This window comes from Mobula birostris, chromosome 13, assembly GCF_030028105.1.
Source record: "Mobula birostris isolate sMobBir1 chromosome 13, sMobBir1.hap1, whole genome shotgun sequence".
Taxonomy (NCBI): domain Eukaryota; kingdom Metazoa; phylum Chordata; class Chondrichthyes; order Myliobatiformes; family Myliobatidae; genus Mobula; species Mobula birostris.
Window position 1 is genome coordinate 11585249 of NC_092382.1, and position 576716 is coordinate 12161964.

The following is a 576716-nucleotide window of genomic DNA, read 5'->3' on the forward strand; positions in this document are numbered from 1 at the left end:
AGCTGTCTTATATAGAGGCAGCAGCAACCTGCACAGGTGTGCCGATGGTGGAGGATACCATCTTTACCTGGGACAAGGGTTATGTTACCTAATTACTCATCTTGTGGTAAAGTTTTGGGGTTTATTTAAGTTATTTAACCTGGAAATGGTGAATCTTGTGATGAAGTCTATGTGTTTATTGTGAGAACTGGTGGTAGAGTTTCAGATTGTGTGAAATGGAAGATAATTGAGTTAATTAGCTTTTGGTTAGGGGGATTGGCTTAGCAGTTATAAACCTTGGGTTACCAAGGCCTTGGGTGTTTTTTTTGTTGTTTAGTCTGAGGGTGGTTGTTAACCAGACAGGTGACAATTGCAAGCTGTGTGTGTGTGTATATATATATATATATATATATATACACACACAGCTATAGTATTTTTTTAAAAAATCTTCTTGTTTTCATGTGGACATCCAAGTTTTTGTTGTTCCACTATTTTTGTAAATAAAAGCACCTCAATCTATTTTTGCCACTCAAGCCATCTTGTTATTTTTCTTAGACAGTTGACCCACAGTTTTTGTGACAGACTGGTAAGAAGGCTCTTGGAAGGTTTCTGGGAATGGTTGGATATTATCGTAAGTTCTGTAAGAACTTTGCTGATATCGCTCTTCCTCTGACTAATCTCCTGAAGAAGGGTGAAAAGTCTGTTTGGACCGAGACTTGTCAGGAAGCATTTGATCAATTGAAAGTTATTATTTGGGATTAGGCCAATCAATATAGTGTCGTCAGCAAATTTAATTAACAGATTGGAGCTGTGGGTGGCGACACAAGTCATGGGTGCACAGAGAGTAAAGGAGGGGGCCAAGGAGACAACCCTGTGGGGCATGTGTGCTGAGGGTCAGAGAGACAGAGGTGAGGGATCCCTCTCTTACCACCTGCCAGCCATCTGACAGGAAGTCCAGGATCCAGCTACACAAGGCAGGGTGAAGGCCGAGGTCTCTGAGCTTCTTCTCGATACTTCACAACTTCGTACGGCTAAGGCTCTGCCCATGACTGCAAGGAACTGCAGAGAACTTTGGTCTCATCTGGAAACATCATAGAAACAAGCCTCCCCTCTATGGACTCTTCCTACACTTCCCCTGCCTCGGGAAAGCAGGCCTTGTACTCAAAGATGCCCACAACTTTGGACATTATTGCTGCAAACCCAAACCTCCATCGGGGAAGAGATGCAAAAGCCTTAAAGCGCGTACCACCAGGCTCATGGACAGCTTCCTGTCTGCAGTTCTAGGCCAAATTAATGGTCTCCAGTCCAATAAAATGGACTCGACCTCACAATGTAACTCGACGTGACCCTGCCCCATATGTCTATCTGCACTGCACTTTCTCTGCAGCTGTAGCTCAGTACATGATAAGTCCCCATTTTAATTGTGTGGAAATATTAGACAGACTGAGCTTCTGCTTTGGAATCACAGAGGGAAAGTTAACTGAACTGATGAACACCAATAAATAGAAAAGGCTTCAATCTCGCATTACGATCTGCGGTAACTGGGATCAGGTGACCGGTAGTGGGTCTCCCAGACCAATTATCAGACTCAGGTTTAATAGCACTGGCTGATCTTATGTAATTTGTTGTCTCTACAGCAGCAACAGAATTTAATTCATAACAATAGATTTTTACCTTTGATTTAAAATAAGAATATACATATTAAATAGTTAAATTATATAAGTAATACAAAATAAAATTAAAATCTAATACTGTAAACTACTTTAATTATGTGGAATTATTTGACTGACTGGGTTGGTGCTTTGGAAATTCTGGAGTGAAGCTGAACTAAACTGTACACATTTATGAAAAGCTCAGATAAATACAAAAGGCTAAGTTCTCATATGAATGGGTCAGACACCCAGAAACATTGGCTGCCCTTCAGCAGATAAAAACAGTGGAATGAGGCCTAGTCCCAGGCCTCGGCCCAGTAGTTATGGTCTGAGGTCTGGGACTTGGTGAGAGTAAGCATTCGGCACGGACTAGAAGGGCCGAGATGGCCTGTTTCCATGCTGTAATTGTTATGTGGTTATATGGAAACATGCTGAAAATATTGCAGAATAAAACATTGTCCACCCACAACGAGAGGATGTGACAGATCCGGATCTCACTGCCTTGTCTGAACGGGCGAAAGATGAAGTTACACGTACACTCCAGCAGTGACCGGCAGATGCTGCAGATCTGCGGGAAAACGTGAACAGGAAATGGGACCATGTGCTGGTGGAGGGTCTCCCAGCTGAACCGGTGACTCTGCTCTTCGCCCCTCACACGCTGCCCGAACCATCCGCTGCATTTCCCACATCATTCCATATTTACACAAGATACATTTTTACTTCTTCCCTCCAAATCGTCCCTGTCCCTTTCCCTCCACCCCCAGGTCACAGAGTCACGGGCTCGATTCCCATCCCGGTCCAACACACAATTCAGACCCAAACCGGAAATGTGCAGGTTTCATTTAAATCTGTCCATGTTTATAAACACTCATTTCTATTCACATTCCTCCAACTTCACTGGACAGGAACACTGAAACATCAAGTGAGAAACAGCAGGAGGTGGCCATTCAGCTCCTCTAAGATGATGGCTGCTCTCCCATCTCAGCCACATGTTTCTGCCCGATCCTCATTTCCTTGATACTTTCGGTCTCCACACATCTGCTGGCCTCTGTTTTATGTGAGGACGATCACTGAGTCTTCACCGGCCTCTGTGGTGGGGATTTACAGACATTCACCATCCTCGGAGTGAAGACATTTCCCCTCATCTCAGTCCCGGACAGTCCACCCCCTTTTTCAGAAACTGGGATCCCTGGTTCAGCCTGTAATGATGTTGTGCATTTCAATGTGTTCACCTCTCAGTCCTCGATTCTCTAAATGAAAGGGTTATCACATTTGATCTTTCTTCATATGATGACCCCACCACTCCAGGGATCAGTCTGGTGAATCTTCATTGCACTCTCTATAACAAATACTCTCTAACCTCTTTGTTAATCCTCTATGGAATTAATTTCCATCTTCTGCAGCCCCGTGTTGCCCCAACCACTCACCTCCCACCCCGTCACTATTTCCACCTTCCCACCTCCCCCTCACCTGGATCCACCTCTCACTCCCCAGCTCTTGCCCCATCCCCACCCCTCACCTCTTTTCTCGGACTATTTCCCGTCCACTCTCAGTCCAGAGGGAGGGTCTCGGCCCGAAATGTTGACGGTCCATTTCCCTCCACAGATGCTGCCCGACCCACTGAGTTCCTCCGGCAGTTTGTTCTTTGGTCTGTGTGACCCGTGTTAGTGTGGGGAGCGGGATTTTACACCATATTCCCGGTACAGTCTCAACAAAACACAAATAATTGTCACTTTGCCCGAACCATTGGCCCCGCTTGCAGGGCAACAGTCTGCCGGTGTTTGCCCCCCAATGTGGTGAATCGCCACCACCGTGGGCTCAGACATTTCCACAGATGAGCCCCTCCTGTCCCCACCGGGACAAACATCCTGTCCGCCCCCTCTCTCACCGTCTTCATCCTCTCCCTCCCCGGGGAACCGGCATCAAACCGACGGGCCGAGCGGTCTCCTCCTACCTCTCAGCGACACATCAGACTCCGGCCGCAGGAGACGCTTCACAAACGCCCCAACTTCCCTCGGAGGGAAATGGAAATAAATCAGAAAGCGGACATTTACTTTGACGGTTGTCCCGCCGTGACGGAAAGTTCGGGAGACGGAGTCAGCGGGGGAAACGCCCTCTCGGCTGCTCCGCCTCCGCTATTGGCTGAAAGCAATGATTGACATCACTTCGGACCAATGGGAACAGCGCATCGCGTGACTCCTCTGTTGACAGTGGTGGGGGAGGGGCTGGTCACGTGATTAGTAGCCCAGCCGTTAAACCGACCAAGCTCGAGCTCACCAGCGCGCGGGGCACAAAAGGCCCCGGATGATCGGTTGAGGTGAGAAGGGGTCTCCGGGTTGGGGGTCTCACCGGGCGGCGTTTTCAACACCGACTTCGGGTAGTTGCTGTGACTCCGGACTCCGTGACCCGCAATCCCGGGACAGTCCTGCTCTCTTCCCTCTCTCTCAGCCCCACCATCCGGACACGGGCCCCGGGGAGCTTCCGGCTGATGAGGGAATGGGAACCGATGGGTCTCTCAGACAGAGCTGAGCTCCAGCTGTCTAAATGCAAGGATCGGGAACTCGGAGAAAGGGAACAAAATCTTTTACATCAGCTGTTGTGAAAATCACCTTTGTTCTGCCTCCAGTCACAAACAAGAGAAAATCTGCAGATGCTGGAAATCCGAGCAACACACACAAATTGCTGGAGGAACTCAGCATTAGTACTCTTTTCCATAGATGCTGCCTGGCCTGCTGAGTTCCCCCAGCATTTTGTGTCTGTTGCTTGTTCCACCCCCTCTTGTTCTGGACTTTCTACCCGTGAGAACATGTTTTGTCCCACTCTCTCTGGGTACATAATGAAATCAAACACCTTTGCCCTGGGCAACAAGTAGCTTTCACATCACAAATGTGCCAGACTCCAATGAGACAGACTACTGCCCTTCCCTTCATATTCATTGGCATTGCCATCACTGAGTTCACCACCGTCAGTCACCTGGGGGAGGGTTCAGGGGAAATATTTATGTACAATACAGAAACTGGTGTTACCTGTGTGTATTGTGGTGATGCAAAAGTTGCTGGAGAATTTGCAAGTGGGAAGAAGTGGAGTGATATTTGAAAATCTGACTTTTTATAGCATTATTTAGCAAGCAAATCAGATATGGACAGTGTGCAATTGCTCCAGTGAGAAAATCCTTCATTACCTGCTACAGACCTGTTACATACGTTGTGTGAGATTGCAGATCAAAATTATTACTGACAGTGATTTGCTAGCTGTTAAAATGAGTACCTCTATATATAAAATTCAGTGTGCACATGTTGTGTCTCCACTTTAAGGAGTTGGGGCTGGAAATGGATGAATTCCGTATCATCCGGGAGTCGGAGGGGGTGGGATAAAGAGAGGTGAGTTACACCCAAAGTGCACGACGCAGGAAACTGGGTGAGAGTCAGGAAGGGGAATGAGGTTAAATAGCCATCGCAGAATACTGTTGTGGCCATCCCCCACAACAACAGGTAGGCCATAGATAGGGTGCAGAGGAGATTTATAAGGACTTTGCCTCGACAGGCGAGCGTGACTTATGAGAATATGTTGAGTGAACTCGGCCTTTTTTCCTTGTAGTGACGGAGGATGAGAGGTGACCTGATAGAGGTGTATGAGATAATGAAAGGCATTGATTCTGTGGATAGTCTGAGGCTTTTTCCCAGGGCTGAAATGGCTAGCACGAGAGGGCATAGGTTTAAGGTGCTTGGAAGTAAATACAGAGGAGATGTCGGGGATAAGTTATTCATGCAGAGAGTGGTGAGTGCGTGGAATGGGCTGCCGGCGGCAGTGGAGGAGGCAGAAACAATAACGTATTTTAAGAGACTCCTGGATGGGTACATGGAGCTTAGAAAAGTAAAGGGCTCTGGGTAAGCCTCGGTAGCTCTAAGGTAGGGACATGTTTGGCACAGCTTTGTGGGCTGAAGAGCCTGTTTTGTGCTGTAGGTTTTCTATGTTTTTTTATGTTCTATGTATTCTACCACTTTAGAAACTGTTGGGGGGAGGAGATTACGTGGCAGAGGAAAGTCAAAGGGGTGATAGGGGATTTGCTAGTTACGGCAACAGAACTAGAAGGGGACTGATATCCTAGTGTTAAGGCTTGCTTGTGCTGGTATGGTGGGTGGGGGGGGTGGTGTTAAACTAAAATTGTAGAGGGGATGGGAGCCAGAATGCCAGGTAATAGAGAGGGTGAATTGAATTGACTTTCTTACTTACATCCTTCACATGCATGAGGAGTAAAACTCTGTGTTGCATCTCCATCTAAATGTGCAATGTGCAATTTATAGTAATTTATAATAGAACAGGACAGTCAATATAACATAGAAATACAGTTGTATCAGCATGAATTAAGCAGTGTGATGGCCTGATGGAAGAATCCTGTTGGTTCTGGCTTTTATGCTGCAGTACTGTTTCCCGGATGGTAGCAGCTTGGAGCAGTTTGTGGTTCGGTTGAGTAGGGTCCCCAGTGGTCCTCTGGGCCCCTTTTACACACCTGTCCCTGTAAATGTCCTGAATCATGGGCAGTTCACATCTACAGATGCGCTGGGCTGTCCACACCACTCTCTGCAGGTTCCTGCGATTAAGGGAAGTACAGTTCCCATACCAGGCAGTGATGCAGCCAGTCAGGATGCTCTCAGTTGTGACTCTGTAGAAAGTTCTTAGGATTTGGGGCCCCATTTCAGACTTCTTCAACCGTCTGACGTGAGGGAGGCACTGCTGTGCCTTTTTCACCACACAGCTGGTATGTACAGACCACATGAGATCCTCGGTGATGTGTATGTCGAGGAACTTAAAGCTGTTCACCCTCTCAACCCCAGATGCATTGGTGTAAATAGGGGTTAGCCTGTCTCCATTCCTTCTGTCGTCCACAATCAGCTCCTTTGTTTTTTGTGGCAGTGAGGGAGAGGTTGTTTTCTTGACACCAGGCAAATGCTGTTCAGACCTCAGGGCAGGGAATTGTGATCTTGTTGCCATGACTGGGACTTGTTTGCACCCAACAATCTGAGGAATTTGGAGGAACAAATTAGCAAGAGAGATCGCAGACTATGCCAATGCTTGATATACTAAATGATTTTAAATTTCCATAGATTGACGTGACTCCCAGATGTAAAAGGACTAGATGGGGTAGAGTTTGTCAGATGTGCCATTAATCAGCACATAGAATTCCCAGCATAGAAATGTGCAATAAGCTATTAGAAAATAATCCAGGGCTGGTGACAGAATATTAGTGTATGGGAACACTTTGCATCTAATGATCATATTGCCATGAGATTCCAAGTTAACATGGAAAAAGAAAGGACTGAACCATGGGTCGAGATTCTAAATTGGAGAAAGGTCAATTCTGATGGTATCAGAATGGATCTGACAAGTGTGGACAGGCTGTTTTCTGGCAAAGGAGTACTTGGTAAGTGGGAGTTCTTCAGAAGTGAAGTTTTGAGGGTGTAGAGTTTGTATGTGCCTGTCAAAATAAAAGTTGAAAGGTAACTGGTGCAGCGAACCTTGGTTTTCAAGAGATATTGAGGCCCTGGATATTTTGTTCCTCCGAATGCCTCAGACTGTTGGGTGCTACAAAGACTCATTAGTGACTACAATATCATAATTCCACACCCTGAACTCATCTGACATCTTTTTTAGTCATCTTCTGTTGCTTTCTAAAAGCTTCCCAATAGATTTTGCTCTTTTGTTTGCCCTCTCTTTGCTTTTTATGTTGGCTTTGGCTTCTCATTTCATCCACGGTTGTGTCCCCCTGCCTTTCTAATGCTTCCACTTCTTTGGGATGTATCGATCACTCAGCTCCCGAATTGCTCTCAGAAACTCCAGCCATTGCTGCTCCATCATCATTCTTACCAGCTTCCCCTCCCAATCACGTTTGGCCAGTTCAGTACAGAAACATGCCCACTCTGGACCATCAGAATGGTAATCTGTATGAGGAGACAAAATATATGGGGGAGATTTTAAATATTATTTGTGCATCCATGTTTACTCAGGAGATGGACACAGAGTCTATAGAAGTGAGGCAAAATGGCATCAACTTCATGGACCCTGTACAGATTGCAGGGGTGGAGGTGTTTGCTGTCTGAAGGCAAATTAGTGTGGATAAATCCCCAGGGCCTGACAAATTGTTCCCTGGGACTCTGCGGAAAACAAGTGCAGAAATTGTTGGGGCACAAGCACAGATATTTAAATAATCCTTAGTGACAGTTGAGGTACTGGAGGATTGGAGGACAGCCAATGTTGTTCCGCTGTTCAAGAAAGGCTCTAAAAATAAAGTAGGAAATTATACGTCAATGAGCTTGACATCAGTAGTGGGAAAGTCATTGGAACGTATGTGCAGGAACCAGATATGTAAGTATTTGGATAGATAGATTAAGGATAGGCAGCATGGCTTCGTGCATGGTAGGTCATGTCTATCCAATCTAATAGAGTCTCTCGAGGAAGTTGTCAGGAAAGTGGTTGAAGGCAAGGCAGTGGATGTTGTCTACATGGACTTTAGCAAGGCACTTGACAAAGTCTGATATGGGAGGTTGGTCAAGAAGGTTCAGTCACTCAGCATTCAAGATAAGATAGTAAATTGCATGAGACACTGGTTTTGGGAGAAGCCGATGGTTGCCTCTCTGACTGGAGGCCTGTGACTAGTGGTTTGCCACAGGAATCGGTGCTGGATCTGTTGTTGTTTGTCATCTAGATCAGTAATCTGGATGATAGTGTGGTTAACTGGATCAGCAGATTTCTGGATGACACTAAGATTGTGGGTGTAGTGGATAGTGAGGAAGGATATAATGGCTTGCAGTGTGATCTGGACCAGCTGGAGAAATGCAAAATGGAATTTAATGGAGACAAGTGCGAGGTGTTGCATTTTGATAGGACCTGGGTCTTACACAGTGAATGGTCGGGCACTGAGGAGTGCTGCAGAAGGAAGGGATCTGGGAATACATGTCCATAATTCACTGAAAGTGGTGACACAGTTAAATAGGGACGGAAAGAAAGATTTTGGCATATTGGCCTTCATGAACCAAAGTACTGAGTGCAGGAGATGGATGTTATGTTCACACTGCACGAGACATTGGTGAGGCCTAATTTGGAGTGTTGTGTGCAGTTTTATCACCTACCTACAGGAAAGATGTAAAAGAGGTTGAAAGAGTTCAGAGAAAATTCACAAGGATGTTGCCAGGTCTGGAGGACTTGGGTTATAGGGAAAGTTTGAACAGGTCAGGGCTTTATTCCTTGGAATGTAGAAGCTCAAGGGGAGATTTGATGGAGGTGTGCCAAAATTATGAGGGTTATAGATGGGGTAAATGCAAGCTGGCTTTTTCCACTGAGATGGGGTGGGACTACAACCAGAGGCCATGGATTAAGGGTGAAAGGTGAAACATTAAGGGGAACATGAGGGGAAAGTTTTTCACACAGATGGTCATCCAGGTGTGGAATGAGCAGACAGTCCAACTGGTGCATGCGAGCTCAATTTCAACATGTAAGAGGTTTGTATAGGTACCTGGATGGTCGGGGTACAGGGGTAGACAGTTTAAATAGTTCAACATAAACTAGATGGGCCAAAGGGCCTGTTTCTGTGTTGTACTTTTCTATGACTCTGTGACAAGAACATGAAATAATACTAATATTCATTTAATTCCTTTTAACAGCTGTGCAGACCAACCATTCATCTGGGCAGAAAATGTTTTCATGGCTTTAAAACTGTGGCACTTTAAACTGACAGTAGATAAAAGAAAATCCCAGCCGTACGTCAACAAAGGGGGAAACCCATTCATCTGCTCAGACAGTGGGAATGGATTCAGTCGGTCATCTCAACTGAAGGTACATCAGCAAGTTCACACTGGGACAAGGCCATTCACCTGTTCTGTGTGTGAGAAGGGATTCAGTCGGTCTTCCCACCTGTGGACAAACTGGTCAGTTCACTTCGAACAGAGGCTGATCATCTGCTGAAGTTGTGGGGAAGGATTCACTCGGTTATCTGACCTAATGGCTCACCAGCGAGTTCACACCGGGGAGCGGCCGTTCACCTGCTCAGACTGTGGGAAGGGATTCACTGTGTCATCTCAGTTACTGAGACACCAGTCAGTTCACACTGGAAAGAGGCCATTCACCTGCTCAGTCTGTGGGAAGGAATTCACTCAGTCATCTCAACTGATGGTACATCGGCGAATTCACACTGGAGAGAGGCCGTTCACCTGCTCAGACTGTGGGAAGGGATTCCCTGAGTCATATCAACTGAAGGTACATCAGCGAGTTCACTCTGGGGAGAGGCCGTTCACCTGCTCAGACTGTGGGATGGGATTTACTCAGTCATCTCAACTGAAGGTACATCGGCGAATTCACACTGGGGTGAGGCCATTCACCTGCTCAGTCTGTGGAGAGGATTTCACAAAGTCATCTGCTGTACTGAGACACCAGTCAGTTCACACTGGGGAGAGGCCATTCACCTGCTCAGTGTGTGGGAGGGGATTCGTAGAGTCATTTGAACTGAAGGTGCATCAGCGAGTTCACACTGGGGAGAGGCCGTTCACCTGCTCAGACTGTGGGAAGGGCTTCATTCAGTCATCTCATCTGAAGGCACATCAGCGAGTTCACACCGGGGAGAGACCGTTCACCTGCTCAGTCTGTGGGAAGGGCTTCACTTGCTCACCTCATCTACTGAGACACCAGTCAGTTCACACTAGGGAGTGACGATTAACTTGCTCAGTCTGTGGGAAGGGATTCAGTTGGTCATTTCACATACTGACACACAGGGAAATGGCCGTTCACCCGCTCTGTCCGTGGGAAGGGATTCATTACGTCATCTCAACTGAAAGAACATCAGCGAGTCCACACTGGGGAGAGGCCGATCACCCACTCAGACTGTGGGAAGAAATTCTCTCAGCCAAATCAACCAATTGTGTATCATTTTGTTCACACCGGGGAGAGGCCGATCACCTACTGTGAATGTGGTGAAGTACTCGTGGTGGACATGGACTGTGCCTTTAAATAAGAGAGAGAGAAAAACTGTCTACAGTACTGCTAGTTGCTTCTTGGTTGCCATGGTGAGAGAGAGGCGGGGTTATGTGATGGACAGTTCGATGTTCACAGTTGCTTCTTGGTTGCCATGGTGAGAGAGAGGCGGAGTTATGTGATGGACAGTTCGATGTTCACAGTTGCTTCTTGGTTGCCATGGTGAGAGAGAGGCGGAGTTATGTGATGGACAGTTCGATGTTCACAGTTGCTTCTTGGTTGCCATGGTGAGAGAGAGGCGGAGCTATGTGATGGACAGTTTGATGTTCACAGTTGCTTCTTGGTTGCCATGGTGAGAGAGAGGCGGAGTTATGTGATGGACAGTTCGATGTTCACAGTTGCTTCGTAGCGTGTTTATTTAATCAAGGTCAGATGACTCTTCCAGAGACACACAGTGGGACACTGGTTACGGCGACCGGTCAGTGAAAGGAGGCCAGTGACAGAGGAGTCACTGGGTGGAACTTTCGAGTGCCCACAAGCGTGGGTTGAGGATCGATCAGGAGAATCGATCAGTGGCTGTCATGGTGTGTGGAAGGGCTGACCCTGTGGAGGCTACCGGTGTGTCTACCCTCGCCTGGGTGGTAGCTCACCCTCGAAGACGGTCCCCTTAGTGATAAGCTGCGTCTGGCTAACTCGAGAGTGGATTCTGAGCCTGACGACGGAAGATCAATGGGACCTGTTTACTCGTTCTTCTCCAAGTGTGGTTTTCACCTTGGATCACAAATATCTATCTCTCTCTCTCTCTCTCTCTCACACACACACACACACACACACACACACACACACACACCAATTCCGTGGATTGAACTGAACTTCCTTGCATTACCATCGTAAGACTTTAACTCTTGCCACCCGAGCTTTAACAAGTTTGGGAATTGTATTTACACACAAATATATGCATAACATGGCTAACTTTTGATTTACCTGGTTTAAGTTACTATATTGAGTAGTTACTAATAAATAGTGGTTTTTAATATCAAAACCAGACTCCAGGTGTGCTCTGTTGTTGCTGGTTCATTTAGACCATTGTGTGTACGTAACAGATTCATTCAGTTATCTATCCTTATGACACACTACCAGGTTCACACTGTTGAGAGGGTGTTCACCTGCTCTGAATGTGGGAAGCGATTCACTCAGTCATCTAACCTCATATAACTCTTGCCTCAGCTAGCATCTTAATATAGCTGGTGATAGCACCCCAGCCCGGCCAGACTGAAGAAATCTCGTTTGGGTGGATGCTGCGCGATGCGTCCCCTGTTACAAATAAGTACCCCGAAATAAGAAACAGTACATAATATGCGATTAAACAATTGAGGTTCATAATTTTTACTTTAACTATTGGGTTAGTGAAGTAAACAAATAAAAGAAAAAGGGTCCACTCTCTCCATTCACATCTTCTCATTTCTCCCCGGCAAAAGACCGCAAAAATCTCTCTTCCAGACTCACATGGAAGACCATTTCTGTCATTGGATAGCCCCACACTCCAAAACCCTGTTATCTCTAGTCGTAACCTAAACATTACTGCTGCAGAGAAACCATTACCTCAGCAGTGAAACATTACAGCATGTTATACTTGTGACTTACTACCGGGTTCACACTGGAGAGAAAGTTTCAATAAGCCTCATGCTGGATATTTGTTCATCGCCACTGCTGAATGCAATTTTGAGAGTGACTGTCGGTGCTGAACTCTGCAATTATTGCTGTTGCTCACCACACCCAGTTCTGCACCCTGGTCACTGGACATGGGAGGAGTTTCTTCTGCTGCATATTCACCTTTAATGGGACAGGAGTTTAATATTCTGGACCTGAGACAAATAAATCAGTTTATTTTAAACTGTCTCTGGTACTTCGTGAATTTATAACATACATAGTGTACAGCAAAGAGTCAACTCAGGCAGGCTGGACCATGCCAGTGATTCAGTTCCACGACAGTCCTTTTTAAATCTTCCCCTGTTGTTCCAAACAGTCACCACTGTGTGTGAAGAAGTTTCCGTTGAATTTTCTGCAGAATGAAGAAGTGGAGCTGACTGCAGTTCTGTCTGAGATGTTCTTTGCCCCTCTAGTCTCTGGGCTGAGGAAGAATAACATCGTTAGTTAACCTCCTTAATCACGACTCATTTCCACATTATGGGTCATTTTCCCTTTTTCTAAAGGTTTGTTAGAAAACATTACTGTCCTGTGAAGACTGAAAGCAGAATGGAAAACTATCAGTTGGATTTTCAACGAAGCAGGGTCAGAAACCAGAGGCGGGTCTGCACAGGGCAGAGTTTGGGGCTCTGAACGATGGTCGGGATAAGAACAAATGATGAGGAGAAGGGAATCAGCAGCCAGGCGTGGCAACGATGACAGAGTAGCAAGATTTGGAAGCCAATTGACAGAGAAAATAATTTGGTTGTCTGACTGCTGACACAAACAATGCCTGTGGTGAGGTGCTCCACTGGTCGAGGAACATGTGTGTGTTGGGAATGGTTTTATCTATTGAAGGAGTTGTTCCTTCTTGTTTATCCTGTAATATTATATCTAGATGGTTATTATGGATTTTCTTATTAGTAGTTATGTATTGATTATCATATAATTTGTAAGATTTTGACTCTAAAACTGAATCAGGCTTGAATTTATTGTGCCTTGATGAAGTTACAGTGGTCGTTCATGAGTTTGTATTTTAAAGCAAGATTTTGGTGAATGATATTTGCCACCCGATCGTACCTTTGTAAGTAATCAGATTGAGTTAAACTGCTGCAGGATCCCAGAATGTGTTGGATTGTGTCTGGTTTGTCTTGGCATTTTCTGCATTTATTGCCTGGTTTGTTTGCCTTTTATGTATTTTAGATATTTTGAAATGTTACCCACCTTGTCCTGTATTTCCCCAAGTAACCCCTGTTTCTGGGAAGAGGCCTCCAACTCTGAGTTGGGCTCTCGAAGCTTCCCTGTCACCAGCTCGTCTGCTCAAATCATTAGGATGTATCCCATGGAGGCTCAGACTCATTCCACTGATTAACGGTTTCTTCCATAGTGATGATTCATTTTTTTGAGTGGCCTCTCATTTCAGTTTTCTGGTCTGTATTTCTTATCAGAATTATATATACTCGCATGGAGTGCTGAATCCTGTTTATTTTTGATGAAAATATATACTTTAGAAATCTTATCAGACTGTTAGGTGATTTTTTTTTTATGTCTGTTATAGCTCTTCCACCTTCTGTCCTCAGTAGTGTAATCTAAGTGTGTTTGAGTGTAAATAGTCTTTTCTAAATTCATCATTTCAGTTCTTATTTTTCTTTGTAAAGTTTCCAGATCGGAATGGAACCAAGATATTTTGCCGAGAAATATGTTAAAATGGGAATAGTAAGAGAGTTTATTGCCTTTGTTGTATTTGTTATACCATGGACATATGGACATAGCCAACATGGGGGCATCCTTATCACGTGCCCCAGCCACTGCAGCTGACGCTGGGTGATCATGGCCTCGATACTCCTGCAGTTGGTCTTTACAAGTATTTCAGTGTGAGGCACCCGCACACGCCAGGTAATCCCCAGAATGTGCTGGAGACAGCTTATGTGGAAGCGCTCCAAGGACTTGATGTGACGGCTGTAGGTTACCCAAGCTTCACGGCTATAAAGGAGGGTGGTGACACAGACCGCTTGGTATACGGCGACCTTTGTGGAGGGACGAAGGCTCCTGTGCTGAAAGACTCTACGCCGAAGTCTCCTAAAGGCCGCTGATGCCTGTTTAATGCGGCTCTGGATGTCGTTGTCAATGCTGCTATCCTCAGAGAGAATGTCCTCAGATGTTTGAAAGATGGCACTACTGACAGCTTTTCAAAACCAACAGTGAAGGTAGGTAGAGTGGGTGGAACACTGGTACTCCAGTGGCAAACCACTTCCATCTTGGTGGTATTGACAGTCAGCCCCATCCTGCTGTACGCTCTCACTGCCACAGTAAGGACAGTCTGGAGATCCTCTGGAGTATGGGCCAAAAGAGCACAGTCGTCTCTTGATTCAGTTAGTGATTTGGTGGTAGGTGTTGCGCGGAGCCTCCTGATGTCAAAGAGGTTGCCATCTAATCTGATGTCCACTGCCACACCGCTGCTGTCTTCAATAAGCTTGGTAACACACAAGAGGAAGATGTTAAAGTGCATTGGTGCTAGCACACACCCCTGCCTCACCCCTGTATATACAAGGAAGGGCTTCGACTCTTCTCCTCCTATGGTCACCCGAGCAGTCATCCCATCGTGGAACTGGCAGAGGATGTTAACAAATTTATTGGGATAGCCAAACCTGAGGAGAACATCCCATAAGAGCTCTCTTTGCACAGTGTCAAATGCTTTGGAGAGGTCGACAAAGGCCATAAACAGCTCCTGATGTTGCTCCCGGCACTATTCCTGAAGTTGCCGGGCTGTGAAGATCATGTCGATTGTGCTCCTGTTCTTCCTAAATCCACACTGCGATTCAGGCAGCATTGACTCGGTGATGTTGCTGATGAGTCTCTGAAGCATCACCTTGGCCAGGAATACAAAGGTAAGCTCGCCAATAAAGAGGATACTAAATGTTTCTTTAGATGCATAAAGTGTAAAGGAGAGGTGAGAGTGCATATCGGAAAACGATGCTGGAGAGGTGGTAATAGAGGCAAGGAGCTGGCGGATGAACTGAGTAAGTGTTTTATATCAGTCTTCACTATGGAAGACACCAGCAGGATGCTGGAAGTCCAGATGTCAGTGGTCAGAAATATTTACAGGACATTACTCGGGAGCAGGTTCTTGGGAAGTCTGAAGGTAAATAGGCCACCTGGACCACATAGTGTACATCCCAGAGTTCTCAAAGAGGTGACTGAAGAGGTTGTGGAGGGATTAGTAATGATGTTTCAATAATCAATTGAATCTGGCATGGTTCTGTACGACTGAAAATTTGGAAATATCACTCCACTCTTCAAGAAGGGAGGGAGCTAGATGAACAGAACTTATAGACCAGTTAGTCTCACTTCACTCTTTGGGAAGATATTGGAGTCGGATGTTGAGGATGTATTTTCAGGGTATTTTCGGTCACTTTCAGCATGGTTTCCTCAAGGGAAAATCTTGCCTGACAAGTATGTTGAAAGTCTCTGAATTCATTGAAGAAGTAACAAGCAAGATGGACAAAGGAGAATCGGTTGATGCTGTGCACGTGAAGTTTCAGAAGGTCCTTGACAAGGTGCCACACATGGGGCTGCTTATCAAGTTATGAGCCCATGATATCACAGGAAAGACCCTTGCATGGATGAAGCAGTGGCTGATTGGCAGGAGGTAAAGAATAGTAATAAAGGGAACCTTTTCCGATTGGTTGCTGGTGACCAGTGGTGTTCCACAGGGATCTGTGTTGGGACCGATTCTTGTATATTATATGACAGTGACTTGGATGACAGAATTGATGGCTTTGTTTCAAAGATGCGGATGATACCAAGTCAGTTGGAGGGACAGGACGTTTTGAGGAAATTGAGAGGCTCAAAAGGACAGCCAGATTATGAAAAATACTTTAGTCAGAGGGTGGTAAATCTGTGGAATTTGTTGCCATGAGAGGCTGTGGAGTCTCAGTCATTGGTTGTGTTTGAGGCAGAGATAGTTAGTTTCTTGATTAGCCAGGTATTCAAAGGGTATGGGATGAAAGTAGGGGAGTGGAGATGACTGGAAGAACTGGATCAGCCCATGATTGAATGGCGGAGCAGACTCGATGGGCCGAATAGCCTACTTCTGCTCCTGTATCTTATGATCTTATGGTTTGAAAGTGGTGAAGCCTTGAATTCTAATCCTGCTAAGAAATGGACACACAAGAAGTGCGTCTTTAGAATGTAACATACCTGGAGTATTGTTTTATTCCCTTTGTGTCAGATCAGCGATGCCCCATGTGTCTTACTTGTAAACAACGAAAGCATCAAGTTTGCAGAAACACTTCCATAAATGACACACTGAAAAAGATGCTTGTGGTTTTACTCAGTTCCGGAAGATGAAAGAAGCATTTGAAAAGCGTTGCACACTGGAGGCATTCGGAAAGAAAGCTACAAATGACTTTGATCGTGGTCTCATCGCTTCTCATAACATTTCCACAATGATAGCAAAAGTCTGCAAGGTCTCATACAGTTAGTGAGAGATTAATAAGGCCTGCCGTATCAGGTACACACCACTGTTCTCAAAGTAGATACCAGTATTTTAAAATCGATTCCTCTGAGTATTAACTCTGTAGCACCTCAGATTGATGAAATGAGTGAAGACATTGAGTATCAGTATGCACAGAGCTAAAGAAAAACAGAATTTGGGAACCAACTGTATGAGTCAACTCCGCGAGACATCAAGGCATTGATAATGGCATATGTACAGTTCATCAAAAATGGAAAAATCGATCAAGAGATTCTCAATTGCAAAAAGTTGAAAGTAGATATCAACAGAGAATCAGTCCACGACGAGCTCAAAGTGAAATTGATAACAAAATTATTCTGATTAGGAACATGATTTCTTGTGCAACGGATGGAGCACCATATGTGACAGGTTGCCATGCTGGTTCAGTGGAATTTATGAAAATGAAATTGTGTCTATTGTGTCATTTATCGTTAACATCCCGCAACTACTGTTCAGCAGGCAGGTGCTGTCAAATCTATGTTTAAAGATAAATATGAAATTAAAGCAGAATATTTTTTCATGTTAGCATATGGTAGCCATGTTTTACACTATGGAGGCGATGGAAAGTATATTGGGCTTAAGAGGGGCGTTGGTAAGTATGAAGGTGCTTCAGAAGGGTGTTGGTAAGTATGTGGATGTTGGGCTAAAAAGTTGGCAAACACTGCTATAGAAGAAAGAGTTAGCCAATGGATGAGCTTCACCGTCCATGGGTGAAATCCCCGCAATCTGAGCAGACTCAGTGTCATCGAGAAAGTGTGCCAAAACTGGCTCAAAGTTGGAGACGTCTTCCCAGAAACAGAGTGTTTCTTTGCGGCAATACAGGACCAGGTGGTTAAGACAAAGACATCAAAAATGCACAATCAAAAAAAAACTAACAAATTCAAGATGATAAAAGTAGAATATGCCATGTGAAACCAGAAAATATCCTGCAGTATCCTGCAACAGTTTAATTCAATCTTACACAGGTACAATCAGGTGACAAACATCTTTCACCAAAATCTTGCTTTAACATACAAAACATTCTATACATTATTATACAGTAAATACAATCCTAATCGAGTTTTGGAGTCTCTTATGACCAATCCATTACTAGAGATGGGGCAATACCTGGTACCTGTCCGGATCTAATATTACAAGGTAATAGGGATGGTCATTCCGAACACACACAACGCATTAAAATCAATAAGCCAGAAACACCAGAAGTATGCTGACTTGAATGAGGAAAATGAAAGACAGTGGTACATGAACATTGTCCCATTTGTGATTTACACGACTGGCATCAGTCCAAAGTCACCACACAACAGCATTAAACAATTCGACCCGCACGACAATATCTATGTAAATCTCCAGACAGCCACAATACGCAACACCATCAGAATCGGCCGAAAGTTCCAAGCGATTGAGAAATCAGTGGGCTTCTCCGTGTCCATGTCCATACCGCAATTTTTATCAGTTTGAGCTGAGATAGAAAATAAAAATAATAATAAATATGCGATTCTACCTGAGTGAATGCAGAGGAGAGTCAACACGCAATTTGATCGGATGGAAATTTATTAAAAATCAGGAAGTGAGATGATATCATTTTCTTTGAAGCAGACTAGGCATCGGAGGTTTCCGTGAAAATTTTGGCAATTATGCAAGAGTTCTCTGGTGTTAAACATACCCCCGCAACATCTTTGTCTAATGCGACGGACAAGTGCGAGCTTTACTGTAAGTTCGTGCAGTCTGTTGACATTTTTTTCCATTTCATTCTTATGCAAGAGACCGAAGTAACTAATGAGTTGCATTTTTGCCTGTTTAGTCTTGAATGTCCCCAGAGCCTGTCCACTTTATCATGACCGAAAAGGGTCTGGCGGTGGCGAGCGCGGAAATATGGTGGAAAACTAAATATTAAAGGTAGGATGAGTTTAATAATTGGTAGCAGTGGAGGTCGCGGGGTGCGGGTGTCGGAGAGTCTGTTCCTGTGCTGCGTCTCTCTCTCGGGCTCGAAACCAGATTTACCCTCCCCGCTGCCACCTTCTCCAATGACCATTGGTTCTGCAGAGTCGAGATCAGAAACATTGCGAATGCCTCCGAGAAGAGCTTAGATATGTTGTTTGTAAATTAGTTGAATAATTGACGTGAGCGGATATTTCGCTGCGCTGATGAACTAATCTCTGAACTTGGACTGAGTTACCCCACAAATAAATGTGTTTGTACAACAGCTTAACATCATCGGCATCTCTCCGGAGTGTTGAAAAGTGTATTCAGAATCGTTGTAGTCATTCCGATCCAACCCGGCGATGGTGTTGTAAAGGAATTCGGCAACACTCACCGACCACAGGATGATGAAGCTTCCGGAGATGGTGAGAAGTAAGATCACAGACCTCCTCCTGCTCTCCATCTCCGGGTCACTGCGGTTCTCCGCCCTGCTCTGACCCCTCAGCCCCTTACGGACGCGACTAGTCACTAAAATGTGTCTGACTGTCAGAGCGTTAAACAGGAGTATTAACACGAACGGGAGTAACGGCGTTAGGTCGGTAGAAAGCCGGTCATATCCCACCCACTCGGGATCCGTACAGTAGCCCGGTATTTCAATACAGTCCCGGGGTATAATGTCGACTACTTTCAGAGGACGATATATAAAGAAGGGCACATTATTAAAACAGAACAGAACGCCGGTTGTTGTCAGAACCACAGCCGCAGTTTTCCCGGTGCAATACTTTATTTTCCACTTCTGGCAACAAATGGCGACAAACAGGTCAAACGTGAAGCTGACGGTGAACCAGACAGAACAGTCTGTGGCTGCCTCTCCCAGGGCAGCGATCACACTGCACACGGGCGTGATGTCCAGGAAAGTCCCGAGGAAATAATATTAACCGACACGCCACAATATCACCGCAAAGACGATGGTCAGTAGATCCGCCCCTGCCGTGGCCACCAGGTAGCGAGTGGTGCGGGTGGAGAGGCCGCACTTTCCCTGGGACAGGATCACCATCGCCACTAAATTCACTGGGAAACAACCGAGAGCGCGAGTGAATTACTGTCTGTCCACTCCGTGGGTCTCGGGACAGGGAGATGCTGGAAATGGAGAGCAGCTCATTCCCGGAGGGTTAAAACGGGGAAGGCGGCGATCGCCGGCGCCTCAAAGGTGCCAATACCGGGAGAAACGTTACGGTCCGGGGCGCTGACTGCACGGCGGGCAGGGTTCGGGAAGGAGGCCCGGAACGCTTTGGAAAATCAGTGTAAATCTCTGTCCATCAGGTTTCCGACTGATGTGCAAAGCCGAGAAAGCCTCGGCAACTTTCTCAGCCACAGTGATTCCCGCGGTCCCGTCACATCTGTTTACAATGTCCGGTGCCGCTCAGCCCCGCTGTCTCCGACTTTGTCCATGGATAGTTTCTAAAGCTCGTTGCAGATTTACTTCCCCCGTTCGCAGGCATCGATCTCCTCCTTGGCCTCCGCCCACACGGGCCCGGCTCGGCTCGGCTCGCTTATTTTAAAATCCGCAGCTACTCTTCGTCCCGGTTCCTTCACACTCTGTCAGGGGTTCGGATCAGAAAGTTCCCATGTTGGTTTTATTTAATATTCTCCCTGACCAGCTCCGAATTACTGCGACGTTACTCTAAATGCTCCGGTGCTGGTTGTCCCGGAGCGGAGTGTCGCCGCTAACTTACCCCGTCTGACGTGTATCGGACCCCGCTGTGTCGGCTCTGAACTCCCTCTTCACCACATCGATATGGAAACAAACCCCGGGAAACAAAAACGCACAGCCACTCTCATTTAATTTTTCCAAACCCCCGTAACTCTCGGGTTCTAATATACAGTTGGTGTCATTTTCAGGATATAAATATACATTTTTTGTCAATAAAAGACTCCGGAATGTTGATTTGGTCCCTCAACCAAATTGTTGACACAGTTTGGGAACAACGGGGCTCCGAGCACTGGTTCCTATAATACCGACTGGGACATCCTGCAGGCCCAAGAAGAGTCTGATTATTCCTTGTATCTAACACACACAGACACCAGGAACAGCATCAGTTCACTCGGCCACTCTAGCACGTCCTGTCATTCAATAAGATCAGGGCCCCAAACACCACTCCCTTCCCCACTTTGCCCGGACCATCGGCCCCGCTTGCAGGGCAACAGTCTGCCGGTGTTTGCCCCCCAATGTGGTGAATCCCTCTGCTCGCCACCACCGTGGGCTCAGACATTTCCACAGATGAGCCCCTCCTGTCCCCACCGGGACAAACATCCTGTCCGCCCCCTCTCTCACCATCTTCATCCTTTCAATAGCCCGCCCCCTCCCTCCCCGGGGAACCGGCATCAAACCGACGGGCCGAGCGGTCTCCTCCTACCTCTCAGCGATACATCAGACTCCGGCCGCAGGAGACGCTTCACAAACGCCCCCACCTTCGCTCGGAGGAAAGAGGAAATGAATCAGAAAGCGGACATTTACTTTGGGATTTGTTCCGCTTTTACTGGGAGGTCACTTCGGCAAGGAGTCAGGTCTGCGGGGTAACGCCCCCTCGGCTGGTCCGCCTCCACTATTGGGCGTAAACAGTGATTGACATTGCCTTGGGCCAATGACTATAGTGCAGCGTCTCGTGGTCGGTAGAACCATAGAAAACTACAGCACAGAAACAGGCCATTTGGCCCTTCTTGGCTCCGCCGAACCATTTTCTGCCTAGTCCCACTGACCTGCACCCCGACCATATCCCTCCATACACCTCCCACCCATGTACCTGTCCAAGTTTTTCTTAAATGTTAAAAGTGAGCCCACATTTACCACGTCATCTGCCTCCCAACACTCTCTGTGTGAAGAAGCCTCTCACCCCCCCCCCAAAATGTTCCATATATAACCATATAACAATTACAGCACGGAAACAGGTTATCTCGGCCCTTCTAGTCCGTGCCAAACTCTTAACCTATCCTAGTCCCACCAACCTGCACTCAGCCTATAACCCTCCATTCCTTTCCTGTCCATATATCTATCCAATTTAACTTTAAACGACAACATCGAACCTGCCTCGACCTCTTCTGCTGGAAGCTCGTTCCACACAGCTACCACTCTCTGAGTAAAGAAGTTCCCCCTCGTCTTACCCCTAAACTTTTGTCCTCTAGCTCTCAACCCATGTCCTCTTGTTTGAATCTTCCCCACTCTCAATGAAAAAAGTCTAACCACGTCAACTCTATCAATCCCCCTCATAATTTTAAACACCTCTATCAAGACCCCCTCAACCTTCTACGCTCCGAAGAATAAAGACCCAACTTGTTCAACCTTTCTCTGTAACTTAGGACATGAAAACCAGGCAAAATTTTAGTAAACCTCCTCTGTACTCTCTCAATTTTATTGACATCTTTCCTATAATTCGGTGACCAGAACTGTACACAATACTCCAGATTTGGCCTTACCAATGCCTTATACAAATTGAACATCACATCCCAACTCCTATACTCAATGCTCTGATTAATAAAGGCCAGCAAACCAAAAGCTTTCTTCACCACCCTATCCACATGACATTCCATCTTCAGGGAACTACGCACCAATATTCCTGGATTCCTCTGTTCTACAGCATTCTTCAATGCCCTACCATTTACCATGTATGTCCTGTTTTGATTAGTTCTACCAAAATGTAGTACCTCACATTTTTCTGCATTAAACTCCATCTGCCATCTTTCAGCCCACTCTTCTAACTGTCCTAAATCTATCTGCAAGCATTGAAAACATACCTCATCATCCACAACTCCACCTATCTTAGTATCATCTGCATACTTACTAATCCAATTTACCACCCCACCATCCAGATCATTAATATATGTGACAAACAACATTAGACCCAGTACAGATCCCTGAGGCACACCACCAGTCACGGGCCTCCAACCTGACAAACAGTTATCCACCACTACTCTCTGGCGTCTCCCATCCAGCCACTGCTGAATCCATTTTACTACTTCCATATTAATGCCTAACAATTGAACCTTCCTAGCTAACCTTCCACGTGGAACTTTGTCAAAGGCCTTACTGAAGTCCATATAGACAACATCCACCATTTTACCCTTGTCAATTTTCTTAGTAACCTCATCAAAAAATTCAATAAGGTTTGTCAAACATGACCTTCCACGCACAAATCCATATTAACTGTTCCTAATCAGACTGTCTATCCAGATAATTATATATACCATCTCTAAGAATACTTTCCATCAATTTACCCACCACTGACGTCAAACTCACAGGCCGATAATTGCCAGGTTTACTCTTAGAACTTGAGAAACTCAGTTACAGAGAAAGGTTGAATAGGTTAGGACTTTATTCCCTGGAGCGTAGAAGAATGAGGGGAGATTTGATAGAGGTATATAAAATTATGATGGGTATAGATAGAGTGACTGCAAGCTGGCTTTTTCCACTGAGGCAAGGGGAGAAAACAACCAGAGGACATGGGTTAAGGGTGAGGGGGGAAAAGTTTAATGGGAACATTAGGGGAGGCTTCTTCACACAGAGAGTGGTGGGAGTATGGAATGAGCTGCCAGACGAGGTGGTAAATGCGGGTTCTTTTTTAACATTTAAGAATAAATTGGAGAGATACATGGATGGGAGGTGTATGGAGGGGTATGGTCCGTGTGCAGGTCAGTGGGACTAGGCAGAAAATAGTTCGGCACAGCCAAGAAGGGCCAAATGGCCTGTTTCTGTACTGTAGTTTCTATGGTTCTATGGTTTTCTATGGTAACCCTTTTTAAACAATGGAACCACATTTAAACTTTTTAAACTTTTCCCCCTTCACCCTTAACCCATGTTCTCTGGGTTTTTTTTCCCTCCTCCAGCCTCAGTGGAAAAAGCCTGCTTGAATTCACTCTATCTATACCCACCATAATTTTATATACCTCTATCAAATCTCCCCTCATTCTTCTATGCTCCAGGGAATAAAGTCCTCACCTATTCAATCTTTCTCTGTAACTCAGTTTCTCAAGTCCAGGCAACATGCTTGTAAACCTTCTCTGCACTCTCTCAACTTTATTAATATCCTTCCTGTGATTTGGTAACCAAAACTGTACACAATACTCCAAATTCGGCCTCACCAATGCCTTATACAACCTCATCATAACATTCCAAGTCTTAAACTCAATACTTTGATATACAAGGGCGAATGTAGCAAAAACTCTCTTTACGACCCTATCTACCTGTGTCGCCACTTTTAGGGAATTTCTATCTGTATTCCCAGATCCTTCTGTTCTACTGCACTCCTCAGTGCCCTACCACTTACCTTGCATGTTCTACCTTGGTTAGTCCTTCCAAAGTGCAATACTTCACACTTATCTGCATTAAACTCCATCTGCCATTTTTCAGCCCATTTTTCCAGCTGGTCCAAATCCCTCTGCAAGCTTTGAAAACCTTCCTCACTGTCCACTACACTTCCAATCCTTGTATCATCAACAAATTTGCTGATCCAATTTACCACATTATCATCCAGGTCATTGATATAGATGACAAATAACAATGGACCCAGCACTGATCCCTGTGGCACACCACTAGTCACAGGCCTCCACTCAGAGAAACAATCCTCTACTACGACTCTTTGGCTTCTTCCGTTGAGCCAATGTCTAATCCAAATTACCACCTCTCCATGTATACCGAGCGACTGAATTTTCCTAACTAACCTCCCATATGGGACCTTGTCAACGGCCTTACTGAAGTCCTTGTAGACAGCATCCACTGCCTTCCCTTCATCCACTTTCCTGGTAGCCTCCTTGAAAAACTCCAATAGATAGGTCAAACATGACCTACCACACTCAAAGCCACGGTGACTCTACCTAATAAGTCCCTGTTTAACTAAATGCTTGTCGATTCTGTCTCTTAGTACTCCCTCCAATAACTTACCTACTTACCGGCCTATAATTTCCCGGATTACTTTTCGATCTTTTTTTAAACAACGGAACAAAATAAGCCATTCTCCAATCCTCTGGCACCTCACCCGTAGACACCGACATTTTAAATATATCTGCCAGGGCCCCTGCAATTTCAACACTAGTCTCCTTCAAGGTCCGAGGGAACACCCTGTCAGGTCCTGGGGATTTATCCACTTTAATTTGCCTCAAGATAGCAAGCACTTCCTCCTTTTCAATCTGTACAGTTTCCATGATCTCACTACTGATTTCCCTGAATTCCATAGACTTCATGCCAGTTTCCTTAGTAAATACAGATGCAAAAAAATACATTTAAGATCTCCCCCATTTCTTTTGGTTCCGCACATAGCCGACCACTCTGATATTCAAGAGGACCAATTTTATCCCTTACAATCCTTTTACTCTGAATATACCTGTAAAAACTCTTCGGATTATCCTTCACTTTGATTGCCAAGGCAACCTCATGTCTTCTTTTAGCCCTCTTGATTTCCTTTTTAAGTATTTTCTTGCACTTTTTATACTCCACAAGCACCTTATTTACTTCCTGTTTCCTATATATACATAGAATAGTACAGCACAGTACAGGCCCTTCGGCGGACGGAACACATCACTTGTGACCACCTTTCAGGGCCCCAAACAGTCCTTCCTGGTGAGGCAACACTTCACTTTTGAGTCTGTTGGGGTCATCTATTGAATCCGGTGCTCCCGGTGAGGCCTCCTCTACATCGATGAAACCCGACGCAGATTGGGGGACCGCTTCATCGAGTACCTCCGCTCCGTCCGCCACAACAGACAGGATCTCCCGGTAGTCACCCACTTCAACTCTGCTTCCATTCCCATTCAGATATGTCCATACACGGCCTCCTCTACTGCTACAATGAGGCTAAACTCAGGTTGGAGGAGCAGCACCTCATATACCGTCTAGGTAGTCTCCAGCCCCTTGGTATGAACATAGAATTCTCCAACTTCCGGTAATTCCCTCCCCCTCCCTTCCTCTATCCCTATGTAACTCTGCCTCTCCCCCAGCTGCCTATCACCTCCATCATGGTTCCGTCTCCTTCTACTACCCATTGTTTTCCTGCCCATCACCTCCCTGCTTCCCCTCCCCCACCCCTTTGTCTTTCAAATTACTGGTTTTTCAACTGAACCTACCAGCCTTCTACTTCCAACCCTCCCCCACCTTCTTTATAGGGCCTCTGTCCCTTCCCTCGTCAGTCCTGATAAAGGGTTCCGGCCCAAGACGTCGATTCATCGTTTCAACGGATGCTGCCCAACCTGCTGAGTTCCTCCAGCATGTTGTGAGTGTCAGTAGGATCTTTATTCTTTTTAAGAATTATAGAAATAGAAGCTTCATAAAACGATTGTGGTAATTTACCTAATCTGATTGATTCTTTGAATATTCTAGACAACCAAGGAGAGAGAATAGTGGAAAATTAAAATTTTATTATTTGAAATTTTAATTTTAATTTTTATCCGATATTTATATCGTTGATTAAATTGTTATATTATACCCCTGTAGCTTCGGTTTGTACTAATAATCAAAGATCTCCCTTTCATCGTCTATCTCGGGGTACTAGGCAAGGATGCCCTCTAGTCCATTATGATTTAATATTGCCCTTGAACCTTTAGCAATTGGTATCCGAGACTCGCCCAACATTTTTGGTATTACCCGCGAAAATGAAATACATAAATTATCATTATATGCAGATGAGTTGTTATTATATATCTCTAATCCAGAGAAATCAATTCCTGTTATTTTATCTTTGTTGGCTCAATTTAGTAACTTTTCTGGTTATAAATTGAACCTTAATAAGAGTGAACTATTTCCCCTAAGTAAGCAGGTTCCTATTTATGGATGTTTGCCATTTAAATTGGTTATTGACTCTTTTATATATTTAGGGGTTAAATCACAAAAAGGCATGAAGATTTATTTAAAGTTTTTTTTACCTTTAATTAATCAGATTAAACTTTTGTTTACTAACTGATCAACAATGTCTTTGTCACTGATCAGTCGGATCAATGCTATCAAGATGATTATTTTGCCTAAATTTTTATATGTATTTCAATTGGTACCAATTTTTATTCCAAAATCTTTCTTTGATAATATTCATTCAAAAATTTCCTCATATATATGGTAGAACAAAAACCCACCAATGGGAATAGCACAGGTCCTGAATCCTCTGTTGACAGCGGTGGGGGAGGGTCTGGTCACGTGATTAGTAGCCCAGCCGTTAAACGGATAAAGCTCGAGGTCTCCAGCGCCTGGGTGACGTAAGACATGTGAGAGCAGATGTGCTTGAAATGGGGGAGATGCATTTGAGAGCAGAGTTGCTAGTGGAGGAAGGGTAGCCCCTCTCACTCCATCCTCCCACCGCCCCACTAGGAATAGGGTTCCCCTGGTCCTCACCTACCACCCCACCAGCCTCCGGGTCCAGCATATTATAATCCGTAACTTCCGCCACCTCCAACGGGATCCCACCACTAATACATCTTTCCCTCCCCCCCTCTCTCTGCTTTCCACAGGGATCGCTCCCTACACGACTCCCTTGTCCATTCGTCCCCCCCCCCCATCCCTCCCCACTGATCTCCCTCCTGGCACTAATCCGTGTAAGCAGAACAAGTGCTACACATGCCCTTACACTTCCTCCCTTACCACTATTCAGGGCACCAGACAGTCCTTCCAGGTGAGGCGACACTTCACCTGTGAGTCGGCTGGGGTGATATACTGCGTCCGGTGCTCCCGGTGTGGCCTTTTATATATTGGCGAGACCCGATGCAGACTGGGAGACGGCTTTGCTGAACACCTACTCTCTGTCCGTCAGAGAAAGCAGGATCTCCCAGTGGCCACCCATTTTAATTCCACATTCCATTCCCATTCTGACATGTCCATCCACGGCCTCCTCTACTGTAAAGATGAAGCCACACTCAGGTTGGAGGAACAACACCTTATATTCCGTCTGGGCAGCCTCCAACCTGAGGGCATGAACACCAACTTCTCTAACTTCCGCTAATGCCCCACCTCCCCCTCGTACCCTATCCGTTTTTTTATTTTTATACACACATTCTTTCTCTCTCTCTCCTTTTTCTTCCTCTGTCCCTCTGACTATACCCCTTGCCCATCCCTTCCCCCCCGATTGTCTTTCTCCCCAGATCTCCTGTCCCATGATCCTCTCATATCCCCTTTGCCAATCACCTGTCCAGCTCTTGGCTCCATCCCTCCCCCCCGCTGTCTTCTCCTAACATTTTGGATCTCCCCCTCCCCCTCTCACTTTCAAATCCATTACTCACTCTTCCTTCAGTTAGTCCTGACGAAGGGTCTCGGCCCGAAACGTCGACTGTACCTCTTCCTAGAGATTCTGCCTGGCCTGCTGCGTTTACCAGCAACTTTGATGTGTGTTCCTTGAATTTCCAGCATCTGCAGATTTCCTCGTGTGTGCATTTTTTTTTTTTAGTTTAGTTGATTAATTCTGTTTAGATTAGTTTTTTTGGGTTTTTTTTTCCTTTTTTCATGTTTTTTTAGATTTTTTCTTTGTTTTATATGATTCATTTGTATCCTATACGATTGGGAGTTTTATTATTTAAGTATTATCTGGCTTTATAATCACATGATAATTATAACAATATATTCCCAATAACTTTGTACTACTATTATGTTATGTTTATTTTTATGAAACTAATAAAAAGATTGAAAAGGAAAGAAAGGAAATGGAACTGATGCTTGCGAAACCTTTCATGGCGCCGTAATTCCCCATAACTCCCTGCGCCCAAAACTTCGCCGTCGTCGAAGCACAGATCAAATGCGCAGGCGTCAGTGTTGTGACGTTGCCGAATATCACGATTTCGCGCAGTACGCGGAAGGCCTCAGCGGCCCGACAGCAGGTAAGAACGAGTCTCCAGGGTGCTGGACAAAGGTGAGGGTTGGGGTGCGGGGGGAGACATGGAAAGGGGAGAGCGGAGGGGGAGGGACAATTGCTGTGACTCCGGACACCATGACCCGCAATCCCGGGACAGTCCTGCTCTCTTCCCTCTCTCTCAGCCCCACCATCCGTACACGGGCCCCGGGGAGCTTCCGGCTGATGAGGGAATGGGAACCGATGGGTCTCTCAGACAGAGCTGAGCTCCAGCTGTCTAAATGCAAGGATCGGGAACTCGGAGAAAGGGAACAAAATCTTTTACATCAGCTGTTGTGAAAATCACCTTTGTTCTGCCTCCAGTCACAAACAAGAGAAAATCTGCAGATGCTGGAAATCCGAGCAACACACACAAATTGCTGGAGGAACTCAGCATTAGTACTCTTTTCCATAGATGCTGCCTGGCCTGCTGAGTTCCTCCAGCATTTTGTGTCTGTTGCTTGTTCTCCCTCCTCTTGTTCTGGACTTTCTACCCGTGAGAACATGTTTTGTCCCACTCTCTCTGGGTACATAATGATATCAAACACCTTTGCCCTGGGCAACAAGTAGCTTTCACATCACAAATGTGCCAGACTCCAATGAGACAGACTACTGCCCTTCCCTTCATATTCATTGGCATTGCCATCACTGAGTTCACCACCGTCAGTCACCTGGGGGAGGGTTCAGGGGAAATATTTATGTACAATACAGAAACTGGTGTTACCTGTGTGTATTGTGGTGATGCAAAAGTTGCTGGAGGATTTGCAAGTGGGAAGAAGTGGAGTGATATTTGGAAATCTTGACTTTTTGAAGCATAATTTAGCAAGCAAATGATATATTGATGATGTGCAAAAGCTCTGGTGAGAAAATCCTTCATTACCCGTTACAGGCCTGCTACAGAGGTTGTGTGAGAGTGCAGATGAATTCGATCAAACCCAGAGGACATCAAAGTTCTTATCAAGAGTGATTTGCTAGCTGTTGAAATGAATATCTCTCTATATAAAATTCACTGTGCACATGTTGTCACTGAGTAAAAAAATGGACAGTACAAGATTTATGTGTATACAGGTCATTACAAATTAGAGGGGACACTGGTGGGAAGGTGGGGAGACCTCCAGTGTCCCTGATACCCTCACCTACAAGATGTGCATCCGGCTGCAGCTTGTAACCCTGCACTTTAAGGAGTTGGAGCTTGAAATGGATGAATTCTGGATCATCCAGGAGTTGGAGGGGGTGATAGATATGAAATGAAGAGAGGTGAGTTGCACCCAAGGTGCAGGACACAGGAAACTGAGTCAGAGTGAGGAAGGAGAATGAGTTTAACTAGCCATCGCAGAGTACTCTTGTGGGCATCCCACACAACAGCGGGTGGGCCACTTTAAAAACTGTTGGGGGGCATTACCTGGCAGAGGAAAGTCAAAGGGGTGATAGGGATCAGTTAGGGGAACAGAACAAGAGGGACTAATATCCTAGTGGTAAGGCTCGCTAGTGCTGGTGTGGGGAGAGGGTGATGTGGTTAAAATAAGTTGTAGGGGAAATGGGAGCCAGAATGACAGAACAGATAGTGGGGAGGGTGAAATGAATTGAATTGACTTTATTACATACATCCTTCATATACGTGAGGAGTACAAATCTTTACGTTACATCTCTGTCTAAATGTTCAGTGTGTAATTTATAGTAATTTATAATAAATAGTTTGTACACAGGACAGTCAATATAACATAGAAATTCAATTGTATCAGCATGAATTAATCGGTCTGATGGCCTGGTGGAAGATGATGTCCCGGAGCCTGTTGGTCCTTTTGTTGTGGTACCGTTTCCTGGATGGGAGCAGCAGGAACAGTTTGTGGTTGTGGTGAATTGGGTCCCCAATATCCTTTGGGCCCTTTTTACACACTTGTCTCTGTAAATGTCCTGAATAGTGGGAAGTTCACATCTACAGATGTGCTGGGCTGTCCACACCACTCTCTGCAGGTTCCTGTGATTAAGGGAAGTACAGTTCCCATACCAGGCAGCGATGCAGCCGGTCAGGATGCTCTCAATTGTGTTCCAGTAGAAAGTTCTTAGGATTTGGGTCCCCATCCCAAACTTCTTCAACCGTCTGAGGTGAAAGAGATGCTGTTGTGCTTTTTTCACAACACAGCCGGTATGTACAGACCATGTGAGATCCTCGGTGATGTTTATGCTGAGGAACTTAAAGCTGTTCACCCTCTCAACCCCAGATCCATTGGTGTCAATAGGGGTTAGCCTGTCTCCATTCCTCCTGTCGTCCACAATCAGCTCCTTTGCTTTTGTGACAATGAGGGAGAGTTTGTTTTCTTGACACCAGTCAGATGTTGTTCGGACCTCAGATAGAGTCAGCAATCAAATGGTTGAGCATGGGGCGATGAATATGCTGAGCTGTGTATATCACAATGCAAGAAGCATCGTAGGAAATCCAGATGAGCTCAGGACAGAAAATTATGATATTGTAGTCATTATTGGGACTTGGTTGCACCCAATAGTCTGAAGGATTTAGAGGAACAAATTTCTACAGAGATCAAGGACAATGCCAAGAAACAAAGGTTGATTCAGTAAGTGATTTTAATTTTCCATATATTGACTGGGACTCCCATACTGTAAAAGGACTAGATGGGGTAGAGTTTGTCAAATGTGCTCTTATTCAGTATGCAGAATTCCTGATGTAGGAGTGTCCAATAATCTGTTAGTAAATGATCCAGGGCTGGTGACAGAAATTAGTGATCATAATGCCATGAGATTCAAAGTAAATATGGAAAAAAAGCGGTCTGGACCACGGGTTGAGATTCTAAATTGGAGAAGGGTCAATTCTGAAGGTTTCAGAAAGGATCTGACAAGTGTGGTTTGGGACAGGCTGTTTTCTGGCAAAGGAGTACTTGGTAAGTGGGAGGCCTTCAGAAGTGAAGTTTGAGGGAGTAGAGTTTGTATGTGCCTGCCAAAATAAAAGTTGAAGGGTAACTGGTGCAGGGAGACTTGGTTTTCAAGCGATATTGAGGCCTGGGATATTTTGTTCCTCTGTTGTGGTACAACCAAGGCTCAGGACTACAGTATCATAATTCCACGCCCTGAGCTCACTTGACATTTTTTTTTTGTCGTCTTCTGTTGGTTTCTAAAAGCTTCCCAATAGTTTTTGTTCTTTTTTTTTTGCCCTTTCTTTGGCTTTTATGTTGGCTGTGGCTTCTCATTGAGCCTTTTTTAAATTTATATAGATTTCTCTGAAAATAAAGCTTCCCTCCAGAATTTCCAAAGGAAGACACCAGTTGTCTAATATTCCAATACAAATTAAATGGGGAGCCTGTTTATTTTTGTCATGTACCGAAATTCTTGTATTCGGTATCATGCATGCAGATCAATACATTACAGCAGTACATTAAGGTGAAACAGGGTAACTCAATAACAGAGTGGAACAAATCGTTATGGTTACAGAGAAACTGCGGTGCAGCTAGATATGTGCGATTTAGACTCTGAGGTCCATGTCATCACACTGGGAAACATTCAGTTTGCTTATAACAGCAGAATGGAAACTGCCCTTGGGCCTGTTGCTATGTTTCTGTTCCATTTAATCTTCGCCCCTATGGGAGGGTGAGAAGTGACAATGTCCAGGGTTGTGGGGATCTTTCATTGTGTTGGCTGCTTTGCTGAGGCCGCAGGCAGTACAGACAGAGTCCATGAAGAGGAGACTTGTTTCTCTGATGTGGTCAGCTGTGTCACCGTTCTCTGCTGCCTTCTTTCTAGCATGTATCTCATCAGCTGATTGGTATACGTATATCCACAACATTTCTTCAAACCGTTGTCTTCATTGTGAAGTATTGTCTTCCACCTCGTACCTCATTGAGTTTTCCAGGAATTGCTTTTTGTTGGCTGGAACTACTAGAGGTTTAACTGAGTCAACAGGAGGCAGGGTAAAAAGAGCCATTACAACTTTAATTTCTCTGTTACAAAATGGCTGCAGTGTTAATCTTTGTCACAGTATAGATTATAGCGTATGATGTCGAGTTTGTTATTTCCTTTTTCAGTTATCTTTTGGTGAGTTACTTCCTCCGTTTCCGCAGTAACAACTGGCCAGAACTGTAACAGGAGTTGCACAGTTTTATCGCTGTTTTTTCACTGCCTCTGAGCATCGAGTCAGTGGCCTTGGGAGCAAATGCAGCAGAATGATAGTGGGAGGAAAGGATGCTGTGAGCATTGACTGTATGGAAAGTATTACACCAGGGTCAGAGTGGACTGAGAGTAACAAGTTAATGGTTGTGGGGATGTCATTTGCCCCAATCTGCTGAACAGTTTCGGGTGCCCCAGACATTTCTGCAAATAGTTTATATCTGTGTATTAAATAGAGAGGAAATACTACTGCTGCTGGAAATTTAAATGTAGGAAACGCTCAGCAAGTCCACAGCATCTTGAATAGCCCCAAGTTGTGAAATTGGGTCCCAGCATTTTATGTTGCATAATTTGGCATTATAAACATTTTATTCCTGCTACACTGAGGGAATCATGGCAGCCAAAAGTGCAGGGCGGGATCCCACACAGCAACGACATACTGATCAAATGTGCTCGGTTTAGCTGCTGGAGACAAGCTGAAGTTTATCCGCATCCTCTCACAATCTACAGACCGGGGAACCAGACGGAGCCTCAGCCACCTTAGTTTATGAATAGAAATATCAAGAAAACCATGACAAATCGCCGGCACCTAACCAGTTCCCCTCTACCACCACTCTCCTCCGTCTAGTGGAATTAGTCCTTACTCTTAATAATTTCTCCTTTGGCTCCTCCCACTTCCTCCAAACTAAAGGTGTAGCTATGGGCACCCGTATGGGTCCTAGCTATGCCTGCCTTTTTGTTGGCTTTGTGGAACAATCTATGTTCCAAATCTATTCTGGTATCTGTCCCCAACTTTTCCTTCGCTACATCGACGACTGCATTGGCACTGCTTCCTGCACGCATGCAGAACTCGTTGACTTTATTTATTTTGCCTCCAACTTTCACCCTGCCCTCAAGTTTACCTGGTCCATTTCCGACAACTCTCTCCCCCTTCCAGATCTTTCTGTGTCTGTCTCTGGAGACAGCTTATCCACTGAAATCTACTATAAGCCTACGGACTCTCACAGCTATCTGGACTATTCCTCTTCTCACCCTGTCTCTTGCAAAAATGCCATCCCTTTCTCGCAATTCCTCTGTCTCCGCCGCATCTGCTCTCAGGATGAGGCTTTTCATTCTAGGACGAGGGAGATGTCTTCCTTTTTTAAAGAAAAGAGCTTTCCTTCCTCCACCATCACCTCTGCTCTCAAACGCATCTCCCCCATTTCACGCACATCTGCTCTCACCCCATCCTCCTGCTACCCTACTAGGAATAGGGTTCCCCTTGTCCTCACCTACCACCCCACCAGCTGCCGTGTCCAACATATAATTCTCGGGAAATTCCGCCACCTCCAATGTGATCCCACCACCAAGCATATCTCCCCCTCTCCCCGTCTGCTTTCCACGGCAATCGCTCCCTACGCGACACCCTTGTCCGTTCATCACCCCATCCATTACCACTGATCTCCCTTCCGGCACTGATCCCTGGAAGCGGAACAAGTGCTACACGTGCCTTTACACTTCCTCCTTCACCACCATTCAGGGCCCCAGTCAGTCATTCCAGGTGAGGCGACACTTCACCTGTGAGTCGGCTGGGGTGATATACTGCGTCCGGTGCTCCCAATACGGCCTTCTATACATTGGTGAGATACGACGCAGGCTGGGAGACCGTTTCGCTGAACACCTACGCTCTGTCCGCCAGAGGAAGTAGGATCTCCCAGTGGCCACACAGTTTTATTCCACGTACCATTCCCATTCTGACATGTCTATGCACGGCCTCCTCTACTGTCGAGATGAAGCCACACTCAGGTTGGAGGTTATATTCCGTCTGGATAGCCTCCAACCTGATGGCATGAACATTGACTTCACTAACTTCCGTTAATGCCCCACCTCCCCTTCATACCCAATCCGTTATCTATTTATCTATCTATCTATGTATCTATATTTATTTATTTGTTTGTGTGTTTGTTTGTTTATTTATTTATTTATTATATATTTTTTTCTCTCTCTCTCTCCTTTTTCTCCCTCTGTCCCTCTCACTATACCCCTTGCCCATCCTCTAGGCTGTCCCGCTCCCCCTTTCTTTCTCCCTAGGCCTCCCGTCCCATGATCCTCTCATATCCCTTTTGGCAATCAACTTTCCAGCTCGAAGCTCCATCCCACCGCTTCTTGTCTTCTCCTATCATTCCGGATCTTCCCCTCCCCCCCAACCTTCAAATCTCTTACTATCCCTTCTTTCAATTAGTCCTGACGAAGGGTGTCGGCCCGAATCGTCGACTGTAGCTCTTCCTATAGATGCTGCCTGGTCTGCTACGTTCACCAGAATTTTTGTAGGTATGTTGCTTAAAATTCCAGTATCTGCAGATTTCCTCGTGTTGGCAACAAAGCATTGCAATGTTGTGGGTTATTACATTAGAAAAGAGTCTCTGAGAATATGGAATGAGAAGTATACTGGCTTCCGTCCACTTGCTAACTATATAGTTGTTTACTGGAAATTTCTCAGTCTGCGATAAAGCTGAGGATCGGGGCGATAGGACATCGGTTGTGGGGATATCAGCGAATGCAGCACACAGTGGGACGTCATGTCTGTCGGGTATTTTGGCACTTCAGAATTAGATAACTGCTTTGACCGGGCTCGATGACAGGAAGCCGAGGGTGATGACTGAAGGTGGATTTAGCGAGTGGAGGCCTGTGACGAGTGGGATGTGAGTGTCAGTATTGAGACCGCTGTAATTCAATACTCAGGACATTAACTTGAAGGTGAATGTGCATGGCACGGTCAGCAAGCCTGATGTACAATTCAGGAGTCTGCTCGATATTACAACAGTCTCCCTTGAATTTTAAAGAGATCTTGATCAGTTACAGAGATGAGTTGTGGAATGGCAATTGTTTTTCAACTTGTACAAGTGACGAATGATGCATTATGGACAGTCAGACCATGGTGGGACTGAAATAGTGTATGACGGGGCACCAGGTGATTTTTGAAAAGAGCAACCTGGAGTAGAAGTGTACGGCTCCCTGAAAGCGGACGTGCAAGTGTAAAGTTTGGCAAAGAAGGCTTTAACCATGCTGGCCTTCATCAGTTGTGGCACTGAGATTTGGGTTATGGGCATTATATTGTAGTTATATAAATTGTTGGTGAGGCTACACCGAGTATCATATGCAGTTTTGTTTGACTTATTGTAGGAAAGATTAACCAGCTGGAGATAGTGACGAAGAGATTGGTGAAGCTGCTGACTCGACGGGAGGGCTAATTCATGGGGAGAGATTGGCCGAGCTGGATCTTTATTCGACGGAGCACAGGAGAATGAGGATGTCATTGTAGAAGTTTATAAAATGAAGAAGGGGTATAGATAATGTGGCTGGGTCGTGGATTGAAGATTCAGATTGTTTAATCATATGTGTCTTCAGTACACAAATGAAAAGGAGAACAAAATACTCCGGATCTGACGCAGGAAGAGAAAGAAATACACGGAAAATTAAAGACCACAATTATAAAAAACACACAATACATATGATAGCTTGAAACATTGATCCTATGTCCATGAAATAACGTTAGGCAGAGGAATATCTGGACATATGGTGACTGACAGGAAATGTTAAACTTTGGTGATAGGGGTGTGGGGGTGAGTTACTGGGTGGAGGTGTTGAGAAAGTAACTATTTTTGAGTCTACTGACCCTGGAGGTGATGTCATGTAGCCTCTTACCAGATGGGACTGGGACAGGCAGTCCATGCGCCAGAGTGGATGGGAACCTTCATGCCGTTGCCGACACCTTTCTCACATGCACTATACATAGTCCATCTCTTTTCAGTCTCCTCAGAAAGTCGAGACGTTGCGGAGCGAGGTTTCTTGATTCTCTGGGACCATGAGGGATTGTATGAGATGTGCACGCCAAAGAGTTTGAAACTCTTCCGGTTTCCACAGCTATGTTGCTAATGAAAAGATGTGTGTGAGCGGTGTAAATTCTCCTGAAGGTGATAACCATCTCCTTTGTCTTGCTGACATTGAAGAAGAGGTTATTTGTGTGGAACCAAGCCTTGATCTCGTCTCTCTTTATACTATCTCATTGATATTAGTGATGGACCTCACCACTGCCGTGTCATCGGCGGACTTGACCATGTGATTACCCGCGTGTTTGGCCGTGCAGTTCTGCGTGAGCAGAGTGTACAGCAATGGGCTCAGCACACAGTTTGTGTTCAGGATGATCGGACTGGAGGAGCGGTTGTACATCCTGACTGGTTGAATCCGTTTTAGTTAGGGAGTCCCACAGCCAGTTGCAAAGTGGTGAGTTTAGACGTAGAAGTAGGAATTTGTTCACCAAGGTCTATGGCATGTGTGCACACTGCGGGTGTAGTTGGTCTGGTATGATTTTGGTCCGGAAGCCTTACAGCGGTTGCATCTCGGCAGAGTCCTTGCGTCTGCTGTTATTGCAGAAAGTGGCTGCTCAGGTTAGGGGAGCAGGGAGCTTTCCTGGCTGACTTGTTCTGTGTGCCTGGAAATATTGTTTAAAATGCCTCGGGTGGTGGGAGGGGGTCACTGGTATAGTCAACACTATTTCTTCCTAACGTAGTCGGTAATGCCCTTGAAGCCCAGCCAAGTATGCCAAGGTTTGTCCCGCGAAGTCGGGGAGTCCATAGCGAAAGGGCACAGATTCAAAAAAACCGAGAGATCGAAAAGACAGGAGAGGTAATCTCAATACACAGAGCTAGTAAGTATCTCGAATGAGCTGCTCAGTGTCTGCATCGTTGGTTATCTACTGCGGTTTCAGTATCCTCACCGTGTTTGGAAATTCCCACTCACTGTCGCCTGTCTGTGAGCAGCAGGATATTAAAGAAACACTCAAGTTGTTGGAGACCTGGAATGAAATTAGAATTTGTTTGAAGCAATTCTGACACAGGTTGCAGCTAAGGCATTAACTCTGTTTCTCTCTCCACAGATATCTTTATCTGTTGAGTGTTTCTTGTATTTGCAGTTGTTTTAGAATATTACGTCGGAATGATTTAAGTGTCCTCGGAGATAGACGTGTGTAGGACGTTCAATTTAAATTTATCCTCTTACGGCACAGAAGCAGGGCTTTCGGCCCATTTAGTCTGTGCTATTCTCTGCCTGGACCCATCAACGTGCACCCAGACCATAGCCATCAATACCTCCCCCATCCATATACCAAAACAAACTACTCTTAAACGTTGCAATTGAACCTGCATCTACCAGTTCTGCTGGGAGCTGGTTCGCATTGGCACCACCCTCTTGAGTAAAATAGTTCCGGCTCAGATTCCCCTTAAGTATTTCAATATTTACCCTAAATCCACGACCTCACCCAACCCGAGGGGCAAAAGCCGATATGCAGTCACCCTGTTTATACCACCATAGAGTCGTATACTTCCAGCAGGGGTTCCCAAACATTTTTATGCCATGGACTCCGACCATTAACCGAGGGGTCCTAGGATCTCCCTTCATTCTCCTGTGCTCCAAGGAATAACCTTTCTATCCTGTTCAACCTACCCTGTAACTCCGTTCCTTCAATACCAGCAGCATCCGTGTCTGCCAGGGTTCCTGCAGCCTCTACACTAGACTGCCACAAGGTCCAAGGGACACGGTGTCAGGCCCTAGGGATTTGTCCATCCTAATGCACCTCAAGACAGCAAGCTCCTGTTGTGTAATCCGTATACAATCCATGACTTGCCTCACTTCTATCTCTGTCTCCCAAGTAAACAGAGGCACAGAGAATTCATTGAAGATCTCCCCCATCTCTTTCGGCTCCATGCACGGACTAGCACGCTGATCATCAGGAAATCTTTCTGAAAGTTTGCAGGGAAGTGAGGAAACCACAGGTTTTCTAATAAATTATGCGGCCACCAAATTCGTGAAGCGTGCTCATTACAGCTGTTGTTTACAAAGTTAACAACAGTGATTCTGGAATGAAAAGTTTTATGTATGAGGAGCATTTGGTGTCCCTGGGCCTGTTCTCAATGGAGGGGTGGGGACATTTGGAGCAGGAACCTCAATGAAATCCTGAGCTCTGGACGGGAACAAGATGTTTTCAACAGTCGGGGAGTCTAGGATCTTACATCACTATCTCAATCTATTCTGTTGTATCTGGGGACCTTCCCTTCCATCACTCTGTCCAGTAGCGGGATCTGAATTTCACCCGTATCAGTGCCGGGGGTTGATCATAGGTATAGTTTATTTGCAGACAGAGGAATATGATGGAATTTTAACCACTCAGTTGAACAAAGAAGGACACGTAATAGTTATCACCACAATGCATTGTGTAATGTCCTTTGTAAATATCCTTTTGTGGACATTTGGAACAGACAGGCTACGTGGTTTAATTTTGGAACAGCTTCTGCACTGCTGGAAGTTCTGTAGGGATGGAACTACCAGCAGATTTACTGGATGCACCTCGAGACAAGATTAAAACAACCACTGGAATTTCAACTTGTCCATTATAAAATGACTGAATATTCGGTATTCATCTTTGTTATAAGGAAACTCAGAGCATGTAAGGCCTCACCTTGAGTATTGTGAACAGTTTTGGGCTACTTATCTAAGAAAATATGCGCTGGCAATGGAGAAAGCCCAAATAAGGGTCACAAGGATGATTCCATGAATGAAAGGCTAATTATATGAAGAAAGCTCGATGGCTCTGGGTCATTACTCGCTGGAATTTAAAAGGATGAGGGGGGGATCTCGGTGAAACCTTTCGAATGTTGAAAGGCCTAGACAGAGTAGCTGTGGAAAGGATATTTCCCATGGTGGGAGAATCTAGGACAAGAGGGCACAGCTTCAAGATAGAGGGGCGTCCATTCAAATCAAAGATGCGGAGAAATTTCTTTAACCAGAGGGTGGTGAATTTTTGGAATTTGGTACCACAGGCAGGTGTGGAGGCCAGGTCTTTCTGTGTATTTAAGGCAAAGATTGATATTTCCACATTGGACGTGGCATCAGAGGTTACGAGGAGAAGACCTGGGAATAGGGCTGAGGAGGGAGAAAAAGGATCATCTATGATTAAATGTCAGAGTGGACCTGATGGGCCAAATGACCTAATTCTGCTCCTATGTGTGATGGTCTTATCTTTATTATTACCATAATCATACTTTATTAATCCCCGGGGAAATTGGTTTTCGTTACAGTTGCTCCATAAATAATAAATAGTAATAGAACCATAAATAGTTAAATAGTAATATGTAAATTATGCCAGTAAATTATGAAATAAGTCCAGGACCAGCCTTTTGGCTCAGGATGTCTGACCCTCCAAGGGAGGAGTTGTAAAGTTTGATAGCCACAGGCAGAAATGACTTCCTACGATGCTCAGTGCTGCATCTCGGTGGACTGAGATCTCGGTGGATTATTGTCATGTACCAAAGTTCAGTGAAATTCTTGTCTAGCAGCTCATCCATACAGCTCAATACATTACAACTGTGCATTGAGGTGATATAAGGTAACAGTGTAACTGGGCTTGGAGGTCAGTTGTTTGCAAACTGTGTCAACAATTTGTCTGAGGGACAAATTCAACATTTCCAAGTCTGTTATTGACACAAAATGTATATTTATCTATTGTAAATTATCTAAAACTTGCATTTCCATATTGTTAATGACACAGAATTGTATAATTTATGTTCTGTGTATTATCTGAATGTACTTGCCTGTGATGCTGCTGCAAGTCAGTGTTTCCCTCTACCTGTACCTTCCCGTACCTGCTCACTTGGTAGTAAGTTCAGCAGAATCTGGGAAATCTCAGTGAGATCTGATTCGTGATAATCATCTTAGCACCTCGGTAGCTAAAATGTAAAAAACATAGAACACAGAAATTTACAGTACCTATCTAAGAGTCTCTTAAAAGACCTTATTGTATTCACCTCTACCACCGTCGCTGGAAGTGTATTCCACTCATCCACCAATCTCTGTGTGCAAAAACCTATTACTGACATCCCCTTTGTGCCTACTTCCAAGCAACATAAAACTATGCTCCCTCTTGTTAACTATTTCAACCCTGGAGAAAAGCGTCTGGCTACCTGCACGACCATTTCCTCTCATCATCTTATACACCTTCATCAGGTCTCCTCTCATCCTCCGTCGCTTGAAGGAGAAAAGGTCAAGTTCACTCAACCTATTCTCATAGGGCATGCTCCCCAATTGAGGCAGCATCCTTGTAAATCTCCTCTGAACTCTCTCTATAGCATCCATATCCTTTCCTGCAGTGAGGTGATCAGAACTGAACATAGAACTCCAAATGCGGTCTAACCAAGGTCTTGTATACTGTAGTTGTTACATTACCTCCCGCTCTTGAACTCATTCCCATGGTGATGAATGACAACACACCATACACCTTCTTAATAACACTGTCAACCTGCGCAGCAGCTTCCAGTGTTCTATCGACACGGACCCCGAGATCTCACTGATCCTCCACAATGCCAAGAGTCTTGCCATTAATATTATATTCTGACTTCAAATTTGACGTCCCGAAATGAACCAACTCACGATCATCAAGATTGAAAACCACCTGCCACTTCTCAGCGCAGTTCTGCGTCCTGTCGATGTCGCGCTGTAACCTCTGGCAGCTCACCACACTATTCACAACACTACCATCTTTTGTGTCATCACAAAACTTCTAACCCACCCCTCCACTTCCTCACCCAGCCCATTTATAAAAATCGCAAAGAGGAGCGGTCCCAGAACAGATTTCTGCGGAACACAGCTGGTCTCCGTCCTCTATGCAGAATAATAAACATTTACAACCACCCTTTGCCCTCTGTGGGCAAGCCAATTCTTGATCCACAGAGCAATGTCTCATTGGATCCCATGCCTCATTACTTTCTGAATGAGCTTTACATGGGGAACCTTATCAAATGCCTTACTGAAATTCATATACACAACATCCACTGCTCTCCCTTCGTCAATGTGTTTTGTTACATCCTCAAAGAATAGTCATAATTGTCCAAATGTTCGTAAGCCATGGCCCGCCCTTAACAAAACTGTGCTGACCATCCCTAATCAGATTATGTGTTTCCAAATGCCCATAAATCCTGCTTTTTATGTTTTTTTCCTACAACTTGCCAACCGCTGAAGTAAGACTCATTGGTCTATAATTTCCTGGGTTATCTCTACTCTCTTTCTTGAACAAGGGGACAATATTTTAATCCTTCCAAACCTCTGGTACTTCTTCCGTTCCTACTGATGATGGAACGATCATCGTCAGTGTTTTAGCAATCTCCTCCCTCGCTTCCGACAGTACCGTGGGGTATATTTCCTCAGTGCAGGTGACTTATCTAACTTAATACCTTTCTAAAGATCCAGCACATCCTCTTTCTTAATGTTTATACATTCACGCGTTTTAGTCCGCTGTAATTCATTCCCACAAATGCCAAGGTCCTTTTCACTTGTGAATACTGAAGCAAAGTGTTTATTAAGTACATCAGAATATTTTAAATGATCGGCAGATTGAGAACCATCTGCTGAGAATGTAGCCGTGTGTTCTCACCAAATCAGATTGCTGTTGCCAGTGATCCCCACCGATTTGTTATAGTTGCATGACATCCCTCAGCTCCAATAATGATTGTTACAAATGTCGGTTATATGTATTCGATCCCTTATTAGCAATCAGCAAACATACAATCGTGAAGCGATGAAACTAAAGTGTACCCAAGTGTAAGCTCTGCGTTTTTGAGTGGATAATAATGAAAGGTATGACATCTGTCAGACCCCAGCTGTGTACCGCACGGAAAAACGCACAAATATGTAACTGATTCCCTTCGCTTTTACCACACCCCCACTGATGCGACTGTTACCATAAAAATATCATAAATACGCCACACAGAATACAATGCAGATAGAGAACAGATACATGTCTCCTACACACAGGCTTAGCTATGATACAGGGTCTTCCACCTAAAATATTAATAGTCTGTCTGTTTTGTTGAATAATACCAGAATTTTGTCGTATTTATGTTAAAAAATTGTCATCTTGCTGTTTTGGATGTATGGCGGGTCTACATTGTATTTACCAAGGTGCCATGTAACTGTCTGATAATAGCCAGGTGATATGCTCAAAATAATCTTGACCGTAGTTTAAGTGCTAATAATGTTTTTAAAGTCCTGCCGGCTAAACTATAGTGGTTCAGGACAATATGTCGCGATGCTATGTGTGAGTTTGCATTGATCAGGATGTCAGAGTGTTCCTATTTTGACGCAATCCATCTATTGCCATAGGTGTCAATGCCAGGCGATGTTAAACTGAAAGGGGACGGTGAGAATCAGGTGTGACTGCGAAATCTGTATGATTTAGTGACGAGAGGAATAAATGTCCCATTGGTTAGCAGAAATATTTCACCCCACACTGCTGTAATACTCACCAGAGCGCCACCAGTGGTAGGAGGACCTAGGTCTGCTCAACCTGCCTTGCCATTTCGTTGACTAATCACTCCCGGTCGAGGACACAAGATTGGTTCCTAAAGGGAATTGCCTGCAATATAGCGAATAGATACCCCAGAGAATCCCGGCACAGTGTACAATGCAAGGATCGATTGGAAATGGGTATTGCGTGACTGTGGGAGAATGGGCGCAGGTGGATCAGCCCATGTCAAGTCTTCAGTGGACAGGCAAAGATGTTTGGAAGTGTTTGCCTCAGTTTAAAAACAAAACAGTGTTCTCCTTTAAACCGCAATGAATGTTTAACCCTCTTGTTACTTTTTTTCTTACAGAGCAACAAAAGCTGATCACAGCTGTCCTTAAAATGGATCGAGGTACGAGCAGTGGAGGAGTTCCAGTGACTTCAACATCAGGAAAGGACACGGGTATGTTGGCGAATTATTTTAATTTATAAATATTCTGCTGACTCTGCGTCTGAGTTTAATTCAATATCGGCAATGCGCAAAATATTTGTGAAAACTGAGCGGGGAGATGAGAGAGAGAGTTAACATCTCTGGGGAAAACACAGTCACACGTGGAAGGAGTACAATTACCGTCTGCTGCTGCTCCTCTAACAGATTGTGATGCACATTAAAATAGCGAGTTACTCCAGAAGACAAGACATTCTGCAAATGCTGAAAGGTTTGGGCAACACAAAGGCACACAAAATATTGGCAGAGCTCAGCAAGTCAGGTTGCATCCATGGAGAGGAACAAACATATGACGTTTTGGTGTGCTGCTCAATTTAAATAATGATTTAAAAGATCTTACTCTCAATTCCCCCCTCCCCCTTACAAAGAAAATACGTAACCTTAAGATAAGAAAGCCCAGCAGAGAACAAAAATAGAATGTTAATACTTAATCATTGAAAATAAACGGGGGAATGCAAGAACAGTCCCCAAAGACGTCAAAGCAATGTTATTAAGCCCAAACAGCATAATTTCTAAAGACAGAAAAGCAGCGCCATTATTCTTTAACTTACTACCTTACTTAACAAAAGAACTCTCACAACACGATGGCGCAATTCAGCAGGTCCGGCAGCCTCCCCCACCTTCTTTATAGGGCCTCTGCCCCTTTCCTCTTCAGTCCTGACAAAGGGTCCCGGCTCGAAACGTCGACTCATCGTTTCCACGGATGCTGCCCGACCTACTGAGTTCCTGCAGCGTGTTGTGAGTGTTGCTTTGACCCCAGCATCTGCAGATTATTTTGTGTTAACAAAAGAACTGAAGCTAATTATCTATTAGTAAACACTCCGTAATATAAGAAAATTTCTATATTAACTGTAAGCAAACTATCATTTAATTAATAAAGAAAAAGGAAGATAGAAACAGATAACCAAACCAGTTAACAATCTATCCGCTGTATTAATTCACTCCGTATACTAAACAGACCTCAAAAAAGTCATTCTACAGTCAAACCAAGAAGTTCACCTCTTCTTTAAGTAATCCATCGATCAAAGGATATCTTCAGCATACAGAAATCTTCAAAGCCTGTTTTCTTTCAGAAAATAATTCAGCAACTCTAATACCCTTCCTACATCAGCCGATTCCACGATAGAGTAGACAAAATCCGATGCCGCTTGGGGATCTAAGAAGACACAATGTGTAGAATCTTTAAGAAATATTTTTAATCTCGCCAGGTATCTGAGCGATGGAAAAAGTCTTTCTGCATGCGTTATCTTCATGACAGATATGAATTTGATCCGTTGTTCCATAACTTCCTTCGGATAATCTTCATTAAAACAGGCCTCAGAACCGTTAAATTTAAAAATTTTCTGTTTTCTTCCACATTTTATGACTTGGTCTTTAACTTTAAAGCGAAGAAAGTTGACTAAAGTAGGTCGAGCTTCAACTGACGAAGTGAAAATTTTGTGAGGTCTTTCATTATCAGGAGGCTGAGATAGAATATCCGGAAACAGAGATTGAAATAAATTGGCAAAATAATCCGATAAATTCCCACTCTCCGCACCCTCTCTAAGACCCACAGTTCGAATATTATTTTGACTCAATTTTGCCTCTAAATCGACAATTTTGCGTTGAGACTGTTCCAAGCAGATTGCAATATGCACAATCTGACGTTTGGATTCTTTAAACTCAGTATTTAAGGAAACAATATTTTCCTCAATAGTATGTAAACTGTCGGAACGACCTCAACTCAGAAGTGTTATTGTCCATTTTGTTGTCGAGACACATGAACGCACGTTCAAAAGCTCAGCCCAGACAGGCATACCTTTTGATTTTTCTTTCGAAGTTTTTCCCTTTCCATTGCTGGGTTCAAAAAGCTGTTTTCCACTTCTTAAAGGATACGACAGAATGACCACTATTTCCCGCCAATATTCAAAATATAAAAGTTGAACAATTCAAAGTTTAGACTGGGGAAAAGGAGGAATTAAAGGCAGCCACAGAATTTCTGTATTACTCCATTGAGCTGCAAGCGGAGTTCCGTCTTTTTTGCTTTTCTTCTTGGGGTTGTGTTCCGGCTTTTTTTCTCCTTTGCCAGCTTTCTTTCTTTGGGGATGGTGGGAGGTTTGGGGGTATTTTCGCATTTTGGGGTTTATCGTGGGATTTTTTTTTTCACACATTTCCTGTATTTTTCCCCATTATGGAGTTCCGGAGCATGCGTGTTTTCTATTTGGTTATACTCATCACCGCCATCTTTAATTAGCCCGCGATGATATGCGTGTATTGTTGCGCTTAAGAACAATATCCAAATTATTAAAGGAACAATTTGTAACAGAAAAATTGTCCTGGTTAATCCATACGGACCTAATGTAGATGATCCTTCTTTTTTTTTTAATGTATTTGGTTTATTACCAGACTCAAATGAATATACGCTGCTGATGGGAGGTAATTTCAATTGTTGTTTAAATACTTTGATTGACAAGAATTCAACCAATCAGCAGCTTCCGAGTTCTTCAGCAGCACTTATTAATTCCTTTTTAATTGATTATGGTTTGATAGAAATCTGGAGAAATTTACATCCTAATGATAGAGATTATTCTTTTTATTCACATGTTCATTAAAAAAAAATCGAGAAATGATTATTTTATAGCTGATTTCCGATTTTTGTCCAAAATCCAGAAAAGTGAATATGACGCTATTGCTGTTCCGGATCATGCGCCTTTAAGCTTAACTTTTGAGTTAAATGATGTTAGTAATGCAAACTTGCCTTGTCGCTTTCCAGAAAACTCATTACAAAGTTCGACTTCTTCAAATTTGTAGAGATTCAGATAAAAGATTTCTTTCTTTTTAATAATACGGAAGATGTCTCAAAATTGATTAAATGGGATAGACTTAAAGCATATTTGTAAGGTCAGATAATATCCTATTTGGCTAAGCTCAAGAAACAGACAAAGCAGAGTTAGATAGAATTTCAAAGCAAATTATAGAACTGGATAACACTTATGCAGTTTCTCGTAATGTTGATTTATTTAAATAAAGGGTTGAACTTCAATCACAATATAATTTACTATCAACTTATCCTACTGAAAGAAATTTTCTTAAATTAAAAGGTCAAATTTATGTATTTGGAGATAAAAGTTCCAAACTATTAGCATCTCAGCTTAAGGCAGTTAGAGCTAAAAGACAATTAAAAAAAAATTCGTAAGGGAGATGGTAGTTTAGCTTGCAATTATGAAGATATTAATAAAATTTTTCAAGACTATTACAGTGAACTCTATAAATCTCAGTTTCCAGCTGACCCTTCTAATCGGTATGCCTTTTTACAAAAGATTGATTTTCCTAGAACATCTGCTGAAGATCCGCAAATTCTTGATGCTCCTTTTACTGAACCAGAAATTCAGAAAGCTATTCTTTCAATGCAATCCGGTAAAGCTCCTGGACTGGATGGTTTTTCTGTAGGATTTTATGAATTATTTGAAGATTTGCTTACTCCGTATTTGTTGGAAATGTTTAAATATCCTTTTCTGTTAGGAGAGTTAGCTTCCACATTTTATGAAGCTTCTATTTCTTTAATTCTTAAGAAAGATAAAGACCCTACTGATTGTGCTTCATATAGACCTATTTCATTATTAAATGTGGATGCTAAAAGTCTTTCAAAAATAATGGCTAATCGGATGGAGAATATACTAACTAAAATTATTTCTCAGGATTAAACAGGTTTTATAAAAGGCCGTTATTCTTTTTCTAACACTCGGAGATTGTTAAATGTTATATACTCATCCCTCTCTAAGAGTCCCCAATGTGTTGTTTCTCTAGATGCTGAAAAGGCATTTGATAGAGTTGAATGGAAATATCTATTTAACGTTTTAGAGAAATTTAGCTTTGGTACTAATATTAATAAATGGATTAGATTGATATATAAAAGCCCTATTGCCACTTTTATTACTAATAACTGCAGATCCCCATTTTTCCGACTTTCGCTGGGTACGAGACAAGGATGTCAGTTAAGCCCTTTGTTATTTAATTAGATGTTGCGAACATTGGCTATTGCACTTTGTGAAGCTAAAGATATTCAAGAAATTTCCATAAATGGGACTATTCATAAGATTTCCCTTTATGCGGATGATCTCTTGGTTAATGTTTCGAATCCTGAAGAATCTATTCCTAGTTTATTGAAAGTATTAAATGAATTCGGATTGTTTTCTGGATATAAATTAAACCTGTATAAAAGTGAATTATTTCTTTTAAATGATTCTGCTTCTATATATGATGATAATCCTTTTAAAGTTACGGATTCTTTTAAATATTTAGGTATTATCATCACTAAGAGTTATGGAGACCATTATAGAGCTAATTTAGTTTCCTTAGTGCATTTTATGAAGCATTTTTTTCCTAGTTGGAATCCACTTACACTTTTGCTAGCCGGTCGAATTTATGCAATTAAAATGATGATTTTCCCAAATTTTTAATACGTATTTCAAAATATTCCTATTTCTCTAACCAAGAAGATTTTTTATCAGGTTGACTCTATTGTTTCATCTTTTGTTTGGAATTATAAAAGACCAAGAATTGGAAAATGTCATTTACAAAAATTGAAAAAAGGATGGAGGTCTTACTTTGCCTAATTTAAGAATGTATTATTGGGCGGTTAATATACGTTATGCCTGTTCTTGGTTATATTGGACCGATAAAAAGGAACGACCACCATGGGTTGATCTGGAATTGAAAATTGTGAAACAATTTTATTTAACATCGTTTTTAGGAGCTCCTTAACCTGTACAATTAGCCAAAATTTCTATTCTAAATATAAATCCTATGATTAAGCAGTCATTACCAGTTTCGTAAGCTTTAATCTTAAAAAAATATCCATTTTAGTTTAATTTATCGGAACTATTTACTTAAACCTTCACTTAGTGATCCTACCTTTTCTCTTTGGATTTGTTTCAAGAAGGTCGGTTGATGTCCTTTGAGGAATTAGTAACTAAATATTCTCTCTCATATTCACATTTTTGCAATATCTTCAGGTCAGCCATTTCTTACAATAATATTCAACTGATTTTTCATATATAGAAGATTCTGAGCTCTTAGACATTATTTTAAAAATGATCCCTTTCGTGAAAGGTTTCAGTGGGAAACTTTATAATTTACTATTACAACAGGATAACTATCCTTTACTTAAGATTAAGCAAGATTGGGAAAGAGAGCTTAACATGACCTTGATAACAGAGGATTGGCTGCGAACTTTGAAGTTGTGCCAGTCATTTTCTAATTCAATTAAAAATTGTACATCGCTATTATTTGACAAAGGAGAAATTGTCTAAAATATTTCCTAATGTAAATAGTCAGTGTGATAGATGTAAAACTGAGATAGCTAGATTGACACATATGGTTTGGTCGTGTTCTGTATTGAAACAGTTTTGGAAATCAATATTTCTACAATTTCTAAAGCTTTAAAAATCAATTTACAATCTAATAAGTGGACAGTTTTCTTTGGTATAATTCCTGAATATATCATTGCATTTCTGTATCAGACCAACACGTAATTGCATTTGTCACATTATTGGCTAGAAGGGCTATTTTATTAAAATGGAAAGATGCCTCTGCTCCCACTTTGATACAATGGTTCCCTCAGGTGATGTTATGCCTTAGTTTGGAAAAAATTAGAAGTCGAAATTTTGATCATAGATTTGACTTCGAGAAAACGTGGAATTCTTGTGCCCGCTATTATCATTTGATTTGAGTTAATTAAGATGGTCCTTTTCTGATTCCTGGGTATATGGATTTCGTTGGCGGATTGATGTTTTTTTTATGGAAGCTTGTATGGCGTATAGCTCCGGGTTTGTGCTCCCAATGTTTTTGTTTTTTTCCTTTTTTTGTTATTAGTTTTTTTTTACTTAGTAGGGGTTCTTTTTTCCTTCTTTTTTTTCCAAAAAAATAGCTTTAACATTTTGTTATTATTATTATTATTGATACACTGTTCAGTTTGGTTGATAGTTTAACTCTTATTCTACATATGGATATGTTGTCTTGATTATCTTGATGTATTTTACTTTGTTGTAGATTTTCAATAAGAAGTAATAAAAAAAAGATTTTAAAATGAAATGACGTTTTGGATCAGGAACACAAGGAATAGAAAGTAATGTGGCAGCATCTAGAATTTCTGTCCCCTCATTTCCAGTCCGATGAAGGGCCTTGGCCCGAAACGTTGATTGTTTATTCTCCTCCATAGATGTTGCCTGACATGCTGAGTACCTCCAGCATTTTGTGAGATACCCCAGAGATTTGCTGAGGAAGGGGTTGACCAGGCAGGCAGACAGTAACCCAGAGCAAAGTGGTGGTGATGGGCAGTACCAGGAGAGTGATGGTGATGGGTTACTATATTCTCAGCAATAAGCAGAGTCCTTTCCAAACAGAGAGGTATATTCCTGGGGACACGAAAGAATACCCTTCAACAGATGGAACTACACCCTTTCCTACAACCCCGGCGCCCCCCAACACGCACCCCCCGGCCCAAGCCCGCTCTTCCCCTACTCCCAACCCCGCCGTGCTTGGTGATCTTTAGGTTCCAGAGAGAAAGTTGCTGCCCAATATGGGGTCAGAAATTTCTTTAATGCTCCTCATTTTCTTTCACAGGTCCGAGCTCAGAGATCACTGAGCTCCTGACAGGCTGGAACGATTTCCAGCTGCTGCAGTTGACGGATTTCTACCGGGACAGGCTGGAGCAGGCGATGGAAGGAGGGGTGCACGGAGTGAGCCTGGCGTTAACGGCCGAGAATCAGTTCAGTAGAGAGGAACATCGGGTGAGTGGGAGGGAGAATGGGTTTGAATTCTCACACATCACAGGACTGATGGCTGTCGGAACTCTGACTCACCGGGTATTAAATTAGATAAAAGAGCAACTAGGAAATAAATACTGAACGTATAATCACAAACATGTGAATCTGACGTGAAAAGACCCCGCGGACTGGTGGGTGGCTGCTCAATGTTCAGAGTGAGTTGAGCAAGTAACAGTTCTGTGGGCTAATAGTATTAAGTGGAAATATGTCAGGAAGTTTCAGTCTGGAAAGAATGTTGTTGTTCGTCCATCGTCGTCGTCGACGAAAACCTCGACATCATTATGATGATGGTGGTGTCGAGACTAGCGCATGATTTGGATTTAAGTGAGGGGGAGTTGCGCAGCGTCAGCCGCACTCTCTCTGCCCAATTTCCATCTGGATCCAGTGGCAAGACAGAGTTGAGACAGAGATGGGACTAGGCGCAGTGGATGACCAGGACGTCTTCTGTGTCTAGTCATGCTCTACACGTTCCACGACGCCTGCAGTGGCCGCCTTCTTGACCGTTGGACCTTCCATTGGTCTCGTCCGCTCAATCCGCCGGAGTCTGTCGTCACATGCTGGGATAGACAACTCCCTCTCTCACAGAGGATTTGAGATCTGTCGGCTTCCCTCACCTGGTTTGGCCGGCTTGTCGAAGCGGTTGCCCGGGGTGTGGCCGCTGTCTCATGCAAACAGCTACGGGGAGCCACAGGTGAGAGCTGAGTGCCAGGAGGGGACCAAAGGTGGGTTAACCGCCTTGAAAAGCACGCGACATGCTCCTCCACCAGAGGTGCTACACCGCTCTGACACACCATACATACATACATACATACGTGCATAGAATGTACAGCGTCACGGTAGGATGTCAGTGAGTGCCACAGGAGCTGGAGTGTGTTCTGTTCTGGGTGGAGATGATTGTGTTACAATCTGTAACTGCAAACAGTGTGAATCGAGGTATACTGTCATGTTGTAATGTGTAATCACTGAATTAACCTCCACTGGAAAAGGCAAAGGAAAGGCATCAGGTGTCAACCCGTAATCTGCTGTCATGTTGGACACTGGCGGATTGAAGAGATGAATCATATCATCTTTTCTGCAACTTCTCTGAGACTGTTCACTCTGTTATAAAAACTTTCCTGACTACTTTCTTCCTCCGTGATCGTGATTTTCTGACTTCTGTTTTACACCATCAAATCTGGTGAGGAATTATTTATGGATTTGGAGCCACGTCAATGAAGCGGTCAGAGACCATCCAGAATCTCACTGACCGGTGGACCGGGTTCACGGTGAATGTCCCTCCGTGTGCTCTGCACTCAGAATGTACAGTCCATGTCCAGACAGGATCAGCACCCGTCCGGGTGACTGCTCAGTGTGATTCCGTTACAGAGCACATCATTTACTTCTCATTCTCTGTGTGAATCTGTCAGTCCCCAATATGTTCACCGTTACTCTTCACAGAAAATCTCTGATCTCGCTGATAAGGGAGAGCGGGCGGACAGTTCTAAACTCCTCCTGAGCCTGGTGATGGAGAAAGGCTCCCGCGCCCGGAGGGTGATGTGGGAAACGTTTGTGAAAGTGCGGATTGGTGTCCCAAAGTTGGACAAAATACTAAACGAAATACAGGAACATGGTGAGATAGTATCACAGATGAATTTAATTTTGGATTTAAACACTACCCACTTTATAATTTTACACATTTCCATTCCTCAAATTGTTTAAATCCAAGCAGGTTGTGTTCCAGATCATCGACCCGTTCCGAAGTTTCCCAGAGAGCTGAAAGGTAAGTGAAGAAACAGCTGTTTCCACCAAATATTAGTGTTGTGAAGGGCCATATCGTTTCTGAGCTACGGGGATTTGCCCAGGTAATTGGTGGCACTGTGACACAATGCACATTAAGACACATTGAGGAGAGTTTTCACAGGACGGTATGAGGAACAACTCAAAGAGTTGGGGAGTTCTCTGAAAGGGATCACTCTTCTCCGGGTCCTGAAACGACAGGTCCACCGGGGTCAGAATGGAGAGGAGGAGGATCTTGGGGAGTGAAATTCTCAGAAATTCTTCTCTCCAAAAGGTGAAATCCTTCCACTACAGCTACACTACCTGTAGAACAGCCCTCATCCTGGATCACTTTTCAGAACTCCATATAACCATATGACAATTACAGCACGGAAACAGGCCATCTCGGCCCTTCCAGTCCGTGCCGAACTCTTATTCTCTCCTAGTCTCACCGACCTGCACTCAGCCTATAACCCTCCATTCCTTTCCTGTCCATATATCCACCCAATTTAACCTTAAACGACAACATCGAACCTGCCTCAACCACTTCTGCTGGACCCCAATTCCCTCAGATCCTACAGGTTATCACTTTCAGAATTGGCAGCCCATTGACGTTCTCGTCACAGAATAACAATGAGTTACAATAACAATTTAATGAGAAAATCAAGAAACACCCAACTGCTCTGTTCAACTCCAAAGCAGCATATGAACCCCACTCTGTTCACATCTGCACTCCCTTAGTGCAAACACTGCTACAGTTATCCAGTTTAATTTCCCACTCAATAATCCTGGGAATTCCATCGGGAGACTTTGTCAGTGAGGGTGAGATGTGGGACAAAATCCTCAACTTAGTCCACAGAAACTAAAATTCGTATGTGTCTGTGTTGTATGATGGACATTGTGGAAGGGTGAGAGATGGGAATTAGGGCAGGGACGCCGAGGGTTGTGTGATTGCGGCAATTTGCCTGCAAACCTGTTCTTCACTGTTCTTCATGTTGTCTGCCGAGGGAACAGACACGGCAGTGAAATTCCCACATCTATTTCTGAATACGAAACAGATTCTCTTCCTGATTATTAAAGAACATCATTTCTACCGCTGTTAAATTCTCTAAAGTAACGATTTCAACAATCAATGATTTTCTACGCTCCCCATCTCACGCAACTACATGGAATAGAGAACCTACACATCCCTGATAGGTTCCTGACACACTGTGAGACTCCACACACCCCTGGCAAGTTCCTGACACGTCGTGTGACCCCACACACCCCTGACAGGGCCCTAACACATTGTGAGACCCCACACTCCTCTGGCAGTCCTGATACACTGTCAGACAGCACACATCCCTAGCAGGATCCTGACACACTGAAAGACCAGACACACCCTTGGCAGGTTCCTGACACACTGTGAGACTCCACACACCCCTGTCAAGTTCCTGATACGTCGTGTGACCCCACACACCCCTGGCAGGGACCTGACACCCTGTGAGGCCCCACACTCCTCTGGCAGTCCTGATACACTGTTAGACAGCGCACATCCCTAGCAGGATCCTGACACACTGTGAGACTGCACACATACCTGGCAGAGTCCTGACATGCTTAGATCCTGCACACTCCTGACACACCCTTCAAACTCTGTGAAATCTTGGACACACTTTGCAGAACCCGAACATACTTTTACACGTCCTTCCAAAAGTTTGTGTTTAGCTGTAGTGTAGTTGCAATTAACTGTTCCCTCACTTCATGCAGACCCTGTCTTACATTGACATCTGTCTTCCCCTAATTCAGGATCTCAATACTTGGGACATCGCCATCCCTTTCCATATCTGAGACAGATGGTCTCTATGTCCAGAATGCTCTCCCACTGACACTCCAAACTCTTACCATGCTACATTTGCTATATTACATCTGTTGCCTAGTCAGGACGAAGGAAGATACAGTTTAGGCTAATAAACCTCACTGTAAGGCCGGCGGGGCCGGATAAATGAACATGCTAGGATGTTTGGGTCTGAAGTGTTTGGTTCATTTGGAGAGAGTGTTGTGGATCAGGTAGTTGACCTTGAGAGTAGATCAGCACGTGGAAGTGTGATGTTGTTGCCTTTATGAAGACTTGATTGAGAGAGACAGAATTGGCAGCTCAATATTCCAGAGTAACAATATTTCAGATTAGAGAAGGGAGGTAATACAGTTGGAAAGGTTTACTTGCTGATCTGGCGAATTTTACAGCTCCACTCAGAGAGGACATACTGGGGAGTTCAAGTACTGAGGAAATATGGGGAGAGCACAACGTTAAGATAGATACAGTCACTGTTGGTTTTTTACTAAATATCCCACAGTAGTCATCAGGAGATAGAGGAACTGATATGCAGGCAAATTCGGGAAAGATGGAAAAGCATCAAGTTTGTTACAGAAGGTAATTTTAACTTCCCCTGTGTCGCTGATGGCGTTACATTCTCTATCCCGTGTTTCCTTATTGCAAGAATATTTTAGGAATCTGTGATGGTGCCATGGGAACACAGAGGAGAGGACGTAATGCACCTGGTATTGGGATGTAAGCCTACAAGTTGCTCAGATATCAGCAGTGGAACCTTTGGGAACAGTGAATACTACTCCTGTTCTCAGATGAATAAAGAGAGGTCTGCAGCTTATAGAAACATAGAAAACCAACAGAACAATACAGGCCCTTCGGCCCACAATGCTGTGCCGTACATGTACTTACTTTAGAAGCGACCTAGGGTTACCCATAGCCCTCAATTTTTCTGAGCTCCATGTACCTATCCAGGAGTCTCTTAAAAGACCCTATCTTATCCGCCTCCACCACCGTCGCCAGCAGCCCATTTCACGCACTCACCACTTTGCATGAAAAAAAAACTTACACCTGACATCTCCTCTGTACCTACCTCCAAGCACCTCAAAACTGTGCCCTTTTGTATAAGCCATTTCAGCCCTGGAAAGAAGCCTCTGACTATCCACACAATCAATGCCTCTCATCATTTTATACATCTCTGTCAGGTCACCTCTCATCCTCCGTCGCTCCAAGGAGAAAAGGCTAAGTTCACTCAAACTATTCTCATAAGGCATGCTCCCCAATACAGGCAAGGTACTTGTAATTCTGCTCTGCACCCTTTCTGTGGTTTCCACATGCTGCCTGTAGTGAAGTGACCAGCACTGAGCACAATACTCCAAGTGGGGTCTGACCAGTGTCCTATATAGCTGCAAGATTGCCTCTCGGCTCCTAAATTCAATCTCAGGGCTGATGAAGGCCAATGCACTGCATGCCTTCTTAACCACGGAGTCAACCTGCGCAGCTGCTTTAAGCGTTTTATGTACTCGGAACCCAAGGTCCCTCTGATCCACCACACTGCCAAGAGTGAGGTGTGTAGTATTGGGTGTGGGAAAGATAACTTGGGGAAAGGCAGATTAAATAGCAAAGGGTTAGATTGGGAGCAGCTGTTATTGGGCAAACTCCCATTTGGCCTGCGGGGTTGATTAAAAGTCAGCAGAAGATCAAAAATTGCGACCGGGATTAAGGGGGATTAAAGACAATAACGGAAGCTCCTGTAGAACTTGACGAGAGGTGTAAATTTAGTCTGAAAGGCAGAGATGATTTTTTTGATACTGAAATGAGACACTGAGTTACGGAGAATGAAGAGTCGTGTCAAAGAATCCATCGGGATATAGACCAGTTGTAGATGTGGATGGGGAAACATCAGATGGAGTTTATTCAAGAGAAGTGTGAGTTGTTGCAATTCAGGAGAACAAATGTATGGGGACGTACGGAGTAAAGGTCACGACCCTGACATCATTCATGTCTGCAGGGATCTTGATGTCCATGTCCAGAGCTCCAGAGGCAGGCGGGATGAGTTTGTGGGGACATCAGGCTGGTACCAACGTTGCGCGCCGAAGGGCCTATTCCTGTGCTGTTCTCTGCAGGTCCTGTGACAGCTGAAATCCTGTACCACCTGCTACCGAAATTCCTCTGTCTCTTCTTCACCACCCGACCTTTAATCAGCATGGTTTTCAGACTTGTATTTGAACTCACAGACCAGTAGCATCTCCCCTTTCTCCCCTTTCCACAGACGTTGTCTGACTCGTACTCACATCCACAATCGCGTCCTTCTACAGCTGTGCTGCAGAGGGCAGGTCAACGTGCTGCATAACTGTGGCGGACTGGAAGGGTCTATAACGGGCAGTCAAAACTGCCGACACATCACCAGTACCCCCAGACTACCTTCCATCAGGGACGTATATACAGAAAGGCTCCGGAAAAGGGCCCGCAGCATCAGGAAGGATCCCACCTATCCTGCCTATGGGCTGTTTGCCCCTCTCCCATGAGGGAGGAAGTGACGTATCATCCACAGCAGGATCACCAGACTCAAAATCAGTTACTTTCCTCAAGCAGTAAGACTGATCAACACTTCCAATGACTAAACAACCCCTCTACAACTAACAACCCTCACCCCACCAGCAGCACTATCGTAAAATGTTCTGTCAGACCAACCTGAGGTCAATGTGACTCCTGTACCGTATATATTTGTATTTATTGTGCTTTTCATTGCGTTCTTTATCTGAGTTTTTTTTTTGTGCGACATCAGATCCGGAATAACAACTATTTCCCTCTCCTTTACACTTGTGTATCTTGAATCTGTTGAGTATTTGCAACGCATACTCTTTAAGAGACACGGGACTGCAGATCTGCCGTCTCAAACCATTTTCTGGAGAACCTCAGTGAGCTAAGCAACATCTGTGATGATGGAAGGGGGAAACTATTTGCGTTTTGTGTCAAAATGCTGACTGATTCAGTCTCCTGAACAAGACATTGACATCGTCTCCCCCAATCACCCACCCGCAGTTCACGTGCTGATCCACAAATATACTTTGTATCTTGAATCAGTGATGGTGGGAGGGGAAGCTTTGATTCCCCGACCCGTTCCTTTGACAGAATACCCACTACCCTTTTCTATATCTCCATACGCCGCATCAGCACTGGGCTTTCAATTTTCTTCCACAGGAACAATGATATCTGTGGCAGTAGTGGGAGTTTGTTCAGTACAGTGACAGTCGGGTATCAGGAAACTACCAGGGAAATACTCACCGTCACAGCACAGTTAATTGTGAAATGTGATGATCTGCTGTTTATCTAGACTGCGCCTCCCTGCCCAGTTTGAGGTCTTTTAGTCGCAATATTTTATTGTACGAACATCCACTGGTGAATCCGATTAATGCAATAGCTTTCAGCCAACTCTTGTGTACTTAAATACTGAGTTCTGAGTTCAGACATCTGACAGTTTGTCCACTGTCTGTTCCCATGGAAGATGTTCAGCAGAAACACAAGGAGACTCTGCGGGCACAAACTGAAACACTGAGAGTGAACACGATCCTGATGAGGGAGAAGGTGAAGGTTTTCCAGCTGGTTGATCGATACGCTGAGCTCACGGTCATTTCTACTGTTCGAGATGGGAGACTGGTGGAACATGAGCTGCTGGCAAGAGGCAGAGACCACGAGGAGTGGAGAGAAAAACATTTCCGCAGAGAGCTGGAAAAGATCCGGACTGATCAGTTGTTCCAGAGCAGCTTTTCCCCGAGTAAATCCAAATCCGGGAGGTCGGCAGCAGTGGCCGGAGTCGCGGGGATTGGTAAAACAACAATGGTACAAAAGATTGTTTATGACTGGGCCACGGGGAAAATATACCAACAGTTCCAGTTTGTATTCAGTTTCAAATTCCGAGACTTAAACTCCATTAACTGCAGAATAAACCTGAGGGAAATGATTCTGGATCAGTATCCTTACTTTGGGAAATCCTTGAGAGATGTCTGGAAGAACCCAGAGGGATTGCTGTTTATATTGGATGGTTTGGATGAATTCAAACACAGAATCGACTTTGCTGACAGTCGGAGAGATACAGAACCCAAGCACCAGTGCCCAGATCCCGAGTGGTGGTGTGAAGTGTCTGACATTGTGTACAGTTTAATCCAGGGCAAGCTGCTCCCAGGATGTTCAGTGTTGGTAACCTCCCGCCCCACCGCTTTACATTTATTGGAAAAGGCGAAGATTAGTGTCTGGGCTGAAATCCTGGGATTTGTTGGGAAGGAGCGGAAGGAGTATTTCATCAGGCATTTTGAAGATCAGACAGTGGCAGAAGCTGTTTTCAAACACGTGAAGGAGAACGAGATCCTGTACACCATGAGCTACAACCCCTCCTACTGCTGGATCCTCGCTCTGGCACTGGGCCCCTTCTTCACACAAAGAGTCAGGGACCCGCAGCGAGTTCCCAAGACCATCACCCAACTATATTGCTACTATATTTACAACATCCTGAAAAACCACGGCCGTGAGATTGAGAACCCCGGTGATGTGTTACTCAGGGTTGGTCAGATGGCCTTCAGAGGAGTGGCTGAGAAGAAGATTGTATTTACAGATGGAGATTTGATCAAATACAATCTGCAGCCTTCCCAGTTCCTGTCTGGGTTCCTGATGGAGCTTTTGGAGAGAGAGGATTCTGCCCGGTGCGTGGTGTACACATTCCCACACCTCACCATCCAGGAGTTTGTAGCTGCTGTCTCACAATTCCTGAATCCACATCCCGGGGATATCCTGAAATTCCTCACTGAAGCCCAAAACACGACAGATGGGCGATTTGAGGTATTTCTCCGTTTTGTTGCTGGTTTCTCCAACCCAATGACAGCTCGGGGCCTGGAGGAGTTTCTGGGTCCATTTCCTCATCAAACAACCTGCCGGGTGATTGACTGGGTGAAGGAGGAGGTTAAACGTCAGAGTGGAAACACGAGGAGTGAAGCTGGTAAAAGGAGCCTCCTGAACACATTGCACTACCTGTTTGAGTCTCAGAATCGTGGACTGGCTCAGGCCGCACTGGGATCTGTGGAAACACTTTCATTCAGTGGAATGACACTGACCCCGATTGACTGCGCGGTCCTGTCTCATGTCATCGGACTCTGTGATACAATAAAACACCTCGACTTGGATAACTGCCACATTCGGTGTGAAGGAATCCAGCGGCTGGGACCCGGGCTGCACAAGTGCCAGGAGTTGAGGTAACTTGATTTATCTCTCACTCTGAACTGTGAAACTGTCCAGTTGTGTTGTTTCAATGTAAAGGGATTTGTGTTCCACTGTCGTAAATCAGATAGTAAATCCAGCCGATCGGTGAGTTGCAAAGTAATTTGGCTAAAACTGTAGTAAATCACATAGTAAAGAACTGTGTCAAATACCCACAGGATCAGTCAGTAAATCCCCAAGTACGGGAGGGTTCTGTGGTTCCTTGTGAAGGGATGTTGGAGACTTCATCAGATCAGTGAACAACGGCCATTGGTTTAATGGTAGTAAATCACAGGAATGGCCGTGTTTCTCGCTGCCTGTGACATGTCCATTGACAATGTTCCTTCTCACTGTTACCAACACCCAGACCGACACTGACTGCAGTAGGTGGGTCAGAGATTCACACTCCCTTCCCGGTGAGGGACAAGAGACCGTCAGCAGACTGTCCCAGTGAGAAGGAAAGAAATACCATTTTGAGATAGTCCTCCCTGCCCTTGCCGGTGTGTGATTATAACCATCATCGACCTGTGTGACTGTGCTCACTACCAGATACCCAGAACCCATGGACACATCTCCTCTCCCGATTGTGGACCTCAGTTCCGCCTTATGGATATCTCTTCCCCATCCCCCTCCCTCCTGTGGGTTCACATTTCCTCAATCCCGTCCCGTTTATGGGGTTACTCATCCCAATCTCCCTTCCTCCGGTGGGATCTCTTACCCATCCCCCTTCCTGTTGTGGGATCTCTCTTCCCCATCCCACTCCTCCTGTGTGTTCCCTCGTCCCCATCGGCTCTCATCCTCCGAGATCTCTCTTCCCAATCCCCCTTACTCCAGTGGGATCTCTCTTCCCCATCCCCCTTCTTCCTGTGGGATCTCTGTTCCCCACCCCCCTTCCTCCTGTGGGAACTCGTATCCCCATCCCCCTTCCTCCTGTAGGATCTCTCTTCCCCATCTCTTTCTCCCATCCTTAACCCTGCCCTTGCCGCCCCTCTCACGTCAGTAACACTTTTCTAACCATCGAGGAATGAGACAGAATATGTGGAGTTTACAGGGTCACACCGACAGACTAAATTACTGACATTCGGTGAATACCCTGGAGTTGGGCAGTGAGGGACATTGACAGTGATGGGAACTCCGATCAGTGATTTACTGAAGGGTTTAATGTTTCCTGAAATATCTGAGTGAGAGAAATTCCCTCAGACCCACAGTTTGAATCACTTTGTTCATCAATTTGTCTGTTTGTGTTCAGACTTGGAATGAATGAACTGGGAGATTCAGGAGTGAAACTGGTGTCTGTGGCTCTGAGGAACCCGGAGTGTAAAATACAGAAACTGTGGTAAGTACCAGACTGTGGGAGATTGCATTTACAGTCACTGGGTGTCTGACACTGAACATTAATGTGATCAGAAATTGTGTTACTGATAAACACTGGGGATTTGTACCGTGTCCTGTCTCTGTGTGTCATTCACCCTCACTCTCTTTCATCTCCAGGCTGATCGGTGTCGGTCTCACAGATTCTGGTGCCGAGGATCTCGCCTCCGCTCTCAATACGAACCCATCACTGATGGAGCTGGACCTGAGTGGTAATGAACTGGGAGATTCAGGAGTGAAACTGGTGTCTGCGGCTCTGAGGAATCCGGAGTGTAAAATACAGACACTGTGGTAGGTACCAGACTGTGGGAGATTGTGTTTACAGTCACTGAGTGTCTGACACTGAACATTACTATGATCAGTAAATGCGCTACTGATAAACACTGGGGATTTGTATCGTCTCCTGTCTCTCTGTGTCCTTCACCCTCACTCTCTCTCATCTCCAGGTTGGAGAAGGTCGGTCTCACAGATTCTGGTGCCGAGGATCTCGCATCCGCTCTCAGTACAAACCCATCACTGATGGAGCTGAACCTGAATGGTAATGAACTGGGAGATTCAGGAGTGAAACTGGTGTCTGCGGCTCTGAGGAACCCGGAGTGTAAAATACAGAAACTGGGGTAAGTACCAGACTGTGGGAGATTGTGTTTACAGTCACTGGGTGTCTGATACTGAACATTAATGTGATCAGTAGTTGTGTTACTGATAAACACTGGGGATTTGTACCGTCTCCTGTCTCTCTGTGTCCTTCACCTTCACTCTCTCTCATCTCCAGGCTGGACGGTGTCGGTCTAACGGATTCTGGTGCCGAGGATCTCGTCTCCGCTCTCAGCACAAGCCCATCACTGACGAAGCTGAGCCTGGCATTAAATTCGCTGACAGACCGATCTGTCCCCGCTCTCCGCCTCCTCATACTAACCCTCCCGAGTCTGGAGTGGATCAGGTGAGTATTTGTGTTAATGTTAAATGTAATAAAATATCAGCGGATCCGCCGATTTTCTGGTGATATTTGTATGTCAGTGTTGTTGAAACATTAACCCCAGTCCCCTGTTACTGACACTGTTGTGTAATCTGTTTATTTCATCTTTATTCTCCCATCTGTTTCAGTCTGACGGTGAATCAGTTCAGTGAGACCGGAAGGAAGGAACTGAGATCTCTGCAGGAACCCAGAACCGGACTGAGAGTGATCTGTGAACGGCTGAATGTGTGAACATCCCCGTCCTCTTTAATGGCCGCGCGCCGGGTTTAATTCCCAACCGTTCTAACGGAAGTGGATCGAGTATCAGACATTGGGAAAAGCTTACTCCGGGCCGTACCATGACAAAACTCCTGTGTCAGACGCAGAGTAACTCTCCCTCCACACTGTTACATCACATAGTCACAGCGAGAGAATCTGACATCGCACCGTCCATCGCACACTCCCCGGATCAGACACAGGGTGAAGCTCCCTCCGTGTCTCCCATCAATCACCCCTTTGGTCAGACACAGATCCAAACACTCTCCACAAAGAGCCATCAAACATTCCTGTGGTCAGAATCAGAGTGAAGCTTCCTCTGCAACATACCATCGCACGTTCCCAGGGTTAAAACACAGAGTGAAGTTCCATCTGCATCATCACATTACACAATCCCGGGGACAGAAACACACTTCAGCTCCCTCCGCCACCATCTCGCTCCCACAAACCGCTCAGAAACTGAGAGAAACTTCCTCGACACGAACTCATCAAATAGTCTCCCGGTCAGAAACTGAGAGCAGCTACCACCACACCATCCCATCAAACACCCCGGGGTCAGGCACTGAGAGAAGCTCCCTCTGCACCGTCCCATCACACATTCCTGGGGTCAGACACAGGAAAAAAAACGTCTCTGTAGTGTGAGATATATCACTCCCAGGTTAGAAACAGAACGAAGCTCCCTCGATGCAGTCCCTTCACACACTCCCCGGATCAGACACAGAGTGAAGGTACCTGCACACCATCCCATCACACACTCCCAGGGCCAGACACTGAGAACACCTCACCTTACCTCACACTCCCCGGATCGGACGCAGGGTGAATCTTCTACAACACTAGAGGGGCCAGAAACAGAGTGAAGGTCCCTCCACACGGTCCAATCACAAACTTCCGGGATCAGAAACACAGTGAAGCTCGCTCAACACAGTCCCATTACACACTCCCAATGTCAAACACACAGTCAAGCTCCCTCTGCACCATCCCTTCACTCAGTCCCAGGGGCAGACACAGAGTGAAACTCCTTCCACAATGTCCCATCATTCCCATGGTCAGAAAATGAGAGAATCTCCCCCACACCATCATTGCACACAGTCCCAGCGTCAGATATTGAGAGAATTTCCCTCCACACCATTTCACACAGTCCCAGGGTCAGATACTGAGAGAATTTCCCTCCGCACCATCACTGCACACAGACCCAGGGTCAGATATTGAGAAAATTACCCTCCGCACCATCCTTTCACACAGTCCTAGGGTCAGATATTGAGAGAATCTCCATCCGTGCCGCCCTACCTCACACTTCCCGGAGCAGACAGAGGATAATGCTCCCTCGTCATCTTCCCAGTAAACACTACAGGTGTTGGACGCAGAGTGAATCTCCCTCCAGCCCAATTTATTATACACGCTGTGGATCAGAAACAGAATGTAGCTTCCTCAGAACCTTCTCATCACCGACACGCCGGCTCAGACGCAGAGTTCAGCTCCCTCCACACCATCCCATTACAGAATCCCTGGATCAGACAAATGAATCTCCCTCCACACCGTGCCATCACACACTCCCCAGATCAGAGACTGTGTGAAGCTCCCTTCGCACCGTCCTATGACACATGGGTCCCCAACCACCGGACCGCGGACCGGTACCGGTCCGCAGATCATGCGCTACCGGCCCGCGAGGAAACGATATGATTTGGCGATAGGAGTCAGCTGTACCTTTCCTCATTCCCTGTCACGGTCACTGTTTAGCTTGAACGCACATGAGGTTATTACTCTCGCGTCATCCATGTCAGCGCGGGAAGGAGATCAACTCCTCGAGCTTCCAAATGACGGCGGGCTGCAAAGTATGTTTGACATAATATCTCTGCCGGTATTTGGATCAAAGTCAAGGCTGAATATCCTGAGGTAACCATGAAAGCACTGAAAACGATGCTTCCATTTCCAACATATCTCTGCGATGAATGCAATGAAAACTAAATTGTGGAATAGACTGGACGTAAGGAACCCCGTTCGAGTATGGCTGTCTCCTATCACCCCTCGATAGGACCGTCTTGAGCCCAGGACTCCCACTGATTCAGCGATATTGGTGAGTTGCAATGATTTTATATGTTCATACGGGGAAAATATGCGCTGAGTTTTCAATATCCAAACGTTACTTAAAATGTGATGATGCTATTGACTTATATAAGCATATAACAATTACATCACGGAAACAGGCCATCTCTGCCCTCCAAGTCCGTGCCGAACGCTACTCTCACCAAGTCCCACCGACCTGCACTCAGCCCATAACCCTCCATTCCTTTCCTGTCCATATTCCTATCCGATTTAACTTTAAATGATAATATCGAACCTGCCTCTACCACTTCTACTGGAAGTTCGTTCAATACTTACTTCATGCTCCCCTATCCTCACCTGATAATTGACTTATCACTGTATTCATGCGAGGAAAATATGTGCTATGAGTTTAATATTAAATTTGTTAGATAAACCCTTTTAGAAACGAAATTGAGTGTATTAGCCACCTATCACCGATATTCCGGTCGTGATTAACTCTATCCCCCCCCCCCCCTGCCCCCGAACAAAATCGACAAAAACGATTTGTAGAAAAATAATCGGCACGCGCACGCATACACAGCTGACGCATGCGCATTGGTGCCCGCGCAATGCTTCATGGTCATTGCAGTCTTTATCGGGGTAAACCCAACGTATTTGTCTGCTACTCTTGTCCGTTGGCAACCCTACCCATGCCCTCCACCCCGAGTCGGCCGGTCCGCAAGAATATTGTCAATATGAAACCGGTCCACAGTACAAAAAAGGTTGGGGACCGCTGCTATAACACACTCCCCGGGTCAGACAGAGTGAGGCTCCCTCCATACCGTCCCATCACACAGTCCCGGGATCAGACACAGAATGAAGCTCCCTCCACTCCGTCCCATCACAGAATCCCAATCACAGGATGAGAGACAGAGAATTCCCTGCACACCATCCCGCGATACACTCCCAGGGTCAGACCTGGAGAAAATCTCACTCCCAGCCGTCCTATTACAAAATTCTTGCATCAGACACAGAGTGAGAATCCCTCCACACCTTCACATCACACGCGCATAGTGTCAGTCATTGAGATAATCTCCCCTTGTACCATCCCATCTCCTGTGACCTGCTCCTTCTTCCAGCTGTCTGTGTATTTAAAGAGAAGGAATAATCAGACCCCTCTTAGGCCTGCAGGATGTTGTAGGGACCGGTGCTTGGAGCCCAGTTATTCCCAAACAGTGTCAACTATTTGGCTGAGGGACCAAATTCAACATTTCCCAGTCTGTTATTGACACAAAATGTATATTTATACATCGTTAATAATACAAAATGTATAGTTATATATTGATCGTGACATAAAATGTATATTTATAACTTTTTAATGATACAAAATGAATAGTTATATGTGGACAATGACACATAATTGTATAATTGATGTTCTGTGTGTTATCTGAATGTACTTGCCTGTGATTCTGCTGCAAGTCAGTGCTTCTCTGTGCCTGTACCTTCCCGTATTGTGCTCTTGTCAATAAATTCAACAGGACCTGAGATAACACAGAGAGATTTGAGCAGAGATGATCATAAGACCATACGACCATAAGACAGAGGCGCAGAATTCGGCCACCCGGCCCATCGAGTCTGCTCCACCATTCAATTATGGCTAATCCTTTTTTTCTCCTCCTCAACCCCAGTCCCCAGCCTTCGCCCCGTAACCTTTGATGCCATGTCCAATCAAGAAACTATCAAACTCTGCCTTAAATACACCCAACGACCTGGCCTCCAGAACTGCACGTGGCAACAAATTCCACAAAATCACCACCCTTTGTCTGAAGAAAATTCTCCGCTTCTCTGCTTTGAAAGAGCGCCCCTCTATCTTGAGTCTGTGCCCTTTTGTCCTCGTCTCTCCCACCATGGGAAACATCCTTTCCACATTTACTCTGTCTAGGCCTTTCAACATTTGAATGGTTTCAATGAGACCCCCCTTCATCCTTTTGAATTCCAGCGAGTACAGACCCAAAGCCATTAAACGTTCGTTATATGATAACCCTTTCTTTCCTGGAATCCTCCTTGTGAACCTTCTCTGGACCATCTCCTTGGTACCTCGGTAGGTCAAATGTAAAGGGACAGTACACTCTGTTACGTTCTCCGTAACGGGTTAAAGAACCAGTAGAAATGGAAAACACCTGGAGTCTGGTATTGCTGTTAACTAAAGCTATTTTATCAGCAACTACGCAATACAGTACTATAAAATCAGATACATCAATCAGGTTAGCAAAGTTCATGCATATATAAGTGTGGAAATATAAAAAAGCCAAGCTTCTTCAAGCTTAGGAGGTGATGGATACAGTTTTACGATGATAGGTAAATGAAGTCAGTTCAGTTCGTGTTATTGAGTTGAGTACTCTTGGAGAGAGAGAGGTGTCGTGGTCGTCCGTGTAAGCCGATGCCGTATCTTCAAGCTGTCCTCCAAAATCCGTCTAAAGTCACCGAATGTGACCACATAAAAGGGAACCGTCTTCAGTGATAAAGTTACCTACCCAGGCGAGGGTTGGACACACTGACAACTTTCCCCTAGTCACCCCTTTGCACACTGCAAGAGCCACTGATCGATTCTCCCGATCGATCCTCCAAAACCCACCCTTCTGTGGGCACACAAAACTCGTCCAGTGTCCGAATGTGTGTGTGTCTGTCTAACAACCAGCTGCCCTTGTATTTATCCAAGCATGCTGAGCACCAACTGTCCATCAAATAACACCACCCTCAGTCACCATGGCGACTCACGAGCTGCTCGTTGCTCTCTCTCTCTCTCCGAATCAGTTGCCCCTCTCTCTCTTGTTAAGAGATAACTCAGGATATCGTCACAACTGTCATATGCAAGACACTGAGCCATGTTGATGAGCAGGCGGATATTGGAGTCCAAGTTCACAGCCCCCTGAATGTGGTTACAGAGATTGACAGGGTGGTTCAGAAGGCAAATGGCATGGTTGACTTTACTAGTCGAGACACTGAGTTAAAAGACCAGGAAGTTGCGTTGCATCTTTATAAAACTCTATAGCAGTGTGTACAATTAATTCAGTGTCTGTGTGTTGTTGCAGCGGCCATAGTCTGAACGGACAGAGTAAGAGTGGTGATCTTGAGGCTTTATCTCTTCGAGGCTTCAGCGAAGAGAAACTTCAGTCAGTGAAAGAAAAATAAATAAAATCTCGCGATAAACTACATCTGCTCAGTGAGGACAGCAGAGATGCCAGGCAGGACAGATCACGCACTCCCAGGTCAGAAACAGAGTGAATGTCCCTCGATGCAGTCCCTTCACGCACTCCTGGATCAGACACAGAGTGAATACTCTCCCAGAGTCAGACATTAAGAAAATCTAACTCCGATTTGTCCCATTGTAAAATTCCTGTGTCAGACACAGAGTAAAGCTCCCTCCACACCATCCCATCACATACTCCCGGGATCAATAACAGAGTGAAACTCGCTCAACACAGTCCAATTACACACTCCCTGGATCAGACACACAGTGAAGCACCATCGCATCGTTCTATCACACACTTCCCAGATCTGTCAAAGTGTGAAGCTTACTTCACACCGTCCCGTCACAGACTCCCCGGATCAGACAGAAAATGATTCAAAATGTTTCTGTGTCAAAATTTCCGTCCACAGCGTCCCATCACACAGTCCACGGATCAAATATAGAGTGAAGCGCCGTTTAACCGAGGGAGGCGAAGATGGCGGCGCGACGGCAGCACGCGTGGCCTCTCCGGTGAATGAATTATATCTGTAATCTGTCAAGGAGGGGACCGTGCACAATTCAGTTTTGATGGAGACGCACGTGAGAGTAGGGAGGAACATTTAAAAAACTTCAGAAATGCCCGCTTCGCTGCCGCTGCTACTGTGTGGTACCCGGAATCTCCGGAGCAGAAGGCCCCGAAATCCTTGGCTTTGCATGCTTCAGCGGCCCAGGTGAGGTCGAAGTCGCTTGGCAGAGGATGGCGCTCGGGAGGCTGTATCGGAGTGGCTGGTCAGAGGCTCGAAGTTCCCGGACGGACGGACTGAGTGTCGACTGTGGTCGGCTGCTTCCAAGGCATCGGCAAGCCTCCCTTTGCCGCCTGCTATCGGGGACTGGGGAGTCAATCGACTCGGGGACTTTGAGACTATTTTTACCGTGCCCATGGTTTGTTCTTCATCAAATTATGGTATTGGTTTACACTGCTGTAACTATTTGTTCTAGTTATGTGGTTCTGTCAGTGTTAGTCTTTGGTTTGTCCTGTTTTCTGTGATATCACTCCGGAGAAACATTGTATCATTTCTTAATGCATATTTGCATTTCTAAGTGACAATAAAAGAGGAATGAGTGTTCTCATAATCTAATCTAACCCGTCTCATCACACACTCCGAGTATCAGTCACAACGTGCAGCTCCCTCCACACTGTCGGATCAAGCACTCACAGGGTCAGACACCGAGAATGCCCTCCACACCATCCCGTGATACACTCCCAGGGTCAGACATTGAGAATATCTCACTCCGGCCTCTGCCATTACAAAATTCCTGTGTCAGACACAGAGCGAGCCTCCTTCCACAACGTCACATCACACAGTCACAGGGTCAGACTTTGAGCGAATCTCACTCCGGTCTGACACTTACAAAATTTCTGTGTCAGACATAGACTGTAGCTCCCTCCACAACATCCCATCACACAGTTCCCCGATTGTACACGGAGATAATCGCCTTCCACGCCACGCAACCTCCATTCACTGAATCAGACACGACGTTAACCTCCCTCCGCACTGTCCCATCAAACACTCCCTGGATCAGACACAGAGTGAAGCTCCCTACACACCGTCCCATCACTAAATTACTGTGTCAGACACAGAGTGAGGCTTCCTGCACACCGTCACATCACATACCCACAGGGTCAGACATACAAAGAATCTCACACCGCACCACCCTACCTCACACTCTGCGGATCAGACACAGGGTAAAGTTCCCTCTCCACTGTCCCACCACACATTCCCAGATCAGACACAGTGTGAAGCTCCCTCCCCACTATCCCATCACACATTCCCAGGGTCAAACACACAGTGAAGCTCCGTCTGCACTATCGGATCACACATTCACAGGGACAGACACAAAGCGAAGCTCCCTCCACATCGACCCATCAGACACAGAGAAAAGCTCCCTCCACACCGTCACATCACACACTTTCCGGATCTAGCACAGAATGTAGCTCCCTCCACATCGTCTCTTCACACACTGTACAGATCAGACACAGAGAGAAGTTCCCTCCGCACTGTCCCATCACACTCCCAAGTGAGACACAGAGTAAAGCTCCCTTGACACAATCCAATCACACACGCCCCGGATCAGAAGCAGACAGACACAGATTTAAGATCCCTCCACACGGTCCCATCATACACTTCCAGGCTCATACACAGAGTGAACCTCACTCCACACCATCCCATCACACACTCCCCAGATCAGACACAGACTGAAGCTCCCTCCAAACCGATGGATCATGCAATCACAGGGTGAGAGCCAGTGAATTTCCTGCACACCATTCCACGATACACTCCCAGAGTCAGACCTTGAGAAAATCTCACTCCGGACCGTCCCGTTATAAAATTTTTGTGTCAGGCACAGAGTGAGGATCCCTCCACAGCCTCACATCACACACGCACAGTGCCAGTCATGGAGATAATCTCCTTCTGCACCATCCCATCTCCTGTGGCCTGCTCCTTTCTCCTGTTGTCTGTGTGTTTAAAGAAAAGGAATAATCAGGGCCTTCTTCGATCTGCAGGATGTCCCAGTGGTTGTTGTAGGGACCGGTGTTTGGAGCCCAGTTGTTCCCAAACTGTGTCAAGTATTAAGCTGAGGGGCCTAATTCAACATTTCCAAGTCTGTTATTGACACAAAATGTATATTAATATATTAATCATAACACAAATATATTTATATATTGATTACGACACAAATGTATATTTATCTATTGTAAATTATGTAAAACCTATATTCGCATATTGTTACTGACATGTGTTGCCGCTCATCCCCTGTTGTTCTGGTCCTATTAACAGGATGTGTAAAACATATTTCTATATTGTTACTGACAGAGAATTGTATAATTTATGCTCCGTGTGTTATCTGAATCTACTTGCCTGTGATACCACTGCAGGTCAGTGTTTCTCGTAACTGTGCCTTCCCGAACTTGCGCACTTGGCAACAAATTCAACAGGACCTGAGAAAACTCAGTGAGCTTTGAGCAGTAATGATCATAAGACCATAAGACAATAAGATCATAAGACATAGGAGCAGAATTAGGCAACCCGGCCCATCGTGTCTGCTCCACCTTTCAATCACGGCTTAACTTTTTTTGCTCTCCTGCTCAACCCCAGTTCCCAGGCTTCTCCCCGTAACCTTTCATGCCATGACCAATCAAGAGCCTATCAACCTCTGCCTTAAATACACCCAATGACTAGCTGCATGAGACAACAAATTCCATCAATTCACCACCCTTTGGCTAAAGAAATCTATCCGCAACTCTGTTTTAAAAAGGCTCCCCTCTAACCTGAGTCTATGCCCTTTTGACCGAGACTCTCCCACCATGTGAAACATTCTTTCCACATCTACTCTGTCTAGGTCTTTCAACATTCGAATGGTTTCAATGAGATCCCCCTCATCCTTCTGAATTCCAGCGAGTACAGACCCAGAGCTATCAAATGTTCATCGTGTGATAACCCTTTTGTTCCTGGAATCATCCATGTGAACCTGCTCTGGACTCTCCCCTTGGCACCACGGTAGGTCAAATGTAAAGAGATGGTACACTGTTAAATACAAGACCCATAACAGTGTTGATGATCAGAGGGATATTGGAGTCCAAGTTCACAGATCCCTGAATGCGGCTACGGAGGTTGACAGGGTGGTTCAGAAGGCAAATTCCATGGCTACGTTTATTAGTCGAGGCACTGAGTTAAAAAGCCAGGAAGTTACGTTACAACTTTATAAAACTCTATAGCAGTCTGTACAATTAATTCAGTGTCTGTGTATTGCCGCAGTGGCCATAGTCTGAGTGGACAGAGTGAGATGGTGATCTTGAGGTTTTAGCTCTTCGAGGCTTCAGCAAGGAGAAACTTCAGTCAGGGAAATAAAAGAGATAAATACATAATTAAAATCTCGTGGTAAACTACATCTGCTCAGTTAGGACAGCGGAGATGCCAGGCAGGACAGTTGAATGCTCCTCTTTAGGGATGCGGGTAGGCAGGGAGACCTCCAGCGTCCCTGACCACCACAACTGCGAGAGATGCATCCAGCTGCAGCTTCTAACAAACCGCGTTAAGGTGTTGGAGCTAGAACGGGATGAACTCCGGATCATTCGGGAGGCTGAGGGGTAATAGATAGGACACATAGAGAGGTAGTTACACCCAAGGTGCAGGACACAGGAGACTGTGTGACCATCAGGAAGGGGAAAGGGGTTAGGGAGCCAGTGCAGAGTATCCCTGTGCACAACCCCCTCACCACTTTGGATGCTGTTGTGGGGTGGGGACCGAACAGAGAAAAGTCACAGTATTGCAGATTCCTGCATATCAACCACTGATGAAACTAGTGAACCGAGTTCAGAGGGAGATAAAGTCCTGACCACAGGAAAGGACCTCAGCATTTCAGGACTGCTTTGAAAACACGGACTGGATCATCTTCCGAGAGGCGGCTGCCTTTTACTGCCACACTAAATCATTGAATATGCGAGGCCTCTGATGTGCATTGAGAACGTCGCCATTCTTAACAGTATCTACGTGAGAACAAATCTTGACTGATGGCTGGCGAACAGAAGTCGGAGCACGGTTGAGAGATCGGGATGCTGCCGTCATATCGGCGGAGTAAGACAGCTCTCAGGTCTTTACTGCTCAGTTTGATACACAGAACGACGTTCCGGGAACGAAGGCCCCGCACACACCCAAGAAGGCACGCTGGCCTGTTGATATGAAATGGGGTGAAGAGCAATGGGAGTGGCGGGGGTCGGGTGAAGGAATGGGGAATGGGGATCACGGTCAGATCAACCAGCTCCTTACTGAACAACTGCTGCTGCGTGTTCACATATTTTTATTCATATGTTCACATGAAATGTTTAGATTGGTATCGTTCAGCACAGACAAGGTGGGACAAAGTACATTTCCTGTGTGTATCCTTCTATGTTCAGTGATACTGACGAATTAAGTTAATATTTGCCTTCATCTTTCTTTATAATGAAGTTTTAAATAGTAGAGCAGAAAAATGAATTATGCCACATTCATGGAAATATATCAAAGTTCCCAAATTGTGTGAAATATTATCTCAAGTCAAGCGTGGGAATCGAAACTCTTTGGAGTCGCGGTGGAGGAGACGCGCTCGCTGAATTGGGTGACTCTAAGGCCAGAGGGCCCAGCCTCGGGATAGAGGGGCGTCCTTCTAGAACGGAGACGAGGAGTAAATTCTTCAAGCAGAGGATGCTGAGTCTAGGAATTTGTTGCCTCAAGTAGTTGTAGAGGCCGTCTTTATGTGTATTTAGGGCCCAGGCTGATAGATTCCTGATTGATCCGGGCTTGAAGGGATACAGGGAGAAGGCCGAGGAATGGGACTGAGAGGAAAATTGTGTCTTCTACAGTGAAGTGGCGAAGCAAAGCCAATAGGCATAAAAGCCCAATTACTCTCCTATATCTCATAGTCTTATGGTCCTGATATAGGTGAAACATAGACAGGAATGCGGATGTTGTGGCAGCAGGCAAAAAAACCATAGAAAACATAGAAAAACATCGAAAATGGGTGCAGGAGTAGGCCATTCGGCCCTTCGAGCCTGCACCGCCATTCAGTATGATCATGGCTGATCATCCAACTCAGAACTCTGTACCAGCCTTCCCTCCATACCCCCTGATCCCATTAGCCACAAGGGCCATATCTAACTCCCTCTTAAATATAGCCAATGAACTGGCCTCACAGTTTCCTGTGTCAGAGAATTCCACAGATTCACCACTCTCTGTGTGAAGAAGTTTTTCCTCATCTCGGTCCTAAAAGGCTTCCCCTTTATCCTCAAACTGTGACCCCTCGTTCCGGACTTTCCCAAAATCGGGAACAATCTTCCTGCATCTAGCCTGTCGAATCCCTTTAGGATTTTATACGTTTCAATAAGATCCCCCCCCCCCCCCACCAATCTTCTAAATTCCAACGAGTATAAGCCTAGTTCATCCAGTCTTTCATCATATGAAACTCCTGCCATCCCAGGAATCAATCTAGTGAACCATCTTTTTACTCCCTCTATGGCAAGGATGTCTTTCCTCAAATTAGGGGACCAAAACTGCACACAATACTCCAGGTGTGGTCTCACCAAGGCCTTGTACAACTGCAGTAGTACCTCCCTGCTCCTGTACTCGAATCCTCTCGCTATAAATGCCAGCATACCATTCGCCTTTTTCACCGCCTGCTGTACCTGCATGCCCACTTTCAATGACTGGTGTATAATGACACCCAGGTCTCGTTGCACCTCCCCTTTTCCTAATCGGCCACCATTCAGATAATAATCTGTTTTCCTATTTTTGCCACCAAAGTGGATAACTTCACATTTATCCACATTAAATTGCATCTGCCAGGTATTTGCCCACTCACCCAACCTATCCAAGTCACCCTGCATCCTCTTAGCATCCTCCTCACAGCTAACACTGCCGCCCGGCTTCGTGTCATCCGCAAACTTGGAGATGCTGCATTTAATTCCCTCATCCAAGTCATTAATATATATTGTAAACAATTGGGGCCCCAGCACTGAGCCTTGCGGTACCCCACTAGTCACTGCCTGCCATTCTGAAAAGGTCCCGTTTATTCCCACTCTTTGCTTCCTGTCTGCCAACCAATTCTCTATCCACATCAATACCTTACCCCCAATACGGTGTGCATTAAGTTTGCACACTAATTTCCTGTGTGGGACCTTGTCAAAAGCCTTTTGAAAATCCAAATATACCACATCCACTGGTTCTCCCCTATCCACTCGACTAGTTACATCCTCAAAAAATTCTATGAGTTTCGTCAGACATGATGTTCCTTTCACAAATCCATGCTGACTTTGTCCGATGATTTCACCGCTTTCCAAATGTGCTGTTATCACATCTTTGATAACTGACTCTAGCATTTTCCCCACCACCGATGTTAGGCTAACCGGTCTATAATACTCCAGTTTCTCTCTCCCTCCTTTTTTTAAAAAGTGGGGTTACATTAGCCACCCTTCAATCCTCAGGAACTAGTCCAGAATCTAAAGGGTAAAGGTTAATACACAGAATAAGTTACAATTAGTGCTATAGATTATTGTTAAGAAATATTCTAATTCCCTGACCGGGAAGCGAACCCCGTCCGCGGTCGTGAGAGCGCCGAATCCTAACCACTACATCACCAGGAAAACTACGGAAGCATTGTACACAACTATAGGTAACCAGCGAATGAGCAAATATTAAATAACATATATCCATAAATTATACTAATGAACAAATAAGTGATAAATATTGCGTTTTTGAGCTGTACCGTCATTGGACGTTTGCTATCGGCTGTGGAATCGATTAAGTGATAGAGTGAGCGATGTTACCCACTCCGGTTCAGTTTCCTGATGGTTGAGAGGGAATCAGTGTTCGTGCCCCAGTTGTGGGCATCTTAACCTTTTAGTTCCCTCACCACCACCACCCACCGCCACCAGATGGCAGCAGCGAGAGGAGAGCACGACCTGGATGGTCGGGGACCTAAGTGATTGATGCTGTTTCCTGCATCAGCGCTCCCTGTAGATGTACTGGTGGTTGTGATGAAATAGCCCATATAATTATGATTATGATTATGAGGACGCAGCCCCCTTTTTATTATTATTTAGTAATACATGGATTAAGGAATGATACAATGTTTTCCAAGAATGATATCAAGAAAACACACGACAAACCGGCTTAAAAACTAACAAAAAACACATAATTATAACATATAATTACAACAGTGCAAACAATGCTGTAATTTGATAAGAACGGACCATGGAACAGTAAAAGTCTGAAAGTCTCTCGAAAGTCCCATCATCTCACGCAGACGGTGAACCTCCAGCGCCGCCAACTTGCCGATGCAGCATCCTGGAAGCATCCGACCACAGTCCGACTCCGAATCCGTCCGAAAACTCCGAGTCTCCGACGACCTCTTCGACACCGAGCACCGACCACCATCTCTGCCGAGCGCTTCGATCCCGGCCCCGGCAACAGTCGATAAGCAAATCCGAGGTTTTGGAGCCTTCGTCTCTGGAGATTCTCGATCGCACAGCAGCAGCGGCAGCGAAGCAGGCATTTCAGAAGTTACTGCAGGTGTTCCTCTGCGCTTCTCACGTCTGTCTCCATCAAATCCGGATTGTGCAAGGCCCCCTAGTTACACATAATCGATATTCTTCTCCTCCCTCTACTACACTACTGTATGTGCACTTTTGCGTTTAAAGGCATTGACGATTCTATACCAGGTCGCGATGCAATTGCAAATACACTCATCACTGCACCTCCATAGAAGGCTGTCGAACCATGAGATGAAATGCCTAAACTTCGTAAACATCTGAGAAAGTAGAGAAGCTGTCGTGCCTTCTTTCTAAAGACACCTATGTGCTAGACCCAGGACATATCTTCTGATACGATAACTCCATAGAATTCAAAGTTACTGACCCTCTCTATTTCTGATACCCGAATGAGGAGTATTTGACGGACCTCCGGTCACCCTTTTCTGTAGTCAATAATCAGCTCTTTACTTTTGCCGACGGTTAATAAGAGGTTTCTGTCGTGGCGCGATTCAGGCAGACTTTCAATCTCCCTGCTATACACCGATTCACCCTAACTTTTCATATGAGAAACAACAGAGGTACCTTCAGCTGACTCAAATGTGGTATCGGGGTTGTACCTAGCCTCCGTCACAGTTATAAAGCAAGTAGAGCAGGGGCTGAGACTTTTGGTGGATCTGTGCTGATGATGATTGTGGAGCAGATGTTGTTACCAACCAGAGCTGACTGGGTTCGCCAAGTGAGGAAATCGAGAATCCTCACAAGGAGTTATTGAAGCATAAATCTTGGAGATTATTGATTAGTTCTGAAGGAATGATAGTGTTCAACCCAGAGATCCAGTGAGTGAAATGCGTCATGATGCATCATCCCGGGAATATCCAGACAGTCAAGATTGAGCTGGTGGAAAAGTTACCGGAGAATTTTCAGGTGTTAGGATCTGTCAGCATTTAAACAGGCAGAGGCTATATAATCACGTAGTTCCTAAATTTGTAAATGACATCAGTATTGGTGGTGTCGTGCACAATGAAGAGGATTGGCTAAGTTTACAAAGAGAGCGAGACCAACTTAAAAAGGGACCAAGGAATGGCAGGTGGAAGTTAACTTGACCAGACGCTGCGCTTTGTAGAGTTAAGGCAGGGCAGTTCTTGCATAGTGAACGGCAGGGTGCTGGAAATTTTGTAGGATTGGATAAACCAAGCTTACTCGCTGAAACTGGTTATACACGTTGACAAGGCACAGTAAGGATGCTATCAGACTAGAAAGCATACCGGAAACGTTTCATGGGAATGTTACTTAGAACACTCGGTTTGAACTATAAGGAGAGGTTGTGTAAGCTGAGAGATTTCTTCCTGCTGCATAAGACGCAGTGGGGTGACATTAACGAGGTGTAGAATATCATTAGGGTCACAGACAGGAGTCAATATGGTTGTTCTGACACGTCTAGCGTGATAGTGAAACGGATAGTGTTTGTCGCTCTCAATTTCAGCTTCCACCGAGGCTGGCAGTCTCGCGAAAAGGAGAGCTGAAGGTGTAAACCTCTCCCTCGCCAACAGTAAGCCTCGTGTAGTGCCTGGTCGCTGGCGACACACGGAAGCTGAACTCCTTTCGGACTCAGGCTGAACGACAGAGGACAGGGAAGGAGGTCTGGCCCCTGCAGACGTAGCACGTCGGCTCACCGACGTGTAGACACGCCCTGGTGCTCGTGAACCGGATCTCCAGCTGTGGGTAAATAACCCCACTGCCCTGTGGTAAGCCTCGGGAGGGACGAACGCTACGGGATTAGACATTGACAGCAAATCCGGAAGGGAGCTCCTAAGGTGGCTGAACGTCGCAGAACGCCTTTCTGGCAGCTTCTGCAGCCAAGCTGGTGACAAACGTATCGCTTCATAAGGTTTCTTTTGGACTACAATGGTGAGGCCGAAAGAGGGTGGGGAGGGCGCACCTTGACAACTGGGCAGCTGAAGATCTCCATACCTTCCGCCCATGCTCGTGATGATGATCACTCACTGTCCCTCCAAGGCACACGGATGTCAACCACCATCACAATTAAATGGCGGCCAGAATACCCGCTCAGCCAGTTTACTGATGCCTTCATCAAAACCCAGACCCCACCCCGACAGTGACCGCCAAGGACGCGCTGGGAAAGCTTTACAGTATCACCGGCTGTTCAGCAGCATCCGGGCGATCTATTCATAGATGCAGGAGTCTTCTATCACGCTAACGTGCGGGTCATATTAGGTATCAAGACGGCACAGACGGTCAATGCGAAAAAGAAAAATCAGCAACATCTTTCTGATAACGGTATACAGCTGGGCAGCAGGGGCGGTATTGCTCACGAGGAAACTGTATCAGTGACTGCCGACTGTACCAGTGTGGTCTCCCTACCGAGCCTCTCAAGGAAATGTTATACACGCTTCGAGGGATGCAAGAAAACACCTTCCCGGTGAGCAGCCACTGTCGGTAGCAGCGACAGAGACGATATCAAATCTGCAGCGAGCCAGTCCCCGTCAACATAACGCCTTCCCGGTGAGCAGCCACTGTCGGTAGCAGCGGCACATGAGAAGGACTCCGCAGAAGGCAAACTCACATCAACATAATGTCTGACAGGTTGGCAGCCGCCGTCTGCAGCAGCGGTAGACATGGGAACGACTCTGCACGGAGCCAGTCTCCGTAAGGCTGCCGGATCAGTCAAACTCCCAGGCCGGCTGCTCAGGCTGTGTGCACGCCAGAGCACTGACGTCTCCATGGACATCTTCAATATTTTACAAGCTGCCGTCCCCATATTCATCAAATCAACCACTATGCGATGTCTGTATTCATTTTGTGCGGACTACAATATTAAATGCTGTGGTTTAATATCAGGTGTTATGAGCAATTTCGGTCACCTTATCTAATGAAGGATGCACTGGCATTTGAGAGGGTCCTGGGGAAGCACACGACAATGCTCCCGAAGTTGAAGTGTTAACGTGTGAGAAACGTTTGATATATGTGGGTGCACGTTATTGAAAACTATAGAATATTGAAAGGCCGTGAGAGAGTGGATATGGAGGGAATAATTCCTATAGTGGGTTGGGGGAGGGGGGGGTGGTGAGTCTCTAACCAGACGGCGCTGCCTCAGAACACATGGGCGTCCCTTCAGAAGAAAGATGAGGATGAAATTCTGCAATCAGAGTGGTGAATCCATGGAACCCATCGCTATGGACGGTTGTAGAGGCAGGGTAATTTGATTTTTATAAAGCAAGTGTTGATAGGTTTCTGATCAGTAAGTGCGCCAAAGGTCCCGGGCAGAAGGCAGGAAAATGGGGCTTGACGGGAATGATAAATCAGCAGCAATGTATCACCCCACCCCCACGTTTCAGCAAAAAGCATCAGCCCCTACCACCCACCAAATCAATGGCAAAGTCCCCAGAGAACTTACGTTGAATGATATTGATGTTTCTATACCAAGCCACGGTGCTGCCATTCAATACGTTCTGTATCTATAGAACTTTGTCACGCTTTTAGACCTCATGCCGAATCTCTGCAGAGTCCTAAGAAACCAGAGTCACCGCCGTGCTCTCTTCGCAATTGCACTTGATGGGTCCAGGGCAGATCCCCAGAAATAGTAACATCAGGAATTTAAAGTTGCTCACCCCCTCTGATCCTCCGAAACCTCTGGTGTCTCCTTCCTTAGCCTTGGTTGCATTGAGTGAGACGTTTAAGGGCAGGGTGGAAGTTGGAGGCAAAGTGGGTGAAAATGTCGAAGTCAGCGCGAGTGCATGAAGCGGCAACAATACATTCGTTGACGTAGCGGTGGAAGAGATAGGGTGCATTACCGATGCGAGTATTGGTAAATGGACTGTTTTACTCAGCCAACGAACAGGAAGGCATATTTGGGGCCTATGCGAGTGCCCATGGCTACACATTGAATTTGGAATAAGTGGGCGCAGCCGAAGGAGAAACTGTTGTGGTGGGGACCGGTTCTGCCAGTCGGAGGATGGTGGTGCTGGAGGGGAAGTGGTTGGTTCTTTCCTTGAGAAATGTGGAGAAATTTAAGGCCCTCTTGATGGGGTCTGGAAATCCCTAGAGAAAATGAGACGGCCAGGGCCAGGGAATTGAAAGTTAGTGAGTAGATGGAGAGCACGGGAAGGGTCGGGAATGCCGGTGGGAAGGGACTGAAGGACGGGGCATAGGATGGACTGGAGCTATTAACACAGGATCAGTGGGGTAGCAGCGGGCAGAGACAATGGGCCTACCCGGACAATCAGGCTTGTGATTCCAGTAGGAGGTAGAAGAGAGCAGTTCAGGGCAATGGAACCATGAGTTTTCCACAGGGAATGGAGGTTCTTCAGAGTTGACGATGTCAGCGATGATGTCAGAGACGGTTCTCTGATGGTCTGCTGTCCAGGCTTCTTCAAGGTGTAGTCATGAGAGTTACCGCCTAGTCTCACCAAGGCAGAGATCAGACCACCACTCTACAACAGCAACCATTTTGTCTGCAGGCTCGATGGTACGTTTGGGTGTGGTGTTTAGGGAATGGGGGAGTAGTGCATTCGGAGGGGGTAAGGGTCGAGGAGAAGTGAGGATTCCTGACGTTGAGGCGGTTGATGTCTAGTCGGCAATTAGTGATGAGAAGATCCAGATCAGGCAGAGAATCAATGCGCTGTGTCAGAGAAGAGGAGGAGGGCTGGAGACAGGAGAATGCACCGTCAGTGCTGGGTGGTGAATTCTGGCCGAAAAAGTGGGCTCGAAGACGGAGATGAATGTGAAATAAACTTCACCTTCCCAGCAGCAGCTCATCCCGGAGGTCTGAGAAGCTGTAGCGAATTGTTTACGAAAGTGTTTGCAGAAATATATGTTATATGTTACGTAAAACGAACACGTGGCGTTACATTTTACACTAGGGTAGTGTACTCCGATTAATCCCCACGCGAAATTGAGACATCCATGCTGAGAGTGAAAGACAGAATGGAAAGAAAACCGCCAGTTTGTCAAAACGACCGTGGCAGGACTCGAACCTGCAATCTTCTGATGACTTCCAATCAAGCACCGAAGTCAGACGCCTTATCCATTAGGCCACACGGCCGTGTCCTCTAAGATAGGCCAAGGAACGAAAATGGGAAATGCTGACTGCTGCAAGGAGTTTCCATGTATAGAATGTTTTCCTGACCTGGTTAAAAGTACTGGCACACAGTGATTTCATCCCAGGTGAACATTCAACCTTTGTTGTTAATATCTTCCTAATAATTCCTACTTTGGGCTGTTCATTTAAATTCAATATTCTGTCACGCAGAAAGGAATTCTCCAAGGCACAAGTCACGGTCTTTTGTAGCGGTGTTATATTCTGGGATTGGAATCAGTGAAAATGGTCCACCATATTCAATACATTATTCATAGAGTGAGCTCGAATACTTTTTAGATATATCAGCCGTTCGATTGATATTCCAGAGCCGGGCAGCCATGTGTATGTGTCGGGTAAGCTTTCGGGTGATCGGATCTGCGGTTGCGCACAGCCGGGCGTGCCGTCATCGTGTCCGTAATGTGGTAGCTTTCAGGTTATTGCATTTGTCGAATACACGGAAAGTCGTTATTCTCGAACCAGATGGCAAATTTCAATAATATCTGTTTACTTGAAACCGAGTAATATGACAAGAATTTAATTTAACATAAATTTATCTCATTGTACAACTTGTAATGGGATCCTGAATTACCCCTATGAACTGTTGTTTTGAAAAGAGAGAGAGAGAGCGTTATTTAACACCGACTTGTTTGTAAAAGAGAGAGTGAGGCGAAGACTAACGGTGGGACTGTCACTTTAAGGAACAAGAAAGAACTGCTTAACTGTTGGATTTCTGCTGAAGTGGAGATAGCACCGAGCAGCTCGTATGTTGCTATAGTGACCGAAGGCGGTGTTATTTAATAGACACTTGATCTAATGATTTTCGGCAGGTTGTTGACACTTCCTGCAAGGATTTTTGTCTGCTTACATTTCTTTCACAGAGAGAGGAAGGAGAGATTATTTGAATGGCAGGTGGTACCCAGTACGGTGAGATAAATAGGAGGTCAGATGATAAAGACATCAAGCACATGTTCTGGACAGTGAATGAGCACTGTTGTGCCCGGAGGAAAAGTGGGTTTTAGCGGATCAATTAGACGGATCGATCTGTCGTTTTTGCAGTGGAAAGAGAAAAAGGGTTGACTGGTGGGGTGTTGTCGATGTGTCCACCCTCGCCTGGGGGATAGCTCACCACAGAAAAGCGGTCCCCTTTGTAACAGTCAAAGTCTGTGACTGTTATATATAAAGTCATTGCTAACCTGTTTGATTGTCTACATTTATATTACTGTATTGCGTAGTTACTAATAAATATTATTAGTTTATAGCAATACCGGACTCCAAAGTGTTGGTTCTTTATTCCCGTCACTGGGTTCGTGACAAACTTAAAACACTCACAGGTTCTAGAGTTACAGAGAACGGAATCGATCCTTTTGCCACAGTACGTCCATAGCGTCTAAGGCGCCTACATTAGCTATTCCCATGTTTCCTGTGATTAGCACCAATCTCTCTGAACTCAGCTTTTCACGTCCTTGAATTCTGGTAAGCACGGCGAGCAAAATAAATCGACGTAGAATCTGAACATAAATATGTGTACCATAAGCAGAGTCTGTAAGTGTTCTGAAGAAATTCAAGACTTCCAGTTACAAGAGAGGGAAGAGCAGACGAGGTGGCCGAGAGGTTAAGGCGATGGACTGCTAATCCATTGTGCTCTGCACGCGTGGGTTCGAATCCCACCCTCGTCGCGAGGTGTTTGTCTGCGAGACCATCTTCGAATTGATCACTTTAAAAGTTCCGAGCCTTCACCTTTTGTCACAGGGACGCCGACAGGTTGGTGTGTTAGTCATGAAAAAACAATATTCACCATTAGTTCGTCACCAAATTTGGCCACAACACCACAAAATATAGGAACTGAATTCGGCTATTCGGCTCATCGATGTTTCTCCGCCAACCCATCATGGCTAATCTCAACCCAATTCTCCTGGCTTCTCCTCGTCACCTTGGTCAACCTTACTAATCGAGAAGCTGTCAACCTCCGCTTTAAATAAACCCCATAAGATGGGCTCCACAGTGAGCAAAAAATCCACAGATCCTTATCTTCCGCTGCAGGAGGTCCTCCTTATCCCTGTTTCAAAGGGACGCTCTTATCTGAGCCCTCTGGCCCCAGACTCTGCCACTTCAGGAAACACTCTCTCCATGTCCTTTTATCTCAGCCATTCAATATTCGATAGATGTCACTGAGATCCGAGGCTCGTCCATCTAAATTCAAGCGAGCTCAGGCCCAGGGTTGGAAAACGTTCCTCAAGTGTGACCTTTTCAATCCCGGGATCATTCTAGATATCAGCCTCCGATGTCAGCACATCCGTTTTAGATAAGGGACCGAAATGTTTACCATACTCCAGAGGCGGTCTCACTAAAACCTTGTAAAGGGTTAGCATTACATTCTTCCTTTTTGTTTTCCAGCTCTCTCGAAATGAATACTGACATTACATTTGTCTTCCTTACTATCGCCTCAAACTGTATGTAAACATGTCGGGAACCGTGCACGAGATCTCTGAACTCCCTTTACACATCTTTTTGTCTAAATTTATCCCCATTTAGATAATAGACTTTCTCCTCTTTGCGTCTACAAAGTACAATTCCATACATTTCCCGACAGTATAATTCATTGCCTATTCTTCTCATCTGTCCAAGTTCTTCTGCAAACTTTCTGCTTCCTCGGGACTACCTATCCTTTAAGCTAGATTTGGATTGTCCTCTAATTTGGCCGCAAAGCCACCAGTTTCATTATCAGGATTCATTGACATATGAGGTGAAAGTTTGCGATCGGAATACAGATTCGTCACCGGCAGGCAACCAGAAAATGTCCCCTTCATTATCAATGTTTTTCTCCACCCAGTCAGTCATTCGTCTCTCCATGGCGGTATATATGCTGCATTATCATTTTTAGCAGTCCCATATACTGCACTTTGTCAACAACGTTCCGAAAATCCAACTAAGCAATATCCAGTGACTTCACTCTGTTTATTCTGCCTGTTATTTCCTCGAGGAATTCCAAGCAATTTGTCAGGATAGATTACCCCCTGAGGAAACAATGCTGACTTTGCCCTATTTTATTGTGTGCCACGAAGTGCAGCGAAACTTCCTCCTTAATAATGGACTGCAACATCGTCGCAAACGCTGTGGTCGGGCTAACAGGCTGATATTCTCTTTTTTGCTTCACTCCCTTCTGAAAGAGAGAATGACGTTTCCAATTTCAAAACTATTCAAAAATACAGTGATTCTTGAAGGATCATTACAACTGCCTCCACAATATTTTGGGACAAGAAGATTGGCGTGAATGTCGGCAAAACCTGCGATGACGATTAGTTTCGCTTTTTGCCTCTCTCAGCGTCTGTCCCTTAATTTATTATCAAAGTGTACAGACTTTAAACAACCTTGAGATTCGTCTCCGTACAGGCAGCTACGAAGCGAAGAAACACAATAAAACTCATTAAAACAAAAGAAGACAGTCAGACATCCAGTGTACAGAGAGAGAAAAATATCGCACAAAAACAAAAGCACGAAAACAGTGTTCAGACAAAAGGTCACAAAGCCAGGCATCTCTGCAGCCGGACAAGAGGTCCACTAGTTGTCGGCCACAGTCTCAGGCCAGCACAGACACAAGCGAATCCCGCAGGGCAGCAAGCTGTGCCGAACAATCCCTTGCCTCCGGCTCCGAAAACAAGCCATTTCTATCTGACCTGTTTCTTAAATCGTCAAAACCCTGTGTCATTCCTCGCTCTCTGTTACTTCGATACGCCCTCGGGCTCGGGTTTCGTCGTTTCGATTCGGCCAGTACCCGACATAGACGTCGTCTGTATTTCCTCCTACAAGCATGACTTAGAGGGTGTTTCGAAGTTTGGTGTTAACTGGAAAGGAGGTGAGAGGGCGGGTGCAATGCGTAGATTTGGACTTGCGTACTGATAGACAGAAAGAGTAAATGAAAAGTCGGCACGTGGAGGTTAATGATGGAAAATGTGAGGGAAGAGGAATCAAGTAGAGTACATTACATGTAAGTGAAATTCAAAGGGAGTGAGATGTTCCTGCATGTGAGATTTAGAATAGTTAGTATGATGGTGCAAACAAGGCAGCAAATGGCGTAATGGTATTTATTACAACAGGGCTGGAGTTCGGAAACACAATTGTGCAGAGTATTAACACAGCCACACCTCGACCACTATGGACGGCTCTGAATCCCCTATTTAAGAGGGAATACGTTCATGTTGACAGTCCGGAAGATATTACCTCAGATAATTCCTGGGTCAAAGGCGTTGTCCTATCACTAATGGCTGAAGATTATAGAACGAGGATTTGAACCAGACAGAACTCCAGAGGACACAGCAGGGTGGATGTTGACAGGGAGGCAGAGCGATAAATAGCATAGAAATAGGCTCTTCAACCCATCGACTCCATGTAGCCATCAAGGACTATTTAAAACTAAATATGCCCCAGCCCTTTATATTCCCTTTGCATTCCCCTTGCTCTCATCCACATTCTACCGCTCACCTGCATTTAAAGGGACACATAAAATAAACCAAAATCACACATACATGTGAGATGTTGAGGAAACTGGAACATTCAGGTTAAATACCTGTGATCACGGGGATTTGGTGTAATCTCCACTTAGCCAGCACCCAAGGCATATGTTTCCATTTGCAACAGAGCTTTCAACAAGGGGACATAATGGGCTGATTTACCACTGAGGTACATCGCAATTTCTTCCCATAGAAAAGAGTGACTGTCTGGAATTCTCTACCTTAGAGGTTTGCTGAGATTAGATCACTGGCTGTACATAATAAAGAAGGGGATACATTTTTAAAGACTGGGAAATTTAGAACCATGTGGACCTGGAACAGGAGAGAAGTTGTGAGATGGTAAAGATCCATAGATAGCATCGGTTGTCAGGACAGCTTTTTGTTTAGATTATGAGAACACTCTGTCCTCTTTTATTGTCATTTAGAAATGCATACATGCATTAAGATATGATACAATGTTTCTCCGGAGTGATATCACAGAAAACAAGATAAACCAAAGACTAACACTGACAGAACCACATAATTATCACATATAGTTACAGCAGTGCAAAGCAATACCATAATTTGATGAAGAACAAACCATGGGCACGGTAAAAAAAAAAGGTCTCAAAGTCCCCGAGTCAATCGACTCCCGAGGTCCCGATAGCAGGCGGCAAAAGGGAGAAACACCCTGCCATAAACCTCCAGGCACCGTTAACTTGCTGATGCCGTGGAAGCTGCCGACCACAGCCGACACTGAGTCCGTCCGTCCGAAAACATCGAGCCTCCGACCAGCCCCTCCGATACAGCCTCCCGAGAGCCATCCTCTGCCGAGCACCTTCGACCTATCCCCAGCCGCTGAAACAAGCAAACCGAGGATTCGGGGCCTTCCGCTCAGGAGATTCTGTAACCACACAGTAGCAGCGGCAGCGAAGCGGGCATTTCAGAAGTTTTCGATATGTTCCTCCGCACTCTCACGTCTGTCTCCATCAAATCAGAATTGTGCACGGTCCCCTACTTGACAGATTATAGATTATCATTCACCAGAGAGGTCGCGCGCGCTGCCATCCCGCCGACATCTTCTCCTCCTTTTTTTGAGGGACTAAATAGAGTTCTTTGAGCCTGATAGAGTTCTTTGAGGAGGTGACCAGGCATATAGATGAGGGTAGTGCAGTGGATGTGATCTACATGGATTTTATTAAGGTATTTGACAAGGGTCCACACGGTAGGCTTATTCAGAAAGTCAGAAGCCATGGGATGCAGGGAAGTTTGGCCAGGTGGATTCAGAATTGGCTTGCCTGCAGAAGGCGGAGGGTCGTGCTGGAGCGAGTACATTCAGATTGGAGGGTTGTGACTAGTGGTGTCCCACAACGATCTGTTCTGGGACCTCTACCTTTCGTGATTTTTATTAACGTCCTGAATGTGGGGATAAAAGGGTGGGTTGGCAAGTTTGCAGACGACACAAATGTTGGTGGTGTTATAGATAGTGTAGAGGATTGTCGAAGATTGCAGAGAGACATTGATAGGATGCAGAAGTGGGCTGAGAAGAGGCAGATGGAGTTCAACACGGAGCAGTATGAGGTGGTACACTTTGGAAGGACAAACTCCAAGGCAGAATACAAAGTAAATGGCAGGATACTTCGTAGTGTGGAGGAGCAGATGGATCTTGGGGTACATGTCCACAGATCCCTGAAAGTTCCCTCACGGGTGGATAGGGTAGTTAAGAAAGCTTACGGGGTGTAATCTTCCATAAGTCGAGAGATAGAGTTTAAGAGTCACGATGTAATGATGCAGCTCTATAAAACTCTAGTTAGGCCACACTTGGAGTACTGTGTCCAGTTCTGGTCGCTTCACTATAGGAAGGATGTGGAAGCATTGGAAAGGGTACAGAGGAGATTTACCAGGATGCTGCCTGGTTTAGAGAATATGGATTATGATCAGAGATTATGGGAGCTAGTGCATTACTCTTTGGAGAGAAGGAGGATGAGAGGAGACATGATAAAGGTGTACAACATATTAAGAGGAATAGATAGAGTGGACAGGGCACCATTGCTCAATACAAGACGACATGGCTTTAAGGTAAGGGGTGGGAGGTTCAAGGGGGGTATTAGAGGGAAGTGTTTTACTCAGAGAGTGGTTGTGCGTGGAATGCACTGCCTGAGTCAGTGGTGGAGGCAGATACACTAGTGAAGTTTAAGAGACTACTAGACAGGTATATGGAGGAATTTAATGTGGGTGTTATATGGGAGGCAGGGTTTGAGGGTCGGCACAACATTATGGGCCGAAGGGCTTGTAATGTGCTGTACTATTCTTTGATTCCATGATAGCCGGCAGATGCACCTATTTCATTGTGTTCCTATCTGAGGTGAAAGAGGGATCTCGGGTGGTACCCTCAGAACACGGGGACTTGGAGGGAAGGGTCGGAAGATTTACCTTCAGGATGATAAAGTGAACGGGGCTAGACAGCGATATCCAAAGGGAATTCACGGCTTCCTCAGCCCATTGACCCACTTTCACTTCAGTCTCATTTGTACTGGTTGTTCAAAGCCTAATGAAATGGCTTCTCTGTAATGTTCACTACTGAAGTAACGGTTTCTCTGTAGCAGCAATGTTTGGGTTACGGCTGGAGATGACAGGAATGTGAGATACATGTTAGCCAATCAGGATTTTGTTGCCCTGTGTTGTGAATGTGGAAGCAGTTAATTTCGCGGGCTTTTGAGAGAGAGAGAGAGAGAGAGAGAGAGAGAGAGAGAGAGAGAGAGAGAGAGAGAGAGAGAGAGAGAGAGAGAGAGAGAGAGAGAGAGAGAGAGAGAGAGGGAGGGAGAGAGAGAGAGAGATAGAGAGAGAGAAGGAGAGAGAGAGTGAGAAGAAGAAGCGAATGGAGAGATTTAGTAGACCGCCGGACGGGGTGGACTCGGAGCGAGGGTCCGAAGCCAGCGACGTTCGGAGGAGGTCGATAGTGAACGATGGGCCTATGAGTGAGGTTCAACTTTGTGCACAGACTGTTCAATAAGATTCTGCCCTTGTTTTTCTTTGATTTCGTTTCTCTATTAACCCTATAGTCAAAGTCAGAATTATAAAGCTCAATCGTTTAATCGCATATTGTGTACTGTTTGTTATTTCGGGGTACTGATTTGTAACAGAGGGCATATCGGGTAGCATCCACCCAAACGAAAATTCTTACGTTTGGCCGGGCCAGGGGTTATCACCCCCTAGATTAAGCCGCTAGGCGAAGCGAGAGTTACAAATGTAACCACGCAGTAACAGCCCATTCAAACCAAGCTGACCCAGCCTGTGTTTGTGAACCGCCCCCCTTTCAAGAGATCATCACATTACCTGTTCGCATCTCTCCTTATGCACCTACCCAGCGTCCCTTTGAATAAGTATTGAGCTGAATTTAAAGGAACACTCTCCCTGTGTAAAGAAGGTCCACGACGGCTTCAGATAACAGCTGCGTACCCAGGCATAGAATGGCAACATTCTCATGTGCAAAATGATGGTGCACAGCATAAACTTCCCGACATCAGCAGAGTGTCCGTGTTGGACACTGGGATGTGCATACGGGAATATAATAGATATAAAGGGAGTGGGGGCATACATACCCAGGTCAAAACCCATCCTATAATGTTGAATCCAGTGTGTGGTGTGCTCCCACTCGTGACCATTTTCACCACTACAACGGCCCCTCACAATACGCCTCTCTCATTCTGACCATCCTCCTCACTACCTGCAGCGTGAGCGTATTGTCACTCTGTTCTTGGAATAAAATGATTGAACTGGACGTAGTGCAGACAGGTTTTGTGAGGATATTACTTGGTCTGGAGGGTCCAAAACGAATGGCACAGGTTTAGACCGAGAGGGCAAAGATTTAGAAGGTGCTGAGTATCTTGAATGAGCTGCCAGTGAAAGTGGTCGCGGCTGCTTCAGTGGGATCAGTTAACAAGCGCTTCGATCCGGGCATGGGTTACGTTTAAGTATTGATGTTAGAATGTCAGGGGCAAAGCTAAAGTCAAATTTGTTTTGTCAAAAAGTCATGTTTGCTGTTGTGTGCTGGGGCAGCAGGCTGAGGGTAGCAGACACCAACAGAATCAACAAACTCATTCGTAAGGCCAGTGATGTTGTGGGGATGGAACTGAACTCTCTGACGGTGTTGTCTGAAAATAGGCTGCTGTCCAAGTTGCATGCCATCTTGGACAATGTCTCCCATCCACTACATAATGTACTGGGTGGGCACAGGAGTACATTCAGCCAGAGACTCATTCCACCGAGATGCAGCACAGAGCGTCATAGGAAGTCATTCCTGCCTGTGGCCATCAAACTTTACAACTCCTCCCTTGGAGGGTCAGACACCCTGAGCCAATAGGCTGGTTCTGAACATATTTCCCGGCATAAGTTACATATTACTATTTAATTACTTACGGTGCAACTGTAACAAAAAAAAAATTTCCCCCGGAATCAATGAAGTATGACTATGACTATGACTATGACTATTTAGTATTGTAATTAGCACAAGAATATTTATGCACAGTTACCATGTTAAAAGTCGGCATCACGCATGAGGTTTCTGTATCTCCCGCCTCACCTGGGATGATTGTTAGGGGCCATGAATGGTAATGAGGGAGGAGGTGTAGGGGCAGGTGAGGCACTTGTTCCGCTTGCAAGCTTAAGTGCCCGGAGGGAGATCAGTTCGGAGGGGCGAATGGACAAGGATGTCGAGTCGAGAGCGATCCCTGTGATAGCACAAAAGTGGGGGGAAGGGAAGGGAAGATGTGCCTGGTGGTTTGTTCCCGTTCGGGATGCCATGAGTGGGGAGGGATGGAGAGATGATATATGAATGTAAGCACGCCACTAGCATCCACAATTATACCATTTTTTACGGATCACTACACCAGATATAAGTAAGCTTTTCCTACCAAGGATCAGAGGTCGTACACAGCGGTCAAAATATTAGAAACAGAGAAACATAGAAAACCTACAGCACTATACAGGCCCTTTGGCCCACAAAGTTGTGCCGAACATCTCCCTACCTTAGAACTACCCAGGTTTTACCCATAGCCCTCTATTTTTCTAAGCTCCATGTACCTCTCCAGGAGTCTCTTAAAGGACCCTATCGTTTCCACGTCCATCAGCGCCGCCGGCAGCCTATTCCACGCACTCACCACTCTCTCCTTAAAAACTATACCCCTGACATCTCCTCTGTACCTGCTTCCAAGCACCTTAAAACTATGCCCTCTCGTGCTAGCCATTTGCGCCCTGGGGAAAAGCCTCTGACTATACACACGATTAAATCCTCTCATTATCTTGGACACCTCTATCAGGTCATATTATGGGAGAAGTGTTTTATTTATTACGGTACCTGGTGATCAGGGTTGCGAATTCCAGTGTCGGCTCATACATGAGTTACTGCGCATGCTTGTAACCGAGAAGCCGAGGACTATGTCTTATCGCCCGCCGGGTGATCCCCAGCCCGAGAGGTTTAACCGGACCTTGCCAGACATGCTCGGAACCTTGGAGATCAGCAAAAAGAACATATTTCTGTCAACATGTTGGGCATCAGGTCCACTGCTATAACTGTACAAGAAATGAAGCTACCGGGTACTCACCATACTCTCTGATGTTTGGGCGCGAGGCGAGGTTGCCCTTTGACCTCTGTTTAGGGACTGGTGATGGTGACCTGCCATGAACACTTATTTGAAGTGTGTGTCTAACATGAGAAAGGAGCTGACAAAGGCTTATGAATTAGCGGAAGTCGCGGCTGCTAAGCAGAATCAAGAGAAGGCATGATCAGAAAATTAGGTTCTCCCAACTCATGCCTGGAGACCGAATCCCCATAAGGAATTTGGGGCTACCTGGGAGACATAAGTTGGCTAACCGCTAGGGGGCTACGACCGATGTAGTGGGCAGCCAGATGCCATACGGACCAGTTTTCCGGTTGAAACCAGAAGGTGGGAATGGGCCTGTCGAGATACTCCATCGGAACCACCTTCTGCCTCTGGGACAAGAGGTGCACGTTGATCCAAAACTTGACCTGGACCCGGCTCCTAGTGACGTGGTGCGGTGACGTGGAGAGACTGACGGACCAACAGCAGGAAAGATACGGCCGGCCCACGCCCCTGGATGGGATACGAATCTGGAGGATGAGGAAATGGGGGTGTGGGAAATGCTGCCACATGGGGAGAGTGTAGTGTCCTGTTCATATTTTTACTGTTGTGTTGTCTGTATTTCATTTTCATTTTCATATTCATAGTCATAGTCATACTTTATTGATCCCGGGGGAAATTGGTTTTCGTTACAGTTGCAAACTGTAGCTTGTGTAGCTTGTTTTCAGCTTGTTTGTGTTACTGCTGAAGAAAAGTGATGATGTGGAATGTGTGGTATCCGGTTCGCCGGAGGTTTTCTTGATGAGGGGCAATAAGGTTGGTCTTCGACTTTTGTTCGGGGGAGACGAAGTGAGAAGATGTTGAGGAGAGCCGATTGAACATACGATCCGCTGGGAGACTCGTTTGTTCGAGGTGGATTCCGAGCGATGTTCGGAAGGTGCTGTGGACTTTCACGCTGAGGAGGGCCCAGCTCGTCAGTGACAGGTAAGTTCAAGATAAACTCCAACCTGGGCATATTTACTGTTTCATTAGGACGGGCCTTTTTCTTTTTGTTTTTCTTTACTAACACTTTAGTTAAGCTAAGTTTCCTAAATATAATTCCCTTAATCGTCTGCAGTGACAGTCTGTTATTTGTAACAGGGTAGCAGATTACACAGCACCCACACAAACTGGGGTTTGCGGTGGGAGAGCGGCTCTGTCCCACGTGTTTTGAGGGGTCCGAGGCTGTCCTCCCTGGACTTACTCAGCCAAGGAAACCAGGGTGTTTCACTTGGAACAAAGGTGTTGTCCTATCACGAATGGCTAAAGGTTATAGAATGAGGGGTGATCTATTTAAACCAGACAAAAGCTGAGGATACACAGCAGGGGAGATGTTGAAAGAGAGGCAGAGAAATAAACAGGGTGGAAATAGGTTCTTCAACGAATTAACTCCTTGCCATCCATCAAGGACTATTTTAAACAAAATATGCCCCTGTCATTTATATTCTCCTTGCTTTCCCACTTGCTCTCATCCGCATTCCACCACTCACCTACATTTAAAGGAGCATTAAAATGAACCAAAATCACACACATATATTGGGATGTTGTAGGAAACTGGAACATCCGGGTTAAGCACCTGTCATCACGCGGGTTCCATGTAATCTCCACTGACCCCCACCCAAGGGATATGTTTCCATTTGCAATAGAGCTTTCAGCAATGGACATCATGGGGCTGACTTACAACTGAGGTAGATCGCAATTTCTTCCCGTAGAGAAGAGTGAATGGCTGGAATTCTCCACCTTCGAGGTTTGCTGAGATTAGATCACTGGCTGTACATAATGAGGAAGGGGATACATTTTCAAAGACTGGGGAATTTAGAACAATGAGGCCCTGGAACAGGAGAGAAGCTGTGAGATAGTAAAAATTCATGGATAGTATCGACTGGCAGTACTGGTTTGAGGGGCTGAATAGCCTACGGCTGCAACTATTTTATTGTGTTCCTGTCTAAAGTAAAAGAGGGATCACGGGTCGTAACCTCAGAACACAGGGACTTGGATGGTAGGGTTGGAATATTTACCTTCAGGATGATAAAGTGAACATGGAATTCACGCCTCCCCCAGCCCATCGTCCTGTATAACCTCAGTCCCTTTTGTATTGGTTGTTCAAAGCATTGGGGAAAAGCCTGGACACAATATTTTCATGTTGATTCCCGTCCAAACACAGTAGTTTCCTGATCCACTGAGTTGCTGCATGCGGCAATTTTATTTTTGTTTGTTATTTTTGTTTTTATTACTTGTTATTTTTGATCCAGTTTTGCGCATCTGCAGACTCTCGTGTCTCTATGGTGCTCAATATTCTTGAGACTTTTCACCAGATGTTGGAACTATAGAAACATGGAAATCCTACATCACGATATAGGCCCTTCGGCCCACCAACTGGTGCCGAACATGTCTTTTCCTTAGAACTACCTCGGCTTACCCATAACTCTCTATTTTTCTAACCTCCCTGTATTCATGCTGTCGCTGTCCTTTCCATCTTTCTCGGTCTGACAGCTTCCTGTACTGAAAGCACCACATCAGTAAATACTGCTGGCGCAAGACAAATAATTTCACGGCAGACAGGTCAGTGACAATATCTGATTATGATTGGGAAATGACCTATGGAAACTGTAATAGGCAGCAAGAAGTTCAAATTGCTCGAAGCAAGATCACAGGTGGATCAACTGTGGCAATGGACTGCTTCGTGGGGAAGGAATTTATAATCAGTTTTAATACATGTAACCAAGCAGACCCGGCCTGTGTTTGCGATCTGTACCAGCTCCTTTAACCACCCCCTTTCAAGTGACCGTCACATTATCTATTCCCATCTCTCCTGATGCAATTACCCAGCCACCCTTTGAATTAGTATTGAGCTGAATTTATAGGGACCATCTCCATGTGTAAAGAGGACCCACGACAGCTTCAGATAACAGCTGCGTACCCAGGAATAGAAAGGCAACATTTCCCTGTGGAAAATGACAGTGCACAGGATGAACTCCCCCACATATACAAAATGTCGGAGCTGGACACTGGAATGTGCATACAGGAATATAATAGATATTGAGGGAGCGGAGAGCATACACACCCAGAATCAAACCCCATACCATAATGCTGAGCCCATTGTGCGGAGTGCTCCCACCCGTCACCATTTCCAGCCCTACAACGGCCCCTCACCATCAGACCTCTCTCATTCTGACCATCCTCCTCAGTACCTGGAGCACGAGAGCATTGTCACTCTGGGTGGAAGACGGGACCTCAATTGGACGGAACAGGAAATGCTACAGAGTGAGTAATGCACCGCCAGAGGGCAGCAGAGCACGGTTTAAAGTAATTCTGCGATTTTCCTAAGTGTGGTTTTCCACATCAAATGATCAATGTAAAAGATAGAGTCCTCCAATCGCCAGACAAGAGGTATTGTTTCTTTTCCCCCTCATGATAAACGGTAATTACAGCCGCCTCGTTTTCATTCGGCTTTCCAGTATCATTTTTTTTTCATAAATCGATTGCACTGCCAGATCGAATGCAGTTAGTTCCACGGATAGAAAAACAAAATAAAATACGCTTTGCTGTTGTTTTGGTTCGTTAAAGTTCAACGTACATTTACTATCAACTTAAATATATGCTCCTACAGAGGGCAATGAGATTTGTTTTGTTCAGAACGGGACCGGGCGTGTGGACCGAAAGGAAGTAGTAAGGAAACAGATTGTCACGGGGCCTTGGAATTTCAGCGGAGAAATGAAGGGACAAAGAGAGAGAAGTCCGGGGATGGAGAGAGTGTTGAAAAAGAAAACAAAACACATACGGCTCCGCTGTGTGAAGGTCCGATAATGATTTCTCATGCTGCAACTCACCAGTCTAAATGTGTGTACTGGCGAGAGAGAAGGCATAAGCGGGGGAGTTTACGGTGGAATCGAGGGGATCGGGAGCGAAATTGGGAGTAAAACAACGTGAGCGTCACTAAATGGAGAAATGAGAAACAGCGAAGAGGATGGGGAAAAGGGAGCGGATCCATTCTGACTAGACAAGCCCGGAGTAAAACACCGTGAGCGTCACTAAATGGAGAAATAAGAAACAGTGGAGAGGATGGGGAAAAGGGAGCGGATCCATTCTGACTAGACAAGCCCGGAGTAAAACACCGCGACCATCACTAAATGGAGAAATGAGAAACGGCGGAGAGGATGGGGAAAAGGGAGCGGATCCATTCTGACTGGACAAGCCCGGAGTGAAACACCGCGAACATCAACAGGTAGAAGAATGAGACCGAGCGGAGAGAATGAAAATAAAACGGGCGGGCATGAGTGAACCGTCCCCGACCGTTCCCGTGTTCCACAGAGCGTCCATCGGGGTGAATTGATCCTTACATATTACATATCTGACGAAGGATAAATGTCACCTGTACAGGGTAGACCGGAGTGAAATATATCACCACTGAATGCATGCGTATTTCAGAGCGCTCAATTGTTAACCGTGGTTCTACATATCGGCAAGCAGATTGCTCATGGAGGAAAATGGCGAATGAATTTATTCCACTGCAGAAACCAAAGGTCTCTCTATGACTTAACGAATTTTGGTAACAGTTTCAGCGGGTATTTCACCGCGTTCTTCAGCTCCTCTCTGAACTTGCTCTGAGTCACGGCGTAAATACACGTGTTGCTGCTGGAGCTGAGGATCTGCAGCATCGTCGCCGCGGACTCTGCGATGTAAATCGGATCAATGTCCGAATAAACGGTAATGTTTGCAATCCGTCGGTAGATATCAAATACCAGCCGCGTTAACCATAGGAATATAAAACTACCGGTTATACTGAATAGTAAAACGACCGATTTCCTTCGGTTCTCCATCTCCGGGTCCTTGTCTTTCTTTCCGTTGCTGCGGCCCCGGAGCCCCCTCCGGATTTTACTGGCGGAAACAATCCGTCTAACTGTCAGAGCATTGAACAGTAAAATCAGAATAAACGGGAGACAAGGCATGAAAATACGATGAATCATCTGAAGTGCGGACCACGAGGGGGAAGTATAGAAGCTCACTTTGGTCACACACCCATAGGAAACTCCATTAATTATCATCGAAGGCTCTAATGTAAAGTAGAAAGGGATACTTTCTGAACAGCCCAGCACACTGACTGTCCCGATAACCACAGCCGCCGTTCCTTCGGTGCAATATTTTGTTTTCAGCTTTTCACAACAAATGGCCACAAATCTGTCACAGGTGAACACGATTGTCAGCCAGACAGAGACCCCGGTGCTTGCTATAAGAAGGCAAGTAAGCACCCTGCAAACGGGAGTTCGATGGAGGAAGGAAGTCTTAAAATATAGGAAAACAGTCCCCTTCAGCAGAGGGTCAGATATAACGACCAGGAGATCGGCCGCTGCCATTCCCAGCAGGTAGCGAGTGATACACTTGGAGAGACCGCACTTTCCTCGGGACAGGATCACAATCGCCACCAGGTTAACTGCAAGAGAGAGGGAGGGAAACAGAGATATTATTGACTCGTCACGGAAATAGAGCAGCAGTGTGATAGACTCAGATTAGATCTTGTGCTTTTTTTCTGCCTCAAAGGGTGAATACCGGACCAGGGACATATGAAGCGACTGAGTGTGTGCATTATCGGCGCGACAGAGAATTTGACGTGAGTTTTGTAAATGGGTTAAAGCTGGGTGAAATGATCAAAACCGCCGAGATGACAGCTGTCTAAATGCCCCCTTGGCCGCAGTCGGGGATGGACATTAAATACCAGCATCACTGGCTCTGAGCAGCACAGCAATGAAATGAAATCCATACCGGCAGTTCCCTCTGATCACATTTCTACAATAAATTAGCCATTCGGGCTGTTCCATCACCCAGTCACGCAATTCACAGTCGATTCATACGGACAGAACAGAAGGACGGCTGGTTCCCACAGGTGCAGTGTAGCCCGGTGTCCTCCTGTGCAGACATTTCAATTCACAATTATTCCATGACATCGAGACAGCGGAGAGGATTTCAGTCACAGGAAGCATCTCGGCTCCAATATGGAACGCTGCCTGCTACGAAAGCAATGGGATTAATATTGTCATCGCCTTCCGCCCATGACTGAAATGCGGGGTCTGGACAGGTGTCTGTGGAAACAAATAGAGAGAGAAACACTTCAGAACATCGGAATTAACTCTCAGTTCCTGCCGTTTGCACGTGTGACAGCGGCTTACCGGGAATTCCAACGGCTGAAATAACCGGGTAGCAAATGTCTTCAATCCGCCAGATTACTGGATATCCCATTTGAGTGAGGCAGTGAACGCTATTACTCTGAATTCCACAGCTCGGCAAGACACTCTGGGCTGACGTACTGCAACAGGCTCTGATTTATACCGGGGATCAATCTCCAGTGACAAGGTCCCACCTCTTTACATCACCTGACGTGTCTCAGGTGTAAATGTTGCGGACATGTAACACGAACACGTCAGTATCATTGGCATTACCACATTCAGATCCCTCTGTCTAATTCGACCAGAATGTGCAATGGGAACAATAAGTGAGCAATGAGGATCTCTATTTACAACATCCCACAGTTGTACTGGCAGAGGTCACGACTGTTCCCACCTTCCCACCTGAAACTTTCACTGTGGTTCTCTCTCCACAAGCATTCCGGAATCGATGTTTCCAGAATTTTCTGCACTTCGCACTGTCACGCCTGTTGTTTCATCTACAAATAGATCCGGTTTTCCCTCAGTGTGCTCTGGATCCGGGGACACATGAAAACCCCTCCCAGTCTCCTCCTGCAGACTTTCATTTCATTTTTACTCAGCAGCTCCACTTTGGCCGCTCAGGCACCAAACCCACCCCATCCTGTCCCACTATGTGCTCTCAGATATAAAGCATACCCGCTGTGTACACAGACACAGACACTATCAAACCTGGAGGACAACGAGGTTTACGTCATTCTGATCAGCTTTTCCATGATGATGTTTATTTCCGATATTTTCAAGTCCAGAGCTCTCCATGGTCCCCCCCAGCCCACCGCCCCCATCTCTTAAACCGTCTTCTCTGTTGAATCTACCAGAGGAACAGTTAGATGCTGAAATACAGTGGCGTTCAATTAGCCGTAGGAATATAATGGGCTGATAAGACCATCCAGTGCCCTGTGGGTCACGAGAGCAACTATCAACACGTTTGTCTCTGGTGCAAATACCGGCATGATTTAACAGAATATTTTCTGCCAAGTATGGATTCCACTCGGTACACAGAGGTCTTCATCCGCTGCTTTAACATAACAATACCCGAGTCCGTGACATTCCCTACGAGGTGCCCTTGTAGATATAAATGCAGGACCGCCAAGTAAGGTCACATCATCAACTAAGGTCATATTGAAACCATTATAATCACCTACACACACACAGACACATACACTTCTTCGGTAGTCTCTCGAAATCCGATGACGACGTTCACTCCATTAACGGTGAGATCTTTGATGACTATACAGTCCTATCCTGGACCCACAAGCTCTACTGCAGGTGGGACGTGTATATGTGGTAGGGGAGGCAACCATGGCTGCATTTCTCCCGGCTCTCTTCTGCTGTCTTCTGCTTGTTCTTTCCATCTCCAGAATACATGCCCCGTCCCATAACAGGGGTCGCCACGTGTTACGGTCAGCAGCAACATCCTCCAGGCCCTCGGGTCTGATCTTGCACTTATTAAAGCATTCTTCATCTCATCCTTGTAGCGCTTCTTCGGCCCTCCAGCTGAGCGTCGACCATGATGTAGCTGGCCGTGTAACACTCTGCGGGGTAGCCGACATGGGGGCATCCTTATCACGTACCCCAGCCACTGCAGCTGATGCTGGGTGATCATGGCCTCGATTCTCCTGCAGTTTGTCTTTACAAGTATTTCAGTGTGAGGCACCCGCTCACGCCAGGAAATCCCCAGGATGCGCTGGAGGCAGCTTATGTGGAAGCGCTCCAAGGACTTGATGTGACGGCTGTAGGTTACCCAAGCTTCACGGCTATAAAGGAGGGTGGTGACACAGACCGCTTGGTATACGGCGACCTTTGTGGAGGGACGAAGGCTCCTGTTCTACGCGGAAGTCTCCCAAAGGCAGCTGACACACACACACACACACACACACACACACACACACACACAGGCAAATAAATGTCAATGCATGCATTAAATTATTTCCCTGTCCGTTCCTTCCTCTTCCCTCACTGAACCCGTTAAACAGGGTATTTTACGGCCGATCGGACCGTCGATAAAGGGACAGAAGGAACAGAAGAGATATTTAAACAGCCACAGTACCATGTTGCAGAAACTAGAGGAAGAAAATGAATCGTGAGTTAGGACAATATAGTGTAGTTGCTCAGTCTGCCGGAGAGCAAAGTATTTATTATGCAGCAAGCTGAAAATGAAGAGAGAGTTTATATGCATTTCACATGAAGTGAAGATCCAGAGAGAGAACGACAGCAGTGTAGAGACAATCAACCAACGGGAGACATTCAGTCCGATAATAGGAGACTGTTGGTTGAAATTTCTACTTGATTGTCGCCGGTAAAATGTTGAAGGGTGGCTCATTTTTCACCCACCTGTCTCTGGGGCAATGTGAGAGTGTCGGGTTCATGTTGTAGACATCAGTCCCTGGTTCAGATTGAGAGTGTGGGCTTCTGTATGTGGCACTCTCTGGTTCAGTCTGAGATCATGTATTTCATTCTCTATATGTCAGTCTCTGCTACAGTGTGAGAGGTGTGGGTTTCTGTCTGTATCTGTCAGTCTCTGCTACAGTGTGAGATTTTGGGGGTCATTCTTTATCTGTCAGTCTCTGCCTGTGTCGTCTCGGTCCTGTACCCTTGAACCTCTGATTCAGTGTGACGGAGTCTATTTTCCTCCTTCTTTCCCGCTGTTCCTCAAATTCAGTAAATACTCCTAAAATAGTTTCTTTGTTCCCTGAACTATTTTTAGAACAAGAGTCTCCTGCAGTTGGTTTATGTTAAAATTGTGAGAGAGACAGTGCACTGATGAATGATGACGGTTGTATGGAGCAGTACATCCTGTGTAATAGAGTCATATGGTAAACAGTCCATTCGGCCCGGCATCATTCTGCATGCGATTCCTTGCTAAACCACATAGAATCAATCGAACAGAACCTGATCCCTAAATTTCTACGCTTTGGCAAAACAATCTCTGAAACGTTGAAATAAAATAAGGAAAATAAATATTTTAGTTCATTTAATTAAATGCATAACAATTTAGCATAACTAAATTAATAAATTTATCAAAATGAAGCGCACAGAGGCAGCGAGTTTCATGTTCGAGCGGCATTTCTCTCAACAGTTCTGAATTGCGACCTTCACCGTGTATTCCGCACTCTTTGCTGATTCTGTCACGTATTCCTCAATGTGCACCAGACCATGAATTAACTGAAGTTATTTCCCACTCATAAATAATATAACATTTATTTCGATTTTCTTATGACAGCTTCAGACTGCTCTGCAATATGCCATGCATTTTTCATTGATAAAACTGTGACAGCCTTCTCCTGTGCAGCACAGAAAGAGTTTGTGAGCGGGAATGCGAGGGAGGCTCAAGTTTCACATTTGGGATCATCCAGAGCTACACACCGCAGCACGCGCTTGACCGAAGAATCCTGAGAGTGTGACGTCACTGATTACGTCACTGCACAGCTGGGAGTGTTCCCCTCGTCAGGGACAGGGTGTGCGGAAGTGTTACTCCTGTGCTACAGGATGCAGGGTGCTATATTACACCCATCAGTGCAGAAGAACGAGATCAATGGGGGTGAATGGACAGAAGATGATGAATGGACTCATATTACAATGTGAATACAATACCTGGACATGTTGGGATCGTGGGAATACTGGAGTACAGGAACAAGCCCTTTGACTCATTACTTCTGCTCTCAACAGGATACCTAATGAGACTAAACTCTGTTGACTGTACATGATCCATCTCCATTCATTCACTGCATGCTCATGTGCGAAGCCAACAACATCGTAAACAACAATGTATTACCGACTGACACACTTCAAGTCAAGTCAAGTCTTTTTTATTGTAATTTCAACCATGACTGCTGGTACAGAACATAGTAAAAATAAGACAACGTTTTCCAGGGCCATGGTGCTACATGAAATAATATAAAAACTGCACTGAACTAAGTAAGAAAAAAAACACAAAAACTAGACTAGACTACAGACCTATCCAGGACTGCATAAAGCGCACAAAACAGTGCAGAAACTACAATAAATAATAATACATAATAAACAAGACACTTGACAGATTATCGGTACAGTTTATAACTCTATTTGGACTCTGCAGTTCCAGTGCTCCGAGAAATAGGTCTGAGAAAATAACTTATTTACTCCGACCACCCAGCAGCAGCTGGATAATTTATAGAATTAGGACTGAAGATGGAAGCAAATTGCTGAGCGATTCCCTGCGCCAGCGCGTTTTCTGAACCGACCTGTCATTTACATATTACAGGGGAAATGCTACAATGATTTCAAAGCATCTTTTCCAATGCAGCCCTGCAACTTAAAACCAGCATTTCAAAGTGTTCAGCAGCAGCTTCTGCTGCTCGTTAAAAGAACCAGCCTTCCAAAATGCCAATTCCAAATTCCCAGTTCAAGCACGCACCAATTTATCCTAATGCCAATTTACCTCTGAATCGTGGTTTTATTGGATCGGGTGTAGATACGATCATATTTCGATCCCTTTGACCCTGAATCCACATGGCCAGTGTGGAATCCGTGTCTTCTTCTGAAATCAATAATAAATGAAACATACAAAACTACACAGACTAAAAACGCAGCGCAGGCAAAGCAAATATCCGCGCTCACACTTGTCTTCTTTCAAAACCATCGCAGGCAATTGGAGAATACAGAATAAACAATTTCCAAAGCTTCCATCTTCGCATGGTATAACCATCCATTTCACTCAGTCTCCATGCTTCAGTGTGTGCAAGGACAGAGGGATAGAACAGCATCAACGACTTTCGAGATTGGCCGGTGCTGCGAGACACTAAAGTTCTAACCCAGACATACAGTCAGACAGCCACAGGAAACCACTGCACAGAAGTAGTGACTTCAGGTCGGTGATGAATTATTTAAACTGCCTACTCCCATCGACTGTACCCGGACCGAGGCCATCCATATCCCAGTACTTTCCCAATCATCTCTTAAACGTTGACATCTAGATCTCCATTACCATTTGCGTTGGCAGCACTGTCTACACTCTGAAGACCCTCTGGGTGAAGAAGTTTCCCATCATGTTTCTCTTAAACATTTCACAATTCACCATTCGGCCATGATCCACAGTTTGTATTCTCACTCATCATCACTGGAGAAATCCTGATTGCATTTACACTCTCTATACGCCTCATAATGTTGTATACTTCTATCAAATCTCCCTCAGTCTTCTACTCGCTCGGGAATAAAGTGCTGACATATGTAATGTTTCCTTTTAATTCAAAACATACAGTCCTGGCAATAGCCGTGTAATTTCTTTTTTCTCTGAATTCTTTCAAACTTAGTCAAATCTGTACTGCAGGTAGTCATCGCACCAGCGATGTAAATTGGGTTGTGCGGTCCGCTACTCCTTATGAAGTCAACAACCAATTCCTTCGTCTTGCTGACGTTGAGGGATAAGTTATTGTCTTCGCACCATGCCACCAGGTTCTTAATTTCCTCTCTGTACTCAAACTCATCATTACCCGAGATACGGCCTACAATTGTTGTGTCATCAGCAAACTTATATATTGAGTTTGATGGAAACTTGGCTACACAATCATGGGTGTACAGTGAGTACAGCAGGGGGATGGGTGCACAGCCTTGTGGGGCACCGGTGCTCAGAGTGATTGTAGAGGAGAGTTTGTCCCCTATTTTTACAGCCTGGGTCCTGTCTGTGAGGAAGTTGAACCAGCTGCAGATCTGAGTGCTAAGGCCCAGGTTACGGAGCTTAGGAATCAGTTTATTTGGAACGATGGTATTAAAGGCAGAGCTGTAGTCAATGAAAAGGAGCCTTACGTATGCATCTTTATTCTCCAGGTATTCTAAGGAGGAATGTAGGGCCAGACAGATGGCATCTGCCATTAACCTGTTGCTCCGGTAGGCGAATTGCAAAGCGTCGAGGTTGACCGGTAGGCTGTGGTTGATATGTGCCATAACCAATCTCTGGAAGTACTTCATAGCAATTGATGTCAGAGCCACAGGTCGATAGTCATTTAGGCATACCACCTAGCTCTTCTTCGGCACTAGGATTATAGTTCCCTTCTTAAAACACGAGGGGATCTTAGACTGTAACAAGGAGCAGTTGAAGATGTCAGCAAACACTCCAGCTAATTCGCCTGCACAGGCCCGGAGAACTCGTCCTGGGACACCATCATATTTAGCGAGATAGTTGATAAGGTTAACCACGGTTGTTTCCTCAGTAGCCATGGGCTTCTGGGAATGGAGCTTCTGGACTCATAATTAGTTTTTGCCCACAGAATGCAGAGAATAATTATGCACAGAGCATCATCTTCCTGGAGGTTGGTGGCCAGTCGTGTTTTGCACAGATCTGTTCTGGGACACCTCTTTTTTGTGCTATATACAAATAATTTGAACAAGGAAGTGGAAGGGTGGAATTAGTAAGTTGGCAGCTGATACGGGTATTGGTGGAATTACAGAAGATTATCGTAGGTTACAACAGGACATTGACAGGATGCAGTACGGGGCTAAGAAGTGGTGGATGGAGTTCAACCCGGAAAGATGTGAACTGATCCACTTTGGAAGGACACATTTGAAGGCAGAATACAGGGTTAATGTCAGGATTGCTAGCAGTGTAGTAGAAGAGAGGGATGAATGGGTCCACATCCAAAGATCCCTCAAAGCGTTTTTGCAAGTTGATAGGGTGGTTGAGAAGGCGTGTTGTGTGTTGCTTTCATTAGTCAGGGGCTTGAGTACAGGAGCCGCAAAGTAGTTTACTAATTCTAAAATCCTGGTAAGATCACACTTGGAATATTGTGTTCAGTTTTGAGCGCCTCATTCTGGAAATGATATGGAAAATTCATCGAGTGTGCAGAGGATGTTAGCTATGATGCTGTCTGGATAAAACATTCTGTACATTCTCTTTGGAGCAAAGGAGCTTCAGAGCTGACTTGATAGATTGGTGCAAGATACGTCTCTGCCGAAGGAAGTATAAGGCGTGACCTCCCTTCACTAGCCTGCACGCCACCCTAGGGCGAGATGTAGCAAATACATTTCCAACCCAGAAATCGGGGTCACGTGAAACCATAGGACCAGGTGGTTAATGGTCGTATAAGCAGCCGATGTCGGTCACGTGCTGTGCTTATTTGACCACTGACACCAGGCAGACACCGCTGAGGAGTATTGATAATGGCTGTAGTCAGCTGTCTTGTAAAGACACTGTCTGGGAGAAGGCAATGGAAAAGCACTTCTGTAGAAAAAGTTGCCGAACAATCATGGCCATTGGAAGATCATGATCACCTATATCATGCGACCCGGCACAGAGCGAACAAAGGAATATTACCTGGGACCTTTTCAGTGCAAATGGTTTAGCTGGGGTATCCAGGTGGGTTTCTTAAATTAATATGTATATTGTCCAAAAAGAGCAGAAGCTGTACTGGATCTGGCGTTGGGTAATGAACCTGGCCAGCGGACCGTCATTTCAGACCAGACAGTTACCACAACTGCTTAAGTTTGACGATAGCTACAGAGAAGGGCAAAAATGGAGCTTGTGAAAGAGTATTAAAGTGGAGCAGGTTACATTACGAGAGTATCATGCAGGAACTAGAGGGAGATAATTAAGAACAGCTACTATTGGGCAAGTCGACATCCGCCATGTGAAAAGTGCCTAAGTTTTAACTACACAGAGCACAGGCCAGGTATGTTCCAGTCAGAAGGAAGGACAAAGAGAACTGTGGATGTCGAGGGAGGTCATGTTGTAGTCCTGAATAAAAAGGAAAAATAGATGAAGCTTTGGAAGATAGAATCAGACGGGGTCTTGGAGGATTATAAAGAGCCAGAAAATAATTTAGGAGGGGAATTAAGAAAGCCAGGAGGGGCCACGAAAAACCCTTGGTAAGTAGGATTAAAGAGAGCCCCAAGGCATCCTGTACATACATCAGGGGCAAGAGGATAACAAGGTGAGGGTGGGGCCACACAACGATAAAGATCGGGGGGGGGGGAAGCATGTGCCTCGATGCGAAGGATGCGGGGGCAGTCCATAACGAGTACTTTGCATCAATGTTTAGCAAGGAGAAAGACGTGGAAGGTGTGGAGATCAGGTACAGGAGTATTAATATGCTCAGGCATTTTGAAGTGTAGGAGGAGGTAGTGCCGGGTATCTTAAATAGGAATAAGCTGGATAAGTACCTCGTGCCTGATGGGATACACCCCAGGTAATTGAGAGAATGGAGAAGAGATTGCTGGGGCTTTGACCAATAACTTTGTGTCCCCCATAGGCACAGGCGAGGTCCTGGAGGACTGGTGAGAAGCTCACGTTGCTCCATTGCTCAAGAAGGAAACCAGTGATAATCCTAGAAACCAGAGTCCGGCGAGTCTCACGTCAGCAGCACAGAAGGTACTGAGGAGAATGCTGAGAGACAGGATTTATTAGCATTTGGAAAATCATAGCCTAATTAGGGAGAGCCAGCATAGCCTTCCGTGGGGTAAATTGTGCCTTAGTACATTGATTGATTTTGTTAATAACGTGACGAGGATGATTGATGGAGGCAGAGCTGTGGTTGTCATTTCAACACGTTTCAGAAAGGCATTTCACAATGTCCCGCATGTGAGTCTCATCCAGAAGATTAGGATCAATGGTGAATTGTCTGTTTAAATAGTTCGGGCCGCCGAGAATGAATGCTTGGGATGATGGTGGAAGTGGATACAATGGGACTATGTGGAGACACTTAGATAGGCACATGAATCTGAGGAAAACAGACGGATAAGGATGTTTTGAATGCATAATGGTTTTATATATAGATAGCCGTATAATTACTAATCTAAATGTTTTCCAGGGAGCTGTGATCATTGTGGGCCGCAGGGCCTGTCCCTGTGCTATACTAATCTATCTTCTGCGTCAATGTTCTATAATATTGTTTCACCTACAATCTTTCAATGCGATTTTCGGATCAGAGTGTTGTTTTACCATACCGAGTTCCAGAACTTCTTTCAGCATTTTTTTCAACTCTGCCAACCCATTCCTCATTTCCACAAAGGATTTCCACATCACCCCCTGGGACTAGGAGTCTTTCCCCATCTCCAGGCTGAGGTAGAGAAGGGAATCCTCTGTCATAGTTCCCTTTTCTGTGAGTTCTGTGATTTCCTGTAAACAATGAAACTGTTGAGTGACAGATTGGGTGAAAGAGAATGGAGAAGATAATATCTGCTTAATGATAGGACGTCCCAGTGATTTTCTGCACAGGACTGGTCACTAGGCATCCTCCTCACCCATTCTGTACATTGCTGGGTTCAGTCATTAACAGTAAAGTACTGTCTGTGAAAATTACAAATCAGAATATTATTAGAGCCATAGAGCCCAGCAGCACTGAAACAGCGGGGAGAACGAAGACGGGGCAAAGAAGGGAGGCAGGAAGGGGAGTGGTGGTCGAGTGAGGAGAGGCAAACAGAGGGGCCTATTTATACTTTCCATCAAAAAAAAAGTAATTGTTTGAACTTACTTGGTGCAAACTTATTAACCAACCCTATATATTCTCAACGTCCGATCTCCACTCTACTCGCAACATCTCCCGTCCGACCAGTCACCCCATACCTATACTTCCACCTATATCCGCTACCCACACACACAATGACATTTCCCCTACGCCCCAAACTGCAACCCCGCTTGGGGAAACACAATTAACTGATCCCACTGACCGGGTTCGGACGCAAAGCTAAAAATGGGGCTGCGGGACCGGAGAGCCCGGAACCTCCAGCCGTCCGGCAGACCCATGGCCCGGCCCTTTCCCGATGTAATCGACCCCTGATTTACCAAACCCTGGATCAGTCGCTACTCACCGCCATCCGAAAACGAGAAACACCGGCGAGAACTGCGTTCAGCACCGCACCTGCGTTTCGCAGGAGTTTCGCCGCAGCGGCAGCGCCACCGGTGGTCGGAGGTCTGAACATCGCCGTCGGTGACCGAAATTCCACGCAGCGCCAGCAGTGGCCGGAGGCTGAAGCTACAACAAAGAGGTAAATCACAAACACCGCAATGCTGCAGATGCTGGATACCCAAAGCAACAGACACAAATTGCTGGCGGATCTTAGCGGGTCAGGCAGAATCTATCGAAGTTGAAGTTTTGGTTTGAGACTCTTCTTCAGAACTGAGAAGGAAGGGGGAAATATCCGAATAAAAACGGGGCGGGTGAGGAAAGGGCCAGCTGGAAGGTGATAGGTTAAGCCAGGACGGTGGGAAAGCTATATAGAGCTGGAGAAAAAAACAATCTAATACCTTCTGAAATGTCTGCTTTGCTACCGCTGCTACTGTGTGGTAACCGGAATTTCCGGACCTGAAGGCCTCGAAATCCTCGGCTTTGCGTGTTTCAGCGGCCGGGAAGAGGTCGAAGGCGCTCGGCAGAGGATGGCGCTCGGGAGGCTGCGCGGAACCTCGGGGTTTTCGGACGGATGGACTCAGGGTCGGCTGTGTTCGGCTGCTTCCAAGGTATCAGCAAGTTCATGGTGCCTGGAAATTTATGGCAGGGAGTTTCTCCCTTTTGCCGCCGCTATCGGGGACTTGGGAGTCGACCGACTCGGGGACTTTGAGATTTTTTTCTTTTACTGTGCCTATGGACTGTTCTTCATCAAATTATGGTGTTGCTTTGCACTGCTCTAACTATATGGTATAGTTATGTGGTTTTGTCAGTATTAGTCCTTGGTCTGTCTTGTGTTCTGTGATATCACGCCGGAGAAACATTGTATCATTTCTTAATGCATGTATGCATTTCTAAATGACAGTAAAAGAGGACTGAGTGTTTTCATACTCTAATAGGAGAGGAGAGTGGAGAATAGGAGAAAGGAATAGAGGAGTGGACCCAGAGAGAAGTGATAAGTAGGTGAGAGGAAGTCAAAGCTCAGAGAGGAGCTTCTGTCACCCACGCACTGCTGTGCTCGAGCTTGGTCGGTTTAACGGCTGAGCTACTAATCACGTGACCACCCCTCTCTCTCTCTCTCCCCCCCCTCCCCCCGCCACACACACACATACACTCTCCGCTCTCAACAGAGGATTCCGGAGCTGGGCTATCCTATTGGTGCGAAGTGATGTCAACCACTGGTTCCAGCCAATAGAGGAGGGAGATCATCCCAGAGAGTGGTAGCCCCAACTCGGGGTCGAACTCCCCGTCAGAACGGAGCAAACCTCAAAGTAAATGTCCCGTTTTTAAAAATTATTTCCATTTCCATCCGTGGGAAATTGTTGGCGTTTGTGAAGCGTCTCCTGCGGCCGGGGTCTGATCTATCGCTGACAGGTAGGAGGAAACCGCTTGGCCCATCGGCTTTATTTCAGCTCCCCGGAGGAGGGAGGGATCCGGGCAGAAGACGCGGGTGGGAGGTTTACTGAAAGGATGCCGGTGGTGTGAGAGGGAGCAGACAGGATGTTTGTACCGGTGGGCTCAAGAGGGGTTTATCTGTGGAAATGTCTGACCCCACGGTGGAGGCGAGCGGAGGGATTCACCACATTGGGGGGGGGGGGGCGGGGGCAAACACCGGCAGACTGTTGACCTGCAAGTTGGGCCAATGGTCCGGGCAAAGTGACAATTATTTGGAGATAGGAGTGGTATTGGGGCGGGGGTGGGGGGGTGAGGTGGGGGCAAGGATGGAATGGCCCGGGCTCTTATTGAATGACAGGACGGGCTGGAGGGGCCGAGTGGCCTGCTCCTGTTCCTGGTATCTGTGTGTTTAAAGAGATGGAATAAACAGATCCTTCTTGGGTCTGCAAAATGGCCCAGTGTGTGTTGTAGGGATCAGTGCTTGGAGCCCAGTTTTTCCCAAACTCTAAGAATAAATGAGGTGAGAATAGAATAGAATATATTTGGCTGAGGGACAAAATCCGACATTTCTCAGTCTCTTGTAGACACAGAATATTTATATATTAATAAAGACATGAATGTATATTAATAAGAACATAAACATAAGAACATTATATTAATAAGAACATAAAAACATATCTACATTGTTAATGATATTTATTAGTCTGTTATTGATACAACATATACATCTATATATTGACAATTGCATAAAATCTGTATTTAATGACATAAAACATATTTCAATATTGTTAATGACAGTTGTATAATTTATGTTCCGTGAGTTATCTGAATGTACTTGCCTGTGATGCTGCTACAAGTCAGTGTTTCTCTGTACCTGTGCCTTCCCGTACTTGTGCGCTTCGTAATAAATTCAACTGGACCTCAAAAAACTCATTATCATCTTGGCACCTCGGTAGTTCAAATGTGAAGAGACAGTACACTGTTAAATACAAGAACCTGAGCATTGTTGATGAGCAGAGGGATCTGGGAGTCCAAGTTCACCGCTCCGTGCAAGAGAGTACACAGACTGACAGGGTGATTAAGAAGGCAAATGGTATGCTGACCTTTATAGTCGAGGCAATGAGTTCAAATGTCAGGAAGTTATGTTAAATCTCGAGTTAGGCCACATCTGCAGTATTTCATACAGTTCGAATAGGAAGAATGTCGAGGCTTTGGATGCGAGTGCAGACGAGCTTTATCAGGAAATTTCATGAATTACAGGGCATGCATAATTTCTAAGGGCATATGCCAAAGTTTACATTTGTTTGTCATAGCTTTTTCCCTTTAGGATCATTTATATCATAGTATGTACTATTAATTCAGTAACTGTTTATTTCTGTAGGACATTCAGTGATTGTCCTTGGTGTGTTCTCCCACCAAATTCTATCTGCTCATTCCGTACCATATTATTCATATTGTGCCTGTATCTTATCAATAATTATATACCAACAATTTTATCCTGCTGTCTCCTTATTGTGAAGTATTTTACCTCACTGAGTTATTTTCCGCTATTAGTGTTTTTTACCTGGAACTAGCAGAGGATTTATTGAATGCAACACGAGATAGGTTAGAGACAACCATTACAATTTCAGTTTCAACGTTATAAAATGGCCGCTGTGTTAATTTTATATCAAGACACTTTACAGGACAATGCCGGGGTAGCAGTCTGTCACCCGAAGTTTAATTCAAGTTGGATAATACAACAAGAAAATGATCCGAAAGACAAGAGTAAATCAATAAGATAATGATTTCTAAACAAAAGTTTGTTTTTTGGAATGGCCGAGTCAAAGGCCTAATGTTAATCCCACAGGAATGTTGTGGAATGGCCTGAAGCAGCACTTCAGGCAAGGAATCCCACCGACATCCCAGAGCTGAAGCACTTTTGTAAGAAAGAATGGCCTAAAATTCTTCCAAGCTGATGTGCAGGAAGATCAACAGTTACCGGAACATCTGGTTGAAGTTATTGGTGTACAAGTGTGGGGTGGGGGGGGGGGGGGTTCATACCAATTATTGAAAGCCAAGGTTCACAGACTTTTTTGAACAAGTACATGTAATATTGAATCATGTTATTCTTGTCATAAGGAGACTCGCGCATTTAAAATTGACTTATTTGTTTACATTTTTTGGAGGGCCGTTTTCTGCATTGCCAGGGTAACAGCCCATGTGACCGGCAGGGAGTGGTAAACATTTTTATCGTTGTCTGGTCACCGTTGCTCAGTGAGAGTTAATGGCTTCAGCAGCAGATGTAACAGATTGATAGAGGGGTGGGGAGGTTGTTGTGAACATTGACTGTGTGTCCTGAATTATTCCTGTGTTGGAATGAAGAGAAAACTAATGATGATCCCTTTCCCCATCTGGTTCCATCTGCTAATTCCCCGCGCATCTTGTTCAACCTCTGTCCAGCCTGTAACCCACCACCTCAATGATATACATTAACCACCTTTTTCTATCTCTGTCCAGTCTGTATCCCATCACCTCAATGATATATATCAACCAGTTTGTTCAACCCTTGTCCAGTCTGTATCCCATCACCTAAACGATATATATCAACAATCCTGTCCAACCTCTGTCCAGCTTGTATCCCACCAGCTCAATGATATATATCAAACATCTGGTCAGTTTCCGGCCAATCTGTATCGCATCAATAATTACAATTTTAGTTTCAACATTACAAAATGGCCAAATGTTAATCTTGACAGCATTTAAAGTGAGTCTGTTATTTCTGTTTTTTTGTCATTTTTGGACAGCCAATTTCTCTGTTGCCAGGGTAACAGCCCATGTGACTTGCAGGGAGTGGTTCTCATTTTTTATCGCTCTCTGGTCACGGTCCCTCAGTGAGAGAAAGCGGCCTCGGGAGCAGATGTAGCAGATTGATAATGGGGTGGGGAGGAAGTTGTGAACATTCACTGAATCGACTGTATTAACCCTGCTTTGGAATGAAGAGAAAACTAATGAATGTGGGCATTACATTGTGCAACTTTGTTCAGGCCGTCACAAATGTCTTGTAATCAGTCAATAGTTGTGCATCACTTAAAGTGAAAAGAGAAAATGCTGGAAAAGTTCAGCAGATCGGGCAGCATCTTGGACAGTCCCAGTACTGATACTGGGTCTACCACAGTTTCTGTTTCCACAAATCTAATCTGATGAAACGAGTTTCCAGCACTATTATTTCAATTGTATATTAAAAGCATCTTATTCTTGTTAGCCTACAGGATATGTGATGGCCAATTGTGCTGGGCAAGACCTCATTTAACAATAAGATAATGACAAATCGAGTTCAGTTTAGCTGCAGGAGACAATGTGAAGCGTATCCCCGGTATCTAGTGACTTACGCCCAGGTTTTCCAGCCCGATCATTGGTCCAGTCATATGATCATCAGGTTCCCGTTCTGCCTTAGGTTGATGGAGTGTTAGTTTTTGAACTCTGATTGGCCGAAACACTGCATCGTATTACCGGTAGCAAGGAGTCCTGGGAGAGTTCTTGTTTACGCTGTAATCCTTTGAAACTCCGGGCATATGGAGCTCTCAGTATTGGGGATGTGGCCAAGGTCAGTACTTATACAGATGGGACACGATGTTCCTCCTTCCAATTTATTCAGAAGTCTCGGGCTTCTGGACATTGGTTGTGGGTATATCCTTGAATACCTCACTTGCTGTGAGATGTGGGGATGATGTGCGAGGCTTCTAGCGTCGGAAGTGACAGGTTCAGCTGTGTCACACTGTGAGGTTGCATCATGGGATATCATAGTTCTAGATCCAAGTAAAATGAACCCGGGGATCAGTCTGCCCAAGTTTATAAGGTGTTGGCCGGGTATTTCTGGTCTGGGGGTTCAGTGATCAAACCGTGTTTGGAAATTTTCCCTCACTGTCACCTGTCTGTCAGACAGTGGAAATCTAACAAAAACACAAGATGCTGGAGAACTGCAGTAAAAACTGAAAATGTTTGAAGTCATTCTGACAGAAGGTATGAATCTGAATCGTCACATTTGTTTCTCTCCCCACAGTTGTTCCTTATCTGCTGGGTGTTTCGGGTAATTCCAGTTTATTTTTGTATTACATTCACCGTGGAATGTTTTATATTTACTGAAATGAACCTGGTTTAACTTGGAAATGGAAATGGCTCGTTTTGTGATAACCATAGCTTTTCCCACTAAATTATCCTGGTACCAATCTGCCTGTTATTCCTGGGAGAATGTTCAGTGAAGTTGTTGCTAACAAAGTTTGCAAGAATAATCTCTGGAATGATCGGCTTTATGTATGAGGAGCATTTGATGGGTCTGGACGTGTTCAATGGAGTTCAGACGGGGTGAGGGTGGGGGGTGGTGAAGTAAACCTAATGAATGCTGAAAAGCCTGGACACAGTGGACATGGAGAGTCTGCAATCTGAGTGCACTGTCACAGAGTATAGACACTTACATTTAAAATTGAGGTGAGAAAAGTCCCTCCAGCCGAAGGATGGCTGCTGCGTGGAAATTGTAGCCGCAGAGGGTAGTGGAGGCTGCTCATGGCGTATATTTATGGCAGATTTAAATATGTCCGTGATTGCTCAGTAGCTTCAGGGTTACAGGATGAAGGCAGGAATATGGAAACACACATCAAAGTTGCTGGTGAACGCAGCAGGCCAGGCAGCATCTCTAGGAAGAGGTACAGTCGACGTTTCAGGCCGAGACCCTTCGTCATGACTAACTGAAAGAAGAGCTAGTAAAAGATTTGAAAGTGGGAGCGGAAAGGGAGATCCGAAATGGTAGGAGAAGACAGGAGGGAGAGGTATGGAGGGATGGAGGGGGAGGAAGGGAGCCAAGAGCTGGACAGTTGATTGGCAAAAAATCAACAAATCAACAAAAAATTCCCCTCCCCCTCCCCTTCCCCCTCCATCCCTCCATCCCTCCCACTCCTGTCTTCTCCTATCATTTCGGATCTCCTCCTCCCCCTCCCACTTTCAAATCTCTCACTAGTTCTTCCTTCAGTTAGTCCGGACGAAGGGTCTCGGCCTGAAACGTCGACTGTACCTCTTCCTAGAGATGCTGCCTGGCCTGCTGCGTTCACCAGCAACTTTGATGAGTGTTGCCTGAATTTCCAGCATCTGCAGAATTCCTCGTGTTTGCAGGAATATGGTGTTGGAATAAAAATCATGTTTGAATGGTGGAGCAGACTTGATGGACTGAATCATCTAAATCTGCTCCTACATCTTGTGTCTTACCATAGCTGAACGATGACTCCTTCGTATCCCGTATCAGGCTTCGCAAAGTGTGAGGGACAATATCAGATTTATTCATTCAGATCGGTATATTTGTCTTCAACATTTAAACTTCCTTAACCGGAAATATTTCGTTCTCTTTGTATTGTTAATGTGCTTTATTACCTGTCTGGTTAAAGTTAGACCTGCGGTGAGAGATTTATTGGAAGAAAAATCGACAACTGAAAGTAAACCACGACTGAAAACGAGGCAACAACGACAAGTGAACCAGCCCTAGGACTGAGAGCACCAACCGGAGAGAACCCTTCTGACTCAGAGTTTCCATTGATTCAGTCAGGAGAAAGTTTGGTGAGTCTCATTTCGTCAAGTACTGGTCCTTTAGACATTGTCTACCTGCAGAAATGAAGGCAGGAAACTGTTGGAGAGAGACCGAATGTGCCCAGAATTACAAGTTATGTCTCTGTCGGACCCAGTTGCAGTTACTCCAGGTCTGGTAATGTGTTCTCAGTATCCCAGCTCTTTAAAACCACTGACATTCTCTCAGTGTGTGCTCATTTCAAGGTCTTGCATGTTCTGAAGTAGCTTTTGGTCATTTCTGAGTGAGGAGAGGGAAACAGAGGGGTTTGTTTACACTTACTATCTTTCAAAACAAAAAGTAATTGCTTAAACTTACTTTCTGCAAGCTTTCTACCGATATCCGGATCATTCACAACCAAATTATTGATATACATGACAAGTAACCATGCGGAACATGACTAAGCACGGGACTGGAGTCCAAGAAACAGACTCTCACCATCGCCCTCTGCTTCCTGCCATCCAGCTGTTCCCAGACTCTGGGGCTCTGTGACAAACACAATGTTAGCAGCAAGACCAGACAGTGATTAATATGACGAAAGACTTGTTGCTTCCTGAAAGGACACGCGAAATGTCAGATCCAATGGACGAGATCCTCCCTTGTTTACAACTAAATTTGTCGTGGAACCCATCCTGTCGGGTCACGCTGCGTCCCATAACCCACACTACTCCAACCTCCCTCCACCCCGCCAGTAGCCCCACAACTTTCCCACCATTTACCCCACACCCGTACACGTAAACAGATCCACGTCACCGACATCCACTCTCACAGCCTGGGAAACCACAACTAACTGATCCGACATTCCCGGCCCAGACTGTCCAGCTGTCCGGCTCGGTCCCGGCCCTTTCCCACTACAACCGCCCCTCGATTTACACAAACCCGAGATCAGACCCTTCCTCATCGCCGCCCAGCCAGGAGAACCGCCGGCAACAGCTGGGGTTGGCCCTGTGCTGTGACTCGCAGGAGGTCCCCGCAGCGCCACTCACTTTTACAGGAAGGGGTACCTACACTGTCGGGGCATTTAGATTGCTCGGAGACAAGGACTGCAGGACGAGAGGTCTTCTGTTAACTGATACGAACCTGTCTTTACCCTGCTGGCAATTCTGGTTCACATTAGTAAAACCGCTGTTTATGAAAATACTGAACAAGACACTGCACTGACTGAACCACCCCAGAAAGTGCTCCTCTGAAAGGTTTGGGGTTTTGTGACCCAACCTGAAACAAGCAACCCACTGCCCACGCTATGGACAACATGGCAGAACAGGACTACTAGCCGGGGACTTTAAATCCCACATCATTGGATTCAGTGATGAAACCCGTTAAGTTTCCTTCATTAGCCTCTAAACTCATTAAAAACGTCCAATAAACTGCTTTTGAATACAAGCTCTCACCCGCATGTGACGTCACTCTGGCGCCCCACAGAAATCCATAAGATATTGGAGCCGCAATAGGCCGTTTGGTCCATCGCATCTGTTCTTCCATGTTATCATGGCTGTTCCAATTTTCCTGAGACATAGTCTCCTTCCTTCTGCCCGTATCCCTTCATCAAGCAAGAACGTGGCGACCTCTGCCTTTGATATCCTTGGCCTTCACAGCCGCCAGTGGCAAAGGATTCCACAGATTCACCACTCTCTGGCTAAATGGATACCCCCTTATCTCCTTTCTAAAAGAACCCCCCACTATCCCCTTTAATCTGAGGTTGCGTCGTCTGGTCTGGGACTCTCCCAATACAGGAAACATTCTCTCCACATCCACCCGATGAAGGCCATTCACCATTCGTTAGGATTCAATGAAATCATCCTTCATTCCTCTGAATTCAGGTGAATACAGGTCCAGAGCTATCAAATGCTCTTCATATCACAGGCCATTGAATCCTGTACTCATTTTCATGAACCCTGTTTGAACCTTCTCCAGTGTCAGCACTTCTATTCTGAGATAAGGGGTCCAGAACCTAATCACAATAATCCAAATGCTTTATAAGGTCTCAACATTGCATCCTTGCCATTCTATCCTGGTCTTCTTGAACTGAAGGCGAACATTGCATTTGCCTTCCTCGCCACAGACTCAACCCACAAATTAATCTTTAGGGAATCCTGCACAAGGAATCCCAAGTCCATTTGCACCTCAGTTTTTTTTTGTATTTTCTCTCCATTTCAAAAATAGTCAACCCTATCATTTCTTCTAGCAAAGTTTAATCATACACTTCCCGTACAATACCCCAGCTGCCATTTTTTGCCCATTTTCTTGATCGGTTCTGTGGCCTCTTTCTGTGACACCCCCGAGGTCCTTCTTTAGCCTCTCTACTTCCCCAAAACTACCTGCCCTTCCACTTATCTTTGCATCGCCTGCAAACTTTGCAACAAAGCCATCAATTCCATCGTCCAAATCATTGGGATATACCATAAAACGAATCGGTCCCAACATAGACCGCGGTGGAACTCCACTAGCAACCGGGAGCCAGGCAGTAAAGGCTGCCTCTACTCCCATTTGTTTCCTCTTGCCAATCAGCCACTGCCATATCCATGTTTCAATCTTTTTTCCTGTAACACTATGGGCTCAGAGCTTGTTAAGCAGCCTCATGTGTGGCACTTTGTCAAAGGCCTGGAAATCTTCTACTTTGTCTACCCTGCTTATTATTTCTGCAAAACATTCCAACAAATTTATCAGGCAAGATTTTCCCTTGTGGAAACAATGCTGACTCCGGCCCATTTTATCTTGCGCCTCCAAGTCCCCCGAACTCACATCCTTAACAATCGACTCCAAAATCCTCCCAACCACTGTCAGTCGCACTGGCCTGTAATTTCCTTTTTTCTGCCTCTCTCACTTTTTAAAGAGTGGAGTTTCAGTTGCAATATTCCAGACTTCCAGAACCATTCCTGAATTTACTGATTCTTGAAGGATCATTACTAATGCCTCCACGATCTCTCCGGCCACCTCTTTCAGAACAGTGGGTGTAAACCATCTTGTCCAGGTGGCTTATTTGCCTTCAGATCTTCAGTTTCCAAAGAACCTTTTTTCCTTTCTCTTTTCATCCCAAAGTGCTTAAGGAAGTAGCCCAAGAAGTAGTGGATTCATTAGTGATAATTTTTCAAAACTCTTTAGATTCTGGACTAGGTCCTGAGGATTGGAGGGTGGCTAATGTCACCCCAGATTTTAAAAAAAGGAAAGAGAGAGAAATCGGGGAATTATAGACCGGTTAGCCTAACGTCGGTGGTGGGGAAACTGCTGGAGTCAGTTATCAAAGATGTGATAACAGCACATTTGGAAAGCGGTGAAATCATCGGACAAAGTCAGCATGAATTTGTGAAAGGAAAATCATGTCTGACGAATCTCATAGAATTTTTTGAGGATGTAACTAGTAGAGTGGATAGGAGAGAACCAGTGGATGTGGTATATTCGGATTTTCAAAAGGCTTTTAACAAGGCCCCACACAGGAGATTAGTGTGCAAACTTAAAGCACATGGTATTGGGGGTAAGGTATTGATGTGGATGGAGAATTGGTTAGCAGACAGGAAGCAAAGAGTGGGAATAAACGGGACCTTTTCAGAATGGCAGGCGGTGACTAGTGGGGTACCGCAAGGCTCAGTGCTGGGACCCCAGTTGTTTACAATATATATTAATGACTTGGATGAGGGAATTAAATGCAGCATCTCCAAGTTTGCGGATGACACGAAGCTGGGCGACAGTGTTAGCTGTGAGGAGGATGCTAAGAGGATGCAGGATGACTTGGATAGGTTGGGTGAGTGGGCAAATTCATGACAGATAAAATTTTATGTGGATAAATGTGAGGTTATCCACCTTGGTGGCAAAAGCAGGAAAACAGGTTATTATCTGAATGGTGGCCGATTAGGAAAAGGGGAGGTGCAACAAAACCTGGGTGTCCTCATACACCAGTCATTGAAAGTGGTCATGCAGGTACAGCAGGTGGTGAAAAAGGTGAATGGTATGCTGGCATTTATAGCGAGAGGATTCGAATACAGGAGCATGGAGGTACTACTGCAGTTGTACAAGGCCTAGGTGAGACCAAACCTGGAGTATTGTGTGAAGTTTTGGTCCCCTAATCTGAGGAAAGACATCCTTGCCATAGAGGGAGTACAAAGAAGGTTCAGCAGATTGATTCCTGGGACGGCAGGACTTTCGTATGATGAAAGATTGGATATACTAGGATTATACTCGTTAGAATTTAGAAGATTGAGGGGGAATCTTATTGAAATATATAAAATCCTAAAGGGATTGGACAGACTAGATGCAGGAAGACTGTTCCCGATGTTGTGGAAGTCCAGAACGAGGGGTCACAGTTTGAGGATAAAGGGGAAGCCTTTTAGGACCGAGATCAGGAAAAACTTCTTCACACAGAGAGTGGTGAATCTGTGGAATTCTCCGCCATTGGAAACAGTTGAGGCCAGTTCATTGGCTAGATTTAAAAGGGAGTTACATATGGCCCTTGTGGCTAAAGGGGTCAGGAGGTATGGAGGGAAGGCTGGTACAGGGTTCTGAGTTGGATGATCAGCCATGATCATACTGAACGGCGGTGCAAGTTCGAAGGGCCGAATGGCCTATTCCTGCACCTATTTTCTATGTTTCTATATTTTATCGATTTCTATATAGAAGAATACAGATTTCAGGAGAATACATATTATAAAACAAAAGGCAAAATATAATAATAACAGATACAGTGTATTGAATCACATTAACGAACTCCTTACTCTATCTTCATATGAATTAGATTAATTTGTATATAAGAATATAAACAATTTTATTATGGAAAAAAAAGATGGACACACACTACCAAAGTTGAAGCTGTTTGGGGAAAAAAGAAAAAAAAAATAAATTTATCAGATAATAAAATATACTGTTAAACAATTTTTGTACTTTAACAAGAAGTCAATGATTATGAAAATAATTTAAAAATGGCCCCCACAGATTTTGAAAATCTTGGTTAGATTCAGAAATTGAACAATGAAACTTTTCTAAGTTTAGGCCGTAACATCCCGTAACCGCTGAGCATGATCAGGTGGAGCAGCATCCTTCCATTTAGACAAAAGTGCTCTTCTAGCCATAAGAGAGATAAAAGCTAGAACGTGTAGATCGGATGTCTTCAAAATGATATCTTTCCTTCCAACAATACCAAATAGGGCAATCAAAGGATTAGGCTTAACATTTACTTTAAAGAGTACAGAAAAAGTTTGGAATACTTCCTTCCAATATTTTCCAAGACCTGGCCACGTCCAAAACATATGAATACGTGAAGCTTCTACATTGTTACATTATCACATTAGGGAGATATATTCTTATAAAAAAGAGATAATTTCTCCTTTGTCATATAAGCCCTATGAACCACTTTAAATTGTAGAAGGGAATGACGAGCACGTAGCGACGAAGTATTAACCAATTTAAAAATCTCGTTCCAAGTTTCTTCAGAGATTGAGTTCTGTAAGTCTTGTTCCCAAAGATTTTTAATCTTCTCTAAGGAATCATTTCTCATTCCCAACAATATATCATAAATATTGGATATTCAACCATTACAGAATGGTTTCATATTAAAAATTTCATCTAATATGTTCTTATCAGGTCTATTAGGAAAAGCATACAATTGAGATATAATTAAATGTATATAATTGAGGTATAATTATAATTGGGCATGTGGCCAAGTGGTTAAGTCATTGGACTAGCGACCTGAAGGTTGTGAGTTCGAGCCCCAGCCGAGTCAACGTGTTGTGTCCTTGAGCAAGGCACTTAAATTGACTAAATTAGAAAATTGACTAAAACAAGATAGTAAAGAAAGTACAGAAGGTAATGAAGTTTCGATATTAGAAATGTAAAGCAATAAATCATCCGCATAAAGTGAAACTTTATGGATAATACCCTTCCGTAAAATACCAGTGATATCTTTAGATTCTCGAAATGCAATAGCTAAAGGTTCTAAAACCAGGTCAAAGAGCCACGGACACAAAGTGCGACCTTGCCTGGTTCCACGTTGAAGTTTCAATGGTTTAGAATTCTGAGAATTAGTAAGAACCAGAGCAAAAGGGGATAAATACAGTACTTTAACCAATCGAATAAAGTTGGAGCCAAAATTATTTTTTTCTAAAATGTTCAATAAATAATACCATTCAAACCAATCAAAAGACTTCTCAGCGTCTAAGGATATCAAACACACCAATATCTCCTCAGAAAGAGAATAAATAGCATTTAATAATCGACAAATATTAAAATGAGAATATCGATTTTTAATAAAAACAGTCTAATCATCAGAGCTGATAGATGGTAAGATATTTTCCATCCTACAGGCCAGATCTTTAGATAAAATTTTAGCATCAACATTAAGGAAAGAAATTGGTCTATATGAGGAACATTCAGTTGGATTCTTATTCTTTATAAGGATTAGCGAAATAGAAGCTTCTTAAAAGGATTGCGGTAACCTACCTGACTTAAAAGAATCTGAAAAAAAAACTGAGCTAAATGGGGTATGAGCAATGAAGAAAAAGCATTTTAAAATTCTCCAGAAAATCCGTCAGGACTTGGAGAGCTTTCCCTGAATGCAGTGAACGTACAGCCTTGGCTATTTCTTCGTGAGAAATACTTTGACGGAACTGTTTTCGGTCATCCACAGAAAGCGTAGTGATATTTATTTGGTCTGAAAAGTTATATATTAGAGTATTATTTTTTAAGAAGATCAAAGCTATAAAGTTTAGAAAAATATTCTCTAAAATTATCATTTATTTCTCAATGATCAGTTGTCCTAGTACCGTTAGCTTTATAAATTTCTTTAATCTGTCGTTTAGCACTAGAATTTTTAATTTGGTTAGCCAATAATTTACCTGTTTTATCTCCATGGATATAAAATTGACTTTTGTCCTTTTGGAGTTTGAGTTTCAATAGGGTATGTTAATAGAAAATCATATTTAGCTTTAGTTTCAACCAGTCTTTTATATACAAGGTTAAAGTATATTCTTCATCTAATTGTTTCATCTGATTGGCTAATTTAATTCTCTCTTTATTAGCTTTTTTCTCAACACTTGCAGTATAAGAAATGATTTGTCCTCTAATTTATTCTTTAAAGGCATCCCTATGACAAGGCTAGAAATCTCCTCCACCGTATTCTCTTCAAAAAAAGAGTGATTTGCCTCTCCAAGAACTTTAAGAAATCCTTGTCAGATAACAGAGTTAAATTAAAACTCCAGAATCTATTTGTCTGAGGAAAACCAGGAAGGTTTACGAATAGAAGCACAGGAGCATGGTCAGAGATAGCAATCTCTTTATATTCACAAGATAGAAAGAATGGATTCATCTGGTTATCAATAAAAAAGTAGTCAATTTTGGAATATGTATGATGAACATGAGAAAAAAACGAGTATATTCTATCTGTTGGATATAAGAAACGTCATATATCAACAATTCCACATTTAGCTAAAAATGAATGGATAAACAAAGCTGATTTATTAAGTGTCGCTGGTTTAGAGGAGGACCGATCTAAAACTGGGTCTAACCAGCAATTAAAGTCTCGTGCCATCACCAATGAATACACAATCAGATCAGACAAGAACGAAAATAATCGCTCAAATAATCCTGTATCATCCATATTTGGGGCATAAACATTGGCAAATAGCAACAATTTATTCTCTAATTTCCATGAAACTATAACAAATCATCCATTAGTTTCAGAAACAACCTTGTGCTGAACATAAGGAACTGCATTTTCTATAAAAATGGAGACACCTCTAACTTTGGCCTGGAAACTTGAGGGAAAGTGCAATCCTCTCCATTGGCTAAACAGGCGTGAATTATCAGAATTACATACGTGTGCTTCTTGTAAGAAAATAATTGGGACCTTATTTTTTTAATATAGGCAAAAATCGTGTTTATTTTCAAAGGATGATTTAATCCTTTCACGTTAAGACTGAGTAATTTAGCATATTAATCCATTTGATTATTATTTAAAAATGAAATTAAAAGGATAATCATTAAGAAGATTAATAAAACTAAACAATGACCTATGAGATAAGAAAACCAAAGAACAGTGTTGGCTAAAAATCCCAAACAGCTTCCAAGAAGAAAACCCCAAACACCATCATCCCTCCCAAAGAGAGAAAGTCGACCAAAGGAAATCGACGCCTACAATTAATGACGACCCCCCCCCCCCAAAAAAATCCTGCTGGCTTAGGTTCAAATAAATTACAAGGTTAGAGTACTCCAACCTAGTCATAACAGCAGATAGTAAAGAGACAGTTAATTCTGGTATCAAGAAAAAAACACTCTAGAGAAGTATAATATACGATAATATAGACACACAGAATATTGACTCATTGAAATCTTAATCTTAAAGTAAAACCTTAAGAGGTTCTGAAAGAAAATTGACTGCAAGTTTCACCAGAGGCAAAATACGCAAATATTCATGTAAGGTTTTGTTAAACAGCTCTAACATGACACTTTAAACTTAAGAGACAAAGTAATAGAACAATAAAGTCTTATTCTCAAAATAAATCATTAAAAAATCCAAAAGGAAAGAGTTAAGTACAAAGTTTAGTAGCGTTGAAATAAGCAGTTATTCATGTAGCAAATAATAAACAGTCACTTTACTGACTCTCTCCTGAGTCTGGAGACTGGAACGGAACCATTTTTGCGATCCATCTTGCAGTGTAATTCTGAGCTTCGCCCGGTACAATAGAGAAGGTTTAAAATCTTTTTTGTGGGATTCTGACATGACGTTTCTGAACTTAGCCCATTCCCTCATAATATCTGCTCAGAAATCTTCAACGATTCTATTTTTTTCCCATTAAAATCAATCATACCTTTCCGACGAGATTCACGAATTATACGGTCCTTTTTTTGAAACTCATGAAAAGCGATTCACACTGATAGAGGTTTGCTTGTAAACATTCTGTTTCCAGGTATTCTATGTGCTCGGTCGAACATTGGTGTCGATTTTAAAATATCAGGAAATAGCTGAACCAGAAGGTTTGCAAAAAAATCCGTAGGACGATCGCCTTCAGTTAGCTCTTCAACGTTTTCCTTCTACTTCTGTTTTCTAAATCAATAATCTCCTGTCTTAGTTCGTCGTTAACCTTGGATTGTTTTTCATAACGTTTTTGCTGGTCATCCGTTTTCTTATTCAGAATCGACAGGATTTCTTCATTCTCTTTTATTCATTTATCCTGCTCAGTTAAGTTTTCTTGAGTAGAAACCAGTTTTGTGCTTAATTGCTTAATTTCAAAGCCAAGTTGTTGAAACTCTTTGGAGGATTCTTTTCTGAATCGCTGCAATTCCTCGGACACTTCCTTTTTGTGCTTTTGCATTAATTCAACAATAGAATCCAAAGATGCAGAATAATCTTCTTCTTTTTCACCTCTAGCAGTTCTCGAAGTCATAGCGTCGGATCAGGTTGAAAGTAAACTGGAAGCGGCTGAAAAAAGCTGTTATTCCATCCACCGCCAACAGGAAGTCGCGAGAACATTCTGTCTTGTTGTGGTCCATTCTGTGCAGGGCCCACCTTCTCTGGAACCAAAAATCTTATACCCTCTGCTTCCCTCCCCCCCTCCACATTTCTGATGTCATGCATGGGTTTGCTACCCCGGGGTCTGACGTCACGTGTGTGGTTGCTTACGTCTGTGGGTTTGATTCTCGTGGTTGTGCAGTTTAATATTTCTTCCGTTCAGACAAGGGAGTGAGATCCAGATCCGTCACGTCCTCTCATTGTGGGAGGGCATTTTTTATTCATTGACTCCATTCCACTGTTACAAATTGCCGAAGTGCAGCAAATGTTTCGAGGTTTATAACCCTATTATTGCAAGGAGGAAGCCTTTTCCGTTTTTCCGGGCTTCTCAAACATTTGGACACTTCAGTGAAATCTCCCTCCAGAAGTTCCAGATGAGAAGCTCAGTCTGTCCAATTTTTCTACACAATTAAAGTGGGGAATCGTTTATAATTGTCATGTACCGAGGTTCAGTGAAAATCTTGTCTTGCAAACCATCCTCTCAGATCAACACATTACAACAGTAGAGTATGGCAAATCATTAACAGATTGCAACAAGGCATTGTGGTTACAGAGAAAATCCATTGCAGGTAGACATACGGTGCAAGGTCACAACGAGTTACATTGTGAAGTCAAGATAGCTTAATAACATTGATCGTATGTCCCTAAAGTTAGGCACAAGAGTGTCTGGACATATGAGACTGACATTGATTGTATGTCCATAAAGTTACTTCAGGCACAGGAGTGTCTGGACGATTGGAGACTGACATTGATTTTCTATCCATAAAGCGACGTTAGGCACAGGAGGACCTGGACATATGTTGACTGACAGGGAATGTTATATTAGGGGTGAGGGTGCGGAGGGTTGGGTTGCTGAGTGTGGAGCTGTTGATCAGGTTTACTGCTTAAGGAAAATAACTGTTTTGAGGCTGATTGTCCTGGCGTGGAGGTTATGCAGCCTCTTCCCCGATGGGCTGATGTGAGTGGGGACAAACAGTCCCTGACCAGGGTGTGTGGGACCCTTAATAACATTATGGCACTTTGCTAGCATCTTTCTGCATATATTGCTTGATGGCAGATAGGCCTTGCTCGGGTGTTTGGATTTGAAATCATGTGTGAGCAGAGTGTACAGCAATATGCGCAGGACAAGGCTGAGGGTCACACAGGTTGACGATGATGGGAAGGGAGGACAAGTTGTGCACCCGGACTGTCTGTCGTCTATTGGTTAGGAAGTCCACCACCCAGTTGTACAGTGGTGTGTTTAGACAGAGCCGTGGAATTTGCTTACCAAGGTTTGAGGGACGTTAGTGTTGAATGTCGAAATGAAATCCAGAAACAGCATTTTGAACTAATTGTCATTTTTTAGGCGTGCCAGGCCAAGGAGAATGACAGATGCAATGTCATCTGCCATTTAGAGATTCAGTCGGTAAGCATATTGGTGAGTGCCCAGTGAGCAAGGGTTGGAGTTTTTGATGTGTACCGTAATCAGCCGTTCAAAGCACTTAATGTTGATGGGCGACAGCTCCACTGGGCAGATGTCGCTTTGTTCCGAATATGTAGAGTTCTTTGGTACAGGGATGATGGTGGTTGATTTAAAGCACATGGGAACAGCAGCCTGGTTGAGTGAAGTGTTGACGATGGCTGTGAAGACATCAATGCGCCTATGTACACTCTCTCTGCAAGCTCAGCCTGGATGCTTTCTGGCCAGAGTTCTTATTGCCTTTGCTGTTACAGACATTGGATGCTCAGCTCTGAGGGGAGTAGCTTTCCTGGCTGGCTTGTGTTGCATGCTTCGAAGCATTGTTTGGAGCGCCCAGGAGGGGGACGTCATTGGTACAGTCAAGCCTTACGTAGTCTGAAAACCCTTGACGCCCAGCCACATACACCAGAGTTCGTGTCCCAGGGGTAGTGAGTCCGAACCGAAGCGCACAAATACAATAGAGCAGAAAAATCAAAGTGACCTGAAAGGTAATCTCAATACACAGTGGAAGTGAGTACCTGGAATGAGCTGATCAGTGTTTGCATCATTGGTTACCTAACTTGGGTTCAGTTTTCTCACCGTGTTTGGAAATTGCCACTCCCTGTTTCCGTCTGTGAGCAGCTGGAAATTAAAGAAACACTCAATATGCTGGAGACGTGAAATCATAAAATGTTCAAAGCCATTTCGACACAGGGTGTTGAACCCGCAAAATCATCTTTCCACACATGATCTTTATCTGTTGAGTGTTCATTTCATTTGCAGCTTTTTGGTACATTGCCTTGCAGAGAGTTAAGTCTCTTGGGAAGTAGAGTTGTGTGGAACTGGGAAATTTGGTTGAAAACTATCAGATGGAATCTCTGTTTACAACACCCAATGTGAAATGTGGGAAGATGTGCAAGACTCTTATTGTGGGCTGTGACACTGTGAGCTTGGATCCTGGGATACCACTGATTCTTTTAAACAGATAAAATGAATCTGTGGATCAAGTTGCCCGGGTTTATGAGGTGATCAGTTAGTATTTCTGTTTTGTGTTCAGATGTTTGGTTCTCTTGTTCCTTTGAAAGCAAAGCCAAGAATGAATTCCCATTCTATCCCTCACAGGGTGAGGCTGTGATTAAATGTGCTGTTTTGTGTTTGCACCAGTAGAAATGGACCCGGGGGCTCAGTGTTCAATCCATGTTTGGAAATTCCTCCTCACTCTCATCTGTCTATCAACCAGTGGGAGTCAAACAGAAACCCAAGATGCTGGTGATAGAACAGAACATGGAACAGTACATCACAGGAACAGGTCCTTCGACTGCAATGTTGTGCCAAACCAGATGAAAAGTAAATCAAATCCTCCCCCCACCGAAAACTAATGTCTCCTACCTACACAACGTCCATATCATCTCAATCTTCTTCACACCCATTTTCCTATCAAAACGTGTCTAAAAAGAGTCCGATGTATTGACTTCCACCACCATAACAGGCAGCTCATTCCAGGCATTCACCACTCCCTGGGTAAAACAACTTATCCTCACCTTTCCTTTGCATCTACTCCCTCACACCTTCATTGCATGTTCTCTGGTATTAGACATGTCTAACCACTCCCTGACTACTCTATCAATGTCTTTCATATTCTTATAAACCTCTAACAGATCTCCCCCTTAGTCTCCGCCGCTCCAAGAAAAACAACCCAAGATTTCCAGTAAAATCTGGATAATATTTGAATCCATTCTGACGAAAGGTTAGGAAACCGAATGGTTAACTTTGTTCCTTTCCCCATGGCAGTTCCTTACTTGCTGAGCGTTTCTAGTGATTCCAGTTTCTCTTTACAACATTCACCCCGGAACACTTTATATCTCCTCTGAATGGAGCAGTGCACAAGTGCTCATTTTGTGATAGTAGAACAGTAAAGTAATCACAGCTTTTCACTGTAAATTATCCTGCTGCCAGTTGACCTTTTAATCCCGGACATGTGTTCAGTACAATTGTTGAATACAAGGTTCACAAAATAATCTGAGCAATGATAAGCTTTATGCATGTGAAGCATTTGATGGACCTGGGCCTGTGTTCTGTGGAGTTCAGAGGGATGGTGGTTGGGGGAGAGGGTGGGAGGGGTAATTATTTAGACCAACTGAATAACAACAGGCCTGGATGCAGTGTGAATGGAGACGATGTCTCGATTAGACAGAGTCTGGGATCTGAGAGTGAAGCCTCAGAATAAAGAAGCATCACTTTAAAACTGAAACGAGAGCAATTACTTTAGTCAAATGTTAGTTGATCTGTGGAATTTGATGCCACAGAGGGTGGTGGAGGCTACCGCTGGGTATATTTATGTTCTGGTTTGCTAAATAGGCTGAGTGTTATTGCAGGGAAGCAAGAATACGGTGTTGGGGAAAAAAAATCCTCCATGATTGATTATGACCGAATCACCTAACTCTAATCCTGTGTATTATGACTTCTACCTTATAACATGACTGAACGATGACTTCTTTGCATCCTATCATAAAAAAGAGAAAATCTGCAGATTTTGGAATCCAAGCAACACACACAAAATGCTAGAGGAACTCAGCAGGCCAGGCAGCATCTATGGAGGAGAGTAGAGTCGACATACAGATGCTGCCTGGCCTGCTGAGTTCCTCCAGCATTTTGTGTGTGTTCTTTTGTATCCCATGTCAGGCTTGGTAAAGTGTGAGGGACAGTTACACATTTCTTCACTTGGATCATTACATATCCGTACAAGATTTAAATTTCAATGAGTTTTTTTTGTTCTCCTTTGTATTGTTAACGTGCTTCATTATCTTTTATGTTAAAGTTAGACCTGTGGTGAGAGATTTATTGGAAGAAAAGCCCATAACTGGAAGAGAGCCACGACCGAAGGCAAGGGAACAGCAACAAGTGAACCAGCCCGAGGACTGGGAGCATCAACTGGAGAGAACCCTTATGACTCAGAGTTTCCATTGATTCAGTCAGGAGAAAGTTTGGTGAGTCTCATTTACTCAAGCGATAGTCCTTGATACATTACATTTCTGTACCAAGGAAGGTAGGAAATAGCTGGAGTTAGACTAAATAAGCTAGAAATACCGGTTATGCCTCTATCAGACCCAGTTGCAATCACTCCAGATCTACTAATGTGCTGTCAGCATCAGCTGTGTGAAGCCGCACACATTACTTCATCATGTTTGCTCATTTCAAGCATCACTTCTGATGTTTCCTTTGCTTGGCTGTGTTAGGTCACAATGATCTCAAAATGAGTTGAGAATTTCCTCCCTTTAGAAGACGTGGCAGTTGTTTACTGCTTTAGTGACTGCAGAGATGTGGAATTACCATGAATTACATAGGCATGTTATTGATTCCTCTGGCTATTTCAAGCTGCAATGATATACTTGCCCTCGAGTATATTGTCGTGAAAGCCTCCGCTAAGAGCAAACCCTCTTATAGACAATTGAGAATATGTGCATGAGTAGGCCATTCGGCCCTTTGAGCCAGCACTGCCATTCACTGTGATCATGGCTGATCATCCACAATCAGTATCCAGTTCCTGCCTTATCCCCATAACCTTAGATTACGTTATCTTTAAGAGTTCTATCCATCTCTTTCTTGAAAACATCCAGAGACTTGGCCTCCACAGCCTTCTGGGGCAGAGCATTCTACATATCCACCATTCTCTGGGTGAAAAAGTTTTTCCTCAACTCCGTTCTAAATGGCCTACTCCCTATTCTTAAACTGTGGCCTCTGGTTCTGGACTCACCCATCAGCGGGAACATGCTTCCTGCCTCCAGCGTGTCCAATCTCTTAATAATCTTATATGTTTCAGTCGGAACCCAACTCATCCTTCTAAGTTCCAGTGTATACAAGCCCAGTCGCTCCATTTTTTCAACATATGAACGTCCCGCCGTCCCGGGAATTAACCTTGTGAACCTACACTGCACTCTCTCAATAGCAAGAATGTCCTGTCTCAGATTTGGAGCCAAATATTCCAACACCACATTGCGTTCAGTCCTAACGAGCAAACGCCAACCAATAATTTACATTTATATACCCTGTCGTCATCATGTACCTTTCTACTAATAAATTGTCAGAACCTACGAATCTGTTATGAAGCAGAATTAGGTTTTACAATGTTCCCATTTGACCCTGTGCCAACGGCACGGGTTATATCTGTACTTCAGATGAGCAAATGTTCTTGTAGCCAGGTCGGCTGGAGCTGCGGGGTCGGTTTAAACTCAGTCGTTGCGGGATGGGAACCAGAGTGTTTGGTCAGATGATAGAATATTTGATATAAAGGTAGATGCAATGTTCAGAAAGACTGTGGAAGGATCGGCTGTGGACAGGGCATCATGTGGTCAGTTGGAAATGTGTTTAATTCAATACAATAAGTATAAAGAATAAGAGTAACTTAGAACGTGGTTCAGTACATGGGTGGTACATGTTATCACCATTACACAGACCTGACTGTTACAAGGGCAGGATTGGTGTTTAATGCTCCAGGTGTATCATAATACATATGGGGGGGGGGTGGTGAAAGGGGGAGAATTGTCTGTACTAATTAGGGATGGTATCACAGCTACATAAACAAAGGACATCAATGTAGGTGAAAGTCAAAAACGGGAAGGGGGCTATCATTCTGGGAGTATTCTATAGGCCTCCCCCAAAGCCACAGGGATAATGAGAACAGATAACTTGGCAGCATTGGGAAAGGTGCAAAAGCAACAAGGTTGTTATCACTGTTGACCTCAACTTTCCTGACGCTGATCCCACCTCCTCGCTCCAAAATGTGTCAATGGGGCAGAATGTGTTGTGTGTCCAGGAAGGATTCTTGACACAGTATGTGGATGGGCTCACTGGAGGAGTTGCCATACTGTATCTAGTATGAGGCAATGATGCTGGTCAGGTGACTGACGTCACAATGGGTGGCCCTTTTGAGACAGTGACCACAACACCCCAACTTTTATCATGGTCATGGACAAGGATAGTAGCAGACCCTACGAGACAGTATTTAATTAGTGGATGGATAGTTGCAATGGTGTTCGGAGCAACTTGGGAGTGTAAATTGGGAAAACATTTTCAAGGGGAAACACACAATGGAAATGTGAAGGTTGTTTCAGGAACACTTATATGCAGTTCGGGGTAGATTTGTTTCACACACAGTGGAAGAATGTTTATATATAACTAACCGTGGTTCACAAGAGATGAGAACATTTAAGCAAGAGGGAAAAGGAAACCTTATTTAGGTTTAGGAAGCAACATTCAAGCAAGGCTCTAGGGAATTATAAGGTAGCCTGGAAGGAGCTTAAGAAGTGACTTAGAGGTCGAAGGGAACTTGAGAAGTCCTTGGGAAGTAGGATGAAGGAAAGTCCAAGGCATTCTACATGTGGGTGAAGAAGAGGAGGGTGAATAGAATAGGGGTAGGACTAGGTATAATCAGGAGCAAAGATAGAAACGTGCCTAGAGGATGTGGTATTAGGTGAGGTGCTTATTGAATTCTTTGCTTCAGAGTTATCAATGAGATGGACAGTGATTGTGACGATCGCGTGGACGCATGACAATGTTAAGAAAGAGTTGCTGTTGAATCTACCAATAAACACCACGTTACTAGAGGAAGTGAGGTAGGAGGTTACGGGGCATTGACAATGATCATTGTATTCTCTCTGGCCACAGAGGCTGTCAAATGTTGTTCCGTAATTTAATAAACTAAATGGGTTTAATCCTGTGGATTCTACATCAGGAGTGGGCCAACCCTTGGGACAGATACTTGGGGACAGCATTTGGAGAAGCATAATCTTATTACGGGTTGCCATTTTGCCTTTTTGATGGTAAGTGGAGAAAATGGAAGGGGAGGTGCCGGATATAATTTTCTACAATATGGACCAGTCACACACAGAATATCTACCAACACTTGGTTCAACAGAGACTGATCAGGAGTCACCATATGGAAAGTTGTGTTCAATAATACAATAATAATAATAAAAGTTGTGTTTCTGAAGATGATTGTCAATGAGGGTGGGGGAGTGGATGTTGTACATTGAACTACAGTAAAGCCTTTGGCAAGATGCCTCATGACAGCTTGGTCTGGAAGATAAGGTCCCATGCGGTACAGAGAGAGAAAGTTAGATGGATTTAAAAATTGACTTGAAGGTAGCAAGCAAAGAGTGGTGGTTGAAGGTTTCTCCTCAGAATGGAAGCAGGTAACTAGTGGTGTACCACAAAGCTACAAGATGGGACATTTAATATTCGTAATTTGATAGCAATGATTTGAATGCAAGTGCACAAGGCTTGGACCAGTAAGTTCGCGGATGACACAAAATTAGTAGATGGTACGTACGGTGAAGCATATCGTAGCTTATAGAGGATCTGAAAGGGCAGAGGAGTGGTAAACAGATAGTAAAACCAACACGAGCAGCAACGGTTCCATGCAGAGGCTGGTGATGATGTGGAGGGACCTGCCAGAGGAAGTGGATGAGGCAGGCGCAATTATATAATTCTAGTAGCAGTTGGGATGTGAAGATGCAATGAAGAGGCCAGGAGGGAAATGGGCCCAACACAGGAAATTGGAACCAACTCTGTGGGCACTGTGGTCAGCATTGTCTCATTGGGCTGAAGGGTCTGTGTCTGTGCTTTATTGCTCTGTAACTCTGTCAGTAGGATTCGCCAAATAACAGTGGACAGACATACAGACGTGGTGTGGTAGTTAATGCGAACAGGGAATATTTGGTCCGTAAGCAAGCTGATGCTCTGATACAGAGAATGGCGATACTGTCACATTTCCAAAGTAATCCTACTCTCTCTGACTCTCTGTCTGCTTGTTGTGTGTAATTCAGGGCATCACCAGCAGGTGGAGCTGTCCTGCATCGCGACCAGAGTGTAAACAGACGACGACAATCACAATCGTCAGTCAGAATCAGAATGGCTACAGGTATGTTCACTGGGATCTTTATAATTAAACTTCTGCCCTGTTGGTGCACAATAGTTCAGATGAAGAAACTTACACAGGCGCTAACAGAACAGAGAAAAGTTTCATCAAGTCATAGATATAGTCATAGTCGTACTTTATAGATTTCGGGGGAAATTGTTTTTCGTTACAGTTGTACCATAAATAATAACTAGTAATAGAACCATATATAGTTAAATAGTAATATGTAAATTATGCCAGTAAATTATGAAATAAGTCCAGGACCAGCCTACTGGCTCAATGTGTCTGACCCCCTAAGGGAGGAGTTGTAAAGTTTGATGGCCGCAGGCACGAATGACTTCCTATGCCGCTCTGTGTTGCATCTCAGTGGAATGAGTCTCTAGCTGAATGTACTCCTGAGCCCAACCAGTACATTATGTAGTGGATGGGAGACATTAACCAAGATGGCATGCAACTTAGACAGCATCCTCTTTTCAGACGCCACCGTGAGAGAGTCCAGTTCCAACCCCACAACATCACTGACCTTACGAATGATTTTGTTGATTCTGTTGGTGTCTGCTACCCTCAGCCTGCTGCCCCAGCACACAACAGCAAACATGGTAGCACTGGCTACCACAGACTCGTAGAACATCCTCAGCATCGTCCGGCAGATGTTAAAGGACCTCAGTCTCCTCAGGAAATAGAGACGGCCTGTCCCTTCTTGTAGACAGCCTCAGTGTTCTTTGACCAGTCCAGTTTATTGTCAATTCGTATCGCCAGGTATTTGTAATCCTCCACCATGTCCACACTGACCCCCTGGATGGAAACAGGGGTCACCGGTGCCTTAGCTCTCCTCAGGTCTACCACCAGCTCCTTAGTGTCATTGATCGAACTGGTAAAGCAGCTTTGTGTAATCGATCAGTCCAACAGTTCCAGCGCAGGGACCTGACACCAGTAATGGTCGAATGACTCCGCTCACCAGGTAAAGATTCACCTGAGTGAAAGGAGCCGGAGACCCTGAATCAGGTTGTTGTGAGCGAAAGACAGCCTGGAATGTGACAGCGGAGTTGTTTGTTACATAAAGATCCAGGTTCAGGGTTTGTTGCACACAGGGCAAAGACACCTACAACTTTCATTTATAAAATTCGGAGACAGATGATTGGAGCATTTCCGGGATTTCAGAGATTGTGTGATAACACGGCATTTCAGGTTTTGGAAAGATAGCTATCAACACCCGCCTTGTTTTCTTGACTGCTGTGCGAAGGTGATGAGGTTCAGGTGTGTTTCTGAAATCTGCTTTCTGTAGCCGAGCTGAGAACATTGCCAGCGTTGGGAATAGCTGAGGATCAGGAGACAGATAATTGTAAATTGTCTGCTTCAGTGTTTTAATACCTCAATGAATGTCTGTGTTGTGGACATTCAAGGAGCTTCAATACTGATCTGGCACTGGAAATACAAAAGAGCAGAAGAGAAACATAGAATCAAAGAAGGCTATTGGGACAATGTAATGGCATTGGTGAGTAGGATTAAAGTGAACGCCGTGGAGTTTCAAGAAGGGAACTAGAGCGAGTAACAAGCAAAATGATGGAGGAACTCAGTAGGTCAGGCAGCATCTATGGAGGAAAATGATTCTCTCTGAATCAGAAAACGTTCTCAGCCGATTCAATCTTTTGTAATTGAAATTTTCAATCTGCAATCTCTCCAGTACTAATACATCCTTCCTGTAGTATTGTTACCAGGACCGCACACGTTATCCCAACTGGCCCAACCAACAGTTTATAAACCTGTCAGAAGATGTCTCTGCGTCTGTATTCTGTGCTAATGACTATAGGCTAACTGTGACTCCACGCATTGTCTACCTGTAATATTTAGAGTATTAAAAGTTTAAAGTTCACTGAATTTATCATCAAAGTGCATGTATGTCACCATATATAACACTGAGATTCATGTCCTTGCGTGCAAGCCAGACAATTGGATATGGAACGGGCGAGGTGGAAGGAATCAATGGGTTAATATTAGAGTGCTATTCAGTTTGGAGGCTTGTGCCCAGAGGTGTGAATGCGTGCTATGGCCACTGTTTACTCTTTATATTAAAGGTTTGGTAGATAAAATAATTGTCGTTCATTAGTTTGCAGATGGAATTAAAATTGTTGGAAAATGGGGTTATGTAAATTTACATGGAGACGAGGCGAACGTGGAAAGTGCTCCAAGGAATGGGATCACCTTGTAAAGTTAAACAGGACAGGAGTTGCATGGTAAATTGTAGGGACCTGAAAAGTATTGCAGAACAGGGAGGTGACCAAGGGTACAGATGCACGATTACCTGGAGATGTTCATACACGTAGGTAGGGCACAGGATGGATGTCACTGTGATGGAAAGATTCCTCACGGGACTGGACAGTGCGTGTGTCAAGGCAATGGTCAGTCTGTGATCTAGGGTACAGCACACTGTATGTCAAAGCGTACGGAGAGGATGTTGCCCAGGGAATTCCACTGTTTGTAATCCGGTGGCTGATCTGTGTGTTACCCTGGGGACAGGACAATGTGTGACTCAAGGCAATGTTCAGTCTGTGACGCAGGGGACCGGACAGTGTGAGATTAGAGGTAATGGTCAATTTGTGACCCAGGGGACCGGACACTTTGACACAGCGGACAGATAATATGTGATCCAGGGGATTGAGCAGTGTGTAATCAGGAGGCTGATCTGTGTGTGACACAGGTGACTGGACAGTTTGTGAACCCGGGAGAGTTTTGCTTGTGGAAAAGAATCCCAGTGATATTTCCCGGTATCACCTGACGCTGTTCCATTAAGATCCCCTGGACATCAGTGTGTTTAGTTACTGCGCAGCCAGTGACCAGTATCACTGTGTCTATCCTGTTCATTTTCTGGGAGTGGATGTGTCTTGTCACCGGCTTATCGGGATGGACACCTGGCAGGCAGTGTGGTTCACATTCACCAACACAGTCCCACTCCAAATCTGGCCAGCCAGAGTCTTAGCTCCATTGTTTGATGGCTCTGGGTCTGTACTCGGTCGAATTTAGAAAGACAAGGGCGGGCCGTGGGGGGTTCTCATTCAACCTTTTTGAATTTTGAAAGGCCTAGAGAGAATAGACGTGGAAAGGATTCAAAATTCAAAGATTCAAACAACTTTATTGTCATTCTAACCGTACATCAGCTCTGCAGGGCAGAATGAGACAGCGTTTCCCAGGAGCAGTGCAATCATAACATAACAAACACAACACTAAATAATAAACATAACAATAAATAGTAAAACACAACAGCCACATGTCAGTTAAAATCAGTTATAAGTGTCCAGTGCAAGTTAAAAGTGTCCAAAGCAGAGTCAGGTAGAGCAGCTATTTAGCAGTCTGACTGGCTGTGGGAGGACGCTGTTTAGTAGCCTTGTGCTTTTAGTTTTGATGCTCCTGTAACGTTTGCCTGATGGCAGAAGAACAAACAGTTCATGGAGAGGGTGTGAGGGGTCTTAATGATGTACCGTGTTTTCTGGAGGCATCGACTCTGAAAGAGGTCTTGGACAGAAGGTAGGGAGACCCCAATAACCTTCTCTGCTCCCCTAACCACCCTCTGCAAGGCTTTTTTGTCGACAGCACTGCAGCTGGAGTACCAGGTTGTGATGCTAAAGGTCAGCACACTCTCAACCACGCCTCTGTAGAATGTAGTTAAGATGTTAGTGGGGAGTGATGCTTGTTTAAGCTTCCTCAGAAAGTGCAATCTCTGCTGGGACCGTTTCACAATCCCAGTGGTGTTCCTGGCCCAGGTGAGACTGTCCGAGATCTGCACCCCAAGGAACTCGACGTTTTCCACTCTCTCCGCAGTGGAGCCGCTGATGCTGAAGGGTGTGTGCTCAGGCTGAGACCGTCTGAAATCGACGATCATCTCCTTGGTTTTGGTGACATTAAGCATCAAGTTGTTATCACTGCACCATCTCTAGGCGTTTGACCTCCTCCCTGTACGTTGTTTCATCATTTTTGCTGATGAGACCCACCACTGTGGTATCATCAGCAAATTTAATGATCAGGTTCTCCTTGAATCTGGCTGCACAGTCATGCGTTAGCAGTGTAAACAGCAGTGGGCTAAGCACACAGCCTTGTGGGGATCCAGTGCTCAGTGTGATGGAGTCAGAGATGTTCCTGCCAACACGGACTGACTGTGGTCTCTCTGTCAAGAAATCCAGAATCCAGCGACACATGGCAGTGTTAAGGCCAAGCAGCGACAGTTTCTCCACTAGTCTCTGCGGGATGATGGTATTGAACGCTGAACTGAAATCAATCTACAGCATTCTGACATAAGTGCCTTTGTTGTCCAAGTGAGAGAGAACTGTGAGAGAGATGCTTCCCATGGTGGGAAAGTCTGGAATAAGAGGACACTGCCTCAGGATAGAGGGGCATCTTTTTGAAACAGAGACGCGGAGAAATTTATTTTGCTGGAGGGTGGTGAATTTGTAGAATTTATTGCCACATGCAGCTGTGGAGGCCAGGTCATCGGGTGTACTTAAGGCAGTGATTGATCGGTTCTTGATTGGACACGGCATCAAAGGTTAGGGGAAGAAAGCCGGGAAATGGGGTTGAGGAGGGGGAAAAAGACCAGCCATGATTGAATTGTGGAGCAGAATCGATGTCCTAATTCTGTTCCCATGTCTCATCATCTCATTGTCGTCACCCATTGTGAATTCTTGGTCTGCTCGGTTCTATATCACTCTAGTATAAACTGCAATTCATCATTTATTTTAGGTGGGTTCATAATGTCCAGCAGCTCGCACTTAATCTTCCTCCGTCACAACATGCGGCCGAGTCATACGTTTGCTATCCTGGTAAATCTGTTCTTCACCCACTTTACCCTTTCCATCTCCTTCCTATAATGAAGCGAACAGAACTGAACACAGTATCCCAAGTGTGGTCTAACCACTCTTTTACAAAACTGGATGATTATCTCAATACGTTTGTGATCGGTTCTCTACTAACGAAGGCCTGCACGCCTTGTTAACATTCCTCCAAATGTGTTCATAATTCAGAGTACCTTTATTATCAAAGTGTGAATACAGCATACAAACTTGAGATTCGTCTTCTTGAACGCACCCACAAAGCAAGGAAACACAGTAAGAAAGAAAAATCACACACACGGAACAAGACCATTAAACGTGTGAACGAACAAGCTGCGCAAATAACAAAAAGCTAACAAATAACACATAGAATATCAGACATCAAATCGCAGAGTGCCCGAAAGCAAATCTACATCCACGATCCGCCGAGGTGAGTGAACCCTATCCAGGACCCGATGTCTGCCGCCACAGCCATCGACTCAGTCAGTTCAACTGTATCTGCACTACAGCAGCAGATACAGTTCCGAGCCGAAGCGCCTCGATTAAATAACGAAAATAGTAAAGCAGTTTCAATGCTGAGGATATTAAACATCACATCGCAGCCTAAGGTGTGTCCACAGATACGAACGCCAAGGCGATCGAACTTGCAGTGTTGGACCCAAAACTCGTTCACCTTCCCCCGAGCAGCACCGAGAGTGAGGGCGGTCAAACGGCTGCAGACGGCACTGAACATGCGTTCGTTTGACGCTCTCATGCTCGACGAATTTAATCTTGCTTGACACGTTATTCGGTGCAGAATAATGGGGTTGAACAAGGGCTAATGACCCGCTATTAGCAATTGACTCACAGTATACTGTCAACGAAACCCTATCTGTACTCCACACCAAATCCACTAAGAGTTCACAGAATCGCCATGTCTTCCAGTCGGCCCCAAAATAAATCTCTAAAGGGAAACCGCAGTCTACAATCGATCGAGTTCAAAAGAAGAAAGAAGTATATTTGGAAAAAGAATCCTATAATTACTTACTGGCGCTGACGGTCATTGCAACCACCTTGCCGGACTGGGCGGAAACTTTGAGAGATCTATGGACGTGGGGTCCAAAGGCTCTGTCCATCCACAGTGCTGAGATTCCAGGCACTAACCCTGTATTCTGCTTTCAAATCCCACCTTCAAGAGTGAATCTATTTACACATTTTCGGGTTGAACTCCATGTGGCATCTCAGCTCTCCGTCCTGCCCATGCTCCGGTGTAGCCTACAGCAATCTTCTACAGACAATGGGACATGGGAGCAGAATTAGGTCATCTGGCCCGTCGAGTCTTCTCCGCAATTCAATCATGGCTGAACCATTTGTTTTACTGATCTTCAACCCCAGTTCCCGGCCTTCTCACCGTAACTTGTGATGCCGTGTTCAACTAAGAACTTATCATACATTCTCTGCCTAAAAAAACACCGTACGACCTGGCCTCCATAGTTGTATGTGGCAACAAATTCCACCAATTCACCACCCCTTTAGCTAAGGAAATTGCTCTGTATCTCTGTTTTCAAAATGTTCCCCTCGATCCTGGGGCTGTGCCTTTTTTTCCTAGACTCTCCCAACATGGGAAACATGCTTTCCCCATCTACTCTGTCTAGGGATTTCAGCATTCAAAAGGTTTCAATGAGATGCCCCCCACCCCACCTCCATCCTTCTGAATTCCAGCGAGTACAGACCCAGAGCCATCAAAGGTTCCTCATATGATAACCCTTTTATTCCTGGAATCATCTTTGTGAACCTCTTCTGGACCCTGTCTAATGCTAGCTCATCTTTTCTAAGACGAGGGGCCCAAAACTGTTCACAATACTCAAGGTGAGGCCTCACCAGTGCCTTATAAAGCCTCAGCATCACCTCCTTGCTCTTAACACCTCGCCACCAAGCCCACTCACCGTCTCCACCCACAAATGCATGCGCTAAGACCCGCAAAGCGGATAGACAATAATTTATAAATTCATAATTCTTCTTTCTCAGTTAAGTCAATGGCGATTGTGATCCTGTCCTGGTGAAGATACGACGTGGCCTCTTCGCCTGCGGCGCTCTCCACCTGGTAGCCATGGTGACGGCAGATCTACAAGCTGGGAGATGATTGGTGAATCCGGATCTGCTCATAGGTCAAAGCATGTATCCATATCGAACTCTGAAATTTGCATTTCTCCAGATAGCCAGATACAATTAAATAACACGAAAGTCACCAGAGAGAAACATCAAACCCACCCTACCCCGCCCCCCCCGGACAAAAACAATGGCATCCGCATCATCAACCCGCGAAAAAAAACACACCCTCGCACAGCAGAACGGTAAAGGAAAGGGCGATAGAGAAAAAATACAACATAAAAAAAAACAAGTCTGAAAAAGTACAAATCATAATCGCAGAACCACGGTACCATCCTCCAATATCACCGATATTCATCGACAGGCAGGAGCACCACACGATATAGAGGCCTACGCGCCTGTCACAACGAACAACACAACTAAAGGCCGCAACTTTTCCATCGGCGATAAAAAGGCAGGCGGTCGGCGCTGACACTCACGCTCGGCTTCTGCATTCTCAGTCTCAGTCACGATCTCTCAATATTCTTCTACGCCATTATCGGCGATTAATGGACGTTTTAAACGGATAAACGCTGTCAAAGATCAGGTTGCGCACCGTCTGGAAGTTTCTTCGCACCGAGGCCGTCCGAGCCATCAAATCTTCCAGAATCTTCTCGGAGCCAGCGTAGCGCTGGATCACTCCATGGGCTACCTGGTAGATGTCGTCCGAAAGAGTCATTTTGACCTTCTCACTCAGAAAGATAGAAGATCGATGAACCCAGATCGGTCGGGCAGAGGACGGATATGAGAGGCTGGGAGCTGATAAGAGGAAAGGGCAAAGGGCTGGAGGAGAAGGAATCTGATAGAGTGTGAAAGTGGATCATGTGGGAAAGGGAATGGGAGGTACCGGGGAGGTGATGGGCAGTTCGGGAAGAGGTATGATGTCAGTTGAGAAATGAGACAGAGGGAAGGGAACAATATCGGGTTGGAGAAATCAATGTTCAGCCCATCAGATCGTAGGTTAACGAGCCGGAATATGAGGTTTTGCTGGTTCCAGATGAGAATGGGTTCACCATGGCAGAGGATGAGGCCAAGAATCGATATGTCGGAATGGAAATTGGATTGGTATTGATATGATTGGCAATCGGGAAATGACGCTTTTTGCGAATGCCGCTGAGGTGCTCGACAAAGCGTCAATTAATTTGATTCATGGTTTGCATGCGTTCAGTATCTTCGTGAACCTGGACGCTGCAGGTTCTTCACAACATTACAGGAACATGCAAACTGCATCGTCTTCTTCATATTTCTGCTGCAAGATCGACAACTGAGGCAATTTCCAAGGTGAAACAGAGGAACCGATGAGGTACAACATTGGTGACAACGTCTGTGGAGCCCAGGAATAGGCGAGATCAACAATAACGCTAATGAAACCGAGAGGTGAGATAGAGAGTGCTTCACAACGGCAGTCACTGACTTGTCGAAACGTCATTTCTTCGTCTTTCAGATTTGGCAATTGCGTGTGAAGCTATGCATACTTCATCACAATTGGGATTTTATCTGAATTACATCATGTTTATTTTTACCCCAGCTGTTGGAAGACACGTCAGCCTCGTGTAGTATTGAATATTAGTGTGCTGGAGCGGGTATAAATGAATGACCGTGGAAATTCATCAGCTCAGAGTTTCTTCAGTGAGATCGCGGGCAGCTGGAAGACAGGCTGAATCTCACTCAACATGCTTGACACATTTTACCGTGCGAGAAAGATATATTTCATGGTCATTGCCGTTATTGGTGTTCCTGGTAAGAACAGAGACGAACTTACATTCGCAGTTCCGTGTGCGCGGTGTCTGGACACGTTTAGTTACCGACAGCGACCTGATGCCGGTGTATCAGCGAGTGCGGTGCACATTGCGACAAAACTTCGTGTTCGTTCAGAAGTTCCCTTCCCGTTTAATCCCCGGCAGAAATTAAACCGGCAGGTGAAACAGATGTAGAGTGGAAGATCGGGGAGATGGATTCATGGCAGGCGGCTTTGATTTATCAATGTAAGTCCTCTGTCACAATAAACACCGGTCAGCACCATTAAGGGCTACTTGGTGTTATTCGCTGCCAATAGTGTAACAAGCTTCAAGTTCAGATTTGAAGATATTGTGCTGTTTTTTTAAGAGATTGGTACGTTTGAAAGTAACGTGGGAAGCGGATCCCACATTAGGGGAGAACGTTAGACATCTTTTGTGAGTTAGACACCGAACCATCGAGAGTTTCGAGAATTCAAATAGGATCTGTGCGGGTTTTAGTGTGGGGTTTGTTCAACGCCCTGCTTTCCATGGTGAAGAGGGAGTTAAGGGTCAGCCCAGCGGTGTCAGCTGGAAGTCAGACGGAATGCATACAATACTCCGCTCTGGAGCAATGAGGATTGGAACATTTAGAATAATGCTTCGGTAATTTGGAGCATACCCAAAAGAGGCAAATGTTTTGTAGTATCTAGTTGTTTTTGATGATTAAAGCACTAATGTGTAAAATACTTGAAAAATTAAACAGGTCAGACAGAATCTTTAGTACAAGAATTGGAACTTTCTGATCGGATATTTTGAGATAGTGTAACTGGGCCCCGGCCAAGAGTAGCTGCTGAATTCAAAAGCAGCGAAATAAGCGGGGCTCCTGTGTGCGGGTGATAAACGGGGAGTCCCGGTGGAGACACAGATTTGCGAACGGCGGGAGTAAATTTGATTTGAACTTTGTAATTGACAGAGGCTGGAGAGCGGGGCTTTGCTGTATGGGGAGTGTGGCGTACATAGGTGACGGGAACGCGGCAATCACAGCCACAGAGAAAGTTACCGAGGTAGCCAAACGCTTATCGAAATCCTTGTGGTTGGAGATATGTATTGATTCACACAAAGTCCCCTCGGCATCGGTTGACAATTCCTCCTGCGAAAACCTGCTCGTGACCAGCGGATCGGCGAGACAGTAATTCCCTTATTCATTTTCATGCTTCCCCAGTGAACCTAGTGGCGATGGTGATCCTGTCCCGGGGAAAGTGCGGCCTCGCCACCTGCACCACTCGCTATCTGGTAGCCATGGCAACCGCAGATCTACTAACCATCATTTTTGATGTCCTACTGTGGCGGGTCAGTTATTACTACTTCCCCGGGACTTTCCTGGACATCACCCCTGTATGCAGTATGATTACTGTCCTGAGAACGGCAGCCACAGACTGTTCTGTCTGGTTCACCGTCACTTTTACGTTTGATCGGTTTGTCGCCATCTGTTGTCAGAAGCAGAAAACAAAATATTGCACCGGGAAAACCGCCAGCGCGATTCTGACAACAACGGCCGTTCTGCTCTGTTTTAAAAACGTGCCAAATTTCTTCAGATATGGTCCTGCGAAAGTGATCGACAATATACCCTGGGACTGTATTGGAAAGCTGAGCTACTATACGGATTTCGCGTGGAAAGGATATAGGATGTTTTCTACGGTTCTAACGCCATTACTCCCGTTCGTGTTAATAGTACTGTTCAACGCTCTGACAGTCAGACACATTTTAGTGACTAGTCGCGTCCGTAAGGGGCTGAGGGGCCAGAGCAAGGCGGAGAACCGCAGTGACCCGGAGATGGAGAGCAGGAGGAGGTCTGTGATCTTACTTCTCACCATCTCCGGAAGCTTCATCATCCTGTGGTCGGTGAGTGTTGCCGAATTCCTCTATAACACCATTGCCGGATTGGATCAGAATAATTACAGCGATTCGGAATACATATTTCAACACATCGGATACATGCTCATGCTGTTAAGTTGCTGCACAAACACGTTTATTTATGGGGTAACCCAGTCCAAGTTCAGAGAGCAGTTCATCCGCGCAGCGAAATATCCGCTCACGTCAATTGTTCAACTAATTAATAAACAGAATATCTAAGCTCTCCTCAGTGGTAGTCGGAGTGTTTTCAACTTGACAAGTAATCGGAGGGAACGTGGCAGCGGCGAAGGTAAATCAGGTTCCGAGTCCGAGAGAGACACAAGCTGGGAACAGACCCCTCGGCACCCGCAGCCCGCGAACTCCATCTCCTACACATTATGAGACTCATCCCAACTGGTGTTATTATTTACTCACCACGTTCCCGCTGACGTCACCGCGCCGCCTCCTTCTCGATGATGACAGAGCGGGTCCGGGTCTGAGGACGTTCAGGACCACATCGGCAGAAATGAATATCATTCGTTACTTTAGTATTTTGCATCAGAATGAAAAGGAAAAAAATGAACAGTCTGAGCGAGCTTACAGTAAACCTCGCATTTACCCTTCGCATTAGATAAACCTGTAATGGGGAAATGTTTAACACTACATAACACGTGCATTAGGGTCAGAATTGTGCAGAATTCTGTGAAAAAAGCCCAGTGCCGACTGTGTTTCAGGGAAAGAATGTCATCTCACTTCCTGATTTCAAATACATTTTTATTGAACAAAACTGCATGTTGAAGCTCCTTTGTTATTTAATTCTCTTTCTCAACTAAATCTGGTCAAACTTGCGGTAAGGGCAAAGACAAGCACACTCGTTTTCGTTTACAAGGAACTTTCGGACTATTCTCGTGGTGTTCAGGATTGGGGCTTTCTGGAGATTTACATAAATATTGCCGGGTGGGCCTAATTGTTTAATGACATTGTGCAGTGACTTTGGGCTGAAACCAGTTGTAGATATGAATCTCCCCCTCCCCCTCCAACTTTCAAATCCCTAACTCTTCCTTCAGTTAGTCCTGATGAAGGGTCTCGGCCTGAAACGTCGACTGTACCTCTTCCTAGATATGCTGCCTGGCCTGCTGCGTTCACCAGCAACTTTGATGTGTGTTGCTTGAATTTCCAGCATCTGCAGAATTCCTGTTGTTTGTAGATATGACTGTTGAGACCATGCACACACTGTTCATGTACCAGAGTCTTTCAATGTCCTCTTTCAATCTCGCATATTTCTGGAGTTTTCACTAATTGAATTTTGTATGTTGTGTGAGTTCGGAGTTGCTGTACCTATTAAGTAAATTGTTTTTGAATGTTTGTCCTGTAATGTCATATCCGGGCGGACATTGTGCATTTCTCTATCTCCAATAATAAATCAGTGGTAATATAATTGCAGAGTCCCGACTCTGAAACTAGATCAGGATTAATTTATAGTGATGTATGGCATCTTTCCTGAGCTAGCACTTTCAAGCAAGATTTTAGTGAATGATGCGTGCCACTTGATTCTGCCGGTGTAAGTAACCAGATTGTAGTGAACTGTCAGGGGATTGTGGTGTGTGTTGGATAGTTTCTGGTTCCTCCGGGCAGTTTCTGCTTTTGTCGTCTTGAATGTGTTAGTCTTTTATAGTGTATCTTTGGTATTTTATGTGTTAAGCGCCTGGTCCTGTATTGTCACAAGGAACTACTCTTTCTGGGAAGAGGTTTCCAGCTTTGAGCCAGGCGTTGGACTTTTGTCGACACCTACTCTGCCGAGATCGAGGGGATGTCGCCCTTGAAAGCTCACGCTTAACCACTGGGTAACTCTTAAGAGTGAAAGACGTGGGAAAGAGACTGCAGAGAGGATGAGAGCGAGAGACCGGGGAGAGAAAGTATTAGTGGAGGGCTGGATGAAGTGGGCAGAGGAAAGACAGAGACCTATTGGAGAGTGAATCGGGGAAGATTGAATGCGGGAGCGAGAGAGACAGTTTTTAGAGACTGGTGCAGGAGTGAGAAACTGTATTACAGAGAGACTGGAGATAAAAGGGCGGGGCGAGGAAGATAGGCAGACTAGGTGTAGAGAGAGAGATTGGGATGAGGAAGGGTGGGAAAGTGTGAGTCAGGGAAAAGTCTTGCGAACCCTGAGGGATCAGACTGATTTCTCTCACGCAGGGCATTCTGGGATTGCAAAACCACCATTCTTAAATTCCTCCAGAACATTCAATGTTTCCCATCTAACTGACCACTCCCTTCCTTGACCACTCCTTCCCACACCGTATCCGCAATCTCCATTTCCCATCCCGTCTTCAGAACAACCACCCTCCCTTCCGCGTTCCTCCTACCTCCCTCCCGTCTCTGTGACCACATCGACCCGCCTCCTGCTACGTATGCGCGGAGTAGTCTGCTGAAACGCTTGTATTGAGTCATGTTAGAAATGAGACACGCTGTGGAACTTACAGTGTGGAGGTTACGATCCGAACCCACCCGAGACGAAACCCCTGAGCTGTTGAAAGCCCGCGGCGAGAGTGCTTCGGTCTATAAACCCGCCCTAATGAACAGCCGCATGCGCACCTGCCATATTATCGCAATCAATCTGATGAAAATGTTAAATATCTTGATATCTTCCCCTGCGTTTCTTCCCATCTGCACCGCATCCTCCCGTCCCTCCTCCGACCTGCCCGTCACTCCCCCTCTCCACAGCGATCATCCTCCCTGCGCTTCTCGAGCGGAACGGTCTCCTTGGCTGAGGCAGGAGGCGGAAGGTCCCGGGGAGCACACCTCCGGGGACGTAGCCATCTTCTGGTCCAGACTGGAGTTCCAAACGGAGCTCAGGACAGCCTGCAGCCAGACCGGACTTGGAGATCGTGTAGAGTCTGGGAGGAAGAGGGTGTGGCCCGGGCTGTAGTCGCCCATACCCTGGAACACGTCTTCTTCTCCACCACAACCTCTGCCCTCCCTTCTACCTTCATTAGGAAGACACAGCGTAGCCTGGCCTCCAGTCCCGCTGCGCAAAACACTCCAACTTCCTGTGTGGCCTTTCGTAACTATCTCAGTCTTTTGTCCAAGGAGCTCAGCGACAGGGTTCTGAGGCCGAAGGGGCCGTGAGGAGGGGCGGGATAGTTGGATATCACCTTCGTGGGGCTGAAAAATGGGGTCACCGGTGGCAGGGATGGTGGGAGCCCCGGATTTCCGGCACTGGTGGGATGAGCGGTGCTCGTGGGCTCGGGGATTCCGTGGTCTTGAGGTCAAGGGAAGTGTGGGTGAGAGCTCGGTAATGCGGGTTTGGACCGCTAGGGGGAGCTGCAAGATGGAGAGAGAGAGTGATTGCTGTGTGGTCTTAATTTAGCTCGATAGTACACATTAACTATTTATGAAATAATACAAACCAAAGACTTTTGCAATATATCATAAGATTGACATTTTAGTGTGATTCATTTTGTTCCAGCAGCCTTCTTTCGTAAACGGGGAAAATGCACCAATCCCACAACCCGTATCTGCCCCCAAAGTAATCCCACTGCCCCATTACATCCCCGCAGCCCCTGTTAGTACCCAAACTGATTAACTGGGTGAGTGGAATCGTGATCCTATCAGGCTGGAAGCTCAGAGCTAAAATCAGGAACGGATGTCCTCTGGGAAATGCACATGGAAAGGTGGAGGTATTTTAGGCAGCGCTTGCGTGCGTCCGGGATCGGTTTGTCCCACTGAAGCAGGGAAAGGATGGTCGGGTGAACGTCAGGTGGGTGACGAGAGATGTAGAACATCTCATCAAGAGGGAGAAAGAAGCTGATTTAAGTTTCAGGAAGCAAGGATCAGACAGGGGTCGAGTTACAAGGCAGACAGAGACGAACTGAAGAATGGAATTAGGAGTGATAGAAACGGTCTCAGAAGGACATAGCAACCACGATTAAGGAAACCCCCCAAGACATTCTAGATATATTTGATGAAGAGGATGATTACAGTGAGAGTAGAACTGGTCAGGGATACAAGGCGAAACGTGCGCCTAGAATCGGGGGAGGTAGGGCCGGGCCTTAATGAAAACTCTACTTCAGTATTCACCAGTGAGAGCGAGCTTGACGTTTGTGAGGTCAGCGACAAACGGGCTGAGGTGTCGAGGTTAAGAAAGAGGATATGTTGGAACTTCTGAGAAACATCAGGATATTTAAGTCCTTTTGTGTGGTCGGGATATACCCCAGGTTACTGCGCGAAGCGAGGGAAGAGATTGCAGCTCCCTTGGAGATGTTCTTTGCATTATCAGTAGCCAGAGAAGTAGTGCCATAGGATTGGAGTGTGGAAAGTATTATTGATTTGTTCAGGAAAGGGAGCAGGGATAACTGTGGAAATTATAGTCCAGTGAATCTTACCTAGATGGTGGGCAAACTATTGGCGAAGGATCTTAGAGACATGATTTATGAGAATGGGGAAGCATAACCTGATTTGGGAAAGTCAGTAAGGCTTTGTGAGGGGCAAGTCATGTCTCACGAGCCGGGTTGAATTCTGTCAGGATGTGACAAAGCACATTGATAAAGGCAGGAAAGTTGATCTGGTATAAATGTATTTTAATAAGGCATTTGATACGGTTCACCATGATAGGCTGTTTCGGAAGGCATGCTATCCAGGGAAAGTTGGCTGGTGGATTCTGAATTGGCTTTTGTCTACAGAAGGCAGAGGAGAATTATCTAGAGAGTATTTTCTCCCTGAAGCATGTTGAGCCGTGGTGCACTGCAGAGATCTCTTCGGGGATCACCTGCTCTTAGTGTTGTTTTTAATAAATGGCTTGTTGAGAAAGTGGAAGGGTGAGATAGTAAGTTTAAAATGATATGGGGATTGGTAGAGTTGTGGATACTGCAAACGATTGTCAGAGGTTACAACAGGACATTGACAGGATGCTGAACAGGGCTGAGTAGTGCCAGATGGAGTTCAAACTGAAAAGGTGTGGAGTGATTCACTTTGGAAGGGAGAATTTGACGGCGCTCCTTCTCTCCACTAGCCTGTATGTCACTTTGGGCAAGGCGTAGCACCTACTTAGCACAATCCCTCGCCCCCACCCCGATCAGGGTCACTTGAAGCCATGGGAGTAAGTGGTAGGTGGTCATGCGAGATGCCGGTGCATGTCACAAGTTCTGACATCGGTCAGACAATCTCTAAAGAGTGTTGATCCTGGGGGCCACCCATCATGAAAAGTCACTGCCCAGCAGGTGGCAATGGCAAACCATCTCTGCAGAAAAAAAGATTTTCTGAGCAATCACATTCATGGAAAGACCATTATGACCTACATCATTTGACATGGCAAATAACGAACCAACAAACAATTATAAACTGGGACTTGGTTAGTGTAAGTGGATTAGATGCTGCAGAATTTGTTAGCAGCATCTTCAGTCAATATGTATGTTGTCCAACAAGTGGAGGGTCTGTACTGCATCTAGTGTTGGGTAATGAGCCCGGCCAGCTGAACGAACAGTGAACACCACACATGAAGTTTCAAGATAGCTGTCGATGAGAGGCATTCACCATGTGGATAACCAAAAGCTTTTACCCAGGCTGAAATGACTAACAGGAGGGGCATAGTTTTAAGGTGTTTGGAAGTAGGTAGTAGATACTAGGGAGATGTCAGAGATCAGTTTTTCACACAGAGAGAGGTGTGCATGCGGAATGCACTGCCAGCGACGGTGGTAGAAGTGGATAAGAGACTCTCCAGTAGGTACATGTGGAACTTAGAAAAATAAAGAGCTATGCTTCAGGGAAATTCTAGGCAGTTTCTAGAGTAGGTTTCATGGTCGGTACAACATGGTGAGCTGAAGAGCCTGTAATGTGCTGTAGATTTCTATGTCTCTATCAGGATAAGCATGGACCCTGCGGAGAGTATTAAACTGGAAAAGGACAAATTATGAGAGCATTAGGCAGGAACTAGGGAGAGTTAACTGGGATCAGATGTTTCCGGGTATCAACATCCGACATGTGGAAAGTGTTTGAAGTCTAACTACACAAAGTACAGGACAGGTATGTTCCAGTCAGAAGGCCAAACAAGGATGGCAAGGTAAGAGAACTGTGGACGTCGAAGGAGGTGATGAATGTCGTCCAGAATAAGAAGGAAAAGTAGGTAAAGTTTAGGAAGCTAAAATGAAACAGAGACTTGGAGGATTATTAAGAAGCCGGGGGAAAAAAAAAACTAGAGTGGAATTAGGAAAGCCAGGGCGCACCATAAAAATATCCTTGGCAAATATGATGAAAGAGAATCTCAAAACATTCTATACATACATCTGGAGCAAAAGGATAACACAGGAGATACATAGAAACATACATAGAAAATAGGTGCAGGAGTAGGCCATTCGGCCCTTCGAGCCTGTGCTGTCATTCAGTATGATCATGGCTGATCATCCAACTCAGAACCCTGCACCAGCCTTCCCTCCATTCCCCCTGATCCCCCTAGCCACAAGGGCCATATCTAACTCCCTCTTAAATATAGCCAATGAACTGGCCTCAACTGTTTCCTGTGGCAGAGAATTCCACAGATTCACCACTCTCTGTGTGAAGAAGATTTTCCTCATCTCGGTCCTAAAAGGCTTCCCCTTTATCCTCAAACTGTGACCCCTCATTCTGGACTTCCCCAACATCGGGAACAATCTTCCTGCATCCAGCCTGTCCAATCCCTTTAGGATTTTATACGTTTCAATCAGATCCCCCCTCAATCTTCTAAATTCCAATGAGTATAAGCCTAGTTCATCCAGTCTTTCATAATATGAAAGTCATGCCATCCCAGGAATCAATGTGGTGAACCTTCTTTGTACTCCCTCTATGGCAAGGATGTCTTTCCTCAGATTAGGGGACCAAAACTGCACACAATACTCCAGGTGTGGTCTCACCAAGGCCTTGTACAACTGCAGTAGTACCTCCCTGCTCCTGTACTCGAATCCTCTCGCTATAAATGCCAGCATACCATTCGCCTTTTTCACCGCCTGCTGTACCTGCATGCCCACTTTCAATGACTGGTGTATAATGACACCCAGGTCTCGTTGCACCTCCCCTTTTCCTAATCAGCCACCATTCAGATAATAATCTGTTTTCCTGTTTTTGCCACCAAAGTGGATAACTTCACATTTATCCACATTAAATTGCATCTGCCATGAATTTGCCCACTCACCCAACCTATCCAAGTCACCCTGCATCCTCTTAGCATCCTCCTCACAGCTAACACTGCCACCCAGCTTCGTGTCATCCTCAAACTTGGAGATGCTGCACTTAATTCCCTCATCCAAGTCATTAATATATATTGTAAACAACTGGGGTCCCAGCACTGAGCCTTGCGGTACCCCACTAGATGTGGGACCACTCAAAGATAAAGGGGGAGGTGAACATTTGGTTGGATGTGAAGGATTGGGTAAGATTCATAACGAATCCTTTACATCAATATTTACCAAAGACAAGGACGTGGAGGATGTGGAGATCAGTGTAAAGTGTATTAACATGCTCGGGTACGTAGAAGTACAGGAGAAGGTAGTGTTGTGTCTCTTAAATAGCATTAAGGTGGATATGTTCCTGGGCCTGATGCGATATACCCCAGGTTATTGACAGAGGGACGTGAACAGATTGCTGGGGCCAATAACAAAATGTTTGTACCCTACCTGACACAGGCAAGGTTCTAGAGGATTGGTGAGCAGCCAATATTGATCCAATATTCAAGAAAGGAACCAGGGATACTCCTGGAAGTTATACACAGTCAGTGATAGGGTTAGTATTTGTGTGTATTTGGAAAAACCATAGCTTTATTAGGAGGAGCCAGCATGGGTTTGTTTGGAGCAAATTGTGTCCTATTAACTTGATTGATTTTATTAATGATGTGACGAGGATGATTGACGAAGGTCGAGTTCTGGATGTTGTTGACACTCATTCTGGTGAGGCTTTTGACAATGTCCCACATGGGAGGCTCATCCAGAAGATTAAGGTTCATGGCATTAATGGTGAATTGGATTCAGAATTGGCTTGCCCGTTGAAGACAGAGGGTGGTGGTTGGAGGGATTGATTCTAGCTGGAGGTCTCTGCTTAGTGGTGTTCCACAGGGATCTGTACTGGGACCTCTGCCGTCTGTGATGTATATAAACATCCCGGTTGTAAATGTACATGGGTGTGAGCAGAATAGATGACAGTCAAAGAATGCAGTGGGATATCCTGTAAATGATTTGCACATATGGGCAGAGAAATGGCAGATGGAGTTTAACCTGGCCAAATGTGAAGTGTTCCACTGCGGTAGGTCAAATGTAAAGATCCAGTACATTGGTAAATGCAAGACCCTTAACAGGAGTAATGAGCAGAAGATCTTGGGATCCATTTATAGCTCTTTGAAAGTGGCTACACAGATTGATAGAGTGGCTAAGAAGGCAAATGGCATCTTTGCCTTTATTAGTCAAGGCACTGAGTTCAAAAGTCAGGGAGTTATGTTCCACCATATAAAACTCTAGTTGGGCCACATCTGGAGTATTGTGCACAGTTCTGATTGCCCCATTCTAGGGAGGAAGTTTGGGAGTTGAAGAGTTTGCAGAAGAGGTTTACGAGGATGTTGCCTGGATTAGAGAACATGTGGTTGGACAAATTTAGGTTGTTGTCTCTGGAGCGGTGGAGACTTAGAGGAAATCTGATAGAGGTTTATAAGATTATGAGAGGTATAGATAGAGTAGGCAGACAGTATCTCTTTAAAGGGATTGAAACGTCTAATACCAGAGGGCATGCATGCAATGTTAGAGGGTGGAGTTCAAAGGAGAAAGGCAACCTCCGTGTGAAAGGCGAGTTATTTTACACAGATATGTTGGTGCCTGGAATGAGCACCTGGGGTGGAGGTAGAGACTACAGTAGGAAGATTTCAGAGACTCTTCAATAGGCTCGTGAATGTGAGGAAAGAAGAGGGACACGGACACTGTGTGTACGTTGTAGATTAGTCTTGTTGGCCATATGAAGACTAATTTACTTGGCAAACTTTCAGGGAGCTAAGAACATTGTGGGTTGAAGATAAATACTGATTTATGTTCTATGTCTGTGTTCTATAACATTGTTCAGTCTACAATGTTTCAATGTGGCTTTCGGTTCAGTGTGTTGTTTTACAATACCGAGCTCCAGACCTTCTTTCAGCATTTTGTCCAACTTTGCCAACCCAGTCCTCATTTTCACAAAGGATTCCGATATCACTCCCTGGGACTGGGAGCCTTTCCCCGTCACCAGGCTGAGGAAGAGCGGGGAATCCTCTGTCGGGCTTCCCTTCTCCGTGAGTTCTGTGATTTCCTGTAAACAATCAGCTTGTTGTGTGACAGACTGAGTGAAAGAGAACGGAGAACACAATATCTGCTCAGTGATGGGACATCCCAGTGACGGTGAGCACAGGAACAGTCACTGGGCAGCCTCTTCACCCATTCTGTAAATTTCTGGGTTCATTCATTAGCAGCAAAGCACTGACTGTGGAAATTACAAATCAGAATATTATTAGAGTCACAGAGCTCAGTAGCACAGAAGCAGACATTCAGCCCTTCTAGTCAATGATGACCTGTTTTTTTGTTTGCTTTTACTGCCTAGTTCCAACTACCAGCGCCATAGCCTTCATACACCTCCTATCCATGTCCACAACCACATTTCATTTAGTGTCTAAATTGAACCCAAATCCACCACTCTCACTGGCAGCTCATTCTGCACTATCACCAAACTTTTATTGAAGAATTCCCCTTCAGATTCCCTTAAAATATCTCACCTTTCCCTCTGAATGATTGTCAAATATGTGGGTGAGAGTGAAGACCGGTTGGAGAGGGAAGGCAATATAACGCTCAGGCTCGCTCAGCTCGCGTTCGTCTCGGGGATTCAGCCTGCGTCCCCGCCAGAATGGGTAATCACGTTTGTGTGGATGCTGTGTAATGTACCCACAACGCAAACTATCAGTCAGTGCACAATTTGCGATTGAATGATTAAGCTTTATAACTCTTACTTTGACTATGTGGTTAGTAGAGAAACAAAATCTAAAAGAAAGAAAAAGGCGCCAATGTTATTAAACAGTCTGTGCACCATCGTTGGAGCTCACGACTGCCGCCCACCACTGGTTCTCCTCCGAGCGTCGCCGACCTTCGGACCCCCGCTCGGAGTCCACCCCGTCCGGCGGTTTGCCAGATTTCTCCATTTGCGGCTTCTCTCTTCATCTCTCCCTCTCTGTCTCGCAAAAGCCCGCAAAAACAACTGCTTGCAAAATCACAAGACAGAATAACATTTCTCCCATTGGATAGTCACCCGTTATAACCCAGCGCGAAGCGCAGAATGAAATATCGCTGCGATGATCGTACGCTCTGGTATCAATTGTTTGGCAACAATAAAGTAAGTAATAGTAATAGTAAAACAAAAAACATTGCTGCTACAGAGAAACCATTACCTCAGCAGTTAACATTACAGAGAAGCCGTTACATTAGCCTCAGCAGTTAAACCTTACAGCGTGTTGCAGCAGTAAGTGGAGGGGAGGGCTGATTGTGGATAAAGAAATGGAGGGGACTGTTTATACTCACAATCCTTCAAAGAAAGTGATTGCTTGAACTTATTTGCTGCAAACTTGCTAGCTGTACCCCGTACATTCTAAATCAAATTATTGTGAAAAGCAGCAATATTCAAATTTCAAAGTAAATTTTATAATCCGAGTACATATATAGTCATGGTCACAGTCATACTTTATTGATCCCGGGGGAAATTGGTTTTCGTTACAGTTGCACCATAAATAATTAAATAGTAATAAAACCATAAATAGTAATATGTAAATTATGCCAGGAAATAAGTCCAGGACCAGCCTATTGGCTCAGGGTGTCTGACCCTCCAAGGGAGGAGTTGTAAAGTTTGATGGTCACAGGCAGGAATGACTTCCTATGACGCTCTGTGTTGCATCTCGGTGAATGAGTCTCTGGCTGAATGTACCCCTGTGCCCAACCAGTCCATTGTGTAGAGTGGATGGGAGACATTGTCCAAGATGGCATGCAACTTGGACAGCATCCTCTTTTCAGATCAGAGAGTCCAGTTCCAACCCCACAACATCACTGGCCTTACGAATGAGTTTGTTGATTCTGTTGGTGTCTGCTACCCTCAGCCTACTGCCCCAGCATACAACAGCAAACATGTCACCATATTCAACCCTGAGATTCTTTTTTCAAGCAGACATACTCGGCAAATCTATGGAATAATAGGTATAACGGGATCAGTGAAAGATCAGGCAAGCTTAGAGGACAGCAAACTGTGCAAATACAAATATAATTAAATAGCAATGAATAACAAAAGCAATGGGTGTAACCCTGGGGACACCACTAGCCACAGGACTCGCGTCCAATAAACAGCCTCCCACCATCACTGTCTGCTTCCTACCATCAAGACAACTGTGCATCCAGTCAGCCAGCTCTCCCTGGATCCCATGTGATCTGACTTTCCACAGCAACTTACAGTGCTGAACCGTATCAAAGGCCTCACTGATGCCCATACAGGCCCCGATCCTGGGACAGAGGTGCCACTGATCAGAGGACAGAGATTTAAACAGAGGGTGAAGAGGTTTAAGGAGATCTGAGGAAGAGATGTTTCACTCAGAAGGTAGCTGAAATCTGGAACTCACAGCCCGAGGTGATGGAGGCAGGTCCCTTCTCAACATTTGCGAAGTGGATGAGCATTGAAACTGCCGAGATACAGTCGGCAATGAACCAAGTGCTGATAAATGGGACCAGTGTAGACAGTGAGTGGATGGTCAGAACAGGTATGGCCGGCCAAAGGCCTGTTACCGTGCTGTGTGATCCACCACTCCAGACATGACAAATTAGCAATAGTGGCACCACAAGACATTGATTTTAAAACTCTACACCCCTCTCCAACCTGAAATAAACCTGACTGCAGCCCTTTGTCACCACTGTGAATACCTGTTTCTGTCAAGGTAACAACAGGCAATTGATGAAGTTCCTGTGTCTTCCATTAATGTTGGTTCCTTACAGCAAAACTAACCCTCTCACTGAGATAGAATCAGTGATTAAATCCGTTCCCAAACGCTGACCTTTCATCCTTGCACATTGTAACTTGAACCATCTCACTGAGGGTCAGATGGAGACACAACCCCTGCCCTCTGCACATGTGATCACATCTCCCCTGCTTCTGACATTTCAAATACCCTCAGAATGGTTTTCTGATTCAGTCTGAAGGTTATGGTAATTCAGCTCGTCGTCAGACCTGACAAACCATGTCTTCCCATAGCTGGTTCCACCTGTTGGTGTGTCCTCTTTCCTCCACCTCCAGGGAAGCTGCATCTCCACACAAACTCCTCACTTAAGGCGACTGCCTAATCAAGTCACTGTCGCTCTCCTGATACCGTGTCTGACTTGCTCACCCCCAGGCATCCTCCGTCAACGAGCCTCTTCTTTAGTCACCAACTGTGAGATTATATATTTTAAAAATCGAAACGATGTATTCGGCAGCTCTTTTACCCCTCCACCCCTGACCGTGCTTTGCTGGTTAAAACTCTCTCTCCCTTTGCAAACCCCTGATATGCCACCGGATCCAAACCCGTGTCCGTCTCTGATGCAGAGGTCACTGACCCCTCCCCACCCCTTCTCAATCTGCACTCGCAGCCCATGACCGTGACAGATGTCTCTGGACTCTGGGGCTCTGTAACAAACAAAACTTCAACGGCAAGTTTAGACATTAACGTGTGAGCAAGTTAGAATTGTTGCTTCCTGAAAGGACACGCGAGTTGAGCTGTCTGAGCCAAGGACCAGATTCTCCCTGGTTCACAACGTAATTTGTCCGGGGTCCCATTCCTCCAGGGTCATGGAATGTCCGATCTCTCCCACTAACAACATCGTCACCCCACCTCACCACCTACGGTTCCGCACCGTTCTCACCACTCTCCCCACAAGCACACGTCCACCCATAACCTTTTACCCACACACACAGACAGATCCCCTTCACCCCAAACCCGTTTGGAGAACCACAACTAAATGATCTCATAGCCCGGGCTCGGAAGCAAAGCTAAATCCGGGTTTGCAAGACCGGAGAGCCCGCAGCCTCCAGCCGAGCTCGGTCCCGACTCTTTCCCAATGCAAGCGGCTCCCGATCTCAACAATGCTGAGATCGCCGCCCGAACGATACAGCATCTGGACCACTGGCCGGAGGCCGGAGAGACAACACAGAGAGCTCGGACGTCTGGTTCTTTCACTGGGACACCCCGAACTCCCTATCAACACCATCCAGTCGACTCTGGGCGAACTTTAAAGACCAACAAGTATAATTCTTCTCAGCGATCAGCCGTCTGAATGATTCCCTGACTTTGAGAGGAAGGGGTACGTATGGTCCACATTGTCAGGGCGTTTAGTTTACCAGGAGACAGAGACTGCAGGGACGAGCGATCGTTTTTTGTTTTTGCTAATACACTGTGTAGGCTCCATTGGCAATTCTGTTTCGCATTAATTAAAAAGAACAGTTGTTTATGAAAATACTAAACAACAAGATACTGCATTGAGTGAAGACATCCCAAGCCAGATCAGTCTGGAATGTCCTCCTCGAAACATTTCACAAACAAGAGAAAGTCTGCAAATGCTGGAATTCCAAGGAACACACACAAAATGCTGGAGGAACTCTGCAGGCTGGGCAGCATCTATGTAAGATGGTACAGTGGGCGTTTCGGGCGGGGACCCTTCGGCAGGATGCTGTCCGGACTGCTGAGTTCCTCCAGTATTTTGTGTGTGTTGCCCAGAAACAGTTGTGGTTTGGTGACCCAACTCGAGACAAACGCAACGCTGCCCACTCCACCAACAACACGGGACGGCCTGACATAGAGAAGCGAATTTACATCACACAACACTGGATTCAGTCATGAAACATTAATTAGATTTCTTGTTTCAAATCATAAGAAACGAATGGTGTTTTCAGTTGGAAGCGCTCCCCACCCGTGACGTCACAATGCCGACCGCACGCGCCTGACGTGACACATGGGCTCCCACATTGAATCTGCTGTCACGTGCAGGGTGCAATATGTCCACACGCGCTGCTGTTCTCGAGCTTTTTCGGTTTAACGGTTGAGCTGCAAAGTACGTGCCACCTCCCCCCTCCCACAGTCAACGGAGGGATTGAACGGAATTGAACAGATTGCCCAGCTTCGCTATTCCCATTGGTGCGAAGCGATGTCAATCCCTGCTCACACCCAATAGCGGAGGCGGACCAGAGGAGAGGGCGTTGCCCCCGCTGACCCGTCTCCCGCTGCTGCCGAACTCCCTGCCTTGTGCAGCTGGATCCTGGACTTCCTGCCAGATCGCCGGCAGGTGGTAACAGTGGACTTCCTCACCTCTGTCTCTCTGACCCTCAGCACACACACCCACCCCATAGGGTTGTCTCCTTGGCCCCTTCCTTTACTCTCTGTACTCCCATGACTGTGTCGCCACCCACAGCTCCAATCTGCTAATAGATAGATAGATAGATAGATAGACAGATAGATAAACATACTTTATTGATCCCGAGGGAATTTGGGTTTCGTTACAGTTGCACCAACCAAGAATAGAGCATAAATATAACAATATAAAACCATAAATAATTAGATAATAATATGTAAGTTATGCCAGACGGAAATAAGTCCAGGACCAGCCTATTGGCTCAGGGTGTCTGACCCTCCAAGGGAGGAGTGTAAAGTTTGATGGCCACAGGCAGGAATGACTTCCTATGACGCTCTGTGCTGCATCTCGGTGGAATGAGTCTCTGGCTGAATGTACGCCTGTGCCCAATTAGTACCTTATGTAGTGGATGGGAGACATTGTCCAAGATGGCATGCCACAGACTCGTAGAACATTCTCAGCATCGTCCGACAGATGTTAAAGGACTTCAGTCTCCTCAGGACATAGAGACGGCTCTGTGTGGTGAAAAAAGCAAAACAGCTCCTCTTTCCCCTCAGACCATTGGGGACCCCAGTCACCCCAACCACAAACTGTTCCTGCTGCTACCATCTGGGAAACGGTACCGCAACATAAAAGTCAGGACCAACAGACTCCGGGACAGCTTCTGCTGCCAGGTCATCAGACTCATTAATTAATGCTGACAAAATCGTATTTCTATGTTATATTGTTGTACATAGAATTTATTATAAATTACTATAAATTGCACATTGCATATTTAGTCGGAAACGTAAATTAAAGATTTTTACTCATGCATATGAAGAATGTAAGTAATAAACTCAAATCAATTCCCTGCCCATCTGGGATAATCACTGTCCAGCCTGTATCCCACCACCTCAATGATATATATCAACCATCTTGTTCAATCTCTGTCCAACCTGTGTCCCATCAATGATTATATATCGACAATCTCTCGTCTGCCCTTGTCTTCATTGTGACGTATTTTGCCTCACAGAGTTATGTATGAAATCAGTGTTTGGGACCAGATGAACTACCAGAGGATTTACTGAATACAGCACGTGCTGGGTAAAGACAGCCATTACGATTTTAGCTTCAACGTTACCAAATGTCCGCTGTGTTAATCTTTGTCGGAAGGAGGCTTGGAAGCAGAAATAGTAGATTGATATTGGGATGGGGAGGATGTTGTGTGCATTGACTGCATTATCCCCGTATTAGGTTAAAGAGAAAGCTAATGAATATTGGCATTACATCTGTGCAACTTTGTTCAGGCCTTCACAAACATCTTGTGATCGGTCAATAGTTGTGCATCATTTGAAGAAAAAAGAGAAAACGCTAGAACCGTTCAGCAGATCAGGCAGCATCTTGAACAGACCCAGTTCTGATATTGGGTCTTCCACAGTTTCTCTTTACACAGATCCAATCCGATGTACCGAGTTTCCTGCACTTTACTTTCAATTTTATATTAAACGTGTTTTATTCCTGTTAGCCTACAGGAAATGTGATAGCCAATTGTGCTGGGCAATATCTCATTTAACAATAGGATCATGATAAAATGTGTTCACTTTAGCTGGTGGAGACAATGTGAAACGTATACCCGCCTGCTGGTGCCCCGCGCCCAGGTTTTTCAGCCCGATCTCTGGCTCAGTCAGAAGATAATCAGGTTCCCGTTTTGCCACAGGTTGATGTCGGAGTGTTGGTTCTGTACTCTGAATGGCCGATACACTGCAGCATATCACCGGCAACAAGAAGCCCTGGGCGAGTTGCCGCTTGAGCTGTAATCCTGGGAAACACTGGGCCATATCACCGGCAACAAGGAGTCCTGGGCGAGTTGCCGCTTGAGCTGTAATCCTGGGAAACACTGGGCAAATGGACCTGTCAGTATCTGGGATTTGGTCCAGGTCAGTACTTCCACAGATGGGAGCTGGATGTTCCTCCTTTCATGATGAATCAAAAGGCTTGGGGTGCTGGGCATTGGTTCTGGGGAAATTTCTGATCACACCACTCGCTGTGAGATGTGGGGATGATGTGTGAGGATTCGGGGTCGGTGAGTGCCAGATTCAGCAGTGTGACCCTGTGAGTTTGGGTCCTGGGATATCACAGTTTTAGATACAAGTAAAATAGACCCGGTGTTCAAGCTGCCCAGGTTCTGAGGTATTTCTGTTCTGGTCTCAGATGTTTGTTTCTGGAGTTCCTTTGGAAATAATGACTGCTGTACTGAGGAGAGGATGAGTTAACATTCCATCCCTCACAGTGAGAAGCTGTGAGTAAATGGGCTGTTCCATGTTTACAACAGTACAAATAGACCTGTGAGCATGGTGTCCAAACTGTATGTGTAATTCCCCCCTTACTGTCACCTATCTGTCAGTCGGTGGAAATCAGACCGAATCTCAAGATGCTGGAAAACTGCACTAAAATGGAAGATGGTTGAAACCATTCTGCTGAACGGTTGTGAACCCAAATCGCTAACTTTGTTCCCTTTGAAATGGACCTATGCACAGGCGCTTGTTTTGTGATACTTCGTGGAACAACAAAGAAACCATAGTTTTCCCCTGTAAATTATCCTGTTACCACATTCCCTGTTATTCCTGGAAATGTGTTCAGTACAACTGTTGCTCACATGGTTCACAACAGTAATCTCAGGAATGAGAAGGTTTATGAATGACGAACATTTGATGACTCTGGGCCTGTACTCTATGGAGTTCAGAAGTACAGAGCTGGACGGAACCTTATTTAAACCTACCGAATGCTGAACAGCCTGGAGACGGTGGACATGGTGAGGGTGTTTCCATCAGACAGAGAGTCTGTGGTCTGAGAGGACAGCCTCGGAATAAACAACCTTCCCTTCAAAACTGAGATGAGAGAAACTTCGTCAGCAAAGGACTGGTCAAACTGTGGAGTTTGCTGCAAAAGATGGTGGTTGAGGCTGTCATTGGGTCTAGTTATATCAGTGGCTAATATAACATTGATTACTAGAGTATGAATCATGTTTTTGTTAGCCAGTACTTCAAGAGGATTAATTCAATACAGCACGAGGCATGGTTAAAAGCAGCCTTTACAATTTTTGATTCACATTTCAAAATGGCTGCAGTGTTACCCTTTGTCACAATATAACTCATGGCGTATGATGTTGAGTTTGTTATTTCCTTTTTCAGTTACCGTTGTTGAGACACTTCCTCCGTTTCCACGGTAACAATCAACGAGAACTGCAAGGCGTGTTGCTCAACTTTATCGCTCTGTGTTCACTTCCTCTCAGGGTGGAGGCGGCAACCTTGGGACCAGATGCAACAGAATGAGAGTGGGAGGAAAGGATGCTGTGAGCATTGACTGTATGGAATGTACTGAGAACATAGAAATATAGAAAAACTGCATAATACACAAGCCCTTGCTTCAGAGATTTCCCAGGGTTACCCATAGCCCTCTATTTTTCTAAACTCCATGTACGTATCCAACAGCCTCTTAAAAGACCCTGCTCGATCCGCCTCCACCACCGTCGCCGGCAGTCCATTCCATTTACACACCTCTGTCTGCGTAAAAGGAAAAAAAAAAACTTACCCTTGACATCGCCTCGGTACCTACTTCCAAGGACCTTAAAATTGTGCCCTCTCGTGTTAGCCATTTCAGCCCTGAGAAAGAGCCTCTGAATATCCACACGATCAATGCTTATCATCATCTTATGCACCTCTATCAGGTCACCTCTCATCCTCCAACTCTCCAAGGAGAAAAGGACAAGTTCACTCAACTTTTTCTCAGAAGGCATGCTCCCCAATCCAGGAACCTTCCTTGGAATTCTGAACTGCACACTTTCTATAGTTTCTACAATCTTCGGGTAGTGAGTTGACCAGAAATGTGCACAGTACCCAAGTTGTGTCCGATCACGGTAGTATACAGCTGTAACATTACCTCTCGGCACTTGAAATCAATCCCACGGTTGAAGGCAAATGCACCTGATGCCTTCTGAACCACACAGTTGACCTACACAGCAGCTTTGATTGTCCCATGGACGCGGACCCCAAGATCGCTCTGATCCTCCACACTGCCAAGAGTCTGACAATTAATACTGTATTCTACCATCATAGATGAACTAGCAAAATGAACCACCTCACATTTATCTGGGTTGAACTCCATCTGCCACTTCTCAGCCCAGTTTTACATCCAATCAATGTCCCGCTGTATCTTCGACAGCCCTCCACACTATCCACAATACCCGCAACCTTGGTGTCATCAGCAAATTTACTAACGCATCCCACCACTTCCTCATCCAGGTCATTTCTAAAAATTGCGAAGGGAAGGGGTGCCAGAACAGATCCCTTAGGTAGAGCACTGCTCAGCGGCCTCCATGCAGAATGCGACCCGTCTACAACAACTCTGAGCCTTCTGTGGACAAGCTAATTCTCGATCCACAAACCAAGGTCTCCTTGGATCCCATACCTTCTTAGTTTCTCAATAAGCCTTGCATGTGTTACCTTACCAAATGCCTTGCTGAAATCCCTATATTCTACATCTTCTGCCCTACTCTCATCAATATGTTTAGTCACATCCTCAAAATCTTCGATCAGGCTGGTACGGCACGACCTGCTTTTGACAAAACCATGCCAACTATTCCTCATCATATTACGCCTCTCCAAATGTTCATAAATCTTGACTCACAGGATCTTCTCCATAAATTTACCAACCACTGATGTAGGGTTCTTTGGTGTATCATTTTCTAAGCTATCTCTGCTAACTTTCTTGAATAAGGGAACAACCTCCGCAACCCTCCAAACAGTTGATATCTGTGCATCGAAAATTTAAAAAAAAAATCACTGCTGTTCTAAGAAACTTGAAGTAAAAGGGAAAGAATGTTGGAAACATTCAGCAGATCTGCAGCATCAATGACAGTCCCAGCTCTGAAACTGGGTCTTCCATTATTTCTCCTTTCACGGATGTACCCTGATGTACTGAATTCCCAGCATTCTGCATTTATAATTTTACATTATCTTTCTACTACACTGAGGTAACCATGCATGTTCTACTAGTTTGAATGTTAATATCCCCAACGATTATCATAACATTGCCCTTCCGACAGCCTTTACTATCTCCTGCTGTAATTTGTAATCCACATCCCGGCTGCTGTTTCGAGGCCTGTATAAAACTGCCATTAGGGTCCCCTTATCCTTTTCAAATCTTAACTTAACCCATAAAGACGCTATTCCTTCCGATCCTATGTCATGACCTTCGCATGATTTAATATTATTTCTTACACAGAGGGCTACACTACCCCCTTTAGCTACCAAACTATCTTTCCGATACACAGTATATCCTTGGAGAGGATTGCCTACTGAATCTCTGTGGGTGAATGTTAGGAACAGGAAGGGGTCAATAACTGTACTGTGTGTTTTTTATAGACCACTTAATAGTGGATAGGGTGACAAATTCTAGAAAGGTGTGATAATAACAGGGTCGTCGTGTTGGGAGGTTTTAATTTCCCAACTATTGACTGACAACTCTTTAGAGAAAGGGGATTAGATGTGGTGGAGTGTGTTAGGTGTGTTCAGGAACGTTTCTGGACACAGTATGTAGCTAAGCCTAAAAGAGGAGAGACTGTACTTGATCTTTTGTTCAGAAATGGAGCCTAGTCAGTGTCAGATCTCTCAATGCGAAAGCATTTCAGAGATACTGATCACAATACTATCTCCTTTACCGTAGCATTGGAGAGGCACAGAAAGAGACAAGCTAGGAAAGCATTTAATTGGAGTAAGGGGAAATATCCGTCTATCAGGCGGAAATTTGGAAGCATAAATTGGGAACAGATGTTCTCAGGGAAATGTACGGAAGAAATGTGGCAAATATTGAGGCGATATCTGCATGGAGTTCTGCGCAGGGACGTTCCAATGAGACAGAGAAGAAATTGTGCACACTGTCTGATGAAAATCTAGTCAAGAAGAAAAGAAAAGCTTACGAAAGGTTCAAAAACTTGGCAATGATAGAGGTCCAGAAGGTTATAATGCTAGTAGGAAAGAACTGAAGAATGAAATTAGGAGAGCCAGAAGGGGCCATGAGAAGGCCTTGGCAGGCAGGATTAGGGCCTTCTACAAGTATGTGAAGAGTAAAATCATAACACGTGAGAGAGCAGGAACAATCAACTGTGACAGTGGAAAAATGTTTCTGGAACCGGAGGAGATAGCAGAGGTACTTAATGAATACTTTCCTTCAGTATTCACTACAGAAAAGTATCTTTGCGACTGCAGGTGTGGCTTACAGCTGACTGAAAGTCTTGAGCATATAGCTATTAAGAAAGAGGATGTGCTGGAGCTTTTGGAAAGCATCAAGTTGGATAAGACACCAGGAGCGGACGAGATGTACTAAGGCTACTGTGGGATGAGAGGAAAGAGATTGCTGAGCCTCTGAGGACGGTCTTTGCATTATCCGTGGGACGAGAGAGGTTCTCGAGGATGGGAGTGTTGCGGATGTCGTTCCCTTATTCAAGAATGGGAGCAGAGATAGCCCAGGAAAAATATAGAGCAGTGACCATTACTTCAGTGGTTGGTAAGTTGTTGGAAAATATCCTGAGCGGCAGTACTTATGGACATTTGGAGAGGTACAATATGATTAGAAATCGTAAACATGGCTTTGTCAAAGGCAGGTCGTGCCTTACGAACCCCGTTGAATTGTATGACGATGTGACTAAACACATTGATATATGTAGAGCAGGCAGATGTACCGCATGCAAGGCTTCTTGAGAAAGTAAGGAGAAATGGGATCCAAGGGAATATTGCTTTGTAGATCCAAAAATTAGCTTGCTATAGAAGGCAAAGAGTGGTTGTAGACGAGGCATAGTTTGCATGGAGGTCGGTGACCAGTGGTGTGTCTCAGGGATCTGTTCCGGGAACCTTTCTCTTCGTTAATTTTATAAATGACCTGGATGAGGAAGTGGAAGGATGTGTTAGTAAATTTGCAGACGACACAAATGTTGGGGTTGTGTGGATAGTGTGGAGGGATGTCGGACGTTACAGCGGGACATCGATAGGATGCAAATCTGGGCTGAGAGGTGGCAGATGGAGTTTAACTCAGGTAAATGTGAGGTGGTTCATTTTGGTAGGGCAAATATGATGGCAGAATATAGAATTAATGGTAAGGCTCGGCAGTGTGGAGGATCAGAGGGATCTCGGTGTCCGAGACCATAGGACACTTAAAGCTGCTACACAGCTGCTGAAAGCTTGACTCTGTGGTTAAGAAGGCCTACGGTGCATTGACTACAACAACTGTGGGATTGACTTTCGGAGGCAGAAGTAACGTTGCAGCTAAGTAGGACCCTAGTCAAACCCTGCTTGGAGTACTGTGCTCAGTTCTGCAAACCTCACTGCAGGAAGGATGTGGAAACCATAGAAAGGGTGCAGAAGAGTCTTACAAGGATGTAGCCTGGATTGAGGGGCATGCCCTACGGGAATTTGTTAAGTAAACTCGGCTTTTTCTCCTTGGGGAGACGAAGGATGAGCGGTGACCTGACAGAGGTGTATCGGATTATGAGAGGCATTGATCGTGTGGACAGTCAGACGCTTTTCCCCAGGGCTGAAATGGCTAACATGAGGGGGCACAGTTTTAAGGTGCTGGGGAGTAGGTACAGCGGAGATGTCAGGGGTAATATTGTTACGCAGAGAGTGGTGAGTGCATGTAATGGGCTGCCGGCAACGGTGGTGGAGGTGGATACGATACGGTCTTTGACGAGGCTGTTGTACAGGGACATGGAGATTAGAAAAATGGAGGGCTATGGGTAACCCTAGGTGATTTCTACAAGGAGTAGAGGTTCGGCGCAGAATTGTTGGCTTGGGATATCACAGAGTCCTGGGATATCACAGTTTTAGGTCCAAGTACAACGGACCCGGGAATCAGGCTGTGCAGGTTTGTGATGTGTTGAACCAGTACTTATTATCTCAGCTCAGAAGTTTGTTTCGGGAGTTTCTTTGGAAGTAGTGACCGCCATACTGAGGAGAGGATGAGTTACCGTCCCATCCCTCACAGAGAGAGACAGTGAGTAAATGGGCTGTTCCGTGTTTGCAACAGTAGAAATAGACCCGTGAGTTTGGTGTTCAAACCATGTTTGAAAATCCCCCCTCACTGTAATCTGCCTCTCAGTCGTTGGAAATCAGAGATAAACTCAAGATCCTGGAAAAGGTTCAGAAGGCTAGGTAATGTTCGAGATCCAAAAGATTAGAAGGCTAACAGGAAGGGGCTTAAGAAGAAAATTAGGAGAGCCAGAAGATGCCATGCGAAGGCCTTGGCGGGCAGGATTAAGGAAAGCCTGAAGGCTTTCTACAAGTATGTGAAGATCAGGAGGATAAGACGTGAAAGGATAGGACTTATCAAGTGTGACAGTGGGGAAATGTCTATGGAACCAGAGGAAATAGCAGATGTACTTATTGAATACTTTACTTCAGTATTAACTATGGAAAAAAAAAAGATCTTGGTGATAATAGTGACGACTTGAAGCAGATTGAAAAGCTTGAGCATGTAGATATTAAGAAGGAGGATGTGCTGGAGCTTTTGGAAAGTATCAAGTTGGATAAGTCGCCGGGCCCGAATGAGGTGTATCCCAGGCTACTGTGGGAGGTGAGGGAGGAGATTGCTGAGCCTCTGGCGACGATATTTGCATCAGCAATGGGGACGGGAGAGGTCCCGGAGGATTAGAAGGTTGCGAATATTGTTCCTTTATTCAAGAAAGGGCGTAGAGATAGCCCAGGAAATTATAGACCAGTATGTCTTACCTGAGTGGCTGGTAAGTTGATGGAGAAGATCCTGAGAGGTAGGATCTATGAACATTTGGAGATGTATATTATGATTAGGAATAGTCAGCATGGCTTTTTCAAGGGCAGGGCGTTCCTTACGAGCCTGATTGAATTTTTTGAGGATGTGACGAAACATACTGCAGAAGGAAGAGCAGTAGATGTAGTGCATATGGATTTCAGCAAGACATTTGATAAGGTACCCAATGCGAGGCTTATTGAGAAAGTAAGGAGGCATGAGATCCAAGGGGACATTGCTTTGTGAATCGAGAACAGGCTTGCTCACAGAAGGCAAAGAGTGGTTGTAGACAGGTCATATTCTGCATGGAGGTCGGTCACCAGTGGGGTGCCTCAGGGATCTGTTCTAGGACCCTTACTCTTTGTGATTTTTATAAATGACTTGGATTAGGAAGTGGAGGGATGGGTTAGTAAGTTTGTTGATGACGCTAAGGTTGGAGGTGTTGTGGATAGCGTGGAGGGTTGTCAGAGTTAACAGTGGGACATTGATAGAATGCAAAATTGGGCTGAGAAGTGGCAGATGGAGTTCAACCCAGATAAGTGTGAAGTGGTGCATTTTGGTAGGTCAAATATAATGGCAGAATATAGTATTAATGGTAAGGTTCTTGGCAGAGTGGAGGATCAGAGCGATCTTGGGTTCCGAATCCGTAGTACACTCAAAGCAGCTGCGCAGGCTGAATCTGTGGTTGAGAAGGCCTATGGTGTATTGGCCTTCATACATCGTTGAATTGAATGTTGCAGCTATATAGGAACGTGGTAAGACCCCACTTGGAGTACTGTGCTCAGTTTTGGTCGCCTCACTACAGGAAAGATGTGAAAGCCATAGAAAAGGTGCAGAGGAGATTTACAAAGATGTTGCCTGGATTGGGGAGCATGTATTATGAGGATAGGTTGAGTGAACTCGGCCTTTTCTCCTTGCAGTGACGGAGAATGGGAGGTGATCTGATAGAAGTGTATAAGATGTTGAGAGGCGTTGATGTCGTGGATAATCAGAGGCCTTTTTTCCCAGGGCTGAAATGGTTGCCACAAGAGGACACAGGTTTAAGGTGCTGGGGAATAGGTACAGATGAGATGTCAGGGGTACGTTTATTACTCAGAGAGTGGTGATTGCGTGGAATGGACTGCCGGCAAAGTTGGGGGAGTTGGAAAGGATAGGGTCTTTTAAGAGACTTTTGGATAGGTACATGGAGCTTAGAAAAATAGAGGGCTATAGGTAAGCTTAGTAATTTCTAGGGCAGGGGCATGCTGGGCACAACTTTGTGGGCCGGAAGGCCTGTACTGTACTGTCGATTTTCTATGTTTTCTATGTTTTCAAAATCTAGTCAATAAGAAAAGAAACACTTATGAAAGGATCAAAAACTTGGTAATGATAGAAATCCATAAGACTATAAGGGGAACAGGAAAGTGCTGAAGAATGGAATTAGGAGAGCTAGAAGAGACCATGAGAAGGCCTTGGCGGGCAGGATTAAAGCATTCTACAAGTATGTGAAGAGTAAAAACATAAGACGTGAGAGGGCAGGAACAATCAAGTGTGACATTGGAAAAATGTGTCTGGAAACGGAGGAGATAGCAGAGGTGCTTAATGAATACTCCCCTTCAGTATTCACTGCAGAAAAGGATCTTGGAGATTGTAGGGATGACTTACAACTGACTGAAAATCTTGAGCATATAGCTCTTAAGAAAGAGAATGTGCTGGAGCTTTTGGAGAGCATCAGGTTGGATAAGACACCGGGACCGGACGCGATGTTCCAAGGCTACTGTGGGAGGCGAGGAAGGAGATTGCTGAGCCTCTGGCGAAAATCTTCGCATCGTCAGTGGGGACGGGAAAGGTTCCAGAGGATGGGAGGGTTGCGGATATCGTTCCTTTATTCAAGAAAGGGAGTAGAGATAACCCAGGAAAAATATAGACCAGTGAGCTTTACTTCAGTGATCTTTACTTCAGTGGTTTGTAAGTCGATGGAAAACATCCCGAGAGGGTGAATTTATGGACATTTGGAGAGGCATATTATGATTAGGAATAGTCAAATGAATTTTTCAAAGGTAGTTAGTGCCTTTCCAGCCCAACTAAATTGTTTGACGACCAATGTTAATTCTCGGGGACCCTTTCTCTTCGTGATTTTTATAAGTGACCTGGATGAGGAAGTGGAGGGATGGGTTTGTAAATTTGCTGATGACAATAAATGTTAGGAGTGTTGTGGATAGTGTGGAGGGCTGTCAGACGTTAAAGCGGGACATCGATAGGATGCAAATCTGGGCTGAGAGGTGGCAGATGGAGTTCAACACAGGAAAGTGTGAGGTGGTTCATTTTGGTAGGTCAAAATGGTGGTGGAATATAGAATTAATGATAAGAATCTTGGCTGTGTGGAGGATCAGAGGGATTTTGGCGTTCGAGTCCATAAAATATTTAAAGTTGCTACACTGCTTCGCAAAGCTTGTCTCTGTGGTTAAGCAGGCATACGGTGAATTGGCCTTCAACAACCGTGGCATTGATTTTCCGAGCCGAGAAGTAACGTTGCAGCTATGTAGGACCCTGGTCAGACGCCGCTTGGAATACTGTGCTCAGTTCTGATCACCTCACTGCAGGAAGGGTGTGGAAAACATAGAAAGGGTACCGAAGATGCTTACAAGGATGTAGCCCGGATTGGGGAGCATGCGTTATGGGAATTTGTTAAGTGATCTCGGCCTTTTCTCCTTGGAGCGATGAAAGATGAGAGGCGACCTGATAGAGATGTATACGATGCTGAGAGGTATTGATCATGTGGATAGCCAGAGGCTTTTTCCCAGAGCTGAAATGGCTAACATGAGGGGGCACAGTTTTCAGGTGCTCGGAAGTAGGTACAGCGGAGATGTCAGGGGTAATATTTTTACTCATAGGGTGGTGACTGCATGGAATGTGCTGCCGGCAATGGTGGTGGAGGCGGATGCGATAGGGTATATGAAGAGGCTCTTGGATAGGGACATGGAGCTTAGAAAAATAGAGGGCTATGGGAAATCCTAAGTAATTTCTTCAAGAAGTAGAGGTTCGGCACAGAATTGTTTGCTTGGGATATCAGAGTCCCGGGATATCACAGTTTTGGATCCAAGTACAATGGACCCGGAATCAAGTTGTGCAGGTTTATGAGGTGTTGAGCCAGTATTTCCTTATTATCTAAGCGCAGAAGTTTGTTTCTGGAGTTTCTTTGGAAGTAATGACTGTCATACTGGGGGGTGGGGAGTGCCATAAGAATGCCATACTGTAAAAGCGCTGGATGGTTGGAGTGTGTAAAATGTGTGCAGAATAGTTTTTTTGCAGCAATACGTAAACCAGAGAAGGAGCAGTGTTGGACCTCCTGTTAGGGAATGAGATAGGTCAGGTGACGGAGGTATGTGTTAGGGAGCACTTCGGGTCCAGTGATCACAATGTCATTAGTTTCAATATAATTATGGAGAAGGATAGGTCTTGACCCAGGGTTGAGGTTTTTGATTGGAGAATGGCTAGCATTGAGGAGAACCGAAAGGATTTAGAAGGAGTGGATTGGGACAATTTGTATTATGGGAAAGATGTGATAGAGAAATGGAGGTCATTTAAAGGTGAAATTTTGAGGGTGCAGAATCTTTATGTTCCTGTTTTGTTGAAAAAAAAGGTTGATAGAGTGAGAGAGCCATGATTTTCAAGGATATTGGAGACTTGGTTTGGAAAAAGAGAGATATCTACGGTAACTATCGGCAGCACGGAGTAAATGAGGTGCTCAAGCAATATAAGGAATATAAAAGAATCTTAAGAAATAAATTAGAAAAGCTAAAATAAGGTACGAGGCTGCTTTGGCAAGTAAGGTGAAAATAAATCCAAATGGTTTCTACAGTTATATTAATAGCAAAAGGATAGTGAGGGATAAAATTGGCCTCTTAGATAATCAGAGTGGAAAGCTATGTGTGGAGCCAAAAGAGATAGGGGAGATTTTGAACAATTTCTTTTCTTCGGTATTCACTTAGGAGAAGGATATTGAATTGTGTAAAGTAAGGGAAACAAGCAGGGAAGTTATGAAAACTGTGATGATTAAAGAAGATGTACTGGCGCTTTTAAGGAATTTAAAAGTGGATAAGTCTCCGGGTCTTAACAGAATATTCCCTAGGACATTGAGGGAAGTTATTCTAGAAATAGCAGGGGTTCTGACAGAAATATTTCAATGGTCATTGGAAACTGGGATGGTGCTGGAGGATTGGCGTGTTGCTCATATTGTTCCTTTGTTTAAAAAGGGTTCTAAGCGTAAACCTAGCAACTATCGTCCTGTAAGTTTGATGTCAGAAGTGGGTGAGTTAATGGAAAGTAATCTTAGAGATGGTATATATAATTATCTGGATAGGCAGGGTCTGATTAGGAGCAGTCCACATGGATTTGTGAGTGAAAGGTCATGTTTGAAAAATCTTACTGAATTTTTTGAAGAGGTTACTAGGAAAGTTGACGAAGATGAGTCTATATGGACTTCAGTAAGGCCTTTGACAAGGTTCCACACGGAAGGTTAGTTAGGAAGATTCAATCGTTAGGTATTAATATTGAAGTAGTAAAATGGATTCAGCAGTGGCTGGATGGGAGATGCCAGACAGTAGTGGTGGATAACTATTTGTCAGGTTAAAGGCCGGTGACTGGTGGTGTGCCTCAGGGATCTGTATTGGGTCCATTGTTGTCTGTCACATACATTAATGATCTGCATGATGGCGTGGTAAATTAGATTTGTAAGTATGCAAATGATACTAAGATAGGTGGAGTTGTGAATAATGAAGTAGATTTTCAAAGTTTGCAGAGAGATTGATACCAGTTAGAAGAAAGGGCTGAAAGATGGCAGATGGAGTTTAAAGCTGATAAGTGTGAGGTGCTATATTTTGGTAGAACTAATCAAAATAGGGCATACATGGTAAATGTTAGGGCATTGAAGAATGCAGTAGAACAGAGGGATCTGGCACCTCATGTGGATATGGTGGTGAAGAAATCTTTTGGTATGCTGGCTTTTATAAATCAAAGCATTGAGTATAGGAGTTGAGATGTAATGTTAAAATTATACAAGGCATTAGGAGGGCCAAATTTGGAGTATTGTTTAAAGTTCTGGTCACCGAATTATAGGAAATATGTCAACAAAATAGAGAGAGGACAGAGAAGATTTACTAGAATATTAGCTGGGTTTCAGCACCTAAGTTACACAGAAAGATTGAACAAGTTAGGTCTTTATTCATTGGAGCGGAGAAGTTTGAGGGGGGATTTGATAGATGTATTTAAAATTATGAGGGAGATAGAATTGACGTAGATAGGCTTTTTCTATTGAAATAAGGGGAGATTCAAACGAGAGGACATAAGTTGAAAATTAGGGGAGAAATGTTTAGGGGTATAATGAGGGAGAACTGCTTTACTCAGAGAATGGTGGCTGTGTGGAACGAGCTTCTAGTAGAAGTGTTTGGAGGTAGGTTTGATATTGTCATTTAAAGAAAAATAGGATAGGTATATGGAAGGGAGAGGAATGGAGGGTTATGGGCTGAGTGCAGGTCGGTGGGACTAGGTGAGAGTAATGTGTTCGGCACGGACTAGAAGGGTAGAGATGACCTGTTTCCGTGCTGTAATTGTTATATGATTATATGGTTATATGGAGAGGATAAGTTAACATCCCACCCCTCAAAGTGAGAGGCTGTGAGTAAATGGGTTATTCCCTGTTTGCAACAGTAGGAATACTGTTTGGTGTTCAAACTGTGTTTGGAAATCCCCCCTCCTGTCATCTGCCTCTCAGTCGGTGGAAATTAGTCAGAAACTCAAGATGCTGGAAATTTGCACGAAAAACGCGATACTAGTTGAAGCCACCATGACGTACGGCTGTGAACTCAAATCGCTAACTTTGTTCTTCTTGAAATGGAACTGTGCACAGGCGCTTGTTTTGTGATACTTGGTGGAACAGAAAAGAAACTACAACGTTTCCCTGTGAATTATCCTGGTATCACTTTCCCTGTTAGTGTGAGCACGTGGCCAAGTGGTTAAGGCATTGGACCAGCGACATGGAGGTCGTGAGTTCGATCCCCAGCCGAGGGAACGTGTTGTGCCCTTGAGCAAGGCACTTAATCACACATTGTTCTGCGACGACACTGGTGCCAAGCTGTATGGGTCCTAATGCCCTTCCCTTGGACAACATTGGTGTCGTGACTTGCAGCATGGGCAACTGCTGATCTTCCACACAACCTTGCCCAGGCCTGCGACCTGGAGAGTGAAGACTTTCCAGGCGCAGATCCATGGTCTCGCAAGACTAACGGATGCCTTAATACTTTTCCTGTTATTCCTGGAAATGTGTTCAGTACAGTTGTTGCTCACATGGTTCACAAGACTAATCTGAGAAATGAGAGGGTTCATGTATGACAAGCAATTGATGACTCTGGGCCTGTACTCTATGGTGTTCAGAAGTACAGAGCTGGACGGGATCTTATTTAACACTACCGAATGCTGAACAGCCTGGAGACGGTGAATATATGGTGAGGGTGTTCCCATCAGACGGAAAATCTGTGGTCTGAGAAGACAGCCGCGGAATGAACAACCTTCCCTTTAAAACTGAGATGAGAGAAACTTTGTGAGCCAAATAGTGGTTGAGCTGTGGAGTTTGTTGCAACAGATGGTGATTGAGACTGTCATTTGGTATATTTACGGCAATATATTATTGATCGCTAGAGTAGGAATCATGTTTTGTTAGTCAGAACGACGATATGATTAACTCAATACAGCACGAGGCATGCCTAAAAGAGCAGCCTTTACAATTTTAGGTTCACATTTCAGAACGGCTGCAGTGTTACCCTTTGTCACAATGTAACTCATGGCGTATGATGTTGAGTTTGTTATTTCCTTTTTCAGTTACCGTTGTTGAGACACTTCCTCCGTTTCCACGGTAACAATCAACCAGAACTGCAAGGCGTGTTGCTCAATTTTACCGCTCTGTGTTCACTTCCTCTAAGCTTAAAGACAGTAGCCTTTGGAAACAATGCAACAGAATAATAGTGGGAGGAAAGGATGCTGTGAGCTTTGGCTGTATGGAATGAACTGACAATATGGAAATATAGAAAACCTGCAGCATAATACACAGGCCCTTTGGCTAATAATGCTGTCTGAAACATGTACTTACTTTAGAAGTGTCCTAGAGTTAGCCATTGCCCTCTATTTTCCTATCCTTTCAATGCCTCTAGCAGGGGTTCGCAGTCTGGGGACCATGGATCCCGCGGTTAATGGTAGGGGTCTATGGCATAAAACAAGTTTGGGAACCTCTGCTAGCATCTCCCCTCATTCTGCTGTGTTTCACGGAATGATTTTCTATCTTGTTCAATCTACCTTTGTAACTCAGCTCCTTAAATGCCAGCAACATCCGTGTCTGCCAGGGCTCCTGTAGTCTCTACACTAGGCTGCCAAGAGCTATTTGTTATAAGCTGGTCCATCTCTGACACGTCCGTGTCCTTTCCTGATCTCTCTCTGTCTCCATCTCGAGAGACATGTTGTCAACCTACTTCTTTTATAAGCCTACTGATTCCTATGATAATCTCGACCGTACCTCTTCCCAATCTGTCACTTGTAAAATGCTCTTCCTTTACCTCAGTTTCTTTGCTTCCACTGCATCAGTTCCCAGGATGTGGCTGTCCTCCCTCCGCTGTTCCCAGGGTGCGGCTGTCCTCCCTCCGCTGTTCCCAGAATGTGTCTGTCCTCCCTCCGCTGTTCCCAGGATGTGGCTGTCCTCCCTCCACTATTGATACTGTCCTCACTCACATTTACCATACGTCGTGCTCCACCCATCTTGCTACCACCGTAATAGTGATAGAGTTCTTCTTGTCCTTACCTACCACCCCTTCAACCTCTGCAACTTCCACCATCTCCAAAGAGATCTTACAACTAAACATATATTCACCCTCCTCTCTCCCACCCCGCCCTCTTCTTTCAACAGGGATCACTCTCTCCACAATTCCCTTGTTCATTCATTCTTCCTCACTAATCTCCCTTCAGCCACTTATCCCTGAAAGCGACCTATGTGCGACAGCTACCCGTACACCTCCTCCCTCACCTCTATTCAGAGCCCAAAACAGTCCTTCCAGGAACACTTCACCTGCGAACCTGCTGGGGTCACCTATTGTGTCCTATGCTCCCGATGCGGCCTCATTTACATTAGTGAGACCCGCCATAAATTGGGAGACCGTTTTGTTGAGCATCTCTGTAACACCTGCCACAAGGACGACAAGGAGAAGTAGCCGAACATTTTAATTCCGATTCTCTTTCCGACGTCTCGATCGATGGCCTCCTCTTGTGCCAAGATGAGACCGCCCTCAGTGTGGAGGAGCAACAACTTGTATTCAATCTGAGTACCCTCCAACCCGATTGTATGAATATTGAATTCTCCTTCCAGTAAACAAATTTCCACCCCGCCCACTTCTCTATTCCCCACTCTGAACTTTCATTACTCATCACCAGCCTATTACTTCCCCCTGGGTCCTCTCTTTCCCTTTCTCCTATTGATAACACTCCAATTCTTTATTCTCCAGCCCTTGACCTGCCCATCACTTAACTTCAGCTATAACCTTCCAGCTCGCCTCTTTCTCCTCCCCGACCTTTTTAATCAGATATCTTCCCCATATTCCCCAGCAAAGAAGAAGGCTCTTTGCACAAAATGTTGAATGTTTACTCTTTTCCATAGATACTGCCTGATGTGCTGAGTTCCACCAGCATTTTTTGTGCGTTGCTTTGTATTTCCAGCACTTGCAGGCTTTTTCGTGTTTACGTATAGTAATTACCATAACTATTATTTGGGCGTTGTTGAGATTATATCGGGAATCTGATGTAAAATCCTGCACCTCATACTCACACGGGTTATACAGACCAAAGAACAAACTGCCGGAGGAACTCAGTGGGTCGGGCAGCATCTGTGGAGGGAAATAGACCGTCAAAATTTTGGGCTGAGAACCTACTTTTGGACTGAGAGTGGACAGGTAATAGTCAGAGAAAAGAGGTGAGGGGTGGGGATCCGACAAGAGCTGGGGTGTGAGAAGTGGATCCAGGTGAGGCGGGAAGTGGGAAGTTGGAAATAGTGACGGGGGTGGGAATAGAGTGGTGGGGGCAGCACGGGGCTGCAGAAGAAGGAATTTAATTCTATGAACGATTAACAAAGAACTTAGAGAGTATTTGTTTTAGAGATTCACCAGACTGATTCCTGGAGGACGATGAAGATCAGTGATCGTCTTCCCATAAAAAAAGAGGTCGACAGATTTGTGGAGACCGAAGGGATCGAGGAAATGAGGATCGGGGCAGAAACAAGGGGCTGAGATGGGAGAGCAGTCGTCATCTTGTTGATGGTTAGACAGGCTGAATGGCCACCTCCTGCTGTTTCTCATTTGATGTTTCAGTGTTTCTGCCCAGTGAGGAATGTGAATAGAAATTAGTGTTTATAAACATAGAAGAGATTTGAATTGAACCTGCACAATTCCTGTTGGAGTGGGAGTTGTGTATCGGATCGGTGTGGGAATCGAACTGCTAACTCTGAGAACAGGGAGGTGGAGCTAAGGGGGGACGTCGACTCAGAGGCCTGCTTCGTGCATTTTCATGCCTTACAAGGCGCAGATTCGAAATCTGTGTGGGGCGCCACTCCTCGCACAGACACGAGAGCACTGTGTGATTAAGTGCCTTGCTCAAGGACACAAACATGTTGCCACAGCTGAGGCTCGAACTAGCGACCTTGAGATCACTAAATGAACTCCTTAACCACTTGGCCAAGTGCCCAACACAAGGGGATAATGAGCTAAGGGGACAGCGAAGGTACTAAGGGAAAAATTAAAAATGTAGCTGGTGTAAATAAGAAATAATGTGTAAAATGTGGCAGGTGGGTCGGGCAGTGGGTGTGGGGCGAGGAGCAGAGTCACCGGTTCAAGTGGGAGACACTCCACTCGTCACGTGATCTAGTTTCTCGCTCCCATTTCAAGCGCAGATCTGCAGCATCTGCGGGGTTTTCGCTTCCGAGGCCCCGCCCCGTCCCGCCCTCACAGTCCTCGGATGGACGCTGGTTTTCTTTCCTTTCTCTGTTGAAACGGATCGTCGGCGGGGAGTCGGTGGACGGATTGCTGTCTGCGGGGCAAATAAATCAAGTTCCCACCGGTGAGTACTGAGGCCGGTCACTCGGTTGAACGACAGGGGCAATTTACCATCGGTGAGTACTGAGGCAGATCCCAAGGGGGACGACCTGATGTTGTTCAGAGAGTCCCGTTAACTTCTCGGAACTGCAGGGCTCCTCCCGCTTCATGGACATATCCTGCCCGGGTCGGTCCGGGTTTTGGAACCTTCACACCGAGCCGCCTGAGTTGAGCCGCCGCTCAGCCCCTGTTGCACTGGTCCCAGGTGCGGGATGAGGTGGTGATGCCGGGACTAAACCCATCGGTCCGGTTGTAGTTGGGGAACTTTACCTCCATGACCCGGCCCCGTATCGGATCCAAACTTCACCTGGATCGATAGTTATTTTGCATATTTCCAGCACAGTAGAAGCAGCCGTTCGGCCTGTTGTGTTCTTGCAGACACAAGGGTTAAACAGAGTAATCGCACCCTCGGGACAATGCTCCACGTGTATGAATAGTTTCATTTTCCCCCGTTCAGACAGGACAGTGAGATCCGGATCTCTCACGTCCTCTCGGGGGACTGGGAAGTTTATTTCCATCTTCTTTCCATGACTACGACTTGCCGAAATGCTGACAGTGTTTCCCGATATATGAGCCTATTAATGCGAGAATTAAGTCTTTTTCATCTATCTGGGCTTCTCAGAAGTGTGTACGCTGCCTGCAGAATTTCCAAAGGAGCACGGTTAAATTGGAGAGTCTTTATTTTTTTTACATGTACCGAGGTAGAGTGAAAATCGTGTCTTCGTTATCATCGACATAGATCAATACATTACAGCAGTACATTGAGGCAAAACAAAACTACAGTGTAACAACTCATTCTGGTTACAGAGAAAGTGCAGTGCTGATAGGTATGTGGTTCAAGGTCACATCGATTTAGACTGTGAGGTCAGGAGTCCACTCACCACGCTGGAGAACATTCAGTTCGCTTATAACAGCAGAATACAAACTGTCCTTGAAACTGGTGGTATGTTTCTGTTCCCTTTAATCTTCGCCCCGAGGGAGGGTGAGAAGTGAGAATGTTTACGGTTCCGGGGATCTTTCATTATGTTGGCTGATTTACTGAGGCAGTGGGAAGTGTAGACTGAGTCCATGGAGGGGAGGTTGGTTTCTATGATGTGCTCAGCTGTGTCCACGGTTCTCCGCTACTTCATTCAGTTAAAGGAAGAGCGGTAGACAGTAGTTGTATTAAGCTGTGCGGTAGCGGGATGGGCTACTTTCTCCGGAGCACAGATGAAGCTTGTAGAGTGGAAAACGACATATACCGAACTTCTTATTCAAGTCAAGTCAAGTCACGTTTATTGTCATTTCGACCATAAGCTGCTGGGACAGTACACAGTAAAAACGAAACAACGTTCCTCCAGGGCTATTGTTTGTTCTGGCTTTGTTATATTGGAATCTGTTATCTAGTAGTGTGTACTATTATTTCAGTGTCTGTGTATTACTGGACGACCATCGGAGAGTGCACTTGATTCCTTCTCCCACCGGGTTCCATCTGCTCATTCCCTGCCCATCTTGTTCAACCTCTGTCCAGTCTGAATCCCACCAACTGAATGATATATATCAACCCACTGTTCAATCTCTGTCCAGCCTGCGTCCCAATGCCGCGATGATATATATCAACCATCTTGTTCACTCTCTGTCCTGTCTGTATCCCATCACCTCAATGATATAATCAACCATCTTGTTCAACCTCTGTCCAGTCTGAATCCCACCAACTGAATGATATATATCAACCCACTGTTCACTCTCTGTCCTGTCTGTATCCCACCACCTCAATGATATATATCAACCATCTTGTTCACTCTATGTCCTGTCTGTATCCCACCACCTCAATGATATATATCAACCATCTTGTTCACTCTCTGTCCAGTCTGTATCCCAATGATATATATCAACCATCTTGTTCAATCTCTGTCCAGTCTGTATCCCATTGCTGCAATGATATATTTCAGCAAACTCTCTTCTAAACTTTGTCTTCATTGTGAAGTTTTGTTTTGCATCTTTTCCAGGATTGGGTTTTTGATAGCTGGAGCTACCAGAGGTTTAATTGAACACAGCAGGTGGCAGGGTAAAAACAGCCATTTCAATTTTAGTTTCCCCGTTACAAAATGGCTGCAGTGTTAATCTTTGTAATAATGAAACTCACAGCATCTGATGTTGAGTTTGTTGTTTCCTTTTTCGGTTATTTTCGGTGAGCCACTTCCTCTGTTTCCAGGGTAACGGCCCGTCAGATCTGCAGCAAGTGTTGTACTTTTTATCGCTCTGTGGTCACCGCCTCTCAGCGTAGAGACAGTGGCCTCAGGAGCAAATGTAACAGTGACAGTGGGAGGAAAGGATGCTGTGAGCATTGACTGTATGGGATGTATTACACCAGGGTCAGGCTGAACTGAGGAACTAACAAATGGGTTGGGGTGGGGTGGCATTTACAGTTTAGGGTGTTGTTGATATTTTACAATCAGTTACCATCTGTGCATTAAAATGAAGAGGGAGAAAATACTACAGTTGCAGGAAATTTAAAGTAAGGAGGAGAAAATACTGGAAATGCTCAGCAGATCGGCAGCACCTTGGACAGTCTCAGTTCTGAAACTGTGTCTTCCACCATTTGTCCTTTCAGAGATGTAGTCTGATGTACTTTATAATTTTACATTTTGTTCCTGCTACACTGCAGGAAACATGGCAGCCAGCTGTACTGGGTGAGATCCCACGCAGCAAGAAGATTGAACTGGCATTAGCTGAGACACTGCCGCATATTACCGGCAGCAAAGAGCTCTGGGAGAGTTGGTGCTTGAGATACAATCTTGAGATGGGGGCTCCAGGAATATGGAACTGGCAGTGTTTGGGCTTCGGTCTACGTTGGTGCTTTTACAGATGTGGCTGGATGTTCCTCCTTCCGCAGTGAAGCAGACGTCTCCAGGGGCTGGATATTGGTAACATGAGATTCTCAGTGTGAGATGTGGAAAAGATGTGCGAGGCTCTCGGTGTGGGCTGTGACCCTCTGAGGTTGGATTCTGGGATATCACACATGTTTTCACCCAGATAAAATGAATCAGGGGATCAGGTTGTCCGGGTTTATGAGATGTTGAGCGAGTACCATAGAACCATAGAAACTACAGCACAGAAACAGGCCCTTTGGCCCTTCTTGGCTGTGCCGAACCATTTTCTGCCTAGTCCCACTGACCTGCACACGGACCATATCCCTCCATACAACCCCCATCCATGTATCTGTCCAATTTATGCTTAAATGTTAAAAAAGAACCCGCATTTACCACCTCGTCTGGCAGCTCATTCCATACTCCCACCACTCTCTGTGTGAAGAAGCCCCCCCTAATGTTCCCTTTAAACTTTTCCCCCCTCACCCTTAACCCATGTCCTCTGTTTTCTTTCTCCCCTTGCCTCAGTGGAAAAAGCCTGCTTGCATTCACTCTATCTATACCCATCATAATTTTATATACCTCTATCAAATCTCCCCTCATTCTTCTACACTCCAGGGAATAAAGTCCTAACCTATTCAAACTTTCTCTGTAACTGAGTTTCTCAAGTCCCAGCAACATCCTTGTAGACCTTCTCTGCACTCTTTCAACCTTATTTATATCCTTCCTGTAATTTGGTGACCAAAACTGAACACAATGCTCCAGATTCAGCCTCACCAATGCCTTATACAACCTCATCATAACATTCCAGCTCTTATACTCAATACTTCGATTAATAAAGGCCAATGTACCAAAAGCTCTCTTTACGACCCTATCTACCTGTGACGACACTTTTAGGGAATTTTGTATCTGTATTCCCAGATCCCTCCGTTCCACTGCACTCCTCAGTGCCTTACCATTAACCCTGTATGTTCTACGTTGGTTTGTCCTTCCAACATGCAATACCTCACACTTGTCAGTATTAAACTCCATCTGCCATTTTTCAGCCCATTTTTCCAGCTGGTCCAAGTCCCTCTGCAGGCTCTGAAAACCTTCCTCACTGTCTACTACACCTCCAATCTTTGTATCATCAGCAAACTTGCTGATCCAGTTTACCACATTATCATCCAGATCATTGATATAGATGACAAATAACAATGGACCCAGCACTGATCCCTGTGGCACACCACTAGTCACAGGCCTCCACTCAGAGAAGCAATTCTCTACTACCACTCTCTGGCTTCTTCCATCGAGCCAATGTCTAATCCAATTTACCACCTCTCCATGTATACCTAGCGACTGAATTTTCCTAACTAACCTCCCATGCGGGACCTTGTCAAAGGCCTTACTGAAGTCCATGTAGACAATATGCACTGCCTTCCCTTCATCCACTTTCCGGGTAACCTCCTTGAAAAACTCCAACAGATTGGTCAAACATGACCTACCATGCACAAAGCCATGTTGACTCTCCCTAATAAGCCCCTGTCTATCCAAATGCTTGTAGATTCTGTCTCTTAGTACTCCCTCCAATAACTTACCTACTACTGACGTTAAACTCACCGGTCTATAATTTCCCGGATTACTTTTTGATCCTTTTTTAAACAACGGAACAACATGAGCCACTCTCCAATCCTCCGGCACTTCACCCGTAGACAGCAACATTTTAAATATTTCTGCCAGGGCCCCCGCAATTTCAACACTAGTCTCCTTCAAGGTCCGAGGGAACACTCTGTCAGATCCCGAGAATTTATCCACTTTAATTTTCCTCAAGACAGCAAGCACCTCCTCCTTTTCAATCTCTACAGTTTCCATGATCTCACTACTTGATTCCCTCAATTCCATAGATTTCATACCAGTTTCCTTATTTCTGTTCTGAGCTCAGATGTTTGGTTCTGAAGTTCTGAAGCAAAGCAGAGAATGAGTTTCCATTCCATCCCTCGCAGGGAGAGGCTGTGATTAAATACGCTGTTTTGTGTTTGCCCCAGTAGAAATAGACCAGGGTTTCAGAATTCAATTCACATTTCGAAATCCCCCCTCACTGTCACCTGTCTATCTGCCAGTGGGGGTCAAAGAGAAACTCAAGATGCTGAAGATAGAACAGAAAATGGAACAGTACATCACAGGAACAGGTGCATCGGCCACAATGGTGTGCCAAACCAGATAAAAAGTAAATCAACCCCCCCCCCCAAAAAAAATAATGACGCCTACGTACACAATGTCCATATTCTCTCAATCTTCCTCACACCCATGTGCCTATCTAAACATCTCTTAAAAGCCTCCAATGTGTTTGCTTCCACCACCATAACAGACAGCGGATTCCAGGCACCTACACCTCCCTGAGTAGAACAACTTACCCTCACATTTCCTTTGCAACTACTCCCTCACACCGTCATTGCATGTCCTCTGGTATTAGACATTTCTAACCAGCGAAAAGATGCTCCCCGTCTACTCTATCTATGTCTTTCATAATCTTATAAACCTCTATCTGATCTTCCCTCAGTCCCTACCACTCCATGGAGAACAACCTAAGATTTTCCACTAAAAACTGGATGATGTTTGAATCCATTCTGACGAAAGGTTAGGAAACTGAATTGCTAACTTTTTTTTCCTTTCCCCACAAGTGTTCCTTACCTGCTGAGCGTTTCTAGTGATTCCAGTTTATCTGTATTACATTCACCCTGGAACATTTTGTGAGAGTTGACAGAAGAGTCAAGAAGGCACAGCTTTTCCCAGGACATTATCCTGGTACCAATTGTCCTGTTTTCCCCGGAAATGTATTCAGTACAGCTGTTGATAACAAGGTTCACAAGAATAATCTGAGGAATAAGCATTATGCATGTGGAGCATTTGCTGGCCCTGGGCCTGTGTTTAGTGGGGTTCAGAGGGATGGTGGTTGGGGTTTGGTGTGGGGGGGGGTGGAAGTTAGGGCGGGGGTGATTATTTACAACAACTGAATAACAGCAAGTCTGGATGCAGTGGGAATGGAGAGGGTGTCTTGATTAGATGGAGAGTCTGGGATCTGAGAGTGCTGGCTCAGAATAAAGAAGCTTCACTTTAAAACTGACGTGAGAGCATTTACTTCAGCCAAATGTTGGTAATCTGTGGAATTTGATGCCACAGAGGGTGGTGGAGGCTATTGTTAGGTATATTCATGTTCTGGATTGCTAAATGGGTTGAATATTATAGCAGGGAAGCAATAATACAGTGTTGGAAAAATAATCCTTCATGATTGATTATGGAGCAGACTAGAATGACCGTATTACCTAATTCTACTATGTATTACGACTTGTATCTTATACCATGACTGAATGATGACCTATCAAAAAAAAAAGAGAAAATCTGCAGTTTCTGGAAATCCGAGCAATGGATGGCATGTTATCACCATTACACAGACGTGACTGTTACAAGGGCAGGATTGGTGTTTGATGCTCCAGGTTTTAGTTGTTTCATAATACATATGGGCGGGGGGGGGGGTGGTGAATGGGGGAGAACTCTCTGTACTAATTAGGGATGGTATCACAGCGACATACACAGAGGACATCAATGTGGGTGAAAGTCAGAAACGGGAAGGGGGCTATCATTCTGGGAGTATTCTATAGGCCTCCCCCAAAGCCACGGGGATAATGAGAGCAGATAACTTGGCAGCTTTGGGAAAGGTGCAAAAGCAACAAGGTTGTTATCACTGTTGACCTCAACTTTCCTGATGTTGATTCCACCTCCTCGCTCCAAAATGTGTCAATGGGGCAGAATGTGTTGTGTGTCCAGGAAGGATTCTTGACACAGTATGTGGATGGGCTAACTCGAGGAGTTGCCATACTGTATCTAGTATGAGGCAATGATGCTGGTCAGGTGACTGATGTCACAATGGGTGACCCTTTTGAGACAGTGACCACAACACCCCAACTTTTATCATGGTCATGGACAAGGATAGTAGCAGACCCTACAAGACAGTATTTAATTAGTGGATGGATAGTTACAATGGTATTTGGAGCAACTTTGGAGTGTAAATTGGGAAAACATTTTCAATGGGAAACACACAATGGAAATGTGAAGGTTGTTTCAAGAACACTTATATGCAGTTCGGGGTAGATTTGTTCCACCCACAGTGAAACAATGTTTATATAAACAAACTGTGGTTACAAGAGATGAGAACATTTAAGCAAGAGGGAAAAGGAAGCATTATTTAGGTTTAGGAAGCAACATCCAAGCAAGGCTCCAGAGAATTATAACGTAGCCTGGAAGGAGCTTAAGAAGTGACTTAGAGGTCGAAGGAACTTGAGAAGTCCTTGAGAAGCAGGACGAAGGAAAGCCGAAGGCGTTCTACATGTGGGAAAAGAAGAGGAGGATGAATAGACTGAGCGTAGGACTATTCAGGAGCAAAGGTGGAAACGTGCCTGGAGGATGTGGTGATAGGCGAGGTGCTTAATGAATGCATTGCTGCAGAGTTACCAATGAGATAGACAGTGATTGTGATGATAGCAGTTGGGATGTGTAGATGGAGTGAAGAGGCCAGGAGTGAAATAGGCCCGACACAGGAAATTGGGACCATCTCTGTGGGCACTGTGGTCAGCATTGTCTCATTGGGCTGAAGGGTCTGTGTCTGTGCTCTGTTGCTCTGTGACTCTATCAATAAGATTTGCCAGATATCACTGGACAGACATACAAACATGGTGTGGGAGTTGATGTTAACAGGGAATGTTTGTTCCCTAAGCAAACTGCTGCTCTGATACACAGGGTGGTGATACGGTCACATTTTGCAAAGAATCGTACTCTCTCTGACTCACTGTCTGCTTGTTGTGTAATTCAGGGCATCACCAGCAGGTGGAGCTGTCCTGCACCGCGACCAAAGTGTAAACAAGACGACAACAATCAACAATCGTCAGTCAGAATCAGAATGGCTACAGGTATGTTCACTGGGATCTTTATCATTAAACTTCTGCCCTGTAGCTGCACTTCGAAGGTTCAATCGTTAGGCATTAATATCGAAATAGTAAAATGGATTCAGCAGTGGCTGGATGGGAGACGCCAGAGAGTAGTGGTGGATAACTGTGTGTCAGATTGGAGGACGGTATGTAGCGGTGTGTCTCAGGGATTGGTAGTGGGTCAAGTGTTGTTTGTCATATATATTAATGATCTGGATGATGAGGTGGTAAATTGGATTAGTAAGTATGCAAATGATACTAAGATAGATGGCATTGTGGATAATGAAGTACATTTTCAAAGCTTGCAGTGAGACTTAGGCCAGTTATAAGACTGGGCTGAAAGATGTCAGATGGAGTTTAATGCTGAAAAATGTGAGGTGCTACATTTTGGTAGGACTAATCAAAATAGGACATACATGGTAAATGGTAGGGCATTGAAGAATTCAGTAGAACAGAGTGATCTAGGAATAATGGTGCATAGTTCCCTGAAGGTGGAATCTCATGTGGATAGGGTGGTGAAGAAGGCTTTTGGTATGCTGGCCTTTATTAATCACAGCATTGAGTATAGGAGTTGGGATGTAATGTTGAAATTGTATAAGGCATTGGTTAGGCCAAATTTGGAGTATTATGTACAGTTCGGGTCACCGAATTATAGGAAAGATGTCAATAAAGTTCAGAGAGTACAGAGGAGGTTTACTAAAATGTCGCCTGGGTTTCATCTCCTAAGTTACAGAGAAAGGTTGAACAAGTTAGGTCTTTAGTCTTTGGAGCGTAGAAGGTTGAGGGGGGACTTGATGAAGGTGTTTACAATTATGAGGGGGATTTATAGAGTTGATGTGGATAGGCTTTTTCCATTGAGAATAGGGGAGATTCAAACAAGAGGACATGAGTTGAGAGTTAAAGGGCAGAAGTTTAGGGGTAACATGAGGGGGAACTTCTTTACTCAGAGAATGGTAGCTGTGTGGAACGAGCTTCCAGCAGAAGTGGTTGAGGCAGGTTCGATGTTGTTGTTTAAAATAAATTGGACAGCTATATGGACAGGAAAGGAATGGAGGGTTATGGGCTGAGTGCAGGTCGGTGGGACTAGGTGAGAGTAAGAGTTCGGCATGGACCAGAAGGGCCGAGATGGCCTGTTTCCGTGCTGTAATTGTTATATGGTTAATTGTTCAGATGAAGAAACTTACACAGGTGCTAACAGGGCAGAGAAAAGTGTTATTGATCCCACTGGTAAAGCAGCTTTGTGTAATCGATCAGTCCAACAGTCCCAGTGCAGGGACCTGACACCAGTAATGGTCGAATGACTTCGTTCACCAGGCAAAGCTCCACCTGAGTGAAAGGAGCCGGAGACCCTGAATCAGCAGGTTGAGAGTGAAACACAAACAGGAAGGTGACGGCGGTGTTGTTTGTTACGTAAAAGTCCAGGCTCAGGGTTTGTTGCACATCGGCCTGTTTAGAGGTGAAAGACATCTCCAACTTTTATTTATAAAATTCAGAAACAGGTAATAAGAGCATTTCCAGGATTTCAGAGATTGTGTGATAATTCAACATTTCAGGTTTTGGCAGGGCAGCTATCAACTCCCCCCTCGATGCGCAAAGTAGATGAGGGGAATTTTCCGAACTCTGTTTTCTGTAACCGAGCCGAGAACATTGCCAGCCTTGGAAATGGCTGAGGATCAGGAGACACTTCATTTTAGATAAACTTGTGGTCTGGTTTGGTGTATCACTGTCTGGTATGGAGGGGCTACTGCACAGGACCGAAAGAAGCTGCAGGAAGTTGTAAATCTGGTCAGCTCCACCTTGGGTATGAATCTACAAAGTACCCAGGACATCTTCAGCGAGCGGTGTCTTAGAAAGGCAGCGTCCATTATGAAGGACCTTCAGCACCCAGGGCATGCCATTTTCTCACTGTTTCCATCAGAAAGCAGGTACAGAAGCCTGAAGGCACACACTCAGCGATTCAGGAACAGCTTCTTCCCCTCTACCATCCGATTCCTAAATGGACATTGAATCTTTGGACACTACCTTAGATTTTTTTAATATACAGTCTTACTGCTTTTGCAAGTTTTTAAAAAATCTATTCAATATTTGTAATTGGTTTACTTGTTTTTTTTTTATTCATTATTATTTTTCCCTGCTAGATTATGTATTGTATTGAGCTGCTGCTGCTAAGTTAACAAATTTCACGTCACGTGCCGGTGATATTAAACCTGATTCTGACTCTGTTTTAATACCCCAGTCCATGTCTGGTCTGTGGCCAAATGGTGAAAGTGAGTTCTCAATATTTCCCTCTTGAGATGATCTGCTACCTGAATTTAAATTCCCAGTATCTCTGATGGGAGACCCGGTATAACCAGTGACCAACTGTCTCTGTCTCCGGTGGGCATTGTGATTGAGCTCAACTCTGTGATTCCAGGTGGAATAAAACAGAGATTACAGCCTGGAAATGAATCCTTTTATTTGTGTTTACAGCCTCCTCTGACTGCATGCAATTTATACTCATCACCCGCCACGTGAGAAAATGCCCCTTCAGTCCCTTTTAAATTCCTGCCCTCGAGTCTCAGACTCCCCTAACCTGGGAAAAATATTATGACTATCTACCCTATCTGCACCCCTGATTACTTTATGTACGTGTGTAAGGTCACCCTTCATGCTCCCCTGATCCAGGGCAAACTGTCCCAGCCGAAACATATAACACAAAAACCAAACAGCTCCATCCAGTAACGTACTTGTCAATCTCCTCGACACTCTTTCCAGCTGAATCTCATCCATCCTATAGATTAGCAACGGCAAATGAACGCAAAGCTCTCTTGGTGAGACTTTGAGTTTAGCTACGAGAACTGCACGCCAAGACGCTCCCTTTGCCAATGACTTCTATAGTTGTAACATGACGATCATCCTCCAGGTGACGGGATGGGACCCAGGGGACCAGGCAGCGAGGCAATGGTCAGTCTGTGACCCAGGGGACAAGGCAATGTGTGACAAAGCAAACGGAGAACGTGTGATCTAGGGGATCGGACCATGAGTAATCCAGTGGCTTATTTGTGAGTGACACAGGTGACTGGACAGTTTGTGACCCAGGGAGATTTATGTTTATGAAAGATAATCCCAGTGGTAATTCCCGGTATCACCTGATGCTGTTCCATTAATAATCGCTGGTTATCAGTGTGTTCAACTAATGCGTAGTCAGATATCAGTATCACTGTGTCTATCCAGTTCTTTTTCTGGGAGTGGATGTGTCCAGACACCGGCTTATCGGGATGGTCACCCAGCAGGAAGTGTGGTTCACATTCACCAGCACAGTCCCACTCCAAAACTGGTCAGCCGGAGTCTCGGCTCCATTGCAGACACGCATTGTGAATCCTTGTTCGAGTATAAATCACTCTACACCTGCTATTCCTCATTTACTTCAGGTGGGAAATTAAATTGGGTACAGAAAGTACTCCAGAGGTTTTTACTAGGCAACTCATCGAGGGAAGATGATCGGGACACGGGAAGCAAGGTACCAAAGCAGGGTCAGATTGAGAGCAATGTCCCAATGGAATGCGGTCCGGCCACAGAGGAAGTGGAGCAAATTCAGCCCAGAGACAGTGACGTCGGAGACACTGAGCAGGATCCTGGAACCGGTACAAGTGAGGCGACTGTCTGTCATCTCGGAAGCTCATTAAACACGGAATTGTCAAGTGTCCAACAAGGAGCAGGTGAGTGAAATATGAGGGTAATGTGTTCGCAGAATGAGGCAGGAAGCGGGTAAATGTGATTCCTTGTTGGAGGGTTGGTCAGAGAGGGGAAATGTGTAGGTGTGGTACATGTGGTGTAGTGGGGCACCCGTTAACCCCACTACAGGAAATGTACCACCTGCTCTGATGATTTCCAGTATGTGTATCGGAGGAAATGCAGCTGTCCAGATAAGAAAGTATTTCCGCGATATGATCTAATGGAAATGTATTCGCCAGGATGGAAAGAGTATCTCTGGGAAGCAACTATCATTGACAGTCCCAACATTTATTGCCCATCTTAAACTAAAATAGGTGAGTGGGTGCGATGGTGAGAGAGACAGGTTTCTAGTAAATGTGATCCTTCTGGTAATGTCATGCCCAGCGCATTGATGGGTCAGTTTTAAGGCCAGTGTTGGAGATTAGGACAAAATCCATGTTTCTAGCTGAAGGCAGGTGAACACTGAGGTTCAAGACATGACTGGTTTGTTGGGTTGGGTGAGAGCGGTGGAGACAGGTGATATTTGAGTTTGTGACTACATTCACTTTTTATATTCGCAGAGCCAAAGTTTACAATCTCCGACCTCCTGGCACAGGGGGAGGAATATCGACTGTACCAGCTGACAAAGTTCTACAGGGACAGACTCCAACAAGCGATTGAAGAAAAAGTTGAAAGACTCGGTTGGATGTTGACAAAGGAGGGATATTTCAGTAGGGAAGAAAATGAGGTGAGTGTGTTTAGTCTATTGTCACCGAACTGCTGGTATCAGAGGGAATAGTGATCAATATTCATATCCTGCACGTTCTAGGAGTTCCACATGGCAATGGAGACTTTGATCTCTGATTGTCTCCAGCCGATCTGGTTTCAACTGTTAAGGTGGGGAGCACTGGGAGCTACAGGTTCAGCGTCACCTTTTCCTCTCACACCTGCTGTATTTATCAGTGTGATATACGAGCAGTGGCTGCATATCTGGGCTGTTGAACAGGCATTCAGTCTAAAACTAATTTCACGTCTTATCGGGACCGTCAGTCAAATTCACCTCAGCTCCTTAATCCAGGATGAATATGAAGCTGTCAGATTGTAAACTGGGACAACTGGCTTCACTGCGGTACTTGAGGGAGGGAATCCTGCTAACCACAGCTGGTCTGGTCTCCATCTGAGTTCCCTAACAGAGTAGCTGACTTGTCATATTCATAGAAAAGTACAGTACAGAAACAGGCTCTTTGGCCCATCTATTCCATGCCAGACTACTGAAGCTGCCTATTCCCACTGACCTGCACTGGGCCATGGCGCTCTATACCCTTATCATTCATGTATCTATCCAGACTTCTCTTCACCGCTTGTACCACTTGCACTGCTAGCTCGTTCCACACTCTCACCACCCTCTGAGTGAAGGGTTTCCCCTCATTTACCCTGTCTGTACACCTTATATTTTTGTGTACCTTTATCAAACCACCCTTCAATCTTCTGCGTTCCAAGGCATAAAGTCCTAGCCTGTTCAATCTTTCCTTATACCTCAGGTCTTCCAGTCCCGGCAGCATACTTCACAACCTGCTTTACCTCTGTCCTCGAAGTAGGTGATCGGATCTGCACACAGTACTGAAAACTAGGCCTCACCAACGTTTTATACACGTTCAACATCATATCTCACCTCCTGTACTGAATATTTTCATTTATGAAGGCGAGTGTGACAAATACTTTCTGTCCAATCTATCAACCTTTGCTGCCACTTTTAATGATTATGGACCTGTATTCCCAGATCACTTCGCTCTACCGCACTCCCCAGTGCCCTACCGGTCACTGTATAAGACCGACCCTGCTTGGTCCTTCCAAAGTGCAACATGTCGCACTTGGCTGTATTAAATTGCATCCACCATTTTCAGCCCATTTCTCAGCTGGTTTAGACACCACTGCAAGGTTTGGTAGTCTTCCTCACTCTCCACTCTTGGTGTCATCTGCAAATTTGCTGATCCAGTTAACCACATTTTCATCCAGATCATTGATATAGATGACAAACAACATCGGATCCAGCACCGATCCCTGTGGCACAGCACATATTACAAACTCCCAGTCAGAGATTCAACAGTCTCTAACCACTCTCTGTCTTCTTCCAAAAAGCCATTGTCTAATCCAAATTACCAGTTTACCTTGAGTGCTGAGCAACTGCACTTTCTTGCCCACCCTCCTCTGCGGTGCCTTGTCAAATGTCGTGCTAAAGTCCATTCAGACAACACCCACTTCCTTCCACTCATCAACTTTCCCGGTAACTTCCTGGTCCAACATTCAGATTGGTTAGACAGGAACCACCACGCACAAAGCTGATATCGCATGACACCAAAAATCAATAGGTTGTCCTGAAAGGACATATATATCACAAGAACCTTTTGGTAAGCACTTTACATTATTAGCCAGCACCCCTTCATATTTCATATTCTCTCTACTTACGGCTTTTTAGTTGCTTTTTGCTGGTTAGTAAAAGCTTCCCAGTCCTCCAGCTTTCCACTATATTTTGCTATATTCTATGCCCTCTCCTTTGCTTTTGTGCTGCATTGACTTCCTCGTCAGCCACGGTTGATCATCCTCCTTTTGGAATAATCCTTCGTATTTGGGATTATCTACCTCTACCTGCGCCCTCTGAATCGCTTTCAGAATCTTCATCTATTCCTGCTTTGCTGTTGCCTCTGCTAGTGTCCTCTTCCAATTAATTTTGCCCAGCTCCTCTCTCATGCCTCTGTAATTCCTTCATTCCAGTGTAAAACTGATACATCTAACTTTACCTTCTCCCTCTCAAACTGCAGTGTGAGTTCTGCTATTTTATGATTACTGCCTCTGAAGGGTTTATTTACCTTAAGCTCCCCAATCAAATCTGGTGCAATACACAACACACATCGAATCCAGATTTGCCTTTCCTATAGTGGGCTCAACCACAGGCTTCTCTCAAAAGCCATCTCATAGGCATTCTATAAATTCCCTCACTTGGGATTCAGCACTGACCTGATTTTCCAGAACTACCTGCATATTGAAATTCCCCATGACTATTTTAACATTGACCTCTTTACATGCCTCTCCTCTCTCCCACTGAAATTTGTAGCCCACATCCTGGTTACTGTTCCATCAGGGTCATTTTTCCCTACGCAGTATCTTAACAACTACACCGTCCAATCTGCTATCACTTCTTTAGAAGGACTTTTATTTTTTTATGACAACAGAGTCAACCCAACCCTTTCACCCACCTGCCTCTCCTTTCGATTAAATATTTATCCTTGGATGTGAGCACCCAAACATGATCTTTCAGCCACGATTCAGTGATGCCCACCATCCATTTTTTGCTCCCTCGCTCTCCCTCTCTTCCGTTCTTGTTGTCACATCTTTCTGATGTAATGTTACACATTGATGGATAAGTAAATTAATCACGTTGAATATACTGCAGGGTGTCAGTAAATCCTTATTCTTTCACAATATTGATTTAGAATTTCCCTCAGTTACTGTTTCTGTGTTAACGACTGAACCCAGAGAGGATCAGGCAGCAGCCCAGTGACTGCATCAATTTTGAAGCTACTGGGGCCATGAACAGATATTTTCCTGCACATTCTCCATGTCTGTCTGTCTGCTCCGCGGTAAATTTATTACTTTCCTTTTCTAGAAAGTCACTGAACTGACAGAGAAGGGAAACCGGACTGAGAGTTCCAGACTCTTCCTCAGTTTGGTGATGGGCAAAGGCTCCCGGGCCCGGAGGGCGATGTGGGAATCCTTTCTGGCATGGAGGACTGAGTTACCGAAGTTGGACAGAATACTGAGGGAAATACAGGAGCTCGGTACGTTAAAAACATGCACTGAACACAAAGGCACATTGAAATAAACATTTTAGTTATTTTAATTATTTTAGCTCTGTTTCCATGGATTCTTTTTATATTTAAACAGGTCCTGATCCACAGGAATACATGAACATCGCCCAAGGGTTATCTGAATTACCCACTCAACTGATAGGTGAGTGATGAAATGCTCAGTTCAAACTACATCTCAAATGTTAGTCTGTGACTTGGCAAAACCTGGGAATCAAAATTCGCCATTAGCCATTCGCTGATCTCTGGATCAGTCCAGGTGAGTTTTCTATCTTCAGACCTTTCATCTTCCAAGCCCCTTTTCCTTTGTAATCGCACTACACACAATTCTGTTCACTGGTGTTCATTACTTTTTGTAATTCCGCTAGTGACTTCCACAGAGTTTGTCTGCCATTTCCTTTTCACCTGTTACTACAACTACAACAACATTTTTCAGCGGTCCGATATCGACCCTCTCCCTTTTTTTCACTCTTTAATATCTGGGAAAGTTTTTAAAAAAATACTTTGGTATCCTTTCTTATATTATTGACCATATGCTTGCATTTGCTGTACATTCATGTATATCTAACATAGTTGCCTTCGACATGACTCAGATAGTAAATTCCAGGTACCAGAACTCTATGGAAAAAAAAACACCCACAATTGCTGTAAATTTACCACATCTCATCTTAACCAAATGCCCTCTGATATTAGACACCAGTCTTGTGTAAAAAAAATAACAAACAAAATACAAGCTGTCGACCCAAATCTTATCTCTCAAACTTGTGTACCTCTGTCAGATCTCTATTCTAACTCCAGAGTAAACAAACCAAGTTTATCAAACCTCTACTTGTAGCACATGCCACCGAATCCAGGCAACACCCTGATAAACCTGTTCTGTACCCTCTCCAATCCTTCTAAAAGCTGGACAATCAGAAGTGAATACAATACTCCAGATGCTCCCTAAAACCATAAGATTTAGGAGCAGAATTAAGCCAATCGGCTCAGTGATTTTGCTACGCAAATCCTCTCAACCCCATTATCCCGCCTTCTGTAAATGTTGACGCTCTTCCTAATCAGGAACATATCGACCTGCATTTTAACTATATCCAATGACGTGTCTTCCTCAGCAGTCTATGACAATAATTTCACAGATTCACCGCCCGCCAGCTAAGATGTTTCTCCCAGTGTGCATCCCCGCCAGCGAGGATAATTCCCCACAGTTCCCAAGCATATTAATTTTCTGTATGAGCCTCCCATGTGGGACCTTGTCAAAGACTCTACCAATATACAAGTAGACCTGTGACTAGTGGTGTGCCACAGGGATCAGTGCTGGGTCCATTGTTATTTGTCATCTCTATCAATGATCTGGATGATAATGTCGTAAATTGGATCAGCAAATTTGCTGGCGATACAAATATTGGAGGTGTAGTGGACAGTGAGGAAGGTTTTCAAAGCTTGCAGGGGGACTTGGACCAGCTGGAAAAATGGGCTGAAAAATGGCAGATGGAGTTTAATACAGACAAGTGTGAGGTATTGCACTTTGGAAGGACAAACCAAGATAGAACATACAGGGTAAATGGTAAGGCACTGAGGAGTGCAGTAGAACAGGTATCTGGGAATACAGATACAAAATTCTCTAAAAGTGGCGTCACAGGTAGATAGGGTCGTAAAGAGAGCTTTTGGTATATTGGCCTTTATTAATCAAAGTATTGAATATAAGAGCTGAATTTTATGATGAGGTTGTATAAGGCATTGGTGAGGCCGAATCTCGAGCGTTGTGTTCAGTTTTGGTCAACAAATTACAGGAAGGATATTAATAAGGTCGAAAGAGTGCAGAGAAGGTTTACAAGGATGTTGCCGGGCCTTGAGGAACTCAGTTACAGAGAAAGGTTGAATAGGTTAGGACTTTATTCCCTGGAGCATAGAAGAATGAGGGGAGATTTGATAGAGGTATATAAAATTGTGATGGGTATAGACAGAGTGAGTGCAAGCAGGCTTTTTCCACTAAGGCAAGGAGAGAACAAAACCAGAGGAGATGGGTTAAGGGTGAGGGGGGAAAAGTTTAAAGGGAAAATTAGTGGGGGCTTCTTCACACAGAGTGGTGGGAGTGTGGAATGAGCTGCCAGATGAGGTGGTAAATGCGGGTTCTTTTTTAACATTTAAGAATAAATTGGGCAGATTGCAGACAAGCGTGACGTGTTGCACTTTGGAAAGACCAAGCAGGGTCGGTCTTATACAGTTACCAGTAGGGCACTGAGGAGTGCGGTAGAGCAAAGTGATCTGGGAATACAGGTCCATAATCATTAAAAGCTTTGGATGGGATTTGCGTCTTGACAACTTGATTGAGTTCCTGCAGGATGTGACAAAGGTGATGGATGAAGTTACACATGGATGTTGTTTAGAAACCATAGAAACCATAAAAAAAAACTACAGCACAGAAACAGGTTTTGGCCCTTCTTGGCTGTGCTGAACCCCAAACCACCTCAAACATTCTCTCTTTCATACTGCCATGGGGCGGAAGATATAAAGACTGAAGGTGTGTACCACCAGCCTCAGGGACAGCTTCAATACTGCATTTATAAGACTACTGAATGGTCACCTACTATGTTATTATTGGCTCTGAATAATATTAAGACAATTATATAATTGTAGCATCGTGCATCCGGTAACTAATAACAACTCACTTAGATAACCACAATATACTCACAGGGCAGCAGAAAAAATACCGTTCGGTTATGAACAACAGATAACAGATTATGCAATTCTATTTCAAAACCTGTGGAAAGCAGAAATCTTTCAGTGTAATATTGTCTATCAAAAAACATTTGATTCTCTCCCTCACATGGTTAAGAGAAGTTCCAAATAGATATAAAATTCATCCAAGACTTGTGAAATTTCTACAACATCTGATGAATCATTGGCATAAAATAATCGTCCTATTAACAACCACAAAGGGACAACCACCATTATCAAAATTGAGGGATTTTCCAGAGCGACTCACTAAGGCCAGTATGGTTCTGTTTGGCTTTAAACCTGCCCATAATTTACCGAAACGGACAAAAATCAGGTAAAAATACGAATTATACGTTTGCACAGCTATACATTGATGATTTGAAATTACTTGCTCTTGCATCAGCAAAGCTGAAACAAATAATTCAAATAATGGAACTAATTTCCAAAGATATAAGCATGAACTTTAGACTAGAAAAGTACAGAACATGAAACATAAAGAAAGGTGCAATAGAGCCAGTAGAATATCAAACAGAGCATCAGGATACAATGCAACAGAATATGAAACATATAGTTAGGATATCAATAAGCAAAGAAAATAGATAATCGTGTGATAAAGGAAAACTTTCCAACAAAATTTACTTCAAGGCTGAAGAAAATCTGAATTTACATCAAGGATCAAGAAAATCTGCCAAACAGAGCTGAACAGTAAAAATATAACAAAGGTACTAAACACTCACTATGCCCATATTGACGTATAATTTTGGTATAATATCCTGGTCTGAAACAGATCTGGAAAATATGCAAAGAAAAATAAGAACTTAAATGACAGTTTCCAGAAAACGCCATGTGCACTGGATCACACTTAGATTGATATGAATGAGGACAGTATGAGTACGGTGAATAACAGATCTAAAAAAATGAGACAACAGCCGGATAAAAATTCTCAGAATCAGGGTTAATATCAGACACATGTCGTGTAAACTGTTTTTCTGCACCAACAGCACAATTACAGTAAAGTGTGTGCGGTGAGCGTGTATATATGTGTACAATTGTAGAAGTAGATTTGTATCAGCGTGAATTGATCATTCTGATGTCCTGGTGGAAGAAGCTGTCCGGAGCCTGTTGGTCCTGGCTTTTATGCTGTGGTACCGTTTCCCGGATAGTAGCAGCTGGAACAGGTTGTGGTTGGTGAGACTTGGGTTCAGAATGATCCTTTGGGCCCTTTTTACCCCGTCTCTGAAAAGCCCTGAATAGTGGGAAGTTCACGTCTACAGATGCACTGGGCTGTCCGCACCGCTCTCTGCAGAGCCCTGCGATTGAGAGAAGTACAGTTCCCATTCCATGTAATGATGCAGCCAGTCAGGATGCTCTCAACTGTGGCCCTGTAGAAAATCGTCAGCATTTGGGGGCCCATCCCAAACTTCCTCTACCATCTGAGGTGAAAGAGATGCTGTTGTGCCTTTTCCACCACGCAGCCGGTGTGCACAGACCATGTGAGATCCTCAGTGACGTGAATGCCAAGGAAATTAAAGCTGTTCACCCTCTCAGCCCCAGATCCATTGATGTCAATAGAGGTTAGCCTGTCTCCATTCCTCTTGTTCTTGCGACATTGCGACCAGCTCCTTTGCTTTTGCGACATTGAGGGAGAAGTTGTTCTCCTGACACCACTGTGTCAGAGTGATGACTACTTCTATGTAGGCTACCTCGTTATTATTTGAGATTTGGCCAATCCATATAGTATCGTCAGCAAATTTAATTAGCAGATTGGAGCTGTGGGTGGCGACACAGTCATGTGTATACAGAGAGTAAAGGAGGGAGCTTAGGACACAGCCCTGAGGGGCACCTACATCGAGTGTCGGAGGGGCAGAGGTGAGGGAGCCCACTCTTACCACTTGCTGGCGATCTGACAGGAATGCCACGATCCAGCTGCACAAGGCAGGGTCAAGGCCGAGGTCTCTGAGCATCTTGTCAAGCCTGGAGGGAATGATGGTGTTGAATACTGAACTGTAGTCCGAGAACAGCACTCTCACATAAGCATCACTCTTCTCCAGATGTTTAGAGGCACTGGCTGTCCACTGTATCTATTCCTCTTAATATCTTATACACCTCTATCATGTCTCTTCTCATCCTCCTCCTCTCCAAAGAGTAAAGCCCTAGCTCCCTTAATCTCTAATCATAATCCATAATCTCTAAACCAGGCAGCATCCTGGTAAATCTCCTCTGTACCCTTTCCAATGCTTCCACATCCTTCCTATAGTGAAGCGACCAGAACTGGACACAGTACTCCAAGTGTGGCCTAACCAGAGTTTTATAGAGCTGCATCATTACATCGCGACTCTTAGACATTATCCCTCGACTTATGAAAGCCAACAACCCATAAGCCTATCTACCTGTGAGGCAACTTTCAGGGATCTGTGGACATGTACCCCAGATCCCTCTGCTCCTCCACACTACCAAGTATCCTGACATTTACTTTGTATTCTGTCTTGGAGTTTGTCCTTCCAAAGTGTACCACCTCACACTTCTCCGGGTTGAAATCCATCTGCCACTTCTCAGCCCATTTATGCATCCTATCAATATCTCTCTGCAATCTTCGACAGTCCTCTACACTATCTACAACACCACCAACCTTTGTGTCATCTGTAAACTTGCCAACCCACCCTTCTACCCCCACCTCCAGGTCGTTAATAAAAATCATGAAAATTAGAGGTCCCAGAGCAGATCCTTGTGGGGCACCACTAATCACAACCCTCCAATCTGAATGCACTCCCTCCACCACCACCCTCTGCCTTCTGCAGGCAATCCAATTCTGAATCCACCTGGCCAAACTTCCCTGGATCCCATGCCTTCAGACTTTCTGAATAAGACTACTGTGTGGAACCTTGTCAAATGCCTTACTAAAATCCATGTAGATAACATCCACTGCACTACCCTCATCTATGTGCCTGGTCACCTCCTCAAAGAACTCTATCAGGCTTGTTAGACACGATCTGCCCTTCACAAAGCCATGCTGACTGTCCCTGATTAGACCATGATTCTCTAAATGCCCATAAATACTATCTCTAAGAATCTTTTCCAACAGCTTTCCCACCACAGACGTAAGGCTCATTGGTCTATAATTACCCGGACTATCCCTACTACCTTTTTTGAACAAAGGGACAACATTCGCCTCCCTCCAGTCCTCTGGTACCATTCCCGTGGACAACGAGGACATAAAGATCCTAGCCAGAGGCTCATCAATCTCTTCCCCCACCTAATGGAGAAGCCTGCGGAATATTCTGTCTAGCCCAAGGGACTTATCCATCCTAATGTATTTTAACAACTCCAACTCCTCCTCTCCCTTAATATCAACATGCTCCAGAACATCAACCTAACTCATATTGTCCTCACCATCATCAAGTTCTCTCTCATTGGTGAAAACTGCAGAGAAGTATTCATTGAGCACCTCACTCACTTCCACAGCTTCCAGGCACATCTTCCCACCTTTATCTAAATGGACCTACCTTCACTCCTGTCATCCTTTTGTTCTTCACATAATTGAAGAATATCCCAGAAGAGATCCCAATAATCCAAACCCCCTGTTCCCTGCACCAACTCCTCAGCCACGCATTCAACGCCATCTCCTCCAATTCTTACCATCACTGTCACGTAGCACTGGCAGCAATCCTGAGAACGCCACCCTTGAGGTCCTGTTCTTCAACCTTCTGCCTAGTTCCCGAAACTCACACTTCAGGACCTCATCCCTCTTCCTGCCTATGTCGTTGGTGCCAACATGTACCACGACTTCTGGTTACTTTCCCTCTCATACCAGGATGTCGTGCACCCGGTCAGAGACATCCCGGACTCTGGCACCCGGGAGACAACAAACCATGCGGCTGTCCTTCTCACGTCCACAAAATCTCCTGTCTGCTCCCCTGACTATAGAGTCTCTAATGACGACAGCTCTCCTCTTCTCCGTCCCACCCTTCTGCACCACAGGGTCAGACTCAGTGCCAGAGGCCCTGCCACCGTGGCTCACACCCGGTCGGTTGTCCCCGCAAACAGTATCCAGAATGGTGAACATATTATTGAGGGAAATGGCCACAGGGGTGCTCTGCACTACCTGTCTGCTCACCTTCACTTTCCCCCCTCTGACCGTCACCCAACGACCTGCTTCCGACAGCCTAGGTGTGACTACCTCCCTGTAGCTCTCATCTATGACTGCCTCATTCTCCCTTATGAATCGAAGGTCATCCAGCTGCTCTAGATTCCTTCCAGATCGCCAAGATCTTGACACACTGTGAGACCGCACAGACCCCTGATAGTGTCCTGAGACACTCTGAGACCTACGCACCCCTGACAACATCCTGTCACGCAGTCAGACCCCACACACCCCTGGCCGGCTCCTGACACGCTGTGAGACCGGACACAAACCTGAGAGGGTCCTGACACACTGTGAGACCCGACACACCACTGGCAGGGTCCGGACACACTGTAAGACCCCACACAACCTGGACTCGGTCCTCACACACTGTGAGACCCCACACACTCCCAAAAGGGTCCAGACACATTGTGATACCTCAAACACCCCTGGCTGGCTCCTGACACACTGTGAGACCCCACACACCCCTGACAGGGTCCTGACACACTGTGAGACCCCACACACCCCTGCCAGGGAACTGGCACACTGTGAGACCCCACACACCCCTGACAGGGTCCTGACACACTGTGAGACCCAACACACCCCTGACAGGGTCCTGACGCACTGTGAGACCCTACACCCCTCTGACAGGGTGCTGACACACAGCGAGATCCCACACACACCTGACAGGTTCCTGACACATTGTGGTACCTCAAACACCACTGAGAGGGTCCTGACACACTGTGAGACACCACACATCCCTGAGGGAGACCTGGCACACTGTGAGACCGCACACACACCTGGCCGGCTCCTGACACACTGTGAGACCCCACACACCCCTGACAGGGTGCTGACACACTGTAAGACCCTTCACCCCTCTGACAGGGTGCTGACACACAGCGAGATCCCACACACTCCTGACATGGTCCTGACACACTGTGAGACGCAACATACCCCGGACAGGGTCCTATAGAAAATAGACAAAAGACAATAGGTGCAGGTGTAGGCCATTCGACCCTTCGAGCCTGAACCGCCATTCACTGCGATCATGACTGATCATCCTCAATCAGTATCCAGTTCCTGCCTTATCCCCATAACCTTTGATTCCACTATCTTTAAGAGCCCTATCCATCTCTTTCTAAAAAACATCCAGAGACTTGGCCTCCACTGCCTTCTGGGGCAGAGCATTCAAAATATCCACCACTCTCTGAGTGAAAAAGTTTTTCCTCAACTCCGTTCTAAATGGCCTACCCCTTATTCTTAAACTGTGGCCTTTGGTTCTGGACTCACCCATCAGCGGGAACATGCTTCCTGCCTCCAGCATGTCCAATCCCTTAATAATCTTATATGTTTCAATAAGATCCCCTCTCAGGCTTCTAAATTCCAGAGCATACAAGCCCAGTCGCTCCAATCTTTCGACATATGACAGTCCCGCCATCCCGGGAATTAACCTTGTGAACCTACGCTGCACTCCCTCAATAGCAAGAATGTCCTTCCTCAAATTTGGAGACAAAAATTGCACACAGTACTCCAGGTGTGGTCTCACCAGGGCCCTGTACAACTGCAGAAGGACCTTTTTGCTCTTGTACTCAATTCCCCTTGTTATGAAGGCCAGAATGCCATTCGCTTTCTTCACTGCCTGCTGTACTTGCATGCTTACTTTCACACTGATGACACTCTGTGAGACCCCACACACCCCTTACAGGACCCTGACACACTGTGAGACCTCACACACCCCTGACAGGGACCTGACACACTGTGAGACCCCACACACCCCTGACAGGATCCTGACGCACTGTGAGACCCCACACACCCCTGACAGGGTTCTGACACACTGTGAGACCCCACACACCCCTGACAGGGTCCAAGCACTCTGTGAGATCCCCACACCCTTGAAAGGATCTTGACACACGGTGAGACCTGACATACCCCTGACAGTGTCGTGACACACTGTGAGACCCCAAACACACCTGACAGGTTCCTGACAAACTGTGAGACCCCACGCACCCGTGACAGAGTCCTGACGCACTGTGAGACCCCACACACCCCTGACAGGGTCAGGACAAGCTGTGACGCCCCACACACACCTGACAGGACACTGACACACTGTGAAACTCCACACACACCTGACAGGACACTGACACACTGTGAGACCCCACACACACCTGACAGGACACTGACACACTGTGAGACCCCAGACACCCCTGACAGGGTACAGAAACACTGTGAGACCCCGAACACCCTGACAGGGTCCTGACAAACTGTGATACACACACACCGCTCACAGGGTCCTGGCACACTGTGAGACTCCACACACCCCTGACAATGTCCTGTCACATTGTCAGACCCCACACACTACTGACAGGGTTCTGACACACTGTGAGATGGCACACACACCTGACAGGGTCCTGACACACTGGAAGACGCCACACAGCCCTGACACGGACCTGACACACTGTGAGACACCACATATCCCTGACAGAACCTGACACACTGTGAGACCGCACACATGCCTGGCAGGCTCTGGAAACGCTGTGAGACCGCACACACCCCCGACAGGGCCCTGACACCCTGTGAGACCCCACACATCCCGGACCGGGGCGTGACACACTGTGAGACCCCACACAACCCTGGCAGGGTCCTGACACTCTGTGAGACCCCACACACCACTGGGAGGGACCTGACAAACTGTGAGACACCACACACCCCTGACAAATTCATGACACACTGTGAGACCCCACACACACCTGAGAGGACATGACACACTGTGAGACTCGACACACCCCTGACAGGGTCCTGACACACTGTGGACACCACGCACACCTGACAGGGTCCTGACACACATTGCGATCCCACACACACCTGGCAGGGTCCTGATACAAATTGCGATCCCACACAACCCTAGCAGGTTCCTGACGCACTCTGAGACCCCACACACCCTGGATAGGGTCCTGACACACTACGAGACCACACACACCCCTGACAAGGTCCAGACACACATTGCGATCCCACACACATCTGAGAGGGTTCTGACACACTGTGAGACCCCCCACACCCCCGACAGGACCCTGACACACTGTGAGACCTCAAACAACCATGACAGAGTCCTGACACACTGTGAGACCCCACACACCCCTGGAACGGTCCTGACACACTGTGAGACTGCACACTCCCCTGACTGGGCCCTGACACACTGTCAGACCACTCACACCTCTGACGGTGATCTGACACACTGTGAGACCCTACACACACCTGACAGAGTGCTGACACACAGCGAGACCCTACACACCCCTGACAGAGTCCGGACACACTGTGGGATCCCACACACTCCTGACATGGTCCTGACACACTGTGAGACCCCACAGGCCCCAAAAGGGTCCTGACACACTGTCAGACGCCACACACCCCAAAAGGATCCTGACACATTGTGAGACCCCACACACCCAGGATGGGGTCCTGAGAGACTGTGAGATCCGACACACCCCTGAGAGGGTCCTAACACACTGTGGGACCCCACAGGCCCCAAAAGGGTCCTGACACATTGTGAGACGGCACACACGCCTGACAGGGTTCAGAAACACTGTGGCACCCCACTCACACCTGAGGGGTCCTGACACACTGTGAGACGCCACACACCCCAAAAGGGTCCTGACACACTGTGAGACGCCACACACCCCTGACAGGGTCCAGACACACTGTGAGACCCCACACACCCCTAACAGGGTCCTGACACACTGTGAGACCCCACACACTATTGACACGGTCCTCACACACTGTGAGACCCCACAGGGACCTGACGCACTGTGAGACTCCACACACACCAGACAGGGTCCTGACACACTGTGAGACCCCACACACCCTAGATAGGGCCCTGACACACTGCGAGACTCCACACACTCCTGACAGGGTCCTGACACACTGCGAGACCCCACACATCCCAACAGGGTCCTGACACATTGTGAGACACCACACACCCCAAAAGGTTCCTGACACATTGTGACACCCCACACACCCAGGATAAGGTCCTGAGAGACTGTGAGATCCGACACACCCCTGAGAGGGTCCTAACACACTGTGAGACCCCACAGGCCCCAAAAGGGTCCTGACAGGTTGTGAGACGGCATACACGCCTTACAGGGTTCTGAAGCACCGTGGGACCCCACACACCCCTGACAGCGCCCTGACCCACGGTGGACGCCACACACACACCTGACAGGGTCCTGACACACATTGCGATCCCACACACCCCTGGCAGGGTCCTGATGCATTTTGCGATCCCACACAACCCTGGCAGGGTCCTGACGCACTGTGAGACCCCACAGGCCCCAAAAGGGTCCTGACACACTGTGAGACCCCACACACACCTGGCAGGGTCCAGACACACTGTGAGACCCCAAACAACCCAGGCAGGGTTCTGACACACTGTGAGACCCCACAAACCACTGACAGGGACCTGTCACACTGTGAGACCCCACAAACCACTGACAGGGTCCTGACAGACTATGAGACCACACACACCCCTGATAGGATCGTGATGCACCACACGACACCACACACACATGAAAGGGTCCTGACACACTGAGAGACCCCACACACCCCTGGAACGGTCCTGACACACTGTGAGACCCCACATACCCCTGGAACGGTCCTGACACACTGAGACTGCACACACCCCTGACAGGGCCCTGACACACTGTCAGACCCCACACACCCCTGACAGGGCCCTGACACACTGTCAGACCCCACACACCCCTGACAGGGCCCTGACACACTGTCAGACCCTACACACCCCTGACAGGGTGATGACACACAGCGAGACCCTACACACCCCTGACAGGGTCCGGACACACTGTGGGATCCCACACACTCCTGACATGGTCCTGACACACTGTGAGACCCCACAGGCCCCAAAAGGGTCCTGACACACTGTGAGACACCACACACCCCAAAAGGTTCCTGACACATTGTGAGACCCCACACACCCAGGATAGCATCCTGAGAGACTGTGAGATCCGACGCACCCCTGAGAGGGTCCTAACACACTGTGGGACCCCACAGGCCCCAAAAGGGTCCTGACACATTCTGAGATGCCACACATACCTGACAGGGTCCAGACACTCTGTGAGACCCCACACACTATTGACACGGTCCTGACACACTGTGAGACCCCACAGGGACATGACAGGGACCTGACGCACTGTGAGACTCCACACACACCAGACAGGGTCCAGACACACTGTGAGACCCCACACACCCTAGATAGTGTCCTGACAGATTGTGAGATCCGACACACCCCTGAGAGAGTCCTGACACACTGTGAGACCCCACAGGACCCAAAGGGATCCTGACACACTGTAATACCCCACACACCCCTGACAGGGACTTGACGCACTGTGAGACGTCACACACCCCAAAAGGTTCCTGACACATTGTGAGACCTCACACACCCAGGATAGGGTCCTGAGAGACTGTGAGATCCGACACACCCTGAGAGGGTCCTGACACACTGTGAGACCCCACAGGTCCCAAAAGGGTCCTGACACATTGTGAGACGCCACACACACCTGACAGGGTCCAGACACACTGTGAGACCCCACACACTATTGACACGGTCCTGACACACTGTGAGACTCCACACACACCAGACAGGGTCCGGACACACTGTGAGACCCCACAGGCCCCAAAAGGGTCCTGACACACTGTAAGACGCCACACACCCCTGACAGGAACTTGACACACTGTGAGACGCCACACACTCCTGACAGCGTCCTGACACACATTGCGATCCCACACACATCTGAGAGTGTTCTGACACACAGTCAGACCCCACACACCCACGACCAGATCCTGACACACTGTGAAACCCCACAAACCACTCACGGTGTCCTGACACACTGTGAAACCCCACACAACCCTGGCAGGGTCCTAACACACTGTGAGAGCCCACACACCACTGACAGCTTCCTGACCCACTGTGGACGCCATACACACCTGACAGGGTCGTGACACACACTGCGATCCCACATACCCCTGGCAGGGTCCTGACGCACTGTGAGACCCCACACACCCCTGACAGGGTTCTGACACACATTGCGATCCCACACACATCTGAGAGGGTTCTGACACACTGTGAGACGCCACACACCCCTCACAGGGTCCTGACACATTGTGAGACACCACAAACCCCAAAAGGTTCCTGACACACTGTGAGACCTTACACACCCCTGACAGGGTGCTGACACACAGTGAGACCCTACACACCCCTGACGGGTTCCGGACACGCTGTGGGATCCCACACACTCCTGACATGGTCCTGACACACTGTGAGACCCCACAGGCCCCAAAAGGGTCCTGACACATTGTGAGACGGCACACATGCCTGATAAGGTTCAGAAACACTGTGGGACCCCAAACACCCCTGACAGCGACCTGACCCACTGTGCACGCCACGCACACCTGACAGGGTCCTGACACACATTGCGATGCCACACAACCCTGGCAGGGTCCTGACACACTGTGAGACCGCACACATCCCTGACGGGGACCTGACGCACTGTGAGTCCCCACACACCCATGACAGGGTCCTGACCCACTGTGAGACCACACACACAACTGACAGCCAGGTTCCTGACACACTGTGAGACCCACACACCCTGGACAGGGTCCTGACAGACTGTGAGATCCGACACAGCCCTGAGAGGGTCCTGACACACTGTGAGACCCCACAGGCCCCAGAAGGGTCCTGACACACTGTGAGACCCTACATACCCCTGACAGGGTGCTGACACACAGTGAGATCCTACACACCCCTGACAGGTTCCGGATACACTGTGGGATCCCACACACTCCTGACATGGTCCTGACACACTGTGAGACCCCACAGGCCCCAAATGGGTCCTGACACATTGTGAAACGGCACACACGCCTGACAGGGTTCAGAAACACTGTGGGACCCCACTCACACCTGAGGGGTCCTGACACACTGTGAGACCCCACACACCCTAGATAGGGTCTTGACAGACTGTAAGATCCGACACACCCCTGAGAGAGTCCTGACACACTGAGAGACCCCACAGGCCCCAAAAGGGTTCTGACACACTGTGAGACCGCACACACCAGACAGGGTCCGGACACACTGTGAGACCCCACAGGCCGCAAAAGGATCCTGACACACTGTAAGGCCCCACACACCCCTGGCAGGGACTTGACGCACTGTGAGACGCCACACACTCCTGACAGTGTCCTGACACACATTGCGATCCCACACACATCTGAGAGTGTTCTGACACACAGTGAGACCCCACACACCCACGACCAGATCCTGACACAGTGTGAAACCCCACAAACCACTCACCGTGTCCTGACACACTGTGAAACCCCACACAACCCTGGCAGGGTCATAACACACTGTGAGACCCCACACATCCATGGAACAGTCCTGACACACTGTGAGACTGCACACACCCCTGACTGGGCCCTGACACACTGTCAGACCACTCACACCTCTGACGGTGACCTGACACACTGTGAGACCCTACACATCCCTGACAGGGTGCTGACACACAGCGAGACCCTACACACCCCTGACAGGGTCCGGACACACTGTGGGATCCCACACACTCCTGACATGGTCCTGACACACTGTGAGACCCCACAGACCCCAAAAGGGTTCTGACACACTGTGAGACGCCACACACCCCAAAAGGTTCCTGACACATTGTGAGACACCACACACCCCAAAAGGTTCCTGACACATTGTGAGACCCCACACACCCAGGATAGGGTCCTGAGAGACTGTGAGATCCGACGCACCCCTGAGAGGGTCCTAACACACTGTGGGACCCCACAGGCCCCAAAAGGGTCCTGACACATTGTGAGATACCACACATACCTGACAGGGTCCAGACACACTGTGAGACCCCGCACTCCCCTAACAGGGTCGTGACACTCTGTGAGACCCCACACACTATTGACACGGTCCTGACACACTGTGAGACCCCACAGGGACGTGACAGGGACCTGACGCACTGTGAGACTCCACACACACCAGACAGGGTCAGGACACACTGTGCGACCCCACACACCCTAGATAGTGTCCTGACAGACTGTGAGATCCGACACACCCCTGAGAGAGTCCTGACACACTGTGAGACCCCACAGGACCCAAAAGGATCCTGACACACTGTAAGACCCCACACACCCCTGACAGGGACTTGACGCACTGTGAGACGCCACACACTCCTGACAGCGTCCTGACACACATTGCGATCCCACACACATCTGAGAGTGTTCTGACACACAGTGAGACCCCACACAACCACGACCAGATCCTGACACACTGTAAAACCCCGCAAACCACTCACGGTGTCCTGACACACTGTGAAACCCCACACAACCCTGGCAGGGTCCTAACACACTGTGAGACCCCAAACACCACTGACTGGGTCCTGACACGCATTAAGATCCCACACATACCTGAGAGGGTCCAGACACACCGTGAGACCTAACACACCCCTGACAGCGACCTGACACACATTGCGATCCCACACACATTGAAAGGGTTCTGACATACTGTGAGACCCCATACACCCCTGGCAGCGTCCAGACACACTGCGAGACCCCACACACCCCAAAAGGGTCCTGACACATTGTGAGACCCAACACACCCAGGATAGGGTCCTGAGAGACTGTGAGATCCGACACACCCCTCAGAGGGTCCTAAAACACTGTGAGACCCCACAGGCCCCAAAAGGGTCCTGACACATTGTGAGACGGCACACACGTCTGACAGGGTTCAGAAACACTGTGGGACACCAAACACCCCTGAGAGCGACCTGACCCACTGTGCACGCCACGCACACGTGACAGGGTCCTGACACACATTGCGATGCCACACAACCCTGGCAGGGTCCTGACACACTGTGAGACCCCACACATCCCTGACGGGGACCTGACGCACTGTGAGTCCCCACACACCCATGACAGGGTCCTGACCCACTGTGAGACCACACACAACTGACAGCCAGGTTCCTGACACACTGTGAGACCAACACACCCTGGACAGGGTCCTGACAGACTGTGAGATCCGACACAGCCCTGAGAGGGTCCTGACACACTGTGAGACCCCACAGGCCCCAAAAGGTTCCTGACACACTGTGAGACCTTACACACCCCTGACAGGGTGCTGACACACAGTGAGATCCTACACACCCCTGACAGGTTCCGGATACACTGTGGGATCCCACACACTCCTGACATGGTCCTGACACACTGTGAGACCCCGCAGGCCCCAAAAGGGTCCTGACACATTGTGAGACGGCACACACGCCTGATAGGGTTCAGAAACACTGTGGGACCCGAAACACCCCTGATAGCGACCTGACCCACTGTGGACGCCACGCACACCTGACAGGGTCCTGACACACATTGCGATGCCACACAACCCTGGCAGGGTCCTAACACACTGTGAGACCCCACACATCCCTGACGGGGGCCTGACGCACTGTGAGACCCCACACACCCCAGAAGGGTCCTGACACACTGTGAGACCCCACACACCCCTGACAGGGCCCTGACACACTGTCAGACCCCACACACCTCTGACGGTGACCTGACACACTGTGAGACCCTACACACCCCTGACAGTGTCCGGACACACTGTGGGATCCCACACACTCCTGACATGGTCGTGACACACTGTGAGACCCCACAGGCCCCAAAAGGTTCCTGACACATTGTGAGACCCCACACACCCAGGATAGGGTCCTGAGAAACTGTGAGATCCGACACACCCCTCAGAGGGTCCTAACACACTGTGAGACCCCACAGGCCCCAAAAGGGTCCTGACACATTGTGAGACGCCACACATTCCTGACAGGGTCCAGACACACTGTGAGACCCCGCACTCCCCTAACAGGGTCCTGACACACTGTGAGACCTCACACACTATTGACACGGTCCTGACACACTGTGAGACCCCACAGGGACCTGACGCACTGTGAGACCCCACACACACCAGACAGGGTCCGAACACTCTGTGAGACCCCACACACCCTAGATAGTGTTCTGACAGACTGTGAGATCCGACACACCCCTGAGAGAGTCCTGACACACTGTGAGACCCCACAGGCCCCAAAAAGGTCCTGACCATTGTGAGATGGCACACACGCCTGACAGGGTTCAGAAACACTGTGAGACCCCACTCACCCCAGAGGGGTCCTGACACACTGTGAGATGCCACACACCCCAAAAGGTTCCTGACACATTGTGAGACCTCACACACCCAGGATAGGGTCCTGAGAGACTGTGAGATCCGACACGCCCCTGAGAGGGTCTTAACACACTGTGGGACCCCACAGGCCCCAAAAGGGTCTGACACATTGTGAGACGCCACACACACCTGACAGGGTCCAGACACACTGTGAGACCCTGCACTCCCCTAACAGGGTCCTGACACACTGTGAGACCCCACACACTATTGACACTGTCCTGACACACTGTGAGACCCCACAGGGACCAGACAGGGACCTGACGCACTGTGAGACTCCACACACACCAGACAGGGTCCGGACACACTGTGAGACCCCACAGGCCCCAAAAGGGTCCTGACACACTGTAAGACGCCACACACCCCTGACAGGGACATGACGCACTGTGAGACGCCACACACTCCTGACAGCGTCCTGACACACATTGCGATCCCACACACATCTGAGAGTGTTCTGACACACAGTGAGACCCCACACACCCACGACCAGATCCTGACACACTGTGAAACTCCACAAACCACTCACGGTGTCCTGACACACTGTGAAACCCCACACAACCCTGGCAGGGTCCTAACACACTGTGAGAGCCCACACACCACTGACAGGGTTCTGACACACATTGCGATCCCACACACATCTGAGAGGGTTCTGACACACTGTGAGACCCCACACACCCCTGACAGGGTCCTGACACACTTCGAGACCCCACACACCCCAAAAGGGTCCTGACACAGTGTGAGACACCAGAAACCCCAAAAGGTTCCTGACACACTGTGAGACCCCACAGGGACCTGACAGGGACCTGACGCACTGTAAGACCCCACACACACCAGACAGGGTCCTGACACACTGTGAGACCCCACACACACCTGACAGGGACATGACGCACTGTGAGACGCCACAAACCCCTGACAGGGTCCTGACACACATTGCCATCCCACACCCATCTGTGTCCAGACAACCAGTGAGACCCCACACACACCTGGCAGGGTCCAGGCACACTGTGAGACCCCACACAACCCAGGCAGGGTCCTGACACATTGTGAGACCCCACAAACCCCTGCCCGGCTCCTGACACACTGTGAGACCCCACACAACCCTGACACAGTCCTGACACACTGTGAGACGCCACACACCCCTAACAGGACCCTGACACAGTGTGAGACCCAAACAAACCCTTGACAGGTACCTGACACAGTGTGAGACGCCGCACAGCCCTGACAGGGTCGGGACACGATGTGAGACCGTACACACCCTGGATAGGGTCCTGACACACTGTGAGACCCCACACACCCCTGACAGGTTTATGACACAGAGTGAGACTCCACACACACCAGACAGGGTCCTGACACACTGTAAGACCCCACACACCCCTGACAGGGACGTGACGTACTGTGAGACGCCACTCACTCCTGACAGCGTCCTGGCACACATTGCGATCCCATACACATCTGAGAGTGTTCTGACACACAGTGAGACCCCACACACCCACGACCAGATCCTGACACACTGTGAAACCCCACAAACCACTCACGGTGTCCTGACATGCATTAAGATCCCACACACACCTGAGAGGGTCCAGACACACCGTGAGACCTAACACACCCCTGACAGCGACCTGACCCACTGTGGACGCCACACACACCTGACAGGGTCCTGACACACATTGCGATCCCACACACGCCTGGCAGGGTCCTGACACAAATTGCGATCCCACACACATCAGTGTCCAGACAACCAGTGAGACCCCACACACCCCGGCACAGCTCCTGACACACTGTGAGACCCCTCCCACCCCTGAAAGGCTCCTGAAAACTGTGAGACCCCACACAACCCTGACACAGTCCTGACACACTGTGAGACCACACACACCCCTGACAGGATCGTGACACACCACGCGACACCACACACACATGAAAGGGTCCTGATAAACTGTGAGACCCCACACACCCCTGGCACGGTCCTGACACACTGTGAGACCCCACGCACCCTTGACAGGGCCCTGACACATTGTCAGACCCCACACACCTCTGACGGGGACCTGACACACTGTGAGACCCTACACACCCCTGACAGGGTGCTGACACACAGCGAGACCCTACACACCCTGACAGGGTCCGGACACACTGTGAGACCCCACACACTCCTGACATGGTCCTGACACACTGTGAGACCCCACATATCTCGGACAGGGTCCTATAGAAAATAGACAAGAGACATTAGGTGCAGGAGTAGGCCATTCGACCCTTCGAGCCTGAACCGCCATTCACTGTGATCATGGCTGATCATCCACAATCAGAATCCAGTTCCTGCCTTATCCACGTAACCTTTGATTCCACTAAATTTAAAAGCTCTATCCATCTCTTTCTAAAAAGCATCCAGAGACTTTGCCTCCACAGCCTTCCGGTGCAGAGCATTCAATATATCCACCACTCTCTGGGTGAAAAAGTTTTTCCTCAATTCCATTCTAAATGGCCTGCTCCTTATTCTTAAACTGTGGCCTTTGGTTCTGGACTCACCCATCAGCAGGAACATGTTTCCTGCCTCCAGCATGTCCAATCCCTTAATAATCTTATATGTTTCAATAAGATCCCCGCTCAGGCTTCTAAATTCCAGAGTATACAAGCCCAGTCGCTCCAATCTTTCGACATATGACAGTCCCGCCATCCCGGGAATTAACCTTGTGAACCTACGCTGCACTCCCTCAATAGCAAGAATGTCCTTACTCAAATTTGGAGAGCAAAACTGCACACAGTACTCCAGGTGTGGTCTCACCAGGGCCCTGTACAGCTGCAGAAGGACTTCTTTGCTCTAACACTCAATTCCCCTTGTTATGAAGGCCAGCATGCCATTAGCTTTCTTCGCTGCCTGCTGTACTTGCATGCTTACTTTCACACTGATGACACTCTGTGATACCCCACACACCCCTTACAGGACCCTGACACACTGTGAGACCCCACACACCCCTGACAGGGACCTGACAGAGTGTGAGACCCCACACACCCCTGACAGGGTCCTGACATACTGTGAGACCCCACACACCCCTGACAGGACCCTGACACACTGTGAGACCCCACACACCCCTGACAGGGACCTGACACACTGTGAGACCCCACACACCCCTGACATAGTCCTGACATACTGTGAGACCCCACACACCCCTGACATAGTCCTGACATACTGTGAGACCCCACACACCCCTAAGAGGACCCTGACACACGGTGAGACCGCACACACCACTGACAGGGACCTGACACAGTGTGAGACGCCGCACACACCTGACAGAGTTGGGACACACTGTGAGACCCCACACACCCTGGATAGGGTCCTGACACACTGTGAGACCCGACACAGCCCAAACGGGTCCTGACACACTGTGAGACCGCACACACCCCTCACAGGTTCCTGACACACTGTGAGACCCCACACACCCCTCACAGGTTCCTGACACACTGTGAGACCCCACACACCCCTGACAGGGACCTGACACACTGTGAGACACCACACACCCCTGGCAGCGACCTGACGCACTGTGAAACGCCACACACCCCTGACAGGGTCCAGACACACATTGCGATCCCACATACATCTGAGAGGGTTCTGACACACTGTGAGACCCCCCGCAACAGTGTCCTGACCCACTGTGAGACCACCCACACCCACAACCAGATCCTGACACACTGTGAAACCCCACGAACCACGCACAGTATCCAGACACACAGTGAAACCCCACACAACCCTGCCAGGGGCCTGTCACAGTGTGAGACCCCACACACCACTGACAGGGCCCTGACACCCTGTGAGACCCCACACACTCCTGGCAGGGACCTGGCAAACTGTGAGACACCACACACCCCTGACAAATTCCTGACACACTGTGAGACCGCACACACCCCTGACAGCAACCTGACACATTGTGAGACGCCACACACACGTGAGAGGGTCCTGACACAGATTGAGATCCCACACACATCTGAGAGGCTCCTGACACACTGTGAGACCACCCCTGACAGTTATCTGACACACTGTGAGACCCCACACACCCCTGACAGGGTCCTGACAAACTGTGATACCTCACACACTCCCGACAGGATCCTGACACACTGTGAGTCCCCACACACTCCCGACAGGGTCCTGACACACTGTGAGACCTCAAACAACCCTGTCAGGGTCCTGACACACTGTCAGGGTCCTGACACACTGTCAGACCACACACACCCCTGACAGCGAGCTGACACACTGTGAGACGCCACACACAACTGATAGGGACCTGACACACATTGAGATCCCACGCACACCTGAGAGGGTCCTGACACACTGTGAGACCCCCCTGACAGTGTCCAGACACACTCTGAGACCCCACGCACACCTGGCAGGGTCCAGACAAACTGTGAGACCCCACACAACCCAGGCAGGGTCCTGACGCACTGTGAGACCGCACACACCTCTGACAGCGACCTGACATACTGTGAGACCCCACGCACCCCTGAGAGGGTCCTGACACACGGTGAGACCCCACACACCCCAAAAGGATCCTGACGCACTGTGAGATTCCTCCCACCCCCGGAAAAGGGTCCTGACACACTGTGAGACCCCCAAACAAGTCACAGGGTCCTGACACACTGTGAAACACCACAAACCCGTGACAGCGTCCAGACAGACGGTGAGACCCCACACACCCCTGACAGTGTCCTGACGCACGGTGAGACACTGACACACTGTGGGTCCTGACACACTGTGATACCTCAAACAACCCTGAGAGGGTTCTGACACACTGTGACACACCACACCCCCCGACATGGTTCTGACACACTGTGAGACCCCACACACCCCTGACAGGACCCTGACACACTGTGAGACCCCACACACACCTGACAGGGTGCTGACACACAGTACGATCCCACACACATCTGAGAGGGTTCTGGCACACTGTGAGACCCCACAAACCACTCAGAGTGTTCTGACACACTGTGAAACACCACACAACCCTGACAGGGTCCTAACACTCTGTGAGACCCCACACACTATTGACATGTTCCTGACACACTGTGAGACCACACACACCCCTGACAGGGACCTGACGCACTGTGAGACTCCACACTCACCTGACAGGGTCCTGACAGACTGTGAGACCACACACACCCTGGATAGCGTCCTGACAGACTGTGAGATGCCACACACCCCTGACAGGGTCCTGACACACATTGCGATCCCACACACATCTGAGAGGGTTCTGACACAGTATGAGACCCCACAAACCACTCTCAGTGTCCTGACACACTGTGAAACCCCACATAACCCTGACAGGGTCCTGGCACACTGTGAGTCCTAACACACCCCCGAGAGGGTGATGACACACTGTGAGTCCTAACACACCCCTAACAAGATCCTGATGCACTGTGAGACACCACACACCCCTGACAGGGTTCTGACACACTGTGAGACGCCACACACATGACAGGGTCCGGACACACATTGAAATCCCACACACATCTGAGACGGTCATGATACACTGTGAGACTGCCCCACCCTCCCCGACAGTGTCCAGACAAACTGTGAGACCTCACACACCCCTGGCAGGGTCCAGACACACTGTAAGACCCCACACACCCCTGAGAGGGTCCTGACACACGGTGCGATCCCACACACCCCTGACAGGGTTCAGAAGCACTGTGAGACCCCACACACCCCAAAAGGATCCTGACACACTGTGAGATTCCCCCCCACCCCCAGAAAAGGGTCCCAACACACTGTGAGACCCCCAAACAAATCACTGGGTCCTGACACACAGTGAAACCCCACAAACCCGTGACAGCGTCCTGACAGACTGTGAGAACCCACACACCCCTGGTATGGTTCAAACACGCTGTGAGACCCCACACACAACTGACAGACAGTGTCCTGTCACACTGTGAGACCCCACACACTCCTGACAGGGACCTGACACACTGTGAGACGCCACACACACCTGAAAGGGCTCCTGACGCACTGTGAGACCCGACACACCCCTGACAGTGACCTGACGCACTGTGAGACGCCACACAGCCCTAACAGGGTCCTGACACACATTGTGATCCCATACACACCTGAGAGGGTTCTGACTCACTGTTAGATCCCCCACAACAGCATCCTGACACACTGTGAGACCCCCCACAACCACCACAAGATCCTGACACACTGTGAAACCGCACAAACCACTCACAGTGCCCTGACACACAGTGAAACCCCACACACCCCTGACAGGGACCTGACACACTGTGAGACCCCACACACCCGTGACAGGGTTCAGAAACACTGTGAGACCCCACACACCCCAGAGGGGTCCTGACACACTGTGAGACCACACACCCCTGACAGGGGCCTGACACACTCCGAGACCCCACACAACCCTGGCAGGGTCCTGACACACTCTGAGACCCCCCACCCCCGGAAAAGGGTCCTGACACACTGTGAAACCCCGCAAACCAGTAACAGGGTCCTGACACACTGCAAAACCCCAGAAACCCGTGACAGCGTCCTGACAGACTGTGAGACCCCACACACCCCTGACAGGGTCCTGACACACTGTGAGACCGCACACACCCCTGACAGGGTCCTGACACACTGTGAGACCGCACACACCCCTGACAGTGTCCCGACGCACGGTGAAACACTGACACACTGTGGGTCCTGACACACTATGATCCCTCAAACAACCCTGAGAGGGTCCTGACACACTGTGAGACCCCCCACACCCCTGACAGGCTCTTGACACACTGTACAACCCCACACACCCCTAACAGTGTCCTGACACACTGTAAGACCCCACACACCCCTGAGAGGGACCTGACACACTGTGAGACCCCACACACCCCTGAGAGGGACCTGACACACTGTGAGACCCCACAGGCCCCAAAAGGTTCCTGACACACTGTGAGACCCCAATTAATGCAATAGCTTTGAGCTAGCTCTTGTGTATTTAAATACTGAGTTCTGAGTTGAGGCATGTAACAGTTTGTTCACTGTCTGTTCCCATGGAAGATGTTCAACAGAAACACAAGGAGACACTGCGGGCACAAACTGAAACACTGAGAGTGAACACGATCCTGATGAGGGAGAAGGTGAAGGTTTTCAAGCTGGTTGATCGATACGCTGAGCTCACGGTCATTTCTACTGTTCGAGATCGGAGACTGGTGGAACATGAGCTGCTGGCAAGAGGCAGAGACCACGAGGAGTGGAGAGTGAAACATCTCCGCAGAGAGCTGGAGAAAATCCGGACAGATCAGTTGTTCCAGAGCAGCTTTTCCCGGAGTAAATCCAAATCTGGGAGTTCAGCAGCAGTGGCCGGAGTGCCAGGGATCGGGAAAACAACAATGGTACAAAAGATTGTTTATGACTGGGCCAAAGGGAAAATATACCGACAATTCCAGTTTGTCTTCAGTTTCAAATTCCGGGATTTAAACTCCATTAACTGCAGAATAAACCTGAAGGAACTGATTCTGGATCAGTATCCTTACTTTGGGAATATCCTGAGAGCGGTCTGGAAGAACCCAAAGGGATTGCTGTTTATATTTGATGGTTTGGATGAATTCAATGACAAAATTGATTTTGCTGACAGTCAGAGAGACACAGAACCTCGGTCCACATGCACAGATCCTGAATTCAAGTGCAAGGTGTCTGACATTGTGTACAGTTTAATCCAGGGCAAGCTGCTCCCGGGGTGTTCAGTGCTGGTGACCACCCGTCCCACTGCGTTACATTTACTGGAAAAGGCGAAGATCAGTGTCTGGGCTGAAATCCTGGGATTTGTTGGTGAGGAACGGAAGGAATATTTCATCAGGCATTTTGAAGATCAGTCGGTGGCAGCAGCTGTTCTCAAACATATGAAGGAGAACGAGATCCTGTACAACATGAGCTACAACCCCTCCTACTGCTGGATCCTCGCTCTGGCACTGGGCCCCTTCTTCACACAAAGAGTCAGGGACCCGCAGCGAGTTCCCAAGACCATCACTCAACTGTATTCCTACTATATTTACAACATCCTGAAAAACCACGGCCGTGAGATAGAGAACCCCCGTGATGTGTTACTCAGGGTTGGTCAGATGGCCTTCAGAGGAGTGTTCGAGAAGAAGATTGTGTTTACAGATAGAGATTTGATCAACTACAATCTGCAGCCTTCCCAGTTCCTGTCCGGGTTCCTGATGGAGCTTTTGGAGAGAGAGGATTCTGCCCGGAGCGTGGTGTACACATTCCCACATCTCACCATCCAAGAGTTTGTAGCTGCTATCGCACAATTCCTGACTCTACATCCCAAGGATATCCTGAAATTCCTCACTGAAGCCCACAGCACGACAGACGGTCGATTTGAGGTATTTCTCCGTTTTGTTGCTGGTCTCTCCAACCCAATGACAGCTCGGGGCCTGGAGGAGTTTCTGGGCCCGCTTCCTCATCAAACAACCTGCCGGGTGATTGACTGGGTGAAGGAGGAGGTTAAACGTCAGAGTGGAAACACGAGGAGTGAAGCTGGTAAAAGGAGCCTCCTGAACACATTGCACTACCTGTTTGAGTCTCAGAATCGTGGACTGGCTCAGGCCGCACTGGGATCTGTGGAAACACTTTCATTCAGTGGAATGACACTGACCCCGATTGACTGCACGGTCCTGTCTCATGTCATCGGACACTGTGATACAATAAAACACCTCGACCTGGAGAAATGCCACATTCAGTGTGAAGGAATCCAGCGGCTGGGACCCGGACTGCACAAGTGCCAGGAGTTGGGGTAACTTGATTTATCTCTCACTCTGAACTGTGAAATTGTTCCATTGTGTTGTTTCAATGTAAATGGATTTGGGTAAAAGTGTGATAAATACGATTGTGAAGAATTGTGACAAGTGCCATCACCCTTCCTCCTGTGGGATCTCTCTTCCCCATCCCCGTTCCTCCTTCATCCCTGCCCCTCCCGACCCTCTCAGGTCAGGAACACTTTTCTGACCATCGGGGAATGAAACAGAATATGTGGAGTTTGCAGGGTCACACCGACAGACTAAATTACTGACATTCGGTGAATACCCTGGAGCTGGGCAGTGAGGGACATTGACAGTGATGGGAACTCCGATCAGTGATTTACTGAAGAGTTTAATGTTTCCTGAAATATCCGAGTGAGAGAAATTCCCTCAGACCCACAGTTTGAATCACTTTGTTCATCAATTTGTCTGTTTGTGTTTAGACTGAGTGATAATAAACTGGGAGATTCAGGAGTGAAACTGGTGTCTGCGGCTCTGAGGAACCCGGACTGTAAAATACAGACACTGTGGTAAGTACCAGACTGTGGGAGATTGTGTTTACAGTCACTGGGTGTCTGACACTGAACATTAATGTGATCAGTAATTGTGTTACTGATAAACACTGGGGATTTGTCCCGTCTCCTGTCTCTCTGTGTCCTTCACCCTCACTCTCTCTCATCTCCAGGCTGTGGGATGTCGGTCTCACAGATTCTGGTGTCGAGGATCTCGTCTCCGCTCTCAGTACAAACCCATCACTGACGGAGCTGGACCTGGGTGGTAATAAACTGGGAGATTCAGGAGTGAAACCGGTGTCTGCGGCTCTGAGGAACCCGGAGTATAAAATACAGAAACTGGGGTCAGTAGCAGACTGTGGGAGATTGTGTTTACAGTCACTGGGTGTCTGACACTGAACATTAATGTGATCAGTAATTGTGTTACTGATAAACACTGGGGATTTGTACTGTCTCCTGTCCCTCTGTGTACTTCACCCTCACTCTCTCTCATCTCCAGGCTGGACAATGTCGGTCTGACAGATTCTGGTGCCGAGGATCTCGTCTCCGCTCTCAGTACAAACTCATCACTGACGGAGCTGAACCTGGGATCAAATTCGCTGACAGACCGATCTGTCCCCGCTCTCCGCCGCCTCATACTGACCCTCCCGAGTCTGGAGTGGATCTGGTGAGTATTTGTGTTAATGTTCAATGTGATAAAATATCAGCGGATCCGCGGGATTTCTGGTGATATTTGTCTGTGAGTGTTGTTGAAACATTAACCCCAGTCCCCTGTTACCGACACTGTTGTGTAATCTGTTTATTTCATCTTTATTCTCCCATCTGTTTCAGGCTGTGGGAGAATCGGTTCAGTGAGACCGGGGAGAAGGAACTGAGATCTCTGCAGGAACCCAGACCCGGACTGAAAGTGAGAGTGTGAACATCTGAATGTGTGAACATCCCCGCCCGCGGGATGCCGACAGTTTGGCCGATTCCCCGCCCTCCCCTTTAACCACCCCCCCCCCCACCTTCCCCTTACCTTTAATGGCCACGCGCCAGGTTTAATTCCCAACCGTTTTTAACAGAACTAGCTTTAGGCTCGCGCTGTGCGTCGTTCGCTGGTCTCCCGTGGTGACGTATTTCGGCCTCCTGTCCGGCGGCGCTGCTTCTGCCGGATGTGCGGGTTCGAGACCCCGGGAATGACACAGACAGGAAGAGCCCGGGGGCCGGGGCTCAGTCTGGGACACCGGTGTCCCGGGCTGGGATTATCCCGGGAGTACGTAATGCTGGCTGGCCTGCTGCGTTCACGGGCAACTTTTACGTTTCATGCCGGGGAATTACACAGACAGAAAGGGCCCGATGATGGCGGGGTTTTTTCTGAGACACCGGCGTGGAAAACTTCACTCACATCATCTCTGAACTGATTCCACAACCTACAGACTCACTTTCAAATAATTTACAACTCGTGTCATTATTATTTAATATTTTATTTGCACAAATTTCCCTTCCTTTGCACGTTGCTTGTGGGTTAGTCTTTGTTTTTGTATAGTTTTTCATAAATTCTGCTATATTGATTTATTGTCCTGTAAATGACTGCAATAAAATGAATCTCGGGGTAGTATATGGTGACAAATAAGAACTTTGATAATAAACAACACACATCAAAGTTGCTGGTGAACGCAGCAGGCCAGGCAGCATCTCTAGGAAGAGGTACAGTCGAGACCCTTCGTCAGGACTAACTGAGGGAAGAGTGAGTAAGGGATTTGAAAGTTGGAGGGGGAGGGGGAGGGGGAGATCCAAAATGATAGGAGAAGACAGGAGGGGGAGGGATGGAGCCAAGAGCTGGACAGGTGATTGGCAAAAGGGACATGAGAGGATCATGGGACAGGAGGTCCAGGGAGAAGGAAAAGGGGGAGGAGGGGGAACCCAGACGATGGGCAAGGGGACAAAAAGGGGAAATAATAAATAAATATGTCTGGGGCCCTGACTGTCCCATCACACACTCGTGGGGTCAGACACAGCATGAAACTCCCTCTACACCATCCCATCACACACTCCCGGGGTCAAACACAGAGTGAATCTCCCACCACACCGTCCCATCACACACTCCCGGGGTCAGACACAGCGTGAATCTCCCACCACACCGTCCCATCACACACTCCCAGTGACTCCCTTGTCCATTCGTCCCCCCCACATCCCTTCCCACCTATCTCCCACCCAGCACTAATCCTTGTAAGTGGAACAAGTGCTACACATGCCCTTACACTTCCTCCCTTACCACCATTCAGGGCCCCAGACAGTCCTTCCAGGTGAGGCGACACTTCACCTGTGAGTCGGCTGGGGTGATATAATGCGTCCGGTGCTCCCGATGTGGCCTTCTATATATTGGCGAGACCCGAAGCAGACTGGGAGACCGCTTTGCTGAACAACTAAGCCCTGTCCACCAAAGAAAGCAGGATCTCCCAGTGGCCACACATTTTAATTCCACGTCCAATTCCCATTCTGAAATGTCTTTCCACGGACTCCTCTACTGTAAAGATGAAGCCACACTCAGATTGGAGGAACAACACCTTATATTCCGTCTGGGTAGCCTCCAACCTGATGGCATGAACATTGACTTCTCTAACTCAGTTAATGCCCCACCTCCCCCTTGTACCCCATCCCTTATTTATTATTTATTATCATTATTATTTTTCCCCATTTTTTCTCTCCCTTTTTTCTCCCTCTGTCCCTCTCACTATAGTGGGTTCACCTCCCCCTTTCTTTCTCCATTCACCTCCTGTCCCATGACCCTCCCCCTCCTCCATCTCTGTATACCTTTTGCCAATTAACTGTCCAGCTCTTGGCCCCATTCCTCCCCCTCCCCCTCCCACTTTCCAATCTCTGACTATCTCTTCTTTCTGTTAGTCCTGACTAAGGGTCTCGACCCGAAACGTCGACTGTACCTCTTCCTATAGATGCTGCCTGGCCTGCTGCGTTCACCAGCATTTTTGTGTGTGTTCCTTGGTTAATGTGGCCGCCAGGGATGGAGTGAGACACTGACTTACAATGGCCACTGTCACACACAGAATCTATGGCGAAGGAACATACGGTGCCCGTGGATACAATCCCGGGATCGAGTGTGTTATTGATTGTAATAACAGTATTTTAATTTGTGTTTTATATCGTCTTGGGTATTGCATGTATGTTTAAATTCTAATAATGTTGTCATTGAATAAACGAATGTATATATCTCAGATATTCACACATACACATATACATGTGGGTTTTGGGGAGGAAGGGTGAGGGGTTTGGGAGGAAGAGGAGTGATGGGAGGAGGAGTGGACTGATGAGACGGTGACCGTGGCGAAGTCACTGACTCAATAGGGGACGAAAAGGGGAGGCGAAAGTTCCTGTCACAAACTGGTGGTTTGAGACGGGGTGAGGAGGAGTGAAACGACAGGAAGGGAGCGGGAGTGGTGTGACCAGGAAGGAGGGAAACTGATGGGACGGGGAGGGAGGGGAAGTGATGGGACGGGAAGAGACGGCAAGTTACAGGACTAGGAGAGAGGGGTCTGATAGGACAGGGTGGGCAGGAACAGGATGGGGAGTGTCTAGGGAGTGACTTACTCAATAGTGCAGGAAGGGTGGGTGGTTACGATCCTTCGCAAATAAGACGAGCTGCAAGAAGAGGGGGGTGCGGACAGGGGAAAGGGGGAGCGAGGAGTCGGGACGCGGTCAGGGCTGATGGACGGAGAGTTGAGTGTCGTAACGGAGGGAGAGGGGAGATACTCACTCAACGACGGAGGGAAAGGAAATTTCCCAGCGGAAAATGTTCACCACCCAGGATGTGGTGGATGGCGGGAGAAAGGACAAGGGGACAGAGAGGGGAGGGTGTCAGGAGTGACGGGGTGAGTAGTGGAGAGACTCACTGGGTAACAGAGAGAGAAGGGGCGATGAGGAGAGGCGAAAATTGGCATCGCAAAATGGCAGCCGACCATCATAAAGTGCACAACATCGAGGTGGTGGGGAGAGGAAAGCGACGGGAGGGAGAGGAGGGGTTTGTTAGTGATGGAATGGGAAAGGGGTTGACAAGATGGTGGGTGTGAGGGAGTGACATACTTCGTGGTGGAGGAAGTGGGAGGGAGGGTCACACACTGTCACAAAATGGCTGTCGGCAGAAGGTTAAATGGAGAGTCGAGAGAGTGAGGAGGGAGGGAAAGAGGAGGGATGAGGAGTTGAGATTGAATAAACAGGGAGGGAAGCGAGTGGGAGATGAGGAAAAGGATGTGACTATTTCTACGATGCTGGGAGAGCAGTTATCAATAGCAGCCATCACAAAATGGCCACCAGCCAGGGTGAGATGGCGGTGATGGAGGGGACAGAGAGCGGAGTGTTTCAGGAGTGACCGGATGGCGAGGGTGGGACAGAGCGACTTGTAACAAGGGAGCTTGAACTGGGGGGTACCCACGGGGAGGAATGTGACCACAGGAATATTACCCACCAACCCCCCCCCCAACTCCGTCTCCAAAATCCCGCCTTGATTTTTCTCTCAGGCCGCTCGGCCCGAATCCTTTGGGCTGTCCCGTGGAGCGGGAAACGTGTCATCACCGCGGCCCGTCAGAGGCTGGGGTGGGCGCCGGTTTGCTGGAGAAGATGGAGGCGAGGTCCGGCGGTGCGGGCTGGTTAGCGTGGATCACCACCATTCTCTGTGGGTGGGGGAGAGGGAAGGATCAGATTGAGGAGGGGACGGGAGAAAGAGAAGGTGAGGAGAGGAGACGGGATCCACTACCCATTCCTTCAGCCTCTCTCTCCCTCCGTCCCCTCTCTCCACTCCCTCTGTCCCTCCATCTCTTCCCCCCACCTCTCTCTCTCCCCAGTCTATTCTCCTCTCCCCACCCCTTTCATTCCCTTTCTGCCCCCATCTCTCTACCTCTCCTGCTCTCTTGCTCCCTCTTGTCTCTCCCGACCCGCTTTCCATCTCCCCTCATCTCTTCTACCCACGTCCCATCCCCCGCCACCCACCCCCCAGGTGCACAGGAAGATCCGACTCACCACCGGAGGCCGTGCGGCACAGCACTAGAGGTTCCTGCAGTTGACGATGGCCGTGAGGACGGACATCACCAGGGAGACCAGGCAGTTCACCAGCAAAATCACCGTCACCCCGCTGACAGACCTCTGCCAGAGGGAGAGAGGGAGACATGGGGTGAGAGAGGGAGAGAGAAGGGCTCGGGCCGGGGAAGACAGACAAAAGAGGGGGAGAGAGAGACAGAAGAGGGGGATGGGGATAGGGTTGGGAGCGGGAGTGTGGAGTAGATGGAGGTGGGAGACCCAGACTGGGGGACGATGGGTGAGGAAGAGAGGGGGTGGGTGGGAGAGAGATGGGGAGAAAGAGGAGAGGCGGCAGGGAATAGTTGATAGCGGGAGAGTCAGACGGGGGGAGAGGGAGCGGTGGGAGACAGAGGGTAGAGGGGGGAGGGAAACGTGAGAGGCAGGAGATAGAGGTAGGACAGGGAGGGAGAGAAAGGTGGAGAATGGGGGGAGATGGAGAGGGGTGAGGGACAGAGAGGGGTGAACGAGGGAGAGGGGAGAGAGGGGGTGAGAGACAGAAAGGGGGAAAGGGGGGTGAAAGACAAAGTTGAGCAGAGGGGAGAGATAGAGTGTGGGAGAGTTGAGAGTGTGAGAGAGAAGAGGGGTAGTTCCGAGGGAGGGGTGAGAGGGGAAGAGATAGTGAGGGGGGAGTGAAGAGGGAGAGATGGCCGGTAAGAAGGAGGAGGAGAAGAGTTGTTTGGGTATGGGGGTAAAGTCGGGGGAGAGGGAAGGAGCGCGTTGGGTGGGGAGAGAGGGGGAGTGTGGGAGAGGGAGATGTGTTTACCAGTGTTGGGGGGAGTGGAGAGAAATCTCTGTTAACTCCTGTCTCAGGAATGTAGCTTTCTCTTCACGGAACACACCAGGTTTTGGGTGACGATTCCCTGAAAGTGGGGTGACGGGGAGACGGGGCGGTGAAGGCGGCGTTCGGCATCCCCGCCATCGTCGGACCGGACACCGGAGACCCTGGGGATTTACGGGGATGTCGCCGGGACTGGAGGGTCTGAGTTACGGAGAGAGGTCGGGCGGGTTGGGAATTTATTCCCGGGAGTGTCGGGGTGACCTGACAGGGGTGTGTAAAACCACCAGGGGCACAGACAGGGTGAATGAACACAGACTTTTTCCCCCAGAGTCGGGGAATCGAGAACCAGAGGGCGCAGGTTTCAGAGATTTAATAGGGGACTCCGAGGGGAAACTGTTTCACCCAGAGGGTGGCCCGTCTGTGGAAGGAGCTGCCGGGGGAGGGGACGCTACAACCGAGGGGAGGGAGGGTTCTGAGGGAGCTTGCCGTGGAGAGAGGGAGCGCTACCGGGAGGGAGGAAAGTGTCGCGGGAGAGGGGAAGGCCGAGTGGAGATCTCCGGGGGTTGAGGGGGGATTGAGGGCTGGTTCGCCAGTGTGTTGGGTGTGCGGGGGGGGGGGGTGCGGAACACTCACCATCCGGCACCCGGTGTAGCAGTACCCGATGCAGGGGAAGACCCGGACGGTCAGCGAGTACAGGATGACGGCGGGAGTGCAGGCGAGAGCGCAGATCACATTCGCGAACAGGCAGGCGATGGTCTGTCGCAGAGAGAGAGAGAGAGAGAGAGAGAGAGAGAGGGAGAGAGAGAGAGAGATAGACTGAGAACGACAGAGAGAAGAGGGGTGGGGAGGGACAGTGATGGGACAGAGAGAGATAACGGACGGGGGGTGGGGATGAACGGAGAGAGAGAGAGACTGGAAAGGAGGAGAGCGGCGAGAGGAAGGCAGGAAAACGAAAGGAAGAGCGGATGGGAACAAGGGAGAGAGAGAGAGAGAGATAGAGAAATTGGAAGGGAGAGGGGGAGAAAGGTGAAAATGGAGAGGAGTGAGAGAGTGTGAATGAAGGGAGGAGGGAGAGAGGGGGATAAAACCTGAGAGGAGGGAGAGAGAGGTGGAGGGATGAGAGAGGGGAGGGAGGGGGGAATGGGATGAGGGGGGGATGGGATGAGAGAGGGAGGAGAGAGGGGGGATGAGAGGGGGAGAGAGGGGGATGGGATAAGGGGGGAGGGGGGATGGGATAAGGGGGGAGGGAGAGGGGGGATGGGATGAGAGGGGGATGCGATAAGGGGGGAGGGGGGATGGGATAAGGGGGGAGGGAGAGGGGGGATGGGATGAGAGGGGAATGGGATGAGAGAGGGGAGGGAGAGAGGGGGGATGAGAGGGGGAGAGAGGGGGATGGGATAAGGGGGGACCCGGAGACCAGGAACCGTAAACCGTCAACGGTGGGGAGTGTCGAGGGACGGGGGGACTCGGGGAGAAAGGGACAGAGATCAGGAGGGAGGGGAGGGGATGGGGGGACTTGACCGCGGAAGAGACAGAGGGAGGGGAGACTGAGAGAGGGAGGGGAGAGTTGGGGGTTGAAGTGCGGGGTCGGGGTCGGGGAGAGAGGGACAAAGATCAGGAGGGAGGGGGTGGGGGGACATGGCCGGGGAAGAGAGAGGAGGGAGGGGAGGGGGTGGGGGGGACATGGCCGTGGAAGACAGAGGAGGGAGAGGGAGGGGAGACGGAGAGGGGGAGGGGAGAGTTGGGGGTTGAAGTGCGGGGTCGGGGTCGGGGAGAGAGGGACAGAGATCAGGAGGGAGGGGATGGGGGGACATGGCCGGGGAAGAGAAAGGAGGAAGAGGGAGGGGAGACGGAGAGAGGGAGGGGAGAGTTGGGGGTCGGGGTCGGGGTCGGGGAGAGAGGGACAGAGATCAGGAGGGAGGGGAGGGGATGGGGGACATGGCCGGGGAAGAGAAAGGAGGAAGAGGGAGGGGAGACGGAGAGAGGGAGGGGAGAGTTGGGGGTTGGGGGTCGGGGTCGGAGAGAGAGGGACAGAGAACAGGAGAGAGGGGAGGGGATGGGGGGACATGGCCGGGGAAGAGAGAGGAGGGAGAGGGACTGGAGACGGAGAGAGGGAGGGGAGAGTTGGGGGTTGAAGTGCGGGGTCGGGGTCGGGGAGAGAGGGACAGAGATCAGGAGGGAGGAGGTGGGGGGACATGGCCGGGGAAGAGAGAGGAGGGAGAGGGAGGGGAGACGGAGAGAGGGAGGGGAGAGTTGGGGGTTGAATGCGGGGTCGGGGTCGGGGAGAGAGGGACAGAGATCAGGAGGGAGGGGAGGGGATGGGGGGACATGGCCGGGGGAGGGAGAGGGAGGGGAGACGGAGAGAGGGAAGGGAGAGTTGGGGGTCGGGGTCGGGGAGAGAGAGACAGAGATCAGGAGGGAGGGGATGGGGGGACATGGCCGGGGAAGAGAAAGGAGGAAGAGGGAGGGGAGACGGAGAGAGGGAGGGGAGAGTTGGGGGTCGGGGTCGGGGTCGGGGAGAGAGGGACAGAGATCAGGAGGGAGGGGAGGGGATAGGGGACATGGCCGGGGAAGAGAAAGGAGGAAGAGGGAGGGGAGACGGAGAGAGGGAGGGGAGAGTTGGGGGTTGGGGGTCGGGGTCGGGGAGAGAGGGACAGAGAACAGGAGAGAGGGGAGGGGATGGGGGGACATGGCCGGGGAAGAGAGAGGAGGGAGAGGGACTGGAGACGGAGAGAGGGAGGGGAGAGTTGGGGGTTGAAGTGCGGGGTCGGGGTCGGGGAGAGAGGGACAGAGATCAGGAGGGAGGAGGTGGGGGGACATGGCCGGGGAAGAGAGAGGAGGGAGAGGGAGGGGAGACGGAGAGAGGGAGGGGAGAGTTGGGGGTTGAATGCGGGGTCGGGGTCGGGGAGAGAGGGACAGAGATCAGGAGGGAGGGGAGGGGATGGGGGGACATGGCCGGGGAAGAGAGAGAGGAGGGAGAGGGAGGGGAGACGGAGATAGGGAGGGGAGAGTTGGGGGTCGGGGTCGGGGAGAGATGGACAGAGATCAGGAGGGAGGGGAGGGGCAGGGGGGACATGGCCGGGGAAGAGGGAGGAGGGAGAGGGAGGGGAGACGGAGAGAGGGAGGGGAGAGTTGGGGGTCGGGATCGGGGTCGGGGAGAGAGGGACAGAGACCAGGAGGGAGGGGAAGGATGGGGGGACATGGCCGGGGAAGAGAGAGGAGGGAGAGGGAGGGGAGACGGAGAGAGGGAGGGGAGAGTTGGGGGTTGAATGCGGGGTCGGGGTCGGGGAGAGAGGGACAGATATCAGGAGGGAGGGGAGGGGGGTGGGGGGACATGGCCGGGGAAGAGAGAGGAGGGAGAGGGAGGGGAGACGGAGACAGGGAGGGGAGAGTTGGGGGTCGGGGAGAGAGGGACAGAGATCAGGAGGGAGGGGAGGGGGGGACATGACCGGGGAAGAGAGAGGAGGGAGAGGGAGGGGAGACGGAGAGAGGGAGGGGAGAGTTGGGGGTCGGGGTCGGGGTCGGGGAGAGAGGGACAGAGATCAGGAGGGAGGGATGGGGGGACATGGCCGCGGAAGAGAGAGGGGGGAGAGGGAGGGGAGACGGAGAGAGGGAGGGGAGAGTTGGGGGTTGGGGGTCGGGGTCCAGGAGGGAGGGAGGGACAGAGATCAGGAAGGAGGGGATGGGGGGACATGACCGGGGAAGAGAGAGGAGGGAGAGGGAGGGGAGATGGAGAGAGGGAGGAGAGAGTTGGGGGTTGAAGTGCGGGGTCGGGGTCGGGGAGAGAGGGACAGAGATCAGGAGGGAGGGGATGGGGGGACATGGCCGGGGAAGAGAGAGGAGGGAGAGGGAGGGGAGACGGAGAGAGGGAGGGGAGAGTTGGGGGTTGAAGTGCAGGGTCGGGGTCGCGGAGAGAGGGACAGAGATCAGGAGGGATGTGGTGGGGGGACATGGCCGGGGAAGAGAGAGGAGGGAGAGGGAGGGGAGATGGAGAGAGGGAGGGGAGAGTTGGGGGTCGGGGTCGGGGTCGGGGTCGCGGAGAGAGGGACAGAGATCAGGAGGGAGGGGGTGCGGGGACATGGCCGGGGAAGAGAGAGGAGGGAGAGGGAGGGGAGACGGAGAGAGGGAGGGGAGAGTTGGGGGTCGGGGTCGGGGTCGGGGAGAGAGGGACACAGATCAGGAGGGAGGGGAGGGGGTGGGGGGACATGGCTGGGGAAGAGAGAGGAGGGAGAGGGAGGGGAGACGAAGAGAGGGAGGGGAGAGTTGGGGGTTGAAGTGCGGGGTCGGGGTCGGGGAGAGAGGGACAGAGATCAGGAGGGAGGGGATGGGGGGACATGGCCGGGGAAGAGAGAGGAGGGAGAGGGAGGGGAGACGGAGAGAGGGAGGGAGAGTTGGGGGTCGGGGTCGGGGAGAGAGGGACAGAGATCAGGAGGGAGGGGAGGGGATGGGGGGACATGACCGGAGAAGCGAGAGGAGGGAGAGGGAGGGGAGACGGAGAGAGGGAGGGGAGAGTTGGGGGTCGGGGTCGGGGTCGGGGAGGGAGGGGAGGGGATGGGGGGACATGGCTGGGGAAGAGAGAGGAGGGAGAGGGAGGGGAGAGTTGGGGGTCGGGGTCGGGGAGAGAGGGACAGAGATCAGGAGGGAGGGGAGGGGATGGGGGGACATGGCCGGGGAAGAGAGAGGAGGGAGAGGGAGGGGAGACGGAGAGAGGGAGGGGAGAGTTGGGGGTCGGGGTCGTGGAGAGAGGGACAGAGATCAGGAGGGAGGGGAGGGAGTGGGGGGACATGGCCGGGGAAGAGAGAGGAGGGAGAGGGAGGGGAGACGGAGAGAGGGAGGGGAGAGTCGGGGGTCGGGGTCGGGGTCGGGGAGAGAGGGACAGAGATCAGGAGGGAGGGGGGTGGGGGGACATGGCCGGGGAACAGGGAGGAGGAAGAGGGAGTGGAGACGGAGAGAGGGAGGGTAGAGTTGGGGGTTGAAGTGCGGGGTCGGGGAGAGAGGGACAGAGATCAGGAGGGAGGGGGTGGGGGGACATGATCGGGGAAGAGAGAGGAGAGAGGAGGGAGAGGGAGGGGAGACGGAGAGAGGGAGGGAGAGTTGGGGGTCGGGGAGAGAGGGACAGAGATCAGGAAGGAGGGGGTGGGGGGGCATGACCGGGGAAGAGAGAGGAGGAAGAGGGAGGGGAGACGGAGAGAGGGAGGGGAGAGTTGGGGTTGAAGTGCGGGGTCGGGGTCGGGGAGAGAGGGACAGAGATCAGGAGGGAGGGGAGGGGGTGGGGGGACATGGCCGGGGAAGAGAGAGGAGGGAGAGGGAGGGGAGACGGAGAGAGGGAGGGGAGAGTTGGGGGTTGAAGTGCGGGGTTGGGGAGAGAGGGACAGAGATCAGGAGAGAGGGGGTGGGGGGACATGGCTGGGGAAGAGAGAGGAGGGAGAGGGAGGGGAGAGTTGGGGGTCCTGATCACTGTCTCTGACGTCACTGTCAGTGGGCTGACAGACAGTCGCCTCACATGTGCTGTTTCCAGGGTCCTGCTCAATGTCTCTGACGTCACTGTCTCTGGGCTGACTGACAGTCGCCTCACTTGTACCGGTTCCAGGGTCCTGATCAGTGTCTCTGACGTCACTGTCTATGGGCTGACAGACATTCGCCTCACGTGTTGGTTCCAGGGTCCTGCTCAGTGTCTCTGACGTCGCTGTCTCTGGGCTGACAGACATTCGCCTCACGTGCTGGTTCCATGGTCCTGCTCTGTGTCTCTGACGTCACTGTCTCTGGCCTGACAGACAGTCGCCTCACTTGTACCGGTTCCAGGGTCCTGATCACTGTCTCTGACGTCACTGTCACTGGGCTGACAGACAGTCACCTCACTTGTGCTGGTTCCAGGGTCCTGATCAGTGTCTCTGACGTCACTGTCTCTGGGCTGACAGACATTCGCCTCACGTGCTGGCTCCAGGGTCCTGATCAGTGCCTCTGACGTCACTGTCTCTGGGCTGACAGACAGTCGCCTCACTTGTACCGGTTCCAGGGTCTGATCAGTGTCTCTGACGGCACTGTCTATGGGCTGACAGACAGTCGCCTCACTTGTGCTGGTTCCAGGGTCCTGGTCAGTGTCTCTGACGTCACTGTCTATGGGCTGACAGACAGTCGCCTCACTTGTGCCGGTTCCAGGGTCCTGCTCAGTGTCTCTGACGTCACTGTCTATGGGCTGACAGACAGTCGCCTCACTTGTACCGGTTCCAGGGTCCTGATCAGTGTCTCTGACGTCACTGTCTCTGGGCTGACAGACAGTCGCCTCACTTGTGCCGGTTCCAGGGTCCTGATCAGTGTCTCTGTCGTCACTGTCTCTGGGCTGACAGACAGTCGCCTCATTTGTACCGGTTCCAGGGTCTGATCAGTGTCTCTGACGTCACTGTCTCTGGGCTGACAGACAGTCGCCTCACTTGTACCGGTTCCAGGGTCTTGCTCAGTGTCTCTGACGTCACTGTCTCTGGGCTGACAGACAGTCGCCTCACTTGTACCGGTTCCAGGGTCCTGCTCAGTGTCTCTGACGTCACTGTCCCTGGGCCGACAGACAGTTTTGCCGGTTCCAGGTTCCTGATCAGTGTCTTTGACGTCACTGTCTCTGGGCTGACAGACAGTCGCCTCACTTTAACCGGTTCCAGGGTCCTGCTCTGTGTCTCTGAAGTCACTGTCTCTGGGCTGACAGACAGTCGCCTCACCTGTGCTGGTTCCAGGGTCCTGATCAGTGTCTCTGACGTCACTGTCTCTGGCCTGACAGACAGTCGCCTCACTTGTACCGGTTCCAGGGTCCTGATCACTGTCTCTGACGTCACTGTCACTGGGCTGACAGACAGTCGCCTCACTTGTGCTGGTTCCAGGGTCCTGATCAGTGTCTCTGTCGTCACTGTCTCTGGGCTGACAGACATTCGCCTCACGTGCTGGTTCCAGGGTCCTGATCAGTGTCTCTGTCGTCACTGTCTCTGGGCTGACATACAGTCGCCTCATTTGTACCGGTTCCAGGGTCTGATCAGTGTCTCTGACGTCACTGTCTCTGGGCTGACAGACAGTCGCCTCACTTGTACCGGTTCCAGGGTCTTGCTCAGTGTCTCTGAGTTCACTGTCTCTGGGCTGACAGACAGTCGCCTCACTTGTACCGGTTCCAGGGTCCTGCTCAGTGTCTCTGACGTCACTGCCTCTGGGCTGACAGACATTCGCCTCACGTGCTGGTTCCAGGATCCTGATCAGTGTCTCTGACTCACTGTGTCTGGGCTGACAGACATTCGCGTCACGTGCTGTATCCATGGTCCTGCTCTGTGTCTCTGACGTCATTGTCCCTGGGACGACAGACAGTCGCCTCAGTTTTGCCGGTTCCAGGGTCCTGATCAGTGTCTCTGACGTCACTGTCTCTGTGCTGACAGACAGTCGCTTCACTTGTGCTGTTTCCAGGGTCCTGATCAGTGTCTCTGACGTCACTGTCTCTGGGCTGACAGACAGTCGCCTCACGTGCTGGTTCCAGGGTCCTGTTCAGTGCCTCTGACGTCACTGTCTCTGGGCTGACAGACAGTCGCCTCACTTGTGCCGGTTCCAGGGTCCTGCTCAGTGTCTCTGACGTCACTGTCTATGGGCTGACAGACAGTCGCCTCACTTGTGCTGGTTCCAGGGTCCTGATCAGTGTCTCTGATGTCGTCTCTGGGCAGACAGACAGTCGCCTCACTTGTGCTGGTTCCATGGTCCTGATCTGTGTCTCCGACGTCACTGTCTCTGAGCTTACAGACAGTCGCCTCACTTGTGCTGGTTCCAGGGTCCTGCCCAGTATCTCTGACGTCACTGTCTATGGGCTGACAGACAGTCGCCTCACTTGTGCCGTTTCCAGGGTCCTGCTCAGTGTCTCTGACGTCACTGTCTATGGGCTGACAGACAGTCGCCTCACTTGTGCTGGTTCCAGGGTCCTGATAAGTGTCTCTGAGGTCACTGTCTCTGGGCTTACAGACAGTCGCCTCACCTGTACCGGTTCCAGGGTCCTGATCAGTGTCTCTGACGTCACTGTCTCTGGGCTGACAGACAGTCGCCTCACTTGTGCTTCCAGGGTCCTGATCAGTGTCTCTGACGTCACTGTCTATTGGCTAACAGGTAGTCGCCTCACTTGTGCTGGTTCCAGGGTCCTGGTCAGTGTCTCTGACGTCACTGTCTCTGGGCTGACAGACAGTCGCCTCACTTGTACCAGTTCCAGGGTCTTGCTCAGTGTCTCTGAAGTCACTGTCTCTGGGCTGACAGACAGTCGACTCACTTGTGCTGGCTCCAGGGTCCTGCTCAGTGTCTCTGACGTCACTGTCTCTGGGCTGACAGGCAGTCGCCTCACTTGTGCTGGTTCCAGGGTCCTGATCAGTGTCTCTGAGGTCACTGTCTCTGGGCTGACAGACAGTCGCCTCACTTGTGCTGGTTCCAGGGTCCTGATCAGTGTCTCTGACGTCACTGCCTCTAGCCTGACAGACAGTCGCCTCACTTGTACCGGATCCAGGGTCCTGATCACTGTCTCTGACGTCACTGTCACTGGGCTGACAGACAGTCGCCTCACATGTGCTGTTTCCAGGGTCCTGCTCAGTGTCTCTGACGTCACTGTCTCTGGGCTGACAGACAGTCGCCTCACTTGTGCTGTTTCCAGGGTCTTGATCATTGTCTCTGACGTCACTGTCTCTGGGCTGACTGACAGTCGCCTCACTTGTACCGGTTCCAGGGTCCTGATCAGTGTCTCTGACGTCACTGTCTATGGGCTGACAGACATTCGCCTCACGTGCTGGTTCCAGGGTCCTGCTGAGTGTCTCTGACGTCACTGTCTCTGGGCTGATAGACATTCGCCTCACGTGCTGGTTCCATGGTCCTGCTCTGTGTCTCTGACGTCACTGTCCCTGGGCCGACAGAGAGTTTGGCCGGTTCCAGGTTCCTGCTCAGTGTCTCTGACGTCACTGTCTCTGGGCTGACAGACAGTCGCCTCACTTGTGCTGTTTCCAGGGTCCTGATCATTGTCTCTGACGTCACTGTCTCTGGGCTGACTGACAGTTACCTCACTTGTACCGGTTCCAGGGTCCTGATCAGTGTCTCTGACGTCACTGTCTCTGGGCTGACAGACAGTCGCCTCACTTGTACCGGTTCCAGGGTCTTGCTCAGTGTCTCTGACGTCACTGTCTCTGGGCTGACAGACAGTCGCCTCACTTGTACCGGTTCCAGGGTCCTGCTCAGTGTCTCTGACGTCACTGTCCCTGGGCCGACAGACAGTTTTGCCGGTTCCAGGTTCCTGATCAGTGTCTTTGACGTCACTGTCTCTGGGCTGACAGACAGTCGCCTCACTTTTACCGGTTCCAGGGTCCTGCTCTGTGTCTCTGAAGTCACTGTCTCTGGGCTGACAGACAGTCGCCTCACCTGTCCTGGTTCCAGGGTCCTGATCAGTGTCTCTGACGTCACTGTCTCTGGCCTGACAGACAGTCGCCTCACTTGTACCGGTTCCAGGGTCCTGATCACTGTCTCTGACGTCACTGTCACTGGGCTGACAGACAGTCGCCTCACTTGTGCTGGTTCCAGGGTCCTGATCAGTGTCTCTGTCGTCACTGTCTCTGGGCTGACAGACATTCGCCTCACGTGCTGGTTCCAGTGTCCTGCTGAGTGTCTCTGACGTCACTGTCTCTGGGCTGATAGACATTCGCCTCACGTGCTGGTTCCATGGTCCTGCTCTGTGTCTCTGACGTCACTGTCCCTGGGCCGACAGAGAGTTTGGCCGGTTCCAGGTTCCTGCTCAGTGTCTCTGACGTCACTGTCTCTGGGCTGACAGACAGTCGCCTCACTTGTGCTGTTTCCAGGGTCCTGATCATTGTCTCTGACGTCACTGTCTCTGGGCTGACTGACAGTTACCTCACTTGTACCGGTTCCAGGGTCCTGATCAGTGTCTCTGACGTCACTGTCTCTGGGCTGACAGACAGTCGCCTCACTTGTACCGGTTCCAGGGTCTTGCTCAGTGTCTCTGACGTCACTGTCTCTGGGCTGACAGACAGTCGCCTCACTTGTACCGGTTCCAGGGTCCTGCTCAGTGTCTCTGACGTCACTGTCCCTGGGCCGACAGACAGTTTTGCCGGTTCCAGGTTCCTGATCAGTGTCTTTGACGTCACTGTCTCTGGGCTGACAGACAGTCGCCTCACTTTTACCGGTTCCAGGGTCCTGCTCTGTGTCTCTGAAGTCACTGTCTCTGGGCTGACAGACAGTCGCCTCACCTGTCCTGGTTCCAGGGTCCTGATCAGTGTCTCTGACGTCACTGTCTCTGGCCTGACAGACAGTCGCCTCACTTGTACCGGTTCCAGGGTCCTGATCACTGTCTCTGACGTCACTGTCACTGGGCTGACAGACAGTCGCCTCACTTGTGCTGGTTCCAGGGTCCTGATCAGTGTCTCTGTCGTCACTGTCTCTGGGCTGACAGACATTCGCCTCACGTGCTGGTTCCAGTGTCCTGATCAGTGTCTCTGTCGTCACTGTCTCTGGGCTGACAGACGGTCGCCTCATTTGTACCGGTTCCAGGGTCTGATCAGTGTCTCTGACGTCACTGTCTCTGGGCTGACAGACAGTCGCCTCACTTGTACCGGTTCCAGGGTCTTGCTCAGTGTCTCTGAGTTCACTGTCTCTGGGCTGACAGACAGTCGCCTCACTTGTACCGGTTCCAGGGTCCTGCTCAGTGTCTCTGACGTCACTGCCTCTGGGCTGACAGACATTCGCCTCACGTGCTGGTTCCAGGATCCTGATCAGTGTCTCTGACTCACTGTGTCTGGGCTGACAGACATTCGCGTCACGTGCTGTATCCATGGTCCTGCTCTGTGTCTCTGACGTCATTGTCCCTGGGACGATAGACAGTCGCCTCAGTTTTGCCGGTTCCAGGGTCCTGATCAGTGTCTCTGACGTCACTGTCTCTGTGCTGACAGACAGTCGCTTCACTTGTGCTGTTTCCAGGGTCCTGATCAGTGTCTCTGACGTCACTGTCTCTGGGCTGACAGACAGTCGCCTCACGTGCTGGTTCCAGGGTCCTGTTCAGTGCCTCTGACGTCACTGTCTCTGGGCTGACAGACAGTCGCCTCACTTGTGCCGGTTCCAGGGTCCTGCTCAGTGTCTCTGACGTCACTGTCTATGGGCTGACAGACAGTCGCCTCACTTGTGCTGGTTCCAGGGTCCTGATAAGTGTCTCTGAGGTCACTGTCTCTGGGCTTACAGACAGTCGCCTCACCTGTACCGGTTCCAGGGTCTTGATCAGTGTCTCTGACGTCACTGTCTCTGGGCTGACAGACAGTCGCCTCACTTGTGCTTCCAGGGTCCTGATCAGTGTCTCTGACGTCACTGTCTATTGGCTAACAGGTAGTCGCCTCACTTGTGCTGGTTCCAGGGTCCTGGTCAGTGTCTCTGACGTCACTGTCTCTGGGCTGACAGACAGTCGCCTCACTTGTACCAGTTCCAGGGTCTTGCTCAGTGTCTCTGAAGTCACTGTCTCTGGGCTGACAGACAGTCGACTCACTTGTGCTGGCTCCAGGGTCCTGCTCAGTGTCTCTGATGTCACTGTCTCTGGGCTGACAGGCAGTCGCCTCACTTGTGCTGTTTCCAGGGTCCTGATCAGTGTCTCTGAGGTCACTGTCTCTGGGCTGACAGACAGTCGCCTCACTTGTGCTGGTTCCAGGGTCCTGATCAGTGTCTCTGACGTCACTGTCTCTGTGCTGACAGACAGTCGCTTCACTTGTGCTGTTTCCAGGGTCCTGATCAGTGTCTCTGACGTCACTGTCTCTGGGCTGACAGACAGTCGCCTCACGTGCTGGTTCCAGGGTCCTGTTCAGTGCCTCTGACGTCACTGTCTCTGGGCTGACAGACAGTCGCCTCACTTGTGCTGGTTCCAGGGTCCTGATCAGTGTCTCTGTCGTCACTGTCTCTGGGCTGACAGACATTCGCCTCACGTGCTGGTTCCAGGGTCCTGATCAGTGTCTCTGTCGTCACTGTCTCTGGGCTGACATACAGTCGCCTCATTTGTACCGGTTCCAGGGTCTGATCAGTGTCTCTGACGTCACTGTCTCTGGGCTGACAGACAGTCGCCTCACTTGTACCGGTTCCAGGGTCTTGCTCAGTGTCTCTGAGTTCACTGTCTCTGGGCTGACAGACAGTCGCCTCACTTGTACCGGTTCCAGGGTCCTGCTCAGTGTCTCTGACGTCACTGCCTCTGGGCTGACAGACATTCGCCTCACGTGCTGGTTCCAGGATCCTGATCAGTGTCTCTGACTCACTGTGTCTGGGCTGACAGACATTCGCGTCACGTGCTGTATCCATGGTCCTGCTCTGTGTCTCTGACGTCATTGTCCCTGGGACGACAGACAGTCGCCTCAGTTTTGCCGGTTCCAGGGTCCTGATCAGTGTCTCTGACGTCACTGTCTCTGTGCTGACAGACAGTCGCTTCACTTGTGCTGTTTCCAGGGTCCTGATCAGTGTCTCTGACGTCACTGTCTCTGGGCTGACAGACAGTCGCCTCACGTGCTGGTTCCAGGGTCCTGTTCAGTGCCTCTGACGTCACTGTCTCTGGGCTGACAGACAGTCGCCTCACTTGTGCCGGTTCCAGGGTCCTGCTCAGTGTCTCTGACGTCACTGTCTATGGGCTGACAGACAGTCGCCTCACTTGTGCTGGTTCCAGGGTCCTGATCAGTGTCTCTGATGTCGTCTCTGGGCAGACAGACAGTCGCCTCACTTGTGCTGGTTCCATGGTCCTGATCTGTGTCTCCGACGTCACTGTCTCTGAGCTTACAGACAGTCGCCTCACTTGTGCTGGTTCCAGGGTCCTGCCCAGTATCTCTGACGTCACTGTCTATGGGCTGACAGACAGTCGCCTCACTTGTGCCGTTTCCAGGGTCCTGCTCAGTGTCTCTGACGTCACTGTCTATGGGCTGACAGACAGTCGCCTCACTTGTGCTGGTTCCAGGGTCCTGATAAGTGTCTCTGAGGTCACTGTCTCTGGGCTTACAGACAGTCGCCTCACCTGTACCGGTTCCAGGGTCCTGATCAGTGTCTCTGACGTCACTGTCTCTGGGCTGACAGACAGTCGCCTCACTTGTGCTTCCAGGGTCCTGATCAGTGTCTCTGACGTCACTGTCTATTGGCTAACAGGTAGTCGCCTCACTTGTGCTGGTTCCAGGGTCCTGGTCAGTGTCTCTGACGTCACTGTCTCTGGGCTGACAGACAGTCGCCTCACTTGTACCAGTTCCAGGGTCTTGCTCAGTGTCTCTGAAGTCACTGTCTCTGGGCTGACAGACAGTCGACTCACTTGTGCTGGCTCCAGGGTCCTGCTCAGTGTCTCTGACGTCACTGTCTCTGGGCTGACAGGCAGTCGCCTCACTTGTGCTGGTTCCAGGGTCCTGATCAGTGTCTCTGAGGTCACTGTCTCTGGGCTGACAGACAGTCGCCTCACTTGTGCTGGTTCCAGGGTCCTGATCAGTGTCTCTGACGTCACTGCCTCTAGCCTGACAGACAGTCGCCTCACTTGTACCGGATCCAGGGTCCTGATCACTGTCTCTGACGTCACTGTCACTGGGCTGACAGACAGTCGCCTCACATGTGCTGTTTCCAGGGTCCTGCTCAGTGTCTCTGACGTCACTGTCTCTGGGCTGACAGACAGTCGCCTCACTTGTGCTGTTTCCAGGGTCTTGATCATTGTCTCTGACGTCACTGTCTCTGGGCTGACTGACAGTCGCCTCACTTGTACCGGTTCCAGGGTCCTGATCAGTGTCTCTGACGTCACTGTCTATGGGCTGACAGACATTCGCCTCACGTGCTGGTTCCAGGGTCCTGCTGAGTGTCTCTGACGTCACTGTCTCTGGGCTGATAGACATTCGCCTCACGTGCTGGTTCCATGGTCCTGCTCTGTGTCTCTGACGTCACTGTCCCTGGGCCGACAGAGAGTTTGGCAGGTTCCTGCTCAGTGTCTCTGACGTCACTGTCTCTGGGCTGACAGACAGTCGCCTCACTTGTGCTGTTTCCAGGGTCCTGATCATTGTCTCTGACGTCACTGTCTCTGGGCTGACTGACAGTTACCTCACTTGTACCGGTTCCAGGGTCCTGATCAGTGTCTCTGACGTCACTGTCTCTGGGCTGACAGACAGTCGCCTCACTTGTACCGGTTCCAGGGTCTTGCTCAGTGTCTCTGACGTCACTGTCTCTGGGCTGACAGACAGTCGCCTCACTTGTACCGGTTCCAGGGTCCTGCTCAGTGTCTCTGACGTCACTGTCCCTGGGCCGACAGACAGTTTTGCCGGTTCCAGGTTCCTGATCAGTGTCTTTGACGTCACTGTCTCTGGGCTGACAGACAGTCGCCTCACTTTTACCGGTTCCAGGGTCCTGCTCTGTGTCTCTGAAGTCACTGTCTCTGGGCTGACAGACAGTCGCCTCACCTGTCCTGGTTCCAGGGTCCTGATCAGTGTCTCTGACGTCACTGTCTCTGGCCTGACAGACAGTCGCCTCACTTGTACCGGTTCCAGGGTCCTGATCACTGTCTCTGACGTCACTGTCACTGGGCTGACAGACAGTCGCCTCACTTGTGCTGGTTCCAGGGTCCTGATCAGTGTCTCTGTCGTCACTGTCTCTGGGCTGACAGACATTCGCCTCACGTGCTGGTTCCAGTGTCCTGCTGAGTGTCTCTGACGTCACTGTCTCTGGGCTGATAGACATTCGCCTCACGTGCTGGTTCCATGGTCCTGCTCTGTGTCTCTGACGTCACTGTCCCTGGGCCGACAGAGAGTTTGGCCGGTTCCAGGTTCCTGCTCAGTGTCTCTGACGTCACTGTCTCTGGGCTGACAGACAGTCGCCTCACTTGTGCTGTTTCCAGGGTCCTGATCATTGTCTCTGACGTCACTGTCTCTGGGCTGACTGACAGTTACCTCACTTGTACCGGTTCCAGGGTCCTGATCAGTGTCTCTGACGTCACTGTCTCTGGGCTGACAGACAGTCGCCTCACTTGTACCGGTTCCAGGGTCTTGCTCAGTGTCTCTGACGTCACTGTCTCTGGGCTGACAGACAGTCGCCTCACTTGTACCGGTTCCAGGGTCCTGCTCAGTGTCTCTGACGTCACTGTCCCTGGGCCGACAGACAGTTTTGCCGGTTCCAGGTTCCTGATCAGTGTCTTTGACGTCACTGTCTCTGGGCTGACAGACAGTCGCCTCACTTTTACCGGTTCCAGGGTCCTGCTCTGTGTCTCTGAAGTCACTGTCTCTGGGCTGACAGACAGTCGCCTCACCTGTCCTGGTTCCAGGGTCCTGATCAGTGTCTCTGACGTCACTGTCTCTGGCCTGACAGACAGTCGCCTCACTTGTACCGGTTCCAGGGTCCTGATCACTGTCTCTGACGTCACTGTCACTGGGCTGACAGACAGTCGCCTCACTTGTGCTGGTTCCAGGGTCCTGATCAGTGTCTCTGTCGTCACTGTCTCTGGGCTGACAGACATTCGCCTCACGTGCTGGTTCCAGTGTCCTGATCAGTGTCTCTGTCGTCACTGTCTCTGGGCTGACAGACGGTCGCCTCATTTGTACCGGTTCCAGGGTCTGATCAGTGTCTCTGACGTCACTGTCTCTGGGCTGACAGACAGTCGCCTCACTTGTACCGGTTCCAGGGTCTTGCTCAGTGTCTCTGAGTTCACTGTCTCTGGGCTGACAGACAGTCGCCTCACTTGTACCGGTTCCAGGGTCCTGCTCAGTGTCTCTGACGTCACTGCCTCTGGGCTGACAGACATTCGCCTCACGTGCTGGTTCCAGGATCCTGATCAGTGTCTCTGACTCACTGTGTCTGGGCTGACAGACATTCGCGTCACGTGCTGTATCCATGGTCCTGCTCTGTGTCTCTGACGTCATTGTCCCTGGGACGATAGACAGTCGCCTCAGTTTTGCCGGTTCCAGGGTCCTGATCAGTGTCTCTGACGTCACTGTCTCTGTGCTGACAGACAGTCGCTTCACTTGTGCTGTTTCCAGGGTCCTGATCAGTGTCTCTGACGTCACTGTCTCTGGGCTGACAGACAGTCGCCTCACGTGCTGGTTCCAGGGTCCTGTTCAGTGCCTCTGACGTCACTGTCTCTGGGCTGACAGACAGTCGCCTCACTTGTGCCGGTTCCAGGGTCCTGCTCAGTGTCTCTGACGTCACTGTCTATGGGCTGACAGACAGTCGCCTCACTTGTGCTGGTTCCAGGGTCCTGATAAGTGTCTCTGAGGTCACTGTCTCTGGGCTTACAGACAGTCGCCTCACCTGTACCGGTTCCAGGGTCTTGATCAGTGTCTCTGACGTCACTGTCTCTGGGCTGACAGACAGTCGCCTCACTTGTGCTTCCAGGGTCCTGATCAGTGTCTCTGACGTCACTGTCTATTGGCTAACAGGTAGTCGCCTCACTTGTGCTGGTTCCAGGGTCCTGGTCAGTGTCTCTGACGTCACTGTCTCTGGGCTGACAGACAGTCGCCTCACTTGTACCAGTTCCAGGGTCTTGCTCAGTGTCTCTGAAGTCACTGTCTCTGGGCTGACAGACAGTCGACTCACTTGTGCTGGCTCCAGGGTCCTGCTCAGTGTCTCTGATGTCACTGTCTCTGGGCTGACAGGCAGTCGCCTCACTTGTGCTGTTTCCAGGGTCCTGATCAGTGTCTCTGAGGTCACTGTCTCTGGGCTGACAGACAGTCGCCTCACTTGTGCTGGTTCCAGGGTCCTGATCAGTGTCTCTGACGTCACTGTCTCTGTGCTGACAGACAGTCGCTTCACTTGTGCTGTTTCCAGGGTCCTGATCAGTGTCTCTGACGTCACTGTCTCTGGGCTGACAGACAGTCGCCTCACGTGCTGGTTCCAGGGTCCTGTTCAGTGCCTCTGACGTCACTGTCTCTGGGCTGACAGACAGTCGCCTCACTTGTGCTGGTTCCAGGGTCCTGATCAGTGTCTCTGTCGTCACTGTCTCTGGGCTGACAGACATTCGCCTCACGTGCTGGTTCCAGGGTCCTGATCAGTGTCTCTGTCGTCACTGTCTCTGGGCTGACATACAGTCGCCTCATTTGTACCGGTTCCAGGGTCTGATCAGTGTCTCTGACGTCACTGTCTCTGGGCTGACAGACAGTCGCCTCACTTGTACCGGTTCCAGGGTCTTGCTCAGTGTCTCTGAGTTCACTGTCTCTGGGCTGACAGACAGTCGCCTCACTTGTACCGGTTCCAGGGTCCTGCTCAGTGTCTCTGACGTCACTGCCTCTGGGCTGACAGACATTCGCCTCACGTGCTGGTTCCAGGATCCTGATCAGTGTCTCTGACTCACTGTGTCTGGGCTGACAGACATTCGCGTCACGTGCTGTATCCATGGTCCTGCTCTGTGTCTCTGACGTCATTGTCCCTGGGACGACAGACAGTCGCCTCAGTTTTGCCGGTTCCAGGGTCCTGATCAGTGTCTCTGACGTCACTGTCTCTGTGCTGACAGACAGTCGCTTCACTTGTGCTGTTTCCAGGGTCCTGATCAGTGTCTCTGACGTCACTGTCTCTGGGCTGACAGACAGTCGCCTCACGTGCTGGTTCCAGGGTCCTGTTCAGTGCCTCTGACGTCACTGTCTCTGGGCTGACAGACAGTCGCCTCACTTGTGCCGGTTCCAGGGTCCTGCTCAGTGTCTCTGACGTCACTGTCTATGGGCTGACAGACAGTCGCCTCACTTGTGCTGGTTCCAGGGTCCTGATCAGTGTCTCTGATGTCGTCTCTGGGCAGACAGACAGTCGCCTCACTTGTGCTGGTTCCATGGTCCTGATCTGTGTCTCCGACGTCACTGTCTCTGAGCTTACAGACAGTCGCCTCACTTGTGCTGGTTCCAGGGTCCTGCCCAGTATCTCTGACGTCACTGTCTATGGGCTGACAGACAGTCGCCTCACTTGTGCCGTTTCCAGGGTCCTGCTCAGTGTCTCTGACGTCACTGTCTATGGGCTGACAGACAGTCGCCTCACTTGTGCTGGTTCCAGGGTCCTGATAAGTGTCTCTGAGGTCACTGTCTCTGGGCTTACAGACAGTCGCCTCACCTGTACCGGTTCCAGGGTCCTGATCAGTGTCTCTGACGTCACTGTCTCTGGGCTGACAGACAGTCGCCTCACTTGTGCTTCCAGGGTCCTGATCAGTGTCTCTGACGTCACTGTCTATTGGCTAACAGGTAGTCGCCTCACTTGTGCTGGTTCCAGGGTCCTGGTCAGTGTCTCTGACGTCACTGTCTCTGGGCTGACAGACAGTCGCCTCACTTGTACCAGTTCCAGGGTCTTGCTCAGTGTCTCTGAAGTCACTGTCTCTGGGCTGACAGACAGTCGACTCACTTGTGCTGGCTCCAGGGTCCTGCTCAGTGTCTCTGACGTCACTGTCTCTGGGCTGACAGGCAGTCGCCTCACTTGTGCTGGTTCCAGGGTCCTGATCAGTGTCTCTGAGGTCACTGTCTCTGGGCTGACAGACAGTCGCCTCACTTGTGCTGGTTCCAGGGTCCTGATCAGTGTCTCTGACGTCACTGCCTCTAGCCTGACAGACAGTCGCCTCACTTGTACCGGATCCAGGGTCCTGATCACTGTCTCTGACGTCACTGTCACTGGGCTGACAGACAGTCGCCTCACATGTGCTGTTTCCAGGGTCCTGCTCAGTGTCTCTGACGTCACTGTCTCTGGGCTGACAGACAGTCGCCTCACTTGTGCTGTTTCCAGGGTCTTGATCATTGTCTCTGACGTCACTGTCTCTGGGCTGACTGACAGTCGCCTCACTTGTACCGGTTCCAGGGTCCTGATCAGTGTCTCTGACGTCACTGTCTATGGGCTGACAGACATTCGCCTCACGTGCTGGTTCCAGGGTCCTGCTGAGTGTCTCTGACGTCACTGTCTCTGGGCTGATAGACATTCGCCTCACGTGCTGGTTCCATGGTCCTGCTCTGTGTCTCTGACGTCACTGTCCCTGGGCCGACAGAGAGTTTGGCCGGTTCCAGGTTCCTGCTCAGTGTCTCTGACGTCACTGTCTCTGGGCTGACAGACAGTCGCCTCACTTGTGCTGTTTCCAGGGTCCTGATCATTGTCTCTGACGTCACTGTCTCTGGGCTGACTGACAGTTACCTCACTTGTACCGGTTCCAGGGTCCTGATCAGTGTCTCTGACGTCACTGTCTCTGGGCTGACAGACAGTCGCCTCACTTGTACCGGTTCCAGGGTCTTGCTCAGTGTCTCTGACGTCACTGTCTCTGGGCTGACAGACAGTCGCCTCACTTGTACCGGTTCCAGGGTCCTGCTCAGTGTCTCTGACGTCACTGTCCCTGGGCCGACAGACAGTTTTGCCGGTTCCAGGTTCCTGATCAGTGTCTTTGACGTCACTGTCTCTGGGCTGACAGACAGTCGCCTCACTTTTACCGGTTCCAGGGTCCTGCTCTGTGTCTCTGAAGTCACTGTCTCTGGGCTGACAGACAGTCGCCTCACCTGTCCTGGTTCCAGGGTCCTGATCAGTGTCTCTGACGTCACTGTCTCTGGCCTGACAGACAGTCGCCTCACTTGTACCGGTTCCAGGGTCCTGATCACTGTCTCTGACGTCACTGTCACTGGGCTGACAGACAGTCGCCTCACTTGTGCTGGTTCCAGGGTCCTGATCAGTGTCTCTGTCGTCACTGTCTCTGGGCTGACAGACATTCGCCTCACGTGCTGGTTCCAGTGTCCTGCTGAGTGTCTCTGACGTCACTGTCTCTGGGCTGATAGACATTCGCCTCACGTGCTGGTTCCATGGTCCTGCTCTGTGTCTCTGACGTCACTGTCCCTGGGCCGACAGAGAGTTTGGCCGGTTCCAGGTTCCTGCTCAGTGTCTCTGACGTCACTGTCTCTGGGCTGACAGACAGTCGCCTCACTTGTGCTGTTTCCAGGGTCCTGATCATTGTCTCTGACGTCACTGTCTCTGGGCTGACTGACAGTTACCTCACTTGTACCGGTTCCAGGGTCCTGATCAGTGTCTCTGACGTCACTGTCTCTGGGCTGACAGACAGTCGCCTCACTTGTACCGGTTCCAGGGTCTTGCTCAGTGTCTCTGACGTCACTGTCTCTGGGCTGACAGACAGTCGCCTCACTTGTACCGGTTCCAGGGTCCTGCTCAGTGTCTCTGACGTCACTGTCCCTGGGCCGACAGACAGTTTTGCCGGTTCCAGGTTCCTGATCAGTGTCTTTGACGTCACTGTCTCTGGGCTGACAGACAGTCGCCTCACTTTTACCGGTTCCAGGGTCCTGCTCTGTGTCTCTGAAGTCACTGTCTCTGGGCTGACAGACAGTCGCCTCACCTGTCCTGGTTCCAGGGTCCTGATCAGTGTCTCTGACGTCACTGTCTCTGGCCTGACAGACAGTCGCCTCACTTGTACCGGTTCCAGGGTCCTGATCACTGTCTCTGACGTCACTATCACTGGGCTGACAGACAGTCGCCTCACTTGTGCTGGTTCCAGGGTCCTGATCAGTGTCTCTGTCGTCACTGTCTCTGGGCTGACAGACATTCGCCTCACGTGCTGGTTCCAGTGTCCTGATCAGTGTCTCTGTCGTCACTGTCTCTGGGCTGACAGACAGTCGCCTCATTTGTACCGGTTCCAGGGTCTGATCAGTGTCTCTGACGTCACTGTCTCTGGGCTGACAGACAGTCGCCTCACTTGTACCGGTTCCAGGGTCTTGCTCAGTGTCTCTGAGTTCACTGTCTCTGGGCTGACAGACAGTCGCCTCACTTGTACCGGTTCCAGGGTCCTGCTCAGTGTCTCTGACGTCACTGCCTCTGGGCTGACAGACATTCGCCTCACGTGCTGGTTCCAGGATCCTGATCAGTGTCTCTGACTCACTGTGTCTGGGCTGACAGACATTCGCGTCACGTGCTGTATCCATGGTCCTGCTCTGTGTCTCTGACGTCATTGTCCCTGGGACGATAGACAGTCGCCTCAGTTTTGCCGGTTCCAGGGTCCTGATCAGTGTCTCTGACGTCACTGTCTCTGTGCTGACAGACAGTCGCTTCACTTGTGCTGTTTCCAGGGTCCTGATCAGTGTCTCTGACGTCACTGTCTCTGGGCTGACAGACAGTCGCCTCACGTGCTGGTTCCAGGGTCCTGTTCAGTGCCTCTGACGTCACTGTCTCTGGGCTGACAGACAGTCGCCTCACTTGTGCCGGTTCCAGGGTCCTGCTCAGTGTCTCTGACGTCACTGTCTATGGGCTGACAGACAGTCGCCTCACTTGTGCTGGTTCCAGGGTCCTGATAAGTGTCTCTGAGGTCACTGTCTCTGGGCTTACAGACAGTCGCCTCACCTGTACCGGTTCCAGGGTCTTGATCAGTGTCTCTGACGTCACTGTCTCTGGGCTGACAGACAGTCGCCTCACTTGTGCTTCCAGGGTCCTGATCAGTGTCTCTGACGTCACTGTCTATTGGCTAACAGGTAGTCGCCTCACTTGTGCTGGTTCCAGGGTCCTGGTCAGTGTCTCTGACGTCACTGTCTCTGGGCTGACAGACAGTCGCCTCACTTGTACCAGTTCCAGGGTCTTGCTCAGTGTCTCTGAAGTCACTGTCTCTGGGCTGACAGACAGTCGACTCACTTGTGCTGGCTCCAGGGTCCTGCTCAGTGTCTCTGATGTCACTGTCTCTGGGCTGACAGGCAGTCGCCTCACTTGTGCTGGTTCCAGGGTCCTGATCAGTGTCTCTGAGGTCACTGTCTCTGGGCTGACAGACAGTCGCCTCACTTGTGCTGGTTCCAGGGTCCTGATCAGTGTCTCTGACGTCACTGTCTCTGTGCTGACAGACAGTCGCTTCACTTGTGCTGTTTCCAGGGTCCTGATCAGTGTCTCTGACGTCACTGTCTCTGGGCTGACAGACAGTCGCCTCACGTGCTGGTTCCAGGGTCCTGTTCAGTGCCTCTGACGTCACTGTCTCTGGGCTGACAGACAGTCGCCTCACTTGTGCCGGTTCCAGGGTCCTGCTCAGTGTCTCTGACGTCACTGCCTATGGGCTGACAGACAGTCGCCTCACTTGTGCTGGTTCCAGGGTCCTGATCAGTGTCTCTGATGTCGTCTCTGGGCAGACAGACAGTCGCCTCACTTGTGCTGGTTCCATGGTCCTGATCTGTGTCTCCGACGTCACTGTCTCTGAGCTTACAGACAGTCGCCTCACTTGTGCTGGTTCCAGGGTCCTGCCCAGTATCTCTGACGTCACTGTCTATGGGCTGACAGACAGTCGCCTCACTTGTGCCGTTTCCAGGGTCCTGCTCAGTGTCTCTGACGTCACTGTCTATGGGCTGACAGACAGTCGCCTCACTTGTGCTGGTTCCAGGGTCCTGATAAGTGTCTCTGAGGTCACTGTCTCTGGGCTTACAGACAGTCGCCTCACCTGTACCGGTTCCAGGGTCCTGATCAGTGTCTCTGACGTCACTGTCTCTGGGCTGACAGACAGTCGCCTCACTTGTGCTTCCAGGGTCCTGATCAGTGTCTCTGACGTCACTGTCTATTGGCTAACAGGTAGTCGCCTCACTTGTGCTGGTTCCAGGGTCCTGGTCAGTGTCTCTGACGTCACTGTCTCTGGGCTGACAGACAGTCGCCTCACTTGTACCAGTTCCAGGGTCTTGCTCAGTGTCTCTGAAGTCACTGTCTCTGGGCTGACAGACAGTCGACTCACTTGTGCTGGCTCCAGGGTCCTGCTCAGTGTCTCTGACGTCACTGTCTCTGGGCTGACAGGCAGTCGCCTCACTTGTGCTGGTTCCAGGGTCCTGATCAGTGTCTCTGAGGTCACTGTCTCTGGGCTGACAGACAGTCGCCTCACTTGTGCTGGTTCCAGGGTCCTGATCAGTGTCTCTGACGTCACTGCCTCTAGCCTGACAGACAGTCGCCTCACTTGTACCGGATCCAGGGTCCTGATCACTGTCTCTGACGTCACTGTCACTGGGCTGACAGACAGTCGCCTCACATGTGCTGTTTCCAGGGTCCTGCTCAGTGTCTCTGACGTCACTGTCTCTGGGCTGACAGACAGTCGCCTCACTTGTGCTGTTTCCAGGGTCTTGATCATTGTCTCTGACGTCACTGTCTCTGGGCTGACTGACAGTCGCCTCACTTGTACCGGTTCCAGGGTCCTGATCAGTGTCTCTGACGTCACTGTCTATGGGCTGACAGACATTCGCCTCACGTGCTGGTTCCAGGGTCCTGCTGAGTGTCTCTGACGTCACTGTCTCTGGGCTGATAGACATTCGCCTCACGTGCTGGTTCCATGGTCCTGCTCTGTGTCTCTGACGTCACTGTCCCTGGGCCGACAGAGAGTTTGGCCGGTTCCAGGTTCCTGCTCAGTGTCTCTGACGTCACTGTCTCTGGGCTGACAGACAGTCGCCTCACTTGTGCTGTTTCCAGGGTCCTGATCATTGTCTCTGACGTCACTGTCTCTGGGCTGACTGACAGTTACCTCACTTGTACCGGTTCCAGGGTCCTGATCAGTGTCTCTGACGTCACTGTCTCTGGGCTGACAGACAGTCGCCTCACTTGTACCGGTTCCAGGGTCTTGCTCAGTGTCTCTGACGTCACTGTCTCTGGGCTGACAGACAGTCGCCTCACTTGTACCGGTTCCAGGGTCCTGCTCAGTGTCTCTGACGTCACTGTCCCTGGGCCGACAGACAGTTTTGCCGGTTCCAGGTTCCTGATCAGTGTCTTTGACGTCACTGTCTCTGGGCTGACAGACAGTCGCCTCACTTTTACCGGTTCCAGGGTCCTGCTCTGTGTCTCTGAAGTCACTGTCTCTGGGCTGACAGACAGTCGCCTCACCTGTCCTGGTTCCAGGGTCCTGATCAGTGTCTCTGACGTCACTGTCTCTGGCCTGACAGACAGTCGCCTCACTTGTACCGGTTCCAGGGTCCTGATCACTGTCTCTGACGTCACTGTCACTGGGCTGACAGACAGTCGCCTCACTTGTGCTGGTTCCAGGGTCCTGATCAGTGTCTCTGTCGTCACTGTCTCTGGGCTGACAGACATTCGCCTCACGTGCTGGTTCCAGTGTCCTGATCAGTGTCTCTGTCGTCACTGTCTCTGGGCTGACAGACAGTCGCCTCATTTGTACCGGTTCCAGGGTCTGATCAGTGTCTCTGACGTCACTGTCTCTGGGCTGACAGACAGTCGCCTCACTTGTACCGGTTCCAGGGTCTTGCTCAGTGTCTCTGAGTTCACTGTCTCTGGGCTGACAGACAGTCGCCTCACTTGTACCGGTTCCAGGGTCCTGCTCAGTGTCTCTGACGTCACTGCCTCTGGGCTGACAGACATTCGCCTCACGTGCTGGTTCCAGGATCCTGATCAGTGTCTCTGACTCACTGTGTCTGGGCTGACAGACATTCGCGTCACGTGCTGTATCCATGGTCCTGCTCTGTGTCTCTGACGTCATTGTCCCTGGGACGATAGACAGTCGCCTCAGTTTTGCCGGTTCCAGGGTCCTCATCAGTGTCTCTGACGTCACTGTCTCTGTGCTGACAGACAGTCGCTTCACTTGTGCTGTTTCCAGGGTCCTGATCAGTGTCTCTGACGTCACTGTCTCTGGGCTGACAGACAGTCGCCTCACGTGCTGGTTCCAGGGTCCTGTTCAGTGCCTCTGACGTCACTGTCTCTGGGCTGACAGACAGTCGCCTCACTTGTGCCGGTTCCAGGGTCCTGCTCAGTGTCTCTGACGTCACTGTCTATGGGCTGACAGACAGTCGCCTCACTTGTGCTGGTTCCAGGGTCCTGATAAGTGTCTCTGAGGTCACTGTCTCTGGGCTTACAGACAGTCGCCTCACCTGTACCGGTTCCAGGGTCTTGATCAGTGTCTCTGACGTCACTGTCTCTGGGCTGACAGACAGTCGCCTCACTTGTGCTTCCAGGGTCCTGATCAGTGTCTCTGACGTCACTGTCTATTGGCTAACAGGTAGTCGCCTCACTTGTGCTGGTTCCAGGGTCCTGGTCAGTGTCTCTGACGTCACTGTCTCTGGGCTGACAGACAGTCGCCTCACTTGTACCAGTTCCAGGGTCTTGCTCAGTGTCTCTGAAGTCACTGTCTCTGGGCTGACAGACAGTCGACTCACTTGTGCTGGCTCCAGGGTCCTGCTCAGTGTCTCTGATGTCACTGTCTCTGGGCTGACAGGCAGTCGCCTCACTTGTGCTGGTTCCAGGGTCCTGATCAGTGTCTCTGAGGTCACTGTCTCTGGGCTGACAGACAGTCGCCTCACTTGTGCTGGTTCCAGGGTCCTGATCAGTGTCTCTGACGTCACTGCCTCTGGCCTGACAGACAGTCGCCTCACTTGTACCGGATCCAGGGTCCTGATCACTGTCTCTGACGTCACTGTCACTGGGCTGACAGACAGTCGCCTCACATGTGCTGTTTCCAGGGTCCTGCTCAGTGTCTCTGACGTCACTGTCTCTGGGCTGACAGACAGTCGCCTCACTTGTGCTGTTTCCAGGGTCTTGATCATTGTCTCTGACGTCACTGTCTCTGGGCTGACTGACAGTCGCCTCACTTGTACCGGTTCCAGGGTCCTGATCAGTGTCTCTGACGTCACTGTCTATGGGCTGACAGACATTCGCCTCACGTGCTGGTTCCAGGGTCCTGCTGAGTGTCTCTGACGTCACTGTCTCTGGGCTGATAGACATTCGCCTCACGTGCTGGTTCCATGGTCCTGCTCTGTGTCTCTGACGTCACTGTCCCTGGGCCGACAGAGAGTTTGGCCGGTTCCAGGTTCCTGCTCAGTGTCTCTGACGTCACTGTCTCTGGGCTGACAGACAGTCGCCTCACTTGTGCTGTTTCCAGGGTCCTGATCATTGTCTCTGACGTCACTGTCTCTGGGCTGACTGACAGTTGCCTCACTTGTACCGGTTCCAGGGTCCTGATCAGTGTCTCTGACGTCACTGTCTATGGGCTGACAGACATTCGCCTCACGTGCTGGTTCCAGGGTCCTGCTCAGTGTCTCTGACGTCACTGTCTCTGGGCTGACAGACATTCGCCTCACGTGCTGGTTCCATGGTCCTGCTCTGTGTCTCTGACGTCACTGTCCCTGGGCCGACAGACAGTTTTGCCGGTTCCAGGTTCCTGATCAGTGTCTCTGACGTCACTGTCTATGGGCTGACAGACAGTCGCCTCACCTTTGCTGGTTCCAGGGTCCTGATCAGTGTCTCTGACGTCACTGTCTCTGGCCTGACAGACAGTCGCCTCACTTGTACCGGTTCCAGGGTCCTGATCAGTGTCTCTGACGTCACTGTCACTGGGCTGACAGACAGTCGCCTCACTTGTGCTGGTTCCAGGGTCCTGCTTAGTGTCTCTGACGTCACTCTCTCTGGGCTGACAGACAGTCGCCTCACTTGTGCTGTTTCCAGGGTCCTGATCAGTGTCTCTGTCGTCACTGTCTCTGGGCTGACAGACATTCGCCTCACGTGCTGGCTCCAGGGTCCTGATCAGTGTCTCTGACGTCACTGTCTCTGCGCTGACAGACAGTCGCCTCACTTGTACCGGTTCCAGGGTCTGCTCTGTGTCTCTGACGTCACTCTCTCTGGTCTGACAGACAGTCGCCTCACTTGTACCGGTTCCAGGGTCTGATCAGTGTCTCTGACGTCACTGTCTCTGGGCTGACAGACATTCGCCTCACGTGCTGGTTCCAGGGTCCTGATCAGTGTCTCTGACGTCACTGTCTCTGTGCTGACAGACAGTCGCTTCACTTGTGCTGTTTCCAGGGTCCTGATCAGTGTCTCTGACGTCACTGTCTCTGGGCTGACAGACAGTCGCCTCACGTGCTGGTTCCAGGGTCCTGTTCAGTGTCTCTGACGTCACTGTCTCTGGGCTGACAGACAGTCGCCTCACTTGTGCCGGTTCCAGGGTCCTGATCAGTGTCTCTGATGTCACTGTCTCTGGGCAGACAGACAGTCGCCTCACTTGTGCTGGTTCCAGGGTCCTGATCTGTGTCTCCGACGTCACTGTCTCTGAGCTTACAGACAGTCGCCTCACTTGTGCTGGTTCCAGGGTCCTGCCCAGTATCTCTGACGTCACTGTCTATGGGCTGACAGACAGTCGCCTCACTTGTGCCGGTTCCAGGGTCCTGCTCAGTGTCTCTGACGTCACTGTCTATGGGCAGACAGACAGTCGCCTCACTTGTGCTGGTTCCAGGGTCCTGATCAGTGTCTCTGAGGTCACTGTCTCTGGGCTTACAGACAGTCGCCTCACCTGTACCGGTTCCAGGGTCCTGATCAGTGTCTCTGACGTCACTGTCTCTGGGCTGACAGACAGTCGCCTCACTTGTGCTTCCAGGGTCCTGATCAGTGTCTCTGACGTCACTGTCTATTGGCTAACAGGTAGTCGCCTCACTTGTGCTGGTTCCAGGGTCCTGATCAGTGTCTCTGACGTCACTGTCTCTGGGCTGACAGACAGTCGCCTCACTTGTACCAGTTCCAGGGTCTTGCTCAGTGTCTCTGAAGTCACTGTCTCTGGGCTGACAGACAGTCGACTCACTTGTGCTGGCTCCAGGGTCCTGCTCAGTGTCTCTGACGTCACTGTCTCTGGGCTGACAGGCAGTCGCCTCACTTGTGCTGGTTCCAGGGTCCTGATCAGTGTCTCTGAGGTCACTGTCTCTGGGCTGACAGACAGTCGCCTCACCTGTGCTGGTTCCAGGGTCCTGATCAGTGTCTCTGACGTCACTGCCTCTGGCCTGACAGACAGTCGGCTCACTTGTACCGGTTCCAGGGTCCTGCTCAGTGTCTCTGACGTCACTGTCTCTGGGCTGACAGACATTCGCCTCACGTGCTGGTTCCATGGTCCTGCTCTGTGTCTCTGACGTCACTGTCCCTGGGCCGACAGACAGTTTTGCCGGTTCCAGGTTCCTGATCAGTGTCTCTGACGTCACTGTCTATGGGCTGACAGACAGTCGCCTCACCTTTGCTGGTTCCAGGGTCCTGATCAGTGTCTCTGACGTCACTGTCTCTGGCCTGACAGACAGTCGCCTCACTTGTGCCGGTTCCAGTGTCCTGATCAGTGTCTCTGACGTCACTGTCACTGGGCTGACAGACAGTCGCCTCACTTGTGCTGGTTCCAGGGTCCTGCTTAGTGTCTCTGACGTCACTCTCTCTGGGCTGACAGACAGTCGCCTCACTTGTGCTGTTTCCAGGGTCCTGATCAGTGTCTCTGTCGTCACTGTCTCTGGGCTGACAGACATTCGCCTCACGTGCTGGCTCCAGGGTCCTGATCAGTGTCTCTGACGTCACTGTCTCTGCGCTGACAGACAGTCGCCTCACGTACCGGTTCCAGGGTCTGCTCAGTGTCTCTGACGTCACTCTCTCTGGTCTGACAGACAGTCGCCTCACTTGTACCGGTTCCAGGGTCTGATCAGTGTCTCTGACGTCACTGTCTCTGGGCTGACAGACATTCGCCTCACGTGCTGGTTCCAGGGTCCTGACCAGTGTCTCTGACGTCACTGTCTCTGGGCTGACAGACAGTCGCCTCACTTGTACCGGTTCCAGGGTCCTGCTCAGTGTCTCTGACGTCACTGCCTCTGGGCTGACAGACATTCGCCTCACGTGCTGGTTCCAGGATCCTGATGAGTGTCTCTGACGTCACTGTGTCTGGGCTGACAGACAGTCGCCTCACTTGTGCTGTTTCCAGGGTCCTGATCAGTGTCTCTGACGTCACTGTCTCTGGGCTGACAGACAGTCGCCTCACGTGCTGGTTCCAGGGTCCTGTTCAGTGTCTCTGATGTCACTGTCTCTGGGCTGAATTTGATCCACTTCCGCTGTGGCCGGATCGCATTCCATTGGGACATTGCTCTCAATCTGACCCTGCTTTGGTACCTTGCTTCCCGTGTCTTGATCATCTTCAATCGATGATTTACCTGGTAAAAATCTCTCGAATGCTTTCCATATTTTATTTAATTTCCCACCTGAAATAAATGATGAATTGCAGGTTGTAGTGAAGTGACTTAGATACGAGCAGAACAAGGATTCGCAGTGGGTGGTTACAATAAGAACATGAGACATTGGACCATAATTAGGACATTTGGTCCATCGATTCTGCTCCGCCATTTAATCATGGCTGATCCTTTTTTCCGCTCCTCAACCCGAGTTCCTCGCCTTCTCCCTGTAACCTTGATGTTGTGTCCCATCAAGAACCTATCAATCTCTGCTTTAAGTAACAACCCAACAACCTGGCCTCCACAGCTGCCTGTGGTAACAAATTCCACAAATTCACCACCCACTGGCTAAAGAAATGTCTCTGCATCTCTGTTTCGGATGGATGATCCTCTATCCTGAGTCTGTGTCCTCTGAATCTACACTTTCCCACCATGGGAAAAATCCTTTCCCCATCTGTTCGCTCTCGGCCTTTCAGCATTCGAAAGGGTTCAATGAGATCACCCCCCGCCCAGCTTTATAAATTCCAGCTAAAGCAGACCAGAGCCATCAAATAATGGAGCCGAGACTCTGGCTGACCAGATTTGGAGCGGGACTGTGCTGGTGAATGTGAACCACACCTCCTGCCAGGTTACCATCCCGATAAGCCTGTGACTGGACACATCCACACCCAGAAAAAGAACAGGGTAGACGCAGTAATACTAATCACTAGCTACTCAGGAATTGAACACACTGATGTCCAGAGCTTCTTAATGGAATGGTGTCAGGTGATACCGGGAAATATCACTGGGTTTATTTTCCAGAAACAAAATCTCCCTGGGTCACAAACCGTCCAGTCACTGGTGTCACACACAGATCCGCCACCGGATTACACACTTCCGGATCCCCTCGATCAGATACTGTCCGTCCACTGTGTCAAAGTGTCCGATCCCCTGGGTCACAGACTGACCATTACCTCGAGACGCACACTGTCCACTCCCTGGGTCACAGATTGAACATTGCCTTGAGTCACAATCTGTCCGGTCTCCTGGGTCATAGACTAACCACTGCCTTGACTCACATACTGTCCAGTCGCCTCGATCACAGATTGACCATTACCTGGATACGCACATTGTCCCGTCTCCAGGGTCACACACAGATCAGCCACCGGAGTACACACAGGCGGATCCTCTGGACCACATACTCTCCGTACGCTTTGACATACAGTGTCCTGTCCCCTAGATCACCTACTGACCATTGCCTTGACACGCTCACTGTCCGGTCGCCTGGAGGAAACTTTTCTGTACTCTTTCCATCTCAAAGACATGTATGCTCTGCTCTACCGACGTGTATGAACAGTTCCAGGGAATGGAGCATCTGTACTCTTGGTCCCCCAGCTCCCATTGTCCTACAACACGTCTCAGGGCCCTACAATTTACTGTGTAATTCCTGCGCTGCTTTAACTTTACAAAGTGAACCCATTCATTAGAGCATATTCCACGGTCGTCTCAGTCTCCTTGTCAATTTACATAACCCTACTTTACCACTAATGTTGATGCCATTTGCAAACTAATGAACAATGTTAATTTTATCTACCAAACCTTCACTATAAAGAGCAAACAGTGGACATAACATCCATCCACACTACTGAGCACAAGCCTCCAAACTAAACGGCACTCTATTAGTAACCTACTGATTCCTTCCACCTCGCCAGTTCCACATCCAGTCGGCTAACTCGCCCGCAAGGACACGAATCTCAGTGTTACATATGGAGACATGTATGTACATTGATGATAAATTCAGTGAACTTTCAACTTTCAATACTCCAAAAATTACGGGTAGACAATGTGTGGAGACAACAGTTAGCATGCTTGCTGTCATTAGCTGCAGCACAGAATACTGGCGCAAAGAGATCTTGTGACAAGTTTATAAACTGTTGGTTGGACCAGTTAGAATAACGTGTGCGGTCCTGGTAACAATACTACAGGAAGGACATATTAGTACCGGAGAGATTGCAGATTGAAATTTTCAATTACAAAAGATTGAATCGGATGAGAACGTTTTCTGACTCAGAGAAAATCCTCTCCCTCCATCGATGCTGTTGATCTGCTGAGTTCCTCCATCATCTTGCGTGTTCCCCACTCTAGTTCCCCTCTTGAAACGCCGAGTGGTTCACTTTAATCCTACTCACCAATGCCATTATATTGTCTCGATAGCCTTCCTTGATTCCACGTTTCTCTCTTGCTGTTTTATATTTCCTGTGCCATATCACCATTGAAGCTCCTTAATCGTATTTTGAGAAAACCACGTTCATCATTTGTCCAGAGCCCAGATATTCATTGGGGTATTAAAATACCGAAGCACATCACACATTTACCTACAATAATCTGTCTCCTGATCCTCATCTATTCCCAAAGCTGGCAATTTTCTCGGCTTGGCTACATAAAACGGTTTTCAGAAACATCCCTCAGCCTATGTAAGTTTCTTCATCTCAAATATTATGTACAAATGCGACAGAAGTTTAATTAGAACGATCCAATGATCATACCTGTAGCCATCCTGGTTCTGACTGACGATTGTTGGTTGTTGCTTTCTTGTTTACACTTTTGTCCTGATGCAGGAAAACTTCACATGCTGGATTCTCTGAATTACACACAAGCAGACTGTGAGTTAGAAAGAGTATGATTACTTTGCAAATATGACAGTATCTCCATTCCCTGTATCAGAGCAGCACTTGCCTTAGGGACCAATCATTCCCCGCTTCCATCAACTTCCCAGCCATGTCCGTATGTCTGTCCAGTGGTATCTGGCGCATCCTACTGATAGAGTCACAGAACAAACGAGGACACCTACAGTCCTTCAGCCCAACGAGAAAATGCTGACCACAGTACCCACAGAGATTGTCCTAATTTTCTGTGTTGGTCCCATTTACTCCTGGCCTCTTCACTCTATCTACACGTCACAACTCCATCTAGAAATATATAATTGTGCCTGCCTCATCCACTTCCTCTGGCAATTGCATTCACATCATCACTAACCTCTGCATAAAACCGTTGCTGCTCATGTCGGTTTTACAATTAATTTACCACTCTTCTGCCCATTTAGATCCCCTGTAAGTACGATAATCTTCACTGAAAGCAACATCCATTAATGTTGTGTCATCTGTGAACTCACTAGTAAAGCCCTGTGCGTTCGTATTCAAACGATTGCTATCAAATAACGAATATCAAAGGTCCCAACTTCTAGCCTTGCGGCACACCACTAGTTACCGGCCTCCGTTCTTCAACCACCACACGTTGCTTGCTACCTTCAAGGTAATTTTACTTTCTCTCGGAAGCGCATGGGTCCTTATCTTCCAGACCAAGCTGTCATGTGGCAACTTATCATAAGGCTTTGCCGAAATCCAATGTACCACATCCACTGTCCTGTCATTTTACTCTCATCTTCAAAATCCTTAACAAGTACTGTTGAACGCAACGTTCCATGCACAGTGCCATTTTTCACTCCTAATCAGACTCTGTCGATCCAAATGTCGGTGCATGACTGTCACATATTATGAAAAATTATCTCTTGCTTCTCCCTACGCTTCTCTGCTCTCACCATCAAAAAGCCAAAGTAGCAACCCGTGTTGATAATGTTTCTGTAAATGCTCAAAATTCCTGTCCCTAAGTATCCGTTCCAAGATTTTGCCCACCACTGATGTAACACTCACTAGTCTATAATCACCAGAATTATATCGTTTATACATTTATTGAATTACAAAAGAAGATTTGCCATTCTCCAGTCCCGTTTTACTACACCTGTGGCCAGAGAGAGCACACGGGTCATTGTCAATGTCACTGTAAAGTCCCTCCTCACTTCCCGTAGTGATGTGGTATACATTGGAATCTTAAAAAAAAACACCTCTTTCTTAACATTGCTATGCTAACGTCACAATCATAGTCCATGCCATTGGTAACTCTGACGCAAATCATTCATTGAGCACTTCATCCTCCAGGCACGTTTCCGTCTTTGCTCCTGAGTAGTCCTACCCTCAATCTGTTCATCCTCCTCTTCTTCACCAACGTGTAGAACTTGATGGGACTTTCCTTCATCCTACTCGTCAAGGACTTCTCAAGTCCCCTTGGACCTCTAAATCCCTTGTAAAGCTCCTTCCTGGATACCTTATAATTCTCTGGAGCCGTGCTTGAATGTTGCTTCCTAAATGTGCTATTCCCTGAGATAATGCGTTATCAATTTACGCTCCCAGATTGCTAAGAATAGCATCACAATTGTCCATCCACTAATTAAATTCTGTTCTTTATCGTCTTCTACATGCCTATGACCATGATAAAAGTTAGATTATTGTGATAACTATCTCAAAAAGGTCACCTATCGTGATGTCTACCAGTATCATTGCGTAGTACTGGACACAGTATGGGATCCCTTCCAGTTGGTCCATCCACAAGATAAATCAAGACTCATTCCGAGACACACAACATATTTTGCCCTATGGACCCATTTTGGAATAAGGAGGTGGGAATCAAATGCAGGAAAGTAGAAGTCACCAATGATAACTACCTTGTTATATTTGTACCTTTCCAAAAGCTGTCAAGTTATCTGCTTCTCGTTATCCCAGTGGCTTTAGGGAAAGCCTAGAGAATACTCCCAGAATGAATGACAGTGCCCGTACTGTTTCTGACTTTCACCCACACTGAGTCTGTCGATGGTCCCTCCATGATGTACTCCGATGATACCACCCTGATTAGCAATTATAATTGTCCTCCTTTCACTTCCCTCCATGTGCATTCTGAAACTCTGGAACATCAGACAGCCAATCCTTCCCTTGTAGCAGTCCTGCCTGTGTAATGGTGATAACATGTACCATCCATGTACTGAACCATGTTCTACATCCGTTAGTCTTGCGAGACCATGGATCTACGCCTGGAAAGTCTTCATACAACCGGGCAAGGTTGTATAGAAGACTGGCAGTTGTCCATGCTGCAAGTCTACCCTCTCCACGACACCGATGTTGTCCAAGGGAAGGGCAAGGGCCGATACAGCTTGGCACCAGTGCCGTCGCAGAGCACTGTGTGGTTAAATGCCTTGCTGAAGGCACGCTGCCTCGGCTAGGGTTCAAACTTACGACCTTCAGTTCGCTAGTCCAATGCCTTAATCACCTGGCCACGTACCCACACACTAACCATGTTATAAGTTACTCTTATTTTTCCTACTTATTGTATTCAACACATTTCAATCCATCCAAATGACGACCACCGTCCACAGCCTATCCTTACACTGCCTCTGTGAACTTTGCACCTACCTTTATATCAACTGCTCCATCATCTGACCAAACACTCTGGTTCCCATCCCTCAACGACTGAGTTTAAACCGACTCCGGCAGCTCCAGCAGACCTGGTTGCAGGGACATTCGCTCATCTCAAGTACAGGTAGAACTCGTGCCTTTTGTACAGGTTCAAATGGGAACATTGCAAAACACATTCCTGCTTGATCACAGATTCATAGGTTCTGACAATTTATTAGTCGAAAATACTGGATGTCGCCAGGGTATGTAAATGTAAATTATTGGTTGGCTTTTGCTTGTTGGGACTGAATGAAATGTGGTGCTGGGACCTTTGGCATCAAATGCGTTCGTTCTTAGCGAAGGCTTGCAGAACGATGTAATTGAGGGCAAGTATATCATTGCATCTTGCAATAGTCAGAGGAATCAATGTCGTGTTGCTGTCGTTGATGGTAGTTCCACATTTCTGCAAACAGTGCAGCAGAAACCAATTACTTCGTCTTGCAAAGAGAGGAAATTGTCAACGCATTTTGAGATGATTATGCCGTAACACAGGCAAGCAAGGAAACATTAAGACTGTCCAAAAGCTACTTTAGAAAATGAAAGAACTTGAAATGAGCAAACACTGAGGAAATATGCGTGACTTTAAAGATTGGTGCTGCTGACGGCACATTAACAGATCTGGAGTGATTGCAATTGGGTCTGACAGAGACATAACTGGTACTTCGGGGCTCATTCAGTCTCACTCCAACTATTTCATACCTTTCTTCTTACAGCAATGTATGTCAAAAGGACCAGAGTTTGAGTAAATGAGACTCACCAAACTTTCTCCTGACTGCATCACTGGAAACTCCGAGTCAGATTGGTTCTCTCCGGTTAATGCTCTCAGTCCTCAGGCTGGTTCAATTGTCGGTCTTCAGTTGTGGTTTGCTTCCAGTTGTGGGCTTTTCTTCCAATAAATCTCTCACCGCAGGTCTAACTTTAACCAGAGAGACAACGAAGCAAGTTAACAATACAAACGAGAACAAAACATTTCTGCACAATGTTATTAGAAACAGACCAACTGTAATTTAAATGTAGGAGACAAATGTAATGATCTCAGTGAGCAAACCTGTAATTGACCCTCACATGTCACCAAACCTGATATGGGATACGAAGGCGTCATCACTCAGTAATGGTGAGACATAAGACACAGGAAGAGAATTAGGTCATTCGGTCCATCAAGTCTGCTCCAGAATTCATCCATGGCTGATTTATTCCAACACCGTATTCCTGCTGCTATAACAGTCAGCCTACCTAGCAATCAAGAAGATGAATATACCCAACGACAGTCTCCATCACCCTCTTTGTTAACATAATTCCACAGGTCAATCAACACCTGTCTGCAGTAATTTCTCCCATCTTAGGTTTAGAGTGGAGCTTCTTTCATCTGAGGCTCCGCTCGCAGATCCCAGAGTCTCCATCTGATGGAGACATCATCCCGATGTAACATCCAGGCTTCGTAGTATTCAGTAGTTCTAAATAGCAAACCAACATCCCCAACCACCGCGATCCTCGTGAACTCCATTGAGTACAGGTACAAAGCCATAAAATTTTCCTCATTCATAAAGACTATCATTCCTGAGATTAATCATGTGAACCTTGTTAGAAATAACTATCTGGATCACCGTTCCAGGAATAACAGGCAAATTGATACCCGAATAATTCACTGGGAAAAGCCATGGTTTCTTTGCTGGTTTACAAACTATCACAAAATGAACGCCTGTGCACTTTCCATTTCCAGAAAATTTAAACTATTCCTGGGTGAATGCAATAAAAAGAAACCAGAATCAGTGGAAAAGAGCAGTTTGTAGGGAGAGGAAAAAAGATAACGAATCCGGTTCACAACTCTTGGCCAGTATGGATTCAAACATTATCCATATTTTAGTGCAGATCTACTATGGAGGGACTGAGGCTGAGGACTGAGATCTTGCAGAGGTTTCTAGGATTATGATAGGCGAAGATAAAGTAGACAGGGAGTACATATTCGCTAGTTAGAGATGTCTAATACTACAGGACATGCACTGAAGGTGTGAGGGAGTAGATGCAATAGAAATGTGAGGGCAAACACGAGGAACTCTGCAGATGCTGGAAATTCAAGCAACACACATCAAATTTGCTAGTGAGCGCAGCAGGCCAGGCAGCATCTCTAGGAAGAGGTACAGTCGACGTTTCGGGCCGAGACCCTTCGTCAGGACTAACTGAAGGAAGAGTGAGTAAGGGATTTGAAAGTGGGAGGGGGAGGGGGAGACCCGAAATGATAGGAGAAGACAGGAGGGGGAGGGATGGAGCCAAGAGCTGGACAGGTGATTGGCAAAAGGGATATGAGAGGATCATGGGACAGGAGGCCTAGGGAGAAGGAAAAGGTGGGGGGGGGGGGTGGGACCAAGAGGATGGGCAAGGGTTATAGTCAGAGGGACAGAGGGAGAAAAAGGAGAGAGAGAGAGAAAGAATGTGTGTATATAAATAAACAGCGGGGTACGAGGGGGAGGTGGGGCATTAGCGGAAGTTAAAGAAGTCAATGTTCGTGCCATCAGGTTGGAGGCTACACAGACGGAATACAAGGTGTTGTTCCTCCAACCTGAGTGTGGCTTCATCTTTACAGTAGAGGAGGCCGTGGATAGACATATCAGAATGGGAATGGGATGTGGAATTAAATTGTGTGGCCACTGGGAGATCCTGCTTTCTCTGGCGGACAGAGCGTAGGTGTTCAGCAAAACGATCTCCCAGTCTGCGTCGGTCTCCAATATATACAACGCCACATCGGGAGCATCGGACACAGTATATCACCCAAGCCGACTCACAGCTGAGTCGGCTTGGGTGATATACTTTGTCCGGTGCTCCTGATGTGGCCTTCTATATATTGGAGAGACCCGACGCAGACTGTCTGGGGCCCTGAATAGTGGTAAGGGAGGAAGTGTAAGGGCGTGTGTAGCACTTGTTCCGCTTACAAGGATAATTTCCAGGAGGGAGATCAGTGGGGAGGGATGGGGGGGGGGTGCGGGACGAATGGACAAGGGAGTCGCGTAGGGAGAGATCCCTGCAGAAAGCAGAGAGTGGGGTGTAAGGAAAGATGTGCTTAGTGGTGGGATCCCGTTGGAGGTGGCAGAAGTTACGGAGAATAATATGTTGTACCCGGAGACTGGTGGGGTGGAGGTGAGGACCAGGGGAACCCTATTCCTAGTGCGCTGACGGGGGGATGGAGTGAGAGCAGATGTGCGTGAAATGGGGGAGATGCGTTTGAGAGCAGAGTTGATGGTGGAGGAAGGGAAGCCCCTTTCTTTAAAAAAGGAAGACATCTCCCTCGTTCTGGAATGAAAAGAGAGCAGATGCGTCGGAGACGGAGGAATTGCGAGAAGGGGATGGCATTTTTGCAAGAGACAGGGTGAGAAGAGGAATAGTCCAGTTAGCTGTGAGAGTCAGTAGGCTTATAGTAGACATCAGTAGATAAGCTGTCTCCAGAGATAGAGACAGAAAGATCTCGAAAGGGGAGGGATGTGTCGGAAATGGACCAGGTAAACTTGAGGGCAGGGTGAAAGTTGGAGGCAAAGTTAATGAAGTCAACGAGCTCAGCATGCGTGCAAGAAGCAGCGCCAATGCAGTCGTCGATGTAGCGAAGGAAAAGTGGGGGACAGATACCAGAATAGGTGTGGAACATAGATTGTTCCACAAACCCAACAAAAAGGCAGGCATAGCTAGGACCCATACAGGTGCCCATAGCTACACCTTTAGTTTGGAGGAAGTGGGAGGAGCCAAAGGAGAAATTATTAAGAGTAAGGACTAATTCCGCTAGACGGAGCAGAGTGGTGGTAGAGGGGAACTGATCAGGTCTGGAATCCAAAAAGTAGAGGAGAGCTTTGAGACTTTCCTGATGGGGGATGGAAGCATATAGGGACTCAACATCCATGGTGAAAATAAAGCGGTGGGGGCCAGGGAACTTTAAATCATCGAAAGGTTTAAGAGCGTGAGAAGTGTCACGAATATAGGTAGGAAGGGATTGAACAAGGGGGGATAAAACCGTGTCGAGGTATGCAGGAACGAGTTCGGCGGGGCAGGAGCAAGCTTAGACAATATGTCTATGCCAGGACAGGCAGGTTTGTGGATCTTGGGTAGGAGGTAGAAACGGGAAGTGCGGAATGTGGGAACTATAAGGTTGGTAGTAGTGGATGGGAGATCCCCTGAGCGGATGAAGTCGGTGATGGTGTTGGAAGGAATGTGAGGGTAGGTTGTTTTACGCAGGGAGAGGTGGATGCCAGGAATGCGCTCCCTGGTGTGGTGGTAGAAACAAATAAGTTGAAGACTTTTAAGAGAAGTTGACATAGGCACATGAATGTGCAGAAGTTTGAAATGATATGGACATTGTGTAGGTAGGAGTGATTAGTGTTTTGTGGGGTTGATTTACTGTTTAGCTTTTTCGAAACAATATTCTGGGCCGAAGGGCCTGTTCCTGTGATGTATTGTTCTGTCCTGTGTCCATCACCTTGAGTTTCTGTTTGACTCCCACTGGGTGGCAGACAAGGGACCGTGAGGGGGAATTTCCAAACATGGATTGAACACTGAACCTTCAGATCGATTTCAACGGCTTCAAACTCGGAACAGTCCAGTTAATCACCAACTCTCTCTGTGCGTATGGAATGGGAACTCATTCTCTGCTTTGCTTCCAAAGGAACTCTAGAACTAAACATCTGTGAGAACGTAAATACTCGCTCAACATCTCATAAACCCGGGCACTTTGATCTTTGGGTGAATAAGCCCTGTGGGGTATTCCAGGACCCAACCTCACACGTCACAACACACAACAAGAGCATCGCACATCTTCGCCACTTCTCACACTGGGTGGTGTAATCAGCGATTCCCACTGCCAGTATCCTTTTCAACGCGGAAGGAGTTCCAACCAGTCCCATCTGTAGAAGCATAAACCTGCCTGAAAGCCCCAACAGTGTAAGTTACATATTCCTGGAGTCCCCTTCCCAGGATTATAAACCAAGCCTCAATGTTTCCGGGAATCTTTGCTGCCAGTAATATACAGCTGTGTCTCAGCTATTATCAGTTCAAACACTAACACTCCCACACCGACCAGGACACAACTGAAAGCATATGATTCTTTGTCGGGACTGGGATCGAGCTGGAAACATGAACCTTGGGTCACAAAGAGGGCACGGATGAATTTCAACTGATCTGTATAGTTCAATCGAGCATATTTGTCCATTATTTTATTGTTGAGTGAGACATGGGGCAGGTCAATTGGTCGGCACATTTCGTGCAGTATAACAGGAATAAAATGATTTTGATAAAAAATTGAAATTATATTATTGGGAACTCAGTACAACAGATTCTCTTTTTGAACTTGATCCACACATACTGGCTCATTTCATGATGTTTGTTAAATCCTGAACAGAATTGTGCAAATACAATCCCGACATTCATAATTTATCTCTTCATTCCAGCTCCTGTAGAGTAAATTCTCAAAGCATTCTCTCGCATCCACAATGGCTCTTGAGGCCACTGTCTCTCCGGTGAGCGGCAGGGACTACAGAGCGGTAAAAGTCTTCAACATTCCTCGCAGCACTGGTGGGCTGTTACCCTGGTGACGGAGGAAATAGCTCACCGAAAGTAGCCGAAAACGGAAATAAGAAACTCAATGTGACAGGTTCTGAGTTTCCGTATGAGCAAAATGAACACTGATTCTCGTGGATGTATTAACCCTGTTGAGGTGCATTCAGTAATTTTCCTGGTACTTTCACCTCTGCAGAACTATCACTATCAGCGGTGCTGACGCAGGTCCAAAACAAAAACACATTGTTGGATACGACCTGTCTGCAACAAATGTCGATTATGTGTCGAACGATGAAATTAAATTCATAGAGCCCTTACAGCACAGACACAGAACTGTTAACCCATCCAGTCCGTGCCATGTTCGATGTGGTCCCATCCCCCTGCACCCAGACCATAGCCCTCTATATCTCCCTTATCCATGTACCTACCCAAACATCTCTCAGATACTACAAATGAACCTTCATCTCTCACTTCTGCTGGGAGCTGGTTGCGCATTCGCACCACCCTCAGAGTGAAGCAGTTCCCCCTCGGATTCCTCTTAAATATTTCACTTTTTGCAGTAAACCCATGATCTTCTCCGATCTGTGCGGCAAAAGCACACAGATATATTCACCTTACTTATATCATAATCATTTTGTAAACCTCCAGCAGCGTTTCCGAAACTGGAGTTCACGGACTCTTGTGTTAATAGTAGGGATCAATGGCAAAAAAGGTTGTGAACCTCTGCTAGAACCTCCCCTCGTTCTCCTTTGCTTCAGGGACTCAAGTCCTAACCTGTTCAACCTCTCCCTATAACTCATTTACTGAACTACCAGCAACATCCGTATATTTCCCCTGGCACTCTTCATCCAAGTAGCTGACCATCATTGCACGCAATTCTGAAAATTTGGATACTCAGTGTCTTTGACAGCTTGCGCATTAACCTTCCAGCTCCTCCTCGAAATACCCTGATATAATTAGGCCAAGAATCCCAGAACTCTCTTTATGACGGTACCTATCTCTGGTGCCACTTTCAAGGAAGTATGGTTCTGTATTCCCATGTCACGTTGTTCGGTCACACACCGCTGACCCCTGCCAGTCACTCTGTAAGTCATATACTGGTTTCTCCTACCCACACTTATCTGCATTAGATCCCAACTGATAGCTTTGAACCTAGTTTCCCAGTTTCACACAACTCCGTTTCCCAAGAGACTTAAATTACTCTAAGTGTTACGTACACGCAACGGTTTAAATGAACCAGCAGCAATAGAACACACCTGGAGTCTGGTTTTGATGTTAAAATCACTATAAGTTAGTAACTAGTGTTTGTGTGTGTATAAATATAATTCCAAAACTCGTACAAGCTCGGGTGGCAAGATTTAAAGTCTTACGATGGAAATGTAAGGAAGTTCAGTTCGATCCACGGAATTAGTATGTGAGAGAGAGATGTATTTGTAATCCAAGGTGAAAACCACACTATGAGAAGAACGAGTAAACAGGTACCGTTGATCTTCCGTCCTCAGGCTCCGAATCCACTCTCGAGTTAGCCAAACACAGCTTATCACTAAGGGGACAGTCTTCGAGGGTGAGCTACCACCCAGGCAAGGGTAGACACACCGGTAGCCTCCACAGGGTCAGCTCTTCGACACACCGTGATGGCCACTGATCAATTACCCTGATCGATCCTCAACCCACGCTTGTGGGCACTCGAAAGTTCCACCCAGTGACTCCTCTGTCACTGGCCTCCTTTCACTGACCGGTCGCCGTAACCGGTGTCCCACTGTGTGTCTCTGGGAGAGTCATCTGACCTTGCTTAAATAAACACGCTGCGAAGCAACTGTGAACATCGAACTGTCCATCACATAACCCCGCCTCTCTCTCACCATGGCAACCAAGAAGCAACTGTGAACATCGAACTGTCCATCACATAACTCCGCCTCTCTCTCACCATGGCAACCAAGAAGCAACTGTGAACATCGAACTGTCCATCACATAACTCCGCCTCTCTCTCACCATGGCAACCAAGAAGCAACTGTGAACATAGAACTGTCAATCACATAACTCCGCCTCTCTCTCACCATAGCAACCCAGAAGCAGGCTGCAGTACTGTAGCAGTTTCTCTATCTCTCTCTCTCACTTTTAAAGGCACAGTCCATGCCCGTCACACCAAGGCAATGTACTAAAAAGCTACACATGAAATAAAGACTCAACAGATAAAGAACGTCTAAGGAACGAAGTTTATATTTTCAGGTCTAACACCCTGTGTTGGAATGGCTGTCAACAATTTATGATTTGATGTTTGCAACATCTTAAATTTTTCTTTAGTTTCCATCTGTTCACAGACAGACGACAATGAATGGGAATTTCCAAACACGGTGAGCACGCTGAATCAGGGGTAGATAGCCAATGATGCCAACGCTGATCAGCACATTCTGTGCATTGAGACTAACTCTCAGGTAGGTGGGCCATTTGGCTTTGAACTCCACACACCTGAGTAACGAACCTTGACATGTGTGGCTGGGCATCGAGGGCACTACAGAGTACAAGGGGAAAACGTCGTGTTGGCTGTACCAGTGACGCCTCCCTCCCTGATGCTCTAAACAATGCTTGAGGCTTGAACACAAGCTGGCCACAAAACGCTATTCCCCTCGCAGGTGAGCCGCCACTGTTTGTAACAGCAGATGTAATAAAGACTCTGCAGAGATGCCTGGACAGAAAATATCCAGGGTGAGTACTTAAACAGGCCACTGATGTCTTCACGGCCATCTTCAACACTTCACTAATTTATGGTGCTGTTCCACGTGCCAAAAATTAGCCACCATCCTCCCCGTACCAACGAACTCTACACCTTCACATATCAAAGTCTCCAATCCCTGCTGACTGGGCAGTCACCAATATGTTTACCGACCGAATCACTCTTCAGCCGAAGCCATAGCATTTGTCATTCACCTTGGCCTGACACGTCTAGAAAACAAAGACTCTGTCAGAATGTTTTTTTTTTTGATTTTCATTTTTCCATTCAACACTATTGTCCCACAGGCCTTGGTGAACAAATTTCTACCCCTCCGTCTAAACAAGCCATTGTACAAATGTGTGTTGGACTTCTTAAACAAATGATCTCAGATAGTCAGGATACACTACCGCTCCTCTATCTTCATCATCTTCGACACCGGTGACCCCCAGGAGTTTGTGCTGAGCCAATTGCTGTACATGCTCACTGATGACTGATCGAACACACCCAAGTCATCACAGTGTCAAGCTTGCCGATGACACGACAGTGGTGGGACCCATCACTAATATCGGTGAGATGACATACAGAGAGAAGAGGGTCTGGCGCCACAGTGGAAACTGGAAGTGGTTTCAAACCCCTGGGCATGCACATCTTACAAAACCGTTCATGGCCACAAAACATATTTCACACAATCAGGAAAGCTCAGCAACGCCGCACGAACCTTCTAAGGAGACTTAAGAGAGCTGAACTGTGTTCAAACTCTATATACCGTCGTCCTTCTACAGACGTCCGACAGAGAACATCCCAACATACTGCATCACTGCGTGGTACGGAAACGGCACCGCGGTGGACAGGAATGATGTACAGTGGGTAGTGAAACTGCCCAACACATAATTGTCAGCAGCCTACCCGCTATCAAGGATATATATGTATAGACAGGTGCCGGCAATGGCCAGTAATATCATGAAGATCCCCATCCACCCTGATCATTGACGGACTGTCTCATTCATATCAGGGTGGAGGCTACGTAGCATCCACGCCAGGGCCACCAGACTCAAAAGCAGTTTCTCCCCGGCAGTAAGCCTGATCAACACCTCCACCCAATAACTCACCCCTCCACACGCCCATCACCACGCGTTTAACATTTCCTGTCAGTCACAAAACGTCCAGACACTCCTGTGCCAAACGTCACTTTATGGACATGCAGTCAATGCCTGTCACCATATGTCCAGACACACCTGTGCCTAACGTCACTTTATGGACATAAAATCAATTTTTATACGCTATCACAGGCATTGTTTTATTTTTTAATAATTTTGTTCTCCTTTACACCAGTGTACTGGAATGACCTTAAACGACCCCAAATCTTGAACCCTGGGGAGAATACCACGACCAACCACATTATCTATACACCCTCTTGATCTTATAAACACCTAAAATGTTACCCCCATTCTCCTGTGAAATAAAGATCCAGCTCGGCCAACCTCTTCCTATGACTCGGCCCTCTCGTCCAGGCAACATCTTCAGCAATCTCGTCTGCACCCTCTCCAGATTGATAATATCTTTCCTACAGTAGGGTGAACAAATAATACTCGGTGTTGACTCACCAACAATTTCTATAAGTTCAATATAATGGCCATAATCCAAATCTCTATGCCCCAACTGATGAAGGCCAGCATGACTAAAACATCCTTTTCCATCATCTATACTTGCCCGTAAACTTTCAGTACACTTGTACTCCCAGATCTCTCTCTGCCACAACACTCCATGCCCTCCCATTCACTATACCAGTCCCACCCCAGACTGAATGTCCAAAATGCAGGATCTCTCACTTCTCCAACTTAAAAAAAACATTTGCCATTTCTCAGCCCATCTCCATTACTGATCAAGATCCCTTTGAAATTTATTGTGACCTATTGCAATATCTACCAGTCTCCCGAATTTAGCATCAGGCTTGCTAACCGTGCCACGTGCATTCATATACAAATCAATGGCATGAATAATGAATTACAGAGGTGTCAAAGCTGACACACACACACACACACACACACACACCACATTTATCAGAAACCTCCATTCGCTAAATCCATTTTCAATCATCACCCTCTACTGCCTGTCATCGAGCCCAGTGTGAATCCACTGCGCAATCTCCCCGTGAATCCCACGTGACCTAACCTTCCACATCAGCTGCCACCCAGGATGTTGGTAAAAAGTTTTACCAAAATCCAGATAACCAACAACACTGCCCAACTTCATCTATCCCTCCAGTTACCTCTTCCAAAAATAGCCAAAATATTTGACTAATATGATGCCCTATAGGGTGGTGTGGTTGGTGACTTCCCCATAACCAACGTCCAATTGCCCGAGACTTCAGCTTCACTGCAGACTGAGGAAATTCCGATCCCAGCTGTAAATTACCAACCTGGAATGAAGTCAGTATACTGCCAGTTCTATATTCCCAGAGACTCCATCCCAATATTATAAGCCACACGCAGACTCCCCTAGGACGCTTTGGCACAGGCGATTTGCCATGGTGTTCCTGCCAGTTCCGATTCACAAACTAAGGTGGAACAGGAAACTAATGACTATCTGCCTTGGCCGGGGCTCAGGCCGGTTCACCGGTCTGTGGATTGTGCGAGAAAGCAGACAGACTTCAGCTTGTCTCCAGCAGCTAAATTGAGCATGTTTCATAACAATGTCATTGCTGTGTAGGATCTTGCCATGCACAGCCGGCTGCCATGTTGCACACAGAGTAGCAAGAACAATATGCTTTTGATGTAAAATTATTAAATAGACAATGCTGGGAACTTAGTACATCAGGCAACATCTGTGAAAGGAGAAATGGTGGAAGACCCAGTGTCAGAACTGGGCACTTCCAGGATTTTCACCTTCTTACTTTAAATTTCCTGCAAAGGCAGTATTTTTTTTTTTGCTTCTCTATTTTAATGCATAGATATCATCTGATTACAAAGTTCTTGGGACACCCCGAAACTGATCAGCAGATTTGTGCAAATAGAATCCCACATCCCCCAGCTTGTTAGTTCTCAGTTCATTCTGACCCCGGTGTAGTACATGCCGTACAGTCAATGCTCACAGCATCCTTTCCTCCCACTGTCACTCTGTTACATTTGCTCCTGAGGCCACTGTCTCTACGCTGAGAGGCGGTGACCACAGAGTGATAAAAAGTACACTTGCTGCAGCTCTGACGGGCTGTTACCCTGGAAACGGAGGAAGTGGCTCACCGAAAATAACCAAAAAAGGAAATAACAAACTCAACATCAGATGCTGTGAGCTCCATTATTACAAAGATTAACACTGCAGCCATTTTGTAACGGGGAAACTAAAATTGAAATGGCTGCTTTTACCCTGCCACCTGCTGTGTTCAATTAAACCTCTGGTAGCTCCAGCTATCAAAAACCCAATCCTGGAAAACTTGTAAAACAAATCTTATCACCTAAACCCCGGTGAAGATTTCTTTGAGCATTTACCTTGCTATAACCAGACTGTTACATTGCACCTTGTTAAAGACAATGTAGACGCGCTATACATACAAAACAGCAAGTTGCCAAAATATCTTTAACATAATTAAAACAAAACCGCTAGAATTGTTCGACAAGACAGAGAGTATGTTAATATTTCAGATGGAAGACCCTGTATCGGAGCTGAGCCTGTCTGTAGGAGCCACGTATCTGTTCTCTATCTGCATTAGAGTCTGTGTTGCGTATTAATGATGTTTGTTTTCGTTTCTCAATCTGTTCCACAACACTCCCTGCCCTCCCATTCACTATACCGGTCCCACCCTGGCCTCGACTGTCCGAAAGACCAACTCTCACTTGTTCAAGTTGAAAACCATTCGCCATTTCTCAGCCCGTCTTCTGAACTGACCAAGATGTCTTTGAAATTTATTGTAACCTGTTGCAATATCAACCAGACGCCCGAATTTAGTATCAAACTTGCAAACTGTGCCATGTACACTCATATACAAATCAATGGCATGAATAAAATTAACGAGGTCTCGACACTGACAGGCACATCCCACTCGTCACAGGCCTCCATTGGCTAAATCCATCTTCAATCATCACCCTCTGCTTCTTGTTCTCGATCCCGGTGTGAATCCATCTGCAAACTCCCCATGAATCCCATGTGACCTATCCTTCCATATCAGCTGCCATGCGGGACCTCCTTACAGACTTTTCCAAAGTTCAGATGAACAACATCACTGCCCTATTTCATCAATCCTCATAGTTAGCTGTTCAAAAATCTCCAGAATACTTGTCAGATTTGATGTCCCACTGGGTGGTGCAGACGACAATTTCCCCATAACCAATGTCTAACCGCCCGAGACTTCACCTTCACTGCAGACTGAGGAAATTCCAACCTGTCGAATTACCAACCTGGACTGAAGCCCGTATACTGCCAGAGTCACCAGCCCAATATTATAACCAATACAAAGCCACTTTGGTGCCAGCGATTTGCCGTGATGTTCCTGCCATTTCCGGCTCAAAATCTGAGATGGAACTGGAACCTAATGACCCTCTGCCGGGGCTGGTGGTCAGGTTGGTTCAGCAATCTGTAGATTTTCAGAGGATGCAGATACACTTCAGCTTGTTTCCAGCAACTAAACTGAGCACGTTGGTCACAATGTCATTGCTGTGTGGGATATTGCCATGTTTCCCCTCAGTGTAGCAGGAACAAAATGTAAAATTATAAAGTAGAAAATTATGGGAACTCAGTACATCAGGTTACATCTGTGAAAGGAGAAATGGTGGAAGATCCGATATCTAAACTTGGACTGTCCAAGATGCTGCAGATCTGCTGGGCGTTTCCAGTACTTTCGTCTTCTTCAAATTTCATGCAACTGTAGTGTTATTCCACCTCCTCATTTTAATGCACAGATGGTAACTGATTGCAAAATATCAGCAACGCGCTAAAATGTAAATACCACCCTACTCCAATCAGTTCGTTATTTCAGAGTTCATTCTGACCCTGGTGTAATACATCCCATACAGTCAATGCTCACAGCATCCTTTCCTCCCGCTGTCACTCTGTTACATTTGCTCCTGAGGCCACTGTCTCTACGCTGAAAGGCGCTGACCGCAGATCGACCACATGTGCAACACTTGCTTCAGCTCTGACAGGCTGTTGCCCTGGAAACGGAGGAAGTGGCTCAGAAAAGTAACTGAAAAAGTGAGCCACAAACTCCATTTAAAATGCCAGGAGTTTCGTTATGACAAAGATTAACACTGGAACCATTTTTTTTTACAATGAAACTGTAATTGTAATGGTTGCTTTCACCCTGCCACGTGCTGCATTCAATAAAATGTCATATAGTTCTAGCTAACAAAACAGAAAACATCTAAACAAAAAAAGATGAAAATCAGTAAAACAAAAACATTTCCCGGAAAACTCAATGAAGTAAAAGGAGAAAGAGAACACTTCACAATGAAGACAAAGTTCAATAGAAAGATTGCTGATACTTATCATTGAGGTGTTGGGATACAGGCCGGACGGAACGGAACAAGATGGCAGAAAATGAGCAACGCAACCAGTTGGCGAAGAGATCAAGGACTATCTCTGATGGTCCTCCAGCAACACACAGAGACTGAAATAATTGTACATAATACTAGGTAACAGATTATCAAATAACAAAGCCAGAACAAACAATAAGAATTTCAGCGTATGCCCTTGGCCTGCTACCAAACTTTATCAACGCATCCTGGATGTATCCCAGCCGGATACTTCACACCTTCGTACAGCTACTGCTCTGCCTGTGACTGCACGAAATACCAGGGAACTGTGGACGCAGCTGAGCACAACATAGAAACAGGCAGCCCCTCCATGGACTGTGTTGATATTTCCCACTGCCGCAGCAAAATAGGCAACATAATCAAAGTTTTCCAGAAACTTTGATGTCAATGCAAGGAGCATTCGTAACAAGGTGGATGAATTATGTGCAGATTCTTATTAATGATTATGATATAGTTGGGATCACAGGGACATGGCACCAGGGTGACCAAGGATGGGAGCTCAACATTCAGGGATATTCAATATTCAGGAGGGATAGACATGAAAGAAAAGGAGGTGGGGTGGCGTTGCTGGTTAGAGAGGAGATTAACGCAATAGAAAGGAAGGACTTTAGCCAGGAAGATGTGGAATCAATATGGGTAGAGCTGCATAACACTAAAGGGCAGAAGACGCTGGTGGGAGTTGTGTACAGGCCACCTAACAGTAGTAGTGAGGTCGGAGATGGTATTAAACAGGAAATTAGAAATGTGTGCAATAAAGGAACAGCAGATATAATGGGTGACTTCAATCTACATGTAGATTGGGTGAACCAAATTGGTAAAGGTGCTGAGGAAGAGGATTTCTTGGAATGTATGTGGGATGGTTTTTTGAACCAACATGTCGAGGAACCAACTAGAGAGCAGGCTATTCTGGACTGGGTTTTGAGCAATGAGGAAGGGTTAATTGGCAATCTTGTCGTGAGAGGCCCCTTGGGTAAGAGTGACCATAATATGGTGGAATTCTTCATTAAGATGGAGAGTGACATAGTTAATTCAGAAACAAAGGTTCTCAACTTAAAGAGGGGTAACTTTGAAGGTATGAGACGTGAATTAGCTAAGATAGACTGGCAAATGACACTTAAGGGATTGACGGTGGATATGCAATGGCAAGCATTTAAAGGTTGCATGGATGAACTACAACAATTGTTCATCCCAGTTTGGCAAAAGAATAAATCAAGGAAGGTAGTGCACCCGTGGCTGACAAGAGAAATTAGGGATAGTATCAATTCCAAAGAAGAAGCATACAAATTAGCCAGAAAAAGTGGCTCACCTGAGGACTGGGAGAAACTCAGAGTTCAGCAGAGGAGGACAAAGGGCTTAATTAGGAAGGGGAAAAAAGATTATGAGAGAAAACTGGCAGGGAACTTTAAAACTGACTGTAAAAGCTTTTATAGATATGTGAAAAGAAAAAGATTGGTTGAGACAAATGTAGGTCCCCTACCGACAGAAACAGGTGAATTGATTATGGGGAGCAGTGACATGGCAGACCAATTGAATAATTACTTTGGTTCTGTCTTCACTAAGGAGGACATAAATAATCTTCCGGAAATAGTAGGGGACAGAGGGTCCAGTGAGATGGAGGAACTGAGAGAAATACATGTTAGTCGGGAAGTGGTGTTAGGTAAATTGAAGGGATTAAGGGCAGATAAATTCCAAGGGCCAGATAGTCTGCATCCCAGAGTGCTTAAGGAAGTAGCCCAAGAAATAGTGGATGCATTAGTGATAATTTTTCAAAACTCTTTAGATTCTGGACTAGTTCCTGAGGATTGGAGGGCGGCAGATGTAACCCCACTTTTTAAAAAAGGAGGGAGAGAGAAACCAGGGAATTATAGACCAGTTAGCCTAACGTCGGTGGTGGGGAAACTGCTAGAGTCAGTTATCAAGGATGTGATAACAGCACATTTGGAAAGCGGTGAAATCATCGGACAAAGTCAGCATGGATTTGTGAAAGGAAAATCATGTCTGACGAATCTCATAGAATTTTTTGAGGATGTAACTAGTAGATTGGATAGGGAAGAACCAGTGGATGTGGTATATTTGGATTTTCAAAAGGCTTTTGACAAGGTCCCACACAGGAGATTAGTGTGCAAACTTAAAGCACACGGTATTGGGGGTGAGGTATTGATGTGGATAGAGAATTGGTTGGCAGACAGGAAGCAAAGAGTGGGAATAAACGGGACCTTTCCAGAATGGCAGGCAGTGACTAGTGGGGTACCACAAGGCTCAGTGCTGGGACCCCGGTTGTTTACAATATATATTAATGACTTGGATGAGGGAATTAAATGCAGCATCTCCAAGTTTGCGGATGACACGAAGCTGGGCGGCAGTGTTAGGTGTGAGGAGGATGCTAAGAGGATGCAGGGTGACTTGGATAGGTTAGGTGAGTGAGCAAATTCATGGCAGATGCAATTTAATGTGGATAAGTGTGAATTTATCCAATTTGGTGGCAAAAACAGGAAAACAGATTATTATCTGAATGGTGGCCGATTACGAAAAGGGGAGGTGCAATGAGACCTGGGTGTCATTATACACCAGTCATTGAAAGTGGGCATGCAGGTACAGCAGGCAGTGAAAACGGCGAATGGTATGCTGGCATTTATAGCGAGAGGATTCGAGTACAGGAGCAGGGAGGTACTACTGCAGTTGTACAAGGCCTTGGTGAGACCACACCTGGAGTATTGTGTGCAGATTTGGTCCCCTAATCTGAGGGAAGACATCCTTGCCATAGAGGAAGTACAAAGAAGGTTCACCAGATTGATTCCTGGGATAGCAGGACTTTCGTATGATGAAAGACTGGATGAACTAGGCTTATACTCGTTGGAATTTAGAAGATTGAGGGGAGATCTGATTGAAACGTATAAAATCCTAAAGGGATTGGACAGGCTAGATGCAGGAAGATTGTTCCCGATGTTGGGGAAGTCCAGAACGAGGGGTCACAGTTTGAGGATAAAGGGGAAGCCTTTTATGACTGAGATTAGGAAAAACTTCTTCATGCAGAGATTGGTGAATCTGTGGAATTCTCTGCCACAGGAAACAGTTGAGGCCAGTTCATTGGCTATATTTAAGAGTGAGTTAGATGTGGCCCTTGTGGCTATGGGGATCAGGGGGTATGGAGGGAAGGCTGGTACAGGGTTCTGAGTTGAATGATCAGCCATGATCATACTGAATAGTGGTGCAGGCTCGAGGGGCCGAATGGCCTACTCCTGCACCTATTTTCTATGTTTCTAAACCTAGATATTCTCACCTCTCCCCACCCATCTGGGCGATGATTTATGAAAAAAAAGAAACAGAAATAAAATGAAACAGGTATAGTTTCACTACACCTCGGTACTTGACAATAATAAACGATTTCCCACTTTAATTGTGTGGAAATATCAGACAGAATGAGCTTCTGCTCTGGAACAGCTAGAGAAACTGCACTAAAGTGTTCACACTTTTGAGGAACCCACCTATATGGAATATGCTTACATGGATTTCCCGGAAACATTGGCTGCACTTCGGCAAGTCGCAATGCAGGAATGGAATCAAGAACAAAATGCCCAGACAAAAAAAAGGTGACGTCACTAATCTGGATCTCACTACTGGTCTCAACGGGCGAAAGATAAACCCTCACACACGTGGGGTAATGTCCCTAACGGGTTATTACTGCCCATTTGTCTTCTCTGTCCGCAAGAACACAACAGGCCGAATGGCCGATTCCCGTGTACTGGAATTATGTAAAACAATTGTCTACCCCGGGCGTCGCTCCACGTGAAATTTGGATCCGCCACCGGGCCGGAAAATAGACGTGGAGAACCCCGGGTACAACTCCACAGATGGCAGTACTTCCGGCATCGCCTCATCCCGCTCCCAGGACGAGAGCAACAGGGGCTGAGCGGAGGCTCATCTCCGGCGGCTCGGTGTGAAGGTCCCACAACCAGGATCGACCCCGGCAAGTTTTGGCCAGCAACCCGGACCGAAACCGCCTGTTCGGGTGAGTTAACGGGACTCTCTGCCCATCGTCAGACTTCCCCGCTCGGGACCGTCCTCAGTACTCACCGATGGGAATTTTCCCCGTAGACAGTAAATCTTCCCCCGGCTCCCCGCCGACGATCCGCATCAACGCTGAACGGAAAGGAAACCACCGACTATCGATACTGAGCATGCGCAGTATGAGCTCCGCGTCTCCAGCGCTGTGGTAGGCGGAGAGCGGTGGTGGGGGAGCGGATACAAACCTGCAGCTCCGCGGTAAACGGGATTGGTGAGTCTCTCATGTCAATATTAGAATCAGGTTCAATATCACCGGTATGTGTCATAAAAATGTGTTGTCTTTACGGCAGCAATACTAAGTAATATATAATAACAGAGAAAAACTGTGAACCACAATAAGGACGTGTGTGTGTGTGTGTGTGTGTGTGTGTGTGTGTGTGGGAGTGTACAATTTTTTGAGCAGCACAGATGAATACAAGAGGTTCAAATCTCCCGTAAATAGGGTCATACATCGGGAAACAATGGCTGCACTTCAGCAGGTCATAACTGTGAAATGGGCTGAAAAACAAATGCCCACCCACAGTGGGAGGAGGTGACTGATTTGCACGCCACCGCCTTGTCTGAACGGGCAAAAAATGAAAGATGGGGATAGTTCCGGGATCACCGCCTCATTCCTCCCCCGCCCGTCAGAACTAGAACAACAGGGACTGAGCAGAGGCTCATTTCAGATGGTTCGCTGTGAAGGTCCCACAACCCGGACCGACGCCGGCAGGTTCTGCTCCTGGAAGCGGGCAGAGGCCGCCAATTCGGAGAAGTTAACGGCACTGACTGCCCAACATCAGGCCTCCCCGCTTGGGACCAGCCTCGATACGCACCGATGTGAACTTGATGTCTTCACCCCGCAGTCAGCGATCCCTCCCTCGGCTCAGTAAAGCAGAGCGGAGGGCGGGACTTGGGAAACAAGCCCGTGTTACGAACCAGCAGCAATAGATTACAAATGGAGTCTGGTTTTGATGTTAAAACCACTATCTTTATTAGTAACTACTTATAATATCTTAACTTAAGCAGGATAAACAAAAGTTAACAGTGTTACGTAGGCACATATGTGTGTGGCTTCCAAGGTAACAAACTTGGAAACAAAGCTAGAGTCTTATGAGGGTGAAATATGCAAGTTCGGTTGTCCACGAAGTGAATAATGGGAGAGAGAGAGATATCTGTAATCCGAGGCAAATGCAGAGAGTAGGCGATCACGTCGAATTTCACAGATAAACGGAAGAGCCGTCGTCGAAGATCTTATCCGTTGAATCGATCCAAAGTCCACTCAAATATCTCACCAAAGTGACCTGTCACAGGAATGTCGTCTTCAAGTGGTGACCACATCATATACCCAGGCAAGGGTTAACTTCGAGTGGTCCCACAGGACATTCCTGAACCCACTCCGATGGATTATACGAAGTTTCAGACACGCACTTCTGGAGTAATCCTGCCCCGGCAGTTCTTAGTTCCAGCACTTACTCAGACTGCGAAAGTCATATCTATCTATCTATCTATCTATCTATCTATCTATCTATCTATCTATCTATCTATCTATCTATCTATCTATCTATCTATCTCTCTCTCTCTCTCTCTCTCTCTCTCTCTCTCTCTCTCTCTCTCTCTCTCTCTCTATATATATATATATATATATATATATATATATATATTTTAATCTGCACAGCTGCGAAAACTTGTGACTGACGTCATAGTCCCGCCTCACTCAGGCGCTCTTAAAGTAACAGTCCACAGTGCGAACCCGCAGGCCCGTAACACCCGCAACTGCTGCACATCTGCGGTAATGTGTGATCACGTGACCGGTGGGAGGGTCTCCCCTGACAATTTCAGAATCTGGTTTAATATCACCGGCAATGTCCTGGAACGTGTTATCTTTCCGGCAGCAGTATAATGTAATTCATCATAGCCGAAAAAAGTAAATTTATAGATGTGTGTGTGTGTGTGTGTGTGTGTGTGTGTGTATTAAATTAAATAAGAGTGCAAAATTTAAATTAAAGCGTAATTAACCGATTCTCCACTGTAGTTGTGTGGAAATATAAGACAGCCTGGATTGCTGATTTAGATCTTCCAGGGGGAGGTTTAATTGTACTGTACACATTTTTGAGAAGTGCAAATAAGTGGAAAAGTTGTTCAATCTCGGAAAGATGCCGTCATAGAATCATAGAAAACATACAGCACAGTACAGGCCCTTTGGCCCACAAAGCAGTGCTGAACATGTCCCTACATTCGAACTACCTGGGTTTTACACATAGCCCTCTATTTTTCTACTGCTGCATATAGTCATCCAGGAGACTATTCAAAGACCCTATCGTTCTGGCTCCACCACCACCGCCGGCAAACCATTCCACGCACTCACCACTCTCTGCGTAAAAGTCTTACCCCTGACATCTCCTCTGTACCTGCTTCCAAGCACCTTAAAACTGTGCTCTCTCGTGCTAGCCATTTCAGCCCTGGGGAAAAAGCCTCTGAATATCCACACAATCAATGCTTCTCATTATCTTGTACACCTCGAATAAAGATGATTGAGGTCGAATCGTTCGGATAGAGATGGTGCTCTGTACTCGGTGTCGGAGGGCTGATCGGAGCTCAAAGTTTTCTGAAGACTCAGAGTTGACTGTGGTGGGGCATGGCAGGGAGAGTTTTTGTTCCTTCTCCCGTCTGCGTGAGATGTGGACTGTTCTTCATCAGGTTATGGTATTGTTGCACTGTTGTAACTATATGTTATAATTATGTGGTTTTGTTAGTTTTTTCAGTCTTGGTCTGCCCTGTGTTTTGTGATATCACACCGGAGGAAATACTGTATCATTTCTTAATGCATTCATTACTAAATGATAATAAAAGAGGACTGCTAGTCTTCATAATCTAATTTTACAAATTATCCAGCTGCTGCTGGGTGATCAGATTAAATCGGTTATTCCCCTCAGCCCTATTTCTCGGAGCACCGTAACTGCAGATTTCAAGTATAATTGTAAAGTGTACCGAAATTTCGATCCTCCTTGTGGAACACGGCTGCCCGCTGCCTTCCGGCCAGAATTCACTCTAATCATCTGCCTCCTGTGAGTAAGCCAATTGTGAACCAGGCAGCCAGGTTTCCCTGTGTCCCATGCCTCCTGACTTTCTGAATGAGTCCACAATGGGGAACTGATCAAACGCCTGACCAAAATTAATGCACCCACATCGACAGTTCTGATTCTTCTGTTTGTTTTAATTTCACTTTTTCAAATAATTCTGTCTGGCTCAGAAAGGACAACATGCCATGTTGTCTCTCCGTAGCCAGACTACGTTTCTCCAAATTCTCATCAATTTCCTCTTCAATAATCCTCTCCAGTAGTTTACCCACTACTGATGTAAGACTCCCTGGTCTATAATTTCAAGAAGTATAGCTGTTATCTTACGTCAACAAATGAATAACTTTTTCCAACCTGAAATCGTCTAGTTTTACCTCTGTGGCCAGCGAAGACACAAATATCCTGTCCAAAAGCTCAGCAGTAACTTCGCTCGCCGTCCAAAATTGCCTGGACTATATCCTTTGCTATATCGGGGAAATTATCCATCATAATGTTTTCCAAGTTTCCAGCGCATCCTCTTTTTCAGCGTCGGCATGTTCGAGCATATCTGCTTTTTTTCGCTGTGTTCACATTCATCAATGTATTCGGTGAGGAGATTCACTGCCTCCTTGGACTCCAGACACAAGTTTTCCTCTGATCTGCCCCCACTCTCTCCAGTCTCCTCCTGCTCTTCACAGTGCAACTCGCCAAGGCCTTCTCAACCCCCCTTCTACCTCTTCTAAGTCCACTGTTAAATTCTTTCTTGTCTGCACTGTGACTCGCCATAGCCCTATGTGATCCTTTCTTCCTAAATCTTAAGTATCTTTCTTTCTTCCTCTTGAATCGTTCCAATCTTCTTGTCTCCCAGGGTTACATTACGCTATTATCCTTTCCCTGCCATAAAGAGACAAGCCTATACTGAACCTCATGTCATTGTTCCTTCAACAATCACCATATATCTGCTGCGCATTTCCCGGAGTACACCATTTCCCAATTTACCTTCACAAGTTCCTGTCAGGTAGCCCCATAATTCGCAGAGCCCCAATTAAATACATTCCATGCTCCTGGTCCTATCCCCGTGCAAGGTAAATGTCGGGGAGTTCTGCCCTATCGCTCTGACATGCTGACCCGCGGAGAGATCTGTCACCTGATCCGTTTCCTTTTCTATTATTAGATCCGGTTTGGACTGTTCGCTAGTCCGAGTGTCTTCTTATAGTGACGTGAATCCTTCCTGGACACAACTGAGAAATTATGCCATACCGAAACCTTTTACCCTGGGGAGGTGCCAAAGAATATTGTGGAAGTTTCATTTACCCGTGCCAATAGCATGACACGTGTCGATCTTTCCCTTCCAATCGGTTCCTCGCTGTTCCCCTTGCAGTTCTTTTTGTTAATCTGGTGAGCGGCTGTATAGAATACTCCAAATAGGGAGATCGCGCCCTTCATGTTTCTGTGTTCATCTCACAGTCTATTAACAAACGAACGCTGCACTTTGTCCTCCCTTTCTGCATCTGCCTTACTATCCCTGATCTGCCATCGCGCCCCCTTTGCACTCTGTTACCCGACCCTGCCCATTTTTCAACATCTAAAACACGGAAAGTCCTGCAGCCATCCCTGCCCTTGTGACAGTCGAGTGTCTGTGATAGTTTGCAACATACTCCAACTATTGTAACAAACACGCCAGCAGCATTGAACGTTTCTGTTGCTCCCTACCTGAACTGCATGAAGTCAGCAATCTTCCGTGAATTCTACAATTTCCGGATGAGCAGGTATATGATTAATTGAGTTTAGGACATATTTGCCAACCCTGTTCATTGGAAAACGGCTTTATTTGAAAACTCCGCTGAATTGCCATTGGAGGCGGGCATTATCTACACAGACGGCCATTTAATGTAAACACATACACCATTCCATTCCTCAGCTCTTCTCTGAATTTCCTCTGTGTCAGTGTATAGATACAAGTATTGGTGCACACGCTGAGAATTAGCAACATTAACCCAAATTGCTGTAGGATGTATACCGGGGAACTCAAATATCTGTCCTCGTAAAAATAGTTTTGCAGTTGCCATTTCAGGGAATGGGCTACATAGGGCATCCAAAATAATATGAAATTAGCTGATATGGAAAACAGCAAAATAATTGACTTTCTGCGTTTTCCCACCTCAGCATCTTTCTGATTGTCGCTGCTGTGTCGAAGCCTTCTGCGGACTCTAATTGCAGCAACGATATGTCTTACGGTTAACCCGTTGAACACCAGGATTAAGCCGATTGGTAGCAATGGTTTTAAAATACTGTCTAGTAGTTCGTATGCTCTCCACACGGGTGAAGTAGCGTATTCATATGAGCCGGTGCACCGCCACGGCGTGTTGTCAATGATGACGTAAGGTTCAATGCCAAAGTAAATCGGGACACATCTCCCGCAGCTCACTATAACCACGGTCACGATAACCACCGTTGCTGTTCTCTCGGTGCAGTATCGTTCCCGCAGCTTTCGGCAACATATTGCGATGAAGCGATCGAAGGTAAAACTGACCGTAAACCAAACAGAACAGTCCGTTGTTACAGACCGAAATGTAATTGTCAGAGCGCATACAGGAGTAAAGAGCAGGGATCTGGAATAAATGTAGATATTGTTGGTCTGTTCCACTAAAGCAACAACGATAACCACCATCAGATCCGCTGTGGCCATTCCAACCAGGTAACGGGTGATGCATTTGGAGAGACCGCATTTTCCCCGAGAAAGGATCACAATCGCCGTTAAGTTAACTGCAAGAAATTTGGAAACAAAATAGAAATATGGTCAGTTCCCTGAATGCCCCCATTCTACCGATGCGACGCAGGGTATGGTCTGTTTGGAAGTAGAAAGCGGGAATCCAGTGTGTACGGGCTCGGTCGCTACACGCCGGCTGGAGGACAATGACGGATGTGAGTGTCGGTGGATTGGCGACCTTCCCACAGTTTAGAGCGAGGCATCCGAGTTCCACGACTCAGGTAAGGGTGAGCAGTCGATCGCTCCTGTAAACAACACCACTTCCATTATTAGAGCTGAAATAGCTGAAAGGATTGTTTGCAGCGGTGTCAAAGTGGAGTCAAGGAGATATGAAGCACGACTTCTCATTTACTGAAAATTACAGTAAAATTTACAGAAGAACAGACCTAAGTGTCGAACATAGATTGGACCGTCATTTAAAAAAGCTGCCATTTGTTATAAGGAGGAAGTGTCTGCACTGATAGAGACTCGGACCTAGAAAACCGGAGACCAGCATCACTTCAGAAAGCCTAGCGAGGTGAGATTGTGAAACAGTGACAATATCGGCACGAATTTAATTGACAAAAGAGGAAAACACTGCGATCAAAATACGAAAAATGCAAATAAAACAATCAAATGCCTGAACCCTCCATTCCGGAAACACGTTTCAGCCGACGGTCGCATCTGTGCTCAGTAACAGTGCGGATACCACAGCAGAGTAACAGCAAGACGACGGCACCGTACATAAAGTAACCAGCTCCGGCATCTTACCGGGGACACCAACCGCGACAAGTGTGGGATAGTAAATGGCTGCGATGTAGTAAATCGCCGGATATCCCATATTCCGTCAGAAGCAGCGTTCAGTTGTACGGAACGTTTCAGCTGCTCAGATGGACTGGGCATCGGTTTAGCAGACTTTTATTGAGATGAGAGCAATTCCACTGAGTCAATTAGCGTCAGGGACACTAGTGACAACCAACTGCACAAACACTTACGTTAAACTATTTTTACTCACTGTCCCCCTGTCATGAATTTGATTCTTTAAGGGATATTGCAAACTCTTTACTTCAAAACAAAATATAATGCGAGTTTACAAAGTTATTTTCCATGAGACCTGACTTCAGCTATTTACATAGGGTATTTTTACATCTGTGTTCCTTTTAAGGTAGGCATTTATCTTGAAGTCATTTATTTTGTAACATTTGACAAAGCACATTCGCTTCTGAAATTGAGGGAAGGTGTTTATTCTGGCAGGTGAAATGGAGAAAGCACCTTTATTACAGGGAAACATTCCCTCATTCTTTTCTTTCGGTCGTTCCAGTCATTTCTGCGGTTTGAATGATGGAAATCACAGTGACAGCTGATATGTGTTACAATAAAATACACTGCACTTATACTCCTCGAAACAATTTAAAAGATCCGCAGCGATATTCCAGAGACCTGCGATCAAAAAGGGAGCGTGTCTTCGGGAAGTTAGCGAGGGCTGTGGACAGTTTGAAGAGCAATGTTTTCCAGCGCACACATGGGCCGTTCGGCAGGAACCTGATCTCTGCCAGTCAATGACTTGACCCTGCCACACCCGTGACGTGCGATGCAGTCTATTTAACTTTAAAGATATTCTCAAACCTGCCACAATTCTACCACTGTTTCTCTATCCATTCTCTGTTTGAACAAATATAGCAAGTACAATCTCTGAACAATCCGCAGGTTCCCAGGCTGTTCTACTATTTACCATTAAGTTTTCTTTTTTTTTTTCTCCTGATTTACTGTCAGGTATATTACCTTTCGAGCGTCACTATAAGAAAGTGCAGAACAGCGGATGTGGTCAAGCTCACCTGTCAATCACCCTTCCTTCTGCTCTTGCAGTGCACCGCTCCGTGCCTATTGTACCGAATGCGTACCGATGAGCGGCCCTGCCCTTATTGGAGGGAGTTTCATCACTCTGTTTCCATTGTGGAACTCGTACTATTGTGTGGCCCTCGGCGTCTCGAGAAAGTATCACCTCTGCCTTCAAATTCATCCTTCCAAAGTGAATCACTTCAAACGTTCCGGGTTGAACTCCATCTGTAACTTCTCAGCGCTGCCCTGCGTCCTGTCACTGTCCTGTTGTAATCTGTGACAAACTCTATACTCTTCATAATTCCACCAACCTCCCTCCACATCATTGCAAATAAAATAAGCCACCCGCCCACCTCCTCATCCAAATCATTCATAGATACACAGAAAGCCGGGGGTCTCAGAACAGATCCCTGCAGGACTCCACTGGTCACCGACATCCAGAGAGAAAACGCTTCATCCACAACTATCCTCTGCCTTCTGTGAGCGTCAGTTCTGAATCAACCAGCCAGCTTTCCCTGGATACCAAACCTTCTGACGTTATGAATGGTCCTAATAAGGCCCAAATAAGGCCTTATTAAAATCCATTTATAACAGACCAATTATCCCCCAGTTTATTTGCAGAAGACCACATAATAAACACGTTCTCCCATCTGTTTCTCTCTTTCATTGTCTCCGCCTTGTCTTGGGCGAGTGCAAAGATGTGAACTATCATTATCCTCCGGGTACAAACTGGAAGTGGTTGTGCAACTCACTGAGGGGACAACTGCCCCTTCATCCCCATCACCGTCGATTGCCTGAAACATAAATCTAAGAGGATCATCTCATCTCGGTCCACAACATCCCATTGACAACATGTTTTCTGGAACTCAGCTACGAGAGGATATTGACTATCTCCAAGGGGTTTGATTTGGTTAATATGATATCAACCCAAATTATACGGAGAAGTCTGGATTGGATATACTGATGGACCGGCTCTGTCCGGACAAATCGCGAAGGTGTGAAGGGGCTCGGCTGATGTAGTGATATCATAACCTTCTGTCCTATTTCCAAAGCCCGCGGTGTTGTTCGCACCTCAAAACAAGCTTCGCTCTGCCGTTTCTTCCATCACGTATTATGGGGGGCATTATAATGGGCCTCCTTAATAGAGTCAATTAATTGCTGCTTGAATTTGTCCTTTCCAATGCTATCGTACTCGGTCTGTGATAAATCTAGCCAAGCAGGAAAACTAACCCTTTTACTTATTCTCCTGATCGTCAACTTAAAACGTGTAAATGCAGGAGAGGATGCTTCTGTGCTGAGGACTATCATAAGAACAGAGGGTAAGACAGTGACCCATAAGCCGTTTAGTCATTTTAGACAACATTGTCTTTAAAGTCCAGTTCATCCGTTCAACAATCGCACTGTTGTGGTCGATTGGGGAAAAAGAGCCTCTCTTTTACCCCAAACAGTTTCATTAGATTTTGTGTCACCTGTGCGGTGTAGCGGGGACTATGATCTGATTCTAGAGTCCTTGGCAATCCCCATGGGGTAACGACTCTCTCGGACAAAATCCTGGCTGTAACGCCAGCGGTTTTCATTGTCTAGTTGAGAAAGCATCGATCCACTTGGTGAACGCATCCACTACCTCGAGGATATATTTCAGTCCTCCAGGGGATGGAGGTGAAGATCCAACAAAATAAACCTACAAATTAACACATGGTCCTTCTACTCGGCGGGCCTTAAAACTGCTTCTCCAGCCGATTTACCTGGGTTATTACTGGGCACGAATCAAACAATCTTTACGATAATGTTGTACATCTCCTCGCAACTTCGGCCACCAACACAGATTCTTCAGCTGTTCCATAGTTCTATCTGATCCTGGATGCCCACCAATGTGATGGTGCCAATATATCACCTGGTTTCTTTCCCATTCTGGCACCACAAATTTACCATTATTAATTACAATCCAATTCCGTGCCTGTATCCCTCGATATTTCCCAATCTCCTCAGATTGCTCTCCTCTTTGTACCTTTGCCAACTCCTGATCCTGTTGCTCTGTCATGACTGAGTCTGTACGCACACAGTTTGCTGGTTTCTCTGTTCCCTACCTCTACATCTGGATTCCTGGATTGCCTTTCACCACCCAGCCTGATTCTAGTTTGGCTCACTCACGAGCCTTCCTGCTCCCTTCCGGGAGAATCTGTAACTGAGCCTTCACCTTTTTGTTTAATCCATAAGTGTTTCCACTTCCCTCCTCAAATATTTACTTCAACATTGGAGCTGATGTTACTGGTTTGCCGTCTTTTGAGATATAACCTCTACCTTCCCATAACGGTTAATATTGAATCAAAGCACATGAGTATACAATGAATGAAAGGGGATGGGTCATGCACAGTCATCAGAGTCAACATGGCCTTGCAGCTGTTTAAATGTCGCTTCTGTTTCATCAATCCGTTCATCGATATGCTGACTCCACCGTGAAACACCGTGTTCAACGCGTTCTGACTGGGAAGAGAAAGGCATGAACTGGGAGATCGACAAGGAATTTATAAATGTACTGACGTTCATTTGCCTGCGCGCGTGTGTGTGTGCGTGTGTGTGTGTGTGTGTGTGTGTGTGTGTGTGTGTGTGTGTATGTGTGTGTGTGTGTGTTTGTGTGCGTGTGTGTGTGTGTTTGTGTGTGTGCTTGTGTGCATGTGTGTGTGTGTGTGTGTGTGTCTGTGAGTGTGTGTGTGTGTGTGTGTGTGTTTGTGTGTGTGTCTGTGTGTGTGTGTATGTTTGTGTGTGTGTGTGTGTGTGTGTGTGTGTGTGTGTGTGAGTGTGTGTATGTCTGTGTGTATGTGTTTGTGTGTGTGTCTGCTAATAATGGTTTTTAATATGGATTTATAACCATGTAACCATACATATAACCATATAAGCATTACAGCACGGAAACTGGCCATCTCGGCCCTTCTAGTCCATGCCGAACTCTTACTCTCACCTGGTCCCACCTACCTGCACTCAGCCCATAACCCTCCAATCCTTTCCTGTCGATATATCTATCCAATTTAACTTTGAACGACAACGTCGAACCTGCCTCAACCACTTCCGCTGGAAGCTCGTTCCACACAGATACCACTCTCTGAGTAAAGAAGTTCCCCTCGTGTTACCCCGAAACTTTTGCCCTTTAACTCTCAACTCATGTCCTCTTGTTTGAATCTCCCCCATTCTCAATGGAAAAAGCCTATCCACGTCAATTCTATCTATCCCCCTCATAATTTTAAATACCTCTATCAAGTCCGCCCTCAACCTTCTACGTCCCAAAGAATAAAGACCCAACTTGTTCAACCTTTCTCTGTAACTTTGATGATGAAAACCTTTACATTCTGTAACATTAGGTAACATTCTAGAAAACCTTCTCTATACTCTCTCTATTTTGTTGACATCTTGCCTATGATTCGGTGACCAAAACCGTACACAATACTACAAATTTGGCCTCAACAACGCCCTGTACAATTTCATCATTACATCCCAACTCCTGTACTCAATGTTCTGATTAATAAAGGCCAGCATACCAAAAGCTTTCGTCACCCCCCTATCCACATGAGATTCCAACTTCAGGGAACGATGCACCATTATTCCTAGATCTCTCTGTTCTACTGCATTCTTCAATACCCTACCATTTACCATGTATCTCCTTTTTCTCCCTCTGTCCCTCCGACTATACCTCTTGCACATCCTCTGGGTTTTTCCCACCCTCCCCCTATTCTTCTCCCTGGGTCTCCTGTCCATGATCCTCTCATATCCCTTTTGCCAATCACCTGTCCAGCTCTTGGCTCCATCCCTCCCCCTCCTGTCTTCTCCTATCATTTTGGATCTCCCCTCCCCCTCCCACTTTCAAATCTCTTACTAGCTCTTCCTTCAGTTAGTCCTGACGAAGAGTCTCGGCCCGAAACGTCGACTGTACCTCTTCCTAGAGATGCTCCCTGGCCTGCTGCTTCACCAGCAACTTTGACGTGTGTTGCTTGAATTTCCAGCATCTGCAGAATTCTTCGTATTTACCATGTATTTCCTATTTTGATTAGTCCTACCAAAGTGTAGCACCTCACATCTATCAGCATTAAACTCCGTCTGCCATTTTCAGCCCACTCTTCTAACTGACCTAAATCTCCCTGCAAGCGTTGAAAACCTATTTCAATATCCGCAACTCCACCTATCTTAGTGTCATCAGTATACTTGCTCATCCAATTTACCACCCCATCATCCAGATCATTAATATATATGACAAATAACATTGGACCCAGAACAGATCCCTGAGGCACATCACTGGTCACCAGCCTACAATCTGACAAACAGTTATCCACCACCACTCTCTGGCGTCTCCCATCCAGCCACACGAAATCCATTTCACTACTTCAATATGAATACCTAACGATTGAACCTTTCTAACCAACATTCCGTGTGGGACCTTGTCAAAGGCCTTTCTGAAGTCCATTTAGACAACATCCACCACTTTACCCTCGTCAACATTCCTAGTAACCTCTTCAAAAAATTCTGTAAGGTTTGTCAAACGTGACCTTCCACGCACAAATCCGTGTTGACTGTTCCTAATCAGATCCTCTCTATCCAGATAATTGTATATACCATCTCTAAGAATACTTTCCATCAATTTACCCACCACTGACGTCAAACTCACAGGCCGATAATCGCTACGTTTACTCTTAGAACCCTTTTTAAACAATGGAACAACATGAGCAATACGCCAATCCTCCGGCACTATCCCCGTTGCTAATGACATTTGAAATATTTTTGTCAGAGCCCCTGCCATTTCCACACTAACTTCCCTAAAGCTCCTAGGGAATATCATATCTTCTTTTAGCTTTTCTAATTTATTTCTTAAGTTTATTTTTAAATTGTTTATATTCCTCGAGCACCTAATTTACTCCATGTTGCCTATATATATTGTAGATGTCTCTCTTTTTGCGAACCCGGTTTCAATATCCCTTGAAAACCATGGCCCTTTCAAACTTTTAACCTTTCCTTTCAACTTAACAGGAGCATAAAGATTCTGCACTCTCAAAATTGCATCTTTAAATGACCTCCATTTCCATATTACATTCTTCCCATAAAACAAATTATCCCTATACACTCCATCTAAATCTTTTCGTATCTCCTCAAAGTTAGCTTTACTCCAATCAAAAATCCCAACCCTGGGTCCAGACCTATCCTCTTCCATAATTATATTGAAACAAATAGCATTGTGATTACTGGACCCGAAGTGCTCCCCAACGCAAACATCCGTCACCTGACCTACCTCATTCCCTAACAGGAGATCCAAAACTGCCCCTCTCTCGTTGGTACCTCTATGTATCGCTGCAAAAAACTATCTTGCACACATTTTACAAACTCCAAACCATCCAGCCCTTTTACGGTATGGGCTTCCCAGTCTATATGTGGAATATTAAAATCTCCCACAATCACAACCTTGTGCTTACTATAAATATCTGCTATCTCCATACAAACTTACTCCTCCAATTCTCGCTCCCCATTTGGTGGTCTATAATACACCCCATAAGTGTTACACCACCTTTCCCATTCCTCAATTCCACCCAAATAGCCTCCCTAGGCGAGCCCTCTAATCTATCCTGCCAGAGCTCCGCTGTAGTATTTTCTCTGACCAGCAATGCAACACCTCCCCATCTTGTCCCTCGGATTCTATCACACCTGAAGCAATTAAATCCAGGAATATTTAGTTGCCAATCACACCCCTCCTGTAACCATGTTTCACTAATAGCTACCACATGATACTTCCAGGTATCAATCCACGCTTTAAGCTCGCCCCCCTTTCTTATAATGTTCCTAGCATTAAAATAAATGCATTTAAGAAATTTTCCACGTCATACTCTCTGTTTATCACTAACTGTGCAAACAACTTTACTAATTACTTTTTCTTCCTTCTCCCCTACATCTGTTCGTACACTCTGGTTCCCCTGCCCACTCGTATCTAACTTAAATCCACCGGAGCCACTCTAGCAAACCTACCTGCAAGAATATTTGTCCCCCTCCAGTTCAGATGTAGACCGTCCCGCCAGAACAGGTCCCACCTTCCCTGAAAAACTGCCCAATTATCTGTAAATCTGAAGCCCTCCGTCCTGCACCATGTCTTCAGCCACGTGTTGATCTGTGCTATCTTACTATTTATAAACCCGCCTGCACGTGGCACTGGTAGCAATCCTGAGATTGCTATCCTGGACGTCCTGTTCTTTAACTTGTCACCTAACTCCCTAAATTAACCTCTCAGGACCTCCTCACTCTTTCTACCCACGTCGTTGGTCCCTACATGGACCACGACATCCGGCTGCTCACCCTCCCACTTGAGAATACCGAGAACTCGATCGGAGATATCACGGACCTTGGCACCAGGGAGGCGACAGACCATCCGGGATTCTCGATCTCTTCCACAGAACCTCTTATCTGTCCCGCTAACTATCGAATCCCCTATCACTACTGCTCTCCTCTTTTTCCTCCTTCCCTTCTGATTTGAGGGTCCCATCTCGGTGCCAGAGACGCGACCACTGCAACTTGTCCTTGGTAGGTCGTCCCCGTCAACAGTCTCCAAAATGATATACTTATTATTGGTGGGAACGGTCACAGGGGTGCTGTACTCATTCTGTCTCATCCCCTTCCCTCTCCTGACAGTCACCCAACTACCTGTCTCCTGACTCTTAGGGGTGACTATCTCCCTGTAGCTCCTCTCTATTTCTGCCTCTGCCTCCGGAATAATCCGAAGTTCATCCACCTCCAGCTCCAGTTCCTTAGCTCGGTTTGTGAGGAGCTGCAGCTGGATGCACCTTTCGTAGGTGCAGCAATCAGGGACGATTGTGCTCGCCCTGACTTCCCACATCCTGTAAACGGAGCACTCAACTGCCCTAACTGCTGCCTGCATTACCCACTCCTAAGGTAATTACATTTATTAAAGGAACTTACCCGGTGTTACCTCACTTGGAGTGAAGCTCTTCCTCAGCCTCTGCTCGCTGAAGCCTCAGGAACCAAAGCCTTCCTACTCTGTCTTTATGGGATGGTGTGGCCCTATTTGTCGGCCCTGCATTTATTTCTGCAGGGCACTGCGAAGGGAATGCCAAGGATACGGGCATTTTTAGGTTCAACCATGAGAAGAATCGGAATGGAATCTATAGATGGCAGAAAGTATTTTGTTAAATTATGCCGGTATTCACACCAGGGAGAAACGTGTTGATGGTTGTGCTCTTGACCCACAGGACAGTGAATGGTAGCCTTAGCAGCCTATTGTATTCCTACAGCTAATTGAACAAAACAGTGTTTCAGTATCTAAATGTCCCTCAGGTGGATTCAACATCGGCTTTGTCCGTCACTTTACCGTTTCAAACTCCACAGCACGAGTAGGAAATGTTATACGTATTCGTTATAAGATATTTTCAGAAGGCCTTTGACAAGGTGCCACATATGAGGCTACTTAACAAGATAAGAGCCCATGGAATTATGGGAAAGTTACATACGTGGATAGAGCGTTGGCAGATTGGCAGGAAACAGAGAGTGGGAATAAAGGGCTCCTATTCTGGTTGGCCGATGGTTACCAGTGGTGTTCCACAGGGGTCCGTGTTGGGGCCGCTTCTTTTTACGTTGTACATCAACGATTTGGATTATGGAATAAATGGCTTTGTGGCTAAGTTTGCTGACGATACGAAAATAGGTGGAGGGGCCGATAGTGCTGAGGAAACGGAGAGTCTGTAGAGAGACTTGGATAGATTGGAAGAATGGACAAAGAAGTGGCAAATGAAGTACAATGTTGGAAAGTGTATGGTTATGCACTTTGACAGAAGGAATAAACCGGCAGACTATTATTTAAATGGAGAAAGAATTCAAAGTTCTGAGATGCAATGGGACTTGGGAGTCCTCGTACAGGATACCCTTAAGGTTAACCTCCAGGTTGAGTCAGTAGTGAAGAAGGCGAATGCAATGTTGGCATTCATTTCTAGAAGAATAGAGTACAGGAGCAGGGATGAGATGTTGAGGCTCTATAAGGTGCTGGTGAGACCTCACTTGGAGTACTGTGGGCAGTTTTGGTCTCCTTATTTAAGAATGGATGTGCTGACGTCGGAGAGGGCACAGAGAAGATTCACTAGAATGATTCCGGGAATGAGAGGGTTAACATATGAGGAACGTTTGTCCGCTCTTGGACTGTATTCCTTGGAGTTTAGAAGAATGAGGGGAGACCTCATAGAAACATTTGGAATGTTGAAAGGCATGGACAGAGTGGATGTGGCAAAGTTGTTTCCTATGATGGGGAGTCTAGTACGAAAGGGCATGACTTAAGGATTGAAGGGCACCCTTTCAGAACAGAAATGCGAAGATTTTTTTTTTTAGCCAGAGGGTGGTGAATCTATGGAATTTATTGCCACGGGCAGCAGTGGAGGCCAAGTCATTGGGTGTATTTAAGGCAGAGATTGATAGGTAACTGAGTAGCCAGGGCATCAAAGGTTATGGTGAGAAGGCAGGGGAGTGGGACTACATGGGAGAATGGATCAGCTCATGATAAAATAGCGGAGCAGACTCGATGGGCCGAATGGCCGACTCCTGCTCCTTTGTCTTATGGTCTTATGGTCTTATGGATATATAAGAGGTACACACTGACATACGTAACTTTAACAGCTTAATACGCAATTTTCCCCTGAATCAATTTCTTTCTGAATTCCAACTTCGAAAATCCTCTGGTGACTGTAATGTCGTTACTGTTACTTATTTGCATTTAAACTGGTGTTGATACAATGCTTTCTATTTTTCTCTGTCTTTGATACAGCAGCCGATAACGTCTGTAATGCTGGGGTCATTGGTTTGGATTTCGCTCTGCATACTTCCCAACATCTGTGTTTGCTACTGACTCGGTAACCGTGCAAACACTGAGGGTTTGCGCCAGAAAAAAAAAATAATGTTAATGTATAATCTCCAGAAATAAATCACCGGAGCAGAGTAAGTGAATGATATTAAAGGTGCGCCATCACAGAGAAATAACAAGACAGAGACTCCACTCGCAATGTTCAAGTGGAATCAGCGCTGATGAGGTGGATTCAACAACAGGATTACAGACTACTGTCGCCACCAGCGATGCTCAGATAATGTCCTGTCATTGCCGGAGTAATTTGACAGCATCGTACTTGGTGTTGCAATCCCAGCATCGGCCGTCTCTTGAGGCTTTAAGACTGGTGTTGCGTCCAGTTCAATGAAATAAGGCGTGTTATTTCCCCATTGGCAGTAGAGAAATAATTGCTAATTAGCAGTAATTAGCACCAGTCCATGTACGAGTTGTTTTCATCATTTTGTAACCGATTATTCTATAAAAGTACGTCATTCTGTGCTTCAGCTACATTTAGGACGGAAACATTCAGACGCGGTGGACTCTCAGCAACGTGTGATCGGTGAAGAGTTTTACCCAGTAGGCGCAAAAGAAATCTGCTATTTGGGCTTTGATATAACTGTTTGAGTTTGTTTACTGGCTATTTACAACTTTTATAACATTTAGAAATCGGGAACATTCCGAACAGAACTGTAAATACTAACAGTCTGGATTAACAATGCTTGATGAGAGGACTATTTGTTACACAGTGATTATAATTGTCGGTATCCCGGGTAAGTACCTTCCGGTTACTTATGCAGAAGCAGAGACCTCACGCTGCTCTCAGCTACTGCTGATGTGATTTTAATCGGTGTTTACAGGGTCATTAATAATATTTAAAATACTCCTGGACAGTCTGACAAATGTGAAAGCCTTAGTGAGAGGTGATCCAAAAGCGAACAAACGGGACCGGCTCAGATGGCCATGTCGGTCGGCATGGAGACCGAAGGGCGCGTTTCTATGCTCTATCATTCCTGGACTCTACTCATCGCTGCTGCATCTGTGATCGTGAGGAGATAATGCAGCATATGCTACTTACTGTAAAGCGCTTTATGCTGCGGTCAGGTTTTCAAACAAACCGCATAAACACAGGTGTTCTTTACTTCCGCTGATAATGTCCAGCAAGGATAAACGATGGATGTTATTTCAAGTGAACAAATCATGGCTGTATTTCTATGCAAAATGCGCTTGATTTTCTTTATTCTTATTTCTGGTTTTTTTTTTGTTTCACTGTAGTTAACCTTGTTGCAATCATCATTCTCCGCCGAGGAAAATGCGGTCTCTCCAAACGTGTTACGCGCTACCTGGTGGCGATGGCTGCGGCGGATCTAATGGTGGTGATGATCGAAGTCCTGTTCTACCGGATGGGTGAAGCGTACAGACTTTACCGAGTCCTGGACAACGCTCCGTTCTGCCTTGTCCACTACGTCATGTGTCACGTGGCCGTTGATTGCTCCGTCTGGTTCACTGTCGCCTTCACTTTCGATCGCTTTGTGGCCATTTGTTCTGCTAAACTTAAAACAAAATACTGCACCCCCAAAATTGCGGATTTGGTGATTGGCGCAGTATCTATTGGTTTCTGTTTTAAAAAAAAATCCCATTTTACTTCCTATATATGGAAACAACAGGTTTTTTGAACGGTAACTGGGTCTGTTTCGGTAGACCCGCACTTCCTCTCACCGAAGAGTTTGAGGGGTTTTATTGGGTGGACCGTCTGTTAAATCCGCTACTTCCTTTCTTCCTCATTTTGACCCTCAATGATCTGACCGTCAGACAGATACTGGCGGCGAGCAGAGTCCGGCGGCGGCTCAAGGGACGGGGAAATTTCGGGAAACAGCGAGATCCGGAGATGGAGAGTCGGAGACAATCCATCATTCTGCTCTTCAGCCTGTCGGCGAGTTTCCTTCTCTGCTGGGCGACAACCACTCTGGTCTTCATTCTCATGCGATGCCTCTGCACGGACCTGGAAATGTCTATTCGGCTTTTTCAGGCACAGTTTGGGGTTCTGTGATTCAGAATTTCAGCAGCTGCACGAATACATTTATTTACGGAGTGACCCAGACAAAATTCAGAGAGCAGTTGAAAATTGTTCTACTCTACCCTGCTATTTTAGTTTGGAAACATTTTAGAAGTCTGTACCGCTCAGTTGAAAGGGTGAAATAATTTTCCCATTTCAACAAATATAAGTTGAACTTCCGGAAAACATTGCTGTTCCCAGCAGTTCCGCCTTTCCGTCATTTCAGAAAAAAAATACTTTTTAATATAGATTAGATTGCTTGGATATTTCCTTCCTGAAAAATGTGTTTTACCTTGCGCATTATATCGCTGTAATATCCGGTATTGAAAAAAAAAGAGATCTAGTCTGGAAATGTGCATTATCCAAACCTTTGGAGTGACCCAGTCGCGTTTGCCATCTCGACATCCGTTCTCTTTCCATCTTGTTCAGAGTTTTCCCTTTATTTAATGTTCCAGTTTGCCTACTATACCAGCATGTAACCGGGAGATTTATTGCTCTTTTCTCTGTCTAGCTGAACCTTTCCAGTTTCAGCAAACGTCGAAGCCCACAATATAATTGAATCGATTCACTGAACGGCTAATTCTGCTGCTGTAGTCTCATGATCTACTGGAACTTGTTTTGATTCCACGTCACATCACGTCAGTTTCTGAAGTCTTCAAAACCTGTTCTTTGATTTTAAACTGTAAACCTCGGATCAAAAACGTCATTCACCAACCTTTTTTTTTTCTTAACCGAATTTTCCTTGACAAGTTATTTAAATATTTCTGTATGCTCGTGTGTGACGCGAAATTCACATTGCACAGTATTTCCAAAAGCTCGATGCCTCTCTCTCACTCGATCACAATCACTCTGGTCACTCTCTGTCACGCTGCATGTGTTATCAGGCTATCGTGAAAAGAGCGTGACGCGTCTGGAAATCCGGACGTCTGTCCTTGTTCTCGTAAAACATTGACCGCCGTTATATTAAAATAAGCAAGAACAGAACAGATTGTCTAATAATTAGTACTACACACGATTTATTATAAATTACCATAATTACACATTGCACTTTTAGACGGGAAAAATCGTAAAGATTTTTGCTGCTCTTTATACGAAGTATGTCAGAAACATAGCCAATTCAGTTATTTTTTTTTCTTAAGTCTGTCTGCCCAGTATTATCTGAAAATAAAAGTGACGTGCTGACAGTGAACTATGCCCACTTAAACGGACAATTTAATGCCATTCCACATCACTTTACATAAACGTCCCAATCAGTAGAGCAACATATTATGATCGAGTCCCAACTTTTAAATTGCCCGTTCGTCTAACTCGGAATTTCTGGAAACATTCTGTGCAATCCAGAATTGCCACCTCACTTTAAAAACATTGAACTAGTGACAAGTCGTTTCCATTCACTTGAATACCAAAATGCTCTCGAATTTCCTCAATATGTTGTGTCACTTTGCTTCACGTTGCCCTCTCCAAAAACAAAGTTGCAGAAAGGTTAGATTAGCTGTAATTTCAGTTTAGTTATCGCTATGAGAATATTTATAACTTGACGTGTAGCAAAATCCGGAATTCACTTCTAGTTTCAGGTGCAATCAGTGCTTGATTATTGCTTTAAAATTCAGACATTTGCGTTCAGACCGATCTACCTTACTGAAGCCCAGCGACATCTCTCAGACACCGTCTCGTACTTACTCCTCCAACGGGACCCCACCACGGAGCACCAGGCCATTGTCTCCATACCATCACTGACCTTATTAGCTCTGGGGATCAACTTCCACTCTAACACCCTCACAGTTCCCGCCCCCGGCGACTCCCGTTTCTACCTCGTACCCAATAGCCTCAAACATGCCTGTTACAGCTTGTTCCGCCCCACTGAACTCCCATCTGTATAACCTGACTCAGTTTCATCCCCCATGGTTCATTCCCTTCCTATACACATCTATGACAGCTCTCACGTTTGGGATCTTTTCAGTGTTTTCAGGTGCCCTGGCCCAGATCCAGTCCCTATACACATCAGCCCTCACCATGATGTTCCCAAAGCTCCCCCATTTCTATCTGGACACCAAACCCAACGACTTCCATTACACCATCGCTTTCCTCCGTCTGGCGGAGCGTGTCCTCACTCTCAATAATTTCTCCTTTAGATCCTCCCACTTCCTGCAAACAAAAGGTGTGGCCATGAGCACTCGCATGGGTCCGAGCTATGCCGGTCTTTTCGTCCGCTCCGTGGAGGCGCTGGTCAATAAATTCAAACGGATATACCAAACACCAGAGAGTCTGCAGATGCTGGAAATCCAAAGCAACGCACACAAAATGCTAGAGAAGCTAATCAGGCCGGGCAGCATCTGTGGAAAAGAGTAGAAAATCACTGTTTTTTCGGGCTGAGACCCTTCATCGGTACCGGAGGGGAGAAGTCAGATTAAAAAGCTGTGGGAGGGGAGGAAATAGTTAAGGTGGCAGTCGATCGATGTAACCGGGAGAGAGGGAGGGGTGAAGTACTTTATACTTTATAAGTAAAGAGCTGGGAAATTGATTGGTGAAAGAAATAAAGGTCTGGAGAAGGGGGAATCTGAATCGAGCAGAAAGAAGCCCGTGGAAAAGAGGGACGTGAGGTGGGTAGGGGAGAGCACCAGAGGGTGGGGATGATCAGTTGTGAAAAAGAAACATGAATGGGGAATGGTGAAGAGTTTGTGGGGGGGGGGGGTAGGGGAGAGCACCAGAGGGTGGGGATGATCAGGTTAGAAGAAAAGTTGTGAAAGGGAGACATGAATGCGGAATGGTGAAGAGTTTGTCGGGGTGGGGGGGGGGGGGGTGTAGGCAATGACCAGACGTTAGAGAAATCGATGTTCATGCCATAATATTGGAGGCTACCCTGACGGAATACAAGGAGTCAGTACTCGAACCTATGTGTCGCCGCCTTGGCAGTAGAGGAAACCACGGGACTGGCGTGTCAGAATGGGAATGGGAAGTAGAATTGAAATGGAGGTCACCGCTTTTCGTGGCAGGTGCTTGACGAGCGTGGGGGGGGGCGGGGGGGGGGGAGGTTTCCGATCTACGTTGGTCTCACTGATATCTAGGAGCTCTCAACGGCCGGATACAATAGATGACCCCAACAGACTCGCAGGTGAAGTGTCACCACACCTGGAAGGACTGTTTGGGGCCCTGAGGGAGGAGGCGTAAGGGCAGATGCTGCACTTGTTCCAGGTGCAATAATAACCGCCAGGAGGAAGATCAGTGAGGAGCGACAAGGGAGTCACATAGGAAGTCATCCCGGCAGAAAGCAGAAATGGTCGGGGTCTATATGAGGATGGGAAGATGTTCTTGGTGGTGGGATCACATCGGCAGTGGTGGAAGACACGTGCAATTATGTGCTGAATGCGGCTTGTGGTGTGGTAAGTGAGGACCAGAGGAACTCTATCCGTGATGGGGCGGTGGGAGAGTGGTGCAAGGGCAGATGTGCGTGAAATGGGAGAGATGTGAGTGAAGCAGCGTTAATGTTGGAGGGGAGGAAGCCCCGTTCTTTGACGAAGGAGGACATCTCAGTTGCTCTGGAATGAAAAGCCTCAACCTGGGAGTAGATACATCGGGGACGGAGGAGCTGAAAGAAGGGGTGCCATTATTTACAAATAACAGGGTGGAAAGAGGTACCGTCCAGATTAATGTGATTCTGTAGGTTTGTTAAATATACAAGTCGATAGACTGTCTCCGGAGATGGAGTCAGAGATGGAGAAAGAGAAGAGGGGTGTCGAAAGTGAATTTGAGGGCAGGGTGGAAGCTGGAGCCAAAGTTGAATAAATCGACGAGCTCAGCACAAGTGCAGGAAGCAGCAACAATGCAATCGCCGATTTAGCGTTGAATGATTTGGGGAACGTTGCTGCTGTAGGCTTTGTAGAAGACCGGGTGACTTATCCAACTTGACGCTTTCCAAAACCTCCGCATCCTCTTGCATAACATCCACATGTTCAAGCTTTCCAGTCCGCTGTAAGTCATCCCTACAATCGTCAAGATCATTTTTCCGTAGTGAATACTGAAGCAAAGTATCCATTAAATGCCCCTGCTCCCTCCTCCGGTTTCATACACTCTTTTCCACTGTCACACTTGATTGGTCCTATTCTCTCACTCCTTATCCTCTTGCTCTTAACACACTTCCGGAATGCCTTGGGGTTTTCCTTAATCCTGTCCATCAAGGACCTCTCATGGCCCCTTCTAGCTCTCCTAACTTCTTTCTTGAGCTCCTTCCTGCTAGCCTTATAATCTTCTAGCTTTCTGTCATTACCTAGCTTTTTCAACCTTTTGTAAGCTCTTCTTTTATTATTGACTAGATTTACAACAAACTTTGTACACTTCTTCGGCTTCTGTGCTGCAGAACGAGTCAGAACAGCTTTTCCAGTCTAACCTGGTCTGAGGTTCCTTCCCGGTGGAAATATTCCCAGGAATATTCTCGGATACATGACGGAGACGTCCGCACACATCTTAAATTGACAGGACCAGGATTGGGAGCCATATAGTGCAGAATGAAAGAAAAATACAGAGGAAAATTTCATCAACGGATCGTTCTCCATTCGGAAATCTGATTGTGGATGGAAAGAAGCTGCTCCTGAAACTTTGAGTGTGTGTCGTCGGGCCCCCGTACCCGCTAGGCGAGGGAGGGTGTGGAGTGTGAGCTCTTTACTGACGGATATTGCTTTTTCAGGCATCGTCTTTTGAAGGTGTCTTGGGTGCTTGGGAGTCTGGTGTCTCTGATACAGCCTTCCGAGTCCACGTCTTCCAGCAGTCTATTCTCATCCTGTGCAGTGGCCCCTCCATAGCGGACGCTGGTGCTTTCAGTTAGAATGCTCCCCACGGTATATCTGTCGAAATGTGCAATTCCCCTCAAACTCTGAATGAGCTATAGCCGCAGTCGTGCTCTGTTTGAGATTGCATCAATATATTTGGACCAGGATCGATCCTCAAAGAGGTTAACACCAATGAAATTGAAGCTGCTCATTCTTTCCACTTCTGGTCCGTCAACGAGAGGACTGTTGGATGGGCCCTCGACCTCCTCTTCCTGAGCACTGAGGGGAGATCATGCAGAAGGTGATAGAGTTATGAGAAGCCTAGAAGGTGAATTGTTGTGGCCAAAATAGAAATATCAAGTGCGTGATGGTCTGCATTTATCGCGAGTGGACATTGGCTTCGAGGAGATGCGCGGGACACGTTTGTTTGTTTTTTTTCTGCACAGTTAATGGTGTGTGTCTGGATAATCAGTCAAGTGTTTTTTTCATTATTTACTATTATTTATTGTAGTACCTGCACTGTTTTGTGCACTTTATACATCCTGGATAGGTCTGTAGTCTAGTGTAGTTCTTGTGTTTTTTCTTACGTAGTTCAGTGCAGTTTTTGTATTGTCTCATGCAGCACCACGGTCCTGGAAAACGTTGTCTCATTTTTACTATGTTCTGTACCAACAGTTATGGTTGAAATGACAATAAAAAGTGACGACTTGAAGTGTGGCAGTGGGTAATACGTTGTTGTTTACGATGTTGGCTTCGCACATGAGCATGCAGTGAATGAATGGAGATGGATCACGTACAATCAACAGAGTTTAGTCTCATTAGGTATCTTGTCGAGCGCAGAAGGAATGAGTCAAAGGGCTTGTTCCACGATCCCAACATGTCCAGGGATTATATTCACATTGTAATATGAGTCCATTCATCATCTTCTGTCCACTCACCCCCATTGATCTGTTCTTCTGCACTGATGGGTGTAATATAGGACTCATATGGAGTCCCATACAGGAGTAACACTTCCGCACACCCTGTCCCTGACGAGGGGAACACTCCCAGCTGTGCAGTGACGTAATCAGTGACGTCACATTCTCAGGATTCTTCGGTCAAGCGCGTGCTGCAGTGTGTAGCTCTGGATGATCCCAAATGTGAAACTTGAGCTTCCCTCGCATTCCCGCTCACAAACTCTTTCTGTGCTGCACAGGAGAAGGCCGTCACAATTTTATCAATGAAAAATGCATGGCATATTGCAGAGCAGTCCGAAGCTGTCATAAGAAAATCGAAATGAATATTATATTATTTATGAGTGGGAAATAACTTCAGTAATTCATGGTCCGGTGCACATTGAGGAATACGTGACAGAATCAGCAAAGAGTGGGGAATACACGGTGAAGGGCGCAATTCAGAACTGTTGAGCGAAATGCCGCTCGAACATGAAACTCGCTGCCTCTGTGCGCTTCATTTTGATAAATTTATCAATTTAGTTGTCCTCTTATTTAATTAAATTAACTAACATATTTATTTTCCTTATTTTCATTCAACATTTCAGAGATTGTTTTGCCAAAGCATAGAAATTTAAGGATCAGGTGCTGTTCGATTGGCTCTATTTGTTTTAGCAACGAATCTCATGCAGAATGATGACGGGCCGAACGGCCTGTTTGGCATATGACTCTATTACACAGGATGGACTGCTCCATACAACCGTCATCATTCATCGGTGCACTGTCTCTCTCACAATTTTAACATAAACCAACTGCAGGAGACTCTTGTTCTAAAAATAGCTCAGGGAATACAGAATCTATTTTAGGAGTTTTTACTGAATTTGAGGAACAGCGAGAAAGAAGGAGGAAAATAGACCCGCTCACACTGAATCAGAGGATCAAGGGTACAGGACCGAGACGACACACGTAATGCTCGAGCAGAGACTGACAGATACAGAATGAACCCCAAAATCTCACAGTGTAACAGAGACTGACAGATACAGACAGAAACCCACACTCTCACACTGTAGCAGAGACTGACATATAGAGAATGAAATACGTGCTCTCAGACTGAACCAGAGAGTGACACATACAGAAGCCCACACTCTCAATCTGAACCAGGGACTGATGTCTACAACATGAGCCCGGCACTCTCACATTGCCCCAGAGACAGGTGGCTACAAACGGAACCGTCCTTCAACATTTTACCGGCGACAATCTATAGAAATTTAAGCCAGCAGTCTCATATTATCCGACTGAATGTCTCCCGTTGGTTGATTGTCTCTACACTGCTGTCGTTCTCTCTCACTAGTTCTTCATTTCATGTGAAATGCACATAAACTCTCTCTTCATTCTCAACTTGAAGCCTGCTGCGTAATAAATACTTTGCTCTCCTGCAGACTGAGCAATTACACTATATTCTCCCAACTCACGATTCATTTTCTTCCTCTAGTTTCTGCAACATGGTACTGCGGCTGTTTAAATATCTCTTCTGCTTCTTCTGTCACTTTATCGATGGTCCGATCAGTCGTAAAATACCCTGTTTAACGGGTTCAGTGAGGGGAGAGGAAGGAACGGTCAGGGAAATAATTTAAGGCATGCATTGGTATTTATTTGCCTGTGTGTGTGTGTGTGTGTGTGTGTGTGTGTGTGTGTGTGTGTGTGTGTGTGTGTGAGAGAGAGAGAGAGAGAGAGAGAGAGAGACTCTGTGTGTGCACTCCATTTGTGGCGTCGTACCTCATTTACACTTGGGACAACCGTGAACACGAATTGTCAACGTGAAAGAACCCAGCTGACTGTGCCCATGACAGTTAAATACCAATTTCAAGAGAACTTCTACTTAGCAAAAAGAATTTCCAATCAGCAAGTTCACCTGCTTTCTTGTTGTGAAGAAAACTGTCCTCTCTATTGAAAATAGTATTTACTATGTACAGCCTGCTGTGAACTCACTGCTAAACATTATGTAATTAATAAGTTGTGAATTGAATTGTTTTATCAAGAAAATAACAAGAATATTAACGGAATACTCAGTCTACTTGTATTTAGGCCACAAAGTGCATTTTTATTGACAAGTACTTTATCTGGAGAAGGCTGGAGAATGAGGTTGAGAAGGAAATGGATCAACCATGATGAAATGTGCAATGGGCTGAAAGGCCTAATTCTCCTATGTCTTTAAAGTAGAAATATTCAAACGTTAATGCATGATGTTTGATCTTTAAAGCATCATTTGTCTGGCAGAATACTATTTTAACAGTGGAGTTAATGTGATCTCAGACTCGTTTGTGACTACTAGGTGAATGCGCCACTTATTGAAGCTAAATTCCACAGTTTAGCAATCTGTCTCAAATGTTTGGGAATGGCCTTTTGTTCTCATTTAGAGACAAATGTTGTCCATTATTGGCGACCATTTGATGTAAGGCTGTTTCGTCTAAGAATAAGTTAGAGCTGGTTAGGTCTTAATTCTTTGGAGCGTAGAAGGTTGAGGGGGGACTTGATAGAGGTGCTTAAAATTATGAGTGGTATAGATAGAGTTGACGTGGATAGGCTTTTTCCATTGAGAGTGGGGGAGATTCAAACAAGAGGACATGAGTTGAGAGTTAAAGGCAAAAGTTTAGGGGTAACACGAGGGGGAACTTCTTTACTCAGAGAGTGGTAGCTGTGTGGAACGAGCTTCCAGCAGAAGTGGTTGAGGCAGATTCGATGTTGTCGGTTAAATTTAAATTGGATTGATATATGGACGGGAAAGGAATGGAGGGTTATGGGCTGAGTGCAGGTCGCCGGTACTGGGTGAGAGTAAGAATTCGGCACGGACTAGAAGGGCCGAGATGGTCTGTTTCCATGCTGTAATTGTTATATGGTTATACGGTGTGTGTGTGTGTGTGTGTGTGTGTGTGTGTGTGTGTGTGTGTGTGTGTGTGTGTGTGTATGCGTGTGTGTGTGTGTGCGTGTGTGTGTGTGTGTGTGTGTGTGTGTGAGAGAGAGAGAGAGAGCTGCCTTTGGGAGACTTCCGTGTACAGTCTTTCAGCACAGGAGCCTTCGTCCCTCCACAAAGGTCGCCGTATACCAAGCGGTCTGTGTCACCATCCTCCTTTATAGCTGTGAAGCTTGGGTAACCTACAGCCGTCACATCAAGTTCTTGGAGCGCTTCCACATAAGCTTCCTCCAGCACATCCTGGGAATTACCTGGCGTGTGCGGGTGCCTCACACTGAAATACTTGTGAAGACCAGCTGCAGGAGTATCGAGGCCGTGATCACCCAGCGTCAGCTGCAGTGGCTGGGGTACGTGATAAGGATGCCCCCATGTCGGCCACCCCGCAGAGTGTTACACGGCCAGTTACATCATGGTCGACGCTCAGCTGGAGGGCCGAAGAAGCGCTATAAGGATGAGATGAAGAATGCTTTAAGGAAGTGCAAGATCAGACCCGAGGACCTGGAGGATGTTGCCCTGCTGACCGTAACACGTGGTGACAGCTGTTATGGGACGGGGTTCGTATTCTAGAGATGGAAAGAACAACCAGAAGACAGCAGAAGAGAGCCGGGAGAAATGCAGCCATGATTGGCACAACTACCACATATACACGTCCCACCTGCAATAGAGCTTGTGGGTCCAGGATAGGACTGTATAGTCATCAAAGATCTCACCGTTAATGGAGTGAACATCGTCATCGGATTTCGATAGACAACAGAAGAAGAAGTGTATGTGTCTGTGTGTCTATGTGATTATAATGGTTTCTAATATGACCTCATTTGATGATGTGACCTCACTTGGCTGTCCTGCATTTATACCTACAAGGGCACCTTGTAGGGAATGTCACGGACTCGGGTATTGTTATGTTAAAACAGCAGATGAAGACCTCTGTGTACCGAGTGGAATCTGTACTTGGCAGAAGATATTCTGTTGAATCATGCCGGTATTTACACCAGAGACAAACGTGTTGATAGTTGCTCTCGTAACTCACAGGGCACTGAATGGTCTTATCAGCCCATTATATTCCCTCGGCTAATTGAACGCCACAGTATTTCAGCATCCAACTGTTCCGCTGGTAGATTCAACAGAGAAGACGGTTTAAGAGATGGGGGCCGGGGGGGGGGGGGGGGAGGGACCATGGACAGCTCTGAACTTGAAAATGTCGGAAATAAACATAATCATGGAAAAGCTGATTAAAATGACGTAAACATCGTTGTCCTCCAGGTCTGATGGTGTCTGTGTCTGTGTACACAGCGGGTATGCTTCATATCTGAGAGCACATAGTGGGACAGGATGGGGTGGGTTTGGGCCTGAGCGGCCAAACTGGAGCTGCTGAGTAAAAATAAAATGAAAGTCTGCAGGAGGAGAGTGGGAGGGGTTTTCATGTGTCCCCGGATCCAGAGCACACTGAGGGGAAACCGGATCTATTTGTAGATGAAACAGCAGGTGTGACAGTGAGAAGTGCAGAAAATGCTGTTAACATCTATTCCGGAATACTTGTGGAAAGAGAAACACAGTGAAAGTTTCAGGTGGGAAGATGGGAACAGTCGTGACCGCTGCCAATACAACTGCGGGATGTTGTAAATAGAGAAATAGAGATCCTCATTGCTCACTTATTGGTCTCATTGCACATTCTGGTCGAATTACACAGGGGGATCTGAATGTGGTAATGCCAATGATATTGACGTGTTCCTGTTACATCCCCACAGAATTTACACCTGAGACACTGCAGGTGATGTAAAGAGGTGGGAACTTGTCACTGGAGAATAATCCCCGGTATAAATCAGAGCCTGTTGCAGTACGTCAGCCCAGAGTGTTTTGCCGAGCTGTGAAATTCAGAGTAATAGCGCTCACTGCGTCGCTCAAATGGGTTATCCAGTAATCTGGCGGATTGAAGACATTTACCACCCAGTTATTTCAGCCGTTGGAATTCCCGGTAAGCCGCTGTCACGTCTGCAAACGGTAGGAACTGAGAGTTAATTCCGATGTTCCGAGGTGTTTCTCTCGCTACTTGTTTCCACAGACACCTGTCCAGTCCCCGCATCTCAGTCATGGGCGGAAGGCGCTGACAATATTAATCCCATTGTTTTCGGAGCAGGGAGCGCTGCACACTGAAATCCTCTCCGCTGCCTCGATGTCATGGAATAATTGTGAATCGAAATGTCCGCACAGGAGGACACCGGGTACACGCTATCTGTGGGAACGAGCCGTCCTTCTGCACTTCTGTCGAAAGGAATTGCCTGTTAATTGCGTGACTGGGTGACGGAACAACGCTAATGGCTCATTTATTTTAGAAATGTGAATGAGGGAGTTTCATACGTCAGTTTTATTTCATGCCTGTACTACTCAGGCACAGTGATACTGGTATTGAAAGTCCATCCCTCACTGTCGCCGATGAAGCAATTAAGCAGCTCTATTCTCGTCGTTTTGGAAATTCACCCAGAATAAACATTTTATAAAACTCGCGGCGAGTTCTCCGACGCGCCGGTAATGCAGACTGCCAGCTGCTTCATATTCTGGGTCCGGTTTCCATCCTCTGAGGCAGAAAAAAAAACAAAAGATCTAATCTGATTCTATCACACTGCTGCTCTATTTCCGTGACTAGTCAACAATATCTCTGATTCCTTCCTTCTGTCTTACAGTGAACGTAGTGGCGATTGTCATCCTGTCCCGAGGAAAGTGCGGTCTCTCCAAATGTATCACTCGCTACCTGCTGGGAATGGCAGCGGCCGATCTCCTGGTCGTTATCTCTGACCCTCTGCTGAAATGGACTGTTTACATATACTTTACGCATTCTATCCTCAATAGGACTCCCGTTTGCAGGGTCGTTTATTGTCTGCTTTTAGCAAGCACCGGGGTCTCTGTCTGGCTGACAGTCGCGTTCACCTTTGACAGATTTGTGGCCATTTGTTGTGAAAAGCTGAAAACAAAATATTGCACCGAAGGAACGGCGGCTGTGGTTATCGGGACAGTGAGTGTGCTGGGCTGTTTAGAAAGTATCCCTTTCTACTTTACATTTGAGCCTTCGTTGATAATTAATGGAGTTTCCTATGGCTGTTTCACCAAAGCGAGCTTCTATACGTCCCCCTCGTGGGCCGCACTTCAGATGATTCATCGCATTTTCATGCCTTGTCTCCCGTTTATTCTGATTTTATTGTTCAATTCTCTGACAGTTAGACGGATTGATTCCGCCAGTAAAGTCCGGATGGGGCTCCGGGGCCGCAGCAACGGAAAGAAAGACAAGGACCCGGAGATGGAGAACCGCAGGAAATCGGTCGTTTTACTATTCAGTATAACCGGTAGTTTTATATTCCTATGGTTAACGCGGCTGGTATTTGATATCTACCGACGGATTGCAAACATACCGTTTATTCGGACATTGATCCGATTTACATCGCAGGGTCCACGGCGACGATGCTGCAGATCCTCAGCTCCTGCAGCAACACGTGTATTTACGCCGTGACTCAGAGCAAGTTCAGAGAGCAGCTGAAGAACGCGGTGAAATACCCGCTGAAACTGTTACCCAAATGCGTTAAATCATAGAGCAACCAGCTGGTTTCTGCAATGGAATTAAATCAATCGTCATGTTTCCTCTATAAGCTATCCACTTGCCGATAGGCAGAACCACGGCTAACAACTGAGCGCTCTGAAATACGCGTGCATTTAGTGGTGATATATTTCACTCGCTGTCTATACTGTAGAAATGACATTTGCCCCTCATCACATTCATGTCAAATATGTAAGGATCATCTCAGCTGTAATTGACCCCGATGGACGCTCTGTAGAACTCGGAAACTGTCCGGGACGGTCCAGTCAAGTCCCTCCCGTTTTATTTTCATTCTCTCCGTTATTCTCATTCTTCGTTTAGGTGATGGTCACAGCGTTTTGCTCCGGGATTGTCCAGTCAAGATGGATCCGGTCTTTTCTCTCCATCCTCTCCGCTGTTTCTGATTCTGTCTGTTAGTGACGCTCCCAGTATTTTATTCACAATCTCTCTCAGGATGCACGTGATCCCCCATAAACACCCCCGCTTAGTTCTTCTCCCACACCGATACATTACACCAGTTTAGATTGGTGAGTTTCACCATGAGGGAGACATGTTCCGACTGCAACATAGCGGCTCAAATGTGTTTTTGTTTTCTTTTTTTTTAACTTCTGTCTCCATCTGCCGACTGCTCCCTCTTTGTCCGCGCATAACTCCGTCTGCATCTCTGTTCCCATCCCAAGGACGCGTAAGAGTCTGTTTCCTTCCCTCTCCCTCTGTGCTATGCTTCCCTGTGCTATGCTTCTCCCTGTCTGATGCTCTACTGAACAAAGTAATCCGCATTGCAGTAGGTGGGAACATATATCTACACTGATAATAAATGCACGCAAAACTTCAGAGAACTTCCAAAGCCACGGGAAAATTTCCCTTGATATCTCTCTCTCTCTCTCTCTCTCTCTCTCTCTCTCTCTCTCTCTCTCTCTCTCTCTCTCTCTCTGCCTCTCTCTCTCCCCCTCTCTCTCTCGCTCTCTCTCTGAACTAACTCAGTTCTATCTGAAAGTATAATCGATTTTTGGTGGAAAAGAATGATACTGGAAATCCGAATTCAAACATAAATTACTGGAGACGCTCAGCTTGTAAGATACGGTGGGTTAAAATATTCATTAATATTTCTGTCATCTATGCTTACCGTTCATCACAAGGGTAAATAAAAAGGTCAGATACCTCGTGTCTGAGGATTAGAACAGTTACCTTTTACATTGATTATCTGATGCGGCAAGCCAAAAATAGAAATGCCGCAGAATTACTTTACAAGATGCTGTACCGCTTCCTGACGGAACGCTACTCCCTCTGTTGCATTTCCAGTTCCGTCTCGCTGATGTCTGTCCTGCAACCGATCAGCTGTGATTATTCTCGCTCGAGGTTTGACGGAAGTTGACACGACGGGTAACTTTTCGAGCGCAGAATAGATTTACGCACCATGGGCCAGTTATTAGTAACGCAACAATTTCTAATTAATAATATTTGCAATGATACGGAAGTATTAAATCCCATCTCCGACCACCACGTGAACACAATAACAGTCTCAATTCCAAGAGCCTTAGAAACATGCAGACGGAGTAAACCTACACCACAAACGTGTACTTACTTTAGACGTTTCCTCCGATTACCCATAGCCCGTTAGTTTTCCAAGCTCCATGTGCCCATACAGGAGTCTCTTAAAAGGCTCTGTCGTATCTGACTCCACCACCGTCGCGGGCAGCCCATTCCACGCACTCACCACTCACGATGTAACAAACTTACCGCTGATATCTCCTCTGCGCCTACTTCCAAGCACCGTAAAACTGTGCCCCCGCGAGTTATCTATTTCAGCCCTGGGACAAACCCTCTGACTATCCACACGATCAATGTGCCTCACATCTTATACACCTCCATAAGGTCACCAATCAACTTCAGTCGCTCCATGGAGAAAAGGCCAAATTTACTCGACCTATTCTTATATGGCATTTTCCCCAATCGAGGCAACATCCCTGCAAATCTCCTCTGCACCTTTGTTGAATAGTTTCCATATCCTTCCTGTAGTGTGATAACCAGAACTGCGCACAGTATTCCAGGTGGAGTCTGAACAAGGTCCTATATAGCTGTAACATTACTTCTCGGATCCTAAACTCAGTCCCACAGTTGATGAAGGGCAATGCACTGTATGCCTTCTTGACCACACTGCCAACCTGCGCAGCAGCTTTGAGTGGCGTATGAACTCGGACCTCAAGATCCCTTTGATCAGGTAATGGCATGATGGCCTTCATAACAAGGGGAATTGAGTATAGGAGCAAAGAGGTACTTCTGCAGCTATACAGGGCTCTGGTGAGACCACACCTAGGGTATCGTGTTCAGTTTTGGTCTCCAAATTTGAGGAAGGGCATTCTTGCTATTGAAGGAGTGCAGCGTAGGTTCACAAGGTTAATTCCCGGGATGGCGGGACTGTCATATGTCGAAAGATTGGAGCGACTGGGCTTGTATACTCTGGAATTTAGAAGGCTGAGGGGGATATTATTGAAACATATAAGATTATTAAGGGATTGGACACGCTGGAGGCAGGAAGCATGCCTGATGGGTGAGTCCAGAACCAGAGGCCACAGTTTAAGAATAAGGGGTAGGCCATTTAGCACGGAGTTGAGGAAAGACTTTTTTACACAGAGAGTAGTGGATATATGGAATGCGCTACCCCAGAAGGCTGTGGAGACCAAGTTTCTGGATATTTCCACGAAAGAGATGGATAGAGCTCTTAAAGATAGCGGAATCAAAGGGTTATGGGATAAGACAGGATCTGGATACTGATAGTGGATGATCAGCCATGATCACAGTGAATGGCAGTGTTGGCTCGAAGGGCCGAATAGCCGACTCCAGCACCTATTGTCTATTGTTTATTGTCTATTGATCCTCCACACTGCCAAACATTCATTCCAGTTTTGGCTCATTGAAACCCAATCAGATTGAGTGGCTTACTGACTACAGCATAACTACCTGGTAAGATTAAATGACTAGTCCATCGCATTCCACAGATGGTAATAACCTGAGGTTGACTGTGTTGTCTGTATGCAGCTCATGTCCTTCTTTCGTTAATTGCCGTCTGTCTCATCACAAACAAGAGAAAATGTGCAGAGCTGGAAATCAGAGTAATACATAAAAAATCGTGGAAGAGCTCAGCAGGTCAGGTCCTAGACACCTTCATCAGTAAGATTTAGCAGGCATACACTCATCCACACAGGTTTTAATGAAATCCTTGCTCTTCATTTACAATTAATTGGAAAAGAGCTGGATAGTCAGATATGCCCAAAGCAGGGAGGGTTGACAAAGCGGTGTTAAGAGCTTGAAAGGCTGTGTTCATTTCCTGAGTCCACTGTATTTCGGCAGACATGTTCGGTAATGAGGCTCGTCGAAGAGGAGACTCCATCATTCGATCTTCAGGAATACAATGTCTACAGTAATTGGCCATTCCCAAAACAGGAAGCATTTCACTTCGGGTGCAGGGAGGCGGTGCATTAATAAAAGCGGCAATTCGTTCTTTGGTAAGTTGCTCTGTTCCTTGAGAAAGCGTGTGTCCGAAATATTGTAGAGTGGGCTGACAAAGCTGCAATCTATTGAGAGATACTTTGTGTCCTTTTTCAGCCAGGTTTGTCAATAAAGCAACAATATCTTTTTCACAATTAACGGGGACGGGGGAGAGAATAAGCAGATAATCGGCACTTTGTAAAATTCTACTTTGCCCTGGCAACCGGAGGGTGTTTAAATCTCCTGTGACCGCTGCGGCATAAACCCAGGGGCTGTCAGTTTACCCATGATGCAACCTGGTCCCAGATCACTGTCCAGCACTGTAAGTGAAAGCAAACAAATGCTGACTATCCTTATGTAAAGGGATGGAGAAAAAGGCAGAACAGGGTCTATAACAGAAAAAAAAAACATGCAGATGCGGCAGGAATATGGAGATGACGTTAGTATTGGCTACGGTGGGAGGAAGAGGTATACAACTTTCTTGTTAATAGCCCTTAGTTCTTGTACAAATCGTCACTCATTATCACGACCTGCTTTCGGAACTGGTAAACTAGGAGAATTACAGGGACTATAGGTTGGTACCAGACCTTCCTGATTCAATGACAGACTTGATAACTTCTCCTGCTGCCGGTGACAAATTATATTGCCGTACAGAGGATCGTATAGCACTGGTCTTCGTGAGGCGGGGCGGAATATACGAGTTCCACATGATCTTTGTTTATCGCCCACAGGGAGGGAGGTATCTTCAATAACAACAATTGTGCAATATGCTCAGGCAAAGCAGGACGCACTGACAGGTCAAACTTAGTTTTATCGATGTAAGGGGCAAATGTTATTCAACCAGCCTGAGCGGAATGAAGTTGCCGAGTAGCATTAGTATTAGGCAGAGTTATACACTGCGTGAGTTTAACTCCTGTAAAGTCTGAAGCACGGGTCCAAGTAGTTCAGGATTTGCGGGGAGTTTGATGGCTCCAGTGATATGAGAGGTTAGGTTTGGCAATTTAAATCGCTCATTCTGTTCTTCACTCAAAAACACTTCTGCCACTATGCCCTCTGGACGATAATAGATGTGTCCGGTGAAAGAAAGAGTCCCTGCTCTTTTAAGCACGGAAAGAACCTTTTGGTGATTGCTCGGCTGAGATGTTTCAGTGTATCGGGCGGAACAATAGGAATGTATCAGAGGCCGGCATGTCAGAATAAGCGGTCTTTGATAATAGAACATAGAACATAAAATAGTACAGCATAGTACAGGCCCTTCGGCCCACAATATTGTGCTGACCCTCAAACCCTGCCTCCCATATAAGCCCCCACCTTAAATTCCTCCATATACCTGTCTAGTAGTCTCTTAAACTTCACTACTGTATCTGCCTCCACTACTGACTCAGGCAGTGCATTCCATGCACCAACCACTCTCTGAGTAAAAAACATTCCTCTAATATCCCCCTTGAACTTCCCACCCCTTACCTTAAAGCCATGTCCTCTTGTATTGAGCAGTGGTGCCCTGGGGAAGAGGCGCTGGCTATCCACTCTATCTATTCCTATTATTATCTTGTATACCTCTATCATGTCTCCTCTCATCCTCCTTCTCTCCAAAGAGTAAAGCCCTAGCTCCCTTAATCTCTGATAAATGTCGTTATGCAGTTTCCGTTTGTACTGCTAGCGCAGAGTGGTTCTGCAAGTCTGTACCAGCAGATGATTCCCATGTGTCAAGGAAACGGGATATAAAGTTTCATTTTCTCCTGTTTTCTGTGTGCACATAGTAACCTCTCCAAAATCACCATGCTAACGGGATGCCCCACATTGGCAGCCTTACATTCTCCCCTTTAACCACTTTCTATTGGTAACGTTGTCTCTGTCATTATCATTTCTCCACTGGGGAATCCAAAATCGCCTTCTACTGCGGGTCAAGTGGGCTCTTTTTTGCGGGGTGGGGTTCAGAGGTTGATTTCTTAGCTTCCTCCAGCACTTATTCAAGTCAACTTAATTTTGTCGTCATTTAACTGCACACTTGCACACCGACAAACGAGACAACGTTTCTCCGACCCAGCACACACAACGCACAACTACTTACATCCTCCGATAAACCACGCTCAAATAAACAAAGTAAATTGCATAAATCAAAACAAGTATTTATATCACCACAATCCCAAGTATGTTGCTTAAAATACGTATTTAATTTGCTTTAAATCAAAAGAGCCACCGTTCTTGTGTCTAACCACAAAAGTCACTAGTAAAATAATCTCATGTCTACTATCTCCACTTTCCAACCAGACCAGATTTGTGGGCATTTGCTTCCAGGATCTAAACGCTTAGTATTGAACTGGGAGGACGACGGCTGTGGTTCTGATCTTTGTGGCTTCACTGAGTCGTTTAAAGAACATTTTCTGGTTCTTCATGGTCCAAGATATATATTCTTCTTCTAACATAGGGTGGCCTTGCCTGCGGAGTTGGCAATTTCAGGTGTCACTGTACTGGATGTCCTTCGTTCAGTCTTTTCAACTATTATCCATTTCGTTGTTATTATCCTGCTCAGTCCTTTCACCATCACGATCACTATTACCCCATTCGTTGTTATTACCCTGCTCAATCCTTTCACCATCACCATCACTATTATCCCATTCGTTGTTATTACCCTGCTCAATCCTTTCACCATCACCATCACTATTACCCCATTCGTTGTTATTACCCTGCTCGGTCCTTTCACCATCACCATCACTATTATCCCATTCGTTGTTATTACCCTGCTCAGTCCTTTCACCATCACCATCACTATTATCCCATTCGTTGTTATTACCCTGCTCAGTCCTTTCACCATCACCATCAGTATTACCCCATTCGTTGTTATTACCCTGCTCAGTCCTTTCACCATCACCATCAGTATTACCCCATTCGTTGTTATTACCCTGCTCGGTCCTTTCACCATCACCATCACTATTACCCCATTCGTTGTTATTACCCTGCTCAATGATTTCACCATCACCATCAGTATTACCCCATTCGTTGTTATTACCTGCTCAGTCCTTTCACCATCAGCATCACTATTACCCCATTCGTTGTTATTACCCTGCTCGGTCCTTTCACCATCACCATCACTATTACCCCATTCGTTGTTATTACCCTGCTCGGTCCTTTCACCATCACCATCACTATTACCCCATTCGTTGTTATTACCCTGCTCAATGATTTCACCATCACCATCAGTATTACCCCATTCGTTGTTATTACCTGCTCAGTCCTTTCACCATCAGCATCACTATTACCCCATTCGTTGTTATTACCCTGCTCGGTCCTTTCACCATCACCATCACTATTACCCCATTCGTTGTTATTACCCTGCTCAATGATTTCACCATCACCATCACTATTATCCCATTCGTTGTTATTACCCTGCTCGGTCCTTTCACCATCACCATCACTATTACCCCATTCGTTGTTATTACCCTGCTCAATCCTTTCACCATCACCATCGTTCTACTGGCCAGTAGAGTCCACCGCTGACTCCGGGGTCCCAGCAATGGTCAGAGTTCCAGAGACCCGGAGGTGCGGAGTAGCAGGAAGTCCCTCGTTTTACTACTGATCGTCTCGGAAAATTTCACCCTGTATGGGCATTGTATCGGTGATGGCTATCGGGAACAGGATGACTGATGCAGTGGGCGTCCCACATTGTTTGAAGATACCTTCATTTTTCAATGAACTGTGCTCCATGCTGCAACATCTGTGCTCTTTACCTCGTCTGTCAGACTAAGCTCAGGGAGCAGATGAAGGAGGTGTTGAACTCTCCTCCGGCACTCATTGTGAAAAGGATTCGACACTGATGGTCTATGTGACCAGTGTCCTTCTCTATTGCTTTCCAGAAGAAGGTCGGAATGTTGTCCAATGATTATCCGTGTTGCTCCAAATTCTCCCTGGATGGATGGACACAACTCTCTAGTTTCAACACGTCATGTCCCTCACTCTTCCCTGAGGATCCCGACCAACCTCCTCTATTGTCATCTGCAACTTTGTTCATTTCGTGAATGAGGCTGAAACACTCGGTAGCCTCTCGAATGCATCGCACACAGTACACTAGAACCACATACATTCTGCGGCATAACCCCCAAATTATAACACTGGAAACGTACGAAGATAAACAAAATAAGTATGGAACACATTGCAATATTGCTGTTAAAACACATTGAACGTTCTGGTGTTATAAACACCACGACCTAATAAACTTCCTCATAACATACAGCTCGTTAATGGGATAGTCACAAATCGGAGCCATAAAGCTGAAAGATAAATTCAACACTGTAGACCTACAAATCTACTAATGAATCATTAGACCAATGACCATCTCAAAATCACATCGTGAGAGCAATGACAGCTTGACGTTTATGAGAGTAACAAGTTCCAGGTGTTTGTAGCTGTAAGGATGGAAAGCTCCTGGCCTTTAAATCGCTTTATCTGAGTACAAGTTTTCGGAGTCATTGATAACCGGGACATTACGGGCCACCCGGTTTTTAATTCAACGTCATTATTGAAACGCAGTGAGGCATCAATGGCTCAAAAACATTGTAATAACACGTTTGACTCGCACCCTCCGTCACGATGCCTCACAGCAAAAATACTAAAAGCGACACAAACAAACTGCGAGAGGACTCCGCAGGTCAAGCAGCATCTATGGGAATGGATAAACAGCCGAAGTGTGGGGCCGAAACCCTTCTTCAGGACCGGAAACGAAGTGGCGAGACGCCAGAATGAAAAGGTAACGGAGGAGGGGAAGGATAGCTGGACGGTGATAGGTCAAGCCTGGTGGCCGGGAAAACTAAAGCGATGGAGAGGAAGGAATCTGATTGGACGGGAGAATGGTCCACAGGAGAAAGGGAAGTTGGGGAGGACTGACAAGGAGGTGATAGGCAGGTGAGAAGAGGTAAAAGGCCAGATTGGCGAATAGGACAAAAGGGGAAGGGTAATCATTCTTTCCACCGGAAGGAGAATCGATATTCATGCCATCAGGTTGGGGGCTGCCCAGACAACATACAGGATGTTGCTCCTCCATCCTGAGGATGGTCTCATCGTGGAACGAGAGGAAGCTGAGGATCGACATGTCAGAACAGGAACAGAAATCGGAATTTAAATGCTTGGCCTGCGGGAAGATCTTTTTTCGGCAGTTGGAGCTGAGCGGCTCGACGAAGTGGTCCTCCGATTAACGATGGGTCTTGCCAATGTAGAGAAGACTGCTTCGGGAACATTGCACACGCCGACTACCCCAGTGGATTCGTTGGCAAATTGTTGTCTCATCTGGAAGGGCTGTTTGGGGACAAAGACTGGTGGTGATGTGGGAGTTGGGTAGACAGGTGTAGCGCTGTGGCCGCTTGCAGGAGTAAGCGCCGGCAGGGAGGTGAATGGTGAGGGTCGGAAACAAAACGGAATAACGAAGGAAGCCGTCCTGTGGAAAGCGGAGCGTGGTTGGGGGGCGGGGGCAGTGATGGAGAGGTAACGATAAGTTTGTCTGGAGATGGTGGAAATCGGAAATTATGAATTTTAGGGTTGTAACGCCGTGGAGCGGTAGGTAACAGCAAGAGGAACTCCATCGCCGTTAAACTGGCGGGAGACTTGGTGAGTGTGGACGGGTCGATCCCACTTTTATAGCGATGCTACCAACAAAGATATCACTACCTCTCAACCCCATCTCTCCGCTTTCCGCAGGGATCGCTCCCTCCATGAACCCCTGTCTCATTCAGCCCTCCGCACCGATCTCCCTCCCGGTGCTTATCCCTGCAGGCACCCAAAGCGCCACAACGGCACATTCATCTCCTCCCTCACCATTAGTCCGGGTCGCAAACAGTCCTTCCAGGTAAGGCAACACTTCACCTGCGAATCTGCTGCGGTCGTCTGTTGTGTCTGGGGCTTCTGGCGCGGCCTTCGCTACGTTGCTGAGACCTGTGATAAACTGGGTCTCATTTCGTTCAGCGCCATCGCTCCATCCGTGAAAAGCAGAGCTTCCCGGCGTTCAAACATTTTAATTCTGATTTCCATTCCCATTCCGACATTTTCGGCTCATGGCTTCCTCTTGTGCCACAGTGTGGCTGCCCTCAAGATGGAGGAGCGACAATTTATTTTCCGTCTAGGTAGCCAACCTGGTGGCATGAACGTCGAGAAAAAAAAGATTCCCCTCTCTGCGCTCTTCTTCTATTCACCACCCCGGGTTCATGCCTATTCTCACCCGCCTATCATCTCACACGGCGTCCCAAAATGCTTCCGGTTTCCTGTACTCCACCGTCCTCATTATCAGATTCCTTCACCGCCAGCCCTTCGCCTTTCACCTCGCTTCATCCATCACTTTCCTCTCCTCCCGCCATTTTATTCTGACGACTTCCCCCTGACTCTCCAGACCTGAACAATGATCTCGACCCGATACGTCAACAGTTTATTCATTTCCATAAATGCTGCCCGCCCTGCTGAATTCACCCCACATTTGGTGTGTGTGTCGCATTGGATTCCCAGCATCTGCTGAATTAATTGGGTTTTAAATATTTGAAAATTTGAAATGTATGGAGACGCACGGACCAGTGAATCATTCAGAAATAATTCACGCCGTACGTGTTTTTGGAGATTCCGTTGTCGGAGAGAATGTGAAAAAGAAGAAAATCATCTGGAATCACAGTTTCTTCAGGAACAAAATTCAGCACAAAATAAACGAAAAAGCATCACTTCTGATTTTCTGCTCCTAATAGCGATGGATTTTATACGAATGAGGACCACCCTGTAATAACGCAACGTCTCACAACGGCGGTGCACCTCAAAATAACACAGAAGCTGTCACACGTTATCAATTCAGACCATTTCAGCTTCAGGAATGATAATAAAGTATCAGCAGATTTGCAGGAATTTAGAATCACTATTCCACACAGCAAGGTCATCAGACCCGAATGCAAACAGCTGGAGACAATATCAGAGGCGAATCAGCAAAGCACCCGGCAAAGAAATGGCGACCAGACGGAGCAATGCGGAAAACGCTTTTAGCATCTTGGGCTCCAGCACCGCGGGCCGATAAAGCGTCTGTGATTATGGAGCATTTCAGTCTGGTTTTGGCCCCGACAATAATAAAGCATCACTGAACCGGAAACAAAGATATGTTTCGTTGAAGTTCCAACACATTTGAATCTTTCTCATTCAACCCCGTTCTACTGTGAACTTGGATCAGACTTCCCACATGGTGGATGGCTCTCCTCCTGCCACTGTCGAGAGTAGCGCTGCACTCAATTCCGATGACCTATTTGGATAATAAATCATTTCGGGAGTGATACCGGAAATATGAGGGAGTTTTTCCCAAAACTAGAAATTTCAGACAATTTTCCAACTAGAGTGTAGGGAAATATTTTGCAACAGTGACAGTAAATTATGTGCAAATCAGCATGTACAGGTTAACATGCGTTGCATTTGAGGAAAAAAATGCAAATCACTGGACAAGTCAGTTGGGCAGAGAATAAGACCATAAGACCATAAGACAAAGGTTCAGAAGTCGGCCATTTGGCCCATCGAGTCTGCTCCGCCATTTTATCATGAGCTGATCCATTCTCCCATTTAGTCCCACTCCCCCGCCTTCTCACCATAACCTTTGATGTCCTGGCTACTCAGATACCTATCAATCTCTGCCTTAAATACACCCAATGACTTGGCCTCTACTGCTGCCCGTGGCAACAAATTCCATAGATTCACCACCCTCTGACTAAAAAAATTTCTTCGCATTTCTGTTCTGAATGAGCGCCCTTCAATCCTTAAGTCATGCCCCCTCGTACTAGGCTCCCCGATCATGGGAAACATTTTGTAACTTCATTTTGAAACATGCTGTAACTACGTGGAACGCATGAAACAGGGGGCAACTGAAGGGTTTGCACTGGAGCCAGTTAGATACGAACAAAATGTCTGAATGTTCGGACCAAGGGGGTAGTATTTTCATTATATTTAACAGTGAAACAGACATTATGTTTGAGGGTGAATCTCTTCACAGTGACGCAGTAACGGGAGCACCATATTTCCCACAGGAAGCTTCACAAGGGGTCCAGATTTCTCTTTTATAGCCTGAATAACTGAGATGATGGAATTGCCCACAGTCCAGGCACCCGCCATGCCAGTTTCGTCATGTGATGCCCGATCTCAGAGTGCCCAATTGAATCATTGAGCCACTCACGATGCGGAAAAACGCGGAGACTGTTGGTCGGACGCATCATAACAAATCCTTCCAAGTAGACACATGACATTCGGTCGATTATTCCTCTGTGGTTTTTCATTACTTTCACATTCTGCAATCCCGTCTCCGAAAGTCACGGGATTTCCTGAACTACTGGTCCTGTAGTTTGATTCCTTGTTTTCCCGGTCACACCCTGGTAAAGCACTCTTTCAAATTCTAATTTGCCACAGGAGTACCAGACAATTGGAAGGTGACAAATGTTATTCCTTTCTTCAGGAAATGGGGAGAAGTTAAAACTGAGAACCACAGACCAGAGTCTTACTTCAGCGGTGGCTGAATTATTGGACAGACAGGATTTACTAGTACATGAAGAAATATAGTCCGCTTAAGGACAGTCAACATGGCTTTGTAAGGAACAGGTCATGAATCACGAGTCTGGCTGAATTCTTTGATGATGTGACGAAGGATGTTGATGAAGGTAGAGCAGTGGACGTGATTCCTATGGACGTTAGTAAGGCACTTGATAAGGTTCCCCATTGTAGGGTCCTTAATAAAAACTGAAGGCATGCGAGCCGGAAAATGTGGGTGTGTGGATACCGAATTAGCTTTCGCGGAGAAACCAGAGGATGTTAGTAGTGGCAGACTATTCCGCTTGGAGGACTGTGACCATTGCTTTCTTCAGGGGAACCTGTTCTGAAACCACTGCTCTTTGAGATATTTAAAAACGACTTGTTTGGTGTAGTGGGGATTTGAAGCTTTACAGATGAGACGAAAGTTGACTGAGTCGTCGATAGCGTGGAGGATTATTATCTAAAAACTCTCAGTTAGGCAGATTGGCTATGTAAATAGTAGGCTGTGTTGTCGCGGATGGTTAGATTGAATTTAGAGTACATTGAAGCGTCTGGGCATCGTCGCCGGCCGATGGGCCTGTAATGTGCTGTAATGTTATACGTATTATATCACAATGTATTGTATAGAAAACTATAACTGGAGTTCTACCAAAGGTTTATATGAACTCCTGACTATTCCACCCACTGGCCGTCCCACTGAAGGCAAACATGTCATTTGTGCTTTTAACATCCTGCCAGCTTGTGTACACACTGTCTGTGATCTCTATGCTTAGGCGGACAGATACTCTTTAAAGCTATAGTGTACAATTCTATTAACGATCTGTCATTAATGGCATATTTTCACTTATATTAGAACTCCATGTACAGCGCCCCGCGCTTGCTTGATTAAAATCCCATCAGACATGTCCGTGACTGATCCTTATGGTCCAAATACTAATCAGCTGGATTAGCATTTTGTTACCCTTGTTCTCCCCTACATAACATTTATTAACTAGGGATGCTATTCATTTCAGAAATGACCCCTGACCTTTATTTTTCAATGCATTTGACGTCATTCACATAGTCGGTGTGCTCTCTTTCATATCAGCTTCCAGCTTTCATCAATACGAATGGAGAGGAGAGGCAGGCAGAACAGAGGAAGACTGCGCGGGCAGTGGGCCAAAGGGCCTCACACGCCTCCGTTAGTATTGGTCTCAGTAATGGCTGATCTGTGCCGGCGTGTACAGTCCTTTGATGCCAGTGCCGAAACGCTCGCTGGAGCTCTGACTTCAGTTGGTGTTTTTGCTTTGTTTGTTTAACGCGCATGGAACATTTTTAATGATCTGGCTTACAGAGTACGTTGTGTTAATACAATCCAATTAAGATCAGATTATATACAAAAAATGTCTCTTGTTCGTGCGTGGCAGACAAATGAAAACTATTCAACATATTTCCTGTCTCAATTCAAACCTGCATTTTGAACAAGATCGCCCTTGATTCTTCAAAACTCGGGTAAAATGCAGATATAAACGGATTATCCTTTGTAGGAAGAATTTACAGCCTGGGGTATTAATTGCATCCTAGGAATTAGCAAGGTGGTTGTGTTTTACAAAGACTTCTGTGCTGCCGGGTCAGTTCCCTGGTAAGAGGATAACACTGCTACTTAAGCATAGACTGGTCGGCATTTAGTTCATCCCGGAGCCGGAGAATAACAGCCGTACAGAGAAATCCGCAAAGCCATGCGCTTGAAGTGGCCACTCTCAGTGATAAATGATTGCATACAGAATGCTCTCAAAATCAAACAATTATAATGCCGATTATATCTGAAATATAATAGAATAGGCACATAACGGACATCTGGCGAAATTCACTCAAAATGTTGGAGGTGAATGAACAGACGATGTTTCTGATGGCGGCTCTTCTTTAGGATTCGTCTGGGGTCTTTATCGCCGGGGTACTTTGTTCGGATATGGATGGACACTTTGACCTCAGGTGCTGCAAAACAATACTTGGACCAGTTTCAATTACAAAATAAATCTGGAAAATACATACAATGTTTTCCCCTGGTCCACAGTTATACGCCCATATGTGACAAAGCTGCAACGGTCACAGGGCAATGAAAGATTGCTTCCGTCCCTTGCTCACGGAAATGTAAAAGGGAGCATGCTCTGCTTTGAAATCCAGTGAACATAATGCAAGACTCAACAGGAATATTTTCTGTTGCAATAGAGGTCTCCATTCTGGGGTCCACGTATCCCTCTGTTAATGATAGGAGTACATGACATAAAAAGTTTCGGAAACTCCTGGACTACAACATAGCTAGATCAGATTTAATGGAAGGAAACTAAGTGACACAGTACTATATTCCCAATGAGTTTCCATAAACGCGGGAAAAAAGACGGAACAACGAAAGGCACTGGGTAGAGATCCTACAGGTGCCTGAAACCCGTACATGGTCATAAATTCCTGAAATCCTTATGACGTGTTTGTGAAGGGAACGGGATGTCCCCAGTCACACCCCGCTCCCCCAACATGAATAGGTGTTGACGTCATACTACTGAAGATTAGCACGTGACATAGGCATCATTGACATCAGCAAATGCATCAGAGACCCTGACGTACAGCTCGCATTTTGGATTCAGCCGAGGTGTTTTTTTTTACACGCAACAAAACACCAAGAAGTCAGGCAGCATCTATGGAGGGAAATTTGCAGTTGTGACACCCGACCTCATTCGGAATGGAAAAGAAGTCAGCAGAGGTCAGAGTAACGTAATGTGGTTGGATTCGAGACGACCTATTGCGAGGTTGTGTTACAAGTATATTCATATAAGCTTCTCCAGATTCGGCATTTAAAGTTTTACAAACTTCTACAGACACACAGTGGTTTGTACATTTTGTCTGCTTTTGTATGTTCATTGTCACATCTCGTGTCATCGGCGTACTTATTTTATAAAACTACTCTGATATTTGAACTTCGTCATTCTTAGTTCTGAGTTTCAGTTCTTCATCCACCACAGAGGACTTTGATCTAATGTTATAGTCTGAATATTCATGTTTTGCGCAAAGATAATAATCACTTTGTTGCTGCTTAATCTGCTGGTCACGTTTCCATGGAAAACACAATGAGTTATAGAGTGAGAGCTGAAACAGCCACTGAACAGCGATACAGAAGTAAAATATTCTACATAATTATGGTAAAACACAATTAGGGATAATTATATTTACATTTTATTTAGAGAGCTTCCCATTTAGTGTAAACAGATACTTCGCCCCATTCTTCAGCTCCTCCCTGAATTTCCTCTGTGTCAGTCCATAGATACACGTGTTGGTGCAGGAACTGAGCATCATTAACATATACCCAGACTCTTGTAGGATAAATATAGGCGTGTTGTAATATTTGTCAGTGAAAAACACGTTTACCGCTGCCCAGGTCATGGAGTGCACAATATTGGTTATCCACAATAAAATGAAATTGGCAGATAGAGCGAACAGCAAAACCATTGACTTTCTCCGGTTCTGAACCTCTGGATCACTTTTGTTGTCAGTATTGCTCCGAAGTCCACGGCGAACCATATTCGCTGCTATAATAGATCTGGCGGTTAAAACATTGAACAGCAGAATTAAACCAACTGGTAATAACGGGGTTATGATTGTGTCAAATAACTCGTAACCTCTCCACAGGGATGATGTATAGTACTCGGGTTTGGGAAAGCACTCCCCTGGTTCACTTGCAAAGTAAAATGGAAATGACTGAACACAGCTACCTATGGCCACTACCACGATCACCACGGTCGCGGTTCTCTCCGTACAATATCGGGTCCGCAGCTTCGGAAGGCAGATCGCGACGTAGCGATCGAAAGTGAAAGCGACAGTCAGCCAAACGGAAGAATCCATGGATGCAATCCCCAGAATAATTTCCACACCACACAGCGGGGGTTTCACCAGAAAATCAGCATACGGATAGAGAGCATTGATTTTGTTCAATACAACACCAAGGACAACGACCGTCAGATCTGCAGCCGCCATGGCCACGAGGTAGCGAGTGATACATTTGGAGAGCCCATAATTTCTGCGAGACAGGATCACAATCGCCGCTAAATTAACTCAGAAAAGAGAGAGAAAGAGTGAGACAGTTATTCATAATGTATCTCGATTGCTCAGTGTGACGTTGCGTGCGTGGTAAGGCTGGTAGTCCATATCGCGCCGTTTAGATTGCAGTCCACACTATTGCTCGTTTTACCAAAATGCATTATCGTACATTTCCCAATACTGCATTCCATCTGCCGCTTTTGTGCCCTTTCTTCCAGTGTATCTAAACACTGCTGCAATCGCATTGCTTCCTCAGCAATACCTACCCATCCACCTGTCTTCGTATCATCCGCAAACTTTGCCACAAAGCCGTCAGTTCCATGATGATAATCCTTGATGGTAGAAGAGGAAAACCATGCTGGACATTTGTTTCTGGGATCGCGAGTTAGCTGATAGTGATCTGTTCAGGATTCTTGCTGGGCCAATTGTCATGTGTCATCAATATCGGAGACTTGGTTCAAAACCCGGGGAATAAATTTACAGACGACAATAAAATAGATTGTCTCGTGGAGAGCGAGGTCAGCTATCAAGCATTAGGTTATTATCTTCATCAGTTCAGTAAGTTGTTGAAAGAATGGAATGGTGGAGTTTAATTGGGACACATGGAGGGTTTTTTTGGAAAGATAAGCAAGGTAGGAGTTTCTCAGTGAACATTAGGGCTCCGTGGAGTCTCGAGAATAGAGGTGTGTGTATTTCAGGAACATGATTCACTGAAAGTGGAACATAAGGTGGACAGGGTGGTTATGAAACCAGGATCGATAGGATTCATCAGTGAAGTAATTGAGTAGAAAAGCTTGGATGGAAATTCAAATGCGCACGACTCTGCTACACCTGTACACACAGAACTGTGAGCATTGTGGACAGATTATAGTTGGAAAGACTCACACTGAATTAGTCCAGAAACAATTTACTAGAATACTTCCAGGATTTTAGAAACTGCTTTGCAGAGAGAGATTAATAAAAGCCGGACATTATTCGCTGCAGCGCAGGTAGGTGGGCGTTAAACACTCAGAAGCACAGAAAGCCACCAGGGACAGAGACAGTGTAAATTCACCCAGTCTGTTTTTCCAGGGCTGAGGAATCCTGATCCTGCCGGCGCGGGAATAAATACAGTAGGAAAGGTTCAATAGGTATTTGAGGGGCAACAGTTAAACAAATGAGACAATTAGGTGAAATATGCTGCGCGATGATGTGGCTGCGGCAGGCCCAATGATAAAAGGCAGTTGGACGGGTAAATGGTTATGAAGCGTTTGAAAGGTTGTGAGGCGAACGGTGAACCATCGCCCGGCATTTTACTTGGCATGGAACCTTTGGATCAAATATCTCTTTTTCGTGCTGCATAACTCTATCCCTCCAAAATAAATTAGGATTCTCGTTATTCCTAGATTTAAGTTATTTCCATAGAACACTTTTCCCTCTGGGTTGTTTTTGCTTTTCCCCTGTATCCCCTTTGACCCTTCAGATAACAATTTCCGATAGCCTGGCAACCAGCACAGCGCATACCCTTTGGCTGAATACACAGGACAGCCGCCGTAACTACTCCAGGAAGAGCAGATCATAAAGCAAACACATTCAATTGGTATTAGAGTCTGAACCAGACTCAGGTTTCATATCAGGGCAGATGTCGTGAAACTCATTACATCCGAAACATAGATGTGTAAGGTTATGATAAAGTACATTAAAGCAAATAAGAATAAAACAATAAAGGCATCAACGTCACGTAAATCACATTTTTAAACAAATCGATGAAACGTGCTTCTATTTTCATTATTTCCTGAGTGAGTTTATATTAAAAGACTCGAATAGCAAAACACGTCCGCTCTAAATTGCAGCGCATAATTTAAAGACTACAGTATGTCACTCATCTCGGCATTTCCACGAGCTTACCTGGAATACCAACGGCTGCCAGTACGGGATAGTAAATAGAGACGATGTAATAAATTGCTGAATATCCCATTTTCTGCTAGAAGCAGCGATCAGTTGTACGAAAAGTGCCAACTATCCAGAAGCGCTGGTTCAAAGAGCCCTTATACACCAGGAGGAATGTCCCTTAAACCAATTAATGTCCCTTTAGTTACATTAGCTACAGGACCGTGAACAAACAAACAGTGTTTGTTTCAGTCTATTTTTACTCATTGTGACATTGGGTAACACACTTAGCTCTTCGCGGGGCATGACAAACAATGGATTCGATGTTCATTCAATGTATTTTAGAGGAGTCAGAGAAATAGTGTACCACAGCACAAAGACCTGGACCCATCCAGTTCGTGACAAATTCTGCCTGGACTTCCATACCGTTACATTCACGTACTTACCCAAATTTGTCTGAAATGTTACATCAAACCCACGTCACCACTTTCGCTAGAAGCTAGTTGCACACTCTCCCCACTCTTGGAATAGAGCTCCCTGTCAGTTTTCCCTTAAATATTTTACTTTTCATCCCTAATCTATGAACGATAGTTTTAATCTCACCCAAATAGTGACAAAGGTCTGTTTCCATTTACTCCGCATATTTGTATGCCGCTATGTAATCTCCTCACATTCTCCTGCGCTCAAAATAAGGGGAAAAACAATGACCTAACCTATTCAAACATCCCCTGTAAATCAGGTCCTCAAGATTCGGCAAAGACCTTGTAAACTTTCTCTGTGTTTGTTCAATCTCAGTGATTTATTTGTGCAGGTAGATTGCAACTCCACACAATAATCTAAACTGTGCCTCACTAACGTACAATGCAACTCCATAATTAATTCCTTAACTAAATAGTCTGATTTATCAATGCCTAACTGCCCGAAATCCGCTTTACGACCCAATCTACCTACGGCACACCATCAATAAATAATGGATCTGTACTCACAGACCCCTTTGTTCCACTGCACTACTCAGTGCCATACTATTCCATGTGTACGTCCTACACTGGTCAGTCCTCCCAGGGTGCAACATCCCACACGTCTGCATTAACAACAGAGACAGCGGTGATCACTGCAGCATTCCGCTATTTTCAGGCCTGCAGTCAGAGTGGCGACCATCTAACTTCACTCTCAGGCTTCTACCCTACTCATGTTGAATCCGGATTACTACATCCCACTGAAATCAAGGGACTGAACCGTCTGGACTAACCTCCCATGTGGGCTTTGCCAAAGGCCTTGTTAATGTCCAAGTCTACGAGATCCACTGACACGTTCTCATCAGACTCCCAGAAAAAAAAGTTTGTAAGATTGCTTAGTTATGACGTACCTCTCAGAAATCCATGTTGCATTTCAGCAATAATGCCATGCCTATGGAAATACCCACCATATATATACCGTCCCTTCGAGTCCCTTGAAATAATTTACCCACTCCTGGCGTCAGGCTCACTGGCTTGTAATTTCATGACATAATCCGAGCAGAAGAACAATGATAATACCCTGTTCTCCAGTCACCTGCCTCTTAACCGCAATTAATGATCTTTTAAATATCTCAGCCGAGACCCCAAAAATTAGTGGACTTGCCTCCCACAAGGTTCGCGTGGACAACCTTTCAAGTATCTGGACATTAGCCACCCTAATTTGACTCAAGACAAATTTATCTGTCTATCTATCTATCTGACTCTATAGCTGTCTATTTCTCTTTCTATTTATCTGTGTATCTATCAATCAGTTTATCTACTTATCTTTCTTTCTATCTATCTATCTATCTATCTATTTGACTATTTATTTATCTGTCTGTCTATCTATCTATCTACTTAATTCCCCTTCAGCTTTTCCGCTACAGCAACATCATGACAGATTTTAAACCTGCTGGTTTCCCTTTGTGTTCTCTTAAAAGTTGTATACTCCTCACGTTTGTTACACAGCCCCGACTGCCTAACAACCAAGGTGCTGTAAGAACGGTGGCCTTTGGATTTTGTTGTAACAGGAACACAGGAGCTCTGTACTCTCAATACCACTTCTGAAGGCCTCCCACTTATTCTGCATTCTTTTGAACAGTTTTGCCAAATTCTATCCCATCCAATCCTTAACGGAGTCAAAGTCCCAGTCAATATGTTGAGAGTTAAACTCAACTACGAACACAGCCTTAATTTTCTTGCAACAATCTGACTTTTCTGCAAATTTGCTCCTCTCAATTCCGCCGCTCTTCAATGTAGTCAGTGACGTGATCATCGCTTTGCTTTTATTCTGTTGTACTCATGCAAACTCACTAGAGGAGCCCTCCAGTCGGACCCGTCCGTGCTCTGTTGTGAGATCTTCCATGACGAGTAATGCCAGCCTTTCCTCTTTAATAACCACTTCACCTTTTTATCGTTTATGAAACACCGGAACCGCAGAACATTGAGCTGCCAGCCCTGCCACCCCGCATGCAATTGTTACCAATGGCTATAATAGCATAAATCCACGTGCTGATCCATTATCTAAGATCATCTGCCTTATCCAAATTATTCATTGTATTGAATATAGACGCAATTCAGATTATTAGTCCCACCATACACGATCTTTCAATCATGTCTTTTAATGTAGGCATCATATCTACTTTCCCACAACTACTTCACTAGATGACTTGTCACACCAATTTCCATATCACCACAACTTCATTCTGAACGTCTCTGCGCAGTACTAGGAAACCTTGACACAACGAAATTGGTTCCCATATAGTTGATGCGCAATCGGTCGCCATTGTGAACGTCATACCGTCCGTGGAAGAGAGTCCTATGATCCAAATTCTGAACCCTCTCTCCTCCCCCACGTGCTGAACTGTGTCATGTTCATATTTAAAACGTCAATGACGTGTAGTACGGGTAGCAATCTCGATAACACCAACCTTGTGGTCCGGTCCTGTAATTTATCACCTAAATACCGGAACTCACTTTGCAGGACATCTCTACTTGCCTTGTCCATATATTTGATAAGCCTGCCGTTCACAACTTTGGCTGTGTTCCTCCCACCCCCCAACACCCACGTGAACAATGCTATGGCCATCATCCGAAATTTCACCAACCCTGCTACCTAGGGACCATACTATCTTCGAATCTCGTTCTCTTCCACAGAAACTTCTCTCTGTTCCTATGACCAAAGAATGCCCTGTTATTACTATCTGTTTCCTTTCTAATCCCAGTCCAGTAGTGAGGTCCAAGACAATATAGACAAGGGGGGCACAGGAGCGTTTACAGGACTGGACTGTATTCAGGGATTCACCTTCGACTCTGGAGTCTACCATCGGTGCGGATTGGACATAACATCTCCACCTCGCTGACAATCAGCACTGACGCGCCACAAGGACGCCACGGTGGTCCCCGACTTCATTAAACCCTGTGTGGATGACTGTTTGCCTATTAAATCTTCCCGTTGTGACAAGAATACACATAGATTAAGGTGATAGCTGTCCTGTGGGATCAGCAGTTGGTCTGCCACCTGTCTTCAGGAGAGAGAGAGATAAGGGAAACAATGGAGCAGCATTTGGAGATGTGTAATGAAGGGACGGGAGAGAGAATAACAGAAGGAGAGAGCTGTCTAGAGCGCCCCCCCCCCTTTGAACCCTGAACTGTTTGAAGTGATGGACAGGCGATACCCCAGCAGAGGGATAAAAAGGGACAGGTTCGCTAAGGCAGGACACACACGACACCCGAGGTAACGAGACCCTGGAAGCGGTGCGCCTCTCACAAGTTGGTGGGAAGCTTTTGGATGGCTGATCGCGGGATCAAGCCTTAGACGCTCAGGGTGGAAAGGCACGATCGGCGGGAACCTGGTGTGTGTCCACCCTTGCCTGGGTGCTGGGTTCACCGCAGAGAAACGGTCGTATCTGGAAACGGAGGGGTCACGGTCGGTGACCTCAGATGACATCACAAAGGGCTCGCACGAAAGCTGACTGCGAAGGTCTGTGTGTGCGAGCCGTTTGAATATTCATTCGTTTTGTTCTCTCTCCCCTTCCCCCCCACTGTCCATCTCCCACGGCAGCGATTGCTGCGAAATGAACTGAACTTTGCGTCACTTTGAAACTGGTCATTTGCCCCTAGACAACGATAGAGCTTGATTGATCCTGTTATCTTAATTCTGTGTACATGTATGTTTATCATTGCTGAACTGTTGCATTTATTATCCTTTCGATAAGAGTACTGTGTTGCTTGTTTCTTTAATAAAACTTTCTTAGTTATAGTAATCCAGACTCCAACTGAATGATCCATTTCTGTTGGTTTGGCAACCCAGTTACGGGGTACGTAACATAAGTGGGGTTCTCGTCCGCGACTTTGAACGCTAAATTTGGGACGGCGTAAATTGATTGGGTCAAAATTCCCGAAAGAAAGAAAAGACAAACAGCAGAAATGGAGGCTGAGGAATTTATAAAGGCGTCGACCTTGGAGGCATTAGAGGATGCCAGGAAATCGGAAATAGTAGCTGTGGCCAAACTGTTGAATCTTGCTAAGGGGAAGTCGACAATGAGGAGAGAGGAGATACACAGAGCTATCTTAGAGCACTATGTATCTAAAGGTGTGTTTCCCCAAGGCGAGCTGGGGGGTGGGGTGGGTATGTCTATTGAAAAACCTGCTGCAGACGCGGTACAGGTACAGCTCGAAAAACTGAGACCCGAGCACGAGTTCCGGGTACGGCAGTTAGAGCACGAAGAGAAGCAGTTAGAAAGGCAGGAGAAAGAGATAGAGTTAGAAAGGCGGGAGAAAAAGAGAGAGTTAGAAAGGCAGGAGAGAGAGTTAGAAAGGCGGGAGAAAGAGAAAGATTTAGAAAGGCGGGAGAAAGAGAGAGAGTTAGAAAGGCAGGAGAGAGAGAGAGAGTTAGAAAGGCAGGAGAGAGAGAGAGAGAGAGAGAGGCTGGAGCGAGAGGAGAAACAGAGGGAAAGGGAGTTCGAGCTGGAGAAGTTAAAGATAAGGGCCGAGCAGGGGCTCGTGCCGAACCAAGGTGGAGGGTTCCGGGCGACCCAGGAGGTTAGGCTGGTTCCCCCATTTGACGATACCGATGTGGATCGGTACTTTCTCCATTTCGAAAAAGTTGCTACAAGTCAGGACTGGCCGAGGGATAAGTGGGCTATGTTACTTCAGAGTGTACTGAAAGGGAAAGCCCAAGAAGCTTACTCCGCTTTGTCCGCAGAAGATGCCCAGAGGTATGAGCTGGTGAAAGAGGCCATCCTCAGGATTTATGAGTTGGTCCCGGAGGCATACCGGCAGAGGTTCCGGAATGCGAGGAAGCAGTGGGACCTCATGTATTTAGAGTTTGCCCGTGAGATGCAGACATATTGTGAGCGTTGGTGCACCTCAAAGGGGGTAGAGGGGGATTATGACAGACTGCTACAGCTGATCCTGATTGAGCAGTTTAAAGGTTGTGTCCCTGAGGGTATGAGACCCTACCTAGATGAGAAGGAGGCAGCCACGTTAGCCGCAACTGCTAAGTTAGCGGATAAGTATGCGTTGACGCATAAAATGAAGTTTGCCCTGAGTAAAGGCTACCAAATGGGTCGTCAGGACGGCGGGGAGAGTCCGTCGGAAAAGTCAGAAAGTAAGCCGGGGACTAGTGAGAAGGATAAGGTAGACCGGGAGCAGTCTGGCCGGAAGTCTCTTGGGGTCGTCTGTTATAACTGCAGGAAAGTCGGACACTTTGCGTCCAGGTGCTTTGCCCCAAGGAAGGAGACGGGGAAAGGAAAAACGAGGGTTCCGAATGGCTGTATCAAGCTGTTAAGCGAACCGCTAGGGAAGGACAGGTGCCAAAGTTCAGGTAGGGCGCGAGAGGTTTACTTGGCCGGATTGGTGTCAGTGAAGGAGGGGTTAAAACCAGTTCCAGTGCGGATCTGGAGAGACACGGGAGCGTGTCAGTCACTAATACTGAAGAGTGTATTAGAGTTTAGCTCAGAGACCCAGACTGGGGAGGTAGAGGTAAAAGGTGTTGGGGAAGGGACAGAGTCAGTCCCTTTGCACCAGATACACTTACAAAGCAACCTGGTCTCTGGACTAGTCACGATCGGGGTGAGGTCCGAATTACCGATGAAAGGCGTGGAAGTCTTGCTCTGTAATGACGTCGCCGGGGGAATCGTGCTCCCAATCGTGAGATTGACAGGTCAGCCTACCAGCAGTGCGGCCCCGCCCATGGACTCACAGGTTCATCATGGCGCTGCGGTAGTGAATTTCGCTGCGGTGGTAAATTTAGCTGAAACGTTTCTGCCAACCTTGTACGAGACGGGGGTAGAAAATGAAAAGAAGGAGTGTAGTGAGACAAGAGTTAGTGAGGGAGCTGGGACAGACGTAGCAGTAGCCAGGAAAGAATTTGTGCAGACGCAGGAGCGAGACGAGGGGCTGATGGTTTTGGCAGAGACAGCTCTCTCTGACACAGCTTTAACAAGGGAACTAGTAGGCTATTGTGCGGAGGAGCAAGTGCTAAGGAGAAAAGGGAAATCAAGTACAGTACCCACAGATGAGAAATGGGGGGTGGTGCAAAAGAGTTATGAGGATGAGATTTTTAACCTGGTCCACAAGGTACCCCCCGGTGGACATTTTGCGGTGCTGGAGGAAACAGTTGGTGGAATCATGAAAGAGGTTTACCGGTTGCCCAGGGGGAAGGATGTTATTGATCATGACCGACGCGAACTGAGACGGTCACAGGCTTTCGATATGCTAACAAACCTAGTCGGTGTTAGCGTGGAAATCAATGAAGCTAGGGGCCCTCTGATAAGAGAAAAAAAAACATTTTGAAAAGATTATTATGGGATCGATCAGATGGGAGAAGGCTATTGTTTTGGGCAGGTCTACTGATAAGTAGTAATCCCCGAACAAAGTGACTCTTTAGCAGGAGTAATTAAACGACTCGCACCCGTGGGTTTGATTGTCCCGAGGCGATGCAAAGAACTGGGACGTTGGGTGATGTCTGTTTAAATAGGCCAGCCTAGTAAACAACATCCATATATAATGAGTAATTCAGTGACTAAAGGGCTGATGAACACAGAGGTGTGTATTGGCAATTTAATACGGCTGTCTGAAGCCAGCTTGATAGTGAACCTTGAAAAAAATGAATTCGGTCACACGAGGGTCACTTACCTGGGAATTGTGGTGACACAGGGGCAGCTGGCAGCGATGCAAGCTACAGTGCAGGCTATCGCTGACCTCCCAACCCCGACGGACAAGAGGGCCCTCAGAAGGCTCTTGGAGATGGTGGGGTACTGTAGGAAGTTTTGCAATAACTCTGCGGTCACTACCCCTCCCCCTCCTACTAAGCCCTTGCGAGGGAAAACTAAGTCGGAATGGGACGACCCTTGTTATTGTGGTCCGGGACAAAACCAAATGAGAGGTTACATTGATCGAAATTCATCAGTGTTTTTGGCCACTATGAAGTTTGCTGAGTTGGAGCCTGGTCTAAGGGATTATTAATAACACATGTAAAAGGGACAGAAAATGCGATGACTGTCTGTCAAAGGTGTTGACAACTTCAAACTCGCTGTGTTAGCCAAATAGCTGATAAAGATGTATATTTGTGTGTACATCAAATAATGTATTCATGTTTGTAATTTTTACTTCCCGGTAAAAATCCTTAAAGGGGGGAAGTGTGACGAAATACACATAAAATGAAGATGTTTGCTGGCCTGGGCTAGCACCAGTGGCATCAGCAGTTGGTCTGCCACCTGTCCTCAGGGGAGGGAGAGATAAGGAAAACAATGAAGCAGCTTCTGGAGATGTGTAATGAAGGGACGGGAGAGAGAGAGCTGTCTGGATCGGCTCCCCCTTTGAACCCTGAACTGTTTGAAGTGATGGACAGGTGATACCCCAGCAGGGGGATAAAAAGGGCCAGGTTCGCTAAGGCAGGACACACACGACACCCGAGGTAACGAGACCCTGGAAGTGGTGCGCCTCTCACGAGTCGGTGGGAAGTACCGGACCTTAAACGCACAGGGCGGAAAGGTACGATCAGCGGGAACCCGGTGTGTTTCCACCCTTGCTTGGGTGCCGGGTTCACTGCAGAGGATCGACCGCATCTGGAGGAGGGGTCACAGTCGGTGACCTCAGGTGACATCACCAAGGACCTGCCCAAAAGCTGCTTGTGAGCAATATCGCCGGTCTGTGAGTGGAAGCCGTTCTGAATGATCAGTCGTTCTCGTTCTCTCTCTCCCTCCCCCCACGTTGTCCATCGCCATGGCAACGATTACTGCGAACTGAACTAAATCGAACTGAACTTTGTGTCACTTTGAAATTGGTCATTTACCCCTAGACAACGATAGAGCTTGATTGAAGCTGTTATCTTAATTCTGTGCACATGTGTGTTTATCATTACTGAACTGTTGCATTTATTATCCTTTCGATTACTGTGTTGCTTGTTTCTTTAATAAAACTTTCTTAGTTCTAGTCATCCAGACTCCAACTGAGTGATCCATTTCTGCTGGTTTGGCAACCCAGTTACGGGGTACGTAACGATACCATGGCTGACTCTGAGTTTACCACTGTTTAAATGCCAGGAGGGACATAATAATCAGAAAGTCTCTAGTTGCAGCCGTGTAAATAAAATCTGATCTTAGTGGGTGTGTGGCGCATGCTCAGAATGCGAAGGAGACAGACAAACTGAGCCAAGTCACAGAGTGATGAAGGGGAGGAATGATCCATTTTGATACCGAGACGGAAGCAGAGAGTTCGATATTCTGCCTGATGCCGGAACTGTAGACAGTTAGGAGAAGAAGTCTTGTTCCTCCAAATTGTTTTGAGCTGTGACAGTGTTTTTATCAGAAGTGTGACGAAAGAGGGTTACAAAAAGTACACATAGATTAAGATGTTAACTGTCCTGTGCTGGCACCAGTGGGATCAGCAGTTGATCTCACCTGTCTTCAGGAGAAAGAGAGATAAATAAGACAATGGAGCAGCATTTGGAAAGGTTAATGAAGAGACGAGAGAGTTTAACGAAAGGAGACACTGGTCTGGGTATTTGTCAAGATCGGCTCCTTTTTGAACCCTGAACTGTTTGAAGTGTGATGGACAGGCGATACCCCAGCAGGGGGATAAAAAGGGACAGGTTCGCTAAGGCAAGACACACACGACACCACGAGGTAACGAGACCCTGGAAGCGGTGCGCCTCCCGCAAGTCGGTGTGAGTCTTTTGGAGGGCTGGTCGCGGTACCAAGCCATAGACGCACAGGGTGGAAAGGTACGATCGGCGGGAACCTGGTGTGTGTCCGCCTTTGCCTGGGTGCCGGGTTCACTGCAGAGGAACGATCGTATCTGAAACGGAGGGGTCACAGTCGGTGACCTCAGAAGACACTACAAAGGGCTCACCCGAAAACTGACCGCGAGGAATATCGAAGGTCTGTGTGGAAGCCGTTTTGAATATTCATTCGCTTGAACTGAACTTTGCGTCACTTTGAAACTGGTCATTTACCCCTAGACGACGATAGAGCTTGATTGATCCTGTTATCCTAGTTCTGTGTACATGTGTGTTTATCATTGCTGAACTGTTGCATTTATTATCCTTTTGATTAGAGTACTGTGTTGCTTATTTCCTTAATAAAACTTTCTTAGTTCCAGTAATCCAGACTCCAACTGAGTGGTCCATTTCTGCTGGTTTGGCAACCCAGTTACGGGGTACGTAACATAAGTGGGGTTCTCGTCCGCGATTTTGAACGCTAAATTTGGGATGGAGTAAATTGATTGGGTTAAAATTCCCGAAAGAAAGAAAAGGCAAACAGCAGGAATGGAGATTGAGGAATTTATAAAGGCGCCGACCTTGGAGACATTAGAAGATGCCAGGAAAGCGGAATTGGCAGCTGTGGTCAAACGGTTGAATCTTGTTAAGGGGAAGTCGACAATGAGGAGAGAGGAGATACACAGAGCTATCGTAGAGCACTATGAATCTAAAGGTGTGTTTCCCCAAGGCGAGCTGGAGGTGATATCTATTGAAAAACCTGGTGCAGACGCGGTACAGGTACAGCTTGAAAAACTGAGACTCGAGCACGAGTTCTGGGTACGGCAGCCAGAACACGAAGAGAAAGAGAGGCAGAGGGAAAGGGAATTCGAGCTGGAGAAGTTAAGGATGATGGCAGAGCAGGGACCGGTGCCGAACCAAGGTGGAGGGTTGAGAGCGACCCAGGAGGTTAGGCTGGTTCCCCCATTTGACGATACCGATGTGGATCGGTACTTTCCCCATTTCGAAAAAGTTGCTACAAGTCAGGACTGGTCGAGGGATAAGTGGGCTGTTTTGCTTCAGCGTGTACTTAAAGGAAAAGCCCAACAAGCTTACTCAGCTTTGTCCGCGGAAGATGCCCAGAGGTATGAGGTGGTGAAAGAGGCAATCATCAGGATTTATGGGTTGGTCCCAGAGGCATACCGGCAGAGGTTCCGGAATGCGAGGAAGCAGTGGGACCGCACGTATTTAGAGATTGCCCGTGAGATGCAGACATATTTTGAGCGTTGGAGCGCCTCGAAGGAGGTAGATGGGGATTATGACAGACTGTTACAGCTGATCCTGATTGAGCAGTTTAAAGGTTGTGTCCCTGACGGTATGAGACCCTACCTAGATGAGAAGGAGGCAGCCACGTTAGCCGCAACTGCTAAGTTAGCGGATGCGTATGCGTTGACGCATAAAATGAAGTTTTCCCCGAGTAAAGGCTACCAGAAGGGTCGTCAGGACGGCGGGGAGAGTCCGCCAGAAAAGTCAGAAAGTAAGCCGGGGACTAGTGAGAAGGATAAGGTAGACCGGGAGCAGTCTGGCAGGACGTCTCCTGGGGCCGTCTGTTATAATTGTGGGAAAGTTGGACACTTTGCGTCCAGGTGCTTTGCCCCAAAGAAGGAGACGGGGAAAGGAAAAACGGGGTTTCCGACTGGCTGTATTGAGCCGGCAAACCAACCTCCAGGGGAGAGGAGGTCTGATAAAGTTCAGGAAGGGCGCGAAGGGTTTATTTCGGCCGGATTGGTGTCGGTGAAGGAGGGGTTAAACCCAGTTCCAGTACGGATCTGGAGAGACACGGGAGCTTGTCAGTCACTGATCTTGAGGAGTGTTTTGGACTTTAGTTCAGAGACCGAGACTGGGGAGGTCAGTGTGATCAAAGGTATTGGAAAAGGGACTGAAGCCGTGCCTTTGCACCAGATACACCTACAAAGCAACTTGGTCTCTGGACTAGTCACGATCGGGGTGAGGCCCGAATTACCGATGAAAGGCGTGGAAGTCTTACTCGGTAATGACCTCGCGGGGGGGAATTGTGTTCCCAGCAGTGAGATTGACAAGTCAGCCTGCCAGCATTGAGGCCCCGCCCATGGACTCGCAGGTTTATCCCGTTTGCGCAGTAACTCGGCGGATGTCGAGGAAGGCTGCAGAGGCTGATATAAAGTTAGCTGAGACGTTTCTGCCAGCCTTGTACGAGGAGGGGGTAGAAAGTGAAAAGAAAGAACGTAATGAAACAAGAGGAACTGAGGCAGACTTAGCGTTAGCCAGGAAGGACTTTATACAGGCACAGGAGCGAGACGAGGAGCTGATGGATTTGGCGGAGACAGCTCTCTCTGACGCAGAATTAAAAAGGGAACCAATGGGCTATTATGTGAAGGAGGGAGTACTAATGAGGAAATGGAGACCACGTACTGTGCCCGCAGATGAGGAATGGGGAGTCGTACACCAGGTGGTAGTGCCGAAAATTTATAGGGGCGAGATTTTTAACCTGGCCCACAAGGTACCCCTCGGTGGACATTTTGGGGTGAGGAAGACAGTCGACAGAATTATGGAAGAACTTTACTGGCCGAACATGAGGAAAGATATTGTTGAATATTGTAGGCGATGTCATTTATGTCAGGTGGTAGGAAAGCCAAATCAGGTCCTGCCTAAAGCGGCCCTTCGACCGATACCCGCTTTCGGGGAACCTTTTTCCCGAGTCATTGTGGATTTTGTCGGTCCCCTGCCCAGAACTGCGAGTAGGCGGGAGTATGTGATGACTATGATGTGCGCCGCCACCAGGTTTCCGGAGGCGGTTCCCCTGGCCAGCGTGAAGGCGCCCGCCGTGGTAAAGGTACTTGTGAAATTTTGCACTACGGTAGGGCTGCCCAGGGAAATCCACTCGGATCAGGGGAGTGTCTTCACATCTCACACCTTCCGACGGATGTTGGATGAGATGGGAGCACAGCAGATTTTGGCCTCCGCGTACCACCCTGAGTCACAAGGGGCGTTGGAACGATTCCACGCCACCTTAAAGACAATGATTAAAATTTACTGTCAAGAAAACGCTAGGAGCTGGGATTATGCTTTGCCCCTCCTGTTATTTGCCGTGAGGGACACGATTCAAGAGTCATTGGGGTTCAGCCCATTCGAGCTCGTCTTTGGTCATCGGCCCAGAGGACCCCTGACCTTACTAAAAGAGCAATGGTCCAGTCCGGCCGTCCAGGTTAATGTGATTGATTATGTTTTAACATTTCGTGAGAGGCTTGAAAGGATCTGTGACCTTGCCAAAGAAAATCTGCGACACTCCCAGACTAAAATGAAAAAATGGTATGATAGGCGTGCCCGCGAAAAAGTGTTCCAATTGTGATCGGGTCTTAGTTCTGTTCCCAGTGGTAGCCAACCCCCTCCAGGCGAGATTCCACGGTCCGTACAAGGTAATTAAAAAGATAGACCCTTTGAATTATGTTATCGAAACGCCGGACAGGCGTAAACCCACACAGTTGGTACACACTAACATGTTAAAAGCCTACCACGATCAGAAAGAAAACCCGGTTGGTGTTATCACGGAAATTAATGAGACTGGGGTGTCGAATGAGACGGGGAAAACCCATCTTGAAAAGATGAATATGGTGCCGACCCGATTGGAGAACTCTATTGTTCTGGCTAATTTTGCTGATAACGTCTCTCACCTAACCCCCGAACAAAGCGGGCCATTGATAAAGCTAATTAACCGGCACGCAGATGTATGTCCCGATGTCCCGAGGCGATGCAAAGGGACGATGCATGATGTTGTGGTCACCTCAGACCAGCCTATTAAACATCACCCCTATAGGACAAACTTGGAGAAAGGCAAGCTAGTGGAGAAAGAGATTGAGCACATGCTAGCCACAGATATTACTAGGCCATCCAAGTCGGAATGGGCGTCCCCCTGTGTGGTTGTCCCAAAAGCCGATGGGAGCATCCGATTCTGTACAGATTACAGAAAGGTGAACGCTATCACGAAAACTGATGCTTACTCCATCCCAAGGGTAGACGCTTGCATCGATAAAGTGGGGAGGGCTAAGTACATCACCAAGATCGATTTGCTGAAAGGGTACTGGTGTGTTCCTTTAACCGACCGGGCTAGAGAAATCTCGGCATTTGTCACTCCCTCCGGTTTATACGCGTATAATGCTCTACCTTTTGGCATGAAAAACGCCCCAGGGACCTTCCAGAGGATGATTAATTCAGTAATAAAGGGACTAAGGAGCACAGAAGCATATATTGATGATTTAGTGGTCTGGAGTGACACGTGGGAGGAGCACATTGTGGCGGTAGGGGGAGCTATTTAAACTGCTGTCCGAAGCCAACCTGACAGTGAACCTCGCGAAAAGTGAGTTCGGCCACGCGAAGGTCACTTATCAGGGGTATGTGGTAGGATAGGGGCAGCTGGCACCGATGCAGGCTAAGGTGTGGGCTTTCTCTGAAGTTCCCATCCCGACGGACAAGAGAGCCCTGAGAAGGTTCTTGGGGATGGTGGGGTACTATAGGAAGTTTTGCAAAAACTTTGCGGATATTATCCTCCCTCTTACTAAGCTCTTGCCAAATAATGCGAAGTTTGTGTGGGACGACCTTTGTCAACAAGCCTTCGAGAGTCTGAAGGCGATTCTGTGTCACCATCCTGTGCTAAATGCGCCTGATTTTTCAAAACCCTTCTCCCTAGCAACAGATGCTAGCGACGAACCTGCCAGGGCGGTGCTGTTGCAGACATACAAAGAGGGGGTTGAGCACCCAGTCGCTTACTTCTCCAAGAAATTTAATACCCATCAGAGGAACTATTCCACTGTGGAAAAGGAGCTACTGGCCATCATACTAGCATTACAACATTTTGAAGTTTATATTTGCCCGGCACGGAAACCACTGGTAATTTACACTGATCACAACCCATTAGTGTTTTTGGCCACTATGAAAGATAAAAACAAAAGATTGCTAAGTTGGAGTCTGGTGCTACAGGAATTTGATATAAAAATTACACATATAAAAGGAACGGAAAATGTGATTGCTGACTGTCTATCAAGGTGTTGACAACTTAAAATTCTCTGTATTAGCCAAATAGCTGATGAAGATGTGTATCTAATAATGTATTCATGTTCGTAATTTTTATCCCGGTAAAAATCCTTAAAGGTGAGGGGTGTGACGAAAGAGGGTTACAAAAGTACACATAGATTAAGATGTTAACTGTCCTGTGCTGGCACCAGTGGGATCAACAGTTGATCTGCCACCTGTATTCAGGAGAAAGAGAGATAAATAAGACAATGGAGCAGCATTTGGAAATGTTAATGAAGAGACGAGAGTGTTTAACGGAAGGAGACACCGGTCTGGGTATTTGTCAAGATCGGCTCCTTTTTGAACCCTGAACTGTTTGAAGTGTGATGGACAGGCGATACCCCAGCAGCGGGATAAAAAGGGACAGGTTCGCTAAGGCAGGACACACACGACACCACGAGGTAACGAGACCCTGGAAGCGGTGCGCCTCCCGCAAGTCGGTGGGAGTCTTTTGGAAGGCTGGTCGCGGGACCAAGCCATAGACGCACAGGGTGGAAAGGTACGATCGGCAGGAACCTGGTGTGTGTCCGCCCTTGCCTGGGTGCCAGGTTCACCGCAGAGAAACGATCGTAGCTGGAAACGGAGGGGTCACAGTCGGTGACCTCAGAAGACATTACAAAGGGCTCGCCCGAAAGCTGACTGCGAGGAATATCGAAGGTCTGTGTGGAAGCCATTTTGAATATTCATTCGCTTTCGCTCTCTCTCTCCTTCCCTCCCCCCCCCCCCCTCACCCCCGTCCACCGGCACGGCAGTGATTACTGTGAACTGAACTGAACTTTGCGTCACTTTGAAACTGGTCATTTACCCCTAGACGACGATAGAGCTTGATTGATCTTGTTATCCTAGTTCTGTGTACATGTGTGTTTATCATTGCTGAACTGTTGCATTTATTATCCTTTTGATTAGAGTACTGTGTTGCTTATTTCCTTAATAAAACTTTCTTAGTTCCAGCAATCCAGACTCCAACTGAGTGGTCCATTTCTGCTGGTTTGGCAACCCAGTTACGGGGTACGTAAACAACAGGAATTCTGCAGATGCTGGAAATTCAAGCAACACTCATCAAAGTTGCTGGTGAACGCAGCAGGCCAGGCAGCATCTCTAGGAAGAGGTGCAGTCGACGTTTCAGGCCGAGACCCTTCGTCAGGACTAACTGAAGGAAGAGTGAGTAAGGGATTTGAAAGTTGGAGGGGGAGGGGGAGATCCAAAATGATAGGAGAAGACAGGAGGGGGAGGGATGGAGCCAAGAGCTGGACAGGTGATTGGCAAAAGGGGATACAAGAGCATCATGGGACAGGAGGTCCGGGAAGAAAGACAGGGGGGTGGGGACCCAGAGGATGGGCAAGAGGTATATGCAGAGGGACAGAGGGAGAAAAAGGAGAGTGAGGGAAAGAATGTGTGCATAAAAATAAGTAACAGATGGGGTACGAGGGGGAGGTGGGGCCTAGCGGAAGTTAGAGAAGTCAATGTTCATGCCATGAGATTGGAGGCTACCCAGACGGAATATAAGGTGTTGTTCCTCCAACCTGAGTGTGGCTTCATCTTTACAGTAGAGGAGGCCGTGGATGGACATGTCAGAATGGGAATGGGATGTGGAATTAAAATGTGTGGCCACTGGGAGATCCTGCTTTCTCTGGCAGACAGAGCGTAGATGTTCAGCAAAGCGGTCTCCCAGTCTGCGTCGGGTCTCGCCAATATATAAAAGGCCACATCGGGAGCACCGGACGCAGTATATCACCCCAGCCGACTCACAGGTGAAGTGTTGCCTCACCTGGAAGGACTGTCTGGGGCCCTGAATGGTGGTAAGGGAGGAAGTGTAAGGGCATGTGTCGCACTTGTTCCGCTTACACGGATAAGTGCCAGGAGGGAGATCAGTGGGGAGGGATGGGGGGGGGGGGACGAATGGACAAGGGAGTTGTGTAGGGAGCGATCCCTGCGGATTACGGGGTACGTAACATAAGGCACCATAGAGACTGAAATTATCTGAGTTGAAATGTTGTCTTTCACCCACTGACGTGCTTTGTAAACTTTTAACAGGTAGAAGAGGCAAAGGATTTGTGTATGGGAATCACAAACACAACAGCACGTTAGTCCCGCTGTTTCTGTCAGTTCACCAGCGCTTGAATGCCGCCGATCCTTGAATGTGGAGACGGAGATGCTGGAGAAGACGGCGCCCCACTCGCTACAAGGAGAGCCCGGTCACGTGTCCATGTCCGTGATCTGATTGGATACATTGCCATGACGTTGATAGCAGTGTGATGTCATTCACTAGCTCTCATTTTGGAAGGGATTCAGTGGGACATCCCAGATACACCAACAGCTTCGCACTGGGAAGCGGCCGTTCACCTGCTCCGTGTGTGCGAAGAGACTCATTCAGTTAACCCACCTTGTGATGCTCCGGTGAGTTCACAATAAATAGAGGCCACATTTCTGTCCGGAGTGAGTAAAGAGATTTACTCAATCATCCCAGCTGCTGCAACACCAGCAACTTCACATCAGGGAGGAAGGTCAAATCCGCTCTGTGTTAAATGTTTAACCATCACGGTGACTGAAGGCAGCTGCAGGTTCATGAGGGACTGTTACTGTCAGAACCTACAGTTCTTGTGGCTGCTCATCGCACCCAGGACTGAACCCTGGTCACTGAGCATTCGAGGAGTCTGTCCTGCTGAAAATTAGCCTGAAAGTCGACTGATGTTTAATGTTGTGGATCTGTGAAAGATAAATCAGTTCTGTATCAAATCCCGTGTCTCAGGTACTTACTGTCTCTACCACACTCACAATGTACACTAGAGAGGCCACTCGGCCCATCTGGTCCCCGCCTGTGTTTCTGTTCCATATCAGTATTTTAAAATCCATCCCTGCCGTTCCCCTCTCACTCTCCCTGTGATGACAGGTTGCAGCCAGTCGCCACTCCGTGGGATAGGAGACTTCCCTTGAATTTCACAGAATCATAGAAATCAATAGCACAGTACAGGCTGTTCGGCACACAGTGTTGTGCCGACCATGTAACCTACTCTCCAAACAGCCTAGAGTTACCGTCGCACATAGCCCTCTATTTTTCTAAGCTCCACGTACCTATCTATTCTCTTTATAGACTCAATTGCATCCGCCTCCACCACCATCACCGGCAGTGCATTCCATACACCCACCGCTCTTTATGGAAACGCACTCCGTCTGACTTCTGTCTTGCAACTACTTCCAAACACCTTAACAATACGCCATCTAGTGTTAGCCATTTCAGTCCTGGGAACAAGCCTCTGGCTATTCCACGACCAATGCCTCTCATCATTTTATACACCTGTATGAATTCCCTGCATGATTTTCTCCTGTTTGAATCAGATGATGAGCTCACTGTAGCTTTGACATCCCCCAGGGCTCTGGACTAAGGGGGTTAAATTCCTTCTCCGCTGCTCTTTTCAACATTTTGTGTCATTTTCAGTAATTACAAAGACAGCTGGGTTGTTGCAATGCGCCTCTGAAGTCCGACAGCAGACTAGCGAGTGAATCTTCGATGGAGCAGAGTCAGAAACTAGAGTTGGCATCCTGAGTCAGGACTTTGGGGCTCCAGAAAGAAATGGGGCCTATTATTTACAAGGAGGACGAGGCAGTGAATCGGACCAGCAGGATGTGGCTACAAATGAAAGATCAGAAACATATGGAAACCGGTTGACCGAAAAAAATGTGGTTAAATTCTGCAAATTACTGATGGAAATCAACAGAACAGACAGCAAATATGGAGAGGAATAAATAGACAACGATTAGGCCGAGCTCCTTCAGAATGTCTAGACTGGGTGCTCCTCTGCTTAGTTGCTGCCTGGACTGCAGAGTTCCTCCAGCATTTTGTGTGTGTGCGTCTCTGTATTTCCAGTACCAGCAGAATCTCTTGTATTTCATATCTACATTTGTAAAGGATTTTACTTTGGCATTAGATACACGTTGATATTGAGTATATTGTTTACGGGAGCCGCTTTCTGCGTTAAAACAGTTGCTGAATATTCTATATACACAAAAAAACTGAGGTGGACATGGAACTAGTGCTTGCAGAAACGATTAATGGCACCGGGATTACCCATAGAGACCTGCGTTATAAATTTCGCAGGAGCGGAAGCATCGATCATTTGCGCAGGCGTCAGGGTTGATGACGCCGGCGAATATCACGCATGCGCGCAGTACACAAAGGCTTCAGGGTCACGGCTGCGGGATCGGCGGCAGGTAAGCGATTATCTCGGGTAGTTGCTGTGAGCTCCGGACTCCGTGACCCGCAATCCCGGGACAGTCCTGCTCTCTTCCCTCTCTCTCAGCCCCACCATCCGTACACGGGCCCCGGGGAGCTTCCGGCTGATGAGGGAATGGGAACCGATGGGTCTCTCAGACAGAGCTGAGCTCCAGCTGTCTAAATGCAAGGATCGGGAACTCGGAGAAAGAGAACAAAATCTTTTACATCAGCTGTTGTGAAAATCACCTTTGTTCTGCCTCCAGTCACAAACAAGAGAAAATCTGCAGAGAGGGCACAGTTTTAAGGTGCTTGGAAGCAGGTACGAAGGAGATGTCAGGGGTGTTGTGTTCTTTGTACGTACCGTGGGTTACTGATAACAAATCATATTCTGGCAGAATTGAACTTTTATTTAACAGCAACAAAACACCGTTTTACACTGCCATGCTTCTCTATCATCCTTCATTTCTGCTCATGTTAGGAACTCTGTCCAGTCACGTCCTGACACGTGATATCACCACAAGGGGTGAGTTTTTTACACAGAGTGGTGAGTGCGTGGAATGGGCTGCCGGCCACTGTGATGAAGCCGGATACAATAGGGTCTTTTAAGAGGCTCATGGATAGGTACATGGTGCGTAGAAAAATAGAGGGCTATGGGGAACTCTAGGTAATTTTTAAAGTAAGTAATGTCTGGCACAGCATTGTGGGCCGAAGGGCCTGTATTGTGCTGTATTGTATTTGTTGTATGAATGGGGAAGTCACTTACCCATGACCTCTGGTTGTCGTCCCGCCCAACATCAGTGGAAAAAGCTGCTTGCATTTACCCTATCTATACCCTCATACCTTTTCAAACTTCCAACAAATCATCAAAGCAATGTATAATATCCTTGTTTATGCTTAGAGCCTTTTTTAGATGTATAAGATGATGAGGGGCATTAATCGTGTCGATAGCCAGAGGTTTTTCCCCAGGGCTGAAATGACTAACACGAGGGGCATAGTTTTAAGGTGCTTGGAAATAGGTACCGAGGGGATGTCAGTGATAAGTTTTTTTACACAGAGATTGATGGGTGTGTGGAATGCACTGCCAGCAGTGGTGGTGGAGGCAGATACAAGAGGGTCTTTTAACAGCCTCTTAGGTAGGTACATGGAGCTTAGAAAAATAGAGGTCTATGTGCTAGGGAAATTCCAGGCAGTTTCTAGAGTAAGTTTCATGGTTGGCACAACATTGTGGGCTGAATGGCCTGGAATATGCTGTAGATTTCTATGTTCTATGTTGAACAGCAAGATTACTTTGGCTACCCTATAATCCTCTGATAACTCTCCCATTACTAAGGATGATTTAATTATCTCTGCTAGGGCCCCAACTATTTCTGCACTTGCCTCCCGTAGAGTCCGAGGGAGCACCTTGTCATGCCCCGGAGATTTATCCACCCTAATCTGCCTCAGGATAGCAAACATCTCCTCTTCTTTAATCTGTATAGGGTCCACAACTTTAATGCTGCTTTTCCACACTCTCATTGACACTCTGTCCATCTCCTGAGTAAATGAGAAAAAAAAAAATTAAGATCTCACCCATCTGCTTTCGTTCCACACGTGGATTGCCATTCCAGTCTTCCAGAGGACCAACTTTATGCCTTGCAATCCGTTTGTTGTTAATCTATTTCTAGAATCCCCGACAATTATCCTTTATCTTTTTTACGAGGGCAATCTCATGCTTTCTTTTAGCCATCCTGATTTATTTCTTATGTTTTCTCTTGAATTTCTTATACTCCATAAGAACCTACCTGCCTATCTTTGTTATCCAACTCCATTTTGTGCTTCACCAGGTTCTCAATATCTCTTGAAAACCAAGAGATACAGTTTCTATCTTTATCTTTTATTCTGACAAGCACATACCCACTTTGTGCTTACAAAATTTTGCTTTGAAGGCCTCAATTTACCAAGCACACCTTTGCCATAAAGCAGCCTGTCCCAGGCCACAGTTGCCAGATCCTAGTGTCATAATTCCAGGTGTTGATCCGTGCTCTGAACACATCTGCCTTTCCTACGCTACTCCCTGTATTGAAATATACAGGATTGAGCATATCCACTGCACCATGCTCAACTTTTTCATTCCTGTCTTTGTCTGAGGTCTGAACAACAACTGTCTCCACAACGTCTCCAGTATCTGTTCTGTTATTCAGGCTCCCATTCCCCCTGCAACTTTAGTTTAACCCTCCCCCACCCCCACCTCCCACCATGCAGCTCTATCAGCCCTTTGTGCTTCATCTCCCAGATCAATAAAAAGGAGGTGCATACCAGGTACAGGCAGATAGGAACAAATGGGGTACGTATGAAGTACAGGAAATTCAAGTGAACACTTATGAAAGACAAAGAAGGCATGAGGTTGCCCCAGCAGACATGGTGAAGGAGAATCCTCATGGATTTTGCAGATATGTTAAGAGCAAAAAGGATTGCAAGGGGGGAAAAAAAAAATAATCCTATGCAAGATCAGAACAGTAGTTCTGATCTGAGACAAAATAGATGTGGGAGATTTTTTTTTGCATCCATATTTACACAGGAGATGGACACAGAGTCTATAGAGGTGAGGCAAAGCAGCATCAACTTCATGGACCCTGTACAGATTGCAGAGATGGAGGTGTTTGCTGTCTTAAGGCAAATTAGCGTGGATAAATCCCCAGGGCCTGACAAGTTGTTCCCTGGGACTCTGCGGCAGACAAGTGCAGAAATTGTCAGGGCACGAGGACAGATATTTAAATGATCTTTAGAGACAGGTGAGGTACTGGAGGATTGGAGGACAGCCAATGTTGTTCCGCTGTTCGAGAAAGGCTCTAAAAATAAACTAAGAAATTGTACATTGGTGAGCTTGACATCAGTAGTGGGAAAGTTATTGGAACGCATGTGCAGGAACTGGAGATATGCTGTAAGTATTTGGATAGGTGTGGACTGATTAAGGATAGACATCAGGGCTTTGAGCATGGTAGGTCATGTCTAACCAATCTTGTAGAGTCTCTCGAGGAAGTTATCAGGCAAGGCAGTGGATGTTATCCACATGGACTTTAACAAGGCACTGGACAAAGTCTCATATGGGAGGTTGGTCAAGAAGGTTCAGTCACTCAGCATTCAAGATGAGACAGTGAATTGGATGAGACACTGTCTTTGGGAGAAGCCAGTGTGTGGTAGCAGATGGTTGCCTCTCTGACCGGAGGCCTGTGACTAGTGGTGTGCCACAGGGATCAGTGCTGGATCTGTTATTGTTTGTCATCTATATCAGTAATCTGGATGATCAGCAAATTTGCGGATGACACCAAGATTGGTGGTGCAGTGAACAGTGAGGAAGACTATCATGGCTGCTGGGCGATCTGGACCAACTGGGAAAATGGTTTGAGAAATGGAAAATGGAATTTAATGCAGACCAGTGTGAGGTGTTGCACTTTGGTATGACGTACCAAGGGAGGTCTTTCACAGTGACTGGTAGGGCACTGAGGAGTGTTGTAGAAGAAAGGGATCTGGGAATACAAGTCTTTAATTCACTGATGTTGGGGGTGTCCAGAACCAGAGGCCACAATTTGAGAATAAGGGGTAGGTCATTTAGCATGGAGTTGAGGAAAAACTTTTTCAGCCAGAGAGTTGTGGATCTGTGGAATGCAGTGGAGGCCAATTCTCTGAATGCTTTCAAGAAAGAAAGAGATCTCTTAATGATAGCAGAGTCAAGGGATATGGGGAGAAGGCAGGAACGGGGTACTGATTGTGGATGATCAGCCATGATCACAGTGAATGGCAGTACCGGCTTGAAGGGCCAAATGGCCTACTCCTGCACCTATTGTCTATTGAAAATGGTGTCATGGATGTGACGGAAAGAAAGACTTTGGCCCATTGGCCTTCATGAACCAAAGTACTGACAACAATAGATAGAGGTTATGTTGACTTGTGGAAGACATTGGTGAGGCCTAATTTGGAGTATTGTGTACAGTTTTGGTCACCTACCTACATGAAGGTTGTAAAAGAGGTTGAAAGAGTTCAGAGAAAATTCACAAGGATGTTGCCAGGTCTGGAGGACTTGGGTTATTAGGAAAGATTGAACAGGTAAGGACTTTATTCCTTGGAACATAAAAGATTGAGGGGAGATTTGATGGAGGTATACCACTATTATGAGGGGTATAGATAGGGTAAGTGCAAGCTGGCTTTTATCACTGAGATGGGGTGGGACGACAACCAGAGACCATGGGTTATGGGTAAAAGGTGAAACGTTAAGGGGAACATGAGGGGAAATTTCTTCACACAGACGGTCATCCGGGTGTGGAATGAGCAGCCAGCACAAGTGGTGCATGCGAGCTCAATTTCAACATTTAAGAGGTTTCTATAGGTACCTGGATGGTAGGGGTATGGGAGTGGGTGGTTTAAATAGTTCAGCACAAACCAGATGGTCCAAAGGGCCTGTTTCTGTGTTGTAATTTTCTGTGACTGTGACAAGAACCTGAAATAGTACAAAAATTCATTCCAAGTCCTTTTAACAGCTGTGCAGACCAACCATTCATCTCAGCAGGAATTTTGTATATGGTGTTAAAACTGTGGCACTTTTAAGTTAATAATACATAAAAGAAAATCCCAGATGCATGACAAGAAAGACAACTTGCCTGATACTCTTTCAGTTACTGTGGGGCCAGGCATCCATGCTGCTCATCAATGGAGAGAGTCAAACTGAGCCAAGGAACAAATTGGAGACGGCAGAAATGCCCCATTCTTATAGAGACAGGAAGAGCATCAAGGAATTGATGGCCATTCCAGATACCAGCACTGTGCCCAGTTAGAAGATGATTTCTCTCTCCAACTTGGGTTGAACCTCACTGTAACAGTGTGATACCAGATCAAACCTTGAAAACTCAAGTAATCTCATCTGAAATGTTGCCCTAACCCAGTGATGGATTTTGTAAATCTTTTTACAGGTTAAAAACGAGATGGAATTTAGCTCCTAGGATCTCAAACACAGTTTTGCTGTCTCTGTCCAGATGTTTGAGAAGTGGAGCAAGGGATTCAATCGACCATCCTTCCTGCTCAGACTGTGGGGAGGGATTCACTTGGTCATCTGACTGACTGGCTCGCCCGTCATTTTACACAGGGGAAAGGCCGTTCACCTGCTCAGACAGTGGGAGTGGATTCACTCGGTTATCTCAATTGAAGGTACATCAACAAGTTCACACCAGACAAGTTCATTCATCTGATCTGTGTGTGAGAAGGGATTCAGTCGGTCATCCCACCTGTGGACACACCAGGCAATTCACACTGGGCAGAGGCTGGTCATCTGCTGAATTTGTGGGGAAGGATTCACTTGGTCATCTGACCTAATGGCTCACCAGCGGGTTCACACTGGGGAGAAGCCGTTCACCTGCTCAGTCTGTGGGAAGAGTTACACTAATTCATCCACCCTACAGAGACATCAGCGAGTTCACACTGGGGAGAAGCCATTCACCTGCTCAGTCTGTGGGAAGAGGTTCACTCAGTCATCCAACCTACAGAGTCATCAGCGAGTTCACACTGGGGAGAAGCCGTTCACCTGCTCAGAATGTGGGAAGGGATTTACTCAGTCATCCAACCTACAGAGTCATCAGCGAGTTCACACTGGGGAGAAGCCGTTTACCTGCTCAGAATGTGGGAAGGGATTCACTAAGTTATGCAGCCTACAGATTCATCAGCGAGTTCACACTGGGGAGAAGCCGTTCACCTGCTCAGTCTGTGGGAAGGGATTCACTAATTCATCTACCCTACAGAGTCATGAGCGAGTTCACACTGGGGAGAAGCCATTCACCTGCTCAGAATGTGGGAAGAGATTCACTCAGTCATCCCACCTACAGAGACACCAGCGAGTTCACACCGGAGAGAAGCCATTCACCTGCTTAGAATGTGGGAAAGGATTCACTCAGTCATCCAGACTGCTGGTACACCAGTCAGTTCACAGTGGGGAGTGGCCGTTCACCTGCTCAGACTGTGGGAAGGGATTCACTTGCTCGTCTAAGCTAATGGCTCACCAGCGAGTTCACACTGGAGAGATGCTGTTCACCTGCTCAGTCTCTGAGAAGAGATTCACTGAGTCATCCAACCTAGTGGCACATCAGCGAGTTCACACTGGGGAGAAGCCGTTCGCCTGCTCAGTCTGTGGGAAGAGATTCACTCAGTCGTCCCCCCTGCAGAGCCATGAGCGAGTTCACACTGGGGAGAGGCCGTTCACCTGCTCAATCTGTGGGAAGAGATTCACTCACCCATCCACCCTACAGAATCATCAGCGAGTTCACACTGGGGAGAAACCATTCACCTGCTCAGTCTGTGGGAAGAGATTCACCCAATCATCCACCCTACAGAATCATCAGCGAGTTCACACTGGGGAGAAGCCGTTCACCTGCTCAGTTTGCGGGAAGAGATTCACTCGGTCATCCCACCTACAGAGTCATCAGCGAGTTCACACCGGGGAGAAGCCGTTCACCAGCTCGCAATGTGGGAAAGGATTCACTCAGTCATCCCACCTACTGGCACACCAGTCAGTTCACAATGGGGAGTGGCCATTGTTATGAATCCCCAGATTTCGTTTGCTGTGGACTGTCATTTTGAGAGAGAGAGGGAAATTAAGAATGGAAATCAGTCTTACTTGCATCTTGCTTACATCGCTCACAGCTTGTTTAGTTTTAACCAAGGACACAGATACTCAGTGAGACGGAGATGAAGGAGGGAAAATGGAAGGTTCAAAACAAGGGAACTAGTGGCCAAGGGTCACTGTTTCGAACTTTCCTCTGCCCACAAAGGTGGGTTAATTATCAATTCAGCGAACATTCGATGTGTGGTTGTCACCTCATTTTATCCATAGGAGTGGATCGGATTTGGGGTCTCCTGTGAAGACCACTTATGTGTTAACCCTTGCCTGGGTGTGGTGTGGAAATTCACTTGAAGACGATATCCCTTGTGACAAGTCACTTTTGGTGATAATTTGTATGTGGATTTGGAATGACGACGGATAAAACCTACAGCGACTGTTCTCTCGTTTTACCACCATGGATGCTGTGGAATTCAACGTTATTACCTTCTCTCGACATTTACCCTGGATTACAAATATCTCTTTCTCCTCAACTATTCTGTGGTTGAACTGAACTTTCATAGTTTACCATCTCAAGACTCCAAGCCTTGTTTCCCCTGAGCTCAATAGTTTGGGAGTTATATTTACCCACATATATACACATAACACTGTTAATTTTTGTTTATCTTGCTTAAGTTACTATATTGTTAGTAGGTACTAATAAAGATAGTGGATTTAACATCAAAAACAGACTCTAGGTGTAGTCTATTGCTGCTGACTCATTTCTAAAGCGTTACGGGGACAAAATTGGGGCCTGCATCCGATATAAGAAAAGATTTGGAGGTGTATTGATTAATTATCGGTTTCATTGGAGAAATCCCTTTTGATTTATTTGTGTGTGGAAAATCAGCAGCAATGGATGTCAATAGATGTCTGGAAGCGCCAACCTCTGAGGCACTGAAGGACACCAGAAGGATTGAGTTGTTGAGTATTACTAAAAGGTTAAAACTTGTGAAGGTGAAATTGACAATGAGGAGGTCACAGATGCAGAGGATAATAGCTGAGTATTATGTATCTGAGGGTGTGTTTAAAGTGGAGGAGTTGGAGGTGTTTCCTGAAAGTAAACCTAGTGAGCTAGAGCTCCCGCACAAGTTAGGAAAAATAAAGATGGAGGCTGTGGACAGGCAGATGCTGATTGAGGCTAGAGAGGCAGATAAACAGAGGAAGCAGAAAGGTAGAGGATGTTCAAACTGAAAAAGATAGAGCAATTGCAGCAAAGGGGTCTAGCGTTAGACTCTGGTGATAAGTTTGAGGCCAGTCAGGAAGTTAAATTGGTACCCCCATTTGACGAGGCAGAGGTTGATAAATACTTCCAGCATTTTGAGAAGGTTGCTCAGGGTTTAAAATGGCCAAAAGAGGGTTGGCCTATTCTCTTACAAAGTGTAACTAAGGGGAAGGCTCAGCAAGCCTATTCTGCTTTGACAGTTGATGAAGCAGCTGATTATGACATAGTGAAACAGGCTGTGCTCAAGGCTTACGAGTTGGTCCCAGAAGCATACAGGCAAAAGTTTAGAAATTGGAGGAAACCTGTGAACCAGACTTATATGGAATTTGCTTATGAGAAGTTTGTGTGTTTTGACCGCTGGTGCACATATAAAAATGTAAATGATGATTTTAACAGCTTGAAAGAGTTGGTTTTAATTGAAGAATTCAAAAGGTGCGTCCCTGGTGACATAAAGATATATTTAGGTGAAAAGGATGCTGCTGCTTTGCAGGAGTCTACTAGATTAACAGATGAGTTTGCTTTAACCCACAAGGTTATGTTTACCCCGAGTAAGAGTTTCCAAAAGAGTAGCAGGGATAACCAGGGTAAACCAGAAATTAAAGCTGGGACTAGTGACAAGAGTAAGGATGAAGGGAAGCAGTTGAAAGAGAAATATTCTGGACTTACTTGTTACTATTGTAAGAAAGCTCATCATATGATGTCTAATAGTTCCATCCTGAAGAAGAAAAAGGAAAAGGAGGCAGTCCCAAATACCTCTGATTTGTATGTTGAAGCACCTATAAACCCACATGGTTCTGAACATTCTGCTGAGGCTCAGTTAAGGACTGAGAGGTCTGACTGAGTTAAAAAGGGATTTGATCATTTTATGTCAGATCGGTTTGTATTAGTAATGGAAGGGTCAACCCCGGTACCAGTGAAAATTCTTCGAGATACTGGGGCTTCTCAATCACTTATATTAGACAGCATTCTAAAGTTTGGTAATGAGACTGACACTGGTGAGGTAAATCTTATTAAAGGCATTGGGGGCAGCATTGTTTCTGTTCCATTGCACAAGGTAACTTTACAGTCAGGGTTTGTTTCGGGACCTGTTAGGATCGGATTATGCTCCAGTTTACCGGTGGAAGATGTTACTTTGCTGTTAGGGAATGACCTGGCAGATGGTAATGTTGTTCCTGCAGTGCAGTTGACAACTAAGCCAACCACTGACGACCCACAGATGGATTTTAACATTTATCGCAGTAACTCGAAGTATGGCTAAAAAGTCTGCCAATGCAGACAGTTCTGTGCAGCATGATTCTGATACCCATGATAGCCAAAATCAGGTTGACCAGGATTCAGGTTATGATGACTTGTAAGGGACCTTTCAGCCTTCATTGTTTCAACAGGATTCAGGTAGTAAGTCTGATGAGAAAGATTTATCCCTGTCTAGGAAGGAGTTTATAGCAGAACAGAACTGAGACCCTGAGATTGAAGCTTTATAAGAAACATCTTTCTCAGATGATGAGATTAAGAAAATGACAGTAGGGTATTATCTCAAGGATGGAGTGTTAATGAGGAAGTGGAGGCCATCTGCTATACCTGCGAGTGAGGAATTGGCAATTGTTCCTAAAGTTTATAGGACTGAAATTTTAACTTTGGCCCACAGTATGCCCGTAGGTGGCCATTTTGGCATGAATAAGACTGTAAACAGGATTATGAAAGAATTTTACTGGCCGAATTTGAGGAAAGGTGTTGTGACCTTTTGCAGAACCTGTCACACTTGTCAAGTTGTGGGTAAACCTAATCAGGTCACCCTAGTGGCCCCACTCCGGCCTATACCTGCATTCGGTGAACCCTTTTTCAAATTTTATTAAAGCTAAATATTAAAGCAATATTAAAGCTAAAACTGTGGCAAAGGCTCCTAACAAGTTTTTTAACTTTATTTGGTTTGCCTAAAGAAATCCGGTCTGACCAAGGAAGTAATTTTACATCTGGATTATTCCAGCAAGTAGTTTATGAACTGGGAGCTAAACAAATTACATCGTCTGCGTACCATCCAGAATCACAAGGGGCTTTAGAAAGATTTCATTCTACCCTCAAAACAATGATAAAGACGTACTGTGTTGAAAATGGACAAGACTGGGATGAAGGAATACAACAGGAATTCTGCAGATGCTGGAAATTCAAGCAACACACATCAAAGTTGCTGGTGAACGCAGCAGGCCAGGCAGCATCTGAAGGAATACATTTGCTTTTGTTCACGGTAAAGGCTGATTTATACTTGTGCGTTCGGGATACGCCATATCCTACACCGTAGGCCCGATTTAATTTTTGCGTAGCCCTACGCCATAGTGAGCATGCGTAGTTGCGTCTGCATTGCTCTGCACTTCACCACCAAAATGCAAGTTGGCGGTGGGGTTTCTCTGACACTGTTGAGCTTCTTCGTGAGAGACATGGACAAGGAAATGCATTTCAAATATTTTCAGATGTCGGCAGGTAGATTGGATGATTTGGTTCATTGTCTCCAGGTATTTATTTCGCATCAGTGTACAGACATGGCGGAGAAAAGCAACCAGAAATGCGATGCTACCAAGCGGACCAATCACACTGGTTGCGGTCTGCGTCACCGCGATGCGTGAGTTACTTTTTTGAGGAGATGCCTGTCACCCTACGGCGTAGGGTACAGCGAGGGTACGGCGTACACTTGATGCATAAGTATAAATCAGGCTTAAAAGAGTCAGTACAGGAGTCACTGGGCTTTTGTCCATTTGAACTTGTATTTGGTCATAGAGTGAGGGGACCTTTGACCTTGTTAAAGGAACAGTGGATTGATGGGGATGTATATGTTAACTTGTTAGACTATGTTTTGAATTTCAAAAATAAACTACACCAAGCCTGTAGTCTAGCCAGACAAACCTTAAGGATTTCTCAAAACAAAATGAAGTGTTGGTTTGATAAGCGGACTAAAACAAAAGAAAATACAAGGTGGGGGATAATGTGCTTGCCTTATCTCCAATGTTGATGGATCCACTTCAAGCGAAATTCAATGGACCGTATGAAATAGTCTCTCAAATTAACGATGTGAATTATGGTATTAAAACACACGACTGACGTAAGCTAACACAGGTGGTACACATCAATATGATAAAGCCTTATTCTGACAAGCAGGTGCCATCGGTGAGTGTTGTCAAACATATCAATCTGGCAACCCTAAAACAATTGACTCATCTGAAACTTTTCACAAGCCCAAACATGGTCCCAGTTAGGCTAGTGAACACTGTTGTCCTCGAAAACATTGACAACAAGTTGGCTCATCTGCAGCCAAAGCAACAACAACAGCTGAAGTAATTAATTCTGAAGTTTAAAGATTTATTTCCCGATGTTCCCAAGCAAACCAGGGTCGCAGTACATGACGTAGATATTGGTCAAGCCAAACCGATTAAACAACACCCACATCGCATGAACGTAGAAAAGTGTGAATTGGCTGAGCAAGAAATTGAATATATGCTGGAAAATAGTATTATTAGGCCTTCAACATCAGATTGGGGCTCACCCTGCGTTATTGTGCCCAAAGCTGATGGTAGTGTTAGATTTTGCACTGATTATAGGAAGGTAAATGCAGTAACAAAAACAGATGCCTATCCTATCCCTAGGGTGGATGATTGCATCGATAAGGTTGGAAAAGGTAATTTCTTACAAAGATTGATCTGTTGAAAGGGTATTGGTGTGTTCCATTGACGGACTGAGGTAGAGAAATTTCTGCATTTGTGACACCTTCTGGGTTGTATGAATACAATGTTTCACCATTTGGAATGAAATATGCTCCAGGAACATTCCGGAGAATGATTGATTCTGTAATTCAAGGGTTAGGACACACAGATGCCTATATTGATGACTTAGTCACAGGGAGTGACACTTGGGAAGAGCATATCTGTGTAGTAGAAAAGCTGTTGGACAGGCTTTCCAGGGCCAACCTTACAGTTGACTTAGCTAAGAGTGAATTTGGCCATGCCACCGTGATCTGTCTTGGCTGTGTTGTAGGTCAAGGCAAGTTGGCTCCTGTGCAGGCAAAATCCAGGCCATTTCTGAAGTTCCTATTCCGACTGTGTGATGAAGGCCCGTCACTGATTACAGACGTCTCATGGCACACTCGGTAAAACACCCAAAGGGTCATCCACACACATTATTCCCTCTGTTATTGTGGTGAGTGCACGCGTCACAATAAATCAACAGTCACAATTTTACACTCATCCCCAGCAGTAACAGGCATGGAAAAAAGAAACACACTATGTCACAGTTTTATTATCTCAGGTCAATTTATTCATATTCATCTTTCCAATAAGTATTTTGCCGAAGTGTCATGATAATCTGACATCTCTCTCCTCCACAGTCACTGGGTCTGAAACAGAGCTGCTGCATAGAGCTGTCTTATATAGAGGCAGCAGCAACCTGCACAGGTGTGCCGATGGTGGAGGATACCATCTTTACCTGGGACAAGGGTTATGTTACCTAATTACTCATCTTGTGGTAAAGTTTTGGGGTTTATACAAGTTATTTAACCGGGAAATGGTGAATCCTATGATGAAGTCTATGTGTTTATTGTGAGAACTGGTGGTAGAGTTTCAGATTGTGTGAAATGGAAGATAATTGAGTTAATTAGCTTTTGGTTAGTCTAGGGGGATTGGCTTAGCAGTTATAAGCCTTGGGTTACCAAGGCTTTGGGTTTTTTTTTTGGTTTCATCTGAGGGCGGCTGTTAACCAGACAGGTGACAATAGCAAGCTGAATATATATTTAAAAAAATCTTTTTGTTTTGATGTGGACATCCAAGTTTTTGTTCTTCCACTATTTTTGTAAATAAAAGCACCTCAATCTATTTTTGCCACTCAAGCCATCTTGTTATTTTTCTTAGACAGATGACCCACAGTTTTTGTGACAGACTGGTAAGAAGGCTCTTGGAAGGTTTCTGGGAATGGTTGGATATTATCGTAAATTCAGTAAAAACTTTGCTGATATCGCTGTTCCTCTGACTAATCTCCTGAAGAAGGGTGAAAAGTTTGTTTGGACCGAGCCTTGTCAGGAAGCATTTGATCAATTGAAAGTTATTATTTGGGATTAGGCCAATCAATGTAGTGTCGTCAGCAAATTTAATTAACAGATTGGAGCTCTGGGTGGCGACACAAGTCATGGGTGCAGAGAGTAAAGGAGGGGGCCAAGGAGACAACCCTGTGGGGCATGTGTGCTGAGGGTCGGAGAGACAGAGGTGAGGGAGCCCACTCTTACCACCTGCCGGCGATCTGACAGGAAGTCCAGGATCCAGCTACACAAGGCAGGGTGAAGGCCGAGGTCTCTGAGCTTCTTGTCGATACTTCACGCCTTTGTATGGCTAAAGCTCTGCCCATGACTGCAAGGAACTGCAGAGAACTTTGATCTCATCTGGAAACATCATAGAAAGTAGCCTCCCCTCCATGGACTCTTCCTACACTTCCCCTGCCTCGGGAAAGCAGGCCGTGTACTCAAAGATGCCCACAACTTTGGACATTATTGCCGCAAACCCAATCCCCCATTGGGGAAGACATGGAGAAGCCTTAAAGTGCTTACCACCAGGCTCATGGACAGCTTCCTGTCCGCGGTTGTAAGCCAAATTAATGGTTTCCCGTCCAATCAAATGGACTCGACCTCACAATGTAACTGGACGTGACCCTGCACCATATGTCTATCTGCATTGCACTTTCTCTGCAGCCATAATGCTTTGTTACAGTTATTGTTTTGTCGTATATCAGCTCAATGTATCGTAGTAATGTATTGATCTGTGTGGATGGTAGGTCAGGCAAGATTTTCACTGTAGCTCAGTACGTGATAAGAATAAACAAATTCCCCATTTTAATTGTGCGGAAATATTAGACAGACTGAGCTTCTGCTCTGGAACCAGAGAAGGAAACTTAACTGTTGTTATTTCTGAGGAATGCAAATAAATAGAAAAGGCTTCAATCTCACATTACGATCTGCGGTAACTGGGATCAGGTGACCGGTGGTGGGTCTCCCAGACCAATTATCAGAATCAGGTTTAATAGCACCGGCAGATGTCATGTAATTTGTTGTCTCTGTCTATTCATAACAATAGATTTTAACCATTGTGATTTAAAATAAGAATATACATATTAAATAGTTAAATTATATAAGTAGTACAACATAAAAATTTTAAAAATGTAATACTGTAAACTACTTTAATTGTGTGGAACTATTTGACTGACTGGGTTGTTGCTTTGTAAATTCTGGAGTGAAGCTGAACTAAACTACACGTTTATGAGATACTCAGATAAATAGAAAAGGCTAACTCTCACATAAATGGGTCAGACATTCAGAAACATAGGCTGCACTTCAACAGGTAAAAACACTGGAATGAGGCCTAGTCCCAGGCCTCAGCCCAGCGGTTATGGTCTGAGGCCTGAGACGAGGTGAGAGTAAGCATTTGGCACGGACTAGAAGGGCCAAGATGGCCTGTTTCCATGCTGTAATTGTAATGTGGTTATATCGAAACATGCTGAAATTATTGCAGAAAAAATCATTGTCCACCCACAATGAGAGGACGTGACAGATCCGGATCTCACTGACTTGTCTGAATGGGCGAAAGATGAAGCTACACGGACACATAGAGCAGTGACCGGCAGATGCTGCAGGTCTGTGGAAAAACGTGAACAGGACATGGGATCAGGTGACGGATGGAAGGTCTCCCATCTGAACCGGTGACTCTGCTCCTCGCCCCTCACACGCTGCCCGAACCATCTGCCGCATTTCCCACATTATTCCATATTTACACCCGATACGTATTTACCTTTTCCCTCCATATCTTCTCTGTCCCTTTCCCTCCGGCCCCAGGTCACAGAGTCACGGGCTCGATTCCCATCCTGGGCCAACACACAATCTAGACCCAAACCGGAAATCTGCAGGTTTCATTTAAATCAGTTCTATGTGTATAAACACTAATTTCTATTCACATTCCTCCAGCCTCACAGGACAGGACCACTGAAACATCAAGTGAGAATCAGTAGGAGGTGGCCATTCAGCCCCTCTAACCATCAACAAGATGGTGGATCACGTGACCCGGTGACATCTCCTCGCCCCTCACACGCTGCCCGACGCGTTTCCCACTTTATATCATTATTTCCCGTATTATTTCAGCAACATTTTTAATTTTTCCCTCCATATCTTCCCTGTCCCTTCCTCTCCACCCCCCCCCCCCCCCGGTCACAGAGTTCTCAGAGCTTTAGTTCAATTCCCATCCCGCTCAGACACACAATCAGACCCACACAGGAATTGTGCAGGTTTCATTTACATCAGTTCTATGTTGAAAACAATTTTTATTCGCTTTACTCCAGCCTCACTGGACAGGAACACTGAAACATCAAGTGAGAAACAGCAGGAGAATTGAAACAATTTTCAATCTTAAAAACAATGTCTTTTTTTCTTGAGACAGACATTGTAAGTGTTGGTTACTTCGATGTACTCTTATTAATTTTGGATAGTAACAAAATATTTGAATAGAAAGAGAAACAGCAGGAGGTGGCCATTCAGCCCTCTAACCATCAACAAGATGACGGCTGCTCTCCCATCTCAGCCACATGTTTCTGCCCGATCCTCATTTCCTCGATCCCTTCGGTCTCCACACATCTGCCAGCCTCTGTTATATGTGAGGACGATCACTGAGTCTTCACCGGCCTCTGTGGTGGGAATTTACAGACATTCACCACCCTCGGAGTGGAGACATTTCCCCTCATCTCAGTCCCGGACAGTCCACCCCCTTTTTCAGAGACTGGGATCCCTGGTTCAGCCGGTAATGATGTTGTGCATTTCAATGTGTTCACCTCTCAGTCCTCAATTCACTAAATGAAAGGGTTATCACATTTGGTCTTTCTTCATATGATGACCCCACCACTCCAGGGATCAGTCTGGTGAATCTTCATTGCACTCTCCATAACAAATACTCTCTAACCTCTTTGTTAATCCTCTATGGAATTAATTTCCATCTTCTGCAGCCCCGTGTTGCCCCAACCACTCACCTCCCACCCCGTCACTATTTCCACCTTCCCACCTCCCCCTCACCTGGATCCACCTCTCACTCCCCAGCTCTTGCCCCATCCCCACCCCTCACCTCTTTTCTCGGACTATTTCCCGTCCACTCTCAGTCCAGAGGGAGGGTCTCGGCCCGAAATGTTGACGGTCCATTTCCCTCCACAGATGCTGCCCGACCCACTGAGTTCCTCCGGCAGTTTGTTCTTTGGTCTGTGTGACCCGTGTTAGTGTGGGGAGCGGGATTTTACACCATATTCCCGGTACAGTCTCAACAAAACACAAATAATTGTCACTTTGCCCGGACCATTGGCCCCGCTCGCAGGGCAACAGTCTGCCGGTGTTTGCCCCCCAATGTGGTGAATCGCCACCACCGTGGGCTCAGACATTTCCACAGATGAGCCCCTCCTGTCCCCACCGGGACAAACATCCTGTCCGCCCCCTCTCTCACCGTCTTCATCCTCTCCCTCCCCGGGGAACCGGCATCAAACCGACGGGCCGAGCGGTCTCCTCCTACCTCTCAGCGACACATCAGACTCCGGCCGCAGGAGACGCTTCACAAACGCCCCAACTTCCCTCGGAGGGAAATGGAAATAAATCAGAAAGCGGACATTTACTTTGACGGTTGTCCCGCCGTGACGGAAAGTTCGGGAGACGGTGTCGGCGGAGGTAACGCCCTCTCGGCTGGTCCGCCTCCGCTATTGGCTGGAAGCAGTGATTGACATCGCTTCGCACCAATGGGAATTGCGCAGCGCATGAAACCTCTGTTGACAGCGGTGGGGGAGGGCTGGTCACGTGATTAGTAGCCCAGCCGTTAAACCGACCAAGCTCGAGCTCACCAGCGGGCGGGGCACAAAAGGCCCCGGATGATCGGTTGAGGTGAGAAGGGATCTCCGGGTTGGGGGTCTCACCGGGCGGCGTTTTCAACACCGACTTCGGGTAGTTGCTGTGACTCCGGACTCCGTGACCCGCAATCCCGGGACAGTCCTGCTCTCTTCCCTCTCTCTCAGCCCCACCATCCGTACACGGGCCCCGGGGAGCTTCCGGCTGATGAGGGAATGGGAACCGATGGGTCTCTCAGACAGAGCTGAGCTCCAGCTGTCTAAATGCAAGGATCGGGAACTCGGAGAAAGGGAACAAAATCTTTTACATCAGCTGTTGTGAAAATCACCTTTGTTCTGCCTCCAGTCACAAACAAGAGAAAATCTGCAGATGCTGGAAATCCGAGCAACACACACAAATTGCTGGAGGAACTCAGCATTAGTACTCTTTTCCATAGATGCTGCCTGGCCTGCTGAGTTCCCCCAGCATTTTGTGTCTGTTGCTGGTTCCACCCCCTCTTGTTCTGGACTTTCTACCCGTGAGAACATGTTTTTTTTTATTTTTTTTATTTTTGTTATTTTCTACAAACTACAGTGTTGAAGAAAAAATCAATAGTGTAAATAGTGGGATCATTGTAATACAGACAAAAATAGCAATAATACATATCTTAACAAATGAGCAAGTCACCCATATTAAAAATGAAAAGTTAGAAAGGAAAGCTCCCAACCCACCCACGATCCAACTCCAAGCCAACCATTACATTATAAGTATAAATATTTAAAAGGACATTTGAGATAAACTTCTATCACCCCAGAACTATGTATTGTAGTAAAAAGAGAAATGATTGATTAAAAAAAAAGTAGCCTGCTACCTAATCAAAGAAAGCTGGAAATGCAGGCTCTGACTATCAAAGGAAGAAAAAAATACACTTGTCAATCAAGGTGAGAATTATGAAAATATTTTAAAAACGGTCCCCACACCTCATGGAACTTTATATGCTAATTTAAAAGTGAATAGTAAATCTTTTAAAGATCTAAACAAGACACAATATCCCTGAGCCATCGAACATGCGTAGGGGGAACTACATCTCTCCACAAGGAGTACTGCACGTCCAGCTAAAAGAGAGACAAAAGACAATGTTCGTCATTTAGCCGGGATCAAATGCTTGTCAGAGTCTCGAGAAATACCGAAAAGAGCGAATAAAGGATCAGGTTCCAAATGACAGGGACATGTTTTGACCTGTTCTCTCCAGGTACATAATGATATCAAACACCTTTGCCCTGGGCAACAAGTAGCTTTCACATCACAAATGTGCCAGACTCCAATGAGACAGACTACTGCCCTTCCCTTCATATTCATTGGCATTGCCATCACTGAGTTCACCACCGTCAGTCACCTGGGGGAGGGTTCAGGGGAAATATTTATGTACAATACAGAAACTGGTGTTACCTGTGTGTATTGTGGTGATGTAAAAGTTACTGGAGAATTTACAAGTGGGAAGAAGTGGAGTGATATTTGGAAATCTGAGTTTTTAAAGCGTAATTTAGCAAGCAAACCACATATGGACAATGTGCAAAAGCTCTGGCGAGAAAATCCTTCATTACCCGTTACAGGCCTGCTACATAGGTTGTGTGAGAGTGCAGATGAACTCGATCGAAGCCAGAGAAGATCAAAGTTCTTACTGACAGTGATTTGCTAGCTGTTGAAATAAATACCTCTCTATAGAAAATTCACGATGCAGATGTTGTCACTGGGTAAAAAAAAATGCACAGTACAAGATTGATGTGCACACTGGTCATTACAAATTAGAGGGGACATTGGTGGGAGGGTGAGGAGACCTCCAGTGTCCCTGATGCCCTCACCTACAAGATGTGCATCCAGCTGCAGCTTGTAACCCTGCACTTTAAGGGGTTGGAACTTGAGATGGATGATTTCCGGATCATCCAGGAGTTGGAGAGGGTGATAGATATGACACGAAGAGAGGTGAGTTACACCCAAAGTGCAGGACACAGGAAACTAGGTGAGAGTCAGGAAGGAGAATGAGGTTAAATAGCCATCGCAGAGTACTCTTGTGTCCATCCCACACAACAACAGGTGGAACCACTTTAGAAACTGTTGAGATTACCTGGCAGAGAAAAATCAAAGGGGTGATAGGGAATTCATTAGTTAGAGGAACAGAACAAGAGGGGACTAATATCCCAGTGGTGAGGCTCGCTAGTGCTAGTGTGGGGAGAGGGTGATGTGGTTAAAATAAGTTGTAGGGGGAATGGGAGCCAGAATGACAGAACAGATAGTGGAGAGGGTGAATTGAATGGAATTGACTTTATTGCATACGTCCTTCATATACATGAGGAGTAGAAATCTTTACATCTCCATCTAAATGTGCAATGTGTAATCTATAGTCATTTATAATAAATAGTTTGTACATAGGACAGTCAATATAACATAGAAATGCAATTGTATCAGCATGAATTAATCAGTCTGACGGCCTGGTGGAAGATGATGTCCCGGAGCCTGTTGGTCCTTTTGCTGTGGTACCGTTTCCTGGATGGTAACAGCAGGAACAGTTTGTGGTTGTGGTGAATTGGGACTCCAATATCCATTGGGCCCTTTTTACACACCTGTCTCTGTAAATAACCTGAATAGTGGGGAGTTCACATCTACAGATGCGCTGGGCTGTCCGCACCACACTCTGCAGGTTCCTGTGATTAAGGGAAGTACAGTTCCCATACCAGGCAGTGATGCAGCCAGTCGGGATGCTCTCAATTATGTCCTTGTAGAAAGTTCTTAGGATTTGGGGCCCCATCCCAAACTTCTTCAACCGTCTGAGGTGAAAGAGGTGCTGGTGTGCTTTTTTCACAACACAGCCGGTATGTACAGACCATGTGAGATCCTCGGAGATGTTTATGCCGAGGAACTTAAAGCTGTTCACCCTCTCAACCCCAGATCCATTGATGTCAATAGGGGTTAGCCTGTCTCCATTCCTCCTGTCGTCCACAATCAGCTCCTTTGTTTTTGTGACAACGAGGGAGAGTTTGTTTTTTTGACACCAGTCAGATGTTGTTCAGACCTCAGACAGAGTCAGCAATCAAATGGTTGAGCATGGAGCGATGAATGTGCTGAGCTGTGTATATCACAATGCAAGAAGCATCGTAGGAAAGCCAGATGAGCTCAGGACAGGGAATTATGATATTGTAGCCATTATTGGGACTTGGTTGCACTCAACAGTCTGAGAGATTTAGAGGAACAAATTTGTAGAGAGATTGCAGACCATGCCAAGAAACAAAGGTGTGATTTTAACTTTCCATATATTGACTGGGACTCCCATACTGTAAAAGCTGTCAAGGGGGTAGAGGTTGCCAAATGTGCCCTTAATCAGTTCGTAGAATTCCCGACATAGAAGTGTGCAATGAGCTGTTAGGAAATGATCCAGGGCTGATGATCGAAATTAGTGATCATAATGCCATGAGATTCAAAGTAAATATGGCAAAAGAGAGGTCTGCACTACGGGTTGAGATTCTAAATTGGAGAAAGGTCAATTTTGATGGTATCAGAAAGGATCTGACAAGTGTGGTTTGGGACAGGCTGTTTTCTGGCAAAGGAGTACTTGGTAAGTGGGAGGCCTTCAGAAGTGAAATTCTGAGGGTGTAGAGTTTGTATGTGCCTGTCAAAATAAAAGTTGAAAGGTAACTGCTGCAGGGAACCTTGGTTTTCAAGAGATATTGAGTCTCCGGATATTTTGTTCCTCTAAATGCCTCAGACTGTTGGGTGCTACCAAGACTCATTAATGACGACAATATCATAATTCCACCCCCCGAGCTCATCCGACTTCTTGTTTTAGTTGTCTTCTGCAGGTTTCTAAAATTTTCCCAATAGTTTTTGCTCTTTTGTTTGCCCTCTCTATGGCTTTTATGTTAGCTTTGGCTTCTCATTTCATCCACAATTGTGTCCTCCTGCCTTTCCAATGCTTCCATTTCTTTGGGATGTATCGATCACTCAACTCCTGAATTGCTCCCAGAAACTCCAGCCGTTGCTGCTCCATTGTCACTCCCACCTTTTCCCTTCCAGACAAGTTTGGCCAGCTTCTCTGTCATAGAAACATGGAGAAGTTCATTACAGAAACAGGCTATTTGGCCCATCTAGTCAATGCCAAAAAAAACATTTGAGCTGTCTAATGCAACCTCCTGCACTGGGACCATCGTCCTCCATACCCCTACCATCCAGGCTCCCATCCAAACTTCTTTTACATGGTGAAAATGAGCTCATATTCACCACTTGTGCTGAAACTCTCACGACCATTTCAGTAAAGAGCTTTTCCAAATGTTTCTGTTTAATTTTCACCTTCCCCACTTACCCATGACCTCTGGTTGTCATCCCACCCAACCTCAGTGGGAAAAGCTGCTTGCATCTACCCTGTCTATACCCTCATAATTTTGTATACTTCTTTCCAATCCTCAAAGCAATGTGTACTTTCCTTGTTTATGTTTAGAGCCTTTTTTAGATGTATAAGATGATGAGGGGCATTGATCATGTGGATAGCCAGAGGTTTCTTTCCCAGGGCTGAAATGGCTAACACGAGGGGGCATAGTTTTAGGTGCTTGGAAACAGATACCGAGGGGACGTCAGGGGTAAGTTTTTCACACAGAGAGTGGTGGGTGTGTGGAATGCACTGCTGGCTATTTGTGTGAGAGTGTACCAGTTACTGTGGGGCTAGGCACCCATGCAGCTCAGTGGGAACAGGGAATAATACCAATGGAGAGAGTCAAACTGAGTCAGGTCACAGATTGGAGATGGCAGAAATGCCGCATTCTTAGAGAGACAGGAAGAGCATCAGAGAATTTGATGATCATTCCAGATACCAGCTCTGTGCCCAGTTAGAAGATGATTTCTCTCTCCAGCTTGGGTTGAACTTCACTGTAGCAGTGTGATGCCAGAATACACTTTGACAACTCAAGTGACCTCATCTGAAAGGTTTTCCAACACTGATTGATGGATTTTGTAAATCTTTTTACAGGTTAAAAATGACAAGGAATTTGTCTACTGGAATCTCGAACAGAACACGCCAGTTTTGCTGTCTCCGTCCAGATATTTAATAGTCATAGTCATACTTATTGATCCCGGGGGAAATTGGTTTTCGTTACAGTTGCACCATACAGTGGAAGAAGTGGAACAAGGCATTCACTCAATCATCCCTCCTGCTCAGATGATGGGGAGTGATTCTCTCGATCATCAGACCGATTGGCATACCCGTCATTTTACACAGAGGGGAATCCATTCATCTGATCATACAGTGGGAATGGATTCAGTTGGTCATCTCAACTGAAGGTACATCAGCAAGTTCACACTGGGACAAGGCCATTCACCTGTTCTGTGTGTGAGAAGGGATTCAGTCGGTCTTTCCATCTGTGGACACACCAGTCAGTTCACCCTGGGCAGGGGCTGGTCGTCTGCTGAACTTGTTGGGAAGAATTCACTCGATCATCTGACCTAATGTCTCACCAGCGAGTTCACACCGGGGAGCAGCCGTTCACTTGCTCGGACTGCGGGAAGGGATTCACTTGCTCATCTAAACTGAAGGTACATCAGCGAGTTCACACTGGAGAGAGGCCATTCATCTGCTCGGAATGTGGGAAAGGATTCACTCAGTCATACCATCTGCTGACACACCAGCGAGTTCACACTGGGGAGAGACCGTTCACCTGCTCAGACTGTGGGAAGGGATGCACTTGGTCATCTAAACTGAAGGTACATCAGCGAGTTCACACTGGGGAGAGGCCATTCATCTGCTCAGACTGTGGGAAGGGATTCACTTGGTCAACCGATCTGCTGACACACCGGTCAGTTCACTCTGGGGAGAGACCGTTCACCTGCTCAGTCTGTGGGAAGGGATTCACTTGCTCATCTCAACTGAAGGTGCATCAGCGAGTTCACACTGGAGAGAGGCCATTCACCTGCTCAGATTGTGGGAAGGGATTCACATGCTCATCTCAACTGAAGGTGCATCAGAGAGTTCACACTGGGGAGAGGCCGTTCACCTGCTCAGTCTGTGGGAAGGGATTCACTGGATCATCCCAACTGAAGGTACATCAGCGATTTCACACTGGGGAGAAGCCGTTCACCTGCTCAGTCTGTGGGAAGGGATTCACTACATCATCTGAACTGAAAATACATCAGCGAGTTCACACTGGAGAGAGGCCGTTCACCTGCTCAGACTGTGGGAAGGGATTCACATGCTCATCTCAACTGAAGGTGCATCAGAGAGTTCACACTGGGGCGAGGCCGTTCACCTGCCCAGACTGTGGGAAGGGATTCACTGGATCATCTAAGCTGAAGTTACATCAACGACTTCACACTGGGGAGAGGCCGTTCACCTGCTCAGACTGTGGGAAGGGATTCACTCAGGCATCTGAACTGAAAGTACATCAGCGAGTTCACACTGGGGAGAGGCCGTTCACCTGCTCAGAATGTGGAAGGGGATTCACTGTGTCATCCGAACTGCTGATACACAAGTCAGTTCACACTGAGGAGAGGCCGTTCACCTGCTCAGTCTGTGGGAAAGGATTCACTTGCTCATCTCAACTGAAGGTGCATCAGCGAGTTCACACTGGGGAGAGGCCGTTCACCTGCTCAGACTGTGGGAAGGGATTCACTCGGTCATCCCAACTGAAGGTACATCAGCGAGTTCACACTGGGGAGAGGCCGTTCACCTGCTCAGTCTGTGGGAAGGGATTCACTCAGTCATCTCAACTGAAGGTACATCAGAAAGTTCACACTGGGGAGAGGCCGTTCACCTGCTCAGACTGCGGGAAGGGATTCCCTCGGTCATCCAGCCTACTGGTACACATGTCAGTTCACACTGGGGAGAAGCCGTTCACCTGTTCAGACTGTGGGAAGGGATTCACTCAGTCATCCAGCCTACTGGTACACATGTCAGTTCACACTGGGGAGAGGCCGTTCACCTGTTCAGACTGTGGGAAGGGATTCACTCAGTCATCTCAACTGAAAGTACATCAGCGAGTTCACACTGGGGAGAGGCCATTCATCTGCTCAGACTGTGGGAAGGGATTCACTTGGTCAACCGATCTGCTGACACACCAGTTAGTTCACTCTGGGGAGAGACCGTTCACCTGCTCAGTCTGTGGGAAGGGATTCACTTGCTCATCTCAACTGAAGGTGCATCAGCGAGTTCACACTGGGGAAAGGCCATTCACCTGCTCAGATTGTGGGAAGGGATTCACATGCTCATCTCAACTGAAGGTGCATCAGAGAGTTCACACTGGGGAGAGGCCGTTCACCTGCTCAGTCTGTGGGAAGGGATTCACTGGATCATCCCAACTGAAGGTACATCAGCGATTTCACACTGGGGAGAAGCCGTTCACCTGCTCAGTCTGTGGGAAGGGATTCACTACATCATCTGAACTGAAAATACATCAGCGAGTTCACACTGGAGAGAGGCCGTTCACCTGCTCAGACTGTGGGAAGGGATTCACATGCTCATCTCAACTGAAGGTGCATCAGAGAGTTCACACTGGGGCGAGGCCGTTCACCTGCCCAGACTGTGGGAAGGGATTCACTGGATCATCTAAGCTGAAGTTACATCAACGACTTCACACTGGGGAGAGGCCGTTCACCTGCTCAGACTGTGGGAAGGGATTCACTCAGGCATCTGAACTGAAAGTACATCAGCGAGTTCACACTGGGGAGAGGCCGTTCACCTGCTCAGAATGTGGAAGGGGATTCACTCGGTCATCCCAACTGCTGGTACACAAGTCAGTTCACACTGGTGAGAGGCCGTTCACCTGCTCAGTCTGTGGGAAGGGATTCACTCAGTCATCTCAACTGAAAGTACATCAGCGAGTTCACACTGGGGAGAGGCCGTTCACCTGCTCAGAATGTGGAAGGGGATTCACTGTGTCATCCGAACTGCTGATACACAAGTCAGTTCACACTGAGGAGAGGCCGTTCACCTGCTCAGTCTGTGGGAAAGGATTCACTTGCTCATCTCAACTGAAGGTGCATCAGCGAGTTCACACTGGAGAGAGGCCGTTCACCTGCTCAGACTGTGGGAAGGGATTCACTCGGTCATCCCAACTGAAGGTACATCAGCGAGTTCACACTGGGGAGAGGCCGTTCACCTGCTCAGACTGTGGGAAGGGATTCACTCAGTCATCTCAACTGAAGGTACATCAGAAAGTTCACACTGGGGAGAGGCCGTTCACCTGCTCAGACTGCGGGAAGGGATTCCCTCGGTCATCCAGCCTACTGGTACACATGTCAGTTCACACTGGGGAGAAGCCGTTCACCTGTTCAGACTGTGGGAAGGGATTCACTCAGTCATCCAGCCTACTGGTACACATGTCAGTTCACACTGGGGAGAGGCCGTTCACCTGTTCAGACTGTGGGAAGGGATTCACTCAGTCATCTCAACTGAAAGTACATCAGCGAGTTCACACTGGGGAGAGGCCATTCACCTGTTCAGACTGTGGGAAGGGATTCACACAGTCATCTCATCTGAAGGTACATCAGAGAGTACACACTGGGGAGAGGTCGTTCACCTGCTCTGTGTGTGGGGAGGGATTCACTCAGTCATCTCAACTGAAGGTACATCAGAAAGTTCACACTGGGGAGAGGCCGTTCACCTGCTCAGACTGTGGGGAGGGATTCACTTGCTCATTCCACCTACAGAGACATCAGAGAGTTCACACTGGGGAGAGGCCATTCACCTGCTCAGACTGTGGGAAGGGATTCACTTGGTCATCTCAACTGCAGAGACACCAGCAAGTTCACAATGGGTAGAGGCTGATCACCTGCTCAGACTGTGGGAAGAGATTCTGTCAGCCGTGTCAACCAAATGTGCATCATTGAGTTCACACTGGGGAGAGGTTGTTCACCGGCTGTGAATGTGGGAAGTGATTCACGCGGTCATCTAACCTTATCTAACTCGCTCTTCGGCTGACAGCGTAATATAGGGGCTGATAGCCCCCCAGCCCGGCCCAACTTCAGAAATCTCGTTTGGGTGGATGCTGCATGATGTGTCCCGTTACAAATCAGTACCCTGTGTGACGGGGTCCTGAATTACCCCTATGAACTGTGCTCGATTACCCCTATTAACTGTGCTTTTGAAAAGAGAGAGAGAGTTATTTAACATCGATAGCTTGTTTTGAAAGAGAGAGAGACAAAGACTAACTGTGGGACTGTCACTTTAAGGCACGAGAAAGAACTCGTTAACTTTAGGCATTCTGCTGAGTTGGAGAAAGCACCGAGCAGCTCATAAGTTGCAATTGTAACCGAAGGCGGTATTATTTAATGGACACTTGATGTCATGATTTTTGGCAGGTTGTTGACACTTTCTTCAAGGATTTTTGCCTGCTTGGATTTCTTTCACAGGGAGAGGATGGAAGAGTTATTTGAATGATAGTTGTTGCTCAGCACGGGAAGATAAAATAGGAGGAAGATGATAGACCTCAGACACATGTTTGGACACTGAATGAGCACTGTTGTGCCTGCAGGTAAAGTGGGTTTTGGCAGATCAAGCAGGTGGATCGATCCGTCACTCTTGCAGTGGAAAGAGGAAAAGGGTTGACTGGTGGGGAGTTGTCCATGTGTCCACCCTTGCCTGGGTGATAGCTCCACCACAGAAAACCGGTCCCCTTTGTTAAAGTCACAGTCGGTGACTTTTAAATGATTTCAAAGGACAACGAGAAGATCAACGGCATCAGCTTACCTGAAGACTCAAATCTCTGCCTCCCTCTCTCTCCATCACTACTCAACTCAATACCACAAACTGAACTGAACTGAACTTTACTCATCATCGTAAGACTGTATCTTTTTACCCCTAGACTTAAAGAAGCTTGGTTTTTCATACATATATATTCCACACTTACTTTTATGTAATCATTACTAACCTGTTTGATTTATCTACATTTATATTATTGTATTGCGTAGTTACTAATAAATATTATTAGTTTATAGCAATACTGGACTTCAAAGTGTTTTCCATCTCTGCTGGTTCTTTATTCCCGTCACGGGCTACGTGTACAAAATTGGGGCTCGTCCGGGATATGAACCCTGGACCTCTTGCAAAATTGGGGCCTGCATCAGTGTCATGAACAAAATTGGTTGGGAGGCTTGTTTGAATTGATTGGGGAAAATCTCGTTTTATTTGGTTGTGTGGAGATATAGCAGAAATGGATGTTAGTATTGAGGATGAGCTTCAGCTTCTGTTGGAAAAATTAAGAATGGAGCATGAATTGAAATTAAAACAGCTCGAGAGAGGCTAGAAAGGCAGCAAGACGTAGACAAGAGGCAGTAAGACAGAGAGAAGGGTAGAAAAACAGAGAGAAGAGGCAGAAAGACAGAGACAGCCGAGATGGAGATATGGCAATGTGAAGATCACGTGGCAGACGACAAGCAGAAGCGGTTCGAGCTGGAAAAGATAGGGAAGTTGCAGCAAAGAGGTTTAGTGTCGGACCCTGATGATTTTTACAGCTCGGAAGGGCTTGTTTTGTGTGATGAATTGAAAAGTTGTGTTCTTGATGATGTAAGGTCATACCCTGATGCAGAGGATGCCGCTACCCTGCAGGGGTTTGATAAGAAAGCAGACAAAGAAGTTTTAACCCACGAGGTTGAGTTTACACCCAAAAAGAGTTTGCCAGAGAATAGCTGGGAGGTTCGGGGTGACCTTGAATTTGAAACTGGGACAAGTGATGACAGCCCAGAAGACGCAGCTGTCCCGATTTAATGTGTTCAGGTTGTGGAAGTACCTGTGAATTCACAGGGTTCTGAACCTTATGTTGAAGCTCAGTTAAAATCTGAGGTGCCTGACTTGGTTGAAAAGGAATGCAGTTTTTGTGTGTCAGATGATCTTGGTTCAGTGAATAAGGGGTTAACCTTGGTACCGGTGGAATGTGAGGATTCTCAGTTACTTGTATTAGACCGTGGTTTAAAGGCTGGTGAAGAAGTGGGTTCTGGTGAGGTCAGTGTTGCTGAAAATAATGGGAAAAGTGCTGTTCCTGGACTTTTGGATAAAGTGCTGGAAAAGTTTGGGCAACACACATCAAAGTTGCTGGTGAACGCAGCAGGCCAGGCAGCATCTGTAGGAAGAGGTGCAGTCGACGTTTCAGGCCGAGACCCTTCGTCAGGACTAACTGAAGGAAGAGTTAGTAAGAGATTTGAAAGTGGGAGGGGGAGGGGGAGATCCAAAATGATAGGAGAAGACAGGAGGGGGAGGGATGGAGCCAAGAGCTGGACAGGTGATTGGCAAAAGGGATACGAGGCTGGAGAAGGCGGAGTATCATGGGATGGAAGGCCTTGGAAGAAAGAAAAGGGAAGGGGAGCACCAGAGGAAGATGGAGAACAGGCAAGGAGTATTTGTGATAGGGAAAGAGAGAATAAATAAATAAATAGATAGATAGATAGCAAACCACATCAAAGTTGCTGGTGAACGCAGCAGGCCAGGCAGCATCTGTAGGAAGAGGTGCAGTCGACGTTTCAGGCCGACACCCTTCGTCAGGACTAACTGAAGGAAGAGAGAGTAAGGGATTTGAAAGTGGGAGGGGGAGGGGGAGATCCAAAATGATAGGAGAAGACAGGAGGGGGAGGGATGGAGCCAAGAGCTGGACAGGTGATTGGCAAAAGGGATATGAGAGGATCATGGGACAGGAGGTCCAGGAAGAAAGACAAGGGGGGGGGAGGGGGAATCATCAGGTTGGAGGCATGAACATCGACTTCTCTAACTTCTGCTAAGGCCCCACCTCCCCCTCGTACCCCATCTGTTACTTATTTTTATGCACACATTCTTTCTCTCACTCTCCTTTTTCTCCCTCTGTCCCTCTGAATATACCTCTTGCCCATCCTCTGGGTTCCCCCCCCTGTCTTTCTTCCCGGACCTCCTGTCCCATGATCCTCTCGTATCCCCTTTTGCCAATCACCTGTCCAGCTCTTGGCTCCATCCCTCCCCCTCCTGTCTTCTCCTATTATTTTGGATCTCCCCCTCCCCCTCTCAAATCCCTTACTCTCCCTTCCTTCAGTTAGTCCTGACGGAGGGTCTCGGCCTGAAACGTCGATTGTACCTCTTCCTACAGATGCTGCCTGGCCTGCTGCGTTCACCAGCAACTTTGATGTGTGTTGCTTGAATTTCCAGCATCTGCAGAACTCCTGTTGTTTGCGGAAAAGTTTGGATTGGTTGCGTGACCTTTGACCCTGCTTGCAGGACAAAGGCCTGCCGAGCAAGGATGTGCTACTCTGGAATTTTGTTTGGATACTTCAGCACCTGCAAGCTAATTCAGTGTAATGTTATGGAGATAAGTCGGAGAAATTTGATGAACGGATTGTTTGGTCTCTTCCATAATGTATACATGGTTCTCATAAGCCTGATGATGGTGCTGAGCTTAGTAAACAATGGAGACATGTTGACAGCTCTCCACGATAAGAGTGTTTCAGCAATTCAGCTGATGAGCAGAGCTGCTGTTGAGGCCTACGGTAGGAAAACCAGAGGTTTAAATTATAACGATGTATCACAGACTTTTCTACCTTCCAGATTTCGGCAGGACTTTGAGAGTAAGGTGTATGGGAAAGACTTGTCTTTATTGAGGAAGGTATTTATAGAGAACAGAAGGGAGATTCTGGAATGGCGGCTTTAAGGGAGGTAGCTCTCATAGGAGAAGAGGTTCAGAGAGAGTCAGTGGGATATTACCATAAAGATGGGGTGTTGATGAGGAGGTGGAGACCAGCCACTGTGCCTGCAAGTCACGTGATGGTTCTGAAAGTTTACAGGGCTGAAATTTTAAACATGGCTTACAGTGTGCCTTTAGGTGGACCTCATGGAGTGAGAAAGATAGTGAACAGGATTATGAAGGAATTTTACTGGCCTAGTTCAAGGAAGGATGTTGTGAATTTTTACAGCATTTGCCATACCTGTCATGTGGAGGGGAAATCTAATCAGGTTATTCAGGTAACACTACTTAAACCGGTATCTGCTTTTAGTGAATCTTTTTCCTGGGGTCATAGTGGATTGTGTAGGCCCATTGCAAAAGACTGCAGCTGGTCATCAGTATGTGTTAACAATCATGTGTGCTGTGTCTAGGTCCCCTGAAGTAGTGTCTTTTGAAAACACCCTGGCCAAGACTGTGGTAACAGCATTCAGTAAGTTTTTCCCACTGGTAGGTCTGCCCAAAGAAATTCAATTTGATTTAAAAAGGGTTGTAAGTTTACTTTGAGAACATTGCAGGGGATAGCTACAGAATTAGAAGCTAAGCACATGGTGTCATCTACAGATGTAAGAGTCCAAGGGAGCCTTGGAACGGCTCAACTCAACTCTTAAGACGATGATTAAAACATGTTGTGTGAGAAATGGGAAAAATTGGGATGAAGGGGTTCCCCTCCTCTTATTTATTGTTGGAGATTCGATTCAGAAGGCTTTGGAGGGTAGTTTGTTGAAACCTGTATTGAGTTACAGGCCAAAAGGACGTTTGACCCTACTCAGAGAACTATGGTCTGATTGAGAAAAATCCGTCAGTGTGTTTAAGTTGTTTTAAAATTCTGGGAAAATTTAGTAAGCTTTGTGTCCTTGCAAAGGAAAGTTTACAAAATGGTCGAATTAAAATAAAACACTTGTTTGCTAGAATTGCAGCTGGGAGAATTGTTATGGAACAAAATGGAGTCATGGAATCTGATAATGGAGTGGAAAAACATGTTTACCCACTGAATCTATTCTCACTCAGATGTCAGAATTCCATTGTTTTGGAAAATATGACTGATAAGGTCCATCAGTTGGACCCTAGACCACAACAACTAGCGAAAGGACTAATTGGCATTTTGAAATAGAGCACAGGTGCAGTGCATCACGTCATTGTGAATTCAGCCCAGCCCATGAAATGGTACCTTTACAGAGAGAACTTTCAAGAAAGGAAAATGGTTGAAGAAATTAGAAATAGGAAAGAACAAGGACAGAGAATGAATGACTGTATTGATAGAGTGGGGAAGGCTAAATACCTTTTAAAGTTTGACTTGTTAAAAGAATACTGGGGTGTTCCCTTAACAGAGAGGGCTAAAGAGAAATCAGCATTTGGGACATTTCAAAGAATGATCAATTCTGTGATTAGAGGTTTAGTAAACACAGGGGCTTATATCAGTGATTTATTGGTCTTGAATGACACGTGGGAAGAGCAGATTGCAGCTGTAGAAAAACTGTTTGACAGATTTTCCAAGGCCAGTCTTACTGTGAACCTCACTAAAAGTGAGTTTGGCCATGTTACAGTTGTTCGTACATGTCTGTGTTATACGTTGGGCCGAGGCCACTTGGCTCCCGGACAGGCCAAGGTCCAAGCTATTGCTGAAGTTCCTGTAAAACTGTATCGTTTTACTGCTAGAATGAAAGAAGCTTGGTTTTTCATACATATATATTCCACACTTACTTTTACATAATCATTACTAACCTGTTAGATTTATCTACATTTATAATACTGTATTGCATAGTTACAGATAAATATTATGAGTTTCCAACAATACTGGACTTCAAAGTGTTTTCCATCTCTGCTGGTTCTTCATTTCCATCACAGAATACGTGACAGCTGAAATAACAAAGAGTACACAATGTACAATGAAATGATTGAGCGTTACAATTCTCATTTTGACTGTATGGTTACCAAAGTAAAGAGAAAAAGGACCCTGTCTCTCCATTCAGTATTGAACATCACTCATATCTGTGCAAGACACTGGCAGCAATATGGAGCTCGCAGAGGTCAGTGGTCAGAATGTGTAAAGTTACATTACTCGGGAGAAGGTTCTTGGGAAACAGAGATGGTCTGAAGGTAAATAGGTCACCTGGACCAGATGGTGCACACCCCAGGGATCTGAAAGAGGTGGCTGAAAAGATGTGGATGCATTAGCAATGATCTTTGGAGAATCGTTAAGGAAATTAGATCCTAAGAAGTTTTTTCCTTCACTACTCTCCCTCTCCCAGTTACACCTATCACCTACCACTTCTTCCACCCCTCCAACCCCCACACTTCTTCCTCTGACATCTCATCTTTTTTTTCCCCAGTCCTGATGAAGGGTCTCGGCTCGAAACGTCGACTGTTTACTATTTACCATATATGCTGCCTGGCCTCCTAGGTTCCTCCAGCATTTTGTGTATGTGTTGCTTGGATTTCCAGCATCCACAGATTTTCTCCTATTTTTCATAAAAACAAAAGTGGGGTCATATAATAAAGCAAGAAAATGGTGGGAAGTTAGAGGATTGAAAAGCTTTTACATACCCAACAGGAGACAACTAAAAAAAACACACAGGGGAGACAAGGTGAAACATTAAGGTAAGTGAGCCAATAATATCAAGTATCAAAAGCCTTTCAGATATATTAAGAGTAAAAGAGAGGCAAGAATTCATATTGTACCGCTGGAAAATGCTGCTGTTGATTTTGTAATCGAGCAAAGAAACAGCGGTTGAATGTGATAAGTGTTTTGTGTCAATCTTCACTGTGTAAGACAGTATAAGACAATAAGACATAGGAGCAGAATTAGGCCATTCAGCCCCATCGAGTCTGCTCCGCCGTTCTATCATGGCTGATCCCGGTTCTCACTCAACCCCATACACCTGCCTCCTCGGCACATCCTGTAATGCCCTGACTGATCAGCAAACTATTAGCTTCTGCCTTAAACGCACCCACGGACTTGGCCCCCACCGCCGTCTGTGTCAGAGAATTCCACAGATTCACTGCTCTCTGACTGAATAAAATCCTCCTTAATTATTCTAAAAGGTCGCTCCTCAGTTTTGAGGCTGTGCCCTCTGTTATGGCTACCCCCACCATACGAAAAGTCCTCTCCTCATCCACCCCATCGAGACCTTTCCACATTCGGTGGGTTTCAGTGAGATTTAACACCCTCCCCACCCGCGTTTATTAAACATAGGTCAGTGCAGGAGTACAGGACCAAGGCTGGCAAACACTCCTCATACCTTAACCCCTTCATTCCCGGAATCATCTTCTTGAATATCCTCTGTACTCTCTCCAATGACAACACACCTTTTCTGAGATATGGGTCCCCAGTAGCCTAAGTGCGGCCTAAGTAGTGTTTTAAGTATCAGCATTACCTTCCTGCTTGTATATTCTACTTCACTTTAAATAAATGCCAGCATTGCGTTTGCCTCCTTTACCACAGACTCAACCTGTAAATTAACCTTCTGGGAGTCTTGCCCGAGGGCTCATATTTCCTTCTGTACTTCTGTTGTTTGAACCTTCTCCCCAATCAGATAATAGTTCACTGTTGTTCCTTTTGCCAAAATGCATTATCGTACATCTCCCAATATTGCATTCCATCTGCCACTTTTTTTGCCCATTCTACAAATTTGTCTTTATCCTGCTGCAATCACATTGCTTCCTCAGCACTACCAACGCCTCCACCTATCTTTGTATCATCCGCAAACCTTGCCACAAAGCCATCAATTCCATTATCCAAATCATTGACAAACAATGTGAAAAGTAGCAGACCGATTACTGATCCCTGAAGACCACTAGTCACTGCTAGCCAACTAGGAAAGGCTCTTTTTATTCCCACTCGCTGCCTCTTGGCTTTCCGCCATTCCTCTATCCATGCCAGTATTTCTTCTGAAGTTTATCCTGTTATGCGGTCTCATGTGTGACACCTTATCAGATGCCTTCTGAAAATCCAGGTAAAAGATGTACACTGCCTCTCGTTTGTCCATTCTGCTTATGACTTCTTCGAAGAACTCTAACAGATTTGCCAGGCAAGGTTTCTCTGTGCAGAAGCTGTGCTGGCTTTGACTGATTTTATCATTAGTCTCCTAGTACCCCAAAACCTCATCTGTTACAATAGATGCAAACGCTTTCCCAGCACTGAGGTGAGGCTAACCGGACTATAATTTTCTTTCTTTTGCCTTCCTCCCTTCTCAAAGAGTGAATTGATATTTGCAATCTTCCTGTGCTCTGGGACCATGCCAGAATCAAGTGATTCTTGACAGGTCATGAGCAATGCATCTGTTATCTCTTCAGCAACCTTTCTCAGGACTCTGGGATGTAGTCCATCTGGTCCAGGTGACTGATCCACTTTAACAACCTGGGAACCTAGCACGTTTTACTTTGTAATAGTAATGGCACTCACTCCTGCTCCCTGACACTCACGGATCTCTGGCACACTGCTAGTGTCTTCCACAGAGAAGACGACGCAAAGTCCCATCAAGTTCATCTACCATCTCGTCCCCATTTCCACCCCATCAGCATCATTTTCCAGTGGTCCAATATAAACACGTTTTTTATCATGGTTTATATTATTGTCTAGTTTGCTCTCATATTTCACCTTTCCCCTTCATAGAGCTTTTTTCTTGGTTTCCTGTTGTTGGATTTTAAAAGCTACCCAATTATCAAACTTGCTACTCACCTTTGCTACCTTATGTGCACTTTCCTTGACTTTCATACCGTCCTTAACTTCTTTTGTCAGCCACGGTAGCCTAGCCCCGCTGTTTGAGAACTAATTCCACAGGACATATCCAGTACATTATGAACCATTCTCAGAAACATCAGCCATTTCTGCCCTGGCGTCATCCCCACCAGGATCCTTCTCCAATCCACCTGGGGAATCGCCTCTCTCATGCCTCTGTAATCAGGAGATCAGGAGATCAAAGGACAGAATACACCCCCTCCCCTTCCATATACATGGAGAGGTAGTGGAAAATGTGGAAAACCTAAAGTTCCTTGGAGTTATGTTGTCAAAACAGCTGACACGGACCACCAACACCTCGCTGCTTGTTAATAAGGCACAACAAAGACTCTTCTTCCTCAGAAAGCTGAAACAGGCCAAACTCCCACAAAAGCTGTCACTTAACTTCTGCAGAAGCACAATTGAAACCATCCTGACCAACAGCGCCACCGTGTGGTATGCCGGCTCCTCAGTCGCTGAGCGACGGGACCTGCATCGCGTGGAGAAGGCGGCCCAGCGGATTGTCAGGATGGAGCTCCCGGGACTTGACACCATCTATTCCAGCAGACTCAGGAGGAAAGCAATCAGCATAACCAGAGACACCACACACCCCGGCCACTGCCTGTTTGACCTGCTGCCGTCCTGCAAAAGGTTCAGGACACTAAAAGCCAGAACAAACAGACTGAGGAACAGCTTCTATCCCAGAGCTGTGGCCTCCATCACACCACTCCCACAGAACAATGACTGAAACTGTGAGCACACACATGCACACATTCTTGTGCATTACTGTGACATTCTGGTGCTGGTGTAATTTATTTTCTGTTACTTATCTATTTAATATTGTTTTTCTATTACTGTCTTGTTTTTATCTACTGTTTATTTGATTGCCTGAGAGGAAGCCAAACAGAGTTTCATTTTACCCATGTATAATGACAATAAATATCATTCAATTCAATTCAATTCCCTTTATTCTATTGCGATTCTACGCATCTGACCTATGCTTCTCCCTCACAAATTGCAGGAGGAATTCAATCATATTATGATCACTGCCTTCTAATGGTTCCTTTACATTAACCTCCCTAATAAGATCTGGGTTGTCACACGACACCCAATCTAAGATAGCAGTTCCCCGAGTAGACTCAAACATCAGCTGCTCTAAAAAGCCATTTCATAAGCATTCAATACATTCCCTCTCTTGCAATCTCACACCAATCTGACTTTCTCAATCCTCCTGCAGATTGAAGTTCCCTACTATAATTGTGTCTTTAAATTTATTACATTCAGGAGTATCTGGGGCAGAAGTGAGGATACATGCTTTTACCAAGGAGAGAAGGTGTTTTGGAAGCTGAAAGGCCTGAAGGTAGATAGGACTCCTGGACCAGAAGGTGAACACCCCAGGGTTCAGAAAGAGGTAGCTGAAGAGATTGTGAAGGCATTAGAGTCATAGAACACCACAATACAGGAAAATACCATTCGCCCAATCTAGTCTGTGCCGAAGCATTAATTGCCGAGTTCCAACAACTTCCACCTCCTCCTCGTACCCCATCCATTATTTATTTTTATACACACATTCTTTCTCTCACTCTCCTTCTTCTCCCTCTGTCCCTCTGACTATACCCCTTGCCCATCCTCTGGTTTTCCACCCCTCCCCCTTTTCCTTCTCCCTGGGCCTCCTGTCCCATGATCCTCTCATATCCACTTTGCCACTCACCTGTCCAGCTCTTGGCTCCATCCCTCCCCCTCCTGTCTTCTCCTACATTTTGGATCTCCCCCTCCCCCTCCCACTTTGAAATGTCTTACTAACTCTTCCTTCAGTTAGTCCTGACGAAGGGTCTTGGCCTGAAAGGTCAACCGTACCTCTTCCTAGAGATGCTGCCTGGCCTGCTGCATTCACCAGCAACTTTGATGTGTGTTGCTTGAATTTTCAGCATCTGCAGAATTCCTGTTGTAAGTGTGAGGTGGTTCATTTTGGTAGGTCAAATATGACGGCAGAATATAGCATTAATGGTAAGACTCTTAGCAGTGAGGAGGATAAGAGGGATCTTGGAGTCCGAGTCCATAGGACAGTCAAAGCTGCTACGCAGGTTGACTCTGTGGTTAAGGCATAGTGTGCATTGGCCTCCTGTGGGACTGAGTTCAAGAGCCGAGAGGTAATGTTGCAGATATATAGGACCCTGGTCAGACCCCAGTTGGAATAATTTGCTAAATTCAGTTTGCCTCACTACAGGAAGGATGTGGAAACCATGGACAGGGTGCAGAGTGGATATACAAGGATGTTGCCTGGATTGGGGAGCAGGCCTTATGAGAATAGGTTGAGCGAACTTGGCCTTTTCTCCTTGGAGCGATGGAGGACGAGAGGTGACCTGATAGAGGTGTATAAGATGATGAGAGGCATTGATTGTGTAGATAGTCAGAGGCTTTTTCCAGGGCTGAAATGGCTAATACGAGAGGGCACAGTTTTAAGGTGCTTGGGAGTAGGTACAGAGGAGATATCAGGGGTAAGTTTTTTACGCAGTGAGTAGTGAGTGCGTGGAATGGGCTGCCAGCGGTGGTGGTTGAGTTGGAAACAATAGGGTCTTTTAAAAGTCTCCTGGATAGGTACATGGAGCTTAGAAATCTGGAGGACGATAGGTAAGCCTAGGTAGTTCTAGGGTAAGAACATGTTCAGCTGAGCTTTGTGGGCTGAAGGGCCTGTATTGTGTTGTAGGTTTTCTATGTTTCTAAGGGGCTGCACGTGAGGCTGCTGAACAAGATCACAGCTCATGGAATTACAGGAAAGATACTTGTATGGGTTGAAGATTGCCTGACTGACAAGGGAGAAAGAGTCAGAATAATGTGGACAATTCTGTTTTGCTGTCAGTAACTAATGGTGTTCTGTAGGGGGCAGTATTGAGACCACATCTTTTCATATTAAATCTGAATGATATGGATGACGGAATTGATACCTGGGTGATGAACTTTGCAGTTGATACAAAGATAGGTACGGGACAGGTAGTTTAGAGCAGAGCCGGAGTCTGCAGAAGGACTTTGATAGGTTTGGAGAACAGACAATGAAGTAGCAGATGAAATACAGTGTATGCAAGTGTACGGTCATGTACAATTGGTAGAAAGAATAAAGACAGAGAGAAAAAAAATAAATGGGAGAAAATACAAAAATCAGAAATAGGTACTTGGGAGTCGGTGAGCAGGAGCCCCTGAAGGTTTGCTTGCAGATTGAGTTGATTAAGGATGACAGCTGTAATGTTCGCATATAAGAGCAAGGATGTGACACTGTAGCTTTATAACACATCGGTCAGTTCGCTCTTGGCGTATTGTGACCAGTTTCCGACCTCCTGTCTGAGAAAAAGATGTGCTCGTATTGGAGCGCGTCCGGAGAAGGTTCACAAGAATGATTCCAGGAATGACAGGGTTAACGTATGAGGAGCGTTAGACGGCTTTGACCCTGTACTCACTGGTCTAGACCAAAGAGAGGGGATCTCATTGAAACCTATCAAATATTGAAAGGCCTGGACAGAGTGGCTATGAAGAAGATGCACCCTACGCTGTGTGAGTCTGGGACCAGAGGCCACGGCCTCAATGTATAGAGCATCCACTGACAGTAGAGAATTTCTGTTGTCAGAGAGTGGTTAATCTTTGGAATTCATTGCCACAGAATTCATCGGCAGAGGCCAAGTCAGTGAGTGTATTTTAAATGGGTGTTCAAGGATTAAGGGGAGAAGGCAGGAGAATGGAGTTGAGAGGGATAATGAATTGGACATGAAGGAATGGTGGGGCAGACTCGATTGGCTGAGCAGCCTCTGTCTCACATCTCGTGGCTCATGTTCTGAAGAAGAGTCTAGTGAGGTTGCATTAGGGTTAGGGTATTGTTAGGGTATCCGCGCCTGGACTATTGTATTCAGTTTTGGTCATTCTGTTGTAGGAGAGAGGACGTCAAGCTGGAGTGAGTGCAGAGGAGATTTACGAGAATGGTGCCGGTACTCGAGGGACTGAGTTCTGGAGAGAGGCTGGGCAGGTTGGGACTTCACACCTTGAAGTGCAGGAGATTGAGGCTGACATGATGCAGGTGTCCCAAACCCTGAGTGTACAGAACTGGGGAACGTGCACCGTCCTTTTCCCCACTTTTGTGGAATTAACAACCAGACGGCACCGGTTCAAGGTGAGAGAGGATTGATTTAATAGGGATGTCAGGGGAAGATTATTAATCCACTCTCCCTTCTGGTTCATCGTTTAATTAACTCGATGAGTCCACTCTCAGGTTAAAGGAGCAACACCTCATATTACATCCGGGTAGTTTACAACCCGATGGCATGAACATCAACATCTTTAACTTCTACCTCTTCCTTTTCCTTTCATCAACACACACGCCCATCTCCTCCATTCTGTCTCCCCACTTCTCTCTTCTCCACTGTGGATCATCTCCCCCGGTTCTTCTTTTACTTCCTTTTTTCCCCATGCTCCACTCTTCTATCCTATCAGATTCCTTCTTTTCAGTCCTTTGCATTTTCCACCTCCCACCATCTCACATCATCGCCCACTTCCCCACCCACTCACCTTCACTCTTATCTGACTTCACCTATCATCTACCAGCTTGGACTCTTTCCACTCCCCGCACCATCTTGTTCCAGCTTCTCCCCACTTCCAGTCCTGATGAAGGGTCTCGGCAGGAAATCTCTGTTTTGATTTATCCCCCTCTATAGAAGCTATCTGACCTCCTGACTTCCTCCAACATTTTATGTATGTTACTCTGCATCTCCAATATCTGCAGAATCTCATCGGGACAGAGTGCAGAATGCAGAGACTACATCGGGTCTCACTAATGTCGAGGAGGCCACACCTGGAAAACTGGAAACATGAGATGACCCCAACAGGCACGATGTTGAAAAGTTGCCTCATGTGGAAGGACTGTTTGGGACCCTGACTGGTGGTGGGGAGGGTGGTTTGGGGCAGGACTGGCACTTCATCCACTTGCAGAGTTGGCTTCCAGCCCCCTACACCCCTCCATATCGCTGCAAACCTCTCCCTTTTGTGGACAACACTGCCACCCGGTGGTGATTTGCCACAATAACAGGAGCCCCTGATTTGTGGACTCCATTGTCACCGGGTGGCGCTCTGCCACAAAAACGCTGCAGACTGCTGAAATGTTTATTCAAGATTGTTTAATTCCATTTCCAGCAGACACATGTAAACGAGATTGAAATAATTATTACTCCGGCTCCAATGCAATACAACAACACAACAGTAAAAACGTATAACCATAGCTTATATACTGTGCACTGATTGATTGGATGTCTATAAATTGACACTCAGCAGAGGATGTCTGCAAATAAGATGAGAGACAGGAAATGATAAAGTAGAGGTGTTTGGTGGTGTGGAAGGGTGGGTTAGTGGGTAGAGATATTTATCAGCCTTACTGCTTGGGAAAATTAGCTGTCCCAGAGGCTGGCAGTCCTGGTGAGGATGCTGCGTCGTCTACCCAGATGGGAGTGGGGCAAACAGTCCATGAGTGGGATGGGTGGAGGTTGATTATGAAAATCAGGCTGGTGTTTGATCTCAAGAGAGGGAATTTGGAAAATACCAATGAGATGCCTTTTTGAACAGCTTGTAATTGTGCCCATTAGGGAAAAGTTAATTTTGGATTGGGTGTTGTGTAATGAACCAGGTTTGATTATGAAGCTTATGGTAAAGGAAACGTGGACTTGGTGATCATAACGTGTTAGAATTCACTCTGCACTTTGAGAGGGGAAAGGTACAAGAAGATGCATCATTATTAGTGGAGTGAGGGGAACTACGGAGGCATGGGAGAAGAGCTCACCAAAGTTGATTGGAAGGGGACACTAGCATGGATGATGGCAGAATAGTAATGGCTGGAGTTGCTCAACTTGACAGCCTCAGGGTTGAAGAGAAACACATAATATTCCACCTGCATAGCTCCAATCTGAAGGCATGAATATCAATTTCTTCTTCCAGTTTAAAAAAAAAAACTGCCCATAGCCTTTCCTTCTACTCTTCACCCTGGCCATTCACCATTAGTTATGTAAATATGATGCTACCATTCATTACGAGAGGTCTATCCATAAGGATATATTGTTGAGATGTTTTCAGGCAATGGTTAAACTACACGGACTATTATGAGCAATGTAGGGACTCAGCTCAGGAAAAATGTGCCGGAATTGGACAAAGTCGAATGGATGTACCAATTTAACTTCCCGACTGGCCTCAAACTTATCACCAGAGTCTTACGCTAGACCCCTTTGCTGCAATCTCTCTATCTTTTCCAGCTCAAACATCCTCTACCTTTCTGCTTCCTCCCTGTTTTTCTGCCTCTTCTCTCTGTTTTCCTGCCTGTCCAGCCTCAAACTGCCTCTGCCTTTCCACAGCCTCCATCTTTAATTTTGCTAACTTGTACGGGAGCCCAAGCTCACTAGGTTTACTTTCAGGAAACACCTCGAACTCCTCCACTTTAACCACACCCTCAGATACATAATGTTCAGCTATTATCCTCTGCATCTGTGACCTCCTCATTGTCAATTTCACCTTAGCAAATTTTAACCTTTTAGCAATACTCAACAACTCAATCCTTCTGGTGTCTTTTAGTGCCTCAAAGGTTGATGCTTCCAGACATTCATCAACATCCATTGCTGCTGATTTTCCACACACAAATAAATCAAAAGGGATTTCCCCAATGAAATCGGTAATTAATCAATACGCCTCCAAATCTGTTCCTATCCAGGATGCAGGCCCCAATTTTGTTATGAACCGTAACACTTTAGAAATGAGTCAGCAGCAATAGACTGCACCTGGAGTCTGTTTTTGACGTTAAATCCACTATCTTTATTAGTATCTACTAACAATATAGTAATTTAAGCAAAATAAAAAAAAGTTAAGTGTTATGTGTACTTGTGTGTAAATGTAACTCCCAAACTATTGAGCTCAGGGGAAACAAGGCTTGGCGTCTTGAGACGGTAAACTATGAAAGTTCAGTTCAACCACAGAATAGTTGAGGAGAGAGAGATATTTGTAATCCAGGGTAAGTGTCGAGAGAAGGCAATAACGTTGAATTCCACAGCATCCATGGTGGTAAAACGAGAGAACAGTCGCAGTAGATTTTATCCATCATCGTTCCAAATCCACATACAAATTATCACCAAAAGTGACTTGTCACAAGGAGTATTGTCTTCAAGTGAATTTCCACACCACACCCAGGCAAGTGTTAACACATAAGTGGTCTTCACAGGATACCCCAAATTCGATCCACTCCTGTGGATCAAATGAGGTGACAACCACACATTCGATGTATGCTGAATCGATGATTAACCCAGCCTTGTGGGCAGAGGAAAGTTCGAAACGGTGACCCTTGGCCACTAGTTCCCTTGTTTCGATCTTTCCATTTATCCTCCTTCATCTCCATCTGACTCTGAGTGTCTGTGTCCTCGGATAAAACTAAACAAGCTGTGAGCGATGTAAACAAGCTGAAAGTCAGACTGATTCACCTTCTTAATCTCTCTCTCTCTCTCTCTCTCAAAATGACAGTCTACAGAAAATGAAACCTAGGGATTCATAACAACGGCCACTCCCCAGTGTGAACTGACTGGTGTGCCAGTAGTTGGGATGACTGAATGAATCCTTTCCCACATTCTGAGCAGGTGAACGGCTTTGCCCCAGTGTGATCTTGCTGATGTCTCTGCAGGTTGGATGACTGAGTGAATCTCTTCCCACAGACTGAGCAGGTGAACGGCCTCTCTCCTGTGTGAACTCGCTGATGTAGGGTGGATGACCAAGTGAATCCTTTCTCACATTCTGAGCAGTTGAACGGCTTCTCCCCAGTGTGAACTCGTTGATGTCTCTGTAGGTTGGATGACTGAGTGAATCCTTTCCCACATTTGGAGCAGGTGAACGGCTTCTCCCCAGTGTGAACTCGCTGATGACTCTGTAGGGAGGATAACTGAGTGAATCTCTTCCCACAGACTGAGCAGGTGAATGGCTTTTCCCCAGTGTGAACTTGCTGGTGGCTCTGTAGGGAGGATAACTGAGTGAATCTCTTCCCACAGACAGAGCAGGTGAACGGCTTCTCCCCGGTGTGAACTTGCTGATGACTCTGTAGGTTGGATGACTGAGTGAATCCTTTCCCACATTCGGAGCAGGTGAACGGCTTCTCCCCAGTGTGAACTCGCTGATCACTCTGTAGGTGAGATGACCGAGTGAACTTCTTCCCACAGTCTGAGCAGGTGAACAGCCTCTCCCCAGTGTGAACTCGCTGATGTCTCTGTAGGTTGGATGACCGAGTGAATCTGCTCCCACATTCTGAACAAGAGAACGGCTTCTCCCCAGTGTGAACTTGTTGATGTCTCTGTAGTTCGGATGAATGAGTGAATCCCTTCCCACAGTCTGAGCAGGTGAATGGCCACTCCCCAGTGTGAACTGACTGGTGTGCCAGTAGGTGGGATGACTGAGTGAATCCTTTCCCACATTCGGAGCAGGTGAATGGCTTCTCCCTAGTGTGAACTCGCTGATGACTCTGCAGGTGGGATGACCGAGTGAATCTCTTCCCACAGACTGAGCAGGTGAACGGTTTCTCCCCAGTGTGAACTCGCTGATGTGCCAGTAGGGTGGAAGAGTGAGTGAATCTCTTCTCACAGACTGAGCAGGTAAACGACTTCTTCCCAGTGTGAATTTGCTGGTGTCTCTGTAGGTTGGATGACTGAGTGAATCCCTTCCCACAGACTGAGCAGGTGAACGGCTTCTCCCCAGTGTGAACTGACTGGTGTGCCAGTAGGTGGGATGACTGAGTGAATCCTTTCCCACATTCTGAGCAGCTGAACGGCTTTGCCCCAGTGTGATCTTGCTGATGTCTCTGCAGGTGGGATAACTGAGTGAATCCCTTCCCACAGACTGAGCAGGTGAACGGCCTCTCTCCTGTGTGAACTCGCTGATGTCTCTGTAGGTGGGATAGCTGAGTGAATCTCTTCCCACAGACTGAGCAGGTGAACGGCTTCTCCCTACTGTGAACACGCTGATGTCTCTGTAGGTGGGATAACTGAGTGAATCTCTTCCCACAGACAGAGCAGGTGAACGGCTTCTCCCTGGTGTGAACTCGCTGATGACTCTGTAGGTGGGATGACTGAGTGAATCCTTTCCCACATTCGGAGCAGGTGAATGGCCTCTCCCCAGTGTGAACTCGCTGATGACTCTGTAGGTGAGATGACGGAGTGAACCTCTTCCCACATTCTGAGCAGGTGAACAGCCTCTCCCCCGTGTGAACTCGCTGATGTCTCTGTAGGTTGGATGACTGAGTGAATCTGTTCCCACATTCTGAACAAGAGAACGGCTTCTCCCCAGTGTGAACTTGTTGATGTCTCTGTAGTTCGGATGACTGAGTGAATCCCTTCCCACAGTCTGAGCAGCTGAACGGCTTTGCCCCAGTGTGATCTTGCTGATGTCTCTGCAGGTGGGATAACTGAGTGAATCCCTTCCCACAGACTGAGCAGGTGAACGGCCTCTCTCCTGTGTGAACTCGCTGATGTAGGGTGGATGACCAAGTGAATCCTTTCTCACATTCTGAGCAGTTGAACGGCTTCTCCCCAGTGTGAACTCGTTGATGTCTCTGTAGGTTGGATGACTGAGTGAATCCTTTCCCACATTTGGAGCAGGTGAACGGCTTCTCCCCAGTGTGAACTCGCTGATGACTCTGTAGGGAGGATAACTGAGTGAATCTCTTCCCACAGACTGAGCAGTTGAACGGCTTCTCCCCAGTGTGAACTCGCTGATGTCTCTGTAGGTTGGATGACTGAGTGAATCCTTTCCCACGGACTGAGCAGGTGAATGGCTTTTCCCCAGTGTGAACTTGCTGGTGGCTCTGTAGGGAGGATAACTGAGTGAATCTCTTCCCACAGACAGAGCAGGTGAACGGCTTCTCCCCGGTGTGAACTTGCTGATGACTCTGTAGGTTGGATGACTGAGTGAATCCTTTCCCACATTCGGAGCAGGTGAACGGCCAATCTCCTGTGTGAACTGACTGGTGTGCCAGTAGGTGGGATGACTGAGTGAATCCTTTCCCACATTCGGAGCAGGTGAATGGCTTCTCCCCAGTGTGAAGTTGCTGATGACTCTGTAGGTGCGATGACCGAGCGAATCTCTTCCCACATTCTGAGCAGGTAAACGGCTTCTTCCCAGTGTGAACTTGCTGGTGTCTCCGTAGGTGGGATGACTGAGTGAATCTCTTCTCACAGACTGAGCAGGTGAACGGTTTCTCCCCAGTGTGAACTCGCTGGTGAGCCATTAGGTCAGATAACTAAGTGAATCCTTTCCCAGAAATTCAGCAGATGACCAGCCTCTGCCCAGTGTGAACTGATTGGTGAGTCCAAGGGTGGGAAGACTGACTGAATTCCTTCTCACACACAGAACAGATGAATGGCCTTGTCCGGTGTGAACTTGCTGATGTACCTTCAGTTGAGATGACCGATTGAATCCATTCCCACTGTGTAAAATGACGGGTGTGCCAGTCAGTCAGATGACCGAGTGAATCCCTCCCAACAGTCTGACCAGGAAGGATGGTCGATTGAATCCCTTGCTCCACTTCTTAAATATCTAGACAGAGACAGCAAAACTGGTGTGCCGTGTTTGCAATTCCTGGAGACAAATTCCTTCTCGTTTTTAACCTGTAAAAAGATTTACAAAATCCATCAGTGGGTGTAGGACATTTCAGATGAGATTACTTGAGTTGCCAAGGTTTGATCAGGTATCACACTGTTACAGTGAGGTTCAACCCAAGTTGGAGAGAGAAATCATCTTCTGACTGGGCACAGTGCTGGTATCTGGAATGACCATCAATTCCCTGATGCTCTTCCTGTCTCTATCAGAATGGGGCATTTCTGCCATCTCCAGTCTGTGACTTGGCTCAGTTTGACTCTCTCCATTGGCATTATTCCCTGTTCCTGCTGAGCAGCATGGGTGCCTGGCCCCACAGTAACTGAAACAGTATCAGGCAAATTGTCTTTCTTGTCATGCATCTGGGATTTTCTTTTATGTATTATTAACTTAAAGTGCCACAGTTTTAACGCCATATAAAAAATTCCTGCTGAGATGAATGGTTGGTCCACACAGCTGTTAAAAGGACTTGGAGTGAATTTTTGTATTATTTCAGGTTCTTGTCACAGTCACAGAAAATTACAACACAGAAACAGGCCCTTTGGGCCATCTGGTTTGTGCTGAACTATTTAAACCACCCACTCCCATACCCCTACCATCCAGGTACCTACACAAACCTCTTAAATGTTGAAATTGAGCCCGCATGCACCACTTGTGCTGGCTGCTCATTCCACACCCGGATGACTGTCTGTGTGAAGAAGTTTCCCCTCATGTTCCCCTTAACGTTTCACCTTTTACCCATAACCCATGGTCTCTGGTTGTCGTCCCACCCCATCTCAGTGGTAAAAGCCAGCTTGCATTTACCCTATCTATACCCCTCATAATAGTGGTACTCCTCTATCAAATCTCCCCTCAATCTTCTATGTTCCAAGGAATAAAGTCCTGACCTGTTCAAACTTTCCCTATAACCCAAGTCCTCCAGACCTGGCAACATCCTTGTGAATTTTCTCTGAACTCTTTCAACCTCTTTTACATCTTTCCTGTAGGTTGGTGACCAAAACTGCACACAATACTCCAAATTAGGCCTCACCATTGTCTTGTACAATGTCAACAAAACATCCATCTCCTGTACTCAGTACTTTGGTTCATGAAGGCCAATATGCTAAAATCTTTCCTTCTGTCCCTATTTAACTGTGACACCACTTTCAGTGAATTATGGACATGTATTCCCAGATCCCTTTCTTCTGCAGCGCTCCTCAGTGCCCTAACATTCACTGTGTAAGACCCAGGTCCCACCAAAATGCAACACCTCGCACTTGTCTCCATTAAATTCCATTTTGCATTTCTCCAGCTGATCCAGATCACACTGAAAGTTATATTTTTTCTTGCTTTCCACTGCATCCACAGTCTTGGTGTCATCCTCAAATTTGCTGATCCAGCTAACCCTGTTATCATCAAATTACTGATATAGATGACAAACAACAACAGATCCCTCACCGATCCCTGTGGCAACCACTAGTCACAGGCCTCCAGTCAGAGAGGCAACCATATGCTACCACACACTGGCTTCTCCCAAAGACAGTGTCTCATCCAATTTACTATCTCATCTTGAATGCTGAGTGACTAAACCTTGGTGACCAACCTCCGATATGAGACTTTGTCAAGTGCGTTGCTAAAGTCCATGTAGACAACATCCACTGCCTTGCCTTCATCCACTTTCCAGATTGCATCCTCGAGAGACTCTATAGGATTGGTTGGACATGACCTACCGTGCACAAAGCCATCCTGCCGATCCTTAATCAGTCCACATCTATCCAAATACTTATATATCCGGTTCCTGCACACACGTTCCAATAACTTTCCCACTGCTGATGTCAAGCTCACCAATTTATAATTTCCTAGTTTATTTTTAGAGCCTTTCTTGAACAGCGGAGCAACATTGGCTGTCCTGCAATCCGTCACCTGTCCATCACCTGTCTCTAAGGATCATTTAAATATCTGTGCATGGGCCCCGACAATTTCTGCACTTGTCTGCCGCAGAGTCCCAGGGAACAACTTGTCAGGCCCTGGGGATTTATCCACACTAATTTGCCTTAAGACAGCAAACACCTCCACCTCTGTAATCTGTACAGGGTCCATGAAGTTGATGCTGCTTTGCCTCACTTCTATAGACTCTGTGTCCATCTCCTGTGTAAATACGGATGCAGAAAATATCTCCCCCATCTATTTTGTCTCCTCATATCGATTACCATTCTGACCTTCCAGAGAATTAATTTTTCCCCTTGCCATCTTTTCGCACTTAACATATCTGCAGAATCCATGAGGATTCTTCTTCACCTTGTCTGTTGGGGCAACCTCATGCCTTCTTTTACTTCTTTCATAAGTGTTCACCTGAATTTCCTGTACTTCATAAGTACCCCATTTGTTCCTATCTGCCCGTACCTGGTATGCACCTCTTTTTTATTGATCTGGGAGATGAAAGCCAAAGGGGTGATGGAGCTGCATGGTGGGAGGTGGAGCTGGGGGAGGGTAAAACTAAAGTTGCAGGGGGAATGGGGGCCTGAATAACAGAACAGAGAGTGGAGGGGTTGTGGAGACAGTTGTTGTTCAGTCCTCAGAGGAAGTCAGGAATAAAAGAGTTGAGCATGGTGCAGTGGATATGCTGAGCCCTGTATATTTCAATACAAGGAGCAGCATAGGAAAGGCGGATGTGTTCAGGGCATGGATCAACACCTGGAATTATGACACTAGATCTGGCAACTGTGGACTGGGACAGGCTGCTTTATGGCAAAGGTGTGCTTGGTAAGTGGGAGGCCTTCAAAGCGACATTTTGAAAGTACAAAGCGGGTATGTGCCTGTCAGAATAAAAGGTAAAGATAGAAACTGCAGGGAACCTTGGTTTGCAAGAGATATTGAGACCCTAGTGAAGCACAAAACAGAGTTGCATAATAGGGGTAGGCAGGTAAGTTCTAATGGAGTATAAAAAATGCAAGAGGACACGTAAGAAACAAATCAGGAAGGCTAAAAGAAAGCATGAGATTGCCCTCACAGAAAAGAGGAAGGATAATCCTCAGGGATTCTGGAGATAGATTAAGAGCAAAAGGATTGCAAGGCACAAAGTTGGTCCTCTGGAAGACCGGAATGGCAATCCACGTGTGGAACCAAAGCATGTTTTTCATCTCTATCTACTCAGGAGATGGACACAGGGTCTACAGGCTCTAAACATGAACAAGGAAATTATACATTGCTTTGAGGATTTGTTGGAAGTGTACAAAAGTATGAGGTTATAGATAGGGTAAATGCAAGCAGTTTTTTTTTCCATTGATGTTGGGTGGGACGACAACCAGAGGTCATGGGTAAGTGACTTCCCCATTTATACAACAAATACAATACAGCACAATACAGGCCCTTCAGCCCACAATGCTGTGCCGAACGCTACTTACTTTAGAAATTTCCTGGAGTTCCCCATAGCCCTCTATTTTTCTACGCACCATGTACCTATCCAGGAGCCTCTTAAAAGACCCTATTGTGTCCGGCTTCATCACAGTCGCCGGCAGCCCATTCCACGCACTCACCACTCTGTGTAAAAAACTCACCCCTTGTGGTGATATCACGTGTCAGGACCTGACTGGACAGAGTTCCCAGCATGCGCAGAAATGAAGAATGATCGAGAAGCATGGCAGTGTAAGACGTGGTTTTGTTGCTGTTAAATAAAAGTTCAATTCTGCAGAATATGGTTTGTTATTAGTAACCCACGGTACGTACAAAGAACACAACACCCCTGACATCTCCCTCGTACCTGCTTCCAAGCACCTTAAAACTGTGCCCTCTCTGCAGATTTTCTCTGGTTTGTGACTGGAGGCAGAACAAAGGTGATTTTCTCAACTGCTGATGTACAAGATTTTGTTCCCTTTCTCCGAGTTCCCGATCCTTGCATTTAGACAGCTGGAGCTCAGCTCTGTCTGAGAGACCCATCGGTTCCCATTCCCTCATCAGCCGGAAGCTCCCCGGGGCCCGTGTACGGATGGTGGGGCTGAGAGAGAGGGAAGAGAGCAGGACTGTCCCGGGATTGCGGCTCACGGTGTCTGAAGTCACAGCAATTGTCCCGAAGTTGGTGTTGAACACCACCCAACCCTCTCTCCCTTCTCCCCCCCTCACCCTCACCCTCACCCTCACCCTCTCTCCCTTCTCCCCCCCCTCACCCTCTCTCTCTTCTCCCCTCCCCCTCACCCTCTCTCCCTTCTCCCCCCTCACCCTCTCTCCCTTCTGCCCTACCCCTCACCCTCTCTCCCTTCTGCCCTACCCCTCACCCTCTCTCCCTTCTCCCCCCTCACCCTCTCTCCCTTCTGCCCTACCCCCGGAAACTCGCTCCCACCTGGCGCCGCTCTTCTGAGGCCTTTGTGTACTGTGCGCATGCGTGTTATTCGGGAACGTCACAACGCTGACGCCTGCGCATTTGATCGATGCTTCGGCGACGGCGATATTTGTAACGCAGGGATTTATGGGCGATCACGGTTCCATTAAAAGTTTCTGGAAGCACCAGTTCCATGTCCGTAGCTCAGTTTTTTTTTGGTGCGCATAGAAAATTCAGCAGCTGTTTTAACGCAGAAAGCGGTTCACGTAAAGAATATAGTCAATATCAACGTGTATCTAATGCCAAAGTACAATCCTCTTACAAATGTAGATATAAAACTCAAGAGATTCTACAACTGCTGGAAATACAGTACAAAGACGCACACGCACAAAATGCTGGAGGAACTCTGCAGTTCAGGCAGCAACTAAGCAGAGGAATACACAGTCTAGACATGCTGAAGGGGCTCAGCATAAACGTCTATTTATTCCTCTCCACATTTGCAGCCTGATCTGTTGATTTCCTCCAGTATTTTGCAGAAATTAACCACCTTTTTTTTAAACTGTTTCAAAATGTTTCTGATCTCTCATTTGCAGCCACATCCTACTGGTCTGATTCCTCTTCCTTCTCCTCCTGGTAAACTCTACGTCCCATCTCTTTCAGGAGCCCCAAAGCCCTGACTCAGGCTGATTACTCTTTGGTTTCTGACTCTGCTCCATCGAAGATTCACTCGCTAGTCTGCAGTCAGACTTTAGAGGCGCATTGCAACAACCCAGCTGTCTGAGGCACAGTCCTTTGAAATGAGTGAAAATGATACAAAACGTTGAAAAGAGCGGGGAGGAAGGAGTTTAACCAACTTCATCCAGAGCCCTAAAGGACGTCAAAACCACAGTGAGCTCATTGTCTTATTCAGCCTGGAGAGAAGCATGCAGGAAATTCATGCAGGTGTATAGGATGATGAGAGACATTGGTCGTGTGGATAGCCACAAGCTTGTTCCTTGGGCTTTAGTTTTAGATAATGAAGACACGCAGTCCTCCTTTATTGTCATTTAGTAATGCATGCATTAAGAAATGATACAATATTTTCTCCGGTGTGATATCACAAAAAACAGGACAGAACAAGACTGAAAAATCTAACAAAATCACATAATTATAACATATAGTTACAACAGTGCAACAATACCATAACTTGATGAAGAAGTCCATGAGCACAGTAAAAAGTTCAAAGTCTCTCAAATGTCCCACATCTCACGCAGACGGAAGAAGGAAGAAAAACTCTCCCTGCCATGCCCGACCACAGTCCGACTCCGAGTCGTCCGAAAACTTCGAGCCTCCGATTAGCTCTCCAACACCGAGTACCGAGTATTATCTCTATCCGAGCGATTCGACCTCAATCTCTGTCGCCAACAGCAGGCACAGCCGGGGATTTTGAGGCCTTCCCTGCGGAAGATTCACGATCGCGCAGTAACGAGAGCAGCGAACGGGCGTTTCAGAAATTACTCCAGGTGTTCCTCTGTACTTTCACGCCCCTCTCCATCAAATCAGAATTGTCCACGGCCTCTATTTCACGGATACGATATCATTTTTCACCGAAGGGCTGCGCACGCGCGGAACGCTGCACTCGCTCCTTCCGCCGAACCGGCTGAACACGAGGGGGCAGAGTTTTAACTTGCTTGGAAGTAGGTACAGAGCAGATGTCAGAGCTAAGTGGTGTGTGTGTGGAATGCACTGCCAGCGACAGTGGTAGAGGCGGATACAACAGGGTCTTTTCAGAGACTCTTAGATATTACATAGATGTTAGATAGTACATGGAGCCTAGAAAAATAGAGGGCGCTGCGGGAGGGTAATTCATGGCAGTTTCTGGAGTAGGTTACATGGTCGGCACAACACTGCGGGCCGAAGGGCCTGTAACGTGCTGTAGATTTCTATGATTCTGTGAAATTCAAGGGAAATCTCTTCTCCCACGGTGTGGTGACCAGCTGCAACCTGTCATCACAGGGAGAATGAGAGGGGAGCGGCAGGATTGTCCGAACTCGAACTCCCAATGGGATCGCACCCCTTCTCATTCACTACCATCATCCGCACCCCCGTGGACTCCATCCCTTCCCACCCACTCCCACCATTTGCACTCTCAATGAGCTCTCTTTCCGTTCATTTCCAACGGGACTGCGACGCTAGAAACTGGAGGGGTTGCTGAAATCCCCGTTTGCAAGAACCCAGTACACCATCAGCGACACGAAACAGCTTACCAGCAAAGTCACCGTGACCACACTCACGGTGAGAGAGAGAGGGGAGCGGGGAAAGGTTGGAGAAGGAGATGTTGGGAGGAACTCGGCCGGTAGAGTAGAGAGAGGGGAGCGGGGAAAGGTTGGAGAAGGAGATGTTGGGAGGAACTCGGCCGGTAGAGTAGAGAGAGGGATAGACCGAGAGGCAGAGACGGGGGGATAGCGAGAGATCGAGAGATACAGTAGATGGGTGGCGAGATGGAAGGTGAGAGAGAAGGGAGAGAGAGGGTGAGAAGGGTGGGAGAGAATGCTGAGACAGCGGTAGAGGAAGAGGGATGGGGAGGCAGAGGGAGAATGGGGTTAAAAGGGAGGAAAAGATAGAGGTGAGAGTGGAGTGTCCTATCCACTGTGTGGGGGTTATTAGTCTGTCATCTGACATCACGGGATCTGTCGATGTCGCCGGTTTCTCCATCTATCGATTCGCGTTTGACCTGCAAATTCTGTGCGTGTGAACATGTTTTTTTTCCTGCGTGATTACGAGTCAAGCAGACCTGTTCAGCTGCAATGGACACGATTAACGTTCTTAGTAAAACAGTGGTGACGGGGATGGGATGTGTGACACTCGCTCTTTTGGAATCGATGTTCACATTTGAACAATGACCATCATTGGACAAGCTCAGGAATATTATGATTCACAGACCACGGGAAGATTTACATTGAAATGTTTGGCTAGTTATTCGCGGCAAACAACATCACTGAGCCCAATCAAAAGGATAGTATCTTGCTTGGTTGTTGCGGTCCGGAAACACACAATATCGTCCGAGGTTTGATGAATCCCGATTTGCTCTCTTCGAAATCGTATGTGGGACTTCTGAGATTTGATCTCATTACAATCCTAAACTGTCCTATATTGTACAATCCTATATTGTGCAGCGCGTTAGATTCAGCTCTCGTTTTCAGTTAGAAAACGAACCAACAGCAACGTTTGTTGCTGAATGAAGAAAACTGACTGAACTTTGTGTTTACGTTGATGTTCGAGAAGTAACGATACGAGATCGCTCAGTCGTCGGCGTGATGTTCGCATTCAGCGTCGCTTATCGGCAGAATCGGAGCTCTCACTTCAGTCAGCTTTTGATATCGCAAATGGCATGCAAACGGCAGATAAAAATGCAGTTTTGTCGCAAGAGTCCCACGTACAAAGAGCGGTGACATCTCCATCACCTACAACTGCCGCAGATTGTACTGACGCTAACAAAGTGTCCCCAGCTAAGAATCAAAAGAATTATACTCCGGGGTTTCCGATGTTACCTTTGCGCTGAATTTCACCGGAAGCCTACAGACTGTTGACACCGAGACTCATTCCGCTTTACTTGCCGAAAGAAAGGACACTTGACCAGAGTTTGCCGATCTCGGCCTCCATCCAAATCAAAACGTTCCACAGCATCTGATCTCTTCTTATTGATCATGACGTGTCTGACCAAGCTACGTTCTGGTCAATGGTGACCAAGTCCACTTTCCCCGAGTGTTGACAGTAGGACACTCATCAAATCCAATGCAAAAAAAGAGGTGTTGAAATTCACTGTTGATGTATGTCACCATTCCATAAATGCGGTGTGATCTGAAAGCTCGAAAGCGCTGGACAGTGCTGCCTTGAAAGCCGAATCCAGCCGTCGGGGTCCGGGTCGGAGATCCGAGAACGAGCCAATTGCCGGCGCCGACATAGAGGCGATTCGATGTGGCGGAACAGAGGCGAGCGGAGGCGAGGCAGAGACCGGCCCCGTGCCCGACAGCGAGGACAGATCCGAGATTTGATCGATTTTAAAGTGGGGCCGAATTGGAAAGATTGGAACGAGCAGAATCGAGGCGGTGAGGCCAGGCCCGAGGGAATAACGAAACAGCACGGCCCGGGTCCGAAAGCGAGGAACGACGCGATGTTCAAACGTTTTCAACGACGGAGCAGATTGAACGATGGACGGGACGCTTCGGCTCGGTGCTCCGCGACGTTTTCTCGGCGCTACGTCCCACAGAGGCAGGGACATGTTCTCGAATCGGTTGTTGCAATACCTGGCTTCCTAACCGTGGGGGGACTCAATTTTCCGAACTTCAGTTCTGAATGTTATTTGGTGAAGTTTATCGTTTGCAGATTTGGTCTTTTTGTATTTTATTCTCTGCGCGTCGGGTGTTTGACGATTTTCTTTCTTAACCGGTCCTATTGGTTTTCTTTGTTTCGTGGTTATTAGTAAGGAGCCGAATCTAAATGTTGAAAAAGTCTACCTTGAAAATAAATGCACTTTGAATTTTGAACTGTGAACAGGTACGTCTTCATCGACGGGTCAGCAGAGGAAAGGCCGAGGAGCTTCCATTTCCCGTGTGTCCACAGCTCTGTAGGTGATGAGTTGGAGATGAAGAATTGATGCAATTACGGAAAGGTTTGAGAAGATTAGTGATGTACCCCGGACAGTGTGCGGGCTATTGCATCCGGTCAGGTGTGGAGGCGCTAACGCAGAAGATCGGAAAAAGCCACAACGCGTTGTAAAGTCAGTCAGCTCCAGCAAAGGCATCAGGCTCCCCGCCATATTCAAAAAGCAATGTCTGAAGAAGACGGCGTCCACCATTGAGGACCCTGAAGATCCAGAACACTTTGCATTGCTGACATCAGTAAGGAGGTACCTGGTCACAAGACACACCCTGAACGTTTCACTAACACATGATCGCACAGTGCATACAGCAATATGGCATCGTAGGGACTCGGTTGTGCCCATGTTTTAGTCCATTCCAAGATCAATCTGACCCTTTCCGACTACATCGCCCTCATCTTTCCCATTCATCCACCCGCCTATCTGAGAGTCTGTGGAATGTCCATAACGGAAATGACGCCACGCCGCTGATTACAGAGCGTCACACGTACACACCCCTCAGTGTGTAAAAGAAATGCCTCCGCCATCACCACAATATGTTCCGCCCAACTCCATAAAGTTATACCTCCGTGTATTCGCCATTTCCGCCTGGGAAACATGCAGTATCTCTTGCTGTACAATAGACCGCTGTCTCTTATCATTGTGTACACCTTCCCAACGTCACAGCTCATTTTCTGTCCTCCTAAAGCAAAACCCTAGCTCGGTCAACCGCTCTTCATAATCCTGGTGTCATCGCAGTGAAACTCCTCTGCTCCATCTCTAACGATTCGACATCCTTCCTATAATGTGACCACCGGAACGGAACAGAAGACAGGAAGTGCGGATTCAGCAGGGTTTTCTAAGGCTACAAAATTATTTCACGGCTCTTACCCTCATTCCCCCGTCTAATGAAGACCACCGCAGCCTCTGCCTTTTGCGGCCAAACCAATTCTGAATCCACACGGGCAATTTTCCCTGGAACTGGTGCCTCCCACCTTCCTGAATGAGCTTATCGTTCGGCGAACATACCATACTAAAATCCATATCCACAACCTCCAATCCTCGGTTTTAAACAATATGTCTCGCCCATTCCTCACGGTATTCAATCATCTTCGTGAGACATGTTCTGCTCTTCTGAAAGTCCTGTCGACTATCCCTAATCAGACTGTGCTTCGGCAAATCAATAGAATACAATGGAACTGTATTGTCATGGCTGAAGACAACAAAATGGCGGCGCTGCGCCAGACCGCACAAAACAGATATTTGCAATGCGTGCGGTCCGGATTCATTCAAACAAGAAAAAAAACTGTATTTACAGAAACAAATGATTTCAGTGGCACTCAAAGGCCATTGGCAAGGCAGGGTGTTGCATTATTCAGCACAACAACGGCCCTCGGATGAAGATATTTCCGTCTAATAGCATGGCGAAGAGGTTTCCCTATCTCCTACCAGGTGGCAGGAAATTAACCAGACAGTGTCAGGGATCGGATGGGTTTTTACTGTTGCCGTGAGCATCCGGAGTTAGATTGTCTCCCAGTCCGGTAGTTGAGACCCGGTGATGATCGGAGCCGTCCTAATCAACCCTTTGAGTGGTTTGCAATCTGTCTCGCTGCATCTGGAGCACAGCACTGCCATTCCGTGTGTCAGTCTGCTCTCTACCGCACTTAAAATGTTGACCAGCTATTTCTGAGACAGATCAGCTCTCCCTAATCACCTCATATAGTATAGTCACTGTTGTGCTTTCGTTGCTGACGAGGTTTTGCTGATGGGCCGAGAGAACTCCTCGGTGATATTCATCCCCAAAAACTTGAACCTCTGAACGCTCCCCATTACTTCACCATGCAGGGATAGGGGGCTTTCGACACTTCTTGTAATTTTGAAGTCGATTACCATTTCTATTGTCTTCTTAATGCTGGTCGAAGTTTGAGGTTCACCCTCTCTATATGCAGATTCATCAGTGTTTGTGATGAGGCCAGTCACTGTTGTGACCTCTGCCACTATGCTGACTGAGTTTGTAGCAGGAGCGGGAGGGCAGTCATGGGCGAAGAGAGAGAGTAGAGACGTGTCTCTGTACACGCCACTGCGGGGCGCCTGTGCTGGAGTTTTGGGGGTTTGATGTGCACTTGCTTAGTTTCACCGTTCGGGTACGATGACTGAGGAGGTCTGAGTTCCAATTACAGGCTGATGTGCCGAGACTTGTGGAGCTCCTGAACGTCATCTCCAGAAATTCCCCCCAAATTTGCCCGTCTCTGAAGTAAGAGTAATTGGTCTATCATTCCCAGGGTTAATCCAGGTACCTTTCTTGAACACAATAATGATATTTGTCAGAACCTCCCACCGTCTGATGCTTCGCACCTATTCCTGTGGCCACTGAGGACGCACATGTCATCACCAAAGCCGAGGAAATCTCTTCCCACGCATCCATTAGTATCATGTGCGATATTCCTTTCGGTCTCAGGGTCTTATCTATCCTCATGCTCTTCAAATTCTCCAATGCATCTTCCTTCGAAACCTTGACATATTCCAGCATATCAGGCTGTTCACGCTGCCCCCACATTCATCAAGTTCCCTCTGGGATTCCTACTCTGTGGTCTACGGAGTCCTGGCTGAATAGTGCTGGTCCGCAGCATCTGATCTGTCAGGAAGCTCTGCACTGGTGAATACTGAAGCAAAGCGTTCATTACCGACCTCCACTACCGCCCCCGACTCCAGGTGCATGTTTCGTTCCTCTTGTATCCTTCATCGCTTCTACCCTCTCATCCTCCTGTTCTCCTCCTCGCCAATGCACACTCCTAACACTTATGTCCACAGTTTGGCTCCTTCTTGGCGACCTCGTAACTCTCCAGAACCCTCTCTGATGATCTCTGCTTCTTAAGCCTTAAGCATGCTTCTTTCTTCCTCGGGAATGGATGCTCCACATCTCGTCACAGCCGTGACCCCTTCGAGTTAGCGTCCTTTCCCCACCTCAGCGGGACAAACCTGCCCAGAACGCCAAGCAAGGGCACCCGGAACAAGCTGCACATTTCTGTTGGGCATTTCCCTGAACACATCCGTTCCTGGTTTACATCCCCAGGTTCCTGCCTCATAGCGTCATGATGGGTACTCCCGCAAATTAAACACGTCCCAATACTTTCTGCTCATATCCTTGTCCATGGCTCTGTAAAAGTTCAGGGAGTTGTCGTCAGTATCACCAAAATACTCGCTAAGCCTCGCATATCTTAGTTGAGCTTATTCTCTTCAAGCATCGGCTTTCTAAATTATTTCTAAACTTTTCTAAATTAAACAATACTACGTCACTGTTTGCATTCTTTTAGCGCTGCCTCTCTTGTTTATTTATTTATTGTTTATTTCGGTGCTTTTGGACGTATTGCACTGTACACACATTTCACGACATTTACTGGAGACAGTAAACGTGATGCTGGTTGCGATTCTGATGATGGAAATGAGGAGCCAGTGGTGATCCATAATATGCGCCGCCATTTACTGAGACCTTATTCGGAGCCGGAAAAGCCGATGCACATTCGGTATCGGGAATATTGGTCACAGATGTGATTATAGAGATTTTTAACCTTCAATGTCAAAAAGCAGGGACTACTTAAATACATTTCGTGTTGCCCTTGTCAATCATGCCCGCACAACGGGCTGCTGAGTTCACTGTGAGTGAAGAGGAATGGACAAATTTGGAGTAAGGTGATGGAATCCGTGTGGTCTACAATGACATTGGGCAAATAACGCAGACTGTGCAGGCCCGCTGTAATGTTCATATAATGTGGGGTTGGTTTCAGGATAAATTGTGAGATCGCTCAGAGCTAACATTTGCTTTGAGAGCTATGGAGCGAGATATCATACAATTAATATCAAATAAAATGAATGTGAAGGCAACAATAGAAGTAGATACGAGAAAATCTGCAGATGCTGGAAATTCAAGCAACATACATAAAATGCTGGTGGAACGCAGCGTTTTGTGTGTGTTAATATAAGCAGGTGATAGGTCATGACTGGCATTTCAATCTGGAGTGCGTGGAACAGCTTTAAAAACTTTCTGATTGTCTACTTTACTAGACGGTGTTATGGACTGAGCTTTAAGTATTCCCCGCGGTGCCGAGAGAAACGGCGCCTTGTTTGTTAACTGACTGTAACTAACTCGAGTTATTGTGCAGCCTCTGTGTTTTTTTCACCGGGGTATAGATTAATGTATAAAAGGGCGGCGAGGTCAGAACGCAGGCGAGTGGCTCTCAGTGCGAGCAGTGCGGTGCATTTTGTACAACACCCGAAAATGGCTCTACCAACAATCCGGCATGTGAGGATTGTATTTTACCCTATTCTCGCAGCTTTCGGTGTTCCGGGTAAGTCGACACATCCTCTGTCTGAAATGTTAGGGTCGGACTTCTGTTAACAGTCATTTCACTGGGTGTTGTTTCCCGGCGAAACCGACCCAGCGCGGAGACACGGCAGACTACCGCTGCTGACCGGTTCGTCTCCGCTCCACACGCTGATGCAGGGTCAAGTTCACTGTCACCCCGACCCCCCATCCCGCCCCCAGAGTTCATCGTAGACGATGCTGCTGAAATTCAGGGAGATCAATCCTCTCCGCTGTTCACCACTGTCAGCGTAAATCTGATACCGGCATTGTTGCAGATTGAAATGTATTTTGTGACCTAACTTTCGGTGAAGGAGCAGTAGAACAGGACGATTTGTGGGAGCGTTGCGGATTGTACCAACTGCCGCCGGAGCTGAATTTTCTCTCTCACTGTCACTCTCTCTCATCTCTGTCTCTCTCCCTCTCGCACAATCTCTCTTGTTCTGTCTCTCTGTGTCTCTCTCTTTCTCTCTTCCTCTCTCTCGCTCTCTCCCTCTCTCTCTCTCTCTCTCTCTCTCTCGCTCGCTCACTCACTCTCTCCCTCTCCTTCCCTCCCCGCTTTGTGGATTTCCGATCAAACCTTTCATTAGATGTCTTACCCGAACCAGTTGGGAATTATAGTAAATATAGCTAGCACAAGAATGGGGTGCCCACCTGGAGATTTGAATTAATTTCTCCCTATCGCACCTTTAAGATGATAACGAATGTGATCAAAAATGGCGGATATATCCAAGTGGAAGAACTTATTTATTGATAGACGTTTCTGAAATTATTCGAGTTTAAGCTAGATTGCGTACAAGCGACACTAAACGAGTCAGTGAAGTCCAATTCTGTTCACCGGGCCCTGCGCTCATTCATTGACTAAACGGAGGGAACGAGTGCATCGGTTTCACCCTGGGGCTGATGACCGACAGCGGGCACGGCCCCACTTACTCCGGGCCAGGACCGGCTCAATAATAATGAGTTCCGTTGAGTGGAATCTGTCGGCTGCACATCAGCCGATCCTCCTACAGCTGCTGTGTTCAGCTCTGTCACGGCTCTCATTCACTACGGCTGGTGTCTGAATGGGGCTTCGAGGGTAAGAGCCATTGAAATGACGATCCCACGGGTAGGGAGTGTAGGGCGCAAGGGAGGTATGGGAGAAGATGGTGATCTCCCCCATTTTTCTGGGTTGAGATGGCGAATGAGCAGCAGTGCTGCCCCCTCTCGGTTACATCGCCAAGGTGACATCGAGAGCACGTCACCAGCAACTTAACCGGGAGCACTGCTGCCCCCTGTCGGTTACATCACCAAGGTGACATCGAGAGCACGTCACCAGCAACTTAACCAGGAGCAGTGCTGCCCCCTCTCGGTTACATCGCCAAGGTGACATCGAGAGCACGTCACCAGCAACTTAACCGGGAGCAGTGCTGCCCCCTCTCGGTTACATCGCCAAGGTGACATCGAGAGCACGTCACCAGCAACTTAACCAGGAGCAGTGCTGCCCCCTCTCGGTTACATCGCCAAGGTGACATCGAGAGCACGTCACCAGCAACTTAACCAGGAGCACTGCTGCCCCCTCTCGGTTACATCGCCAAGGTGACATCGAGAGCACGTCACCAGCAACTTAACCGGAAGCAAATGCGCAGTTCGAATGCAAACTGTTTTAGTTCACTGAATGAGGAGTTTTTATTCTCTCTTGGAACATATTTACCCGGTAATTTTGCCGATCACAGTCGGAATAGTATTTTCACTTTCGATTCCGAGAACGTTTCTCCTCGCCCTGTTTGTAACTCACAATTTGTGACTCTTTCCCTAGCGAACCTATTGACAATGGTGGTCCTCTTCCGAGGGAATTGTGGCCTTTCCAAATGTATATCGCTCTACATGGCTTTCATGGCAATGGCAGATTTCCTGGTGATGATCGTCTCTGTAATTGTGTATCATATCGTCACGTACCAGTTTCCATTCTCCTTCCTGTCCTACACATCCGCCTGTAAGGTCGTCCTGTACTTCAATTCGACCTGCCTGCAAACCTCGGTCTGGTACACTGTCCTGTTCACAGCCGATCGGTTTGTAGCGATCTGTTGTCAGAAGCTTAAAACGAAATATTGCACGGCGAGGACAGCTGTTGCTGGCATTATAACCGTGCCGCTCCTGATGTATTTACAGAACGTCCCATATCTATTTGAGTATAAACCTGTGCGTGTAATTAACGGTATTCAATGGGGCTGTCAGCCGAGCTCATGGTTCATTACGTCTCTTGTGGGCGTCGCATTCTCCTTTCTGCAGACTATTTTAACGGTTATATTACCTTTTGCTCTGATAACCCTGTTTAACTGTCTGACGGTAAGGCGCATTTTATTAGCCAGTAAAGTGCGCCGCGGACTGCGCGGTCAAGGCAGTCAAACACAGAAGGATCCGGAGATGGAAGGCCGCCGGAAATCCATCATTTTACTCTTTAGTGTGTCCGGCAGTTTCATTCTGTTGTGGCTGTCGGTCACTGTGATCTTTCAGATCACCCGACTCACAGGAACCGCGCATTACGACGGCGATTACACCGACTCTGCCTATGTCGCCACTGAAGCCGGCTACATGATCATGTATCTGAGTTCCTGCACGAACGCCTGTATTTATACAGCGACCCAGGCTAAGTTTAGAGAGGAAATGCGGCTGGTGTTAAAATACCCTTGGACTTTGTTTTTAATACTAGTTAAAAAACACAGGTAAAGCAAAGCACATGTTCCTAAAGTTCGAAAGTTCATTACCCACTAATTCTGCGCATCGGAAATCTGTCATTGGGTCGCGATGTACATCTGCGTTTTATGTGTTTAACTATAATGTGTCTCGCTATTAAATTGACTTGGAATCAAATATAAATCCATTTCTTTGCAGAAGCGTCCTTGATAGCCGTGACGGCATCAACAATCCTGGTATCCGATCGCTCAGTTGATTTCATTCACTCGTTGCGTTTGACAGCTGCGTTGACACTCAGGGCTCATTTGGCCGCTGGGTAACTCGGGTAAAGGTGGAGTCATCGGAATGACTTTTACACTGGCAGTGCAGATTCGCTGCGGTCAGCGCTGTGACAGAGCTACCTTCTTGTAGATTGCAGTGCGGAATCAATATTGCATAGATGCTGCCCCAGCTCGACTATGGCGACCTATGCCAATCCCCAGAGCCATAATGCAGCCCGTATCCCTCTCCACCTTTGTTAACCAAGGGTTCTCCAGACACGTTTCCATTATTTTATTATCACCTGCATTCAGCACGTCTGCTGCAGACATAACCACGCCGCACTGGGCGAGAAAAACAATGTCTTCAGATCTGTGTATGGACGTGCCACTGCTGACATAGGAGAAGACAAAGTTGTTGGCTATCTGTACAATATACACCTCCTCATAATTGTATAAACTTTTACAAGGACCATTCATTTTATTTTTTATTTCAGACAATCAAACTTTTCCTTATAGTTTATCCCCTTCCCCACAGTCCAGGAAACAATCTGGTGAATTTTGATCTACCATAGCTCAGTTCTTACAACATCCTTCCCATGGCGTGGCAATCAGAATTGCACCCATTGCTCTCAGTCTGTTATCACCAGTGCTCCGTATAGCTGTAAGACCGAGTCGGAATTCTTCCACTCAAAGCCTCGGTGAACAATGCAAGATTAACACAATCCACTTCTGCTGTACTGTCCTCCTCCATTCAGAAAGGTATGGCCTGGCATTGCAAGGTTACAACTAAAAACGACCCTCCAAAGGTCTATATTGTCTCCCAGATTTTTATTTCACAACGTGGATCAAGTCATATTTTGTTTCACATACTCTTTTACAAACAACAAAGGATACATCAGCAAATCTACAGCTCGCCGCTTATTGCCGGCGTCCGGGAGGAGAGACAAGCTGGCACATGACCATTCACATCCATTTACCAAGCTAATCCTGTGACTAGTTTGCCAATTCATCTCCGCATCCCTGTATCTGCCATGGGTGCTTTGTTAGGAACATTACTGAAGGACATCCAAACTCTATCTACCTTCCTGCTTCATTAAATCGTATCCTGCTGTTTTGATATTACCATACATTTGTTTTATTTTACAGTTGGTGGTTAGACCAAAATCTGCACTTGTTTGTACTACTTTGTTTAGGAGGATGCGTAGGTCTTCTGCAGCACTTGCTATTAGGGTGATATCGTCTGCATATCTTATATTGTTGATGTTAACACCTCCAATTTTTATCCCATCTAGGTCTTCTATTTCTCTGAGAATCATTTCACTATAGATATTAAATAATTCCAGTGAGGCAACGCATCCTTGTCTAACTCCTCTTTGAATTTTAGTCCAACTGCTTATTTTATCATACTTTTTTTAACTGTCGCTGTTTGATTCCAATATAAATTTTGAAGCAGTTGTTGGCCCCTTCCGTCAGTGTTTAGTTCAGCTAGAGTTGAAAGAATTTTTCATGTTTCACTTTGTCGAATGCTTTAGTGAAATCAATAAAACATAAAAAGACATCACTTTGATATTCAATGGCCTTTTCTGAAAGCATTCATAGTATGAAAATTACGTTCCTAGTTCGTCTATCGTCAATAAACATATATTGCAGTTTAGAAGTTGCTAGACTTAACTTGTTTTTAATTCGACTCAGAACAAGTCTCAACAAAATCTTTATTATGTGATTCACCAGACTGATTGTTGTATAATTTTCGCAGTCAATAGTTTCAGGAATTTTTGGCAGAGTTATAAATACTGACTTCAAGAGATCGTCAGAGCATACACCAGACTCATTTATGACATTAAACAGTTCAAAAAGAATATCTATGCCCAGATCCTCCAGGACTTGTATCATGTCCACTGAAATTTCATCAGGTCCAGTGGCTTTACCATGTTTTATGCTTTTCATTGCTTTAGTTATTTCTTCTTTGGTAATAGGTGGGCCAGGATTAGGGTGTTTAATATCTGGGAGTTCCCCTCTATTATCTTCAAAAAGCTGATCTATATACTGAATCCACCTCTCACATGCTTTATTTGGGTCTGTTAGCATGCATCTGTCTGCTGATCTTATGCATCCTGTAGAGGAGGTTTTGTTAATTAGATTAGATTATGAGGACACGCAGTCCTCTTTTTTGTCATTTAGTAATGCATGCATGAAGAAATGATACAATATCCCTCCGGCGTGATATCACAGAAACATAGGACAGACCAAGACTTAAAAATTAACAAAAAACACATAATTATAATATATAGTTACAACAGTGCAACAATACCATAACTTGATGAAGAACAGGCCATGAGCACAGTAAAAAAATTCAAAGTCTCTCGAAAGTCCCACATCTCACGCAGACGGGAGAAGGAAGAAAACTCTCCCTGCCATGCCCGACCACAATCCAACTTTCAGTCGTCCAAAAACTTCGAGCTCCGATCAGCCATCCGACGCCGAGTACCGAGCGCCATATCTGCCGAATGCTTCGACCTCAGCCTCGGTCACCAGCGGCAGGCAAAGCCGGGGATTTTGGGGCCTTCCCTCCAGAGATTCTTGATACCACAGTAGCAGCGGCAGCGAACCGGGTATTTCAGAAATTTCCAGATGTTCCTCTGTGCCTTCTCACGTCTGTCTCCATCAAATCAGAATTGTGCACGGTACCCGATTTAACAAATATGATATCATTTCACTGGAGAGCTGTGTGCGCCGCATCACGTCGCCATCTTCTCCTTCTGCCTGAAATTAATTCCTCCCGAAATTAATTACAGTAATTTCCTTAATTTTCTTGTGCATTTCTTTGCTGTTGTTAATATGGCTTTCTACTTCATTGCATTTTTGAATCAGCCATTCATCCTTTGCAATATTGCACAATTGTCTGGTCTGTCTGTCTCGCTCTCTGTGTTCCACTTCCTTATTCTTCACTAACCTCCTTTGTTCCATCAGATCCAGAATTTCTTGAGGTATCCTCCCCTTGTTGGTGTGTTGGATTTCTTGTACTGGGATTATCTCCTCTGCTGATTGCTGTATAGCATATTTAATTCCATCCCAAACTGTTTTGAATTGTTGCTTAGCTATGCTACCATTTTTAAGTTCTTCCAACATATACTTCTTTCTCTTTTTTCCAAGTTTGAGTTTCTTTAATTTTGTTTTAATGGTAGTTACTACTGGATGGTGATCTGAACTACAGTCTACTCCTGGGTAGGTTTTAGAATATGTGATATTATTTCTAAAGCCTTCATAAAACCTGTCGACATCTTCTTCATCTGCATCATTTGTTGGCACATTGGCTTGGATTATGCTAATATTAAAAGGGTTACCGCTAAATTTAACTAAAAGCAGCCCAATATCCCATAACACATTCTGATACTTGTTTGTTTAAAATAATTCCAACTCCATACATACGCTGTTGACCTCCAGAGTACATGATCAGAGAACTATTCTCAGTGAATTTGCCACTATTGGTCCACCTAATTTCTGACACGCCTAAGATATCAACTTCCAACCTTTACATTTCAGTTAAAGTGTTGTCCAACTTCCTTTCTGGTAAAGTATACGGATGTTCCATGTTGCTACCCTTAGCCTTTCCCTATTGCTTACAGTCTCTGGATGACGGTCTGGTGTCACCTGCAGCACGTGACTACCCCGGCCGAGCGAGGTGTTGTTCTGTTCAGTAGCTTCAACCCCATTCACGCTGTTGTCCGGTTTCCTTCTTTTGTTTCTTTTCATGACTGAAGAGGCAGAAATTTCAACAGTGGGTTGCCGTTGCCTTCTCTTGCCGCAGTGCTCATCTAACTAGAGCATTTGACCTCTACTGGTGTTCCCGATTGGGAATCATACACTAGGCGTCGCCCTACCTTTGCTGTTGTTGTACAAAGACAATCCTCCACCACAGCTTGAAATCAATCGCCCTGCTGCCGAAGACTTCAGTGATTTTAGGTGACACCACCAGCGTCGGTCTGGTTATTTTTCTGGCGCTAAACACTCGCCATAGACAGAGCTCCTTCAGCGAGACAGGCTGCACCCGGACCTGAGCCCGACGTGAAGGCGGAGTTGTCTTGGGCGGCAGAAGCTATATAATCGCTATTGCAATTTCCTGATATTTAGTCAGGACCCAACCACCCCATACACTCCCATTGCTTAACAGGATAAAACTCAGAAGAAATACTGGCATGGATAGAGGAATGTCTGGCAGCCAAGAGGCAGTGAGTGAGAATAAAAAGAGCCTTTTCTGGCTGGCTAACAGTGACTCATGGTCTTCAGGGGTCAGTATTCGGTCCGCTATTTTTCACATTATTTGTCGATGATTTGGATAAAGGAATTGATGGCTTTGTGGGAAGGTTTGCGGATGATACAAGGATAGGTGGAGGTGTTTGTAGTGCTGAGGAAGCAATGCTGTTGCAGCAGGACACAGACAAATTTGGAGAATGGGCAACAAAGTGGCAGATGGAATACAATATTGTGAAATGTACGATAATGCATTTTGGCAAAAACAACATTAGTGAACTATTATCTGATTGGGCAAACGGTTCAAACAACAGAAGGAAATACAAGTAACACACATCAAAGTTGCTGGTGAACGCAGCAGGCCGGTCAGCATCTCTAGGAAAAGGAACAGTCAACGTTTCGGGCCGAGACCCTTCGTCAGGACGAACTGAAGGAAGAGCTAGTAAGAGATCTGAAAGTCGGAAGGGGAGGGGGAGATCCAAAATGATAGGAGAAGACAGGAGGGGGAGGAATGGAGCCAAGAGCTGGACAGTTGATTGACAAAAGGGATATGAGAGGATCATGGGACAGGAGGCTCAGGGAGAAAGAAAAGGGGGAGGGGGGAAAACCCAGAGGATGGGCAAGGAGTATATTGAGAGGGACGGAGGAAGAAAAAGGAGAGAGAGAAAAAGAATGTGTGTATATACATAAATATCAGATGGGGTACGAGAGGGAGGTGGGGCATTAGCGGAAGTTTGAGAAGTCAATGTTCATGCCATCAGGTTGGAGGCCACCCAGATGGAATAAGGTGTTGTTCCTCCAACCTGAGTGTGGCTTCATCTTTACAGTAGAGGAGGCCGTGGATAGACATATCAGAATGGGAATGGGATGTGGAATTAAAATGTGTGGCCACTGGGAGATCCTGCTTTCTCTGGCAGACAGAGCGTAGGTGTTCAGCGAAACAATCTCCCAGTCTGCGTCGGGTCTCGCCAATATATAGAAGGCCGCATCGGGAGCACCGGACACATTATATCACCCCAGCCGACTCACAGGTGAAGTGTCGCCTCACCTGGAAGGACTGTCTGGGGCCCTGAATGGTGGTGAGGGAGGAAGTGTAAAGGCACGTGTAGCACTTGTTCTGCTTACAAGGATAAGTGCCAGGAGGGAGATCAGTGGGGAGAGATGGGATCGACGAATGGACAAGGGAGTTGCGTAGGGAGCGATCCCTGCGGAAAGCAGAGGGGGGAGAGAACGATGTGCTTATTGGTGGGATCCCGTTGGAGGTGGCGGAAGTTACGGAGAATAATATGTTGGACCCAGAGGGTGGTGGGGTGGTAGGTGAGGACCAGGGGAACCCTATTCCTAGTGGGGTGGTGGGAGGATGGAGTGAGAGCAGATGTGCGTGAAATGGGGGAGATGCGTTTGAGAGCCAAGTTGGTGGTGGAGGAAGGGAAGCCCCTTTCTTAAAAAAGGAGGACATCTCCCTTGTCCTGGAATGAAAAGCCTCATCCTGAGAGCAGATGCGGCGGAGATGGAGGCATTGCGAGAAGGGGATGGCATTTTTGCAAGAGACAGGGTGAGAAGAGGAACAGTCCAAACAGCTGTGAGAGGCAGTAAGCTTATAGTAAACTTCTGAGTCCTCGGAAATATGGAATATGAGTCCTCGGGCAAGACTCCCAGAAGGTTAATTTACAGGTTGGGTTTGTGGTAAAGGAGGCAAATGCAACGCTGGCATTTATTTAAAGTGAAGTAGCATATATAAGCAAGGAGATAATGCTGGTACTTTCTAAACTCTACTTAAGAGTATTTGGGACCCATATCTCAGAAAAGGTGTGTTGTCATTGGGGAGAGTCCAGAGGATGTTCAAGATGATTCCGGGAATGAAGGGGTTAAGATATGAGGAGTGTTTGCCAGCCTTGGTCCTGTACTCCTGCACTGACCTATGTTTAATAAACGCGGGTGGGGAGGGGGTGTTAAATCTCACTGAAACCCACCGAATGTGGAAAGGTCTCGATGGGGTGGATGAGGAGAGGACTTTTCGTATGGTGGGGGTAGCCATAACAGAGGGCACAGCCTCAAAACTGAGCAGCGACCTTTTAGAATAGTTAAGGAGGATTTTATTTAGTCAGAGAGCAGTGAATCCATGGAATTCACTGACACAGACGGCGATGGGGGCCAAGTCTGTTGGTACATTTCAGGCAGAAGCTAATAGTTTGCCGATCAGTCAGGGCATTACAGGACATGTCGAGGAGGCAGGTGTATGGGGCTGAGTGAGAACCGGGATCAGCCATGATAGAACGGCGGAGCAGACTTGATGGGGCTGAATGGCCTAATTCTACTCCTATGTCTTATGGTCTTTTACTGCTAGTGTCTTACACAGTGAAGATTGACACAAAATACTTACTACATTCCACCACTATTTCTTTGCTCTTTTACTAACTCGCAGCATCATCTTCCAGCGGTACAATATCAACTCTTGCCTCTCTTTTGCTCTTTATATACCTGAACAAATTTTGATACTTGATATTATTGGCTCACTTACCTTAATGTTTCATCTTGTCTCTCCTGTGTTTTTTTTTTCAGTTGTCTCCTGTTGGTTATGTACGTTTGTAAAAGCTTTCCAATCCTCTCATTCCCACTGTTTTCTTGCTATATTATATGACCCTGCTTTTGCTTTTATCAAAAACAGGAGAAACTCTGTGGATGCTGGAAATCCAACTAACACATAGACAAAATGCTGGAGGAACCTAGGAGGCCAGGCAGCGTATATGGGAAATAGTGAACAGTCGATGTTTTGGGCCGAGACCCTTCATCAGAACTGGGGGAAAAAAGATGACACGTCAGAGTCTGGGGGTGAATTGGGTGGAAGAAGTGGTAGGTGATAGGTGAAACTGGGAGAGGGGGAGTAGTGAAGGAAAAAACTTCTTCAGACATAATTTCCTTAACAATTCTCGAAAGATCATTGCTAATGCATCCACATCTCTTCAGTCACCATTTCAGATCTCTGGGGTGTACACCATCTGGTCCAGGTGATCTATTTACCTCCAGACCATCTCTGTTTCCCAAGACCCTTCTCCCGATTAATGTAACTTTACACATTCTGACCAGTGACATCTGCGAATTCCATATTCCTGCCAGTGTCTTTGAAAGATAAGAGTGATGTACAATACTTATTCAGTTCATCTGCCATCACCTTGCACCCCCACCCCATTACTACCTCTCCAGCATCATTTTCCAGTGGTTTGATATCCACTTCCGCCTCTCTTTTACACTATATGTAACTGAAGAAAAAAATTGGTATCCTCTTTAATATTACTGGCAAGCTCACCTATGTATTCCATCTTTTCCTTCTCAATTATTTTAGTTACATTCTGTTGGGTTTTAAAAGCTTCCCAGTCCTCTAACTTCCTAGTAATTTTTGCTCTGTGCCCTCTCTTATCAGCCATGGGTTTACCACCTTACTATTAGAATACTGCTTACTCTTTCTGATGTATATATCCTGTGCCTTCTGAATTGCTTCCAGAAATTACAGCCATTGCAAATGTTTTCATCGCTACCTGTGTTCTTTTCAAATCAATATTGACCAATTTTTCTCTCATGCCTCTCTAATTCTCTTTACTCCACATCTGACTTTAGCTTCTCCTTCTCCAATGTCAGGGTGAATCTGATCACATTAAGATGACTTGCCCCTGAGAGTTATTTGAACTAAAGTAACCATATTAATTCCGGTTCATTACAACACCCAATCCAGAATAGCTGAACCCAAAGTGGGATCAACCATGAGCTGCTCTAAAAAAGCATCTTGTAGGCATTCTAGGAATTCCTCCTCTTGACACCAACACCATCCTAATTTTCCTAATCACCTGCATGATAATCCTCCATGACTATTGTAACATTGCCCTTTTGGCAGGCATTTTCTATCTCCCATTGTCATTTGTGGACCACATACTACTGTTTGGGGTCTCTATACAATTCCCATCAGGGATTTTTTTAAACATTTGCTGTTCCTTAATTCTACCCACAGATTCTACGCCTTACAACACTTGCCACGTCTAATGATTTTATTTAATATTTTACCATAAGCCACACAACCCCACTACCAGCTTGTTCTTTCAAGAAACATATAAGTATCTGGGAAACAAGAGGACCTGCCGATGCTCGAAATCTAGAGAAATACACACAACGTGCTGGAGGAGCTCAGCATGACGGGCAGCATCTATGGATGGGAATCAACATTTCGGGCCAAGACGCTTCATCGGGACTCTTGATACCCACGTATCTGGAATATCAACAAGCAAAGACAATAGAAAGTAGTGTGAAATAGGGAAAACCTTTGACAAAATTTAGTTCAAGGCAAAAAAAAACCTGCCAAACAGAGCTCAATTGTTAACAAATACAACAACGGCAATAATCAATTTCATCAATACCGACATTGACTTTTTTTAAATAAAAAATATCACGGTCCCATTTCAATCAGTAAAATTTACAAAGATAAATAAGAACTTTAGAAAACTTTCGAAAAGACTATTTATACTCAAACCCACTTAGATTAACACTACCTTGGACAGAAGGAGGAAGAGAAATAACACACACGAAAGAGAAATCACACAACAGTCAGCTAAAACTTCTAAGTATATATTTTCATCAAAACTGAACAGGGTTCAGCACTCCATGTGTGTATAAGCAATCGTGATAAGATATACAGACCAGAAAACTTAAATGAGTGGCCAACTCAGAAAAATGAATCGTCACTATGAAAATTTTACTGATTGAAATGGGACCAAGATATTTTTATTAAAAAAGTCAATGTCAGTATTAACCAGTGGAATGAGAATGATCTTCCATGGGAGACATCTCAACGATCTGAGTAGACTAGATGTTGACAAAGAAGCATCGAGCACCTGACTGAGAGTTGGAGAGCTCGTCCCAGAAACAGAGGGGTTTCTTGCAGAAATACAGGACAAGGTGGGTAACAAAAGGAAATAAAAAAATGAAAATATATGAAATACAAACCAACAAGGCAGTAAGTGCAGAAAATGCCAAGAGAAACCAGACACAATCCAACACATTCCAGGATCCTGCAGCAGTTTAACTCAATCTGATTGCTTACACAGGTACAATCAAGTGGCAAATATCATTCACCAAAATCTTGCTTTGAAATACAAACTCATGAATGACCACCATCACTTCATTAAGGCACCATAAATTCAAGCCTGTTCCAGTTAGGGACAGAATCTCACAATTTATATGATAATCAATACATTATTACAGATAGGATAATCTAAAATAACCATCCAGATATAATATTACAGGATAAACAACAGGAACAACTCCCTCAGTAGACAAACCATTCTCAACACACACTTTTCTCGACCAGTGGAGCACCTCACCACAGGTATTGTTTGTGTCAGACAAAAGATTTTATCTGTCAATCAGCTTCCAAAGTTTCCACTCTGTCATTCGTTGCCACACCCCGCTGCTGATTCCCTTCTCATCATACGTTTTTAATCCGACCATCGTCCAGAGCCCCTAACACCGCCCTGTGCAAACCCGCCCCTGGTTTCTGACCCTACTCTGTTGAACATCCAACTAATGGTTTCCCATTCTGCTTTCAGTCTTCAGAGGACAGTGGTGTTTTCTAACAACCCTTTAGAAGCAGGGAAAATGACCCATAATGTGGAAATGAGCCCTGAATAAGGAGGTTAACTCCCAATGTCATTCTTCCTCAGCCCAGAGATTAGAGGGGCGATGAACATGTCAGACAGAACTGCAGTCAGCTCGACTTCTTCAGTCTGCAGAGAATTCAAGGGAAACCTCTTCACCCACAGAGTGGTGACTGTTTGGAACCCATCACCACAGGGACAGCGAGAGGAGAACAACAGGGGAGGATTTAAAAGGACTGTTGTGGAACTGAATGACTGGCAGGGTCCAGCAGGCCTGAGTTGACTCTCTACTGTACACTAGGTGTGTTATAAATTCACTAAGTACCACAGACAGAGTTTAAAATAGAACTGATTTATTTGTCTCAGATCCAGAATATTAAACTCCAGTCCCATTAGAGGTGAATGTGCCACAGAAAAAACTCCTCCCATGCCCAGTGACCAGGGTGCAGATCTGGGTGTGGTGAGCAGCAGCAATAATTGCAGAGTTCAGCACCAACAGTTACTCTCAAAATTGCATTCAGCAACGATGATGGACAAATATCCAGCATTCAGCTTATTGAAAGTTTCTCACAGTGTGAACCCGGCAGTGTGTCACAAGGTTAGATGACTGAGTGAATCCCTTCCCACATTCACAGCAGGTGAATGGCTTCTCCCCAGTGTGAACTCTCTGGTGACTCTGTAGGTGGGATGACTGAGTGAATGTTTTCCCACAGACTGAGCAGGTGAACGGCTTATCCCCAGTGTGAACTCGCTGATGTCTCTGTAGGTTGGATGACTGAGTGAACGTTTTCCCACAGTCTGAGCAGGTGAACGGCTTCTCCCCAGTGTGAACTCGCTGATGACTCTGTAGGTCGGATGACTGAGTGAATGTCTTCCCACAGTCCAAGCAGGTGAACGGCCTCTCTCCAGTGTGAACTCGCTGGTGACTCCGTAGGTGATATAATAAAGTGAACATTTTCCCACAGACTGAGCAAGTGAACGGCTTCTTCCCAGTGTGAAATCGCTGGTGTCTGTGAAGGTCAGATGATCCATGGAATCCCTTCCCACAGTCTGAACAGGTGAATGGTCTCTCCCCTGTGTGAACTCGTTGGTGTGCCAGCAGATCGGATGACCGAGTGAATCCCTTCCCACAGTCTGAGCAGGTGAATGGTCTCTCCTCTGTGTGAACTCGCTGGTGTGCCAGTAGTCCGGATGACTGAGTGAATCCTTTCCCACATTCTGAGCAGGTAAATGGCTTCTCCCCAGTGTGAACTCGTTGGTGACTCTGTAGGTTGGATGACTGAGTGAATCCCTTCCCACAGACTGAGCAGGTGAACGGCTTCTCCCCAGTGTGAACTCGCTGGTGTCTCCGTAGGTGGGATGACTGAGTGAATTCCTTCCCGCATTCTGAGCAGGTGAACAGCTTCTCCCCACTGTGAACTCGCTGGTGTCTCTGTAGGGTGGAAGAGTGAGGGAATCTCTTCCCACAAGCTGAGCAGGTGAAATCCCTCTCTGCAGTGTGAACTGACTGATGTAACAGTAGGTGAGATGATTTAGTGAATCCCTTCCTACACACTGAGCATGTGAACGGCCTCTCCCCAGTGTGAACTGATTGGTGTGTCAATAGGGAGGATGACAGAGTGAATCCCTTCCCACAGACTGAGCAGATGAATGGCTTCTCCCCTGTGTGAACTGACTGATGTCTCTGTAGGTGGGATGACTGAGTGAATGTCTTCCCACAGTCTAAGCAGGTGAATGGCCTCTCCCCAGTGTGAACTCGTTGGTGACTCTGTAGGTTGGATGACTGAGTGAATGTCTTTCCACAGATTGAGCAAGTGAATGGCTTCTCCCCAGTGTGAACTGACTGGTGTCTCTGTAGGTGAGATGATCTAGTGAATCCCTTCCCACAGTCTGAGCAGGTGAACGGCCTCTCCCCAGTGTGAACTCGCTGGTGAGCCATTAGGTCAGATGACCATGTGAATCCTTCCCCACAAACTCAGCAGATGACCAGCCTTTGCCCTGTGAGAACTAACTGGTGTGTCCACAGGTGGGAAGTCTGAGTGAATCCCTTCTCACACACAGAACAGGTGAATGGCCTTGCCCAGTGTGAACTTGCTGATGTACCTTCAGTTGAGATGACCGAGTGAATCCATTCCCACTGTCTGAGCAGGTGAACGGCCTTTCCCCTGTGTAAAATGACGGGCGTGCCAGTCGGCAAGATGATCAAGTGAATCCCTCCCCACAGTCTGAGCAGGAAGGATGGTTGACTGAATCCTTTGCTCCACTTCTTAAATATCTGGATAGAGACAGTGAAACTGGTGTGTTGTGCTCGAGATTCCCAGAGACCAATTCCTTCTCATTTTTAACCTGTAAAAAGATTTACAAAATCCATCAATGGGTGTAGGACAACATTTCAGATGAGATCAGTTCAGTTGCCAAGGTGTGATCTGGCATCATACTGTTACATTGAAATTCAACCCAAGTTGGAGAGAGAAATTATGTTGTAACTGGGCACAGTGCTGGTATCTGGAAATACCATCAAATTCTCTGATGCTCTTCCTGTCTTGATAAGAATGGGATATTTCTGCCATCTCCAATCTGTGACCTGGCTCAGGTTGACTCTCTCCATTGGTATTATTCCCTGTTCCCACTGAGCTGCATGGGTCCTGGCCCCACAGTAACTGAAACACTCCCAAGCAAATAGCCTTAGTTAACGTGCAGCTGGGATTTTCTTGTATGTACTGTTAGTTCAAAGTGCCACAGTTTTAACGCCATGTAAATATCTCCTACTCAGATGTATGGTTGGTCTGCACAGCTGTTAAAAGGAAGTAGAGTGAATATTAGTATTATTTCAGGTTCTTGTCACAGTCTTAGGCTATGTCCACACTACGCCAGATAATTTTGAAAATGCCAGTTTCGAGTAAAAACGATAGGCATCCACACCAAGCATATTTCAAAATATCTCTGTCCACATTAGAACGGATATTTGGGCGAATCTCCTCCCACTGGGTATGCGCAGGACACACAGAAAACAAGCGAAGAGGAAACAGTATACTTGGTGTGTGTTTGTCCAGTTACAGAGTAGAAAACTTTAAAAGGAATTGCTCTTGGCTCTTGCGCAGGAGGACTTAAAACTGAAATCAAGTACTGGAGCGTATGGAGGCAATGGACGGGGAGTTCATGGACAGCATGACCCGGCTGACGACAAACATCGAAAAACTGACTAACTCTGTTGCATTAATAAAGCACCTTGTTAAATGTATAAAACATGTCTGCATCAGTGTTATCTTGTATTTCAATACAACGTTACATTAAGCTGTTACACATCTATTTGTCAGAGAAGTACTTGCATAAATAGGTAAACCACCTTCATACAAGCAAGGACAGAGAACAGGGCAAAGTGAGTATACTTATTTATTCAGTAAGCTATGGGTCAAGGTATTTGGTGAGTACATTTCTAACTCTTCTGGCTTCAGTCTCGTTGCCGTCTGTTCTGAAATTGTTAGGTTGGTGGGGGATTGTGTTCAAGAAAACAACAAAATGCGGTGCTGCGGCGATCTGTTCCGGCACGTCATGACAGCATATTTAAATAGTCAATAAAGCTCACTTTACAATTTAACTCTCACGCTGTTCACACCGACTGCGCTTTATAACAGCCGTCCGGCAGTGCTTGCGCAGCACCAAGCAGCAGCAGAAAAAGTATTGTTGTTGTGGTGTTGTCATGACAGCGTTTTTAAATCTCTCCATTTACCCCGTACACACTACGACGGATATTAGGCGTTTTCAGATTTATTCACTCTGGAGACAGTTTCTGAAAATCTCCTTTATCGGGGGATGAAAATGCCACTTTAGTGCGGACGGAGGGTCAAAACAAAGAGCAAAAGGTTTGTTTTCAAAATTATCCGGTGTAGTGTGGACGTAGAAAAGTACAACGCAGAAACAGGCCCTTTGGGCCATCTGGTTTGTGCTGAACTATTTAAACTGCCCAGTTCCATACCCCTACCATCCAGGTACCTATACAAACCTCTTAAATGTTGAAATTCAGCTCGCATGCACCACTTGTGCTGGCTGCTCATCCCACACACGGATGACCGTCTGTGTGAAGAAGTTTCCCCTCATGTTCCCCTCAACGTTTCACCTTTCACCTTTAACCCATGGCCTCTGGTTGTAGTCCCACCCAATCCCAGTGGAGAAAGCCAGCTTGCATTTACCGTATCTATAAACCCTCATAATAGTGGTATACCTCCATCAAACCTTCCCTCAATCTTCTACATTCCAAGGAATAAAGTCCTGACCTGTTCATTCTTTCCTTATAACCCAAGTCCTCCAGACCTGGCAACATCTTTGTGAATTTTCTCTAAACTCTTTCAACCTCTTTTACATCTTTCCTGCACGTTGGTGAGCAAAACTGCACACAATACTCCAAGTTAGGCCTCACCATTGTCTTGTACAATGTCAATATAACATCCGTCTCCTGTACTCAGTACTTTGTTTTACGAAGGCCAATTTGCCAAAACCTTTCTTTTTGTCCCCCTCGAGCTGTGACACCACTTCCAGTGAAATATAGACCTGAATTCCCAGATCCTTTTCTTCTACAGCAATCCTCAGTGCTACCTAGGTCCTATCAAAATGGAACACCTCACACTCATCTGCGTTAAATTCCATTTTCCGTTTCTCAAACCATTTTCCCAGCTGGTCCAGATCGCTCTGCAAGCCATGATAGTCTTCCTCGCTGTCCACTACACCACCAATCTTGGTGTCAGCCACAAATATGCTGATCCAGCTAACCATGTTAACATCCAGATATCTGACATAGATGACAAACAACAGATCCAGTACTGATCCCTATGACACACCACTAGTCACAGGCCTCCGGTCAGAGAGGCAACCATCTGCTACCACAGTCTGGCTTCTCCCAAAGACAGTGACTCATCCAATTTACTATCTCATCTTGAATGCTGAGTGACTGAACCTTCTTGACCAACCTCCCATATGAGACTTTGTCAAGTGCCTTGTTAAAGTCCATGTAGACAACATCCACTGCCTTGCCTTCATCCACTTTCCTGATAGCTTCCTCGAGAGACTCTATAAGATTGGTGAGACATGACCTACCGTGCACAAAGCCATGCTGCCTATCCTTAATCAGTCCACATCTATCCAAGTACTTACAGTATATATCTGGTTCCTGCACACACGTTCCAATAACTTTCCCACTACTGATGTCAAGCTCACCAATGTACAATCTCTTAGTTTAATTTAGAGCCTTCCTTGAACAGCGGAACAACATTGGCTGTCCTCCAATCCTCCAGTACCTCACCTATCACTAAGGATTATTTAACTATCTGTCCTTGAGCCCCGACAATTTCTGCACTTGTCTGCCGCAGGGTCCCAGGGAACAACTTGTCATGCCCTGGGGATTTATCCATGCTAATTTGCCTTCAGACAGCAAACACCTCCACCTCTGCAATCTGTACAGGGTCCATGAAGTTGATGGTGCTTTGCCTCACTTCTATAGACTCTGTGTCCATCTCCTGTGTAAATACGGTTGCAGAAAAAAATCTCCAACATCTATTTTGTCTCCTCATATGGATTACCATTCTGACCTTCCAGAGAATTAATTTTTCCCCTTGCCATCTTTTCGCACTTAACATATCTGCAGAATCCATGAGGATTCTCCTTCACCTTGTCTGCTGGGGCAACCTCATGCCTTCTTTTATTTCTTTCATAAGTGTTCACCTGAATTTCCTGTACTTCATAAGTACCCCATTTGTTCCTATCTGCCTGTACCTGGTATGCACCTTCTTTTTATTGATCTGGGAGATGAAGTACAAAGGGGTGATGGAGCTGCATAGTGGGAGGTGGGAGTAGAGGGAGTTAAACTAAAGTTTCAGGGGGAAATGGAAGCATGAATAACAGAACAGGTAGTGGAAGGGTTGTGGAGACAGTTGTTGTTCAGACCTCAGACAAAGTCAGGAATGAAAAAGTTGAGCATGGTGCAGTGAATATGCTGAGGCCTGTATATTTCAATGCAAGGAGCATCGTAGGAAAAGCGGATGTGTTCAGGACATGGATCAACACCCGGAATTATGACACTAGGATCTGGCAACTGTGGCCTGGGACAGGCTGCTTTGTGGCAAAGGTGTGCTTGGTAAATTGAGGCCTTCAAAGCAAAATTTTGTAAGCACAAAGTGGGTATGTGTTTGTCAGAATAAAAGGTAAAGATAGAAACTGTATCTCTTGGTTTTCAAGAGATATTGAGAACCTGGTGAAGCACAAAATAGAGTTGCAGAACAGGGATAGGCAGGTAGGTTCTTATGGAGTATAAGAAATGCAAGAGAACACATAAGAAATAAATCAGGACGGCTGAAAGAAAGCATGAGATTGCCCTCACAGAAAAGATGAAGGATAATCCTCAGGGATTCTGGAGAGAGATTAAAAGCAAAAGGATTGCAAGGCACAAAATTGGTCCTCTGGAAGACAGGAATGGCAATCCATGTGTGGAACCAAAGGAGATGGGGGAGATCTTAAATATTTTTTACATCTCATTTACTCAGGAGATGGACACAGTGTCAATGAGAGTGTGGAAAAGCGGCATTAAAATCATGGGCCCTGTACGGATTAAAGAAGAGGAGATGTTTGCTATCCTGAGGCAGATTAGGGTGGATAAATCTCCAGGGCATGACAAGGTGCTCCCTCGGACCCTACGGGAGGCAAGTGCAGAAACTGTCAGGGCCCTAGCAGAGATAATTAAATCATCCTTAGTGCTGGGGGAGTTATCCGAGGATTGTTGGATAGTCAAAGTTATTTCACTGTTCAACATAGAACATGGAAATCTACAGCATATTACAGGCCATTCAGCCCACAATGTTGTGCCAACCATGAAACTTACTCTAGAAACTGCCTAGAATTTCCCTAGCACATGGACCTCTATGTTTCTAAGCTCCATGTACCTATCTAAGAGGCTTTTAAAAGACCCTGTTGTATCTGCCTCGACCACCGCTGCTGGAAGTGCATTCCACGCACCCACCACTCTGTGTAAAAAACTTACCCATGCCATCCCCTCAGTACCTATTTCCAAGCAGCTTAAAACTATGCCCCTCATGCTGGCCATTTCAGCCCTGGGAAAAGCCTCTGGCTATCCACATGATCAATTCCCCTCATCATCCTATACACCTAAAAAAGGCTCTAAGCATAAACAAGGAAATTATACATTACTTTGAGGATTTGTTGGAAGTATACAGAACTATGAGGGTATAGATAGGGTAAATGCAAGCAGCTTTTTCCACTGATGTTGGGTGGGACGACAATATTTACCTCAGAAATTCCCTAGAGTTCCCCATAGCCCTCTATTTTTCTACGCGCCATGTACCTATCCAGAAGCCTCTTAAAAGACCCTATTGTATCCGGCTTCATCACAGTCACCGGCAGCCCATTCCACGCACTCACCACTCTGCATAAAAAAACTAACCCCTTGTGGTGATATCACGTGTCAGGAGGTGACTGGACAGAGTTCCCAACATGAGCAGAAATGAAGAATGATCTAGAAGCATGGCAGTGTAAGACATGGTTTTGTTGCTGTTAAATACAAGTTCAATTCTGCAGAATATGGTTTGTTATTAGTAACCCACGGTACGTATAAAGAACACAACACCCCTGACATCTCCTTCGTACCTGCTTCCGAGCACCTTAAAACTGTGCCCTCTCTGCAGATTTTCTCTTGTTTGTGATTGGAGGCAGAACAAAGGTGATTTTCACAACAGCTGATGTAAAAGATTTTGTTCCCTTTCTCCGAGTTCCCAATCCTTGCATTTAGACAGCTGGAGCTCAGCTCTGTCTGAGAGATCCATCGGTTCCCATTCCCTCATCAGCCGGAAGCTCTCCGGGGCCCGTGTACGGATGGTGGGGCTGAGAGAGAGGGAAGAGAGCAGGACTGTCCTGGGATTGTGGGTCACGGTGTCCGGAATTAACAGCAACTGTCCCGAAGTCGGTGTTGAAACCCCCTACTAAACCCCGGAAACTCACTCTGACCTGCAGGCAACCTACTTAGGCCACTGTACTGCGCGCATGCGTGATATTCGGCAACGTCACAACCCTGACACCTGCGCATTTGATCGGTGCTTCGGCGACGGCGAACTTTCTAATGCAGGGATTTATGGGTAATGCCGGCGCCATTACAAGTTTCTGGAAGCACCGGTTCCATGTCCATACTTAAGTATTTTTTTGTGTATATAGAAAATTCAGCAGCTGTTTTAACACAGAAAGCGGTTCGCATAAACAATATACTCAATATCAACGTGTATCAAATGCCAAAGTACAATCCTCTTACAAATGTAGATATAAAACACAAGAGATTCTGCAGTTGCTGGAAATACAGAGACATACACACACAAAATGCTGGAGGAACTCTGCAGTTCAGGCAGCGACTAAGCAGAGGAGTACACAGTGTAGGCATGCTGAAAGGGTTTGGCCTGAATGTTACCTATTTATTCCTCTACACATTTGTTGCCTGATCCGCTGATTTCTTCAGTATTTTGCAGAAATTAACCAACTTTTTTTTCAATCAATCGGTTTGCAAATGTTTCTGATCTTCATTTGTAGACACATCCTGCTGGTCTTATTCCGCCTCCTCCTCAGAAACTCTAGACCCCATCTCTCTCCGGAGCCTCAAAGCCCTGACTCGGGCCGGCACCTCATTGGTTTCTGAATCTGCTCCATCGAAGATTCATTTGCTAGTCTGCTGTCAGACTTTAGAGGCGCATTGCAACAACCCAGCTGTCTGAGGCACAGCCCTTTGAAATTAGTGAAAGTGACCAAAAACATTGAAAAGAGCAGCGAAGAAGGAGTTTAGCTAAATTATTTCACAGCACTGAAGAACTTCAAATACACAGGGAGCTCATCGTCTTATTCAGCCTGGAGAAAATCATGCAGGGAATTCATGCAGGTGTATAAGATGATGAGAGATATTGGTCGTGTGGATAGCCAGAGGCTTTTTCCCAGGGCTGAAATGCCTAACACGAGGGGCATAGTTTTAAGGTGCTTGGAAGCAGGCGCACAGGAGATGTCAAAGAGTGGTGGGTGTGTGGAATGCACAGCCAGAGACATTGGTAGACGTGGATACAATAGGGTCTTTTAAGACACTTAGACAATCGACAATAGGTGCAGGAGTAGGCCATTCATCCCTTTGAGTCAGAACCACCTTTCACTGTGATCATGGCTGATCATCCACAATCAGTATCCAGTTCCTGCCTTATCCCCATAACCTTTGATTCCGCTATCTTTAAGAGCTCTATCCATCTCTTACTTGAGAGCATCCAGAGACTTGGCCTCCACAGCCTTCTGAGGCAGAGCATTCCACAGAACCACAACCCTCTGGGTGAAAAAGTTTTTCCTCAACTCCGTTCTAAATTGTCTATCCCTTATTCTTAAACTGTGGCCTCTGGTTCTGGACTCCCCCAACATCGGGAACATGTTTCCTGCCTCTAGCATGTCCAATCCCTTAATAACCTTATACGTTTCAATCAGATCCCCTCTCATCCTTCAAATTCCAGTGTATATAACCCCAGTCACTCCAATCTTTCAACATATGACAGTCCCACCATCCCAGGAATTAACCTTGTGAAACTATGCTACACTCCCTCAACAGCTAGAATGTCCTTCCTCAAATTTGGAGAGCAAAACTGTACACAATATTCCAGGTGTGGTCTCACCAGGGCCCTGTACAATTGCAGAAGGACCTCTTTGCTCTTATACTCAATTCCCCTTGTTATGAAGGCCAGCATGCCATTAGCTTTCTTCACTGCCTGCTGTACCTGCACGCTTGCTTTCAGTGACTGATGAACAAGAGCACCGAGATCTCGTTGTACTTCCCCTTTTCCTAACTTAACACCATTTAGATAGTAATCTGCCTTCCTGTTCTTGCCACCAAAGTGGATAACCTCACATTTATTCACATTAAACTGCACCTGCCATGCATCTGCCCACTCACCCAACCTGTCCAAGTCACCCTGCATTCTCATAATGTCCTGCTCACATTTCACACTGCCACCCAGCTTTGTGTCATCTGCAAATTTGCTAATGTTACTTTTAATCCCTTCATCTAAATCATTAATGTATATTGTAAATAGCTGCGGTCCCAGCACCGAGCCTTGCGGTACCCCACTGGTCACTGCCTGAAAAGGACACATTAATCCCTACTCTTTATTTCCTGTCTGCCAACCAATTTTCTATCCATGTCAGTACCCTACCCCGAATACCATTTGCTCTAATTTTGCACACTAACCTCCTATGTGGGACCTTATCAAAGGCTTTCTGAAAGTCCAGGTACTCTACATCCACTGGCTTTCCCATGTCCATTTTCATAGTTACGTTCTCAAAAAATTCCAGAAGATTAGTCAAGCATCATTTTCCCATCGTAAATCCATGCTGACTGGGACCTATCCTGCCACTGCTATCCAAATGTGCCACTATTACATCTTTTACAATTGATTCCAGCATCTTCCCCACCACTGATGTCAGACTAACTGGTCAAAAATTGCCTATTTTCTCTCTCCCTCCTTTCTTCAAAAGTGGGATAACATTAGCTACCCTCCAATCCACAGGAACTGATCCTGAATCTATAGAACATTGGAAAATGATTACCAATAGACAGGTACATGGAGCTTAGGAAAATAGAGGGCAATGCGGTCGGGAAATTCCAGGCAGTTTCTGGAGTAGGTTACATGATCGGCACAACATTGTGAGCCGAGGGGCCTGTAATCTGCTCTAGATTTCTGATTCTATGAAGTTCAAGGGAAATCTCTTCTCCTGCAGAGTAGTGACGAGTTGCAACCTGTCATCATGGGGAGAGTGAGAGGTGAAGTGAACAACAGGGCTAGATTTTACAATACTGATATGGAACAGAAACATGGGCAAGGACCAGACGGACTGAGTGGCCTCTCTAGTGTACAGAGTGAGTGTGGCAGAGACAGTAAGTATCTGTGACATGAGATTTGAAACAGAACTGATTTATCTTTTACAGATCCACAATATTAAACACCAGTCTAGTTTAAGGCTAACATCAGAAGAACGTTGGATTTGATAAGGTACACCATGCAAGGCTTATTGAGAAAGTAAGGAGGCCTGGGATCCAAGGGGAGATTGCTTTGTGGATCAAGAGCTGGCTTGCCCACAGAAGGCAAAGAGTGGTTGTAGACAGGTCATATTCTGCATGGAGGTCGGTGACCAGTTGTGTGCCTCAGGGATCTGTTCTGGGACCCCTACTCTTTGTGATTTTTATAAATGACCTGGATGAGGAAGTGGACAGATGGGTTAGTAAATTTGCTGATGACACAAAGGTTTGAGGTGTTGCAGATAGTGTGGAGGGCTGTCAGAGGTTACAGCGGACATTGATAGGATGCAAAACAGGGCTGAGAAGTAGAAGATGGAATTCAACCCAGATCAGTGTGAGGTGGCTCACTTTGGTAGGTCAAATATGATGGCAGAATATAGTATTAATGGTAAGACTCTTGGCAGTGTGGAGGATCAGAGGCATCTTGTGGTCAGAGTCCATAAGTCAGTCAAAGCTGCTACGCAGGTTGACTCTGTGGTTAAGAAGGCGTACGGTGCATTGGCCTAAATCAACCCTGGGATTGAGTTTAGGAGCCAAGAGGTAGTGTTACAGCTAAATAGGACCCTGGTCAACCCCACTTGGAGTACTGTGCTCAGTTCTGTTTGCATCACTACAGGAAGGACGTGGAAACCATAGAAAGAGTGCAGAAGAGATTTACAAGGATGTTGCCTGGATTGGGGAGCATGCCTTATGAGAATAGGTTGAGTGAACATGGCCTTTTCTCCTTGGGGCGATGGAGGATGAGTGGTGACCTGATAGAGGTGTATAAGACGATGAGAGGCATTGATCTTGTGGATAGTCAGAGGCTTTTTCCCAGGGCTGAAATGGTTGCCACAAGAGGATACAGGTTTAAGGTGCTGGGGAGTAGGTGCAGAGGAGATGTCAGGGGTAAGTTCCTTGTTTGCACAGAGTGGTGAGTGCGTGGAATGGGCTGCCGGCGACGGTAGTGGAGGCGGATATGATAGGGTCTTTTAAGAGACTCCTGGATAGATACAGCGAGGTGAGAAAAATAGAGGGCTATGGGTAACCCTAGGTAATTTCTGAGGTAAGGATATATTCGGCACAGCTTTGTGGCTGAAGGGCCTATGTTCTGCTGTAGTTTTTCTATGTTTCTAATTTCTATTCACATTCCTCTGGCCTCACTGGACAGGACCACTGAAACATCAAGTGAGAAACAGCAGGAGGTCGCCATTCAGCCCCTCTAACCATCAACAAGATGACGGCTGCTCTCCCATCTCAGCCACATGTTTCTGTCCGATCCTCATTTCCTCGATCCCTTCGGTCTCCACACATCTGCTGGTCTCTGTTTTATGTGAGGATGATCACTGAGTCTTCACCGGCCTCTGTGATGGGGATTTACAGACTTTCACCCCCCTTGGAGTGGAGACATTTCCCCTCATCTCAGTCCCGGACAGTCCACCCCCTTTTTCAGAGACTGGGATCCCTGGTTCAACTGGTAATGATGTTGTGCATTTCAATGTGTTCACCTCTCAGTCCTCAATTCTCCAAATGAAAGGGTTATTGCATTTGATCTTTCTTCATATGATGACCCCACCACTCCAGGGATCAGTCTGGTGAATCTTCATTGCACTCTCTATAACAAATACTCTCTAACCTCTTTGTTAATCCTCTATGGAATTAATTTCCATCTTCTGCAGCCCCGTGTTGCCCCAAACACTCACCTCCCACCCCCGTCACTATTTCCACCTTCCCACCTCCCCCTCACCTGGATCCACCTCTCACTCCCCAGCTCTTGCCCCATCCCCACCCCTCACCTCTTTTCTCGGACTATTTCCCGTCCACTCTCAGTCCAGAGGGAGGGTCTCGGCCCGAAATGTTGACGGTCCATTTCCCTCCACAGATGCTGCCCGACCCACTGAGTTCCTCCGGCAGTTTGTTCTTTGGTCTGTGTGACCCGTGTTAGTGTGGGGAGCGGGATTTTACACCATATTCCCGGTACAGTCTCAACAAAACACAAATAATTGTCACTTTGCCGGACCATCGGCCCCGCTTGCAGGGCAACAGTCTGCCGGTGTTTGCCCCCCAATGTGGTGAATCGCCACCACCGTGGGCTCAGACATTTCCACAGATGAGCCCCTCCTGTCCCCACCGGGACAAACATCCTGTCCGCCCCCTCTCTCACCGTCTTCATCCTCTCCCTCCCCGGGGAACCGGCATCAAACCGACGGGCCGAGCGGTCTCCTCCTACCTCTCAGCGACACATCAGACTCCGGCCGCAGGAGACGCTTCACAAACGCCCCAACTTCCCTCGGAGGGAAATGGAAATAAATCAGAAAGCGGACATTTACTTTGACGGTTGTCCCGCCGTGACGGAAAGTTCGGGAGACGGAGTCAGCGGGGGTAACGCCCTCTCGGTTAGTCCGCCTCCGCTATTGGCTGGAAGCAGTGATTGACATCGCTTCGCACCAATGGGAATAGCGCAGCGCCTGACTCCTCTGTTGACCGCGGTGGGGGAGGGGCTGGTCACGTGATTAGTAGCCCGGCCGTTAAACCGACCAAGCTCGAGCTCACCAGCGCGCGGGGCACAAAAGGCCCCGGATGATCGGTTGAGGTGAGAAGGGATCTCCGGGTTGGGGGTCTCACCGGGCGGCGTTTTCAACACCGACTTCGGGTAGTTGCTGTGACTCCGGACTCCGTGACCCGCAATCCCGGGACAGTCCTGCTCTCTTCCCTCTCTCTCAGCCCCACCATCCGTACACGGGCCCCGGGGAGCTTCCGGCTGATGAGGGAATGGGAACCGATGGGTCTCTCAGACAGAGCTGAGCTCCAGCTGTCTCAATGCAAGGATCGGGAACTCGGAGAAAGGGAACAAAATCTTTTACATCAGCTGTTGTGAAAATCACCTTTGTTCTGCCTCCAGTCACAAACAAGAGAAAACCTGCAGATGCTGGAAATCCGAGCAACACACACAAATTGCTGGAGGAACTCAGCATTAGTACTCTTTTCCATAGATGCTGCCTGGCCTGCTGAGTTCCCCCAGCATTTTGTGTCTGTTGCTGGTTCCACCCCCTCTTGTTCTGGACTTTCTACCCGTGAGAACATGTTTTGACCCACTCTCTCTGGGTACATAATGATATCAAACACCTTTGCCCTGGACAACAAGTAGCTTTCACATCACAAATGTGCCAGACTCCAATGAGACAGACTACTGCCCTTCCCTTCATATTCATTGGCATTGCCATCACTGAGTTCACCACCGTCAGTCACCTGGGGGAGGGTTCAGGGGAAATATTTATGTACAATACAGAAACTGGTGTTACCTGTGTGTATTGTGGTGATGCAAAAGTTGCTGGAGAATTTGAAAGTGGTAAGAAGTGGAGTGATAGTTTGAATCTGACTTTTTAAAGCGTCATTTAGCAAGCAAATCAGATATGGACAATGTGCAAGAAAATCCTTCATTACCCATCACAGGACTGCTACATAGTCTGTGTGAGAGTGCAGACTGAACACGATCAAACCCAGAGCAGATCAAAGTTCTTACCGACAGTGATTTGCTAGCTGTTAAAATGAATACCTCTCTATTTAAAGTTCACTCTGCCCATGTTGTCACTGGTTAAAAGAATGCAGAATACAAGATTTATGTGCACACTCATCATTATAAATTAGAGGGGACAAGAGGGGAAAGGGGATTAGAGGGGATTAAAAGTGGTAAGACATCCAGTGTCCCCGATGCCCTCACCTACAAGATGTACATCCAGCTGCAGCTTGTAACCCTGCACTTTACAGAGTTGGAACTTGAAATGGATGAATTCCATATCATCTAGGAGTTTGGAGGGGGGGTCGTTGGGATAGATATGACATGAAGAGAGGTGAATTACACCCAAGGTGCAGGACACAGGAAACTAGGTGAGAGTCAGGAGGGGGAATGAGGTTAAATAGCCATTGAAGAGTACTCTTGTGTCCATCCCACACAACAACAGGTGGACCACTTTAGAAACTGTTGGGCGGAGTACTGACAGAGGAAAGTCAAAGGGGTGATAGGGGATTCGTTAGTGAGGGGAACAGAATAAGAGGGGACTAATATCCTGGTGATAAGGCTTGTTAGTGTTAGTGTGGGGAGAGTGTGATGTGGTTAAAATAAGTTGCAGGGGATTTGGGAGATAGAATGACAGAACAGATAGTGGGGAGGGTGAATTTAATTGAATTGACTTTATTACATACATCCTTCCTATACATGAGGAGTAGAAATCTTTACATTACATCTCCATCTAAATGTGCAATGTGTAATTTATAATAAATAGTTAGTACATAGGACAGTCAATATAACATAGAAATGCAATTGTATCAGCATGAATTAATCAGTCTGATGGCCTGATAGAAGATGATGTCCGGGAGCCTGTTGGTCCTTTTGCTGTGGTACCGTTTCCTGGATGGTAGCAGCAGGAACAGTTTGTCGTTGTGGTGAATTGGGTGGCCAAAATCCTTTGGGCCCTTTCTCACACAGAGGGTTATGCTTCTGTGGATTGCTCTGCCTCAGAAGGCAGCGGAGGCCAATTCTCTGGATTCTTTCAAAAAAGAGTTAGATAGAGCTCTTAAAGATAGCAGAGTGAAGGGATATGGGGAGAAGGCAGGAAAAGGGTACTGATTGCGGATGATCAGCCATGATCACAGTGAATGGTGGTGCTGGCTTGAAGGGCTGAATGGCCTACTCCTGCACCTATTGTCTATTGTCTACACACCTATCTCTGTAAATGTCCTGAATAGTGGGAAGTTCACATCTACAGATGTGCTGGGCTGTCTGCACCACTCTCTGCAGGTTCCTGTGATTAAGGGAAGTACAGTTCCCATACCAGGCAGTGATGCAGCCAGTCAGGATGCTCTCAATTGTGTTCCTGTACAAAGTTCTTAGGATTTGTGGCCCCATCCCAGACTTCTTCAACCGTCTGAGGTGAAAGAGGTGCTGTTGTGCTCTTTTCACAACACAGCTGGTATGTACAGACCATGTGAGATCCTCAGAGATGTTTATGCCAAGGAACTTAAAGCTGTTCACCATCTCAACCCCAGATCCATTGATGTCATTCGAGGTTAGCCTGTCTCCATTCCTCCTGTCATCCACAATCAGCTCCTTTGTTTTTTTCAGATCAGATTCAACTTTATTGTCATTGTGCCAAGTACAGATACAAAGCGAATGAAATGCAGTTAGCATCTGAACAGAGATGCAAAGAATAGTGTTATTTACAAAATAACTGAGAATAAAAAGTAAGTACTACAGCACACAAATATAAAAGTACTGAGACAGTACAATACGGATGCAATACTGCTTAGCGCTGTGATGTGAGGTTCAGCATCAGGGAAGAAGCTCTTCCTGTGCCTGCTGGTGTGGAAGCGGAGGCTCCTGTAGCACCTACTGGATGAGAGGAGAGTAAAAAGTCCATGGTTAGGGTGAGATGCATCCTTGATAATGTGTTTCGCCCTGCCCAGCCAGCGTTTATGGTAGATGTTCTCAATGGTGGACAATTAGGTGCCGATAATCCGCTGGGCAGTTTTCACCACACAGTGGAGTGCTTTGTGGTCCGAAAGGGGACAATTGCCATACCACACTGAGATGCAGTTGGTGAGTATGCTCTCAATGGTACACCGGTAAAAGTCGGTCATATCCTGGGACAGAGGTGAGCTTTATTGATGCTCTGCAGGAATTAAAGGCGCCGTTGCAACTTTTTGATCAGGATGGAAGAGCTCAGGGACCAGGTGAGATACTCGAAAATGTGGACACCAAGGAATTTGAAGCTTGATACATGCTCCACTACTGTTCCGTTGATGGAGATTGGGAGTGTGGCTCCTAGCATGCCTGAAGTCCACAATGATCTCCTTGGTCTTCTGGGTGTTAAGGGCCAGATTGTTGTCGGCACACCACGCAGCCAGGTGCTGGACCTCGTCCCTGTAGGCTGTCTCGTCATCCCCTCTGATCAGGCCAACCACCATGGTGGCCTCTGCGAACTTGATTATGGAGTTAGAACCATGTACAGGAATGCAGTCATAGGTGAAAAGGGAGTACAGAAGAGGGCTCAGCACACAGCCTTGAGGCACGCCGGTGTTCAGGGTGAGAGTGGAGGAGGAGAGGTTGTCTAACTTAACTGATTGGGGTCTGTTCGTCAGACAGTCCAAGGTCCAATTGCAGAGGGATGAGCTGATACCAAGCTGGCCAAGTTTGGTGATCAGCTTGAAGGGGCTTACAGAATTGAATGCTGAACTAAAGTCAATGAACCTCATTCTGACGTAAGAGTTGGGGCTGTCCAGGTGGGTCAGGGCAGAGTGAAGTGCCGTGGAGATGGTGTCCTCTGTTGACCTGCTGGTGTGATAGGAAAATTGATGGGGGTCCAGGGTAGTGGGCAGACAGGATTTCAGATGTGATAGAACCAGTCTCTCAAAGCACTTTGCAATGATGGGGGTGAGTGCAACTGGCCGGAAATCATTCAGGCTCGTGGCAGTAGAATGCTTTGGCACTGGCACGATGGTGGTGATCTTGAAGCTTATGGGGACAACACCCTGGGCCAGTGACAGATTAAAAATGTCTGTGAAGACCCTGGCCAACGGCCCTGCACAGACTCTGAGCACATGGTCAGGTATTCCATCCGGACCAGCTGCCTTCCGTACATTCACCCTGCTCAGGGTGGCACAAACATCGGAGGTGGAAAGTGAGAGAGACAGTTCACCAGGTGGGAGATCCGCTTTGAGGGTGACCTCCTTGTTCCCTCGATCAGAGCGAATGTAGAAGTAATTGAGCTCATCAGGGAGGGTAGCAGAGCTGGAAGGGGGCACAGTACTAGGAGGTTTGAAGTCTGTAATGACCTGTATGCTATGCCACATGGGCCGAGGGTCTGAGGAGTTGAAATGCTCCTCGATTCTCTGTTTGTATATGTGTTTAGCCTGAGAGATTCCCCTCCTCAGGTTGGCCCTGGCTGAGCTGTAAGCCTCCCAGTCTCCAGACCTGAGGGCTGAATCTATGGCTTTGAGTGGGAGGTGAACCTCTCTGTTCATCCATGGTTTCTGACTGGGGAAAACTTTTATTTGTTTTCGTGATGTCTCTCTATCTACACACTTGTTGATGTGCTCAAGGACAGAGTTGGTTTATAAATCAATGTTAATCTGAGAGTCTGTGGTGGCATGGGCAGCAAACGTGCTCCAGTCTGTGTGCTGGAATTGGTGCTGAAAAGCAGAGTCAGCCCCCTCCAGCCAGATCTTAATAGTCTTCATTGTGGGTTTCACACGTTTAATGACTGGGCTATACTTGGGAAACAGATACAATGAAAGATGGTCGGACCATCCCAGGTGGGGGAGGGTAGTGAGTTTGTAAGCGTCAGCCACATTTGTGTAGACATTGTCTAAGGTTTTATTCCACGTGGTGGTGCATAATACATTTTGGTAAAATCTTGGAAGCACGGTACGTAGGTTACTATGATTAAAGTCTCCAGCGACAGTCAAAGCTCCATCTGGATGCAATGTCTGCAGCTTGCTAATAGCAGCACTGAGGTCTTTCATGGCTACTTTAGCATTAGCATCCAGTGGAACATAAACTGCGACAGCAATGATGCATGTTTTGTGACAATGAGGGGAGGTTGTTTTCTTGACACCAGTCAGATGTTGTTCAGACACCAGATACAGTCAGCAATCAAATGGTTGAGCATGGAGCCCTCTCCTCCCCAACCTCCCGCCACCTTCTTTATGGGGTCTCTGCCCCTACCCTCTTCAGTCCTGACGAATGGTTATGGCCGGAAACGTTAACTGATCATTTCCACGGATGCGGCCCGACCTGCTGAGTACCTCCAGTGTGTTGTGAATGGTGCGATGAATGTGCTGTGCTGTGTATATCACAATGCAAGAAGCATCGCAGGAAAGCCAGATGAGCTCAGGACAGGGAATTATGATATTGTAGCCATTATTGGGACTTGGTTGCACCCAACATCTGAGGGATTTGGAGGAACAAATTCATAGAGAGATCGCAGACCATGCCAAGAAACAAAAGTTGATTCAGTAAGTGATTTTAACTTTCCATGTATTGACTGTGAATCCCATACTGTAAAAGGACTAGATGGGGTGTAGTTTGTCAAATGTGCCCTTGATCAGTACGTAGAATTCCCGATGTAGAAGTGTGCAATGATCTGTTAGGAAATGATACGGGGCTGGTGACAGAAATTAGTGATCATAATGCCATGAAAATCAAAGTAAATATGAAAAAAGAGAGGTCTGGGCCATGGGTTGAGATTCTAAATTGGAGAAATTTAATGGTATCAGAAAGGATCTAACAAGTGTGGTTTGGGACAGGCTGTTTCCTGGCAAAGGAGGACTTGGTAAGTGGGAGGCCTTCAGAAGTGAAATTTTGAGGGTGTAGGGATTGTATGTGCCTGCCAAAATAAAAGTTGAAAGGTAACTGGTGCAGGGTACCTTGGTTTTCAAGAGATATTGAGGCCCCGGATATTTTGTTCCTCTAAATGCCTGACTGTTGGGTGCTACCAAGACTCACTAATGACTACAATATCATAATTCCACCGCCTGAGCCCATCTGACTTTTTTTTTAGTCATCATCTGTTGGTTTCTAAAAGCTTCCCAATCGTTTTTGCTCTTTTGTTTGCCCTCTCTTTGGCTTTTATGTTGGCTTTGGCTTCTCATTTCATCCACAGTTGTGTCCTCCTGCGTTTCCAATGCTTCCACTTCTTTGGGATGTATCGATCACTCAGCTCCCGAATTGCTCCCAGAAGCTCCAGCCATTGTTGCTCCATTGTCACTCCTACCTTTTCCCTTCCAACCAAGTTTGGCCAGCTTCTCTGTCATAGAAAAATGGAGAAGTTCAGTACAGAAACAGGCTATTTGGCCCATCTAGTCAATGCTGGAAAAAAAAAGGTCTCTACACAACTACCTGCACTGGAACTTTCACCTTCAGACCCCTACCATCCAGGCTCCCATCCAAACTTCTTTTAAATGGTGAAACCGAGCTCATATTCACCACTTGTGTTGACATCTCATTCCACACTCTCACGACCATTTCAGTAAAGAGCTTTTCCAAATGTTCCCATTAAATTTTCACCTTCTCCATTTAACCATGACCTCTGGTTGTCATCCCACCCAACCTCAGTGGAAAAAGCTGCTTGCATTTACCCTTATCTATACCGTCATAATTTTGTATACTTCTAACAAATCCTCAAAGCAATGTATAATTTCCTTGTTTATGTTTAGAGCCTTTTTTAGGTGTATAAAATGATGAGGTGCATTGATCATGTGGATAGCCAGAGGATTCTTTCCCAGGGCTGAAATGGCTAACACGAGGTTGTTAGTTTTGAGTTGCTTGGAAATAGATACTAAGGGGATGTCAGGGGTAAGTTTTTTACACACAGTGGTGGGTGTGTGGAATGCACTGCCGGCTATTTGTGTGAGGTTGTATCAGCTACTGTGGGGCCAGGGACCCATGCAGCTCATTGGGAACAGGGAATAATAACAATGGAGAGAGTCAGACTGAACCAGGTCACAGATTGGAGATGGCATAAGTATCCCATTCTTATAGAGACAGGAACAGTATCAAAGAATATGTTGGTCATTCCAGATACCAGCACTGTGCCCAGTTAGAAGATGATTTCTCTCTCCAACTTGGGTTGAACTTCACTGTAACAATGTGATGCCAGATCACACGTTGACAACTCAAGTGATCTAATCTGAAATATTGTCCTACGCCCATTGATGGATTTTGTAAATATTTTTACAGGTTAAAAATGACAAGGAATTTGTCTATGGGAATCTCAAACACAACACGCCAGTTTTGCTGTCTCTATCCAGATATTTAAGAAGAGGAGCAAGGGATTCACTCGGTCATCTGACCGAATGGCTCACCAGCGAGTTCACACCGGGGAGAGGCCGTTCACCTGCTCGGACTGTGGGAAAGGATTCACTAAATCACCTCACCTACAGAGGCACCAGTCAGTTCACAATGGGGAGCGGCCGTTCACCTGCTCGGACTGTGGGAAGGGATTCACTGAATCATATAACCTACTGATACACTTGTCAGTTCACACTGGCGAGATGGCGTTCACGTGCTCAGACTGCAGGAAGGGATTCACTTGCTCATCCCTACTGAAGGTGCATCAGCGAGTTCACACTGGAGAGAGGCCGTTCACCTGCTCTGACTGTGGGAAGGGATTCACTTCATCCTCTGTTCTACAGAGACACCAGCGAGTTCACACTGGGGAGAGGCCGTTCACCTGCTCAGTGTGTGGGAAGGGATTCACTCGATCATCCCACCTACAAGCACACTTGTCTGTTCACACTGGGGAGGGGCCGTTCACCTGCTCAGTGTGTGGGAAGGGATTCACTTGCTCATCCCACCTGAAGGTACATCAGCGAGTTCACACTGGGGAGAGGCCGTTCACCTGCTCAGACTGTGGGAAAGGATTCACTCAATCATCCCAACTGAAAGTACATCAGCGAGTTCACACTGGGGAGAGGCCGTTCATCTGCTCAGACTGTGGGAAAGGATTCACTCGATCATCCCAACTGAAGATACATCAGCAAGTTCACACTGGGGAGTGGCTGTTCAACTGCTCAAACTGCGGGAAGGGATTCACTCAGTCATCTGAACTGAAGGTACACCAGCGAGTTCACACTGGAGGGAGTCTGTTCACTTGCTCAGTGTGTGGGAAGGGATTCACTCGGTCATCCAACCTACTGACACATCAGTCAGTTCACACTGGGGAGAGGCCATTCACCTGCTCGGACTGTGGGACAGGATTCACTTGCTCATCCCACCTGAAGGTACATCAGCGAGTTCACACTGGGGAGAGGCCGTTCACCTGCTCTGACTGTGGGAAGGGATTCACTTGCTCATCTGCACTGAAGGTACATCAGCGAGTTCACACTGGGGAGAGGCCGTTCAGCTGCTTGGACTGTGGAAAGGGATTCACTCAGTCATCTGCCCTAATGGCTCACCAGCGAGTTCACAGTGGCGAGCGGCCCTTCACCTGCTCAGACTGTGGGAAGGGATTCACTCAGTTGTCTCATCTACAGAGACACCAGCGTGTTCACACAGGGGAGAGGTCATTCAACTGCTCAGTGTGTGGGAAGAGATTCACTCGGTCATCCAACCTACAGAAACACCAGCGAGTTCACACTGGGTAGAGGCCGATCTCCTTCTCACACTTTGGGAAGAGATTCTCTCAGCCATCGCCACCAAATGTCCATCATTGAGTTCACACTGGGGAGAAGCCGTTCACCTGCTGTGAACGTGTGAAGCGATTCGCTCAGTCATCTAACCATATGTAACTCTCTCTTCAGCTAGCAGCTTAATAGAGGGGGTGATAGCCCCCCAGCCCGGCCAAACTTAAGAAATCTCGTTTGAGTGGATGCTGTGCGATGTGTCCCCTGTTACAAATCAGTACCCCGAAATAACAAACGGTACATAATATGCGATTAAACGATTGGGCTTTGTAGTTATTACTTTGACTATAGGGTTAGTAAAGAAAAAGTAAAGGAAAATGGCCCACTCTCTCCATTCATGTCTTCTCATCTCTCCCCAGCAAAAGACCACAAAAATCTCTCTTCCAGACTCACAAGAAAGAATAACATTTCTCTCATTGGATAGCCCTGCACTTCAAAACCCTGTTGTCTCTAGTCGTAACATAAACATTGCTGCTACAGAGAAACCGTTACCTCAGTAGTGATAGATTACAGAGAGGCCATTACATTAACACTGAAAACTCACAGCATGTTACAGTTCTGACACACTACTGGGTTCACAATAGATAATAGGTGCAGTAGTAGGCTATTTGGCTCTTCGAGCCAGCACTGCCATTCACTGGGATCATGGCTGATCATCCACAATCAGTACCCCGTTCCTGCCTTATCCCCATAACCTTTGACTCCGCTATCTTTAAAAGCTCTATCCATCTCTTTCTTGAAAGCATCCAGAGACTTGGCCTCCACAGCCTTCTGGTGCAGTGCATTCCATATATCCACCACTCTCTGGGTGAAAAAATGTTTCCTCAACTCCATTCTAAATGGCTTACCCCTTATTCTTAAACTGTGGCCTCTGGTTCTGGACTCACCCATCAGTGGGAACATGCTTCCTGCCTCCAGCGTGTCCAATCCCTTAATAAGCTTATATGTTTCAATAAGATCCCCTCTCAGCCTTCTAAATTCCAGTGTATACAAGCTCAGTTGCTCCAATCTGTCGACATATGACAGTCCCGCCATCCCGGGAATCAACCTTGTGAACTTGCGCTGCACTCCTTCAATAGCAAGAATGTCCTTCCTCAAATTTGGAGACCAAAATTGCACACAGTACTCCAGGTGTGGTCTCACCAGTGCCCTGTACAGCTGCAGAAGGACTTCTTTGCTCCTATACTCATTTCCCCTTGTTATGAAGGCCAGCATGCCATTAGCTTTCTTCACTGCCTGCTTGCTTTCAGTGACTGATGTACAAGAACACCTGGATCTCATTGTACTTCCCCTTTTCTTAAATTGATTCCATTTAGATAATAATCTGCCTTCCTGTTCTTACCACCAAAGTGGATAACCTCACATTTATCCATATTAAACTGCATCTGCCATGCATCCGCCCACCCACCCAGCCTGTCAAAGTCACCCTGCATTCTCATAACATCCTCCTCACATTTCACACTGCCACCCAGCTTTGTGTCATTGGCAAATTTGCTAATGTTACTTTTAATCCGTTCATCTAAATCATTAATATACATTGTAAACAGCTGCGGTCCCAGCTCTGAACGTTGTGGAACCCCACTGGTCACCGCCTGCCATTCCGAAAGGGACCCGTTAATCGCTACTCTTTGTTTTCTGTCAGCCAGCCAATTTTCAATCCATGTCAGTACTCTGCCCCCAATACCATGTGCCCTAATTTTGCCCACTAATCTCCTATGTGGGACTTCATCAAGGGCTTTCTGAAGGTCCAGGTACACTATATCCACTGGCTCTCCCTCGTCCATTTTCATACTTACATCCTCAAAAAATTCCGGAAGATTAGCCAAGCACGATTTCTGCACTGGGGAGAAAGTTTCAATAAGCTGCAGGCTGGATATTTGTCCATCACCGTTGCTGAATGCAATTTCGAGAGTGACTGTCGGTGCTGAACTCTGCAATTATTGCTGTTGCTCACCAGACCCAGTTCTGCACCCTGGTCACTGAGCATGGGAGGAGGTTCTTCTGCTGCATATTCACCTTTATTGGGACTGGAGTTTAACGTGGACTGGAGTGGAGAGCGGCCAGTGAAGGAGTGGAGCTTTGAGGCTTTGGCTCGAGAGATTTCAGCGAGCAGAGGCAGAGGATGAGCTTGCTCCCAGTGAGGTAAGGCCGGGAAAGTTTATTTAATTAATTAACCTAGGAGTTAGTAATGGAGGCAGTAGATAGGGCAGTCCAGTGCTCCGATTGTAGGATGTGGGAAGTCAGGGACAGCACAATTGTCTCCGATGTCTACACCTGCAGAAGGTGCATCCAGCTGCAGCTCCTGTCAAATCGGTTCATTTGGGGGGCAGAGGCAGTAATAGATCAGAGTTTCAGGGAGACAGTCACCCCTAAAAGTCAGGAGACAGGTAAATGGGTGACTGTCAGGAGAGGGAAGGGGAATAGACAGAAAGAGCAGAGCACCCCTGTGGTCGTTCCCATCAACAATAAGTATACTGTTTTGGATACTGTTGGTGGGGACGACCTACACTTACCAGGGACAAATTGTAGTGGTCACGTCTCTGGCACCGAGACTGGACCCTCAGCTCAGAAAGGAAGGAGTGAAAAGAGGAGAGCAGTAGTGATAGGGGATTCGATAGTTAAGGGGACAGTTAAGAGGTTTTGTGGGAAAGATATAGAATCCCAGTCTGTTCCCTTCCTGGTGCCAGGGTCCGCGATATCTCCGATGGAGTTCTCGGTATTCTCAGAAGAGAGGGTGAGCAGCCAGATGTCCTGGTCCACGTGGGGACCAATGACATAGATGGGAGTACGGATGAGGTCCTGAAGAAGGAATAAAGGGAGTTAGGGGAAAAAAGTGAAAAAGCAGGACCGCAAGGGTGCTAATTTCAGGATTGCTGCCGGTGCCACGAGACAGAGAGGGTAGGAACAGGAAGTCATGGCAGTTGAATGCGTGGCTGAAGAGTTGGTGCAGGGGGCAGGGGTTCAGATTTCTGGATCATTGGGATCTCCTCTGGGGAAGGTCTGACCTGTACAACAAGGACAGGCTGCACCTGAACTGGAAAGGGACCAATACCCTGGTGGGCAGGTTTGTTAGAGCTGTTGGGGAGGGTTTAAACTAGTTTGTCAGGGGGGTGGGAATCAGAATGTGAGTGCAGAGATGAGGGTAGAAGGACAAGGGCACGATGCTGTGTGTTCTGAGTTGCTGAGGAAGGACAGGCAGGGGACAAAACATACATGTAGCCAGTTCGAGGGGTTGAAGTGTGTCTATTTCAATGCCAGGAGTATTAGGAATAAAGGGGATGAACTTCGAGAATGGATCAGTACGTGGAACTACGATGTTGTGGCCGTTACTGAAACTTGGCTGGAGGAAGGGCAGGATTAGCTGATGCAGGTACCGGGGTTTAGGTGTTTTACAAGGATTAGGATGGGAGGTAGAAAAGTGGGGGAGTAGCATTACTGGTCAGGGATAGTATCATGGCTATAGAAAGGGAGGACGCTGCAGAGGGAGTGTCCACTGAGTCGGTGTGGGTGGTAGTCAGAAATAGGAAGTGATCAATCACTGTGCCGGGAGTAGTCTATAGGCCCCCAAATAGCCCTCGGGACACTGAGGAGCAGATAAGCAGGCAGATTTTAGAATGGTGCAGGAAATACAGGGTTGCAGTTATGGGTGATTTCAACTTCCCTCATATTGACTGGCACCTCTTGACTGCAAGGGGGATAGATGGGGCTAAATTTGTCAGGTGCTTTCAAGAAGGATTCCTGACACAGTATGTGACCGGCCGATGAGAGGACAGGCCATACTGGATCTAGTTCTGGGTAATGAACCTGGTCAGGTGGCAGACATCTTGGTGGGGGAGCATTTTGGTGAGAGTGACCACAACTCCCTTAGCTTCAGTATAGCTATGGAAAAGGATAAAAACAGACAAAATGGGAAAGTGCTTAACTGGGGAAGGGCTAACTATGAAGGGATGAGGCAGGAATTAGCGAGAGTAAATTGGAAACAGATTTTCAAAGCTGAAAGCACAGAAGTAATGTGGAGGAACGTTAGGGACCACTTGTGCTGGGTTCAGGATAGGTTTGTCCCACTGAGGCAAGGAAAAAATGGTAGGAAAAGGGAACCGTGGCTGACGAAACATATGAGGCAACTTGCCTAGATGAGGAAGGAAGCATATGTTAGATATAAGAAGCAGTCAGAGCCCTGTTCATCGCTTTTCGATTGCTCCTACCCTGTTTACTTAATTGTCTCCTACCAGTCTTTTTTTTTTTGAAACCTTATTATAATACTTCAATACTGCTTTACTATGGCTGGGAAAAGAACCAAAGCATTTGCAAAAGAAAGAGAAACAGAAGATGAATCCCCAGTCACTTTGGATTCAATCAGTGACTTCCTTAAACAGCAAAAGTAGGAATTCTCTGAGGAGTTTCAGCGGATCAATGGCAAATTGGATACAATTCAGCAAACTTTATTAGATCATGAGAACCAAATTCAGGAGAATACTGTGAAGCTAATGACACTTGAAGAGGACGTTGAAGATACAATTAAACTCTGCAAGGAGTTATCCTTATCCAGTGATAAAATGCTGAAAAGGATCATCAGTCTCGAAAACAGAAACAGGAGAAATAACTTGTGAATCCTGGGTCTTGAAGAATCAATTGAAGGCGCTGACCCTACGAAGTTTTTTGCAAACTTTCTGAAGCAGCTTTTCCCTGCTTTATTCACTTCGGAGCCGAAGCTCAATCGAGCTTCTCGCTCTCCGACTTTGAAGCCATTGTCCTTGGCGGTGAAACCCAGATCAGTCAGACTAGCCTTTCATGAATTTCATGTTAAGGACCTTTTAATTCGTCATACCCGGAGACAAGGAATGATCGATTTCCAAAATTACAAGGTTAGATTTGTGGAAGACTATTCACCTGAAGTTTTGGCTGATCGTATGAAATATAAAGAAGTTATGTTGGAATTTTATAATAAAGGATATAAACCACCCCTTCAGTTCCCCGCACGTCTGCGTATTGTTTTGAAGAACGGATTGCGAAAAAGAATAAATTCAGTTGAAGATGCAAAAGAGTTTCTGAAGGATGAAGTCTAAAACTGTTATACTTCTTATTTGATCAAGTTTTTTTTCTTCTGTTAATATGAATTTGAAATAAGGTTTCATTAAGCTTACGTTTTGGCTGTTCATATATTGTCTTTTGTTAGATTTTTTTTTGATACTACTTTATTTTATCCCGTTTTGAGGCTTTATTTTAATACAGCTTTCTTTGAATTTGTTTAAAGTGATCCTTTCGTATTTCCGAATACCAAGTTATTTTACTTTTTATGTTGTGTCTTGGTAGGGGCATAATGACCTTGCAGGACTGGAGTTTTTTCTGTCAACAGGATTTTTTGGGGCCGGTACTTAGTTCTTAGCTCACTGACTGTCTATTGGTCAGCTTTCTCGCTTTGGGTAGGGGAGGGGGTAGGGCCTATTTCTCTCTGGGAGCTGTGTTGGGTTGAATATATGATTGTTTGTTTGACCACTTTACTTTACAGTTTGCTTTCTTGTTTTAATAACTTAATGGCCAGATCTTTTAATTACATGTTGATTGGTATTTAAAATGTTTCAAAATTTTAACCTGTTTAGTTTGAATGTGAAAGGGCTGAATCACCCCACCAAAAGGAACAAAGTGTTTGCTTATATTAAAAAATTAAAAGCACCTTTTTTTTTACAAGAAATGCGCATACGCAGCTGTGATAGCTTATGTTTTTCTTTACTAGGTGGAAGAATATGAATTCCACTCTTCGTTTAATGCAAAATCATGTGGAGTTTCGATTTTTGTAGATAATACAGTTTCCTTTATTCAGCATAAAGTTGTTTTGGACCCTAATTGTCGATTTGTTATTGTATCAGAGTTTAGACAGTGAATCGATTGTTTTTGCTAATGTATATGCCCCCAACATAGATGATCCAGGATTTTTTGAAAGTCTATTTTCATTTTTGCGAGGTTTGTGTACTTACTCCCCTGTGATAGGAGGAGATTTTAATTGCTGGTTACATCCAGTATTAGATCGCTCATCTATTAAAGCAGACACACTTAATAAATCAGCTTTGCTTATCCAATCTTTTCCAACTAAACGTGGTATAGTTGATGCTTGGCGTTTTCTCTATCTGACAGACAAGGAGTATTCATTTTTCTCTCATGTCTATCACTCTTATACCAGGATTGACTAGTTCTTTTTATTGATAGTCAAATAATTCCATTATTTCGATCAATTGAATATAAAGAGATTGTTATCTTTGACCACTCTCCTGTAATTCTGTCTTTAAATCTTTCTGGTCCTATCCCCATGAGTAGATTTTGGCAATTTAGTTTAACTCTGTGTCCGATGAGTATTTTCTTAAATTTATGGAGAATCAAATTGCTCTTTTTTTTTTGAAGAAAATACGTTGGAAGAGACGTTTAGCCTTATTATATGGGATACTTTTAAAGCATACATCTGGGGTCAAATTGTCTTAGAAAACATAGAAAATAGGTGCAGGAGTAGGCCATTCGGCCCTTCGAGCCTGCATCGCCATTTATTATGATCATTGCTGATCATCCAACTCAGAACCCCGCCCCAGCCTTCCCTCCATACCCTCTGATCCCCCTAGCCACAAGGGCCATATCTAACTCCCTCTTAAATATAGCCAATGAACTGGTCTCAACTGTTTCCTGTGGCAGAGAATTCCACAGATTAACCACTCTCTGTGTGAAGAAGTTTTTCCTAATCTCAGTCCTAAAACGCTTTGCCTTTATCATCAAATTGTGACCCCTCGTTCTGGACTTCCCCAACATCGGGAACAATCTTCCTGCATCTAGCCTGTCCAATCCCTTTAGGATTTTATACGTTTCAATCAGATCCCCCCTCAATCTTCTAAATTCCAACGAGTACAAGCCTAGTTCATCCAGTCTTTCTTCATATGAAAGTCCTGCCATCCCAGGAATCAATCTGGTGAACCTTCTTTGTACTCCCTCTATGGCAAGGATGTCTTTCCTCAGATTAGAGGACCAAAACTGCACACAATACTCCAGGTGTGGTCTCACCAAGGCCTTGTACAACTGCAGTTGTATCTCCCTGCTCCTGTACTCGAGTCCTCTCGCTATAAATGCCAGCATACCATTCGCCTCTTTCACCGCCTGCTGTACCTGCATGCCCACTTTCAATGACTGGTGTATAATGACACCCAGGTCTCGTTGCACCTCCCCTTTTCCTAATCGGCCACCATTCAGATAATAATCTGTTTTCCTATTTTTGCCACCAAAGTGGATAACTTCATATTTATCCACATTAAATTGCATCTGCCATGAATTTGCCCACTCACCCAACCTATCCAAGTCACCCTGCATCCTCTTAGCATCCTCCTCACAGCTAACACTGCCGCCCAGCTTCGTGTCATTCGCAAACTTGGAGATGCTGCATTTAATTCCCCCATCCAAGTCATTAATATATATTGTAAACAACTGGGGTCCCAGCACTGAGCCTTGCTGTACCCCACTAGTCACTGCCTGCCATTCTGAAAAGGTCCCGTTTATTCCCACTCTTTGCTTGCTGTCTGCTAACCAATTCTCTATCCACATCAATACCTTACCCCCAATACCGTGTGCTTTAAGTTTGCACACTAATCTCCTGTGTGGGACCTTGTCAAAAGCCTTTTGAAAATCCAAATATACCACATCCACTGGTTCTCCCCTATCTACTCTACTAGTTACATCCTCAAAAAATTCTATGAGATTCGTCAGACATGATTTTCCTTTCACAAATCCATGCTTTGTCCGATCATTTCACCGCTTTCCAAATGTGCTGTTATCACATCCTTGATAACTGACTCCAGCAGTTTCCCCACCACCGACGTTAGGCTAACCGGTCTATAATTCCCCGGTTTCTCTCTCCCTCCTTTTTTAAAAAGTGGGGTTACATTAGCCACCCTCCAATCCTCAGGGACTAGTCCAGAATCTAACAAGTTTTGAAAAGTTATCACTTATACTGTAAACATCATTTAAAAAAGCTAACAAAGAAAGAAATGAATTAGCCAATCAGTTAAAGCAACTGGACCATAAATATGCTTCAGTACCTGATCCTGAAACATATAAGAGACGTATTGAAACTAAAACTAAACATGATCTGCTTTTAATGTATCCAATTGAAAGCCAACTTTTAAAAGATAGAAGTCAACTTTATATTCACGGAGATAAAACTGGTAAGCTACTGGCTAATCAATTGAAGCCATTTTCAGCCATGTGGCAAATTAAAGAAATACATAAAATTAGTGGGGACATGACAACTGACCACCTTGAAATTAATGACACTTTTAGGGAATTTATTTCTAAATTGTATAGTTCTGACTCTGTTAATGATAATATTGTAAAGTATATTTTTTTAGATCAATTAAATATTCCTAATCTTTCGTTAGATGATCGTAGGCAATTGGATCAGCCCTCTTCCCAGGAGGAAATTGCTCAGGCTATTTGAGAATTGCATTCTGGGAAATCCCCAGGACCCGGTGGATTCTCTGGAGAGTATAAGGCTTTTTCCTCCTTGCTTATACAACACTATATTCTACCCTTACTGATTCCTTTAAGGTAGGAAGACTACAGCAGTCTTTTTTACCAAGTTTTAATTTAGCTCATTCTCAAAAAGAATAAGAATCCTACTGAACGTTCTTCGTATAGACTTATCTCTTTACTCAATTTTGGCTCACGGACTTGAAAATATTATGTCTTCTATAGTTTTGAATGTTCAGACAGGATTTATTAAAAATCGATATTTCCATTTGTTGTATGTTATATACTCTCCATCTAAGGAAATAACAGTGTGTGATATTGTCGGATGCAGAGAAGGCTTTTGACAGATTTGAATGGAACTTCCCATTTACATCCTTAGAAAAATTTAATTTTGGACCTAATTTTATTCATTAGGTTAAATTACTTTATTTATCTCCCTCCGCTCAGATTCTTACTAATTTTCAGAATTCTAAACCCTTTAAACTCCAACGTGGAACTAGACAAGGTTGCCCCTTGAGCCCCCTGGTTTTTGATTTGGTATTAGAACCCTTAGCAATTGCTTTTCGAGAGTCAAAAGAGATCACTGGTATTCTAAGGAGAGGTACTATTCATAAAGTGTCGAAGTATGCTGATGACTTATTGCTTTTTATATCTAATGTTACAATCTCTTTACCATTTGTGTTCCGTTTACTGACTAATTTTAGTCAAATTAAAGCTACAGAAGAGTGAACTGTTTCCTTTAACAATTTCATACCAACTGATAGTAACCTTTTAAAATTTTAGGAGAATGATTTACATATTTGGGAGTAACAATTAATAAGAATTCTGAAGATTTATTTAAGGAAATTTTTAAAAGTATTTTGAATTATGTTAAAAAAACACTCTCTAATTGCTCGTCTCTCTCTTTATCACTGATTGGCTGAATCAATTCTATTAAAATGAATATCTTACCTAAATTTATATACCTTTCTCAAGCTGTGCCTGTTTTTATTCCTAAATCTTTTTTTGACTCTTTGGATTCAATTCCTTCTTCCTATATATGGAAGAATTAAAAAAATAACCTCATATAAATAAAGCTCACCTTCAAAAAACCAAACAGAATGGAGGATTTGCCCTACCCAATTTTAGCTTATATTACTGGGCAGTTAATATACGTAATATTGCGTTCTGGTTATATTACATTAACCATGAGAATTGCCCTATATGGGTTTCTTTGGAAGTCAACTCTGTTATAAAACTTCCCATTATTTCTTTACTTGGATCCTTGCTTCCTTTACCTTTAAATAAATTAATTTACAATGTGGCGGTTAAACATACATTGAGGATTTGGTTACAGTTTAGAAAACATTTTGGTTTATTGATATTCTCCCTCTCAAGTCCCATATTTTCTGTTTGTTTTTTTTCAAACCATCTTTAATTTAGATTAGATTAGATAATGAGAACACTCAGTCCTCGTTTACTGTCATTAGAAATGCATGCATACATTAAGAAATGATGCAATGTTCCTCCAGAGTGATATCACAGAAAAACAGGACAAACCAAAGACTAACACTGACAGAACCACGTAATTATGACATATAGTTACAGCAGTAAAAATCAAAACCATAATTTGATAAAGAACAGACCATGGGCATGGTAAAAAAAAAAACAAGTCTCGAAATCCCGAGTCGATCGACTCCCGAGTCCCCGATAGCAGGCGTCAAAGGGAGAAACTCCCTGCCATAAACCTCCAGGCACCGACTACTGCCAGTGCATTGGAAACACCCGATCACAGCCGACACTGAGTCCATTTATCCAAAAACTTCGAGCCTCCCGACTGCCATCCTCTGCGGAGTGCCTTTGACCTCGCCTGGCCGCCGAAACAAGCAAAGCCGAGGATTCGGGGCCTTCTCCGGACATTCCGGACCACACAGTAACAGCGGCAGCGAAGGGGGCATTTCAGAAGTTTCTCCAGATGTTCCTCCGTACTCTCACGTCTATCGCCATCAAATCAGAATTGTGCACGGTCCCCTACTTGACAAATAACAGACAGCACCACTGAAATGGCCGCGTGTGCCATCTTCTCCTCCTCCTCCTTTAGACTCATCTTCTAAAGAATGGGATAGATTCGGTATTAAACGATTTCAGGATTTGTTTAATGGAGGGAATCTCTCTTCTTTTGTGCAACTTCCAACGAAATTTAACCTTTCCGACACTCACTTTTTTCGATACAGATTAGAGATTTTTAAGGTCTCAATTACTTACATTTCTTACAAGTCCAGATAAGAATATATTAGATACAATTTTTAATTTGAAACCCTTTGATAACAGTTCAATATCTTACATTTATGGTCTACTGTCGGGACTGAAAATGGCCTCCTTAGATAAAATTAAAGGAGACTGGGAAAAGGATTTACAGGTTTTCATATCTGATGAGAGCTGGAAGATTATTTTAAAATTGATTAATTCTCCATCATTATGTGCTCATCATTCTTTATTACAATTCAAAGTGGCACATAGAGTTCGTATGTCTAAAGATGAGCACTCTGATTTCTACGTAGATATTTCCCCTTACTGTGATAGATGAGGTAATGGAGTGGCCACACTAATTCATATTGTCCTGGTCATGTCTGAACCTTGAAAAATTCTGGAAAGATGTACTTCAATCTTTTTCTACACTTTTGAATGTCAGCTTTAAGCCCAATCCTTTGACTGCCATGGTTGGTTTTGTTGAGGACAGTGCTACAAAATTGAAGCCATCTAATTTGCGGGTATTGGCCTTTATGTCTCTTATGGCCAGGAGGACGATCTTGCTCAAGTGGAAGGAGGCCGCCCCGCCCACTCATGTTCAATGGCAATCTGACGTTATGTTGTGCCTTCATCTCGAGAAGAATCGTCGTTCGATTTCTGATTCAAAACATGATTTTTTAATGTTATGGGGACCCTTTCTGAATAATCTTCACAATCTTTGAACTGTTATTAAAGTATGGATCTGTGCCATTATTATTATTATTATTATATCATATGGTAAGGTATTTTTCTATTTTCTTCTGTTTTTTCTTTTACCAACCAGCTCATTTTCGGAGTGAGGATAGATTTTTTTAAATAAAATACAATTTTTTTTCTGTTTCATTTCATAATTCAATCTTTTTTTTATACATGATGGCTTTGGAATATGGGACACTATGATCATATTACTCTGATTTAAATGTAATGTAATTCGTATTATTTACTTATATCCTTATGATTTTTGTATTTGTATTCGTGTAATTTATATAATACCAATAAAAATATTGAAAAAGGAAGAATATACCAGAAGAAGGAAGCATGAGGGGCTCATGAGAAATATAGGGTAGTCAGGAAGGAGCTTAAGAAAGGACTGAGGAGAGCTTGAAGAGGGCATGAGAAGGCCTTGTCACGTAGGATTAAGGAGAACCCTAAGGTGTTCCATGCGTATGTGAAGAACAGAAGGATAACAAGAATGAAGGTGGGGCCGCTAAAGGATAAAGAGGTCAACACATGCCTGGAGGCGGAGGAGGTTGGGGAGGCCCTAAATGAATACTTTGCTTCAGTATTCACAAGTGAAAAGGATCTTGATCAGGACAATTTCGAAATAGAACACGCCTGTGTGCTGGACAATGTGGAGATTGAGGAAGAAGAAGTGTTGGACCTTCTTAAAAACATCAAGATTGATAAATCCCCAGGGCCGGACATGATATACCCAGGTTGCTGTGGGAAGTGAGAGAAGAGATCGCTGGAGCAGTAGCTATGATCTTTGAATCCTCTTTGGCTGCAGGGGAGTTGCCGAAGGATTGGAGAATGGCAAATGTAGTTCCCTTGTTTAAAAAAGGTAATAGGGAGAATCCTGGGAACTATAGACTGGTGAGTCTTACGTCGGTGGTCTGCAAACTATTGGAAAGGATTCTCAAGGATCGGATCTACGAGCACTTGGAGAAGTACAGTCTACTCAAGGATAGTCAACATAGCTTTGTGAAGGGAAGGTCATGCCTCACAAGCCTAATTGAGTTTTTTCAAGAGGTAACAAAATAAATTGTTGAGGGTAGGGCGGTAGATGTGGTCTACATGGATCCGAGCAAGGCATTTGACAAGGTCCCTCACGGGAGACTCATCAAGAAAGTCAAGAGGCATTGGATCAGTGGAACCTTGGCTGTTTGGTTAAAAAAATGGCTTACAGGAAGAAAGCAGAGGGTAGTAGTGGAAGGAAAGTATTCTGCCTGGAGGTCGGTGACAAGTGGAGTGACGCAGGGATCTGTCCTGGGACCCCTGCTATTTGTGATTTTATTAAATGACCTGGATGAAGTGGTGGAAGGATGGGTGAGTAAGTTTGCGGATGATATTAAGATTGGAGAAGTTGTGGATGGAGCTGTAGGTTGTCGAAGGTTACAAGAGGATATAGGCAGGATGCAGGGTTGGGCAGAAAAATGGCAGATGGAGTTCAATCCGAATAAGTGTGAGGTGATGCATTTTGGAAGGACAAACCAGAAGGCTGAATACAGTGTTAATCATCAGTTACTTAAGAGTGTGGATGAACAAAGGGGCCTTGGGGTTCAAATCCATACATCCCTCAAGGTCGCTGCACAGGTTGATAGGGTAGTTAAGAAGGCCTATGGGATGCTAGGCTTCATTAACAGGGGGATTGAGTTCAAGAGTAGAGAGGCCATGTTGTAACTCCACAGATCTCTGGTGAGACCACACTTAGAGTATTGTGTTCAATGATGGTCACAATACTCAAAGAAGGAGAGAAGGGAAAGTGGGAGAGAGAGAGAGGGGGAGAGAAGGGAAAGTGGGAGAGAGAGAGGGGGAGAGGGAGAGAGAGAGAGAGAGAGAGAGAGAGACAGAGAGAAAACAGGCTGAGTGGTGGTAGTGAAAGTGAGGGAGGGAGAAACTGAGTTACAGAAATAAGAGGCTGTTGGAGTGTTAGCGAGACAGACTGGGGAGAGATGGGAGGGACGTAGTGGAGGCGAGAAACAAGAAGGGAGAGAGACGGTGGCGACAACCAGTGAGGGGAGAGAATGGCGGGAAATGAGATGGACGTGGGAGAGAACGATGGAGGAGAGAGATTGGAGAGAATAGGGATGGGGAAATAAACCAGGATAGAAACCAGGGATTGAGACGGGGGAGATAAACGAGGAAAGGGATGGGCTCTTTGACATTTCTGCTGATCAGTGAGAAGGAAACGGACAGAGATCGAAAAGGGCTGCTCATTTTAAATGGAGACGTATGGAAGTTGCTGAATTCTAAATCTTCCATGTAAATTCCTTCAGGATCAGTGAAGTGTCTATGTATCTGAGAGTAGGCGGGTGGTTGGGTACATTGAGGTGGAGATAGAGAGGGATGGGAACAGACGCATAGATCAGACACGGCCGTGTTGAATAAACATAATATCATAAGACTTCCTCCTCCTCTCTCTTCTGAATTGATTTCCCTGTAGTCTGAGGGTGTACCCCCAGTCCTGGGCTCTGCATTATGGGAAACGTCCTCTCCACATCCTCTCTATCTTGGCTTCTCAGTATTCAGGAAACCGCGCCCCCCCTCCCCCATTATTCTAAACTCCAGTGGGAACAGGCAAAGAGACACCAAACACCATGAGCTGTGGTCTTGTTAATCAGCGTCAGGTGCAACACCTTGTTCAAGACCATCTGAAAATCCAAACAAACAACACCCACTGCCTTTCTCATTTCACCAAAGAATTCCAACAGATTCGTCTGAGAAGATTTCTCCTGAGGAAAACCATGCTGGCTTTGGCCGTACACGGGAGGATTTAAAAGAACGGTCATGGAACAGAATCACTGCGGACCGGTTTCATATTGACAATACCCGGGGGTGGGGGAGGTGGGTAGGGTTGCCAATGGACAAGAGTTGAGCCAAATACGTTGTTTACAGAGACTACAATGACCATGAAGCCTTGCGCGGGCACCAGTGTGCATGTGTGTACCTGCCGATTTCTTCTAGAAATCGTTTTTGGCGATTCTGTTCGAGGTGGGGGGAAGGGAGGTGTTAATCACGACCGGAATATAGATGATAAGTGGCTAATACACTCAATTTTGTTTCTAAAAGGGTATCTAACAAATTTAATATTAAACACACAGCGCATATTTTCCTTGCATGAATATAGCCACAAGTCAATTGCTGTATCAGGGAAGGACAGGGGAGCTTGAAGTAAGTGTTGAACGAACTTCCAGTAGAAGTGGTAGAGGCAGGTTCGATATAATTTAGAGAAAAATTGGATCGGTGTATGGACAGGAAATGAATGGTCTAGGTCGGTGTTCCATGGTCGGTGGGACTAGGTGAGAATAGCATTCAGCATGGACTAGAAGGGCAGAGATAGCCTGTTTCTGTGCTGTACTTGTTATAGGGTTATATAAGTATGTCAATAGCATCATGACATTTTAAGTAACGCTTGGATATTAAACACACAGCACATATTTTCCCCATATGAACATATAAATCATTGCAACACACCAATATTGCTGAATCAGTGGGAGCCCTGGGCTTGTTTCCCTGCAACCAGATGGTCCCATCGAGGGGTGATGGGACACAGCGATACTTGAACGGGGTTCCTTATGTCCAGTCCATTACGCAATTTGGTTTTCGTTGCATTCATTGCAGAGATATGTTGGAAATGGGAGCAACATTTTCAGTGCTTTCGTGGCTTTCTCAGGATATTCAGCCTTGACTTTGATCCAGAATGCCAGCAGAGATGTTATGTCAAAAATACTTTGCAGCCCATCATCATTTGCAAGCTCGAGGAGTTGATCTCCTTCCCACGCTGACATGGATGACGCGCAGGTAATGACCTCATGTGCGTTCAAGCTCAACAGTGCGTGACAGGGAATGAGGAAAGGTGCAGCTGACTCATATCGCCAAATCCTATCATTTCCTCGCGGCCCCGTAGCGCATACTTTGTGGCCCGGTGGTTGGGGACCGCTGCTCGACTGCACACTATGTGTGTTATAAATTTACTAAGTACCAGAGACGGAGTTTAAAATAGAACTGACTGATTTGTCTCAGATCCAGAATATTAAAACTCCAGTCCCATTAAAGGTGAATATGCAGCAGAAGAACCTCCTCCCATGCCCAGTGACCAGGGTGCAGAACTGGGTGGGGTGAGCAGCAGCAATAATTGCAGAGTTCAGCACCGACAGTCACTCTCGAAATAGCATTCAGCAACAGTGATGGACAAATATCCAGCATGCAGCTTATTGAAACTTTCTCCCCAGTGTGAATCCCGTAGGGTGTCATAAGGATAGATAACTGAATGAATCCTTTACCACATTCACAGCTGGTGAACAGCCTTTCCCCAGTATGAACTCAATGATGCACATTTGGTTGATTTGGCTGAGAGAATCTCTTCCCACAGTCCGAGCAGCTGATCAGCCTCTACCCAGTGTGAACTGACTGGTGTCTCTGTAGTTGACTTGACCAAGTGAATCCCTTCCCACATACTGAGCAGGAGAACGGCCTCTCCCCAGTGTGAACTCGCTGATGTACCTTCAGGTGAGATGACTGAGTGAATCCCTTCCCGCAATTTGAGCAGGTGAACGGCCTCTCTCCAGTGTGAACTCGCTGATGTGCCTTCAGGTGGGATGAGTAAGTGAATCTCTTTCCACAGTCTGAGCAAGTGAACGGCCGCTCCCCAGTGTGAACTGACCAGTGTGCTTGAAGGTGGGATAACTGGATGAATCTTTTCCCACAGTCTGAGCAGGTGAACGGCTTCTCTTCAGTGTGAATTCGCTGATGTTCCTTCAGTTTAGATGAGCAAGTGAATCCCTTCCCGCAGTCTAAGCAAGTGAACGGCCTCTCCCCAGTGTGAACTCGCTGATGTACCTTCAGTTTAGATGAGCAAGTGAATCCCTTCCCACAGACTGAGCAGGTGAATGGCCTCTCCCCAGTGTGAACTGACTTGTGTACCAGTAGTTCAGATGACTGAGCAAATCCCTTCCCGCAGTCTGAGCAGGTGAATAGCTTCTCCCCGGTGTGAAGTCGCTGATGTACCTTCAGTTTAGATGAGCAAGTGAATCCCTTCCCACAGTCTGAGCAGGTGTACGGCCTTTTCCCAGTGTGAACTGACTTGTGTACCAGTAGTTCAGATGACTGAGTGAATCCCTTCCCACAGTCCGAGCAGGTGAACGGCCTCTACCCAGTGTGAACTCGTTGGTGAGCCATTAGGTCAGATGACCGAGTGAATCCTTTACCACAAGTTCAGCGGATGACCAGCCTCTGCTCAGTATGAACTGACTCATGTGTCCACAGGTGGGTAGACTGACTGAGTCCCTTCTCACACACAGAACAGGTGAATTTGCTGATGCACCTTCAGTTGAAATGACCAAGTGAATCCATTCCCACTGTCTGAGCAGATGAACGGCCTCTCCCCATATGTAAAATGACAGGCATGCCAGTCGGTCTGATGATCGAGTGAATCCCTCCCCACAGTCTGAGCAGGAAGGATGATCGAGTGAATCCCTTGCTCCTCTTCTTAAGTATCTGGACAGAGACAGCAAAACTGGCGTGTTGTGTTCGAGATTCACGTAGACAAATTCCTTGCCATTTTTAACCTGTAAAAAGATTTACAAAATCCATCAATGGGTGTAGGACAACATTTCAGATGAGATCCCTTGAGTTGTCAAGGTGTGACCTGGCATCACACTGTTGCAGTGTAGTTCCTCCCAAGTTGGAGAGAGAAATTATGTTGTAACTGGGCACAGTGCTGGTATCTGGAATGACCATCAAATTCTCTGATGCTCTTTCTGTCTCTCTAAGAATGCGGCATTTCTGCCATCTCCAATCTGTAACCTGGCTCAGTTTGACTCTCTCTGTTGGCATTATTCCCTGTTCCCACTGAGCTGCACAGGTTCCTGGCCCCACAGTAACTGAAACACTCTCACACAAATAGCCTTGGTTAACATGCAGCTGGGATTTTCTTGTATGTACTGTTGATTTAAAGTGCCACAGTTTTAACGCCATGTAAATATCTCCAACTCAGATGTATGGTTGGTCTGCTCAGCTGTTAGAAGGAATTAGAGTAAACATTAGTATTATTTCATGTTCTTGACACAGAGTCATAGTAAATTACAACACAGAAACAGGCCCTTTGGCCCATCTAGTTGGTGCTGAGGCTTTTCAACTCCCTACTCCCGTACCCCTAACATGCAGGTACCTATACGAACATCTTAAATGTTGAAATTCAGCTCACATGCACCATTTGTGCTCATTCCACACCCGGATGACCATCTGTGTGAAGAAATTTCCCCTCATGTTCCCCTTAATGTCTCACCTTTCACACTTAATCCACGGCCTCTGGTTGTAGTCCCACACCATCTCAGTGGTAAAAGCCAGCTTGTATTTACCTCACCAATAACCCTCAAAATAGTGGTATACCTCCATCAAATCTCCACTCAATCTTCTATGTTCCAAGGAATAAAGTCCTGACCTGTTCAATCTTTCCTAATAACCCAAGTCCTCCAGACCTGGCAACATCCTTGTGAATTTTCTCTAAACTCTTTCAACCTCTTTTACATCTTTCCAGTAGGTAGGTGATAAAACTGCACACAACACTCCAAATCAGGCCTCACCAATGTCTTGTACAATGTCAACAAAACATCCATCTCCTGTACTCAGTACTTTGGTTCATGAAGGCCAATATGCTAAAATCTTTCCTTCTGTCCCTATTTAACTGTGACACCACTTTCAGTGAATTATGGACATGTATTCCCAGATCCCTTTCTTCTGCAGCACTCCTCAGTGCCCTAACATTCACTGTGTAAGACCCAGGTCCGACCAAAATGCAACACCTCGCACTTGTCTCCATTAAATTCCATTTTGCATTTCTCCAGCTGGTCCAGATCACACTGCAAGCCATTATATCCTTCCTCACTGTCCACTACACTCCCAATCTTAGTGTCATCCAGAAATCTGCTGATCCAGTTAACCACACTATCATCCAGATTACTGATCTAGATGACAAACCACAACAGATCCAGCACCGATCCCTGTGGCAAACCACTAGTCACAGTCCTCCGGTCAGAGAGGCAACCATCTGCTACCACACACTGGCTTCTCCCAAAGACAGTGTCTCATCCAGTATGCTGCCTATCCTCAACCAATCTACATCTATCCAAATACTTGTATATCCATTTCCTGCAGACACATTCCAATAACTTTCCCACTACTGATGTCAGGCTCACCAACGTATAAATTCCTAGTTTATTTTTAGAGCCTTTCTTGAACAGCGGAGCATCATTGGCTGTCCTCCAATCCTCCAATCCATCACCTGTCACTAAGGACGATTTAAATATCTGTGCTTGGGCCCCGACAATTTCTGCACTTGTCTGCCGCAGGGTCTCGGGGAACAACTTGTCAGGCCCTGGGGATTTATCCACACTAATTTGCCTTAAGACAGCAAGCACCTCCACCTCTGCAATCTGTACAGGGTCCATGAAGTTGATGCTGCTTTGCCTCACTTCTATAGACTCTGTGTCCATCTCCAGAGTAAATACAGATGCAAAAAAAAATCTCTCCCATCTATTTTGTCTCCTCATGTGGATTACCATTCTGATCTTGCAGAGGATTAATTTTTTCCCTTGCAATCTTTTCACACTTAACACACCTGCAGAATCCTTGAGGATTCTCCTTCACCATGTCTGCTGGGCAACCTCATGCTTTCTTTTATTTCTTTCATAAGTGTTCACTTGAATTTCCTGTATTTCATAGTGTCATGTGTGACGCCAAGCAGAGGTACCGGACGGATGATGCTAATAAGAGAGATAAGAAAGACAATGGAGAAACATTTGAAATGCTAATAAGAGAGAAGAGAGGAATTAACAGGAAAAAAACACAATTCAGATATTGACAGACCAGTTGCTTTGAACCTGAACTGTTTGAAGTTTGATAGACAGGTGATACCCCAGCAGGGGGATAAAAGGAACAGGTTTGCTAAGGCATGACACACCAGAAACCATGGAAAGAGCAGTGTGCCCCCACAAGTTGGTGAGTGTTTGGAGGGCCGGTTCACGGGAACTGACCAGAGGCTCACAGGGTGTAAAGGTACGATAGGTGGGAACCTGGGGTGTGTGTCCACCCTTGCCTGGGTGCCGGGTTCACCGCGGAAGAATGATCATATCCGGAACGGAGGGGTCACAGTCGGTGACCACAGTGGGATTAGAAGACATCAAAAGGTCTGCCCGAAACCAACTGCGAGACATCAAAAGGTCTGCCTGAAACCAAATTGCATCTCTCTCTCTCTCCAACGGTACTGCGAACTGCACTAAACTGAACTGAACTCTGCTTCACTTAAGACTGATCATTTTACCCCTAGACTGCGATAGAGCTTGTTTGATTCCTATTACCCTAGTTCTGTGTATATGTGTGTATTATCATTGCTAACCTGTTGCATTTATATCCTTACGATTAGTGTACTGTATTACTTATTTCTTTAATAAAACTTTATTAGTTCCTAGTAATCCAGACTCCAACGAGTGTTCCATTTCTGCTGGTTTGGCAACCCAGTTACGGGGTACGTAACAATAAGTACCCCATTTGTTCCGATCTGCCTGTACCTGGTATGCGCCTCCTTTTTATTGATCTGGGAGAGGAAAGCCAAAGGGGTGATAGAGCTGCATGGTGGATGTGGGGGTAAGGGAGGGTTAAACTAAAGTTGCAGACGGAATGGGAGCCTGAATAATAGAGCAGATTGTGGAAAGGATGGAAAGCCAGGAATGAAAACGTTGAGCATGGTGCAGTGAATATGCTGAGCCCTGTATATTTCAATACAAAGAGCAGTGTAGGAAAGGCGGATGTGTTCAGGGCATGGATCAACACCTGGAATTTAGATACTAGGATCAGGCAAAGGTGTGCTTGATAAATTGAGGCCTTCAAACAAAATTTTGTAAGTACAAAGTGGGTATGTGCTTTTCAGAATAAAAGGTAAAGATAGAAACTGTATCTCTTGGTTTTCAAGAGATATTGAGACCCTGGTGAAGCACAAAATGGAGTTGCATAACAGGGATAGGCAGGTAGGTTTTTATGGAGTATAAGAAATGCAAGAGAACACATAAGAAATAAATCAGGATGGCTAAAAGAAAGCATGAGATTGCCCTCGCAGAAAAAATGAAGGATAATCCTCAGGGATTCTGGAGATAGATTAAAAGCAAAAGGATTGCAAGGCACAAAATTGGTCCTCTGGAAGACCGGAATGGCAATCCACGTGTGGAACCAAAGCAGATGGGGGAGATCTTAAATATTTTTTTCCATGTCATTTACTCAAGAGATGGACACAGTATCAATGAGAGTGTGGAAAAGCGGCATTAAAATCGTGGGTCCTGTACAGATTAAAGAAGAGGAGATGTTTGCTATTCTGAGGCAGATTAGGCTGGATAAATCTCCAGGGCATGACAAGGTGCTCCCTCGGACCCCACGGGAGGCAAGTGCAGAAATTGTCGGGGCCCTGGCAGAGATAATTAAATCATCCTTAGCGATGGGGGATTATCAGAGGATTGTAGGATAGTCAAAGTTATTTCGCTGTTCAACATAGAACATAGAAATCTACAGCATATTCCAGGCCATTCAGCCCACAATGTTGTGCCAACCATGAAACTTACTCTAGAAACTGCCTGGAATTTCCCTAGCACATAGACCTCTATTTTACTGAGCTCTGTGTACCTATCAAAGAGACTGTTAAAAGACCCTATTGTATCTGCCTCGACCACCTCTGCTGGCAGTGCATTCCACACACCCACCACTCTCTGTGTAAAAAACTTACCCCTGACATCCCCTCAGTACCTATTTCCAAGCAGCTTAAAGCTACGCCCCTCATGTTGGCCATTTCAGCCCTGGGGAACAACCTCCGGCTATCCACACGATCAATGCCCCTCATCATCTTATCCATCTAAAAAAGGCTCCAAGCATAAACAAGGAAATTATAGGAAACTTTGAGGATTTGTTAGAAGTATACAAAATTATGGGAGTATAGATGGGGTAAATGCAAGCAGCTTTTTCCACTGATGTTGGGCGGGACGACAACCAGAGGTCATGGGTAAGTAACTTCCCCATTTATACAGCACAATACAGGCCCTTCGGCCCACAATGCTGTGTCAAACATTACTTATTTTAGAAATTCCCTGGAGTTCCCCATAGCTCTGTAGCTTTCTACGCACCATGTACCTATCCAGGAGCCCCTTAAAGGAACCTAACGTATCCGGCTTCATCACAGTTACCGGCAGCCCATTCCACGCACTCACCACTCTGCGTAAATAACTTACCTCTTGTGGTGATATCACGTGTCAGGACGTGACTGGACAGAGTTCCTAACATGAGCAGAAATGAAGAATGATAGAGAAGCATGGCAGTGTAAAACATGGTTTTGTTGCTGTTAAATAAAAGTTCAATTCTGCCAGAATATGGTTTGTTATTAGTAACCCACGGTACGTGTAAAGAACACAACACCCCTGACATCTCCTTCGTACCTACTTCCAAGCACCTTAAAACTGTGTCCTCTCTGCAGATTTTCACTTGTTTGTGATTGGAGGTAGAACAAAGGTGATTTTCTCAACTGGTGATGTAAAAGATTTTGTTCCCTTTCTCTGAGTTCCCAATCCTTGCATTTAGACAGCTGGAGCTCAGCTCTGTCTGAGAGATCCATCGGTTCCCATTCCCTCATCAGCTGGAAGCTCCCCAGGGCCCGTGTATGGATCGTGGGGCTGAGAGAGAGGGAAGAGAGCAGGACTGTCCCGAGATTGCAGGTCACGGTGTCCGGAGATCACAGTAACTATCCTAACTACCTCCACCAAGAGTTTCTAAAGTGGTCTTCCTGTTGTTGTGGGGGTGGCAACAAGAGTCTTCTGCAATGGCTGTTTACCCTCATTCCCCTTCCTGACTCTCACCCTGTTTCCTGTGTCCTGCACCTTGGGTGTAACTCACCTCTCTTCATGTCATATCTATCACCCCCTCCGACTCCTGGATGATCCAGAATTCATCCATTTCAGGTTCCAAATCCTTAAAGTGCAAGGTTACAAGCTGCAGCTGGATGCACATCTTGTAGGTGAGGGCATCAGGGAGGTGTAAAAAATGTGGAAAAATCTTGTGCTGTGCAATTTTTTGCCCGGTGACAACATGTGGGCACTAAATTTTATATTTTGAGCTATTCATTTTAACAGCTAGCAATCACTGTCAATAAAAACTTTGATGTCCTCTAGGTTTGATCGAATTCATCTGCACTCTCACATAACCTATGTAGCAGGCCCGTAGCAGGTAATAAAGTATTTTCTCACCACAGCTTTTGCACATTGTCCATATGTGATTCTCTTGCTAAATGATGCTTGAAAAAGTCAGATTTCCAAATATCACTCCATTTCTTCCCACTTGTAAATTCTCCAGCAACTTTTGCATCACCACAATACACACAGGTAACACCAGTTTCTGTATTGTACATAAATATTTCCCCTGAACCCTCCCCCAGGTGACTGACGGTGGTGAACTCAGTGATGGCAATGCCAATGAATATGAAGGGAAGGGCAGTAGTCTGTCTCATTGGAGTCTGGCACGTTTGTGATGTGAAAGCTACTTGTTGCCCTGGACAAAGGTGTTTGATATCATTATGTACCCAGAGAGAGTGGGACAAAACATGTTCTCACAGGTAGAAAGTCCAGAACAAGAGGAGGTGGAACCAGCAACAGACACAAAATGCTGGAGGAACTCAGCAGGCCAGGCAGCATCTATGGAAAAGAGTACTAATGCTGAGTTCCTCCAGCAATTTGTGTGTGTTGCTCGGATTTCCAGCATCTGCAGATTTTCTCTTGTTTGTGACTGGAGGCAGAACAAAGGTGATTTTCACAACAGCTGATGTAAAAGATTTTGTTCCCTTTCTCCGAGTTCCCGATCCTTGCATTTAGACAGCTGGAGCTCAGCTCTGTCTGAGAGACCCATCGGTTCCCATTCCCTCATCAGCCGGAAGCTCCCCGGGGCCCGTGTACGGATGGTGGGGCTGAGAGAGAGGGAAGAGAGCAGGACTGTCCCGGGATTGCGGGTCACGGAGTCCGGAGTCACAGCAACTACCCGAAGTCGGTGTTGAAAACGCCGCCCGGTGAGACCCCCAACCCGGAGATCCCTTCTCACCTCAACCGATCATCCGGGGCCTTTTGTGCCCCGCGCGCTGGTGAGCTCGAGCTTGGTCGGTTTAACGGCTGGGCTACTGATCACGTGACCAGCCCCTCCCCCACCACTGTCAACAGAGGAGTCACGCGTTGCTCTATTCCCATTGGTGCGAAGCGATATCAATCACAGCTCCCAGCCAATAGCGGAGGCGGACTAACCGAGAGGGCGTTACCCCCGCTGACTCCGTCTCCCGAACTTTCCGTCACGGCGGGACAACCGTCAAAGTAAATGTCCGCTTTCTGATTTATTTCCATTTCCCTCCGAGGGAAGTTGGGGCGTTTGTGAAGCGTCTCCTGCGGCCGGAGTCTGATGTGTCGCTGAGAGGTAGGAGGAGACCGCTCGGCCCGTCGGTTTGATGCCGGTTTCCCGGGGAGGGAGAGGATGAAGACGGTGAGAGAGGGGGCGGACAGGATGTTTGTCCCGGTGGGGACAGGAGGGGCTCATCTGTGGAAATGTCTGAGCCCACGGTGGTGGCGATTCACCACATTGGGGGGCAAACACCGGCAGACTGTTGCCCTGCAAGCGGGGCCAATGGTCCGGGCAAAGTGACAATTATTTGTGTTTTGTTGAGACTGTACCGGGAATATGGTGTAAAATCCCGCTCCCCACACTAACACGGGTCACACAGACCAAAGAACAAACTGCCGGAGGAACTCAGTGGGTCGGGCAGCATCTGTGGAGGGAAATGGACCGTCAACATTTCGGGCCGAGACCCTCCCTCTGGACTGAGAGTGGACGGGAAATAGTCAGAGAAAAGAGGTGAGGGGTGGGGATGGGGCAAGAGCTGGGGACTGAGAGGTGGATCCAGGTGAGGGGGAGGTGGGAAGGTGGAAATAGTGACGGGGGTGGGAGGTGAGTGGTTGGGGCAACACGGGGCTGCAGAAGATGGAAATTAATTCCATAGAGGATTAACAAAGAGGTTAGAGAGTATTTGTTATAGAGAGTGCAATGAAGATTCACCAGACTGATCCCTGGAGTGGTGGGGTCATCATATGAAGAAAGATCAAATGTGATAACCCTTTCATTTAGAGAATCGAGGACTGAGAGGTGAACACATTGAAATGCACAACATCATTACCGGTTGAACCAGGGATCCCAGTCTCTGAAAAAGGGGGTGGACTGTCCAGGACTGAGATGAGGGGAAATGTCTCCACTCCGAGAGTGGTGAATGTCTGTAAATCCCCACCACAGAGGCCGGTGAAGACTCAGTGATCGTCTTCACATAAAACAAAGGTCGGCAGATGTGTGCAGACCGGAGGGATCGAGGAGATGAGGATCGGGCAGAAACATGTGGCTGAGATGGGAGAGCAGCCGTCATCTTGTTGATGGTTAGAGGGGCTGAATGGCTAACTCCTGCTGTTTCTCACTTGATGTTTCAGTGTTCCTGTCCAGTGAGGCTGGAGGAATGTGAATAGAAATGAGTGTTTATAAACATGGATGGATTTAAATGAAACCTGCAGATTTCCGGTTTGGGTCTGAATTGTGTGTTGGACCGGGATGGGAATCGAGCCTGTGACTCTGTGACCTGGGGCTGGAGGGTAAGGGACAGGGAAGATCTGGAGGGAAAAAGTAAAAATAGATCTGGTGTAAATATGGAATAATGTGGGAATTGTAGCGGATGGGTCGGGCAGCGTGTGAGGGGCGAGGAGCAGAGTCACCGGTTCAGATGGGAGACCCTCCACCCGTCATGTGATCCCATTTCCTGTTCACGCTTTTCCACAGGTCTGCATCATCTGTAATTCACTGCTCTCCGTGTCTGTGTACCTTCATCTTTCACCGGTTCAGACAAGTCAGTGAGATCCGGATCTGTCACGTCCTCTCGTTGTGGGTGGACAATGATTTATTCTGCAATATTTTCAGCATGTTTCCATATAGCCACATAACAATTACAGCATGGAAACAGGCCATCTCGGCCCTTCTAGTCCGTGCCGAATGCTTACTCTCACCTCGTCCCAGACCTCAGACCATAACCACTGGGCTGAGGCCTTGGATTAGGCCTCATTCCACTGTTTTTACCTGCTGAAGGGCAGCCAATGTTTCTGGCTGTATGACCCATTTATGTGAGAATTTAGCCTTTTGTATTTATCTGAGCTTTTCATAAGTTTAGTTATAGTTTAGTACAGTTTAGTTAAGCTTCACTCCAGAATTTCCAAAATAACAACCCAGTCAGTCAAATAGTTCCACACAATTAAAATGGGGAATTTGCTTATTCTTATCACGTACTGAGCTACAGTGAAAATCTTGCCTGACGTACCATCCACGCAGATCAATACATTACAACAGTACATTGAGCTGATATACGACAAAACAATAACTGTAACAAAGCATTATGGCTGCAGAGAAAGTGCAGTGCAGATAGACATATGGGGCAGGGTCACGTCGAGTTACATTGTGAGTTTGAGTCCATTTTATTGGACTGGAGACCATTCATTTGGCTTATAACCACAGACAGGAAGCTGTCCATGAGCCTGGTGGTACGCACTTTAAGGCTTTTGTATCTCTTCCCCGATGGGGGATTGGGTTTGCAGCAATAATGTCCAAAGTTGTGGGCATCTTTGAGTACACGGCCTGCTTTCCCGAGGCAGGGGAAGTGTAGGAAGAGTCCATAGAGGGGAGGCTTGTTTCTATGATGTTTCCAGATGAGACCAAAGTTCTCTGCAGTTCCTTGCAGTCATGGGAAGAGCTTTAGCCATACGAAGGCGTGAAGTATCGACAAGAAGCTCAGAGACCTCGGCCTTCTCCCTGCCTTGTGCAGCTGGATCCTGGACTTCCTGTCAGATCTCCGGCAGGTGGTAAGAGTGGGCTCCCTCACCTCTGTCTCTTTGACCCTCAGCACACATGCCCCACAGGGTTGTCTCCTTGGCCCCCTCCTTTACTCTCTGTGCACCCATGACTTGTGTCGCCACCCACAGCACCAATCTGTTCATTAAATTTCCTGACGACACTACATTGATTGGCCTAATCCTAAATAATAACTTTCAATTGATCAAATGCTTCCTGACAAGGCTCGGTCCAAACAAACTTTTCACCCTTCTTCAGGAGATTAGTCAGAGGAAGAGCGATATCAGCAAAGTTCTTACAGAACTTACGATAATATCCAACCATTCCCAGAAACCTTCCAAGAGCCTTCTTACCAGTCTGTCACAAAAACTGTGGGTCAACTGTCTAAGAAAAATAACAAGATGGCTTGAGTGGCAAAAATAGATTGAGGTGCTTTTATTTACAAAAATAGTGGAGAAACAAAAATTTGGATGTCCACATCAAAACAAGAAATTAAAAAAAAAAACTATATATATATGCAGCTTGCAATTGTCACCTGTCCGGTTAACAGCCACCCTCAGACTAAACAAAAAAAGAACCCAAAGCCTTGGTAACCTGAGGCTTACAACAGCTAAGCCAATCCCCCTAGACCAACCTGAAGCTAATTAACTCAATTATCTTCCATTTCACACAATCTGAAACTCTACCACCAGTTCTCACAATAAACACATAGACTTCATCACAGGATTCACCATTTCCCGGTTAAGTAACTTGTATAAACCCCAAAACTTTACCACAAGATGAGTAATTAGGTAACATAACCCTTGTCCCAGGTAAAGATGGTATCCTCCACCATCGGCACACCTGTGCAGGTTGCTGCTGCCTCTATATAAGACAGCTCTATGCAGCAGCTCTGTTTCAGACCCAGTGACTGTGGAGGAGAGAAACGTCAGATTATCATGACACTTCAGCAAAACACTTACTGGAAAGATGAATATGAATAAATTGACCTGAGATAATAAAACTGTGACATAGTGTGTTTCTTTTTTTCATACCTGTTACAGCTGGGGATGAGTGTAAAATTGTGACTGTTGATTTATTGTGACGTGTGCACTCACCACAATAACAGAGGGGAATAATGTGTGTGGATGACCCTTTGGGTGTTTTACCGAGTGTGCCCTGAGACGTCTGTAATCAGTGACGGGCCTTCGTCACACAGTCGGAATAGGAACTTCAGAAATGGCCTGGATTTTGCCTGCACAGGAGCGAACTTGCCTTGACCTACAACACAGCCAAGATAGATCACAGTGGCATGGCCAAATTCACTCTTAGCTAAGTCAACTGTAAGATTGGCCCTGGAAAGCCTGTCAAACAGCTTTTCTACTACAGAGATATGCTCTTCCCAAGTGTCACTCCCTGTGACTAAGTCATCAATATAGGCATCTGTGTGTCCTAACCCTTGAATTACAGAATCAATCATTCTCTGGAACGTTCCTGGAGCATATTTCATTCCAAACAACAAAACATTGTATTCATACAACCCAGAAGGTGTAACAAATGCAGAAATTTCTCTACCTCAGTCCGTCAATGGAACACACCAATACACTTTCACAGATCAATCTTTGTAAGAAATTACCTTTTCCAACCCTATCGATGCAATCATCCACCCTAGGGATAGGATAGGCATCTGTTTTTGTTACTGCATTTACCTTCCTATAATCAGTGCAAAATCTAACACTACCATCAGGTTTGAGCACAATAACACAGGATGAGCTCCAATCTGATGTTGAAGGCCTAATAATACCATTTTCAGCATATATTCAATTTCTTGCTCAGCCAATTTACACTTCTGTACGTTCATGCGACATGGGTGTTGTTTAATCGGTTTGGCTTGACTAATATCTACGTCATGTACTGCGACCGTGGTTTGCTTGGGAACATTGGGAAATAAAACTTTAAACCTCAGAATTAATTCCTTCAGCTGTTGTTGTTGCTTTGACTGCAGATGAGCCAACTTGTTTTGAATGTTTTCGAGAACAACCGAGTTCATTAGCCTAACTGGGACCATGTTTGGCTTGTGAAAAGTCTCCGACGAGTCAATTGTTTCATTCTCAGGGTTGTCAGATTTATATGCTTGACAACACTCACCGATGGTGCCTGCTTGCCAGAATAAGGCTTTATCATATTGATGTGTACCACCTGTGTTAGCTTACGTCAGTCATGTGTTTTAATAACATAATTCACATCATTAATTTGAGAGACTATTTCATACAGTCCGTTGAATTTCACCTGAAGTGGATTCGTCAACATTGGAGATAAGGCAAGCACATTATCCCCCACCATGTATTTTCTTTTGTTTTGGTCTGCTTATCAAACCAACACTTCATTTTGTTTTGAGAAATCTTTACGTTTTGTCTCGCTAGATGACAGGCTTGGTGTAGTTTATCTTTGAACTTCAAAACATAGTCTAACAAGTTAACATGTACATCCCCATCAATCCACTGTTCCGTTAACAAGGTCAAAGGTCCCCTCACTCTATGACCAAATACAAGTTCAAATGGACTAAAGCCCAGTGACTCCTGTACCAACTCTCTTAAGCCTGATTTATACTTGTGCGTCAAGTGTACGCCATCGGCACTACGTACCCTACGCCATACCCACGGTGTACCTTACGCCGTAGGGTGACGTGCACCTCCTCTAAAAACTCACGCGTCGCGGCGACGCAGAGCGCAACAACTGTGATTGGTCCGCTTGGTAGCATCGCATTTCCTCCTACACATTTCTGGTTGCTTTTCTCCGCTATGTCTGTACACTGATGCAAAATAAATGCTTGGAGACAATGAACCAAATCGTCAAATCTACCTGCCAACATCGGAAAATATTTGAAATGCATTTCCTCGTCCATGTCTCTCACGAAAAAGTTCAACAGTGTCAGAGAAACCCCACCGCCAACTTGCGTTTTGGTGGTGAAGTGTATAGCGATGCAGACACAACTACGCATGCTCGCTACGGCGTAGGGCTACGCAAAAATTAAATTGGGCCTACGGTGTAGGATACGGCATATCCCGAACGCACAAGTATAAATCAGCCTTTACAGTGAACAAAAGCAAATGTATTCCTTCACCCCAGTCTTTTCCATTTTCAACACAGTATGTCTTTATCATTGTTTTGACAGTAGAATTAAATCTTTCTAAAGCCCCTTGTGATTCTGGATGGTACGCAGACGACGTAATTTGTTTAGCTCCCAGTTCATAAACTACCTGCTGGAATAATCCAGATGTAAAATTACTTCCTTGATCAGACTGGATTTCTTTAGGCAAACCAAATAAAGTAAAAAACTTGTTAACAGCCTTCGCCACAGTTTTAGCTTTAATATTTCTGAGAGGTATTGCCTCTGGGAATGTGGATGCGGTATACATAATAGTTAGTAAATACTGATGGACAGCTTTAGTCTTTGGCAATGGGCCAACACAATCCACTATAACTTTGGAACAGGGTTCACCGAATGCAGGTATAGGCCGGAGTGGGGTCACTGGGGTGACCTGATTAGGTTTACCCACAACTTGACAAGTGTGACAGGATCTGCAAAAGGTCACAACATCTTTCCTCAAATTAGGCCAGAAAAATTCTCTCATAATCCTGTTTACAGTTTTATTCTCTCCATAATGGCCACCTAAGGGCATAGTGTGGGCCAAAGTTAAAATTTCAGTCCTATAAACTTTAGGAACAATTGCCCATTCCTCACTCGCAGGTATAGCAGGTGGCCTCCACTTCCTCATTAACACTCCATCCTTGAAATAATACCCTACTGACATTTTCTTAATCTCATCATCTGAGAGAGATGTTTCTTATAAAGCTTCAATCTCAGGGTCTTGGTTCTGTTCTGCTATAAACTCCTTCCTAGACAGGGATAAATCTTTCTCATCAGACTTACTACCTGAATCCTGTTGAAACAATGAAGGCAGAAAAGTCCCTGACAAGTCATCATAACCTGAATCCCGATTTTGGCTATCTTGGGTATCAGAATCATGCCGCACAGAACCGTCTGCATTAGCAGACTTTTTTGCCGTACTTCGAGTTACTGTAAAGGAAGGATAAATGTTAAAATCCATCTGTGGGTCGTCAGTGGTTGGCTTAGTTGTCAACTGCACTGCAGGAACAACATTACCATCTGCCAGGTCATTCCCTAACAGCAAAGTAACAGCTTCCACCTGTAAACTGGAGCATAATCCGATCCTAACAGGTCCCGAAACAAACCCTGACTGTAAAGTTACCCTGTGCAATGGCACAGAAACCATGCCACCCCCAATGCCTTTAATAAGATTTACCTCACCAGTGTCAGTCTCATCACCAAACTTTAGAAGGCTGTCTAATATAAGTGACTGAGAAGCCCCAGTATCTCGAAGAATTTTCACTGGTACCGGGGTTGACCCTTCCATTACTATTACAAACCCATCTGACATAAAATGATCAAATCCCTTCTTAACTTGGTCAGACCTCTCAGTCCTTAACTGAGCCGCAACAAAATGTTCAGAACTCTGTGGGTTTATAGGTGCTTCAACATACTGATCACAGGCATTTGGGACTGCCTCCTTTTCCTTTTTCTTCTTCAGGACAGGACAATTAGCCATCATGACCAGCTTTCTGACAATAGTAACAAGAGAGACCAGAATATTTCTCCTTCAACTGCTTCCCTTCATTCTTACCTTATTACTAATCCCAGCTTTAATTTCTGGTTTACCCTGGTTATCCCTGCTACTCTTTTGGAAGCTCTTATTCGGGGTAAGCTTAACGTTATGAGTTAAAGCAAACTCATCTGCTAATCTAGCAGACTCCTGCAAAGTGGCAGCATCCTTTTCATCTAAATCTAAATCAAGGGTGCATCTTTTGAATTCTTCAATTAAAACCAACTCTTTCAGGCTGTTGAAATCATCATTTACATTTTTATATGTGCACCAGCGGTCAAAACACAAACTTCTCATAAGCAAATTTCATATAAATCTAGTTCAGAGATTTCCTCAAATGTCTAGACTTTTGCCTGTATGCTTCTGGGACCAACTAATAAGCTTTGAGCACAGCCTCTTTCACTGTGTCATAATCAGCTGCTTCATCAACTGTCAAAGCAGAATAGGCTCACTGAGCCTTCCCCTTAATTACACTTTGTAAGAGAATGGGCCAACCCTCTTTTCACTACTTTAAACCCTGAGCAACCTTCTCAAAATGCTGAAAGTATTTATCAACCTCTGCCTCGTCAAATGGGGGTACCAATTTAACTTCCCGACTGGCCTCAAACTTATCACCAGAGTCTCACGCTAGACCTCTTTGCTGCAATCTCTCTATCTTTTTCAGTTTGAACATCCTCTACCTTTCTGCTTCCTCCCTGTTTTTCTGCCTCTTCTCTCTGTTTTCCTGCCTCAAACTGCCTCTGCCTTTCCACAACCTCCATCTTTATTTTTTCTAACTTGTACGGGAGCTCAAGCTCACTAGGTTTACTTTCAGGAAACACCTCCAACTCTTCCACTTTAAACACACCCTCAGATACATAATACTCAGCTATTATCCTCTGCATCTGTGACCTCCTCATTGTCAATTTCATCTTAGCAAGTTTTAACCTTTTAGCAATACTCAATAGTTCAATCCTTCTGGCGTCCTCTAATGCCTCAGAGGTTGGCGCTTCCAGACATGTATCAACATCCATTGCTTCTCATTTTCTACACACAAGTAAATCAAAAGGGATTTCACCAATGAAATCGATAAGTAATCTATACGGCCCCAAATCTGTTCATATCCAGGATGCAGGCCCCAATTTTTTTATGAACCCTAACACTTTAAAAATGAACCAGCAGCAATAGACTACACCTGGAGTCTGGTTTTGATGTTAAAACCACTATCTTTATTAGTATCTACTTCTAATATAATAACTTAAGCAAGATAGGTAGTGGTGGAGGGAGTACATTCAGATTGGAGGATTGTGACTACTGGTGTCCCACAAGGATCTGTTCTGGGACCTCTACTTTTCATGATTTTTATTAACAACCTGGAGGTTGGGGTAGAAGGGTGGGTTGGCAAGTTTGCAGACGACACAAAGGTTGGTGGTGTTGTAGATAGTGTAGAGGATTGTCAAAGATTGCAGAGAGACATTGATAGGATGCAGAAGTGGGCTGAGAAGTGGCAGATGGAGTTCAACCCGGAGAAGTGTGAGGTGGTACACTTTGGAAGGACAAACTCCAAGGCAGAGTACAAAGTAAATGGCAGGATACTTGGTAGTGTGGAGGAGCAGAGGGATCTCAAGGTACATGTCCACAGATCCCTGAAAGTTGCCTCACAGGTGGATAGGGTAGTTAAGAAAGCTTATGGGGTGTTAGCTTTCATAAGTCGAGGGATAGAGTTTAAGAGTTGCGATGTAATGATGCAGCTCTATAAAACTCTGGTTCGGCCACACTTGGAGTACTGTGTCCAGTTCTGGTCACCTCACTATAGGAAGGATGTGGAAGCATTGGAAAGGGTACAGAGGAGATTTACCAGGATGCTGCCTGGTTTAGAGAGTATGCATTATGATCAGAGATTAAGGGAGCTAGGGCTTTACTCTTTGGAGAGAAGGAGGATGAGAGGAGACATGACAGAGGTGTACAAGATAATAAGAGGAATAGATAGAGTGGATAGCCAGCGCCTCTTCCCCAGGGCACCACTGCTCAATACAAGAGGACATGGCTTTAAGGTAAGGGGTGGGAAGTTCACGGGGGATATTAGAGGAAGGTTTTTTACTCAGAGAGTGGTTGGTGTGTGGAATGCACTGCCTGAGTCAGTGGTGGAGGCAGATACACTAGTGAAGTTTAAGAGACTACTAGACAGATATATGGAGGAATTTAAGGTGGGGGCTTATATGGAAGGCAGGGTTTGAGGGTCGGCACAACATTGTGGGCCGAAGGGCCTGTACTGTGCTGTACTATTCTATGTTCTATAAACAATAGTTAACAGTGGTATGTGTATATATGTGTGTAAATATAACTCCCACCCTACTGAGCTCGGGGGAAACAAGGCTTGGAGTCTTGAGACGGTAAAGTATGAAAGTTCAGCTCAATCACAGAATAGGTGATGAGAGAGAGATATTTGTAATCCAGGGTAAATGTTGAGAGAAGGCAATTATGTCAAATTCCACAGTTTCCACGGTGGTAAAACGAGAGAACAGTTGCTGTAGAATTTATCCATCGTTGTTCCAAATCCACATACGAATTATCACCAAAAGTGACTTGTCACAAGGGGTATCGTCTTCAAGTGAATTACCACACCACACCCAGGCAAGGGTTAACACATAAGTGGTCTTCACAGGATACCCCAAATCCGATCCACTCCTATAGATCAAACGAGGTGACAACCACACATTCAATGTATGCTGAATCGATAATTAACCCAACCTTGTGGGCAGAGGAAAGTTCTAAACAGTGACCCTTGGCCACTCGTTCCCTTGTTTTGAACCTTCCATTTTTCCTCCTTTATCTCCACCTGACTCTGAGTGTCTGTGTCCTCGGTTAAAACTAAACAAGCTGTGAGTGATGTAAACGAGATGCGAGTCAGACTGATTCGCCTTAATCTCTCTCCCTCTTAAAATGACAGCCCACAGCAAATGAAACCTAGGGATTCATAACAACGGTCACTGCCCATTGTGAACTGACTGATGTGCCAGTAGTTGGGATGACTGAGTGAATCCCTTCCCACATTCTTTGCAGGTGAATGGCTTCTCCCCAGTGTGAACTCGCTGATGTCTCTGTAGGCTGGATGATCGAGTGAATCTCTTCCCACATTCCGAGCAGGTGAACGGCTTCTCCCCAGTGTGAACTCGCTGATGTATCATTAGGGCAGAAGAGTGAGTGAATCCCTTCTCACAGACTGAGCAGGTGAACGGCTTCTCCCCAGTGTGAACTCGCTGATGAATCTGTAGGTCGGATGACCGAGTGAATCTATTCCCACATACAGAGCAGGGAAATGGCTTCTCCCCAGTGTGAACTCGTTGATGACTCTGTAGGTCGCATGACCGAGTGAATCCCTTCCTACAGACTGAGCAGGTGAACGGCTTCTCCCCAGTGTGAACTCGCTGATGACTCTGCAGGTTGGATAACTGAGTGAATCTCTTCCCACATTCTGTGCAGGTGAACGGCTTCTCCCCAGTGTGAACTCGCTGATGACTCCGTAGGTGGGATGACTCAGAGAATCTCTTCCCACATTCTGAGCAGCCGAACGGCTTCTCCCCAGTGTGAACTCGCTGATGAATCTGTAGGTCGGATGACCGAGTGAATCTATTCCCACATACAGAGCAGGGAAATGGCTTCTCCCCAGTGTGAACTCGTTGATGACTCTGTAGGTCGCATGACCGAGTGAATCCCTTCCTACAGACTGAGCAGGTGAACGGCTTCTCCCCAGTGTGAACTCGCTGATGACTCTGCAGGTTGGATAACTGAGTGAATCTCTTCCCACATTCTGTGCAGGTGAACGGCTTCTCCCCAGTGTGAACTCGCTGATGACTCCGTAGGTGGGATGACTCAGAGAATCTCTTCCCACATTCTGAGCAGGTGAACGGCTTCTCCCCAGTGTGAACTCGCTGATGACACTGTAGGTGGGACGACCGACTGAATCTCTTCTGACAGACTAAGCAGGTGAACGGCTTCTCCCCAGTGTGAACTCGCTGATGTAACAGTAGGGTGGATGACTGAGTGAATCTCTTCCCACAGACTGAGCAGGTGAACGGCTTCTCCCCAGTGTGAACTCGCTGATGACTCTGTAGGTGGGATGACCGAGTGAATCTCTTCCCACATACTGAGCAGGTGAACGGCTTCTCCCCAGTGTGAACTCGCTGATGTACCAGTAGGGTGGAAGACTGAGTGAATCCCTTCCCACAGTCTGAGCAGGTGAATGGCTTCTCCCCAGTGTGAACTCGCTGATGACTCTGTAGGTGGGATGACCGAGTGAATCTCTTCCCACAGTCTGAGCAGGTGAACGTCCACTCCCCGGTGTAAACACGCTGGTCAGCCATTACGTCAAATGACTGAGTCAATCCTTTCCCAGAAATTCAGCAGATGACCAGCATCTACCCGGTGTGAACTGACTGGTGTGTCCACAGGTGAGACGACTGACTGAATCCTTTCTCACACACAGAACAGGTGAAAGGCCTTGCCCAGTGTGAACTTGCTGATGTACTTTCAATTGAGATGACCCAGTGAATCGATTCCCACTGTTTGAGCAGGTGAACGGCCTTTCTCCTGTGTAGAATGACGACTGTGCCAGTCTGTCAGATGATCAAGTGAATCCCTCCCCACTGTCTGAGCAGGAAAGATGGTTGATTGAATCCCTTGCTCCACTTCTTAAATGTCTAGACAGAGACAGCAAAACTGGTGTTTGAGATTCCTGGAGACAAATTACTTCTCGTTTTAACCTGTAAAAAGATTTACAAAATCCATCAATGGGTGAAGGACAACATTTCAGATGAGATTACTTGAGTTGCCAAGGTTTGTTCTGGTATCACACTGTTACAGTGAGGTTCAACCCAAGTTGGACAGAGAAATCATCTTCTGACTGGTCGCAGTGCTGGTATCTGGAATGACCATCAATTCCCTGATGCTCTTCCTGTCTCTATCAGAATGGGGCATTTCTGCCATCTCCAGTCTGTTCCTTGGCTCAGTTTGACTCTCTCCATTGGTATTATTCCCTGTTCCTGCTGAGCCGCATGGGTGCCTGGCCCCACAGTAACTGAAACACTCTCACGCAAATAGTCTTTCTTGACATGCAACTGGGGTTTTCTTGTATTATTAACTTAAGGTGCCACAGTTTTAACACCATATAAAAAATTCCTGCTGAGATGAATGGTTGGTCCACACAGCTGTTAAAAGGACTTAGAGTGAATTTTTGTATTATTTCAGGTTCTTTTCACAGTCATAGAAAATTACAACACAGAAACAAGCCCTTTGGGCCATCTAGTTTGTGCTGAACTATTTAAACTGCCCAATCCCATACTACTACCATCCAGGTACGTATATAAACCTCTTAAATGTTGAAATTGAGCTCGCATTCACCACTTGTGCTGGCTGCTCATTCCACACCCGGATGACGGTCTGTGTGCAGAAGTTTCCCCTCATGTTCCCCTTAACGTTTCACCTTTCACCCTTAACCCATGGCCTCTAGTTGTAGACCCACCATCTCAGTGGTAAAAGCCAGCTTGCACTTACCATATCGAGAACCCTCATAATCGTCGTATACCTCCATCAAATCTCCACTCAATCTTCTACATTCCAAGGAATAAAGTCCTGACCTGTTCAATCTTTCTTTATAACCCAAGTCCTCCAGACCTAGCAACATCCTTATGAATTTTCTCTGAACTCTTTCAACCCCTTTTACATCTTTCCTGTAGGTTGGTGACCAAAACTGCACACAATACTCCAAATTAGGCCTCACCAATGTCTCGTGCAGTGTGAACATAACATCCATCTCCTGTACTCAGTACTTTGGTTCATGAAGGCCAATATGCCAAAATCTTTCTTTCCATCCCTATTTAACTGTGACACCACTTTCAGTGAATTATGGACATGTATTCCCAGATCCCTTCCTTCTACAGCGTTACTCAGTAACCGACCATTCACTGTGCAATTCTAGGTCCTACCAAAATGCAACACCTCACACTTGTCTCCATTAAATTCCATTTTGCATTTCTTCACCCATTTTTCCATCTGGTCCAGGTCGCACTGCAAGCCATGATAGTCTTCCTCACTGTCCACTACACCCCCAGTCTTGGTGTCATCCACAAATTTGCTGATCCAGTTAACCACACTATCATCCAGATTACTGATATAGGTGACAAACAGTAACAGATCCAGCACTGATCCCTGTGGCACACCGCTAGTCACAGGCCTTCAGTCAGAGAGGCAACCATCTGCTACCACACTCTGGCTTCTCCCAAAGACAGTGTCTCATCCAATTTACTATCTCATCTTGAATGTTGAGTGACTGAACCTTCTTGACCAAACTCCCATATGAGAATTTGTCAAGTGCTTTTGCTAAAGTCCATGTAGACAACATCCACTGCCTTGCCTTCATCCACTTTCCTGATAACTTCCTCGAGAGACTCTATAAGATTGGATAGACATGATCTGCTGCCTATCCTTAATCAGTCCACATCAATCCAAATACTTGTATATCCGTCTCCTGCACACACATTCCAATAACTTTCCCACTACTAATGTCAGGCTCACCAATGTATAAATTCCTAGTTTATTTTTAGAGCCTTTCTTGAACAGCAGAACAACATCGGCTGTCCTCCAATCCTCCAGTACCTCACCTGTCACTAAGGATGACTTAAATATCTGTGCTTGGGCCCCAACAATTTCTGCACTTGTCTTCCGCAGGGTCCCAGGGAACAACTTGTCAGGCCCTGGGGATTTATCCATGCTAATTTGCCTTCAGACAGCAAACAGCTCCATCTCTGTAATCTTTACAGGGTCCATGAAGTTGATGCTGCTTTCCCTCACTTCTATAGACTCTGTGACCATCTCCTGAGTAAATACGGATGCAGAAAATATCTCCCCCATCTATTTGTCTCCTCATATCGATTACCATTCTGACCTTCCAGAGAATTAATTTTTCCCCTTGCCATCTTTTCGCACTTAACATATCTGCAGAATCCATGAGGATTCTCCTTCACCTTGTCTGTTGGGGCAACCTCATGCCTTCTTTTATTTCTTTCATAAGTGTTCACCTGAATTTCCCGTACTTCATAAGTATCCCATTTGTTCCTATCTGCCCGTACCTGGTATGCACCTCTTTTTTATTGATCTGGGAGATGAAAGCCAAAGGGGTGATGGAGCTGCATGGTGGGAGGTGGGAGTAGGGGAGGGTTAAACTAAAGTTGCAGGGAGAATGGGAGCCTGAATAACAGAACAGATAGTGGAGGTGTTGTGGAGACAGATGTTGTTCAGTCCTTAGGCAAAGTCAGGAATTAAAAACATTGAGCATGGTGCAGTGAATATGCTCAATCCTGTACATTTCAATACAGGGAGCAGCGTAGGAAAGGCGGATGTGTTCAGGACATGGATCAACATCTGGAATTATGACACTAGGATCTGGCAACTGTGGCCTGGGACAGGCTGCTTTATGGCAAAGGTGCGCTTGGTAAATGGGAGGCCTTCAAACCGAAATTTTGAAAGTACAAGGCGGGTATGTGCCTGTCAGAATAAAAGGTAAAGATAGAAATTGTAGGGAACCTTGGTTTTCAAGAGATATTGAGACCCTGGTGAAGCACAAAATGGAGTTGCAGAACAGGGACAGGCAGGTAGGTTCTTATGGAGTTTAAGAAATGCAAGAGAACACATAAGAAATAAATCAGGATGGCTAAAAGGCATGAGATTCCCCTCGCAGAAAAGATGAAGGATAATCCTCAGGGATTCTGGAGATAGATTAAGAGCAAAAGGACTGCAATGCACAAAATTGGTCCTCTGGAAGACCGGAATGGCAAACCATGTGTGGAACCAAAGCAGATGGGGGAGATCTGAGTATGGAATGAGCTGCCAGACGAGGTGGTAAATGCGGGTTCTTTTTTAACATTTAAGAATAAATTGGACAGATACATGGATGGGAGGTGTATGGAGGGATATGGTCCGTGTGCAGGTCAGTGGGACTAGGCAGAAAATGGTTTGGTGCAGCCAAGAAGGGCCAAAGGGCCTGTTTCTGTGCTGTAGTTTCTATGGTTCTATCTCAAATATATTTTTCATCTCATTTACTCAGGAGATGGACACAGGGTCTATGGGATTGTGGAAAAGCGGCATTAAAATCGTGGACCCTGTACGGATTAAAGAAGAGGAGATGATTGCCATCCTGAGGCAGATTAGGGTGGATAAATCTCCAGGGCATGACAAGGTGCTCCCTTGGACCCCACGGGAGGTAGTGCAGAAGTCGTTGGGGCCTTAGCAGATATAACTAAATCATCCTTAGTGACAGGGGAGTTATCTGAGGATTGTAGGATAGCCAAAGTCATTTCGCTCTTCAACATAGAGCATAGAAATCTACAGCATATTCCAGGCCATTCAGCCCACAATGTTGTGCCAACCATGAAACTTACTCTAGAAACTGCCTGGAATTTCCCTAGCACATAGACCTCTATTTTACTGAGCTCCGTGTACCTATCTAAGAGGCTGTTAAAAGACCCTATTGTATCTGCCTCGACCACCGTTGCTGGCAGTGCATTCCACACACCCACCACTCTCTGTGTAAAAAAAACTTAATCCTGACATCCCCTTGGTATCTATTTCCAAGCACTTTAAAACTATGCCCCCTCGTGTTAGCCAGTTCAACCCTGGGGAAAAACCTCTGGCGATCCACACGATCAATGCCCCTCATCATCTTATACACCTCAAAAAGGCTCCAAACATAAACAAAGAAATTATATATTGCTTTGAAGATTTGTTAGAAGTATACAAAATTATGAGGGTATAGATCGGGTAAATGCAAGCAGCTTTTTCCACTGAGGTTGGGAGGGATGACAACCAGAGGTCATGGGTAAGTGGGGAAGGAGAAAATGTAATGGGAACACGTGGAAAAGCCCTTCACTGAAATGGTCGTGAGAGTGTGGAATGAGATGTCAGCACAAGTGGTGAATATGAGCTTGATTTCACAATTAAGAGAAGTTTGATAGGTACCTGGATGGTCGGGGTATGGAGGGCGATGTTCCTGGTGAAGGTAGTTGCATTAGACAGATGAAATGTTTTTTCGACATTGACCAGATGGGTCAAATACCCTGTTTCTGCACTGAACTTCTCCATGTTTCTATGACAGACAAGCTGGACAAACTTGGTTGGAAGGGAAAAGGTAGGAGTGACAATGGAGCAGCGATGGCTGGAGTTTCTGGGAGCAATTCGGGAGCTGAGTGACAGATACATCCCAAAGAAGTGGAAGCATTGGAAAGGCAGGAGGACACAACCGTGGCTGAAATGAGAAGCCAAAGCCAACATAAAAGCAAAAGAAAGGGCAAACAAGAGAGCAAAAACTATTGGGAAGCTTTTAGGAACCAACAGAAGACGATTAAAAAAAAAGTCAGATGAGCTCAGGGGGTGGAATTATGTTACTGTAGTCACTAATGAGTCTTGGTAGCACCCAACAGTCTGAGGCATTTAGAGTAACAAAATAACTGGGGCCTAAATATCTCTTGAAAACCAAGGTACAATATGATAATTCCCCGTCCTGAGCTCATCTGGCTTTCCTACAATGCTTCTTGCATTGTGATATACACAGCTCAGCACATTCATTGCACCATGCTCAACCATTTGATTGCTGACTCTGTCAGAGGTCTGAACAACATCTGACTGGTGTCAAGAAAACAACCTCTCGCTCATTGTCACAAAAACAAAGGAGCTGATTGTGGACGACAGGAGGAATGGAGACAGGCTAACCCCTATTGACATCAATGGATCTGGGGTTGAGAGGGTGAACAGCTTTAAGTTCCTCGGCACAAACATCACCGAGGATCTCACATGGTCTGTACATACCGGCTGTGTTGTGAAAAAAGCACACCAGCACCTCTTTCACCTTAGACGGTTGAAGAAGTTCGGGATGGGGCCCCAAATCCTAAGAACATTCTACAGGGACACAACTGAGAGCATCCCGACTGGCTGCATCACTGCCTGGTATGGGAACTGTACTTCCCTTAATCGCAGGAACCTGCAGAGAGTGGTGCGGACAGCCCAGCACATCTGTAGATGTGAACTTCCCACTATTTCAGGACATTTACAGAGACAGGTGTGTAAAAAGGGCCCAAAGGATATTGGGGACCCAATTCACCAAAACCACAAACTGTTCCTGCTGCTACCATCCAGGAAACGGTACCACAGCAAAAGGACCAACAGGCTCCGGGACATCATCTTCCACCAGGCCATCAGATTGATTAATTCATGCTGATACAATTGCATTTCTATGTTATATTGACTGTCCTATGTACAAACTATTTATTATAAATGACTATAAATTACACATTGCACATTTAGTCGGAGATGTAACGTAAAGATTTCTACTCCTCATGTATATGAAGGATGTATGTATTAAAGTCAATTCAATTCAATTCAGCCTCTCCACTCTCTGTTCTGTCATTCTGGCTCCCACTCCCCCTACAACTTATTTTAACCACATCACCCTCTCCCCACACTAGCACTAGCAAGCCTTACCACTATGATATTGGTCCCCTCTTGTTCTGTTCCCCTAACAAATCCCCTATCACCACTTTGACTTTCCTCTACCAGGTAATCCCCTGCAACAGTTTCTAAAGTGGTCCACCTGTTGTTGGCGGGTTGGACACAAGAGTACTCTGCAATGGCTATTTAACCTCATTCCCCTTCCTGACTCTCACCCAGTTTCCTGTGTCCCGCACCTTGGGTGTAACTCACCTCTCTTCATGTCATATCTATTACCCCTTCCAACTCCCAGCTGATCCAAAATTCATCCATTTCAAGTTCCAACTACGTAAAGTGCAGGGTTACAAGCTGCAGCTGGATGTACATCTTGTAAGTGAGGGCATCAAGGACACTGGAGGTCTCCCCACCTTCCCACCAATGTCCCCTCTAATTTGTAATGACCAGTGTGCACATAAAGCTTCTACTGTGCATTTTTTTACTCAGTGACAATACGTGCACAGTGAATTTTAAATAGAGAGCCATTCATTTTAACAGCTAGCAAATCACTGTCAATAAGAACTGTGATGTCCTATGGGTTTGATCAAGTTCATCTGCACTCTCACACAACCTGTATAGTCGGCCTGTAGCGGGTAATGAAGGATTTTCTCTCCACAACTGTTCCACACCGTCCATATGTGGTTTGCTTGCTAAATGACTCTTAAAAAGGTCAGATTTCCAAATATCACTCCACTTCTTCCCACTTGTAAATTCTCCAGTAACTTTTGCATCACCACAATATACACAGGTAACACCAGTTTCTGTATTGTACATAAATATTTCCCCTGAACCCTCCCCCAGGTGACTGACGGTGGTGAACTCAGTGATGGCAATGCCAATGAACATGAAGGGAAGGGCAGTAGTCTGTCTCATTGGAGTCTGGCACATTTGTGATGTGAAAGCTACTTGTTGCCCAGGGCAAAGGTGTTTGATATCATTATGTACCCAGAGAGAGTGGGACAAAACATGTTCTCACGGGTAGAAAAGTCCAGAACAAGAGGGGGTGGAACAAGCAACAGACACAAAATGCTGGAGGAACTCAGCAGGCCAGGCAGCATCTATGGAAAAGAGTACTAATGCTGAGTTCCTCCAGCAATTTGTGTGTGTTGCTCGGATTTCCAGCATCTGCAGATTTTCTCCTGTTTGTGACTGGAGGCAGAACAAAGGTGATTTTCACAACAGCTGATGTAAAAGATTTTGTTCCCTTTCTCCGAGTTCCCGATCCTTGCATTTAGACAGCTGGAGCTCAGCTCTGTCTGAGAGACCCATCGGTTCCCATTCCCTCATCAGCCGGAAGCTCCCCGGGGCCCGTGTACGGATGGTGGGGCTGAGAGAGAGGGAAGAGAGCAGGACTGTCCCGGGATTGCGGGTCACGGAGTCCGGAGTCACAGCAACTACCCGAAGTCGGTGTTGACAAATAACCGCCCGCCAATTTCCTCTTACCTGCACCGATCCGCCTGAGGCCCTCTGTATTATGTGCGCATGCGTGCATTCGAACGTCATCGATCCAGACGCCTGCGCATTTGATCGGCGCTTCAGCGGCAGCGAAACTTCATACGCAGGGTTTTATGGGTAATCACGGTGCCATTAACAGTGTCTGCAAGCACCGGTTTCATGTCCATATCTCAGTTTTTTTTGTGTGTATAGAAAATTCAGCAGCTGTTTTAACGCAGAAAGTGGCTCCCATAAACAATTTACTTAATATCAACGTGTATCTAATGCCAAAGTACAATCCTCTTACAAATACAGATATGAAACACAAGAGATTCTGCAGTTGCTGGAAATACAGAGACGCACACACACAAAATGCTGGAGGAACTCTGCAGTTCAGGCAGCAGCTCAGCAGAGGAGTATACAGTCCAGGCATGTTGAAGGAGCTCGGCCTAAATGTTGTCTATTTATTCTCTCCACATTTGCTGCCTGATCTGTTGATTTCCACCAGTAATTTGCAAAAAATAACCATCTTTTTTTCGATCAAGCAGTTTCCAAATGTTTCTGATCTTTCATTTGTTGCCACATCATGCTGGTCTCATTCTTCTTCCTCCTCATAAACGCCAGACCCCATCTCTCTCTTGAGCCCCAGAGCCCTGACTCAGGCTGGCAACCCTTTGGTTTCTGACTCTGCACATTCAAAGATTCACTCGCTAGTCTGCTGCCAAACTTTAGAGGTGCATTGCAACAACCCAGCTGTCTGAAGCACAGTCCTTTGAAATGAGTGAAAATGACCCAAACATTGAAAACAGCAGGGAAGAAGGAGTTTAACCAACTTCGTCCTGAGCCCTGGGGAAAATCAAAACCACAGTGAGCTCGTCGTCTTATGCAGACTGGAGAAAATCATGCAGGACATTCATGCAGGCGTATAGGATGATTAGAAGCATTGGTCGTGTGGATAGTCAGAGGCTTTTTCCCAGGGCTGAAACGGCCAACATGAGGAGGCATAGGGTTAAGGTGATTGGAAGGAGGTAGAGAGGAGATGTCAGAGCTAAGTTTTTTTTTAAACAAAGAGTGGTGTGTGTGTGGAATGCACTGCCAGCGACGGTGGTAGAGGCGGATAAAATTGGGTCTTTTAAGAGACTCCTAGATAGCTACATGGAGATTAGGAAAATGCAGGGCTATGCGGTAGGGTAATTCGCGGCAGTTTCTAGAGTAAGTTACCCACAACCTCGGGCCAAATTGTCTGTAATGTGCTGTAGATTTCTATGATTTCTATGAATTTTATGAAATTCAAGGGAAGTCTCCTATCCCACGCAGTGATAACTGGCTGCAACCTGTCATCACAGGGAGGGTGAGAGGGGAACAGCAAGGATAGATGTTCATATACTGATATGGAACAGAAACATGGGCAGGGATCAGACGGGCTGAGTGGCCTCTCTAGTGTACGTTGTGAGTGTGGTAGAGACAGTAATTACACAGGATATGATACAGAACTGATTTATCTTTCAAAGATCCACAATATTAAACATCAGTCTAGTTTAAGGATAACATCAGCAGAACGGACTCCTCCAATCCTCAGTGACCAGGATTCAGTCCTGGGTGCGATGAGCAGCCGCAAGAACTGCAGAATCTGTCAGTAACAATCCCTCATGAACCTGCAGCTGCCGTCAGTCACCGTGATTTAACACGGAGCTAATTTGACCTTCCTCCCTGATGTGAAATTACTGGTGTTGCAGCAGCTGGGATGATTGAGTAAATCTCTTTACTCACTCCGGGCAGAAATGTGGTCTCTATTTATTGTGAACTCACGGAGCATCACAAGGTGGGTTAACTGAATGAGTCTCTTCGCACACACGGAGCAGGTGAACGGCCGCTTCCCAGGGCGAAGCTGTTGGTGTATCTGGGATGTCCCACTGAATCCCTTCCAAAATGAGAGCCAGTGAATGACGTCACACTGCTATCAACGTCATGGCAATGTATCCAATCAGATCACGGACATGGACACGTGACCGGGCTCTCCTTGCAGCGAGTGGGGCGCCGTCTTCTCCAGCATCTCCGTCCCCACATTCAAGGATCGGCGACATTCAAGCGCTGGTGAACTGACAGAAACAGCGGGACCAACGTGCTGTTGTGTTTGAGATTCCCATACACAAATCCTTTGACTTTTCTACCCTGTTAAAAGTTTACAAAGCACGTCAGTGGGTGAAGGACAACATTTCAACTCAGATAATTTTAGTCTCCATGGTGCCTTCTGATAAAACACTGTCACAGCTCAAAACAATTTGGAGGAACAAAATTTTATCTTCTAACTGTCTACAGTTCCGGCATCAGGCACAATAATAAACTCCCTGCTTCCCTCTCGGTATCAAAATGGATCATTCCTCCCCTTCCTCAGTCTGTGACTTGGCTCCGTTTGTCTGTCTCCTTCGCATTCTGAGCATGCGCCACACACCCACTAAGATCACATTTTATTTACACGGCTGCGACTAGAGACTTTCTGATTATTATGTCCCTCCTGGCATCTGACGGTGGTAAACTCAGAGTCAGCAATGGTATTGACCTTCAGGAGTAGGTGATTAGGCTTTTTCGTTGGCGATCGATAAACTGCCGGTAGTGTGTGTTTGGATGAGTGGGTCGTTTTCAGACCGGAAGGAGGTAGCGTTTGGAATATTCCAGAGATCAGTCCCTGACCACAGTTCTTCACAGTTTAATGGCCTGGCGGAGGCAGCGAGATGTGAGATGTCCCAGTCTGCTGGTGACGCAGAAAGAGCGGAGTTGGGGGAGGGGAGGCTATTCCCATACTCTTTCGTAGCTTTGCAATCTGTACACAGTGCACTGTGGGGCTGCAGTGGCGGGTTCCATTGCTGGGATCAGTGCACGGTCACTGTGGGCTCTGAGGATTTTGTGAATAAAGCGCCATTCTCCAATTCAGAATCTCAAGCCGGGGAGCAAGCCTATCATTTGTATATTAAAGTTGTATTTAGGGCATTGTGATAACCAGATACTATAGCCCTCCACGACATCTCTATCCAGTCCTTTCAATATTCGACTTCATTCGTACATTTGGCCAGCGGGCCATCAATACTGTCATCCGATGCATTGACATAGAACTCGCTAATACAATAGTAAATTTTTCTCAGCTACAACCCTACGGCTTTAAGCAAACAATGTTACTTTACTTGCTTGCTAATTATATTTTCTGATAATGTGTGAGTGCAAACTTGCAATACTTTGTCATATTATTAAATTAAGTATTATATGTTTTATTGTACCAGTTATACACTGAAATGCACTGATAGGCTATGGTCTTGTTAATGTCAAAACTACCACTGTATTTCTCTTTAGCTCTGCAATTCATGTATTTCTTTCATCTTGGTTTAGTGCTTGATATTATAAGAAGCCCTAGTCATTCATATATATATATATAAAATACACACACACATATATATGTATATTAGATTAGATTTGATTAGATTATGAGAACACGCAGTCCTCTTTTATTGTCATTTAGTAATGCATGCATTAAGAAATGGTACAATGTTTTTTTTCCAGAATGATATCACGGAAACACATGACAAACCGATTTAAAAACTAACAAAAACCACATAATTATAACATATAGTTACAACAGTGCAAAGCAATGCCGTAATTTGATGAAGAACAGACCATGGGCACGGTAAAATTCTCAAAGTCCCTCGAAAGTCCCATCATCTCACGCAGACAGTTAACCTCCAACCTGCCGATGCAGCATCCTGGAAGCATCCGACCACAGTCCGACTACGAGTCCATCCGAAAACTCCAAGCCTCCGACCAGCTCTCCGACTCCGAGCACCGAGCACCATCTCTGCCGAGCGTTCCGACCCCGGCTCCGGCAACAGGCAATAGGCAAAGCCGGGGATTTGGGACCTTCCCCTCTGGAGATTCTCCATTGCACAGTACCAGCGGCAGCGAAGCAGGCATTTCAAAAGTTACTCCAGGTGCTCCTCCGTGCTTCTCACGGCTGTCTCCATCAAATCCAGATTGTGCACGGCACCCTAGTTGCACACACGATATTCATTCCGAACGGCCGTGCGCACTGCATCGAATCGCCATCTTCTCCTCCCTCCAGTATATGCATATATGTATATCTGTATATGTGTGTGTATACATACATACACACACACATATATAAATAATGTCACACATATATAATATATATATATATTTATAATGTCACACCCAATTTTTATACCTTCTCATTACATGAATGGGGCAAAGAAAGTTGCCCAGTACACGAAATGAGCAGGTACACAAATTGGGTGTGACTTACGAGAGGTGATTGGTCAGTTCGTGTCCTTAGGTGGAAGAAGTCAATTTTAGAAAACCTAGCAAATTTTCAATATCTGAAACAGAAATACCAAAAAAAGTTATTAACGTCGAACTTTCTGCATAATCACTCAAAGATTTGCTCAAACCCAAGATCAGGCCCAACTCACTGCTGCCCGTATTGGAGGAACACCGGCAAAGTGCCTGCGTTTAGCAGGAGGTTCGCCACTGCACCACCGGTGGCCGGAGTCGGGAGGGACAAAGGAGAGGCAAATCACAAACACGACAAAGTCTGCAGACGCTGGAAATCCAAAGCAACACAAACAAAATGCTGGCGGAACTCAGCAGGCCGGACAGCAACTATCGAAAAGAGTCGACAGTCGACGTTTCCAGTTGAACCCTCCTTCAGGACTGAGATGAAATGGGGGAAATATCTGAATAAAATCGGGGCGGGCGAGGAAATGTCTCGCTGGAATGTGATAGGTGAAGCCAGATAGGTGGGAAAGCTCATTTGCAGAAGAAAATAGAATCTAATAGGAGAGGAGAGTGGAGAATAGGAGGAAGGGATGGAGCAGTGGACCCAGAGAGAAGTGATCAGCAGGTGAGAGGGGGTGAAAAGTCAGAGAGGAAGAAAGGGAGTGGGAGGGAGGGGTGAGGGGGAGATTTGTTCACCGGAAGGAGAAATCGATATTCATACCATCAGGTTGAGGAGGGGGTTACCGAGACGGAATATAAGGTGCTGATCCTGGACCCTGAGGGTGGCCTCATCTTAGCACAAGAGGAGGCGATGGGTTGACACGTCGGAATGGGAATGGGAATGAAAATGTTTGAACACCGGAAGTCCCGCTCTGAGCGGATAGTTCAAAGCTTTACTTATTATCAAAGCAGGTATCCATAAATAACGCTGAGTTTTTTTTCTATTCTCCAGAGAGCCACGAAACAAAGAAAGAGCATGAAAGTCGATCAGACAGAAAAATCAAACTCCCACCCCACCCCCGCATAAAAAGAACGGCATTGCGATCATCAACCCCCAAAACCCACCCCTCCCGCACAAAAGGGAACAATAACATCAACATCCCCCCCAAAAAAACACAACCCTACCCCGCACAACTGCGGAGGATCTGGTGTCACCAGTGTCGAGGCGGCCGCATCGGGAGCAGCGGACACAACGGGCGACCCCGGAAGATTCACAGGTGAAGTGTCGCCTCACCTGGAAGGATGTTTGGACAACGGAGAGAGTTCGGCCGTCCGGCCCTTTCACTGTGACACCCCGAACTCCACATCAAATCCGTCCAAACCAATCTGGGTGAACTTTAATGACCAATAAATATAATTCCTCTCAGCGATCAGCTGTCTGAGTGATCCCCTGACTCTGAGAGGAAGGGGTGTCTCTGGTCCACATTGTCAGGGTGTTGAGTTTACCAGGAGACAGAGACTGCAGGGACGGGAGGTTTTCTGTTGACTAATACACTGTGTGTGGACCCCGCTGGCAATTCTGGTGTTGTGACCCGAATCGAGACAAACACCAGGCTGCCCACTCCACCAACAACACAGCACAGCCGGACACATAACAGGGGACTTTACATCTCACAACACTGGATTCAGTGATGAAACCCGTGATTAATGTTGTTGTCCCACCGAAATCATCAGAAACGTCCATTCAGGTGTTTCTAAATACGAGCGCTCCCCCACAGGTGACGTCACACAGGTGCACGCTCGCGCCTGACGTCACAGATGGGCTCCCCACACCGGGATCTGCCCTCACGTGCGCCGTGTCTTACGTCACCCACGCGCTGGTGAGCTCGAGCTTTATCGGTTTAACGGCTGGACTACTAATCACGTGACCAGTCCCTCCCCCCACTGCTGTCAACAGAGGATACAGGCACCTCGCTATTCCCATTGGTGCGAGGCGATGTCAATCACTTCTTACAACCAATAGCCGAGGTGGACCAGCCGAGAGGGCGTTATCCCCGATGAATCCGTCACCCGGCCAAGGCGCGATTTACCGTGAAAGCGGAACAAATCCGAAAGTAAATGTCCGCTTTCTGATTTATTTCCATTTCCCTCCGAGGGAACAAAATCTTTGACATCAGCTGTTGAGAAAATCACCTTTGTTCTGCCCCCATGTGAGATGAGGAGAGGTGAGGTACACCCCAGGTGCGGGACACGGGAAACTGGGTGAGAGTCGGGAAGGGGAATGAGGTGAAATGGCCATCGCAGAGTAATCTTGTGTCCGTCCCGCACAACAACAGGTGGACCCACTTTAGACACTGTCGGGGGGATCACTGACAGAGGAAAGTCAAAGGGGTGAGAGGGGACTAATATCCCAGTGGTGAGGCTCGCTAGTGCTAGTGTGGGGAGAGGGTGATGTGGTTCAAATAAGTTGTAGGGGGAATGGGAGCCAGAATGACAGAACAGATAGTGGGGAGGGTGAACTGACTTTATTACATACATCCTTCATATACATGAGGAGTAGAAATCTTTACATTATGTCTCCGTCTAAATGTGCAATGTGTAATTTATAGTCATTTATAATAAATAGTTTGTACACAGGACAGTCAATATAACATAGAAATGCAATTGTATCAGCATGAATTAATCAGTCTGATGGCCTGGTGGAAGATGATGTCCCGGAGCCTGTTGGTCCTTTTGCTGTTGTACCGTTTCCTGGATGGGAGCAGCAGGAACAGTTTGTGGTTGTGGTGACTCGGGTCCCCAATATCCTTTGGGCCCTTTTTACACCCCTGTCTCTGTAAATGTCCTGAATAGTGGGAAGTTCACATCTACAGATGCGCTGGGCTGTCCGCACCACTCTCTGCAGGTTCCTGTGATTAAGGGAAGTACAGTTCCCATACCAGGCAGTGATGCAGCCAGTCAGGATGCTCTCAATTGTGTCCCTGTAGAAAGTTCTTAGGATCTGGGGCCCCATCCCAAACTTCTTCAGCCGTCTGAGGTGAAAGAGCTGCTGTGCTTTTTTTTTAAAATTTCTTATGTGTTCTCCTGCATTTCTTATACTCCATAAGAACCTGCCTGCCTATCCCTGTTCTGCAGCTCCATTTTGTGCTTCCCCAGGGTCTCAATATCTCTTGAAAACCAAGGTTCCCTACAGTCTCTATCTTTACCTTTTATTCTGACAAACACACACCCGCTTTGTACTTTGAAAACTTCACTTTGAAGGCCTCCCATTTACCAAGCACACCTTTTCCATAAAGCAGCCTGTCCCAGTCCACAGTTGCCAGATCCTATTATCTTAATTCCAGGTGTTGATCCATGCCCTGAACACATCTGCCTTTCCTACACTGCTCCTTGTATTGAAATATACAAGATTGAGCATATTTACTGCACCATGCTCAACGTTTCTCATTCCTGAATTTGTCTGAGGACTGAACAACATCTGTCTCCATAACCCCTCCACTATCTGTTCTGTTATTCAGGCTCCCATTCCCCCTGCAACTTTAGTTTAACCCCCCCCCTCTACCCCCACCTCCCACCATGCAGCTCCATCACCCCTTTGGCTTTCCTCCCCCAGATCAATAAAAAGGAGGTGCATACCAGGTACAGGCAGATAGGAACAAATGGGGTACTTATGAGATACAGGAAATTCAAGTGAACACTTATGAAAGAAATAAAAGAAGACATCAGGTTGCCTCAGCAGACAAGGTGAAGGAGAATGCTCATGGATTCTGCAGGTATGTTGAGTGTGAAAAGATTGCAAGGGAAAAATTAATACTCTGCAAGATCAGAATGGTAATCCATATGACGAGACAAAATAGATGTGGGAGATTTTTTGCTCAGGAGATGGACACAGAGTCTATAGAAGTGAGGCAAAGCAGCATCAACTTCATGGACCCTGTACAGATTACAGAGATGGAGGAGTTTACTGTCTGAAGGCAAATTAGCGTGGATAAATCCCCAGGGCCTGACAAGTTGTTCCCTAGGACCCTGCGGCAGACAAGTGCAGAAATTGTCGGGGCACAAGCACAGATATTTAAATCATTCTGAGTGACAGGTGAGGTACTGGAGGATTGGAGAACAGCCAATGTTGTTCCACTGTTCAAGAGAGGCTCTAAAAATAAACTAGGAAATTATACATTGTGAGCCTGACATCAGTAGTGGGAAAGTTATTGGAATGTGTGTGCCAGTAGGAAGTTCTTTGGATTTGGGGCCCCATCCCAAGCTTCTGGTGGAAGAGGTGCTGTTGTGCTCTTTTCACAACACAGCCAGTATGTACAGACCATGTGAGATCCTTGGTGATGTTTATGCCGAGGAACTTAAAGCTGTTCACCCTCTCAACCCCAGATCCATTGATGTCAATAGGGATTAGCCTGTCTCCATTCCTCCTGTCGTCCATAATCAGCTCCTTTGTTTTTGTGACAATGAGGGAGAGTTTGTTTTCTTGACACCAGTCAGATGTTGTTCAGACCTCAGACAGAGTCAGCAATCAAATGGTTGAGCATGGTGCGATGAATGTGGTGAGCTGTGTATATCACAATGCAAGAAGCATCGTAGGAAAGCCAAATGAGCTCAGGACAGGGAATTATGATATTGCAGCCATTATTGGGACTTGTTTGCACCCGACGGTCTGAGGGATTTTGAGGGACAAATTTGTGGAGAGATCGCAGACCATGCTAAGAAACAAAGGTTGATTCAGTAAATGATTTTAACTTTCCATATATTGACAGGGACTCCCATACTGTAAAAGGACTAGCTGGGGTAGAGTTTGTCAAATGTGCCCTTAATCAGTACGTAGAATTCCCGACGTAGAAGTGTGCAATAAGCTGTTAGGAAATGATCCAGGGCTGGTGACAGAATTTAGTGATCATAATGTTATGAGATTCAAAGTAAATATGGAAAAAGAGTGGTCTGGACCATGGGTTGAGATTCTAACTTGCAGAAAGTTCAATTTTAATGGTTTCAGAAAGGATCTGACAAGTGTGGTTTGGGACAGGCTGTTTTCTGGCAAAGGAGTACTTGGTAAGTGGGAGGCCTACAGAATTGAAATTTTGATGGTGCAGAGATTGTACGTGCCTGCCAAAATAAAAGTTAAAAGGTTACTGGTGCAGGGAACCTTGGTTTTCAAGAGATACTGAGGCCCCAGGTATTTTGTTCCTCTAAATGCCTCAGACTATCGGGTGCAACCAAGACTGTTAAATGACTACAATATCATAATTCCACCCCCGAGGTCATCCATCTTTTTTTTAGTCATTTTCTGTTGGTTTCTAAAAGCTTCCCAATAGTTTTTGCTCTTTTGTTTGCCCTCTCCTTGGCTTTTATGTTGGCTTTGGCTTCTCATTTCATCCACAGTTGTGTCCTTCCGCCTTTCTACTGCTTCCACTTCTTTGGGATGTATCGATCACTCAGCTCCCGAATTGCTCCCAGAAACTCCAGCCATTGCTGCTTCATTCTCTCTCCTACCTTTTCCCTTCCAAACAAGTTTGGCCATCTTCTCTGTCATAGAAACATGGAGAAGTTCAGTACGGAGACAGGATATTTGGCTCATCTAGTCAAAGCTGAAAGAACATTTAATCTGTCTAATGAAACTAACAGCACCGGGACCATCGCCCTCCATACCCCTACCATCCAGGCTCCCATCCAAACTTCTTTTAAATGGTGAAACTGAGCTGATATTCACCAGTTGTGCATTCCATACTCTCATGGCCATTTCAGTAAAGAGCTTTTCCAAATGTTTCCGATAAATTTTATTCTTCCCCACTGACCCATGACCTCTGGTTGTTATCCCACCCAACCTCAGTGGAAAAAGCTACTCGCATTTGCTCTATCTATACCCTCAAAATTTTGTATACTTCTACCAAATCCTCAAAGCAATGTATAATTTCTTGTTTATGTTTGGAGCCTTTTTTGGTGTATAAGATGATGAGAGCATTGATCGTGTGGATAGCCAGAGGTTTATTCCCAGGGCTGAAATGGCTAACACGAGGGAGCATAGATTAAGGTGCTTGGAAATAGAAACCTAGGGGATCCCAGGGGTAAGTTTTTTACCCAGAGAGTGGTGGGTGCATGGAATGCGCTGCCGGCTATTTGTGTGAGTATTTCAGTTACTGTGGGGCCAGGAACCCATGCAGCTCAGTGGGAACAGGGAATAATACCAATGGACAGAGTCAAACTGAGCAAGGTCACAGATTGGAGATGGCAGAAATGCCCCATTCTTATAGAGACAGAAAGAGCATCAGAGAGTTTGATGGTCACTCCAGATTCCAGCTCTGTGCCCTGTTACAAGATGATTTCTCTCTCCAACTTGTGTTGAACTTCACTGTAACAATATGATGCCAGAATAGACCTTGACAACTCAAGTGACCTCATCTGAAAGGTTGTCCAACACTGATTGATGGATTTTGTAAATCTTTTTTTACAGGTTAAAAATGACAAGGAATTTGTCTACTGGAATCTCGAACACAACACGCCAGTTTTGCTGTCTCTGTCCAGATATTTAAGAAGTGGAGCAAGGAATTCACTCGACCATCCTTCCTGCTCAGACTGTCGGGAGGGTTTCTCTCGATCATCAGACCGACTGGCATTCCCATCATTTTACACAGGGAGGAACCCATTCATCTGATCAGACAGAGGGAATGGATTCAGCCAGTCCTCTGAACTGAAGGTACATTAGCAAGTTCACACTGGACAAGGCCATTCACCTGTTGCGTGTGTGAGAAGGGATTCAGTCGGTCTTTCCACCTGTGGACACTCCATTCAGTTCACACTGGGCGGAGGCTGGTTATCTGCTGAATTTGTGGGGAAGAATTCACTCGATCATCTGACCTAATGGCTCACCAGTCAGTTCATACTGGGGAGTGGCCATTCATCTGCTCAGACTGTGGGAAGGGATTCACTTGCTCATCCCCACTGAAGGTACATCAGCGAGTTCACACCGGGGAGAAGCCATTTGCCTGCTCGGACTGCGGGAAGGGGTTCACTTGCTCATCTAAACTGAAGTTACATCAACGAGTTCACACTGGAGAGAGGCCGTTCACCTGCTCAGACTGTGGGAAGGGATTCACTTGCTCATCCGAACTGAAGGTACATCAGCCAGTTCACACTGGAGAGAGGCCGTTCACCTGCTTAGACTGTGGGAAGGGATTCACTCGGTCATCTCAACCGAAGGTACATCAGCGAGTTCACACTGGGGAGAGGCCGTTCACCTGCTCAGACTGTGGTAACGGATTCACTCAGTCATCCGAACTGAAGGTACATCAGCGAGTTCACACTGGGGAGAGGCCATTCACCTGCTCAGACTGTGGGAAGGGATTCACTCAGTCATCCGACCTACTGTTACACAAGACAGTTCACACTAGGGAGAGGCTGTTCACCTGCCTGGACTGTGGGAAAGGATTCACTCAGTTACCCACCCTAATGGCACACCAGCGAGTTCACACTGGGGAGCGGCCCTTCACCTGCTCGGATTGTGGGAAGGGATTCACTTTGTCATCTCAGTTACTGAGTCACCAGTCAGTTCACACCGGGGAGTGGCCATTCACTTGCTCAGTGTGTGGGAAGGGATGCACTTGCTCATCCCAACTGAAGGTACATCAGCGAGTTCACACTGGGGAGAAGCCATTCACCTGCTCAGACTGTGGGAAGGGATTCACTCGGTCATCTCACCTGCAATCACACCGGTCAGTTCACACTGGGGTGTGGCCATTCATCTGCTCAGTGTGTGAGAAGGGATTCACTCAGTCATCTCAGCTGCAGAGACACCAGCGAGTTCACACTGGATAGAGGCCGATGAGCTGCTCAGACTTTGGGAAGAGATTCTCTCAGCCAAATCAACCAGATTTGCATCATTGAGTTCGCACTGAGGAGAGGCCATTCACCTGCTGTGAATGTGGGAATGGATTCATTCAGTTATCTATCCCTATGACACACTACCAGGTTCACACTGGGGAGTTGCTGTTCACCTGCTGTGAATGTGGAAGCGATTCACTCAGTCATCTTGTCAAATGTAACTATTGCTTCAGCTAGCAGCTTAATATAGGGGGTGATAGCCCCCCCAGCCCAACGAAGCTTAAGAAATCTCATTTGGGTGGATGCTGTGCGATGTCTTCCCTGTTACAAATCAGTTCCCTGAAATAACAAACAGTACACAATATGTGATTAAACGATTGAGCTTTATAATTCTGACTTTGGCTATAGCGTTAGCAAAGAAAACAAAAAAAAAGAAAAAGAGCCCACTCTCTCCATTCGCGTCTTCTCATCTCTCCCCAGCAAAAGACCACGAAAATCTCTCTTCCAGGCTCACAAGAGAGAACATTTCTGTCATTGGATAGCCCCGCACTCCAAAACCCTGTTATCTCCAGTCATAACCTAAACATTTCTGCTGCAGATAAACCGTGATGTTACTATTGTGTCCACTCCTTTTCTGAAAGTTTATTTAAGCAATCTTGTAAATTGTCTGGCAGCCTTTTTGTTTTCTGTTTTCAATTTGTTTTGTCCGTGCTCCACCTGGTACTGTATTTCCTTGGTATTGTTTTATCTTCAATACATTTTGTCTTTGTAAAATTGAAAATTGTAAATAAAGTAATTTAAAAAAAAAGATCCAAGTGTGAGGTGCTCCACTGGTCGAGGCACATGTGTGTGGTGGGAATGGTTATATCTATTGAGGGAGTTGTTCCTGCTTGTTTATCCTGTAATATTATATTCGGATGGTTATTATGGATTGCCCTATCTGAAATAATGTATTGATTATCATATACTTTGTGAGATTTTGACTCTAAAACTGGATCAGGCTCGAATATATTTTGCCTTAATGAAGTGATGAAGGTCATTCATAAGTTTGTATTTTAAAGCAAGATTCTGGTGAATGATATTTGCCACTTGATTGTAATCAAATTGAGTTCAACTGCTGCAGGATCCTGGAATGTGTTGAATTGTGTCTGATTTCTCTTGTTATTCCCTGCATTTATTGCCTTGCTTGTTTGTATTGTACAACGTTTGCATATAGTTTTGATTTTTTTCTTATTTTTCTTAACCACCTTGTCCTGTATTTCTGCAAGGAACCCCTCTGTTTCTGGGAAGAGATCTCCAACTCTCAGTCAGGTGTTTGATGCTTCCTTGTCAACATCTGGTTGATCTTTTCTTCCACAGTGATGATTCATTTTTCTGAGTTAGCCTCTCATTTAAGTTTCTGGTCTGTATTTCTTATCACAATTGCATATATACACACAGACTGTTAAGTCCGGTTCAGTTTTCGTGAAAATATATACTCCGAAGTTTTATCTGACTGTTGTGTGATTTTTTTTTTCCAAGTGTGTTATTTCTCTTCCTCCATCTGTCCAAGGTAGTGTTAATCTAAGTGGGTTTGAGTGTAAATAGTCTTTTCTAAAGTTGTCATTTCAGTTCTTATTTATCTTTGTAAATTTTACTGATTGAAATATTTTCATTAAAAAAAGTCAATGTTGGTATTGATGAAAGTGTTTATTGCCTTTGTTGTATTTGTTAACAATTGATCTCGGTTTGGCAGGTTTTTTTTAAGCCTTGACTAAATTTTGTCAAAGGTTTTCCCTATTTCACACTACTTTCTATTGTCTTTGCTTGTTGATATTCCAAATACGTGGGTATCAAGAGTCCCGATGAAGCATCTTGGCCCGAAATGTTGATTCCCATCCATAGATGCTGCCTGACATGCTGAGCTCCTCCAGCACTTTGTGTGTAGTTCTCTAGATTTCTAGCATCTGCAGGTCCTCTTGTTTCCCAGATACTTATATGTTTCTTGAAAGAACAAGCTGGTAGTGGGGTTGTGTGGCTCTGTTGGTAAAATACTAAATAAGATCATTCGAAAGACGTGGCATAGGGTTGGAAGGTGTAGAATCTCTGTGGGTGGATTAAGGAACAGCAAATGTAAAAAAAAAAATCCCTGATGGGAATTGTATAGAGACCTCCAAACAGTAGTATGTTTTCCACAAATTACAATGGGAGATAGAAAATGCATGCCAAAAGGGCAATGTTACATGGGGGATTATCATGCAGGTGATTAGGAAAATGAGGATGGTATTGGTCTCAAGAGGAGGAATTCCTAGAATACCAACAAGATGCTTTTTTAGAGCAGCTCATCGTTGAGCCCTCTTGGGGATCAGCTATTCTGGATTGGGTGTTGTAATGAACCAGAATTAATTAGGTCACTTAAGTTCAAAGAACCCTTCAGGGCAAGTGATCTCAATATGATAAAATTCATCCTGACATTAGAGAAGGAGAGGCTTGTTACGTACCCCGTGACGGGTTAAATGAACCAGCAGCAATAGAGCAGACCTGGAGTCTGTTTTTAATGTTAAAAACCACTATTTATTAGTAACTACTTAATATAGTAACTTAAACCAGGCAAATCAAAAGTTAGCAATGTTATGTAAGGAAGTTCAGTTCAATCCTCAGGTTAATTGATGAGAGATGTTTGTGTAATGTCTGTGCCCCAATTTACCCCCGTTCACCTAGGGTGAACAGCCGTCGCCCTGCCACGAGTGCAATACTTCGGTGTAAATACGGTGTAATGCTCCCAACACAAATATCAGACAATACACCAAAGGCCAGTAAGTAATTACAGTTTTTGTTATTTCTTAGTGATGGGTTAGTAGAAACACATAACCTAAAGGCACCAAAGCAGTAAGTTTATCAGTTTGTGCACATAATGTTTTAATACGTTGGAGCTCACACCTCCGGTTCCATCCACAACGACCCTTTGAGCCCTCGGCCACCGTCCGAACCGCCGACTTCCAGTATCCGTCACCCTGGAACCGCTGTCCGCTCCTCACACGTCCGGCCTCCTCGCTCGCCTCCCGAAAAAGATGGCGAACTCCCACTCAGCTCAGACATACAAGATAGCATAACAATTCTCCAGTGATTAGTTCCACCCGTATCGGCAGGAGGAGGAGAAGATGGCGGCGTGACGCAGCGTGCAGCAGCCACTCCGGTGGTGATACCTGTAATCTGTCAAGTCGGGTGCCGTGCACAATCCTGATTTGATGGAGACAGACGTGAGAGCACGGAGGAACATCTGGAGAAACTTCTGAAATGCCTTCTTCACTACCGCTGCTACCGTGTGATCTGGAATCTCTGGAGGAGAAGGCCCGGAATCCTCGGCTTTGCTTGTTGCTCGGTGGCCGGGGTGGGGTCGAAGCGCTCGGCAGAGGATGGTGGTCAGGAGGCTGTATCGGAGGGGCAAGTCGGAGGCTCAAAGTTTTCGGACAGGCTCAGAGTTGGCTGTGGTCGGATGCTTCCAATGCATCGGCTGTTGTCAGCACATGGAGGTTTACGGCAGGGAGAATTTCTCCCTTTTGCCGCCTGCTATCGGGAGTCGATTGGAACTTTGAGACTTTTTTTTACCGTGCCCATGGTCTGCTCTTCATCAAATTATGGTATTGCTTTGCACTGCTGTAACTATATGTTATAACTATGTGGTCTTGTCAGTGTTAGTCTTCGGTTTGTCCTTTTTTTTTGTGATATCACTCTGGAGGAACATTGTATCATTTCTTAATGCATGTATTTCTAAATGACAATAAACGAGGACTGAGTGTCCTCATAATCTAAATAATCTAACTCAAGCATTTCGGCTACAGAAACCCATGACAGCATTAAGTGACATTACAGAGAAGCCATTCTGTTAGCCTGAACAGCTAACACCACAGTTAATGGTAATGAGAGCCTACATTCTCCCCCCACAGAATTCAGTCATGTCCTCATGACACTCAGATAATTTGCCAACCCTTCCTGCAAAACACAGAGCCCAACCCAAGTGCAGAAAGCAGTGACATAACTCCCCGAAACAGTGGAGATCACACCCTGTTCCCTGGGCGCTATCAAGGCCAACCTATGTGGGGGGTCCTTACTTCTCTGTGACCTGTGTACTCCCTCCTCGAACTCCTCCACCTCGGACATTACAGGAGACTCATGGAAACTATGAGGCGAACCCTCCTGCGAGCGGTCACCCAAACCCCTCTGCACCTCGGAACCCTCTATCTCTCACTCGGGCCCCACATCATCCTCTCCAACGCCCTGTGGTACCCCTGACGGCCCATCAGTAGCCACCCTTACCCCGTCTAACCCAGTGGGGGAAGGGCCAGGAGCCTCCCCCTCAATCATGGGGGCCTCAGCGAACAGCCACATGCACCAGTTGTCCGAGTCATCATCCTCCTCTGAGCGGGCCCGTCTCTCCCGGTGTGGGCTCTTCCTCCATCCCACGTGGACGCAGAGTCCCAGTACTGGTTGTAGCCGGCACCTGGGGCTCCCGTTCCATCTGTACATCTCACCCCAGGGGCGACAGATGATTCCGATGGAGAATCTTGACCAGCCCCTTCCCATCCTCGGGCTGCACTTGGAAAACGGTAAGTCGGGCAACTGACTCTCCACCAGATAGGGTGTGCCCGACCAGCGATCAGCCAACCTGTGCTTCCCAGGAAATCCCAAATTCCTTACGAGGACTCGGTCTGCCGGCAGGAGTTGGGAGAACTTCACTTTCTGGTCACACCTCTTCTTATTTCTCCGATTCTTCTTGGCAGCTGCCTCCCCAGCCAACTCATAAGCCTTTGCAGCTCCTTCTTCATATCAGACACATACTTCAAGTAAGGCTTCGGCGAAACTTCACCTGCGGCAGTCCTGAAACAGAGGTCAATGGTACTGAGAGCCCTACCTTTGTATCCCAAAGGTGAATGTCAAGAGAAGGCAATTACATTGTTTTCCTCGATGATAAACTGGATAAAAATAGCTGCAGGTTTTATCTCTGTCGTTCCCAGATCCACACACGAAGTATCTCCTACAGTGATCTTCACGGAATATCCTTTTGACACGAGTGGTTACCACAACACCACACCCGAATTCAGCTACAGGTCATCCCAAAGTGGTGACCACAGGTTACTCAACCAGAATCCACTTATGCATCATCACCAAAAGATAGCTTATCACAGGGGTAGCGTGTTCGGGGGGAACTACCACCCAGGCAAGGGTAACACACACAGGTAGATTCCACAGGGTTGCCCCAGTCACACAACGTGATAGCCACTTGTCCAGTTCCACGACGTACGAAGTAACTCCAGCAGTGATTTACCACAGGGATACCGTCTTCCAGTGGACTACCACGCCCAGGCAAGGGTAAAACAGAAGTGGTATTCACAAATGTTATTCCCCAACCAGAAAGACCCACTCCAGTGGATCAAACTATGTGACAATCACACATTCCTATTCGCTGGAATCAATAACCAAACCCACCCTTGTGGGCTGTTGGGAGAGTCCAAACAGTGACCCCTTGTCACTCGGTTCTTTGTTTCAAACCTTCCTCCCCACTTCTCTGCAACGGCTTCCACCCACTGCCACTGTGTGTCTGCTTGTGAGAGTCACTTATCAATACCCTGGATCGATGCTCAACCCAAATTTCAAACAAATCATTTGTTCCATTCCCCAAGACCTTTGGTTCCGTATGTTCCTATGACAACATCCGCAGATGGTCTCTCCTGGTCAAAATAACACTCCACTTTGTTTTGAGAGATCTCCAAGCCCTGTCTCTCCAAACCACAAACTTGAAAAAACAACCCCGTTGTTTATTTTCAAATTCCAAAACTCAATTTAACAGAATAACACCCACTTTCTCATCAAACCACTGTTCCCTCAGCAAGACCAAGGGTCCTGAAACCAATCCAGACTTCACAAAAGGACTGAATTCCCTTCCAACCAAATCAGACATTTCAGGTTTTAACTGAGCTTCAACACAACGCTCAGCATCCTGCGGATTTACAGATGCTTCAACAACCTGAACCCAGGCAACTGGAACTGCCTCCTCTTCCAGGCTTTCATCACTAGTCCCAGCTTCCACTTCTAGTTTACCCTGGTCATCCCAGCTACTCTCTTGGAAGCTCTCATCCGAGGTAAACTTCACCTTGTGGGTCAAAACAAGCTCATCTGCTAATCTAGCAGCCTCCTGCAAAGTGGCAGCATCTTTTTCATCTAAATACAGCTTTATGTCATCAGGGACGCACCTTTTGAATTCTTCGATCAAAACCAACTCTTTCAAGTTGTTAATATCCTCATTTACCCCAACAGAGGTGCACCAACGATTGAAGTACACAGACTTCTCATTGGCAAATTCCACATATGTTTGGTTGCCAGATTTCCTCAAATCTCTAAACTTTTGTCTGTAAGCGTCCGGAACCAACTCATAAGGCTTGAGCACAGCCTCTTTCACTGAGTCATAATTAGCTGCCTCTTCAAGTGTTAGGGCAGAATACGCTTGCTGGGCTTTCCCCTGAATTACACTTTGTAACACAACAGCCCAGCTGTCTTTCGGCCACCTTCGATTCTGAGCCACTTTTTCAAAATGCAAGAAGGACTCATCAACTTCTGCTTCATCAAATGGAGGTACCAACTTAACTTCTCAACGGGCACTAAACCTCTCACCAAGGTCTGGCACTGGACCTCCTTGCGGCCATCTCTCCACCTCGAACCACCTCTGTCTTTCTGCCTCTTTCCTCTGTTTGTCCGCTTCCTCAGCCTCAAACTGTTTTAGTCGTAACTCATGCTGTCTTTGCTTATCCTCAGCCTCTCTCTTTAATTTTTCTAACTGGAGCTGAAGCTCAGTCTCAGTAGGTTTACTTTCAGCAAACATTTCCAACACATCTCCGTCAAACCTTCCTTAGATAGATAATACTCCGCTGTCACATCTCTGTCAAACACTTCCTCAGATACATAATACTCCGCTGTCACATCTCCGTCAAACCTTCCTTAGATAGATAATACTCCGCTGTCACATTTCCGTCAAACACTTCCTCAGATACATAATACTCCCGTCACATCTCCGTCAAACACTTCCTTAGATACATAATACACCAGTGTCACATCTCCGTCAAACACTTCCTTAGATACACAATACTCCCCTGTCACATATCCATCAAACACTTCCTTAGATACATAATACTCCACTATTAATGTCTGTATCTGAGCCTTCCTCATTTTAGTGCTCACCTGAAGTTTTAATTTCTGATCGATTTCCAACAGCACAACCCTCTTTGCGCCACCCAATGCTTCAGGAGTTGTCTTTGTCAGAAACCCATCAACCTCCATTGCTGCTGATCTTCCACTCAGACAAATCAAAGGGGATTTCCCCAATCAGATCGATCATTAATCAATCAATTCAGCCCCCAAACAATTTGTTCATATCCCGGACGCAGGGCCCAATTATGTTACGTAAATGCAGCGGTTTAAATGAACCAGCAGCAATAGAGCACACCTGGAGTCTGGTTTTGATATTAAAAACTACTATATATTAGTAACTACTTAATATAGTAACTTAAACCAGGTAAATCAAAAGTTAGCAGTGTTATGCATATACTTGTGTGTAAATATAATTCCCAAACTCGTTAAAGCTCGGGTGACAAGAGTTAAAGTCTTACAATGGTAATGTAAGGAAGTTCAGTTCAATTGGTGTGAGAGAGAGAGAGAATGGGGTATTTGTAATCCAAGGTGAAAACCACACTAGGAGAAGAACGAGTAAACAGGTCCCATTGATCTTCCGTCGTCAGGCTCCAAATCCACTCTTGAGTTAGCCAAACGCAGCTTATCGCTAAGGGGACCGTCTTCGAGGGTAAACTACCTCCCAGGCAAGGGTAGACACACCGGTAGCCTCCACAGGGTCAGCCCTTCCACACACCGTGATAGCCACTGATCAATTACCCTGATCGATCCTCAATCCTCGCTTGTGGGCACTCGAAAGTTCCATCCAGTGACTCCTCTGTCACTGGCCTCCTTTCACTGACCGGTCGCCGTAACCGGTGTCCCACTGTGTGTCTCTGGGAGAGTCATCTGACCTTGCTTAAATAAACACGCTACGAAGCAGTTTCTCTCTCTCTCTCATTTAAAGGCACAGTCCATGTCCACCATGAGTACTTCCCCACATTCACAGTAGGTGATCGGCCTCTCCCCAGTGTGGACACGCAGACGTTCCTTCAGTTGAGATGATTGAATGAATCCCTTCCCACGGACAGAGCAGGTGAACGAACATTTCCTTGTGTGTCAGTATGTGAAATGACCAATTGAATCCCTTCCCACAGACTGAGCAAGTTAATGGTCACTCCCTGGTGTGAACTGACTGGTGTCTCAGTAGATGAGGTGAGCAAGTGAATCCCTTCGCACAGACTGAGCAGGTGAACGGCCTCTCCCCGGTGTGAACTCGCTGATGTGCCTTCAGATGAGATGACTGAATGAAGCCCTTCCCACAGTCTGAGCAGGTGAACGGCCTCTCCCCAGTGTGAACTCGCTGATGTACCTTCAGTTCAAATGACTCTACGAATCCCTTCCCACACACTGAGCAGGTGAATGGCCTCTCCCCAGTGTGAACTGACTGGTGTCTCAGTACAGCAGATGACTTTGTGAAACCCTCTCCACAGACTGAGCAGGTGAACGGCCTCACCCCAGTGTGAATTCGCTGATGTACCTTCAGTTGAGATGACTGAGTGAATCCCTTCCCACAGTCTGAGCAGGTGAATGGCCTCTCCCCAGAGTGAACTCGTTGATGCACCTTCAGTTGATATGACTCAGTGAATCCCTTCCCACAGTCTGAGCAGGTGAACGGCCTCTCCCCAGTGTGAACTCGCCGATGTACCATCAGTTGAGATGACTGAGTGAATTCCTTCCCACAGTCGGAGCAGGTGAACGGCCTCTCCCCAGTGTGAACTCGCTGATGTACCTTCAATTGGGATGACAAAGTGAATCCCTTCCCACAGTCGGAGCAGGTGAACGGCCTCTCCCCAGTGTGAACTCGCTGATGTACCTTCAGTTGGGATGACAAAGTGAATCCCTTCCCACAGTCGGAGCAGGTGAATGGCCTCTCCCCAGTGTGTACTGACTGGTGCCTCAGTAGGTGAGATGATTTAGTAAATCCCTTCCCACAGTCCGAGCAGGTGTACAACCTCTCCCTAGTGTGAACTTGCTGGTGAGCCATTAGGTCAGATGACCGAGTGTATTCTTCCCCACAAATTCAGCAGCTGACCAGCCTCTGCCCAGGGTGAACCGACTGGTGTGTCCACAGGTGGGATGACCGACTGAATCCCTTCTCACACACAGAACAGGTGAATGGCCTTGTCCCAGTGTGAACTTGCTGATGTACCTTCAGTTGAGATGACCGACTGAATCCATTCCCACTGTCTGAGCAGATGAATGGGTTCTCCCCTTTGTTGACGTACAGCTGGGATTTTCTTTTATCTACTGTCAGTTTAAAGTGCCACAGTTTTAAAGCCATGAAAACATTTTCTGCCCAGATGAATGGTTGGTCTGCACAGCTGTTAAAAGGAATTAAATGAACATTAGTATTATTTAATGTTCTTGTCACAGAGTCATAGAAAAGTACAACACACAAACAGGCCCTTTGGCCCATCTAGTTTGTGTTGAACTATTTAAACTATCTACCCCTGTACCCCTACCATCCAGGTACCTATACAAACTTGTTACACGTTGAAATTGAGCTCGCATGCACCAGTTGGACTGTCTGCTCATTCCACACCTGGATGACCGTCTGTGTGAAAAATTTTCCTCTCATGTTCCCCTTAATGTTTCACCGTTCACCCTTAACCCATGGCCTCTGGTTGTAGTCCCACACCATCTCAGTGGAAAAAGCCAGCTTGCATTTACCCCATCTATAACCCTCATAATTTTGGCACACCTCCATCAAATCTCCCCTTGAGCTTCTACATTCCAAGGAATAAAGCCCTGACCTGTTCAATCTTTCCTTATAACCCAAGTCCTCCAGGCCTGGCAACATCCTTGTGAATTTTCTCTGAACTCTTTCAACCTCTTTTACATCTTTCCTGTAGGTAGGTGATAAAACTGCACACAACACTCCAAATTAGGCCTCACCAATGTCTTGTGCAGTGTGAACATAACATCCATCTCCTGTACTCAGTACTTTGGTTCATGAAGGCCAATATGCCAAAATCTTTCTTTCCGTCCCTATTTAACTGTGTCACCACTTTCAGTGAGTTATGGACATGTATTCCCAGATCCCTTTCTTCTACAGCAATCCTCAGTGCCTGACCATTCACTGTGTAAGACCCAGGTCCCACCAAAATGCAACACCTCGCACTTGTCTCCATTAAATTCCATTTTGCATTTCTCCAGCTGGTCCAGATCACACTGCAAGCCATTATACCCTTCCTCACTGTCCACTACACCCCCAATCTCAGTGTCATCCAGAAATCTGCTGATCCAGTTAACCACACTATCATCCAGATTACTGATCTAGATGACAAACAACAACAGATCCAGCACCGATCCCTGTGGCAAACCACTAGTCACAGGCCTCCGGTCAGAGAGGCAACCATCGGCTTCTCCCAAAACCAGTGTCTCATGCAATTTACTATCTTATCTTGAATGCTGAGTGACCGAACCTTCTTGACCCACTTCCCATATGAGACTTTGTCAAGTGCCTTGCTAAAGTCCATGTAGACAACATCCACTGCCTTGCCTTCATCCACTTTCCTGATAACTTCCTCGAGAGACTCTATTAGATTGGTTAGACATGACCTACCATGCACAAAGCCATGCTGCCTATCCTTAATCTATCTATCCAAATACTTATATATCTGGTTCCTGCACGTAAGTTCCAATGACTTTCCCACTACTGATGTCAACCTCACTGATGTACAACTTCCTAGTTTATTTTTAGAGCCTTTCTTGAACAGCGGAACAACATTGGCTGTCCTCCAATCCTCCAGTACCACACCAGTCACTAAGGATTATTTAAATATCTGTGCTTGGGTCCTGACAATTTCTGCACTTGTTTTCCGCAGAGTCCCATGGAACAACTTGTCAGGCCCTGGGGATTTATCCACGCTAATTTGCCTTAAGACAGCAAGCACCTCCACCTCTGTAATCTGTACAGGGTCCATGAAGTTGATGCCATTTTGCCTCACTTCTATAGACTCTGTGTCCATCTCCTGAGTAAATGTGGATGCAAAAAATAATATTTAAAATCTCCCCCATATATTTTGTCTCCTCATACAGATTACCATTCTGATCGTCCAGAGTGGGCATGTTTCTGTACTGAACTGGCCAAACGTGATTGGGAGGGGAAGCTGGTAAGAATGATGATGGAGCAGCGATGGCTGGAGTTTCTGGGAGCAATTCGGGAGCTGAGTGATCAATACATCCCAAAGAAGTGGAAGCATTAGAAAGGCAGGGGGACACAACCGTGGATGAAATGAGAAGCCAAAGCCAACATAAAAAGCAAAGAGAGGGCAAACAAAAGAGCAAAATCTATTGGGAAGCTTTTAGAAAACTACAGAAGATGACTGAAAAAGATGTCAGATGAGTTCAGGGTGTGGAATTATGATATTGTAGTCACTAATGAGTCTTTGTAGCACCCAACAGTCTGAGGCATTTGAAGGAACAAAATATCCAGGGCCTCAATATCTCTTGAAAACCAAGGTTCCCTGCACCAGTTACCTTTCAACTTTTATTTTGACAGGCACATACAAACTCTACACCCTCAAAACTTCACTTCTGAAGAACTCCCACTTACCAAGTACTCCTTTGTCAGAAAACAGCCTGTCCACACTTGTCAGATCCATTCTGATACCATCAGAATTGACCTTTCTCCAATTTAGAATCTCCACCCATGGTTCAGTCCTTTCTTTTTCCATGTTAACTTGGAATCTCATGGCAATATGATCACTAGATGCAAAGTGTTCCCATACACTAATATTCTGTCACTAGTCCTGGAATATTTTCTAATAGCTTATTGCATATTTCTATGCTGGGAATTCTACGTGCTGATTAATGGCACATCTGACAAACTCTACCCCATCTAGTCCTTTTACATATGGGAGTCACGTCAATCTATAGAAATTTAAAATCGCTTAGTATATCAAGCATTGGCGTAGTCTGCGATCTCTCTTGCTAATTTGTTCCTCCAAATTCCTCAGATTGTTGGGTGCAAACAAGTCCCAGTCATGGCAACAAGATCACAATTCCATGCCCTGAGGTCTGAACAGCATTTGCCTGGTGTCAAGAAAACAACCTCTCCCTCATTGCCACAAAAGCAAAGGAGCTGATTATGGACTACAGAAGGAATGGAGACAGGCTAACCCCTATTTACACCAATGGATCTGGGGTTGAGAGGGTGAACAGCTTTAAGTTCCTCGGCATACACATCACCGAGGATCTCATGTGGTCTGTACATACCAGCTGTGTGGTGAAAAAGGCACAGCAGTGCCTCCCTCACGTCAGACGGTTGAAGAAGTCTGAAATGGGGCCCCAAATCCTAAGAACTTTCTACAGAGTCACAATTGAGAGCATCCTGACTGGCTGCATCACTGCCTGGTCTGGGAACTGTACTTCTCTTAATCGCAGACTTTGCAGAGTGGTGCGGACAGTCCAGCACATCTGTAGTTGTGAACTGCTCATGATTCAGGACATTTACAGGGACAAGTGTGTAAAAGGGGCCCAGAGGATCACTGGGGACCCTACTCACCCGAACCACAGACTGTTCCAAGCTGCTGCCATCCGGGAAACAGTACTGCAGCATAAAAGCCAGAACCAACAGGCTTCTTCTATCAGGTCATCACACTGCTTAATTCATGCTGATACAACTGTATTTCTATGTTATATTGACTGTCCTGTTCTATTATAAATTACTATAAATTGCACATTGCACATTTAGATGGAGATGCAACACAGATTTTTACTCCTCATGCATGTGAAGGATGTAAGTAAGAAAGTCAATTCAATTCACCCTCTCTATTACCTGGCATTCTGGCTCCCATCCCCTCTACAACTTTGGTTTAACACCCCCCCCCACCCACCACACTAGCACAAGCAAGCCTTAACACTAGGATATCAGTCCCCTTCTAGTTCTGTTCCCCTAACTAGCAAATCCCCTATCACCTCTTTGACTTTCCTCTGCCACGTAATCTCCTCCCCCCAACAGTTTCTAAAGTGGTAGAATACATAGAACATAAAAAAAACATAGAAAACCTACAGCACAAAACAGGCTCTTCAGCCCACAAAGCTGTGCCAACCATGTCCCTACCTTAGAGCTACCGAGGCTTACCCAGAGCCCTTTACTTTTCTAAGCTCCATGTACCCATCCAGGAGTCTCTGAAAATACGTTATTGTTTCCACCTCCTCCACTGCCGCCGGCAGCCCATTCCACGCACTCACCACTCTCTGCATGAATAACTTATCCCCGACATCTCCTCTGTATTTACTTCCAAGCACCTTAAACCTATGCCCTCTCGTGCTAGCCATTTCAGCCCTGGGAAAAAGCCTCAGACTATCCACACAATCAATGCCTTTCATTATCTCGTACACCTCTATCAGGTCACCTCTCATCCTCCGTCACTACAAGGAAAAATGGCCAAGTTCACTCAACATATTCTCATAAGGCATGCTCGCCTGTCGAGGCAAAGTCCTTATAAATCTCCTCTGCACCCTATCTATGGCCTACCTGTTGTTGTGGGGGATGGCCACAACAGTATTCTGCGATGGCTATTTAATCTCATTCCCCTTCCTCACTCTCACCCAGTTTCCTGTGTCCTGCACTTTGGGTGTAACTCACCTCTCTTTATCCCACCCCCTCCGACTCCCGGATGATACGGAATTCATCCATTTCCAGCCCCAACTCCTTAAAGTGGAGACACAACATGTGCACACTGAATTTTATATATAGAGGTACTCATTTTAACAGCTAGCAAATCACTGTCAGTAATAATTTTGATCTGCAATCTCACACAACGTATGTAACAGGTCTGTAGCAGGTAATGAAGGATTTTCTCACTGGAGCAATTGCACACTGTCCATATCTGATTTGCTTGCTAAATAATGCTATAAAAAGTCAGATTTTCAAATATCACTCCACTTCTTCCCACTTGCAAATTCTCCAGCAACTTTTGCATCCCCACAATACACACAGGTAACACCAGTTTCTGTATTGCACATAAATATTTCCCCTGAACCCTCCCCCGGGTGACTGACGGTGGTGAACTCAGTGATGGCAATGCCAATGAATATGAAGGGAAGGGCAGTAGTCTGTCTCATTGGAGTCTGGCACATTTGTGATGTGAAAGATACTTGTTGCCCAGGGCAAAGGTGTTTGATATCATTATGTACCCAGAGAGAGTGGGACAAAACATGTTCTCACGGGTAGAAAGTCCAGAACAAGAGGGGGTGGAACAAGCAACAGACACAAAATGCTGGGGGAACTCAGCAGGCCAGGCAGCATCTATGGAAAAGAGTACTAATGCTGAGTTCCTCCAGCAATTTGTGTGTGTTGCTCGGATTTCCAGCATCTGCAGATTTTCTCTGGTTTGTGACTGGAGGCAGAACAAAGGTGATTTTCTCAACAGCTGATGTAAAAGATTTTGTTCCCTTTCTCCGAGTTCCCGATCCTTGCATTTAGACAGCTGGAGCTCAGCTCTGTCTGAGAGACCCATCGGTTCCCATTCCCTCATCAGCCGGAAGCTCCCCGGGGCCCGTGTACGGATGGTGGGGCTGAGAGAGAGGGAAGAGAGCAGGACTGTCCCGGGATTGCGGGTCACGGAGTCCGGAGTCACAGCAACTACCCGAAGTCGGTGTTGAAAACGCCGCCCGGTGAGACCCCCAACCCGGAGATCCCTTCTCACCTCAACCGATCATCCGGGGCCTTTTGTGCCCCGCGCGCTGGTGAGCTCGAGCTTGGTCGGTTTAACGGCTGGGCTACTAATCACGTGACCAGCGCCTTCCCCACCGCTGTCAACAGAGGTTCACGCGCTGCGCCATTCCCAATGGTGGGAAGTGATGTCAATCACTGCTTCCAGCCAATAGCGGAGGCGGACCAGCCGAGAGGGCGTTACCCCCGCTGACTCCGTCTCCCGAACTTTCCGTCACGGCGGGACAACCGTCAAAGTAAATGTCCGCTTTCTGATTTATTTCCATTTCCCTCCGAGGGAAGTTGGGGCGTTTGTGAAGCGTCTCCTGCGGCCGGAGTCTGATGTGTCGCTGAGAGGTAGGAGGAGACCGCTCGGCCCGTCGGTTTGATGCCGGTTCCCCGGGGAGGGAGAGGATGAAGACGGTGAGAGAGGGGGCGGACAGGATGTTTGTCCCGGTGGGGACAGGAGGGGCTCATCTGTGGAAATGTCTGAGCCCACGGTGGTGGCGATTCACCACATTGGGGGGCAAACACCGGCAGACTGTTGCCCTGCAAGCGGGGCCAATGGTCCGGGCAAAGTGACAATTATTTGTGTTTTGTTGAGACTGTACCGGGAATATGGTGTAAAATCCCGCTCCCCACACTAACACGGGTCACACAGACCAAAGAACAAACTGCCGGAGGAACTCAGTGGGTCGGGCAGCATCTGTGGAGGGAAATGGACCGTCAACATTTCGGGCCGAGACCCTCCCTCTGGACTGAGAGTGGACGGGAAATAGTCCGAGAAAAGAGGTGAGGGGTGGGGATGGGGCAAGAGCTGGGGAGTGAGAGGTGGATCCAGGTGAGGGGGAGGTGGGAAGGTGGAAATAGTGACGGGGGTGGGAGGTGAGTGGTTGGGGCAACACGGGGCTGCAGGAGATGGAAATTAATTCCATGGAGGATTAACAAAGACGTTAGAGAGTAATTGTTATGGAGAGTGCAATGAAGATTCACCAGACTGATCCCTGGAGTGGTGGGTCATCATATGAAGAAAGATCAAATGTGATAACCCTTTCATTTAGAGAATCGAGGACTGAGAGGTGAACACATTGAAATGCACAACATCATTACCGGTTGAACCAGGGATCCCAGTCTCTGAAAAAGGGGGTGGACTGTCCGGGACTGAGATGAGGGGAAACATCTCCACTCCGAGGGTGGTGAATGTCTGTAAATCCCCACCACAGAGGCCGGTGAAGACTCAGTGATCATCCTCACATAAAACAGAGGCCGGCAGATGTGTGGAGACCGGAGGGATCGAGGAAATGAGGATCGGGCAGAAACATGTGGCTGAGATGGGAGAGCAGCTGTCATCTTGTTGATGGTTAGAGGGGCTGAATGGCCACCTCCTGCTGTTTCTCACTTGATGTTTCAGTGTTCCTGTCCAGTGAGGCTGGAGGAATGTGAATAGAAATTAGTGTTTATAAACATGGACAGATTTAAATGAAACCTGCACATTTCCGGTTTGGGTCTGAATTGTGTGTTGGACCAGGATGGGAATCGAGCCTGTGACTCTGTGACCTTGGGGTGGAGGGAAAGGGACAGGGAAGATATGGAGGGAAGAAGTAAAAATGTATCCGGTGTAAATATGGAATAATGTGGGAAATGCGGCGGATGGGTCGGGCAGCGTGTGAGGGGCGAAGAGCAGAGTCACCGGATCAGATGGGAGACCCTCCACCCGTCACCTGATCCTGTTTCCTGTTCACGTTTTTCCACAAATCTGCAGCATCTGCCAGTCACTGCTCTACGTGTCTGTGTAGCTTCATCTTTCGCCCGTTCAGAAAAGGCAGTGAAATCCGGATCTATCACGTCCTCTCGTTGTGGTTGGACAATGATTTATTCTGCAATATTTTCAGCATGTTTCCATATAACCACATAACAATTACAGCACAGAAACAGGCCAACTTGGCCCTTCTAGTCCGTGCCAAATGCTTTCTCTCACCTCGTCCTAGGCCTCAAACCATAACCACTGGGCTGAGGCCTGGGATTAGGCCTCATTCCACTGTTTTTACCTGCTGAAGAGCAGCCAATGTTTCTGGCTATATGACCCATTTATGTGAGAACTTAGCCTTTTGTATTTATCTGAGCTTTTCATAAGTTTAGTTATACTTTAGTACAGTTTAGTTCAGCTTCACTCCAGAATTTCCAAAGCAACAACCCATTCAGTCAAATAGTTCCACACAATTAAAATAGTTTACAGTATTACATTTTTAAATTTTTTGTTTTGTACTACTTATATAATTTAACTATTTAATATGTATATTCTTATTTTAAATCAATTTTTAAAATCTATTGTTATGAATTAGGTTCTATTGCTGCCGCAGAGACAACAAATTACATGACATCTGCCAGTGCTATTAAACCTGATTCTGATAATTGGTCTGGGAGACCCACCACCGGTCACCTGATCCCAGTTACTGCAGATCGTAATGCGAGACTGAAGCCTTTTCTATTTATTTGCATTCCTCAGAAATGACAACAGTTAAGTTTCCTTCTGTGGTTCCAAAGCAGAAGCTCAGTCTGTCTGATATTTCCACAAAACTAAAAGGGGGAATTTGTTTATTCTTATCACGTACTGAGCTACAGTGAAAATCTTGCCTGACCTACCATCCACACAGATCGATACATTACAACAGTACATTGAGCTGATATACGACAAAACAATAACTGTAACAAAGCATTGTGGCTGCAGAGAAAGTGCAGTGCAGATAGACATATGGGGCAGGGTCACGTCGAGTTACATTGTGAGGTTGAGTCTATTTTATTGGACCGGAGACCATTAATTTGGCTTACAACCGCAGACAGGAAGCTGTCCATGAGCCTGGTGGTACGCGTTTTAAGGCTTTTGTATCTCTTCCGCGATGGGGGATTGGGTTTGCAGCATCTTTGAGTACATGGCCTGCTTTTCCAATGCAGGGGAAGTGTAGGAAGAGTCCATAGAGGGGAGGCTTGTTTCTATGATGTTCCCAGATGAGACCAAAGTTCTCTGCAGTTCCTTGCAGTCATGGGCAGAGCTTTAGCCATACGAAGGCGTGAAGTATCGACAAGAAGCTCAGAGACCTCGGCCTTCTCCCTGCCTTGTGCAGCTGGATCCTGGACTTCCTGTCAGATCACCGGCAGGTGGTAAGAGTGGGCTCCCTCACCTCTGTCTCTCTTACCCTCAGCACACATGCCCCACACGGTTGTCTCCTTGGCCCCCTCCTTTACTCTCTGTGCACCCATGACTTGTGTCGCCACCCACAGCTCCAATCTGTTAATTAAATTTGCTGACGACACAACATTGATTGGCCTAATCCCAAATAATAACTTTCAATTGATCAAATGCTTCCTGACAAGGCTGGGTCCAAACAAACTTTTCACCCTTCTTCAGGAGATTAGTCAGAGGAAGAGCGATATCAGCAAAGTTCTTCCAGAACTTACGATAATATCCAACCATTTCCAGAAACCTTCCAAGAGCATTCTTACCAGTCTGTCACAAAAACTGTGGGTCAACTGTCTAAGAAAAATAACAAGATGGCTTGAGTCGCAAAAATGGTTTCAGGTGCTTTTATTTACAAAAATAGTGGAAAATCAAAACTTGGATGTCCACATCAAAACAAGAAATTTTTTAAAAAATGCAATATATATATATATTATATATATACAGCTTGCAGTTGTCACCTGTCTGGTTAACAGCCACCCTCAAATTAAACAAAAAAAGAACCCAAAGCGCTAAGCTGATCCCCCTAGACTAACCAAAAGCTAATTAACTCAATTATCTTCCATTTCACGCAATCTGAAACTCTACCACCAGTTCTCACAATAAACACATAGACTTCATCATAGGATTCACCATTTCCCGGTTAAATAACTTAAATAAACCCCAAAACTTTACCACAAGATGAGTAATTAGGTAACATAACCCTTGTCCCAGGTAAAGATGGTATCCTCCACCATCGGCACACCTGTGCAGGTTGCTGCTGCCTCTATATAAGACAGCTCTATGCAGCAGCTCTGTTTCAGACCCAGTGACTGTGGAGGAGAGAGACGTCAGATTACCATGACACTTCAGCAAAACACTTATTGGAAAGATGACTATGAATAAATTGACCTGAGATAATAAAACTGTGACATAGTGTGTTTCTTTTTTTCATACCTGTTACTGCTGGGGATGAGTGTAAAATTGTGACTGTTGATTTATTGTGACGTGTGCACTCACCACAATAACAGAGGGGAATAATGTGTGTGGATGACCCTTTGGGTGTTTTACTGAGTGTGCCATGCGACATCTGTAATCAGTGACGGGCCTTCGTCACACAGTCGGAATAGGAACTTCAGAAATTGCCTGAATTTTGCCTGCACAGGAGCCAACTTGCCTTGACCTACAACACAGCCAAGATAGGTCACAGAGGCATGGCCAAATTCACTCTTAGCTAAGTCAACTGTAAGGCTGACCCTGGAAAGCCTGTCAAACAGCTCTTCTACTACAGAGATATGCTCTTCCCAAGTGTCACTCCCTGTGACTAAGTCATCAATATTGGCATCTGTGTGTCCTAACCCTTGAATTACAGAATCAATCATTCTCTGGAATGTTCCTGGAGCATATTTCATTCCAAATGGTGAAACATTGTATTCATACAACCCAGAAGGTGTCAAAAATGCAGAAATTTCTCTACCTCAGTCCATCAATGGAACACACCAATACCCTTTTAACAGATCAATCTTTGTAAGAAATTACCTTTTCCAACCTTATCGATGCAATCATCCATCCTAGGGATAGGATAGGCATCTGTTTTTGTTACTGCATTTACCTTCCTATAATCAGTGCAAAATCTAACACTACCATCAGGTTTGAGCACAATAACGCAGGGTAAGCTCCAATCTGATGTTGAAGGCCTAATAATACCATTTTCAGCATATATTCAATTTCTTGCTCAGCCACTTTACACTTTTCTACGTTCATGTGATATGGGTGTTGCTTAATCAGTTTGGCTTGACCTATATCTACATCATGTACTGCGACCATGGTTTGCTTGGGAGCACCAGGAAATAAATCTTTAAACTTCAGAATTAATTCCTTCAGCTGTTGTTGTTGCTTTGGCTGCAGATGAGCCAACTTGTTGTCAGTGTTTTCGAGAACAACCGAGTTCATTAGCCTAACTGGGACCATGTTTGGCTTGTGAAAACTCTCACGCGAGTCAATTGTTTCATTCTCAGGGTTGTCAGATTTATATGTTTGACAACACTCACCGATGGTGCCTGCTTGCCAGAATAAGGCTTTATCATATTGATGTGTACCACCTGTGTTAGTTTACGTCAGTCATGTGTTTTAATAACATAATTCACATCATTAATTTGAGAGACTATTTCATACAGTCCATTGAATTTTGCTTGAAGTGGACTTGTCAACATTGGAGATAAGGCAAGCACATTATCCCCCACCTAGTATTTTCTTTTGTTTTGGTCCGCTTATCAAACCAACACTTCATTTTGTTTTGAGAAATCTTTAAGTTTTGTCTCGCTAGACGACAGGCTTGGTATAGTTTATTTTTGAACTTCAAAACATAGTCTAACAAGTTAACATGTACATCCCCATCAATTCACTGTTCCTTTAACAAGGTCAAAGGTCCCTTCACTCTATGACCAAATACAAGTTCAAATGGACTAAAGCCCAGTGATTCTTGTACCGACTCTCTTAAGCCTGATTTATACTTGTGCGTCAAGTGTACGCCATAGGCACCACGTACCCTACGCCATACCCACGCTGCACCCTACGCTGCAGGGTAACGTGCAACTCCTCAAAAAAGTAACTCACGCGTCGCGGCGATGCAGACCGCAACAACTGTGATTGGTCTGCTTGGTAGCATTGCATTTCTAGTTGCTTTTCTCTGCCATGTCTGTACACTGATGCAAAATAAATGGTTGGAGACAATGAACCAGATCATCAAATCTACCTGCCAACATGGGAAAATATTTGAAATGCATCTCGTCGTCCATGTCTCTCACAAAGAAGCTCAACAGTGTCAGAGAAACCCCACCGCCAACTTGCGTTTTGGTGGTGAAGTGCAGAGCAATGCAGACACAACTATGCATGCTCGCTACGCAAAAATTAAATCAGGCCTATGGTGTAGGATATGGCGTATCTCGAACGCACAAGTATAAATCAGCCTTTACGGTGAACAAAAGCAAATGTATTCCTTCATCCCAATTTTTTCTATTTTCAACACAGTATGCCTTAATCATTTTTTGACAGTAGAATGAAATCTTTCTAAAGCCCCTTGTGATTCCAGATGCTACGCAGACGATGCAATTTGTTTAGCTCCCAGTTCATAAAATACCTGCTGGAATAATCCAGATGTAAAATTACTTCCTTGATCAGACTGGATTTCTTTAGGCAAACCAAATAAAGTAAAAAAAAACTTAAGAGCCTTCGTCACAGTTTTAGCTTTAATATTTCTGAGAGGTATTGCCTCTGGGAATCTGGATGCAGTACACATAATAGTTAGTAAATACTGATGGACAGCTTTAGTCTTTGGCAATGGGCCAACACAATCCACTATAACTTTGGAACAGGGTTCTCTGAATGCAGGTATAGGCCGGAGTGCGGCCACTAGGGTGACCTGATTAGGTTTACCCACAACTTGACAAGTGTGACAGGTTCTGCAAAAGGTCAAAACATCTTTCCTCAAATTCGGCCAGTAAACTTCTTTCATAATCCTGTTTACAGTTTTATTCTCTCCAAAATGGCCACCGGAGGGCATACTGTGAGCCAAAGTTTAAATTTCAGTCCTATGAACTTTAGGAACTACAACTTGGTGAACAATTGCCCATTTCTCACTTGTAGGTATAGCAGGTGGCCTCCACTTCCTCATTAACACTCCCTCCTGAAGATAATACCCTACTGCCATTTTCTTAATCTCATCATCTGAGAGAGATGTTTCTTATAAAGCTTCAATCTCAGGGTCTTGGTTCTGTTCTGTTATAAACTCCTTCCTAGACAGGGATAAATTTTTCTCATCAGACTTACTACCTGAATCCTGTTGAAACAATGAAGGCTGAAAGGTCCCTGACAAGTCATCATAACCTGGTGAACCTGATTTTGGCTATCATGGGTATCAGAATCATGCTGCACAGAACCGTCTGCATTGGCAGACATTTTAGCCATACTTCGAGTTACTGTGATAAATATTAAAATCCATCTGTGGGTCGTCAGTGGTTGGCTTAGTTGTCAACTGCACTGCAGGAACAACTTTACCATCTGCCAGGTCATTCCCTGACAGCAAAGTAACAGCTTCCACCGGTAAACTGGAGCATAATCCGATCCTAACAGGTCCTGAAACCAACCCTGACTGTAAAGTGACCTTGCGCAATGGAACAGAAACAATGCTGCCCCCAATGCCTTTAATAAGATTTACCTCACCAATGTTAGTCTCACCACTAAACTTTAGAAGGCTGTCTAATATAAGTGACTGAGAAGCCCCAGTATCTCGAAGAATTTTCACTGGTACCGGGGTTGACCCTTCCATTACTAATACAAACCCATCTGACATAAAATGATGGAATCCCTTCTTAACTCAGTCAGACCTCTCAGTCCTTAACTGAGCCTCAGCAGAATGTTCAGAACCCTGTGGGTTTATAGGTGCTTCAACATACTGATCACAGGCATGTGGGACTGCCTCCTTTTCCTTTTTCTTCTTCAGGACAGAACAATTAGCCATCATATGACCAGCTTTCTGACAATAGTAACAAGAGAGACCAGAATATTTCTCCTTCAACTGCTTCCCTTCATCCTTAGTCTCGTCACTAGTCCCAGCTTTAATTTCTGGTTTACCCTGGTTATCCCTGCTACTCTTTTGGAAGCTCTTATTCTGGGTGAACTTAACCTTTTGAGTTAAAGCAAACTTATCTGCTAATCTAGCAGACTCCTGCAAAGTGGCAGCATCCTTTTCACTTAAATACATCTTTATGTCATCAGGAACGCACATTTTGAATTCTTCAATTAAAACCAACTCTTTCAAGCTGTTAAAATCATCATTTACATTGTTATGTCTGCACCAGCGGTCAAAACACACAAACTTCTCATAAGCACATTCCATATAAGTCCGGTTCATAGATTTCCTCAAATTTCTAAACTTTTGCCTGTATGCTTCTGGGACCAACTCATAAGCTTTGAGCACAGCCTGTTTCACTATGTCATAATCAGCTGCTTCATCAACTGTCAAAGCAGAATAGGCTAGCTGAGCCTTCCCCTTAATTACACTTTGTAAGAGAATAGGGCAAACCTCTTTTGGCCATTTTAAACCCTGAGCAAATTTCTCAAGATGCTGAAAGTATTTATCAACCTCTGCCTCGTCAAATGGAGGCACTAATTTAACTTCCCGACTGGCCTCAAACTTATCACCAGAGTCTAACGCTAGACCCCTTTGCTGCAATCTCTCTACCTTTTCCAGCTCGAACAGCCTCTGTCTTTCTGCTTCCTCTCTGTTTTTCTGCGTCTTTAGTCTCAACCTGTCTCTGCCTTTCCACAGCCTCTATCTTTATTTTTTCTAACTTGTGCGGGAGCTCTAGCTCACTAGGTTTACTTTCAGGAAACACCTCCAACTCCTGCACTTTAAACACACCCTCAGATACATAATACTCAGCTATTTTCCTCTGCATCTGTGACCTCCTCATTGTCGATTTCACCTTCACAAGTTTTAACCTTTCAGCAATACTCAGCAACTCAATCCTTCTGGTGTCCTCTAACGCCTCAGAGGTTGGCACTTCCAGACATCAATCAACATCCATTGCTGCTGATTTTCCATACACAAATAAATCAAAAGGGATTACTCCAATGAAACCGATAACTAATTAATACACCTCCAAATCTTTTCCTATATCGGATGCAGGCCCCAATTTTGACCCTGTAACACTATAGAAATGAGTCAGCAGCAATAGACTACACCTAGAGTCTGTTTTTGATGTTAAATCCACTATCTTTATTAGTACCTACTAACAATATCGTAACTTAAGCAAGATAAACAAAAGTTAACAGTGTTATATGTATATATGTGGGTAAATATAACTCCCAAACTATTGAGCTCAGGGGAAACAGGGCTTGGAGTCTTGAGATGGTAAACTATGAAAGTTCAGTACAACCACAGAATAGTTGAGGAGAGAGAGATATTTGTAATCCAGGGTAAATGTCGAAAGAAGGCAATAACGTTGAATTCCACAGCATCCATGGTGGTAAAACGAGGGAACAGTCGCTGTAGATTTTATCCGTCATTGTTCCAAATCCACATACAAATTATTACCAAAAGTGACTTGTCACAAGAGGTATCGTCTTCAAGTGAATTTCCACACCACACCCAGGCAAGGGTTAACACATAAGTGGTCTTCACAGGATACCCCAAATCAGATCCACTCCTATGGATCAAACGAGATGACAATCACACATTCAATGTATGCTGAATCGATAATTAACCCACCCTTATGGGCAGAGGAAAGTTCGAAACAGTGACCCTTGGCCAGTAGTTCCCTTGTTTCGAACCTTCCATTTTTCCTCCTTCATCTCTGTCTGACTGAGTATCTGTGTCCTTGGTTAAAACTAAACAAGCTGTGAGCGATGTAAACAAGATGCAAGTCAGACTGATTACCATTCTTAATCTCTCTCTCTCTCTCAAAATGACAGTCCACAACAAACGAAATCTACGGATTCACAACAGCCACTCCTCATTGTGAACTGACTGGTGTGCCAGTAGGTGGGATGACTGAGTGAATCCTTTCCCACATTCTGAGCTGGTGAATGGCTTCTCCCCAGTGTGAACTCGCTGATGACTCTGTAGGTTGGATGACTGAGTGAATCTCTTCCCACAGACTGAGCAGGTGAATGGCCTCTCCCCAGTGTGAACTCGCTGATGATTCTGTAGGGTGGATGACTGAGTGAATCTTTTCCCACAGACTAAGCAGGTGAATGGCTTCTCCCCAGTGTGAACTCGCTGATGATTCTGTAGGGTGGATGAGTGAGTGAATCTCTTCCCACAGACTGAGCAGGTGAATGGCCTCTCCCCAGTGTGAACTCGCTGATGACTCTGCAGGAGGGATGACTGAGTGAATCTCTTCCCACAGACTGAGCAGGTGAACGGCTTCTCCCCAGTGTGAACTCGCTGATGTGCCACTAGGTTGGATGACTCAGTGAATCTCTTCTCAGAGACTGAGCAGGTGAACAGCATCTCTCCAGTGTGAACTCGCTGGTGAGCCATTAGCTTAGATGAGCAAGCGAATCTCTTCCCACAGACTGAGCAGGTGAGTGGCTTCTCCACAGTGTGGACTCGCTGATGTCTCTGTAGGCTGGATGACTCAGTGAATCTCTTCCCACATTCTGAGCAGGTGAATGGCTTCTCCCCAGTGTGAACTCGCTGATGACTCTGTAGGTTGGATGACTGAGTGAATCTCTTCCCACAGACTGAGCAGGTGAATGGCCTCTCCCCAGTGTGAACTCGCTGATGATTCTGTAGGGTGGATGACTGAGTGAATCTTTTCCCACAGACTAAGCAGGTGAATGGCTTCTCCCCAGTGTGAACTCGCTGATGATTCTGTAGGGTGGATGAGTGAGTGAATCTCTTCCCACAGACTGAGCAGGTGAATGGCCTCTCCCCAGTGTGAACTCGCTGATGACTCTGCAGGAGGGATGACTGAGTGAATCTCTTCCCACAGACTGAGCAGGTGAATGGCCTCTCCCCAGTGTGAACTCGCTGATGACTCTGCAGGAGGGATGACTCAGTGAATCTCTTCTCAGAGACTGAGCAGGTGAACAGCATCTCTCCAGTGTGAACTCGCTGGTGAGCCATTAGCTTAGATGAGCAAGTGAATCTCTTCCCACAGACTGAGCAGGTGAATGGCTTCTCCCCAGTGTGAACTCGCTGATGTTTCTGTAGGGTGGATTGATCAGCGAATCTCTTCCCACAGACTGAGCAGGTGAACGGCTTCTCTCCAGTGTGAACTCGCTGATGACTCTGTAGGGTGGATGACTGAGTGAATCTCTTCCCACAGACTGAGCAGGTGAACGGCTTCTCCCCAGTGTGAACTCGCTGATGTGCCACTAGGTTGGATGACTCAGTGAATCTCTTCCCACAGACTGAGCAGGTGAATGGCTTCTCCACAGTGTGGACTCGCTGATGTCTCTGTAGGCTGGATGACTCAGTGAATCTCTTCCCACATTCTGAGCAGGTGAATGGCTTCTCCCCAGTGTGAACTCGCTGATGTTTCTGTAGGGTGGATTGATCAGCGAATCTCTTCCCACAGACTGAGCAGGTGAAGGGCTTCTCGCCAGTGTGAACTCGCTGATGTCTCTGTAGGGTGGATGAATTAGTGAATCTCTTCCCACATACTGAGCAGGTGAATGGCTTCTCCCCAGTGTGGACTCGCTGATGTCTCTGTAGGCTGGATGACTGAGTGAATCTCTTCCCACAGACTGAGCAGGTGAATGGCCTCTCCCCAGTGTGAACTCGCTGATGATTCTGTAGGGTGGATGACTGAGTGAATCCTTTCTCACATTCTGAGCTGGTGAACGGCTTCTCCCCAGTGTGAACTCGCTGATGAATCTGTAGGTTGGATGACTGAGTGAATCTCTTCCCACAGACTGAGCAGGTGAATGGCCTCTCCCCAGTGTGAACTCGCTGATGATTCTGTAGGGTGGATGACTGAGTGAATCTTTTCCCACAGACTAAGCAGGTGAATGGCTTCTCCCCAGTGTGAACTCGCTGATGATTCTGTAGGGTGGATGAGTGAGTGAATCTCTTCCCACAGACTGAGCAGGTGAACGGCTTCTCTCCAGTGTGAACTCGCTGATGACTCTGTAGGGTGGATGACTGAGTGAATCTCTTCCCACAGACTGAGCAGGTGAACGGCTTCTCCCCAGTGTGAACTCGCTGATGTGCCACTAGGTTGGATGACTCAGTGAATCTCTTCTCAGAGACTGAGCAGGTGAACAGCATCTCTCCAGTGTAAACTCGCTGGTGAGCCATTAGCTTAGATGAGCAAGTGAATCCCTTCCCACAGTCTGAGCAGGTGAACGGCCACTCCCCAGTGTGAACTGACTGGTGTGCCAGCAGTTTGGATGACTGAGTGAATCCTTTCCCACATTCTAAGCAGGTGAACGGCTTCTCTCCAGTGTGAACTCGCTGATGACTCTGTAGGCTGGATGACTGAGTGAATCTCTTCCCACAGACTGAGCAGGTGAACGGCTTCTCCCCAGTGTGAACTCGCTGATGATTCTGTAGGCTGGATGAATTAGTGAATCCCTTCCTACAGACTGAGCAGGTGAACGGCTTCTCCCCAGTGTGAACTCGCTGATGACTCTGTAGGTTGGATGACTGAGTGAATCCCTTCCCACATTCTGAGCAGGTGAACGGCTTCTCCCCAGTGTGAATTCGCTGATGATTCTGTCGGCTAGATGAATTAGTGAATCTCTTCCCACAGACTGAGCAGGTGAACGGCTTCTCCCCAGTGTGGACTCGCTGATGTCTCTGTAGGCTGGATGACTCAGTGAATCTCTTCCCACATTCTGAGCATGTGAATGGCTTCTCCCCAGTGTGAACTCGCTGATGTTTCTGTAGGGTGGATTTATCAGTGAATCTCTTCCCACAGACTGAACAGGTGAATGGCTTCTCGCCAGTGTGAACTCGCTGATGTCTCTGTAGGGTGGATGAATTAGTGAATCTCTTCCCACAGACTGAGCAGGTGAATGGCTTCTCCCCAGTGTGAACTCGCTGGTGACTCCGTAGGTTGGATGACTCAGTGAATCTCTTCCCACAGACTGAGCAGGTGAATGGCTTCTCCCCAGTGTGGACTCGCTGATGTCTCTGTACGCTGGATGACTCAGTGAATCTCTTCCCACATTCTGAGCAGGTGAACGGCTTCTCCCCAGTGTGAACTCGCTGATGTTTCTGCAGGGTGGATTGATCAGCGAATCTCTTCCCACAGACTGAGCAGATCAATGGCTTCTCGCCAGTGTGAACTCGCTGATGTCTCTGTAGGGTGGATGAATTAGTGAATCTCTTCCCACAGACTGAGCAGGTGAACGGCTTCTCCCCAGTGTGAACTCGCTGATGTGCCAGTAGGTTGGATGACTGAGTGAATCTCTTCCCACAGACTGAGCAGGTGAATGGCTTCTCCCCGGTGTGAACTCGCTGGTGAGCCATTAGGTCAGATGACCGAGTGAATCCTTCCCCACAAGTTCAGCAGATGACCAGCCTCTGCCCAGTGTGAATTGCCTGGTGTGTCCACAGGTGGGATGACCGACTGAATCCCTTCTCGCACACAGATCAGATGAATGGCCTTGTCCAGTGTGAACTTGCTGATGTACCTTCAATTGAGATAACCGAGTGAATCCACTCCCACTGTCTGAGCAGGTGAACGGCCTTTCCCCTGTGTAAAATGACGGGCGAGCCAGTCGGTCAGATGACCAAGTGAATCCCTCCCCACAGTCTGAGCTGGAAGGATGGTTGATTGAAATCCTTGCTCCACTTCTCAAACATCTGGACAGAGACAGCAAAACTGGCGTACTGGGTTTAAAATCCTAGGAGCTAAATTCCATCTCGTTTTTAACCTGTAAAAAGATTTACAAAATCCATCATTGGGTTAGGACCAAATTTCAGATGAGATTACTTGAGTTCTCAAGGTTTGATCTGGTATCACACTGTTGCAATGAGGTTCAACCCAAGTTGGAGAGAGAAATCATCTTCTGACTGGGCACAGTGCTGGTATCTGGAATGGCCATCAATTCCTTGATGCTCTTCCTGTCTCTATAAGAATGGGGCATTTCTGCCATCTCCAATCTGTGACCTGGCTCAGTTTGCCTCTCTCCATTTGTATTATTCCCTGTTCCTGCTGAGCAGCATGGGTGCCTGGCCCCACAGTAACTGAAAGAGTATCAGACAAATTGTCTTTCTTGTCATGCACCTGGGATTTTCTTTTATGCATTATTAACTTAAAAGTGCCACAGTTTTAACACCATATACAAAATTCCTGCTGAGATGAATGGTTGGTCTGCACAGCTGTTAAAAGAACTTAGAGGGAATTTTTGTATTATTTCAGGTTCTTGTCACAGTCATCGAAAATTACAATACAGAAACAGGCCCTTTGGGCCATCTGGTTTGTGCTGAACTATTTAATCTGCCCACTCCCATACCCCTACCATCCAGGTACCTATGCAAACCTCTTAAATGTTGAAATTGAGCTCGCATGCACCACTTGTGCTGGCTGCTCATTCCACACCTGGATGACCATCTGTGTGAAGAAGTTTCCCCTCATGTTCCCCTTAACGTTTCACCTTCTACCCTTAACCCATGGCCTCTGATTGTCGTCCCACCCCATCTCAGTGGTAAAAGCCAGCTTGCATTTACCCTATCTATACCCCTCATAATAGTGGTATACCTCCATCAAATCTCCCCTCAATCTTTTATGTTCCAAGGAATAAAGTCCGGACTTGTTCAATCTTTCCTAATAACCCAAGTCCTCCAGACCTGGCAACATCCTTGTGAATTTTCTCTGAACTCTTTCAACCTCTTTTACAACCTTCATGTAGGTAGGTGACCAAAACTGTACACAATACTCCAAATTAGGCCTCACCAATGTCTTCCACAAGTCAAGATAACATCTATCTATTGTTGTCAGTACTTTGGTTCATGAAGGCCAATGGGCCAAAATCTTTCTTTCCATCACATCTATGACACCATTTTCAATAGACAATCGGTGCAGGAGTAGGCCATTTGGCCCTTCGAGCTGGTACTGCCATTCACTGTGATCATGGCTGATCATCCACAATCAGTACCCCATTCCTGCCTTCTCCCCATATCCCTTCACTCTGCTATCATTAAGAGATCTCTCCAACTCCTTCTTAAAAGCATTCAGAGAATTGGCCTCCACTGCCTTCTGAGGCAGAACATTCCACAGATTCACAACTCTCTGGGTGAAAAAGTTTTTCCTCAACTCCATTCGAAATGACCTACCCCTTATTCTCAAATTGTGGCCTCTGGTTCTGGACTCCCCCAACATCAGTGAATTGAGGACTTGTATTCCCACATCCCTTTCTTCTACAACACTCCTCAGTGCTCTACCAGTCACTGTGAAAGACCTCCCTTGGTAGGTCATACCAAAGTGCAACACCTCACACTTGTCTGCATTAAATTCCATTTTCCATTTCTCAAACCATTTTCCCAGTTGGTCCAGATCGCACAGCAGCCATGATAGTCTTCCTCATTGTTCACTACACCACCAATCTTGGTGTCAGCTACAAATTTGCTGATCCAGTTAACCACACTATCATCCAGATTACTGATATAGATGACAAACAACAACAGATCCAGCAGTGATCCCTGTGGCACACCACTAGTCACAGGCCTCCAGTCAGAGAGGCAACCATCTGCTACCACACAGTGGCTTCTCCCAAAGACAGTGTCTCATCCAATTTACTATCTCATCTTGAATGCTGAGTGACTGAACCTTCTTGATCCACCTCTGTAATCTGTACAGGATCTAGGAATTTGATGCTGCTTTGCCTCACTTCTATAGACTCTGCGTTCATCTCCTGAGCAAAAAATATCTCTCACATCTATTTTGTCTCCTCATATGGATTACCATTCTGATCTTGCAGAGGATTAATTTTTTCCCTTGCAATCTTTTCACACTGAACATATCTGCAGAATCCATGAGGATTCTCCTTCACCTTGTCTGCTGGGGCAACCTCATGCCTTCTTTGTCTTTCATAAGTGTTCACTTGAATTCCCTGTATTTCATAATTACCCATTTGTTCCAATCTGCCTGCACCTGGTATGCACCTCCTTTTTATTGATCTGGGAGATGAAAGCCAAAGGGGTGATAGAGCTGCATGGTGTGGGGTGGGGTTGGGGGGGGGGGTGTTAAACTAAAGTTGCAGGGGGAATGGGAGCCTGAATAACAGAACAGATAGTGCAGGGTTTGCAGTGACATTTGTTGTTCAGACCTCAGACAAAGTCAGGAATGAAAAAGTTGAGCATGGTGCAGTGAATAGGCTGAGCCCTGTATATTTCAATACAAGGAGCAGTGTAGGAAAGGCGGATGGGTTCAGGGCATGGATCAACACCTGGAATTAATACACTAGGGTCTGGCAACTGTGGCCTGGGACAGGCTGCTTTATGGCAAAGGTGTGCTCGGTAAATTGAGGCCTTCAAAGCAAAATTTTGAAAGTACAAAGCGGGTATGTGCTTCTCAGAATAAAAGGTAAGGATAGAAACTGTATGGAACCTTGGTTTTCAAGAGATATCGAGACCCTGGTGAAGCACAAAATGGAGTTGCAGAACAGGGATGGGCAGGTAGGTTCTTGTGGATTAGAAGAAATGCAAGAGAACACATAAGAAATAAATCAGGACGGCTAAATGAAGGCATGAGATTGCCCTCACAGAAAAGATGAAGGATAATCCTCAGGGATTCTGGAGATAGATTAAAAGCAAAAGGATTGCAAGGCACAAAGTTGGTCCTCTGGAAGACCGGAATGGCAATCCATGTGTGGAACCAAAGCAAACGGGGGAGATCTTAAATATTCTTTTCATCCCTATTTACTCAGATGGACACAGTGTCAATGAGAGTGTGGAAAAGCGGCATTAAAATCATGGACCCGCACAGATTAAAGAAGAGGGTGGATAAATCTCCGGGGCATGACAAGGTGCGCCCTCGGTCCCCATGGGAGGCAAGTGCAGAAATCGTCGGGCCCCAGCAGAGATAATTAATTCATCCTTAGTGAAGGGAGAGTTATCAGAGGATTGTAGGATAGCCAAAGTTATTTCGCTGTTCAACATAGAACATGGAAATCTACAGCATATTCCAGGCCATTCAGCCCACAATGTTGTGCCAACCATGAAATTTACTCTAGAAACTGCCTAGAATTTCCCTAGCACATGGACCTCTATGTTTCTAAGCTCCATGTACCTATCTAAGAGGCTGTTAAAAGACCCTATTGTATCTGCCTCGACCACCACTGCTGGCAGTGCATTCCACACACCCACCACTCTCTGTGTAAAAAAACTTACCCCTGACATCCCCTTGGTACCTATTTCCAAGCGGCTTAAAACTACATCTCTTAGCTATTTCAGCCCTGGGAAAAGCCTCTGGCTATCCACACGATCAATGCCCCTCATCATCTTATCCAGCTAAAAAAGGCTTTGTTGGAAGTAAGCAAACATATGAGGGTATAGATAGGGTAAATGCAAGCAGCTTTTTCCACTGATGTTGAGTGGGACGACAACCAGAGGTCATGGGTAAGTGACTTCCCCATTTATACAGCACAATACAGGCCCTTCGGCCCACAATGCTGTGCTGAACATTACTTACTTTAGAAATTCCCTAGAGTTCCCCATAGCCCTGTATTTTTCTAGGAGCCTCTTAAAAGACCATAATGTATCCGGCTTCATCACAGTCGCCGGCAGCCCATTCCACGCACTCACCACTCTGTGTAAAAAACTTACCCCTTGTGGTGATATCACGTGTCAGGACGTGACTGGACAGAGTTCCCAGCATGAGCAGAAATGAAGAATGATCGAGAAGCATGACAGTGTAAGACATGGTTTTGCTGCTGTTAAATACAAGTTCAGTTCTGCAGAATATGGTTTGTTATTAGTAACCCACGGTACGTATAAAGAACACAACACCCCTGACATCTCCTTCGTACCTGCTTCCAAACACCTTAAAACTGTGTCCTCTCTGCAGATTTTCTCTTTTTAGTGATTGGAGGCAGAACAAAGGTGATTTTCACAACAGCTGATGTAAAAGATTTTGTTCCCTTTCTCCGAGTTCCCGATCCTTGCATTTAGACAGCTGGAGCTCAGCTCTGTCTGAGAGACCCATCGGTTCCCATTCCCTCATCAGCCGGAAGCTCCCCGGGGCCCGTGTACGGATGGTGGGGCTGAGAGAGAGGGAAGAGAGCAGGACTGTCCCGGAAGTCACAACAATTATCCCTCAGTCGGTGTTGAATCCCCTCCCCAACAATCTCCCTGACACCCGGAGACTCGCTCCTACCTGCTGCAGGTCTTCTCAGGCCCACCGTGTACTGTGCGCATGCGTGATATTCGGCAACGTCAGCACCCTCACGCCTGCGCATTCGATCGGTGCTTCGGCGACGGCGAAGGCGAAATGATTAACGCAGGAATTTATGGGTAATCCCGGCGCCATTAAAAGTTCCTGCAAGCACAGGTTCCATGTCCATACCTAATTTTCTTTTGTGTGTATGGAAAAGTCAGCAACTGTTCTAACGCAGAAAGCGGCTCCCATAAACAATATACTCAATATCAACGTGTATCTAATGCCAAAGTACAACCCTCTTACAATATAGATATAAAATACAAGAGATTCTGCAGTTGCTGGAAATACAGAGACGCACTCACACCCAAGATGCTGGAGGAACTTTGCAGTTCAGGCAGCAACTAAGCAGAGGAGTACACAGCGTCGGCATGCTGAAGGGGCTCGGCAGAAACGTTGTCTATTTATTCCTCTCCACATTCGTTGCCTGATCTACTGATTTATTCCAGTATTTTGCAGAAATTAACCAACTTTTTTTTTCAATCAATAAGTTTCCAAATATTTCTGATCTTTCATTTGTAGGCACATCCTGCTGGTCAGATTCCTCCTCCTCCCCATAAACTCTAGACCCCACCTCTCTCTGGAGCCTCAAAGCCCTGACTCAGGCCGGCATCTCATTGGTTTCTGAATCTGCTCCATTGAAGATTCATTTGCTAGTCTGCTGTCAGACTTCAGAGGCGCATTGCAACAACCCAGCTGTCTGAGGCACAGTCCTTTGAAATTAGTGAAAGTGACCAAAAACATTGAAAAGAGCAGCAAAGACGGAGTTTAGCTAAATTATTTCACAGCACTGAAGAACTTCAAATACACAGGGAGCTCATCGTCTTATTCAGCCTGGAGAAAATCATGCAGGGAATTCATGCAGGTGTATAAGATGATGAGAGATATTGGTCGTGTGGATAGCCAGAGGCTTTTTCCCAGGGCTGAAATGCCTAACACGAGGGGCATAGTTTTAAGGTGCTTGGAAGCAGGCACACAGGAGATGTCAAAGAGTGGTGGGTGTGTGGAATGCACAGCCAGAGACATTGGTAGACGTGGATACAATAGGGTCTTTTAAGACACTCTTAGACAATCGACAATAGGTGCAGGAGTAGGCCATTCAGCCCTTTGAGTCAGAGCCACCATTCACTGTGATCATGGCTGATCATCCACAATCAGTATCCAGTTCCTGCCTTCTCACCATAACCTTTGATTCCACTATCTTTAAGAACTCTATCCATCTCTTTCTTGAGAGCATCCAGAGACTTGGCCTCCACAGCCTTCTGGGGCAGAGCATTCCATATATCCACCACTCTCTGGGTAAAAATGTTTTTCCTCAACTCCGTTCTAAATGGCCTACCCCTTATTCTTAAACTGTGGCCTCTGGTTCTGGACTCACCCATCAGCGGGAACATGCTTCCTGCCTCCAGCGTGTCCAATCCCTTAATAATCTTATGTTTCAATAAGATCCCCTCTCATCCCTTTAAATTCCAGAGTATACAAGCCCAATCGCTCCAATCTTTCAACATATGACAGTCCTGCCATCCCGGGAATTAATCTTGTGAACCTACGCTGCACTCCCTCAATAGCATGAATGTCCTTCCTCAAATTTGGAGACCAAAATTGCACACAGTACTCCAGGTGTGGTCTCACCAGGGCCCTGTACAACTGCAGAAGGACCTCTTTGCTCTTATACTCAATTCCTCTTGTTATGAAGGCCAGCATGCCATTAGCTTGCTTCACTGCCTGCTGTACCTGCATGCTTGCTTTCAGTGACTGATGTACAAGAACACCTAGATCTTGTACTTCCCCTTTTCCTAACTTGACGCCATTTAGATAGTAATCTGCCTTCCTGTTCTTTCCACCAAAGTGGATAACCTCACATTTATTCACATTAAACTGCACCCGCCATGCATCCGCCCACTCACCCAACCTGTCCAAGTCACCCTGCATTCTCATAACGTCCTGCTCACATTTCAGACTGCCACCCAGCTTTGTGTCATCAGAAAACTTGGTGATGTTACTTTTAATCCCTTCATCCAAATCATTAATATATATTGTAAACAGCTGTGGTCCCAGCACTGAACCCTGCGGTACCCCACTGGTCATCGCCTGCCATTCTGCCATTAATCCCTACTGTTTGTTTCTTGTCTACCAAACAATTTTCTATCCATGTCAGTACCCTACCCTCAATACCATTTGCTCTAATTTTGCACACTAACCTCCTATGTGGGACTTTATCAAAGGCTTTCTGAAAGTCCAGGTACACTACATCCACTGGCTTTCCCATATCCATTTTCATAGTTATGTTCTCAAAAAATTCCAGAAGATTAGTCAAGCATGATTTCCCCATCGTAAATCCATGCTGACTGGGACCTATCCTGCCGCTGCTATCCAAATGTGCTGCTATTACATCTCTTATACTTGATTCCAGCATCTTCCCCACCACTGATGTCAGACTAACTGGTCTATAATTGCCTGTTTTCTCTCTCCCTCCTTTCTTCAAAAGTGGGATAACATTAGCTACCCTCCAATCCACAGGAACTGATCCTGAATCTATAGACATTGGAAAATGATTACCAATAGACAGGTATATGGAGCTTAGGAAAATAGAGGGCAATGCGGTCGGGAAATTCCAGGCAGTTTCTGGAGTAGGTTACATGATTGGCACAACATTGTGAGCCGAGGGGCCTGTAATCTGCTCTCGATTTCTGATTCTATGAAGTTCAAGGGAAATCTCTTCTCCTGCAGAGTAGTGACGAGTTGCAACCTGTCATCATGGGGAGAGTGAGAGGTGAAGTGAACAACAAGGCTAGACTGTAAAATACTGATATGGAACAGAAACATGGGCAGGGAGCAGACGGATTGAGTGGCCTCTCTAGTGTACAGAGTGAGTGTGGTAGAGACAGTAAGTATCTGTGACATGAGATTTGAAACAGAACTGATTTATCTTTGACAGATCCACAATATTAAACACCAGTCTAGTTTAAGGCTAACATCAGAAGAACGTTGGATTTGATAAGGTACACCATGCAAGGCTTATTGAGAAAGTAAGGAGGCCTGGGATCCAAGGGGAGATTGCTTTGTGGATCAAGAGCTGGCTTGCCCACAGAAGGCAAAGAGTGGTTGTAGACAGGTCATATTCTGCATGGAGGTCGGTGACCAGTGGTGTGCCTCAAGGATCTGTTCTGGGACCCCTACTCTTCGTGATTTTTATAAGTGATCTGGATGAGGAAGTGGACAGATGGGTTAGTAAATTTGCTGATGACACAAAGGTTGGAGGTGTTGTGGATAGTGTGGAGGGCTGTCAGAGATTACAGCAGACATTGATAGGATGCAAAACTGGGCTGAGAAGTAGAAGATGGAATTCAACACAGACAAATGTGAGGTGGTTCACTTTGGTAGGTCAAATATGATGGCAGAATATAGTATTAATGGTAAGACTCTTGGCAGTGTGGAGGATCAGAGGCATCTTGTGGTCCGAGTCCATAAGTCACTCAAAGCTGCTACACAGGTTGACTCTGTGGTTAAGAAGGCGTACGGTGCATTGGCCTTAATCAACCCTCGGATTGAGTTTAGGAGCTGAGAGGTAGTGTTACAGCTAAATAGGACCCTGGTCAACCCCACTTGGAGTACGGTGCTCAGTTCTGTTCGCATCACTACAGGAAGGACGTGGAAACCATAGAAAGAGTGCAGAAGAGATTTACAAGGATGTTGCCTGGATTGGGGAGCATGCCTTATGAGAATAGGTTGAGTGAACATGGCCTTTTCTCCTTGGGGTGACGGAGGATGAGCGGTGACCTGATAGAGGTGTATAAGATGATGAGAGGCATTGATCTTGTGGATAGTCAGAGGCTTTTTCCCAGGGCTGAAATATTTGCCACAAGAGGACACAGGTTTAAGGTACTGGGGTGTAGGTACAGAGCAGATGTCTGGGCAAGTTTTTTTACGCAGAGAGTGATGAGTGTGTGGAATGGGCTTCCAGTGACGGTGGTGGAGGTGGATATGATAGGGTCTTTCAAGAGACTCCTGGACATGGAAGTTAGAAAAATAGGGGGCTATGGGTAACCCTAGGTAATTTCTGAGGTAAGGATATATTCAGCACAGCATTGTGGCTGAGGGGCCTATGTTCTGCTGTAGTTTTTCTATGTTTCTAATTTCTATTCACATTCCTCCTGCCTCACTGGACAGGAACACTGAAACACCAAGTGAGAAACAGCAGGAGGTGGCCATTCAGCCCCTCTAACCATCAACAGAATGGTGGCAGCTCTCTCATCTCAGCCACATGTTTCTGCCCGATCCTCATTTCATCGATCCCTCCGGTCTCCACACATCTGCTGGCCTCTGTTTTATGTGAGGACGATCACTGAGTCTTCATCGGCCTCTGTGGTGGGGATTTACAGACATTCACCCCCCTCGGAGTGGAGACATTTCCCCTCATCTCAGTCCCGGTCAGTCCACCCCCTTTTTCAGAGACTGGGATCCCTGGTTCAGCCTGTAATGATGTTGTGCATTTCAATGTGTTCACCTCTCAGTCCTCGATTCTCTAAATGAAAGGGTTATCGCATTTGATCTTTCTTCATATGATGACCCCACCACTCCAGGGATCAGTCTGGTGAATCTTCATTGCCCTCTCCATAACAAATACTCTCTAACCTCTTTGTTAATCCTCTATGGAATTAATTTCCATCTCCTGCAGCCCCGTGTTGCCCCAACCACTCACCTCCCACCCCGTCACTATTTCCACCTTCCCACCTCCCCCTCACCTGGATCCACCTCTCACTCCCCAGCTCTTGCCCCATCCCCACCCCTCACCTCTTTTCTCGGACTATTTCCCGTCCACTCTCAGTCCAGAGGGAGGGTCTCGGCCCGAAATGTTGACGGTCCATTTCCCTCCACAGATGCTGCCCGACCCACTGAGTTCCTCCGGCAGTTTGTTCTTTGGTCTGTGTGACCCGTGTTAGTGTGGGGAGCGGGATTTTACACCATATTCCCGGTACAGTCTCAACAAAACACAAATAATTGTCACTTTGCCCGGACCATCGGCGCCGCTTGCAGGGCAACAGTCTGCCGGTGTTTGCCCCCCAATGTGGTGAATCGCCACCACCGTGGGCTCAGACATTTCCACAGATGAGCCCCTCCTGTCCCCACCGGGACAAACATCCTGTCCGCCCCCTCTCTCACCGTCTTCATCCTCTCCCTCCCCGGGGAACCGGCATCAAACCGACGGGCCGAGCGGTCTCCTCCTACCTCTCAGCGACACATCAGACTCCGGCCGCAGGAGACGCTTCACAAACGCCCCAACTTCCCTCGGAGGGAAATGGAAATAAATCAGAAAGCGGACATTTACTTTGACGGTTGTCCCGCCGTGACGGAAAGTTCGGGAGACGGTGTCAGCGGGGGTAACGCCCTCTCGGTTGGTCCGCCTCCGCTATTGGCTGGAAGCAGTGATTGACATCGCTTCGTACCAATGGGAATAGCGCAGCGCGTGACTCCTCTGTTGACGGCGGTGGGGGAGGGGCTGATCACGTGATTAGTAGCCCGGCCGTTAAACCGACCAAGCTCGAGCTCACCAGCGCGCGGGGCACAAAAGGCCCCGGATGATCGGTTGAGGTGAGAAGGGATCTCCGGGTTGGGGGTCTCACCGGGCGGCGTTTTCAACACCGACTTCGGGTAGTTGCTGTGACTCCGGACTCCGTGACCCGCAATCCCGGGACAGTCCTGCTCTCTTCCCTCTCTCTCAGCCCCACCATCCGTACACGGGCCCCGGGGAGCTTCCGGCTGATGAGGGAATGGGAACCGATGGGTCTCTCAGACAGAGCTGAGCTCCAGCTGTCTAAATGCAAGGATCGGGAACTCGGAGAAAGGGAACAAAATCTTTTACATCAGCTGTTGTGAAAATCACCTTTGTTCTGCCTCCAGTCACAAACAAGAGAAAATCTGCAGATGCTGGAAATCCCAGCAACACACACAAATTGCTGGAGGAACTCAGCATTAGTACTCTTTTCCATAGATGCTGCCTGGCCTGCTGAGTTCCTCCAGCATTTTGTGTCTGTTGCTTGTTCCACCCCCTCTTGTTCTGGACTTTCTACCCGTGAGAACATGTTTTGTCCCACTCTCTCTGGGTACATAATGATATCAAACACCTTTGTCCTGGGCAACAAGTAGCTTTCACATCGCAAATGTGCCAGACTCCAATGAGACAGACTACTGCCCTTCCCTTCATATTCATTGGCATTGCCATCACTGAGTTCACCACCATCAGTCACCTGGAGGAGGGTTCAGGGGAAATATTTATGTACAATACAGAAACTGGTGTTACCTGTGTGTATTGTGACGATGCAAAAGTTGCTGGAGAATTTGCAAGTGGGAAGAAGTGGAGTGATATTTGGAAATCTGACTTTTTCAAGCATTATTTAGCAAGAGAATCACATATGGACGGTGTGCAAAAGCTCTGGTGAGAAAATCCTTCATTACCCACTACAGGTCTACTATACAGGTTGTGTGAGAGTGCAGATGAACTTGATCAAATCCAGGGGACATCAAAGTTTTTATTGACAGTGATTTGCTAGCTTTAAAATGAATAGCTCAAAATGTAAAATTTAGTGCCCACATGTTGTTGTCACCGGGCAAAAAATTGCACAGCACAAGATTTTTCCGCACACTGGTCATTAGAAATTAGAGGGGAGACCTCCAGTGTCCCTGATGCCCTCACCTACAAGATCTGCATCCAGCTGCAGCTTGTAACCCTGCACTTTAAGGAGTTGGAACTTGAAAAGGATGAATTCCGGATCATCCAGGATTTGGGGTGGGTGATTGATATGACATGAAGTGAAGTGAGTTACACCCACAGTGCAGGACACAGGATGAGAGTCAGGAAGGGGAATGAGGGTAAACAGCCATCACGGGAGACTCTTGTTGCCATCCCCCACAACAGCAGGTAGACCACTTTAGAAACTCTTGGTGGGTGTTACCTGACTGAGGAAATTCAGATGGATGATAAGGGATTTCTTAGTTGGGGAACAGAACTAGAAGGAGATAAATATCCTACTGGTAAGGCTTGTTAGTGCGTACCTGTGGGGTGGGTGGTTAAACTAAAGTTACAGGGAGGATTGGAGCCAGAATGATAGAACAGATAGTGGAGCGGTTGAATTGACTTTATTACTTTCATCCTTCATATACATGAGTAGAAATCTTTGCATTACGTCTTTGTCTAAGTGTGCAATTTATAGTAACTTATAATAATTAATATGTACAACAGGACATTCAATATAACATAGAAATGCAATTGTATCAGCATGAATTAATCGGTCTGATGGCCTGGTAGAAGATGATGTCCCGGAGCCTGTTGGTCCTTTTGCTGTGGTACCGTTTCCTGGATGGGAGCAGCAGGAACAGTTTGGGGTTGTGGTGAATTGGGTCCCCAATATCCTTTGGGCCCTTTTTACACACCTGTCTCTGTAAATGTCCTGAATAGTGGGAAGTTCACATCTACAAATGCGCTGGGCTGTCTGCACCACTCTCTACTTGTTGGTCCTGGCTTTTATGCTGCAGTACTGTTTCCCAGATGGTAGCAGCTGCAACGGTCTGTGGTTGGGGTGACTCAGCTCCCCAGTGATCCTACGGGTCCTTTTTACACAATAATGTTAATATCCTGGATAGGGGGGAAGTTCACATATACAGATGGGCTGGGCTGTCTGCACCACTCTCTGCAGAGTCCTGTGACTGAGGGAAGTATTGTTCCCATCTCAGGCAGTGATGCAGACTCTCAGGATGAGCTCAAGTGTGCCCCTGTAGAAAGTTCTTGGGATTTGTAGAACCATACCAAACTTCTTCAACAGTCTGAGGTGAAGGAGGCACTGTTGTGCCTTTCTCACCACACAGCCGGTATGAACAGACCAGGTGAGATCCTTGGTGATGTTTATGTCGAGGAATTCAAAGTTGTTCACCATCTCAACCCCAGATCCATTGATGTCAATAAGGGTTAGCCTGTCTCCATTCCTCCTGTCGTCCACAACCAGCTCCTTTGTTTTTGTGACCATGAGGGAGAGGTTGTTTTCTTGACACCAGACAGATGTTGTTCAGATCTCAAAGAAAGTCAGTAATCAAAAGGTTGAGCATGGTGCAATTTACTCTCCTAAGCTGTCTATATCACAATGCAAGAAGCATTGGAGGAAAGCCAGATGAGCCCAGGACAGGGAATTATGATATTACTGGGAGTTGGTTGCTCCCAACAGTGAGGGATTTAGAGGAACAAATTTGTAGAGAGATCGCAGACTGTGCCAAGAAACAGTCTGAGATTGTAAGTGGTTTTAAATTTCCATATATTGACTAGGACCCCACACCATAAAAGGACAAGATGGAGTAGAGCTTGTCAAATGTGCCTTTAATCAGTACGTAGAATTTCCAGCATAGAAACGTAGAATAAGCGATTAGGAAATGATCCAGAATTAGTGACAGAAATTAGTGTATGGGAACACTTTGTATCCAGTGATCATAATGCCATGAGATGTTTTCAGCCATCTTCTGTTGGTTTTTCAAAGTTTCCAAATATTTTTTGCTCTATTATTTGCCATCTCTTTGGCTTTTATGTTGGCTTTGGCTTTTCATTTCAGCCACGGTTGTGTCCTCCTGCCTTTAGAGTGCTTCACTGGGATGTATCTACCGTGCACTCAGCTCCCGAATTGCTCCCAGAAACTCCAGCCGCTGCTGCTCCATTGTCACTCCTACCAGTTTCCCCTTCCAGTCAAGTCATAGAAACATGGAGAAGTTCAGTGTGGAAACAGGCCAGTTGCCCCATCTAGACAATACTAGAAACATTTAAGCCGTCCAATGCAATGCCCTGCACCAGTACCATAGCCCTCTATACCCTCACCACCCAGGTACCTGTCAAACTTCTCTTAATGGTGAAATCAACCTCACATGCAGCACTTGTGCTGACATCTCATTCCACACTCTCAGAATTAATTCAGTGAAAAGGATTTCCACGTGTTCCTGTTAAATTTTTGTTAAATGGGGAAGTCACTTACCCATGACTTCTGGTTGTCATCCCACCCAACCTCAGTGGAAAAAGCCTGTTTGCATTTACCCTATCTGTACCCTCATAATGTTGCCTACTTCCAACAAATCCTCAAAGCAGTATATAATTTCCTTGTTTATGCCTTTTTTAGGTGCATAAGATGAAGAGGGGCACTGATTATTGTGTGGATAGCCAGAGGTTTTTTTTCTCCCAGAGTTGAAATGGCTAACACGAGGATCATAGTTTTAAGGTGCTTGGAAATAGCTACCACTCTCTGAGTAAAGAAGTTCCCCCTCGTGTTACCCCTGAATTTTTGCTCTTTAACTCTCAACTCTTGTTTGAATCTCCCCCATTCTCAGTGGAAAAAGCCTATCCACGTCAACTCTATCTATCCCCCTCATAATTTTAAACACCTCTATCAAGACCCCCTCAACCTTCTACGCTCCAAAGAGTAAAGACCCAACTTTTTTAACCTTTCTCTGTAACTTAGGAGATGAAACCCAGGCAACATTTTAGTAAACCTTTTAGAATGCACGATTTCTCTCCCTCTTTCACCAAATTTCAATCCCTCATTATGATATTGTAGCCATTATTGGGACTTGGTTGTGCCCAATGGTCTGAGAGATTTAGAGGAATAAATTTGTAGAGAGATCGCAGACCATGCCAAGAAAGAAAGGTTGATTCAGTAAGTGATTTTAACTTTCCATATATTGACAGGGACTCCCATACTGTAAAAGGACGAGATGGGGTAGAGTTTGTCAATGTGCCCCTGATCAGTAGGTAGAACTCCTGACGCAAAAGTGTGCAACGAGCTGTTAGGAAATGATCCAGGGCTGGTGACAGGAATTAGTGATCATAATGCTATGAGATTCAAAGTAAATATGTGAAAAGATAGATCTGGACCACGGGTTGAGATTCTAAGTTGGAGAAAGGTCAATTTTGAACGTATCAGAAATGAGCTGACAAGTGTGGTTTGGGACAGATGTTTTCTGGCAAAGGAGTACTTGTAAGTGGGAGGCCTTCAGAAGTGAAGTTTTGAGGGTGTAGAGTTTGTATGTGCCTGTCAAAATAAAAGTTGAAAGGTAACTGGTGCAGGGAACCTTGCTTTTCCAGAGATATTGAGGCCACGGATATTTTGTTCCTCCAAATGCCTCAGACTGTTTGGTGCTACCAAGACCCGTTAATGACGACAGTATCATAATTCCACGCACTGAGCTCATCGGACTGTTTTTTAGTCATCTTCTGTTGGTTTCTAATAGCTTCCCAATAGTGTTTGCTCTTTTGTTTGCCCTCTCTTTGGCTTTGGCTTCTCATTTCAGCCACAGTTGTGTCCTTCTGCCTTTCCAATGCTTCCACTTCTTTGGGATGTATCTATCACTCGGCTCCCGAATTGCTCCCAGAAGCTCCAGCCATTGCTGCTCCGTTGTCACTCTTACATTTTCCCTTCCAAACAAGATTGACCAGCTTCTCTGTCATAGAAACATGGAGAAGTTCATTATGGAAACAGACTAATTGTCCCTTCCAGTCAATGCCAAAAAGCATTTAACCTGTCTAATGCAACTATCTGCACCGGGACCATCGCCCTCCATACCCCTACCATCCAGGCTCCCATCCAAACTTCTTTTAAATGGTGAAACTGAGCTCATATTCACCACTTGTGCTGGTATCTCATTCCACACTCTCACGACCATTTCAGTAAAGAGCTTTTCCAAATGTTCCCGTTAAATTTTCACCTTCCCCCCTTACCCATGACCTCTGGTTGTCATCCCACCCAACCTCAGTGGAAACAGCTGCTAGCGTTTACACTATCTATACTCTCATAATTTTGTATACTAACAAATCCTCAAAGCAACGTATACTTTCTTTGTTTATATTAGGAACCTTTTCTAGGTGTATAAGATGATGAGGGGCATTGGGCCAGAGGATTCTTTCCCAGGGCTGAAATGGCGAACACGAGGGGCAGAGTTTTAAAGTGCTTGGAAATAGATACCAAGGGGATGTCAGGGGTAAGTTTTTCTTACACATAGAGTGGTGGGTGTGTGGAATGCACTGCCAGCAGCGGTGGTCGAGGCAGATACAATAGGGTCTATTAACAGCCTCTTAGGTAGGTACATGGAGCTTAGAAACATAGAGGTCTATGTGCTAGGGAAATTCCAGGCAGTTTCTAGAGTAAGTTTCATGGTTGGCACAACATTGTGGGCTGAATGGCCTGGAATATGCTGTGTATTTCTATGCTTTATGTTGAACAGCAAAATAACTTTGGCTATCCTACACTCCTCCGTCACTAAGGACAATTTCAGCACTTGCCTCCTACAGGGTCTGAGGGAGCACCTTGTCATGACCTGGAGATTTTCCACCCTAATCTGCCTCAGGATAGCAAATATCTCCTCTTCTTTAATCTGTACAGGATCCACAATTTTTATGCTGCTTTTCCTCACTCCCGTAGACCCTGTGTCCATCTCCTGAGTAAATAGAGATGAAAAAAAATACTTAAGATCTCTCCCATCTGCTTTGGTTCCACACGTGGATTCCCATTCCGGTTTTCCAGAGGACCAACTTTGTCCCTTGCAATCCTTTTGCTCTTAATCTATCTCTAGAATCCCTGAGGATTACCTTTCCTCTTTTCTGTGAGGGCAACCTCTTGCCTTCTCTTAGCCATCCTGATTTATTTCTTATGTGTTCTCTTGAATTTCTTATACTCCATAAGAACCTACCTGCCTATCCCTGTTATGCAACATCATTTTGTGCTTCATCAGGATCTCAATATGTCTTGCAAACCAAAGTTCCCTGCAGTTTTTATCTTTACCTTTTATTCTGACAAGCACATACCCACTCTGTATTCTCAAAATTTCACTTTGAAGGCCTCCCATTTACCAAGCACACCTTTGTCTTAAAGCAGCCTGTCCCAATCTGCAGTTGCCAGATCCTAGTGTCATAATTCCAGGTGTTGATCCATGCGCTGAACACACCCGCTTTTCCTACGCTGCTCCTTGCATTGAAATATATGGGCCTCAGCATATTCACTGCACCATGCTCAACTTTTTCATTCCTGACTTTGTCTGAAGTCTGAACAACAACTGTCTCCACAACCCCTCCACTATCTGTTCTGTTATTCAGGCTCCCATTCATCCTGCAACTTTTGTTTCACAGACCCCACACACTGTGAAGCACTAGCAAGCCTTACCATTGGTATCAGATACATTCTTGTTTTGTTCCCCAAACTCATGAATCCTCTATTACCCCTTTGGCTTTCCTCTCCCAGATCAAAAAACAAGGAGGTGCATACCAGGTACAGGCAGATAGGAGTAAATGGGGTACTGATGAGGTACAGGAAATTCAGGTGAAGTAGCCCCAGCAGACAAGGTGAAGGAGAATCCTCAGAGATTCTGCAGGTATGTTAAGACCAAAAAGATTGCAAGGGACAAAATTGTTCCTCTGGAAGATCAGAATGGTAATCCATACGAGGAGACAAAATATATGGGGGAGATTTTAAATATTTTTTTGCATCTGTATTTACTCAGGCGATGGTCACAGAGTCTATAGAAGTGAGGCAAAGCAGCATCAACTTCATGGACCTGTACGGATTACAGAGGTGGAGGTGTTTTCTGTCTTAAGGCAAATTAGCATGGATAAATCCCCAGGGCCTGACAAGTTGTTCCCTGGGACCCTGCAGAAGACAAGTGCAGAAACTGTTGGGGCCCACGCACAGATATTTAAATCATCCTCAGTGACACGTGAGGGACTGGAGGATTGGAGGACAGCCAATGTTGCTCCGCGTGTAAGAAAGACTCTAAAAAGAAACTAGAATTTTATATGTTGGTGAGCTTGACATCAGTAATGGGAAAGTTACTGGAACGTATGTGCAGGAACCGGATATATCAGTATTTAGATAGTTGTGGACTGATTAAGGATAGACAGCATGGCTTTGTGCATGGTAGTTCATGTCTAACCAATCTTCTAGAGCTTCTTGAGGAAGTTATCAGGAAAGTGGATGAAGGCAAGGCAGTGGATGTTGTCCACATGGACTTGAGCAAGGCACTTGACAAAGTCTCATATGGGAGGTTGGTCAAGAATGTTCAGTCACTCAGCATTCAAGATGAGATAGTAAATCGGATGAGACACTGTCTTTGGGAGAAGCCAGACTGTGGTAGCAGATGGTTGCCTCTCTGACTGGAGTCCTGTGACTAGTGGTGGTGTTGCACAGGGATCAGTGCTGCATCTGTTGTTTGTCATTTATATCAGTAATCTGGATGATAACATGGTTAACTGGAGCAGCAAATTTCTGTATGACATTAAGACTGGGGGTGTAGTGGACAGTGAGGAAGAATATAATATCTTGCAGTGTGATCTGGACCAGCCGAAGAAATGTAAAATGGAGTTTAATGGAGACAAGTGCGAGGTGTTGCATTTTGGTAGGATCAAGGTCTTGCACAGTGAATGCTCGGACACTGAGGGGTGCTGTAGAAGAAAGGGATCTGGGAATACGGGTCTATAAATCACTGAAAGTGGTGTCACAGTTCGATAGGGACGGAAGGAAAGATTTTGGCATATTGGCCTTCATGAACCAAAGTACTGAGTACAAGAGATGGATGTTATGTTGACATTTTACAATACATTGGTGAGGCCTAATTTTGAATGTTGTGTGCAGTTTTGGTCACCTACTTACAGGAAAGATGTAAGAGAGGTTGAAAGAGTTCAGAGAAAGTTCAGAAGGATGTTGCCAGGTCTGGAGGACTTGGGTTATAAGGAGAGATTGAACACGTCAGGGCTTTATTCCTTGGAATGTAGAAGATCGAGGGGAGATTTGATGGAGGTATACCACAGTTTTTAGGGTTATAGATAGGGTAAATGCAAGCTGGCTTCTTCCACTGAGATTGAGTGGGACTACAACCGGAGGCCATGGGTTAAGGTTGAAAGGTGAGATGTTAAGGCGAACATGAGGGGAAACTTCTTCACACAGATGGTCATCTGTGTGTGGAATGAGCAGCCAGAACAAGTGGTGCATGCGAGCTCAATTTCAACATTGAAGAGGTTTGTATAGGTATCTGGATGGTAGGGATATGGGATTAGACAGTTTAAATAGTTCAGTACAAACCAGATGGCCCATAGGGCCTGTTTCTGTGTTGTACTTTTGCATGACTCTGTGACAAGAACATGAAATAATACTGATATTCACTCTAAGTCCTTTTAACAGCTGTGCATACCAATGATTCATCTGGGCAGGAAATTTTTACATGGCTTCAAAACTGTGATGCTTTAAATTAACAGTACATAAAAGGAAATCCCAGCTGCATGTCAACAAAGGCTATTTGTGTGAGAGTATTTCAGTTACGGTGGGGCCAGGCACCCACGCAACTCAGTGGGAACCGGGAATAATACCAATGGAGAGAGTCAAACTGAGCCAAGTCGCAGATTGGTGACAGCAGAAACATAGAAAAAAAACCTAATCCACAATACAGGCTCTTTGGCCCACAAAGCTGTGCCGAACATGTCCTTACCTGAGAAATTACCTAGGGTTAGCCATAGCTCTTTAATTTTCTGAGCTCCATATACCTGTCCAGGGGTCTCTTAAAAGACCCTATTGTATCCGCCTCCATCACTGTTACCGGCAGCCCCTTCCACGCAGTCACCACTCTCTGCATAAAAAAAAGCTTACTCCTGATATCTCCTCTGTATCCATTCTCATAGACACAGAAAGAACATCAGAGAATTTGATGGTCATTCCAGATACCATCACTGTGCCCAGTTAGAAGATGATTTCTCTCTCCAAGTTGGGTTGAACTTCACTGTGACAGTGTGATGCCAGATCACACCTTGACAACTCAAGTGATCTCATCTGAAATGTTGTCCTGCACCCATTGTTGGAATTTGTAAATCTTTTGTCAGGGTAAAAACAATAAGGAATTTATCTACAGGAATCTCAAACACAACACGCCAGTTTTGCTGTCTCTGTCCAGATGTTTAAGAAGTGGAGCAAGGGATTCACTCGATCATCCTTCCTGCTCAGATGGTGGGGAGGGATTCACTATCTGACCAACTAGCACGCCCATTATTTTACATAGAGGAAAGGCATTCATCTGCTCAGACAGTGGGAATGGATTCACTCTGTCATCTCAACTGAAGGTACATCAGCAAGTTCACACTGGGACAAGGCCATTCATCTGTTCTGTGTGTGAGAAGGGATTCAGTCGGTCTTCCCAACTGTGAACACATCAGTCAGTTCACGCTGGGCAGAGGCTGGTCATTTGCTGAATTTGTGGGGAAGGATTCACTCAGTCATCTGCCCTAATGTCTCACCAGCGAGTTCACACTGGAGAGAGGCCGTTTACCTGCTCAGACTGTGGGATGGGATTCACTCGGTCATCGGACCTACTGAGACACCAGTCAGTTCACACCAGTGAGAGGCCATTCACCTGCTCAGACTGTGGGAAGGGATTCACTCGGTCATCCACCCTAATGGCACACCAGCGAGTTCACACTGGAGAGAGGCCGTTCACCTGCTCAGACTGTAGGAAGGGATTCACTTGCTCATCCCAACTGAAGATACATCAGCGATTTCACACTGGAGAGAGGCCGTTCACCTGCTCAGACTGTGGGAAGAGATTCACTCAGTCATATCACCTACTGAAACACCAGTCAGTTCACACTGGGGAGAGGCCATTCACCTGCTCAGACTGCGGGAAGGGATTCACTCGGTCATCTGACCTACTGAAACACCAGTCAGTTCACACTGGGGAGAGGCCGTTCACCTGCTCAGCCTGTGGGAAGAGATTCACTCGATCATCCACCCTACAGAGACACCTGCGAGTTCACACCGGAGAGAGGCCATTCACCTGCTTAGACTGTGGGAAGGGATTCACTCGGTCATCCACCCTAATAGCACACCAGCGTGTTCACACTGGAGAGAGGCCGTTCACTTGCTCAGACTGTGGGAAGGGATTCACTCGGTCATCTCAACGACAGAGGCACCAGCAAGTTCACACTGGGTAGAGGCCGATCACCTGGTCGGACTTTGGGAAGAGATTCTGTCTGCCAAATCAACCAGATGTGCATCATTGAGTTCACATTGGGGAGAGGCCATTCACCTGCTGCGAATGTGGGAAGTGATTCACTCAGTTATCTATCCTTATGACCCACTACCGGGTTCACACTAGGGGAGAGGCTGTTCACCTACTGTGAATGTGGGAAGTGATTCACTCAGTCATCTAACCTTATGTAACTCTCGCTTAGCTAGCAGCTTAATATAGGTTGTGACAGCCCCCCAGCCCGGCCAACGTTAAGAAATCTCGTTTGCGTGGATGCTGTGTGATGTGTCTCCTGTTACAAATCAGTACCCCGAAATAACGAACAGTACACAATATGCGATTAAATTATTGAGCTTTATAATTCCTACTTTGACTATATGGTTAGTGAAGTAAACAAAAAAAGAGAAAAAGGGCCCACTCTCTCCATTCTCATCTTCTCATCTCTCCCCAGCAAAAAACCACAAAAATCTCTCTTCCAGACTCACAAGAAAGAACATTTCTGTCATTGGATAGCCCCGCACTCTGAAACCCTGTTATCTCCAGTCGTAACCTAAACATTACTGCTGCAGAGAAGCCATTACCTCAGCAGTGAAACATTGCAGAGAGGCCATTACATGAGCAGTGAAACCTTACAGTGTCTGACAGCTGTGACACTCGACTGGATTCACACTGCGGAGAAAGTTTCAATAAGCTGCATGCTGGATATTTGTCCATCACCGTTGCTGAATGCAATTTTGAGAGTGACTGTCGGTGCTGAACTCTGCAATTATTGCTGCTGCTCACCACACCCAGTTCTGCACCCTGGTCACTGGGCATGGGAGTAGTTTCCTCTGCTGCATATTCACCTTTAATGGGACTGGAGTTTAATATTCTGGATCTGAGAGAAATAAATCAGTTCTATTTTAAACTCTGTCTCTGGTACTTGGTGAATTTATAACACACCTAGTGTACAGTAGAGAGTTAACTCAGGCCGGCTGGACCCTGCCGGAGCATCTGTTCCAAGACAGTCCTTTTAAACCTTCCCCTGTTGTTCACCTCTCGCTCTCCCTGTGGGATGGGTTCCAGTCACCACTGTTACATATCTTGTGGGTATCTTGTGACTGTCTTATGACCATGATGTAATGCAGAATCTTATGAGCATGAGGTAATGGTCTTGTGATGGTGGGGTGATGTAATTTTCCCGCCAATGTGAGGTCACGTGATGACATGTTCACAACAGGTATATTATGGGGAACCCTGGTGTGACGCAGTTTGTCTTCAGCTGAGTTATTTTTAGTTTGTCAGATACTCCGTTATGCTGCGTATTTGTCTCATGATGCAGTTTCATTTTAAACCGGAGTTTTACTTTCTATTTTAAGATAAAACCTCTGTGCTGGCAGTTTTGCCAATATCTGCCAGGTTTTTGTTAGTTTTACCTTTGCAGTTCAGTATCGGAGAGTGAAGACCTTCATCAAAAGGACAGGAACCTGAAGGATCACAATAAGGTTGGAGTCGTTCAGCGGGGTAATGAAGGATCGACCTTATTGAGTCTTCGGTCAAGAAATAGTGACCTGCATCTGAGATAACTCCTGCAAAAGAGCAGGGAAGTTTCAGCAGTGTTACTTGCCTGGAAAAGGTCAGTTCCTTTACGCCGTTTTATTTCCTTCATCGTGAATCCTTTGGACAGAATCAGCAGAAACGTCATGTCTGTGAAGAAATCCGTCTCCAGAGAAGTCTCTCCTTATTGACTGTGTAAATCACTTGAACTTTTGAATTTACTACTTTAAGAACTGTGTTAGAATTTACCACTTTAAGAATTGTTGCAGAGTTGTGTATAGCAGTTAACTCCGGTTAAGTTAGTTGTTTGTTTACTTTTCACTATTGTGGAGCAAAGTTTCATAAATGTTTATGTTTGTTTAAAAAAAACACTGACTCATTTCTATATTCATTGTTGCTAATGCTGTAACCAATCGGGGGCTCTTGGGATTGTTCCGATTTTGAGGTTGAGTGCTTGTTTAATTAGTAATCTGATTTGAATAAGGCAATTTCCAATTGTTTTGTTTGATTGGTTTGTGGGTGGTATTCAGCAGCAATGAATATTGATGAGTTTATGGAATCACCAGACCTGGACTTATTAGCGATGGCGAAAAAGGGTGATGTATCCGAGATTGCTAGAGGGTTGGACCTTAAAGGAATTGCAAAAGTTACAACAAACCCATAATTCAAAGAAAAAGCGTGACACACTATATAGCATCCGGTAATTTTGCTGGGGATGCGTTAGAAATGTTTCTATTCAGTAATCTTGAGGTGCAGTTCCATAATGAACAGATAAAGTTCGAACAAGTTAAAGTGGACTTGGAATGAAGTTAATTAGAAGAAGAATATAAACTAAGGGAATTTAAAACTAGAGAAGCAGATAAACAGAGACAGTTTGAGCTAGCGATGGAGAAATTAAAGTCTGAGAATCAGAATTCCGGTTCTATGAAATAGTTTCTTGCTAGTCGAGAAGTTATTTTGGCTCCTCCACTTAATGAAACAGAAGTGGACAAATATTTGTAACATTTTGAAATTGTTGCTCTCACTTCAAGGTGACCAAAAGATCAATGGCCAGTGATGTAACAAAGTATAATTAGAGGTAAGGCACAGAAAGTTTATACAGCAATAACTACTGAGCAAACACTTGATTATGATACTGTGAAGCAGCATATATTGAAAGCGCATGAACTGGTTCCAGAAGCTTATAGAGAAAGATTCAGAAATTTGAAGAAAGCTGTGGACAAAAATTACGTGGATTTTACCTACGATAATTCTGTGTGTTTTGAGAGATGGGTTTCCTCTAAAAATGTGAATGGGGAGTAGAGTAAATTAAAAGAGTTGATTTTATTAGAGGAATTTAAAAGGTGCATCCCTATTGAGGTAAGGACATACTTAAATGAGAGGGACACTGCTACGTTGCAGGAGTCTGCTAAATTAGCTGATGAGTATGCTTTAATCCATAAGAGTAGATTTCCTCAGGGTAGGACTTTTAAAAGGAAAGATAGCACAGGGAGTCAAGGTAAACCAGAAATTAAGTCAGAAGTTAGTGAGAAAGGTAAGGATGAAGGGAAACATATGAAGGAAAGACATTTTGGTCCTATTTGTAATTATTGTAAGAAACCTGGACACATCATAGCTAACTGTTTCTGATTAAAGGAGAAGGCGGCAGTCCCGGATGCTTGTGTGCAACGTATTGAAACACTTGTAAATCCACAGAGTTCGATAACTACACATGAAGCTTTGTCAGACTTCGACCAAGTTAAGAGGGGATATGATTATTTTATAACCGAAGGATTTGTATCCTTGAAAGAGGGACCCAATCCAGTGCCAATAAAAATCCTTAGGGATACTGTAGCTTCTCAATCACTTATATTAGACAGTGTTCTCAAATTTAGTGATGAGTCTGACATTGGTGAGGTAAACTCTATAAGAGGTGTTGGGAGTGCCCTTATGCCAGTACATTTGCATAGAGCAAACTTAAGGTCAGGGTTAGTTACGGGACTTGTGAAGTTACGACTACAACCCAGTTTAAGGATGAATTGCGTTTCTCTATTATTAGGGAATGACTTAGCAAACAGACAAGTCTTTCCAGAAGTGCATTTGACAACAAAGCCCATACCTGAGGAACCACAGATGGATTCTTCTAAAACGGATTCTTCCTGTGTTGTAACCCAAGCTAAGGCTAAAAAGATTGATGTGCAGGATGGGTCTGTTACCCATGACTGTTCAACTCGGGATTCAAATTTTGAGGATGTGTCAGAAACTTTCTTACCTTCATTGTTTGATCAAGATTCTGGTAGTAAGTCTGACCATGAAGATTTATCTCTATCTCAGAAAAAGATGATAACAGAGCAGAGTAGAAACCCTGAGATTATCAAATTAAAAGAACAAGCTCTTCCAGATAGTGAAATTGAGAAGGTGTCAGTAGGGTATTATTTTGAGAAGGGAGTATTAATGAGGAAGTGCAGATCACCTACAAGTCCTGCAAGTGAAGAATGGGAAGTTAATCACCAGGTAGTAGTTCCTAAAGTTTACTGGAATGAGATTTTAACTATGGTTCATAGTATGCCTTTGGGTGGCCATCAACGTGTAAAGAAAACTGCAAATAAGATTTTTAAATATTTTTACTGGCCTACTTTAAGAAAAGATGTGGCGACATTTTGCAGAACGTGTCAAACTTGCCAAATTGTGGGTAAAGCTAATCAAGTTACTCCAGTGGCCCTACTGCAACCGATTCCAGCATTTGGTGAACTATTTTCCAAAATTATTATAGATCGTGTAGGCCCATTGCCAAAAACTAAGATTGGACATCAATATTTGCTGGCTATCATGTGCACAGCATCTAGGTTTGCAGAGGCCATTCCACTCAGGAATATAACAGCTAAAACGGTAATAAAGGCTCTTATAAAGTTCTTTACTTATTTTGGATTTCCTAAGGAAATACAATCTGATCAAGGTGGTAATTTTATGTCTGGATTGTTTCAGCAGAGAGATTATAAACTGGGAGCAAAACAGATTACCTCATCTGCATACCATCGTGAATCACAAGGAGCCTTGGAGAGGTTTCATTCTACCCTCAAAACCATGGTTAGGATGTATTGTGTGGAAAATGAAAAGGACTGGGATGAGGGTGTACATTTATTACTTTTTGCAGTCTGGGATTCAGTGCAGGAATCCCTAGGTTTTAGTCTTTTGAACTTGTGTTTGGGCATAGATTTAGAGGACCTTTGGACTTGTTGAAAGAGCAGTTGATTAATAAAGAGGTACATACGAATTTGCTGGATTATGTTTTAAAGTTCAAGGAAAGATTACTTAAAGCGTGTAGCTTAGCCAACGGAAACTTAAAGTTGGCTCAGGAGAAAATGAAAACGTGGTATGATAAGGATGCTAGAATGAGGTCATTTAAGCCTGGCGATAAGGTGTTGGTTCTTTTCCCGGTGCAAACGAACCCTTTACAAGCTAAATTCCATGGTCCTTATGAGGTTATATCCAAAGTTAATTATGTGGATTATATGATAAAAAACGCCAGATCAAAGAAGTCCCACACAGCTATGTCATATAAATATGATAAAACCATATTATGAGAAACAGTCTGCTACTATGACTGTTATGGTTAATAATAAAGAGGCTGATCCCACTAGGGACTTAATGGATGATTCATCTGAAACTCATTTTAAACCCAGCATTATTTCTGCCAGATCATCAAACTCAACAATTCTGGAAAATATTGATGAGAAATTAGCTCATTTATAGCCAGAGCAGAGACAACAAATGAAACAGTGAATTGTTAAATACAGTATAGGGATTTATTTCCAGACGTTCCTAAAAGAACCACTGTAGCTACAGTTGATGTAGATGTTGGAGATGCAAATCCCATAAAGCAACATCCATATAGGATGAACAGGGCAAAATGTGAACTTGTGAACAAGAAATTAAGTATATGTTAGAGAATAATATTATTAGACCTTCTAATTCGAATTCGAGTTAACCTTATGTGATGGTTCCTAAGCCAGACAGTAGTATTTGGTTTTGTACTGATTACAGGAAGGTGAATACTGTGACAAAAACTGATGCATATCCAATCCCTGGAGTAGATGATTGTGTGGATGAAGTGGGAAAAGCAAAGTTCCTTACAAAAATTGATTTGTTAAAAGGGTATTGGCATGTTCCATTGATGGTTAGAGGTCGAGAGATTTCTGCATTTGTAACCCCATCTGGGTTATACGAATATAATGTTCTTCCATTTGGGATGAAGGATGCACCAGGTAATTTGCAGCGGACGATTAATTCTGTGATTCATGGGCAGATGCCTATATTGATGATTTTGTTACAGGAAATGATACTTGGAAAGCACATGTTACTGCGGTGGAGAAACTATTTGAAAGACTTTCAAAAGCTAAATTAACTATTAACTTAGTTAAAAGTGAATTTGGCCATGCCATAGTGACCGATCTTGATCATCTTGTAGGTCCGGGTTTGGTTAAGGATAATGGTTAAGGAAATGAAGCAAACTCCAATTCAGTAACAAAGTTTAATGTTACAGGAGTATAATATTTTGATAACCTATATTAAAGGCAAAGATAATGTGATTGCTGACAGTCTATCTAGATATTAAATGTGCAATGTAATTTTTTATGGAGTTATATTTTAGCATTTGTAACACTTCTACTGTATATTAGTTTGTAAGGTGCTGTATGATACTGTGTATGTTGTAAATTTTATACATTTGTATTTCTTTTATAAATTGTTAGTTTTTAAAAATTTTGTTCATAACAGACCAAAATTTTCTCCTTTTTGGTGGGAGGTCTTATATACCTTGTGGGTATCTTGTGACTGTCTTATGACCATGATGTAATGCAGTATCTTGTGAGCATGAGGTAATGGTCTTGTGGTGGTGGGGTGATGTAACTTTCCCTCCAATGTGAGGACACGTGATTACATGTTCGCAACAGGTATATAACAGGGAACCCTGGTGTGATGCAGTTAGTCTTCAGTTGAGTTATTTTTAGTTCGTCAGATAGTCCGTTTTGCTGCGTATTTGTCTTGTGATGCAGTTTCGTTTTAAACCGGAGTTTTACTTTCTATCTTAAGGTAAAACCTTTGTGCTGGCAGTTTTGCCAATATCTGCCAGGTTTTTGTTAGTTTTACTTTTGCAGTTCAGTATCGGAGAGTGAAGACCTTCATCAAAAGGACGGGAACCTGAAGGATCACAATAAAGTTGGAGTCGTTCAGCGGGGTTATGAAGGATCGCCCTTATTGGACTCTTCGGTCAAGAAATAGTGACCTGCATCTGAGATAACTCTTGCAAAAGAGCAGGGAAGTTTGAGCAGTGTTACTTGCCTGGAAAAGGTCAGTTCCTTTAAGCTATTTTATTTCCTTCGTCATGAATCCTTTGGACAGAATCAGCAGAAATGTCATGTCTGTGAAGAAATCCATCTCCAGAGAAGTCTCTCCTTATTGACTCTGTAAATCACTTGAACTTTAGAATTTACCACTTTAAGAACTGTGTTAGAATTTACCACTTTAAGAACTGTTCCAGAGTTGCTTATAGCAGTTTACTTCCAGTTAAGTTAGTTGTTTCTTTACTTTTCACTATCGTAAGCAAAGTTTAATAAATGTTTATGTTCGTTTAAAAAAACATTGACTCATTTCTAAATTCATTGACAGATAGATAGATAGACATACTTCATTGTTCTGGAGGGAAATTGGGTTTCATTACAGTTGCACCAAGAATAGAGTATAAATATAGCAATATAAAACCATAAATAAATAATAATATGCAAGTTATGCCAGATGGAAATAAGTCCAGGACCAGCCTATTGGCTCAGGGTGTCTCACCCTCCAAGGGAGGAGTTCTAAAGTTTGATAGCCACAGGCAGGAATGACTTCCTATGATGCTCAGTGTTGCATCTCAGTGGAATGAGTCTCTGGCTGAATGTACTCCTATGCCCAACCAGTAAATTATGCAGTGGATGGGAGACATTGTCCAAGATGGCATGCAACTTGGACAGCATCCTCTTTTCAGACACCACCGTCAGAGAGTCTGGTTCCATCCCCACAACATCACTGGCCTTACGAATGAGTTTGTTGATTCTGCTGGTGTCTGCTACCCTCAGCCTGCTGCCCCAGCACACAACAGCAAACATGATAGCACTGGCCACCACAGACTCGTAGAACATCCTCAGCATCAGCATTGTTGCTAATGCTGTAACACCACTCTGTGGGTGAAGATGTTTCCCTTGACTTTTCTGCAGACTGAAGAAGTTGAGCTGACTGTAGTTCTGCCTGAGATGTTCTTCGCCCCTCAAATCTCTGGGCTGAGGAAGAATGACATTGGGAGTTGTCAGGGTAAGAATGTAGGATGAGGAGAAGGGAATCAGCAGAGGGGCGTGGCAATGAATGACAGAGTAGCAACATTTGGAAGCTGATTGACAGAGAAAGTAATCTGGTTGTCTGACTGATGACACAAACAATACCTGTGGTGAGGTGCTGCACTGGTCGAGGCACGTGTGTGGTGGGAATGGTTTTATCTATTGAGGGAGTTGTTCCTGCTTGTTTATCCTGTAATATTATACCCAGATGGTTATTTTAGATTGTCCTATCTGAAATAATGTATTGATTTTCATATAGTTTGTAAGATTTTAACTCTAAAACTGGATCAGGCTCGAATTTATGGTGCCTTTATGAAGTGATGGAGGGAATTCATGAGTTTTTATTTTGAAGCAAGATTTTGGTGAATGATATTTGCCACTTGATTGTAATTAATCAGATGGAGTTAAACTGCTGCAGGAGCCTGGAATATATTGGATTGTCTCTGGTTTCTCTTGGCATTTTCTGCCTTGTTTGTTTGTATTTCATTTATTTTCGATTTTTTAAAATCATTTTGTTAACAACCTTGTCCTGTATTTCTGCAAGGAACTCCTCTGTTGGATGAGGTCTCCAACTCATTAGAAAGAGTCAGAAGGTGTTGAGTCATTGTGGGTAGAACAAAGGAGTAGTAAGAGTGAAAAGACAGAGATTGGAGTTTTATAGAGACCCCCAAACAGTAGTATGTATATCTTCTACAAATTACAATAGGAGAAGGAAAATGCATGCCAAAACAGCAATATTACAGTATTCATGGGAGATAGTCATGCAGATATATTGGGAAAATCAGGTAGGTGCTGGATCCCAAGAGGAGGATTTCCTAGAATACCCACAAGATGGCTTATTACAGCAGCTCCTGGTTGAGCCCAGCTGGGGATCAGCTATTCTTGATTGGGTGTTGTGCAATGAATAGGAATTATTTAGAGCACTTAAGGCAAAAGAACCCAGAGGGGAAGTGATCTTAATATAATGGAATTCGCCCTGAAATGCGAGAAGGAGAAGCTAATGTGAAATGTGTCAGTATAATTGTAGAATAAAGAGAATTACAGAGGCATGAGAGAAGAATTGGCCTAAATTGATAAGGAAAGAACACTGGAATGGATGACGACAGAATGGCTGGAATTTCGGTGAGTAATCCAGAAGGCACAGGATATATAAGTACTAAAGAGGAAGAAGTATTCCAAAGGTAAGATGATACAACTGTGGCTAATAGGAAGGCAAAGCCAACATGGACACCAAAGTGGAGGCATATAACAGAGCAAAAAATGGTGGGAAGTCAGAGGAATGGGAAGCTTTTAAAAAACAACAGAAGGCAACTTAAAAAAAAAATAAGAAGGAACAATATGGAATACAAAGGTAAGCTCGCCAATAAAGAGGATACTAAATGTTTCTTTAGATGCATAAAGTGTAAAGGAGAGGTGAGGGTACATATCGGACCAATGGAAAACATTGCTGGAGGGGTGGTAATAGAGGCAAGGAGCTGGCGGATGAACTGAGTAGGTGTTTTATATCAGTCTTCACTATGGAAGACACCAGCAGGATGGTGGAAGTCCAGATGTCAGTGGTCAGAAATATTTATAGTACATTACTCGGGAGCAGGTTCTTGGGAAACAGAAAAGTCTGAAGGTAAATATGCCACCTGGACCACATAGTGTACATCCCAGAGTTCTCAAAGAGGTGACTGAAGACATTGTGGAGGGATTAGTAATGATGTTTCAATAATCAATTGAATCTGGCAGGGTTGCATACAACTGAAAATTTGGAATTATCACTCCACTCTTCAAGAAGGGAGGGAGCTAGATGAACAGAACTTATAGACCAGTTAGTCTCACTTCACTCTTTGGGAAGATATTGGAGTCAGATATTGAGCATGTGTTTTCAGGGTATTTTCGGTCATTTTCAGCATGGTTTCCTCAAGGGAAAATCTTGCCTGACAAGTATGTTGAAAGTCTTTGAATTCATTGAAGAAGTAACAAGCAAGATGGACAAAGGAGAATCGGTTGATGCTGTGCACGTGAGGTTTCAGAAGGTCCTTGACAAGGTGCCACACATGAGGCTGCTTATCAAGTTATGAGCCCATGATATCACAGGAAAGATTCTTGCATGGATGAAGCAGTGGCTGATTGGCAGGAGGTAAAGAATAGTAATAAAGGGAACCTTTTCTGATTGGTTGCTGGTGACCAGTGGTGTTCCATAGGGATCTGTGTTGGGACCGATTCTTGTATGTTATATGACAGTGACTTGGATGACAGAATTGATGGCTTCGTTCCAAAGGTGCAGATGATACCAAGTCAGTTGGAGGGACAGGAAGTTTTGAGGAAATAGGGAGGCTACAAAAGGACAGACAGATTAAAGGAATTACTTTAGTCAGAGGGTGGTAAATCTGTGGAATTTATTGCCATGAGTGGCTGTGGAGGCCAAGTCATTGGTTGTGTTCAAGTCAGAGATAGATAGTTTCTTGATTAGCCAGGGCACCAATGGGTATGGGGTGAAAATAGGGGAGTGGAGATGACTGGAATAATTGGATCAGCCCATGATTGAATGGCGGAGCAGACTTGATGGGCCGAATGGCCTACTTCTGCTCCTGTATCTTATGATCTTATGGTTTGAAGGCGGTGAAGCCTTCAATTCTAATCCTGCTAAGAAATAGACACTACAAGAAGTGCATCTTTAGAGTGTTACAAGCCTGGAGTATTGTTTTATTCCCTTTCCGTCAGATCAGTGACGCCCCATGTGTCTTACTTGTAAACAACGAAAGCATCAAGATTGCAGCAATACTTCCATAAATGACACACTGAAAAAGATGCTTGTGGTTTCACTCTGTTCCAGAAGATGAAAGAAGCATTTGAAAAGCGTTGCACACTGGAGGCATTCGGAAAGAAAGCTGCAAATGACTTTGATCGTCATCTCATTGCTTCTCATAACATTTCCACAATGATAGAAATAGTCTGCAAGGTCTCATACAGTTAGTAAGAGATTAATAAGGCCTGCCGTATCGGGTACTCACCACTGTTCTCAAAACAGATACCTGTATTTTAAAATCGATTCCTCTGAGTATTAACTATGTAGCACGTCATATTGATGAAACGAGTGAAGACATTGAGTATCACTATGCACAGAGCTAAAGGAAAACAGAATGTGGGAGCCAACTGTGCGAGACAACGAGGCATTGATAATGGCACATGCACCGTTCATCAAAATTGGAAAAAATGATTCAGAGATTATTGATTGTAAAAGGTTGAAAATAGATATCAACGGAGAATCAGTCCATGACGAGCTCAAAGTGAAATTGATAACAAAATTATTCTGATTAGGAACATGATTTTTTGTCCAACGGATGGAGCACCATATATAACAGGTTGCCATGCTGGTTTAGTGGAATTTATGAAAATGAAATTGCAAGTCTATTGTGTCATTTATCATTAACATCCCGCAGCTACTGTGCAGCGGGCAGGTGCTGTGAAATCTATGTTTAATGATAAATATGAAGTTAAATCAGAATATTTTTCTCATGTTAGCATATGGTAGCCATGTTTTTACACTATGGGGGCGATGGAAAGTATATTGGGCCTAAGAGGGACGTTGGAAAGTAGGAAGGTGCTTTAGGAGGGCATTGGGCTAAAAAGGTTGGCAAACACTGCTATAGAAGAAAGAGTTAGCCAATGGATGAGCGTAACTGTCCATGGGTGAAATCCCCGCGATCCAAGCAGACTAAATGTCAACGAGAAAGCGTCCAAAGACTGGCTCAAATTTGGAGACGTCTTTCCAGAAACAAAGTGTTTCCCTGTAGTAATACAGGACCAGGTGGTTCAGACACGACATCAAAAATGTACAATCAAAAAAACCTAACAAATTCAAGAAGATAGAAGTAGAATATGCCATGTGAAACCAGAAAATATCCTGCAGTATCCTGCAACAGTTTAATTTAATCTTACACAGGTACAATCAAGTGACAAACATCTTCGACCAAAATCATTCTATACATTATTATACAGTAAATAGAATCCTAATCGAGTTTTGGAGTCTCTTATGACCAATCTATTACTAGAGATGGGGCAATACCTGGTATCCGTCCAGCTCTAATATTACAGGATAATAGGGATGGTTATTCCGAACACACAACGCATGAAAATCAATAAGTGAGAAACACCAGAAATATGCTGACTTGAATGAGGAAAATGAAAGGCTGTGGTACATGAACATTGTCCCATTTGTGATTTACACGACTGGCATCATTCCAAAGTCACCACACAACAGCATTAAACAATTCGACCCGCACGACAATATCTATGTAAATCTCCAGACAGCCACAATACGCAACACCATCAGAATCGGCCGAAAGTTCCAAGCGATTGAGAAATCAGTGGGCTTCTCCGTGTCCATGTCCATACCGCAATTTTTATCAGATTGAGCTGAGATAAAAAATAAAAATAATAATAAATATGCGATTCTACTGGAGTGAATGCAGAGGAGAGTCAACACACAATTTGATCGGATGGAAATTTATTAAAAATCAGGAAGTGAGATGACATTATTTTCTTTGAAGCAGACTAGGCATCGGAGGTTTCCGTGAAAATTTGCGCAATTATGCATGAGTTCTGTGGTGTTAAACATACCCCCGCAACATCTTTGTCTAATGCGACGGACAAGTGCGAGCTTTACTGTAAGTTCGTGCAGTCTGTTGACATTTTTTTTCGCTTCATTCTTATGCAAAAGACCGAAGTAACTAATGAGTTGCATTTTTGCCTGTTTGGTCTTGAATGTTCCCAGAGCCTGTCTCGCTTTGTCATGACCGAAAAGGGTCTGGCGGTGGCGAGCGCGGAAATATGGTGGAAAACTAAACATTAAAGGTAGGATGAGTTTAATAATTGGTAGCAGTGGAGGTCGCGGGTTGCGGGTGTCGGAGAGTCTGTTCCTGTGCTGCGTCTCTCTCTCGGGCTCGAAACCAGATTTACTCTCCCCGCTGCCACCTTCTCCGATGATCATTGGTTCTGCAGAGTCAAGATCAGAAACATTGCGAATGCCTCCGAGAAGAGATTAGATATGTTGTTTGTTAATTAATTGAATAATTGACGTGAGCGGATATTTCGCTGTGCTAATGGACTGCTCTCTGAACTTGGACTGAGTTACCCCACAAATAAATGTGTTTGTACAACAGCTTAATATCATCGGCATCTCTCCGGATGAAAAGTGTATTCAGAATCGTTGTGGTCATTCTGATCCAACCCGGCGATGGTGTTATAAAGGAATTCGGCAACACTCACCGACCACAGGATGATGAAGCTTCCGGAGATGGTGAGAAGTAAGATCACAGACCTCCTCCTGCTCTCCATCTCCGGGTCACTGCGGTTCTCCGCCTTGCTCTGACCCCTCAGCCCCTTACGGACGCGACTGGTCACTAACATGTGTCTGACTGTCAGAGCGTTAAACAGGAGTATTAACACGAATGGGAGTAACGGTGTTAGGACGGTAGAAAGCCGGTCATATCCCACCCACTCGGGATCCGTACAGTAGCCCGGTATTTCAGTACAGTCCCGGGGTATAATGTCGACTACTTTTAGAGGACGATATATAAAGAAGAAGGGTACGTTATTAAAACAGATCAGAACGCCGGTTGTTGTCAGAACCACAGCCGCAGTTTTTCCGGTGCAATACTTTGTTCTCCGTTTCTGACAACAAATGGCGACAAACCGATCAAACGTGAAGCTGACGGTGAACCAGACAGAACAGTCTGTGGCTGCCTCTCCCAGGACCGCGATCACACTGCACACGGGGGTGATGTCCAGGAAAGTCCCTGGGAAGTAATAATAACAGACACGCCACAATATCACCGCAAAGACGATGGTCAGTACATCCGCCCCTGCCGTGGCCACCAGGTAGCGAGTGGTGCGGGTGGAGAGGCCGCACTTTCCCTGGGATAGGATCACCATCGCCACTAAATTCACGGGAGAAACAACAGCGAGAGCGAGTGAGTTACTGTCTTTCCGCTCCGTGGGTCTCGGGACAGGGAGATGCTGGAAATGGAGAGCAGCTCATTCCCGGAGGGTTAAAACGGGGAAGGCGGCGATCGCCGGCGCCTCAAAGGTGCTGATGCCGGGAGAAACGTTACGGTCCGGGGCGCTGACTGCACGGCGGCCAGGGTTCGGGAAGGAGGCCGGGATCGCTTTGGAAAATCAGTGTAAATCTCTGTCCATCGGGTTTCTGACTGATGTGCAAAGCCGAGAAAGCCTCGGCAACTTTCTCAGCCACAGTGATTCCCGCGATCCCGTCACATCTGTTCACACTGTCCGGTGCCGCTCAGCCCCGCTGTCTCCGACTTTGTCCATGGACAGTTTCCAAAGCTCGTTGCAGATTTACTTCCCCCGTTCGCAGGCATCGATCTCCTCCTTGGCCTCCGCCCACACGGGCCCGGCTCGGCTCGGCTCGGCTCGGCTCGCTTATTTTAAAATCCGCAGCTACTCTTCGTCGCGGTTCCTTCACACTCTGTCAGGTGATCGGATCAGAAAGTTCCCATGTTGGTTTTATTTAATATTCTCCCTGACCAGCTCCGAATTACTGCGGCGTTACTCTAAATGCTCCGGTGCTGGTTGTCCCGGAGCGGAGTGCCGCCGGTATCTTACCCCGTCTGACCCGTATCGGACCCTGCTGTGTCGGCTCTGAACTCCCTCTTCACCACATCGATATGGAAACAAACCCCGGGAAACAAAAACGCACACTCTCATTTAATTTTTCCAAACCCCCGAAACTCTCGGGTTCTAATATACAGTTGGTGTCATTTTCAGGATATTAATATACATTTTTTGTCAATAAAAGACTCCGGAATGTTGATTTGGTCCCTCAGCCAAATTGTTGACACAGTTTGGGAACAACGGGGCTCCGAGCACTGGTTCCTATAACACCGACTGGGACATCCTGCAGGCCCAAGAAGAGTCTGGTTATTCCTTGTATCTAACACACACAGACACCAGGAACAGCATCAGGCCACTCGGCCACTCTAGCACGTCCTGTCATTCAATAAGACCAGGGCCCCAAACACCACTCCCTTCCCCACTTTGCCCGGACCATCGGCCCCGCTTGCAGGGCAACAGTCTGCCGGTGTTTGCCCCCCAATGTGGTGAATCCCTCTGCTCGCCACCACCGTGGGCTCAGACATTTCCACAGATGAGCCCCTCCTGTCCCCACCGGGACAAACATCCTGTCCGCCCGCTCTCTCACCATCTTCATCCTTTCAATAACCCACCCCCCTCCCTCCCCGGGGAACCGGCATCAAACCGACGGGCCGAGCGTTCTCCTCCTACCTCTCAGCGATACATCAGACTCCGGCCGCAGGAGACGCTTCACAAACGCCCCCACCTTCGCTCGGAGGAAAGAGGAAATGAATCAGAAAGCGGACATTTACTTTGGGATTTGTTCCGCTTTTACTGGGACTACAACACAGAAACAGGCCATTTGGCCCTTCTTGGCTCCGCCGAACCATTTTCTGCCTAGTCCCACTGACCTGCACCCCGACCATATCCCTCCGTACACCTCCCATCCATATACCTGTCCAAGTTTTAACGGCAGCAAGTCAAGTCTGCGGGGTAACGCCCTCTCGGCTGGTCCGCCTCCACTATTGGGCGTAAACAGTGATTGACATTGCCTTGGGCCAATGACTATAGCGCAGCGGCGGTGAGGGGTCTCGTGGTCGGAAGAATCATAGAAAACTACAGCACAGAAACAGGCCATTTGGCCCTTCTTGGCTCCGCCGAACCATTTTCTGCCTAGTCCCACTGACCTGCACCCCGACCATATCCCTCCGTACACCTCCCATCCATATACCTGTCCAAGTTTTTCTTAAATGTTAAAAGTGAGCCCGCATTTACCACGTCATCTGCCAGCTCATTCCACACTCCCAACACTCTCTGTGTGAAGAAGCCTCTCCCCTCCCCCCAAATGTTCCATATATAACCATATAACAATTACAGCACGGAGACAGGCTATCTCGGCCCTTCTAGTCCGTGCCAAACTCTTAACTTATCCTAGTCCCACCGACCTGCACTCAGCCCATAACCCTCCATTCCTTTCCTGTCCATATATCTATCCAATTTAACTTTAAACAACAACATACAACCTGCCTCAACCACTTCTGCTGGAAGCTCGTTCCACACAGCCACCACTCTCTGAGTAAAGAAGTTCCCCCTCGTGTTACCCCTAAACTTTTGTCCTCTAACTCTCTTGTCCTCTTGTTTGAAGCTTCCCCACTCTCAATGGAAAAAAATCTAACCACGTCAGCTCTATCAATCCCCCTCATAATCTTAAACACCTCTATCAAGACCCCCTCAACCTTCTATGCTCCGAAGAATAAAGACCTAACTTGTTCAACCTTTCTCTGTAACTTAGGACATGAAAACCAGGCAAAATTTTAGTAAACCTCCTCTGTACTCTCTCAATTTTATTGACATCTTTCCTATAATTCGGTGACCAGAACTGTACACAATACTCCAGATTTGGCCTTACCAATGCCTTGTACAAATTCAACATCACATCCCAACTCCTATACTCAATGCTCTGATTAATAAAGGCCAGCAAACCAAAAGCTTTCTTCACCACTCTATCCACATGACATTCCATCTTCAGGGAACTACACACCAATATTCCTAGATCCCTCTGTTCTACAGCATTCTTCAATGCCCTACCATTTACCATGTATGTCCTATTTTGATTAGTTCTACCAAAATGTAGCGCCTCACATTTTTCTGCATTAAACTCCATCTGCCATCTTTCAGCCCACTCTTCTAACTGTCCAAAATCTCTCTGCAAGTTTTGAAAACATACCTCATCATCCACAACACCACCGATCTTAGTATCATCTGCATACTTACTAATCCAATTTACCTCCCCATCATCCAGATCATTAATGTATATTACAAACAACATTGGACCCAGTACAGATCCCTGAGGCACACCACCAGTCACGGGCCTCCAACCTGACAAACAGTTATCCACCACCACTCTCTGGCATCTCCCATCCAGACACTGCTGAATCCATTTTACTACTTCCATATTAATGCCTAACAATTGAACCTTCCTAGCTAACCTTCCATGTGGAACTTTGTCAAAGGCTTTACTGAAGTCCATATAGACAACATCCACCATTTTACCCTTGTCAATTTTCTTAGTAACCTCATCAAAAAATTCAATAAGATTTGTCAAACATGACCTTCCACACACAAATCCATATTAACTGTTCCTAATCAGACTGTCTATCCAGATAATTATATATACCATCTCTAAGAATACTTTCCATCAATTTACCCACCACTGACGTCAAACTCACAGGCCGATAATTGCCAGGTTTACTCTTAGAACTTGAGAAACTCAGTTACAGAGAAAGGTTGAATAGGTTAGGACTTTATTCCCTGGAGCGTAGAAGAATGAGGGGAGATTTGATAGAGGTATATAAAATTATGATGGGTATAGATAGAGTGACTGCAAGCAGGCCTTTTCCACTGAGGCAAGGGGAGAAAACAACCAAAGGACATGGGTTAAGGGTGAGGGGGGAAAAGTTTAAAGGGAACATTAGGGGGGGCTTCTTCACACAGAGAGTGGTGGGAGTATGGAATGAGCTGCCAAACGAGGTGGTAAATGCGGGTTCTATTTTAACATTTAAGAATAAATTGGACAGATACATGGATGGGAGGTGTATGGAGGGATATGGTCCGTGTGCAGGTCAGTGGGACTAGGCAGAAAATGGTTCGGCACAGCCAAGAAGGGCCAAAAAGCCTGTTTCTGTGCTGTAGTTTCTATGGTTCTATGGTTTTCTGTGGTAACCCTTTTTAAACAATGGAACCACATTTAAACTTTTTAAACTTTTCCCCCTTCACCCTTAACCCATGTTTTCTGGGTTTTATTTTTCCCTCCTCCAGCCTCAGTGGAAAAAGCCTGCTTGAATTCACTCTATCTATACCCACCATAATTTTATATACCTCTATCAAATCTCCCCTCATTCTTCTACGCTCCAGGGAATAAAGTCCTCACCTTTTCAATCTTCCTCTGTAACTCAGTTTCTCAAGTCCAGGCAACATCCTTGTAAACCTTCTCTGCACTCTCTCAACTTTATTAATATCCTTCCTGTGATTTGGTAACCAAAACTGTACACAATACTCCAAATTCGGCCTCACCAATGCCTTATACAACCTCATCATAACATTCCAACTCTTATACTCAATACTTTGATATACAAGGGCGAATGTAGCAAAAACTCTCTTTATGACCTTATCTACCTGTGTCGCCACTTTTAGGGAATTTCTATCTGTATTCCTAGATCCTTCTGTTCTACTGCACTCCTCAGTGCCCTACCACTTACCTTGCATGTTCTACCTTGGTTAGTCATTCCAAAGTGCAATACCTCACACTTATCTGCACTCAACTCCATCTGCCATTTTTCAGCCCATTTTTCCAGCTGGTCCAAATCCCTCTGCAAGCTTTGAAAACCTTCCTCACTGTCCACTACACTTCCAATCCTTGTATCATCAACAAATTTGCTGATCCAATTTACCACATTATCATCCAGGTCATTGATATAGATGACAAATAACAATGGACCCAGCACTGATCCCTGTGGCACACCAGTAGTCACAGGCCTCCACTCAGAGAAACAATCCTCTACTACGACTCTTTGGCTTCTTCTGTTGAGCCAATGTCTAATCCAATTTACCACCTCTCCATGTATACCGAGCGACTGAATTTTCCTAACTAACCTCCCATGTGGGACCTTGTCAACGGCCTTACTGGAGTCCTTGTAGACAGCATCCACTGCCTTCCCTTCATCCACTTTCCTGGTAGCCTCCTCGAAAAACTCCAATAGATTGGTCAAACATGACCTACCACACTCAAAGCCACGTTGACTCTACATAATAAGTCCCTGTTTAACTAAATGCTTGTAGATTCTGTCTCTTAGGACTCCCTCCAATAACTTACCTACTACTGACGTTAAACTTACCGGCCTATAATTTCCCAGATTACTTTTCAATCTTTTTTTAAACAACGGAACAAAACAAGCCATTCTCCAATCCTCCGGCACCTCACCTGTAGACACCGACATTTTAAATATATCTGCCAGGGCCCCTGCAATTTCAACACTAGTCTCCTTCAAGGTCTGAGGGAATACCCTGTCAGGTCCTGGGGATTTATCCACTTTAATTTGCCTCAAGATAGCAAGCACCTCCTCCTTTTCAATCTGTACAGTTTCCATGATCTCACTACTGATTTCCCTGAATTCCATAGACTTCATGCCAGTTTCCTTAGTAAATACAGATGCAAAAAAATACATTTAAGATCTCCCCCATTTCTTTTGGTTCCGCACATAGCCGACCACTCTGATATTCAAGAGGACCAATTTTATCCCTTACAATCCTTTTACTCTGAATATACCTGTAAAAACTCTTCGGATTATCCTTCACTTTGATTGCCAAGGCAACCTCATGTCTTCTTTTAGCCCTCTTGATTTCCTTTTTAAGTATTTTCTTGCACTTTTTATACTCCGCAAGCACCGTATTTACTCCCTGTTTCCTATATATACATAGAATAGTACAGCACAGTACAGGCCCTTCAGCGGACGGAACACATCACTTGTGACCACCTTTCAGGGCCCCAAACAGTCCTTCCTGGTGAGGCAACACCTCACTTTTGAGTCTGTTGGGGTCATCTATTGAATCCGGTGCTCCCGGTGAGGCCTCCTCTACATCGGTGAAACCCAACGCAGATTGGGGGACCGCTTCATCGAGTACCTCCGCTCCGTCCGCCACAACAGACGGGATCTCCCAGTAGTCACCCACTTCAATTCTGCTTCCCGTTCCCATTCAGATATGTCCATACATGGCCTCCACTACTGCCAGGATGAGGCTAAACTCAGGTTGGAGGAGCAGCACCTCATATACCGTCTAGGTAGTCTCCAGTTCCTTGGTATGAACATAGAATTCTCCAACTTCCGGTAATTCCCTCCCCCTCCCTTCCTCTATCCCTATGTAACTCTGCCTCTACCCCAGCTGCCTATCACCTCCCTCATGGTTCCGCCTCCTTCTACTACCCATTGTTTTCCTGCCCATCACCTCCCTGCTTCCCCTCCCCCACCCCTTTGTCTTTCAAATTCCTGGTTTTTCAACTGAACCTACCAGCCTTCTACTTCCAACCCTCCCCAATCTTCTTTATAGGGCCTCTGTCCCTTCCCTCGTCAGTCCTGATGAAGGGTTCCGGCCCGAGACGTCGATTCATCGTTTCAACGGATGCTGCCCAACCTGCTGAGTTCCTCCAGCATGTTGTGAGTGTCAGTAGGATCTTTATTCTTTTTAAGAATTATAGAAATAGAAGCTTCATAAAACGATTGTGGTAATTTACCTAATCTGATTGATTCTTTGAATATTCTAGACAACCAAGGAGAGAGAATAGAGGAAAATTTTAATTTTATTATTTAAAATTTTAATTTTAATTTTAGTCCGATATTTACATCCTGGATTAAATTGTTATATTACACTCCTGTAGCTTCGGTTTGTACTAATAATCAAAGATCTCCCTTTTATCGTCTATCTCGGGGTACTAGGCAAGGATGCCCTCTTAGTCCATTATTATTTAATATTGCCCTTGAACCTTTAGCAATTGGTATCCGAGACTCGCCCAACATTTTTGGTATTACCCGCGAAAATGAAATACATAAATTATCATTATGTGCAGATGAGTTGTTATTAGATATCTCTAATCCGGAAAAATCAATTCCTGTTATTTTATCTTTGTTGGCTCAATTTAGTAACTTTTCTGGTTATAAATTGAACCTTAATAAGAGTGAACTATTGCCCCTAAGTAAGCAGGTTCCTATTTATGGATATTTGCCATTTAAATTGGTTATTGACTCTTTTATATATTTAGGGGTTAAAATCACGAAAAGGGATGAAGATTTATTTAAAGTTTTTTTTTACCTTTAATTAATCAGATTAAACTTTTGTTTACTAACTGATCAACAATGTCTTTGTCACTGATCAGTCGGATCAATGCTATCAAGATGATTATTTTGACTAAATTTTTATATGTATTTCAATTGGTACCAATTTTTATTCCAAAATCTTTCTTTGATAATATTGATTCAAAAATTTCCTCATATATATGGTAGAACAAAAACCCACCAATGGGAATAGCGCAGGTCCTGAATCCTCTGTTGACAGCGGTGGGGGAGGGTCTGGTCACGTGATTAGTAGCCCAGCCGTTAAACTGATAAAGCTCGAGCTCTCCAGCGCGTGGGTGACGTAAGACACGTGAGAGCAGATGTGCGTGAAATGGAGGAGATGCGTTTGAGAGCAGAGTTGATAGTGAAGGAAGGGAAGCCCCTCTCACTCCATCCTCCCACCGCCCCACTAGGAATAGGGTTCCCCTGGTCCTCACCTACCACCCCAGCAGCCTCTGGGTCCAGCATATTATAATCCGTAACTTCCGGCACCTCCAACGGGATCCCACCACTAAGCACATCTTTCCCTCTCCCCCTCTCTCTGCTTTCCACAGGGATCGCTCCCTACACGACTCCCTTGTCCATTCATCCCCCCCCCATCCCTCCCCACTGATCTCCCTCCTGGCACTAATCCGTGTAAGCAGAACAAGTGCTACACATGCCCTTACACTTCCTCCCTTACCACCATTCAGGGCCCCAGACAGTCCTTCCAGATGAGGCGACACTTCACCTGTGAGTCGGCTGGGGTGATATACTGCGTCCGGTGCTCCTGATGTGGCCTTTTATATATTGGCGAGACCCGATGCAGACTGGGAGACCGCTTTGCTGAACACCTACTCTCTGTCCGCCAGCGAAAGCAGGATCTCCCAGTGGCCACGCATTTTAATTCCACATCCCATTCCCATTCTGACATGTCCATCCACAGCCTCCTCTACTGTAAAGATGAAGCCACACTCAGGTTGGAGGAACAACACCTTATATTCCGTCTGGGCAGCCTCCAACCTGAGGGCATGAACACCGACTACTCTAACTTCCGCTAATGCCCCACCTCCCCCTCGTACCCCATCCCTTATTTATTTATATACACACATTCTTTCTCTCTCTCTCCTTTTTCTTCCTCTGTCCCTCTGACTATACCCCTTGCCCATCCCTTCCCCCCCCGCTTGTCTTTCTCCCCAGATCTCCTGTCCCATGATCCTCTCATATCCCCTGTGCCAATCACCTATCCAGCTCTTGGCTCCATCCCTCCCCGCCCCGCTGTCTTCTCCTATCATTTTGGATCTCCCCCTCCCCCTCTCACTTTCAAATCCATTACTCACTCTTCCTTCAGTTAGTCCTGACGAAGGGTCTCGGCCCGAAACGTCGACTGTACCTCTTCCTAGAGATTCTGCCTGGCCTGCTGCGTTTACCAGCAACTTTGATGCGTGTTGCTTGAATTTCCAGCATCTGCAGATTTCCTCGTGTGTGCATTTTTTTTAGTTTAATTGATTAATTCTGTTTAGATTAGTTTTTTGGGGGGGGGTTATTTTATTTTTCCTTTTTTCATGTTTTTTTTAGATTTTTTCTTTGTTTTGTATGATTCATTTGTATCCTATACGATTGGGAGTTTTATTATTTAAGTATTATCTGGCTTTATAATCACATGCTAATTATAACAATATATACCCAATAACTTTGTACTACTACTATGTTATGTTTATTTTTATGAAACTAATAAAAAGATTGAAAAGGAAAGAAAGGAAATAGAACTGGTGCTTGCTGAAACCTTTCATGGCGCCGTAATTACCCATAACTCCCTGCGCCCAAAACTTCGCCGTCGTCGAAGCACCGATCAAATGCGCAGGCGTCAGTGTTGTGACGTTGCCGAATATCACGCATGCGCGCAGTACACGGTAGGCCTCAGCAGCCCGATAGCAGGTAAGAACGAGTCTCCAGGGTGCTGGGGAAAGGTGAGGGTTGGGGTGCGGGGGGAGACATGGAAAGGGGAGAGCGGAGGGGGAGGGACAATTGCTGTGACTCCGGACACCATGACCCGCAATCCCGGGACAGTCCTGCTCTCTTCCCTCTCTCTCAGCCCCACCATCCGTACACGGGCCCCGGGGAGCTTCCGGCTGATGAGGGAATGGGAACCGATGGGTCTCTCAGACAGAGCTGAGCTCCAGCTGTCTAAATGCAAGGATCGGGAACTCGGAGAAAGGGAACAAAATCTTTTACATCAGCTGTTGTGAAAATCACCTTTGTTCTGCCTCCAGTCACAAACAAGAGAAAATCTGCAGAGAGGGCACAGTTTTAAGGCGCTTGGAAGCAGGTACGAAGGAGATGTCGGGGTGTTGTGTTCTTTATACGTACCGTGGGTTACTAATAACAAACCATATTCTGCAGAATTGAACTTGTATTTAACAGCAGCAAAACCATGTTTTACACTGTCATGCTTCTCGATCATTCTTCATTTCTGCTCATGTTGGGAACTCTGTCCAGTCACGTCCTGACACGTGACATCACCACAAGGGGTGAGTTTTTTACACAGAGTGGTGAGTTCGTGGAATGGGCTGCCGGCCACTGTGATGAAGCCGGACATAACAGGGTCTTTTAAAAGGCTCCTGGATAGGTACATGGTGCGTAGAAAAATACAGGGCTATGGGGAACTCCAGGTAATTTCTAAAGTAGTGTTCGGCACAGCATTGTGGGCCAAGGGGCCTGTATTGTGCTGTATTGTATTTGTTGTATAAATGGGGAAGTCACTTACCCATGACCTCTGGTTGTCGTCCCACCCAACATCAGTGGAAAAAGCTGCTTGCATTTACCCCATCTATACCCTCATACCTTTTTAAACTTCCAACAAATCATCAAAGCAATGTATAATATCCTTGTTTATGCTTAGAGCCTTTTTTGGATGGATAAGATGATGAGGGGCATTGATCGTGTGGATAGCCAGAGGTTTTTCCTCATGGCTGAAATGGCTAACACGAGGGGCATAGTTTTAAGGTGCTCGGAAATAGATACCGAGGGGATGTCAGGGGTAAGTTTTCTTACACAGAGAGTGATGGGTGTGTGGAATGCACTGCCAGCAGCGGTGGTCGAGCCAGATACAATAGGGTATTTTAACAGCCTCTTAGATAGGTACATGGAGCTTAGAAAAATAGAGGTCTATGTGCTAGGGAAATACCAGGCAGTTTCCAGTGTAAGTTTCATGGTTGGCACAACATTGTGGGCTGAATGGCCTGGAATATGCTGTAGATTTCCATGTTCTATGTTGAACAGTGAAATAACTTTTGCTATCCTACAATCCTCTGATAATCCACCGTCACTAAGGATGATTTAATTCTCTCTGCTAGGGCCCTGACAATTCCTGCACTTGCCTCCCATAGGGTCTGAGGGAGCACCTTATCATGCCCTGGAGATTTATCCACCCTAATCTGCCTCAGGATAGCAAACATCTCCTCTTCTTTACCAGGGTCTCAATATCCCTTGAAAACCAAGGTTCCCTACAGTTTCTGTCTTTACCTTTTATTCTGACAAGCACATACCTGTTTTGTTCTATCAGAATTTTGCTTTGAAGGCCTCCCATTTACCAAGCACAACTTTGCCAGAAAGCAGCCTGTCCTAGTCCACAGTGGCCAGATCCTAGTATCTTAATTCCAGGTGTTATTCTATGCCCTGAACACATCTGCCTTTACTATGCTACTCCCTGTATTGAAATATACAGGATTGAGCATATTCACTGCACCATGCTTAACTTTTTCATTCCTGTCTTTGTCTGAGGTCTGAACAACAACTGTCTCCACAACCCCTCCACTATCTGTTCTGTTATTCAGGCTTCCATTCCCCCTGCAACTTTAGTTTAACCCTCCCCCACCCCCACCCCACACCATGCAGCTCTATCAGCCCTTTATACTTCATCTCCCAGATCAATAAAAAGGAGGTGCATACCAGGTACAGGCAGATAAGAACAAATGGGGTACTTATGAAATACAGGAAATTCAAGTGAACACTTATGAAAGAAATAAAAGAAGGCATGAGGTTGCCCCAGCAGACAAAGTGAAGGAAAATGCTCGTGGATTCTGCAGATATGTTCAGAGCAAAAAGATTGCAAGGGAAAAAAAAACTAATCCTCTGCAAGATCAGAATGGTAATCCATATGAGGAGACAAAATAGATGTGGGAGATTTTTTTCTGCAACCGTATTTACACAGGAGATGGTCACAGAGTCTATAGAGGTGAGGCAAAGCAGCATCAACTTCATGGACCCTGTACAGATTACAGAGTTGGAGGTGTTTGCTGTCTTAAGGCAAATTAGCGTGGATAAATACCCAGGGCCTGACAAGTTGTTCCCTGGGACTCTGCGGCTGACAACTGCAGAAATTGTCGGGGCCCAAGCACAGATATTTAAATGATCTTTAGAGACAGGTGAGGTACTGGAGGATTGGAGGGCAGCCAATGTTGTTCCACTGTTCAAGAAAGGCTCTAAAAATAAACTAGAAAATTATACATTGGTGAGCTTGACATCAGTAGTGGGAAAGTTATTGGAACGTGTGTGCAGGAACTGGAGATATGCTGTAAGTATTTGGATAGGTGGGGACTGATAAAGGATAGACATCAGGGCTTTGTCCATGGTAGGTCATGTCTAACCAATCTTGTACTCTCGAGGAAGTTATCAGGCAAGGCAGTGGATGTTGTCTACATGGACTTTAGCAAGGCACTTGACAAAGTCTCATATGGGAGATTGGTCAAGAAGATTTAGTCATTCAGCATTCAAGATGAGATAGTAAATTGGATGAGACACTGTCTTTGGGAGAAGCCAGTGTGTGGTAGCAGATGGTTGCCTCTCTGACTGGAAGCCTGTGACTAGTGGTGTGCCACAGGGATCAGTGCTGGATCTGTTATTGTTTGTCATCTATATCAGTAATCTGGATGATAGTGTGGTTAACTGGATCAGCAAATTTGTGGATGACACTAAGATTGGTGGTGTAGTGAACAGTGAGGAAGACTATCATGGCTTGCAGTGCAATCTGGATCAAATGGAAAAATGGTTTGAGAAATGGAAAATGGAATTTAATGCAGACAAGTGTGAGTTGTTGCACTTTGGTATGACGTACCAAGGGAGGTCTTTCACCGTGACTGGTAGGGCACTGAGGAGTGTTGTAGAAGAAAGGGATCTGGGAATACAAGTCCTTAATTCACTGATGTTGGGGGAGTCGAGAACCAGAGGCCACAATTTGAGAATAAGGGGTAGGTCATTTAGAATGGAGTTGGGGGAAAACTTTTCCACCCAGAAATTTGTGGATCTGTGGAATGCAGTGGAGGCCAATTCTCTGAATGCTTTCAAGAAAACAGGAGATTTCTTCATGATAGCAGAGTCAAGATATATGGGGAGAAGGCAGGAACGGGGTACTGATTGTGGATGATCAGCCATGATCACAGTGAATGGCAGTACTGGCTTGAAGGGCCAAATGGCCTACTCCTGCACCTATTGTCTATTGAAAATGGTGTCATGGATGTGACGGAAAGAAAGACTTTGGCCCATTGGCCTTCATGAACCAAAGTACTGACAACAATAGATAGATGTTATCTTGACTTGTGGAAGACATTGGTGAGGCCCAATTTGGAGTATTGTGTACAGTTTTGGTCACCTACCTACATGAACATTGTAAAAGAGGTTGAAAGAGTTCAGAGAAAATTCACAACAATGTTGCCAGGTCTGGAGGACTTGGGTTATTAGGAAAGATTGAACAGGTCAGGACTTTATTCCTTGGAACATAAAAGATTGAGGGGAGATTTGATGGAGGTATACCACTATTATGAGGGGTATAGATAGGGTAAATGCAAGCTGGCTTTTACCACTGAGATGGGGTGGGACGACAACCAGAGACCATGGGTTAAGGGTAAAAGGTGAAACGTTAAGGAGAACATGAGGGGAAACTTCTTCACACAGACGGTCATCTGGGTGTGGAATGAGCAGCCAGCACAAGTGGTGCATGCGAGCTCAATTTCAACATTTAAGAGGTTTGTATAGGTACCTGGATGGTAGGGGTATGGGAGTGGGCAGATTAAATAGTTCAGTACAAACCAGATGGCCCAAAGGGCCTGTTTCTGTATTGTAATTTTCGATGACTGTGACAAGAACCTGAAATAATACAAAAATTCCCTCTAAGTTCTTTTAACAGCTGTGCAGACCAACCATTCATCTCAGCAGGAATTTTGTATATGGTGTTAAAACTCTGGCACTTTTAAGTTAATAATACATAAAAGAAAATCCCAGATGCATGACAAGAAAGACAATTTGCCTGATACTGTTTCAGTTACTGTGGGGCCAGGCACCCATGCTGCTCAGCAGGAACAGGGAATAATACCAATGGAGAGAGTCAAACTGAGCCAAGTCACAGATTGGAGATGGCAGAAATGCCCCATTCTTATAGAGACAGGAACAGCATCAAGGAATTGATGGTCATTCCAGATACCAGTACTGTGCCTCGTTAGAAGATGATTTCTCTCTCCAACTTGGGTTGAACCTCACTGTAACAGTGTGATACCAGATCAAACCTTGACAACTCAAGTAATCTCATCTGAAATTTAGTCCTAACCCAGTGATGGATTTTGTAAATCTTTTTACAGGTTAAAAACGAGAAGGAATTTAGCTCCTAGGATCTCAAACACGGCACGCCAGTTTTGCTGTCTCTGTCCAGATGTTTGAGAAGTGGAGCAAGGATTTCAATCAACCACCCTTCCTGCTCAGACTGTGGGGAGGGATTCACTCGGTCATCTCAATTGAAGGTACATCAACAAGTTCACACCAGACAAGGCCATTCATCTGATCTGTGTGTGAGAAGGGATTCAGTCGGTCATCCCACCTGTGGACACACCAGGCAACTCACACTGGGCAGAGGCTGGTCATCTGCTGAATTTGTGGGGAAGGATTCACTCGGTCATCTGACCTAATGGCTCACCAGCGGGTTCACACTGGGGAGAAGCCGTTCACCTGCTCAGTCTGTGGGAAGAGATTCACTGATTCATCCTCCCTACAGAGACATCAGCGAATTCACACTGGGGAGAAGCCATTCACCTGCTCAGTCTGTGGGAAGAGATTCAATGAGTCATCCAACCTACAGAGTCATCAGCGAGTTCACACTGGGGAGAAGCCGTTCACCTGCTCAGTCTGTGGGAAGAGATTCACTAATTCATCCACCCTACAGAGACATCAGCGAGTTCACACTGGGGAGAAGCCGTTCACCTGCTCAGTCTGTGGGAAGAGATTAGCTGATCAATCCAGCCTACAGAAACATCAGCGAGTTCACACTGGGGAGAAGCCGTTCACCTGCTCAGTCTGTGGAAAGAGATTCACTGAGTCATCCAGCCTACAGAGACATCAGCGAGTCCACACTGGGGAGAAGCCATTCACCTGCTCAGTCTGTGGGAAGAGATTCACTGGGTCATCCAACCTACAGAGTCATCAGCGAGTTCACACTGGGGAGAAGCCATTCACCTGCTCAGAATGTGGGAAGGGATTCACTCAGTCATCCAACCTACAGAGTCATCAGCGAGTTCACACTGGGGAGAAGCCGTTCACCTGTTCAGAATGTGGGAAGGGATTCACTCGGTTATCCAGCCTACAGAGTCATCAGCGAGTTCACACTGGGGAGAAGCCGTTCACCTGCTCAGAATGTGGGAAGAGATTCACTGATTCATCCAGCCTACAGAATCATCAGCGAGTTCACACTGGGGAGAAGCCGTTCACCTGCTCAGACTGTGGGAAGAGATTCACTCAGTCATCCCACCTACAGAGTCATCAGCGAGTTCACACTGGGGAGAAGCCATTCACCTGCTTAGAATGTGGGAAAGGATTCACTCAGTCATCCAGACTGCTGGCACACCAGTCAGTTCACAGTGGGGAGTGGCCGTTCACCTGCTCAGACTGTGGGAAGGGATTCACTTGCTCGTCTAAGCTAATGGCTCACCAGCGAGTTCACACTGGAGAGATGCTGTTCACCTGCTCAGTCTCTGAGAAGAGATTCACTGAGTCATCCAATCTAGTGGCACATCAGCGAGTTCACACCGGGGAGAAGCCGTTCACCTGCTCAGTCTGTGGGAAGAGATTCACTCAGTCGTCCCCCCTGCAGAGTCATGAGCGAGTTCACACTGGGGAGAGGCCATTCACCTGCTCAGTTTGTGGGAAGAGATTCACTCACTCATCCACCCTACAGAATCATCAGCGAGTTCACACTGGGGAGAAACCATTCACCTGCTTAGTCTGTGGGAAAAGATTCACTCAGTTATCCACCCTACAGAAACATCAGCGAGTTCACACTGGGGAGAAGCCGTTCACCTGCTCAGTCTGCGGGAAGAGATTCACTCAGTCATCCAACCTACAGAGTCATCAGCGAGTTCACACTGGGGAGAAGCCATTCACTAGCTCAGAATGTGGGAAAGGATTCACTCAGTCATCCAAACTGCTGGCACACCAGTCAGTTCACAATGGGGAACGGCCATTGTTATGAATCCCTAGATTTCGTTTGCTGTGGACTGTCATCTTGAGAGAGAGAGAGATTAAGAATGGAAATCAGTCTGACTTGCAGCTTGTTTACATCACTCACAGCTTGTTTAGTTTTAACCAAGGACACAGGCACTCAGAGTCAGACAGAAATGAAGGAGGACAAATGGAAGGTTCGAAACAAGGGAACTAGTGGCCAAAGGTCACTGTTTCAAACTTTCCTATGCCCACAAAGGTGGGTTAATTATCGATTCAGCATACATTGAATGTGTGGTTGTCACCTCATTTGATCCATAGGAGTGGATCGGATTTGGGGTATCCTGTGAAGGCCACTTATGTGTTAACCCTTGCCTGGGTGTGGTGTGGAAATTCACTTGAAGACGATACCCCTTGTGAAAAGTCACTTTCGGTGATAATTTGTATGTGGATTTGGAACAACGATGGATAAAATCTACAGCGACTGTTCTCTCGTTTTACCACCATGTATGCTGTGGAATTCAACGTTATTGCCTTCTCTCGACATTTACCCTGGATTACAAATATCTCTCTCTCCTCAACTATTCTGTGGTTGAACTGAACTTTCATAGCTTACCATCTCAAGACTCCAAGCCTTGTTTCCCCTGAGCTCAGTAGTTTGGGAGTTATATTTACCCACATTTATACACATAACACTGTTAACTTTTGTTTATCTTGCTTAAGTTACTATATTGTTTGTAGGTACTAATAAAGATAGTGGATTTAACATCAAAAACAGACTCTAGGTGTAGTCTATTGCTGCTGACTCATTTCTAAAGTGTTACGGGGACAAAATTGGGACTTGCATCCGGGATAGGAAAAGATTTGGAGGTGTATTGATTAATTATCGATTTCACTGGAGAAATCCCTTTTGATTTATTTGTGTGTGGAAAATCAGCAGCAATGGATGTTGATAGATTTCTGGAAGCGCCAACCTCTAAGGCACTGAAGGACACCAGAAGTATTGAGTTGTTGAGTATTGTTAAATGGTTAAAACTTGCTAAGGTGAAATCGACAATGAGGAGGTCACAGATGCAGAGGATAATAGCTGAACATTATGTATCTGAGGGTGTGTTTAAAGTGGAGGAGTTGGAGGTGTTTCCTGAAAGTAAACCTAGTGAGCTTGGCCTCCCGTACAAGTTAGAAAAATTCAAGATGGAGGCTGTGGAAAGGCAGAGGCAGGTTGAGGCTAGAGAGGCAGGAAAACAGAGAGAAGAGGCAGAAAAACAGGGAGGAAGCAGAAAGACAGTGGCTGTTTGAACTGGAAAAGATAGAGAGATTGCAGCAAAGGGGTCTAGCATTAGACTCTGGTGATAAATTTGAGGGCAGTCAGGATGTTAAATTGGTACCTCCATTTGACGATGCAGAGGTTGATAAATACTTTCAGCATTTTGATAAGGTTGCTCAGAGTTTAAAGTGCCCAAAAGAGGGTTGGCCTATTCTCTCACAAAGTGTAACTAAGGGGAAGGCTCAGCAAGCCTATTCTGCTTTGACAGTTGATGAAGCAGCTGATTATGACATAGTGAAACAGGCTGTGCTCAAGGCTTACGAGTTGGTCCCAGAAGCATACAGGCAAAAGTTTAGAAATTTGAGGAAACCTGTGAACCAGACTTATATGGTATTTGCTTATGAGAAGTTTGTGTGTTTTGACCGCTGGTGCACATATAAAAATGTAAATGATGATTTTAACAGCTTGAAAGAGTTGGTTTTAATTGAAGAATTCAAAAGGTGCATCCTTGATTTAGATGAAAAGGACACTGCCACTTTGCAGGAGTCTGCTAGATTAGCAGATGAGTTTGCTTTAACCCACAAGGTTATGTTTACCCCGAGTAAGAGTTTCCAAAAGAGTAGCAGGGATAACCAGGGTAAACCAGAAATTAAAGCTGGGACGAGTAACAAGAGTAAGGATGAAGAGAAGCAGTTGAAGGAGAAATATTCTGGTCTCTCTTGTTACTATTGTAAGAAAGCTGGTCATATGGTGGCTAATTGTTCTGTCCTGAAGAAGAAAAAGGAAAAGGAGGCAGTCCCACATGCCTGTGATCAGTATGTTGAAGCACCTATAAACCCACAGGGTTCTGAACATTCTGTTGAGGCTCAGTTAAGGACTGAGAGGTCTGACTGAGTTAAGAAGGGATTCGATCACTTTATGTCAGGTGGGTTTGTATTAGTAATGGAAGGGTCAACCCCGGTACCAGTGAAAATTCTTTGAGGTACTAGGGCTTCTCAGTCACTTATATTAGACAGCATTCTAAAGTTTGGTGATGAGACTGACATTGGTGAGGTAAATCTTATTAAAGGCATTGGGGGCAGCATTGTTTCTGTGCCATTGCACAAGGTAACTTTACAGTCAGGGTTGGTTTCGGGACCTGTTAAGATCGGATTATGCTCCAGTTTACCGGTGGACGATGTTACTTTGCTGTCAGGGAATGACCTGGCAGATGGTAATGTTGTTCCTGCAGTGCAGTCGACAACTAAGCCAACCACTGACGACCCACAGATGGATTTTAACATTTATCCTTCCTGCACAGTAACTCGAAGTACGGTGAAAAAGTCTGCTAATGCAGACGGTTCTGTGCAGCACGATTCTGATACCCAAGGTAGCCAAAATTGGGATTCAGGTTATGATGACTTGTCAGGGAATTTTCTGCCTTCATTGTTTCAACAGGATTCAGGTAGTAAGTCTGATGAGAAAGATTTATCCCTGTCTAGGAAGGAGTTTATAGCAGAACAGAACCGAGACCCTGAGATTGAAGCTTTATAAGAAACATCTTTCTCAGATGATGAAATTAAGAAAATGTCAGTAGGGTATTATCTCAAGGATGGAGTGTTAATGAGGAAGTGGAGGCCACCTGCTATACCTGCGAGTGAGGAATGGGCAATTGTTCACCAAGTTGTAGTTCCTAAAGTTTAATGGACTGAAATTTTAACTTTGGCTCACAGTATGCCCTTAGGTGGCCATTTTGGAGTGAATAAAACTGTAAGCAGGATTATAAAGGAATTTTACTGGCCTAATTTGAGGAAAGGTGTTGTGACCTTTTGCAGAACCTGTCACACTTGTCAAGTTGTGGGTAAACCTAATCAGGTCACCCCAGTGACCCCACTCCAGCCTATACCTGCATTCGGAGAACCCTGTTCCAAAGTTATAGTGGATTGTGCTGGCCCATTACCAAAGACTAAAGCTGTCCATCAGTATTTGCTAACTATTATGTGTACTGCATCCAGATTCCCAGAGGCAATACCTCTCAGAAATATTAAACCTAAAACTGTGGCGAAGGCTCTTAACAAGTTTTTTACTTTATTTGGTTTGCCTAAAGAAATCCAGTCTGATCAAGGAAGTAATTTTACATCTGGATTATTCTAGCAGGTAGTTTATGAACTGGGAACTAAATAAATTACATCCTCTGCGTACCATCTGGAATCACAAAGGGCTTTAGAAAGATTTAATTCTACCCTCAAAACAATGATTAAGACATACTGTGTTGAAAATGGAAAAGACTGGGATGAAGGAATACATTTGCTTTTGTTAACTGTAAAGGCTGATTTATACTTGTGCATTGGGGATACGCCATATCCTACACCGTAGGCCCGATTTAATTTTTGCGTAGCCCTACACCGTAGCGAGTATGCGTAGTTGTGTCTGCATCACTCTGCACTTCACCACCAAAACGCAAGTTGGCGGTGGGGTTTCTCTGACACTGTTGAGCTTCTTCGTGAGAGACATGGATGAGGAAATGCATTTCCAATATCTTCAGATGTCGGCAGGTAGGTTTGACGAGTTGGTTCATTGTCTCCAACCATTTATTTTGCATCAGTGTACAGACATGGCAGAGAAAAGCAACCGGAAATGCGATGCTACCAAGCGTACCAATCACAGTTGTTGCGGTCTGCGTCGCCGCGACGCGTGAGTTACTTTTTAGAGGAGGTGCACGTCACTCTACGGCGTAAGGTACACCGTGGGTATGGCGTAGGGTACATAGTGCCTATGGCGTACACTTGACGCACAAGTATAAATCAGGCTTAAGAGAGTTGGTACAGGAGTCACTGGGCTTTACTCCATTTGAACTTGTATTTGGTCATGGAGTGAGGGGACCTTTGACCTTGTTAAAGGAACAGTGGATTGATGGGGATGTACATGTTAACTTGTTAGACTATGTTTTGAAGTTCAAAAATAAACTATACCAAGCCTGTCGTCTAGCGAGACAAAACTTGAAGATTTCTCAAAGCAAAATGAAGTGTTGGTTTGATGAGCGGACCAAAACAAAAGAAAATACAAGGTAAGGGATAATGTGCTTGCCTTATCTCCAATGTTGACGAATCCACTTCAGGCGAAATTCAACGGACTGTATGAAATAGTCTCTCAAATTAATAATGTGAATTATGTTATTAAAACACACGACTGACGTAAACTAACACAGGTGGTACACATCAATATGATAATGCCTTATTCAGACAAGCAGGCACCATCGGTGAGTGTTGTCAAACATATAAATCTGACAACCCTGAGAATGAAACAATTGACTCGTCGGAGACTTTTCACAAGCCAAACATGGTCCTGGTTAGACTAATGAACTCGGTTGTTCTCGAAAACATTGACAACAAGTTGGCTCATCTGCAGCCAAGGCAACAACAACAGCTGAAGGAATTAATTCAGAAGTTTAAAGATTTATTTCCTGATGCTCCCAAGCAAACCACAGTCGCAGTACATGACGTAGATATTGGTCAAGCCAAACCGATTAAACAACACCCATATCACATGAATGTAGAAAGGTGTAAATTGGCTGAGCAGGAAATTGAATATATGCTGAAAATGGTATTATTAGGCCTTCAACGTCAAATTGGGGCTCACCCTACGTTATTGTGCCCAAAGCTGATGGTAGTGTTAGATTTTGCACTGATTATAGGAAGGTAAATGCAGTAACAAAAACAGATGCCTATCCTATTCCTAGGGTGGATGATTGCATCGATAAGGTTGGAAAAGGTAGTTTCTTACAAAGATTGATCTGTTGAAAGGGTATTGGTGTGTTCCATTGATGGACTGAGGTAGAGAAATTTCTGCATTTGTGACACCTTCTGGGTTGTATGAATACAATGTTTCGCCATTTGGAATGAAATATGCTCCAGGAACATTCCAGAGAATGATTGATTCTGTAATTCAAGGGTTAGGACACACAGATGCCTATATTGATGACTGAGTCACAGGGAGTGACACTTGGGAAGAGCATATCTCTGTAGTAGAAGAGCTGTTTGACAGGCTTTCCAGGGCCAACCTTACAGCTGACTTAGCTAAGAGTGAATTTGGCCATGCCACTGTGATCTGTCTTGGCTGTGTTGTAGGTCAAGGCAAGTTGGCTCCTGTGCAGGCAAAATCCAGGCCATTTCTGAAGTTCCTATTCCGACTGTGTGATGAAGGCCCGTCACTGATTACAGACGTCTCATGGCACACTCAGTAAAACACTCAAAGGGTCATCCACACACATTATTCCCTCTGTTATTGTGGTGAGTGCACATGTCACAATAAATCAACAGTCACAATTTTACACTCATCCCCAGCAGTAATAGGTATGAAAAAAAGAAACACACTATGTCACAGTTTTATTATCTCAGGTCAATTTATTCATAGTCATCTTTCCAATAAGTGTTTTGCCGAAGTGTCATGATAATCTGACGTCTCTCTCCTCCACAGTCACTGGGTCTGAAACAGAGCTGCTGCATAGAGCTGTCTTATATAGAGGCAGCAGCAACCTGCACAGGTGTGCCGATGGTGGAGGATACCATCTTTACCTGGGACAAGGGTTATGTTACCTAATTACTCATCTTGTGGTAAAGTTTTGGGGTTTATACAAGTTATTTAACCTGGAAATGGTGAATCCTGTGATGAAGTCTATGTGTTTATTGTGAGAACTGGTGGTAGAGTTTCAGATTGTGTGAAATGGAAGATAATTGAGTTAATTAGCTTTTGGTTAGTCTGGGGGGATTGGCTTAGCAGTTATAAGCCTCGAGTTACCAAGGCTTTGGGTTCTTTTTTGTCTAGTCTGAGGGTGGCTGTTAACCAGACAGGTGACAATTGCAAGCTGTGTGTGTGTGTGTGTGTGTGTGTGTATATATATATATATATATATATATATATATATATATATATAGTTTTTTTAAATTTCTTGTTTTGATGTGGACATCCAAGTTTTTCTTTTTCCACTATTTTTGTAAATAAAAGCACCTCAATCTATTTTTGCCACTCAAGCCATCTTGTTATTTTTCTTAGACAGTTGACCCACAGTTTTTGTAACAGACTGGTAAGAAGGCTCTTAGAAGGTTTCTGGGAATGGTTGGATATTATCGTTAGTTCTGTAAGAACTTTGCTGATATCGCTCTTCTTCTGACTAATCTCCTGAAGAAGGGTGAAAAGTTTGTTTGGACTGAGCCTTGTCAGGAAGCATTTGATCGATTGAAAGTTATTATTTGGGATGAGGCCAATCAATGTAGTGTCATCAGGAAATTTAATGAACAGATTGGAGCTGTGGGTGGCGACACAAGTCATGGGTGCACAGAGAGTAAAGGAGGGGGCCAAGGAGACAACCCAGCAGGGCATGTGTGCTGAGGGTAAGAGAGACAGAGGTGAGGGAGCCCACTCTTACCACCTGCCGGTGATCTGACAGGAAGTCCAGGATCCAGCTACACAAGGCGGGGGAAGGCCGAGGTCTCTGAGCTTCTTGTCGATACTTCACGCTTTCATATGGCTAAAGCTCTGCCCATGACTGCAAGAAACTGCAGGGAACTTTGGTCTCATCTGGAAACATCATAGAAACAAGCCTCCCCTCTGTGGACTCTTCCTGCACTTACCCTGCCTCGGAAAAGCAGGCCGTGTACTCAAAAATGCCCACAACTTTGGATATTATTGCTGCAACCCAATCCCCCATCGGGGAAGAGATACAAAAGCCTTAAAGTGCGTACCACCGGGCTCATGGACAGCTTCCTGTCCGCAGTTGTAAGCCAAATTAATGGTCTCCAGTCCAATAAAATGGACTCGACCTCACAATGTTACTCGACGTGACCCTGCCCCATATGTCTATCTGCACTGCACTTTCTCTGCAGCCATAATGCTTTGTTACAGTTATTGTTTTGTCGTATATCAGCTCAATGTACTGTTGTAATGTATTGATCTGTGTGGATGGTACGTCAGGCAAGATTTTCACTGTAGCTCAGTACGTGATAAGAATAAACAAATTCCCCCTTTTAATTTTGTGGAAATATTAGATAGACTGAGCTTCTGCTTTGGAACCACAGAGGGAAACTTAACACAACTGAGGAACACAAATAAATAGAAAAGGCTTCAATCTCGCATTACGATCTGCAGTAACTGGGATCAGGTGACCGGTGGTGGGTCTCCCAGACCAATTATCAGAATCAGGTTTAATAGCACCGGCAGATGTCATGTAATTTGTTGTCTCTGCGGCAGCAATAGAACCTAATTCATAACAATAGATTTTAAAAATTGTGATTTAAAATAAGAATATACATATTAAATAGTTAAATTATATAAGTAGTACAAAACAAAAAATTTAAAAATGTAATACTGTAAACTATTTTAATTGTGTGGAACTATTTGACTGAATGGGTTGTTGCTTTGGAAATTCTGGAGTGAAGCTGAACTAAACTGTACTAAAGTATAACTAAACTTATGAAAAGCTCAGATAAATACAAAAGGCTAAGTTCTCACATAAATGGGTCATATAGCCAGAAACATTGGCTGCTCTTCAGCAGGTAAAAACAGTGGAATGAGGCCTAATCCCAGGCCTCAGTCCAGTGGTTATGGTTTGAGGCCTAGAACGAGGTGAGAGAAAGCATTTGGCACGGACTAGAAGGGCCGAGATGGCCTGTTTCCATGCTGTAATTGTTATGTGGCTATATGTAAACATGCTGAAAATATTGCAGAATAAAACATTGTCCACCCACAACGAGAGGACGTGACAGATCCGGATCTCACTGCCTTGTCTGAACGGGTGAAAGATGAAGCTACACGGACACGGAGAGCAGTGAACTACAGATGATGCAGGTCTGTGGAAAAGCGTGAACAGGAAATGGGATCACATGACGGGTGGAGGGTCTCCCATCTGAACCGGTGACTCTGCTCCTCGCCCCTCACACGCTGTCTGACCCACATCATTCCATATTTACACCAGATACATTTTTACTTTTTCCTCCGGATCTTCCCTGTCCCTTTCCCTCCACCCCCAGGTCA

The 576716-nt window shown here is 46.2% G+C and overlaps 9 protein-coding genes, 1 long non-coding RNA gene, 2 other non-coding genes and 1 pseudogene across 34 annotated transcripts in view; 6 read left to right on the plus strand and 7 right to left on the minus strand.

Moving 5' to 3' along the window:
* The first annotated feature begins 3877 nt into the window (after positions 1–3877).
* LOC140208372 (NACHT, LRR and PYD domains-containing protein 3-like) lies at positions 3878–69814 on the plus strand. Of its 5 annotated transcripts, none has more exons than XM_072277002.1 (12): positions 3878–3948; positions 43361–43453; positions 50102–50268; positions 51742–51913; positions 52010–52063; positions 57372–59109; positions 60363–60449; positions 60605–60775; positions 60931–61101; positions 61257–61424; positions 61589–63789; positions 67398–69814. In XM_072277002.1, exons 2-11 carry the CDS (start codon positions 43393–43395, stop codon positions 61689–61691), a joined length of 2892 nt encoding a protein of 963 aa, XP_072133103.1. In that variant the 5' UTR covers positions 3878–3948; positions 43361–43392; the 3' UTR covers positions 61692–63789; positions 67398–69814. The 5 variants fall into 5 exon arrangements, with proteins under 5 accessions (XP_072133103.1, XP_072133102.1, XP_072133104.1 ...); XM_072277001.1 differs by lacking the exon at positions 3878–3948 and adding an exon at positions 28515–28554 and having other exon boundaries at positions 67398–69813; XM_072277003.1 differs by lacking the exon at positions 3878–3948 and adding an exon at positions 28515–28554 and having other exon boundaries at positions 52013–52063; positions 67398–69813.
* A 10190-nt stretch (positions 69815–80004) lies between these two features.
* Positions 80005–80093, minus strand: trnar-ucg (transfer RNA arginine (anticodon UCG)). The gene is given in 2 exon segments: positions 80005–80040; positions 80057–80093. It is a non-coding gene; the product is annotated as a tRNA-Arg (tRNA).
* Positions 80094–81723: 1630 nt separating this feature from the next.
* trnas-gcu (transfer RNA serine (anticodon GCU)) lies at positions 81724–81805 on the plus strand. Its single transcript has one exon. It is a non-coding gene; the product is annotated as a tRNA-Ser (tRNA).
* A 22016-nt stretch (positions 81806–103821) lies between these two features.
* Positions 103822–108874, minus strand: LOC140208382 (uncharacterized). The gene is made up of 3 exons (XR_011888754.1): positions 108541–108874; positions 106233–106396; positions 103822–105540 (listed from the first exon to the last, which is right to left on the minus strand). It is a non-coding gene; the product is annotated as an uncharacterized lncRNA (long non-coding RNA).
* On the plus strand, positions 107394–218489 carry LOC140208368 (NACHT, LRR and PYD domains-containing protein 3-like). Of its 13 annotated transcripts, XM_072276981.1 has the most exons (16): positions 107394–107680; positions 113116–113284; positions 127041–127209; positions 131047–131141; positions 137966–140070; positions 140777–142546; positions 182732–182828; positions 186257–186544; positions 187121–187287; positions 190204–190375; positions 190482–190547; positions 214526–216263; positions 216711–216797; positions 216953–217123; positions 217279–217446; positions 217611–218486. In XM_072276981.1, the coding sequence occupies exons 7-16, from the start codon at positions 182819–182821 to the stop codon at positions 217696–217698; spliced, it is 2955 nt and encodes a 984-aa protein (XP_072133082.1). In that variant the 5' UTR covers positions 107394–107680; positions 113116–113284; positions 127041–127209; positions 131047–131141; positions 137966–140070; positions 140777–142546; positions 182732–182818; the 3' UTR covers positions 217699–218486. The 13 variants fall into 13 exon arrangements, with proteins under 13 accessions (XP_072133082.1, XP_072133083.1, XP_072133087.1 ...); XM_072276982.1 differs by lacking the exon at positions 140777–142546; XM_072276986.1 differs by lacking the exons at positions 137966–140070; positions 140777–142546 and adding an exon at positions 157777–157996.
* On the minus strand, positions 193843–203222 carry LOC140207382 (uncharacterized; annotated as a pseudogene).
* Positions 218490–219632: 1143 nt separating the features above from the next.
* On the minus strand, positions 219633–274767 carry LOC140208376 (uncharacterized). Of its 7 annotated transcripts, none has more exons than XR_011888748.1 (5): positions 274679–274767; positions 257592–257750; positions 254039–254133; positions 221793–221915; positions 219652–221446 (listed from the first exon to the last, which is right to left on the minus strand). XR_011888748.1 is itself a non-coding variant. In XM_072277019.1 (3 exons), exon 1 carries the CDS (start codon positions 247091–247093, stop codon positions 245870–245872), a length of 1224 nt encoding a protein of 407 aa, XP_072133120.1. In that variant the 5' UTR covers positions 247094–248462; the 3' UTR covers positions 219633–221446; positions 221793–221915; positions 228131–245869. The 7 variants fall into 6 exon arrangements, 2 of the variants coding, with proteins under 2 accessions (XP_072133120.1, XP_072133121.1); XR_011888749.1 differs by lacking the exon at positions 274679–274767 and adding an exon at positions 269471–269488; XR_011888750.1 differs by lacking the exon at positions 221793–221915 and having other exon boundaries at positions 219653–221446.
* An 84927-nt stretch (positions 274768–359694) lies between these two features.
* Positions 359695–368566, plus strand: LOC140207809 (uncharacterized). Its single transcript, XM_072276372.1, has 3 exons — positions 359695–359698; positions 364587–366753; positions 367006–368566. The coding sequence occupies exons 1-3, from the start codon at positions 359695–359697 to the stop codon at positions 367421–367423; spliced, it is 2589 nt and encodes an 862-aa protein (XP_072132473.1). The 3' UTR covers positions 367424–368566.
* Positions 368567–383388: 14822 nt separating this feature from the next.
* LOC140208367 (uncharacterized) lies at positions 383389–426220 on the minus strand. The gene is made up of 6 exons (XM_072276975.1): positions 426098–426220; positions 414458–415148; positions 413398–413701; positions 408273–408277; positions 383852–386244; positions 383389–383776 (listed from the first exon to the last, which is right to left on the minus strand). Exons 2-6 carry the CDS (start codon positions 414739–414741, stop codon positions 383613–383615), a joined length of 3150 nt encoding a protein of 1049 aa, XP_072133076.1. The 5' UTR covers positions 414742–415148; positions 426098–426220; the 3' UTR covers positions 383389–383612.
* Positions 426221–433615: 7395 nt separating this feature from the next.
* LOC140207810 (uncharacterized) overlaps positions 433616–576716 on the plus strand; it is a 174981-nt gene continuing 31880 nt past the window's right edge. The window contains exons 1-7 of the mRNA XM_072276373.1: positions 433616–434339; positions 434592–434994; positions 489267–489857; positions 538403–538797; positions 546897–546905; positions 567332–567913; positions 567986–568375. Of these exons, the coding sequence (XP_072132474.1) occupies positions 433720–434339; positions 434592–434994; positions 489267–489857; positions 538403–538797; positions 546897–546905; positions 567332–567913; positions 567986–568375 (2990 nt within the window). The 5' untranslated portion in view covers positions 433616–433719. The remainder of the gene's footprint in view (positions 434340–434591; positions 434995–489266; positions 489858–538402; positions 538798–546896; positions 546906–567331; positions 567914–567985; positions 568376–576716) is intronic.
* LOC140208375 (uncharacterized) lies at positions 468810–478123 on the minus strand. Its single transcript, XM_072277017.1, has 2 exons — positions 478095–478123; positions 468810–470881 (listed from the first exon to the last, which is right to left on the minus strand). The coding sequence occupies exon 2, from the start codon at positions 470480–470482 to the stop codon at positions 469106–469108; it is 1377 nt and encodes a 458-aa protein (XP_072133118.1). The 5' UTR covers positions 470483–470881; positions 478095–478123; the 3' UTR covers positions 468810–469105.
* Positions 490581–499592, minus strand: LOC140208379 (uncharacterized). The gene has a single exon (XM_072277023.1). It carries the CDS (start codon positions 499315–499317, stop codon positions 498445–498447), a length of 873 nt encoding a protein of 290 aa, XP_072133124.1. The 5' UTR covers positions 499318–499592; the 3' UTR covers positions 490581–498444.
* The window catches only part of LOC140208373 (NACHT, LRR and PYD domains-containing protein 3-like), a 164817-nt gene continuing 93349 nt past the window's right edge, over positions 505249–576716 (plus strand). The window contains exon 1 of the mRNA XM_072277014.1: positions 505249–505788. The gene's annotated coding sequence lies outside the window, so the exon portion shown is untranslated. The remainder of the gene's footprint in view (positions 505789–576716) is intronic.

Bases quoted from the DNA above. Each gene is read 5' to 3' on its own strand.
- LOC140208379 (XM_072277023.1), bottom strand. From the start codon at position 499,317: ATGGCTCACCAGCAAGTTCACACTAGGGAGAGGTTGTACACCTGCTCG.
- LOC140208376 (XM_072277019.1), bottom strand. From the start codon at position 247,093: ATGAGGACCCTGGAACCGGCAAAACTGAGGCGACTGTCTATCGTCCCA.
- LOC140208372 (XM_072277002.1), top strand. From the start codon at position 43,393: ATGGATCGAGGTACGAGCAGTGGAGGAGTTCCAGTGACTTCAACATCA. The intron at 43,454-50,101 runs GTATGTTGGCGA...TTTCTTTCACAG, and splicing joins AACATCAGGAAAGGACACGG to GTCCGAGCTCAGAGATCACT. The intron at 61,425-61,588 runs GTGAGTATTTGT...CATCTGTTTCAG, and splicing joins CCGAGTCTGGAGTGGATCAG to TCTGACGGTGAATCAGTTCA.
- LOC140207809 (XM_072276372.1), top strand. The intron at 366,754-367,005 runs GCCGTTCACCTG...CACTGGGGAGAG, and splicing joins CGAGTTCACACTGGGGAGAG to GCCGTTCACCTGTTCAGACT.
- LOC140208367 (XM_072276975.1), bottom strand. From the start codon at position 414,741: ATGGCTCACCAGCGAGTTCACACTGGGGAGAGGCCGTTCACCTGCTCA. The intron at 413,702-414,457 runs GCCATTCATCTG...CACTGGAGAGAG, and splicing joins TCAGTTCACACAGGGGAGAA to GCCGTTCACCTGCTTGGACT. The intron at 383,777-383,851 runs GTGAGAAAGGAT...TCACCTGCTCAG, and splicing joins GCCGTTCAACTGCTCAGAAT to TCTGTGGGAAGAGATTCACT.
- LOC140208375 (XM_072277017.1), bottom strand. From the start codon at position 470,482: ATGGCTGACCAGCGTGTTTACACCGGGGAGTGGACGTTCACCTGCTCA.
- LOC140208368 (XM_072276976.1), top strand. From the start codon at position 156,437: ATGAGTCTCTGGCTGAATGTACGCCTGTGCCCAATTAGTACCTTATGT. The intron at 190,376-190,481 runs GTACGTTAAAAA...ATATTTAAACAG, and splicing joins GAGGGAAATACAGGAGCTCG to GTCCTGATCCACAGGAATAC. The intron at 217,447-217,610 runs GTGAGTATTTGT...CATCTGTTTCAG, and splicing joins CCGAGTCTGGAGTGGATCTG to GCTGTGGGAGAATCGGTTCA.